The sequence below is a fragment of the Nesoenas mayeri genome (genome assembly GCF_963082525.1).
Source record: "Nesoenas mayeri genome assembly, chromosome: 2".
Lineage (NCBI taxonomy): Eukaryota > Metazoa > Chordata > Aves > Columbiformes > Columbidae > Nesoenas > Nesoenas mayeri.
This window is the reverse complement of record NC_137543.1, coordinates 139,120,740-139,697,455: the sequence shown is the minus strand read 5'-3', so window position 1 is coordinate 139,697,455 and position 576,716 is coordinate 139,120,740. Positions and strand designations below refer to the sequence as shown.

Here is a 576,716-nt window from a genome sequence, read left to right as displayed (position 1 = left end):
TGTTTGAATTTAAGCAAACAACCCCCTCCCAAAAGTTAATGATGGAAGTTGTTATGAGGTCTAAGCAAAGCAATTATTTTAAACTAGAAGCCAACAAAACATTCCCTTTGTTTGTTTTTCTCCAGGATGTCCTTGACTTTCAGAGCTAGAAGACAGCTGCAGGCAGGAGGGCAGCCAAGCTAGCCAAGGAAGAGCTGCAATTAGTTTCAAAAACCCCTCTGAGTGGTACAGGGAGGTGCATGAACAGCCCTCTTGAGGCTTTGGTGGAGAATAAGGCACCCACACATGTTTTTTAAACAGGATCTGCCCCTAAGTTCACCTGCTAAATCAAAGGCAAGTCCTGGTGGAAAACAAGCAGGAAATGAGACAATGCCAAAGATAAGGTTATAAAGGAAACTTTGGAGAGAACAACATGAGCAGGCAATAACTGGGGACCATATCTGCCTGACGGAAACCTAGCAAGTAAGATTTACCTTTCGCAGGCAGAGCCCAAGAACAAAGGGAAAACTGAAATGCTTAGGGATATGCAGGAACCAGGAACGTGGCATTTCAGCATGTGCACAGAGGCATCCAACAAAAAAAGAGAAGGCTGTTTCACATAACCAGAAATGGGAGCAAACAGGGGGAGAGAAACATGTTATTGTGTTAACCCTTTGCTGTGCATAGAAATAATGCTTTTTGGAAATGAACTGTTTTTTGAGAGATGTTTTGTGCAGATGTCGAACACTGTGGTTGTTGTGCTAAACCAGACAACAAAAAAGCAGAAATTACTCTGAAAATCCACCTTGAGAAGGTTCAAACTGAGTAGAGTCACTCTGGGTGAAATGCAGACTGCTTCACCACCCTGACAGATCCATCAGGTGAGCTCCTGGTCTTGCTTCTGCTCCTGCTCCAGCCTTCATATCAGGTGAAATGGGTACAAAGGTGTCCAACAGCAGCTTCAGATCTCTGTGTCCCTATCCATGGGTTCTGACTGTTTCTCAGCAGAAGCACGAGTTCAGCTCATGAAATGGATGGATTTTGTTTGTTTGCTTATCCTGCCACTGTGGGTCCTGGATTTCCCTCCACTGCCAGCTCTGCCGGAGCATGGGGCTGGTGCACACAGGCAGACCGCACGGCTGCTGGGGGCAGCACTGTTCAACAAGCCCAACGTCAGTACCAAGTACCAAGAAGAACAGAGAAAGCTGTGTAAAGGGGGACAAAGAAGAAAAAAGAGATCATTCCACCCATCTATTTTAGTCCTCTCCTTTATCTTCTGCCTGGTTCCTTACAAAAATTTCAGTTTCTGTGACATAGAATAGACAGTGTAATACCTTTGTTCCTTTAGACCATCAGACATGCTTAATGTATTTTGGTTTTGTTATCAAATTAGAAACAAAAATAAAAACAGCATAACAAAAGGAGGATAGGATCAGTATTTTAATGCGATAGTTTTGGAAAAATGCCTAAGGCTTCTAGACTGTCTTACAGAAGCCTGGAGTGTCACGTTTTTTCTTCAGTCATTTTGCACTAACTGAATGCAATATGGCCTTTCTCATAACCAGAAAGCCTTTTGTAATAACTCATAGTATTTTCTTTTTCCCTCCAAGATTTCTGATATATGTAGAGAGAAAATTTTCTAATATGGAAGAAATAAATGTGTGCCTACATTGGGGACATGTAATTACCATTCAAGGCAGTACACACACATGTATGCAGAAAAGAATGTTGATATTGTATCACTCTGAACGTCACAGCCAACTGCTTCTCAGTGCCTCTTCAACTTAGATTGACTAAGCAGTCAAAAGTTTTATTTTAGTTATTTTTATGTAAATCTAGCTAATTTTGTTGTGGTGCATATAGTTACTCTGAATATGAAGGCAGAGAGCAGGTGGGAATTTCCTCAAGATTTTACACAGAAATATTTCCACCCTAGTTTAACATAATAGAGTCTAAAACTTGACTGTAATGTTAAGCTGTGGTTCCCGTTAAAAGAGTTTTTAATTCATCTTTCTGATCTTCAAAGTCAATTTGTCATTGGTGTATCTCAGGTTTTGTTTTCCCCATATTGATTACATACTTAATTTCCAGTAGATTAAAAGTTTTGCTCTTGCTGATCTGTTTTCTTCTGGTTTAATGGATTTAGGCATAACAAATTCAAAGATGGTCTTTACTATCAGACTCCAAAATATGTACTTAGAAGTACATAGAACATTTTAATCACACTGCTCCACAATTCCTACTTAAAAATCTATTTTTCCTTTATATAAAAAGGGAACAGTTGTATATCAGCATTCATATCAAATGAATCTTACTCCAGCAAACTTAGCAGAGATATAAATAATTGGCTATGTCACACATTGGTGTATATTGATCCAAAAACCAATTAAAAATGGTAGAGTTGTGCACTTTATTCTAATTTGGCAGTATTGGCCATCCAAATCCAAGTCATTTGGCAAAGGCGATGTCAGAGAAAATCACCTGACAAAAACTGCTGCTATATAAGCTGATGTAAAGCAAACATAGTAAAGATATTGCTATGTATTCCTTAAACAAAGCAGGTCATATCTCAGAAGCAAGGAGATTTACTACAAACTTACTGAAAGATTTGTAGCTGTAAACTGATAGCATGTGCAGCCTTCAATCCTCTAAGCATCGTATGCCTGAGGGAAGTTTTGTTGACTTGAATAGATTTACTCCCAACTGGTACCAGCCTAAGTGAAAGAATCAAGCTCTGTATGTAGACATTCTGCTAGTTAACTAAAAACCTGAGGGAAAATTGGATGATGGCATTCCTCCTATTTTCTCCACCCCTAAGATGTAGCAAGATATGATCAAATGCGATGCAAGATACTCAATCTTATTTGCATATTTTCCCAGCATTTTATGAAAGATGCTGGAAAAAAGTTACATAAAGCAAGTATTGCTTTGCCTGGATAATAAATGTAAACTATTTTAAGGTGTATTCAAGGACAGTTCTGTTCATTTCAGGCTTCCTTTGGTAGTTTACACTTTGCATTTTTTTCAACCACAATTGTTATGCAGGGCACTGAAAGCTATTGAAAATTTCATAACATTTGTACTTGAAAAGCACAAAAGGGTAGCACTACAAGTTTGATTACTTTGGTTTAAACTATAATAATGCTACTTTTTTTTTTTAAGTGTAATTCATTTCTGGCTTACTTGTAGTGACTTGCAGAGTGGTTAATTACTGCTCGGAGGCAAAAATTGTGGCACTGAGGTCGTTAAAAAAAGAAAGATTTAGGGAGTGCAAAAATAGTCAGATTTTTAGATCTGGTTAATTTGTTCAGAAGGGGATACAATTTTATAGCATGCATAAAGCAGAAATATTTATCTTGAAGCAAAACCACAATATTTTCCTTTCTGTTTTTACAACCATTTAGTTGTTCTACAATATTGTTGGGTAGATCTTTCATTGTTACTAGTTTATATTAAAACATTTTCCCTACCATTGAATTTGGAAATTTTTAGGATGTTTGGCATGATAATATAAATACTTCTCAGCTCTTCCTCAAATTCTGTTGATCGTATACGAAGAAAATATCCCAAAGAAAAGGCAGTGAATCTACAAGAAAAATATAAAAAAGAAATCCTAAATATTTTTTATGCTTTAAATGCATTAACATCATATTCCCTCCAAACCGTCTTGAATTTGACACCCGCTATGTTAATCCAGGACATTTCTTTTCAGCAATATCTTGCCCAAACTTGACTCCCTCCCATTTCCCATAGATTTTATTGAAAGCTTGTAGAATTACAAGCACCTTGCAAAATCTCTTCCAACAAAACGAGTCAGGTTCTTAGGTGAGCACCTCAGCCTAATCACAAAACCAGGCGAACAACTGGGTTATCTCAGAGAACTGATTAGAAACAGGATTTGCTTTTGCCTTTGGAAGCTGAGACACTGCCTGCCTGAAAGATGGTAAAACACAGGGGCAGGAAACAGAAGTCTGTTACATCAACTTAGTTAGTGGAAATGAAGGAAAAAGCATTGTCTCAAATGTATGGGAGACCAAACACCTTATTTTTTAATGGGAAACATAAATACTTGAGTTTCTGGGAGTAAAACAGAGGTGTTGAATTTTGAGAATTTAAGAAGAAAAATGTGCATTCCTGGTTTAAGTGCTCAGACTCCTACCCAGAAACAGAAACTTGTAGTGGATGTATATCACTATAGCTGGATTGCATGCAATTAACAGTCTTTTTTTTTTTTTTTTTAAATTCCCTACATACAAAAAGGCATCTTTTTCTCCATCTTTTTCTACTTAATCTGAAGTTTAAATCAGGGTAGTTGGTAACAGCATAGAGCCCTGCCCTCATCTCAAAGCACCTATTTATTTGCCAGCATTCCACTAATAAGTCACATTTCAAAGTTCTGGGCCATAGTCCATCCTCAGTAAAATGAAATAAAAAAAAAGCCATTGGAGATTTACCATAGTACTTGGCTTCTTGATATCTCAAAGTAGTAATTTTTTATTAATTGGACAAATTCAAGGTTCAGACCCTCATGAAGAACTGGCTTCTAACAGGGTCTGAAATAAGTTTTGCTTTAAGTAGGAACTTACCACTCCCTTGAAAGCAGATATGCATTCACAGATACACCCACATCCCCACACCCACATGCCCACTTTCTACGTACCCAGTAAGTAGGAAGCTAGCACAGGGTCTTTACTTACAAGTCTTGTTTATATATGCACTGAATGAGCTGTATACATTATGGTTTCTTATTTCAGTATTGTGTCTTTTCTTTAGGCATTTTCTGTGTATCTTAACATAACCAAGGAATGGCCATAGCAAGTCATATCATATCAAGGGTCCAATAGCTCATTATGCTCTGTGATTGTAGCCAAAAGCAGATGTTTAGTATAAAATGAAGGGACAGCATAGTGTTACTTCTCCATTATACACTCTTAGTTTCTGATGTTTTGTGTCTAGAAGAAGCAGAACTCAGGAACTACAGACATAGAGACGCAGAACACATTCAGTCATTACATTTGCTTTACTCTCTGTGTATTCCAGCCTGGGATGGCTTGCAGGGATGAAAAGAAAAATAGCTCTCTGCTGCCTCTGTGGGAGAAAGGGGAAAAGCTAACCTGGGCATACTTTATTCCAGTGTGCCTACACTCTCTGTTGTGATTTTTAAAAGATATTAAGCAGTGCATGAGAATGTATTTAATAAAAGGGGGCTGAAACTCTGAAGGCATGTCCTGTATGGACTCTGTCTCCCAGTAGCACTTCAAAGTTGTGCTCACATGCACCAAAGCAGTCATAGTCAAGTGGAAAAAAAATACCACTAACATGTTCCAAAATATTTTCACTGTTAAGTTTCTATTGTCTTGAAGTGGAAAAAAACGGGGTGAAAAACTGATTTCCATAATCATTATCTTTAACCCAATCTAGCTCTTAAGACTGCCTGTGTTGGTAAAATATTAGACCTGGGTTACTTTATCGATTGAATTGACTTTCCTTGAACTGAATTCTGTATTCTGGTCTTGTCCATGGGCCCAGAGTCTCTGATATTTTGTTTTCTGCCTCCAGAGCTCCTCATTCAAATGTGTAATTTAAATGAAATTATTTTTCTCTTTTCAGTGTCAATACTTCTCATTGACTGCCAGGAACATTCATTACCAAATACAGTTCAGATTCTCAGAAATCCATGAGTTATTGTGTTACTGACACATACATCTTTACCTCCCTTCTCCATCTTTATACATACCTTGCTTTTTTCTCCTGTGCAACTCTGAGGGGACCAATTCCATGATTAACACATGACACCAGGTTGCACATGGAGGCAGAGGATGCAGAGCACTAGTATAATGTATAATATATGAACACCAATGCAGCCTCAGGAAGCACATACTCGGCTGAGCAGATGGCTTCACACCAGGGCTATCAGCCAGGAACTAAAAATTTGTGTTTGACCAGAAATGAAAATGTTAAAAGACGTGGAACCATGGTTTCTGCATTTAATTTTGTATATTTGGGTTAAGCCAAGGGCTTTAAACAGCTCTGTAGTCCAGATGCTGAGAACATTAATGTATGTATTGATGTAGAATTTTGAACAAACCCAACAATAAATGTATGTTTCATTTCAGGACATTTGCTGGAAAGCCTCAAGTTTTCCTTTTCCTTTTCTTGCTTTGGCCCAGGAAGCACAGGGCTTGAATTCACAGCCTGCAGCTTACCCCCACAGCTAGGGGGTAAGACAGCTGGGTGACAGTCAGTTCTGGTGCGATTTTTCAGAAGAGCAAGATCCATCAGCATTGCTCTCCCCTGAGGAACAAGGCCAAGCTTATTTTATTTCTTTGGCATGGAATTTACATCTCTGTGCAAATGATAATTTTTGTTTATCAAAGATGGAAAGAACAGAGATACTCTAAAGCGGAATATATATGCCTGTAAATTCTTTAAGGATTACAGGGCCTAAAACAGGGGGTCTGGCAGGAGCCTGTAAACTCTGTTATTATTAAAATAATTTCATAGGCCCAGGTATCCAGCTGCCCACTCTCATGATTTTATCAAGAATCTCCCTGTAGGTGACACAACATTCTCTTCCGGCATCTGAAGATTACATAACAATTTCCACTTTAATTTATAATGCAAAAAGCTACTAAATTCACAAAGAAGTTCTTGAAACCAGGAACAAAATATAAGCTGCAAATAAAAATATCACGTTTTCTAAAATTGATTTTGAAGTCCATCTCACCAGAGCCTCCCTTATGATTTCAGGCTGATGATTATTGCAAGCAGTTAAGGCTTAACTCTGAGGCTGGCTCTGACCCCTGCAAATTTGTACAGAGCTGGGATTTAGGATCTTGGCTCCTAGTCTGAGTAATCTATAAACTAACAAGGAAATAAAAGATGTAATAGGGAAGAAAGTGCTGCTTGGGAAGCCAGACATCTAGCACCCAATGAGAGTCAGAGCCAAAAAGAATAATCTGGGGTCTGATGGATGAGCCCCAAGCAGAGATAGAAATGGTATCAGTATCTTGGTTCCAGTGCACCTGGCTGTGGTCCTCACTAGCTATAAATCGCTTTTGGATTCTTCAAGACAGAGTTCCCTGAGTACCAGTTATCACTCCTGTGCCATGCAGATCCATTTCCACAGCTGGATGCCCTGATGCCCACAGTTAGTGCAGCTTGAGCTGCCTGCCAATGCAACTCCATAAATCAGACAAATGCCAGGACTGGAAATGTTTCTATAACTTAAAGTTAGTTCCTTTGCAATTTAAAATGGATAGGTCAACTTAGTTTTTATGTCCTTAATGACAGTTTGAAGGACACCTGATCCCACTAGGCCTATATAGACCCTCAGCTCATCCCACCTTCCTTTAAGCACTGCAAAGGCACGATTAGGGCAATAGATTTCAAAGTGTAACATTCCCATTTCAGCACTTTGCAGAGACCTTTAGCTCAATACACTTGCATCTGCTGTCTGAGGAGACACAATAGTGAAAGTCAGGGAGTTCAGTGTACCACCATGAGATCTGGGGATGGAGAGAGGGGCCCTGCAGGTGGTCCTGTCTGTGTCACCACACTGGTTGGAACTCAGTGAACTCATGTCCCAGAACAACTTGGAAAATACCTGGTTTATCGATTTCATAAACTCACAGCTTATGTTGTCCGCAATTGCCTACACATCTGGATCAATGGCTTACTGTTCAATCCATTTCTAATGTGTTACTGGAAACTGCACTTACATTTTTCCTGGTTTGGAAATGCAGCTACATACATATTGCTTACCACTCAGCACTTTTTCTCTATAGGTTTCAAAGCACTTTACAAATAGAGACATTTATAGAAACGAGAAACTGAATAGAAGGTAGAGTTACCCACATGCACACAGTCAGTCACTAGCAGAAAAACTCAGAACCCCTGGCTCCTCATCCATTGCCAAGGCACTGGAGTACCTTGTCCAGTTTGAAAGCTAATAGAGCTTTTATTTGGTGAGTGGCACACTTTTTGTCTACCGGTCACCAAATGGACATGATAAACTTTTCTTTTTAGAAAAAGGTCTGAAAATATAAATTCAATTAGTGCTTTACATAGTTTTGAATTGTTCACTGAAACCCTCATCTAGGACTGGACCTATAGCTGAATTTGTATATAGTGGCACAGATGATTCATTCATGAGAGAATCCCATTTCCAGTGATTACTGCAGGAATAAGACATCATCTCTCCACCATGGCTGGGGCATATACTGCTTCTACAGACACGGAAAAAAAATCTCCCTTGTACCCCATTTTCCAGGGAGTATTGGGTAAGCATTCAACAGCAGAGTCCCGCCACTCTCCATCACAGTGTATAACCCGAGAGAGCGACCGGGACCCAGTCCTGAGCAGGATCATCTTATTATCTCATGGTCATTCATAAGCAGCATCAGAACCAAACGTATGAACTGCTTCTGCAACCACAGATACTTTGGTCAGTCTTATAAAGGATTCAATTTCTTTCCCTAAGGCTTCCAGCATTCAGCTTCTCAGCCTGCCTTTCTCCCACTATGCATATGTTGACAACTATTTTTTCCTCATCCCTATATTCAAAGCAGAAGCTAAGAATGCAAAGGTTATTCACTTCCAAAACCCTCTCTCCATGGACAGGCCTCTGATGGCTCTGATGATGAATAGCACCATGCTGGCATGCAAATTTGCTAAATGTAACCAAGGAAACAGGGTCCTTACTAATACCATACACTTCTCAGAGTGTTTGCTGGAGGCAGAATAACATCTCTGGTATCTGTATGCTGTCACTCACCTCTGGGAATGCAATGTAAAAATAATTACATATGTATAATGAGAAATAGGAAAGAAATGCGTTGTATGTAAATATAGCCAGACAGTCCTCTAAATGAATGGACTGATTCAATAAGGCAAGTTGATGGAGCAGAATAGCAGTACTGATTTGGTTTTGATTCCCAGAGGACAACAGAGTAGATACACAAGAAATATACCACTGCTCAGGCCCTCTAGGTACAAATCTGTTGTTAGTATATATCTGGCCATGTGCATGGGTTTAACACACTGTGGGTTGGATTGTAGAGGTATAACCATAGCACACTAAAAAATCTAGAGCAAGCTTCTGGCGTGTGTGGGCATCAGTACTATCTTTAAAAAAGCAAACAAACAAATTAAAAAAAACAAACAAACAGCAAACAAATGACACAAAACCTTGAAGCCTTGAGACAGGCTGAATAGCAGAGGGGGTTGTTAGAAAAATTGTGAGTTAACTAGGAAAATTCTTCATGCTCCACTGGTGTGTCAGTCATCCACAATATACCCAGACAAAAGCTTGCTAAAGGTGATTATCTGGGACATGTAACAACAAACAAGATCTGTGGAGGAACTTGAAAAGAGATGAAACCTAAGCGTGAGTTTGGGTCATGGTCATGGGTTCTAGGGATGCAGCATATCTCTTGTGGGCTGCTGTTCCTTGTGTCTTCCACCATGCCCATCCCAGTACCAGGCCACATGTAACAGTATTCTTCCAGCTTAACCACTTTTAGCAAAGCCATACCAGGACAGGAGGGCAAAGGGAACACACCAACCTGCGAGAAGAGCAGAATTCATTCCTTTTTGGGAAATCTGTACGGCAGACATGATGTCAGTGTGAGCTGAGCTAACACATGAATCTTTGAGAGCAGCTGGACTGGCAGAAGGCAGCGGTGGGTCACCACTTGGCAGGAGAGATATGAAGATACGTGGTACTTTCCACATCAATACACAGATATGAGGTGGCAATGGGACTGTGGGGAGGGGACTATGGTGGAGCCAGGTGACACAGATAAGAGAAAGAAGTGGACCTGAGTTTTCTGGCTGTGTGTTGGCGACTCTTGGAAGACAGTTGGGTCTTTCTAGGATGAGAATTTTTTTTTTTTTTTAATTAGAAAAATTGCTAATTTAAAATAAACAAGCCAATAGCCAGGATCCTCTTCTCTCAATCCCTGACATTTATCTCGTGTATCTCTGGCTTCTTTATTAGGCTCTTTAGGTTTAGAGTTTAGGCCTACACTGTGCTGATCCTAAACCCAAACAATCAAAAATCTTTTAGACAGAGGAAAATGTATAGCTTTCTACTGCTTACTCCATAGACAGTAATATAAGGAATCTGTATCTAAGAACAGGATATGACTAAGTGAAGGAACAAAGTATTATTGATAGTTAATGGAAACATTATAGCTGCTACAAGTGAATTGCAATAGAGATTGGTAATTCAGTGCCTTTTGAAGGAGAACTGCAAAACCTGGACATCCACCTAAAGCTTCTGGAAATTTATATAAAGCAATAAAGTAAACGTCAAGAAAAAAATGTCTTTCTATGGTTTCCAGTATTTCCTGACATCCTTTAGACTAGTAGTGCCCAAAAAATACCTGTGGTATTTTGGTAAATCCACTTCTGTTCCAACAGATTCCAAGAAGTTTTAACATGTAAGAATATGTAAACCTCAAAAAAGTTTCATACTTGGCTCAATTGGGCTTCAGGGGAAAGCTCAAGTTAAACAGAATTTTCCATTAAATGTCTTGTTCATTTTTACTTGTGACTCGTCCACAGCTTCTGTAACAATCCCAATGCACTTGGTATCAGCTCAAGTTCTGGCATTGGTGTTTTGCACTATTTGGATAAACATATTGTGTTTTCTCAGTTCATTTTCTTAAAAGGATGCTAAACAGAACCAAACTACCTTTCTTATGTAGGTGGTGACTTATACTTGGTCATGGCCATCAGGTCCCTATCCATGTCTCAAACCTAACAACTGCAAAGATCAGTATGACTTAAAATTCCTGCAATAAAAAATAATTTTGGATATAGGGGATACTGAATGAAATCCAGTATAGCCCAAAAACTAGTTATGCATGTGAAATCCAGTATAGCCCCAAAACTAGTTATGCATAAGTGCCATGTATTTATTAGGAGGCTTGTGAAACTGATTTGGGTTCCAAATTCTGTATATTAATGACAAAAAGCCTCATAAGGCATCAAGTGTCATCGAGTCTAAGGAAGACTGGGTGAAGACTGTCTGAATGTGGAGCAACTGATAAATCTCTTCCATGAGATAACATTGATACCAGGTCAAAATACAAGAAAGGTGGCACGTTAGCTAGAGAAAACACATTAGTTGCTAGTGGTCTAAGAGACTAGGTTATTCTATGATAGTATAAGAAGTACAGCAGTGAACCATTTGACACTGACAGACAAAAAATCATATAAAATTACAATTGCTGTCACTAAAATAAACTTTTAAATACTAGGCAAGTAGACACTTTGGAAAATTAAAAAGACAAGGACCATTTACTTAAGAAAAGTATGACAGAGACATATAACATAAAGATTGATACCAGCAGTCCCAGACAGCCTATCTTATTTGCTCTTCTTCCTAGTTTACATTGAGCCATAGTACAAGAACAAAAAAGCAATCAAGGAAATGTTGAAAGGTAATACAATGAATACGAATAAAAGCATATACTTTATAACAATACTTTGCACTTTGATAGCACCTTCCCTTGATTTCAAATAATTTTAATGAAGTTAGATCTCAGATTTACATTTGAGAAGATTAAAACATAAGTAGGTGATTTGCAAAGATCATATAGGAAGTTTGTACAGTAGTTGAGAGATCTTATTTTCTTTCATTCTGCTCATTTTAGAACTGAACGATAGAGCTGTTGCAGGACATTGTTGAAATAAATGACATAGATTTTTTCTGCATTTACTAAGAACTTTATATGAATAGTAATTTGGAAGAGTAGACTCCGTATATGTCCTTGTACTAGCACATACATTATTTTAGTCACAGGTATAATATAGAAAGAGAGGTAGGAAATCCCCTAAGGAAAGAAATCCAAAGGAACCAGTTCTATGGGATTAAGTACTTTACAATAGTGGCCATGAACAAAAGCTGTGTGGTTCATTAAAAAAACAAAAACAAACAAGCAAACAAACCCCATGCACTAGACATTTCTGGAACTATCAATAAATACAATAAGCACATACTACAACACCGTGGAAGAATGAGGCTGAAAAAGATTCACCATGATTTCTAAGTTAAAGGCAAAACACATCAGTTGCTTCCTTTTTATTAAAAAAAAAAAAAAAGATTGTTATCTTGTGGAAGCAAAAAAGCAATTCAGTCTGGAAATAATTTAAGCTTTGGTGACACAACATATGTTTCAAACCCAATTTAGAATTGATACTGTTCTTACTGGTAAAGAAGCTACTAAGGAAGTAATTAAAGTGTGTAATTAATGTTACAACATTACATTAACACATAAATAATTTCTCTGGCAGGTCATGCAATTCACATGCATATTTTATTAAACTGTACGAAATAATTTTCTATGTGACCCTGATCTTCCTGCATGCTTTGAAGTTTGAAAGCCAGCAGTATAGCCTATAAGTTTAAAGAAATTTAGAAAGAATTGTGAAGTTAAAAGGTACTTTTGATGTTTGTTCTTTCTCTTCTATCACAAGGGCATTCAATACAGAAGTAGAAAACATTAATTCCTAAGAAATTTCCATGGCAATCACGCTCATTTAACTCTTTCTAATCACTTAATATAAAAGCAGGAGAGAGCTACTCATTTAGAAGGGACACAAAGATGGCGTTGGGAATTTTCTTTATTGCCCATAAAGTCTTCTCTTACTGTTCTTGAGCACATTAACTGGAATTACCTCTTATGTTGAGAATAGGTACCTTCGGCTGTTGAATAACACAGCAATTTTCCACGTCTCTGGAGGCTGGATTCAGGGAATACCCTTTTGCCTTAGAAGCATTACTTGTACCTCTGATCACACAAAAATCATCAGATAACATCCACTGCTTTGTCCAAACAGCCTCCTTTACCTCATCATCCAAACAACTACATCCACAAACACATGGGCTGCAATGGGACACATCTGTATGGCCTAACGGTGACATGTGGTGTTCAGACAGATTTTTAGTTATATCTTTCAAAGTGATTTGGAAGTTGAAATACGGCTGACAAATGGGGTTAGGTTCACTGTGCTATGAATTCCTTTCCCTTTGCCTCACTCATTCTCACCATTCTTCAAGTCTCACAGGAGCTGAGTCCATTTTCTGGCACATAAATAAAGAAAAGGTATAACTAAACAGTAAATGAACACCATCGCTGCTGAAGTTCACAGGAATCTCCCAAAGGACAGACGTTCATTTTACAACTGGTAAATATATATCCATTCAGAACATTTCTGATCAGTAACACCAACAGGTGAAAATATACCAAAGTAAATGCCTTGGTGGAAATATTTCATCCTCAAGTGTTGCAAGGCCAAAGCTTTGTAGCTAACTATACACTTGACTTTTTGGTGGTTATTCTTGGAAGCATCCTAAGTTTTGAGATGAAGAAGGCAAATGCAGAGAGTGAAATGTTTCAAGAGTGAATTTCAGAGAGCAAAACGTTAGAAAAAGCAATAAAAAATGCTTCAGCAAAGGTTATAAACCCAGGTCTACCCTGTCTCCTGAGCACAAATGTTTCAAGCAGTCCCCCTCATCTTGTATAATTAAGTGTGATTGCCCATTAAAATAGCAGAATCAGGACTTAAAGGGGTCATGGGTTATTCCTCTCTACAGTGAACTCTATCTAGTACTTAAAGATAGCAAGAAACACACCCACAGGCATTTGCCATCATCTCTACATGTATGTCATGTGAAATATCATGAGATTGTGAAAAGCCCATTTTAATCAATTACTCATAATAATAGTTTCATAAAGCAGATTTCTCAGAAGTATTGATTTAAATTCCTGCTAAACTATTAAATAAAATTACCTGACCACCAAAGATGAGGTTTTAAGTCTCCCAGTTGGTGCAAGAGTCTCTGTTTGCCAGCTATATTGTAATAACTGAAAAGTTAACATCTCTGACTTTATAATTATATGAATTTTAATGAACAAGATGAATTAAATCTTTCAGCTTAGCTGCTTATGCTGTGAACCAGCCTGAGTTCCTGTAAGATAAGAAATAGATTGTGCTTATTCAACAGCTTTTCTGTGTGGAGACAGAGGCAGGAAAAGAAGCCAGGTTTCTGTGGAATTTAAACTCATTATTAAAAAATATGATAATGGTAATTACGAATATGAGTTGCAGAATTAATTAGTAAGTTTGAGAACAGCTCCAAAATGAGAACAAGGGTCTTTTACCATGTCCAGGGACAATGTGCTTTGTTAAAGGGTGGCCTGTCTGGATGTCCCAGCACACACATATATGCATATGCATCAGAATGTAATTCTCTTTTAATCACACTGGTCCAAAAATACAGTTGAAAGAGCATGAAAGAACACATAATTTCTGCCAGCTTTCATTATTTTCTCCTTGTTGCTGAAGCTTTTATCAGCCTCACTGGTATCTACATTTCACACAAAAAATATTGAACATCTTTTAAGTTTTTCCATTTCCCTCAGAATGAAAGGGGCGGTAGTATGTTGGTGCAATTTGCCAACAACACTAGCAAACTAAACAGGAGATAAGTAGATGGTGAAGTTGGCTCATATCCAGGCTGTAAATTCATTGTCAGCGTGGCAGATCTTCTAGCCAAAAGTATCAGATCTTCTGTGAACAACATTAGAGAGAAGGATATGAATATTTCTATGAATGCATTTTCTTTTTTAAATTCTGCATTTTGCGATTAAAACAGACACAGATGCAGCATACACATATATACATGCATACATTCAAACACATGTAAAGACTGACGCCCTTCATCCACATGAATACTGTTCAGCACAGAAATTTACAACTCTAAGTGGGGGATTAGCAACTGCTTAGGGATTTAACCTCATTTCTATGCAAAAACTCCAATCAGAGCTTAAATATGAAGTTATTGATGAGCTAGATACATATGCAGATGTTTCTAACCAATACTGCTCTTCTTTTCCTGCATCATGCTTTTTCTTGTTAAACAACAGGCATAATGTTTTAAACAATAAGAAATGTTAGTCTCCACAATAATGTTGCTTTAGTCTATGCACACTGCAATTTCAGAGTAAGGATTAACATCTTTTCACATTGCTTTTTTTCCTATCACATATTTTTCTTCCTCTGAGATTTTTAGCGTGCTAAACACTGCAAAATGCCCTTATTCCTCAGAATTGTAAAATAGCCTTGGAAGAGTAAAAGACCCTCTCTGTCGCATACCTTCAAGTTTGAATATTTTGATTTCCTGTGTAATTTCAATTTCGCTGTGAATCAAAACCATCTACAGTAAACAGAAAGCGGAACTGGAGTTTGCTGATATTATGGTCTGCCAGGAACAGGAGCTGTTATTGCAAGTCTGAAGAATTTTCTACCTCTCTGATAGCTTGTATACCATCTGAATCTTATTAAACTGCTTGTGCCTGACCTAGAGCCTGGAGCCTGAACCTTTATATATAGGGAACCTTAATGCTAATAACAAAATAGACTTTAACGAACCACAGCTTCAAAAAGAAATAGTATCAAAATTGAATGACTTCTTAGGAAGGATTTGACTATCAGCATTGATTAACAAAATAAATAATACGCCAGCAAACCAACTGTGGTCTGTTATATTTGTTTGTTTCAGCCTCTATTTTGGATGCCCCACCAGACTTTGAGCTTCTTTATTCCAAAATGTGTGCCACAGCCTGATGCCAAGAGTAACATCCCTGTTCAGCTCATTGTGTGAAATACGATAAGATGTCAGCATTAGAACTATCTAGCAGAACTGCCATTGTATATACAGTAAAATTATCAAAGATGTGCAGATCAATGCTCAAGAGGAATACACCTGCAAAATACGGGGTTACATGGCAGAATTTAAGATACAGAATTGCTTCTTCCCATACTGCAGAAAATGTTCAGGCACTCCTTAGTTAAGGTGACACTAAGAGTGTAATTTGCACTCTGATTAAAGCCAGTGTAGTGTTCTGATCTGCCCCCAAAGACACAGAATTATTTAAACAGCAACAGAGAAGACTCAGGAGATTTCCTAACCCATAACTCTTTCTCAAAAGTGGATCTATAATGCCTCAAATAGAACAGTTGTCTAATATTTAAAAGACTTAATGCAAGAAAGAACATACTTTTAAAGCTAAAGAAGATGACTAACAGATCATTAAATAATCAATTTGATTTAAAATCTTGACATTTGTCTGTCATAGTTTTGTTTCCTTTTTTTCACAAGCTACTTGCTATTTACTCCCTGGAGCTTTCCATAATTCATCCTCAAGTTGTACTTAAAGATGAAAGGCAACAATTTTTCAGAGTCATTATTATTATTGTTGTTATTATTATTATATGATAGACAACACGGAAGTTCTGATCTTTTTAAGCTGATTGGAGTTCTAGACATTGATATCAATAAAATCATAAACCACCTTGGGTGAGCTTTCCCTGAGGTGAAAAGAGAAACAGCCACTGATGTTGTCAGAGGATGCATGTGTGTGCATGCATAAACACATAAATACATCTCACATACAGGCACACATACCTGGGTTACTGTTGGTGGGCTGACACTGACAAAGAGCATAATGGATTTCTACAGCTGCCATGTAACTGTGTTACTACTTAGCCCCAAGAAATAGTCACCAGATTATTTAAAATCAGCAAGAGAACTGGATTTCAAGGGAATCATTTTGGGGCTGTGTGGTTCCACCTGCTGTGGTCCACCTGCAATGACCAGATGGTAGCAGGAACCCACAGATGACTTCAGGCAGCACCTGTGCAATCTCTCATCCACATCTTCAAACAGTCTAGCTTCACCCTCTGTATAGAAAGAACAAGGAGAAAAGACTAGGCATAAAAGCTAACAGGGCTGAAATAATTTTGACCCAGGAGCAGTCAGCTCCCAGCACGTCAGTGTTATGAATGGCTAGCTACAATGCTGTTAGACTTTCAAATCGAGAAAAAAAATCTTTTCGGTCTGAAAATTTTCATGCCCTTGAGCACTTTATTTTTTAATGACTGTAAGTGTTTGAAAATAAAGACTTACAGTGTGTTCTCATCTCTAGTTTATACTGCTGCTATTATGATGCCACAGCAAAATAACAGACTTGATTTTTAATCATTGCTCACTTTTGCCTTTGTGTGAAGTGCAGATATAAATTATTTTGTAGTCTTGACATTTTATGGGCATATGATACATCCCTTCTACACCTTCTAAATATAATGGGTTTGGTGTAGAAGCCCAAATATTATTGTTATAGATTCTCCTGCTGCAAACCCCACCTTGCATCAGAAAAGCAAGCTGTGGTTCTGCCTCTTGCATCCCCAGCATCAGCAGGAGGAGATTAAGCTGCCCTCCTGGGCTCTTGGATCTGGTCAGCAGCAGCAGCCAGGGCACGGGTGGGAGCCAGGGCTGGGCAGGAGGGTGGCAAGGGGGACAGAGGGGTGCTCGCCAGCCTTCCAGGGGGCTCAGCTGTGTCCTCTGGCTGGGACATCAGGGGCACAGGAGCAGGGTGAGAGAAGATGGCATCCCATGGGGAGAGGAAGGAAGAAGCGATCCACGGGGGAGATGCTGAGGAGAGGCAACAAAGGAGCATTTTGGAACACTCAGTTATTTCGGTAAATCTGGGCACTGATTTAGGCCTTAATCCATTCTGATCATAAGCAATGAAAGCACAGACATGCTAGTGACAGGGACAAGAGTAAAACAAAACCCTAACACAGGCAGCTTTCTGTTAGATAATAAACATCCTGTAATGACAACTTAATTGACAGTCCAACTGGCAACACTGAAGTCAGAATTCAGCTACTGTACTACAATTCTGCAGCATTTGCTTTGCTTTCCAGACCAAACCCATATTTTTGTCAGTAAAGCAAGCATATTGGACTCAGATGCATGACAGGATTACATTATTGAAAAAGAAGGTAAAGTTCTTACATAGTTATTCGCAGGTACAGTTTGTTTTCCTCATGCATTGATGCAATGTGATTATCTAAACGTCTCAGGAGATAACATATAAGCTGTTGGATAATCAAAGTTTTAGATAAAGAACATTTAGTTTTCAACATGAATTTTCAATTTAAAGAGATAGGAATAAATTGTGTGGCCCAGCAAATGGGTAGCAGGGACATAGTTAATCTTGACAAGCAGATTTACATTTTCAAAGTGGCTTATGGAGAACTTCTAACTGTTCCTTCCCAGACACTTACACACAATTACAAAAATCCTAAACCACCATCTTCTATTAGAGGCTTCGGTGGCTCTCTACTTTGTACTTCATTGAGGAAGTGAGGAGTAAAAACCCCACCTGGTTGAAGGTAGTGTAGTCCTGATTTACATGCTATTTGTTCTCTTTAATCTTTTTTTTCCAAATATGATTCTTTTTGCTATGTTGTTTCCAGTGCCAGTTTTACTTCCTGGAGAAGATGGAGTGCCCTGGAGCATTGAGGCAAAGCGCGCCACAGTGCTGCACGCCGGTGCTGGGCTGTGCGGAGCCGGCTGACACAACCTTCTGCCATCCGTGGGCGTTTACTGAATTATGCGACCACCCACAGAATGGCGAGACGCTTTTGAACAAGAAAAAGCACCTCTCCCTGCTACATACCTTTACATTTGGATTTCCTGTGTAATTACAGTTTAGCTGTGAATCAAAACCATCATCAGAAAACAGAAAGCAGAGCTGGGGTTTCTGATCTGTTATGTTGTGCCAGGAAAGAGAGCTCTTCTTGCATGTTTGAAGAGAGCTGTAGTCCTGCAACTGCACATATGAATCTTATTAAATTGCTTGCCACCAAGTGGAGAGCCAAAGCTGATTTTCATGTGAAGCCTCCAATATTAACCATAAGATAGTCTCTTTAGGAGCAAGCATAGTAGCTCTGTTGCAGTACTCAGTGGTGGGGCTGTCACTGAGGCCCTCAAAATACCTTTTTCACGTACACAGTAACTAAACAATTCCTCTGAAAATTCACCTTAGCTATTGCTCAGCAGAGAAACACTTGGCCCAGCAGCCTTAATTTTTCACTGTTAGCCAAAAAGCACGCAGTGCGGTTTGTCTCAGCGGTTCAGTATTTTAGCAGACTGTATGTAAGACACTCTGCCCTCATCCCCCTAGCTTGCTTCCCAGCTTCTCACCTTAGCTGGAGACAACTTACCTTCCTGCTCCTACTGCTGCACAAATGCAGGAAAAGCATCCCTTAGACCCTACAGATCAGACCTCATTCATCCTTACAGCACTCGCCTCTTGGGCACCAAGGTATTTGCTACCCCTCATTTTTGTGGATGCAGCAAGGTGATCTCCCAGTGCTGCAGACCCCAACAACCTTTGTGAGAAAGCTGGAAAATACATATACTTATTTGTTCCTTCTTCTGCAATACATACTGCTTTTCAGACTCCTCTTTTCTTCCAGAAGCAGAATCCAGCTAGGACCCAGTTTCCCACAACACTTCCCAGTGCCAGGGAATGATGCCAATTCACCAGTTCCTGGTAAATAACTTCCTCCTGACAGTTTGCCAGATGTGTTTCCCTCTAAAAACCAACAGCCACCCAGATGTACAAATTTCACATGGGGAGGTCTCTATGGGCTCAGAGGGAAGAGATAAAGATGAAAGATTCCCTGTTCTGCAGGTATCTGGCCCTTTTCTTCATGAAAAGGTGTGTCTGCAGGGAATCTAGCAGAAGACCTTGCATCCAAAACATGCCATCACCTCTCTTCCATCCTTGGCAACTCACTCCATATCTCTGTCTTAAGATTATTAGCCTTTCTGGCCCTAACTTCACAGTAAAGTTACATTAGAGCACTGATGCTGCAATACGGGAGCAACTTTTCAGTGAAGATCTACCAGGTTAAAATACAAATAAGCATGAAAATATTAATCAGTGCATCTTTTACCTAGGAATAATAAAAGAGCTAATAAACAACAAGGCTCCAACACTGAGCTTCACATATAGTCTTTTTTCTCTGATGTTCTGGAATGTATCTAGGATTGATATGAAATCCAGGTAAATCAGAGTTTATCTTCTTGCTGCAAGGTGGACAAGTGTCGACGAACAATTAACCCAGGCCTCTTTGCACAAAAGTGTCATGTTACAATAGACTGAATGACATAAAATGATTTTTTTTTTATGGGAATCAATTCTGAACCCATCTGACCACAGTAAAGTACCATGAAGGAACAGAAATTTGTCTCTTTTTTAATGATTTCTGCATCAATCTGAGTAGATTATAATATCTGAAAAATTATTACCAGCATAGCATGCACTTTCACAGTGGCATTTTTTTGTTCTGTGTTACTCAGTTGGAAATAAATTACAAGAGTCTTGTATGGATTACCAAAACCAACTATTTTATCAGCTTCACAGATGTTATAACACACAAGATGCGCCTTACACCACTGCGGAATGCCACCATATAAATGTTTTCCACTTGAAAAACTGTATCAACCCTTTACTGCTATTGGGGCATCTCAAAGAGATCACATTTCCTCCATTCTGTTTAGAATCAGAAATGGTACTGTGACATCCAGCTGTGAAGGTGCAGAGACTGAGGATGCCCAGCACAGAAGCCAGGAGTGTGACTCTATATAATATGTGCCGGTGTTTCAGGGGTCCCTCTTGCTTTTCAAAAGAGGTGGCTATATCCAATATAAAGGTGACTTCTGTTGCTAGCTGACTGATGTTTTGGTGACAGTCACAATATATGTGAGATATGATTAGGCAAACCAAAATGGTCTAGCTGTCTAATTATCACTGAATTATTAGCTAAATTAAGAAGATGTACAAAGTCCACGTGAAAAAAAACTATACTCTTGGAAGCATACACTGAATCTTTAAAATACCAGCAAACATATTGTAACAGAACAGTAAAATTTGTGTGTTTTCTCTGGTGCTGAAAACTGGTTTACCTCTAGATCTGACGATGAAGAAAAACAGACACTTTTTCTTTGGCATGAAGAAAAAAATACATCCTCAAATCTGGATTTAAATGGAAAATTTGGTCTTGGAAATTAAATACAAATATGGACATGAGTGTGCCTTTTGCCCAAGGCTTATTTTCAGACATAACTCACAATATTGAAATAGCAGCAATCTGTAAGAAATGGAACATCCAAAATTAATTTTCTCTACAAGTTTTTCACCTGGAATCCTGACAACTCTGTGTTTTATTAAATCATGCCACAGTAGTGTGATGATTTTTAAACAGGATTGCAAGGTTTTGAAATATTTTGTAAGTTGTTTGTTTGTTGTTTTTTTTATATATATCTATTTGTATATGTGTCTGTGTTTCAAAAAATACACGTTTCTTGAAAAAAGAAAAAAGGTGTGTGGTTGCAGATGTCCCACAAATCAGACCCACCAGAATTGCTATACATCAAGAGAACTCTCCACTTTTCTGTACTATTTCATAATTCTCACTGACAATAACTCCTCCTAGGTAGGAAATACCATGTTTTTCAAACATTGCCTAGCAGTTCCTGTGAACTGACCAAACTACTGTTGTTAACTTCAGGGTTGCATATTAGATCATAATGAGCCTTCTGAAAGACAGTAGGTGCCTTTTAAAATGTGCAAGTTGTTTAGATGGTAAATTGCCTCTGATTAACTGTTTTTTAACCTGTTCTGAAGATTAATTAACTTCCAAATGCTTTTATAAGTGAAAGGTTTCTTCTTTTCATTTGATGTTTCCTTTTTTTTGTTGGTTATTTGACAAAAAAATCTGTAGGGGATGGAGCCATAAAAATGCTTCAAAAAATGTGGGATTCCAAATTGAATGCACAGTGGAAGCCGACAGCATGTGCTTAGCTCAGCCTGTGGTGCCTCTGCGCTGCACAGGCCTCTCAGCAGAAAGAGTCGGCAGCAGTGCCAAGACACAGAAGGCAAGTTATGGATGATATTTCAGCTTTCTCCATGAGCCTACTTCCACTATGATCAAAATTGAAATGAAAAAGAACTAACTGGTCAGATTATCTGTCTTCCCATCCTGGAACTATCACACAGTTCTTGTTTTGTCCTTTACATTAGGACACGGTGACCCAGAGAATCCCAGCTTACAATTTCATAGATTCCTTTTTTGCAGATGCTGGAGAGTTTTTTATCTGATGTTTGTATGAATTAATCATCTGCAGCTTTATTCCTCCTTGTTGAGATATTCCTAGCCTTAAATTAATACAATTCCATTCAGAGGCTGCCTCAAGGGCACAGCAGTCCCCACGCCAGTCTCTACATCAAATTTTCAACCCCTTCTCTTGGCAATTGCGTAAGAGGAATGTAAATGCTACTTGGCCAGACCTAGGACCTACCTAACCCAAAGTCCCACTTGCGATGCTGCCATGCCAAAAGCTCCAAATAAAGATTCAAAAACAGGAGATTTGCAAAGCAGCTTATCTCTCATTTTAAGTCCATAGAAAACAGCTGGTCAAAATCTTTGAACACAAGACACATGACTTCCCAGGCTCAACTGAGTTCAATGGCTGAAGAACACATTTAAATGTGGTGTTCATAAGATTCATAGCGTCAGTCCTCTACAATTGTGATTTTTTCTTTTGTTCCTGTAAATGTTTTCCTTTTTAGTATTTTTCTGCTTTCTTAGCATCAGCTACACCCAGCAGCACATATTTCTACAGACCATTTGCTTGTTAGTGCAAAATATTTCCCTTAAAGTTTTTATGTTTCCTGTATTTCTACTTTATTCAGTATTTCTGCTCTTGTACTTTTAGCACTCAATATAAATTGTTTATAATTTGGTTTAGAGTATCTTTATATATAGCTACTGTATTTGCTACAGTCTAATTTTTTTCTTACTAAGTAATTTTCTTTTTCTTCATTAGTTATTTCTACAAAACTGGTGTTATTTGTTTATTCGGGACCTCATGTTTTTAAAGCTCTTTTTCTCTACATGTAAAATCCTTTCATCTTCTGTCTACCTATGTCTCTTTTGATTCCTTTTCTAATCAGAAATTAATACAACTTGCCACAGGAAGGCCTTTTTCAAAATACAGAAACTTTTAATGATCTGTTAGTGCAGACTCCCAGAGCTCTTTTGAGAGATGAGGCTACAATGAATTTTGACCCCAGGCATATGCACAAGAAATAAAAAATTCTTCTCAGTCTGTGAGATCTTGCTGTTGGCCATATGGAACTGTCTGCCATAGTACTGCCAATTTAATTATGTTGTGAGTTTCTCAAAGTTTTCCATAACCCTGCCAAATTACGCAATTCTGTGCCATATGAAAATTATTTCAGGTTTCCATTATCTTTTCCAAATGACTGAAAAATGGCTTTAACCAAGACAACCTCATTAAAGGCAACATGCACAGGTCATTAACTGTTCATATCGTCAAAAAATGGACCATGCTTCCCATCTTTCTCATTTTAGCCAATTTCTAAGATATAACAGAACTAGGCTTCTCATTTTATTATTTTGATTTTCCTACCAATTTATGAGTGATCTTATCAAAAGACTGTGAAAGTCCACATAAAATACATTCATCAATTTTCTTTTATGCTACTCAAGGAGCTGTAGCACATAATGGCACACAGAAAATGCAATTGACCTTGCCACAGTTGTGTTGAAAATTTATATTTTTACATCTTCTTAGTGATTTCTAACTATGTCCTCCAATTTATTTGGTGATTATATGAGCCTTCTGCAATAAATTTGATTATTTCACCAATGATTTTATTTTTTAACTGTGAGATGTCACCCAATGCCATCTGGCATTAAAGAAACAGGCAGATTCTTTTCAGGATCCTTAGTAGAATGAGAACTGGCCACAGGGTTGTATTATACTTAGAGCTTTATCATTATATGAAGATTTTAGCAGTCAACATAGCTTATAATTACACAGAATTTCTAGCAATTAGCATAACTTTCCTATTACCTAAAATTTCAGTTATCTGGACTTTATCAGTCACTTGGGCCCTCAACAGATCAGGTCAAATCCTTAATAATCAGCACAATACAAAAATTGTAATCCAGGCTCTGACTTTAAAAAGTAAACGAGTCACTCACTGGGTCGTCAGAGGAAGAAGAATGATGTAGGTGGTGTCCTGGTACTCCAGCTGATGGTGATGGTCTTCCTCCTTCCCCTTACATCATGATTTGGGTATCCCCTGTATCACACTGGCAAATGTGAAGGCCTTAGCATTCTGGCTGCTGTTGGATCCACTTCAAAACCTTTTGAATAAGCTTATATATTTATGCCTCTCGGTTTATGAGTTTGGTCTTTACCATTTCCATAAGTTAATGGATTCTAAAGAGGTTGCCAGACAATCAATGTGCAAGAATTTCGGCTGCAGGAGAAAGCAAGACGCAAGTGGTAACGGCTCCTTAACGATCTTTATCTCATCCTCTCCACTGTCTCCTGACTACCTGTTGCTCTCACTTTGACCTAATGGTGCAGTCTCCCAGCAAACATCAGGCCTCAGCATGAGATGCGTGTTAGCCACAACGTGAGCGAGAGTTGAGTGACCAGTCACCGAAGGCATCCATGGCCACCGTGAATCAGAGGGTTTGCCATCCAGAATATCTCAGTTGCTGTTATGCTTCCCTGGTCCATAACGGGTGTCACCGTATGCTGACAACGATGCCGCACCAGGTTGTAGGAGCAGGGGGTACAATGAGGGCAAAAAGTCACTGTAAACAGTAAGTTATCTGGAGATGCTGTGAGATCTCCCTTCTTGGAGATATTCAACACCCACCTGGACATGGTGATGAGCAACCTACTCTAATTTCAGAATTTTCCTCTGAACTGAACAGTTGGACCAGAAGTCCCTTCCAATTGAGATTATTCCATGATTTTCCAGTCCCAAATATTTTTTACTTTACTTTAATGACTTGAATTTCAGTGCTGTGGCAGCTGTAGAAGTTCCTTTTCCCCTCATCCTGCTTCAGAAAATCAACATGTCTAAAATGTGGTTCCCACATTGGTTTTGGTGATAAGGAAGGCTGTAAGAGTGATTTTGGTGCTTTGATAAAATTTCACAGACTTCCTGACTTTGAAAAAAAATTATTTCTTGTTACTTGTTTTCTCTTGTCAAATTTGTTTGCGTCTTTCTTGTTTTCCAAAACATAACACTGTCTCTCACCGCTCAGGCCTCTTTCTGTGAACCGCTGTTCCATCTTCTGAAGCCACCTGAATAACCAGCACTGCGCTTTAATCATGGAAGGGCTCTGGTTTTTTCCTCTTACTTTCTTCTCTCTTTAGGGATAAATACATTATCTGCAACTCTGACGTATTACACCACTTAAAGCCTACTCTGGAAACTTGCATTTACCCACTTTTCATTATGGAATATTTTTAATAATTTATCCTTTTTCCTTTATTCCCCTATGCTACTTTTCAATTTGAATTTAGTTTTGGTTTTCTGCAGGAATATGCATATCCTACAGCAAGCCCCTATTCACAATACCGTACTGCAAAATGTCATAAAATTCCATTCCAATTTAGGGATTTTCTTTTGGTTTGTTTTTTTTCTTTGATATTACTGCTCCTTCTGTCTCTAAGAATGAGCTTTTAAGAATATACCCACTCTTCTTGAATAACTATCTTAAATACTGTGTCCTCACCTCTCTCTTTCTGATACCACATTGATTGTTCAATGTGATCCACGACACTCATTCCTACCATTTATATCCATTTGCTGTCCAGAGTCAGAAGTAACTGTGTCACCTTGATCCTGGTGCAGTCATTCCACTTGCCATTCTAGCCCAAAATGGTTCCTCACACTGCATTTTCCAGTCCCGGGAAAAATGACGACTCTGCTATTATTATTAATATCCAGGATAACACACTGGGAAAGATGCAAGCAAGAACACGCAGTTGCACCATCTCTAGATGATGTGTCTTCAAATCACTTCTCCCTCTATTTTTCTCTGAGTTCCCAGGCAGTCAAGGCTGCAGTGTTTGTCAGGGTACCCAGTGTTGTGGGATATGTGACATGTATGAGTTACTGTAGTATGTTTACTGTGGACTGAACCTTCAAATGAAATTAATCACCATGCAGCAGAAAGAGCTACTGCTTTCGGTCTCATAAACCTACAGAACAGACATAAATAAAGCCATTTCTTAAACCTCTTGTGAAGATTTTACTTCCATCATTTTTATTTTATCTTCCTCTTATTATGTGTAATTATAATCTGGTTTCTTTTTTTTTTTGAAAATCTGAATGGCTGTATAGGCCAGTCTCACTGAAGATGCTGGATCTGCCTATGAAACCCATGTAGATACAACAATACAGCTGTATTCACCTAGCAGAAAAACATAACATTTATAAATAGCTGGAGACAGCCCAAGATTACAAAATTCGCATCCAGAATGGAATTTGTCCTAAACTGGGGGGGAGGGGGATGGGGAGAGGCTTCATACAGGATTTATGTATTTGAGGGGAAAGGGTTTCTCGTATGGAGGGTATGCTTATCAAATTCAGCAGTTGCATATGTTTGGTTTTGTTTTTTTTCCTTCAGACTAATGTCTGTCAGCAAACAATTCATCATAATAGATTTGTTTGGAAAAATTACCCTTTCATTTTCCACCACAGAGAGGTTATTTAGACTGACTTAGACAGGAATATGCTCACTACCTGCAACTGTTCAACAAATACGATTGCAAGTACCTTAACAGACAACCTAACTCAATCTTGACGTTTCTTCCAGCTCTGCTTCATATAACTTTTTTCATCCCAAACTAGCAGTATTTTGTTGTGAGCCTCAAATCTCATTCCTTAAACACATTTTTTCCATTCTCTTTTTAGGTAATCCTTGGCTTCCAAGAAAATGTACATCACTTAAGAAACAGAGTCCTGTTTAAATACACGAAATGGTCAAAACTTAATGTTCACTTCATTTGCTTAGCTTCACCGCTTAACAGAAAAACCCAGAGGAGTTTTGCAATAAGACAAATGCTTTCTTTTCTTCTTTAGACTTCATCTCATATTTGGCATCACATCAGTGCTTTTTAAAAGAATGAATATTATGGTCAAAATGTCTTCTCACTGGAGAAAAATGTTTTCTCAGAAAAATTCCAAAGAGGATAAGAAAGGTCATTTACTGGGTGTAAATATCCACAAGAGATAAAATTTAGTTGGGGTTTTGATTTTGTTTTGGTTTGGTTTTTGGGTTTGGTTTGGGACTTTTTTTAGTTGGAGTGTTAGTAGTAGTTTTCAGAGAAAACCACACATTTTCCATAAAGCGTGTGCTTTAGTTCACTGAGTGCAGTGTGGTAATGCTGAAACCCCATGTTAGCCCTGACTGACGATGTTCAAACAGAGGAAAAAGCATCATCTGTCAAAGTCAAATCTATCATCCCTTTTACTATATTTTATAGCTGGCTCTTATTCAACAAATAATCCAAAACATGCACAAAGAAAGTCTAGGAGCCAGCATCATGAAATATGATCTATTTTCAAGAAATGTTTTTAGAATACCGTTTTCAGTTATCCTATGTCAATGACTGATTGCTTGTTATTGCCTGTGTGACTAATGATAAGCATGATGAGTTGACATAAAATTTCACACTACTTACAACTTGCATTGCTTGTTTTGTCACTCAGAAATATCCCTGCTTATTGTACCACTCACACAATAATTTATTTTCGGCACATAATGGCAGACTTAAACGCAGACATTCCAGACAATTATTCTTTTTAGTGATAAGTCAAGGTTATTTTACTTGATCCAAAATAAAGAATTTCCTTGCTCAGAAATGATGTATATGTGACCTGACCTAGAGCATACCAAGCCAGACAGCTGAATGATGCAAAGCAGACAATGAAGACTACACATACGTTTGAATAGAAAAAGCTACACTAAGACAAAAATAATGAAAGACAAAAATGTTTAAGATGTGGGTTCTTATTCCTGAATTTGCTGCACTGTTCTCCCCAATTAATGTAACAGAAAGCATCCTAAACTGAGTTTACCAAGTGAGCAAATGGCATAAAATGCATTTGACTCGTGTGTATTTATATGGCTATTATATTCATATATTACCTAAAAAACCCCTCATATTTGAAGCAGTTGATACTTAAATGCCATTTAAATATCAATAAAAATGTCATGTGCAAGATCTAGGTGGTAATTATTTCAGCTGGACCTGGCAAAATCACAGCTATAGTATAGGAGCCTGTTGGGGCACTGTATGTTAAAATATATGTAAAAAAAAAAAAGATATATATATATATATATATATATATATTTACAAATAGGAGACAGAAGAAGAATAAAAATAATACATTTAGAAAATACGATTTTTATGGGATGATTAAAATAACTTTACTTTTTTTGTCTAAGAAATACAGGACTAAGAGGGGCACAAGAACAGTCTTCCAAGAAGAAAACTGCTCTCTGAGTATAGAAGAGGCAAGATCAGAACAAATCCATTTCTTTTGCTGTGAGGAAGATAAGAGTCAGATGCGATGGAAAATTTTCTAAATTGCAAAAGCAGGCAACCACTGCAAGAGGAAAAACAGGAAGGTGATGTTATCTGCTTTCTGGAGGTTCCTCATGGAAAAATTTAAAAAAAAAAAAAAGAAAATAAAAAAAGTAGGTTATTTAGGGATAAACCATAAATATCTTGGCTCTGTGCAGCAGGTTGGAGTAGGTCAATGGTGTTAAAGCTGACATTGTGTGTTTCAGTATGGCCAGAGAAGAGAGAAAGCTTGCAAGCACAAGTGCTAAGGCTGCCAGTGTACTCGTTGGAGATCACCAGAATGAGCATTAATGTCATCTCAGTTTAAGTCAACAAGACAAGTGTGGCTGTGGCTGGCCAGACATGAAACCTACCCGCTACCATGTCCTGCCTCCAGATGCAGTCACCTTACGACATCTGGAGAGACATGTGAGCACCAGACAAACTGACCATGTCTTCAGGGCACCAACAGCCTGACTTACCCTGCCCAGTCTCCAGGGTCCTCCCCACACTGCCCACAGCCCTGGACCCCACGCTAGCCCGCTACAGCCATCAGTCTCTGCCCCAGTGATGCCACAATAGGGCTGGTCTCCACTTTCCCACAGCCCTGCCCAGTCACGGGCCTCACTGAGCTCCCCATCTGTGGGAGCCCTGGTCCCCATTGTGCCCTCACATGAGCATGCTCTGGTGGCACTTCCCCAGACCACTTCTCCAGCTTGCAAGGATTTTGTGTCTCAAAGACTTTTTCTGAGCAGTTTTAGAGTCATAGAGCTGGGAACAAAGAACAGAGGTTGTACTTGGAGGGGATGAGACCTTTGGGAGGCAGCGGCTAAATATTTGTAGGTTATGATTGATTACAGGCTAAACATGAGGCCTCTGTACAATGCTACATCCAAAGGGCTCTTTGAGCTCTGGATAAAGAAGAAAGAAGAGCTGGGAGTGAGGAAATGGTTCTGCCTTCATGGGCAGCTCTGGTGAGATCAGTTCTGAAATATCAAGTTCATTTCTGGTATCTACATTAGAAAAGGGCGTTGAAACTTGGAGATGTTACAAAGAGAAGTCACAAAAACGACTTGAGACTTTAAATGAGTACCTCATTGAGAATATTTTAAAGAAGCCCATCTCTTTGGCTTGTCAAAGGGAAGATGCAGGATTTACCTGACATCATTCTGTAAGCACTTACCAAATGTAAATAATGTGCTCCTTAGCCTACCAAATAAAAATGATCAAAGACCAATGGTTGAAACAGAACTAGGAAGAGGAAACATTTTAAATAGCTATCGGTGATTACTCCTTGGAAAAAGCTGCCAAGAAAAATGAAGGATTCTCCATTTCTTGGTGTCTGAAAATCAAAAAGGAAAGCCTTTCTATAAAATAAACCCAAGTAGACACAGACACATGCTGAAGGACGAAATGGGTGAAATTCTGCATTTTAAGTATACAGACTTTCAAAATATTAATTTATTTGGTTTTAATTTGTGTATTGCTCAATACGAAGCAGTCCACAAAGAATATTTTTCAATTCCTTTCTTTATACTTCAACTGCAAGAAAAAATAATGACCAGATTTTAAAACATGGGAGAAAGAGCTGGTAAAGGAGCAAAACAATATGTTAAATCTACCTGTTAAACATATACTTCTATACCAGGACTGTAACTAATTATCAAAAGTAGATTTCCTGTGTCTTTGGCTCACATCAAACGACCAACTTTTCAGCTTAGCAAAAAGTGACAACAAGATGTCTCATATACAATTTGCAATCCTGAACCCTTGTAATTGACATCTGTGTTGAAAAAAAATCTCTACAGATATATCAGGCAGACATATGTAATAATGTCTTCTACTCTGGCTATGTTTCCCCTAATGTAGCTAAAGCCAGTCCAGTTGGAGGGCTGGAGGATCTTCATTTTTCTTCATTGAGCAAATTTTCTCTCCCTTTGGTATAGCTTGTCATGCCATGATGCATGCAACGGCAGCCTTCTCTGAAATCAGTCACCATTGACATCCAGGGTCAGCACAAAAAGTTCAGTCACACATTTCGCTCACTAGATGCAAGAATTTCACCATTTCTACAGGCAGCTGGGGAAAAAAAGGTAGTTCCTGTATTCAGTTTACCTTCTCATGCTCATTTGACTACCAAGTGTATGAGACAATGTATGTTGTTAGCAATGTGAATAGCATGGGAGTACTGGACAGTCAGGCAGCCCATGACAGACCCCTCCACAGCATCGGCAGTGTTATCCCTGCCTCTGATCCTGACCCAAAGAATGTGCCCAGGCACTTCTCTGCTCTCACACTGGGGCTCTGTGCTGGAAAAGAGCCCCTTTATACAGAGCAAAAATTTCCCTCCTCTTCCCTGTCGACCCTTTCCAAACATCCTGCACTCATCCATGACAGTGATACCTTGCTATCCACACCTCAGCTGTATGACTCCAAACTTTCCGAAATGTCAAATGCAATGGAGGTGTGATAATAAACATTGGCATCATTTACAGGTAATTTTTTTTCTAAGGAGAAGAGAAGATACTGTCCGGAACCGTAAGGGCTTTTTGTTTATCTTGAAAGCACATGCAAACAAAAATAGAATAACAGTACAGTTACACTGAATTACCAACTGCGTATCTATTTTTCTGCAGGCTGCTTAGTGCTGAATATAAAATAGCAGTGAACCCAGGCAGCAAATGTGTTAATTCAGTGCACATAAAGATTTGTTATATGAATGATCAGGCTGAGAAAATAATCCTATATTCTTATTAGATTATAGCATATTTATGTTATATTCCATGCTGAGGAAAATGGCAATTTACATTAATATTATGTAATTATAATCTAATCCATATATGTCCCACAAGTGAATTCATTTTCTGGCTCTGCTGTGTGTAGGTACCAAAGGTTAAATACCTTGAAGATACAGTAGAGAAATAGCAATACATAAAGTGTTTGCATTTCCAAGATGTTTCTTAGATAAAGTGCACACAAACACACACATTGCTAATTACAATTTTTTTTACAAAATAAATGGACTCATTAGAGAAGCATTTCCAAAAGTATTGCTGAAAACTTTATCCAGATTCTTTGTTGTCTTTTTCCTCTGTATTAATCCTGAATATTAATGGTTCATTGAATAAAACAAGAGAGAGAGGACAAAGAAAATTAAAGTATTTGCAATGTAAAAGTTAAGGTTTTAATTTTGGAAGGGATTCCTCCAAAATTTAAAACAAGTTACAAATACTTGATGTCATTACTCTCTCAAAAATATTCGGAACAGTGGTCCAATCTTAAACAAAATGCATATGTTTGGTGTATGAATGAAAACCACTTCTTTGGATACAAATATAGCTATTAATTTCTGATTTTTCCCATTATTGTTTCAGTCTTGAAGAGTCCCTGGCAATCTTTCTTCTCTTACATTCAAGCTTTACTAAGTACTAATCATTTTTACTCTTTGTAACATTCTGTAGTCTGACATAACTTTTTCAATCCCCCAATTCCTTGTTTCCCCAAGGAGTTTTTACTGAAAAAGAGCATAAAGCACCAGAGCTGTAGCTTTGCACATCACAGCCCACCCTTCATCCATTCCCTTCTTCCCATCCACAAAGAGTAGTAGTATAGATGTTGAAATCACCTAAACACCAAGCTAGTAGATTCCATGTGCTATGAAGATTCTTAAAAATACTGTTTCATCCTCTAGTCTGGGAACCCTGTGACTGTGCTTGAGACATGTGGTTCATCATGTCTTAAAATTAAGAGATCACCTATGAAGTGAGTGGCAATGGGAATTAACCAAGCGGTTCCGATTTCTAGCCAAGGGTTACATTCTTTACTGGTGTAACTTCATTAGTTGTTCCTTTGCATAAATCAATGAATTTCAGACTTCATAAAAGTCATGTTTATGGTGAGCTGATAAATAAGCTAACAAACAGATTTTTAATTACCAAAAAATTTTGCTGTAAGAGTTGTTCTTGCACAACAGCACAATTCCCAGTCAGTATCTCATGTGTATATTAAAATCCTTAGCAATTTTAGAATTCAAAATGATTTATGTTGATTTTGTTTTGGGTGGCAACAAATTACAACTTCACTCAGCAAGAAAACATTTCCTGTTGCTATCTCTTAAAGACCGCCTGCAGTGTTTAACTATCAGCTGCTAGCATCACACAGACTGGAAGGTGACCAATGGAATGTGCGAGGAGAGATTAGATTGAATTTTTGACGTGTGTTTTCATTTAATAAACTCTAGTCTCTGCGGTCACAAGTTTGTCATTCGTTATGTGTTTTTTTTTTCAAAGGCAGTTTTGTCTTATCTGATGTTGAAACTCTTCCATGAAGCTTTGAATGCTGAGGCAGAAGAAAGAGAAATCGGTTGGAAATTTGTTCATGTCTACCTCTGTGCTTGACATTTCTCCACTGATAAGGTACAGCTAAATATTGACTTTTTAGTTAAGTTCAGATTAGCTGTCTGGTCCATGAACATTGATTGTAAACCATTATCTTTTCCCTGTTTATGGGACCCAGTACTTTAACATGCACACACCAAAAAAGAAAATAATAAAAATAAAAATAAAAATAAAAAAAAAAAAGGAAAATTGTGTAATTTGCTGTAAAGGTATCATTAAATTTTTCTGGGAAAAAAACAGAACTGCTTTTGATGTTTACCTTTAAAAAGCTACCCTGTTTTCATGCAAACAGTCACCCCTTTCAACTCATTTTTGACCCATTCAAGGAAAATGTCAAACCAAGATTGCCACCAGAACACAAAGCTGGGAAAGATATAAAAGATTCTTCTATCACTAATTAAGTAAATACAAAACCTGGCATTAAATAAGCACTATTAAAGGTATTGCTCTGTAGGGGCTCAGTGGTACTGCCAATTCCATTTCATTATCCCAGCCCCCCACCCCAATCCAGGAGAACAGTTTGCATATATCAACATCAGAGCAGATAAGAGAGCAGGATGATGTAACTATTCTAATTTTTGAACAGCCTTTGACAAAGTCCCTCCCAGGAGGCAGTAGAGGAAACTAAGAGATCCTGCAGTAAAAGGCAAAGTATGCTCATAGACAAGGAGTTGGCTAGGAGAAAACAAAACGTGAGGAATTAGTAGGAAATTTTCAGCTTGGGAGCCCTATGATTCTGGGCCAGAGAGGTGGCACAGGGGGGACATGGCAAGAGAGCTTGTTACTCCAGCTGCCACAGGATGTCCCTGTGGATGTCATAGACAGCTGGAAGAGATTAGGTCAGCCCACAGTGCTCGTGCACACATGGCTTTATTCTGAAGCACCTACTGCTCCTCACTTCATACCAGTACCCTGGCTGCCTGGAGCAGGTGAGCTGCCTGCTGCCCTCCAGTGCCAGGAGGAGGGGAGGGAAAGGGTGACAGAGAGAGATCTGGGTCAGGGAGGCAGTTAGCATTAACACTGACAAAAGCTGGGTCTGTTCCTCCAAGACTGTAACCAGGCCTGACCTGAACTAATAGTGTCAGCTAATTAGAGCATACATATTGGCTTTTACAACTTGAACCCTGCTGGGCAGTGCAGACAAAGAGTTACTTTTGAAATTTTAGGTCCAGCACATCACATCTCCATGTGACCTTAAATCAACAAAGGAGACTATCCCAGTAGGTGAAAAGAAGCTGTCCTCAGTGAGGAAGAACTGGCTGGACCAAATACAAAGGGAAAATAGCTCCTCCAACACTCAACATATACCATGGGTTTAACAGCAAATTTAAAGATTCTTTCCACTGTAAACTATGGAGCAGTACTGAGTTTTGAACTGGGGACACCAGGTTGTATCCTGTGTTCCCCTTCTTCACTGTCCTTGTGTACACAGTTCAGATTTAAAATCCTGTGCCTGTGGGTACAGTGCAACAATGATAGTTTAGTTATTTGAATTTGATTAAACAAAATACCTTAACTCCATGTGGCTTATTCATAATTTCAAATACCAGCACCTGCTGATAGAGGACTTGGCTGGAGGCATGATTTTCTCTTGTGAGTTTTGATTCAGAGCAGTAAAGGGAAGAGAATCTCAGAATTACAGCATTATAGGCTCCATCATGTCACTTTGTAGGGCAGAGCACAGTGGACCCACTAGTACTTCAACCTTAAGCACAAAGAAAACGTGTCATGGGAATATATAGCTGGGGTATGGTACAAGTACTGTTACAAATACCTCATGACATAAAATGCAAACACAATGAAAATACAAAAACCAGGTGTGTGTCTTCACATTTTATTTAAGGACTCTGTTCTTCAGATTTTCTTAATTGCCAGCATACCACAACTTCCACTGGAGGAGCTTGCAATATTTCAATTTTAATGACTGTCTTTTTTATTTAATAACTGCCTTTTCTATTTCATAGCTGCCTTTTCTATTCTCATATTACTATGAATAGCATGAATGTCATCAAAAATTCCCAGACTTAAAAAATAACTCAGGAAGATATTCACAACAGTAATGCTGATAGGCTCTTAACTTACATCTACAGTCCTAGAAATGAATGGTGTGATCTCATCACATACTATAGGTCCAGCTGGGTTTGGGCTAAGCCAGTCTGTGGGTGGGAAACCTCAGTGGAGTTTCAGGAAGCAGTATTAATGATTTAGAGTCTATTTACCCTGCAAATTTTGCTAAGGTTGCAATACAGTTCATTACTTTCAGAAAGCAGGAATACTTTTTAACATTGCTCCTGAAAAAGGATGCAGTGGAACTGTCAGCCTCTAACTACAATCATTCTGTGCAACTAGAAATAAGTAGCTTAATTAGAACAAGCTGAAGACCTCTTGTGGTAATAGGAACCTGTAAAAAGTTGTGTTGATGCTGAAAGTCTTCGTTTTGCTCTGACTACCAACGTTACGCAAAGCCTTTTTTAAGCAGCTGTTTCTCCTTAGTACTGTGTTCATGCTCATGTATGTCTGGGAATTGTGGGGCCATGGCCAGTGACATTACACTCCAGAAAGCCTCCAAAGTTCTTTCCAAATTGTGATGGGAATTGTCAGGTTTTCTGAGAGGGAGTTATGTGGAAAAAGCTGGCAAATTATTAGTATGCAAGTGACTCAGGCAGCATCCTCCTTGAAAGACAATGAACTGAGTGAATGTGGCATCTTCTTATCACCGTCCCTGGCTGGGTCAATAATCCTGAAATTACAGCATCACCAAAGTCAGGTGAGCAAACTTTGTGTCTAGATAAGATAAAATCAAAGCAGAGTTCAAATTAATCGCACAGTGAAGATCTGTGGAAGTGAAAAAGCATAGAATCTTCTATGCGGGAAAATTAAGTAACAGTGTAAAGAGGACATACCCAAAAAACTACAAATACACTTTAGAGGGAAATTAATGGGCCTTCTGATATCTCAGATGGAAGTGCACATGGCCATATTCAGCTTAGGTGCCTTTCACTTGGTTGTCATTAACCATCTTCAAAAGATAAGTATTTGGTCTAAGCTGGTCAGCTAGAGTGCCTCTGTACACAGTGAGGACGAACATCTCAAGGACAGTTCAATTCCTTGTAGGACAGATGTCAACGTAAATCAGAAGAATTTTCCTCTGAAAGCACTTAAATCCTTACATTGCTTATAAAAGGAGCCTAAATTATTATCTTGACTAGAAGTTTAAGCCTTCTGTAGCTAAAATTAGATTATACAAATCCCATGCTAGGTGGTTGTTCCAGACTTTGCAATTGCTTTCTGTTATTGACTGTATGGGATACCACATTGTCCTGGAAAGTCTTCTAATTGTAAACTCTGTGCCTATAGCAATAGAGCTGCTAAAGGTTTTCCCTAAAACCTTTATTTTCCTTAAATTAATTCCTGTAGAAAGGAAACAAGAAGGGAGATGGAAAAGAGAGAGCAGAAAGAAAAAGAAAAGAAGGAGGGAAGTAAGAGTTTGATGGAATAGCTTCATTTCCACCTTTTCAGGGTGAATAAAAGAAGTCTTGACTGCTCTATGCCTCTCTTTCTTCCCCTTCTCCTCTTATTTGCCTCTTATGCCAGACAGAAAAGGTCAGCAAATGTAGCCTGAACCTGGAATGAAAGAAAATGACATTACTTCATTTCATACATTAAAATTTCATATTTTAAATGGCTATATTTTGCACAAATCTGAATGCAATAAACTTTTAGCTGTATTTTTAAAAATCCATGCAAAAATTACCATTTTTGAAGCACCTTATTAGGTGACTGCTGTTTTCAATTACCTTTCCTCTATGACCACTAAAAGCTCAGTCAAGGTCTCAATGATGCTAACAGAAATCTTTCAGGTTGTCACACAAAGGCTTTTCAACCAAACCCTAAAGGCATTATTTTTATCAGTATTTGTCAAGTCCAGCTCAAAATATTAAAATTAAATGAGCAAACTCCAGGTCTTCAAGGCACTAACTTGAATAAATACCAGAAAATTAAATCAAATTCAGTCACGTCTCCAGCAATTCCACTCAAGCTAGTAGCATTTCAAAGGTTTCAGATAAAGAGAGAATTTGTCCCAGTCACTGTTTTGCAGTCAATTTACACTTAGAGTTCATTTACTTCAGTGGAAATTCCACCACGATAACCATGACAGAGCTGGGAATGATTATGTACAGTTAAGATATACAGAGCTAATGAAGCATGCACAAATCAGTTCAATATGTTGAATATTCTCTGAGGACTGCTGGTTAGATAATAACTTAAGTAGATTAAGAGTTATAAACAGGATTTGTCTTTGTCTCTATCTTCTAATTAAATAATGACTAAACTACACTAGGAACATAGTGATCTACAAAGTTAATCAAAAGACAATTAAAAGAATAAATAAAATTCTAGAGTTGTTTTCCCACCAGGAGTGCTTGCCCCTTTGTTCTGCATTTTTCCAGTCTTAACTACAGCAATCTTGCTCTGAAATATGTGGAGTAGCTAACCATACATTTACTGTCACTTCTTGTTTATTTACAGTCAATATACTGATGTAGACATTTCAGATTTGTCAGCATTTACTGCAGATAATTCACATTACATGTATACACACGAAATGAATACAGTATTGAGCAATATTTTTTGTTATTATTTGTTTGAAGACCAAAAAAATACTTTCTGATTTTTGGAGTACAAGAAACAGCAAGGAAAATACTACGAGTGACTGTTACACTGTCTCCCAGCACCAGGGTCCAGACAGTTCTTTGGCATCTGGGGAATTATTCTTAATCATGTCCTAGTCACTTCACCCCATTCTGCTGTGTAATAGCCTTTGACTTAAATGAGAACTTGGACCATCATATCTAATTGGGTTATTATCAGTGATAGTAATGGAAATGAATCACCTCTGGTAGAGCTGCATCAGTGCAAATTAATGTAGAATGTTACTCCCATTTAAGATATTGTCTTATACTCCCAAAAGGACAAGATGCTGAACAACATTCAGGAGATGGGTGGTCGATTTCTTCCTGTCCCCCAGACGCTCACCAGGACCCTAGCAACACTTTCATGTGTTAATCTCACAGGCAGTCCTAACTCAGAATTTCCAAAGGCTTGCCATCACAGTGAGATGTGGAACGATTATGTGGTTATCTAAATGGAGTGCTACCAAATGCAGGGATGTTCAGAGAATTGGAAAACAACCTCTGTAAGGAGCAAAACAAAATTGTTAAAACAGAAAAAGCCATCAAATGCAGAAATAACTCAGTCGTAATAACATGTTATCTAAAAATATTGAGGCTGATGGTAATAAATAAAGCAATAAGAACTGGAGTGACATTCAATCCATCACAGGATTTGAAGAAAAATAGTCAGGAAGAAGCAAGAATCATGACCTATAAGGAACAGTACAAACAGAAAAAGGTACTGCTAATCCTTGTTAGGCTGAGAAAAACAAACAAACAAAAAAACAAAACCAGCCTTTTATGATCTCACTACCAGACACTGCTTTCAAGGAAAATCACGTTGATAGTATCTGATTCTTTTTCCATATTTTGTGTGACCATTATGACAGCCTTCCAATCTCTGCCTTCTCCACCATCTGCCTTCTTTTTACGTGACAATTAAGGGCAACCTAAGGAGCAGAGATTTACAGTGGGACAGCCCCAGATCAGGAGCTGGAGTATTGTAACACCAGTCATCCAAAAAAAGCAGAATTGCTCTCTCACGCTAATTCAGTATGCTGTAGGCTACAGACAGCCATGGCGGAACTGTGTGCACAAACAACATTGAGAAGAGCGTATAGACTGGATTCAGAACTTAACCTTACCTGGAAATTGCAAGCAACTCACATATGAAGAAAAGAAAGGGGAAGCATGCATGGCACCACCTGACCAACCTCCTGTGTTTGTGGACCTTTGCCACATTATCACCATTTTCCATTCCCACATTGTTTTCCGTAATTGTTCAAGATTGTGTTTATAATCACAGTGACAACATTTTACCCTTCCCTCGGGACAGATGTGCTGCTGATGCCCACAGCACTAATGGCGCTATAATCTAAGAAACACTTGGAGACCTATGTTGAGCTGATGGAGAAAAAAATCCCCGTGGTGCAGAAACGTTCTACAGCTTGAATGAGCTGCAGGCAGAAAGTTCAGCATCACTGTGAACCATTTGTAAAGCCATTTGAAGAACTATGTAGATCTAGAGGTTTTACCTCTGCAGGTTTGGGGAATAGCTCTGAAAGATGCCCTAATCCACTTTCAGTTCTCTTGCTCCAAAGAATTGCAAAAAGAGGTGCTGTAGCATTCATGGCTAAATTCATAGTGCCAATTTTATTAAAGAAAGCAAGTTGCATTGAATTTCTTACTAAACCAAGATATTTTTGAAAAGTAAAAGAGAATATGTATGTTCATGAGAATATGAGATTTGAGTACCCTGCTTTCATACTTTCTCAGTGATACCTTCTGCCTGTCTTTTCAAAGACTTCTCAACATGTACCCAACCCGATTTCTGTATAAACATTTGCTGTTTCAAAAATTTATAGTTAAATTGAAAATAAGTTTGCGTTATCAAATAGGCATTTCCTGTTATAACTTCTTGTTTTGTACTGATGGCTACTTTAAAGAAAGCCTGGCATGTTTCTGAGCTTAAAATCCTTGGGTTTTTTCCCTGGAATGAAATCAAACGTAAAGCTCTAATCCCTGTTATTTAATTGGCAGGTGACTGTCATTTTGGAAAAATACAGATAACTTTTCTGACCAACAGGTCCCTCACACAGACATGTCAACTGCTATTGCAAGGTCCCTTTACCTCCTGCAATTCATGTCTCATAGCAGCCTCTCATCTCTCAAAAATAAAACCATGTTGGACTTGGTGTTCAAAACTTTCAAGGCTGAAAATTTCCCTTACTTTTTTCACTTGCAATTAAAAGGCTGAGCAGTTGTTTTATCATGGCCATATGAAAGTAGAGCCACTTTAGTGTAGGCTTTTCATTATTACCTAGGATTTAAAATCTTTTAATAACTGTTTTTTACATGAAGAAAAAAAATCTGATGAGGCCACTTGTGAGAGAATCACGAGGGTTTGCTGGTCTTTATCTGGGACAAATTCACTATCAGAGTAAGTTTGCAGAACTGTGATAGTGGGACTCCATCCAGTGACACGCTTTGTCCTGTAAGTTCAGTTCCTTGTACTTCATGTACTTCTTTAGAGGTTTGTCCTTTAAACTATGAAAAATGAACTGTGATTGCAAAACTTTGTTGAAAGAATTAGCTAAACATTGGGCAACTGAGTATTAACAATAAATGTTAACTAAAAGAACCATTTTTTTCCAGTTGTGCAGTGCCATGGAACAGTTACGGCAGGATATTTCTGCCATGTTCTCCCTCCCAAATGACTTCAGAGTTGATTTTTCCATGGTTATTCTTTTTCTATTCTTCATTATTATTTTTTAAATGAGTGTCTTATCCCTTTCTATGTTTTACAAATGCAAGATGGAAAAAATATGTCTTTTCCTTAAAAAAAGTTTGTCTCATTTTTAATGCAAATTACAGCAAAAGGACCTTTATTAACACTCCATTATCTGAACTGAGAGAGGTCCAGCATACCACAAGTAAGGGAAAAATCTAGGAAATAAAAGTGCTAGTCAGCCACAGATCCAGCATGAGCTTAACTTGGCTGATGCTGACACAGAGCTCACAAACTTATTCTGAGCAAGTTGAGAGCTCATGCAACCCACATCAAAAATGCCCCTGCATCATGTCTTGCTGGTAGCATGTCCTTAAAGTACCTGTAGGTTTGAGTGGAGAAAGAGTTATCAGAAAGCATCACACCAATAACAGTAAAAGCATGTGCTGAGAAGGTAAAGCATGGAAATCTCCCAAGTCCTGATGAATATGCAAAATGGTCCCTGCTCCAAGTGGGGCTGGGGCACCCCACTCAATCTGTACTGGCACTGTGTCACCACTGCATAGGAAGCCACAATTCCCTCTCATAGAGTGAGGAGGTGTGAAAGCAGGTCAGTAATGGCCAGTAGGAGGTTCAGAAGGTCTGACACCAACGGGGAAAGTACCAGATGGCTGTGCCTCTGTTTAGTGTTTCCAGATCCTTGATTTTGTGCAAAGACAGTCCAGATCTACTGGGATGAAAAAGTCTAGTCTGTGCTGGGTACACAAGCAACAGTACAGTCCCAGGACCTAATCTGGGCATGGGAGAGGTATGTCCTCCTCCACATAGCTCTATGCCTGAGCTAACTACCAAAATAAGACACTGGTTTCAAAAAGCCTTGCCAGTGGGCAAAAGAAATTTGTTGCATGAGCCAGTAGGTATTTCAAGGATTTGTAAGTGGTGCAGGTTTTGCTAAGGGTGTCAGGAGTTGCCATGTATTTTTCTTAATTCATTATGGTTGATCTGGTTATATAAACAGGAAATGGCAACAGATTAGCCCCTGGAGAGTGTTTCATATGGGATTACATTTAATGCTGAAATTCCCGTCAAACTCTTAACTTTTAAAATACTGATAACACAGTACATACTGTGCATTTTTTTGAACACTTGAGCAATGCATTCCCAGCAACACACTCAGAGCCCTAATAATCAAGATTGCATTTAGAGAAGCTTAATTTTCATGCTATTAATCTCTCCAGTGGTAAGAGTAATTATTCAGTATTCACCAAGAAGCAATCCCATAACATGCACAGGGTGCCAGTATGTTAGCATGGCTTGAATGACCTCATAGTGAGAAGAAATGTTGCTCTCCCACCAGCAAACTATTATGCAGGTCCTTAAAAAGACTGTGAATTGTATTTCCTGGATATAAAATTCTTTCTGCTATAAGGATCATGTTATTTCTGTTTACCCCAAGTGACCTCCAAAGCTTCCTAGCTTCTTTAGTATCATTTTTAAGGTCTCCCTTCCAAGACTACCTTTTCTTTATGACCCTATTTCTTTTTTTTCTTTTTTCTTTTTTCTTTTTTTTTTTTTTCACTGCACTCCTTTGTCCAGAACTATATTCTGATTAGGACTTTTACCATTATACCTATTTCTTATTCCCCTTGTCTCATCTGAAACCTTTTAAAATGACTCCTCCTGAGTGTTGTGCCACCCCCTTCAAGCGGGCAAAGCAGAAAGGCACTGAATGCTAACTAATAACTTGTCCTTTCTGTTTAAGCCATTTCAGTTTCCAGGAAGGATAGATACCTTTTTTACTGTGAGTTTTCTTTGAAGAAGATGCATCTTCTAACAAATTAATACCTTTCATTAAAACAAACACAGGACAGTGAAAGACTAAAATGGTCACTCAGATGACATGTCCTATATCTGTGACTAAACGACCTAAAATTCATATGTGACTAGCTTATTATTCATGTATCTTACTGTCTCTTGTGTTTGCTTTCTCCTGCAGCCTCCTGTCACATATTTTGACTCTCCTGAAGATAAAAAACATCAATTTTAATCTATTTTTATCTATTTTTACTGTATCTAGTATATCCTGAGTCATTATTCAGGCTTATAGAAACCTCTGAAATACATTTCATAAAGTAATAGAAAACACAATAAGTACTAGATTTGAAAAATATCATAACATGAGAACACTCTGTACTGTTTTTGAGAATTTGCCCTCTGAATCTGATAGGTAAACTCCTGGATACTCTGACTTGGATGTTGTTTCAGCCACGGTAAATTTGAGAGCACAACTAACACTTGAAGCTCAGATACCATAACTGCAGCCACTCACTGCTATGAATAACTGCCACAGGGATCTCTTCTCTCCCTCTGCCATGTACCTTCCATAGGCAGCCACGGTGCCTACCTTTGGCTGCAGAGGCTCTCTGCTGTCCCTTGCTCCCTTGTTTAACCCTTCTAAATATTCTTATTCCTAATTATTATTCCATCATTTATCTCAGTCCATCCTCCAGTTGGCCAACCTCTCTCCATATAAACTCGGACTATTCCCAATTCTTCTTCCCCATGCACGCTCTCGACTGCTTCTTCACCGGCTTCTTCAATTCCAAGTTTATCAGAAATGTCAGGTCCTCCAGGTCAGGCAAACGTATTTCCTCATTGAATGGAAATTAATTCATGTATGCAGTGTACCTGGACTCTCCGTTTGATTTTTTTAAGGGCCACAAAGTAATGAATAAGCCTCCGAATCACATTTGGAAGATGCCAAATTCCTGCTGTATGAGCATTCCTGAGGGCCTGAGGGTACTATTATATTTGCTTTAGGGTTTATGAAGACGGTGAGGAGCCAGGTTTTGAAAGAGGAATTATTAGCTGCAATGAGCCTGCCACCTCTGAGATGAATGAGAGTGATCCTGTAGGAGTCAGGAATGCATACACATTTTCTGGCTTCCCAGCATCCTCCAAAGGGAGCTAGACTCAGTGTCTCCCTCACAGAACAATGCAGTCTAGGATAATATAGTGTGAAAGGAAGGTTCATGGCATGCTCAGAGGAACCAAACCACCACAGCTGTAAATATTATCTTTGAGTCATACAAGCACACATCATACTCAGTGTAGGTGTGTTCTCTGGCTCTGAAGGCTGCACTGTCCTCAGAGAGTGCTCAGAGTTATGTTAATTCCTTGTACTATGGCTATTACTAAGAAATATTTGTCTGTTTTAAAGAGATGTTCTATGAACCGCAATTATTTATTTTGGTCTCCAGGAAATAAAATTGTTGCTGTTGTTGCATCTTTATGCTGAGAATTTCTCTCTACCACTGATGGGAAACAAAAGTGTCCCTGGGCAGGGACTAGCCTGGACTGTGTGCTGACCAGAAGAGTTGTCGAAGAAGATGACCACTGTTCGTAGCTCTCTCCACACTTCACACCAGCTTACCACATGAGGAGGGTGTCTCCTGGTGATTTGCATCTCAGTGAAGTTAAGAGGAAACCTCTTGACAAAGTCTCCATTGCAGGAGACAACTGCCTCTTCTGTCTCCCAGGCTGGCCTGGCCACCATCCTGCTTCCTCTTCAGTCTCCCCAAGCTTAACCCTTCCTTGTCCAGAAGTCCATCATTTATCTCACTTCATCCCTCATCAGCCCACATCTTTCAGCTCTCTCCACATAAACTTTGACTCTTCCCTAGACCTCAAAATCATTAGGCTTTTGCAGAGTGTGTATGCAGCTGTGTTCATGGTCAGACCTGAGCTCTGCCTGACAGCCAGCAAGGCCAGGGCGAGCATTAATGTGTAAGCAATGAGGAAACCATTGAGTGTGACCTTGAATCCTAAGCTAACATGACAGTATAAACACAGTCCCAGTTATTGCTCATATGCTTTCTGCCCGTCTGAACAACCCCTCTCTTTTTCTCTCAGGCTCCCCCCATTCCCCCTCACCAAACTTTCTTTGCTTCCTCCACCATTCCTCACTTTCACTGCGTGATTGGAGACTTTTAAGCAAGGTGAATAGAGGTATTCAAACAGTACAGAAAGGCCACTAAAAAGCACCTGGTCATGAATGGCTTCACATACATCCATAAAGAAGTCCAGAGTCTGTATCAGGATACTCAGAGCCCTCTGAAATGTTAAAATTAATCAGCCAATAATTCCTTAAAATCACTTCACTACAGTCCTCAGTAGTCACCTGTGTAAGAGAATTGTGAATTCCTGTCCCTAGTGATACTGCCCAGTTGTCCTTCTATCTGAATAACCAACATATCACTGGTTCCCAAAAATATTGACACAAGTGACTTTTGCATACTCACCCATGGCAGAGACAGAGTTAGAACCCAGAAAGTGCCTCAAATTCTGCCTCATATACTTATGGACAGTTGAGGAAAGCAATATTATACTAAACAGTTTTTAATTAGATAGTAAGGTTTTTGTGTCCTGCTTTGCCTTAACAAAGGGTTACCAAATTTCAGTATATTCCCCAATGATTGCCGTCACTCTTCGTTCTGACGATTGTTTTACAGGCAGGAAATCCCAAAATTTATTAAATTACTTTTTAATGAACATATAATAGCAACCAACAACATATGAAACTAGAGAAGGTAAGAAGGAACCATAATCACAGCCATCAGCTCACTCTAAAAGTGTCAATCTTGATGCTAATTTAATTTCAGATTTAAGAAGATTACAGAAACTGTATCATATCAATTTCCATTTTCACTGCCTCAGCACTGGACAGATGGCAAAACCAAAACATTTTTCTTGTCCCTTATGTATACTTCCTCTGGTAATTTACATTAGCATGCCATGGCATGTCTGAAGAAAATGAAAATCATGATGTCTATTAGAATTGTAGAAGACCAGTCTCAATTAGGGCTTATGTATAGCCATATCAATTTATTTTCATAGAATCATAGAACAATTTGGGTTGGAAGGGATCTTCAAAGGTCATCCAGTCCAACCCCTCTGCAATGAGCAGGGACATCTTCAACTAGATCAGGTTGCTCAAAGCCCCGTCCAGCCTGATCTTGAATGTTTCCAGGGATGGGGAATCTACCACCTCTCTGGGCAACATGTTCCAGTGCTTGACCACTCTCATTGTAAAAAATTTCTTCCTTACATCTAGTCTAAATCTACCCTTTCTTAGTTTAAAACCATTACCCCTTGTCCTATCATAACAGAACCTACTAAAATGTCTGTCCCCATCTTTCTTATAGGCCTCTTTTAAGTACTGAGGGGCCACAATAAGGTCTCCCCAGAGCCTTCTCAGGGCTGAACAACCCCAACTTTCTCAGCCTGTCCTCATAGGAGCGGTGTTAAAACCCTCTAATCATCTTGGTGGCCTCCTCTGGACCCTCTCCAACAGGTCCATGTCTTTCCTGTACTGAGGGCTGCAGAGCTGAATGCAGGACTCCAGGTGGGGTTTCACCAGAGTGGAGTAGAAGGGCTGAGTCACCACCCTCGACCTGTTCCCATGGTTCTTTTGATGCAGCTCAGAATATTGTTTGGTTTCCTATGTTTTTTCCATGAAATTACTTTTCACTATCTAGTTCTCAAAAAAAAATTTAGCTTTTCATTATTGTCCCCTAATAGTTTCGCAAGCCTGGTTTTCATGATGGACTACATGTCCTACTTGATGGATCAGGTGATATATCATGGAATAAATAAACAGAGCAACTGAGACTGACAGACCAACAAAAAACCCAACTAGAAATGGTATCAATTTGATTTTCTGACAATTTTTGTGTTTGAGGTCAAAACATTTGGTTTTACCCTTTCACCCATTTGCTGGTATTTTCCAGTGAGTCCTGGCATCATCTTGATGCTCTGACTCTTGTTACAAATGCCTAGACTGCATCGAGACTGCATGATTTCTTTCCATTTTCAGCTTTCATTAATTATATAAGAAATGCTGTAGTGTTTCTAGACACTCATCCATTCTGTGACAGACAGAGCTGGATAATACTAGCTGTTCTTTTCAAATTTCAGTGATTTTAATAGGTTTACAATTCTTGTTCTTCTCTATTTACAAACCTGGCCACCTGTGACAGTGAGGAATTGTAACCAGCTGTTCAAAATATACTATGTTTTAGCATTTAGATTAGGGTAATATGCTACCTTTTTTACAAGCTACTGAATACAGAAAAAAAAAAAAAAACAACTTGTTCTAACTGTGCTGTGGTTTAATGGGTACACAAAAGAACCAGAACTAACCCTAGATCCAGTAAAGTCCACGAATACCAAGGTCAACAACCCAATGTATTATTTGTCAGTGTAAGTGGACCGCTGAATCAAGCAATACAAGTGATTTCTTTATTGACAACGAAAAGGAGAGGCAAGAAAACGCAATCAATATTCAGGAACGTATCTGGAGAAAGAGCAAGACACCTGGCATTTTAGAGGATGCAATGAAGGGAATAAAAAAGCAGGCAGGAAAGAAGACTATGATGAGGAGACAGGTAGTGATTTATAAAATGGAAGATCTATAAAGTTTGTGTAAGTGATCCTCAGGTTTCAGTTGCTAGAAAACTATGTCTGCATCAAACATTTCCCAAGAGTCTGCAAAGTAAAGCAGTTGGTATGGAAACTGAGATACGCAAGAGTATATACTTCAGAACAGCACTGAGTCAGAGCAAAGACTCCATCAACATAGTATCCTGCACCTGTCAGTGATTAATACCAGTTCCTTAGAGAAAAAGCAGAAGAAAGACAACAGGTACAAAGTGATCTCTACTGTGTGCCTCCTGCAAATAGTTGCTTGCAAGGAAGGCCTTCCTGAGACAGAGGAAAGGTAGCAGTCGTGAATGGATCTGTATCTGATTCCCTTGTTAAATAGACTATATTAGCTATCCACAACAACGATTTCATATTTTTATTCTGAATTGCAAAAGAATACACACTGGTTTAAATTTTATATCTTTCTGTCTGAAAACATCATGGGGAGTAGCCTCTAAACTTCATGACTATCAACTTTTTAGTCCATATTATCATAAGGAGTAGACTTTCCAAAAATAAAAACTCAGATGGAAACTTCCAGAGCACTCTCACCATCAGGAGGGTCAGATGTGGTACTCTTCCTGTGCCTAACAATACAGGACTGGTCAAGTTACCTTCTCCTCCTCGGGATTTGTGTCCAGCTCACTTCTCCACCTAAGTGAGCTCAAAATATTCTGAAGCATACTCACATTAGTCAACTCCCTCTTCAGTCACTATGTGACAGATAAAATGGCCAAGTGACTGGAAGTTCATGCTGAGCTATGAAGAGGCAAGTGCTGCATCAAGGAAGGAAATGAACACATAGTTTTTGCTCTTTAATAAGTCATCCATGCTATAGAAATAGCTAAAGTGAGTCCAGAATGGGAGCATGCAGAGAGATAACAATCTCTTATGATTATACTTTTCCTGGGGGAACTGTCAATTTAACTGATGAATCTGTATATACACACTACACTACACTATGGTACACCTGGAAAAAGAATGTCCCAAAGCCTTCACTCTTCACCACGACCCTTACAAACAAAGGGCTCCAATGCTGCCAGCAGAGCGTGTGTTGTGCTCAGTACAACTCTAAAAAGAGCCAGTTTCAATTCCCAACCACTTGTCTGTGCAAAAAGCAAAGTGAAGAGTCAAATAAAACAGAATCACAAAAACTAAGTTATTCATGGTTTCCTGCTAAGTTACTGCCACTGCTACTCTGCTGCAGGACACCAGAGACCTTCGCATATTAGTTGGTCATGCAATGTTGATGATCAAAGATCTTGCAAAAATAGAAATTAAAAAAATAAAAATAATTGGAATAATTCTAAACCTTTTTTTTTCATAGATTAGGTGGGTTTTTTCCATACTTTCAGCCATTGATTTTTAACATGCCAAGAAGCCTGACTCTATGTGAGCAAGCTTCACCATCTCCTTCAATCAATGCTTTTAAAACATCATAGCTCACCTCAGATTGTCTACTGCAATTTCTAGACAGGCTGATTTCCAATAGTGTTAAAAAGGCAATCTAAGCAGTGTGCTCCTCTCCTTACTTTTTTACCACTCCAGAGAAAAAATCATCTTTTTTTCCTGCACTGGGCTTGAGGCTGTTAGACTGCTGAATGCTACACCAGCCAGCATGACTTCCAACACCTCATAGCGAGTCATTTATGTCTGAGTTATTGTTTCAAAGCAAACAGTGCTGTAAGCGAGTGGTGCCCAGACTCCCCACAAAGGCAGCCCACAGAGCCCAACCCACCACTTCTGCAGGCATGTGCAGCACACACAGCAAAGCCCGCCTGTCTCAAAAGAGCCGTATTAATGGCACATACCCCTGTCAGCTATGTTGGTCACACACAACAGGAGTCTTCTCCCTGCCATGTGTGGAGCATTTCACCTTGCCATGGCTCACTCCTGATTGATGTCATTGGGAATCACAATGGAACAAATGAATAACACTGGCATGCTGGTCCCCATCACACTTCAGAGGCCCACAGCCCCTCCTGCTCCCCAGACATGCCACTTAACATCTGTCTACAGATTGTGTTGGACACCTTTTATCTTAACTACAGTGAGCATCTCCATTCTCACCAGAATGAGAATTGGGACTTAATGAAAGAAGAAACAAAGATCACATGAAATAACTTTTTGAGCACAGAGGTATTCCCACACTTTACTGAGATCCATCATATTCCACCTAGCAAAAGACCTGCAAATCTGAAGGCTGTCTTCCTGTCAAGAGCTAGGAATGCTGTGGGATATGCACAGTAGTCAATGCCAACAGCAACCAGAGCAGAGGTCTTACACCTGGATCCTGAGAATCTGCAAGACCCATAGACTACAAATCTCATTTGTCCTTAGAAGTTTGACTTTACCATGTGTCTGTACATAATTAAACACTCCTGATTTCAAATACCACAGTATAATAACTGCCCATGGTAGATTCCTTTTATAGCAACCACCCTCAGATTTGGATAGCATGCTGAAAAATGGTAAGCTAAACAGTTTCATCTATCTTTACAAATAAAGTCAGAGAAAAAATGAAGTGACATTTACAAGCAAAGGAGAATTTCCTTCTCCATAATTCCAGGAAAGGCTATTCTTATGGCAGGGATTATAATAGGAATAGGAAATGGTATAGACTTAACCCATTTTCATTACAGACTTAAGACGGCAATTTTGTGGTTGTAATCTAATGTCATGCTTTTGCTATTAGTAGATTTTCTCCAGAGTCCAGACAGAAGTAGACATGTTCAGAAAGACCTCAGGAATATCCTGTTTTTCTGGCACCAATTTAAAATATTATTCTCATTAGATTGATGCTTCTTTTTTATTCATGTTTTTTTCTAGAATTAAATATACTTTACCTTGAAAAGAAATGTCATTCCCTTTGTTTTAAATGACACAGAAGTGCCCTTTAGATCCTATTGCCAGAACCAACATTCTGCCATACATATCTAAGTTTACTTTGTGATATGGTAATCATCTACCTACAAGCCTGATATTCATATTTAACAGAAAGGAAAAGAATGCTGCTCCTGGAGTACATTCATGTCCACCCTATTTTTCATATCCAAAGTCAGCAGCAGGGATCCCTGTGATTTCAATGGGAGCAAGACTGGGTCATCAGAAGATCAGCATTCCAGCACAGGGAACAGATCTTTCTCTGTAGTCTGAATGGTGCCAAACACAATAGTTGTGCCAAATAAACACTGAACACTAATAGCAATGATGAAACCACATAAAAGTGTTGTGGCTTTTCTTTTGTATATTTGATAAAACAATATATTTGCACAAATTTAAGGTTGCCCCCAAAACAACTCAAAACCAGGAGGTAGCTCACCTGAAGACTGCCCTGCTTTAAAAAATATGGTGACTCTAAGACAGCACCTGTATGTGGACCAGTACATTGGCTTCTCCCAGTCCTTACAGACGGCTGACCGCTTTTCCCTCCATACCCTTCCCTTTGCAGCATGGAACCAAAGGGATGTCCCCATTCTCTGCCCCCTCACTTTGTCCCCAATGGGGCAATGGAAAGGAGGTGAGACAGGAACAAAACCTGCACCTCATACATATACAGCCTGATCTTTCTCAAACTCCCAAGTAGATTTTCAGATGAGGTGAGAGAGCAATGTATCTGTTCAATGCCAGGCAGAATTTTGCCCCTTGCTGATGCATTTCTGGGTAGGATCCTTTGTTGGCTTTACTTTTTTTTTTTCCTTTTTAAGCCAGTAGCAGATGGCTCACCGCTCTGAATTCATCTGGCAATTCTTGTGCTTCTGTGTTGCCTTCATGGACCACTCCATAGCCACAGTATGGGGCAGTTTCAGAGCTTTCTGATGCATAATTGTCACAGTTATTCAGAATCATAAAGTGGCATACTGACAACAGCAATTTATTTTAAGTTCTGGGCTTATTTCTATCCAAGGTTTTCTTCTACATTCAATTTCTTCCTAAGCTGTGAACCATTCAAACTGCACTTTTCATATAGCTGAAAGCAGATTTGATTAATATGATTTCTTTGTGAAAATCTGAGAAGATTAAGGAGCAGTGATGTAGAGAACATATGCCCTTTCTCAACATGACATTCTCTAACATTATACAAGGGTCTGCAGATCCTTCCAGTTATTATATTGTTCCCACTAGTGGTATCTAAATGGAGAAAAAAAAAATCTATCTTAAGGGAAGAATTTTTTTTTTTCCATACTATAGTTTCTATCTCATGTGCAGGTCAACAAATCTGCAGCTGTGTATCGATTTCATTCTGTAACTAGGCAGGAAAAGCCACATTTCAAGGGAGCATTCGCAGATTGTTTTTCCTTTGTGTTATAGGTTCTTTTTGTGATGGTCCCTTAGAAAAAAATTAAGATTGGCCAGATGACTTCTATGCTCAGTGAAGCAAAATGAAACATAAATATGTTTACAGCCACATCAGTTAACTGTTCTTTCTCTGTGTATCCCAGAGTGTTGCTAGCCATGGAAACACTTTCCAGAATCAGTGGGGGGGAAAAATCTGTCCAATATTGATTGAATATGGTTTCTCATCTGTCTCATGACCTTTTCCATCATATATAATTAGAAACTGAAAGGTCTTAGCTGCATGCTTGCAGTACCCTCCAGAATACAGATATAAGTTTTGGTTCAGTGCTATGATAAAATGAAGGCACACAGTCCACAGATTCTGGGGTATGTCAGTGCCAGTGTTTGGTCCTCAAAAGTGGAAATACAGACCATGCCAACATTTTCAAGCTGATGTCGCATAGTATCTGTACGTCTCCTAAGTGTTTTGGTGTAATATCTTGGACTGGATTGCACACTGTAGAGGAGGCATATGGTTGGCAATGATATGCAGCACAGGAACACATCATACCTGTCAATTGTATGATACAATCTTTGTTACTTGCTGCTGTAAGGATGTTTCTATGTCAACCAGTTGACATGATTTGCTAACCAATGTTTAAGGAGATGATTACTATGCCTGTTTCCCAAAGCATTTATGTGAGTCCTTTGTGGTGAGTCAAGCTGCTGTTTCTGAAAGTCTAAAACTTTGGGCAGCCATACTGACCATAGACTCTGTGAAAGCCTAGTGCAATAGCATTTCTGATTTTGACACCTACACTTCCTTGCTTTTGGCAGGATTTAGAAGGTTTGCATGAATGCCATTGTGAACCAGCCCTGAGTTCATCTATACATAAGGAATTATACTACAGAAACATATGCCTTTCCCAATGTGAAAAGCAGAGACATTGGTTGTGGGATCACCAACAGAAAAGCTTAATATCCTTCCCTTTCAGATACAGCTCTATTTCCACTTTGATGTGAAAACATTCTAGCAAAGCACCAGAAAAGCTGTCAGAGAAAAAGAGTCCTTTGTGATGGATACTTCCTTCCAGCATGGGGCAGGCTTGTAGCACAGCACAATGTGTTTGTTGGCTCTATTTGTAGCTCTTGTGCAAAATTCCTTAAGAAACTGATTAAGGATGGGTAAAACCAATCTTCAGTATTTAGGATGCTGGATTAATTCAGAAGATGAGCAGTCATGGTTAGTTGCTGGTGTCTGGGTGGTTTCCAGTGGACAGCTGCCCATACTGTATAGGACTCTACTAAAGTTGGCACAGACTTCGATGAGAAGCCATAGCAGAGTCCACATGATGGGTGGCTGAAGAGACTGATCTAATCTTTGAGACTCTCATCCCCTTTAGAAATCTTTTCCAATAATCTGTCTGAGGCCATGGCCTATAGGAACACGACATCTGACTGATGATCCTCTGCCTTTCAAAAATCATACACAGAAAGACATTTTTTAAAACAGCTATCATTCCTTCATGAGTCCAGATACCTGCTCAAACCTCTGAGGACCTGGATGGGCTGGTTAAGTATCTGGCAACATTCTTGATTAGGAAGAAAAATGGTATATGCATTTCAGTAGTTTGTAAAATGTAAATCTCTATCACTCATTCACAGACCATGTCAAATCCCTGCTTTGGTTTCTGACTTTTAAGCAGGCTTTGTTTCTGTTCTAAGAGAACAGCTTTATTCACTCACCATAAATAAAAGATTGGTACATTTGGTGGTATGCAATTGCCCTGGTTGCGAAGCAATGCACAGTAATTTCTTTTGGCATCATTGTAAATTATTTCAAACATAGCTGTGAACTGAAAGAACATTTCACAGCAGAGTATGTACAGGTAGTATTCTAGACAAAGTTCTTCAAATTGTTTTGACCAGAAATATATATGCATAGTAAAATAATGAGTATCAGTCTGCCAACAAAATTAGAATACACAGAGAGAACACTTCCTCGGCGTGGGTGAAACATGTCTGAATGACAATTCGTCACATCTGTAAAAATAGAGAAATTTAAAAGAAAAACAAAACAAAACAAAAAACAAAACAAACAAACAAAAATAACAACAAAAAACAAACAAACAAAAATAACAACAACAAAAACAAACAAACAAACAAACAAAAACAAAAAACCAAAATGGGTTAACGTTGTTTGTAAAGTCCCAGTCTTCTCAGAAAGAAAAAAAAAAAAAAAGATGGTTTGCCTGCAAAAGACATGATATAATGCCACCTTCTGGGTAAATTGTGCAGAAAAATATATCATCTTCTTTGTATTGAACATTTCTATCTATTCTCACACTGGTTTAACTAGGCTGTTTTGTGCATGATTTCACAATTAGCATACAGTCGATTGCTTGGACCAGTTTCTTGGGCACATCACAGTATCTCCACTACTGAACTTTCTGGAACAGTCCAGCCTGGACTACAGCCACAGTCCTGCTACTTAACAGTTAAAGTTCAGTGCAAGTTTGCATCTTAAGACAAGAATCTATTTCACATGCTGGCGATGGGTTTTGACCTCCAACTTTAACTTACTCACTTTTCATAGACTGACTTTTTATAATGTTTCCTTGTTCAAAGATTTAATAACTTTGGCAGCAAAAGTGTTTTAAATTAGGCCTTTGTGAATTTTCTCTTGAGAGCCTCATGTGTTATTGGAGTCATATAGCTACAAACTCTTAACTCCGCAACACACAGAGTCATTTTCATAACAGCTTGGAGATAAGAAAAATTTAAACATTTTCCATTTTAACCAAAATAAAAATCATTTGCCACTAGGAAAACCAGCAGCTCTTTTAAGACTTTCAATATCCAACATCCCCAGTCCCTTTGAACTGCCAAATGCTTTAAAATATTGACAGGACCAAGGTACAGACAGTACTACTGCCTATTAAAGCAAACAGTCGGAAGAGACCGTAAAGACACACACACTTGTACACCCCCATATCAAATTCCTCCAATACCCTTCAATTCAGAGGCAGAGTTTGGCCATTTCCTCCCACATTTGAAGAAACTCTAGGAGTAACTTCAGGATCCTGAAGGTCTCCCTAACATCTTCAGCTATTCCAGGGTTGTTTCTAAGGAGGGCACACTCCTTGTGTACTGGTTTAGTGTCCCACCCCTTCTCCCCCAGGCTGCACGGTCCTGTCATGCTCTGTGGTCACAGAAATCCCCTCTGAGGAGCTGAGCAATGGGAGAATCCCAAAAAAGACTTAAGTATGGTGAGTTGGTGTTGTTTCCCACTTCTGACTCACCAGCTCATCATTTTGGAATCCCACTTGCCTTTTCCGCATTCTCTGTGCATGGCAGGCAACGTGGGGAGTGGGAGAGGGATGCAGGGAGAGGCAACCACTCCAGGGCAGCAGCACAGAGAAGCTCCTTTAACGCATGGGTATCACCCAGCCCACAGTTGCTGCAACACATTTCTACGGCTTTAGACTTACAAATATCAGAATTGTCCCTGACGGGCAGTAAATTCCTGAACAAGAATCTGAGCTCTTTATATGATATGAGAATAAAGCTGATCAATGGAGAGAATTATTGTATTGTAAAACTACAGCAATGAGGGCACTGTGACAATTACTGGATATTTATTCAACTGATTTTCCTCAAGGAATTTTAATGAGGATTTCACACTCCATAACCACATGCTTTAGATTCTGTCAGTAAAAATGTTAAATGCTTCTGTTAAAGTAATGTGACATTGTTTTTACTGCAGTACTCCTTGCAAAAAGGATGATATTTTAGTGAGAAGAGAGCATGACCACTGTTCAAATGTCCTGGGAATGTTTTCAATTACTTTGTGTTGTGGCTGAATCCCTCAGTATGCCACTGAACCCAGAGAAAAATGACAATGCCAGCCCTATAGTGAATGGTTATGGAAAAATTCCTTCAGCTTTCCCTGTATAAGTTTCCCTGTGCTTTCCACATAGCTGGCAACAACATTGTGTGTAATGAACAAGGAATGCTTATGGTGGGATTAAAAGTGGCAAAATCCACCAATTTTATACAGAAAATTCCAAAGTTAAACCAATTTATTTGCAGTTATGGCCACCATATGTTATTGATTGTTACTATTACAGAATAATTAAGCTTTTGGTTCCAAGTGCTTAGATTTAACCTCATTGCTATGACAGCAGGATCCAAATAAGAAGAGATCAATTCGGAGTTTGGAAATTCAGTTTATATTCTCGACTCAGTCACCAATCTACACCATGATCTTCAAGGGCTTCGTTTTTCTATGTTTCTCTTCCACTCTTGTCTTGCAGATTGTAAGTAATGTTTTCAGAAAAGCTTGCCTCTCACTACGTACTTTGCTTAATGAGGTGCCGCATCCACTGAAGCTTCTAAACTTAACTGTGTTATGCATAATAACATAATAGCCCATAATATACAGAAGTCATCCTTTACAAACTGAAAATTAGGCTTTGTTATTCCAGGCTGACATTACTTTCCTATGATTCTGACCTGGGCTGCTCTGCAGTTGCTCACAGACATGTCCCAGAACTTTCAGACAACATAGCAATGTTTAAAATGCAAGATGTGAAAGTGTCTTTCAGGTAATCTGTACTAAATCATTCATTGCCACAGTCACTTAAGCATTTCCATGTATAAGGCATGGTCTGCTTTTTCTGCTTGAATGTTTAAGGTAAATAATCAGCAAAAAAAAAAAAAAGCAAGCAGAGCTGTATGACCTCCTTGAACACAACAATATACATTTAGTTTTAAGTGGTTAGTGTTTCCATAGATGCTTGTGCCAGAGCATTGTAAGATTGCAAGTTATAGTTCTCTGAAGCAGAACTGAAATTTCAAGTTGGCACTTTACATTGGTGCAATTCTACATCATTTTATGAGTTTACACCAGAAATTAATATAGCCTAGCAATACAAAATTACTGTATGCCACACTGGGTTTGGAAATGTGTTCTGAAAGGAAAATGTATTTCATATTGCAGACTTTCATGTCTCAGTCATAGTAACTAAAATCTTGATCACACAGACATTCCATGTGGATGGCTCTTCCTCATTCAGTCAGTTCCATTGATACCAACTAGATAACTGGGTAAAAACAACTCAAGGGAATAAAACCTGTAAGAGTTTTCCACTCCAGCAATAGGCCACACTTTTTAAAAAAGGATACCAGGGAAGCATCACACATTAAAACAGATGTGGGTGTTTGGTTGAAGAGAATCCTCTCCACTGAAAAGGTGAGAAAAGTGAAAATTCTGAACTTTAGTGTGGGCTGAAAGGGAAATCACAATTACCAACCATGAAGCAATTGAAAACACAAAGATTATAAAGAGCAAGAAGTGTCAAAGTGGATGATGATTAAATATGGCAATGTGTATATTGGAGCAGTTATGAATGAGTTTAAAATTAAAAAGTAAACTTTCTGTGTAAGCTACAATGGTGATTCAGAAAATTTACATGAAACAAAGCTCTCCAAATCTTTCTGTAGAAGCTGTACTGCCTTTATTGAGACCCTCAGCATCCTGATGAAGTTCGATAAGCTCTAAAGCTAAATCTGAAGACACTACACATGTCACAAAAAGCAGCATAATTGGGTCCTTTTAATTATAAATTGCTTAGGACAGATATAGATTGTTAGTGCTCTCCTTTGGGACATAGCTGACACTCTGTTGGTACAGTAAAATGGCAATTAGTATAATAATAGCAATTGGTATAGGTATTGATGATCTGGGCAAATACCTCCAGCTTTTACTACAAGGAAAATACCTGTTGCTGCATTCCTATGTATGGTATAGCAGAAGCCAAGGGCCGAGCCCTCTCTGCAGCTCTAATCACAATGACAACATCCGTGGATGTAAATTAAAAAGCTACAGGCTGAAGCACTGCCCTGCTCATGGAGGGGTTGCAAAACACCCTCCTGGCCTGGGCATGATCCGAGGAACAGTGGGCTGGAGACTGGGTGGCAGGAGTGAAGCCACCCTGTTTTGAGTGGAAGAGAGTGGCTGCCATGTGTGCAAGGCCATTTGGCCTTCGGGCGAAAGGATGGGTTTTCGTCTATTTTAAGTACTAGCCAAGGGTTTTTCTGTGAGTGAAAAGCATCTCTAATTAGCAAAAGCAACATGCCAGCAGTAAACCAGCACAGCATCCAGCTTACAGCAATGACTGACATCTCCTGCTCCAAAAGAAGGTGGAAAAGGGGACTTGGTTCAGCCAGAAGTGCCATGTGCTGTGTGGGGGAGAGAAAGTCCTTGCTAATAATGTCTGCAGGGACCGATGTGTCCCTCGGGCTTACGCCACCTCACGTACCTCCCAGGTGTCTAGCTAGGAGACAAGGGATGACAGCTCCGGCCCATGGGGATTTGCCATCTCAGGGGAAGCTGCCTTCCCTCGCAGCTCTCCCTCAACTCAACTTGCAAATAAGCATGTGGGGAGCTCACGCCTCCGCATGGCCAAGGGAGATTAGAGACGGCGTTTCATTTGTGCGGTCCTTTTTGGCAAGCACCCACTGAAGTGAATGATTACACAAAAAGTCAGTTATTCTTCTGTTAAAATAAACTGCCTTTTTTTAAAAAAAGGAATCAACAAAGCAAATTTTTCATTAAAATAGTCATTGAACAAATTTTAGTTTAAAAGCATTTATCAGTACTGAAGGATTCAAAGAAAGAGAAGAATTAGGGAAGCCATAGCCAGTCAAAAAAAAAAAGAGAGAAACTGATTTCTTCTGAATGCTTTCTTTAAGCTGAGGAAGTCAAAAGGATCACAAAGAAGAAAGGGAAATTGTGGCATCTGCATTAATCGGCATTAAGCACTTAAAACAAGAAGCTTCAATAACTGTGCAAATTTAAATTTTTGAACTTGTCCTTTCTATCCTTCCTCATTAGTATTCATGGGGCAGTTACCATTATTTGCAAACAAAGATAAAAAATTGTGTTTACTCTTGCTGGAAAATTCAGATATAATTTGTTATGAATGCACTCAATTCAGTGTCAAGCACTTTGTAAAACTTCCATTAAATATGCCAAGACAGAGCTAGACAAACAAGTTTGGAGGTTTTTTATTTGTTTGTCTAGTCACAAAAGAAAAAGAGAATGTAATCAATTGAGGTTTAAATCAAAAAAGACATTTTATGGTTTTGGAAAAATAGAGTTTTGGTCTGGTTTGGTTTTTTTTTTAGGATCAAGCTAATCTATAGTGATTTTTGCTTTCATTTTAAGATCTTTTCACAGTGGGCAATTATTAAATACTAAAAAGAAGTTTATTTTGCAAATGTCAGAAGTAAACATTCTAGCATTTCTAAAATGAAACTTTTGTTTTTCTTCAGAAAATTCAGGAAGTAAATGCTTCTTTTTTAATATACTATCTGTTTTACTATTTATTCAAGTGAATTTATCTGCAGATTATTCATATTGATAAACAGTTTCTGCCTGTACTATTCACCCAAAACATTTAACACAATTTCAGTAAAAATGAGGAGCTGCTTCCCCTTTGTTTGAAGTTTAATTCTGCACCTGAAGATTCAGGACACATTTTGAAAACAATTGTTTATTTGCTTGGCTTGGCTTTGCTTGGTTGAGTAAAACCAGGCCAAGTTGCAGTAGGTCCTGGAGTGACTTATATGTTTGGCTGGAAACTCCTGAATGCCTTTCTGATGTGTTTCATGTTGAGCGCTAAAATCTCTCAGCAGGTGAGAACAACTCTAGTGGTCAAGTCTAGTGGCTCTGAAAGGTCCCAGACACAGGACAAGTTGATCCAGAGCTGGCAAAGTGGACATTTACCACCCCAAATTTCAGTATGTGGAGCTGGACTATGTCCATCAGAGGTGGCCTGATGAGAAGTCAGCTCTGATGGCTCCTCATAGAGTGGGGAAAACAAAGGAAAGGCTGCTGGGAATGGACATCCCCCCTCTGTCCCCAACACCAGCGTCTGCTTCAGACACCTCAGCAGAAGCAAACAAGTTTCTAAGCTGTGACAGAGGGAAAGCAGGCATAGAAACATAAGGATGATCATAAGTCAGGCCAAAGGATCATTTGGTTGAGCATCCAGCCTCCAGTAGTGGCCAGGAGAGGCTGGGGAAGCATGGAAATGAAAAGAAACATGCAGTAATGCTCCCATGGTGTCTAGCACTCTATGAGCTCCAAGATTTTCTGAACCAGAAATGACATCTTTGTCTTTTACAGGTGGTAGTGGATTCTTCTTCTGTGGGTTTATCTAATCCCTTTTGAAGCCATATAAACTTCTGGTATCCTCAGCATCCTGTGCTAACACCACCAACAATTTAACTACCATTTCTGTGGAAAAGTCCTGTTTTTGTTAGTCAGATCTGCTATTCCATGCCCCTATTTGTGCTATCTCCCTTGTGCTGTTCACAATTTATAGCTTTCTATTCCCTCATTCCTTGGGCATTTCTTTTCTTACTCAGGATACCAAGTTTATGTGGTCAATGCATATGTGGAAGCTGTTTCAGAACATTAAGCACCCTGTCACCCTTTTCCAGCTCTGCTTCACCCTTTTTGAGATGTAGGAGACAGGACCACATGCAGTCTTCAAGATATGACCACCTCACAGACTCAGGCAGTGCTATGTTGATCATTTCTTTTTTGCTTTCTATCCCTCTCTTAATAATTTCAGCTGTCAATTCCAGAGTCAACCCCAGGTGCATCAGTTTACATCTTCCAACACTGAATTACATCTGCCATTTTATCATTCTGTCAGCACCTTAAGATCCCTCCAAAACTACCCTGAATTGCTAGTTCTGTTTAAAAAAGCTGTGTCACCTCGTTTTGTTGAGTCCCTTAACCAGATCTATATGTGTTTGAAAGCACAGAGCTCAGCAATGGTCTCTGTGGGTTTCCACTGGTGCATTAATCAGGAAACCCAAGCAGTTCCCCTTTTGACTTCTTTTCTACCTCAAAACCTGCTATTTGAACATGCTAGGGACCTTCATTTTATGCCACAGCACCTGATTTCCTTAAAAGCATTTGATGAAAACCTGCTCGAAATTCTTCTGGAAGACCCAGAATGTATCAACAGGATTTTCCCATCCAATGCTGATTGATTCCTTCAAAGAAATCCACGTTTTTAAGAATAATTCCTGGTGTTAATACAATGCTTGTGTCCTACTCAGTAAGTATGGTCATTCATTCTGTTCTTTATTATAACAGTCATATTTATATATGTTCATTGGTTCTATTCTTTATTATAACTACTACTGATTTGCTAAGTAACGACGTCAGATTTACTAAGATTTCTAAACCCAAAACTCCCCCATTAAACCTTTTTTTTTTTTCCCAAATTGTGTAATTTTCCTTTTATAAGTAAGGGGGAAATTTTAGAAGACTGTATGCCACGATTGACAGTTCACTCATTTCATAGCTAACTTCCTACACAACTCGTACCATCCATTTTCTTCAAAGACCTCTTTTCTACCAGCACTTCAGTTTATAACAGATCTTCTGAGATGGCCCATTTAAAAATACTCCGGAGCAAGAATCCACCTGGCCTCCCACTACGCATATGGCTTTAAACAATTAATTTACTTTTTCTGCTTTTATAGCTGGATTATCTATTGTTCCCTGCACACTGTCTTGTGTGTTTGCAAAAGAATTTTAAAACTCTTTAGCAAAAGCACAAGGGTGGTCACTCCATAACCAAATCAGCTATGGTACTTTGCCATCTGTATTACTGTCTTAAATTAACACAGGAAATAAAAAAGAGATGTAACAAAATATTACTCAAAAATAATTATTTCTTTCTTAATGTCTCATTATGATTGTGATGATGGTAATCTTGATTTCACAGCATTTATTTCTGTCACATCACAGCTATTTACATACGGGCACCACAGAGAGCCTGAGGACAGGCCAATCTGCTGTGGAGCATCCAGGAAGGATTTGGGGAGCACACACTCCTTGCACTGTCCTCATTAACCCTCCCCTCTTCCTCCTTTGGGTACATTACTCACAATGACTGTCTTTGCTACTCAGGCAAAACTCTTCTTTTTATCTTCTTCACCTTCCCCAAAGTATCTGTGAACTCTGAACCACGATCTGGCCCCATTTGTTTTATTTACAAAATATGACAAGTCAGTATAAACATTCTCCCTCTCAAGCAAGCTCAGTTTATGATTTAAAATGGGGTAAAAGTATAGATTAGATACTGCTGAACCAACCTTTGAAGTTGCTATATTTAAGTTAAACATTAGTGAAATCAGAATCCTTTGTTTGAAGCAGTGGTTGATAAATAAATCAAAAAGGAATAACAAAAAGCAGATGCAAATATGTGATGTCTACACATATTTGCTTAGACAAGAGCGCTTCCCACCACACAGAGTTGAAGGCATTTCCCTCCTCATCAAGGTTTTCACAGGAAAGAAACCTGGCTGTGCGGGCTGGAATGATGCACTTCCTAATCAAAACATTTTGGGGAGCAAATCTGCAGTGGTCAGAGCCCACCTGCCATATAGAGGCCAGACAGTGACAGGTACTGGTATTGTGTCTGAGTTATAGTTTCTGTGTAGCTTAGCCATAGAAATGACTAATCATGACCTCCATCAAAAGCAAGACTAATACACTATATACTGGTGTAGGAAAAAGGTAGTTGCCAACATGTGGCTCTGCAATTTACCTTCCACTTACACACAGAGGAGTAGCTCTTCTCTAAGAGGATAACAACTTAACGGTGGAGGAAGGTGTTTTCCATTGTGGGTCCAAGGCAATCCCAAATTCTGTCAGTTGTTTTAAGGTGTGAGTTTTGGCTAAAAGTCAAGAGCAAGTGAAAATATTTTTAGCATAACACCTTTCAACAGAAATGCTGATTTATCTATAGAATAGTAAGTTTCGGTGATTTTCCTTTTTAAAGAAAACCTTAGAAGAACACTTTGAAACTGTCAAAACACCTTTTGGCATTTTTTTTTTTAATTTCAAAATTGGAGTTCATTTATAGCTAAAGTATTTTTAAAAATCCACAAGGTCAGAATTGAAAGAAAGCATGGTGAGTATATTGCAAGATTTCAGCTAGTGGACTCTGACAACCCATTGAGTTATTTTTTCTGTTTGCAAAAATGCATTTTGATTTTCCATTCTGTCATTTAGACAGGAAGGCTCTTTTAAACAGTAGAAATCTTCACAGAACAGGCAAATTGATTCTCCTTCAACTCCAGCCAAAATCTTAGCTCAGGTTTGTCCATTGCTGTGTAGTATCTTTTGCCACAGACTAACACATGATGTAGAGCAGAGGACGTGTTTATATTTGCAGCATTTTGAGGGGTAGAAAACACAGACACTCATAAAATAATCCTGAAGCTAAATATTGAAATGATATACACAGAAGTGCAGGATTTACAGCAAAGTGATATTTAAATTTAAATTTAGGAGCCAAAACCTGACACTGTTGAATGGGACGGAAATTTTGCTGAAAGGTTCAGTGGGACCTAGACTTGGCCCCAAATTTCCACATAGAATTCCCACATTGATTTACAGACTTATATCAGCTATACATTTTTTATCAAAGTGTCCTATCTCACCTTCATACCACTGCTGCTGCCCCTGCTGTTACCATGGTGCCCCCTTATTCACGCTATGATATTGGTTTCCTCTGAAACTGAGATGTGAGTTCAAGATCTTACCGATGACTTTCAAGGTTCTTCAAGCCTTGACCCCTCTGTTCTTGCATAACCTGGTCCACATTTTTGTTCCCTTTCGTAACCTACTTTCTGTTTCTCGTTTATCTCTGCTCCCCCATCACTTTTCAAGTTGATTGTGTCAAAATACGGTGCTTTTCACAGATGAACCCAGTGTGGTGGAACTCAGTTCCTCTTGATATCTGCAGATTTGGGAGATAAATTCCCTCCCTCTACCTCTCCAAGATTTTGGTGGCCTGTCTCATAGGGTACAAAGTGTGGTCAGGCCATGTGATAGAGCTTTTATCCCCCCCAGGTCCCCTCCATCTCCAATTTTTTAAAGTTAAGGGCAGGCTGTGTAAAAGAATCAGAGCTCACAGCAGAATAATTGGAGTCATCTGAGGCTCATGCAAAGGTCATGTAGGTTAGCACTTTTGAAGAATCTGTGATAAGGCAGTGGCTGAAAAGGGTTTGCGATCCAAGCCAATATTGCTGCTTAGTGTAATTTATAGGAGAATTTTAAACAAATTCCTAATAGGAACAAACTCCCTCTGTGCTGTGTTCCTTATCATAAAGCTTATGAGTGTTGTATGCAATATTGGACATGCAAAGTTTCCATCCTCTTGTTTTTCTGAAAAGTATTTGTAGCTGTTACAGCTTAACTCTGCCACAGAGAGCTTTCTTCCCACATATATAACCTTGAAGACACCTCAAGTATGTTTAAGAATTAATTCCTCCTTGAACACACTGTCTTTTAGAAAAGCAATGCTTTGATTTTGAGAGAAATGTGAATTAACTGAGAAAATGTTTCAACACTGTTCTAATTAAGCTAAGAAAAATATCCTTTTTTTTACTTATATAATTTTGTACTTCAGAAAACCCTTGAAACAGTTGCACTGCTCACAATTTTCTCAAATTGCAAGAGGAAAAAATATCCTTTCATGTTTCCCTTATACATAATCATTTTTTCATTACACTCCCAAGTTAGTTGCATCCTGCTCATGCACTTTATGACTACAACACCCAGTTACAGCATCTAAACATAAGAAGCATGATGCTAGGCTCTTACAAAGCTGCTTCTCATTGTAAACCAATGTTTGCATTACAGTAGATTCTTGAGCCAGGACTCCAGCACAGTTAGCACTGAGGAAGGGTCGAACAATATGCCTTCTCAGGGATTCTTTTGTAACTAACTTCATTATTCCTATCTGTTAAGCCAAGACTTTAAAAATGTTGAGAATCAAATTCTAAGTATATCTTGAATGCGCTATTACTGCCCTTACCAAATCACACAGTTTTCTGTATTTTGACCAAATTCCATAGAGAGAAGGTTTTAATATAGGTCAGAAATGAAGCACATACCTTGTGGGGCTAAATTTTCTCTGGGCAGGAAATGGAGACTGTGGTACGGCTGAAGAACTTGACCAGACTCGCTTGAGGTTTTGTAAAAGCTAACAGACAAACAAACAAACAAATATATTTGTACTGTGACCTTAACTCACCTTAGAAATAACAGTGTGTTTCTCTTTCTGTCAGTGAACGCTTCTCACCTGATGCCAGCTTGCCGTCGTACAAATCAAATCGAGAAGTCATGCAGCAGGCAGAGAAAACTTTACCTCTTGCATTCAGATTTCTGGTAACACTGAAATCATATAGAGCTACCAATAGTAAATTCTATTTTGCAAAAATAGGATTCAAGCCTCTGTTTCATCAGTTTCTGGAACTTAGGCAAAATAGCGCCTTCAAGAGTATGTTTGGAAAATCAGCACTCCTTCATTTCCTCTTTCATTCTACTTACAGTTTACCTTTCCAGCTGTGCAGTGCCCTGACTTGTGTGGACCATTTCAGGGCAGTCAAACATCCACAGTGATACAACAAAGCCCAAACTTGCATTGAACTTTATCAATTTGTAGTCTCACAGGCTCAGGTGATTTGGGCCTATCAACGAAAAGTTCAGTTAAGCCCTGCCTTGGCAAGAACAAAGACTTCATAAATGTTTATCTCTTCATACCATGCTTCCCTCCTAAATTGACTGCCATGTCATCAAAAAATTAGTAGGAATCCAATGCTAACATTCTCCTTCCGAGAATCATCTTACAAATGCCATACTTGCTCATTCCCCCTAAATCACAGTCTCCATAGTTCAGAGCAATTTTCAGTTATACTGTTGTTTTTTCCTTCTTTTTCATTTATAGTAAAACATCTGAATACAAAAACACTTACAATACAACGTCCTTTACTGTAAATTTGGTACCAGAAAGCACCTCAATCTGGACAAAAGGTATGATCCCTCGGGACTCCCAGTGCTCATGTCACCATCAGGTTTGTCATTGGTTTGGTCCCTTGTTTTCTTCCTCCAGACATAAATCCTGCAGTGTTGAAAAATTTTCAGACACATTGTTCAGATTTTCCTTTCTCTCTTTATAGGATCATGACTCTCCCTTAGGGAAATTAGCCCATCCTTCATTTTCACAAGGGCTCTTCAAACAGTAGAAGAAGCCTTTTAGTTATTATCCTATAGTCTGATACAGATTGTGAAATTAGTAATGCTATGGAAAAAATTAATGAAATCTGAGATCTATTCCTAACTCCTATAACAAAAGCATAATCTAGCACTGAATTATTTCAATAGCTGGTCTCCATTTAGACTATGCTACTATACTGATGCACAATTGATTGTTGGACTCATTTGCTCAGTCAGGTTATGATTAATTTCACAAATTTTGTCATTATTTCAACAGGTCTTCCAGCGTAGACATACTTTATATTGTAGTCTTATCATAACTGTTAAATAATGTATTTCAGCACAAATATTTTCGATCATTTGCAATTACACTACAAGTCCATTCATTCTGAGCAATAAAGCAAGAAACATTTCATTCAGATCTTACATTCTTGTGAAGATAAACGTGTTTATCAAAATTCTTATTATAGTTTGTGTTTGTGGGGTGAGCTTAAAGAAATGACACATTCACTTTGGAAAATATATTTCTTCAGAATGTTTTACCCATTTCTGCTCCCAAGAGCTATGTCTTCAATGTGCTTGAAAAGATTTCTGTATTGGCAACAGGAGTGTGAGTTTTAATTTGAACAAAACAGGTATTATAGAAAAAGCTGCATATGAAAGCAGCAAGAAGCCTTTGAGGTTCAAGAGGCCTTTATTATCCTCCTAAGGGGCCTGTTTAGCTCTGGCACAAAAAGTAATTTATACACATCTAGTCTTCTTTATTTTCATAGGAATAATTATTTCTTCCTGTTACAGTTTTCCTTCTTTTGCCGCTTTCTCCCAAGTGCAGTTTAACCTCTTTGTAATATATAGTTACAAAACATTGCTTGCAACATTAATTTCAAAGCAGTATCTCAACCTTCTTTGAAGGTGGCTTTAGTTCAGTATATGCAGTATTTCTCCTGCATTAAGACTTTTTCCAAATTTAGTTAGCTACTTTTATCAAAGATGAGGGGAATTGCTGACAGTACAAGAAGCAGAAAAAAACAGCGTCTCACAAATGTAAAAAGGAACAGATCACAGATGCCTATCTGAGTTGTGGGTTATTGCAAGTCATACACACTCCTGCTAGTTCTCTCTCTATCTAATATGCATTCGGACATCCTTGCTACTCTGTCTTCACTTACACAGTTCAAATGTCAATCTAACTGGCACAATAAAGGGCCACAGTGGCAGGTAAAAACAAAGGCATCCACAAATGGTCTTGTATCAAAGAACTGATGTGAAATTTAGATTAAAAAGACCTAAACTTTTGTCAGAGGTGGCCGGATTCATTTGTGTATGTGATTAATCTCTTGGCTGAAGCTGGGAAGCTGAGAGCAGAAAGTAGTGAGTGGCAGTTCCTACTCTGAATGACTTCCTAACCAATTTATACAGGGCCACGTAAATACAGGAGAAGAGGATGTTATTTTTTCAAAGTTGTCAGCCTTCTTTGCTCAGCTCAAGTTTACAAAAAGAAGTTAGGCATTTTCTCTTTCTTACACTTTTTTTCAGTAACACACATTGTTCCTGTAATTTAAAATTCTCTCATTACTTTGATACTGATTGAAGCAGAATATGATCTACTTTCCTTTTCCTTTAAAAAGCTGATTTAGATCTGCTGTGCAGAAAACAAACCATAAAAATGTGGTTTTGTCAGTTTTATGCAAGCAGACAGGACTTAAAGATATGTGGGGTTAAAGGTTGAAACACTTTCAATTAATCATCCAGCTCTAGTTCTCAAGTGTTTGGCTGCTCAATTTTGCAAGCAAGGCAGAAATTATATGTGGAAATTGAGAGATTAGAACTCTTATCAAGACAAAGTATTTGTATAAATGTACTATTTAAAATAAATACCTAAAATCCAGATTTAGGGTGTGTAAGGGGACAAAAAAGGACTGAAATATGGTTTGAAAGAGTACCTACCAAAGATAGAATCTATTAAATATTAGCTGACCAGAACCCCTACATGTGTATGTGGGAGGCAGTGGTTCTAAAAAATATCCTTAAAATAGATAAGTATTTTTCCATATCTTTATGGGTAGCAGAGCTTTTTTCTTTGAAAATGCAGTACCTCTGAGCATTTCCAAGAATTACTATCATCTGTCTCTGTAGTGATATAAAGCATGTGAAAAGCACCAAGCTGAACATTCCACAAACATATATAATGAGTATTTAAACGGTGAAAAATGTGTTAACTGCAAACAAATGCTAGGCTTTACTAAATTTTAAATCATAATCTTGATATGGGTTTTGATTTTCAGAAGGACAATCACATTTTGTACTTACAAGAAACTGTTGCAATTTTACAAGCAAAGATTTGCACAAGTCTGTTATTCCAGGACTGCTCCTCCTTCCAAAAACCAAAAGCAAAAGGGCTCACCTGTTAATTAGAAGGTCAAAACTATTCTTTTTTATTTCTGTTTCTTGGGGTTTTTTTCAGAGTCAGCTTTCTGATCCTCACCTTGATTCACAGGCGAAACTAACTTGAGAAGTTTACCCCTTCCTCAGTTTATTATGACTGACGACAACCACAAACAAACGATCTACAGGTCACAGCAGATGTAAAGCCAATGGCCCTGCTAACCAAGGGCCCTCTGCAACCCCAGTTCATTGAAGCCCCAGTTATGCTCAGAAAAAATGCAGTGAAATCAGGACATGACCTCACAAGTTCATCCAACAATGCTTGCTGAAACCTGATGAGTTCTTTCTAAAGACAAATAGACAGGTAGATATTTATAATTATTTCTCTACTAATCTTCAAAACATATGTAATGACCATGTGGAACACAGGACTATGGCAATCCTTTGAATAGGACCTGCAAAAAAACAAGTCTTTTAATCCATTTTACTCAACTGAAGGTCTTTCCTTCAGAGAGATCTGACTCTCACTTTCTGGAAGGTTAACACATGCACAAAATTTGCAAAGTTTGCTTGCAACAATTAGAAGCCAGTGCCCGTATTCTGTCTCATATCCCGTCTGTGCAATCCAGAAATCACAGATGTTGTCCCCTGCTTGCTTTTTCATTGTGATTACCAATTTATTGAAAAAGAAAATATGAAAAATGTTGCTTCATCCACTTGGGGAAAGGATAGTAAATTAAGTAGAAATGGTTATATTAAATCTGTTTACAAAGTGACTGTACATAGCTGACTAGGAAGAGCTGGCATTGGTCATCAGAAAGAATTTAAAGTAAATTCCACAAAGAAGTCTTGTGCATGCTTTGAGGCTTACAAAGTTATGTTATTCTTTATTTGAAAGAAGTTTATACATTAGAAACAGTATTCACTTAGGAGTGGGACTATGCCACACTTTTTTATCAGCAGAAAATCCCAATGGAGCAGTAGTCCTACAATCAAAAACCCCTCTGCCCCTGTTACTTCTTTCATTCAAGGCATCTGTCAAAGGAATACCATCAAAAAAAGACATCTGCCAATAATAGCTGTGACTCCATTACACAAATTATAACAGCAAATCTTTTTCATTTCCTAGGCTCCTGAAGAAAGAGGAAGGATTCCTCCAGAAATTAAAATGAGTCAAGTATTCAACCATGCTGCAATGAAGAATGGGACAATTTTCTGTCTTCAGAGAAGGGGCAGATTAGGCTGCTTTTAGCCTCTTATCACAATTTCTACTGACCGTTCTGCTACAGAGCATGTACCCAGTCACATGTACCCCAAAATGTAAATTCAAGGGCAGAAGCAGTATTCCACAAAAGGAAACAAAATTTCAGAGTAATTTTGAAGAAGCAAATTCAAGTAGCAATGCTACTCAATTAGAACAGTATTAACTGAACATAAGCGGAAACTTAAGAGCAGTTTGGATACTCATTCTCCAAGGCTCCTTTGAAGTAACTTGCTGAGAACGTAGCATGATGTTCTAAAAGTAATTAGTCTGGTAAAGAGGGGGGGAAAAAAAACCCTTTTAGCTTCTTGCTGTGTTTTCTCAGCTTCATATTTCATTATGGAAATCCAAGGTAGAGTGAAAGCTAAGTGAAAAAAATTCAGTCACTAAAATAATATTTATTTTAATCACCTCGATTAGCCTTAGTTGTTATTATGTCAAGCAATTTTTATTCTGTCTATGGAATATAACACTTCTATGGGTCAGATTTTCAGAATGTGCCTCAACTCAGTGTGCAGTTATGAGAAGCAAGATTTCTTGCATGTGCCCTTTTTCATGTTAGTTATTGAGAGCAAAAGTGATAGAAATGGCATTAACATCATTTAGACTACATAAAATAAAATGCAGGCACAGCCAGAGCACAGGAGTTCTGGGTTTAAAAGTCATCATTTTTTAACACAAAAGGTAGCTGACTGAAGAGCATGTGCCAGTGACTCAGGCATCTCTGAACTGAGATCACACTAGGTCTCTGAAAGTTTGACCTTTGTTAAATTTGCAATACTTCTTTCTCATACTATCTGAACAGTGCTATAATTGTTTCATTACAGCTAGCTAGATTTAATGTTAAATGTGTCTGGCAATTTAGGTATTTTTATCTTTCGGAGCTCTACATTCAGGGCAAAGTTAATGCTGTGGTGGATCCTTCAGTAGTACCGGACATCTCCAGTGAATATTCTCCCCTCATTACACACAGCGAACTTTCATTAATATCAATACTGGTTTGGTGCATAGAATACACAATAGACATATACACTGCAGCTCATGAAACACAATTTTGCTTCCTGTATTAAACTTCAGCCCTTTTATTGATTCTTGTGCTACCCACCCTCCTCAAGGATAAGACTAAATTGCTTGTAGACTTTATTTTAAAATTATAAATTGAGGGACAAAAAAAATCAATTATGGAGGCCTGTAGTGATTAATATGTCACTAACAAACAAATTTTCTCCATTTCCCCATGCATTTTTTCCTCATTTTGTAAGAGAAACAGAAAAATAGCTTTTAAAATATGAAAGTGAAATATAGACCTTTATTTCTTGGGAAGAGAATCTACAAATTTAAATCATTAAACTATAATTATACTCTGAATATTGGAAGGATTTGCAGTAAAAATATCAGGTTGAGATTAAGTCAATAAAATTAATCATTCGTGCCCCTGAAGGAGCAAAAGGGTCGAAAAATGCTACAAAACTGAAAGGTACCATGAGCAATGGGACTTAGGGAATTCACTTTAATTCACCACAGCCAAGTTCAAATACAAGCTGTTCTTTGTTATTCAACCTTCGGTATTATTTTTCATGCAGACGTTCACATCTGACCAAGCCATAATCACATACTGTAGAGTTTTCTTTATCTGATTGTAGAAGTTTCCTGTTTTAGCTATATATAAGATTAACAACGAACTGCATATGGATCGGATGGTGTCACAGAGTGGATGATATTCTGCTCACTTAACCACATCTATCAGTGTATTAAGTGCCTCAAAGCTGGGACCTGAGCAATGGGTAGTAAAGTCAGCCTTAAATCACTACAGTCCCCCTTACATGGGCCTAACAGACATTTTATATTGTGAATTCTTTGCTTTTCCAGCAGAGCAGACAGCTTTCCTGCAGTTGCCTAAGAGAAGGCTATGAATTGCAATAATCCCTTCTCTCTCATCTGTGTTTAATGATTGGGCATGTTGTCTAAAATAGTACTTCTCAACCCCCAAGGTAAATTCTACCCATGAGAAACTGCGAACAGCAAATGCAGACATCTCCCCTCCAATGGTCCACATGCGGTGAGGATGGGCAGACTTCTTAGTAATATTCATCAAAGAAATGAAGTGTGAATTTCAAGAGTTGAGAAGGACGTAGGAAAGGTTGTATAAAGGACACGTGATCAGCCACCTAAGAAGTAATTCGTAATTCAAATAGAGCATGCTTGTCCTTTCGGTCTGAACTGACCTGATCCATCTGCTCTGAAAATCAAGATGTGTCTGTGCACTGTGGGACTGTGCGCTGTGGGTGAATTTTAATTTGGCTGCAGAGATTTAGGTTCTTCCTCTAGCCCTGAGAAAATTAAAACCAATTAATGAGGTCTCCTTTTGCCTCAGCATAGTATATTAGACATTTGATTTTACAGCTATGAAAATGAGGACAAGCTGTATTTGAAGACTTTAAAGTAATGGAGAAAATTGCTCAACATATGATGCAAAGTTAACACTTCCAAGTGAAACCAATCAAAGTCCAAAGATTTTTTTTTTCAAGGTGTACTTTGAAAAAATACCAACTCAGGAACCATTTGTGTTACCAGAAACAGCAAAGCAGGGGGTGCATGAAAAAGTATATATGCCATTGCCCATTCATAAGCAAAATCAAAGACTACATCCAGTATTTGCAGTGAAAAAGTTTCAGTGAGAACATAATCTATGATAGCACAGCTCCATGTTATGGGCCTGACATGGCTTTCTTTCCAGAATATTTTCAAGAATTAGCTGAAACCTTTGTTTATTTATAAGATTTCCACTAAAGCTAGTTTAAATAGACAGATTTTTAAAAAAGATTTCCAAAAACATATAGCAACCATCTGCAGGCCAGTTTATTCCCGGAAAGACACTTATGAATTTATATCCAACATAAACAAACAAAGAGCTGTTAAGCAATTAAGCTGGAAAACGTGCATTTTTCAGACAGAAAATAAACATTTGTTTCTAGCCAGTTGATGTGCAAATACCATGATTTAAAATTTGATCATGTAATTTTCTGCACTAATGTTCAGACTGAATTTCTGCTTGAAAAATTGGTTGTGTAGGTGTTCTTGACTACATGGATTTTTTTGCTTCTCCTCAACCTGGAAAGCACAAATCTTTCACATGGTTTCAAAGCTAATCCTCAGTTGCATCTCCCTCTTATTCTTACCCCATATACAAGACCTTCTTAATGAGCTGTAGCTTGTCATCCTTTTTCAGGTAAATGGCCATTTCAAGTCGAAGGGAATTTTCCTTGACAAGTCTTGAGGAACAACTTTGGAAGTAAATGTAATTCCTGGAATGAATTTCTTATCACTTAGGATAGAAACTGAACTTTATTTTAGCCAGTCAGTTCTTAAGTGGAGAGAACTGAAGAGTCTGTCTATGGTAAAGACAGAGTTTTCTTTACAGGTCCATATTCAGCACTTTCCTCAACTATTATAATAAATACCTTTGGCCTGAAATATTTTGTCCTTGTTTCTATCCCCATTGATGTTTCCCAACTTTTATACTCTTCATGTTTGAAGAATATTCAGCTATTTCTTTAGATATACAAGACCAAAAATAGCATAAGGGCATTTATTTAACTGAAGATCTGTTAAGCTATCTTTGGAATAGGGCATGCAGAAACTATTTGGCTTTAGAATATCAGATGTAGCATCTAAGCAGCTCCTTGTGAGGAAAACTCTAAATCTTTGTGATAGAAAAGTTGTGAAAGAAAAGAGTGAGATAGTTACAAGCCATACTATTCTCTACGGTATAGAAGGTCTTCGTCCAGCAAATAGTTGGAAGATGACTTTCCACATCTATGTGAAACCTCACTAGCATTATTAATAAGAAACCACATTGATGCATCTACAATTATTAGTCTTATATACACAGGCTCTTGTACTCTTCTGGGAATACAAAATGGTTGACCAATGAGGAATGTGACACAAGGATGTTAATTCTGTAGTCCATCTGGACTAAAACTGCATTACTTATGCACAGGAAAAATGAGATGTGACATCTATACAGGTCTTGCTAAAGCAAAGGAAAGGTAATATAGGGGTTTTTTACATTATTTTCTTTGAAATAATACCTATAGATTGCTGCTGTTCTCAAAGCCACTAAAGAGCAAAACCATTAGATTTTTTTAAATTTTTTTTTCTTTTAACAGGAGAATTTAGGTGTGGTTCCCCAATCTGCTCATGGAATAAAAATGTGTTTGGAAGGAGTTAGCTAATGGTTTCTGAGCTGTGCTGTACCACTCCCTAAAATCCCTAACAGCATTAGCAACTAGTCAACTCTCTATAGTATTAACTGTCATCTACACAAATATTTATATCACATATGGTATTCACCTAGTTTTACTTTATAGTTTGCTTTAGAGAAAGAATTGAATGCAGAGAGTTAGGTCCATTAGTGTCTGTTACACACACTGATTTAGATGCACCCTCTGGCTATACAAGTGTCTGTATTGCTGAGCGCCAGAATCCAGGAAGGTAAATCAGAGTGACCATCTTGCTACTCTTGCCAAGCATCTTACATATTTACCCTAAATAGTCAAAATTGTCCACATCAGAAGGAGGAGTCTGTGCTAGCCATGTCCAGTTTTATGTGGTACAGACATTCTTATATTCTTAACGTTATCTCCATTTTCATAGTACTTATCACAGCCTCAGCTAAGGCTCAGGATCCCCTGTGCTAGATAAAGTACAAACACGGAATAAAGTTCCTGTCCCAAAGGATTTAGTAAGGCAAAAAATGGGACAGACATACTTTGTAGGAAAGAGAGGGGCACAGAGATACCAAAACAGTAAGACACTATTTGTTCGCCAAATAGAGAACAAAATCTGCAAAGCTATTTCTAATGTTTTCTAACTTCTGCTCTCCATTTCTTGCAAAGTATTTGAGAGAGATGCGAAGTGGCCCTGATGCTACAATTGATATTCATTGTAGAAGGAATTTGCACTCGTTTCCTCCGGTCAACAAGACGCAGTTCTCTGCATCACAGAAGCTGTAAGCTATGTATGGCTCTTTGGAAGGATGGCAACTGCTGTAATCCAAACCCCTGTCCTAAACTACATATGCTGTGACACATAGCCTTCCTGCTACAGAAAGACACCCAGAGAGGCCCCAGAGTGTTCACACACAGTCCTGCTGCCTGAGGGATCTGCAAATATTGCTGATGGAGGCACCACTCCAACCCAGGGTCTGAGAGGACCTGCGAATTATGGCAGTACATCCCAACTTCTAGTTCCCACTTCATTCTCCCCAAAAAACAATTTACTCCATCTCTGTCACAGCATTAAACACATAGCTTTTCTTTCCCTTTAAACAATATTCCTTACGACAGGCAGGGTGACTTTCAACCTGTATGTCTAAAGACTTTCATGGGAGCTCAAAAACACAATTAAGCTCAGAAAAGCCAGTTTCTGGGCGCACAACATCCGTGTAAGATCTTGAATATCTAGCCCTCAAGCATTTAAATCCTTACCGTAAACCATGATAGTGTTAAGCTAAGCATAGTTCCCTGATGCTCCAGTATTCCTCATAATTGATTTTCTATACAGATTGCAGAAAAAGGTTTCCCAGAGTAAGCTTGTAAAAGGACTAGAGTCTCCATGGGTTATTTCCTTGTTAAATAAGATTTAAAGTGCTACTACCTCCTGAATATATGCAAAACGAGACAAAACCTTCTATGTCTTGAAAGGTGATTTAAAAAACAAAATTCCAGAAAGTTGTCTGTGAACTAAGAAAAAATATAAGGAAAGAGGGGGAAAAAAGGAACATGAAAAGAAAAAGTAGAGAAATAATAAAAGAGGGAAAGGAAAATAAAAAGCAGGAAGAGGAAAAAAGATGAAAGAAGGAAGAAAAGAGGAAAAGGGGAAAAATTAAAAGAAGAAGAAGAAGAGGAAGGAGAAGGAGAAGAAGAAAGCAACCCCATATTTTAAGCTTTAACTTTTGCGTTCCTTAAGAATCTTACTTATTTAAACCAGACTTTGGAAACTTTGCTGTAGTTTCAGACTGTAAAGCAACAATTCGCAATGCTAAAGATATTTCCTTTTGGAGTACTAATCCAGAATATCCTTTTTTTTCTTGATTTAAGAATATTTTAATTGGAAAGATTGTATTTTTTTTAGTTCACTTCAGCAAGCAGTTTTCTTCTAAAACATCTAGCTTTCTGCTAACACTGTTAACTACTTCATCTTCCTTCCTATGCACATACACGTCATGTCTGGAGCAGAGCAAAATAAGAACCACATGTTTCATATAAACAGTTAGATGCTTTGCATATAGATCGTCCTTAGCTGGAGCAACTATAAAGGAATAAAACAGAAGGAAACAGTAGGTGGAAGACTCAGCATTTTAGTAAGAAAGCAGGAATATAAGCAATTAATCATTACTATGGAAAAAAGTAGACAGCTATAGGAGAAGGAAAGAAGTTACTACAAGAAAGGAAAATATTTTGTTAATCTTTCATTTAAGGTGAGCTTCACTCAACCACAGTCTGAGTCTTGTTTAAAATACACATCCAGTACCACACTCTGCCTTGATGGAACAGTGTCAAATCCTAAACAGCAATTTTCCATAGATATAGGTAAGAAGGGAATTTGTCTTGTCATCATTCCACAAGTCTGCTGAATTCGTTGTTTACATTTCAATTGTTCAAAATTAAAGGCATCGATATGACTCAAACAGGATTTTGATCTTAATTGCATCTGGTAAAACGTAGAGTAACTACTAAAATAAACTCTAGTACTTAATTTTAAGTAAACTTCAGTAGGGTTACATAGATTTCTCCTGGTATAACTCAGATCTAAAACCAACCCAGCCAAAAGCAGTATCGGAGTGCACAATGCCAGACTTGTCAAGCCTCATTCTTCAGGCACCAGACATTCATCTGGTCACATCTCACTCTCCTCAGTGTGGTGCTTCAGTCTCAGGCGACCACACAACAGCTCCTCAGCTTCCCTCCAGCTCCGGGATCCAACATCAGATAAATGTGTTTGGGCTGCCGACAAATTGTGTTTGGCAGATGGGTTCCTGGCCAGGGAGGGAGGGAGGCTGGAGCCCACTCTGCAGCCCAGAGCAGCGGCTGTGGAGGGGATTTCATCCTCCGAGTCCCACAGGTAGGCACATGTCCCAGCTGTAGCCTCACGCCACCGTCTCTTCCCAAGGTGGTCCCAAGCCCCACGGTCTCTCTCAAAGCAGAGCAAATCTGAGCTCTAAACCTGGATGGTAAAAATATTCAAAGGCAATTACTTCAAGGATTCTCACTAGAATACAATGTTTGCTAAACAGGACCTCAGGGTGACAGGCAAGGTGTCTCCAAAGAAAGAAATTTTGCATTTTCTTAACATGTTGTGGAACATTATAGTCCATAGCTGTTGAGTTTTTCATGGTGATCACCATGGCAATGCATTATAAATTCAGTGGATAGTCTCTGTGAAATGTATTTTCCTCCTAAAAAGAAAAGAAAACTAAACACTGAACATTGCTAAACGGTTAACACATTTTTTTTTTCTAGGCTAGAAGTCACACCCAGGCCAAAAATGAGAGGCAAATGAAAACCAAAAGGTTCTGAGAAGGACAAGCCCAGTATGTTACATAAATCTATACAGGAAATTTTTCAGTACTTCTTATAATGATGCATAAAAAAACATTGTGGCTTTCTGAAAAGTTTTTGCAATATATCTATGCGATTAGTGAATATCCCATTGTTGATTAAATTACTAAACAAAATATTGCTTTTTAGCTAAGCGAAATTAGCTAATCATAGTATTCTCTAGTTACAGTCATACTTTTCATTTTCATTCTTGCAGAGAGACTTGCTACTTTGAGATTATTTTCTACAAATGGAAAAAAAAAAAAAGGCAAAGGATTTGTCCTGCTCCAGGCTACAAAAAGGTTAAGAGCCAGATTCTGCCTCGGTTTTGCCAGGTCTGGGAAGAGTGGGGGCTGGGAGACAGGATAGGGGGTCAAAGCACAGTGAACTTCAGTTACTCTTTTATCTCCCTCTGTTTCATCCATTATCTTCATCACCACAAGTGAAATTGCCTTTTAAGGATAATTAGGAAGCAGTTAAGTTTAAAGCAGGCCTGTGGCTGTCCTAAAACAAATGGTTGGAAGAAGAATGATAGAAAATAGCCTCATTTTTTTCCTACATGGAAGCACATGGGACTTAATGAAAAATATACAGAATTAAAACCAGAGAAAGCTCAAGATTTCCTGGCTCCTAGTTCTGTCTGAAACCCCTTATTCCTCATCCAGACATAGAGGTACTTCAGAGCTCCATTTAAGCTTAAAACTCTAATGGGAATCTCTAACAGATCATGGTACAGGTCCTTGGACTACAAATTAGGAGGTAAAAATCATTGAAATTCAGCAATAATCAACTTTCCAGTTCACTGTCAATACTGTAAAATAGACTGAAAAAAAAAAATGATTGCAGCCAAATGATAGTAAGCCTCTCTTGAATTTGCCTGGAAAAAAATAGAATTTTTTTAGGGAAAGTACTTTGTTCAACTTTTTTTCATTTCATGGTTTTTCCCACTCTTAAAGAAAAAAAAAAAATTAAAAAGGTTCAGGATGATGAAAAGATATATGTCATGCAGTCTGCATCTTACTGGTGCTAACCTAATCCATCAACAGCCTGGGAAATATGTGCCTTGACAAAAGGAAGCAGATGTGCTCTTAATCCTCCTAAAGTGAACTACCGGATGGGTATCCTCAATCATCCTGGATGGTTTCTCTGGTGCCCTTATGTCTCTTGGTAAAGGCTGAACAGAGTATTTGTCATGGAATCAGACCTTCACTTGGGATCTGTGTACTTTTTAGTCCTTTGATCATATGTCTTATATTTTACCTTAACTGAAACTTCATGGACTTTTGAAGATAATAATTGCTTTCCATTTTTCATCAGAGAGAGCTACTGGCATGAGCAATCCTCCCCCTCTGCAAGGACTCCTGTTCAAATGTAGGAAGCCACTTGCCCAGCCTACTGAGAGGCAAATGAGGTACGGTAGGTGACAGATTTAGGCTTTTTTCAAATAACAGTTGTTAAATCTTTGCTACTTCTTGTTGATTAGAGGCTCGAATAATCTTTCACTGTTCAGATCCAAGAGGGGTGAGAAAACACCTTTAATGCCAAAAAGAGATGTAAGTAGTGTTTATTATACCTTGTTTATGACTAAGATACCACGGCTTGTGTAACACTGGGGGTGTGCAGAGGGCAGTCACTGAGCTCTGCCTGGCACCTCCTCCAGCAGTGCGTATACAACAGGCTAAGGCAATATCAGCTCATCTTTGTGACAGGAAAGCTGCCTTTGCCAGTTTTCAGTGAAATCAGTGTCTTGCTTCATCAACATGTAGAAGAGAAAGAGCTATGCTTTACTAATTAATCCAGATGTCCCACCCAAACATCTGGAAACACCAAAACAGAATACACTTTGTGTTCAAACACAACGCACACAACGGACCGCATCCCCCTGGAAGCACCACCCTTTGGCTTTTTTAGAAAGCACAAGACTGAGAGTAGGTCAATGCAGTCAGGAGAGAACCACATTCTTGTGAAGGAAGTATGAGCTTGAGTGAAGTCAACAGTCCTAGCTCTTCTATCGTCAGTTTTCTCCTGGATTAGTGTGCCCTTTACCATTGTCTACTCTGCAGATTCATCAGAACAAGAAGAGAAATATATGATCAGGATATTCTGCACTGTTGCAAACTCAGACTGACTACTGCATGAAACTCCACCAAAGCCAGGACACAGTTGTTCAGAAATTCAGAGGTCCATAAATGCTTCATTTTCTTCATATGTGTACTGCCCTTGGCAAAACAGTATGTGTAGAATTCAGTATAGCAACCCTCTTACCCTGCTTGAGAAAGCAGTGTAGCTTTTCTTCGAGTATAATCTACATTGCAAGGTATTTAGAAGTGTGATGTATTGGATTGATCACAGGACAAAGCTCTATGCACCATAACACATAAGTCTTTCGCTCCTAGGAATAAAAAAGCACAGGGCAAGTGATTACTCATTAATATAATTTAATGAGCCAGGCAGAGCTCTGACTAAAATACAAGTCTCTTGCCACCCAAATCCATGGCTAAGTCACTAGGCCACAGTTCCTACAATCAGGTTACTTAACATTTTCATGCCTCATTCTCCCCAAAAGTAAAACAATATGCTATAATACTTCCATCCATTATGGTGATGCAACTGCAGCACTGATTTGGCATATAAACATTTATAGCACACTTTGAACTATAAGGTACTATGTAAGAAAGCAGAAAAAATGTTAATGGTTTACTGCTTGGTTATATAGTAAGAACAAAAACATGGAGTAAAACTGCGTGAGGTGTCTTCCACAGGGGCAGTACCACAGGAGTCTTCCAAAGCCCAGCTCAGTGTAGACAACACAATGAACGGGTTCTGTGGCACTCTGTAACTCCACAGCTTTTCTGAAATGGACCCTAGCAAAGTATTATAGATGTTTACCACAGTTTAACAATGTTCTTTATGCAGCTAAAATGTTCTCTGACAAAAGACAGTGCTCTATTGTGCTAACTAGAGAAAATGGATTGTTTTGTACAAAATGGGCCTGTGATTCAGTAGATCTGCATTCAGCTGCCAGTTCTACCACAGATTCCCATAGGACCTTGGGCTAGTCAAGTGCTCTTTCCATTCCCCAGCTCCCCATATGTAGCTAGTTCAGCAGCAAAATTGCTGAGATTGTCAAAGGACTCACTGGATAAAGTTGTACATTAAGTATTGTAGATTGTATAAGATTATCAGGGCATAAGTGATACAAAATCTATGGTTCTATATGTTCTAGATGTAATGTCTATGCAACTGTTCAATTTTGCTAAGTTAAAAACTTCAGCTGGATCTATTTAACATTTTTTTAAGCATCTAACTTTTTCTTTCCCTTAGATGTCAATGTTTTGTGATTAGAAAACTTTTTATTCTCAAACCCTTCCATGTTTTCATTGCCATGTTTTTATGAACTACATGACATGGAAGATAAATAAGGGCTCAGCTGTCCACAGTTTAAGAACAAAGAAAAATGCAGTTAAAAACTTCTTAATAATTGGGCAGAAAAACAGCAAGACTGATGATTATCTAGTGGCTACTTCCATGTAGTGGTCTTGAATGATTAATATTTAAGGAAAAAGAAAAATATTCTCTTTTCCTTCAATTAATTAATTCGTTTTATGAAATAACAATGCTCCCTTGTTCCTGTCCATTTCAAATTCCATATAAAACCCTCCAATTCAATTACATAAGTGCAGACAATGCCTAGGAAACACAAACTGATAGTTTAGGTATAAGCCATGACGAATATGAAGACTGCAGTGAAGTCATAAAAACATTTAATAGTCAGAAAGACAAAATTTAAGTTGCATATTGTTTACTGAATTGCCAGAAATTACAGTATAATATGCTTTTACCTAAACATGATTTCTGTGTAGCCACATATTAAATATACTTTTGGACTTTTAAATTAGCTACTCACTGTATTTTGTAATTCAGCACTAGTGTTCAGACTGAATTTTAGTGTTGCACTCACCCCATCTAGCTGCAAACTGCAAAAAGGCCAGCTAGACAAAGACACAACTATCCTTTTGAGAAGGAATGCAAACCTGATTTAAGTAAAAGATAGAATTTTATTTTTTACATAAATAAAGTTTGAGACATTTTGAGTTACAATCTTTCAGTATTGTTTAATAACCCACTAAATTAAATTCTCTTGTATTTCACTAATACAGTTGTAGCACTTCCGCACTTTACAGAAAAAGCTATGTCAGAAAAGCATTCTTAAATGTCCACAGTCAAACACTGAGAAGCTGAGAAATGTAGAAACTAAAATTCTCTAGGGAATTCAATTCAGCCCTTTAGTATGCATGCACTGTTTCAAACTTATCAGTGCAATCATATACTATCTTCCCCTATGGAAAAACAAACCAAATACAGATTAACAATCTGTTCCTCTCAGTTCTCATCTGCTTACACAGCAGCACTCCCCATGTCCTCTGTCTATCTCAGTCTCCTTGAGAACCACCTAGTCCTTGCCCCTAGCACACGGAGGAATGATCCTCTGCCCATTTTAGTAAGGTTTTTATTTCAAGAAAATGCTTCTTGCTAAGAAAGAATTCACCAAAGCTGCCCTTTCCCTTCTCCCATTCGTTCTCACTGCCACGCGAAGGGAATGAATTAATACAGAGCCTGGGAGAAAGGAACAGAGAGCACAGCAGAAGACTTGAGAATGAGCATGGTCAGGACACGAGCAGGAACAGGTCTTGACATGCCCAGGGGGCTCGGGAGTAATGGGTACGCTGGCAGCAAGCTGGGGTACAAAACAACTGTGTTTGTACAAACTGGTTATATATTTACTTCTGCCTAGTGAAAGGTCATAAACAGTTCGCTCTACTTTTGTAGCACATTATTGGTCATTTGTACATGGTATAAAGAATAAATCATACACAGTGAAACAAAATACTAGGTGGAAGAAGAAGGCCCATACAAGTATGTTGACATTTCTCTAGCAGAGATGTTCTCTTGTTTATTTAAAACTGTGAGAGGAACATAAAATGTCCAAGTAACACTAGATGGAATTAATAGTTTAGAAATTAACCCAGCCAGTCATAAATGGCATAAGCTAATCAATAATAATTTGACCATCTATTGAGCAAATTAAAAAATTTGCAATCAGCTTTGACCAAGTTCTTTCCTAGCTGTCTAATGCAATCATACATGGTACTAGTTATTGTCAAATAAAGGATTTGGGCTGGCTCTATAATAGTAAAACCTACGCTCTTCAATTCAATGGAAATCCAAGTTCCATTCCACAGTTACAGATTGGAACCAGAACCTGATTCACTGAGCTGTGCACATCAAATACAGAAATTAAAATATAGTAAAGAGAAAAAGGTGCCCTTTCATTCCTTCACCTAATCAATCTGTCTTATGTCATGACAGTGGAAACCTTCTTGGTGATCCACAAGGGAAGTCCAAAGAATCTGCTTCAACAGCCTTTTAAATTACTCCAATTCTGAAGTCTGTCTCTCGCTGTTTAGTCCTCAGCCTAAGACAACTTAAATAAAGCAAGTAGTTTGTCACCAGCTTATCACATCAGTGTCGTTCAAATTAGCAGAAATTCGAAAGACCTGGTTTGTACAGAAGGATTTCAGTCAAGAAATTGTAAATATATAGTTTCAAATCACAATTGATTAAATAACAACCAATAACACTAAAAGTATTGATTTTTTCTAGTTAAAGTTCCTCTTTGTGAAAGAACAGAGGTAACTTAATGGTCTGATGCAATCAGAAACTACTGAAATTTAAAAAAAAAAACAAAAACAAAACAAAACTTTTCTTGTAAATTAAAGATGGGCCTAAATTTAAGATGCACCCAGTAGTTCATCAGGAGCTATCATGCCATCATATTTTCAAGAAAACAATCAATCAGGAAGGAAGCTGCATTTAGGGAATTCATTTAGAAACTCGATGGCAGAAAAAAGAGCTTGCTGACAGTGAGAAAAAACAGACACAATCTGTAGAAACCACATCTCAAGAAATTCCCTTAAATGTGATAGTGGGTGTAGTTTGGTGGTCTGTGCAAGTGAGGGAGAGCAGAGAAGCAGGAAATCAGGCAAAAACATTAAGACTATAAACCAGCAACCTGCAATGAGTTCTATACGGAGCCTACAGAGTGAATAAAACACCCACTGCTGTCCTCATAGCTTTGGAACACTTCACCTATAAGGAGATTAAAAAGCTGATAATTCCATTATTCTTTTTTATTTTTAAATCTGCAATTAGTTTCTTTGTTAATAATGGTAGTTACAATACTGAGCCACATTGGCTTTCTTACACGTACTTTGCCGTGAAAGTCAGTCAAGTTGCTCCAACCTGTATGTGGAGTGAATTTGTGCTGTTGCTGACGAGCAGGGTCTGTAACCACCTCATGGCCTCTCCCGTGTGAAAATCTCACCAGACCCTGCTCTCTCAACACTGGTGATTTCTGTTTCAAACCAGTCATCAAAATTCCTGCTTCTACAAGCCCTGTGCTAAACTTATGAATAGTGCACCCTGTGTTTTCTCTTTTAAATGTAGATTTCAGAAGCTTAACAGGAAAATGGAGCTCAAGAGGAACCATCTATTTTATTATTAGTTCCTCATCCCATTCTCTCCCTATTGATAGTTTCCATAACATACTGGGGCATACTGAGTCAACTCAGGTTGTAAATTCTATGGAACAGTTATCCCATTTTTGTGAAATACTTGCCCTGTTTTGGGAACCTATATTAAAAATGAGAATCAGCAGGAGGCTATCCAACAAAGTGCACACCCAATCCCCTCCGCTAAAGGTGCCGCCCTCCCTAGGAAGTCATGTAGACCTACACAACTTGATTAAATTTGTCAGCAGTGAGCTGCAAGAATGGAAAATAATAGATTGCAGCTTCTTGTACAGCTATAATCGAATTCCATCTGGTGGCAATTTGCCTCCTTTTCCAGGTTTCTTCCAAGAGAAACAATATTTTTAAAACAAATAATTTTAAGGGAGCTTATGGCATATACAAAAATAAATGTCTAGGGCATCAAAAGCCTAAAGCAATTTTTATTTTGACTGCCAAAGAAAGTTTTAAAATTTCTTTTTGGCTTTGCATACAAAAGAACCATTGTGAGGCTTTTAGAAGCACTTTCTCTGTTCTCCTTCATCTCAAAAAAAAATAGCATTAATAATTAAAGGTCTTTCAAAAAATACCATAAACATAGGATTTGTGTGCCAGTGTTTCAGACCTATTAACATGAAACATTTGGAATTCCTTTTGCTCTCAGACTTTTAGGCATTTGTGGCAGGAACCATTTAACAGAGCCTTTTGCTTTTTTGCCCTGGCCGCCAGTATCTCAGCTAATCTAGAACGTTTTTAACTGATTCCTTTGGACAGCAATTTGCAGGCAGGCTCCTTAAGGTAAGTGAGATCTGGATCTCTCCTGCTGTTGCAACTGCTTTTTTAAGGATGTCTCTCAGATAAGGAAGTTCTGTCCTGTCTTAAACTAGCCTCTTATTCTTTTCTAAGACTTATTTGCAAGTAATAGGTTTTCAGTTGCCATACTATACTTGGGTCTCTTCTTAATTTTTCTTTTGCTTATTTCAGACTGTGTCAGGGAGAAGCTGAGTGTGCATTTATTTGACTGGAAATCCAGGACATTGCTTTTTACAAGGATTCTACTCTCAACACCTTACAGCAATGCCTATGTGCTCAGCAAATACTATTTGGTGAAATGGAGATGTGTTGTTTCCTGACAATCTACCATATTGGTTTTTATTTATCTTATTATTACTTTTTCTAATGTGGGCACAGGGAAGAAAAATTAAATGAAAATATATTTTCCCTTCTGAGGGAAGAATTTAAGCACCATTCATGCCTTTCTCTACAGTAAATTGGATCTTTCTGAATAGTTAAACCCGTGTCCAGGATGTTCTGGTAGCAGAGGGAATTTGTATTTCTACAGCTCACCCTTCCTGCATATGAATACAACACTGAAGGCCTGAACAGACACAGGGACTGGATTATTCTGCTCATCAAACTTCCCTGTTTGATGGGATATTTCCCTCTATCCCTCACGAAACTTCCTTGTTTCAGCCAGTCTGAAAATGTCAGTACAGCGCTGGCTATAATAGGACCTGTTCAGTACTTTGTCTCTATACTCCTAAAGAGCAGACTTTCAATTAACAGGTTTCTCTGATGTTGTATAGTTTTAGAAATCATATTCACCTGTGGACAGTGCCTCTAGCATCTAGCATGATGCCTAATGGCACCATCCATTAAGAAAATCACTTACTATAAAGAATGTGCTGTCTACTGGCAGTCTCCGTTGCTTTAAAACAATTGTATAGTACCTATTTGTGATCAGCTCAGACATGACCTCCCACTCTGCACTGACATTGTCATAAGATAGATCAACTTTTTAATCACCTCTGTTGTTGGGCTCCCAGAGCATCAGGAATGTAAGAAGTGTAGTAAGTACCGAAACATCTACAAATAGGAATAAGTCACAAGATGAGGCCAGGTCAATGTCTTAAGTACACCGAAAGCTAGGACACCTAATTAACGGAAGCAACCAAACTATAACAAGTATTTCTGCCTTCAACAGCCTCCCACAAAACACCCAAAACTCTGGTAGGAAACTGAGGTCACCCTCATGTCTAAATTTCTCAACATGTTTATAATTTTTATATTGTACCACAGAGGAAAGACCATAATTCTCATATTTGTTTAGAGAAATTGCTTTGTAAGGAAACTTCTAGAAGTTCATACAGAGTACAAATTCTAATGCAATTACAACTTTGGGAGCTTTGTGCCAACTCTTATCTTTCTTTCAATTCCAGCTCCAAAAGCTTTTTCAGTGAAAGACACAACAGCTGATCTAAACCAAATGGGTACCTTGTATGTTAGGTCTTTTTCCAGAAACTATGTAGTTTTTCGTGTTTCAACATATTCATATTCTGTATGTAATTCTTGAAAACCCCATCCACTAGGCAACTTGTATTCTATGTCACTCAGATATTTTCTTTATCTTATCTGTTCTCTAAGACCTGGAGATAACTTTTCTGCAACACCATCTTTTACCAATAACTAACAATCGTTTTTCTTCATTTAGAATGGCATATATGCACACAGAACATGAAGATAAATAAGAATGTTCACAGAACCCCCTCATCAGTATTCAGTCAAACACAGATGCAAAAAACCCCATTTCCTGTACTTTTTAGCTTTTGGCACAACAGGCTGGGAAGAACTCTATTTTTACTAACAAGTCTTATAGAGATTTTATATAGAAGGACCTTCTAACAGGTCTGCTAATCTCTGCTAGTAAAGGTCTAGAACATATCGAGTAGTTTGGCAACTCTTACAGTCTAGTAAGAATTTCTGTCTTGCGAGCCAATTATGCCACAGTTCTCCCTAGAGAGTATTCGGTTACTTATCTTTCACAGTAAGAAATACTTCTGTCAGATAGTACATGGAGCTGACAAAAATTTGGCTGATGAACTTCCTTCACAACTCCAGACAAAATCAGTGCTATATCCAGCCCCTTTTCAAGCTGTTTTCTATAAGAAAGGAATTATTTAAAAATTATATAATGCATAGATGAAACATCTTTCCCATCATGTGTAGGCTTTTAGTCTGAATTACCTCAGAGTCTAGACGTTTTCTTCAAATTCCTTTGCTTCAAAAACCATGATGGAAAATTATTTCCCTCCTGAAATTTATTCTCAGTAGAAAAGAAACACTGCCTCTTATCAGTTCTGCCTGGCTGGTTTGGGCCTTTCTGGCTGTAATATGGTCAGAGTGTTTGGCAATAAAAGAGGAGGATTTTTGTTGCTTTTTTAATCCTTCTCCACAATTTTGAGACAAAATGGGCTTAATAGTCTAGGCCTATATAGATCCTTCTCACGAGTTGTGTTGTGGCTTCTTTAACTATACAATTCCTACTCTGTCACCACGTTCTCCCATATCACAGAATTTTTTCCTCAGGTGTGCCAGCAACATACTGGCATTCTTTGTTCCAGTCCTTAAACCAGCTGTCATCCTAGTAATTTTGAAGAGTTTATATCTCTGCTTTCTACGATCACATAGGGTATAAAGGAGAGTAAGAAAACATATTCGCTTTTCAGAGTAATTTTTATTCTTCAAGGGGTGTAGCTTTTTTCCAATGAGAAATTTCTATGATAAAATATCATAGAAGAAGATAAACCATCTGGGAGCTAGCATCCACTGTTTACTACCTCTGATAGAAATTAAGAAAACTTTAGTAGAAAGAAGAAATAAAAAGCTTTACTAGCAAGATTATCAGTTTTGCAGGGAAAGCTAAGAATCAGGAATGAAAACACCGAAAACATAATTCTTCTTCTATGAAAATAATTTAAGAAACCTACTTTATCCAGAAAGTATTTTTTTATAGACCGCACAATGACAAAACAACCAATTCCTTATGTTTATTTCACATACAATTGCAAAATGGTCTATATTCCCTATTAAGCTGACATTAATGGTCACACTGACAAGACACGCATCTTTCTATATCTTACAAAGTTCAATTAAAAGACACTACAATCAAAGAGTAATTTTGTTTGGTACGGATCTTTAGAGACCATGTGATTCAATCTCTTGCTCACAGCACACTGATTTCACAGTTGAATTGGGGCCCTGCCTTGTCAGACACTGGAAATCTGCAAACCTGACAATACCACAGACTCTCTGGGCTGTCTGTTCCAGTGCTCATCCATTCTCATTCTTCATATCTAGTGAGAAATTCTCTTAGTGGCTTCTGTTCTTTCTCTGTTTGCCTGAGAGGAAGCATGTGGCTTCATCTTCCTGGGACGCCTGTTCAGTAGAAGACTGCTATTAGTTGGGCTCCCCACCATTCTGCCTTTCCTTCTCCAGGCTAAACAAATGCAGTTCCCTTAATGTCTCCTCATTTGTCAGGTGCTCCAGCCCCCTGAATGTCTCTGTGGTCTTACAATGAACTCTCCATTTTATCGATGTCTCAATCTCATTCACAGACAGTCTCAAAACACAGTCATATTACCAGGGTGGCAGCATTCATATGACAAAATGGCGCAGGATATATGATCTACTTCTAACTTTTAAATACAATGAGCTTTACCATTTCCAGTAACAGTCATTTTTTCCATTTAAGAGCTACTATTGCTGTATTTTGCCTTCATAAAATCCATCCTTTCACATACACACTAATAAAAAAAAAGTTATGATTTTTTAGTTTATCCTCTTTATTACTTAAACAGGAAGAAAATACAGATTCCCTAATGGAAATTTGGGGTTGGGGTGAATGATATACAAATTTGTCATTATTTCTAATTAATCATTTAATTAAATTATAACTTCTAATAACAAAGCCATATTTCAAACATATCCCCAATTATTGTCCTAATGATTTATTAAATTAATTCTCTCCCCTTAGCAAAAAGGAAGTAATTGCTGTTTTACTCTGCCATGTTTCATTCCAACTTTTACTCCCTGTAAATGTGTTATAGTTCTTCCATTGGCAGTCAGAGAAACTCTCTCTAAAAGCAACATTTACCGCAATTTCTCTCAGAGCCAAGGAATACATATGAAGCTTGACATTTTGGAGTATCTGTTTTCAAGCGTTGATCTACAGTAGTTATTAGAGATATTGCTCTTACTATTTTACACTGTCTTAAAAGTGCAGCTTATGCTAACCTTTCTTGGTAACTTTCATGTATTCACCATAAAGAAAAAAATGGCACTGCAATAAAAATAAATGTTGAAATAGACAAAAAGTCTTCACACAATCACTGCAGGTCTCTAGGATCTCCACCTTTTTAGTTACTGGAAAATAACACTAAGAGAAATAAAAACAGTCTTTACTCGACAGCCTTCGTAACTTAATTATGCACCAACTGCACATATAGACTACCTCAGATTTTAAAATCATTCTACTCATTCCTGAGGGATCTGGATCCATTTTCTCTTATCTCACCTGTGTCTTTCAATAGTAACAGCTAGACAAAAAAAAAAAAAATCCTATTTTTATACTCTGATTTCCTACTGTAAAGAGAAGACAACCTTCTTCTTCTTTGAACAAAAGTTAAGACAAAAATGAAGCTAAAGTTCTTGCTAAAAGACAAGTACAACCTGCCTCAATGTTTTCCCGTTACAGGAGTCAGGATCAAGCCTTCCTGGCACCCTCTCTCCAACAGGCATTCCATCAAGAGGAAATAGTAAGAAAAACACAACTGTGGAAGAAGCCTAACAAAGAACAATGCCTTTCTTGTTAACCAGAAATTAAAATTACATCTATAAAGACTAAATATTCAATAACAAAAGTAAATTGACAAACCTGCAGACACAAAAATTACTGGATTAGATTTTGCCCAGATTTCTGACCAAAGATAGATGTTTTTAGACCACACACTGTAGCTTTAAAAGAAAGAGGAAACAAAGCAAAAGAAACCTACTAAGCAAAAAGATTAGTTGTGTGATCAGCAGATAAGTGCATATATGTTGCATATATGTATGTATTTGAAGAACTTGTAATTTAACTGCAGGAAAAAAACGCATCTGAAAAACAAAATTACCCTTTTCCATACTTGGAGGCATCATGATACTTTTTTATTTGTGACACGGACCTTCTTACAGTATTTAACAATCTAGCGTTATCTCCCACAAAGACTTTTGTAACATTTAATGAAACTGCCCCCAAGACACTGGGGCAACAGACCGACTTTCCTTATGCCTCTTTCAGTCATTTGTTACAATCAGTCTGTGCCATCATTGATTCCATTCCAATCCTCGCAGAAGCACACCGGTACTTCTCTAGAGGTCCGCTGCCTTCACATTTGGCAGTTCAAACATCAGAACATTCTTATGGCCACTGCAGAGAATTCCAGTACTAATGTCAGAACATTTGCTTACAGGTGTTTATTTAAGGGAAAAAAAAGAATTCAAAACTTTTTCAAAGTAATATAGAAAAATCTCCTTGGGAAAAAAAAAAACAAAACACAAGATCTGGTAAAGGAATTCTCACACAAAAGGTTCTCTATTTGAAAGTAATAGCTGTATCTGATTAATCAATGTATAATGTTTTCAGTCTAGCTCCAAGTCTCCTTTAATTAGAGCAAGATTGCCATTTCTATAAATTTCAGTTATAATCAAGCTTTTCCACTTTGCTTAATGCACTTGTACACAGAATATAAATCTGTTTCATGTCTAATGCAGATTTAAGACTATATGAGATGAGATATTTTGTCATTGAAGATTCTGAATGAAAGAAAAATAATGTGCAAATAGTCAAGAATAAGCCTATCCACAGCTCTTTCAACACAATCAAGAGAAGACTCTTTTTCCTTGCTACCTCTAAGATTTCTTTCAATATGCTCATTAGATATGTTTAAAATATCAGCCACACAGCCAGGGAGAAGAGTCAACAGTTCTCAGTTCTCTGAAAAATATCTAGAGACATTCAATTCTAGCTGTCACTTTCTGCTCCATAGAAGGAATAAGACATTTCTAGAAATGTTCTTCTTTAAAAAGCCATTTGGTTTTCTCTGTGCACAGGTGACCTCACAAAGAAGTTATGTTATCTACCAGTTCTACTCTGCTTGAAAATATTTGTGGTGCTCTGTTCAACTTGTCACAAAGATTTTTAGGTAACAACTCAAAGAAGCAAAAACCAATAATCTTTTTTCTCCACATTGTTGTTACTACCAGAATGAAGAAAGGATTCCAGGAAACTTTCCAGAATATTTTTAGCTTTTATATCACTCATGATAATATTTTTCCCAATGTTTTTCAAAAAATTCACAGAATGACCCATGGTTATGATTAAATGATAATGGTAATGAGTGGGTTGCTAGTTCCTTTGGTCTTCAGGAATTGCTTCAGACCCTGCTTGTTATCAGTCTCCTGAGAACACCCAATGGCTCTTGTCTGACTCTAATGCATATCAGCTTGCTCTTCATGTGGTTCTGTACCACCACTACCCTATTCTCTTTTTTCTGAAGCCAGAGAAGGCATCAGTCTGAATATAGTCCCCAGTGAAAGTCTAATAGCTAGAAATCATTCATGTTAGGGGAGGGATGTGTTCTTCACGTTTCTCAGATGATTGCCATGCGGATCAGAAGCTGTATATACCCTCATCGTGTTCTTCTTGCATGGTTCTTCATCTGGAGGTGATGAAAAATTAAAAACATACAACACAACCAAGTTGAATGGAAAACAAGTATATACTGAGGCTTTATTTTTACATTGGCTACAGATTAAAAAGAGAAAAAAACTCTAACCAAAATAAGAAAATGCAAGCAATTATTTAAAACCAATGCCTAAAAATGATCCTACAATTTAGTAGTAACTCAAACTGTTAGAAAGTTAATTTGTACTTCAAACTCAAAAGTACAATATGTGGATGTTTGATCTTGTCATGGAGCCAAATTGTTGTATTAAAATTTCAGAGCATCATTTATAAGAAATGTAAAATAGAATTGCCAGCTCTTGAAGAAGGAATAGCTAATATGAATTTAATCTTGTGCTAAACTTTCTCTGTTCTGGATGAACTTAGAGCCTCAGAATACTTAGCTTCATTCACACAGACAGTACTGAGAACCAGTATAAATCATGGCAACTGAAATGCCATCAAGAATTTCCCATAAATGTCTTCCCTCCAACACTCCCCAGCTATGTCTTATATATACTTTATAAATAAGGGTTCAGGAGTTACCTAGCTGTTTTTCCACAGCAATCTCATTCCAAAGAAGTTTTTGTCCGTAATAATGGGATATTACAACACCTGATTCTAGTTTACAACACTTTTGTTTCACGGTTACGAAGAAATTATAAGTTTTATTTTGTAAAGATTAACTATGTTACAAAATGTTGTTATGGCAATAAGTTTAAAATTTCCTGAGCTGTATGAAGCACACCTTTGCAGAGTTCCTCTTCACTGGTTTGAAGTATTTTTTAATGTAGAGTTTACTGTTTGAGTTTCAGCATAATGTGCCATTTTTTGGTCTTTTAAATAATGTTGGTTGTTTAAAAATTGCAGTTTTCTGAATTTTCCAGCACGGCCACACAACTCAGGAAACTACGTCACTCTCCTAGTGCCAAAAAACAGGTTCGAAGTCCTAAATCTCAGCACACTCTCTCAGCCAGTGACGCAAGCAGCCTGCTGAAGTGAATGAAACCTTTGTCCTATTCACTGAAACTGGGATTTTTCATGCTTTTTTAAAAACTCCGCAAGACCTAGCTGCTGAATAGGCTCACAAGGTAAGCTTCAGAAGATAAAAGTCTCAAAAGCGACAAAACAGGTTTCAGAATAGAATGGGATTCAGACATCTAAGGATAAAATGCTGGCAACATTCCTGTGGTTTAAAAAGTAATTTATTTTTTGTTTAAAAAACCCCACTATTTTAAATCTGATCTTTTGTTTGTTTGTTTAAATAATTAACAGCAAACATGCAGATTCTGAGCAGCAAAACAGGCACTGCAGCAAGTAACGCCAACAGAGACACTGAGAGACCACTTTTTTCCACAAGTGTCATATCAATAATTTAGGAAGGACTAGCTCAAGATCAGCCCACCCCAGTACAGCAATCTACATATAGCTATCTATCTATGATTATAGCTAATGGAGATGAAAATTAGGGTCCAATCCAGGTGACTAGGCAGTAGGTGTTCACTTCAGGGTAAATTGATTCACTCTCCAGTCCCTGTCAGGTTCGATTTGAACAGCTATAAATAATGCTCATTACCCTAAATCTTCACATTGTTAAGATAGGTAAGTGAATTCAAATTCAAAAGCTTTAACAGCCCAGTGATAACCCTTCAAGTGCGTGGAAACAACCTGTTAATTTTCTTCAGGTAACAGACTCACATATGCATCAATCTTATTCTATCCACTACTAAAGATAAAAACAATTAATTCACAACATCCAGAGCACATTACATAGATCACTGCTGAAAGTCACCAAAATTTATTAATCAACAATGCATTCAATATCTGGTCTACTCACATTTGTAAGCTCTCAGCACGGTCCAGTGAAGTTCCCCAACGCTCCCGTGTCAGCATTTACAAACCTAAACAGGCAATGTTGCATGAACACAGATTACCACATATCATTTCCATCTCCACACAATGTCTTCACCCAGAGGGTGGTGGAGCACTGGAACAGGCTCCCCAGGGAGGTGTCATGGCCCCAAGCCTGACAGTGTTCAAGAAGAGAGTGGACAACACCCTCAGACACATGGTGTGAACTGTGGGGTTGTCACATGCAGGCACAGGAGTCGGACTCGATGATCCTCGTGGATGCCTCTCTTCAGGCACATCGTCTCAGGACATTCTATGATTCTTCACCATCAGGGCTGTGAGGCACTGGAACAGGCTGCCCAGAGAAGCTGTGCATGCCCCATCCCAGGAAGTGTTTGAGACCAGGTTAGATGGGGCTTTGAGCAGTCTGGTGTAGTGGAAGGGTGGAAGGGTGGCCTATGGCAGGGTGTTGGAACTAGATGATCTTTAAAGTCTCTTCCAACCCTAAACATCCTATGAACTGAAGAGTCCTTCCAACTGAAATGTCTATGAACTGAAGAGTCTGTGGGGACCATAGCAGACCTTAAATGTTGACATTTCCCAAAGCATACAACAAAGAACACAAGGTCATGCAATATCATGGATCAATATGATTGAGGCTACTTCTTAAGCAAATATAATTCAAGTTCTGGCACTGTTTTGTCCTCTCCCTTCACCCCTAAAGTCCTGCACACACGTTTACTAGTTATCAATATTGCTTAGTTCTCTACATCAGGAACCCTTTTTTCTGTCTGTGCATCAGAGGTACAATCCCTGTTCATGGCAACCCAGATAAATATCTTCCTTCCTTCCTTCCCTCCTTCCTTCCTTCCTTCCTTCCTTCCTTCCTCCCTTCCTCCCTTCCTCCCTTCCTCCCTTCCTCCCTTCCTCCCTTCCTCCCTTCCTCCCTTCCTCCCTTCCTTCCTTCCACAAAATTGTTGCAGCCTCCAAACATCATTTTACTTAATGAGTGGAAAAGCGCTCAAAGTCCTTTCACTGAGACCAGTGAAAGAAGCAGTGTCCCAAATGACTAGATATACCTTTCTCCTATCATAAAGCAAGCTTTCCAGGCTTTCCAAGCTTTCCACCTTTTTCCATGACAGTCGTCTTCTAAGTGCTTTACTTTACTTACACTGAGCTATGTGCCAAATACAGGGAAAAATGATACAGATTGGCCCTGGATGATCACAGTGCAGCCATTTCCAGTGCTGCTCAGACAGATGGACACAGCAGCCAGGTCACCGTTCTCTTCACCATTGTAACAAACATTTGCATCTGGCCCACATCAACTGAGGAGAGAAGCTAGGACACAAAGTATTGAATTACAAGGGTAAATATTTATTCATACACATGAGCTATCTCAGACAAATCGAGGCACCCCAAATGTGGGTTTACACATTCCTATACCTTTAAACATTCAGGTACAACACAATTTGACTAATCACTAACACCCACAGTACTGATTTCTAATTATAGTAAAACTTTGCAAAGCAACTATATTTTTTGCAGCATTCTTGCTGTTTGTCTGTTGATCCAGATGTCCCTGCAGTCATTCTTGCTATATTACTTATCTACGATGCCAGACAATGCTGGGAGGGTTTCAAAAACATATCAGAGGGGCTAGGATACTGGCCTTATCTTGGTTGCCCAGGGCTATCCTTTATCCTTCATGGACACCTCTAAGCTTCCAAGAAGCAAAGTCATTATTTCAGGACTGGACTGCCCTTTAGTTTTACTTAAGCATGAACAATACTGAAGTGTCCTATAAAATTCCACTGCCTCATTACATCACAGTGCATAACATGAACTAATGTTATTACACTTCCGTACTATAAAGACTGATTACAACTTTGTAATACCTCCCCGATGTGCTGTGGCTATAGGCAGGCAGCAGGAAGGCACTTGGGCTCCCTGCCATCCTTGTTACAGAGGCAACAATAAAGAATTTTCTAGTTTCTCCTTTTATGTTGTGCCAGCACAGAAGATGCCCCCCTCATTTGCAATCACTTTGCCACACCTTTACGTGAGCCTGGGTCAAAGCCCATCAAGGACCAAATTTAACCTCACCAACTACAAGCCACATACGATGACCAGAAATCACGGGGCTGGGTTTTCACCTTGCTCTTTACAGCCTCTAAATTAAAAATATAACGGGGCTGCTGGAGCTACAAGCCGGTTGGGGACATCTGCCCTCCCCATGGTTGCCACCCTGGGTGACAGCGGAGAGGGCGACAGGCAAACACCGCCATTACTCGAGGCCGGCTGTGTTCCCAGTGCTGCCGCCTTGCAGAGCCCTTTTACTCATCATTTTATTTGTAATTAAGCCATTTGCCAGGAGATGGCAGCGTAAGATAAAAAAATCCCTGAATTTTTATCCCAGCTATTTCCCAGAAAAGCGATGTCCCCCAAGATCGCCATATGGTCCTTTGTGAAACCTTCTGCAGCCCCCCGTGCTTAACTTATGTAGTATTTAAACCACGAGGTTTATTGCAGCAAGTATAAAACAATTTGTTTAAAGAACATGTTCGTTTGGTGACAAGAAAAGCTGCAGTTGCACCAAGGGAGTGCCAGCCAGGAGCACAGGCCAGCCAGCACTTGGTGCCTTGGCCAGGCAGTAGCCAGCCCTGCCTTCTCAAAAGTGCAAATAAGAATATATATATATATATATAAATCTCTTTCAACAGGTAAACAATCAGATCTGCTGTAAAGTCACCACAGTTACAGCTGTGTTGTCCAACCAGACTCTGACACACAGTGTCTGTGAGGGTGAAGCAGGAAGTTCTGTCCATGTTTGCAGTGCACCAGCATCTTTTCTAGGCAGTTCGGATCGAGGAGCATCTAAATTCACTTGGTGTGTTCAGCCTGGAGAAGTGGAGACTAAGAGGAGACCTCATCGAGGTTTACAGCTTCCTCACAAGGGGAAGAGGAGGGAGAGGCACTGATCTCTCCTTTCTGGAGACAAATGACGGAACCCGAGGGAATGTCAGGAAGATGTGTCAGGGGAGATTTAGGTTTGACATTACGAAAAGGTTCTTCACCCAGAGGGTGGTGGAGCACTGGAACAGGCTCCCCAGGGAGGTGTCACAGCTCCAAGCCTGACAGTGCTCAAGAAGAGAGTAGACAACACCCTCAGGTACATGGTGTGAACTGTGGGGTTGTCATATGCAGGGACAGAAGTCGGACTCGATGATCCCTATGGATCCCTTCCAACTCAGGACATTCTATGATTCTGTGAAATCCTTTTGCCATGGTGTTACTGGGGTACACTGTCTTTGGAAGTCCTACTCACTTCTCCCTGGTCTGCCGTGTCCACAACACCATTTACTTGAGGTGGCAGAAGATTTTGCCATAAGTATTGAAGCTAATCCTCAGGAAATTCATTGTACTTACTAGTTCTTATGGGATTACCCAGCATGGCAGCTCTTTTTCCCCATAAAAAATGTTAAAAAATGGCATGGATCCCAGTGTGATACAACAATTTAGGAGTAATTCTCATTATGAAAGTAATTGTATTTTTAATATATTTTGAGACTTGTTAAAATACAAATAACAGAAGCCTTCTATATTTAGCCTTCTCTATTTACATTAAAATAGTTAGAATTTTAGGAAGCTATAGCTTATCTAGATTTTATAATTGTGCTGCCAGTTCTGTTGCCTGGAGCACCTCATCTCAGATGCCATTGGAAATTCTGGAATTTCGAAAAAAAAAACCACAGGGAATGCTGATCTGTCAGGTAAATAGTTTGGATAAATTTGAAAAGAAATGTATTCACACTGATAAATTATTATGCTGAAACGTGGCTATTCTTTTAAATTTGTATATTCTTCCACCTTCTAAATGGAGTTTCATTAATAATGCTCGACCATATAAAGTACCAGAACAGTAGGAAAATAACTATCTTTTATACCTACATATGCAATAGGCACAGGAGAATTATATTCTGAACCATTATGTAAACTTGGACAGTTGTGACTGGTTATAAAGAAATGCATACTATAATAGCTCTACATATATCTGATATAAATAACTGCTTTGTGGTAGAAATTAATCTTTTGTTCATACCTCAAGTATCAAACGTCAATTTGATGCTTCTGTGTCACTTAATTAATTAGTTGTATCAACTGCAAGCTTACTTAAATTACCTACCTTGATATATTATGCCTGTAGAATAAATTATTCATCTCGCAAAACTTCTTAGCTAAAGTCTTGCATCTTCCTAGCTACAGTATTTACATCAAAACAGCAATCGAATACCAAAGTATTTGTCTTAATTAAGTGATAAGCAACAGACCCAAATATCCCTAAAAAGGTATGTGGAGCTTACAGTTTGTCAAACTATAAGCTGTACAACTCCGGGATTCAGAAAACAAAGACACACATCTCCAGGAGGTATGTGTTACTGTAATATCACAAGAGGTTTGTGCTTTACAACATTTGTATGAGTTATTTTACTGTCTTTTCAGCAAAAGAAAAATGTTTAGTTTTGGAAACAAGAAAAATACTTGTGTGTATTAGACTTGACTGTATGTGATTGAAGCATGTTAGCAAGCACACTTTTTATATGTATTAAGTGAATGCCTGGATCACACATGTGTGTGTGGAAGGTTTTAGTGTCTGATTTCTTCTGTCACCTGTTATAACAAACCTCAGTAAACTTACTTCAATTCAGGAGTGACAAATACAAGACACTAGGACCAGTGGGACACTGGTTGCAATGTTTAATATAAATTTGTCTAACTTCACAGCTGCAGATATGGGTTAAAAATTCCATTTTTTTGGTAACATTTTCTCCTTATGTTGGAAAATTTTATTTTCATCCTCAGTGCTCATGTTGTTTCATAGGCTTTGGTAATTTTTTTCATTAAAAAATACATGCAAGAGGATACACATTTTAGCTGTTACATGGGACCTTGATTCTATATATATTAATCAGTCGGCCCATTTAATAAATTTTCACACAACCATGCTTCTTCAGTGATTCTCAAAAGGAAAAAAAAAAAACAACAACAAACAAAAACCAAACAAATGAACAAAACAACAATAAAGACCAAATTTTAAGTCAGAAGATGTTTTCCATACATCTCTAGCTCCCCTACCTGTTAACCACCAAGCCTTACTATTTATTCAGTAATTGCATTTGTTGTGCCCTGCTTTGAAGGAAAGAATATTTGTCTGTTTCTAAGAGACTGTTCAAGGCAGTCCTAACGTAAGTATCATACCTCAAAAATCCCTGAGGTGAAAGTGGGTGAGGTCTTTAAAAATGTTTTTATAACATGTAGTCAGACTATCTAAATACAATAGGCCAAGTTCTACTTGAAATTTGAGTTGACTTGCACTTGTTAACAGCAAATGAATATGATTTTGTAATCCTCACTCAGCAGTACCTACAAGAGGTCTCTAAAATTACGAACTTTACACGTTTTACCTAAACCACCTGCCTGCTGCAACCTATGCCAGCAGAGCAGTGCTCTGGGAAACCGCAGCACAAAGTGACACTCGGTGCAGCTGCAGGGCAGGTGGTGGGGACAGAGCTGGCACAGCAGACTGTGGCAAAGGCAAAGGCAAGCTAGTCATTAAGCCAACCTCATATTCTTTGTGACGCTGAGGTGGTTCACAAGCACTGTGACAGGTACATGCTGAGGCCCTGCCTTACTATCAGTACAATCAGCACTAGGTTCAGTGAGAGCAGGTCCGTCTCCTGATCAGACCAAACGTTCGGCATGGTCACCTTTCAGATGGAGGCGTCTCTTATATTTCACACTTGATCTGTTTGATGTTCACTATAATTGTGTAATCCCATCAAGTGGGTTTTGTACAGCAGATCTAGTGTCCCAGTAGTACGACTGGACATATGTATCAGAGGCTGCATATCCATTAGCTGGAGGACTAATCCTTTACCACATTACGTTGACCAAATACAGATACTTACAATTAAAAGCCTTTGTAGCTCTCTTAAGAAACATGAAGTAGCATGGTTATTGTGTATAGTGGTAGGAAGACATAAGTCAAATCACATTTGTTTTTACAAGCTCGCTCAGGGAATCTTACATGGTTGATGTAGGAGCCTTCCATTCCAATATGTATTTTTTCTCAAAGGAAATAAATTAGAACTGGATTGTCCCATTATTAAGTGGTATTGTTCATACTTATGACACTTGAAAACACAGTTTAGGCCTGTGATATTTTGTAATTTTTCCATCATGTTTGCATATATGATTTACCAGCAGCATGTTATCATCTGACAGCCCTCGGATTCTTGCCTCAGTGGACTATGATAGAATTTGAATTTCCTAACTAGAACTTTGTGACTTTATCACACATGGTCTTTAGGCTTCATCTCTTGGCTTCACAGTGCACTCAGATACCTCAATAGGAGTCACCAGGCATAACTTCACTGAACAGTGAATGAAGGAACCATAAAGGGTAGGAAGAAGGTAGAGGTTCATTGCTAGAGAAAATGCTATAGATGAAGAGGCCTTTGACCTTGTTTACAGACAAACACCACTGAAAATTAGGTCTGATACGCAAAGCTGGTTCTGTGTAGTTTTAAATAAAATTTCCAATAATCAATACATTTGTATATAACAATAAGCCTGGGCAAAACAGCAGTCATGCCTATTTTGGAGAATGCCTGATCTATTTTTTTACCTTGTTAATCTGGTTCACATCATGAATGCTGCTGCTGAAGGCAGTTTACACATGTTTAACCTATGTGAATTTGATGAGTGATAGAAAGTTAATCAATTTTTGTAGTAGTTATTAGCCTGAAGGTTGGGTGCTATCTTACATTCTTAGGAAGTAAACATTATTGGTCAGTTCTGAGAATTAAGCAAAAAAGATTAATGCCTTTCTGTAACTGAAAGTTTAACTAGCTAACCAAGTTGTGAATTCCAGTCAGCTCACCTTGCATAAATGATAAAATAGGAATTTAAATAGCTGAAGTGGGAAATCATACCGTATGGATTTTTTTTTTGTCCTAGGAGTGGATGTTCTATTCTTCTTCTAATGTTGAGAGAATACAGAAATATTATTCCCTGGGATATTTTATCCAGTGGTAATTTCCAGAGTACTCTATTATAGTTTGTCAATCTGCATAACTTCATTGTCATGGATTAGGTGTTTAAGTAAAATCCATTAGAATTACATGGATATAAGTCTTTAAGTGAGAGGAAAATTAGGCCCATCAGTTCTTAGTGTTAACTCAGGAACTCATTTAATGAAGCAATTTGCAATGTTTGTAATCTTCTAAATGGGATATTTATTGATTACCAAATTACTATCATAGTGTCATGCATGTGTGAAATTTTACAGACACCTAACAGCTAATTCTGTGACAGCGGCCTCCCGCAGCCCAGAGGAATGTCATTGGCACAGAAAAGATGACTTAAGTTTTCCCTCAGGGGCCTCCAGGCCTTTGTAATTGTTGGGAAAAACTTCAATTTGTACAGTCTCTCACTAACTTGAGAGCACATTTTTAAGGAATGAACTCAAATTAGTATTTCTATAAAAGTATTTTCTCTTTAATATTTTCTTAATTTTGTTTTCATTTGCTGTTTTTCTCTATAACATGTTTTTCATCCAAAGTCTGAGAATTTTAACTGAAACACATGCTTGCTTCAAACAAAGTATAATGTAGGCATTTGTAATTTCTACCAGAGTTGGTGTTTTCTCCTTTTGACATAAATGGTATTCATTTCCTTTTTGACTGAAGGTTGGGGACATGGTTTTGTAAGTACAGGAATGCACAATACATGCACTGATCAGTAGATGATTTCAGACTTTGCTATGAAATGTAGTATCTTTAGAAGGAGTGAAAAATCCTTAAAAATTTCAGACTGTAGGTTTAGTTTGGTTTTGGCAGTAATAGGGGTATGGAAATCTGCTGTGAGGAGATTTTTCGTCTTCGTCCTGGTCAGTAATACTGTACAAATAATGTTTTCTTCTGGCATTTTTTCTCTTTGGGTATATCTGGTCTTCGCTGGAAAACTCAAGAGAGGAAAGAATGTATACTAAAGAATTATGTTTAAAAGATCAGCAAGGTCGAGACCTAAGTTAGTTCAGAAAGATTTTAGATTTTATATGTAATAAAGCAGAATGGTTCCAAATGCAGTACAAGGAATCTGCTTGTTCACACGCAGCTGTTACACACCAATGCAAAGAGGCTTGCCAGGAATGTGTAAGCCTTTGCCATCCATCGCACCACCACAAACAGAACCGATTTCAGGGGTAACTGAAAGAAAAAGCACATCGTGAACATGTAAGACAAATTTGCTATTAGACTTGCAAGGCACACATTTAGGAGACAATATTAAGCAATTCCAGAATATTGCTTTGTCTCGAATGCTGAAGTATAGAAATTGTATTAGCATTTACTTGCCATGTGCCATATTCCCCATTGTGATTTTAGCACACCTATTTGAACTGCTACAGCATGATGGGTGCGTATTGTGTCATTTAAACAGGGGTCTACACATCCTTTGTTGTCACCCTTACATAGTGGGCGATACACACTCAAAAAGGTTGTTAATGTATTTCCAAGCTATAGGATCCATGCTATAGGAAGCTTGCGATTTAGTGAGCCGCGCGTAGGAGCGAGAAAACACTTAGAAAATCAAAAACTGTCAAAATCAGCATTGTAGCCAGAGAGGGTGGATTTGAGAGACAGCAGAAAGCAGCAGTCCTGCAAAGCTCAGGTACTGTCTGTTCAGACTCTGGTATCAAAGCAACAGCAAATCACGGCGTCTTGCCGCTGCAGTTCTTTTGTGGGAAGAGAACCCTCCCGCCCCGCTGGCTGCGGAGGGGTGTGGAGGGGGGTGTGCCCGCCGGCCGTGCCCGCCGGCCGTGCCCGCCGGCGGCTGTCGCTGGTGCCCGCGCCCCGCTCGGCGTGGGGGCTGCAAACCCGCGGTTCCGCGGGCGACTCCGCAGGGACTCGCCACCGGGCGGGGGTCGCCGCCGGCCAGAGGCGCTCGGCGCGGCCGGGGCTCGGTGGGGAGGAGGGGCCGGCGACAGGAGGAGGAGCAGGGGGCCAAACGTCACTTTCCCCGGCCGCGTGTTTACGTGGAGATGAAGATGGCGGCGCCGGTGGCCCCGCCACGGCAGCTGTCGTCGCTGTGAGGCGGGACGGGACAGGGCAGGACAGAAGCGTGTGCGCCCCGGCTGAGGCAGGGGGCGGGGTGGGCTCCGCCTCCCGCCGCCGGTAACGCTCTGCTCTCCCGCACAGACGCCATGGAGGACGAGGAGCGGCTGAAGAAGCTGGAGGCTGGGAAAGCCAAGGTAGGAGGCGGCAGGGAGGCTGAGCGGGGCGCGGGGAGCCCGGGGCCGGATTGTCACCGGGGCCGGGCCGGGCGGCGGAGCGCGGCTGCGGCAGGGGCTCGGCGCGCGGCCCCGCTGCGAACAAAGCCGCGGGCGGAGGCGCTTTGTGCCGTCCTGCCTGCGCGCCCGGGCTCCCCCCGCTGGCCTGGGGCGGCGCGGGCTGAGCCGCGTTCCCCGGCCGGGCTGCGGGTGGCCGGCGACAGCGGGCCCCACCCCGTGCACGCTACAGGTGTCCCGGGCGGGGGCAGCCCGGGCGGTGCCCGCGGCGGCGGGCGGAGGAAGAGTCGAGGGGGGCAGAGCTAACCTGCTTACCGCTTCGCACCCGAGGCACGAATCCCGTTTGCCTCTAAAGCCTGGGAAACTCCCCGTAAACCTTTAAGGAAGCGTATAAACCCGACAGCTGTTCCTCAGTGTGGCACTAATACCGGGAGAGAGCCTTAGGAGGCAGAGGATTAAGGCTGTTCGCAGTGCTGCGGTGGGTTTACCAGGTGCCTGAGGACGCCGGGCGGTGCGCCGGTCACCTGCGGGAGCTCTCGGTGCGCAGCCCGCGGTGCCGCCTCTCGTCCCCCGCCCCGCCGCTCGGGCGGCACAGCCGCTGCCCCGCGGGCTCGCCCAAGTGTTAATCAGGGAGCTTATCATTCTACTCTTTAAGCACGGCTCAGTGCGCACCGGCTGCAAAGCACTTCGCCTTCTGGGCAGCAGACCGGAGTTACCACACCGGAAAAGGACCTCTTAGTTCAGAGAAAGCTTTGCTGTGGTCAGTAAGATAATGAATGGGACTCATAGGAAAATAAGATAAAAGTAGTGTTTTGACGTTAGGTATGTCTGGTTCCTTCCAGCAGTCATTGCAAAATGATAACAGTTTAGAAGTTTGTAAGTCAGTCATTCATGCTAAAGATACTCATGTAACTTGGCAGGAGCTGATAGTACAGGCAGCAAGAACAGAGATGAAACTACAAAACATCACCACCGTCTTGGTTATGTGGTATATAGAGAAGAGACTGTAGTTTGGCTGTGAAGTATTGAATAAATATTTTACTGTATTAGACAAAAACGTTGTGACTTCATATGTTTCCATTTATTTGGAGTGTTCAAAACGTACATTGAGAAACTCTCCCAGATGGAGCTGTATGTTTATATAGGAAAACCTGTTCTTCAGTGCTTAGAGCAAGGGTGGTGTTTACACAACGTTACGCAGTACTGTTATTAAAGGCACTGGGACAGATCAGGTACTGGCAGCAGTGCACTCTGTCACACCCACGTTGGCTAATTCTTTTGCAGAAAATTAGAAAGTAGTTTGCAAATAAAATGGTTGAAGTAAATTTGCCCATAGTATAAACCACAGGGAAGAATTTATGAAGATAATTTATATTTTTCTGTCCATGCTGGCAAAAGATTAATACAAAAAATGAACAACAATTAATGAAAAGTGAACTGAAAGCCAAGATGCTAGTAGGAATTCAGTGGCTTCTTTCTTTGAGAAAAGGCTTGTACACACTTTACTAATATATTTTGCCTTTTAGGATCACTCTCATAACTCTCGCCCTTCTTCTAGTCTTTTCTGACCAAAATCTAATGATGTTCTTGTAAGTAAGTATTTGCCTGAAGACTTTCGTATCCTATGCTTTTAAACATCCCTTGTGGTCTAAGTCATTATAGCTCTTTAAAGCTATACGTGATTTACACTGGAAGGGGCTATAAAAGCTGTGTTAGTTTTTCAGATTTTTCATTGGTGTTCTGTGTACAGTTTACCCCTTTTTTTTAACATGTGAATAATGTAATGAAACATGTTGTACTGGGGAGACTGGGTCACAGTCTTCCAGTGACAAGTGTCACTGATAAAGGCAGAAAAGGAGAAATTGTGTTAGCAGAGAATGGAAGCCAGAGTTTATCCTGCAGCTGCCTCTCTCTTCTTCAGGGATACAAATGCATTCACAGCAGCATGATTAGTATGTCTCCTAAAATTGCTTGGCTCCAGTGAATATTTGCTGTGAACCACAGAAATAAGCATCCAAAGAACTTTTGAGCCAAACCATTGAATGTGGTTTAAATAAAATAGCTGGAAAAGTGTATTAAATTATGTGTTGTTACTGTGCTAAAAGCTCAGGGGTTGCTATACTGCAGATACCTTGATTCATCTCCTTGAAGTTATGAATTTTAAATACAAATAAGTGATTACATGAACTGCAGGATGAATGCAGGTAATTGGAAGTCTGGTAAAGGAGTCTAGTAGGTGCCATGGAGATGGCTGGTTACTGCTAACAGTGGAGTTATTATGTGAAATTGGGACTTAGATTCTTGTTTGTGTTTCTTTTTGTTTGTGTGGGTATTTTGTTTGTTTTGCTTTTGGTTTTTTTTCTCAAAAAGTAGGTAGCTAACTACTGCCAAATCTCAGTATGTGCACTTTAAGCAATATGAATGTTCTGTAAAGCAATCATTTGGGGTTTTTTTCTGATCATAATATTGAGTAGGCAAGCTGTGAGGTTTGGTTTTGTGTGAATTTATCTTCAGCGGAACTCTGGGTTTTTTTATTCTTGGTGTTGTCTTAAGATGCTGTCTCCCCACATAGATATATTTTTTTTTTACAGAGAAGTGTATTGCAGATGGATTTTCTGCAGCAGAAGTTTCTTTTGAGCCATCCTTTATTATTACTGTAAATGAGAAGCTGCATTGTGAATCTGGCATTGACTGAAAGCCGCTGAGTGCACTTGGGCCTGGTGGGCTGGGTCTCGGTGTGAACACGCAGCCTTCACCAGTACATCATTTGGAAAATGGAGTGAAAAGCTCTTGATAGAGTCTCACTGACACTCATGTGTGCCTGCAGACTTTTGGATACTGGATACTTTATTATGAAGCATTTGCACCATATTTGCTGTTCTCTCTGTTACAAACCCACAAAGACAAGGGAGGCACAAAATCAAACCCAGTAAATTACATGCTCCTTTTTCTGGACCTGTAGTCATTCAATTTCCTTTGCCACAAGGAAATGTTCTTGGTATTAACCCAGACGCTATGAATGGCTGTCTCTCTTAACTATTAAAATGGTGTCTCTATGCCCTTTTAGAATTCTGTTCTCCCTAGACAAGCGATTTCTTCATCTTAGATCAGAAAGGCTAGTAAAACAAAACAGGGTTGACTGTCATGGAAGGTGGAAGGAAGATGTTTGCCAGCAATAAAAATGCAAATGCATGCTGTTAAGTTGATCAGTGCTCAAAACACAGTGAATTTAGAAATCAATGAGGTATGTTTTGTGCCTTGCTTAAGAGATTCTTGAATATTTTTGATGGCCTGAGATGGTTTTACAAAAGAATACAGAAGATGGTGGTTGAAGATCTTATTGTGTTATTTATGTGCACACATACTAAACGTGCATGCTTGTGTGCATCAGTTGATTGGAAATCTCATCTAACATTGAAGTGGATACTACATGTGGGAGATGGGTATTTTAATTTTATGTATTAATTTAGCAGCTTAGTAGCTGGCTTTTCTTATCAGGATGTTGTGCCATTTTGCTCAACTTTCAAAACTATACACAGTGGTTTGCTAGCTTCAGAATAAAAGCACTGGGGACTTGGATTCCATTGTGAGAAAATGGCTGAGAGTGTTTTGGTAAAGCTTTTGGAATTAAAAAAAAAATAATTTGTATGCACAGATGAAACACAGAACTATTACAACTGGTAAGAGATATAGAACGATCAATAGCAGGTTTTATAAAACAGTCTGTTTTATAGTACTGGAATTTTGCAAACAATTCAAAAAAGTGTGTTGCTCCAGTCTAAATTTGTGTTGAGGAAAGGGCCCACCTGCAGCTATATGCTCATTTTGGTGTGGGAGAGGTGGGTGAGGGAAAGACAGTCACTTAACTTTTAAATTATCTCAAGCTGGTCTAGGACTTTGTCTAATGTTAGAAATACATCATTTAATGTCCTGATTTACAAAGGTTCTGTGCATGTTTGTAATACATTATTCCTGTGGTGTTTGAAGAAATCATGTAATTGTTGAAGAACCTTAAGAAATTAGAGAACTGTCTGGTTTCGTTAAACACTTGAGGACAGAATAAGCAGTGTTACTGCTTTTGATCTATACCAGAGAGTTGCTGAGAAGACTAAACAGTGAAGCTGGTTTTGGAAGCTCAAATGGCATTCAGTGGACAAGTCTTACAGGTTGTATAACTGATTTGACAGGTTATCTTCACAAATGGAATAGTAAAAAGAAATAATTACATATTTTGTCTTCGGGTCCCACATGTAAATATTTCAGATGGCTGAAGATGAAAATGATATGTATTATTAAAATAGCATTGCCTAAGAGTCTGAGAATGTTTGCCATTTACATTCTTGTATCTTACTCTTTTGCTAGGAGAAAGATTTTACTTTCTCATCTCTGGCCTGTTCTGACTGAGAAATTTTGAATTTCTCAAGGAAAGCTGTTGATCAAGATTTTTTTTTTTTTTAAGAAAAGAGATTCAAGTGAAGCATGGAATAGTTATGTGCCACAGTGATTAAAGCTCTAACCTAAAACCCCTAGGAGAATTCAGCATATAGGTTGTGTTTGTAAAACACAGTCCTTTTAAATTTTCTGTAATTTACCTGAAGAGGAAAGGCTGTGCTGCCATCCAGGAGGACCTGGACAGGCTGGAGAGTTGGGCGGGGAATAACCTAATGAAATTTAACAAGGGAAAGTGTAGAGTCTTGCATCTGGGCAGGAACAACCCCAGGTTCCAGTATACGTTGGGAAATTACATATTAGAGAGCAGTGTAGGGGAAAGGGACCTGGGGGTCCTGGTGGACAGCAGGATGACCAGGAGCCAGCACTGTGCCCTTGTGGCCAGGAAGGCCAATGGCATCCTGGGATGTATTACAAGGGGGGTGGTTAGTAGATCGAGAGAGGTTCTCCTGCCCCTCTACTCCGGCCTGGTGAGACCCCATCTAGAATATTGTGTCCAGTTCTGGGCCCCTCAGTTCAAGAAGGACAGGGAACTGCTGGAGAGGGTCCAGTGTAGGGCAACAAAGATGATTAAGGGAGTAGAGCACCTCCCTTATGAAGAAAGGCTGAGGGAGCTGGGTCTCTTTAGTTTGGAGAAGAGGAGACTAAGGGGGGACCTTATTAATGTTTATAAAGGGTGAGTGCCATGAGGATGGAGCCAAGCTCTTCTCGTTGGCAAACAATGACAGGGCAAGGGGTAATGGGATCAAGCTGGAACACAAGAGGTTCCACTTAAATTTGAGAAAAAACTTCTTCTCAGTAAGGGTGACAGAGCACTGGAACAGGCTGCCCAGGGAGGTTGTGGAGTCTCCTAGTCTGGAGACATTCAAAACCCGCCTGGACATGTTCCTGTGCAACCTCACTTAGGCGTTCCTGCTCCAGCAGGGGGATTGGACTGGATGATCTTTTGAGGTCCTTTCCATTCCCAAACATACTGTGTGATACTGTGAAAAAAAAAAAAAACACACCAGTATTTCAGTGGTTAAGATTTTTTTCTTCATAGAAGGCAAATTTAATAAATTTGAACCTTACATTTCATTAAACAACTGGCCTACTAACACATCTTCTTTTACTTTCAGGTGTAGGCTGTTCATTTTGTTTATCCTCTGTCTGCCTCAAGTAACTTGAACAAAAACAATTAAACAGAATCCTGGAAGCAAGAATTTCCTTTTAGTCTGCTTTTTCTTATTCTGCTTTTCTTTTAAAATAAGTCGTATTCAGCCATGTCACAAAGTGCTAATTTCATCATGAAGCTCTAGTCATCACTGTCACTCTTTATCACAACTGAAGGAGAGCAGCTTTCTGGGCTGAAGGTTCACAGGATGTGAGTGTTGCTGGGCTGTGTCTGTGTCTGAAGATGCTCTGTGTGTGTTAATGGACAAGCTGGGGAACAACTGGAGGGGACGCCAGGCTGACTCTCCAGAGTCTCCTGTAAAGGTGTGGGCTGAGCTTTGGTGTGACAGGTGAGAATGGGAACTGCCCAGGGTGTAACAAACCAGGAGAGAGCACTGAAACTACAAAAAAAAAAAAAAGCTATAATGAAGAACTGGGCTTTAAAACCATTTATTTGAGGGAGCCCTTTTTCTTGCACATGAAGATTCTCACAAACCTGTAGCTAATTGCTACTTGTTCTCCCAGGTCCGTCTAAACTTGAGGGGTTTGCCTCCTCTTCTTTTACGGGCTTCAACCTACTTTCTCTCCTTTGCATTTCTGTCAGTTCTAAATGCAAATAGTAGGAGGTATGTGGAATTGCCTGTGTATATTTTGATTATGAACATGAGTAAGCTTTAGAGTTGATTTTTGCCTTGCAGAGAACATCTCAGATACAAGGACTGATTGTTACCCTAGAGAGAAATCATATGGTTTTAGAACTCCCAGTAAAAGCAGATAGGGCAAAAATTGAGAAGAGGTAAGAGAGAAACAAAGTGAGGTGTCCACCTCACAGTGCATGCTTTTATTTTTGTTCAAAACAGTGGACGTCTGCATTTTATCATAGCAAAAAGATTTATATACATTTGAGATTTATATTTATTTTATCTATTTAATTGATTGCTACTGGGGTGAAATATAAGCTTAGATGAAAGACTGAATAGAAAGGTAATTTGTGAAACCATTTTCAAGACATCCTGTTTCTAATAGTAGAAAAATTGGGATGACTAGCTTAAATATTGAGTTTTTTAGTTTTTTAATATGATTTAATTGTTCTCTTGCAGATAATAGAACTACTCGCTCTTTACAGTTTTCCCAGTGTTCTTTTCTCCTTAAAAAAAAAAAAAAAGGAAAAGAAAGTTTAATTTTTTCCCACTGTGTTCAAGTTTCTTCTGGAATTTAATGAGTCCTTGTAAAAAAAAATAGTACTTTAATTGAAATCTAGTATTTAAACTATTTTCAATTGGCACTGCTAGAACTTTTCCTATTTTTAAGTGTGTTTTCCATTTTTCTTCTGTTTTCTGGTTTTGATCTCCATTTCCTTCATTACAGACATCTATTCTTGCTTTTGATGCAGAGTGGTTTAAGTGTTATTGTCAATATACTCTTTTAGTAAAAGCTCTATGGTAGCTGTCTACCTTACAATAGTGATGTAAGGTAGACTGAGCTTAAACTAATACTTGTTTTCTTCTGAGGATGCAGATAAATACCACTTCAAAATAACCTTTATGTTGTAGCCAATCTAGAGAAAATTGATCCTTAATCCAAGATGCCCAGTGAATTTCACAAAAATAGATAAATAAAACACAGGATTGTTAGTAGCACTATTAAAGCAAGAAATTGCATTGTAAAAACATAACTTAAAATGTTTTCTTGCTGCTCCATGTGTAAAAAGAAGGAATTACAGAAAAGAAAGCACAAAGTTACTCTTTGCCCACATTCAAGACTTTCTTTGTTTTAGCAATAGTCTCTCCCTCATTTCTAGGGTCTGCTTTCCAACTACTTATTTTCTTAGTCTGGGTGTTGCAATAGCAAAACAGAGGTGACTGCAACATTTGTTTCCCAGGCAGTTGCAACAGTATCTAGACAAGTCTGTTTGTTTATACTGATTTGGAAATAAGCATGACCATCACCACCACCAGTTCTAAAGTACTTCAAGGAAAATGCATCAGATACTCCAAGGAAGGTCAATTGGACCTTTTGAAATAGAGTGTTCCCAGAGAACCTTGTATTTTTTCTCACAGGAAATAGCCAAACAAGTAAGTGCTTTAAAATATTGGTGTACAGAGATATTAACTGCGGAATAATATATGGTTATTGTAATATCTTAGTGTTTGGAATAGTGAAAAATCTGATGAAAATGAGAACAAAAGACAGAAGGTTGAAGTAGGTCCAACTTTGTCTTACCTTATATTGCAATACAAGTTACAGACTAATAACACAGTTGTTGGGAATTCTAATTAAGGGGCTGCAAGCTCTGTCTTAAGTATCTGCCCCATAGCTAGAGATTTCAATGTATTGCTATGAATTTGTTTCAAAATCAGTTCATTACTGGTACCAGCTACCGTGAAACTTTGAATTTGCAAAGACACATTGATAAATGTGCCTCAGTTCAATGAAACGCATTTGATAATTGCAGTCTTTTGACTTCTATGTTGAAACATAAAGTAAATAGATCTTGAAATTTATGATGATGAGATGCTTGTATGTTGACTGCAAAGTGTTGGCATGCCATATTGTGTTGATGGTTCTGGTGTTCCTGTTTCTTGAAAGAATCTCTAATCTGCATTTTCACGTGATTTCTTGAGAAGACAAAAGTTTTTATTATAAGCTACGTTTCCTACACCAGTGAAGAAAAGACAAAAGAATGAATAAAAATGTAATGATTTATTAGAATTCTGTTTCTTAGAATTATGGAGTTTGTCTTCCTGCTTCACCCCTCTTCTGAAAAGGAACCCCAACAAGCTTCCAGATTGAATAAATTCAATAGTTGCCAGCTAGGCAAAAGGATATGAGACTCTGGAAATCAACCACTAAGCTTAGGAAAGTGGGGGAGTGACCAAATTGCAGTTGTAATGAGCCTGAGTTTTGTAACATTGTCACAAAACAAAGAAGAGGTGGTCTCTTGGACCATGCTTCTAAATCTCGCAACACCAAGAAATTGTAAGACTCTCTACAATTGAAGATAATTTTAAGGAGACTGTATAGCATTTTGATGATATTTGAAGGGGAAAGCATAGATTTGGTGAAAACTCTACTGCCATGGTAGAATTACAGCATACCTCTAAAATTATGATCCTGAGCTGAAGAGCCAAGAAGATTGGTGGAGTTGGAGAGATGGAGTAGATAGGCTTCTGGGACTATGTTTCTGTGCAAATATTGACAAAATAGGTGTTCCAGAGAGTAAGTAGAGTAAGTTGTATCAGAGCTTACTCAAATCTGACTTCATTGGTAAGCTGTGATTTAATGGGAGTAGTTATCCCTTAATCCTGGTTTTATTTTCTGAAGTTTTTACTTGTCCTTAAACTCTTACTTCTTTGTGAAGAAACCTCCTGTGTCCAACCACAAAACAAGGGGAAAATATTTAAATGTTCCTAAATCCATATATACTGTCCTAAGTGAGGTAGCTGATTTAATGTGAGTGTAGTAACATACATTTATAATATATATTTTCAATTAAAAGGTATACAGGAGAAATATTACTATTACAGGTAATCCTCCATAACAATGATAAGAAAACACAGTCTTGGTATGTTCAGGAGCACATTGTGCCAGCTAGCAGAGTTGCCGTGTTTAAAGAGAAAATGGAGATCCAATATAAGACTCCTCAAAGGGGAATGTGTTTCCTAGATATTCATTATTTGGGATATGTTCCAGGAATTAGACCAAAGAGCAATGTCCACAGACAAGTCTGGAATTTTGTGAGCAATATCAGTGTCTTTGTGAACTTGCTTTTCTCTCATGATTCAGCAGTGTGTAAAAAAAAATAATAGAAGCCTGTCAGAATAATACACGCCTGTCAAGTCTTGCACACTGAGCATGAAATTCATGCAGTTGGTTCTTTCCTTCTGTCTGCTCTGCCTCTCGCAGAGCTGTCACAGCTTCATTCTCCGTCTGTCCATTCATTTCCAGACATGCCACGTGGTATGAATTCATGTAAAAATAATATAAATAAGATGGGAAAATGATGAAGTGCAACTGAGTTTGACTTGCTTCAAAGTATTTTACAGTTCATTAAAAAATAATCAAAACAATTTTTTAAAATGAAAATTTAAAGTTTTGTTCAGTTTCCACAGAGAGCTGGAGCATGGAGGTGGCCAGAATGCCTGCAAATAATCTCCTAAAAACGTATCTCAATTCTCCAGACTGCTTTGGAAATCTCAGTGTTAATGCTTGTGAAAAGATTGCTTTTGACAAAAGTCATCACACCACATGTATTTATTAACAACGAATGGCTGTTAGTCCCTGCTTAGCTTGAACAGAATTTAAACTGTTGATCTGTATCTGAAAAGCTGATTGTCTTGTTGCCAAAGATGTAACCTCTCAAATTCTGTATCAATTCCATGGCACTTGTCAACTTGAAAAGCCTGATAATCTTGTATTAGTTGTTAATAAAGTCATATTTAGACATAATCTGTTTATTCTGAAGGTGCCTTTTTCTTTCAGACTTCTTAGTACTGAGAAATTAAGTATGAACAAAAGTCTTCAGATCTTACTGTGCTTTATTCCATTCCTTTACATATTCTTTCGACTTTTTAAAGTTACTTCTCTTTTTTTTTTTTTCTCTCTAAATTTTTGATCTTCAAATGTCTCTAACATAGATACGTTTTTATAAAAGAATGTGAAGGGAGGGGAAAAAACCTAGATGTGTTCTACATAAATACAACTGAAATGGTTTACAGCAGAATAAAGCTTTTTGCTATTATAAATTATTTCTTTTTTCTCTTATGAGGAAAAAGTTACATTTACATGAATCAGGGTAATATAAGCAGTACGTAGAGACTCAAAGTAAATCCATAGTTGATGCTTTTTCAAGAATCCACAAAACACTCTCTTCAACCTTTTTCAGCAAACTTCTAATAAACTCTTCTTCCTCATTTAGTATATAGACTAAATGTTGCAGGAGGAAAGAAAACTCTGCATTGTTGTGAAGTGTAGGAGTCCTGCTGATCAGGAGAAACACACAGTGAGCTGCAACCCCTTTCTTGCAGCATCAACGCAAACCAGAAATGGCAAATGCTTCTATGATTTAAGTTTTCCTGCATTAGGTACACAGAGGAGTCTGGACAAAGCCTTTTCAGATAGAGATTCTCTCTGTGCATTTCATTGGGTGTCTCAATATTGCTGCATCTTTAAAGCCCTGCACCCTAGATAGAGTCGTCTCTGAAGTTAATTAGAATTTGAAGTTGACTATTTGCAGTGTGTTGCAAAGAATGAACTATTTGAGCTGGAATGGAAGCAGCAATTGCCTGACTACAGTTTTCTTTAGACATGTCAGGATTTTTTTTTTTGTAGGATTCTAATCAGTATTCATGATTTTTGAGAAAGAGCTGCCTACCCCTAACCCTGGCCCCTTGAAAGCTACATTGATACTTGATAATACACCATAACCAAGGCTGCGGTCATCACTAAGACTTTGATTATTGGGGAGTCTCAAAAGACTGGCAAAGATTGCTCTTTAAAGAAAACAGACTTGTATAAATGAATTGTCAACTTTAAGGTCCTTGGGGATCTGCACAACTGTTAATATGAGAGTGCCTTTTGATAACGGATTGAGACAGAATTTCGTGCTGAAAGTCAGTGTGCTGTTAAGATTTTTTGACACTGTTAGACATGGTTTTATAAGCAAACTGAACACTTGGTCTAAGTACAATTACCATTTGGTGGTTACAACTGAACAAAAAAATTGTTCTTAGCATTATTTTTGTTTTAATGGCTTGCTCTCAAAGTAGGTGGTCTTTCAGCAGCCTGTGTCACTCAGTATTCTCATTATTAGCAGTGGAAAGAATGCATGGTTTTATGTAGGCAGTACTACACTGAAGAAGATGGAAAACACAGCAAAGAGGCTTAGAATTCAAAATGATCCTGGCAAATAATTGAGTACAAAAGGATGTGGGAGCAATACTCAAGGCTTTCTTTTCCTCTTTAATGATAAGAGCTGTCCTTGGGCTTCCCAGGTCCCCGAGTCTAATGGCAGAATTGGAAGGAATGGAGCATTATCCACAGTACAGAAGGTCAAGGTGGGGACCACTTAACCAAATCTGATATATGTAGATTTATGGGACTGAGTGTGATGTATCCAAGCATCCTGCAGAAGCTGGCTGTTGTCATTACACGGCTATTCCCTTGCCTACATTTGGAAAGTTATTGCGACTAGGAGATTCCAAATGAGCAGGGAAAAAAGCAGACATCAGACCCATCTTCAAGAAGGGCGAGAAGGAGGATCTGCGGTTCTATAGGAAGGTGGCCTGGTTGTGAGCTCTGGGAAGATTATGGAGCAGATCCTTTTAGAAGCCATGTTCAGGTACCTAAGGGCAAGAACATGATTGGAATTTATCAAGAGCAAATTAATTGTCCTCTATGATGAGCTGAGTGGCTCAGTAGATTAAGAGAGAAATGTGGATGTTGTTTACCTTGACTTTAGGAAGGCATTTTATTTGATCCAAGGTGGAGATAGGTGGTTTGGACAGGTGGACTGCAAGGTGGGTAGAAAATTATCTGGACTGCTCTGCTCAGAGTGCTGGTACAAATTCCAGCTGGTGGCCAGTAACATTCCCCACATGTTAGAAACTGTGGCCAATACTGTTTGATGTTTTACTAGCGACCTGGAGAATAGGAGCGGGGATGTGCCTTCAGCAAGCTCATGGATGATGCTGAGAATGGTTATTGAATGAATTGAAGCGTGGGGCTTATTTTCAGAGAGACCTTGACAGTCTGGAGAAATGGGCTGACACAAAACTCATGAAGCCATAGCAGCATGAAAGAAGATTGTACAGAAAAGCTCACATGCTTTCCCAATGGCAGAAGGGGAAATTTCAAGTTTCCATTTTATTACTCAGATGTAACCGTGGTCTAGAGGATTGTCCAGTGATTAAAAAAAAACATGTGATGTGTGATCTAATTTGAACTCAGGAGGGGATCCTGCATTTCACAGTAGTGATGAGCGCTGTTGTTTGGGGGTCCTCCTCTTCTAGGGTATGCAACTATAAATACAGAAGAGACAGCTGAGGAACATCATAAAAAATTTTGGTTTGGATGATCTCTGATGATTGGCAGGGAGACTGATAGAGATATCAAAAGCACAGAGTTTTTGTGTGCAGTATTTTCCTTCCTTTCTTCAGCATAAGATCCTCATTTATATTCCTGCAGCACCCTGTCTTATTTTCTACACACTTTCTGATTTGCAGTGAATGAGAAAGTAATCGTACAGATCACACTATCCCAGCGCAATCTGAGCACTGATTAAAGACAATCCTATGGGAAAAAAAATATATTAAAACTGTGCCATAATGCATGTGTATGCTACATCAGGGCAAAATTGATTTCTACCTGCAAGCCCAATTTTGCAATATTTTTTTCATGGTTCTTTAAATTAAGTTGGACTGTGCTTTTCTAATGCTGTCAGCTTGGGTAGGTAATATTCTTGGGTTTTATTTGAAACAAGATAATAATTTGAGGTGCAGAATTACATTATGTGGTAGCTTGCTAGCTGGGTGATAATGGGCCGATGTGGTCAAATACTGATTATTGAGAAATTAAGGGCAGCTGGAAGCCTACACAGCTCTTTTTCACCTCTTTTCTGCTCCTCCCCATGTAGTTTTTTCATTCCCACATATATTGCAATGGGGAGGGGATGTCCTCTGTATTTATTTGCTGATGTTCTGAACAAGCTTTTAGACTCACTAACTCGTACCTAGCAAATATTCTGGTTTCATCTTTATTTATGCCAAAGAAAGTTCAGATTTTAACATTACATATCAGTTCTATTTTAACTCTGAAAATAGCTTGGTACCAATTTATTATTTTCAAACATCTGAAATAAGATACTAATTTTTGTTGGGAGAATCACATTCAAAGACTTGATTTCACAGTATCAGGTTAGACACAACATAAAGCTAATTTAAGAAAATACAAATATATGAGCATATATTCAGTAATTCAGTACTGTACTACATCCGAAGGAGCTGGTCTGGTCTGTGCAACAAAAGGATTATATAAAAAACTGCATTTTTTTAATATGATGCAGTAAGATGACAAGCAATTAAGATAATTTCTGATAGTGCTTCACTCTCTCCATGCTCTCCAAAGTAAGTCTGTATTTTTGGGGTATTGCCTTCATCTACTGGGGGTGGGAAAGAACACCTTTCTGATTTGGGCTGTGATGTCCATGTATCTGTGTGGGGAAAATGGATTTTAAGCATTTTATTAAGAACCCACTCAAATTAATGTACAGAATGCTATAAAACTGGTGAAAGTAAACTTATTCTGGTGATTTTCCGCAGTTGAAAACCTAAACATAATAGTGTTCTCCTTCTAGTTATTACATGCATCCAAACCAGAATGCAAGTCAGTCTGGTAACATTCAAAAGCAAACCTAGTGCAAGTGATCTGTATTAGGGATTCTGTTATTAGAAACGTAAGAATATTACTTTCCTTCTTGAAGTTTTATATTTTCTGATTTATAATTTTATGTTAATGTTAAAAGATCAATCTTTATAAAAATGTAAAATGTCAACCTTAGCTTTTAAACACGTAAGACAATTAATAAGGGGAAGAAAATGTCTGTGTTACAAATATAAACTTGCAGATTGCCAGTAATTTGATCGACAGGCACTGTGTGGAGATGCTGGCAACTGTTGCGTTTGCATACTTTTGTATTTTTGTAGTTGGCTTCTAACTGGCAAGCACAGATGGCCATAGATTTTGATTTTTGTATGTTTCCGAATTAGAGAAAACATTTATATGTTATTTTAAATTGCATTGTCTAAATATCATGTGTTGGCTACTCTATATGGGTTTTGATTTTAATTGCTAAGTTATAGTATGGGATTTTTAGAACCAACTGTGTTGATATTTTGTTAATTTATGAAAGGTTTCTGTGCCCAGCTTTTGAATAATTGGAAGATTTGTTCCCAAGAAACTTCTCGTTAAGTAATCAATGTTATTTTGTGGTAGTAGCAACTTTTAATTTTTTTTTTTCCTGAAAGAATTAGTCAGATTTGACACTTCCAGGCCCTTCTATTGCTGATAATGAAGAATGTTCCACTTCAAAGTCAGAACTGGTGGTTTCAGTGGTACTTCACAGAGCATTTGGGACTGCTTGAACCCAGAGTTTAAAGGATTTTAGAGAGACCCCGTGAGCTTTGATTTGAAGGATCAGGCATATTCTACCCATTCCAGGAAGTTCAGTGTAGTATATAACGTGTATTTTTTTAAACTCAGAATCCTAGCAAAAATGAGGACTAAACTCAGTTTAGTGTGATGTGAATTCATATGCTTTTGTTGCCTATTCTTGGTAATCTTCTAGAAGCTTGTGGAGGTGCTGGGAGAATTGAATGGCAATAAGAATCTGAAGATACTCTATAGGAATTTTTTGTAGTAGTGTATTTAGCTAATTTATGTAAAGTCAGTTTACTGTTTTTTTCTGAAGTAAATTATTCAACACATTGTGACTTTAAGGGTCCCGTAAAATAAAAATAAATATATAAAAAATAAAATATAAAAATATATATATATATGTCCTAATTTTTTAAATGAAACTAGCTCGCTCAGGGATAAATTGCAGTCATAGTTAATAAGGAGAAAAATGGTGATTGAGTGGTAATTGAGGAGAAAAATTACTAAACACTAGACATAAAATAAGTTTTTCTTTTACCAGAAAGAAATTTTGCTCTTTCCAACTGTTATTACAGAAATGTAGGTTGGAGTTTAGCCTTACTTTGGGCTCAGGGAAAAGACAGACTCATTTTTTGCTGCCTTGTGGTCTTAGGAGTGTTTTCCTAAGGGTTTTTTTGTGGGCAGAAGGTCAGCATGTGAAGAAAATGACCGAAAAAGAAAGAGATTTATTAACTTTTTGTGTGCATGTAGTAGTTAATGACATGGTTTCATTGGTTTTATACTATTACTGTTCTGAAAGACATTTCTTTTGACTTTAATATTTTTTATGACCTAAATACACTGAAACAAACATGCTTAATGCTTAACTTTGTTACTATATTATAGTTGTTTTCTGAAAATAAATTGTTATCCTGAAAGAACTCCAAGGGATTAAGTGAGTCTACAGCTGTTGATTTAACTATATGTAGTTAAATAGCTGATACAACTATATGATTGTTAAAGAACAGGCGCTAAACCGTTTACTTTAAGAAGAAATAAAGTGAAGTAGCGACCTAAGCAACGCTCAGATTGTTAGTAAATTTTTTAGTGATACAGAAGGCAATGTACTTAATGAGACGCATCTGATGGCTCTGCTGCTTTCCCAAAATTCAAGTTCTGAATAGATGAATGGTTTGATCCCTGTATTTGACCAACTAAGTTGCTACTGTGCCATAAAACAAGTTTTCTTTTGAAACCCAGGTGAAGCTTTTTTATCTGTGAATGTCCATTACTTCATTTCTCTTTCTTGTGGTGTATGGCATTCACCTGCATGCTTGCTTTGACTGTGAACAATTCATGAAGTATGGCTCCGTAGGTAAGAATGAGGAAAACTGATCCTTGTAATTCACTTGACTGTTTATAGATATCAACTGCAGTAAATGTAAAGCCTAACTGATGATTTTGTTGAATCAAACATGATATTGAAAGGAAAAGTGGATATCAAATTGGAAGATAGTACATCATTTTAGTGCTTAAGCAGCATGGGGACTCTCTCATTTTGCCTTCTGTTCAGTAGGGCTGCATCTGCCTTTTACTTCCAGAAGATAACTTCTTTCAAAATATGATTTCTTCAAGAGTTGAGTGGGAAAAAGTACTTAACCAAATTTGTAATTGTACAACCTTACAAAAAATGTCAGTGCTGAACCTTGCTGAAGGGTTCACCTTTATGAAATACTGTACTAATTATGGCTTTCAGTCTAATGATGTTTCTGCCAAGTCTATTTAGTAGGCTTTTCTTTAATCTGTCCCAGGAGCTTTAAGGTGTGGTACCTCTTGCAAGTCCAGACCTTTTTTTTTTTTTTTTTTTTTTTGTTTGTTTATTTTACCTTTATCTTCATGTGATTGAATTTAATGAACATAAGCTTTGTCTTGATTGCTGTGCATCCATCCCCTAGGCCAGCAGGGCTTACCCAGGAACCTACTTTCCATTCAGTTGCTGTCATGTGTAGCCTACCTCATTTAGACTACTGCATGCCACCAGTGGCTTAGTTTTTATTAGTTATTTTCAAGTTGTCAGGTACTGTGTTTGAATCTTTACAACTTTTCATTAACATGAAAGGTATCATCTCGTTATACATCTAAGACCATGATAGGAAAGGTTGTGTCACCTTTTGGAGCTCAGAAATGGTATTGATTCTTTCATCTGTTGTAGCTTCTGCTGCTTACTTTTGAGCCGCTAAGTGTTACTGAGATATAATCATTTTATATTTTCATTTAAGATCAAAATGTCCACTTCCTAGAGTCTGTCATTTGGTTGTGTCAGCAAAGTATATCACATCATGTGTTTTCAGTTTTCAGTCTGTAGGAAAGTGATACTAAAATTATATTGTAGGCTCTCACACACATTTTTTAAATGGCAACTATTTTGGTTAATAGAACCTCATCTATTAATACATTTACATCTTGTTTAGGGTCCTGCACTTCAGTGAGCTTGCGATCTGTACATGGATGTCAGAGCTGAAGTTACTCATTGCCTTATGTGGATACCAAAACACCCCGGAGAGCTGGGTTGGGGAGTAGCTTACCAGCAGTTACTACATGTTATTAAATTGCTGAAGTCTAGTGGATTTGCATGTAGACATAAACATGGTGGCATGTAGAAAGTCTTTCCAATGTTATAGCCTAGTGGCTGAATTTTATGACTCTCTTGAATATTATGCTGGTTGGTTGCTTAGTGCTTGAGGATAAATATTGATATTTTTATTTCTAAAGGGCTGTGAGATAACAAATTCATACAGTGCAATGAACAGTACTGTAACTGTATGGAAAGCAACTAATGCTTTCAGAGTATCTAAATCTTCATATTAGGATTCATCTTCAATAGTGGATCAATATACAAACCCATTTGCTGGGTGCAAATTTTCAAAACGTGTTCACGAGATGTGAGGAATGGCATGGAAAAGCGGTGAAGTTTTCTAGTTCCAAGTTAATGAAGAAAAGCATATGACTCATTAGAGACTAGCAGTTTAGCAAAGTAAGTATTATAGTAAAGCTCCTTTTTTTTCCCCTCCTCATTCTTTTGTAAGGCTAAAATGTAACTGAAACATTTGTGTCTGCTTTGTTAAAATTTATTTGACCAAGTTTTAGCTCTGGGCTGTAATTTTCTGGCTTTGGCAAGCCGGATGATTTTAGAAAGGCTAAGAGAGGAGAGGGGGAAACGTTTTTCCTTACTGGATGCTGAAAGATTTTCTTAAACTCATTCATTAGTCCATTTGTTAGCACTGTGATAATTCCTCGTCCTTCTCCACCTCCCCTCCAAAAGATGTTTCAAAGGGTTGTAGGACATTGAAGACTGACTTGATGCTATTGGGGTTTCTTCAGCCCAGCTACAGAAGGCTTCAGGATCCCGTTTTTAAAGTTGCTGTTACACATAGACCTGGTGAAAACAGGAGTCCATTTCTGTAACTGTGTAACTCTTTTGCCTTCCCATTATTACCAAGCCTTTGAAACTCAAGGCAAAAGCAAGGGAGGCACTGTACCTTTGGAGACAGCACCGCGCTGCTGATCTCCCTCGCTTAGCACAGAGTAAAAGAGGTTCTGTTTTGTGTCAGCACTCTTGGCCTTGATGTGACAAAGACTTCCTAATGTTTCGGGCTTCAGGCATGGATGATATGTGCTTTTTTACAGAGCAGCATGAAACAGGCTTTCTATTGCCCTTTCTTTTTTTGTCACTGGCCCAATCCACTTATTTCCTCTTCACTTTGGGAAATACAGTACTAATGCAGGTCAGGTGCTTTATTCACCCTCTGTATCAGCAGAGGTAGTTGTGCAGCATTCAGTGTGAGAAGGATAAAGTTTAAAAGTATATAGGAGCAATATATAAATAATGTATGTATAAGTGAGTTAGCTAAGAGACCATACGGCTAATTTTTTTAGTAGTTAGTTTGAGGTATCGCTTTTCCTGAAGCAGTCTGACACTGAAATGCACTTGGTTTATTTGTGTCTGTCGTTGTAACCTGACTTGAGAGTATTTTCATACACTTAACTTCTGTTCCTTGTCCAGAAAATAACTCAGCTGTAATGAACTTAGCTGTTCGTAGGTCTGTCCGTATTTAAATTCTTGGGACATGGCAGAGCAGACCAGATCAGAACCATGCTAATTCTGAGGCTTTCCAGCTCACAGTGCCATCTGGAGGGGTTCATTCAAGTTCAGTGCCCTTGGTTATTAGCACCAACAGTACTCTAACTTGATACAGATTGCTAAAAAGAATTGCCCCGTGTGCTGTTCCTCTCACTATCCTGTGTTGTCCTTCATGGTACTTCAGCTATAAATGTAAATTGTGGTGATCTCATTGGTTTTCTTCAGAGTACTGCGGAGGAACAGCTGTCTTTGAAGCTGAAAGACTCAAGTTTGTATATTGGTTGAGAATATAACATTTCTTCTTTGGAAATTTTCATAGCCTTATTGCCATCCTCTAATACTCATGAACCCCTTAAGTCTCCGTAAGAGGAGACATTCTAAGGTCATGCTCATGTTATTTGGGAAAATCTGACTGGGAATGCAGCGAACAAATAAGTAGATTGGAAATACCTCATTCCTGGCTGATTGTTTTCTTGTTCATTCATTCATTCTTGTTTCCCTTTTACTAAATTCAACATCTGTTGGATGGAACCAGTAAATTAAAGCTCCATTTGCCTCAGCAGATAAGCAGATTGAAACTTCCAAAGAACATTAATTCCTTACTTACAGTTCAGATTTTCAGCTGTGTGATATAATATGTTAAACATATTTGCAGGTTGCTTGCTCAGTTATCTTCTTCCTGTAGGTTTTTATCTCAGGATTTGGAAAGAGTAATGATACTCTCCTGTTTGTTGATTAGCAGAATAGAATAACAGAATAGAATCAGTAGACTTTACTAGAAAGAACTTTATTTATCCTCTGTATTTGATAATTTTTCATTCATCTCACAGTTATCCTATTACTAGGATAGGCATCAGGAACCTAGAAGATGGAGGCAGCTCTGTAAATCTGCCCGCCCTTCAGGAGTTAGTGCTTAGACCTTTTGGGAATATGACACAAGGTGACAAAGTGCCACTTTTTTCTCTAATACAGTTACCAGTTAGCCTATTCAACATCTCTTTTGGGGACAAACTGTCAGTCTTTTACAACTGGTAACAAGCTTTTGCAAAGCTTGATGGCCTAACAACAAATGAGTGTCTAACAGCCTAGGGGAGGCTCTGTGGCCAAAATCTCAGTGTTGCTGTCTCCGAGACTCTCTTCCTTATCCCTTTGAGGGCCTTTGATCTGCTGCTGTGAAGCATAAAAATGTTACCGTACATTGGAATCACAAATTCAGTTCACAGGTGAGAGAGATATTACAGTAGATTTGGTTTGTTGGTTTTTGTTTTTGTTTTGTTTTGTTGTCAGTTATCCAGAGTAAGGTGGAATAGATAACCTGAGACTTAAACCAGAGCAGATCTCCAGCTTCTGAATGACATCCAAAATTCAAATTCAGATTGACCTTTTTGGTTTGCCATTACTAGCTTGCAAGACACCTAATTCAAGACTAAATGGGACATTTCTGTGCTTTATAGGTGATCAAAACTAATCCCACCCCAGGGCCTTGCTTTTCGTCCTTTCTGTCTTACTGAAAGTTTTTGTAGCAATAATTGCTTAACTGTGGTCAAGAGGAGTGAGTGGTGACCTTTCATTACTAGGACAGCTGAATCTTAAATTAATCCTTCACCTTTCAAGACAAGATATCAGTCAGTCTTATTCTAAATATTTTGGTTTTACTTTCACTGAGTTATCATTTGGTGATGAGAATTCAGAGCATTATAATTGGGAAGGCCTGAGCCTTTCTGTCACAGGACTGTTGATCTTCCGTGAGTCTCATGATACACCCGAGTGGCATCTTGCACTTGCAGGGAGAGACTGCCTGATTCTGGGACATACCGTAGTTACCACTTGTACAGTACAGTTTGCCACAACCCATGTTACACATTCAGATGCAACTTAGAGAAACTCTTTGTCATTCACTCTATATACAGAATAAATACCCCTTTTTTGGACAAATTTGAGGCTATTGTGTTGGTGGCAAGTCCCAAGCAACACCTGACAAACAATAGTGTTCCCTTTTGCCTACCCTCCGTGTGCTTAGTTACAGACACTGCTCCTGTGGAGAATTTCAGTCTGCTGGACTGAAAGTTTAAGCTATGCTTTCTGCTGTTAAATGCAACATTTACATTGAAGCAATAAAGCAAGGAGTTGTTTGTTAGGGTCAATGAGCCTTTTTCATCTGTATTGTGAGACCAGATTCTCAACTAATAAATATTCTTATTGCTATCAAACATGGGATTGTGTAGGGTCTGTTTATAAGAGGCAACATGTCTTGTTCATCCACAGAATGTAGTGCTAACATCCGATCACTTCCCATTTTTCAAACTAATGGAAAACTGAGAACTGTTGTAAATGGCACTTCTGGAAATCTGAAAATAAACATGTAATTTTTCCTGGACAATTTTATTGTAGGTTGTTGTGCATTAAAAGGAAAGAAACATAGTTTCATTCTTGGAGTTCAGCTTAAAATTTCAATTAATTTATTACAATTGAGCATTTAATTGTACACTGGATATTTGATAGAAATTATTCAGATGATAAACATGGACTTCATAGCATAATTCTAAAAATTGCTATAAAGTGGACATGTGTGTTTCCAAGAGGATTGCTATTTTTGCCTGGAAGCAGGATTTGGAAATCCTATGAGCTGGTAATTACAAGTTGTTAGTAATTTTAGATGCAAAAGGTGAGAGGCAAGGATAAGGAACAAAATCAGCTGTTACTCATTACTGATGGAATTTTTAACAGGATTCAGTACTGCTTGGAGGATCCAAGGTCTTACCAGCATGACGGGAAAAGCAGGAGGCAATGTGCTGGCAGATAGATGGGTAGTGAGAGAAGATGTGCTCTAGATCGGTTTTCAGATATGCTAAAACCCGTGGTAAACTTGCATTGGAGCTGACAGTGTTCCTGATGCCTTCCCAGCCTAAGGTGCTCCTTCTCTGCTGTTCCTCGGGGGTGGATCAGTGCAGGGATCCTGTTCTGAGTGTGTTTCAGCTCCTGCGTTTGGATCCTTCCTCCTCCTTGAGTAGCTTCTGTGTTCACATCTTTTGCTCTTGCTTGCAACTTTTGTAACTTGACAGAGACTTGACATTGAATTGTCTCCAAAGTGCAAATTCAGAACTGACAGAAGCAGTGTTAAGTTCTCCACAGACTTAGTTTTGGCATTATCAGGTTTATATGCCTGGAAGACAGGGTGAAGGAATCTATAGTTGTATCGGTTTGTATTTGTTTCACATTTTGTTTGAACTAGAAAAATGATTTTTCTAGAAACACAAAATCTGGAAGTATTTTTCTGTATTAATTAAAGTTTTAATTCTACACAAATTATTTTCCTTACTTCCCATGACTGCTGGTGAACTTTTTCCTGCTTGTTATTTAACGTAGACAGATCCTCAACTCTAGTTCCTGAACCTTGTTTTTGAAGGAATTAGATGTCTGAGACTTCCCTGCCTTGATGTGAACATCACAGATTGTATTAGTTCAGCAGTACCTTTTTGTTATGCTGCTTCTCTCATTTCTAGTTTTTTAAATTTGATTAAATATCTGACAGGTTTGTGTATACTTGAATGTGCGGAATAAAAAGTGCAATAATTTGTGCATGTATCCATCACAGTAGTGTAGTTATTTCCAAAATATTAAATGCTCATACAGAAATTTTCAGTTGAGAATTTGTGTAATACAAAAATATAAAAGTTTAGCTTGCATATGCGTTTAGCTTTCTATGTGCCAATATTCAGCAATGTTTAAACAGAAAAAATAAAGTCTACTTATAACTGCCATGATAGAATTTCATATATTAATTCTGAAGAATTGAAAGTCAACGACTTAGTTTTGAAAGGAGAGAAATCTGGCATAGCCAGATACCTCGGCTAAAATATGCAAAATACTTGAGGAGAGACACAGAGTAATTCACTTGTCGTTGAGCTGCACGTCTAATTTTGTAGACAAATAAAGGCTGTAAAGCTGCTTTAAAAAAGCCAACTTAACTTTCCATTAGAGAAGGTTTCAATCAAGTTGGGGAAGAGGGTTCTTGACCAGTGACACTACATGTCTTTCATGATTTAAACACAAAAAGTAAAAAAAAAAAGCAAAATTTCTCAGTAGTTAACATTTAAGTCAGATTGTCTGCTCTATGTCATTGTGGCATTTGGGCAAATTCTGCTTGTCTTTTGGATAAATTGAAAACTGTTTAGTTGAGGTAAATTTACAGTTTTAGGAGAATGTAATGATGTTGCAAGGAGACAACTGGAAACCTTCACCCTTCTTGTTTTTGAGAAGCTAAATCTGTGCTGCTTCCCCCCTACCCCCCTTAAACTTTGAAGCCAAGAGTAGACTATCATTTCTTTTCTGGTTCAGATATTTGTGGAGTTTATAACCTTTAATAGATTTTTGGTGAAATAATCAAAGTTGCCTAGTTAAAAAACAGAAAAAAAAACCCCATCAAGTGGAACTAATTAGGGATGTAGGGAAGAAGTATTAAATATACAGATGAGCATATTTGGCTCAGCAAATCTTCAGGTCTTCCTCCTGTAAAGAGAGCAGGTGCCATATGCCAAGCTGTCAGTCATCCTAAAAATGGAGAGGGGGCTGAAGAGACTCACGAAGAAATACAGATAAAGGGACATAAGCATAAACTAGGCAGAAGTCAGAACTGATCTGTCAGTGATGCGTTTATTTAGATTGGGGCTTCTCAGCTGTCCTGGGGCCAGATGAGAGCCAGTGCGTGCTGCGGGTGACGGGTGGCACAGTCACCAGACAGTGTCTGGGAAGGGGGATCCGGGTGTCCTGCTCCATTTGGGTCTTGCTGAAGAGATTGGATGGATGCCTGGTTATCTCGATTGGTGAATATCGTGAGCAAATATGCTATCTTTTCTGTAGCTTTTTTCTTAAAGTTGCAGCAGGTTTATAAAAAATTGTATTTGGGTATTAGTTGATGTAAAAAGTATTTGAAGCTTCAGGGTCTTTATTTGCATGATTTATGTTTACTTTGGAGCTACATTTATAAAACTTATTGTAGCACTTAGTTAATGTTGGACTCTTCAATTGGAAAAGAATGATTTTTCTTTCCAGATTTTGTGGGTAAGATCTGCTTAATTCTTAAATTTAATTGGTAAAACCTGCCATGCTTGTTTTTCTTATTTGAACAGAAATTTTATTCTTGTTAAGAAAAAAATATTTTAAATGGATTTTCTTGTGTAAACCACTATAAAGTGATTAAAAGTGATAAGCTCTTCAAAAGGCAGTGTCTTACAGTATTTGAATAGCTTACATACTAATTGGTTTTTCAACTGTGTGTCTGACTCACCTGTGACTTTTTGTTCATCAGCATGTTTTGCTACAAGGTAGCGTATCTTGTAATTTGCTCACTGTTTTTAGGCTATTCCATCATTATGTATTTTGCTGTTTCCTTATGATGTTTTCGGTAACTTGATCTGCTTTTTGAGTTCTGACCTGAAGTTTTTAAAAATCTTTATGCTACTTGCTGGAAGAAAGGTTTGCTTTTATCTGTTTCTGGTGTAAAAATTAAAAGTATTTTTTGTAAATTAATTTTGATGTATTTGTTACTATAAAATTGAAAAGTGAGATCAGAGGTTATTTTGTTGTATTTGTCCTTTATAATGACATTTGCACCTTTACCTTTGAATGTTTTGATTTCTAGGTGGCAGTCTATGGAACAGTAACTTGCTGGTATGAAACTGAAAAGGAATTAATTAATAGATTGTTGGTTAACATTTAATAATTTTGTTAAAACAAACTATGTAAAGGGAATAATAATACGGATGTGCCTCAGATGTGCAGAATTAACTTCCAACTTGGTTCAGTAATGATTAGTTTGAAGCTTTATAAGCCTGTATAAGCCTTTATAGAGCATGTCATTAGTAATAAAGAGGAAAACTTTCACCTTCAACAAGATTTTGTCTTCACAGCTTGCCCAATTTAGACAGCGGAAGGCACAAACTCATGGTCACAATGGATCAAAGAAGCAGAAAAAGAAGAAGAAAACAGCAAACGTCAAAGATGAAGAATCAATACAGGATGGGATTGATGCTGATCGATCTCAAGGTGATGAAGCATCCACGTGCAGCAGCCGAAGGGGAGCAGCTGCTGCTGACTTTGCTGTTGTCAGGACTTTGCATAGTGGAGAAATTATCAAACACAACCAGATTTACAGCATTGAGGTGAGTTTGTGTCAAGCTACAAACAGTTACTGGGGGAAGATGGGGGGGTGGAACAAAATGGTTACTATGTTATTTTGAGAGTGGGACGGCAGGAATTATAAGAGATTTTGGATAGTAATTCCTTGCCTCCCCAGTCTGTCCTTTCTATGTCCAGAGAAGGCACTTTCTACCCATTTTCTGCCATCAAGTTTTCTGTGGTAGTCAGTGTACTGTAGATTATGGAAGTTTGGTTCTGCTGTATTCCCTAAATTCTGCAAAAATTCTTATTGTTTTCTTGCTTCATTTTGTCCTTTTTGTTTTATTAGAAGTTTACAAATTACAGTGCATTTTTGATCACTGCAGCTATGGCTACAGCAAAATGCAAAGCTAAACATCTTTCCTGTAATTTGAGTCTTTCTGGTTAATGAGGAGGAGGAATTAATTTAAATAAACAGATGGTCTACTTAGTGAAATATAATCCTGATTGCTAGTGCCTGAAGGTAGGTGCTCTGGGAAGGCTGCAGGGTGTCTCATGGCAGTCCAGTTCAGTTCTAAGCAGAAGTGATTTCATGTGATGTGGTATGTTGTTCCAGATATGTATATAGGGTCAAGAGATGCTGATGTTATTTACAGAATAGCTTATTCCATTCTTGAAAGTAATGCCTTTGGAGGGATGTGAGTGACATTCTGAACAAGCAACTCAAGACAGATTCCCACCTTTGTGCACGTAAATGCAGACTTTCCTGGGAGGTGTGGTACAGATGGGTGCTCTGCATTTTGACTTGTCATTCCTGTGCTAGGACAGACCATTTGAAACTATTTTGGCTCCATTATCTCATTTCCAGCAGCTGAGAAGCAGTAGAAAAATGACACTTATTGAAAATCTCTTGTGTTTAAAAAAAAAGAGGTTACCCTGATGGAGGGTCAGACATAACTTACTGGTTTTAGTCTTATAAGTGCAATGATTTGGACAGAGAGCGTGTATTACAGTAATTGGATTAGAGCTTGCTGAGTTGAAATGGCAGCCAATGTAATAGGCAGTTTCAGGCTAATCCCTGCAATGGAGAATTACAGACAGCTTTCTTGAGCTGTTTGCTTTTTCACCCAACATTAAATCTTTATAGGCTGCTGTGTCAGGAGAGTAAGGCAAGATTACTGGAGGCATTATGCAGGACACTTTTCTAGCTAAATTTTGATTACATTTTTTTTTCATATTTTAACTGCAATTTGTATCTAGAATTGTTCTTTCTGTACCACAAAATAGATGCAGAACATCTAACTTTACTGACTATCTAACTAAAAATCCTGATTGGGCTCTTTCGTGGTAGTTTTGTGGATAGAGATTTATCTCCCTGCAGTTTCTCTAGTACGATTTTTCAGTCCCCAGCAAAATTAGCATGTCCAAATACAAATAACAAAGGGTTCTCTTACTCAGTATGAATAACAGAAAGTGAAATAGAGGTACTCCTCTGGGAGCTTATTCCCCATCTGAAGTTAGAGGAGTTCCTTTTCAGGGAGGGCAAAAGTCTGCTTAGAGAATTCAAAGTTATTTTTTGTAGTCATCTCTTTGGCTTTTATTTCCATTCTTTTCCTAAGGGTGGGTTCCTCCATCCCCCTGTAATCCCTCAAGCTACAGAAACTATTTGGAAATGCTCTGGAAGAACTATCAGTGTTCTGTAATGTCCTTATCCATTCCATTTTACCTTCTAGCTGAACTTGTAATTTCTACAAGGTTTTCAATCCTCTGTCAGATGAGCAGTCTATTTACAAGATTTATTAGAGAAATATCAGTTGGTGTTTCTTGGTTAATGTCTCTAGGTCTTGATTTGTGTCATGTTAAATGCTGTTTGTCTTCATCTCAAAAAGAGAATAATATGTTGAGTTTCTAATTGTCTTTGGTTTCTGTCTTTATTCTGTTGCACCCTGATATCTATTGATCTTGACATCCATAGTGTCCTTTTCCATATAAATGTAAAAATAATCTAAGAAGGCAGAGCCCAGGATATAAATTGGATCAATGAAACTTTTTGCTTCTTTTTTGACTTCCTGAAATTAAAAATGGAAGAAAGCAAAAGCCAGCTTCATGGTAAATAATTGCTGAGATTACCTTCTCTGAGAAGTCTTGAAATGATGCATTGGAGCAGACTGCTTTGCAATAACATACTAATGCCAGGAAAGCAAAAGAAATTAACCTGTGGCACAGTAAAATTGTCCTTGAGTCACCTGAGTAGTAAAAGCTATTACACAAAGCTTCTTAGAAAAGAAAAGTACAAAGTTCTGTGATGAAGAATACCTGCTAATTGTCTGAGGTTGGATTAGTAACTCGTCTTCTGTTTTTCACAGGACAAATCCATTTGGTAATGGTTTTAGAATAGCTCAACTGTTTACTCAATCCATGTTCGTTGTTTCATTCCCATAACTTACTCCAGCTGATAGTACCTGAGACTTGACAGGCAAGGAACAAAAACAGAGTATGGAAACACTGGGAAGGATTCTTGGGAAGAACTAAGGGAGGAAAGTGACAGAAATGTGGAAACATAAGCAGTCTGGAGAAACAGAGACACCTCAGTGAGCAAAGACATAGGTGGTGAATGTGGGTAAGGCATTGCTATCATAGAAGCATGAAAGCAAAGAGCAACGATAGGCTTTGACTAGAGAAGAGATATATTCTGGGATGCATAGTAAGGTGGAGGAATTGAAAAAAAGGCTGGATAAATAAAATGTAGTAAAAATTAGCCCAGTCACTTTAGGTGAAATCAAGAATCCCTTGAAAAATGTTTTGAACTTGGAGAATGAAGATAAATGTTTGGAAATGGTCTGTTCAATAGTGAAGTCAGTGCCACAAGAAAAGACAATAGATTCTCAGCAGCAGGTGGTTCTAACTGAATCAAATCATCTTTCCATTCACTGTCTGGCCAAAAGATTGCCAGATATCTTGCCAGTTTTCTTGGATGCATAAGAAAACCTCTGGTATGATGCCTTCCTTTCTATCTGTAAATGGTGATCTATAATAGATTTAGAGATGTGGAAATTACCCGCATGCACATTTACAGAGTACTTAATTTTAGAATAAACATTTCTAATGCCATATTACCAAAGAATAGAAACCTAAATAAATTCTTAGTTTAATTCCCTGTTGGAGATGTTTTCTGAGACAGGAAATTTATACATTCAGGACTGATTTACCTCACTGCAGATTATGTTCAGATTTGAGAGTGGTTTATCTCCACTGTGATGTACGCTATTTAAATATGATGGTAGTCAAGTGGTTTGGATTATAAATTACCAGGAATTATATTCCTTTTAATTGAGTGGGTTTCGGATTAGGAGCTAGGAATATATATAAGAATATATAAGAATACCATTTCTTATTCAGAATGTTCTACAAATACTAAGGACCCTTAAAGCTCAGGATGGACCTACAGAGAGAGTTTCATGACTGGGATTTTCAGTTGACATTCTCTTTGCCTCCCTTCCTACTCATGGTTGTCTTAATTAGTCTTAATCAGGTTGTGGTCATGTATGGAGCACTTAGTGACCCTTGTGAAACTGGCCAAGCTAAAATAAAATTGTTTTCTCTTCTACCACTGGCTAATAACACATTCAAGAATGAATCCAGAATTTTGGAGTCACATTTTTGTAACAGTTTACACTGAGGTCATAAAAAAGTCAAGTAACTTCAGGTAGAATTCAGTTCCATGAATTCTCAGTCTTGGTTCTCAGTTTTTAATATTCTCATCCATTGCAATTGGAGTAGTTTAGTACTGGATGTTCATTCTTGCAAAACATTTCATTGTCACCAGTGAATGCTTTCTAAAGAAACATAAAAATTGCTTTTCAGTTCTCATGGCCAGTTCCACATATGTGTTCTTTTGTGAATCCTGTGACAATATTGGGCATCCAGTGCCAGAAAACATTACTTATGAGTAATGCTTAACTGCATGCAGAAACTAGTTCCTCTGAAGTGGACCTTCTGTGTTCCACAGGCTGATTATTCTCTTTTCCTCTGAAGAAAGTATACAGATGAAAGTGTTTTTAGTTTTCTGAACACTTAAGTGCTATCATTTAAGGTACTACCTGCAAAGTTGATGTAGATAGTTAAAATACACTGAACAGACGTCTCAAAGATTCTTCATAGGCAACTATCAACCACCTTGTCAGTGAAGAAAACTTTACATAAAGAATTAAAACATGTTGTCAGAAGAGAACAGCTGTTTGTAGCAAGAAAATGCAGTGGGGCGTAATTGGTAGAATATGTGTAAACAAGCAGCCTGAAGTCAGTGTGTAACAGAAACCTATTTCAAATTCCATAAAGTATTGAGAGGACTTGCAAATAGCTTTGTTGCCATTATCCTTTACAAGGATGTTGTGCTGCTAACAGTGTGTGTATCAACAAATTTTCTGAAGTATTTCCTTTTAAACTGGACCCCTGTGGTTCAGACAGATAAACTGTGTAAAATCTGCTTACTTCTGTTGACCAAAGAAGAATGGAAGCATAGAGAGTGTGTTGCTTAATCATGGAAGGAGCTAGGTTTTGAGATAAGGGTGGTCGGGTCTCAGGCACAGAACAGAGCTGCTTGGAGGGCAAGATGAGAGCCTGGAAAATGTTGACTGCTTGTAATGTTATCGATTCTGACAGCAAAAGAATAGCATTAAGTCTTCCAGCATTGAAGTCTACTGTGTGAGTTCATAGGATTTAAGTCTTTTAAACTTATTTTTATCAGGGTTTGGATGAACACCTTAGCACAGAAGACAGATCCATTGAACTCAGTTCATTTGGTCATCTTTCTGTACTTGTTTTCAATAAATCCCTTGGCAAAAATACTTAGTCTTAACAGCTAAAAAAAAACTACTTAGATGCAGGATTGAAGGAGGTATTTTAGAAATATTATTTATGCTGCTAACAAATATAGCACCTCTAAACTGGTGGAGCATTATATGGTTTTCACTATTTTTTATTTTAGTTTGTTTTGTTTTGTTAGTTTGTGTGTTTTTGTTGTTTGTTTTTGTTTTTTTCTTTAGATTGGTATTTAGAAAGGACCAACAATAGATTCATGTTTTTAAAATCTCATATCTGGCAAAATTACCATAAACAAAATTAGAAATTATTTTCTGTAGAAAGAAATTTTGAGAATTCTTATTTTCTCACTCTAGCCTAAGCTTCAATGTACAAGTTCTTTGCCCTTTACTATGATTACCTACTAGGTTTGAACTTATGCCAGGATCTTTTTGGTACTGCTTATTTTTTTAAAGAAAAAAGTTACATTTCCAAAATATTATTTTGTACTTGTAGGTTGTATTTTCATTAGAAGACTTTTTCATGTAATTATTATGTTTCCATTATGATAATTGAACAGCAAGGTAGCTTTTTCTTTTTTAAAGCTGGGATTTCAAGGAGGTGAAGGTGGCCTTCGCTTTCTGTATATTCTAATCAAATTCATATATGCCTTGATATTTTGGAATACTGTCTACATTCTCAGAAACAGATGGAAAATGTCTTGTTTAATATTTTTAGAGTGCCATAATTGTAAATATTTAAATATTTTATTTTAGCCGGAAAGTGAAATTTCCACCACAGTAGAAGATTACAGTTCTGAGGTAAGACTGAAGTAACACTTTTCTTAACCTTTCTTTCAACTTTTTCTTTTCCATGTTTACTGCAATGATGTGCATTGTTTTTCAAGAAGAGAAGGAAAGAAAGAGCAGACGTGATATTATAGACAAAGCTGTTGCATGTCATTACTGGTATGATTAATGTGCCATTAAACAAGCATTGTGTCATCTACATAATGGGATAGCTACTATAATCAATAATGCAGTAGATCTATGAACTGTTGTAACAATGTCATCATTACGCTTGTATTAATGCTTCATGTTGCCATCAGAGTTGTGGCTGTGCATAATTTCTATTAATTTTCTGTGGGAAAGTGTTTAACAAGTTGATTAGGGTTTTAATGAGTTCCAAAGCAGCTGTCGCTCAGTGACTGGCTGGGCGCGAGTCTGCTGCTGGGAGCTGGTGAGCGATTGCCTTTGTATCACTTGTTGTTTTGGGGGTTTGTTTTGTTTTCTTTCACTTATTAAGCTGTCTTTATCTCATATCCACATATGTGGAACTTTAGTATTGCCAAATAAAACAGTTTGTTATGTTTGTAAGGAGTAAACTACCTCATGCATAACTGTGGGTCGAGAACATGCTTGCAAGAAATAGCCATGGAATATCACAGTACAGTAGATATTGTTTCTAGTTTAAAAAATTAACTTTTCATGTCTCAAACAATCACATTTTGTAGTGACAGTCTGGGTTTTGTTTTGCAGATCTCTGTATTAAACGCTTCTGCAAAACACACCCCAGAATCTTAAGCTTGGCAACAAGTGAAAGGGATGAAGTAATTGAATGAGTCTCCGTTACTAAAGTAAATTTAGTGTAGAATACTTTGTTCATCTCTTGATTTAGCCTTTTGTAAGAGGAGGTGACTACACCTTGGAGTAGCTGTTCCGTTCTAGTATTACAGCTGCTCACTGTGAAGCCTCAGGGAATAAACACACCAGACACCAGTTCCTTCTCCCAGCTTGTTCCCTTTGACCAACTTTGTGTCTGTTTTCTGCACTCTGTTTTTCTCTAAATTCTTCCCTTTTCTGTAATAGCTCCTGTGAATTTTACACCTTTTGCCCATGCCCTTTTCCTCTTGCTTGGTTTCTTATCTCAATTTTATAGGCCAGGGGTGTCAAACTCGTTTTCACCTGGGCCACATGAACCTCACCATTGCCCTCAAAGGGCTGAATGTAATTTAAAAACATTTTTTAAAATTAAAACATTTTAAAGTTACCTTTGGTCCTTTGAAGGCAACTGTGAGGCTCATGTGTCCCCTGGTGAAAATGAGTTTGTCACCTCTGTTATAAGCTTTTCAGCCTATTTCTCTTCCTTTTCCTTCTTCAGTCATTCTGAAGCCCAGTTTATTTCCCAGCCTTTCCCATCAATCCCAGTTACATCTTCCTCCATAGATCTGGTCTCAACCTTTTTAGTTGAATTCTTTTCCTGTCCCTCTCTTCCTTAGTTTGATTCTTTCTCTCCCACATCTGCCTTCTGCCCTTGTTTATAAGCACCCGTGCTTTCTTCTGGTGTGTTGGGAGTAGGCACTTGGGAGTACAGGGAAAATGTTCCCACACATTCGTTATGGGCTACTTTCAAATACAAAATACTGAGCCATATGGACCCATGATCTGGTCAGTTATGATCGTTCTTATGGCATGTTTTTTGTGATGCAAATTAAAAAATATCTGAAACCAGCACTTTTGGAATCAAAGATTCCAGTCCAGCTTCTGGGAAGTACTGTAAATGAAAGAGAGAAACAGAGAAAAGAAGGAAGGAAGGAAGAAAAAGGGAAGGTAGGAAGGTAGATTGGTTTTTGTGAATGGATAGGTGGAAGAAGTCGAAGCAATCACTATCTGGGGACAAAAATCAGTTTAAAGATTTAGTATTTTTCATAGATAAAATGTGTTTTATTTTGTCCCAGGAATTAAATTAGTAAAGAACAAAAAGAATCTGAGTTTGCTTTATGTATGGTAAGATGATAGGGCAGTGCACACAGCTTGCCATTGAGAGTGTAGCAAATACACGTTTGAACAACTGCTATGACCTTACTGCACCTTTTTAGAATATGCGTCACCATGGTATGTGATTACTATTAAATGGAATATGCAGTATGTGAAGAACAAGCCATTAGAAAACAGTTGACAATGGCATTGATGTTCCTGTTTTCTTTACAAGTGAGAGGTATTACATGTATAATGAAATATGACTAAGAAATTTTGATCACTTCTGAGGTTGTAGGAAGCAGTGTAGGAAACTGCAAAAACCCAAGAAAATACAGTCTTTGCATAAGAAAACAGAATACAGAAAGCTCTAGCATGATGCCTTATGGTAATTGTGAATATGTTCTGATTTTTAGTGTTTCATTGTTAGTATCAGTTGAATTCAAAGCTCTATATGTGAAAATTGTTTTTAAAATGAAACAGGTACCTTTATCCAGCTTCAAAGATTTCTGTGGGTGCCTACAGAGTATATTAGGGAGCAATTTTTCAGATACTAAAGACAATAGAATTGCAGCCAGACTGCCTTCTGAATGTGCTTTTTAAAAATTGCAGGTTTTCTCAAAAATGCAACAGCGGATGGGTTTCTAGGCATTTCTTATTCTAATTCCTGGAAAAAAAGACCTTTTGCTTCCCTGAGAGTTATTTTCTAAGACATAAGTAGGCAATGCAAAACTTGTGAATAAAAACATGATACTGGATCTGGTGAAGAACAAACTCAAGTGATGAGAGTTGCTGTCGTAATAAGCACTTTTAAATTCCAGTTAATGACAATTGGCTAGTATCCGCAATGAGGAAACAACGTGTTTAGGAATGCGTGTCTTGTAGGAACTGAATTTTCAATATATTTCATGTCAGCTGTAATGTTACTTTTATTATTAAAAGGTCTACTTACATTCATGGTTACCCTGTTAATAAAGCGATCTGAAGCCTTTTCTGTTGAGGAAGATCAGAATAAGTTAAATTTTGTCTGTAATAGCGTATTTATGAAGTTGCATGAAATCTTGAGCTTACCTTTTTTTCAGATACATGACCTCCTTTTCAGAATGCTAAGAATTCACACATTTGTAGAAACATAGGCCTGTTGATCCATCCTTCCCCTCATTGTTTAGAACATCTGTATTCTTTTTAGTGTTTTTTTGTCAGAAATTATGTTGAAGTCAGGGCTGTCATGCTTCAAAGTTAAGCAGGTCGTAAAGAATTTGTTCTGTTGCTATTGGTAAAATAAGTCAGATGTTTTTAATTCTTCAGCCCCTTCTCTTGAGGAAATGGATAAAAATCAGTGAGAAATACTTTCCTCTTTAATAGACTTACCAGGTACACAGTTATAAGCCAGTACAGTCATCTAAGCAAAGCTGAGGGAACTAATAACTATTTATATAAGAATTCTTGTTCTGAAGGAATTCTATTGTAAATACAGTCACTTGTTCAGTTTTGTTCTGCCACCTCTCTAACTGCCTACACTATGGTCTAAACTCAGGACTAAGGGTAGTTAGTCTTTTTCCAACAGATTTGTTTGTTTGTTTTAATAACTGTGTAAGGTAAAGTTGCCCCCATATCCAGATTGTTTCAGAAAGATGGACCCAATTTTTTATTATGGTGCTTTGAAATTTGGTCCATCTTTTTGAAACACCTTGTATTTTCCATATGCCTCAATTTTACAGTGTAACTGCAAAACTGTTCCACCTGATTTTTTTTTTCCCCTCCTATTGATTCTCTTTCCAATTTGCAAAGTGTACCTCTGAAAAGATGGATAATGTGAAGTCTACAAAGTTCTTTTTTTGGGCAATGCTAATAAAATTCTATACATCAACCTTAACAACTACATAAAGAAATCTTCTGTTGTGTGCTATTAATATGTAGAAAAATACAGTAAACCATAATATTTTAAAAAGCCACTCATTGTTATCTTTCAGAAGCTATTAAGCTTAGTTAAATTGTATGACTGTAATTATTTTAATCACAAACTAAAAATGCTTTTCATTTATGGAGTATTAGAAAAAGACCAAAAAACACAACAAATCAAACCCCCAAACAAACAACAAACAGACAAACGAAAGCCTGAAATTACTTTTCCCAAGTTATCCTAATTGCTAGCTTTAGCTAAGTTTCATAACTAGACATAGCTAGAAAATTGAAGAGAGGCTAAGAACATTGACAAGCAGTGTTGGAGGTCTAAGTATTAATTTTTGTGAAGGAGTCAGATGGACAAAATGTGAAAGAAACAGGTAGAGGAGGAAATTAATACGTGAAGTAAAATTACTAATCCATTCCAGATGCTTCTGTATGTGTTTACTACCAAATCAGAGTACTTTTTATATTGAAAGTCTGCTTGCCAGTCTGTACTAGGTTGTATTATTTTGATGCATTAAGGTATTTTCTACTTTTTTTCAGTGATTGAAAAACATGTAGTGATTTATACTGAGCGTGAATTTGCCATTTATAAAGGGAAATCTCTGTAGTACTGGCATTAATATTTTAAGTAGTTACGTATTATTACTATTATTTCTGAAGTACACCATCAGGTCTTCCAAGGTCTAAGGAACATTAAAAGGCATACACTGATTTCATAAATTAAATCCTGACCTCTAATGGCAATTGTCATGAATTGCTGCCCTATTTCAGTGGTGGACTTTGATTTTCTTTGTGTTTCTCTGGAAGATTCCTTTCATTTGTGTTAAGCGTATGTATTTGCTGATGCAATGTAAATTATACCTTAATTTTTAGCCAATAGCCTAAAAATTATCCTTTATATCAGTAGATACTATTTCTGTGAATTATTTTGAAAATACAACAAGGAAGAAAAATCAAACGGAACATCTTTTGAGGGATTTCCATAACCTTCACTTTTTTCATGTCTTTTGTTCACCAAAACAGTTGTGTTGTAACATTTTTTTCTTAATTTGTGGTTATTTTTTATGCAATTATACCCAGAGCTCTTGTTACTCCTTGCTTCCATTATCTGAAAATGTGATGAGGTTTGATTGTTACTTTAAATGTTTGGTTGTTTGCTAGGGTATGTAACCAAGGGCATCATAAGGACATTTCGGCATTAAAGGTGGAGTGCAAAGCTTTAAAAGAGGAAATTATAAGAGTCTATATCAATATTATTTATGGGCTTGCAGAAGACGTATGTATGGGTAAGCCACTGGGGCCATGAAACAAAGCACAGAAGTCCAATAAGAATCATAAATTATTTTGGTTGGAAAAGACCTTTAGGATCATTGAGTCCAACTGATTGCCCAGCACTGCCAATCCACCTCTAAACCATGTCCCTAAGCACCTCATCTACATGTCTTTTAAACACCTCCAGGGATGGTGACTCCACCACTTCCCTGGGCAGCCTATTCCAATGCCTGACAACCCTTTCCATGAAGAAGTTTTTCCTAATATCCAATCTAAACCTCCCCTGGCACAACGTGAGGCCATTTACGCTTGTCCTCTCTCTTGCTGCTTGGGAGAAGAGACCAACACCCTTCATGCTACGACCTCCTTTCAGGTAGTTGTAGAGAGCGATAAGGTCTCCCCCTCAGCCTCCTTTTCTCCAGGCTAAACAGCCCCAGCTTCCTCAGCCGCTCCTCAATAGGCCTTATGTAGACATCTCTTAACACTGAGGTTAGTATCTAGGCTACAATATTCATGTCTTTCAGATGAGTGAAAAAACAATTTTAAATTAAGATATTTTGAAGCTAATAACTCAGCCCCATATGTCTGTCTGCTCTGACACAGCAGCGTTTCTGTCATGCCAGAAGTTGCCAGGCCGTTCATGAGGCTCCCGTCACCCTGCGCCCTGCTGCAGGGGTCTGGCGGCTTTTCCCACAGATTACGGTCCGGTTTGTTGTCCTGTTGTGTTTCAACTTGCACTTTACAAGAAAGAAAGAGACATTTGAAAGGAAAAGGTACCAGATGAGAAACAGCATGGGCTACCGTGTTGTTGTGTTTCACTCCTGTGATGTTTAAGAGCTGAGCTCCCATGAAATGAGGCGGGATTTCTGCAGTTCCAGACAGTTGTTTTGAATGTGTGTAGCAAAATCCTTTGTGTAAGTAAAGGGTCTTTTGTAGAAATATCAGCTCCTAAGGAGTCTGGAACATTTAATGAGATGTCTTTTATATCTTTCGTAGAAGCCCTTGCTATAAAGAATCTGAGAGTCTTTGTTGCACACATAAATGATTCACAGGAAGAGAAGCCTGTCTACTGTGGTAGATTACAGGAATCATACACTACGTCTTTATCAATTAAGCCTAAGTAAAATGGGAGTTAAAAAAAAAAGAAAATAAATATTTCATAATAGAGTTTATACTAAAGTATTAGTATGATTAATCTGGGACATGTGCCAAAATCTGAATAAAGACATGGGTGCAAAGCACTGTATAGACACTTGAATGTTTGAATGTACAGCGAACATCTGGCAATACCCAGGTGATGTACAGTGCTTCTGGGAATTGCCTGGACTGCTGTTTGCTGCAATTTTCTTTATTCTTTCTAAAATAAGGTAGTAATCTCTCTGTGGTGTCTTCCTTTTTACTATGCAAGTCAGGGACTGAAAGGGCACTGTGTCAGCTCTGCAAATTCTCGTCTAATGCAGGTATATTAATTCTCTTAATACAGACTCGTTGACTATATTGATCCCATTTATAACAGTGTACTTTCACGTTGGGTAACTTATTGATTTATTCAGGCATGGTAGTCCTTTGCAAATAACCCCTGATCGAGGCTATGGCAGATGTCTGATGTAAACGTAGTAGTTGGGTCTGAAATGCTATGTTGCTTTTCTATCTCTAGTACCATTTTGTTTCAGGCTCTGATCTAATAAACAGCTCTAAGGGGAAATACAGCTGTTCTTGCTTTCTCATTTTAAACGTGGGTCTGCTGTTTTAAAAACCTGCCTCTCTGTTACGGTTACTCACAAGTACACTGCATATTCTTTTCATTTGGATTTTTTTTTTTAACTGCTCCTTTGGCTTGTGTTTGCCTTTTGGAGATTCGCCATTATTGGTTTGCACAGTCTGTAGAGTCAATATTGTCATAGAAGCTGAAAGGGGTTGCGGTGTTAGGTGAGTGAATAAGGATTTTTTTTCAAGTGTTCTATGTTAAATGTATAATTTCTACTCTTTTTCAATCTAAAGAAATACCTTCAAATTGTTGCTGAGAGTATATGATCCTGCCTTTCATCCACTATTGAAAGAATGATGACTTTCAGAAGTAGTAAATCTTGGGGTGCATAGATGTCTTTTAGAAAACATAACTATCCTTAGTAATATAGAGAAATTTTAAACATTAATATAAAATGCAGTAGTACTGTATTTTAAACATTTAAAGTATAAAGCTTTGCATTGACCTTTAAAACTGAATTCCTTTGTTTTCTCTAAATGTTCAAATTCATAATATGCTTTTTGTCTTTAGACAGCAGTATCTATTTTTGCAATTTGGGGCGTTTTACCTGTTACCTATGCTTACTTTGATGCAATTTACTATACATAACACTATTGTGTATTTCAAATGAAGTAAATTTTTGTAGCATAAAAATTACCATGGGTCTGCAGGAATCATCACATAAAATTCAAATTAATGGAAAACAGAAATTAAGGTTTCTTTCGAATAATAACATATTTAGAAATTGTCTTTATACAGGTAAATGGTTGCAGTTTTGTGACAAGAACAGCAATATCTGCAGACTTAATCAGGGTACAGTATTGCAAATTGAATCATAATACTAATAGTGAATACTAAAAACCTCAAACAATTTGCTGTGAACAAAAACTATGTTGCTGACTAATACTCTTATTTTGCATGCTGTGCTCTTCATCCACATTGTTTGTGATATATTAATATAGTTTATCAGTAAAATTGAAATACAAAACAATTTACTATTTCTATTAAGTCTAAGATTATAAAGCAGAACTTGCAGAAACGTATTGTGTCAGTGCTTCTGAGGTGTGAACTATACTAACAAAGGAGGTTACCATGGCAATAAGATCTTCGATGTTGTATTGTATGTTAATGTACTAAGATGGCATTTGATACAGAATTTTATATTTAAGTATACTTACTGTGATAAAGCATAAAAACTGGCATGTTAAGGAACTTGGATTGATTTAGGAAGAAGAATTTGGAGTTGGAGAGATTTGTTCTGAGCATGGAATTCAGCACTCTCCCAAGCAGCTAGAGGTGATGGAGAATGAATTGGCTGGGAAACAGCAAGAGATCGAAGAGCTAAACAGAGAGCTAGAAGAAATGAGGGCAGCATATGGTACAGAAGGATTGCAACAGGTATAATTACCTTATGTTGCTTTCTGCTTGCTACTCGGGTACACGCAAAATGAAAGAGCATCGCGTGAAAGAGCTCACGCTTATGGCGGCTCTTCAAAATGCAGTCAGTGTGTGCTATAGAATTTCTTTAAATCACATACCACGTGTTCTGTTTCTCTGAAGGGCATTTGCATTGTCTGTTCTTTTTCTCTGTATTTTGTGTCTGAAATTCAGTCTGCCTCACAGTGACTTTCTCCAAATCGGGAATGGAAAGACAATTTACTTCAAGGAAAGTCCTAATCCTTCTCTAGTTGTGCAAACTGCATTTTTTAATACCTTCCTCTTCCTTCAAGACCAAAAAAATACAGGTTGAACTTCCTGAGGAATAACTGAGTTGATCCTTGACTTCACAGTCTGAAATACAAGGCAACTGTGGCAGAATGTTTTAATAGACACCTAATAACTTGGGATTACAGGGAGGTATTGCTTACTCCAGAAATACCACTGGAATTGAAAGTTAGATTTTGAAGTAAAGAATATTAAATACTTATTTTTCCAGTTAAAGCAAGTGTTACCATGCACTCAAGTCAGTGCTTTGTCGTTCTTCGTCTTACTTATCTCTTTTAATTTGGATTCAGGTCACATCATTGTGTTTTTCTAGTTTTTGCTAAGTACTGTAGAATACCAAGATGATTCTAATGTTCAGTCATTTTCACTCTCATTATCTCACAATTATATTTTTTTCTGCTTTCATTTGTATTTTACCCATGAAAATGGATGTCATGTTTTCCACCATACTAGAATAATCTTTAAGTGCTTGCCCTTGAGGAGCAGGTTTATCATTCCTTTGTCTGATGGTGAATCTCTGGTGTTGCATTTTAATTCAAACTTAGCTTCTACTTACGGTGTCTTGTATCTGTTGTGCTAAACATAATAGTCATAATTATAGTGTAATAAAGAACATAAGCACAATTTTAGATTCTCACAATTGTGACTACTGTTAGTTTTTTTTTTCTGAGAAATATGAAAGTGAAAATGTTTATATTTTTTAAATGGCTATGATTACTATTTCTAAAATAAATTAAAAATATATTAGAACAAAATGGGCTGTGGTACAATACTATTTTCACAGTTACAGCAGGTTTTTGTTTGATAGTGGTACAGTGCATAATGTCTCAATTGAAAAGTACATATGGTTTGTTTTTCAGAAGAAACAGAAGGATTGTAAAAGGAGAATGTGAAAGATGTGTTCTGTGTTGTTGTTCTACCTGTTTATTAAAGAGAAAGATTGCATTAAAAAGTTGAAAATTATCATCTAACAAACAGATAAATTTAGTTATTCAGTTTCATTGAGCAGGTGCAAAAGGAAAGATATGACATACTTAATTGTCTGATCTGTTCGTAATATTCTCTGTTACAACAAATATCTAATATTTCCACTAGATCCATGCTTTTAAAGTAGGAGTTCACTGCAGTGCTCTGAAAAGAACTTTAAAAGAATTTCCTCAAATTCTTCACATAGTTTGGCTTGTGTAAGGGACTTCTGTTTTTTATGTCCTACTGAATAATGTCCCTGTCCTCTAAATCAGTACACTTTATCAGGAAGCAATATAGTTTTACTTCAAGGCTCAACATATAATCTGGAGAAGCTTCTTTTTGGAAGCATTGTAAACAAAACAGTCACAGGAGGTAACTGATGGTTGAAGAAATTTGCAATACATAGAGGTGAAGTTTCCATGAGTCTTGAATGAGTTCAATTTGATAAAGTGACTTTAAAGTGAGTAATATATCTATTTAGATAATTGCACATGAAAATAGTGCCAATGAATATTGTAGAATTTCTGGCTGCCTGAGTCTAATCCTACAATAAATAAAACGTTTGCAGATGATTTTTTTCTGTACCTTTATCATTTCTTCGTCATTACAAATTACAAAAATCATCTATCAAATACACTGTATCAGTTTTGTACCTTGAGCTGATTTTTTTACATAATTATGAATAATTTCTCTGGGTTCACAATGTAGGATACTGCATGGTATCTATTATACGCTTTTAGTATGAATAATGCAATTTATTGCACTGTCAGTGAGAGGTGAAATAACTTGCATTTATTGTGGGTGAAGCATATGGAGTAGTTGTACAAAATTGCTGAAACAATATAAGTAGGTACTCTGGCTTTCTTTATGATGGTTTGTTTATGTGGCCACACTTTTTGGTTTAAAAGCAGTTTATATATTTAATTAACTTTCATAAAGGTTCAGGTTTTGTTCGTTGATAAATGTATTTTATGGAGAGATCACGTGTTGTTAAATGAGGGGAAGAAATCTGTGAAAACATAAATGTTTGAGTAGGTCTGTGTGTCATCTTTTAGATGGAGACGTTAGTGATGACGTGTTCCTACTTAACTAGAATAAGCTAGTATTTGTTTTTGTCTGTGGCTTTGATGTGCGCTAATAGTTTAAATTTTATCCTTCATAGCTGCAAGAATTTGAAGCTGCCATCAAAAAAAGAGACGACATTATCACTCAGCTCACTGCTAACCTACAGCAGGCACGGAAAGAGAAGGATGAAACTATGAGGGAGTTCTTAGAGCTTACTGAACAAAGTCAAAAACTGCAAATTCAGTTTCAGCATGTAAGTTACAGCGCTACCAATATCTATTTGAGTTTGCAAATTGGTGTCACTTCTGAGGATCCATTCTGAGGACCCATAAATGGCTACTTCCTGCAGAAACATGGAAATTTTTGTGCATTTTTGAAGAATTGATCAGCAGTCGCTTTACTGGTCCTACAGTTATCATTATAGTACCTGGTTTATTGTACTGTCTCATTATAAAATAGTAAAAGATTAGCCTTTTTTCTTCCTAGTATGTGGTGATAGCTTCCAGTAAGTACTGGGTGATGGCAGTTGTCTAAGCGAAAAGCACTTGTGTAATTAGTTCTCAGAGCTTTGGGCTGAAATCCAACCTGTTCAGAGCAACCAGTCCTCAGTTTTCGTGGGGCACCATTTCATGCTCCAGTCCTTCCTATGTTTTTGGGTAAAACCTGTTTCTTGTGATGTTATTAGAAGGTAATTTAAATAACAAAGTTTCAAAGGAGCATATGTTCTAAAAAACACTGGTGGTTGATGTGCCATGGACACTGTTAATCTGCATCTGTGGGACTACAGCTGGCAGTGTTGTAGTTGAATATCGTAATATTTTGTGCTGTTTAAGTACTTTATGTAGCTTTTTTGGACTTCAGGTGCATTATATTCTGAGGCCTGAGTTTTTATTATTAAAAATCTGATTTTGGGGACAATAATTACAAGTAATTCATTTTGCTGCTTTTCTGAGATACTGCTGTCCTGTGCAAGCTCATCATAAAACAAGTTAATATAAAATGCTTTTAATTGGTTGGCCATCCCAAAAGAATAAGGATATTTTGGTTCTTCCTACAAAAACTTGTAAAATTTTGTTATAGTCTTTGGGCTCATGCTGTGGAAAAAGAAAGTAAAGATCCCTCTTTCCGTAGTGCAAGCTGTTTCTGAAAAAGGTTTGGTTTTTTTTACCATTCAAGTTGCAGGCAAGTGAAGCACTAAGAAACACCAGCCATAGTTGCACAGCTGCTGATTTATTGCAAGCCAAGCAACAGATACTTTCGCATCAGCAACAGCTAGAAGAACAAGAATGTCTGCTGAAGAATTATCAAAAAAAGAATGAAGAATTTGAAGTGCAAATTACATGTCTTCAAGACAAAATCACAACATATGAAATGGTACGTTCTTTACTAGAAAGATCTGTTTTCTTGATATCTTCCTTCGTTTCAGGTTTTTGTGGTTCCTTTGAAATTGAAGGGTCGAAGCACAGATTATAAGTGTGCTGTATATAATACATATAAAGATTTTAAATTTTTAAGACTGCTTCTGTTAACTAATGCATAATATTTATATAACTTAAAACTGAATTTTTTGTGCCAGTATTATGTATCGTGTTTTAAAAAATTGCACAAATATTTCCAACAAATGATAAAGCTATACAGTGTATTATAATGCCTTCATTAAATGACATTATTTTGCTAGGAAAAAAAAAATATCCTTCTTGAACAATCTTTTCTGTCTGAAGGAAATAATGAATTCTTTTCTTCATGTACTTTTTAAAAATTATCCCTAATGGAAGACATCTTAGAAGTACCTAAAAAAATTAAATGTCATTAAAAGTGACAAGAGACAAAGTTTTCAGTAGATTGTACTAAATGTTTTTTTGAAGCATCAGAACACAACTGGAAAAAATTGAATTGATTTTGGGACACTGGGGGAGGGGAAATGCGATCGGAACAGGGTTTGTCACTTATTCCAAAAGTACAGAATTCTCCAAATGAAGTAAACAAATAATTTATATTTAGCTTTTAAATGATCACAAGCCTTCTAAAGAAAGACATTGTGTTTAAATATCTAAGTCTTTATATTTCTTTTATGTTCAGATAAACTAACAATAAGAACATGGTTTTGCTATTTTTTTAAAGGAAAAACACAAAAATGAGGAAGATTTGAGTAAACTACAAGAAAAAGAAGCGTTAGTTGAAGAGCTGGAAGCAAAACTTGGGGAAGAAGAAAAAAATTCATTTCAGCTTAAGGAAAAATTATCAGATGTTAGTAAATTACTAGAAGAATTGAAAGAACAGATTTCACTGAAGAACCAGGAGATAAGTAATATGAGGGTTGAACTTACCACCTACAAACAGAAAGACAGACAATGTTCTGATGAAATAAAACAATTAATGGGAACTGTGGAAGAACTGCAGAAACGGTGTCATAAAGACAGCCAGTCTGAAGCTGACATTGTGCAAAGAATGGAATTAGAAACACAAAGGAGACTGGCACAACTTCAGGCTGAATTAGATGAAATGCACGGCCAGCAGATTGTACAAATGAAGCAAGAATTAATTAAGCAACATGCAATGGAGATAGAACAGCGTCTTTTGCAACAAAGAGTAGAATTGGAGAAAACTTCAAGTCTGTGTTTGAGTGAGAATGTTAATAAAGATCAAATGCATTTAATGAATATTAAAATTAATGAATTGAATGTGAAATTGCAAGATGCTAATAATGAAAGGGAAAAAATAAAGCAAGAATTGTCACAACAGATGGAAGTCATTTCAGCAGAGAAGTGTCTTCAACAAACTAAAATTGAAGATCTTTACCAAGAACTGAATTTTTCAAGAGAGCAGGTTCAAAGAGCCAAACAAACTATAGCAGATATGGAATGTAGAATAAATGAAGCTGAAAAATACCATTTTGTGATTGAAGATTTAAAAACTCAGCTGGCTTCTGCCTCTGAATTTAGGAAGGAATTGGAATTAAAACATGAGGCAGAAGTCACAAATTACAAAATAAAACTTGAAATGCTAGAAAGGGAGAAGGATGCAGTTTTGGACAGGATGGCAGAATCTCAAGAAGCAGAATTAGAGAGACTGAGAACAAAGCTGCTGTTTAGTCATGAAGAGGAACTTTCCAGACTTAAAGAAGACTTAGAGAAAGAGCACATGGTGAACATGGAAAGCCTTAAAGAGAACTTGACTACGCACCATAAACAGCAGTTAGGTGAGGTACAAAATGAAATGAGTCGAAAGATAGAAGCCATGCAAAGTGAAAAAGACAATTTAATCACAAAGCAAAATCAGTTGATATTAGAGATTTCAAACCTAAAAGATTTACAGCAGTCTATTGTAAATTCTAAATCTGAAGAAATGACACTTCAAATCCATGCACTGCAGAAGGAGATTGAAATGCTTAGGCAAGAGGAAAAAGAAAAAGGTATCCTGGAACAAGAAATTCAAGAGCTGCAGCTTAAAACGGAGTTGATGCAGGAACAAATGAGGGAGAGAGAAGACAGCCTTCAAAAAAAATGTTCAGAACTGGAAACACATAATAACCTTCTTAAGGGGGAAAACAAAACTCTGGAAGAGAAATTAAAAAGTATGACGGTAAGCTCTGAAGAAAATGTGATTTTTAACACGAGTTTTAGCTTTAACTCAGAGATTTTGGACTTGCAAAAAAGAATAGAAAAGCTGATTATTGAAAATGAGCAACTTAAAAACCAAAATGGTCTACTCCAAGAGGATACTGAAAGGCAGAGGAGTGCCTTTTCATCTGCTGAGAAAAAATTTGAAGCTAATTATAAAGAGCTGCAGAAAGAATGTGCGAGTCTTCTGAAGGCAAAAACTGAGTTAGAAGAGAACAAGAATAAGCAGGAAGCTGAATATAAAAGCAAACTCAAAGCTTTGAATGAAAAACTTCACCACTTACAAAGCAATAGATCAGTTTTATTTAAAACTAAAACTTCTGGTTTTGAAGGGAGTAAAGAAATCGAGGTGTCCAGGGCAGACGCGCTTGAAGCTGGAGAGGTTGTCGAGAAAGATGTGACAGAACTTATGGAAAAGCTTGAGGTTATCCAGCATGAGAAACTGGAATTATCCCTGAGACTTTCTGATCTCTCTGAACAGTTGAAGTCAAAACACAGTGAAATTTGTCATTTAAATGAAAAGGTTAAATCCTTAAAAGATGAGAAAAAACAAGTTCTAGCAAAATGTAAAGAACTGGAAGTCATAATTAGCCATGCTCAGACAGGAAATAGTAGTAGTACTGACCCTAAGACAAAATGCTCTAAAGGAAAAACACCAAAGACTGTTGCTCCAGCATCTGAAAGTAGGAATAAAACCCCTGGTCCAAGGAGTAAAGTTGATGAAGAAATAAATGTAAGAGGAAATCCAGGTTTGGGTAAAGATATCAGTCATGAGGTAACAAAAGGAAAGGAAGTTCAGCAGATATTGAAACCAGAACAGCAGTGTCTTGGAGAACATTTGCATGGGATGACAGACAGACTGACAGATGAAACATCGTTAATCGCTGTGACACAGAGTGAAAATAATAATCTTCAGCAGCAAGTGGATGTCTTAAAATTAGAACAGGTACGTTATATAAAGCAGTATAACAAATAATTTACCTATGAAAATTTGTAGGAGCTTGCACTTGGAAGTTTGCATCATATTTTTTGTATTAGCCACTGTGAAGTACAGGTCCATAGCCGTGTGTGTGGCCGGTGGTTCAAAGCGGTTACATGAATGGCCAGAATGAAAACCATAGTCAATGTGTATGAGAATGCTATTTTCCAGTGAAAGAAATATCCTTCCCTTACATGCAATTAAATCAACAACAAAAAAAGCTACAGAGATGTCTAGAGCGCTTTACATTTTGATATAGCATATGACTGGAGGTGAAAAATTATTCAGGACATAATTTTTTATTCTGTGATTAACTTTGCAGTTCTCTAAGTGCTCATTCAAGCAATACAAAAAGATAATGAAACTCTTGACTTCTTCAGTCATCTTTTATAAAATTTGTGAAATACTTATCTTCCTTTATAAAAATTTTTGTGAATATGTAGTTATGACTTAAGAAATGTATCAATGTGAGTGTGAGAAATGTGTGAAGATACTGTGTGAGTCTAATAAGTATTTATGTTTTGTTGGAGAAATTTTGCTTGTATTTTTTCAGTATTATAAATGAATTGCAGGTAGTATGGAAAAGATTTTCATTTGCTAATAAAAATAGCTAAGCATTGAATTACCAGTATTTAATTAGGTGCTAGAATCATAAATCTGGCTTTAAATATATATACAGTGATGCAGTGGAATAACATGCTGTAAGAAGTATGCAACTGAGTTTTCTGTAGAAATAGATGTTAAACATTCTTCTACTATTTTTGTTGTTGTTTGTTTGTTTTCATGTTCTAAAAATCCCTCTAACAGTGAACTAGTACCACCACTGCCTAATTTTATGTTGTGTTGCAGTTCATTCATTTCCTAAGAAATAAAATAATAAGCAAAACCGCACTGCAAACAGTTGTGAGATTATAGAAAAGAGCTACAGGTGTATAATGTATTTGATTTTTTTTTTTTTAATGAGGACATGGTAAAGGTCTTGCAATTTCCTGCCATAGAACTAAAAAATCATTATGGTCTGGAGGTGTCGAAAAAGCTTTTCAAACTTGGACTCTAAATAACTCACTATTGGCATATCTTAAACATGTTTTTACTTTAGCAGTGACATGCCCAAAAGGGCAGACTAGAACTATAAGCCTTGGAAATCAACGTTTTTAAGGTCTGCTAGTCTGCTATTACAGTCTTTTTTCTGTATTTGCAGTGATCTTTCTTAAATTACTCTGTTTGTAGTGATATTGCTCTCACTTGTTTGGGGTAAAATTCACTGGGTTTCTATTACTGCAAAATAGGAGTTGAAGCATATGGTTTTGTTGATTTAATTTGATTTTTATTTTAAGTTCAAGAAGTGTCATACTATTTTGTTGCAGTTCAATTTTTCAAACTGTGTATATTTGCATTTACTTAATGCATACCATATGTGCAGCGTTCCATTCAACACATTATTAATTTCAGAAATTCATAAAGACTGTATTTTTTTGTTTTCTTGTTTCTCACTCTTTGTAAAATGTATCTTTTTATTCAAAGACTGATTTACAGCTACAGATGGAAGCACAGCGCATTTGCCTATCCCTGGTTTATTCAGCTCATGTAGACCAGGTTCGTGAGTACCTGAAAGCAGAAAAAGAGAGTGCACTTTGCAGTCTTAAAGAGGAGCTTGTACGTAGTCATCTGCAAGAGATGAATGATCTTAAAAAAATGCATCAGCTGGAGCTCCAGACCTTGAAAATTCAACAAGCAGGTAACGTGACCAGAATTATGGGATTGAAGCTCTTGGTATGAAAAACAGTGTCTTTAAAAGAAAACAAGCACAAGAATTTGTGCATGCAGCTGTCCAATAAATTGTTTTTGTAGAACATTTTAAAGTGGTTCTGTACCAAATTATGTACTCGTTAGAAGTAGTCTGTTACTCAAGGTACTTAAAAAAAAAAAAGTACCAATGATATAAAGAAACGATAGGCAGTATTACAACTCATGTTATGCTATTTATATTAGGTCAATTAATTGTAAGGAACTGTATAATGAGTTCACCTATAAGCTTGTATTCCTTATTGAAATATTAAGCAAATGCATCAGCAAAGTATTTTTGGGCTTGTTTCATTCTCTGTTCTTTGAATAGGTTTCCTGCTCACATTGTTTCTTTGCCTACTACTTTTTGCCTCAGTGAGATTTTATGTTATCATGCTGGTTTTCTATCCCTACTTTATGTGTCATCCCATGATTTACCCTTGTGTAAATTTTTGACATGATTTCTTTGCTCTCTGATATGTTTCTGTGAATTTTGATCTTTCTAGAGCTCACTAACACACAAAGCCATTTCTTAATCACTTACTCCTTTTGAACATGCAGTTCTACCATAATAATTGAATCTGTCTGAGTGATTGAACAAGAAATAGAGGAACAAAAAATGATGCCTTTCTAAGAGCTGAAGACCTCACTGAGGCAGGAAATAAGGCCTTTGAAAAGTTGTTGTGCACATAGTGTTTAAAAATAATATGAATACTTTGTATTTGTAGATGATGAAGTCAAATCTACACAAAGCCTTTTAGAAAAGTTGAATGAAGCTGTAACTGAAGAATGTTCTAGGTTTGCACAGGTAAGATTTAACATAGAGTTGTTTTTAAAATGAAAATTTTTAAAATGAAAAATTATGTGTGCGGTGAATCATCATATTTTTCTACATATTTTTGACAAGTTTTCTTTGCAGCTTTTCTCTTTGCATGGATCTCAAAATACAGACTGCTAAACCTGTTCTTCCAAAATAATGTTGCAAGGAGTTCTGTAATTTTTTTTCCTAAACTCTTTTGTGTTCTTCTCTAGACAATTTTTCTGGCTTATACGTAGTCTTGATCTTCTCTGTAATGTTTGTCTTATATCTACCAGTTTGGAAGTATTTTCTTCCTGTCTGTATGTCTGTGGCTGTAAGTTGTTGATTTAACAGCAGTCTGATATCATGTGTGTATTGAAACACAGGGTATCATTCTCTCGTAGCTGCAATAAGATAGTAATTTCCATCTTGGCTGCACCATATCTTTCAAAGACTTGAAAGTGTCTAAGAATCTACCAAAACTGCTGTCTGTGTTGTTTTCAGTAACTACATATTGTAGTCAGAAATTGAAGCTTATTTTTAGTCTTTAGTCTTAATATTATTTTGCTGTATCTTTGTAGAGTACTGGTAAACAATGGCCCTTACAGGTACTTTTTGTCAAGCAGTCCAAGTTACTTATTGAACTTCTTTTTGGATAAACTAAGCTACTTTTGTCATTCATTATAAGCCATGGTTTTCCAGTCTTAAATACCTTCAAATGGTTGGTTTTGGTGTGGTGGGTTTGTGGCGGTGATGGGTTCTTTTCCTTTTTTGCTGGACTTTTCTCAACACCTTTTTGGGAAAGTGGGTAGCAGAACTTTAGTACTGGAGAGCCAGTGTAGGAGAGATGAAACAGGACTCCCTGATGGCTCATAGATAGCAGCAGCTGAATGAAAGTCTTTGGCATTCGTTGTTTAAGAGCTGGGAAGAATGCTGCTGATCTGTGTGATTCCATGTTGAGCTTTTGGAGAAATTATTATTTTGCTTTTGTAAGTTGAATTTGGTGTCTGTTGAGTCCAAAATCTTTAAGTAAATAATCCCACTGTGTGCTCTGGGCAGGCCAAGTTTCTTTTCAAGTATCATTTATCTTCAGAAATCATATGGATAAATCTTCTGTTTGCCTACTCATTGTAAGTTTGGCAGCTATTTTGCTGGCCACACAGCACTAACAAGCATGAGGCATTCTGTTATGATTTGCTGGAGTTTTCTTCTGCCATCCCCTTTTATCCTGTTTGTTCAGTGCTTAAGAACACAATGAATTGTAATCTCTAAACAGATACAAGATTCTGCCTTAGGGAATCCTTCCAAGTAAAATTGCAGTTTAGGAGAATGAGACATTTACAATGTAAATTTGCTTTTGGCATTAATAAAGAAGGCCTTTATATGAAAGACTTTGATACCGGCCAGTTCGAAATTAAATAGCCATCCCAAAATATATGTATTTATGTTTAAGCTGAAAAGTCTTTCAATACCTGTTTCTTTATTAGGAATTTTAAAGGTTGTCTAGGTTCTTATGACTCAACAAAACATCTATGCTATCGTTTCCACAAAAGATAATACTCACAAAACAGTACTTTGCCTGCCACCATTTTTCTTGTTTTCTATGTGAACTGTGGTTGATAAATTAATACACAGTTCTTCACTCTTTTTTCTTTCTCTCATTTGTTGTGCAGGTTTTGTGTGACAATCAGAATCAACATTCTTCAGCTGCTGTAGAAGCTGGTCATAGGGAGCAGGATATTTTCCACAGACCTGCTGCTGTGAGAGAAAAACTGAATGTAGAATTACCAATAAACACAGGTCAAGCTCAAGGTAATGGCATTGTACTATTACGCTGGTTAAAAAAAAATACTGATTTCAAGTATTTCAGACTGACAATTATGCCATTAGTCATTCAGGTGCTAATTAATGTGCCTAAATAGCTGCTTTAGAGATTTCCTAACTATTCTGAATCACTTTAGTTTTTTATTGTAAGTATTTAGTTGTGGTGTTTTCATTATAGTGAGAATACTATATGAAATGCATCTAAAATTTGGAAGGAGCCTCATTTGTTTCAATAACATGTAATGTTTATCAGATAATTCTTTAGTGGAGAACTCGTGCACAATTCACTGTGTTAAAATCTATGGTAGAAAGTTTGATTTCATTTTTTCTTAAAGTCTCTGGTTGTCTGTCTAATTTAGCTGTGCAAGAACGTATGGATGCTCTTCTACACAAGATAATGGAAGAATACAGTAGGCTGAAAGCACTTCAGACAGAGCTGATTAAGGATTGTAAACAGGTAAACTTGTTATAGCATATGAGTAAATGAGCATTTGAATTTTCTCTGTTTCATGAATTCCCTCTAGATGAGCAAAGAATGTGTTTGAAATTGTGTTTATGTATTCTGGTTGAGTGGCAGAACAAGGCTATGATTTGATTAAATGAAGAAAGCTGCTACCCATGTCACAGAATCATGGAATAGTTGAGATTAAAAGGCACAAAGGCACATCTAGAGTTTGTGTAATCCAACCCTTGCACAAATTAGGGTCAACTAGAGATTTCCAGGACTATGTCCAGCCAAATTTTAAATATCTCCAAGGATGGAGACTCCACAAGCCTGGTGGGAAACCTTATCTTCTTCAGGGTACATAGTCCCAGCCCTCTCACCTTCTCCTTGTAAGACAAATGCTCCAAGCTCCTCATCTCCTTTGTCACCTTCTGCTGGACTCATGCCTGTGTATCCATTTCTCTCTTGCACTGGGAGCCCAGCACTGGACTCAGCACTCCAGATGTGTCTCACCAGTGCTGAGTAGAGAGGAAGGATCACCTCCCTTGGCCTGAGTGCAAACACTCTTCCTAATGCAGACCAAGAGGCTGTTGGACTTCTGTCATGGTGGTACATTACTGGTTCCTGTTCAACATGGTGCCCAGCAAGGTCTATTTCTGCAAAGCTGCTTTCCAGATGGTCAGTCCCTGCATGTACTGCTGCACAGCGCTATACCTCTCTAGGTTGCAGGACTTGGCATTTGCCTTCGTTGAACTACATGAGGCTCCACTCAGCCCCTTTCTCTGGCCTATCAAGAGATAGAAACAGCAGCACAGCCATCTGGTCTATCAACCACTTTTCTCAGTTTTGTGTAGTCTACAAACCTGCTGAGGGTGCACTCTTGTCCCATCATCCAGGACATTAATGAAAAGGTTAAACAGTATTGGCTCCAGTATTGACCCATTAGGTACACCACTAGTTATTGGCTTCCAGCTGGACTTTATGTCACACATCAGAACCTTTTGAGCCCAGCAGTTCAGCCAGTTTTCAGTTGGCCTCACCATCCCCATTCTTTGTCAGTTTGTCTGTGGGCATGTAATGGGAGGTGGTGTTGAAAGGTTGATCAGATCAGGTATGATTTCCCCTTCATAAAACCATACTGACTACTCCCAAATGGAGTATCTTCTCAGCTTTATCTGTTTGGAAATAGTTTCCAGGATTACTTGCTCTGTCACCTTCCCAGAGATCCAAGTGATGTTGACTTGCCTGTAGTTCCTCAAATCTTTCTCCTTTCTCTTATTGAAGGTAGGAGTGCTTTTATCTAGTCCTCAGAAACCTCCTTCAGTCACCATGACCTTTGAAAGATAATTGAAAATGACCTCTCAGTAACAGAGACGAGCTCCCTCAGCACGTGTTGGTGTATCCCATCAGGCACCACCAAATTGTTCATGTCCAGTTTGTTATGTCACCTGATCCTCCTCCACCAGGGTTGTCTTCCTTGCTCTAAACTTTTACGCTCGTCTGAAGAACCTTGGATTCCTAAAGACAAATTTTGTCTGTAAATTTGAAATTAGGTACTTCCATGTATTAAACAGAGTACTCTTAACCAGTTGGATCTAGACATGGTTGCAGTTCATATGTACTGATGGATATAGATACACAAAAAATATTTGTATGTAAAAACTGCATCTTGGGCCTGAGGGTGTTAGTGTCTTCCTCTCGTTCTTGGAGTCAGAGGAATTATAACTTAACAGTTTACATCCATACAGGACTTTGAGATTTGCAGTGGATATTCTGCACAGGACGATTAACTCACTATAAATGTAGACTTGGTCATTTAGGCTGTAAAATGAAAAAAGTTGTTACACTGGTTACTCTCTCTTATGCATTGGCCACCAACCTCTCTTATATGTTTCTATTCATAATTGCAGTTAACATTTTTGCATTGTTGCTAAACAAATTTACTTGGTTGTTTTTTAGGTCAAAGAACCATGGTTATCTTCTTCAGAAAGGAGGAAAGAAGAGGAACCTGGACATCTGGAAACAAACATGGAATGTCTGCAGACCCCTACACAGGGTCTTATGGGTAAAAAGATGCATATGCTATTTTTAATGTATGTATATTCAGAGAGAGAGAAAAGACAATTACTTCAAATTTTAACCGATTCATAGCTTACTACCAGTTCAAGCACATAAGAGATTTTTGCAGATTTTACAGTATGATAACTCTAGTTTTCTTAAATGTCTAAAATATTTTGGAATTATATTCTGTGAAACAATTTCAATTTAATAATTTTCGGTTTTCTACAGTTAAAGTTCTGTTACCCATATTAAATACAGTTTTTGCAAAATGGAATATTAAGTTATAATTATTTGTTAGGGAAAAGTAATTGATATGATATCAGAAGAAATTTTTAACTACAGTAGTTATTCAGTTCATCAGTGCTGATAACTTGGTAGAGAGTTAATTTATACTAATGCAATTTATTCCCACCCCCCCTTCAAATAACCTACATGTAGATCCTAAGATTCAAGAATACTGTTTGAAGGAGATAAGAAACCTTAAAACACAACTTGAAGAACAGCATGCTCAAGAACTGGAGCACCTCCGGTCCTATTTCCAACAGCAGCTGAAAGAAAGCGAAGAGCGGTACACCACAGAGATTGTCCATCTGCAGGATAAGCTTCAGAGTTTTGGGCTGTCCTCTGACCACACAAGGTATTAATTTGTTGTTCAGAGCTTATAACTTTGCACTGTGTACAAAAAGAGGTGTTTCAAATAACAATTTGTGTAAAGCTACATGTTTTACTTACCCTCGTATTCCTTTATTTCGTTTACTACTTGTGGATTTGTAATCCACTGAGTTTCTCTGCATTTTTCTTCTGTCTGAATCTCCGTTCTGTGAGAGAGAACAATGAGAGTTTGTTAGACCAGTCACCAACTGCAAAAGAGAAATGGTGAAACACAGTAGCAATAGGAGGTGCTACTAAGAAGCAGAGAAATTTGTCTATGTGTTTCTAGAAATTGTTAAATATTTGATACACTTACCACAGGACTCTCTTAAAAAGCAAAAGGACTGTGGTGGGATAAATCGTAGAAGCTGAGAGGAATTAAGACAAAAGTAATTTCTTTCAACCATGTTCCATCAGAACCCAAATGGCTGTTTTTCCCTTGTTTGATCGCAGTCTTAGCCGTCTGTGGGTGGTTTTAGCTTTTAAACAGTTTTCCTTTAATTCCTTAAAAAGTGTCCTAGTCTTGGAAGTGGCAAGTAAAATAACCAATTTTTTTCCTCATATGAATTAATAGTTGTATAGTTGTTTTGAGGTGAATAATGTCCAAGTTCTGCAAACGTTTATGCATCTGTTAGAGCAAGGCTGTAGTTTTATATAATTGATTTCTACTATCTGCCTAGCAGATTCGGTACACGTTTGTTAGCCTGAACGCAATTTCAAGAGACTGTATGACTTCTTAATCAATTACTTTTTAATCCTTAAAAAAAAAATATACAAGCTATGAGCATTTCCAAAAGCATTTTGTGGAACTGTGTACTTTTTAATGTGTGTTGGCCAGGACAAGTTATAAATATTCATATAAGTTTTCAAAATTATTTTTAAATGGGCAGTTAGTGTTCTGATTTCATCCATGATACTAGTAACCTAAAATACTCAAAACTCATTTTACATATGTTTAACAAGCATTTAGAGTGATTATCAGTATTTGTAAGTTAACCCAGTAGAGAAAAAGTTTCCCGTGAAGAGTTGCATTTTCATAGCTTTCATACCTAAGTTCAAATTTAAACACTAAAATGAAGCTGGAGTTTTACAAGAAAAGTTCCTAGATCAGTACATAAATCAGTTTCTAACAGTGTAGTATGTAGGTCTGTCTCATCACGTCTCAAGCCTAAAGAGAAGATGAGTGTTTTTTAAAGATGTGTTCAGTAACTTGTGGAATGATCTGTTACCTACTCAGTCTCCGTATCTTGTTTGTTGCATCTTTTAAACTAAGATCTAAGTAGGAGTAAGGCTGTGGACAAGCCTGGGAATTTTCTGGGGACATTTTAATCTGGTTATATACTCTATTGCAACATCAGAAAAGGGAAAAACAAAAAAAAGGGAAATTAATTGCTGCTGTTCATTCAAAAGTTAAATATGAATGCTAAAAATAATAGGTTACATTTTGTAGCTAAAAATGTCAAAAGTGTTATAAAATTACTGTTCTGGATTCCACTTTAAGATTATCTACACCAGCTCTCAGATCTGAGCGAAAGAAAAGCTTCATGGTCTCAGTAAACCTTAGTGCAGTTAAGATTGTAAGTCTCATGGGCAATAAACTTCTAAATTATTTTGTACCCTGTCTTTTAGCAAGGTTTTCATGTCTTTGTGGTAGCAGATCACAAATCCTAGAGGAGGGGTTTTTTAGGTATTTTGATACTGTATTTTGTCCTCTCAGCAGTGTATTTCTGTTAAGTCTTTTTAAAAGTGTAGTAAAAGCAGAGCTAGAGTTTTGGTGGTGTATGGTGTTAGTTTGATTTTTACTGACTTATAGCACTCTGAATATATAGACCAGTTCTGTTGGAAAAATCTCTGAATATATTTCAGCATATTGCTATCTAAATATAAAATGAATCATATTAGACTTCTTGCTATTTTCATGTGTATGCCTCATCTATATAACATAAGAAACAAAGCGGTGCATCTATTGATGAACAGCAATTTGAAAGAATTAAAAAAAAATAAATGCTAGGTGTTTTATGGCTTCATACACATAGCTAATCTGCTTTCTTTCATATCCTTGTGATTCAAACACACACTTTTATTTTCATCTTATTGTCTGTAGTTATTGAGCACAAAATATTCTCAGCTATCTTTAAAGGTAATTTTTGTGAGGTCCTTGGCAAAAGGTTGAGGTTTTAAGGTATGTTGTATTGAGAGGAAGGGCTAGTGTTTGGAAGGCAGGTGAATTATAAAGTCAAATTCATTAAATTAATAGCATGGGAAAAGGTGTGTTCTGAAGAAAATATTTGTAGTTATTGGTCTTTGAATATATATAATGTATATTTATAGAATGCCTATTTGAATAGTGGAAAAATAATGTATATTGAAATACTGGTTGATTTGTTTGGTTTTTTAATTTCTACCCTCTGCTTCTTTTACTTTTTTAGTGTGTCCACAGATTCACAAATAAAGCTAAAAGGAGTCCTCAGGAAAGTGAAGTGCCCTGAAAATCTTCATCAGCAAAGAACAGATGAGGCACTGGAGGTATTGTACAGCCAAGTTGACATCTAATATATATATGCTCAGTATAATTTAGATGCTTTGCCTTCTAAGATGTAATTGAAATATGGACTAATATTCGGTAGTATTAAAGTAATTATCATCTTGGCACTGTGCCGTACTATTAGACAGCCCATGTTAGAAGAAAAATATTTAAATTTTGCTGACAAGCATTTATTGAAATGATGAGCAATAAAACTTGCTTTATTGGTCCCAAGTTTAATTTTTATGTTTATTTTTTTTATTTTTTCTCTGAAACACAGCATTTTAGTTGTGCTGCTTCCTGCTAAAGTGGAAAAAAATAGTGTTTAAATTCTGGGATTTCTTCAGGAGTCTTTAAAATATTGTGACTTTATTTTAAACACTATTTAGGAAAAAAGAGTGATTTAAGTGAAATTTTGGTACTTTTGAAGTATAGGCTGCACAGTTTAGGAGAAATTTTGCAAAAATCATCCCAAAGATCTTAGAAACCAAATGGAAAAGACTCCATACATTCCTCCCCTAGCGTTGCTGGGAACGTGGCTCAAAAATTCTGCGTTTTGAAAAATAGTGATGCTGTGCTTTCTCACCTGTTTTCCCTGCATTTGACAGTTCAAGTAGTGCTGGTAGAAGAGTTGTTGCAAACTCAACGTTTAAAATTCATTTTGAAGCAGAAACAAGGCAAAGTCTTTTGCCATGTTCTTTTATGTTGTGTTACAAAATTATGTGATTTGCATGAAATGAAGATAATATAATCGAGGAAGAAATCTCTGTCAGATTGAAACTTTTTAAAATTAATTAAATAAAAGCACAAATACATGATCTGAGATTTCATTTTCTTACAGCTTGCTAAAGAAGTTGACAAGCAGAGTGATCTTGATGTTGTTAAATTGCTAGAAAAACAGTACCAAGACAGACTAGAAGAAGAAATAGCAAAGGTATTATTTTTATTTTGTTACCTAAAATATGTTTAAAGAATACTGTCATTTTCATTTGCCATTTCTGACAATTCAGACAGTTGCCATACCATATGCTAACTTTTGTTTTATTTATTCACAAGGTACGTTTTCATCCAATTTCTGAACAAGAAAGTCTTAAAAAAATTTGGAAACATTTTAGGTTTTCATAGTTGTCTGTCCTATTCCTAGCTCATAATTTCTGTTTGTGTGGGTGGTGGCGATAGTGTTTTACTTTAAACCTTCAAAGAAAATAGAACACATGCAACCATACTTGACAGTAGATTTTTTTTTAGAAAATCCAGTTGCCTAGAGAGTGAATTTCTTGCTACTTTAGGCTTAACAGCTGATGAATTGAAAAGATTTTGCACTTATACTATAAAGGACTGTATTCTAGGAAAGAGCTTCTCACATGGTTGGAAAATGCGTTTATTTGGCTTAGAAAGAAATACTTAGCAATACAAAAGTTACCAGGCTGTTGTAACTGCAACTGCAGCTATTTAATCCCAGCAGAAGTTCCTTTCTGGTTCAAGTAAAATTCCTGTGGTCAATTAAAATTCAAGCACATGGCACTGCTGTCTTTTTATACAGCCCAAAATTTCATGTCAGTGAAACATTTACAAAGGATGGTTGGTTAGACAGAGGAAGCTTAGCACAACTGCACTTACGTCAATATGCCAGGGATTTTTAAAGTCATCTTACAGAATCTTTCCTGAAAAGAACTAGAAAATTCTGTGCTAAATAATATATTTTAATTGAAAATAACATCATAGTTTATTAAACTACCTTTAATACAGCATGTCTGTATTTTAAGATATGATTGTTGATGAGACTGGCAAGATGTCTATGTTCTTTTACCTTTCTTCTTAAAAAAAAATTCAATCATAATCAGAACCTTCAGTACTTTTATTTATATTGTTGATGGTCAGCAATGAGATTTCTTCAGCAACAGGAGATGCTGTGAAGCATAAACTAATACAGATTTTTCTTATTTATTCAGGTAATTGTGTCAATGAGTGTAGCATTTGCCAAGCAGACTGAATTGTCAAGAATTGCTAGGCAGAAGGAGGAAGCATCACAAACACAGGTTGTACATCAACAGGAAATCCATTGTGAAATTAAAAAGCAGTGTGGTGAAGAAGAGGTGGATGGCCCTCGTATAAAAGCAACAGCAAAAGGCAGTAATCATGAAGAAGAACTGAAATCACTTTGCAAGGAACTCAGCGAAGAGTCTGGTGAGAGCAACTCACTTGGGGAGCAGCTTCATTCTGAGAGCAAGCCTGGTTGCATAGTAGGAGAGATCACACATGAATCAGTGATTTCTGAAGAAAGTTTTTCTCATGTCAAAGGGCTGATGGCAGAAGAAACTTTGGTAAGTGTAAAAAAAAAAAAGAAAAAGGCAGTGTGTAAGGCACTGTATCTGAATAAGCTTTGCAATGAATGTACAGTTCATTTCAATGAGAAAGCTGGAAAGAAATAAATTAAGATGAAGAATCCATTTAAATATTTCCCTTTCAAATGGGTGACAACTTGAGACCTAAATTATTTACCCCTCTTTCCTATGTTCTACCTCACTATCATAGCATCATCCTACACTGTGAAGAAAGGAATATGACACCAGTTACATGAAACAGATTGTTTCATGGATAAAACTGTATTGCAAGCAATAAATTGTATAAAGACTTTTTGTAAGTGAGGTTATATTGTAGTGTTTATTCAAGGAACAGATTAAAAATAGGATTTAAAGAGTTTGAGTCCCTTGTGATAAAGGATATCTGCTGAAGACAAAAATTATAAAATACATATTTAGCATTGCACAAACATGGGGTGAGGGGTAAAGTGTGGAGTAAGTATGGTGGAAAGCAATCACAAATCTTTACTTCACAATTTCATCCTAGGTTTATTTTTTTAATTAAATTGGGCACTAATTGAAGCAAAGTTACACTTTGAAATTTGTGTAACAATTAAATGTTCTGGTCTTGTATTATCTTGATAGTGAATAAACTAATATTTCTGTTGTGTATGATACTGCTCTCTCAAACTGCTGATGTTGTTCACACACACTCACATGCATGTTTGTGTGCCACTGTATTTTCTGTTGAGATCCCCACCAGCTAAAAGGAATAAGGGTTTACACTGTTAACAGGTTTTTTTAAAATCTTGTCTTTTAAATGGAGAATAATTTGAAGTCTGGACCTTCCAAGAAGCAGGCAACAAGATAATGCTTTCATGACAGCTACTTTAATTTGTGAAAGTATTTTCTAAAATTTATTTAAATATTTACTAGAAACTGTCATTGAACTTAAAATGCAAAAATATTTCCAATATTTCAGCACTACAGTGAGATGACGGCATCAGATACAGAAACATCAAGTCAGCTGTTGTTATATGAGGAACGTTTGGAAGACATGCGACAAGAGCTGGTACGGCAATATCAGGAACACCAGCAGGCAACTGAATTATTGAGACAAGGGCACATGCAGCAAATGGAACGTCAAAAAGAAAATCAAGATCAACTCTTAGCAGAGCTTGAGAGTCTTAAAGTACAACTAGCTGAGGTAATATGGGGTTTAACTTAACAAGTTAACATGGTTTAACAAAGGCATATCACCAGGCAGAATTGGATTTATTTATACTTGTGTATATAGATTCTTATACTTGTGTATCTCTATATATTGACACACTCGTGTATTTAGTATATGCATACACAGACACACATCTATTTGTGTGTATATATACAAATACATGTATGCATATATGTATAAAAGTCATATTTCTTTAATCAAAGCTCAGTCAGCGATGGATTAATTTAGACTTCTGCAAAACTGGAGAAAGCTGCAGTGCTGCATAGCAGCCAGAAGAGAGAGTGAGTGAGTGAGTGGAGATGTGTTGTAAACCTGACACCTTCCAGATACATGGCCCTGTGCAGGATGCAGGCTGCCATCCATTTACATCAATGAAGCCACCAGCCATGGCTAGAAATACTGTGTAATTCTTAATTTTCCTCATCCCCACTTGGTTCAAACTTGAACTGTATTGGTGGCTTCCTACAATGTGGGGTTTGCTGGGAAACGCCAGTGTTTCTTTGCGTTTTTAAACTTATTTTGCTGTCACTTTACATCTATTCAAAGCCTATAGTAGGTATGCTAATGAAACTCATTAATTTATCTTAATAATTAAGTCTTCAAAAATGTTATTTATAGACTTGTCTTCAAGGATTCCTTCCCTTGAAAGACAATGTGAACAGAATCCAGGAGAATTTGTCTTGCTCTGATTTAATTTCAACACTGTGACATTACAGAAATGCACATGGAAATAGTAATCAGTGAATTATAAAGTTCCTTTAGTTCACTATGGAGTGGAGGTGTAGGTTCCTTGAGAGCTTATTCAGACCTGGTTCTGTTCTGTTTAAATCTGGACTCAAGGAGCCAGGGAATCTTAAGAGCCAGTCAGTTGTATCATAGGTGACTTTTCCAGCAATGTGAGGTGTCTGTTTCTCCTGGCCTGCTTTGTAGGTGTCTTTCTATCATTTATCCTGGTAATCTTTCCTTTCAATATACATACATCCTTTCTTCTTTTACCTCTTTGTCAATATGCAACTGTATCTTTCATCAGGTGTTGCAAATTCCTGAAAGTGATGAAAAACATGAGTAGAACTTATGCTGCTGGCTGTTTTCCAGTTTTTAATGCCATGGATGGTTTATCCTTAAGAGCCACACAGGAATGTATGCATTGCATTTAAGCTGTGAACACTTTCTAGCTCTTCTAAAAAAGAGCGTGTGTAGGCTTTTTAAAATAAAAATAACATTTTTTCATCTATTTCTTGTTCAAAACACATACTGTGGCATGTAGCGTTTAGAAATTAACCTTCCAGTTTGCATTGTGACCACCGTGTTTCATCAAGAGTATACAAACTGTATGAAAATCTTAAAGGTGTAAGGTACCAAAAGTATTTATTAGCTGTATTCCATTCCAGAAAGCTTTCAATGTCTCTGTAACCATTTAAAGTGAAATGAAATTTCATTGTGCAAAATATGTAAAAAATTAGAAGCGACAGGACTGACTAATTCTCAGAAGCTTAACAAATTTGTGTGCCTCTCTAACACTTATTTCTTAGCGTGTCTCGATGGAGAATGACAGCCTGGTTGCAGAGAGAGAGAGAATGCTTTTAGAAGAACTGGAATCCTTAAAACAACATTCCGTACCCGGAAAAGAGAGGCTGTTTTGTGAGCTACAAAACACTAGCACACAGACAGAGGTAAATATGGACTTTGACTTTCTCGGCAGCTGTGGCATGTCAAACCAGCAGGATTCCTTTATGCTGCAACTCTTTTTATGTAACATATTTCCCTAAAAGATGTTGGATATTGGTTGAACAGAGCAGGCTTAAGAATCAAGAGATGGTACTGGCAGACATGTTTTTTTACCTCAGGTAAGCAGAAACTAGTTAAACAGCTTGAAGGTTGGGGTTATTACTGTAGCTATTTACTCAGGTGAACTCGCATTTTCATATTGCTATAGCAACACCCAACAGAACGTATGAGGACTGTTTAATCAGCCTTACAAAATTCTTTCTCATAGGCCCCGCCTTGGATTTCCTGTTTTGTTTTAGTTAATTTTTCCACGTAGGAAGAGTATTGCTTGATTTGTAATTCGGTGCAGTTCTATTAACAAAACACAACTATTTTAGCTTTCAAATTTTGTATTCTACTGCATCTGAGAAGAATATGTTGATTCCGGCATGACAGGATTTCTGTTCTTTCTGTCTTCTCTCCCTCTGCAAAAACTTACTCAGAATGAAAATGAAAACAAAAACGATGTTAGAGAGCAGATCTTTGAGGATGAAGATGGAGGAAGAAAGCCTGATGAAACATCGTCAGCTCTTCTTTCTAAAGAAAGGTGCTTAGAACTGTTAAGAAAACATTATTTTTTCAAAAAATTTGAGAATCATGTTAGTGTTGTTAAATTAATATTTATAAGCTTTATTCTGACAGATGATAATGGCATTTTTAATTCTAGGTAACTATATTTCCAAGTTTACGTACTTCAGATGTAACGTCTTATTTTTTATAAAGCCTAAAAATGTAATGGCATAGAGCATGAGACAAATCTTAGCCTATTTTACTGTATCTTTCATATTGCACACGTAAAGAATCATATACATTATGTATACACATATATTTTGATACACATTGTAGGTATATATATGAAATAAGTTTATATGAATATAGTTGTTGTATCTGATAATACCTTTTGACTATTTAGTAACTTTTTTGATCTATGCAGATCTCCTCACTTTGAGAAGAGAGTAAGTTTGGATTGAATACCAGGCAAATGTAGACCTCTGCTTTAAAATTGTAACTAGATAAAATACCAAGATAAAAGTACAAATATTGATAAATAGTTTTGCTTGTTATATATTTTGTAAAAAGAATGACTTTTAACACAAATGTGCCTTTACTATTTATGTATATGCTGTGGGGTTTGGTCTTCAAAAATCTTAATTTTACTGTTTCAACTGCAAGTCTTTCCTGGTTGCAAGGGTTTATAAGGGGTAAAAAACACTTCGAAAGCAGAGGAAGATCAAAGGACTGATCAGTTTCTGTCCTGCAGGGATATTTTTCAGAAGGCTAATGAGAAGCTCATGAAGATACTTTTAGAAGTTGTGAAGACAACCATGGCCATGGAGGAGACAATTGGTCGCCATGTTCTCAGGTTACTGGATCAGACTGGGAAAGTCCAACCTTCCAAACCAACTGGATGGGACACCGAAACAGAAGAGTCAGTAAAACCCTGTATCCGTGTGGGGTATGAAAAAGGTACTGCTTGCATGGTTTTCTATTTCATAACAGGTAGCATTTGCATGCTTTTGTTATATATTGAAATAACTTTTATTTTGAAATTTTTAATTAAAAATAAACTTTTTCCTTTTAAAAATACTTGTCATTTGAATGCATATATCTGCTTAAGAGACAACATTTCAGGAGCTGTCTGCGTCATGTTCCAAGCCAGTTACAACTCGGATCTAGGGTCCTGTTGGAAAGCCTGCAAGAGAATGGGAAAATGATTAAGAAATACAAAAATAAATATGTTCCCATTGAAGGAGGCAAAGAGAAAGAGAATGACATAGCTTCATGATATCTTCCAGCAACTTTACATCTTCCTCTGTATGTATGGGGAATGGGAACTAGTATCAAAGGCACTAGTTCACTTAACGTACATAGGGATGTTACTGGTCACAGAGGCCAGCTGCCGTGGGACTGCCAGTATATGTATATATGCCTTTGGGTTTCTTTAGCCTCCTAGAGAGGGTGGTTGCATGCAAATAGCCTTTTGGAAACAGTTCCAGGAACTTTCTCACTTCCAAGACTTGCCCATCATCTGTTTGGAGGAGTGCTACTTGGCACAAGCTTAAAGGAGTATTTCAACATTGTAGTTCATTGCTTACCAGTGTCTAAGAACTCTCTCAGACTGTGATTAATTTCTTGTGACAGTACATGTCTGTTTCTCTTTTGGGCAAGAAGAGGTACTCTGTCACATTGCCATTTAGGTACCATTTAGGTTGTGTACATTCATCCTGGATCTTTTGGGTGACAATGTACAACAGATCAGTTCAGCCTGAAACACATCTGGATTCGGCTGGAATTATAACTACTGTGAATGAGGAAAAAAAATGGAAGTCAAATACTACATTTCAGTTTTAAGAAAGCGACTACTACAAAGGAGTTATACAAATGTCAAATGAAGATGAACTTTACTTCTTTCATTCAAAATACAGATTATTAAATATTATTGATTCCTTCTGGCTTATAATATAGGTCACACTTAGCCTTGGGCAAGTTAAGACATTATGTATGACTTTGTAGCACAGTGACATCTTAGTTGATTACTGAAAAGGTTATCTGTGGTGAAATGTGTACAACTGCAGACTAAGAGTTCTTCAGTTTTAGAATTTAACAGCACTCTTATGCTAGTACTGCCGTTTCATTAAAAAAACTCATAACTTTTGTTTTCTGCACATTTCACTGCATTTAATTGTGAGGAAAATTATGTTTTGAAAGCTTCTGGCCTTCATTTTTGATACTTGTCCAGGAGACCCTAAAGATTGTAATTGAAGGGATCATTTATTTCAAAGGGAAGTATTCTTGCACTTTACTTTGGGATGGGAAGTGAACAGTTTGCTTATGTTAAAGCAGTTGAAAGCATCTTCAGCCACTGGCAACTATTTTCCACACAGTCTTCTAGCCATATGGTAAAAGGAGCAATGACCAGGCTTAAAGTTCACCTCCACCTCCTCTTGTGTTCTGAGGTAGTCTCAAATTCTATATAAACTGTATTTTAAATAAGTTTTCTATATTAAACCCAACGATTTATAATTATTCTTTGTGTTCTTTGTGTTCTCATTGTATAGTCTGAGGTGTGTAAAAACCATTGGGATTTTCACAACATACGTTGCCCAAAGAAATACCAATGTGTTCTGGTTGTGAAGGCAGCGCTCACAGGTTGTCAGTTCTGTGTGTTGTGGTGTTCTCCAGTGCATTCACTGAACCTAGTTCATGTTTACGCCGTACCTATTCAGAGAACAGGCACTGTTGCTTTTTCTCCCTCATTCTTATGTGGTGAGAATATTGCTCCCTTTTCTCAGATAACAAATACCTAACTATATGTGCTGAGTGCTCATACATAATGGTTACCGCACTACTCTCATATGTGCTTTCTCCGCACAGGCATGTACAATGCACAGGACATGCATTCGCTTTTTGCTCCTGCACAGCGATGTGTATACTTGTATTTATCACTAGTTATTGGCAGTAACAATTCCTAACATGGATTCCTTGCATTGCATATATGTAGAAAAGCACAGTTTAAAAAGCACCTTTATTTGGTATTTTGGGTGGGTGCAATGTAGACTTATGGCTTGCTTTTGTAATGCAACTGTGTACATGCACACCAGGCCATGGAGTTGGGATTTATTGTTAGTTTCTTGTGAGGTCTCCTGGTGAGAAAGTGCTCTCCTAAATAGATAATTCTGTTCCATTCTGCCAGTGCTGAAGGTTGACTGTTTTAACTGTTGTATTGGCTTTTAGTGTTTTTTGAAGCAGCGTGTAAGGTGTCACTATTCTGTAACAAAGCAATTGTGTCTGTTACTGGAAAGACACTCGGCACAGAGCAGCATTCAAGCTGCCCACATACCAGTCGTTTATTCCAGAATTCTTTTTTGCATGTGTCCTTACATTCAGAAGTAATTATGACAAGGGGAGAAACCAAAGAAAAGAGTGGGGAATTAAGAAGACCCGAGCTTACATTGGCTATAATGGGTGAATGTAGAGTTTGTAGTGTATCTCTGAGGTGGTATTCACAGTTCTCTTTTTTCCCTTTCAAAATGATGCAGCAGCATCCTTGCTGTGTCTGTAGTTCTGCTACTGGGGTCAGACAGGCACAGCAGCAGTCATACTGTTTCATCAGCTGAAGTATTTGATCCTCCTTCAAACAGAAATAGATCACAAATTCTGTTAGTGTTTTCAGCAACAGGACTGTTGTTACTCATTTCCTATACTTCCACTGAATGGCCCAAGAGGACATAAGCTTTTACATTTTTTTCCCATTGTTTTCTGGAGGTAAGAAATAGGTACACACTGCTTATGTATTTTAACCTGTGCATGTTATTGTATTTTCTAATATCTAGCCAAACAGATCTTCCTTTTTCATTACTTAGGAAATTTGTAGGAATACATTTGTACTAAAAAAAATCTAATAATAAAATAGAAAAAACAGTGTGTTGAATGGAATTAATTCTTTCTGACCTTCTGAATGTAATCCATATTTATTGACCAGCAAAACTCAGCTTACTGTTTTTGCTGAGTTTCAGCATTTCAAAAAGCTGAATCATTAGGTCACATACTTACAACCACAACCTGATTTATTAGAGCATATAGAAGTTTATCTGCGACCTTGCCTATATTATTGGCTAACGCAGGATTTTATTTCTAGCAGGGTGTGTAAAGTTCAAACTTCAGTCATAAAACATAGCATTGGAAGTGAACAGCATTTGTGCTCAGTAATCTGGTGAGTTAATTACATCTGGAGATTTGGGGCAGGAATCGTTGTGAGAGAACCTGCAGGCTTTGCTGTTCCCTCCCTCAGGTGTTGGACCTTAGGCAGAGTGATGCAGGTTGCTCTGGAGAAGCCTGTGGGGTTATGGCATTCCTTGAACATTTAACCCTTTTACCTGCTTTCTGAGCTCCTTGTTTCTGAACAGTGTACCAGGAACAAGGTAGTAAATAGCTTTATACACTGAACTGCCATAAAACTGATTTTTTTTCTGTTTTCAGCTTGTAACCACTAACCTGAGTTTCTCAGTGTAATCCCAGGAATAAACTAAGATACTACCTCTCCATGATGCAAAATTTGTTTTGCTTCATAAATGTCAGTTGACAGCTCATAACTTCTGAGTAAGCACTGTCTAATTAAGCACTTTTTAAAGATTTAGTGGACCATGACATCTGACGTGCTGAACTGCAAGCTTCGTGGCAAAGGAAACAATATGAACCTTTGTTGGTCTTTTGTTGTGTGGTTTGGTTTTTAGTTTTGTTTTGTTGTTTGTTTGTTTGTTTGTTTATTACAAGGATAGACTTTACACAGGCAGAAGACATTTTTACTTGGGCCAGATATATTCTATTTTTTTTTTCTTTCCAGCTAAAAAAAAATGAGGGATCGAGAATTTCATCTTAGTTCTGTTGGGATAGGAGGCTGAACAGCATTGTAAGGATCAGTAAAATGTGCATTAGGCATTCAAGTGCCGAGGTGGTTAATAAGACTTGGCAACGTTTCTATTTCTTGCTTCCACAGTGGAAAATCTTCTGGAAAGTTGCTGTACTAATATGTTGTGTACTTAGACCATTTTCAGGGGAAAAAGATACGGAGACTTTCACTTTGTAGTTAGGAAGGTATTTAACATGAGCTACTGTTTTCAAGTGCAACTTTGCAGAAATTGTAATATGGGTGTGTACATTGATCATTTGCTATTGATTTTTCTATTTGAGTTGCCAACCCTATAATATAAAAAGAATTATTATAGGTTTTGTATGCATTTGATACTTTTTGTGTTTTTTTGATCTTTGAGAGTAGTAAAGTTTCCATGTACCAAGTTATACTTTAGATGACGCTATCTTTTTCTTTATTCATTTTTATAGTTATATTTCAGGTAAATTATGATGTTTCGCTCTGAGATTTTTCATATAACAGAATGATAGTTTAACATTACTTTATTTTGTATTTATCCAGAAGAAATGGAAACAAAGTACAAAAGAACAGACATAAGCAAAACAGGAGTTTAAAATCTTGTCATTGGTTCTTGAAGGCCAAATTGTACTGCTCTGGTCACTGGCGAGAAGTAGTAATAATATTAGCGATACTATTCATTTAAGAGACATGTTCTGGACCTGGCTTTTAAAAGATTACATTCTGAGGAGGCATCAATGTTTTTAATTTTTCTCTTAAAGTTTCCAGACAACCAGAAGTTCAGATGATTTTGCAACAAACTGCAAATGTTTATCTTTGTATTTGGCATACACTCATTATTGCAGAGTTCAACTGTACCTCTCAAGCAAATAACTTCCTAAAATACAAGGGTTATAGAAAATGAATTATGGGTTAACCCTGAGAAGGAAAACAGGAACATTACAGAGATAATTTGTACTCCATCAAGAAAGAATTAGATTGTGCATTAACTAATATGTCATTGTTTTATCTTGTTTATAGCTGTGCTACTGTACTTTGGGCTTTTATTTTGTGAGATCTCTGAAGCTAAGCAGGGTCTTACCTGGTCAGTGCTTAAGATGAGTGGCCTCCAGAGAGCATCAGGTGCTGCAGTAAGTGTGTCGGTGGCTCAGCAGGGAATATGTTTTCCTTCAACCCAGTCTTTAAGCAGTACTTTGGCACAGCATTTGGAAATAATTATGCTGCTGGATGTCCATCCTAAATGAAGGTCCTTTCTACTCTGAGGATATTAAAGCTTCTACATCACTATTGATATTTTGAGACACCCAGAGCCAACCTGAATTTGGGTGGTGAGAAATCAGAAAGTTATTGAATAAAAACCATGAAATTGTTCATTTTACAGCCTCTTCCTGATACTGCATGGGGGTTGAATATTAGGACGTTATGGGAAAGCCTTTATGTTATACAAACCTATTGCAAATATTGAGTGTGCTGGCAGAAAATGACAGCCAGCCAGTGCCAGGGTGACTCCACTGCAGTAGTTTGTGACTGAGGTTCCAAAGTACAGTACTCGAAAGTGCTTTGAAATCCTGTGTAGATGAAAGGCGCCATGTGAATGTATAGTCTATTCATCTGGTTATTCATTCCATTCATGCATATAGTGTGCTTCTGTTTTTTCCCTTTGGAGTGTGAAAAGAGTTTGTAACATTATATCCCACATATCTAAAGGAGATATGAAACAATAATGGTGTAAGTACCAGAAAAAAATTACTAGATACATCTGCACTTAAAAAATCTTAGCAATTATAAGATAAAAGTAAACAAAACAAACCTTTCTAATTTAAAATTGCTGTGGATTAGTTTGCATCCATGATGAAGTAAATGCGTAAATATAATTATCAGAATGTTTGCAGTTATGAAAGTATAGTAAGTAAACCAGGTGGTTAGTCGTGTTGCAACTTGTTACAAGTAAAAGCAAACCTGAAAACTAGAATCTGACTTTCTTGCAAGGTTCAAACAACATCAACAAGAGGACTCGCATTTCCAATGTTATTTGGATGTCTGGTTAAAAGGCAAGAACAAGTATAAGGAAATTGTATCCAACAAGAATACTAACTACATTTTTAAAGGCAATTTGTAAAATTGACCTGTTATAATTTCATTTCAGTTTCTGTAACTAAACAAACTGTTCCAGTTCAGCAGTCTCAATTCATGGAGTAACAAGGAACTCAAATTCAAAGATAACCCAGTATGGCAACTTTATTGCTAAAGAGGCATTGACTATTCTTCCCTCATTCAGTCATACCACTGTTTCCACAAAATAAGGGGGGGATTTTTTTGAGAAAACCTTAGGCAAAAGTGATGTCTAATTTTTTTTTTTTTTTTCTCTTTAAAGAAACACACTAAAACATTTATTTTATTTTAAATGTATTTCAGAAATAGATTTCATTAAAAGAAACTGTCATTTTAAAAAATTTTCCATGATGGCGTTTATTTCTGACACTTCAAATTTAGGAGACTAATGACATAACACGTCTTCATTTGTAAAACACAATATCAACAATAGGTATCTACTATCATGATCTACTACTGTATTATTTCATACTGCAAGTGTGATTGTAAAAGATCTCAGGAGTTCGCTTTCACTTGTTTCACTTAAATACAGCCCTGAGTTCTAAATATGGCAAATTTACTGTTTTCTCGATGAATTGCTGCCAGTTTAATAAATACCACAGGCAAACTTTGTGTCTCCTGCTTTTTGGCCAGCGTGATTGATGCCCTTAAGCTGCCTTGGCCCTCAGGCAAGTGCCGGGTGGCCTGTCAGGAGGGACAGTTACACCCTCCCTGCACCGTACTTGGTTTGTTCAGCTACCCATTTTAATTAATTTTTAGTTAACTAATAATAATGCTGAATTTGGATGTTCTGTTTTCTAGTTTGTTTGTCCTGAGAAGGTGTGTGTGAATTACGTGCATGTCTTTCCCTTTACTCGTTTGAGTCTGTGCTTTTGAATCACTAACAGAACGATTTAGGGTTAACGCACACTAACATAGCTGGACATTGGGGAAACAGTGATTAACAGGCTGGGTTTTTTTACCTGGTTGTATTTTAAAGACAATTGTGCAAGTCATTATTGAGAGTTATTCAAAATAGGAAGGGTTACTGATAGTAACAAAGGTTTGAAGCTGAGCCTCAGAGCCCAAAAGCATACTGAAAGGACATCTAATATCCTGTTAGTATCTCCTTTTCTCTCTTCCTTCTGGTTGTTTTTAATTAACACATTGTGTACCTTGTTTGTGTAAGTTTTAGTATGCAGTATTTCCCTTTCTGTTTTTGTGACCAATACAAATATTTTAATCATTTTATGACTTGTCTTTCCAATCATAACTCAGATGTACCATTTTTCATGTTTTGAAGTGCTTAGAGTCTGTGTGAAAAGGTAACTGTTGTTCTTCCAGAGTCCTGTTCCTCATATCATGGTGGTAGTATGGGAGATGATGACATTAACATGTGGTCAGGAGCAACAGATGAAGGACTACTGAGCCAACACCTTGCAGAAAGTGGAGTGGAAATAGATCCTGAAAATGAAGAACTCATTCTGAATATTAGTTCTCGACTACAAGCGGCTGTTGAAAAGCTTCTGGAAGCTATCAATGAAACTTCAAATCAGGTAGGGTGATCTAATAGTGAATTTTGTCTCTTGATTATTTTCTTTCTTTGTTTTTCTCATGAGTGTGTTTTTAATAAGCATAAAACTTGTAGGTTCATTTTGAAAGCTGAAGCAATACTTTGGGTTCCCCCCCCCAAAAAAAATCTGCTCCAGCATGGCTTAAGCGATGAATTAAGATCCATGTTAGAAATCTACTTTGGACTGCAGGGGAAGCCTGAACTGGGGCGTGTTTCTCAAACTAGGGCACTCTTTCACTGCTCATACGGGTCATGTGCATTCTCCTGCACTCCAGAGAGGAGACAGGAGGTGTCAGGGCAGATTGAGCTGGCCCTTGTGAAGAGGGAGGATTAAGGGCAACTCTGCTCAGTTCTCCTGATGAACATTTTAGTAAATTGACTGGCCAAAAGGGTGGAGTTCTTCTCCAGCTAGGGTTTAAACACGGCAGGGTGAGCACAAAGCTGCCTTGCTATGAGAAAAGGAGGCTGCACTCCTGCTCTGCGGTATTTCTGTGAGGTATGAAATTGATGAATAGTCTAAAAAAAAAAAAAAGGTGTGTATGGGGGGCTCTTTTCTGCTTGCTGTTGGGTACTTTGCTTGGTGGAAGGTTGGTCGCTCTCTGGAGTGCTTCCCTGTTTATGAAATGGAAGCTGTGTACCTGTCTCAGTTCAAGTCACTCTGCTTGTAACATGTGCTTTACTTTTAGATGATGCACATCACAATTTGAATGTATATAAGTAAATACTCTCTGTCTCACTAACTTTTAAAGTCAGTCTCCCTTGAATAACTTGGTCTTCAGAGTCAGCTCTTTAATCTGAGACTAAAATTCCAGGGATACAATGTGTTTCATGCTACAGACCCATCTATTAGTGAACCTAGTAATGATGTTACTTAAAAGTCATTGCTTTCTTGTCTCTGGGTGTAAGATGTGTAAATCGTAACTACTGGAAATGAGAGAGAAAAAAGCTGTGATGATGAAAGTAATATGAAAGTTCAGTTGTCTAATACTTTAAAAGCTTTAAACTTTTAAGTATTTGTTGGTTTTGGAAATACTTCAAAAATGAAGTTGATATTCTTTTATTCTTAAAAAAAAAATACTAATTTGTACTTAGTAAAGTTGAAAGTAATTTAAATACAATTTCAGCACCCCCCTGCTCTGGTGGGGGTAGTAGGAGTAGTCCGGTGGATCTTGTGAATCAGTTTCTGTATTGTGTTTATTTGCAACAGCTTTCTTCTGTTCGAGCATGAGTTAAATTAAAAAAAAGATATTTGGATCTTTCAGGTATTTTTTTTCAGCTTTGTACCTAGCATTGCGTAATAATAAAAAAGGATACACATATACTCCAATATATGGAGTTCTTAAAATATATAGTTAGGTGTTTGTAGAAAATCTTGTATTTAAAGTTAAGATGATACAGAGAAGGAAAAACTATTTCAAAGTTTTACAGTAATTAAGAATTCATGCTGCAATTATTAAAGTATTGTCAATTATTTATTCTACTTGGTGCTGCCTTTTTCTGAACATTTTGCTGCTTATCTTTAAATGCAGTAGTTTTATACATAGCCCAAAATTATTTTATTTTTGTGACTGGTGTTTCTACAGTTTTTTCATTATACCAATGAAAGGAATCAGTATATTCTAGGCAATTGATCAGGAAAGTTTGCTTTCACTTCTTAGCTTTGTAGCTGAGACTTTGCCAGTACCAGTAACTGTTATGGTTTGGCTCAAACACATACCCACACATTTTTTTTCACAAATGTGAATTACAGAAGTATAGATTTATCCCTGATGATCATATCTGGGTTTTTTTTTAAGTTTCTAACATGTTAATCTGTTTACACGTTCCTTCCCCCCCAGCAGTATTAAGTATAAATATTGACATATTTTCTGGCTGTTCTGTAGAGGTCCTTTGCAAGCATTCAAGCTTGTCTGCTTTGTAATGTCTGTTGTTTGCTTACTGGATTATATACGGTGACTGTATGTACCAAGGGTTTGTAGATGACCTGACAATTATTTTTAAATATTCAGAAACTAAATACTTCATAAAATACTGCAGAGTAGGAAAAATAATCTAAAACTAATTGCAGGCAGAAAAGATTTTTAACCTTTCCTCTTAATCACTGGTGTTGTACATACAAACATGTACCCATCTCATGAAACAAACTTAAAAGAGTGAGAAAAACCTGGCAAAATCTTCAAAGTAACTAGCCGAGACCTGTCTGAACACAAACTTTCAGACCTGAAGTACAGTTTGAATCTTTTCAGGCGAGGCATGTAGTGGGTGTATTAACTCAAATTCCACCTGCTCGTGTTATATATAGGTAAATAAATCAGGCCACTCCCCTGAACTCTTTCAGCTGGGAGATACGAACAGGAAACCTTTAAACTAGCAGATTTGAGAAAGTTCTTCCTGCTGAGTTAACTCCAAGAACGAGAATGAAGGCAAATAGTGACATATCTGTATTTCTCTTTCATTTGCCGTAGTGGAGATGGGAAATCGTTGTTAGTTTCTGTTCTGCTAGCTTGCTTGTCTGCTGCAGCATACCTGTGCAGGTAAAAAAAGATTCATGCTGCCTTGCCTTGGAAATGACCTCTGAGCTGCTACTGGAAGATTTCTGTTGCTTTTTCATGTGAAAAATTCTCTGCAAAGGACTTTTAGGAGTGAGCATACAAACTTTTCTTGCACCTATCTCTATTTTGGATTACTCTGCTCCTGAATTACTCTGCTTGAGAATGTGATCTGCGGCTCCCTGCTGATTCTGAGTGGGTTTGTAACCAACAGTGCTGATCTGTGTCTTCAGACTGTTAAATGTATGTGCTCTGTTGAAAATGCCTCTTAGGGATTTCTAAAACCAGCCTAGGTAGTGCACAATACCGATGTGACAGTCGAGAAGACAGCAGCAGCGATACTTTCTGGAATGGATTCTTACCGCACCTACTGGGCATCTAATCTCTTTAATGGTCTGTGGACGGAAGGTCAAGAAGAAGATACGTACGAGGTTGAATCTCGTGTGCCTTTACCCTGTCCTTTTCCTTTCCCTGAACACCTGGATGAGAATAATTCTGTAGTTGTAAACACTTCAATTTTTCACTTCAGCCAAAAACAAAGGGGGCACATTTTAAAAGTTGTCTCTAAAATCTCCTTGCCTACACCTCCCTATTCAGTAAGTATAAACATTTTAAAAGAAATTGTATTTTAAACCAGTTTAAATAGAAGAGAATGCTGTGAAAAGTGATAGAAACTTGTCTCTATCATTAAAGTTGTTATGCACTGCTGACAGGCTTGTTTCCTAGACAGTTATTAATGGACACTGGAAGAGCTTTGATTATAAAATTGTCTCTGTTCATTTCTAACAAAAGAAATTTGGCAGACAGAAATATATTGAATTATAGATATTTGAGTTCTCTTTTTAAAGCACTTCAGTGATACATTTTACATGGCATTTTTCTCACTGTCAATTATGTTTGTTGGGGAGGGCTGCAGTCAGTTAAAATTGTTTCTTTATAGCTTTTGTGCACTGACTAGTAATGTTAAGTAGCAGAAGCTTCCCAATGGCTTCCAGTGATCCCATGGAGAAATTTCTGTTCTTGAAAAATCATGTTCATGTTTCTGCTTGTTTTTAGTTTTGCCCTCCAATATTTTTAATAATACCTCGAGTTGTTATTACTGAAAAGAACTGGAGAAAAATTTCTATTCTGAATTTTAGTTGGAGTATTTGATGCACTTGAGCAAGCCATTTTTGTGGTTGTCTGTGTACAGTAAACCTATCATGTGTTTCCCTTTCATCTGAGATGGGTCTTTCATTAACCACTTCAAAATGCAAGAATGAAGTAAGAATGCTCTGTGATTTTTAAATATCTCAAACCAGTTTGGTATTTATATCTTTCCCTAACTCCTGTCAAAATAAATAGCTCACAGGAGTCATGTCCATCTAGAAAGGGATGCTGTAGAAAAGAAATCAAGTCTTTAATTCAGTGTATTATAAAAAAGAATGTATCAATTATTCAGACATTCTTTTCAAAGTATAATTTTATTTGTAAGTGGGTGATTTTGTGTTCAGTGTTCTATGAAATGTTACTAAGCCATTTTTCTGAGATTTTAAAGCAAGCCAATCATACTTATGAACTTAGCTGGATATAGTGAGAAAGCTTTTATTTTAAGAAACTGAGAAAAAGAATATGTTTATAGTAACAACTGTGGCTTTGTTACAGTTTCTATCTTACAAATATATGCCAATATCCACAATATAAAAGAGAAAAAGAAAGGCAAAGTGGAGGGGAGCAGGAAAGCTGTTATTTCATTTTCTGAAGTTGTTCTTATTCAAAATAAGCTGCCTCGTTAAGCCACACTAAGAACTCATGTGTGGTTCAGCTCTGACAATTTATATTTGTGTGCCTCAAAGAGGCTGTATGTGTTAACAGCTGAGAAACAGAGATCTTCTTGGTAATTGACTCCAGTTTGCTGTTACCTTAGATGAACATTTTGTGTAACCAAAACGTATTAATGTTCTTTCTTTACTATTTTACTTTTGTAATTCTAATTTTAATTCTTTTTGAAATTATCACTTTGGTTATGTCTAAACTAGGCAGTAAGTACACAATTTTATGCATTTCAGTGTTGCCTTTGCAGTAGTTTAGATCAGTGACACAGTGAGATTATGCTACATCTGCAGTCGTGCACATTCAATATTTACCCATCAGACAAGCAGAGAAGAATTAAAAAATCCTTAATAATTCTGTTAGGTGGACAGAGCTGGAAGAAGCATTGCCTTACTGCCTTGTTGGTTGAAAAGTTTGGTATATTCAAAAGTCAAATTTTCTTAAGGAGAAAAAGATATGAAAGACCAATTGTGTCCTTTTATATCAAAACTTTTGCCAGTTCTATGCAATGTTTTTTAGCCATTCTAAGTATATGGTCCGTGATGGCTTACTCATATTTAGTACAAAACTCCAATGTAAATAAAGGTGAATCTAATGTAAACTCCTAAACCAGGAGTTTACCGGAACAAAGACACGGATTTAGCCAGGTGGCTCATTGAGTTCACTATAATGACAAGGCCTGTTTGCTTAGACTTGTGTACTGAGTCAGTCTTCCTATTGTGATCTGTGAATGTGTGTTCAGTAAAGAACTTACCAAATATCCAGTGAAGCTACGTGAGACTTCCCATCACACTGGAAAGCAACTGTTAATTAAACAAGAATAATATAATAGTTATTTATTAGAAAACCCTTGGTTTATCTAACTTCTGTAATTTTTTCCTGTCGTAGCTTGAACATGCTAAAATTACTCAGACGGAGCTCATTCGAGAGTCCTTCAAAAAACAACAAGAGGCCACAGAATTTATCAAATATCAGGAAGAACTACAAGAACGTCTTAATGAAGAAACCAAAGCCAGAGAGCAGTTGGCTTTGGAGCTTAGTAAAGCTGAAGGTAAGTAGCTTCGATGGCTTGTTGAAACTATTAATTGGGTAACAAAAATGCAAATCAGATCCATTCCTTTGCAAATTTTAGAACATCATCACCCTTCTGTGTAGAGACAGGATGACCTCCAGAGGTCCCTTTCAACATAAACCACTCTGTGATTCTGTTTCCCAACTTTGTCTCATGTATTATTGTCTGACTTATCAAGAATAATAGGTTGGATATGTGTTATTATCCTCAAAATCAGTTTATTTCATCATAACGTATCTATTTGTGCAGACAAGCTTAAATATGAACAACTTAGAATCAGAGAATCATAAGTAGTTGAGGCTGGAAGGCACCTCTGGAGATCATCTATTCCAGCTTCCTGCTCAAAGCAGGGTCAGATTGTACAGGACTTTGTCCAGCCAAGTTTGGAATGTCCGTCAAAGGGGGAAAATTAAGCAAACAAACAAAAAAAACCCAAAACAACAACAACAACAATTTGTTTTTTCTTATGTTGAAATGCAGTTTCCCGTATTTCAGTTTGTCCCTGCTTCCTTGGGACCTTGACTTAGTTCCACACAAACATGGATAAAAATCTTCACTCTGAATTTGATGATATGGTGGTGATATGTTACAGTTTGCACTGTTTGAAGCAATCTTTTTAAGTGTATTTGCAACTACATTAAGGAAGCAATAAAAAATTGTCAGGCATTACAACAGGGGATATCTAATAACCTTTTTTGACATCAGGAAAATATGTTCAAATCTGACTGATGCTTAATTTGTTCTTTAGAAGTAGCTTTATGGTTTTGATAGCTGAATGTTTGGGGTTTTTTTCACCCAGTATTTCTACCGTTATCTGTTTGTAATTAGCATCTGTGTAGAATCTCTGTAGTAGTAGGCAGAAAGATATTTTGGTTAGTTCAGAAGCTCAGCAGATTTCTCTGTTTCCAAGTGGGAGGACAGACTTGGTTTCATAGCCAAGTGTTGTTCCTGGAGGATGCTACCCTGCCAGCCTTCCTCCTCTTTTTACATGAGTTCACACGCTATTAATAGCTATGACACACATAACCTGAAAAAAGTGCAGGTTTTGAAGCCCTGTGTCTGAAATGTGGTGGATGGGACAGTTGGTGGCCTGTCAGTTCACACAGCGTAAACCTTGCGTGTCATCAGCACCAGTGCTGGCGGCAGCATTTCAACAGCTTTAGCAAATACAGAAAGGAAGAGAATAGACTTCAGAGGGAATAGATGCAAATCTGAAAGAGGCATTATTACTTTTTTTTTTTTTAATATTAAGAGTGAAAAAATCTTATATGGAACACAACGTGCAAAAAAGATGAAATCTTCCAGCAAATTATAGATAACCTAAGGGTTAAATATTCTTGCACAGGTTGAGTTACAAAACTGTTTAGTATTGATGAATTTCAGAACATAGGAAGCTTTTATATCTGTTGCTGCTTTTCTTGGAGGATAATCTTTTTAGTCTTGATGATAGAATTTTTATTCACAAATTTTCAATAATAAAGTAAACCAGACTGATATGTTAGGACAAAGCAGATTCTTGTTAAGTTTTATTTAAAGGTACGAATCTGTCATAATGTCAGAGCTGTCTGCATAGGTTTAATCCTACAAGTAACATTTAAAAAAATAATACTACAGGCTAATTTTATTTCTTTAAAAAAACCAGTTTTTATTATGAACTTAACTCTGTTGCATTGCCTTCTGGGTATTTTTTTGGCTTGGTCAGATTCTCCACTAAGAACTGTGACCGTACCTTTTCATTTACAGTAAATACATTTCCATTTGTGCTGGACTCTGTTACAAAGAGTGCATGCATAATTGTATTTGAAGATGACATCCCACAGAACAAGATTTGCTTATTATTAATTTTTAATTTTTATTATTCTTTTTGTCCTATTACCACCAGACAAGCAAAAATCTAAAATTACCTAGGTTCTTCTCTTGAGCAATACACTTCTGTTATAAAGTTTGCATGTGCAAAGAAACTAATACCAGCGAAGAAACTGCAAGCTCTTATTAGATGCCAGTTTGTAGATAATGGCATTGCCCATATCTGAATGAAGGCAATATTTACCTGTAAAATTTTATCAATGATTGAAGTATTCTATCAGAGTCTGATTTGGAGATGCAACAGATGAGTCAAGAACGGATTTTTTGCTAGTAAAGAAAGTATATTAAGTAAAAATCCAGTGAGAGCTAACAGGTTATGTTTTGTACTCTCTGGATTTTATCTGACAATGTTTTATTTGAGGGGGAAAAAAACAACTTGGAAGCATATGAAGTGGAAACAGTCTTCAAAAATTTGTAACTGGAATTGAATTTTGATCAGAGCAACAGCAATGTCAGTTTATGAGACTTGACAGACTGACTGTGTTGATTTGGTTCATGAACAGTTCTGCAATATAAGAGACAGAATTTGATGTTTAGCCCTTGATAGAGATATTGCACCTATTGCACAGTTGAGCTTTTAAGTTAGATGCCTATTTGTGTCACAGATAGAGATGTAATTCAGTTCAGTCTTCTGCAGGAATTCAACTAATTTGTCCCTCATAGTTTTAGTGCTTTATAACTCCTGAATTATTTTTTTTCTTTCTGTGAACTTCTGAAATTAATGCACTCCTAATAACTACCACCTTTTTGTTTTGGTGTTGATATAACAAAGCAAAAATGCTGTAGAGCTGTTCTTGTTGAATTTCTTCTGCTCATTGAACTGAGGTGTGAACATACTCTGACAAAGCCAAACCACATTCTCTTATCAAATTCCTTAGGTAGGTATGTAGAACAATGTCATAGTTCATTATACATCTGATGTTACTCTGTCTTCTCTTGAGATAAAACGTGTCATTTTTGATCATTTCTTTCTTATCACAGAAACTGCTGTGTCTGACACATTTTCAAATCTCTTGTCTTCTAGTGGTGTCAGATAGTACTTATCTAACGTGATAAAAAAGCTCATTCCAAATTGTTCACTGAACTCTGACAACTTTCATTACATCTCAAAAAAAAAAAAAAGAAAAAAAGAAAAAAGAAAAAGGGAGGAGTAAATGCAACATGTGATCTTAGCAGATGACTTCTTCATTGCTGATAACTTTTTGGTGGGTGTGTGCACTCCATTTAACCTGGGAACACCCTCTTCACTTCCAGTCTGTTAAGTACTCATTGTCAACAGCATCTGATATGGTAGGAGTAACTACCAGAATTTGTATTGTCTCAAATTTTTGAAATGCTGTTAATGATGTTTCTAGCTCAGGATTTTTTTGTTTCGACAGCCGGTCCTTCTATACAGCTGTGTTCTCTGTGAACTCAGGTCTGGAAAAAAAGATTGGTCAGCAATGTATGATTTTGGTGTGTGCGAGGACCGGGCCTGTGTTTCTCAGGCTGTAGATGCAAAACCCACTGTTACTTAATTTCCTTCTTGAGACCTTTCCTTTGATACAGAGCTATGTGTTCACAGATGCTTTACTTTGCATTGATAACAAATGGAAGCATCTTTAGTTTTCATATAATCTCAGCCAGGGTAAAATCCATTTTAATACTGGCTTAAGACCATAGATTTATACTGATAAAGTACTTTCATATTGAAAATATTCTGATATTGAGAAAATTCTGTGAGCTGAGTGAGAAGAAACCTGTGAGATAGGTGTGTGTGTCCAACTGGGAAAGTTTAGACATCATATGACTGATGTCCTGGCTGTCTTTTGGAACCATTGGTATGAGACATGACAGAACTCACCTTACCATGGAAATCTGGGATACCTACTTAGTACCTTCTGTAAAAACGTCTTTTGTGTTCTGTGGTTAAGATGTTTCTGAAAGGACTGATGTGAATCTTCTGAAGCCAATACCATTACAGGATCTCAGTATAGTTTGTACAGCCCGCAAGCAAATTCACTGTTTTTTTCTAAGTGTTTACCTTTGTGCTCACTTCTGCATCATTCCAAAATGATGCTGTTACTTACAGCTGTCATATCATTCATAAAGCTAAAATAGAGCTTCACTATGAAACAATTTTTAAAAGCATACAAGACATATTCCTAAGCTAGCATCCCAAATTCTCTGTTAAAAAGATAATTAATTGCTCTGTGCTGCTTTAAAAATTGCACATGAATAGTAAAGAAAATAAATGGTTTCTTAGTTGTCAGCTGTTAAAGTGCTTCTGGGGGTGATTCAGGTGCTAAACGTGGATACGGATACCTATGGCCAGTTTTGATGCGTCATGATGCTGGAGGCATCTGTATTATACCTGACCTACAGAGTGCCCATGTTCTTACAGAAACTGTGGTTTAAGGTTACACAAATCACAGTATTACAGTATCACAGTATGTTTGGGATTGGAAGGAACCTCAAAAGATCATCTAGTCCAATCCCCCTGCTGGAGCAGGAACACCTAGGTGAGGTCGCACAGGAACATGTCCAGGCGGGTCTTGAATGTCTCCAGTGGAGGAGACTCCACAACCCCCCTGGGCAGCCTGTTCCAGTGTTCTGTCACCCTTACTGAGAAGAAGTTTTTTCTCAAATTTAAGTGGAACCTCTTGTGTTCCAGCTTGATCCCGTTACCCCTTGTCCTATCGTTGATTGTCACCGAGAAGAGCCTGGCTCCATCCTCGTGGCACTCACCCTTTATATATTTATAAACATTAATGAGGTCACCCCTCAGTCTCCTCTTCTCCAAACTAAAGAGACCCAGCTCCCTCAGCCTTTCCTCATAAGGGAGGTGCTCCACTCCCTTAATCATCTTTGTTGCCCTACACTGGACCCTCTCCAGCAGTTCTCTGTCCTTCTGGAACTGAGGGGCCCAGAACTGGACACAATATTCTAGATGGGGTCTCACCAGGGAGGAGTAGAGGGGAAGGAGAACCTCTCTCGACCTACTGACCACCCCCCTTGTAATACACCCCAGGATGCCACTGGCCTTCCTGGCCACAAGGGCACAGTGCTAGCTCATGGTCATCCTGTTGCCCACCAGGACCCCCAGGTCCCTTTCCCCTACACTGCTCTCTAATATGTAATTTCCCAACCTATACTGGAGCCTGGTCTTGAGGCACCTAAAATGGCACCTGGAACTTGAATTTATTTGAATTTTTTTATTTCTCCTGTGTTTATTAATTACGTCTCCTTTGTGCTACACAGGTCTTGTGCTGAGAAGAAATTAAGAGCTATATTTAATCTTATGCTATGCTTCCTGTAATTTGTTCATCATGGGAGAATAGCAAGGACAGAACTTGTCAGGTGCTGAGGATCTAACGTGCATGTGCATTCATGTGAGAACACTACAGTGTCTTCACCATGCAAAAAAATAAAATTATTCTTTGTTGTCTATTAAATCTGCCTCCAAATTGATGTTCTACAGGCCTCATTGATGGTTATGCAGATGAGAAAGCATTTCTGGAAAAACAGCTCCAGGAAAAAATAGATGTAATTGACCATCTTGAGCAAGAACTACTGTGCACAGGTAACAAATTGCAGGAGTTAGAGGCTGAACAGCAGCAGATCCAGGAAGAAAAGGAGTTACTCTCCAGACAGAAGGATGCCATGAGAGCGGATGCGGGGCCAATAGAACAGCGTATGTATTCCTCACAGTCTTTCTATGAGATTTTCTTATACTTTCAAATAAAATAAGAAATAATTTTGGTTAAGGCTTTTTTCCCCACTGTTTGTTATCAGTAAGAATGTGGTAGGGCAAAATATGATATTTTCATACCTGATGTCTAATGTTAGCGTCATAATTTTTCTTGATATTGAAACAAAAATGACTGAATTTTCAGAAGTGTCAAGCAATCACAATTGTTCTTTAAGCCAGCAAAAGCTTGATACCTCTGAAAATCTGCCTTTATTTTTATTATCTCTGAAGATGGAATATCTTGAAGTATTAATAATAAATAGTAGTAGTAATAGCACCTATGGATAAAAATACTGGTTTAAATACTTTCCAAACAGAGTTTAGAGGGACTAGCAAGTATACCTATCAGAACATGATTGAACTACCCATGATGACCATGCTTGTGTTAAACACAGAAGATATACTTTTCTAAGAAATTCCTCTTTTGGGGCAGAATGGCAGAAAAGTGGCGTGGTAACGAAAGACCGTTATCTACCAGTAGTGAAAATGTTCAGTACTGATGGTGAAAATTCCAGATAAATACCATGTCAATATAATCTGACTAACTGCTTACTCAGAAAAAGCATTTACACACATAAAGTAGATGTATAATTTTTCCTTATTTTTTTCCTTAAACTAATAAATTAATATTTTTTGTTTGTGAGAGGAAGGAAATCAGAACATTGGTTTCTAAGAAATACTGATCTTTCAAGGATTGCAATGCTTACATTGTAAATAGCAGGATGAAATTACCATTTTATTCAATTTCTAAAAGTTTATAGCAATTTATAGTGTTGCTGTTTTTATAAATCACGCTTCTCGGTGTGTATTTGCAATTCCCTGCATCCAGCTGGTATAACAATGAAGTTTAAGAAGAATCTGTTGCTTCCTGCTTTATAGTAAAGAAGATCCTTGTCTATGACTCCAGTTTAGTTATTTGTTATATGGTTTAGGTTTCTAAATATTTTAATGTTACCGTATAACAACTGTAAGGATAAACAGCTCCACAAGTTTGTGTAGGTACTTATATCATGCATACCAGAATAACTTACCACATTCCCTAAGTTATCTCAACAACTTCATCATTAAATGCCACATCTATCTTTGGCTCCATTTTCTCTTACATCGTTGCACCACAGGAAAACTATAGCTGGCATGTGAATTACTTTGCTTCTTTTTTTTTGTTTTCTCTCTCTCTTTGTTCTCCTAGGCCTAGTAGATGCTGCAGTCGATGCAGCTTCCCAAGCAGGTGTGTCTGTATGTTGCATGGCCAAGCTGTAACTGGGTGCAAGACTCATGTGTACTGACATTGTTAATCAGGATTATTGGGCTTTTGGCTTACTGACATTACTTGTACTTCTTACTGGCCTGCAGCTTTGATGTTGTATTTCATACTCAGTTTTTACATTTCGCTAACAACATTTCTCACGATTTCTAAGCATAATAAGCAAATTCATGAATAACCATCATCTTATTCACCTATGAATTACAGATACTTAGATGGCATTGGAGGGATGTTTTGGTAGCCTTTTTATTTCTTTTTATTTCCAAATACAGTTTAGTCATTCATTATAATAACTAAATACTGTATTATATTGATATATAATGGTTACCTAGAAATGAGAATTGGTTAAATATGATGTAAGATGATGGTGCTTAAAGGGTCTTTTTCTATAGTGAAATTGTATTGTTTCTGTCTAAATATCAATCATATTTTAAAGATTCTCCAAATGTAATTGCACTTCACAGTTTGGATTTTACCTTAAGGGATTTGTACGGTTAGTTAATATGTACTTCAATGGGCTGTGGCTTAAGAGTCTTAATAGAGTGGTTTGGGGCTTTACTATATATGCTTGCCAGCTTTTTCATGAGTACTCAAAACTGGGCATCCATGCAGTCACTGATTTCGCAAAGCTCCAGTTACAGGTCAGTAATTTCCCTCTCTGTCTGCCCAGCAATGTCGCTAAGTCTTTCGATATTTCCTTCAAATTATTTATATGTATCACATTAAAAGATGACGACTGGGAGTGGATTGATTTTACTGACGCTGGGGATGAGAAGAAGGTTGGGTTTTCTGTACTTCATTGTCAACTCCTATGCTGACTCTAGCTGTAGTTTGAACCCGTACATTTTCTTTTCAATTGTACAAAGACTTTTTAATTTATATGACACTTAAACATGGAAGTGATGTGATACAACTTCACCAAATGTCCTCTGAAGACTAACTAAAGGATAGTAATGTTAATGCGAATTATTTTTCAGAAGAAAATATATTTTCTAAAAAAGAAAAATAGTAAAAACCCAAACCAATTCACATCCTTCTGCAGAGTACAGCATGGATACCTTGGGGAGTGGTTTTGCTTTGTAACATTACTAACTATTCATATCTGAAAGCAGTGTGTGATGATTTTATTATAACTAGAATTGCTGGAAGAAACAGAAAAGCTAATGAAAGAAAAAATTGAAGTACAGCGTCAAGCTGAAAAAGAATATGATGACCTTCAGAAGCAGGTGAAAGTCTTGGAAATAGACTTGGAAGAACAGGTCAATCGTTTCATAGAGCTAGAGCAAGAAAAAAATGCAGAACTAATGGATTTAAGGCAGCAAAACCAGGCTTTGGAGAAGCAACTGGAGAAAACAAGGAAATTTCTGGATGTAAGTATGGTAAAAGGCTAGTTTGGTGAAGCGAGGAGGGGGGCATCTCTACTGAGGTTTGGTTCAGCAGGAAATGCTAGTTTTTGAGCAAACGTAAAGAAGGACATGATAGTAACTGTGATAGGTTCCAGCACAATAATTTAATTAATGTTTTAAAAGTTAAAAATTTGTTTGAGATGCTTGCTTTGGACTGCTCTGTATTTCCAAGTATAACAGTATGCTTCCTAAATGTTTAAAATAATTGGAAACTTCTAAAGTTAATGAGAATATATAGATTTTTGTGACATTTATTTTTAAGGGTTTGTGGAATCTCCATATTTTTCAATAAGGTCTGTTGGAATTAAGTAGTCACCTTCATTTGCCTCTGTTGTAGCCAACTTCTTCCTCCCTCAGGCTGTCTCTGCAATTTTATTTCAGACTCTACCCTGTTTTCAGCAAACACTGTCTTCCCTGCCTCCTTTTCCCATGTTATTCCTATAAGGGGTCCTACTATGCTACTGTCAGGAGAAAACTATGATTTCTGTACATTCTCAGTTAAGGCTTTAGCTGACAGCAATAGAATGGTATAATTTTTTGCATAATGTAACACCCCGTGGCACCTTCTCTGTATAATCTATTACTAAGCGGTAGTAAAGGAGAGATCTTTCCAGTTAGTTCTTAGAACAAATGGATTTGCTTTAATTTGTTTTCTGCAGTTACGAGATTATTTTTCACACTGAAACTAGTTTGTCATAATAGGACAGAGTTCAGAAGTAAAAGTTCCTATCGCAAGTCCCATAGTCATAAATGCATTCTGGGTTGGGATTATCAGTAGCATGAACTGAATAGTTACAGGCTACTGAGATGAGGTGCTGTTTGCAATAGCAGCACTAGAATTCAACTGTTTCCTTGAAACAGCAGATGAGCTTTAAAATCTGCAACTTGTGAAGACTGAGGTTTTATTCCAGTTTCCTGAATTTTAGCAAAATACGTTGTTGCTAGGCAGAAACTTTCCTCTTTGTATCAGATACTTCAGCTAGTTTGTTTTAATGCACCTGATATGGTTTATCTATTTTACAAAGTGGCATTTAAAGGTGATGCTTCACTAGATGATACCAGTGCCACATTATTTCCTATATAAAGGTGTATTTCCCAAGTGTCAGACTGGGATATAACAACGGGAACTAGTCCTATTGACTCCTCATCAATTTTAACATAGAGTTAATTTTTATTCTTAATTTCTATTTATGCTGCATAAATCAAAGACAAACATTAGGAAAGAAAATAATAAACTATTGGCTTAACACCGTTTGTGTGGTGTGCCTGGAACAGAAGAAACAAAACTGATTTTTGTGAAGTAATACTGGATGTGCCTATACTGTCCTAAATTTTAATTAAAAAATGTGAAATTTGTTGCCCCAAATGGTGAAAGAAGTTTTCTAATGGTAGTTGCAAGAGGTTCTGCTACCTTAAAAACAGTGTTACCATCCTCGCATTAACAGAAATAAGAAGTAGTAATATACTTAATTTAAACAGGTTTAAAATCAAATGGTGCATCCACGTAATTTCTTAACTTTCAGGAGCAAGCAATTGACCGAGAGCACGAGAGAGATGTATTCCAGCAAGAGATACAGAAACTGGAACAACAGCTGAAGGTTCCACAGAGGAGTCAACCTGTCAATGAACATCAAACCAGAGAGGTAACAAATTTTATTCCTTGTACTTAATGAATATAAATATCAATGACCAGTTGATGGCTGTTAAGTTATTGTAATGAAGCTGTTTTATGGTGTACCTGACTTGCATCCATTTCCAAGCCAGAAAAATCAGTCCCCTTAGATGAAGGGTAAGGTGTTGGGGAAAATGGTGAAATGGTGTCTTGGGGTTTTTTTTGGCTGGCTGGTTCTTTGGGTTTAGTAGTAGATATACAGAGACTTCATAACTTTCAAAAAGTCTCTGTCATTTAACTTAATTTAGAAAATTCACTGTTTTCAAAAGCCTGTGGAAACATTCTGAACTACTTTAGCAGTTTCACATCTTCTTGTGTTGTTCAGGCCATCCTGTTTGTCCATAGCACAAGTACACAGCTGAAGGAACTGAGTTACCAAAGTTAGCACCTGTGACTCAGGAACACTCTCTGGGTGCACTTGAACCTCCCCAGTGGAAGTCTGTCTCCACCAAAACAAGTTTAGCTACTGTAGAACAGCAGCTCAGGGGAGTCATAGAAAACTCTTAGATGTAGCAAAATCAAGAGAAGTGGCAGCAGCTCAGATGCTGTATATTATGAAGCTTCTGCATGTTTTATTTGATCATCTGTTAGTCAATTAAATTACATTTTTTTGGTGGGTTTTCTTGTGTCCTGCTTTTTGAGCAAGACTGATATTCTTGCATTATTTTCTTGCCTGATTTTTGGTGTTAAAGTGCCTCTTATTAGGTTGCACTGCAATTTTCAAATCAAAGTTCTTGTTGAAGTAGTTCAGGTGCTGTAATTCAATTCTTAAATATTAGCAATATTTAGTATTCTCTATTGTATAGTTTGGGACCATAGACAGTAATAGGACATAAGTTGATACATGTGAGGTGTAAGTTGTCAAAATATTTACTTATTATTTTCACATTTAGTGAGTATTTCGTGGGGTTTATATATATAAGTTTGTATATATATATATTAATGCAAAGGTTGTAAGAAATCTCACAGTCAGTACTATGTGATGTGGCTGTCATCAGCCTCTGTGAACAATGAATGTTGTGGAATTAGCTGGGTGTGTGTTAACCAACACATGTGGAGGAATTCTGTATCTATTTCCTTCTATTCCAAAGCGCATGCACGCTCCTCTCCTGCTGACACCTTCCACAGATGGGAGAGACTTTTCAGTACAATTTGTTTTCCTTAATGCAGGATATTCATTTTGAGTTCATTTCATTATGTGTTTGTTTATAATTTGGGGCATGGGTAGCATGTGAATTTCTGGTTAAAATTCTCACATTAAAAAAAATATTCTCCCAAGAAAAAAAAAAATTGATGGCATAATGAAAATTGCTCTGTTTTTCTACACAGTATCTATATGTAAAATTGTCCTGATTTATAAGCACATATACACATATGTGTTTTCCATAAGTTAGCAGATATGCTACAGTTGAAATTTAAAGCATGCTTTAAAATGACAGACAGCTGTAACTGGGATTAAAATTTTGAAATTTGCATTAGATGCTTTTAAATCAGAATTTTTTAGTAGGCAGAAATACAGACATTAAGGTAATATCTGCAAGCACCACAGGTACAGCTGCTATTTTAGAGCTGGGTGGTGTTGAATGTGACACATTACAAATTATAGACAGAATTTTCAGTAGTGTATTAGATTTAATTTTTATCAAATCATGCACATAATCTTACTATGTAGTTTATTTTTATGTCACAATGTTACTTGGATTATTTCTCAGATGTACATTTCATCATTATTTCTCAGGCTTTTCTGAGATACCTGCTTTGCTTTTTCGTAGTTGCGTGTTTTTTGAAATGCTCTTCTGCTTTGTGTGAATGCCGTGAGCATTTTCTGTTGGTAACTTAATTTATTTTTTACTGTTGTTTCAGCTTACTGTGTCAACGTATTCCAGGGCGGGTTGTCATAACGAGTCTGCTCAAGACTTGATTTTTCTTTTTCCATTTCTCTCTCAGGACTTTTCTGTGGTCACTACAGACTTTGCTGTTACTCATGGATGGATAACGTCAATAATGCCATCCTGTCAGCTTTATGTTCTGGTCCTCTCCTCTCCTATCTATTGAAATGCTTTGAGTCTTCTACCTTTTGGCTACATCGTAACTCCCTAATTGTAAATACTGAAATAAGTTTCTTGAGTGGGACAAACATTAGTTTCCATGTCTCTTGCTCTATTGCTTAGTTTAGCTCAGGTCTTAACTCTGTGCATCAGGCCTAATGTCATGGATTTGTTACATGTTTTTCTTATCTGTAATTTTGATTGATGATTTCTGAAATACTACTAGAACCAGAATCATTCCTATTTCTGCTACTTCGGTAACTCCTTAAACATGTTGTTTCTGAGCCGCAAACATCTGAACTAGTGAGATTCAGAAAGCTTTATTTGGATGATTTGTCCCCTATAGAAAGTGAAATTATATCATCCATCACTTCTGTTTCACCCCATTTAACAAACCCAGCAAGAAAACAAAGATTCCTGTTCCTTGAGATTGAAGTACAACAATTCCCTTCCATGTTAAAGACCTAGTGAGTTTTAGGGTATGTTTCTATGTCACTAACTAACTCCTTATTTTGAATAATGTTGCCACAGATTTTTGGAACTATGATGTTCCTCAAAGATGCACATAGCATCTTGACCTTTGGGTCAGGGCATTCCATCCATAGAGGTTAAAGTTTTCTTTTCAATGGGCTGCACAGGGATGCTGTGCTACTTAATTTTAACTGATTAGAGAGTCTGAAGGCTTCAGAAGGGCAAGATCAGTTCTGCAGAGTAGGTGATAAAGCACAGAACATGTCACTTCTTCAAAAGTGCTGCTTGTATTTGCTGGATGTAGCACTACAATATCCTAACTTTACATTCTGTTTCAACGAAAGAGTAGGAGTTTCGTTATAAGAGAAAAAGAGTGATACTTTTTCCCTGTCACAAATGACTGCTGTTGCTATTGTTAGCAAACCCTTTTGATCTAGTACAATATATTCATCTTTTTGCCTTGTTGTCACCAGGTTGAACAGTTAACAAATCACCTAAAAGAAAAAACAGACAAATGCAGTGAGCTTTTGCTATCTAAGGAGCAACTTCAGAGAGATATACAAGAACGAAATGAAGAAATTGAGAAACTAGAATGCAGGATAAGAGAACTGGAACAAGCCTTACTCATCAGTGCAGACAACTTGCAAAAGGTATTGCTTAGTCTTGTATTTACTGCTTTCTTATTTTCTTGAGAACAAAACAGTATATCTTTTTTATTTGTTTGTTATTAAGCAAATAAAGTTACTAATTTATAATGTATATTTAAAGGTGGAGGAAAGGAAGCAGTTTGGCACCATCATAGTAAAGGGAGAATTGCCTCTTGAAGCACAACTGCAAGCTGAACGAGAAGCTGTGGACAGAAAAGAAAAGGAGGTAAAATACCTGTAAAATGTTCCATGTTCCTGCTGATATCTTGGTTTGTTCATTTTTGCTTTCTGTTTAGCTTCATGAACTATACCGATGAAATTTTTTCAACAGATCAGAGAGTCAGCAGTACAAATCCCTTTGAAATTCTCTTGTGAACCATGATAATTGCTGTTATTATCTATGTTAATGCTTTTGACTTACAACAGCATTTCTGGTGTGAAAATTCAGCCCAATTAAGAAAAACTTCATAGTGATTTCAGTTGATTTTTAATGAATTTTAAAATTCCATTCCGTTTAAGGACTCAGAATGTCACTGGGTGCACATTCTTTTGTGCATACCAAACCAGTTTGGTGTAGACATTGCACTTGAAAATTATGACATTTAATTTTTGGTATGGCTGTTTACTCCTTTTCCACCATTTGTTTTGGAAACACAGGTCACGAACCTTGAGGAGCAACTGGAGCAATTTAGAGAGGAGCTAGAAAATAAAAATGAAGAAGTTCAGCAATTGCACATGCAACTGGAAATTCAGCGAAAGGAGTTCGCTACACACTTGCAAGAACTTGAACAAGAGAACAAATTATTTAAGGTAATTGTGTAACAAAGATCCTTATTTTTCCTCCTCCACAGAAATAAATTATTGCAAAAAAACAAGATGTCAAATTATTTCTCAAGTATTCCGCAGTTCAAGTTGCACAGTACTAAAAAGTTCATATAATTACTTGTCTTTCCATGCAATCTGTGTATTTTAATTTCTATGCCTTAAATTCTCAGAGAAGAATATGCAGAAAATGTTATGTACAACTGTAACATGGTTTGGGTTGTTTTTTTTTTTGGTAGGATGAAATGGAAATACTGGGACTAGCTATCCGGAAATCTGAAGATGCCACCATAAAGGACCATCATTTAGTGGCTGGGAGGCTCGCTTACATCATGCAAGAAAAGGAGCAGGAAATAGATCATCTACATGAACAAATTGCAAAACTGCAGCAGCAACTTGAAGTCACAACAGACAACAAAGTACATACTTTTGAAATATTTTTCAGTCCTACTGTTGTTAGCTGTTTAAAGAAAAAAAACCTGTCTCTCCACCAGTTGCATCATCTTCTATTGCTGCCTTAATTTAAAAATGGAAGTGCTTCAGTTTCAAGCAACACTTTAACCCTCATCTGTTTTTCCTCTTTTTCCTTGTTTTTAATGAAGAGTACTTCTTGCTTGCCTTTTTTTTATTATTCTGCCTTCTGCTTGAATTTTTGTCTTGAAGTCTTCTTCATTCCTTACTCTTCTAATACTTCTGGACATTAATAGTACACAAGTAGTTGAATTCAATCTCAACATGCATTCTACCATCTCCATACAATGACTTTGAGTGTTAAGTTTCAGTGACACCTGCTGGGTCATGTTGGATTTTATAGGGGTTTATTAGCAGCTGAACTTCTGTGCTTCATGAGCTTGATCCAGTTTGAAGCATGGTGGATGTGCAAACAAAATGCCGTGTTTGTTAGAAATGTAGAGCAAGAAAGAAAGCAGCAGATTAATCTTCCTCTTCTTTACTGAGATTTTGGACCTGTAGCTGTCTGTTATTTCTCAATTATGTGTATTTGTAATAATGAGCTTCATCTTCTGGCTTACTCCCATTTTATACAGGTATAACACATTTGATTTAAAGAGAAATACTACTTATTTTGCATTGATGTAAGTGCCAGAAGAAACAGGGTGCGGGTCTCGCATTTTTTATAGAAAGAAAATCAGATCTTTTCAGTGGATGAATTTTGCGTTCCAGACATTTTAAAGATCAAAGTTAATTAGTCTAAAGCTTTGTCCTGAAAACAAATATTATTAATTATGATAAGACTAGAAGTTGTGTTACTCCTCAGTAGGTGATTGAACATTTAGGGTAACTTTCTGCTGGGACATATTGAATTCCCTGAAACAGAGCTCTGACTGAGCTGGATAATTTCACTGTGTTTTTATGTGAGATATTTAGTTATAACGAACCTCAGTGAATGATGACAAAACTTGGAAATGGCTTTAGGAAAGATCATACTTCAAGAATCCAGTACAGTTCTGCTGTATACAATGACCACAGAAACAGTATTACATTACTTGCTTTGAAAACACTACCCAGGATTCAGGTATAATTCATTTTAATGATTGGTTCTTCTGTTATATAAAGTTTCATTTTCTTAATTTCGTCATCTTACTCAGTTATATTTTTGAGGAAGTTAAATAATTACTCTGTTTGCCTGATTATGAGATTGGTATTAAATATTAATAGATTGTTCTTAGGTTGATCCCTTTCTTAATCCCATCGACGTCTTCATCCCACTAAGTGCTTTTCTTTTAATTGCTATATTTGCCTTTTGTGGTCTTTTACTTCACTGTGTTACGAAGAACAGAAGCTGTTATGCTGACTTGATAGCAATCACCAGCACCGCTTTTCTTTTCTTCTGAAAACCAATGACTTGTTCACATTTTCTATAGCATTTTTGGGATTCCTCTATTCTCTGTCGATTTTTAAAAATAAGTTCTTTGTTGACAAATCGGCCCTTCTAATTTATAGGGTCACCTCTTGTACATATAATTATTACAAAGTCATGTTATTCTATTTAACTAACTAAACCTAATGGAGTATTGAAAAGTAAAGGGAAAAGCACAGATATTTTAGTAATAAATTTAGTCCTCTTCCTTCTTCTCTTCCTCTTTTTTTTTTCTCTTCTTACCATTTCTAAAAGGTCCTTCCCTATTTTAGGTACCATAACCAATTTTATTTTATAATATCCCTTTCCAAATACTCTTGACAGATTTCTTTCTGTCTTTTTCATTTCCAGTGTAGAAGCAGATCTCCAGACACTCTTGAAGAAAATGTATCCACTTTTTGTTTCTCAGACCTACTACTTATAATCTGGCCTATCTTCATTTTGACTTTGTAAAGTATTTCTTTTCATTCATTCTCTCAAGCGAGAGTTTGCTCCTACTGCAATTTAACAAGCAGAATTTTTAATTAATTTTATAAAACTTGTTCTATTGGGATCTGGTAACTTGTGTATTATTCCTTTTGATAAGCCTTTTATTTATTTTAGAGTTCATCAACACCAGTTATTCAATTTTTTGTGTCTACTCATCTATTTCTTGTTAGAAGTTGATATAAGATGGCTTTTCTTTCTCTGCATCACAAACTCATCACCCTCATATATGCTCAGTTACCTCCTTTTAGTTACATCCATTCTTGCAGTTTTGAGCCCCTTACACAGCCAGCAATTTTAAGTGTCTTTAGAACTAATCTAGGGAGGTTTTACTGTCACCGTCTTCACATCTTCACTAATGTTTTGTAGAATTTTGTATGGCTGGTCATATAAATTTTTAAATACATACTTCTATAACTTTCATTCAAACTATAGCACAAATGAATAACTGTGCTATGGGTACTGTTTGCCCTGTGTGTTCATATGCATGTCTGTACATATGTGCACACATATTTTCAGGCAAACACGTATTTGGGTTTGTGACGGGAAGTGTCGGAGATAACCGATAGGTTTTTGCAGTGGTCTCAGACTAAACAGCGCGTTATAATGGTATTTTTCAACACATTTAATAAAAGGTCTATTTGTATTTAAAATGCATATCCATCTTAACTAGCTGTGTCCTAGACAAATCTGTTTGACCATATGAATGAATAGTGCTTTTGCATGAAGAGCAAATCTAACTGAACATATGTAACTAATATCTAATCTAACAACGTATCTGGCCTGTGTATGGCAAGCTCAAGGATTTTTATTTTTTTTTTTAATTAAGAGTATTTTTGATGTAATATGATGCAGGGTAATTTATCTGTAAGTTTTGAGCTTCATAAACCTTGGTTCCTTGGAATTCTTTGAGTTAAAAAAATAAATAAATAATCAACTTTGATTGCGTAAGATTGAATATTACAGACATGACCACTCCACTTGTTTCTCCTTTAATTTTTAACAGGAAGGACAAGACAGAGTTTTAGACCAAACTGCTGGGAAAAAATATTGTGAACTAAATTTCAGTTTTTCAAATCTCTGTGCATATTACAAATGCTTTCACTTCATTTGATACTTTCACACCCATTTTGTGGTTCATTAAGATCACAGGCTACTTTGTCAGTCCCGTGTGAAGATATCCTGGTTCTCATAAAACTTTACAAGAGACATCCCATTAAGAAGTTCACTGAGAACATACTGACAAGACAAGATGTTTCAATGTGTGATTAAACTGTTGCTGTGAAGTCCAGGAGAAGAATTATCTGAGGGTTTAATAGTTGCCCATTGTGAAGTTCTTTTGTTCTTTTTTTTCCAGGTTATTGAAGAGCAGAATGAGCATATACAGGAGCTGGAAGCCCAGATAGAATTTCTGAAAAGTGATCAAGAACGCGTGAAGAAAAAAAATGATGAGGAACTAGAGCAGCTGAATGATGTAATTGATAAACTTCAGCAGGAACTGGCAAATATTGAACAAGTACCTGCAGACATTGCTGCTGTTCAAGAAGATGCTGACAGTCTGAAACATACACTTGAAACAGTTCTGGCGGAAAAAGCAGCTTTGGAGAAGCAAGTAGAAAACATGAATGTAGAGGCATCTCAAAGAAAGAATGAGCTTGAGGAAACTAACTTAAAAATGAACCAGCTAATGCAAGAAATAAGTATGTTAAAAAAAGAGCACAAAAGAATGACAGAGGAGCATAAGTGTGCACTGATGAAAGGTGATAGGGAAAAAACAGAAGAGAGGAGCAATGGGAAAACTGGAAAATTAGAAGAAAACTCATGTGAGAAGATAGACTTGCTAGATCAAACACAACTTTGGTCTTCAGGTGAAAATATGAGAGTCACCATTAGCAAGATGGAGATACAACAGCAGCAGCTTCAGGCATGCATTGAGGAAAAAGATTCAGAACTATGTCAGGCCTACAATGAAATAAAAGACTTGAAAAAGCAAGGCAAAGCTGAAAGGGAAACACTTAACAAGAAGATATTAGAGCTGGAAAAGATGCTAGTGGAGAAAGTTGCTGCTGCTCTGGTGAGTCAGGTTCAGCTAAATGCAGTTCAGGAGCAAAGGAAATTCGTGCAGGAAATTCAGGAAGCTCCCAGATGTGTGGCGGAAGCAAGCAAGAATGCCCAAACAGAGGGTTTGAGTGATGAAACTGAAAATGAGATGGAATCAAAATTGTCACTCCTAACACAGAGGCTTAGTGAGATGGGGGACCAACTGGCAACGGTAAATCATAACTTGGAGCTAGAAAAAGAAAATGTAAAAATTGTGCAAAAGGAAGCCAAAGTGAAAGAAGAGAGACTCGTAGAACTTCAGCAATTACTAGAAGAGATGGAAGAAAAACACAGAGGAGAGATTCAGAAATACATTAAGCAAGAAGAAATGCAGACATATCAGGTAATTAGATACCATTTTATTTTGGCTTGTTTTCACTAAAATAAGTTATTTTATGTAAACTATAACGAATGAAACACATCTTTATGAGACTAGTGGTAAGAATATTCTACCCTGTGAGGTGTTCTTCATTTCTACATTATTCCTGGAGTTACGAAGAAGAGAAGGATGTTATTTTAGGTGAACTCCACTACCAATTTCCATTTTGCATTAAAAACACCTTGCCTTTTCATTAATTTTGAACATATACTTTCTTACTTTGAACTGACACAGAATGGAGTGAATTACACTTTTACGTGGCATGGAGGTAGAGAGAAAAATTATAATGATAAAAATTATCTGAGAGAGGGTTCAGAATGATAAGGGAGTGATAGCAATTTGTCTCTATAGGTTTAGGGAGGAGGGCAGGGCTTTTTTGTTTATGTATGCTTTGATTTTGGTTTACATTTTCTTGCTTTCCTGTCTTGATTCCAAAGATATTTCCCATTCAGTAGTTTTTACCAGTATATATTTGTCCTGATTTCCATCTGCCACTGGTTGTGTTGGCTCTGATTTTAAAACCTTCAGTCGCAGTTGACTGTGCTTGATAACCCAAGCATGAGCTTGGTTGCTGAAACTCTTCAGAGACATTATGAAACCCAGTGCTGGACCAGGAAAGGTTCTAAGACCTTTCATCCAAATGCAGATTGAATTAATATCTTAAATGTCTTATAAATTTAATAATGTTATCAGACTTCGTTTCCTGCACTCTGTTGACCTTCCTCCTTCTGCTTTCTACATGGTGTAGCCAATTTCTGCTTGCAGCTCAGTAAACTGTAAGCAGACAGTATTTCCTCCCACACTTACGCAGTTTGTGGGAATGCATTTAAGAAAATGATCTTTCCATTTCAAGTGTTTGAGGCTATGTTAATCCAGATAACATTTGTTTTCTCTTGTGGTCTTTTTGTTTATAGCTTTTTTAAGTTGGTGTGACAAGTATCAGTGGTGTTAATACTTGATTCTTCATAAGATTCTTCACTATTTTCCATGTCTTGTGTTGCCATGTAGGTAGGAGCACAACTCATGGAAAGTCAAAAAGAAAATAAGCTTATTAATGAACTTGAACTAGGGAAAGTTAAAGAAGAGGCAGCTGCTGCCAAGGAAGAACTGAGCAGTTACAAAGAAAAAGCAGAAAAACTTCAGCAAGAACTAGCAGTAAGAACCAGATTTTTCTGTATTGTAATTAAAGCAAATGATTTTACAGGATTTATTGTGCAAATATGCGTGCTGTAGGGTTTTTTTAAATCTTATACTGAGAATGCCACTCAGAAAAATGGTCGCTCAGTACCTATTGTCAGTGGTATAGAGCCGATGCTGTACACAAATCCTCACTTGTTGCCAAAGTACATAATTTTATGGTCCACTATAGTCCAACAGTGGATCTAGAGCTGTATTCCTTAGGAGATAATATTTCTTACCCTGTGTCATAACTGCTTCAAAATAGGACTAAATTGAGCTTTAATGGTAGGGAGAGTTGTTTGGGTTTTAGATTTTTTTTTTTTTTAATATTTGGAGGGACTGCAATTCCAATTCTCCATTTTACAGGTAAAAGAAACAAGTCTGATACATCTTCAGGAAGACCTGTGCAAAGTCAAAGAGAACTTAGTTCAAGCAGAGGAGAGGCTTGCAAGTTATGTGAGAAAGGACAAGGAAATGGCAAAAGCTGAAGGCAAAAAGGATGCAGAAATATTGTGCAATTTGTCAACCAGCGAGTCTACTTTGATTAGAAAAAGCTCATCATCGCAAACAGACAAGACTGTGGAAGTCAACAGCTGTATCCAGACTTCACCAGTGCCTGTTGAAAATGCAGAAATCCAAATTGATTTGCAAAATGAATGTTCTTCAGAAGAGATTGCAGAGATCATAAGAGAATTTACAGAAAAAATTGAACAAATGCAAGAACTCCACGCTGCTGAAATCATGGACATGGAGACAAGGCATATCTCTGAATCTGAAGCATTAAAGAGAGAGAAGTTTGTTGCAGTGCAAGTACTGACTGAAGAATGTAATACTTTGAAGGAAGTCATAGAAACTCTACGAGCTAAAGAGGTGTGTGTTCTGGTCATTGAACTACTTCATTTTTGTGCTCTTGCTCCTGCTACAGAAATTCCTATTTGAAGTCTGTTAAGCATGAACCACCACATGTTCTGTAAAAAGCTTTTAAGTGTTCTGATTTTGCACAGCTTAGGGAGAGATTGTGCACCCCTTCCTCAGCAATTTAAGTTTGGAAGTGTGCTCGATTATCAGACACTCAGCTTGTGCCCCTGCCTTGGACCTGTCCTCCTCTGTGATGCGGGGACAAGCGTGGGTCACCCTGTTGAATGCCAGCTTTCTTGGCTCCATTTTGCTTATTTTGATTGCAGGGGAAACTGAACAAAGAGGCTCATACTGTTTCCTGCTCCTTAGAATTAGATCCCTTATTGTGAGTGGGGAATTAAAGATTTGATTGTTCTCTTTTCTAGATACAGGGAATCCCAGTTTCTGGATTAGCACGTTCTCCACCTTATCAAGCTAGAGATGGAGGTTCTAGTGGTAAGAAACTTGTTTTTGTAGATTTCAAACAGCTTTATAAATTAAATCTGCTTTTTTAGTATTAAGTTTACTGTGAAAAAGTTTGTGTTCTAAGAAATAAAAACAACTACTCCCCAGATCGAAGCAGAAGCCTGTCGCACTAAGAAAAGGTGCTAAGCATGCCATGTCTATTAATGTGCTATGGAAGGAAAATTACTGGAGTGGAGATGGGTTGAGTTGAGACATCAGATGCTGATTATTTTTCTTTCCACTGGAGTTTCTATATTCTTACATATTACGTCATCATGTCTTGATAGAATTTAAAGCTGCAGCTCTCTAGCAGTGGAGATGATGACAGGTACTGACTTCTCCAAAAGCAAGAAAAATTATTAATATGTTGCCTTTCATCAGCAGAAGCTAAGGATATTAGGGGGATGTCATTTGGCAGATGTGTCTGTGCAAAGTAGTTGTTTATCTTTTAGAACAAAACTAGTAATTTTTTTGATGTGTTTTGGTTTTGGGGGTTTGTTTTTTGTTTTGTTTTTTGGTTCTGTTTTGCTGTTACTACTTTGAAATTGAAAAACTATAAAACAGGTAGTCACCAGGCTTAGAATCGACTCTGTTGACATGCAAACCACCTGTTACAACAGCAGACAAAAATACTTTTTGATGCCTGTTCTTCAAAGTTTCACAGTAACCCAGCTTTCATGTTTTTCTGTCCTTTTATTTTAGACTCCAGTTCAGACTGGAGTCAAGGAATGTATCTTGCTCAGACCCAGGGATCTGACACAATATCTGAAGGAATAGATGAAGGTGAATCTTCAACTGATTTGCTTCCAAAAAAAATTAAGGTAAAATAGAAATGATCATTTTTATTATGGAACAAGAGTGATACTAGAAAAAGCTTAGATTGGTTGCTGCTTGATTAGTGGAAAGAGAACTATTTAGATAAATTTTAAAGTGTTAACTGTTTTAATACATTTAAAAGTACTTCTGGTAAATGATGGGCGTTTTTGCGTGTCAAGTTAAATATAAGTTTTGTATCTGTAGTCTTAATCATAATCATAATCTTAATCATAATTATGATTATGAGAAACATATCTGCTATTAATTATAATTTATTCTAGTTACTGTGTATTAATGATAATGTCACATTACACAATTTCATGGATTCTGCGGTGGGAGCAGAATAATATTTATATTATGAAAGTAAACAAATTTATTTATTATAAACAGCAAGGATATAATGCTTTTAATTACATTAAAAATAAAAAGGCAATTCTTTTCCAACAAAGCCGTGGCTTAGTAGTGATTTCAAAAAGTGAATTGCAAAGCTCACTTTGTTTTTAAAATGTCAGTTTCCATCAGCAACCATTTTAAAATTTGAGTGTCAATTTGAAAGATGAACTTTTGGAATTTGCATTTGACACTGTGGAAAAATACAACTAGTAAATAAGTTCTACTGTTTGGCAGATACGTAGTACTGAGTGACACTTCTGTCTTTGACAGGAGGAAGCACAAGCAGTTTCTTTATACTTAGCAATTTAGAAGTACCAATATTCCAATATAGAATCATGGTACTATATAGGTTGGCAAAGACCCTCAGGATCATCGAGTCCAACCATAACCTAACTCTGGCACTAAACCATGTCCCTGAGAACATCGTCTACATGTCTTTTAAACACCTCCAGGGATGGTGACTCCACCACTTCCCTGGGAGCCTGTTCCAATGTCAGACAACGCTTTCTGTGAATAAGTTTTTCCTAATATCCAATCTAAACCTCCCCTAACGCAACTTGAGGCCATTTCCTCTTGTCCTCTCTCTTGCTACTTGAGGGAAGAGACCAACACCCTCCATGCTACAACCTCCTTTCAGGTAGTTGTAGACAGCGATAAGGTCTCCCCTCAACCTTCTTTTCTCCAGGATAAACAGACTCAGTTCCCTCAGCTGCTCCTCGTCAGACTTGTGCTCCATATGTATGAAATAAGATTATTATTGTTGTTGTTGTTAATATTATTATGATTAGGACTGGCATTAGTTTTCTTTTTGTATTGATTGCAGGGTTTGCTGAGAGCAGTCCATCATGAAGGCGTACAGGTGCTGTCTCTGACTGAGTTTCCATATGGGGAAAGAGAGATGCCACCTCTTAAGCAAGAGCCAGAATCTCGGCTTGAGGAGAGGAAGGCTTTTCTAAGCACCATTTCGTCTTTGAAAGACCTAATTGCAAAAATGCAACTTCATAGAGAAGCTGAGGTATAAATAATGTCATAAGATTCTATCTAAATTTGTAATAATTGATGTAACCTTATGAGACACGTTCACAATTCAAGTTTAAATGCTCTAAATATAGTGCTACAAGGCAAAAGATTTCAAAAATATGCAGTAAAACTGCACGTCACACTTTCTGGTAATAAAATATATCTTAAATTAGACCTTGCATTTGTTCTTCTGTGCATTGATAGCTTTTGACTTTATATAATTACCTTTTGAAAATAATTATTTTGAAGGCATGTTTCCAGTAGCAATTAAAGTAGATTTTTTGCTGTTGTTACTGGTGTAGTAGAACTTGGACACTATTAAAAAGATACTGCAGTGAGAGAAAAGAGTGGAAAAATTCTTTAAAGTATAACACAATACTAATCAGTAATCTCTTAACATTTACAGGGACTTGCCTGTCTAATTACCCCAGTTAGACTTTGGGATATATGTAGGTAGTTTCTATTACTGCTGCATTTCCTTCAGCATGCAGAGTGGAGGGATTAATTTATATCATTAAGAAATAAAATCTTCTTCATACACAATATCTGCATCCTACCACAGAGCTCTGTGAGAGTCTAGGGACATACATGTAACATCATAAAAGTTAAGAGGACAGGGTGATACAGTAACACAAATAATAACTACACAGGGCTGTGTTTTCAGTTATAAAAAGCTAATTTGCTAAAACATGGATAAAAGTTTAGCATTTGTGCATGCAGAAGAAATCATACTGTGTACAAGAAATACATCCATTTGCTTGAATGAATGTTATGTAGCTATTGAGTAAGGATAGCTCAGTATTCCACTGAAAACACACCCTTTACCTAAAATGATAATGACCATTCTTGATGTGATCTTTGAATTCTGCTGTTTAAATTGTTTTTATACCGCTGTAGGTTTATGGAAGTACTGAATCCGAAGGCATCTCAGACTGGCGAGGAGAACTTCTGCATGCTGTTCAGCAGCTGTTTGTGAGAGAACAAAATGTTCTTCTTGCTGCATTTCAAACTGAACTTGCAGAACTGGGCACGAGAGATGCAGTGATGTTGATTAATCAGTTAGAGCACAGACTACAAGAGCAGGTAACAGAAAATATACATTAGTCAAAGTGTATTTGTCTATGTTAGATTTTAATTTGTAATGTATAAATCCGTTTAAAAATATATGTATTAATGTATAATGTGCTTTGACAATGTAAGGGTGAAAACAAAGTAAGACTTGGAGGAGGAAGAGATGTCTTTAAAAAGAAAAAATGATGTGGTGTGAGAAAGAGACTTTTGAATGTACAAGGTATAGAAAAAATACAGCTTTCAGAGGTCAATCTTAATTAAACACAGTTGTCCTGAGCTTGATTTCATTACATTAATTAGAATTATGTTACACTGTCTAAGAGAAAAGGTATTATAGCTTGTATATATGAAGCAAGTTGTAAGAAGAGGAAGTCATAAGGCTGCTGTGGGACAGAGAGACATCAGTTATCTCCTCTGGAACATGGAATGATTAGTGGGGAAAATTAAAATTTGCCATAAAACTGGTAGCTCTTTTGATTCTGTGATTTGATGTCTAGTAGAGAAATACAAAAACAAGAAGCAGTTCTTCCCAATATTGTAATATTGACTTAATATGACTTAATTGTGAAAAGGTTTGAATATATATGCACTATGAATATAAAAGTAAGTGTAATATCCGTACCATAGATATTCTGAATTTTACTTTTAAATGTTTCTCACGTTAATAGGTTACTAACCAGAGAGCAGCAATGGACTGTCTTCAGAATGCTGACAGAAGAAGTCTGCTGATGGAGATTCAAGTATTACATGCTCAGATGAACAGTAAGAAAAATAATCCAAAGAGAGAACACGAGATTGATTCAAAAAGCCAAGGTGACTTCTGTGGTAATATATGTCTATTTCCAAATGCTTTCATGGCTGTGCTCATAACTCTGTAGGTGAAAAAATAACTGACTTTCTTTGCTCTCTGTTTTTTATACTCATGTTCTGAGCATGCCTGCTTTTCATCTTTCTCAGTCTTACTGGGCTAATTTTGCAAAAATTAAAATATAGTCTGTGTTCTTATTATTTGTATCAAATTGAAAGTGATATAATGTTATCTTGTTTGCTATAAAAATCAGGCTTGTATTTTAAGGTTAGTTTCTGTGTATGTGCTTCAGAGTTTAGGTTCAACAGCTTTGAAATTATTCCCATTGGATAGTCAGTCATAATGAGTAGACTAAGAAGCAATTATAAAGAACAACAGAAAGTTCAAAGAACAGATATACTTCAAGTAAATGCTCACAGTGTTCTGTCACAAAAATATGGTTACGAGTAAGTCATAATCCAAATGATAAATATTTATATGGTTGTGCACATAACTTTTTAAAGAAGTTTAAGAGTGGAAGCGATTTCTTGGAAAGCATCAAAGTTATTCCAGTATAAAAGGCATGGTTTTGCTTTCACTCCACTATTGAAATAATACATTTTAAAATATCACTCTTAGCGAGAGCCTTATTGTCTGTACTAGGGGAAATTTTACCCAAATAGATAGTGTTGCCTGTTTACTAAGTAATTTCCATATTAATGGTGCTCTCTTTAGAAATGCTGGAGTATAATATGCAGCAGAAGCAGTCACAGATACTGGAGATGCAAGTGGAGCTCCGGGGTGTGAAGGACAGAGCAGCTGAGCTTCAGGAGCAGCTGAATTCAGAGAGAATGATGGGTGCCGAGCTGAAGAATGAACTTGCACAAGCCAAACTAGAGCTTGAAACAACCCTAAAGGCCCAGCACAAGCACTTCAAGGACCTGGAAACCATCAGGTGTGGCTTTCAATGCCAGACTTTTGGTGTTGACAGTGAAGATGCTATTTTCTATGTTGTCTTAAACCATAATACTGATTTTATTAAGGAGATTGATTTAATGAAATGTAAACGCTTCTCACTTTTTCTGGAAAACATATCTGAAAAAAATAGACTTCTGTTCTGCTTGACAAAAAACATAATTCTATAGATTGAGAAGACCTGATTCATAGTTTAATGATTTATTAATATCAAGGTTCTTTTTAAATTTTGACACATTAGACTACTGTATACAAGTTAATAAGTATTCCATATTTATTGAGGGTTTTTCTCCTTCTAAAACTGAACATGGAGAAAAAAAGTGCAGAGTTAAGATGACTTTGCAAGTACTTCCACATGAGATTCTGTAATTTCTAAGTGTTACTTCAGCATGGTCAACAGCAGAGGTACCAGGCCAAATATTTGGCACTCAACAAAGCCATTATCATTTATGCCTTTACCAGATGAATGTGCCTATGTATGGTATCTTCATGTCAAGCTCCGAGGTAACAAATTAAGACAGTTTAAATTGGTATTTTATAGATTACTTTATAGACTATCGGGAGCAAGATTATTTTGCAAATTGATGGAAAATTGATTTAAAAAAAAAAAGGGAAAATTCAGGGCATAAATAATTTTTATTTTATTCCCCTCCAACACAGAAGATGGACTTCTTAAAAAATTTTTCTTCCCTTTGAGACACGTGGCAGCAAGACACGGTTCCCCTGTGTTCTTTCAGGTCTTGGCCAGTGACTGGATTAAGCTGAACACCAGCTGCCTCTGAGCCACTGAGTAATGAAAAATGGCAGCTACAAAGTTAGCAGGATGGACACACTTTCTGTCGGTTTTGAGCTATGCTACTTTCTTATTTTTGGGTTAGGCTTGCTTTTCTAAATAGGCTTTTCACTGTTACTCTACTACGCAAACAGTGTTTTCAGTGCACAAGATGGAATAGGTATCAGGTAGCTGATGTTACTGTGGTAGGATTAGAGCCATTGTCTAATCTGAAGGTTGCCCATTTCTCTTTTAGGACTGAAGTTAAAGAAAAAGCAGCTGAGCTAGATATTCTCAAGGATACAATGGCCAGTGAACAAAAAAAATCAAGAGAGCTACAGTGGGCCTTGGAAAAGGAAAAATCTAAAATGGAGCGCAATGAGGAAAGACGAAGAGAAGAGCTTGAGGTATTCCATAGTGCCAAATGGCCTGGAACATCAGGGAGCACAAAAATATTCTTTGGGTTAACACTTCATCTCAGCTTACATTTTTGTCCAAAGTGTGCTCCATTTACTGTCTTCAACGGGGTTACTATATCATCTAGACCTGAAGAAAGATGTCTAGAAGCTGTGTGGCAAAGAAAGAAAAAGGCCTGATGCAAATTCCATTTAAATCAATAGGAATTTTACTACAGGGCTTGTCAGGTCCAAGATGAATAGATTCTACTTTGTAGATATTTAAGGGGACAGGACACTGCTAACATGGCTACACCTAGCCCCCACCACAACCTAACTCATAAAAGATAGGATTTAAGAATGTTATTTAAGGAGTTACATTGTTTGTCTCCATTTTAAAAGTCAGCAGTTTCATCTCATGAAAACCAAACTGGGGAGTTAACTTTTAACTTTAGGAGAAAACAGAGCTTCCTTGGCACTTCTGCAGTGTCTGATATAGTGAGGAAGAGAGTGAGTATCCTAGTACAAGTATTAAGACAGAAAAGCCATCACTTTAACAGCATAGATTTATTTACATCTTGTAATCTTAACTTGCAAAATCACTTTCACAGTTTTAGAAAGTAAAAGCAGGTAGTTATCTTAAACTTCAGAACTACAGCTGTTTGATTCTCATTAAAACGTATATGTTGCAAATATTCTTTTATGAGATTATCTGATTTTAGAAGAAAGACACCTGTAATATATTTTAATATTGGATGTGACTGCAGCATTCAGAGAATTGTCACATTAATTTTGAATAGCAAAACCTGTTAAAAGCAACATGTGTGGAAGTAGCATATTTGCAATTTGCAGAAGATAATGGAAAGTATACACAAAGCAATTTAATTTAATCAGTTCTTTTCATCTGTTTTCTTATGGAAGGATTTAAAATTTTCACTTGAAGATCAAAAACAAAAGAACTTGCAGTTAACTAAACTTCTGGGGCAAGAGAAACAGCTGTCAACTGATCTGCAACAGAAAATCGAATCCCAAGAAGCACTCAGTGCTGCCCAGCTGTCACGTGAACGAGGCCGTAGTTCTGAGTTGCAGGTGCTTCTTGAATCAGAGAAGGTTCGAGCTCTCGAAATAAGCAGTGCCCTAGAAAGGGAAAAAGAGCTGTGTGCTCAGCTTCAAAGTGCTGAAGATAAGGGGCAAGCTGGAACACCTAATCCATCTGAGGAATTACTTAAAGAGCTACAGAAACAAATGGATGAAAAGCATGACCGTATAGTGGAGTTAGTAAGTGAAATGGAGAAGTATAAATTGGAATCTGTGCAAGTGAGACAGCAACTGGAAAAAGAAAGGCAGATCCAGAGGAAAGCATTACAAGCAGAACAAGATGCTAACATAATAGCACAGAAGAAGCTCCATGAACTGGAGTCTAAAGTAGAAGACCTGCAGTGGCAACTTGGAGAAAAGAAGCAAGAAGTTCATAAATTAGGAAATGAAACAAAGAAGTTGCAGGAAATAATCCAAGAATTACAGAAAAAAGAGCAGGAGAATGAAGGAAGAAAGGAAGCCGAAAGGACACCAAGCCACAATCCAAATGAGGTACAGTGAGACTGAGAGCAATGTGTAATACTGAACTGTGCAATTTAGCTTTTAAATCTTTTGTTCAATCAGTGTTGTGTGTCACTGTTCCTTTACTCAGTCTATAAAGTAGCCTGCATATTACAAAATACAGGCATCAGGGAAAGAGAAAGGGAAGGCATTCCAGTTTTGCTGCCTAAAACTATTCACACACATCCCCTGAGAATTAAGCTGTAGAGATGTGTAAGGAGGAGTGTGAGTAGGAGAAGTGCATCTCAATATATACACATACTTTGTGTCTTGGTATAGAAGAATATTCCTTGCACCCAGTCACAGGAACGATCTGTTCCTACTCAGGAATGCTCTAGGTCAGTGCTCTTTAGTTTATAAACTGCAAGTGGTCTTTGGAACATTTAAAAGTCATCTCCCAACAACTTCAATAATTAAATAAGTAACTAATCAAACAAACATATGCATGAACATATATCTGTTAGCGAACAAAATACAAGGGGGAAATCAATGTAAAAGAATAGTTTTAGAATTCAGCCTCATTTTTAGATGAACAAAAGTTGGAATTGCTGCCTATAATTTTTTCTGTCTCATAAAAGGTTTGGAAATTCTAACATTTATTTTTAAATTACTTTGTAACCTTTTTAGAAACTTCCCTGTAAGAGATATCTGGTGTTGAGTGGGTTATGCGTGGACAGTCCCAGAGAGGGTTCACAGGAGACTTTGCTCTTTGCTGATGGTGCTTTTGCCCATCCCACCATCATTCTGTGCTTTGTGACAGCTGTCTGTCTGTGGAGCCAGGAAGGAAATTTTTCTCTTCATGTACTTTGGCTACTGGTTATTCATATTCTGAAGCACTGGAAACTACTCCCATCTGGAGGGAGGATGTTTGGGGATCGATAACTGTGACAGCATCAGCCTCCTGCCACGCTCCATGGGAGCACCTGGCTCTTCTGCTTGGAGGTGGCTGCCAGTGCCGTGGGCAGAAGGGTCTTCCCTTGGATCAGGCTGGTGGTGGCTGTTGGAGCTTTTTCCCCTCCCCAGCAGCAAACAGTATGTTCTGCTTTCCAGGATCTGCCTGGAGTTTCAAACAGTGAATCTCCTTCTGCTTCCCATGACATGTGCAACACCCTGTTTTGTTTCGTTGGTACCACCCTGTGGTCAAATATCCAAAGGCCCGTTTGCAGACTTGGGTTTTCCTGGAGGCTGGCAGTTCTCCCCAGCCAGTGTGGGGTTACAGGCTGAGGAACAGCTGCTCAGTGGACTGTACTTCACTTGGGGCAGCATCAGTAGGGTGGTTGCCTGCTACTGGGGACTGAGCACCAGGACCACAGTGCATGCGCTTTCGCAGTCCTGCTCCTTGACTGTGAATTGGTCACCGAGACACGTGAGCACAGCTGCCCAAATTCCACACACAGCTGGTGAAGGGGCTGCTGGCAGAAGGAACAGCAAGGCTGGATGGGTTCCTGGCGGCATCACGCTATACCGTTCACAAAGTTTAGTGCAACAGTAACGTAGTCACACTGTACTCCTTTCTGTGTCAGATTTATGTTCTTCAGTTTCTGAATGTGCTTCACAATTGAATGTTTCCTTTTAAAAACATACATTATATATATATATAAAAATACTTATTTATATACAGACTACCTGGGACACACCCAGTGAGAGAACAAGAAATTGGGTTCTCCAGCAAAAAGTGGAAGGAGCCGAGATGAATGAATCAACATACCCAACGCTGACAGGAGGAGGAGATCTCTCTGCTGCTACTGAAATTCTGGAAAATGTCAGAAAAAAGCTGCAAAACGCATCTCCAAAGCTGAAGCGGTTGGCTCAGAAAGCTGCCAGCAGGTTGGACCAGTCTTTGGCTACTTGGTTTTGTTAATAGAAAGCAGCAAGCAGATATATTGGGGTTTAATCATAACTCCCAGACTGCAGGCCTAACTGGTTTGGGGGTCATTCTAGTTTTATAGTATTTGCTATTGCTTGAGATATGCTGACATAAGACATGATCACAGAGTGTCAAGTCCTCCTCTAACTCTTACATGTTTAATATGTTCCTTTATAAGTTACAGCAAAACTGTTTTTTTTTTCTCTGAAAAGTGATAAGGTTTATTTGGGTATGGTGCAGGTAGATCATTTTAAAACAATTTAGTAATGAAATAATTCACTGTATGAGGGGACAAGTATAGGGATTATTGTTATGGATCATCCCACTTGCTGCCCTCAGAAAAAAAATAGTATTTTACGGTCAAGCAAAACTGATCTTGATTCTTATTTTCTCAGTTTACTGTCTCCCTGAGAAAAAAAAAAAATAGCATGGTAGCAGGTCCGTAGGAGGTTTGAATCTGGTTTTATTTTGCTGTGATGGTGTTTTAATATTAAAGTTTTATTCTGAAATATTTGGGCAAAGCATAATGCATTATATCTTGAAAATAACCTAAGATTTTGCTCACACAGATTCAACAAATTTGTGGGAAGCAGAACCACATTTTAAAATCTGTTTCATGTGGAACAGGGTGGACGTAGAGTCCTGAGTCTGGCTCGTGCTGTCAGGCTGCACCTGCTGCTCAACCTGTCCTTTCTGTTTCAGGCTACAGTTTGAAGCAGCAGATGATCAAGACTTCATTGCAATACAAAATGCTATTGAGGAAGTAATTTCAGAGCTGCAGAAACTGCCCGGATTGTCCTGTCTGGAAGAGGTGAGAGTGTGATGTTGTAACTTTGATGGGAGATTTTGGATGATGAGCTGTGAACAGAAACGGGCAAGGAGTTGTTAGTCTGTGCTTATCTGGGTCTGTACTTCACAGAGGAAAATCTGCTCCAGTGAGTGTTTGCTGATTTGGAGTTTGTGGGGTATTAAAAAAAAAACTTTCCTTTTGTTCTTTCAATTTGAATTAACTTAAAAGTGAATTTGCAACTTCCAAATTAAAACTTTTCCAGTTTATTTATCATTTTTTTAATATCATTTTTTTCTTTAAGGAAATATATTTTCCTTTCAGCAGTATTTCTGTAAGTGAGAAACTTTGCTCACTACTTTCAGTAAGTCAACATTTAATATTTACTATATCGTGTTGATATAACACATTTACTTAAACTGCCCTGTATTTACCAAAGGAAAGGCAGTTGAAGACTGAATAATGTGCAGCTGTGTAAAAAATGAAATGAGGTAATCTGTGACAAAGCCTTCAGCAATATTTGATCTTAACTGAGCCTGGCTAGGACCTTACTTGCATTTTAAGCAAGTGTTTTCAACATAATTTGAAAAAAGCTTCAGGGCTTTTATCTTCCTCTGAGTTGGATAAATCGAAACATAGTAGAAAAGCTTTGGACATTGTTATAGCTGGTACAATGGAGCTTAAATGAAAATATTCTGCTGTGTTATACAGGATAAGCATAGAGGAGCAAGGCACATTGTAGTTTATGTGTACATTTATGTTTTCTTCATATAAGTTATTATGAAGTTATCGTCATTCTCTCCAGAAGTTTTCCAGTTTTGTATTGGGTTTTGTTCCCTCTGTGCAGCTGAAGCGGGTGCTGCCCCCGGGGACCCCGTCGAGCTCGCTGACCGAGCAGCTGCTGCGGCAGAACGCTGAGCTGACCGGCCTCGTCAGCAGGCTGAGCGAGGAGAAGAACAATTTGAGGAATGCTGTTATGAAACTGGAGGAAGAACTGAGAAGATACCAGCACAGACAACTTTCTGGAGACTACGTATGTCTTTAGGGGGGCTGATATAACCACATGTATAGGCATAAAAGCATCATTCTTTGCCCTAGTCACCTCAGTGGGGATAGCCATGCCGCCTTTCTCGGGTTCCCGCTGTAAAGTAAATGGTTGTGAGCTGTTCTTGTCCTTGGTCAATATATCTCAACTCACGCTGTTTACTTTAAACTTTGTGATTTTATCCAGTTTCTTTTTGTTAATTGTTCTTTTCTTTTAAATTCCATGTGCTTCTCTTCTTGATCTGTTTCTCCTCACTCTGATGAGTAGCAGATCCAGGTACCTTCAAGATCATTAAGCTAGTATGGTCCCATGAGGGGGATTCTTTTTTTGAGAAACTGTATTTTTCTAGGACATTGATCAGGCTCCTTAATTGTGTTTATGTGTTAGGATGCAAGGGTGGCCTCAAATCCATTCAGAGCATAGTTTTCCTCCCAATAATTTGATGAGCTCTGCACCAAACCAACCACTAGAATGGCACAGCTCAGGCTGTTCCAAACTGTGTGGTTCAAATTCAATTTCTTTCCTTTTCAGTCTTCTAGACACTCATCGGATGTTGGAGTTAATATCGATACTCTTGTTGCCTCTGAGAAGGAAACTTGGAGCAGAGAAAAGCTGTCACTGCAAAAGGCTTTGAAGCAAGCGAATGCAGAGATCTCCAAGCTGAGAGCAGAGCTCAGGAGCGAAGCTTTCCTCAGAGAGCTGGGATCAGATTCTGAAAATGCTGTTTTAAGGGTAGGAAGACTTTGTCTTACTAACCACAGCTTATATCATTTTTATTTGGGCCTGTTTTGTGTTGCATTCACTATGTTTATTCTAAGTAAACAGACAGTGATTCAGTTTTTAAATTCTTATCCTCAGATACATGACTTTAAGTTTCTCTCCCCAAGAATGATATGCAAGCACCTCTGTTGGTTTTTGTGCGTGCTGTATTTCTTGCTGCTCGGTTGATCCTCAAGTTACGAAGCTACATTGAACAAGTGTGAGCAGTAGTGCAGTCTTCTCCATGATAGCAAGAAATGAATAATCACAGGAACACTGTAGGAGCAGTTATGTCAAAAGTCTTAGAACTCATTCTTGGAGCTTATTGTCTCCCTCACTGTTTTTTTTTCTCTTGTTGTAGAGAATTTATGGCAAATACCTACGAGCAGAAAGCTTTCGGAAAGCTCTCATATATCAGAAAAAATACTTGCTGCTGTTACTGGGAGGATTCCAGGAGTGTGAAGAGGCCACGCTGGCCCTCATTGCACGGATGGGTGGGCAGCCTTCCTACACAGACCTCGAGATCATCACCCATCACTCCAAGGGCTTTACAAGATTTCGCTCTGCGGTCAGAGTGTCCATCGCAATTTCAAGGTAAACTGGGGGCAGCTGGATTGTGAACAGATACAACTGTGCAGTTTAATATATACTTTTCTAGCTGTCTAGTGGAATCTAGAACTTCTCATGCTTCAGTCCTTTTTAATTTATATATTTTTGGTAGTCATTAATGTAGTAGATACTGTGTAGTAGAAACTGTGTGACAAGTTGAGGAGAGCATCGGTAAAATCTGTATTAGGAATAGGCAGTCTGATCGTAGTTGAAAATGGCTGTCATTGATAAGCAATCCAAGAAGGAGTCTATTGGATAAAGTCGTAATATTAGGGAAAAAAATGACTAGCAATTCTAGGGCTGCACTTACTTACAAAGGTGTTTTCTGCAACTTTTTACTTACATGTAAGTGTAATACAGATTTATGAACTGATTTTATCCATCTGGGTAGTCCTTTGAACTGACAAGACTTTAGGTCTCAGACTGAGGATGAAGAGGACTAGATGAGGAAGAACAAGTGAAGGTTATTCCTGCATAGTCTGCCATGTTGCTGGCAAATCTTCACAAATGTTTGAAGCCCCAAGCACTTCTACTTTGCTACAGCTCTGAGCCTTGTGTGCAGTATAAATTCAAGGAACCTATTTTAAGTGAGGCTTTTACTCATAGCGCTCTGCGGTTACAATTTTGGGGATGTGACACAACAAAAAGTATATTTAGTATGATTTTAAAATGCTGATGCCCTGTTGCTTATGTGCTTGAGCCATTTGCTGTCCACTTGGACTTATTCAGCACCTCTGGAATCACTGAAATTGCAGAGGTGAAGCTGAAAGCAGATTTGGACAAGAGATGTTTTTCTTAGGGATGTGTAATGTAAGGATGTTTTCTACTTGATCTTCAGGTTTTAGATGCCCACCCATTAATTTTGCTTGGTGTCCAAGAAATTCTTATGCCTTCTAGAATACGACAAGCGGATCATTTTTAGCAGACTATTTCATTTATCCTGAAGTTTGTTTTGCTTTCTTATTTGAAATGCAGAATGAAGTTCCTGGTTCGTCGATGGCAGAGAGTTGCAGGTTCTGGTGTACTAAGTGTCAATGTCTTTAGCCAGAACGCAGGTAAATCATAGTCCAGTAATGACTGAAAAAAAAAAGTATTCACAAGTCACGCCATTGCTTAATGGAGATTTTTTTTAATTTATATTTTCCTCATGTGTAATGAGTGGGGTGCTGTTCCCCCTTCTTTTTGCTATAATAGCGTGAATTAACCTTATTTCTCAGCTTTCTGATAGTTTCCATGCTCAGCACAGACACTAATCTGTTTGCTTGTTTTACTCCACTGTGAGTGGGATTTAAAAAAATATGGCACCTTTCCCTGTGGAATGTTTGTAAAAACAGTTTTAGATAAGTCACTGGGTTTCTCATAAGAGATCTGCACACCCAGCTCTGAGACGGGATGCTGAGGACAGGGATGAACAGAGGAATTGTAGCAACTACAGGTCCCCCACAGCAGTGACAGAGCCCTCCCTGGTCTTTTCCTCAGAACAAAAGCCTGTCATCCTTTTGTTATAGCTTAAAGTTTGGGAAATCTGATTTTCTGTTTGCTTTCTGGTGGGAGCCTAAGGAGAACCAGCAGCTTTTCTATGAATTCCTGGCTATCAGCCTGAAAGCATCTACATTTGTTAAACACTGCTTTTGTGATACGCAAACAGAAAACTCGCATTTGAGATTCCCAGCAAAGTGCAAAAGGTTTTTTCAGTTTTCAAGACATTGCTTTTTATCTTCCTAGGCAATGAACTACGCCCTGATTCATCCTCTGGTGGTGTGGATCTTTATGGAGAACAAAGGCATTCCTACAGATCCAGGTCAGACATGGAGTCCCCTAGATCTCCTGTAAACTTCGAGCATATGTATGCTTTATTTTAGATTGTTATTCTCTGTCAGAAGACTGCTTGACTAAATGAATGCACCAGGGCTTACTGGTGAGGTTTGTCATCTTCGATGCCATAAGATTTTTTAAAACTTTTTTTGTAAGGATATGTAACCAATTACATCTTAGGCCTTCAGTGTGCATTTACTTATCACCCGATCAAGGCCAAAGCTTTACACACTTCTGCTGTTGATTTGTGTCACATTCCTGGAGCTGGTGGTAGATCCACAGTTATCCAGCTCCACAGAGTCCAGGCTTTGCACCCAAGCAAACCACCACTGCCTGTGCACTTTCTGGTTGGCAGCAGGTTGTGGTGCCAGGAGGGGCTGCCTCAGGTGCCCTCAGACAAAGGAAGGGAGAAGTAGGGCCAGGAACAAGCAGGGACACTCATCATGGCTGGGGAATGTCCTTCGGTTACCACGGGCTGGGAGGAATGACCACGGTATTGTGGCCAGAAGAACATGGGTGGAAGCTGCTTGGTAGCTCCGCTGCTTGGTTTTGATTAAACCCTTGTGTCTGGCTGTACTAAGGTGTGATACCAGAGGTATCAGTGAATCAGACACCAGTGAAACCAGGCAACATTTTTATGAACACCACCTATCTTTGAGTTTAGGTGGAGTTGTGAGCTCAGATCTTTACAGAATATCAGAGTGTAGCCATTTTGGTTCTTCATTTTTATATAAACCACCTCAACATTTGTAATCTTAGCTTGTGGCAAACTTAACAGTTCACATGGAAAAAATGTTTAATCTACTTAACAAAGAGTAACAGAGACAGAATGCTGTAAAGATGGCTGTGTCCTGGTTCACACAAGCTTCCTGATAGAAAAATCAGGAAAAATGTCTTCACGGAAAGGTTTGTCAGAGTTATGGTTGGACTTGATGATCTTAAGGGTCTCTTCCAACCAGAATGATTCTATGAAAAGCAAACTTGAATCCACCACAGCTTCTACTGCAGTCTTAGTAGGAATTTGCTGGTCAGTCTTCATCCCAAAGAACTGCAGTGACAAATCAGGTGCAGTAGAAAGAAAAGGCAACTGGGCAAAGTGGTTTCACGGGGGGAGGCAGCAGTGGCTTGGGCAATAAATGGCAGGGAGGCTGAATGGGTGTGGTGCACTGGCTGCCCCAAGGGTACGTAAGGGACGTGCAGTCAGGAAGGTATCCGTGCTTACACTATTGGGCTGTGTCTGCTGACACTTCTATTTGAAATTTCGCTTTTTTGAAAGGTGTGTTTTTCTGCCCCAGGTTCCACAGTATGCCGACCGATTTAAACCCAGTGTCTTTCGCCTGTCCTCAGCTGCAGAACTACGATCCTGAAAGAGCTTTAACAGATTACATCCACCGGCTGGAGGCCCTGCAGAGGCGGCTGGGCAGCGTGCAGTCAGGTGAGTGCGGAAAGGTCTCCCGGCTCCTGGGCAGCACAAAGCACAGTTCCATGTTAGAAAGCGTGTGCTGCTTCTCTGGGATACGTAACAAACATTCAGCCTCAAACAAGGGTCTATCCTGAGCTCATTGAAAAGAAAGTTGTAAAATTGTGTAAAGGGAGACATACAAGTATGCTTTAATTCCCCATTTTGGACTTACTGGTAACATTTTAACTTTCCCTGATCTCTAATAAATGTGCGGCAGGGATCTAGTTAGCGTCTTATTAAGACTTCAAGCTAGATGGAGAAAAATGTACCCAAAACACTGGAGTGTGGGAGTACAAGGGTAATTTCTTCTCCTACCACTTTGATTACAGAAGTTACAACCTTTTTGTCCCTTAGGTGATAGTATTTTCTGTGGTGTGAAAGGAACACATCAAGCAAATTGTCAAATCAAAGGGATGTAATTTAACAAACTTGATTTCTGCAGTTACTGTGTTAACGTCTTACTGTAGCATAAAATCCATCATTCAAGGAAGTTTCATTCTTAAAAGATTTCCCATGTAAAATCTTTCATGCTTATTCATCTAAAATAATGTGCCATTGTTGAATCCTCATCAACTTATTCCTTGTAATCTTGATGAAAATCTTTCTCCCTCTTGCAGGTTCGACTTCGTACACTCAGTTGCACGTGGGTATGAGAAGATAATAATTCGCTTTCAACAGCTCCATCACGGGCAGTGATGTTAATGGATTGCCTTCTGTAAATCTCTGCTCTTCCTGTGCTTTTGTATAATGTGTATATTGTGGGACCAATAAGAACACAGCTAGACGATTGTATACAGTTCCATCCTGGCACACCCACGCAGACTGGGATTTATGTATATAGGCACTTTGTGTTCATGGGGGAAAAAAAAAAGGCAGAAAAAGAAAAACCAAAAAACCAACCCTCCCCACCATTAAATTACGTGTATATTTGTGGAATGCTAATTTAAACAATTAACTTATGAAGTGTGTATTTATCAAAAGGGTGCGAAGATGAAACGTGTAATAATGAAATTGAGCTACATTCGGCAAAGTTTACTTGCACTTTTTCTGGCAAGGCTACTGAAGTTCCATGATTCTCGTAATATTTGCTACTGGCAGTGCAGACAGAATATCACTTGTAGAGACCTATTTTTGTAATGGTAGAAGTTTTGAATTTTATGGGTATTTTGTCAAAGTACTGAAATAAAGACAACTTCATGCTTTTAACTGGTGTTCAAGAACCTCTCCCTTATTCACCCTGAAGAGGTTCCCTCCTTCCTGTGCTCCTCCTACTTGTGGTGGCCGCTGTGTTATTTTTTACAGATTCCAAATGCTTCTACAGAGAGGACAGGACCAAGCCTGGTTTCTGCAGACCCTGGTCACATCTGAGGGGGCGGGAAGATGCTGCACTCCCACAGTTGCTGTGACTGATACAAACACGAGGTTTTACAAGAGTTACACCCAAGTTTGGAACAGGAAAGACGGGGTAAAGCCCTTATTGCAGAAAGCACTGATGAAGTGGGGGAGCTCCCTGCATGACCATCTTTCTAATACACTTTCTTTCCCGTAAGTACAAAGTTCCTTAGAAAAGCTTTTCAGAATGGACAGGGTTGAGCACAGAAAGCTTCCACAGGAGGTTTGTTTATAAATTTAATTCAAAGCTCTTGTGAGCCAGAGCTCATTACGGTTTATCGCCACCGCTCAAACCAAACACCATTTAACAATCCTGCATGAGTCAGTACAAAGGAGGACAACACTCAGCTATTTCACTTCATTTGTGACCACTTTAAACACAAACATGTTATTTACAGAATTAATGTTTGTATCATCATATTGTTACTTTCACACATCACTTTCAGCGATCAGTACTTTCAGAAATTTTTAGAAAATTATTTGTTGCTTTCTGAACCAAAGCATTTCACAGCTGCTTCAAGTTAGACATTTGAATTGTTTTTTCTCAAAAGACTCCTCTGTGCATTGTACAGTAACATTTTTTAAATAATCAGCCAGGACTGTACCTACGTTGCTTGGCTCAGGACCACAAACACCAGAAGTCAGGCACCATCAAGTACATTCCCCCTTGGTGCTTGTTTCCTGACAGACTTCCTGCAGTTGGACACGGAGTCAGGGTATGCAGTCTCACCCATATTACCCAGGGAAGAGTAGTTTTCAGTTATTTTTCAAAAGGAAAGAGTTCAGTTTGTAGAAATGACTTATTTCATCACCTTGAAGAGCTGGCATGCATCTTAAAAGTGTTACACCCATAGAAAAGACACTTTTTCTTTAAAAATTCAATGAGAAATTTGTAGAACGAGCAATTATACACATCAGCATTAAACAAAATAAATGCAAAGATGTTGCATTTGGTAAGTACTGTTGCTTTCATAACAGTAGATGCAACAGTTTCCATTTGCCCCTCATTTTGCCACAATTCTATTCAAAAGTCTGTTAGTTTACACAATTTAAATAGCTAAGGTTTTAGCTCCAGAATTTACAATGACCTCCTCTTGTATCTGATAATGGGGTTATTCGGTGTGTGTATCATCGTTGTATAATTTATAGTTGGAAAATAGCCATTGACGAGGTCAAATTCATACAAGCGAAGCAAAGTAGACCAAATAGTCTTAATCTGCACATAAGCAAAGTTTTCTCCAATGCAGCGATGACGGCCTAGAAGGAAAGCCACGAAAAGCAGTCAGAATACTTAGTTATTAAAGCACCTCTGACAACAAGCTACCTTTAAAAAAATTTATGTAGACAGTAACTGCTTCTTTCCTTTCTAAACAATATCAGACTCTGATCCCGCACGTACAGCACTGTGCATCTCCATGACAGGCATGTTTTTGTAAGCTGTCACTGCATAAAACAGACAAAGGAATTTGCATGAGATTGTGTTGCTCTGGCCTCACCAGAAAGCATTAATTTATGTATCACCAAAGAAGCATTTGCAACCCTGAGAAACAATACCAACTCTAACCTTGTTGTGGTGGTATCTGCAAACTGTTTCAGTAGTTTCGAGTCTTGATGCAGATTTTTGCTCTGCCTTAAACTGACTTTGTGTTACCAGGTTTTTACCTTGACTTGAAGAGAGTCGAGTCAAATATCACACATGCTAACCCACAGATTTGGTTCCATTGCTACTCTGAGCCACATATCCAGCTACTGCTATTGCAAAACTATCGACTTCTTGTTCTTTTAACAGCACTTTCACAGTATGAAAACTTTTAGGCAGGAATTGAAACAAACAAAACAATCTGCAGACAATACAGCAGTGGCGGTGCTGTTCCACCTGTCAGTATGAGCCACCTCAGCACACAAGGGCTGTGTTTTCTTACTCACCAGCGCCAAATGGCACATATGCAAATTTCTCTCTGGCTGCTGGGTTATCTTGGAGATACCGGTCCGGCTTGAAATCCAGAGCATCCTTCCAGGAGTCCCTGAGTCTGTGGTTAACAGTGGGAGACACACAGACCTGATGGCCGGGGGGAATATTATATCCAGCAACGGTCTACAAGAGAAGAGGCAAGACCCCACACATCACAAAATTTCTCCATTTTTCTTTTTAATGTGTTTAATGTAATAATGCTATATCTTGAGGCTTGAATTTCAAAAGATTTCGGATAAGCTCATTTAAAGTTAGTGCAGCCTAATTGGTTTACTTGTACAGGAAACACTGTTCAAGTAGTTGCAGGAGCCATTCAGATGCTTTAACAAGGCTGGCAATTCTACAGGGAGAATTCTTTTTTTAAATGAACTTAATATTTGTTGAAAGAATTTGTCATGAGAGGGACATTATTTTAAAAAAAATATTTGACTTACTTATTTGACTTTCTATCTTATTTGTACAAACAAGCAGTTTTCTTTCAGGGTCTCCTAGCTCATATTGTTTTAAGCGCAAGCTAAATTCTTCCAAGATAGCTATTAAAAATCCCTGGCAAACAAACGACATCTCTAAATGGCAGCACCACACTAAGAACTCAGTGGGACTGACAGCTGAGTAAATGGTTGTTTCCATTGACTAAGGCTGCAGGTGGCTGTTACTAGATCCCCTCAGAGCCGTCCCTTCCCCATGCTGAACAAACCCTGTTCCCTCACAGCCTCTCCTCACCCCCACAGCACCTTGGTGGCCTCCTGCTTGCTTCACTCCATCAACATCTTGATTGCTGGGGGCCAGAGGGGTCCAAGGCTTGACAGAAATAATTCCAGATTAAGGTAACAGCTACCAAGGTCAAGGTATTAATTCCGCAATCAACACCAGCTACACTCCCACTAACACAACCCAGGCTGCCACCAGCTTGAGTCCTGCCAGCAAACACTGCCCACTCCTGTTTTTCCTTTTGCTGACTGGGACACCCCCGCTTTTCCAGCCCTGTTCTGCAGAGTGAAGGCAGCTCCAACACGGGTCCTCACCTGAGGAGTTCTGGCCATTCTCATCATGGTCATTATAGGAGGTCTAAGCCTTAAAGTTTCTTTCAGACAGCGATCCAGCAAATTGAGATCCTTGAGCTGAAAATAGAGAAAAATTATATATCAAAATATAGCCAAGTTTAGTCAACACAAATGAAACAATATTTTATCCCATTAACAAATACAAATTAAAATTTTAAAAAAATCAAAGCATAAGTAGTTCATATTTACATGTACTTCTTGAGGTACCCTGCTAATTTCTCTTTCTTTCCATTGATTCAATTAAGAGATCTCTGACCACTGCAGTCAATTACAACTAGTTTGTCACTAATCTGTCTCATCAGTGTTTTCTGATGCCTAACTGAAGAACAAGGTCACACTGCATCCCCTTCCACAGTGGGAATCTGAGGATCTTCCTCCTCTACAGAACTATAGTTTCTTAAATAGAAACTGTAGGAACTGTAATTTCCTTAATCAACACATTAAAAAAAATAGCACCAAGCTAAAAATTTACTTGAGGAGATGGAGGAGATATATTGACAAACAACATTACCACAGAGTGATTGTGCCAGATTATGATTCTTACACAAAGTATATGACTATATTTAACTTTTTTTTTTTTTTTTTTTTTAATAAAGCCTCTAAAAGAATAAAAATATCCAGCAGGAATAACGTAACATACAAACCTGGTCATAAGATAATGGTGGCAAGTCATCACCACAAACGGCTTTTTGTTCTGCGAAGCACCGCTCCTGCACGGCTTTGTCCCTGGCTATGAAGAAGCCGAGCCAGGCGCTGGTGGTGGAGGACGTGTGCTGCCCCGCCAGCAGCAGCCCAATAAGCATCCCAGCGATTTCGTCATCTGTCAGCGGCCGGCCGTCCCTAGGGCGAAGGGTGTTCTGTTAGACACTCCTTTGGTCAGGTTTCCAACTAACAGTAGTACTGACAGATTCTTCTCATGTACGTCTTTCTCCTTCTGCTCTTTTGCTGCCTACTCTAAGTAGAGCAGCAAAAGATCTAGGGGTAGGGAGAAGGGAGGACAGAGAGAGAGAGAGACTCTTGGAGCCTCAAAGAAAATCATTACTGAACAGCCAGCAAAGAGAAAGGAAACAACCTTGTGACCACTACAAAAAGCTCAGAAAACTAAATAACCATTTACAAGCAAAGTTTTTAAACTGTTTTTAAGAATAGAGCTAGGACCAATTGCTGGCAACAAAAACAATTCAGAACATAAGGGAATATTGATTAACCTCTTGGTTAGTTTTAACTGAAGAGCTCAAAGCCAAAGTAAAATATCTATAAATGATAAGTTTTCAAACCCTTTGCTTACTTGTATGAAGCATCAAGTAGAGTTTGGAGCATGTCATCTTCCTTGTCCTCAGAATTTCGACGCTTCTGGATAACCTTGTAGAAAATATTCTTTATTTCTTTGTGTGCTCGATCTCGCCGTCTGCAATTGAAAACACTTTTATTAGCAACTCGGTGTAAATTAACACATAAAATGTTTATAAGGATTTATTGGAACACCTATAATAGCTTAGAAACAAATGGCATGGGGGATGCAAACAACAAAAAGGTTTGGAGAAAATGCTGAAGTTGCTTCATTTGTTATTTCTGGTACCTGAAGCTGGGCAGAGGAAGCCAGCCCGGCAGGAGCCAGGCGGCGTGAGTGAAACCCCCATCCAAATCCGCGTAGAGCTGAGCCACCTTCTCGTTCAGCAAACTCCGTATTTCTTTCCCATGTAAGCAATGACTTGCTGTCAAAATTATGAGTTCCGAAAGGGCTTCAAACAGGTCTGAGGAAAGATTTGGAAAACATCACTGAGGATGCATTACAGGCGAGATGCTGTGTTTTACAGATTATTTTTGTTTTGTAGAAGAGAAAAGTAATTAACTGGATATAAATTAATTTTAAAGAGAGTTTTAAGATTGTTTTACTAGGAGAACAAAGTGTCTATCAGGTCTCTCCTCAAGTAACTTTTTAATTAGATGGCTGATTTCAGTTACTTTTTTCTAATGTATTTCTTTCTAGAAATTTTTCTAGGAGAGCTAGTAATCCTTGTAAAGTAAGCCATGCAGCACAAGCTCAATCCTTAATACATATAAAAGAACTCATACAAAACCTTAACTTTGAAATCCAAATTCATGGGAAATGAGTTAGTTTTGCCAGTGACTGAATTCTTTTTATATAATAACATTTATACATTTAAAATTAAAATATCATATCATCATATTATTAACGATATCATCTATAATATATATATTTACAAAATAAACAATTATGTTACATATGTAAGTATCATGCATTAGCAAAATATTATATACTTAAATATAAATATATATGCTTAAATAAATAATATTTCTGACACTGCTGTGCCTCTGTGGGCTTGCAGCGCTGGTGATGGGCTATGGCTAGCAGGCTAGCTGGGTGGGAAATAAAGGAAGACTTCCACTCAGAACGCTAACATAACTGTATCAGCTTCAACGACACAGCTCTTCAGCGCAGAAGATCCCTGCGCTAAGATCTCTGACACCAGCTCTAGGAGTCAGAGCAGATTCTTTTCCCAGGGACAGAGAGGTGGTTACGGTGAGCTGACTCATATCATGCAAAACGAGCACGATTCAGCCAGGCAACAGATACACTCTCTCTAAGCTGACTAAGAAAGCAAAAGTAAGATAGTCCTTCGCTCCTTTCAATTATTTTCTGAGCAGCTTTATTCTGCAATAGTCTTAAATTTGATTAAACAAAATCCGTATTTTGCACATTTCTTCTGATGTTCAGTACAGTTTTACCCACGTCATTTTAAATTTCTTTAATATGGCAGTAAATTTACGAAAACATACTGCATTGGCGTTAATTCCTTCCCAGATAAACAGAGGAAAAATGCATCTGATCTTGCTTACTTTTTTCTCCACTCTCTCCCCATGCTTTGAAGTACTCCTTTGTTTCTTCTTCAATCACAGATACATGCTGTCTAAACTGGGCAATATTCAGCCCAGTTTTTAGCATCTTCTTCTGTTCCAAAAATACCTAGAGGAACATGACAGAAAAAGCAATCAGTATGAGGATCATCATATTAATGTAATGAAAAACTTATCATTTGTACTGTAAGAACATACAGAAGTAAAAGGAGATTATGGTTAGGACTGCAGGGCACAACAGATACTCAAATTTTAATAATAATATAATAATATAATAATAATAATAATAATAATATCCACTTTCTTTGTCTTTCAAGCAAAAATTTAGTAACATCCAAGTAAAATACTAGCTCAAGGGAGCTACGGTTCTCTCTTTTCCAGTACCAAAACAAAAAAATAATTTTAGTATCTTTGTTAAACTTTATCCCTGAAGATACAAGAAGCCTTTTGAGATTGAAATATGGAATGTGCTTTAGATAGATACCTAATCCCATATGTACTCAGACCTATCCTTGCCCAGTCTGGATTCAGTCCATGTTCCTTGTTACGTGGTCTCCTCGCTTTCTCTCACCCAGAGTGTATGAATTCTCTCATGCAGCAATACCTTCCCTCTGGGCTAGAGATGCACCTGTCTTTACAAGGCCCTCTGACCTCACTGCCCAGGGTGTCAGGCACAGACCGGGAAGCAAAACACTTCCTTGGAAAATTATGAGTTTCCCACCCTTCTTACCTCTTTCTTTGTATAGACTCAGAGCTAACAAGCCTACTGGTAAAAAGTCCATTATTAGATGAGATCATTCAATGGGTTGACAGGTCATTGACTCAGAAAGTTAAATTAATTTTTAAGCCTTAATTATGAATTAGGGTATCTGTCCTACAGACCTTGCCTTCCGACCAAGTGCTCTGCAAGTACTATAAAATTAAAGGCATAAAAAGAAAGGTTACTTCCTATAAACTTCTGTTTGGTGAATGCATTGGGGACTCCAGTAGACTATCAGAGGGTACGTGTGCCACAGAGCAAATAGACAAGCACATCTTCCCTTGCAAGATGCCAGCCCATCTCCAGCTTGGTGGAGACAGGAACGGCACACAGGAGTGAATACATCATCTGCTCTTTCAGCTCCTCTCAATGCAGAACTATCTGCAAGAGGCTTGGAGGGAGGAGACAGAGTGAATATAAGCTGATATATAGACTATCCATATTAACAAACAAATATCACAATTACTGGTAAATAAGTAATTTCTTCCTGATAAAGGACAAGAGGTAGTTCTTCTAAACACATGACTGAAAGTGACTGTCAGACTGAAGAGACAGAGACTTAGCAGCTTGAGCAGAGAGAAGAGGGTCTCAAAAGAAAGTTCTGGGTGATCCATCAACAGTAGAATGCTAATGTAAGTTTGAACAGCTCTCTGAATGCCTTCTCAGCAGATGTTTGAAAGGAAATAGTGGTGGCAGCACTATGCAAAACACCAGCTCCCCTCGAGCAGAATACATTCTGGTCACAGTACCTATCTAGCTTCACTCAGGGAAGCACACAACTAGAAACAATCAGTGCATGCCAAGAGCAAAGTCTTTGCGTCTCCTAGCTGTGGAAAAAGGTAGTCCAGGTGATTTTCTGAGAAACCTGAATCTGCAGTGATAAAAAGGAAGAAGCCCTTCTAGTATCAAAGGTAAGAATGAAGTAGACTTATCTACGGACACACAAGGCTTACTGAGTAATATGAAAAGATGAGTGTCTTGACTAAAGCAGAATTCAAACACACTCCAGGGAACACACTAAGATAACTCTAGAAAAAGATCTTATTTCAGAAAAAATTCAGTATATGGTGGTCCGCTGTGGTAGGCCTTCATCATCCCTACATGCCTGAAGAATAGAGTTTTAAAAAATGTCCACTTCCAAGGAGCTTATAGAAAGTTCTTTAAAACTTCTGAAGGATGAGATTAGATCCCATCAAAGAACTAGCTCTTGAATGAAGATAGACCTTCAAATCCATCCATGTGAAAGCATAAGTCAAAACAGCTGTAACAGCAAATGGATGAACATTCACAGAAGAGACAAACCAGCACCTTTCAGTTTCGAGCAGCCATCTCACGACAGTCAGAATCCAAAGAAAAAGCACAACAGTGTGAAAATCTGGGCAATTTAGCAGTCTATGTCTGATTCATAGACACTTTTCTGAAACTAGTATATATTGGAGACGAACATGAAAGATGCATTGAATAATTGTGTAGCCTGTCCACTCTAGCAGCTCCAAGAGGAACCCACAACTCCATCTCTGACATTTTGAGGAAGACCTCCAACTGCTGAAACTGGTAGAAACAAGTCTGTTAGAATGGCTCCACTTGTGGAAGTGGTCTCCTAGGGCACAAGAAACTATCTCCTACTTGTTATCCAGGCTGTGGTCCTGCTGGTTTAATTCACAAAGGGATGGGAGGAACTATGTAAATTCAGACAGTGCAAAAAAACACCACCCAAACAATCAAACAATCCTGCCCCAAAACCTCATGACACTGTCACACAATTTAACACTTCCTGACAGAGCAGGAGACAACTAACTTTGCCTTTATTTATTTACCAAGTGGCAAGTTGCTGGTAGTCAGTTGTATATGAGATTTCCAAGAGAATAGGGTAAAAACAACATACGTACTTCGTGGGTCACTGGAAAGTGCCAGTGTGGAGCAAAAGAGACTAGTGATTACTGTCCCTAAGACACATAAGAGGTCAACGATCACCGTTAGTACCTTTGGCAAGGGAGAATAAAGAGGTATGCTGAGGATGAAAAGTCTTGATGGCTGCAGAAACTACTACCAATCAAATGATAGGCATTTATACAAACAAAATGAGTCCAAAGCTGAAAATCCAAAAATAAAGTATATCACAATGCTGTTTCTGCTGCCAGACTCTGTTGTACAATGGGCTGTTGATGTCAACATACACTGAATACAGAGTCCCAGTGGAGCAAGTCTGTCCATGGAAAAGTTGTCTTCTGCAGTTTAGGACTCTGTCAACAGACAGAGAACACAAACAAACAAGAAAGCAGCAGATGCTTAGCTCAGAAACAAGGCCACATGACACAGCCGCTGTGCTTCCAGACCCAAGCAGACTGTGTTTCTGCAAACATATACAGACTTGTTTGTGTCTGAGCACGACAAACTTCGTGGTGCAAATTGTCCAATTAATACTCCTGTATCTAGATCGGGCATGGCATAATGAAAAATTAACACTCTTAAATCTCTCTCAGAAGGAAGTCTTAAAGTTGCTTGTAAGGGAAAAGTAAACTACAGCAAATGGCACACTAGAAGGGAAATTACTCACTTATCAGTTTTTCCTCTATGGTGAGATTAGATGATTTCAAGAACAAATAATAGGATCCAGAATGATGAATGGCCAGGTGGTAAATAAAGCAACCTAAGCATATTCAGTTTTGATTATTCAACAGAGACGATTTACCAGTTGCATTAGGCCTTGCTGCCAGAACTGATTATGGACACACAACTCCATCACACAGAGCCAAGAACTCAGGGCTGCCTACTCAGAATTTAAATCATGTTACTTTTCTACTCATATTTTAAATACATACCATATTAGGGACATCATAAGCAACTCCCTTGCCAAACACAGGTGTAGTTAACCGAGAGTATACATCCTCTGCATTCAAGTCTTCATTTTTACTATTGAAAAGCAGAGCAGCAGCATCACTACCCAGTAAGTATGTGAATGTCTTGCCAACCATAGTGAAACTAAACACAGGTCCATACTAAGAGAGAAAAGATATATTAGTTTATTTTAAATAATACCTATCATGAAATCAGTATCTCTTCATGTACAGACTTCCACAAATCACTCTCCTAAGAACTGTCTAGGGATTTAATAAGGATATAAATATTTTAAATCACATATAAATTGTTCTCAATTTACTCACAAGTGATATCTAACATAATAATGAACACATCTGATTTCACACATTCTAAGCCTACTTAGTTTAAAAAAAAGTAAATAAAAGATCAATTACACTACAAAAACTAGCAGCAAGACTACAGGACATACAAGATTACTCCAGTAATTGTCTCAAAAAACTCTGTATTTGGAGTTATGCATAGGTAATTATGAGCAAATATTTCATATGTCATCTCCAGTAAGTCTCCACATACTAAATTTGGCTAAGATTTAAGCTTATGACTCTAGAAAGTTTTACACAATGTGAAAGAGATCAACAAATCTTACTGCATTGGAATTAAGGCCCTACTGCCTTAGTCCATTTCTTTGGGGCTGTTACAGTATAAAACCTACAGAAGTTTTATACACAGCTTATATACAGCTTTTTTAATGTTGGAAAGGGCCTTAAAATTCACCAAATTGCCTACAGAGGTGGTCACCTACATTCCAGCCTGGTCACAGATTAGTAAAGTGATTAAAAATTCCCAATTAAGGCAAGAATCAATGTAATGAAAATGGCTTTCTAATTAACTTGTGATTCAGCTGCAGGCATTACCCAAATACATAGGCATATTTTTAAAATCTGACCCACAAGAGAGATCTCAGAAAACACTGTTTCTCTAACAATGTACATCCAGAGATTTGAAGAAACTGAAGACTACTGTGCACAATCCATTCCGTATTTGAGATGGTACACAAGAATGAACTGATTTAAATCAGACTCCAGATAGAGAACTTACTAGATAGGCAAAATTATGTTAGCATATGCCCAGCTAGTCATGTGGGAAAACATACCTTATCATAAGCATTTTCCAAAAATTCAATGGGACTTTTTCCAAATGCAAATGCATGTCCAAGGAAAGGGATGCTTGAAGAAATATAAGGTGGGTATTTCTGATGAAAGAGAAAAGTAAATATTTTCTAAGAGTAAAAAAAATCACGTCCATTTACATAAAAACTAAACACAGAGGAGGTTTTTCATTAGACTTTTGTGTGAAAAGGCCAACTCAAAACAACTCCTTTTTTTTTTCTTTTTAAATAGAGTAAGGCTAATCTACATTTAAAAGTGGAGAGGTTAAAATAAAATGAATATGATTGAGATTCTTGCTAACCTGCCTCTGAGAGCAAAGTGCAAAGATGCTGCAATTAGAAAGAAGGCAGACAGGAGCAAAACAATGCTGACGATTTGTTAAACAGCCCCCCAAAAGCATCAACCTCAGTTCAGCTATGAGATCAATATATACGCGGGAACCTTCTTGTAATCTGCCCTGACGAAACGCTGCCGGGCACGGCCTTTGCCTCCACAAAACCCAAGCACCTCAGCTTCATGCGGCACCACCCGGCTGGGCGAAGGGACGAGCCGGTGCAATATCCCCGCCAGAAGTGTAAGCTGCTGGGAGTGCTCCCGCACTCCGGGGTTTTACCGCCCGTTTCTCTGCGCTCCCCCCAAGGGCTGCCCAGGTGCGGCCCCGCCGCACCTCGACCGCACCTGCGGGGAGGCCGCCCAGCTCCCCCGGCCCTCCGCCTCTCCTCTGCGCTCTCCCCGCGGTGACCACCGCTCAGTGGGAGGGCAGCGACAGCTCCAAGCCCCACGCCCTGGCCCATCGCCTCGCCCCGACCCGCCGCGGCCGGCCTGAGGCACCGCGCGTCCCGCAGCGCCCACCTTCTGGTCGGACCCGACGTGCCGCCGGTAACCCAGCTGGAGCAGGTAGCCGAGGCTCAGCGCGAAGGCGGAGACGGCCAGGACGAGAGAGAGCGCGTTGCCGACGGCCACCCGCTCCAGCAGGGACCCGCCGACCTCCATGATGCTCAGCACCTCCTCAGCGCTCGCCGCCATCCGCCGCCTGCCCGCCCCCGCACGTCAACCCGAACTGGCGGCCGCCACGCCCTCCCGCGCTGGGCTGATCTCTGCCCATGTGACGATTGCCGGCGCCTCAGCCAACCGGCGGCCGCGCGCCGCGGGGTGACGGCGTCTGCTGGGCTGCGAGGCGCGCCATTGGCGGGAGGGCGGGGGGCGGGACGTCAGCCGGGGCGGTGATTGGCGGCCGACAGGAGCCTCGCGCGTCCCAGCGGGGGCGGCGGCCGCGAGGCCGCCCTGGGACTGTCGGGCGGCCAGGGCGGCACCGCCACCGGTACCGCCGCCCAGTGCCGCCTCTGAGCAGGGAGCGGGGCTCTGCCGGCCTTATCTGCTGCTCCTCTCCCCGCGGCAGTTCCCACGCCCGAGCTTACGCTCTCGAGGCTCCTCGGTCTGGCCCTGGCCGGGCCCAGCGCTGGCCCAGCTCTAGGGCAGCGGTGCTCGCGTGGGGTAAACCCGCGTGGATGAACAAAGTGTGGGAATGCGCTCACGAGGGCTAAACACGCGTGGGTATGGGATTGCATGGGTTAAACTGGCATGTTAAGAAACATGCGAGAGTATGACCTCGAGTGGTTACAAACTCAGCAGTGGAAAGACGCACGGGTACAAACTTACATGGGGTGAACTCCCGTGGGAGAAACTGTGTGTGTGTGAACTTGGGTGGGGCAAATGCTCGTGGGGAGAAACTTCTCTAGAGCTCTCTGTGTGTTCTGCTATAAACGTTAATTTACTCTGTTAGACTTCTTTCTACTAGTGATGTGCCATAAACAGTATTTTCCCAGCTTCGCTTGACTGCCGGCTGACAAACCAAAGGTGCCGGGTGCTCTTATCTCCCCTTACTGGAAGATTTATCCCATGTTGCGGGTCTTCAAACATGAGTCCCTTGAACAGGCCTGCATATTTCCTAGTTTATTTAATATAAGCTGATGGCATAAAGTTGTACCAAATTATTATAATATCCTTAGCCCATACTAATAAAAAAAAAAAGTTTAATGTCAAGTGGAACCTTTGCAAATGTTCTTTGAGGTTGCACCTGCATTTTTTTTTCAGCCTATTTTCTGCAGCATATCTAGCTGAGAGCGACCAATGGCAGCCAACCCCCTACTCTTCTGGAGTGATTTTTCCCTGTGACCCAAGCAGCAGCAGCAGCAGCAGCAGGAGGACATCTGTGCTGCATGAGGGGCCTCCCGCAGGCCCAAGGCCTCCCTCTCGGACAAGCCCCGTGTCGCTGCCCTCACACAGCTCCCCGAAAGGGGAAAGGAGGCTGGCTCCGCACCTCAGCCGCCGCCACACCGAGCGCTGGTGACACGGCGCGGCCTCCGCAGCGCTGCCCGTCCCCTCCGGGCGTCCGCCGGTTACCGCGGCAACCAACGGCGCCTCCCGCAGGAGGGAGGCGTGGCCGCCGCTCCTCGCCCCGCCCCGGGCGCGGGCTGCGGGCGCGAGGCTGGAGCCGGAGCCGTCACAGCCGGTCATTGCAAGGCCGGAGCACGTTTGCCGGTAATTTGAGTTTTGCCGCCGTTCGGCCTGCCACGAACCTCAGTTGACGCAGGTTCGCTTCACCGCGGCAAAACGCACCAGTCCCGAAGCGAGGCGCCCCGTGGGAGAGGTGAGCAGTGCTCAGGGCAGCACCCGAGCCGGGCGAGCAATCGTCCCACTCGATACAATTGTGCCTGTTTCTCACAATCTTAAGTGTTTTTTGCTTTACTGTTCCTGGCTGGAGCATTCTAGCGTCAAACCTTTGCTTCCTCAGCTATATGGTTACTTGCCGTTTTAAAAAGTGCTTGCTAGCTAAGCTCTACGAGTTGAGCAAGTATCTCTTGCTTACGGTGGCATAACTTTCAAACTTGCCATTCTCGTAGCTCATCTTTTTTTGTTTGGTAGGATTGTTACTAGTGGTCTGTCTCTAGCATGCCAGATGTGCCCGTTCCGATGTTCAGTTTCCCCACGTTCAGATGAAAGGGCTGTCCTCGCATTCCGTCACAGCGGTCGGTAGCAGCTCCCCCGTCCCCAGGTGCCAGAGCCCTGTTTGGGCTGCGACACTGGGCCCTTGCTGTTAATGACTCCGGATTATGTCCTGAGTGGTTTCTGAGGTACACAGCCTTAACTTGCCATCACCAGGGGACCCTCCCTATGATCCTCTCTGATCTTCCCACGTAAGTTGCAAAGCCGAGCCTGTTACACAATAGTGCTCTTTGGTAATAACACCTGCTTGGGAACACATTTAATGGCACTTTGGTGCTGGCTGCAATAATAACAACAACAAACATGGCTTGTTGCAAACAATTTATTTGGTAGTAATAAATAAGAATTTAGCAGAACGGACTATATAGCAATAAGGCATATCAATAGTATTGTTAAATATGCAACCGACACACATTTTAATATTTTTTTCCTCTAGTTTTCTAACAAGGTGCTATGTAGAGAAGTATATTTCTGATAACAAGTGACAGCAAGGATGCACTATGAAGGACCTGACTGTTGTGTCATTTACGTTAAATAAAATATAACAATCCGTGAAGATTTACTGTTATTTATGCCAGTGAATTTTAAGTAGAAAAGTATAGCGTGCTAAGATTACAAAATGTCTCCTGTTCACTTTTTTTAACTGCTTACTACTTTAATTTCTTAAACTGCACTTACTAGTAATAAGGTAGTAGTAAGGTATGAGTAAAGTTTCTACACAACAGCACAGTTGGTAACATTCATTTTAACTTTTATTTGAAAGCTTAGAAGCAAGCGCTAATTTTTATTTTTTTAAAAACTTTTTTTACAAAATATTGCACACCCGTTTAGCATGCAGTTTACATGGAAGAAACAGTCAAGTGCACTTAAAACCCTGAAATACAACCAGAAATTTTTAAGATTTGTGTTATGGATACTATTTTAACATACAAGGATATGTTTCAGACTGCACTCGGGATCCAACTTACTGAGACCCAATCCTGACTGCAAAGAGCCGGCAGAATGCTTGCAAACTGTATCTGACTTTCCTGCAAAATCAATATTCATTCCTGCACTGCTTGTAGCCTCAAGAGAATGAAATAATCAATCAGCAGGAAAAACGAGTGTAACAGAAATAACTTAGTACCTCCTATACGAGTTTTCGTTACTGCATATGTGTTGCAATCCAGGGCAAGGTTTATTAAGCTTTCTGAAGTCCTCTGAGAAAGATTAATTTGTAAATCTGTATCTTCTCCTCCATATGCACATTTTATATTGCACAGCAAATGTAAAAATCTATTTCTTTAAAAAAACGAGCATGCTAAACATTTAATATGGCTTCCGAATGACTTAAAAGTATTTCCCTTTTGACATCCTCATGCAGTATTTTAGAATAAATACGAATACAAAGTACGAGAAAGTTAACAGTAAAAATAAAGCCAGCTACAATGTTTGTCAGGAACCAAATAAAAACCAGGAGTTTATCAAAAGTCATTGCTCAAAGGTCTAACTGGTCTTTTAAGCATACTTATCAACAGTATCTTAAAAATAAAGTCTACAAAATACTGTAACGTATACAACCTTTCTGATGTTCCACAGAATGACATGAAAGGCAAACAGGTTAACTGAGACTTGCTCAATGGTACTGGCAGGCCCAGAGTCCTCTAGGAACAAAGCCTTCCTGCATTCATGCTCATCCAACTCAGTAAACCATTTACATTTCATTAGCTTTACTGGTTAAGCTGAAGCCCTACAATAGCTTATATATGAAACACAAAAATATTTATAAAAATAATAGATACACTGTATAGTTTTTTAAAAAAATAAACCATGCAGCTTCTGTACAAAGTTAAAAAACTGTACAAATTGACTTTTCCATTGTGTAAAATTCCTGTACATGGAAGTCTTCTGTTATAATGAGAAATAAGTTGTTTTTTTGCTTAGCCATCAGATGCTGTTTCGTAACTATTGTTCATTTCCATCATTCATTTCTTTCACTTGGCATTAACTGGCCATTTAATTTCATCAGAAGTTTTACGACGAGACCTGCCTATATAAAGGTATACAATTAAATTCTATCAGTATTTCAGATCCAACACATTGATGCAATCAAGCATATGACAAATGCAAATAGATAAAAATAACAGGTTAGAAGTTGCATCATTTTAGAAATAAGAAAAATACAACCTAGATTTTTCTCAGCTATCAAAAGTGTTTTTCAAAATATTCAGTCACTGCCCCTTTAATCACTTTAATATGTAAGAATCAAAAGCAACTACTGTCAAAGTATGCAAGACACAGCTGTAATTTTGTCACAACACTTGTTAACACACCATATTACCACTGATGCGGACTGTGGGTAAAACAAGCATTTTCCATCAGACATCCACAAATACTAGCAGAAGCTTCACCAATTGTGGTGAAGTTGCTTTGTAACCCTGCCTTCACAGATCCTCAGTTTTATCCAATATCAAACTCTGCTAGTTTTGAAAGCAAAGTTACCAGCTCTAACTCTGTGATTCTCATCGTATTTGGAATTATCCTTAGAGTCCTAGGAACTGGGCACATACAACAGTTTCAATTAAGAAAAACATTACTCTAATGATTACAGATGTATTTTCTGTATTTTGAACCCTAAAGGCTTCACAGGCTAGGAAAACAAGCAAATATTCTGAAATATTAAAAAGAAAGTTTTAAGATCAATTGGGGGGAAGGGGGTGGTTGGCTGGGGCTTCTTTTTTAGTCTATAAGGGTGGTCAATCTCAAGAGATAAGAGGCATGTTTCTAGTTTAGGAAAAAAAATCAACATCAAGGATGAAAATACAACATAAAGGATAAAAAACAACAATGCTTACCTGTTTGGTATGCACAATAAAGCTCATTTTGTTTTCCAGACTGTGGATTTGAAAACATGTATCTCCATCTCCCAACTGCCACATAAAGCAACCATACTTTAGGCTGAGGAGTAAAGCCTACAGTGAAATTTAGGAAACTGTCACTCAGAAAATATTCTCCATACTTACAAATCAAACTTTTCTTCATTCAATTAGACAGGATTCTGACTCAGAAGAGTATGTTCCACAATCTAATTGTAGCTTATAAAGTAGTGAAGTGGAAAAACACAAGGCTTCCTATTAGTAGTGCCTTATAAAGACCTTAAAATCTTGGAAGTCTTTACAGTCAAATTTAACAAAACAGTTGGATGTGAAATGACTATCAGCACAAAGAATTTAAGAGGACAGAATAAACCTTAACAGTTATCATTGGCAGTTCACTCCAGCTGACCTTTGTTTCCATGTTGAGGAGGTGCAGCCCTTTTACATTTACTCCTACATACACTTTGATGACTTTATGGCTACTTGAACTTGCTTTGGTGAATATTTGTCCTGTGAAAAACGCGGCTCCGTAAGTAGGAATTTCCCAGCAATTCTGCAAGAACATGCGCTGAAGGTGATGCATTTCCTTACTTACACCTTCACTGGTGCTGAGATTCTAGAAATAAAAGAACAATGGCAATCAACAAGTCTCCCCAAAACCAGTTGTGGTTATTTAAAGAAAATCCATTATTTAGTGGGAATTCCAACTAAATGAGTATTCCCCAAAGTGCTTTCCCAGCAACCCTCTTCCTACATCTAAGTTAAACCCTAGGGCCACAGAAAGGCTCAAATACCGAAAGAGCGTGAGGCAGAAAGGAGATACCTGTACAAGCCTTGGAAATCTGAACCACAGACCCAGAACCTCTGCAGGGACCCACAGTTTTGTCTCTCTCAGAAGTACGTTGGACTCATCACAGATAAGCAGCCATGCACCCATCCGACACTACATGCATCATAATCCTTAAAACTGAACATTCTTCCTCCTTTAATGCATCCAATCCAGGGAGGCACAGTAAGATGAGCCCTCTCAAAAAACATGGATTTTTTTTTTTTCTTTTCCAAGCAAAACAGATGTGAAGATTTCTTTTAGTGCAGCCTTCATTCAGAATGAGATGGGCTTTTGTTTCTTCCTCTTCAGTAAACAGTCACAACAAAGGGTCGCTAGAGTGCTCCTGCCTCAAAATAGACTGATGTAAAGTATCCTAATAAATAGAAAACCTGGCTGGGCCACACACAAGATGAGAAGGCATGGCCATGAGAGAGAACACAAGTTGTCAACAGGTAGGAGGCCATGACTGTGGGTGTGGTGGATGGGACCAACCTCTTTGGACCCACACCCTGCATTACGGCTTACCTGAATTCTACACATCCATTTTTAAAATGTAAAATATATATTAATATCTTTGGAACAAAAGACTGCAGTTATTTTGCCCTCCTCCCATACTCCACACTCCCAAATAATGGCCTAAAAGCAGAAGCAAGCTATGCTCATTCTTACATATTATCTGGTACAAGAAAGACTAGAGACTACTCTGTTATACCGTTGTCTTAGAAAGACCACCATCATCCCCTCCTTCACCTGTATTGGAAAGAACAGGAATGACCTGCTGGTTTCTGACCAAAAAAAAAGGTGTAGGCACCAATAGAAAGCTGATGATTAAATAACCACATCTCAAAAGAGGGGCACAGCCTGAAAACATGCCATGGGTGCCTCCGCAGCCTTTCCTGGCAGCGACACTGAGTGCTGCAAGCCAGCCGGTACAGGTGCCCCCTGACACATCTCACAAATCTTGACTTTGGGTGCCTTGACCCCACTTGGAATCTACAGCCCTCAGTTAGATGTCTTCTTTTGCAGAAGCAGCCCAAGTCCTCATTTAAGAATGATGCTCAATTAACTGCTGTAGTCAAAGGAACAGCGCTATCAGAAGATACAAGTTACACTGGAAAAAAGGACTTTGTGGATCCATCACTACAAGCAGATGTGAAATACAAGTCAGAGCAGGTTTTTTTACATGTACGCCTGAATTGGCAGTACGCCCAATACATGGTTAGCACTGAACATAAATGTACAGATGACAACTATATTTAGTACTAACAAACAGATCAACTGTAACTGCACAAGAAAAACAGCATTCCAACAACCCATCCCAGAACTTGAGAACATACACTTTTCTAGCTTTATATACCAGTAGTTTTGCTCGTTAACTGGCAACCACGCAGTCAAAAAATGTTTAAGACAGGATTTACTACTATTTGATTATTTACCTCACCTTGTATTCATGAAGTATCCTGTTTGTCCAATGAGGAGCTTTACTTTTTAGTTTAGTGATTGGTACTATAGATTTCAGATTTTCTTCACTAAGAGAAAAAACAAAGCAGAAAAGAAGTTTTTCTTCACTAAACAAAGTAGGGAGAAAGAACGACGTCTGCCAATTTGTATATTCAAGTCATATACTGAGTTAGACAGTCAGCTCCTACTCTATCTTGCCTCATCAGCTGAGAAGCTTTCCTGAAATGTAAGTTAAGGATTCCTAAGATGCAGTGTAGTTCTGAGTTAATGGAGATCCAGCTTTGTGTTACACATCACAGACACAGCAGGGAGAGCAAATGCTAGCAGCAGAACTTGTGACTCTTGATTACAGACCAGTTTGGTGATTTCCAGTTTGAAAGCCAAAATTATATACAAATAGCCATTTACACCAGGATATCACATACTCGTAAAAGATGACAGCTTATACATACTCTTCATTTCAATGCTGTATTCAGCACCACCAAGGACTTGGCCCAGTCAATTTCCACAAGTTACATATTACATGACATGAAAGTGAAGCTATTTATATAGCTTGCCTTTAAAAAACAAAACAAACAAAAAAAAATACAAACAAAACCAAAACCCACAGCAAATAAAAAACACTAAAAGAAAGCCTTTACTAGTTTGCTTTACGCACAATCTCAAAAACCTAGTGGTGCAACCTATTCAGTCATTTTTAAACTACATTTGTTAGTAACTGCACATATGATCTACCAAGCAAAAACCCTGCACAGAATGATGCATCCAGATCTTTAAGACCAAGGATACTCTCATACAGACAACAGCCTGGATATATTTTTGAAATGATCAGTCTCTAAATAAACACTTGTCAACTACCAAAAAAAAATCAGCATATAGATCTCTTCATCTGTCTGCATGAGAACAAGTCAAGGTATTTTCCAACATCTTCATTTGAATATGGATGGAAAGCATGCCAAAACACCCACCCAACTAGTCCTGTCTATCGAGTCAAACACTTCCATTGAGCAGGATCACCTTGGAACCACATTGCTGATTTGCCTCAGTGTGGACATGAACACTGTCCTGCAGCCGCTGGGATTCCACAGGGGGTAGTTCTGTATTAAACCCAGCTGTGTTTAACCGCACACTCCTGCAGGCGGGCACTCCCACTTACACCCAGCTCTCTTTATGCTCAAACCACCGACTGTGTAACTGCAGGACAAGATGGGTCAACAGCTGAACAGCCCACCCAGAAGTTTTCCAGTCAGTGAGGTCATTCATCCAGCTTACTATGTAGTGGTACAGACTCTACGCCTACCAGAAGGAAGAGAAAGGCATGAACAAGTGCAGGCAGCACAGCCAGCCCTTCCAGAGGCAGCTCACGCAACTGTAGCAGATAAAGCACCCGCATTTACTGATGGTGGAGAATACAACAAAAAAAAAAAGCCAAGACTGCTCAGCTGATGCTGTGAATGATGAGAGGAGCTGAGAAGTGTAGCAGCATTCCAAAATAGCACAGCTGCTGCTGCTGATGCATGAATGAATGGAGGTGGAGATGGTAGTGGGTGGAGTGAAGGTGCGCACAGTGGAGAACTGGCACCCTGGTGTGCTCAGACGCTGCCGTAGAAATGAACGTGGGAGGAACAAGCCACATCCCAGAACAGCTCAGCTGCTGCTGGCAAGCAGAGAGAAAGAAAGAGAAAAGCACCATCTGGTAGAGCCCTACTGGTGCTGTGTTTCATACCAATTTAGTACAGCAGTTCACGTACAAACGAGAGAACAGAAATAATATTTCTGCATGGTCTGTCCTCCTCAAAGAGGGAAGAAAGCAAATCCCAGAAGCTGGTCTAACTGGACATAGTAAGAGGTTTCTTCAGCATTGTCCAGTCTCAGTCCTGTCAAAACCCTCCGCTCACATGAATACTGTTAGTCATTTTGATATTATTTTATCTCAATATAGACTTACAGAATACAGAACCTCTATCCCTCTGCTTGAGACTGCAATAATTAAGATTAATATGTTTTTCAGACCTCATGTTCAGTTTCTATTAATGCCATGAGGGTTATGTGATCACTGTGAACTAGAGCTCAGTGATGGAGAAAAATAATAAATATAGCATACCTAAAATTTCAGAGTTCCATAATAAGTGCTATCCAAAAATACTTAATCTAACACCATAACTTTAAGTTTTAAACACATACACTTACTTCAGAAAGCCCTGTTTATGTTTCTTGCTCTCATAATTTCCATAGACTATTTGTAGAAGCAGACTTGCCAGTGTGATCAGCTTGGCATCAGGCGACGTATAGAAACCTTTCAGTAAATTATATCTGGCTTCATCAAAAAGGATAAGAATAGCCAATGGATCCTCAATCTGTTAAAAAGATTTAAATGATATTATTTCTTTGTAAAAGGAAATAAGCTCAGAAACTATAAATACAATTTCTCACTGATTCAGAGATAGAAGACGAGGGTGTGATCCTGGCTGAAGTGTACACTGGGGTAATGCTTTGTAATAGAAAAATTGACATATTTTGTCTTAATTCAACACTTCACTGATCTAACACACAAATTAAAGGTGACTAGCATACAATGCCAAATCGAAAGGTTCACATAAATACTGACATCTGTTATTTCTTCCCCCCATAAATCCATTTTGAATAATATGTTTGAATACACCATTGAAATTGACCAATTAAATATCTGAAAATCACAGCACAAGGAAGAGAAAGAAAATTGGGCAGGTTGCTTTTAGCTGTATGATAGATAAAGACTGAGGCACATATACTTACAAAAACTAAACAGCTGGGAAGGTGAGTGAGAGAAAAGAGAGAGGGGGTGAGAAGGCAAGAGGGAGAGAAGAAACTGAATACTCAAACTATGACAGAAAAGGACAGGTCCAGTTTGTGTAAGTTTGAGAATTACTGTAGTCATTAAACACACTGAGAGCTGACGGTCAAAGTGTCCTGACTCTGACCATGACTTCACGCCATCACTTCCAAGTGCAGACCTTTTTCTCTACTTCCAGTGGAAGTCTCACATCTCTTCTCAGGAAAAGCTGTGAAGTTTCCCTTTGAGGATCCAAGTTTGTCAGTTCAGTGAATATTTCAGGCCAGTCTCGAATATGCTGCAAAGGCTTGTGATATGGCTTCAGTTGAAGGCCTGAAAATAACAGGTTTTGTTTATAAATAAACAGAATAACCCAGCACACACACACATATATATATGATTAAATGCTGCAACAAAACCAGAGTAGCTGAAACTGAGGACTCATTAACAAATATTTTCCCCTATGTTTTATAAACTGCTATACAAAAAAGATTTTGAAAATATGGATTTATTAACAAAACTCTCAGCATCAGTTCAATAAATGCACTAGTGATGAACCCTGGTTATTTTCAGCTTCTCAAGAGTGAAGTAATATTTAAAAAATTAATGTAATACCAAGACAGACCTTAAAAGATTATAACAGCACATTAGAGACTGTTGTCACAAATATTATGAGAGAAAGATAAAGTCCAACTATCTTATTTCTGACAAAAAAATACAGATAGAGCTTATCTTATAAATGTATTTGCCATTTTTGGATACATATAAACCAGAAACTTTTCAGAACAGACATTATTTTTTTTTAATCTGTAAAACGTCTTGATTCTTAACAGGCTGCAGTCATTCAATGTTCCATGTTCTCTAGTGTATACAAAAGCTGAGAAATCAACACAGAACTTTTGACTACAGTCCTACTATGCACTAGAGTCCATACCTTCCATCATGCTCATTCCCTCACCCTGACTGTCCTTGTGATTACTGCTTGCCTGTGTTCTAGTAGTGAGGAACTATTAATAGAAGGTAATATGTGCCTCACCCTCACTGCTCTGGCTTTTACATTATGACATTTCACATCATATGAAAAACTTCAAAGGACACGTTACAGAGCAACATCTTTTGACTGAGAATAATCCATTCACTCAACTTATCCACCTTCCATTCAAACACAGAAAAACATTATCCATCCTACGAACAAAAAAACTACAGTATTTACAGTTGTACACAAACTGCAAGAAATACATTTTATAATAAAACTTGTCCATTGGTTGTTTGAAGCTGTAAATCAGAAGCTGACTCATTTTCAAACTTCAGGTAAATATTTCAGGTCAGGCTGACCAGGGCTTTGAGCAACCTGATCTAGTTGAAGATGTCCCTGCCGATGGCAGGGGGGTTGGACTAGATGACCTTTGAAGGTCCCTTCCAACCCAAACTATTCTGTGATTCCAGATCTAGAGAATTACTTGTTTTTAAACAAACAATGTATCAGTGAGTTTTTTCCTTCAAATGCAAGGGTAATACTTCAATTATTTAAGTAAAACTTTACGTACATATTTAGAAAAGGCACAAATAGCAAGATTTTAACACTCAAACACTTCCTTTCTTCCAGACATTATGTTTAACTGAGGGTTACATTAGTCATATGGCAAAGTAAAAAGGCAAATGGCATGACACTGGGAGAAAGAGATGAAAAAAGAACAAAGAAAAAACTTCCTGCAATACTTACAAATTAAAAAAAAAGTCGCAATGACAGTGCAGTGAAAGATTGACAAGAGTAAATACAATTTTAAATGCAAGGCTTCTGTGTTAACAGTATTGTCACATTATCATGCCAGACCTGAACTGTGCTTTGCAAATCCATTATAATGTGTCCCATAGCTATCTTGTTGCAGCAGTACTCTTTACCACTATTTCTGACAAAACACTATAATTGACTCTTTTGTGGTTGTGTTTATCTTTTGCTACATATCTCAAGCTATAATATACTATTTAGATCAGAAATACAAAAAAATACAGCAAATATAATAATGATATTTTCCATTTCCCTCTCACTGAATATATCTGAAAAGTTGTTTATCAGAAATTATCTTGGTGCAAAACACATGAAAATTCATATGATTAAAGGACCTAATAAAAAAAAATTCATCAGCTTTAATTATTAGTTTTAAATAGATTAAACATGGGTAAAATCAACTATATGCATCCAATTTCAAAAACTCTGTGAAGAAAAATACCACTACAATCAGGGTAAGTGAGCAGTAAGGACTATGACCACAAAGGTGCCCTATACCAGAAAGGCAATCTGGACCCGCCTCATCTTCCTGGATGAAATACGTTCTAGATGCTGCAGTGGTACAGGGTCAGAACTATCGGGGGTACCCAAAGTGTCAGCAAAAATGGAGCAGCTCTCTATAGCTCTGAAAGCACAGTTCAGAGACATCGAGCTGTAAAGGTTGGAAGTCAACCTATTATTGGAAAGCTTAAACAGAGGGAACAGAAAAATTGGTTTCACTCCCTATGCAAAAGATATAAAGAAAGCGACCTACAAGGATTACAAAGTCTCTGGCAGGAGGGTAAAGTCTATTAACAGGCAGTCCAGACAGAAATTAACTCCTGAAGGATGGCTTTTAAAAGCTAAGAGGTTAATACACAACTCTTAGAGAGCATGCTTCCTGTTTGGCTAAGAAAATACTATTTTTTTTCTAAAGGCAAACAGAAATAAAAAAAGCTATGACAAACCCTCAAGTACCACGAACTTCCTTGTTACTTACTGAGGTTCTCCGAACAGATCCAGATAGTGAAGTACTGCTGAGTTTCTTGAGACAAACGCATTCCCTCCATGATCTGCTGGACAGTGGTATTGTTTCCATGTTTCAACTCAACAGAGCGATATGACCCATCCATACGATAAATGCGTGCCTTTTCATACTACGTAAAAATATAAACACATTAAACAACAAACTTGTTAAAATCCTTTCTGTGGTGCTTCTGAAGAGGCAAGCTATTTTATCGTAATTCAGCATCATGTATACTGCTGAGAAAAAGAACACTGCACAACTCCTGCATATTTACTGTTTATCAAAACTGCTTGTTTCATGTCCTGTGCAAGTTCTTATACTGTGCTTTTTGCCACAATAACTCCAAGAAAGACCTTACTGATATTTTGAGGACTTCACTTCTGTTGAATTCAAAGGCAAGTATACATTTAAAAATTCCCTGAGGGATCCAGGCTGAACTACATATGCACATCCCAAAATGTCCACCTAACTATGACTGGCAGGTTAGGAATGATTCCACTCATTAGTCTACACTAAGAAGACTTATTTTTCAGACGGAAGCACCACCCTTTACACAGACTCCAATACAATAGGAATAAAATCTCGCTAACATCTTCTAGCATTTCTATAATATTTCTACAATGGAATCATTTTCCCCTTCAGAACTCCCACAGCTTTCACTGAATTGCATGTGGGCCCAGAGTACGTCTCCTGCAAGACGTACTTTAACATAAATCAGGTGCTTAAAGTGCATACACACGAGCCATAAATCAAGGAAACTTCTTGTTTTCAGGTCTCTAACAGGTTAAATGTTTCAGCTGCTTGAATAAAAAACGTTGCAGGAATTTATTTCCTTTCTTCAAATCTACTTAGTTGTCAAGAACTGAGTTCCTAAAAACTTCTGGAAAAAAACGATGAATTATTTAGAAAATGACGGTTGAAAATGAGGCTGGAATGTAAAACATCAGTCTACTTTTTGCTGCAATAGTCACTGTGACTCCTATTGCAGTAATTTATGTATTTTTTTATTTTAATGTATTAATTCAATAGTAATAAATCACAACATGGTATCACCTATTACGCTGTCCAATCTACTTAAACTGTGTGCATTAGTCTTTTAGAATCATTAGACACACATCTGCCATTTGATCAGCTGCATAATAAGATCCCTAAAATAAAGGAGGTCAACTCATTCATGGATAATTTTGGAAGATTCATTCATGTAGAGTGAAATGAAGATAATCTAAAATATCTTGAAAAATTGACAGGTTTACTGCCACCTACCTACAAGTTGCATCTGAAGTCAAAGAAAAGAAACAAGTGAGTTTATATCATTTGGCTAATTTTAAATCTACCGCAAGGCGAGAGGAATTGCGTCATAATTTCTGTTTACTGTCCTGGCTTGATCTCACTTGAGTGCCAAGGAAACCTACACCGACTAACGGATATAGAAGCCAACGTTTAGTCAGCCAAATGCTCCTGTTTATCAACATTCAAGACAATAATGCATAAAGAAAGTTGATGGTTGTGTGATCATAAGTAGACATAAAATCAGTAGCTGACGTGATGCTCCTGCAAGTAAAGCAAAACATCACGTTTAAAGTCTTACATATATTTCTTGAGTAATAGACTGAAACATTTAAGGAGACAAAGTGTCCATTTGTCAATATTTACACTAACAATATCAGCATACTGCACATTTCCAGTAATAGCCATAAGTGAGCCTAGCTCTTCTACAAGTTTATGTGTAAATTAAATATAAACTCTAAACTATTTAGAAAATAAACTCATACAGGTTTATTTATGGCTTCCTTCAGCAGTTTTGCAGCTTCTTCCCACTCATTTTGTTTGTTTTCTTCACAGACGTTCAGTGGAGACCTTCCTTGGTGATCAGTAATATGCTACAAACAGAAACAGAAACACTAATAATACATTGTTTTCACTGGAGATAAGTAAACATACACAATTTTTTTTTAGATAATAAAATCCTTTACAACTGATATAAAATGGGAAAAGTGGAGGTAATGAAAAACATTTATTTTTTTGTAATCTCTCAACAGGATCATTGTGTTTACACACTGTGATCCGGACACCAAATATTTCACATACACAAGCTAGAAACTGTTGCTAAAACCACTATTTCTATACACAAACAGAACTTACTCTGTCAATTTCTGGGTGATTTAGTAGAATTTGTACTATTTCAGCATGCCCACCTCCAGCAGCGAAATGAAGAGGAGAGCTAAGCTGTCCGTTCAAAAGATTTGGATTGCATTTCCCTTTCTCCAACAACATTCGAGTGGCTTCAACTTTTCCATACCTGCAGATAGAATTAAAGCATAAGAGAGACAGCAAATGTAAAATAAAATCTTTTTTCAGATGGTCCTCAATATGGAAAAGTATGTTTCCACGCTCAAGAGTTTTTAGCACTGAAATAACATCAAAGACAATGGAATATTAGTAAGTTTGTAGAAATCAGTATCAGTTCTGCACTTCTTTGGTAACCATTGGTCTAGTAACCATTTAGTGGGTTCTTGAAAGACAAACCAAACTTTGCTCTACACTGGCTAAGTTTGGGTAGTTGTAGCAATTCAATCATGGCAAAACTGAGTTGCACGAAAATTATAGGAAAAAAAAAATCTGTCTGAGAATCAGGGTAAAACTTTTGGTTGTCATGCAGATGGATCTTGAGGACTCTTAAGCCTCATGCTGACAACCGGTAAATCTCATTTATCATGTTTATGCCAACTTTCTGACAAACACTAAAAATCAAGTAACGTTCTTTTTTTAAAAAAAAAAGTATGATTTTCATGTTATTCATATCATCAGATGCTACTACAAACACAGAAGACTAACTCGCATAAAAATAAAACAAAAGCATTTTTACAACCGAGGAAAGCACTTACAGATTAAATCATCAGGTACAGTCAGACAAGTTGACCTCTGTAGTTCACCTAGTCCAGCTTTCCAAAGCCTGACCATCACCAGTATGTGCTCAGCTCAGCTACTGCTGTGCTGTAAAACTGCTCACAGCCTTTAAGCAACAAAGACTGTAGAAGTTAACACACTAAGCTAGACACAGTGCCTCCAACACGAATTAGAACAGATGCTTCAGGACAGATATGAGGCAAGATTTAAGTGTTTGATGATACAATCTCCACACCTGGTCTCCTCTGAAACCATTCACATTGAAATTATCTCAAAACCTGAAGCAATCTTTCTCTTCAGAAGGTTAACACTAACATATATTAGAGTCAAAGTGTAAAAAGTCTAGTCTGTCTTCTCATTTTTGAGTCTTTATGATAAATTACATAAACGATTAGTGCTTAAGAATCATGACAGCAAGAATGCATTTGATTGACAGAACTATATTATCCGACTCACCAGCACGCATAATGGATAGGTGCCCAGTGGTCACTATCTAACTGATTAACAGAAAACTTTTTATCCAGGAGGCAGCTTAGTAAATCAGAGTCGCCTTCGCATGCACTGCGGTGAAGAGGGAAATCATCTACCCATTGGTGTTCCCTACGAATTGAAAAGGGAAACGGGAGGAAAACACAGTTCAGAAATATTTCAGTAGTTGAGAACATCAACATTTTAAAAATTAAAAAACATAGCACTAACTGTAGATCTATATGAAGAATAAAAATGCTCATGCAGCTAAAATATACTAGTAGTCATACAACTAGTATTTAAGTTATGCACCAGTCAAGCCACAGCTGTATTCATTATGCTAGGAAATGCTTCCCTAATGTTTATAATTTAAACCTTTCTTGATCCGTTCTTTAATTATTGTGTTTGAGTACCTAGAGACTCCAAACAGATTTTTTAAAGTGTATTTACACAGCAAAGCCCTAAAGTAACAGGAATCTCATTCTGACCAAGTCTACCAAGTACTGCTGCAATATAACAAAATTATCTGTTAATGAAAAATGAATGTAACATAATACTTGTCCTCTGTGACACTGCTCATGCTGCGTTGCCACTTTTCTCTTTTAGGAATCTGAACCTTTGAATAATCTGGGGCTCCAAGACCAAAGTACGGATTTATTACCACTTTGTCAACCTGTGAAGACACAATTTAAACACAACTGAAAACATATCCTACTGAGATTTGGCTAAAGAATCACCCATCCAGGCCAGGTATTCTCTTGAAACTGAAGTTATAGTAACATTTTATAATTAAAGAGAATTTGACAAACCATTTAGCAGTAAGCATGCAATAAAGAAATCTGATTATTTTAAACATAAAGCACACACTTGTATCAAATAAATTAACTGCAAAATGAAAATGTATAAATGTTTCACAAATATAAAATGAAAATATAGTTCTTACCCTATTGGTATACTGAAGGTCCGACCCAAACAAAGGATTATAGATACACATATCTGCTTTCTCCAGTGCCAACATTTTACTCTTTATTTCCAGGGCAGTATAACCCATGTGTAATGAGCTCTCTGTTTGACCAGGTTCTATAGCATAGGCAGGGTTTATTACATTTGTTTTAATTCTCTCAAGAGGAGATGGCCTGAATAAAGCTGGGATGGAGTGAGACTGGGTGTGCCGTTCATCCAACCACCTGCAGGAGAGAATTGGCAAATAATTCATTTTCAGGTAGAAAAGGACTTTTTGGACATGCCTATCCATTATTTTGTTTGATTAAGGGTTGCCTGTATGACAATCACACATTTTCATTTAAAAAAAAATACCTATAATGTGCACAGCCAATTTTATAGCATTAAATTCACCCCCAAACTTGAATTTGTTTTAACCAAATATAGTTAAGCAAATGTACTTGTTCAAACACATTTCCTGCGGATGCAAACTCTCTAATAAAAGGAAATTATAAGCAAAGGCAAGAGGAACATTGGTTATAGCCAAAACACTTAACCACACCAATATGTCACGTTTCGTTTACTTTCAGTTTATCAGTATTACTACTCTCAACATACACACTTGAAACTTAAAGCACTTTTTTTCTCAGGGTGAGTTGAAGTTTCAATATGTTTGCTGACTTCAGCCTTCTAAGTCATGTGTTTCATTAGGGAGAGATGGGAAAAGGCAAAAAAATCAGAAGGTCCAGTTTCCAAACCGCTAAGTCTCTTTCACATAGGCTACCACCAGCCTCTACACAAAGATCTGCTGCAGGTTCTTCTCTTCTAAGTTCACTCCTACTGACTGTGCAGATGGGCTTCACAGGCCTCGTACTCAGAGCTACTGGGGAACGTCAGCACTGTGCATCTGCTGCACTTTTTCCTGCCACATCTGCAATACAACACAAGGCTCAGGACAAGTTATTTATCTCATTTTTTGGATAAATATATTTTCACTGAATTGCTAACTCATTTTCATGTTTTGTGGAACAGGGCTCATTTTAACTAAGGACCCAAAGCCAGGTTTATATTTAGGTTTCTGCACATACTTTCTCACAAGCCTGTACTTTGCTGATTTAGCCTAGAAATACAGAAGGAGAAGTACATGTTTTCAAAAGATAGATCCACCACCAAACCACTTGGATCATGACCATTCCACAACCACATGTAAGGATGGCAGAAAAATGCAGATGCTTAGGCTTGGATTTTTAAATCCCAGATCCAAGCTATCATGTGCTGCAAAAGCCATATTCCCTTCACTTAGCCACAGTTCTGCTGGGAAGAAGGACTGTAAAATTGTGGTCATTGTGCTATAAACACCTTCTTCCCTCTCTGGGGTATTTTCAGGGATTTTCTCTAAACAGCTGGTAGATAAATTACTTAGGGTAGTTTGGATCTGTGACAGATTGTGTACATAGAGAATAATCAGTATAAACTATTTTCTAGTACACTTTCAAGGCTTCTCTCACAACTGTAACACTTGTAACATATTTTAAGCTGAGCTTCTGAAGGCATTAATTACGCAGCAAATAAACAGAACTGGCACGATGGTATACTTGGAAATATTACGACTCTACTAATAAACTATAAACCTCTAAGACAGAACCTTTTTAGGTAATAGCCTGTAACTGTAATTTTTCATGTTAGCTGAAAGTTTCAGCTAACTTTATTGATGCAAATAAGATCATACACATCTCGTATTCTTTGTTAAAGGTACATAAAAAAAGACAAAAATATTGCTCACATATTCAATTTTCAAACTACTATAAATCTGGCTAACCAACTACTTACCTTCCTGAAAGTTAATTCCCTATTGCAAATAAATTTGCGGGGCTGAGTAAGATGCACTCCCTTTCTAAAGGGAGGTTTAATTTAAATGCAAATATTAATGGTATACAATTAACAGGATATTTTTATTTCACTGGCAAATACTCTTAACGATGACAATTACATCACTTATAGAAGATTAATCGTGGTTTATAAGATTTTACAAAACATTCACTGTGAGCAAGAACTTCCAAAAAGTGACTTGATTTAGATAAGCACACCATTCTAGAGTCTGAGAAAAGATTTTTAGAAAGATTTAGAAATCTGTTTCAAGGTTTCAGTTTCTGATAAACAAGAAGAAAATAACATGATATCACAATGGTTTCCTTCTTACTCACAAGAATGCTATAAAAACTATGTGCTACATCTACAAATTATCTTGTCTGACTTCTATTTTAATGTATTTTTACTGATTGCATTTCTTACTTATCCAAGGCAATTAACATTCTTGCAGTCAGCGTAGCAAAGTGAGTGCTGGATTCACTGCAGACTCTCATGATGTCTTGTAAACAGTAGAACACAGGGCATCCAGGACTGTACGCATATTTCGTGTTATCTAAAATGAAAACATACTCTGAAGACACATCAGTGAGAATATTTTTTTTCCTTCTGCATCGTTAGTAGTTACATGTTCCTAACTAATTGGGAGTATGTTCTACCTTCAGACTAGAGTAACTTACATTTTCCAAATGATAATTTATAGAAATTACATATGATCCTCATGTAACAATTCACAACTCAAAAGGGTAGTCTTAAAAACCTTAAAGTGTTCAGACACTATTCCATTGGTGTGATCAGCTTCATGTGAACAATTAATATTAAATATATACTGTTGTCACAAAATAAAGAATAGGACTCAGGACTAGAAGAGGTATTTACTGCTATTGGTAACTCCATAGTGGTATTTATTTCATAGTTTTTATCCTTCAGGCCTACCAGTAAGGCAAAAATGAAGGAACTTCCCCAAAAGCAGACAGATATTTATTTCAGGCTTTTTTAAAAAGTACTTTCCTGACAAGCAATTTACTCTACCTTCCAAAGATTTTATTCACCATTCCTTATTCAAACCACTGTTTACATATTTTAATAAGCATTCTTCCCAGAGTAAAGAACACTGAACCTAATAGGATGTCTTCCTTATACCTGCATGCAGTAAATTCTATACAAGCTAATGCATATGTTTTGAAATATGATCAAGTGAACAAATACGGCTTAGAATAGAAGTGTGCTATCATTACAGAAACAAAGCAACACATCAAAACCAAGGTTTTTTCTTTAATTTAAAGTAACTTTTTCAAGTTTTGAAGTATTCAGAGAGGGGTTTCCACCTGAATGCAACTTTTAATGTGTAAATACAGAAAAAGTCATAGTAATGAAAATTCTTAAGAAGCCCTCAGCTGAACTTCTGCTAAAATGGGTGCAACTTCGGAAATTATGCTCAACATTACCTTTCACAACTGTTGGAACAATGTAAAGTGATGCCTCCTGGCCTGTCTTTTCTCCATCAAGAGGAAACTTCTTCATCAACACTACACGCTTTCCTAGCACGGTATTAAAAAAAAAATCAATTAACCAACAAAACTAATCTAGAGTTGGCTATCTAAAAGCTTATCAGACTCAATCTTCCTAATTCCTAGGAAGAAAAAATGATTATTATTATGAGCTAGATCTAAAGTAAACTATGAAAATCTAAATATATACGGAAAAACAAAGAACATAAATATGCATATATCCATTAACATGTAAAATGACATGACTGTACCCCTTTTTCATAGCAACTTTTCTACACCCCTGATTTTTCGTAGCATTCATTCTCCAAAACCACGTGTCTTTAAGTTAAACAAGATTCTTTTTGAAATGGTAAAGCACAGCTGCATGCTATATTCCACGTTAGGGTGAATGCTTTTTTCAGGTAGTGGTGTGACAGGATTTTCCATGTTATCCTCCCTTCCACCCTTACAGAATTTAGCATTTTTTTTGGTTTTCTAACTACAGCTGCATATTTGAGCAGATGACACACTAAACTGTGCATATTAATGCTCAAGCCCTCTACGTGAGCCAATTTAAAACTCTCTAAACTGTGCAAGTAACCGAAGGGTTTTCTTTTACTGGGCATTCCTCAATGTGTATTAATGCTATTATATTATTTCATGTCTGCTGCTCAACTAGCTTTGTTAAGTCCATCCAACTCCAGTTATTGCCACATGCAACATTATACGGTGCAACCAGCTGTTCCTTTTCTAAACTGTTAGCACTGCATCGTCTTGTGCGCACTGATGACCTTCCCAGTACAACCTTACTTACAAGGCAGAGATGAGGTACACAGCAAAGAAAAGTGCTTTCGTCAGTATAGTTTATACCAATCTGGAAATGAAATATGCTAGCCAAAATAACTTTTGGCAGCACAAGGGTGAGGTTGTTTGCTAGACCAGCTATGCACCAACAATGAAAATGTATTAATTAAATTTTATCTGTAAGTGATTCGGTTATGCCAGAAATATTTTCATGTAGATAACTATCTACTGAACAATGCTGGCTTTCAACCAGACTTCAGAAGCAATCAATTCACTAGTTCAAGTCAAGTTTTAGATGAAATTAAGGATAAAAAAGCCACTTCAATCTGTTTTACCTGAAGTTTAGCAATAAATCTCAATTTGAGGTGAAGTAGTACAAAGAGGCAAAGTTTCACTTAATAAAAATATTTTAGTAAGCATTTTATAGAGATGGAAGGTAAAGGGAAACAAAGGTAAATTAAAGGTTTTAGCTGTATAGTTAGCTTGGGGTTCTCTGGTGAACCTCAAAACATCGTTTTTTTTTAAACCCATTTCATGCTTTTGCACAACCTTTCTGTGGCCATTTAATTTTTAAAATATTTTTATAGCACTATCAACAATAGATCACATTAAAATAGTTTTACCTTTAATACCCTGGTTGGCTGGTGAAATTGGTTTGGTGGCTTCTAATACATAATCCAAGATGCTCTGAGTTATCTCAGTGCCTCCCTGCAGTTTAGTTTCCAGCAAAACTTTCTTTCTTTTTTTCTTTTGGCCTTCAATGGGAACTTCAAGTAACAAAATCTTTCAAAAAATAATGAAACCAAAGGAGTTTAAGCACAACTGAAACAGGGACAAAACTTTTTTTTTTTTCTTTTTGCATTTATTGTCCCTCTTTAAAAGCAGTAACAAAATTGATAAAGTATTTATTGTGGAGGAACAGGATGGTGAACTCAGAATGACCTCCATAACAGCGAGGTTAAAAAGACAAGGCTTCACCCTTGTACTGAGCTACCTGCAAGGCAGAAGGCCCTGAACTGAAATGAAATATTACATATTAAGAATATTACAAAACCATAAAGTGTCCAAATACCTTAAGAAGGGGGCAATGCATAGTAGGTATATGACACACATAGACATTGACATTATTTGAGCAATCTTACTGCCAGATTTCTGCTATACAATTATATATTTACTATAACTTATTATTTTTAAAAATAAATAAAAACATTTAAAGAGTCTTACTTCATAGGATTTAGCTCGATATTCCCGAGAATTCAGGCTGGCAGTATTTTTTGGACGAATCACAGCAACATACACATCTCCAATGTGTTCTGGGTTTCCCATCTCTCCTTATTTTAGCACTGGAAGCAATGAATAAACAGGAAGTAAAGGTTCAGTTGAAAAAAAGTTTAAAAAAAGGATCCAACAGCACACTAAACTTCAGGATGCAGTAATTATATCCATTGATTCTTTGCATTATCCTTTATTGTTCTTTAGCTGGAGAAATACCAATGGCTGATATAATTCTGCTTCTTTTTCACTGGAGGGGAAAATCCTACATCACATAGATTGAATATAAATAATCTTGTTTTCTAAGTCCCTTTTAAAATAATGTATGTATTTTCACACTTTGTAACTATCTAACCCATTTTGCGAGCCAGAGAAAAGGCTGAAGAATTTCAGGACTCTGAAAAACATATGAAATTGAAAAAGAAAACCATTCTAAAGCGACAAGCACTGTAATTTATAAAATGTGCTATGACAAAGTACTGCATTTCTACGAGTTCAACGGGGACTGAAACACAACACCTGATTTCCTCTGCCTGCTCCAGAAGCAGTCACAGTCTTGCCTACAGCGCAAGTAACAAAGCTGATAAACTATTATATGGATTCATTTACTTAGTTTTACTTTAGTGGGACTGCAAACTGGTGCACAGTTCATTCAAACACAGAGCTTCTGAAAGGAATACAGCTTCAGTTTTTCCAACAAAAGTGAGCAGATTGGATTTAAAATAAAACGCTGCTTACTCTTCTGTTTAACCCAAACTGACAATTCCTGTAATCATATCATTTTATGAAAATGACAGGGAAAGCCACCTAGGGCTAAATCACTTCATGTATCAGATTTGAGAAAGAAGGCCATGTCTGGCCATTAGCATGGTCCATCTGAACATCTTCTTCATCTGCAAATGAACACCCTTTCATCCCATATCATCACTGAGCTCATGCTTTTTGCAGATTAATCCCTCCACAAAGTTTTTTAAGGTTACTGTTTCTAGCTTCTTCACCTCTTCTAGGAGAAACAGAGGTCTTCAGATTCCCATGCCCTCAGCCCAGTGTTTGTACTGGTATCAGACTACCTGAAAACATATTTAAAAAGTCCAACATAAATAACAGCATGCACATTTACACCTTCAGTTAAAAGAAATACATTAATTATTTAACAGTAGTACTTGACCAGCAACATCCAAACAGAAACGTCCACTGATTTACTTTTCAGTAGCATCTAGAAACTTTAAATAAAGAACGTGCTGACTCGTGGGAGCCTATACTTTGGGATATTAGGAGTTTTGAAAGGAATAAGGAACACCCATCCCTTCTGGGCAGGTGGGAAAGCCACACTCCCTGGGTATGGCTCCAGAAAAGCAGAACAAAACAAGAGCGGATGAAGAAGGGTGGAGTTGTGAGGGTGTGACAATAAAGATGACCAGCTTCAGAAGTCACCCGCAGTGCACTGACCCTGCCAACACCCGGGCGCCAACACCGCGTCCCCAGCCCAACGCAGGTGCAGGGCACGCGCCTCGGCCCGGCTGTTTCCACGGCCGCCGCCGCTCCCCGCCGGGCAGCCCACGGCCCGCGGGACGAGGCAGGAGGAGGCTCCGGCCGGCCCGGGGGTCACACGGCCACACCCCGCCCGCTCCGCCGAGCGCAGGCCCTGCACAGGGAGCGGCGGTGGCCTCGGGCTCCCCCACAGCGCTGCCTCGGCACGGCGAGACCCGCGGCACGCCGGGAGCCGGCGGCCGACACGGCAGCGCGGCGGGCGGCAGGCGGCCCCGCAGCGCCGGCACCTCCCGCCCCGGCGTCAGCCACCGCGCCGCTCCGCGCCTCACGGCCGGGAAACGCCCCCCGAACTTTCCCGGTCGCACCCAGTAGCCGGCCCCCCGAGGGGTGCTCACGCCGCAGCCCATGGAGCGGGAGCGGCTCCCACGTCCCCGAGACCGCCCCAGCGGGGTGAAGGGCAGCGCCCCGGCCCCGCTCGCTCCCTCTCTCCCTCCCTTGCCTTCCTCGGTGGTCCCGGCAGTCGCTTCCCCCGCCGCATCCTCGGGCTGCGCTCGGCGCCCAGGCCCCGCGCCCGAGCCGCGTCCCGCTCCGCCCCGTCCCGTCCCCGCCCCGCTCCCTCCCCCGGCTCGGCGGATCCGCTTCCCGTCGGAGCCCCGCGGGCCTGGGCTGCCGATGAGTTTCCGGGTCGGCGGCCTGAACTTCTGCTGCTGCTGCCGCCGGTTGTTGACTGCGGGTGGAGAGAGACCGCGGGCAGGCGGCGGGGCGGGCCGGGAGCATGGGGCGCTGCGGGCAGGCACGGCGCCGCTGAGGTGAAGCGGCCGCTCGGGCCCGGCGAGCGCCGCCGGCAGCTGTCAGCGCCGCCGCGAGCCGCCGCCGAACAAAGGGGCAGCGAGACGGCGGCAGCCGCAACGCCCTGCGCCGGAGGGAGCCGCGCCGCCGGGCGGGCACTCCCCACCGCTTCAGCTACCGAGTGACGGCCTCGGTGCCGGCGGGCCCGAGCCCCGGCGGAGCGGGCATTCCAGAGGGCGCCGTATCTGGAGCGGAACGGGGGAGAGGGAGAGAGGAGCGGCCGCTGAGCAAATGGAGGCGCTGGGTGGCGGGCGCGGAGGCGCCGGGAAGGGCCGGGGAGAGCCCCTGTGAGGAACCGGTGAGTGCCCCGCGGCGCTGGCGGCGATCCCGGCGCCGCCCGGGGAGGCTCGGGCGGGGCTGCGGGAGGGCGAGGCGAGTCTGGCCGCGGGCGCAGTCGGGAGCCTTTGCACACCTGGGCGTCGGCAGCCCCGTCGCATCGCGGGTCAGAGAGGCCGGGAGGCTCCCCGGGAGGCGGCTCCGAGGGGGCCGCAGCTGCTCGGCGCCGCTGGCAGGTGAGGGCACCAAAGGCAAGAGCAGAGGGCAGCGCCGGCGTGCGGGTTGAACGCGGCGCAGATGATCGAGGCTGGTCGGTCCCGGGCGCGGCGGCGCTGCTGCTGTGGGAGCGAACGGGCCCCGGCGGGCAGGGGGCTGTGGGGAAGCGGCAGGCTGGGTGGTGGTGGAGGGGAGAGAGGCCGCCTCCGGGCCGGGGTCTCGCCGGGCGCCGCCGTGGCGGAGGGCGGGCGGTCTCGCCCCGAAACCAGCCGGGTGGGGGCTCGGCAGCAGCAGCAGCCCAGGGGCTGCGGGGCTGTTTCGGCCGGGATGGTCGGGAAAGTTTGGAGCTGCACGGTGACCCGGCTGCAGGTGTTGAGCTGATGCCCGCCTTGTTCGTAGCCTGGAAGTCCTGTCTGGAAGGCAAAAGGGAAAAAGTGTGAGTGGCCCGAGCGGGAGCGTGTGCTGCTGGCTGAGCCGTGACAGCGTAACCTTGCTGCCAGGCTGGGGGACACCGTCCTCAGCAGCCGGTCTCGAATTAAATCGAATGCTCACGGTCTCATGAGGGGGGTGTATGTTTCAGGAGCTTTTGTTTGTTGGGGGAGGAGGGTTGGCTTCTTTGTTTGTTTTTCCTGAGGACAAAAATACAATCTTGATACTGTGATCGTTTTACATAAGTAACAGTATTGCTTTTCCAGGCATGTCCAAACACTTACTGGAAATTTGGCAACTTTAGGAAACAAAGGAGAACCTTGATAATTCATGACTGCTCAGTCTGTCTTTTATTTACAGTTCAACTAGCATACAGAGGAAATGTGGAGTTGCAAAAACATGCTCTGCAGAGTAATACCACAGCTTAAATTGTTTGCATGGACCCCTGCATCATTACTAACCATCGTTGATTGCACTTTCTTCTTTGAGTGCATTTTGGTGCTTACCAGTTCCAGAAATGGAGTTTTAGTTGTAGACATAACACCAGTAGGTGTACTGTAATTTAAGTACATTCTCTGAAGAGAGAGACCACTTGGGAGAGAATTATTAGCTGTAGAGGTTAGCAATGAGACTGTGTCTTCCTTACACATATGGGTGTTTTATTGTTACTTTAATCTCTTTGATTTTTCAATACGAAGTGTAGTGGATTAATTTCTCTTTAATCTTTCTTGGGTATGGGAGAGAAATACTTTTATTCCTTGGATAAAAAGAAGGCTTTAGTTATATCAAAGCAACAACATTTTTCAACTTATAAGTACATGTGGCTTACTTAGTTGAGGTATCTACGCAGAAGTGAAATGGTAGAATTTACAGCAACTTTTTTCCTGGATATGGAAAGAGTAATGGCTGCCCTTACAAGCAACAGACCAAATTACAGAAGAGGCTTCTGAAAGCGTTAATTCCAAGAATTTCTGTGGTCCTGTAATCAAGCAATTCCTTCTTTAACAAAATTTAGATTAGTCCTTAAACAAAATAATAAAATATTTTAATAATTCAATACATTATTCCTGAGTAAAAATATTACTAGAAATCTACTGAAAAGCGAAACAATGTTGGTGGTGCCCTGTCTTCATTTATATATATGCATCAGCAGAATATTATGAATGAAAATTAATTTTAAAAAGAAAAATAAAAAACAACGAAAAGAACAACAGTGGCACTATTGTAATAATAATAGTATCTGTAGCCAAAAGACAAAAATTGGGTTTTATGCAGTCCCTCTAATTTTTACTTGTACCATACACATCTAGATAGGACTAGGTGTACACGTATGTAAGTACGTGATTAGGCTTATTAAAAAACATGGAGCTTTCTAGACATAGCTATATATTGTATATAAGTTTACGTGTATCTTTTTGTTAGATGTTCCTGTCAGGCATATACACTCCAGGAAAACAGAGGATACTAAACATGTACATTTAAAAGGGAATGCCTTCTACAGCTGTCAGCTTTTGTTCAATGGAGCAACTATAAAAAAATGGGTTGTGAAAATGTCAGTATGTCTTTGTTCACTGTGTAGGACCTTGTGAACACTATGGCTGATTTAATCAGTCCTGAGCAGTTTCTCACCCACTGATCTGTGACACTTCTGCTATGATTGATTAGCATTACATTGCTTTTTGTTTCAGTAATATAGCTTTGTCTATTAATTGTTAACTAGTTTGGTTTGTGGTGATTTTTTTTTTTTTTAAGTGGGGTGGGGCTCTTTAAGTATTTTGTCTGTATTTTAGGTTTTTATTGTTGGGTTTTGTTTGGGGTTTTTTGATCTATGTGTGGTTTGCAGATTTTGTTTGTTTTAGCTTTGCTGTTTAGATGTCATGTAGCTACCATTACCTGACTAGTTAACTTCACCTTGGAATCTGAAAACTTGACCATGTTACTATGTGCAGCTGTCACTGCTGAAGTTTTGTTGCCTTTGCTAAGGTGACTCATGCCAGTAAGAAAGAAAATTGGGAAGCTGGAGGTTACAAATCCGTGTGCTGAAACAGTTAGGTTTCTAATCACATTATTGTATTTGCATCATTGATAATGATACATAGCAAACAGAGATCTGTTTTGCTTGAAGAGCAGCCTTGTGGAAATTCTGAAATGTTTAAAATGACAGGGAAAGTTGGGTTTTCAACACCATCATCATCAAACAAGACTTACTGCTTATCCTCCCAAACTACATCACATACCTTCCCATGGAGCATTATTGAAATCACCCATACATGTAAATTTTAGGGACAAATGATATTTCATGCAAGATTACATGACATTAAAAGTGCAAGCTGGAGAAATCTACCTAATGTCTAAAACTTGCTAGTTTTCTTCAGAACCACTAAATATCTGCCAGATTTAAAGTTGAACCAGTAAGAATAGTCTTTGTTTGCTGTTGTGGAAGGCCAAGCACAAGGCCCTGCACCTTGGGCAATCCCCAATATCAATACGGGCTGGGGATTGAGGGCAGCCCTGCAGAGAAGGACTTGAAGATAGTCCTGGACAAAAAATTGGACATGAACTGTCAATGTGCTCTTACAGCCCGGAAAGCCCACCGTATGCTGTATAGAAAGGAGATTGGGCAGCAGGTCAAGGGGGGGCGATTCTGCTCCTCTACTCAGCTCTGGTGAGGTCCCACCTGGAGTCCTGCATCCAGCTCTGGGGCCCTCAATATAAAAAGGACATGGACCTGTTGGAGACGTTCCAGAGGAGGGCCATGAAAATTATCAGGGAACTGGTACACCTCTTCTATGAAGAAAGAATAAGAGAGTTGGGGTTGTTCAGCCTGGAGAAGAGAAGGCTTCAGGGAGACATTGTTGAAGCCTTTCACTGTACAAAGGGGGCTTACAAGAAACACAGAGAGACACTTCTTACCAGGGCCTCTAGTTACAGGACCAGGATCAGAGCTTTTAAACTGAAAGAGATTTAAGATTTAGATAAAAGATTTAGATTGGAAATAAGGAAGATGGTGAAACACTGGAACAGGTTACCCAGAGAAGTTGTGGATGCCCCATGATTAGAAGTTCAAGGTCAGTCTGGACAAGGCTTTGAGCAACCTGACCTACTGAAAGATGTGCTTGCCCATAGTAAGAGGGTTGGATGTGATGCTAAGTAAAGCAACAGCAGAATATCTTCAGTTTCTTAGTCCAAAAATCACCTTGGAGAAAGACAGATACTAATCAATTGCTTTGTCTCTCTCTCTTTTTTTTTTTTTAATGTTTTCTGAATTTCCTTTACTCTCTGTGCTTTGTTAGCAGTACAGTCCTTACTTCCTGCTTCGTTTTTACTCTCACATACCTTAGATTGTACTAGAAAAATAGAATGTAGAGATTTGTCTGTTAAATCAGCCAGGGTTTCCTCTTACTGGTGTGCAGAGGTGGTCTGAGGGAGTCCTTGCTATTTCTCCAATCTTCTTCCTGTATTCTTGCTTTTAGTAATGAAAGTACTTTTCGGAAGTTGCAGACATCTCATATATTATATAAACATTTCAAATTCACATTTATGTGCATCCTTAACTCTCCTGTTTTCCAAACAAGAGAATCATAATGTTTTTAAATCAGACAAATGCTTTTTTTGACCTAAGCTAATTTGTAGTACTACCAGTATCCTTGAATTTTCTTCAAGGGGTTTTGTTGGAGTTGCTTAAGAGGTGTTTTCATTTAGTGGTTTTGCTTTGATTTATATTTTGAAGTACATAAATTCTGAAGTCTGACTGTAAATGATAATTGCGGTAAAAATACGGCAGCAGGCCATAAATGGATTACTGCAGGGAAAGAGAAGGAGCTCTGTGCTGAATGCCTGGGATCCTCCCTGTCCTGGGCAGCTTTACAGAGCAGCTGCGTGACAGCATTGTCTGTAGAGTTCCTTTGTAACTTTTCTTGTTCATTTCTGCACTCACAAGGAAGACAAGGTGCCAAAATGAATTTTCTAAATCTAAGTTTTATGTTGGCACATAAACTTGTACCTGGGAATCAATGTTTGTACAGTAATGTTAGTCTTTGACAAGAAGTGTGTAGTTTAGATATTACATCATGGCAACTGAGGCAATGTGTTATTAGTTACATGTAAAATAGCTCTTTTGTGCAGGCTTCTATGTTGGAGAAAACTTACTAAATCTCTTAGGGGTTTTCCCTACCTAAGGGAGTTTCCCAGTGGCTTGTGGTTACCATTTTGACGCATGTAAAGAACTTACAGCACACATGATATAGAGAATTTCCTATCCTCTCGCTGCCTGGCTGAACACAGTGACTTAAGGGATAGGAGGGAATGGTGGCAAGTTCCTGCATGTCACAGCAGGTGTGTCTCCTCCATGACCACCCCACCTTCCCAGGTGCCCTTGTAGAAGAGGTATGAGGCTCTCCAAGTGGAACTGAACAGTAATGAGAATGATGGTTCATCTAGCTTGGAGGTGTTGCCAAGGTTAAGTCAGCCTACATCCTGGGTGTAAAGTGCTCCCATGAAGAAAAAAACACAGATCGTAGTCATAGGAGGCTCCCTTCTGAAGGGGAAAAAAAGACCAAATATGCAGACTGGACCCACTTCTTAAGAAGTCTGCTGCCTCCCTGGGGCCTGGGTTAAAGATGTAAAGATGTGAAGAGAAAGCTTCCTATCCTAGTACAGCCCCTAGATTATTATCCATTGATTCTTTTTGTTCTTGTGTTTTGTTTTGTTTTGTTTTTTTTCTGGTAGGCAGCAATGAAGTTGCAACAAGAAGTCTAAGGGCAATTGAGAGACTTCACGGCCTTGGGATGGTTGTTTATTGGATCAGGAGTACGAGTAATGTTCTTCTCTATCCTTCCGATTGCAGGGAATGATGAGGGAAGAAGTAGGAAGATCCAGCAGATCAATACCTGGCTCCAAGCCTGTTGTCACTGTCAGGTGACACCAGGCCTGCTGATGACAGCGGGAGCACACCTGTCTCAAAGGGGAAAAAGGATCTTTGCACAGAAGTTATCAGGGCTCACTGAAAGAGCTTTAAACTAGATTTGAAGGGGCAAAAGGATAAAACCAGGCTTGCTGGAGATGAGCATGGGGACAGCATGCCAGCGTTGATGTGCTAGCGAGGTTGTTCAATCTGCCATCTCACTGGAGGTAGGTGCTGGAGATCCATGCAGCAGCAAAGACGCAAGGATTATTAATGTTTTAGAAACCATGGATGCACCTGAGAATGGTCACGTAGGAATTAGAGCTTCTTCTCCCAAAAAGGTGATGGGATCAATAGCCCAGCTGGTGCATCTACACCAATGCACGCAGTATGGGCAACAAACAGGAGGAGCTGGAAGCCATCGTGAAGCAGGAAAACTATGATATAGTTGCCATCACAGGAACAGAAGTGGTGGGGTAGCCCTGGGTGTTAGGGAGTGTTCTGACTGTCTGGAGCTTAATAACGGTGATGATAGAGTCAAGTGTTTATGGGTAAGAACCAGGGGGAAGGTCAACAAGGCAGATATCCTGATGGGAGTCTGTTACAGACCACACAGCCAGGATGAAGAGGCAGACAAAATATTCTATAAGCAGCTGGGAGAAGTCTCATGATCTCTAGCCCATGTTCTTGTGGGGGAGCACAACTTATCAGATGTCTGCTGGAAATACAATGCAGTGGAGAGGAAACAGTCTAGGAGGTTCCTGGACTGTATGGAGGACAACTTCCTGACACAGCAGATCAGCAAGCCAACTAGGGAAGGCACCCCACTGGATCTGTTGTTTGAAAATAGAGAATGACCTGTGGGATGTGATAGTTGAAGGTCACCTTGGGCATAGTGATCACAAAGTGAGAAGAGTTTTCAATTCTTGGAGAAGTAAGGAGCGGGGTCAGCAGAACTGCTGCCTTGGACTTCCAGAGGACAAACTTGCTTAGGAGCCAGGTTGACAGAGTCCCTTGGGAGGCAGCTCTGAAGGGCAAAGGAGTCTAGGAAGGCTGGAGGTTCTTCAAGAAGGAGATTGAGTGTACCTTCACTAAGTTTGCAGACAACACCAAGTTGGATGGGACTGTTGGTCTCCTTGAGGGTAGGAAGGGTCTACAGAGGAATCTGGACCAGCTGGATCAATGGGCCAGTTGCATGAGATTCAACAGGGCCAAGTGCTGGGTCCTGCACTTCGGTCACAACAACCCCAGGCAGCACTACAGGCTTGGGGAAGAGTGGCTGGAAAGCTGCCTGGCAGAAAAAGACTTGGAGGAGTTGATTGACAGTCAGCTGGACATGAGCCAGCAGTGTCCCCAGGGGGCCAAGAAGGCCAACAGTATCCTGGCTTGTATCAGGAATAGTGCAGCCAGCAGGATTAGGAAATGATCGCCCCCTGTACTCAACACTGGTGAGGCCTCACCTCAAATCCTGTGTTCAGTTTTGGTCCCTTCGCTACAGGAAAGACATTGAGGTGCTGGAGAGAGTGCAGAGAAGTGCAGTGAAGTTGGTGAAGGGTCTGGAGCACAAGTCTGATGATGAGCGGCTGAGGGAACTGGGGCTGTTTAGCCTGGAGAAAAGGAGGCTGAGGGGAAACCTCCTTGCTCTCTACAGGTATCTGAAAGAAGGCTGTAGCACGCAGGGGGTTGGTCTGTTTTCCCAACTAACAAACAATAGGGCAAGGAAGTGGTCTCAAGTTTTGCCAGGGGAGGTTTAGATTGGATATCAGAAGAAACTTCTTCACTGAAAGGGTTGTCAGGCATTTGAATAGGCTGCCCAGGCAAGTGGTGGAGTCACCGGCCCTGGAGGAGTTTAAAAGACACGTAGATGTGGAGCCTAGGGACGTGATTTAGGGGTGGACTTGGCCAGTGCTAGGCTGACAGTTGGACCTGATGATCCTAAAGGTCTTTTGCAACCTAAATGATTCTGTGGTCCTCACTTCTGTGGTGTAGTTTGCTGTGCTATGTAGCATTCCAGGACACAGAATCTTAGTTACTGGCTGCTACATCTGTATATCTCATTGCTGCATTTAGATTTTCCTTTCCTCTCCAACAAAAATAACAACAAAAATACATATTCAGTTTTGACATATGCTTTTATTGTGAAAATAGCACCCCAAAAGCATACAAGTAATTAAACAAACCAAAAAAGCTTTAGGAAATACTGCAGTCACCAATTTGCATGGAAGAGGACTGTCATGTGCTAGCCAAATGGTATATATTCATTTTAAAGGAGTATTTTTAAACTGCTGTGAACACTTAGTCCTTGCTTTATAATAAAGGCTGTGGTCAAAAATACGGTCTAGGCATTTCCAAGTCACTGTGGTATTTTGAGTGAGTTCTTAAGTTTGCTGGAATGATCTGAACTATTCCATTTATAATTACAGTTGGCAATCTGTAAGGCATAGGCATATCCCTCTCTCACTTTACTGTCCTGAAACAAAACACAGTTTAGAGGAAAAGATCAAGAATGGTCAATTTCTGGACCATACTGGAAGAACTTTCTAGTGACTAGTCAATAGGCTTTGTAAACCAAAAGAGCCTAAAGAGGGTTGTTTTGCCATCAAAGGCACCAATTGCTTGTAGGTTGTTCTGTCTACTAAGCAAGAAAGTAAATCACCTCTTGTATACCTCCTACATGTAACTTTAAGAAATGCTTGTAATTTTGGGCCATTTTTCTGTAATGTGGAGTAAGTTCTTATATTAAAGTGTGGAGGATTTTTTCAGGAGTCCTTAGAAGTAGGAAGATAATAAATGCTTATTAAAGAAAAGGTCCATTGCTTGTTCTCAAATTCTGGGTTAATTTAAGGTACTAAAATACATTTCATGAAGGCAGATTTTTTTTTCTTCTCCATGTAGTATATTTAAATCTGAGGCATTTAAATCCTTTTCTGTTTATGCAAGTTAACAAAAGTATAATGTAACCAATAAGAGGTTTATTTATATCCTTGAACCATGATGGCTGCTGCTGTTGAGGTTTGTGTTGTTTCTTTTCTATACAGTATCTCTGCTATACCTTGTAGTAGCTGTTCTATCTTACTGTTGTGTTGGTGTTTCCTCTGTACTTATTTATATGGCATTCTAGCTTCTGAATATTTGTTCTTATTTTTCTCGCTTTCCTTCTTTCTGTCCTTTCCACTTTTATTTTTCTGATTATTTTTTTGTGTTTCATTGTTGTACCTCTGGAAGCAAAATTTATTTCTTCTGTTGACAACATGAATGGCTTGTAGCTTTGATCTGCTCTTGCAGAACATTTGTATGGAGTCAGGATTGTCTTCAGCAGCATCTGCTGTGATAATGGTTGATATGCTGTGTTATATTTACCTGACACTTCTGTCTCATGAAGTTAATTGGATGGGTGACACCTTTTCAGACACACTGTGGTGCGGCATGTTGTTTGGTGGAGTTTGTTTGTTTGGTTTTGATCACCATCAATGATTTAACACTTAATTGCAAACAGAAATTCTAAAGAGTTCTTGGCAGATGAAAACATAAAGAGAGACACATAGTCTAGCAAGAAGTAAGATAAACTAAGGGAAAACTAAGTCAAGTTGGCAAGTTTTTATGTGAAAGCCAACCTGAATTAAGATCTACCTGTAATTCACTAGATGATGTCAGCCAGAGGTAACCTGTGAGAGAACTTATTTGAAAAATAATATTAATGAAAGGATGACTGCAGCTAATTGTGAAAATTCTTATGTGGTTTAATTCTGTGGTAATTGTCTTGGACAGTTAAAAATACTGACTTTTGTAAAATGTGCTATGGGAGTGTTGGTGATCTCTCTCTTCCTACTCCCTCTTATATACAGATACAGCTTCAGAACTTTCAAAACTATTTCTGGGAAAGTATGCTTAAAGTTAACATATATAATGCTAACTATGTATATACCAATGGCATATTTCTTGACTGTTTTACATACTCTTATGTACTCTGCATGCATTTGCAGTTAAATGTAAATGTAAGCTGGAAACTGATTTTCTGCCCCAAGTACTTAACCTCATGATCACTCTTCTTGGAATTTAGCATAGAAAAGAATTAGATTTTCCTAGTTAATAAATATAATTCTGCTTTACAAATGGGTCCTGCTTGTTCTTATAACAGGTACTTTAAGGGACCATAGGAACATCATGTCCTGTTTGCATGCAGCTAATTTTGGTCCTGATTGTAAATTACTACAAATGAAATAACTTAATGGATAAAATTGGATTTGGTATATTTATTAGTTTGAGCTGTGTTTGCAGTCCACTTAAGATCTCCTCTTCAAGGAACTTTCACAGATGTTAATTGGGGTAGCAGTCTCCTGCCCCTTTTATTTCAAATGGATTCCTAATAAGAATTTTGAAGGTAAAGTTAAATATGGTATATTTCTATCAAAGCTTTTGTGTAGAAACTCAAAATCTTATTGTATCAAAAAGCAAGAGTTTATTTTTTAGGTTTCACAGGTGAAGCACTGATAATGATAATAATGATACATGAAATTTTTCCTGTGATGAAGCAGCCTTTTGGAGAAATAGCTGAAAAAATACACTAAAAGATCATGATGTATACTTGTCTGACTTGTCTGGTTTTCTGCACTACTGTTGTGTTAAATACTGATTTCTCTGTACTAATGGTTTGATTGTTACTGTATTGCTGTGGTATGCAGTTTTGTATTTTTATTTGTATTTTTATTAGCTACTATGTATGTGAGATATAAAAATAATATAAGCAAGGCTGGATGCACATCAGGACTAATTTTCAGCAGTAGCAATCTGTAAGTGCTGTTGCGATAGAATTTTCCGCTGAAACATTCTTTTTCTTATTACCTTACCTGTGTAAATTACTTGCAGGATTCTTACTTTTTTAGTTTTCTTTTTTTTTAAACCCAGGTGGCTCTGCTGTGTTTTAGAGCTCTATGCAGCTGGGGAACAAGCAAATGTATTGATCTCCAGTTAACTCTCTGTTCTGTTGAAAGACTACAGATAGATGTGTAGAAATGTCCTGATAGAGCAGAGCCCAGAAAATTTCTTGTTAATCTATCAAAATGGTGAATGTCATCAATGTCTTGAAGGAACTGCAAGAGTGTGTAGCTACTAAACTGTGAAGACCAAAGTTCTGGCTGTGCTAGTAATGTAGGTTATACTTCTTTAAAATTTTAAAGAATTTTTATTACTGATGCTGTTTCATTTGCATTCGCTAAATAGTTGAAATTATCTCTGTACCTGTAAGGTGAGGATTTTGATATTTTAAAGCTCAGATCTTGAGACAAAGCTATATAGCAGACTTCATTATAGCAAAATATCTCTTTTTCAGCAATGATCCAACGCATTTACTCTGTAGAAATATTTCTGCCACAAAACCGTGATACCAAATAATCTAGGCCTATGCAGCATTGCGAGTTATATACAATTCTAAGAGAAAGCATTTGTTCTTTGTGAAAGAACTCGGATGACTTGCATTCCCCGAAAGCTTGTGTATGAGGTATGCAGTCCTGAGCCATTACTAACAGCTCTCTGTGGATTAGTGCAGTGCAGATGTACAATGGCCCTTAATTTAGGCCCTTCCCCTGACTTATTGAGAGTCACTGACATACGTGCTTTATGTATTTAGCTCTCTGCATTTAGAAGGATGTGTTGGAGAGAAGTCTTTCATTGGAGCTTTTTCAATGAGTCACCAAGTGCAAACTGCCCATTAAAAAAAAAAACCCACACCACCACGAAGAGGCTTTATTTGGTGGTGTGTATACTGAAATATAAGTTCTCTGAAACGTCACATTTACCAACCTGTTAATTACTTAAACTACATGGAAGTTTTTTATCCTTTTCAGGATGTGATGATTAGTATTCTGTAAGATTAAATAGTGCAGTTTTGCATTTATAATCTTCATTAACTCCCTGGATGAGGCAAAGGAATGCACCGTCAGCAAGCTGGTGGCTGACACCAAGTTGTGTGTGCCGGAGGGCAGGGCTGCGCTTCTGAGGGACCTCGACAGACTGGAGACATGGGCTGGCAAAAACTTCATGGTGTTCAACAGCATCTGAGAATTGAAACATAATAACCCTCTGCAGTAGTAGAGGCTGGGAACTGATGGCTGGAAAGCTGCATTGGATGCTTCCACATTGCAAATGACATCTCTTTCCTGGTGGACACCAAGTTGAAAGTGAGTCAGCAGTGTGCCTTTGCTTAGCGAGAACGAAGCCAGTAGCTGAGACAAGTGATTATTTCTGTCTGCTTGACGCTTGTGGGACTGCATCTGAGACAGTGTCTGGTTTTGCACTCCCCTATATAGGAAAGCTGCTAACACAATAGAGCAGGTCTAGAGGAAGGCTGTAAAAATAATTAGGGGTCAGGAGCACATCATGTGAAAAGAGAAGCTGGAAGAGCTGTGTGTCCTCTGTGTTCGGAGAAGACTAGGGGCGGGATCTTGTTTTCAATTAATGGGTGGGTACAGAGAAGACAGAACCAGACTGTTCTTGGAGGAGCTGGGTGACCTGGCCAGCGGCAATGGACAAGGTTCCAGCAAGGGATGTTTCAACTAGACGTTAGGAAAAGATTTACACTGTGAAGGTGGTCAGATGCTGGGACAAGTTACTCCGAGAGCCTATGGGACCTCCATCCTTGGAGATACTCTGAACTTAATTGGAACAGCCTTGGGCAGCCTTTGAGGCTTTGAAAATTGCCCTGGGTAGGGGACTGAAGCAGCTGACTTCCAGAAGTTCCTTCCAATGTAAGTAAGTGCTTGTTCCCCATCAGGTGATGTGGTTGCACAACCATTTTTCTCTCTCCTCTGCATACAGCTGGTCTGTCCCAGCTGAAGCACGTGGCTCAGAGGGCTGTGGAGCTTCCTAGGAGGGAACAATATGATTATCTTATGTAGATTCTACTATACAGCTCAAATGCTGCTTTTTAGCCTGACTTCTGGGTAGACAAAGATTTGGAGTGATTAATGCTTTGAAATATCATATGTCTGTAATGAAATAGACTAATCCTGAATGAGGTGTCTTTTCCTAGAGGTTTGTATTTTAAATAATTTTGAGTCGTTTTTTCTGTAATATCACTTTAAAAAACTTTCCTGCTATTCAGAAGTAGCCTGATGTATTGTGCATCCTTTGAAGCAATGAAATAAATGTATAACTGTAATTGGAATACAGGTTTGTTCTGTTTTCATTTGTTGAGGCTGAGGTTTTGGTTTTTGTGTTGTTTTGTTTGACTGTTGTTTTGCTTTGTTTTCAAATTCATAAATCCAGACTTTCTCATAAGCAAGCTGCCTGAGGTTTATACTTATTTACCTAATAAAGGAATAGAAAGTTAAATTCCTTTGTCTGGAATAGGAGTTAGACAGGCAGCATGTTCTAGTATAAAATACTTTGTTGTAATGTTTAATTAAAAAGATAATTTGAAGGTTTTGGTCTCTTTGTTACCCTGGATGGTATTACAATGTAATATAAGCAAACCTGAATAACACAGTCACATAATTTCACTGTAAAGGCAATGTAGAGTGGCTATTAATTTGGTCTTTATTTCATAGAAATAGCTCATACTGAAGTTAAAAGGTAAATTCAGAAATCCTGTTGATTTTTTGTTTTGTTTTTTTTCATGTTATTCCTATTATATCTACAATGAGTGAGGAATCAGTATGGATTGATTTTAAAATCAATTTTTAAGAATGTGATCAGTGTCATTTGTTATTTTGCAAATATACAAAGGTTCTCAATCTTAACATCTGCTGACGAGTGTGAGGGAAGAAATCCTAACCCCCAAAATCGTGTATTTCCTGGGAACAACTTCTGTACAAATTATACAATTTCTAGTAAAACTGGACAGTGTTTTCTGTGTGTCCACAGCACGTTTTAGCTTCTTCAAAGTAATGACGACATGGAGATCAAAGCAGACTGGGTTAGTGCTAAATGGAGTTGTTAAAAAAAGTTTCTTTTTGAAGCTTAAAACCTCAGTATAAGCTTAAAACAAAAAAATATTCCCAAACCAGTTTGCCCATGGCTTACTGTGCGAATAAATTCTTTCACATTCCTAAAGGCAGACAGTCCACCCTAATAGTGCTTTGCTTTGGCTGTTGTATATGTTGTTTTCCCCAGTATGGCCTGGGTCTCTGTACTCTGTCTGATGATTCTTGTCCTTTCCAAACTGCCCACCCAGCTGCTGGATCCAAACAGTTCTGAGTGCACCCAAAAAATGTTCCGATGCAGTAATTGTATTTTGTGGCCCCATTTCCCTACAACTGAGGATGCTTCTAAGAAAGAATCTTTTTATATTTAAATGTGTTGCATTCTTAAAAATGGAAGATACTTTATAATTTGTCCACTTAGAAATGAAAACCTGAGAATAGAATTCTGCTTTCAAAACTGATTCAATGGGACATGGGACTGTAAAATGCAGTTTTGTTTTTTTTTTTAAATACAATTTGCTGTTCTAATTGATTAAGGGAATAAGATTTCCATGTTACACAGGCACTTGATTGCATCCTGAAAATGAGCAAGCTAGTGAATAGGTGGATGTGCCTTTTAGAATAGGTGGTTCCAGCATCTCTGATTCTCAGAACATTCCAGCCTTGTGCAATTCTGCTGCAGTATGATATGTTTTCATACAAACCACCATCTGAAAAGGGGGCCTTTTGTATTTATTTCATCTCTTTATATGTATATTTTTTGTTATTGTATATTGTTTGTCATGGGTGTTTTTAAAGCTGCTAGGTGCTTGCTTCAGAGATGCTTCTTTCACTGAAATACAAATATTGTTCCATTTCTGTCATTTCTTGTCTGTTGCTGATTTTTCCCTTTTAAATCTTCTAGAGAGTAGTTTAAAACAATTAGAACATACTTCTTGCTATTCAGAATGTTATACGAGTACACAGGGTGTCACCAGAATAGATTTTTAAAGCTGTTTGTGCCTGTTGAAATTTACAGAACACTGTAAGACTTAAATCCTCTAATGAATACCTCAACGCCATTGATAAAGTATTGTTGTTTCTGCATATCCACCAGCAAGTGAAAATCTGGTCCATGGATTGTTCTCCAACAAGTTTATTATGAAATATGATGCAATAGGATATGCAGTAAAGGAGGGAAGGAAGCGATGACTGTTTTTAAACATCACCCTTTCCCAAAAGTGCAAATGGATAGGTACTACATCAGGCATCTTTGTTGTTTTTTTTTTCCCCTTTCCTGCTTAAGGCTGTTCAGAAAGTTTGTGCCAACTTAGTAGAGTTTGTTCTCGCCGGAGTCCTGCTGTGCCTCCTGCAGCTAAACCAGACACCTTTTACCAGTATCTTCTTGCCCCACTCCTGCTTTTTGACTCTTGGAGTATCAGAACTTGGACATGTTTGCCCTCTAGTAAATGCAAGCCCAGCTCTATGTGTTTACTGCCTGTTGGACAGAGTTTTTAGTTGTTTTTCCACCTAGGCCTTGCTTGCCTAGTATCAGGCACTGGAATAGTTGCTGCTGCTATTAACAATCATCTGGTTTTTTTACATAATGAGATTAAAACTGGACTCAGACACAAGTACCAGCTCTGCTGGCATTTTTGGAAAGGGGTAGGCTGGAGTTGGGAGTTTGCATCCTGGTGGAGTTTGATGCTCCCTGGTATACCATGGGTGCTTACAAGTTTGGGTGCAGACAACAGCAGCCAGTGCTGCTCTGGTGCTGTACTGCCTGCTCTGTACCTGCAGTCATCCACTCCATGCGCCTGCATCCTTCAGTCCGTGTTCCATCCACCACCCCCTCCCGAATGCACTGCCACTCTCAGCCTTGTGGCTGATAATATAAAGCTGGGCTACAGGAGAAATTTCCTGAAAGCTGTTCTGACTTAACTAGTGGAGTGGTGCTGGTGTACTCCTGCCTTGCACACAAACTGTGGGCTTTGCACAGTGAGCACATTGCTGGTTTTCTGCTTTTGCCTGCACTTCAGTTTGAACAAGCACTGTTATGAAAGTATTTCCACTCTTTACAGTATGTGCTGATACAAATAATCCTGCCTCCCTGTCACTGCTGCCATGCTCTGGCTGTTTGGACCATCAGCATCCCAGAAGAAAACGCAAAAGAGGGACTGGATATGAGTTATAGGTATTCAGTTTCTCAGTGCAGTCACAAAGGCACGTGCCAGCACAAAACAAGGGAAAGTGCGGGAATATGGACGAGCAGGAGGGGTGGATCAGAAACAGAAAGGGCAGGATCAGCTCTGGTGTCAATTCAAACCGCTTTAGAAACTACAGCCTAAGTTTCTCAAACAACATTAGCATCGTAAAGATAATTTAGGCAGATTTCCAGCCTGCTAAGTGCATGATTCATAATAACTATAAAAATTACTTTATAATTTTTAAAGCTTTCAGGGAAGTCTGGTAGAGGTCACACACTGATCCAGGCAATGATAACAGGGAACTGGACCTGCAGGAGGAGAACAACACAAGACAGGAACAAAAGGTGCAGGGGAAAAAGAAATGCACTTCTTTGTTGTTTTGTTGTTTGTTTTTGAGGGGGGATTCTGTTACAGTGCCATTTACTTTACAAGCAGGAAGAACTATTTTTAAATAAGTGCCTGTGTGTTACAGTGGCACTGGGACAAGTTTTTTCGTAAAGCACTAGGGATTCCTGAGCATCACAAATCTGTGAGCTGCTGAAACTAATACAGCTGGTTCTCAGGGCTTATGTCTCATCTACCACTGCTTGCTTTTGCTCCCACAGATCTGGGCAATGCAACTGGCAGTGGGATTTTTCTTCTAGCAAACTGTATTCCTGGACTTCTGTCTCACTTTCAGGCAGGCAAATACAAGATCTACCAGTACATAGCAAATGCTGGACTGATAATTGAACTTCTCCTAGTGATGGGCCTGGCTGCTTTAGAACAGCTTTACTAGTCATGGTGAAGGAGAGTGAATGGGCTTGTCAAGCTGAAGGAGAGACACGGTGACTTGACAGATGACAGAAAGCCTGCTCTTTGTGTAAGCAGGCTGGGTTGCATAGTCTCAGGTGGCCGCACTCTGGCTGGGTGTCTGCTGTCACTGCTTTGCAGCCAGGTTTGGTAGACACCAAAGTAAAAGCATTTTCTGATGTAAAGCCTGTCTGGCTGTGGAGGGAGCAGCAAGGGAATGCGTGTCCCAGCCCCAGCAGCTCTCCCAGTGGGGAGAGCCCATGTGTGGATGTCCTCTGTGACTTTGTGAGCAGGTTCAGAAATAGCTCTGGCTAAGAACCTCCTATGTGGTGTCACTGACACCTCCCGAGTCAGGAGGGTGACCTGGATCTTTCTGTTCTGCAGGACCGGTCTGTCTAATGTAGCAGCAAATAAGGGACACAGTGGTCCTGAAAGTCACCTTACCTAACCAGAAGTACCAGCTCCATTGGTGAGCTAGCTATGTTTGCAGCACGGTCAGTCATTCTTTTCTTACGACCCTGGGAACTGTATGGAGTAGACGTGGAAGAAATGAAGTCAGTAATGAACACAGCCCTGGCCGCATTTACTCCACCTTAAAGATCTTGATACTAGATCAACTTGTGGGCAAGCGGTATTAGATACAAAGGATATATAAGCCTAGTAAATGCTTTTCAGAACACATGCCTGCTGGCACAGTAACTGGCTGTAAACAGAGGTAAGGCAGCAGCTTTCCATCAAAAAAAAAAAAAATTACTGAAAAAACTTGTGCAGTGGACAAAGGTGAATTAGTGGACAAGGCATGAGATGATCCTGGCTACTGCATGGCGACCGAAAGGCTTTTGCTGGGGTGGCAGGGAAGCATTATTGTATCACCATGAGCAACCTGGTATTGATCTGGCTTAAATCTGGTACCTCAGATCATCTGGTTATATGGAGATCCAGCATAGCTGTCAAATTGCAATCTAAATATTTTTATGATTATACCCTGGTTTAGACTGCACGTCTCCTGGTTTAAAGCCTAAAAGGTAAAGCATTTCCTGACTGGTATATTACACTGTATAATTAGTGTTGAAGGCTTAAATCTGTTTCTGCATAGAGGAATTCTCTCTTTCATATTGAGAAGGCTCCAGTGACATTTTTCAGGTATGTTTTCGCCATCCCAGTTTTTTCTGTGCAGAAGTTTCTCCTCGTTCTTCCCCAGCAAATGTAAAGTGGAAAAGAATGGTAATAAAGAGTGACAAGATTTACTGGCTACAGGAGAGCATGGGAACAGCAAAATTGTTTGGAGTGGGCAGTTTTTTTGCAAATACCCTTTTATTGGTTGTTGCTGTGAAGTGGAGGAGTAAGGATAAGCAAGGTCTGCATAGTGCAGAAAAAACTGTACTTTGTCATGTGTAACATCTCTTTTAAGAACTAACCTGGTGCCAGATTACTGGAGGTGAGTTAACATGATGCAGTGTTTAGAAGATTTCAGGACAGGCCTTTGGTACAACAGATGTGTAAGCCTGATGCCTGTTCCTAAATATTAGTAGGAATGACGTAAGAACGGACCAAATTAGCAGACACGTGGATAAATATTATGTCTTGAGGAACAGTCAATGTAGTATCGTAAGGGAAAGTCTGGTTTCACAGCCTTGCTTAGAAGTCTTTAAGAGGCCAAACAAACAGCATTGGGAAAGTGGGGGTGGGGGGGAATCTGTTGCATGCAGAAGTCCTTTGTTAAAAGATAAGAGATGATTAGGAATAAAGAGACAGTTTTTATGGTGGCTGAAGGTTACTAACAGAGTCTCAGATAGATCGGTGCTAGGACCTCTGCTGTTTAATGTGCAGAGAAATGATCTGGAAAATATGGTTTGTGAGATGACAGTCAATACTACAAACAGTGTCAACTGTAAAAGAATTTTATAAGACACAATGGTAAATAGCATATGAAACTCAATATAGTTAAAGGTGAAAGATTCACATGGTTGGGAGGGAGGGGGAGAAAGGGTCCTAAGTTGATATAGAACATTATTCTCTTAATTATTACCACTCAGGAACAAGATCTCTAGGTTATAATAAAAAGTCTGAAGAAAATCAACTTAGTCCTTAGTACCAATCCAAAAAGTAAATCAAATTTTGAAAGAGTAGAGACCATGCCACCCCCATGTAAATCCATGCATTCTGCATGTTGTACACAGCTCCTTGTCTCCCAACTCAAAAATATGTCAGTGGCATTGGAAACAGATCCGAAGAAGCAGAAAGGGTCCCAAAAGCTGCGCAGAATCTATTCTTTGAGAATTAGGGTAGTCAGTCCGTAAAAGAGCAAAAGATTGGTATGCTGAAGGGTGGTCACCTGTAAAAGGTGATATGATAGAAATTTCTAAAATCGCAAGTTGAATGAAGAGAGTAAATAGGAAAAGTTTTTTGCTGTCTACCTTTCTGTTCTTGTAGACAATGAAAATGAAATTTAGCAAGTGGCAGATTAAAAACAGGTGTTTCTTCACAATGAATAGTTAAGCTGTGAAATTTCAGGATGCTGTGTGTATGTTAAAATTTTCCATAGATTCAGGGAGGTTTTGAACAAATTAATGAAATGAAAATGTATTGCAGGTTATTGCTATAAAAACAGCATATCTGGGTCAAGAATGCATCAAGTGGTGAATTGCCGAAGACTGGGAGAGTATTGTTGCCCAGTTGCTGTGCTTTTCATGGGTATCTTCTGCTGGCAACTCTGTCTGGACAAGTTATTAGATGAGAAGTATCTGATCCAGTATGGCTATTAATGCAACTATGTTTATAGTCTTTGGAAACAATGGAAAAGAAAAATGCTATATTGGTAAACGCAAACTTTTAAAATAAATAAGTTATAATAATTGGTTTGGTTTCATATTTTTGCAGTCTAAAACCAGTGGAAATTTTGCTGTTTACTGTTTCATGAAAGCACACAATAAATTGTGTTAATCAATAAAATATTGGCATATAAACAGGAGTAGTAAATGAGGTTGTTAGAATTGAAGAAGTAATGTAGTTGTCATTGATAACATCTGAGTATATATTATGAAAATCATCTTCAGCTTGCTTTAAGCTGATGTCTTGAAACAGAATTGCTGTCAGGGATAAAATTCTTTCAAGGTAGGAATAAACTAGTTTTTCTCACATTTAGATTTTTGGATACTTATTCCTAAGCAAAGTTCACCTTTCTTTTTCAAGATCAACACTTTTTTTTTTTTATCTCCAGTCATTCTGAAATAACTTCCAAAACAGCAAAGGACTCTTACCAGTCTTAGTCAGACCTACAGTCATTTTTAATTTATACTAGAACCCTTCCAAATCTACAGACCTTAAAAGAACCCTGTGGGTTTTGCTTTTACTTTTTTTTAAAGGCTTGCCTAATATTTTTGTAATTTGTCTTTCTTTTAGCTTAGTGATGTAGCTACAAAAAACTCATTAAAGTTTTTACTTTCTTAGTCTGCTGTAGAAGCTAGGTAATTTTTCAGATTTCCAAACGGAATATCAATGCAACCCATTATCTCAAGAGCACATTGGCTCCAAGAATCTATTATAATTTTTGGAGTATTGGACACTGTGGATGCAAGCAATAGGAACACTCATGAGTAAATACAAATGATGAATAATTCTGATTTCAGGACATGGTCGGTCACTTAGTTGCTGGACTAAAGAAATTACTTGCCTTAGCAGATTTCATTGTCTAATTAAGCTTTTTACAGCTCTTTCTGTAATATATGAGACTCACTGCTAGCAGGAAAGATAATGGATTACATCAATTTCTGAGGCTGCAATCCAGGAAAACAGTTTCTCTGTAGCTTGCAGTAAAAGGTAAATAAAACTCTGGAGTGCAACTCCTGCAGATCTTCAACGTCTTTTAAACTCATTCTGGTGTTTCAGCCACAGAATTCCCCTGGAGAAGATTATCTGAGATTCTGACAGAAGTTCAGCACTATCCTGATCCTTTCTGATTACCTATAGTCTTGATCTTGGCAAGCGCAGGGACAGGAGCCCTCACTGTCATCACAGATCCCTCATTTCTCAGTGCCCAAAAGCATGCTCTCTGTATTCTGCGAAAAGTCATGGATTCTTTCATGAACTGGGGCAGTAGTTTCCATTCAGGAACTGTTTCTCTACATCTTTATCCTCTGCTCTATCAGGTAGTCATTTTCTAGGTCAAACGTTTCTTTGATACAATAGTTCCAGGTCAGTAAATGTGGTTGAAGTTGTATCTTGCCCCAGATACCCTTGAACAGCTGCCTTGTCTGCCTTCTCCTAGCTTTTAGCACAACTGTAGGGTGATGTCCAAAGAGATGTCTTGATGTTTTTTACCCCAAACTGTCGCTTTTAAATTACTGATTTGGGATTGAAGAAAATTGTTAAAGGACTTTGTTTGAAGGAAGAAGAGTAATTTGATTATATAGACTGGTTGATGAAGTGTGGTATGATGTAGCCCATGGGCTAAACCAATAAAACAAAACCATTCCTGGCTTTCTACAACAATTTTGCAATAATTTAAAGTGAAAACCTACTGCAAACTGGTTAGCCTTAATCAGTACAAATGCCAATGGATTTGTTGAAGCACAGATGCTGTTTTATTGTTATGACACATTTCTGCATGAACACAAGTATTTTGGTTTCAGGCATAATAAGAAATTGAAAACAGTGGATGTAATAGTGAAATGTTCCAGGAGACACAAGATATAAGAACCTGGTGGTTTGAATGTTGTGGTTTAGAATATAAAGAATGTGTTCTGTATCGAAGTTTTGCTGTTTAAGAAAGACGACAACAGGCAAACGTAACAGGACTTTTAAAAGAACAATTAAAAAAAAGTAGGTCTGTGTTCACTAATATTCTTTGGGCATCTGAGCTGAAGTGTATGCCAGGTGGAAGTGAGCAGAAAACTCCCTGATTGATACTCCTAAACTTCTCAGCAATATTAACTGTGAAAAGAACATAGAAAAAGTGAAATTAAAAATAATTTTATTTCTATCGTAGAACATCTTTCTTTACTTATGGCTCAGATTTTTAATATAGATACTAATTTTAAAGCACATTGTAACATGCATTTTTCTGAAGTTTGGATGTCAGGAAGGGTAGTAATATTAAGTGTTTGTTTATGCTTCTCTTTGTTGCTGAAGGAAGCTTCATTGTCTTGACTGGCGCATTGTATTGACAAGCAGCATAGGTACACACTACTTGAGAAAGTCTCAACAGAAGAAAAAATATTGTAAGACGCTTATACAGTCTGAGTCATTTCCTAAAAATAAAAAATGCCAAAACAAGGAATATTTTTTCAGGACAGCCACAATTCACGTACTTGAGCAGGCCCTTTATTAACATGTCCTTTCATTTAAGTGAACATCTACTAGTTTTGCCTTATTTACCTTGCATGACAATGCCCGGTGGATGAGGAAGGTTTTGTAGCGTACTTTCTCCTTTTTGTTTTCACTTTCCACCCACTGAACACTGCAAACTGTTTTCCCTTGTTTCCTGCATTTTTCTTGCTCCTGGCAATCCAGCCAGGCTTGTTACTCCTGCTGCTCTTTTCCCACCAGCTTATCTGGTTGCCAGCAGGAATAGTGAGAGCGTAGGAGAAATGGCATCACTGCTGTTCCTGTCTTCTCTGTCTGGCTCCAGCATGACCCCTGAATGTAATCACTGAGAAAGTTCTACTAACCATCAAGCACCATTAGCTATTTTATTATCCCAGTGTCTGTACAGTTACTTCTGGTGGAAACTTCAAGTAAATAGCTGAAGATCTTCTCAATTAAAGTCATAAAGGTTTTATTACTTGGATAAAACAAAATACTTTTTTTAGACAGGTTCTTGCAAATCTTTGTAACATTAAGTCTCTAAATGCTGTTCTGTTTCATGCAATTTGGACACCACATGGGTCAAATTTTGCAAAATAGGGGACTCTGGTAACTTGCATTTCTCTTTACTCCATTCCTTGCCTTACATAGGAAAGGTCAGTAATAATGTTCTACAAGGAACAGCAGTCATTTGTATGGTATTGGTGTCTACATCAGTCACTAGGTATGTTGATTATGTTAACAGGAGAACTGATAGAAGAACTAATAGAACTGTGTGACCAACAGGTTGAGGAACATGATTCTTCCTCTCCTCTCCTCTCTCTTCTCCTCTCCTCCTGTGAGACCCCGCCTGGAGCACCGTGTCCAGGTCTGGGGTCCCCAGCACAAGGTAGACATGGGCATGTTGGAGAGGGTTCAGAGAAGGGCTACAAAAATGGTCAGAGGGCTGTAGCACCTCTCCTATGAAAAAAGGCTGAGAAAGTTGAGGTTGTTCAGCCTGATAGAGAAGGTTCCAGAGAGACCTTGTTGTGGTGTTTCAGTATTTGAAGGGGGATTTACAAGAAGGAGACTTTTACCAAGGCTTGTATTGACAAGACTGGGGACAAAGCTTTTAAACTAAAAAAGAGTAGATTTGAATTGGACATAAGTGAGAAGTTCTTTATGATGAGGGTGGTAAGACACTGTAACAAGCTGCCCAGAGAAGTTGTGGATGCACCACCTTGGGAAGTGGTCAAGGTCAGGCTGGACAGGGCTTTGAGCAGCCTGATCTGCTGAATTATGTGCTTGCCCATAGTAGGAGGGTTGGATGTGATGATCTTTAAAAGTCCCTTCCAACCCAAACTGTTCTGTGATTCAAGCTCAGGTTGTTTTGTGTTTTTATTTTTTTTAAAAAAAGCTTTTTTCTCCTCCTCTCCCTGTTTTCTTTGGTTCAATATTTATCTTGAAGCCAAAAGTCCTTACCAGGCAACAAGGTTGTGTTTGATTGTAATTACACTAGAGTCAAGAATAATCTTCATAAATACAAACTGTAAGTGACATACTATAATGAAATTTTGTTATCCACAGCCTTTATGTAAGTGATTAAACAGTTTGTACGCAGTGGGAAAAACAGCCCAATATTTCAGCAGAGGTGTTCTGGCAAAAGTGAAAAATATTTCTCCAAGTTATGTGTTCATGTAAATTAATGTTAGATTAGATTCAATATATCTTTTCCCATTTCCCTGCCAGAGCCAGAATTTTGCCAGTGGGTATATTAAATGTTTTATTGGAAGTGCAGCAGTTGCAGTTCTGCTAATTTGATGGCACACCAGTTCTGCTAATTTGATGGCACACATAAGGTGCAAGTGAAGATCCTTGTCACTGCAGTTACCTGAATGGCTTGTTCTTGGCAATGATGACTCTTCAGATTCTGGGAACTCAGTGCCATGATAAGCAGGATCTCTTGGACTAGAAAGAGTTAAACAGTTCCTAAAGCTGTCTCTCAGAAATGTCATAAAACACTTGTGAAATATTGTGTAGAAAACATATTTTGCTGTGGGAATCCATCTCATTTTAGGCACACAGTGATCTCCTGGGTTCTGTGTTTAGACCTTAAATGAATGTGTTGCTTTGAAGGAGTGCTGACCAGTTAAATTACCTCTTTGTTAAAAGGAAATTGATTTGTTCATTCATCTGAAAAAAATCAAGATCTCTTTGAAAGATCAGTGGGGTCACATTGTCTTTTAGCTTTACGGAGAACAAAACCAGCACGTAAGAATGCTTCCAGGAAACAATAAAAGTATGTGCGTGTTTGTTTCTAGTCGTGAAGTTGTTGCAGTTGTTGCAGTTGTGAACGTTGTTCGTCATCTTTCTCCAACAGTTGAAAGTGCTTTCCTCACTTCCCACTTGAATAGCATAAGCACAGATACTTCTTTAATGTAAGCACAGTGTATTTTACAAAGTTTCATCTCATAGATATTTACGAAATAATTATAATACACCAAGCAGAGATGTACTCTGTCACTCTTCAAAGTGCAGCTTGCTTAAGTGAAAATAGGGAACTCTGCATATGTTGCATATTCCTTGAAATGGTGTGTAATACTATTTTCAGTGCTTTCAGTTATTTGGATAACAATAAAGTACAGTAAGTTTTGCTTAGTTTATTCAGAACACGCATCCTGCAGACTGTCAGCGGTCTACAGATAGAGCACTGGTCCTCTCAATAGTCTGGTTATGAGTCACGAGTCAGTGGTAGGATACAGTGGTTGTTGCTTTCCTGTGACAATTTGAAATATAGCATGATATTTTGGGAGATTCTGCATTGAAAAATACAGATTGATTTGTTTGCTTGCCTTTTTATTTTTACTTTATTAAAAATACATTGCTGTTTATAAAACCAGTAAGGTTTTGTGATGAAATGCACTGACTTCAGATAGTCATTATTTCTAAATGCAGCTGTATGCTTTTAGAAAGTGGTGGAATGATGCTTACCGTGTACAGTCTGCTTGCAGTTAGCTGACCTTGTGTACTAGCTGTCCTTACTGCTTAAGATCCACCATGTAGGTCTCATGCATATTTACAAGATCCAGCGACACTGTGACCCTAACCAACTGATACTCTTTTCCTATGAAAACGCTTCCTCAAACTGAGAGACTTCTGCTTCAGAAACATGCTACAGTTTCTAAATGTATAAGGGATTTTCAGATTTTACTGTGGAGGAGTTTGCTTGTGAGCAGCCCTGTGTTGCCATCCTCTTTTGCTTTCTCTGGGTATGCCTTGGTAGCCAAAAATTTTTGTTTTCAATTGTATCAGTTTAACACCACTGAAAATAAGGTTGACATTAAAGCTTTTGGCTGTCCAGGTCCTAGCAGAGGCTCTCTGGAGGGCTGGCTTTAGGCTGCAGTGCAGTTTCAAACTTGTTTACCTGAATCTTAACATGACTTTTAAATTGTGTTAAGCTGAGCAAACATCCTTGAAAAACACATCCTGGATTCAGTGAAGGCCAGGGTCAGGCCGCATTGCACCCTCTCTAGACTGGTCAGGCAAGCTCCCTGTGTGTGCTACCATCTTCATTCCTGCTTCATGTCCCAGCAGTGCTCTCCAGTACTGGTTGTTGTTACTCTCAGTTTTTCTAAGCAGATCAATCTGACAGGAATACACACATTTCTTCAGATTTTTTGCTCCATACAGTGTCAGTCTGTTTGTCCCATCTGTCCATTACTCTGTAAACTGTTGCCTTGTAATTCTTGGTGTTTTCACTGTGTTCTTTTTGTCTATTGAAAGTGATTTTGGAGGGAACACACATTTGTCTTGAACTGAACTGACCTGGGTTGTTGCTTATCTTATAGTTAAAGTGTGTTTGAGTCTTTTTTGCAATGAGGCTCCCGTCTCAACCAACACATTGGGCACAACGTGTGTGTGAGGGTGAGAAGAAACCAGCTGGAAAAGATTACACTGCCTGAACGGGGTTCTCGTGCTGCCAACATGAAAGGCATTGCACTGGTTAAGAACCAGTCTCTGGTTCATATTCTTTAATTTATCACTGATGCCAACTGTTCTCTGAGTCATCAGTTGCTGGTACTTCTTTATATAGGGGCTGGGTGATGTGTTTTATGTTTTGCTTGGTGCAAAAGTGATGCTGTCAGCATTGACCTGTGGTAGAGAAGTCACTTTTATAGATGTTTATCGAACTAACAGTGTTTATATATCAAGTGTGTTGAGTTACTTTTGTCAGTGGAACAGTCTATAGTAAGCTTTTTATACTAACCCAAAGTGAGCTTGAGATTGAAATGCCAGAACTATCAAGCATGTCTGTCTTTAGCTTGACTGAATGTTATAAAATGTGAAACACTTCTTTTTGTGCTGCTTCACCTTCCGATCGAGACAGAGGAGGTCTTAGGGTGGTAGTGTTTGTATTACACTAGGTGTTTGGTTAGTCTGCTTAACCTGAGGAGCGAAGAGTTAGCCCTAGAAGAGTTCTGCTGTATTTTATGACTGGAACCTAAAAAGACCAGTAAGAAGAATATCTCTCTTGCATCAGCAACTAAGCTACCCCAAATTAAATCAGATTTATAAGGCTTTGACAGACAGATGCACTGAAAACAATTCCAAATACTTATCTGGACTTCAGAGAAATTTGAGGGTTTTGTTATTATTTTAAAAATAATTTTCTAAAGACATAGTGCCCTGGAATGAATATGAAATTATTTGCAATTACAGGTGAGACTATTGGGTATTCCACTGCATAATTATGGAACAACTCTTTAGTTCCATCTTAACTGAATCGCTGCTCCATAAAGATTAAAAAAAAACCCAACTCGTTTTAACTTGTGCTGCTGGATGTTTTTTTCCCCTGACTATCTGCAGGGATGCTGTCTTCATCTAACTATCACAATATACCTTTGATTTGGCTGCACAGTATCTTGTCTCTCCTGCCATGTGTGTGTGTACCTACCCCACAGTGGATTTATCATATTTAATTTAGCTGATGAATGCAAGTACTGTAGACAACACTATCAAAATTAATGTAGCAATTACTTTAGCTATATCTATGAAGAATTTTTTCCTTAAAGTGATAACTGCTTCTAGTCTCTGCTGCAGCTGCCCCGTCACATACCTGTGTGTATCAATGAAAAGAAAACCAAAGCCATACTTAAAGTCCTTTTTTTCCTCACAAAGTGGAGTTGTGAAAGTGTGTCTGAAAGAAATTACTCTACCTGGATGAGAGTCTTTGTGCCTGAGTCAGTAAGCCAAAGCCTCAAATGACTAAATTGAGCAGTACCTTTAAGCCTTCTACTTGTGGGTACATATGCCAGTATAAGATGACTGTAACATAAGATACTAGACTCTCTATCCCACAAACATATAAATGAGGAAATAATTAATTCTCTCACTACCCTACACTGTTTTATTCAAGTCAACTCTCAACATGATTGCCACTTTTCAACCCTGGCATTTAAAACACAGTAAACCTTGTATTGATGATCATTCTTCAAAGGGTGAGATGTAGGCATATCAATTATTTTTTTGGTTTATACTTTGACAGGTAAAATATAACACTAAATTTTATAATGTTGAGCTCCATTCACAGAGGTTTAAAGTGGAAGAGATGCTCTTTTCATTTCCTTTTGGTGACTTGAGAAAAAATAACTTCTCAGTGAGGGTGCCAGAGCACTGGAACAGGCTGCCCAGGGAGGTTGTGGAGTCTCCTACTCTGGAGACATTCAAACCCGCCTGGACATGTTCCTGTGCGACCTCACCTGGGCGTTCCTGCTCCAGCAGGGGGATTGGACTGGATGATCTTTTGAGGTCCCTTCCAATCCCAAACATACTGTGATACTTCAGAACTTTTGGTACAAACCTTAGAATGTTTAAGTATGAGGGAAAAAAACCAAACAAAAACAAAAAGAAACAAACAAACAAAAAAAACACCACAAACCAGAAGCACCAAAACAGAACAAGCCCCTGCGCCACTTTCTTAACTCAATTCTCAAGCCCTGGAGTGCATTTGTTACTTAAAACTTTGCAGAGATGTTCTTCCATATGCAGGTATCCAGCAAGAGCAATTTTTGCCCATTAATTAAAGTTTAGCAAGTCTTAAATCTTTACTGTAAACATGTAAAAATTAGCTTTAGCCTAACTCTTTCAGCTGCATGTTAATTGTAGACACCTCTGCCAACCTTACATAAAGTAGACGTGCACATTTGAATGTTTCATTTTTACTTTTGTCCTCTTGGTAAACATTTTTTGGCTCTGTGGTGCTCTTTACTTTGCGGAGAGGGGAGGGGACAAGGGAGGAAGAGGAGCACTAACCATGGCATTTTCTGATATATTTGGGAGAGGGCTTGGTATCCTCTGAGTTTTTGACCATAACTTTTGACATGCTTCATTTGTGTTAGTCTGTCCCAATAGCAAGGATCAAAAATACCAACATCACGACGTGATACTCCTTCTAAGTATACCAGGTTACCAGGCTTTCTCCTGAAACACAGAGCTGTTCATTATTTGCTTCTGCAATAAATTATGATTTTTAATGCAGGACAGACTATGCAGTAAATATTTTAGAAACTCGGCTTTAAAAAATGAGCTGTTTCACTGCAGTATCCAAAGCAAATAAAATAGTTACCTGTTGAGCTAACTGTGCTTGAAACAGAAAATGCTTTTAGAATGCAATATAGTATTTAATACTTTAGCAAAAGGTGCTTTAGAAAAACAAGTAGTTTTGCTGCCTTTTTGCTTCATCCTTTTTGTGTAAGTAGTTCATTATCTCTTGTCTTTCTAAGGGTGTAGAAACCATGCAATGTACACTAATTTTAGTCAAAAATATATTTTATTTTAATAATATTAAGATTTAATCATGAGGGCCTATGTAAAGTCTTACTTATTTGAGCTTAGCTCACTTAGCTATTTCGCAATTAGGTTCTTAACAGTTCACATGAAAAACTACTTTTGTCAATTAAGAACAATGCTTTTTTTTAAGCTGCAAGTTATATTCAAACTTTTCAGCTTTAAACTGTTGAATTACAAAGTGTTGCATTGTAAAATAATGGTTGCAAATGATGATTAGATCCATTGCTGATCTTTGCTTATTATATAGATAACAGATTTTTTTTTTGCAGGAAATATATAGCATTTTTTTCTCAAAGTTAAACCTGAGTGGTTTTTTACTAATTTTGATAGGTTTCCTGTGCAGTATGGTGTAGTACGTGTAGTGTGGCTCCCTTCCTTTTCTTCATCCTCCAAGATAAAGTACAGCTGCTAGGGCTACATTCAATGAGAAATTCTGCTTCAGTATTAAAGCAATTCAAATGTAAATTGAGAGAGATACATCATCTCATGAAAGACTTGTGTGTTCAATATGTGGTTCCTAAATGGGTGTTAAAAATAGGATGTTTCAAAAATACTTACCTGATCCTACGTGTACAATGCACTTTTATTCATTATGAATTTCTAGCAAGCACTGTGGCAGTATTTCAAAGGAGGAACTCCTTCTAAAGTCCTGTTAAGCCATTACAATTGTCTTTTTTCAAACTCACTTCTATTATGATGCCCATGGAAAAATCAATAGTAAGTGGGCAGCTGGTGCAACTGCTCTCAAAGACTCTTTGGTACCTTGCTCTACCTATGTCTTTCTGTATCCACCCTTTTTTCATCTTGTAGTCAGCCTTCAAGCTCCTATGTGCGTGGCCGTCTCCTTGTTAAATATTTACAGAGCTATTATATCAAAGTGCTGCTTTTAGCTGTGTCGCTAATCAGACCATAGAAGTTTTGCGGTTCATTGCCAAAGCAGAGAAGTGTGGTGCCCCCGACTGGGTTTATTAGAATCTTTCCTTAGACTTTAAGGTGAGTTGTGTAACCAGTATTTGGTTTTTCTGCTTAAACTGGAACTTTTATTTGGCAATAATAGGGCAGTAAATAGAGTTTCTAATTTGGAATTAGATGGTTGATGTTTGGAATTCTGAAATGATGTGGGATATAATTAGCAAACATTGCATTTAGGTTTCTTGTATTCTTTGGTGTAAAAGGTTATGAGATTTGTGGTTATGATAAATGTTATGAGGTTATAACACAGGCTATGATATAGTCCTTTTGTTATCACAGAACTTGAAAATTTAGTGAATAGAAATTGAAAGACAAGTATCTTGTCTTTGTCCTGTAAAATTCTATTCAAGTCTCATTTTATTAAGATAAAATCTTTGAAAATCATCATTTTCATGTTGTCATTTTTACTCCACTGTGATGTTTCTGTAACATGGCACATTAAAAAATAGCCTAAGGATTTTAAACGCTGGGTTTACACAAACATCAAAGCACAACCAGTGACAGAGACACTGCCCACCAGCCGTGCCAGCCTGGGAGCTCTGGGAACGGCTTTAGCAAGCCCTATATCCAGCCCATGGGAGCTCTCTTGGTCCCTGAGGTTGTGGATGGGCTGCACTTTCCAGGCCCCTTCCCTGCGTCCTACCTCCCCCTTTCCAGAGGTGTGTGTTTACATGCTCTTCACCTTCAAAAACATGAGGGGCTGAAAGAGCAAACCAAGTTTTCCTTCAGACCACTGCCTGGTGCTTTCGGACCAATGTGGTACATTGGCCTTGTTAGCTTACTGGCTTCTGAGAGTATCTAGCAGGTTGGAAGCTCTTAAGGAAAAGCAACGCAAAAAGAAGCAGACTGGGTCCCTTTCAGCCATCTTCAGATCCAGAAGTCTGTTGCATGAGCTCTTATGTTATCCTTTTTCTCCTTCAGCTGAAGTAGAGGCTTCTTTGGTGGCAGAGGTAGTTGATCTGTTAGCTGAAAGATGAACACTGCAAATGGGCAGATCTTGAATATTTTACAGCAGGGCACTCAGGAGCCACGGCAGCTTGAGAGAGGCAGCAGCTGTCACGTCTTGGTTTCTTGTGGACTTCAAATATGCTGGGAGCCAACTGTGACTGGCAGCGTACAGAGGTAGCTTCTCTCTGTCTTTCTGTGTTTCTGCTGACATGTTTAATGGCCAGTTCTGAAAAGAAAACTACAGCGTGGGCCATTGAATTTCCAAAGCATAAAAGGCTAATGCCTGTCATAGTGTTAAAGAATAAAGACCTTGTGGATACTGTATGAAGGTGAAAGGCATTAGTATCATATCATGTGTTTTTTAAATAGGGAGTTGTTTTCTGGGTTAGTTTTGACCCTGTCACTTCTCTCCTCCATTCTTCCAGAGGCTGGTTTCTTGCTATCACATCAAATATAAGCTGTTTGCCTTCAGCTGAAGGGCTTTCATGGATGATCCCCATTCTGTCATCTTTCATTTTATTTTGACAATGGAATAATTATAGTTACATTAGCCATTTGCTAAATTTTCAATACTTCTATGCTGATTCTTGGTTTTGTGAAGAGTTTCACTTGTGTCTGTTGAAAGCCATATCATTGCTCTGTTTCATAATCCTTGAAATTCTCTCTTTCCTTTGACTGAGAATCTTTTCATTTGGAGAGTAGTCCTGTTATGCAGACTTTACTGTTTTATTTCATTCACCTTTCTATGTCACGCTTTTATCATATATAACCTTTATTGTATACATTTTTTATGGAAGCAGATGTCACTGTTGTGTTCAGTGACTTAAGCAGTACTTGCTGCATATTCCGAAAATTCACAGATGTTATGACAATAACTTGAGCTTTTAAGTTCTGTCAAGCGACCCTACACAAGTCCCCAGTTCTCCCATGCATTTCCAGACCCCTGCCGAAATCCATTCAGTTCTCTTGACCATCTCAACAGTACCACCCATACTCAGCCTCCTCTCAGGCTGCCTGAGGACACCATCTTATCTCCTGACACTCTCAACACCCTCTCTCATCGCTACACAGATTTGTGTAATGTTCCAGTTCGGAGCAAAAGGCAGCACGTTCTGCAGCTGATGCAAGCTATCCACCTGCTAATTTCCAGAAATAAGTGCATGGCAATTGGTGCTGTTACATTCTAATTTCAAATTATGGAAGAAGGTTTTGTGTTTTTCTGCTCATTGTGGGTGCTGGTGGGATCTTCAGTATTGATTTTCATGAAGATTCTAGGAACGTGATATCTTCCAGGCACGTGATATCTTCCAGGCACTTACTCTTGTCTCATTTAGTTTATAGTCTTGAGAGCTATTGGTGGTGGACAGGGATTGACAGATAATATAATTCCAGTAACTAATCTCATTAAGAAACTTTACTGAAGATCATTCTTTCAAGTGTTTTTTGAATCCTAGCTATAGAAGGCAATATGAACTGCTAGTTGATTGAGAAGAGTGTATAGAGTTTTTCTTGGGTTTGTACAGTCTTTCATTAAAGCCTGAAACTATGCAGTATTTAGAGTAATGCAGCTGTTTCTGCATCTGAAAACACATTAATCCACAGCACTGAGAGCTGACACATGGTAACATGAACATGCAGTGGCTTTCTTGAAGAATATAAATGTTGTATCTGCATAGTATCTACATGTTTAGATTTTAAAATATAGGAATGATGGAAAGATACAGAATGCTACAGAATCCATAGTGTGATTGAAGAATTTGGGCTTTGGTTTGTGTGAATCACTAAATATATGAAGGACGTGCGTCTGCTTTTAAATGAGTGCCTACTTTATTATTATTAGGAGAAACTTTAATCTGCTTAACACAGTTACTTGTTAGGTAGCTATGGTCACAAAGGAGAACATGGGCAGCATGTTTAGCATGTCAAGTCAGCTGATTTGGCAGTGCCATTGTTGTCTCACACAGTGACATCAAAACGTCGAACACAACAAGTCAAAACAAGGGTTGCCTCGCCAAGATTTGGTGAGGGGGAAAAGGGGATAAAAATGGAGGCCACTGAGGCCACCGCTCTTCTTCTCAAACAACCCTGACAGCGCTGGTAAGATTGTGATCAAAGTGGTCTTTTCCCTCCCCTTCACAATATGACCTCTCAGGAACCGCAGAGAGAAGACAGTGCAAGGCTCCTGCTGGTCAGATCTTATGTGGAATGGGATCTGAGCAAAGCTGTAGCAAGGCTGGGATGCAACGTGACACGTAACTTCACAACAGAAGCTGAAAGCAGCTTCGGAGAGGCCTACTATAGGGGAACAAAAATATCTCATTGCAGGTCTTCCCGAGGTTTCCCCAAATCCTTTTCACATCAGTCAAATCCATATCCTGATTCTCTTGCATTTTCTGCAGCTTTAGACCCCTTGCATTGCCCCATTTTGTCTGTCTTTAAGGCAGTCTGTACACCAATGACTGCTGGAAAGCCAATGTAGTAACAGAAGTTTTGAGATGGTCCCAAAAAGTTGAATATAAAGTAGTGGGCATGAAGCAGCTCCTGCACTGCCTGATTGTATGTGCCCAACATAGTCAACCTCAGTTTCCTAACCTGCTGTGCCCGGCATATTTGGATCCCACTGTGTGCTTTGTGGGGTGAAAGGTCTGGCATGTAGCAGTCTGGATGGGATGACTCATGTACAAAAGAGACCTGGAAGCTTCCCTGTGCTACCAGCTGCAGCCTAGTGCTGAGTCCCCTCTCTGTCTCTCTGATGTAAACCAGTGTGCTCTCTCTGACTGCACAACCCAGTGAGCTTCTCTTGTCCCGTCTCATGAGCAGAGATGCTCTGTCTGCCCTGGCTTTATGCAACTCAATCTGCTGGTTCCTTCCATCAGATACAGGTGAGAGGCCAGGGAGCATTGCAGTTTGCAAGGACTTTGAAGTACTTGTGAGGTGCAGTTGGTTTGTGCCACAATAATGCCTGGCATTGGATGGACCCATTCGTTGTTGATCTCTCAGTGTCATTTTAAAAATGGGGTTAGGTGTTTTAAACAGTATGCTTAGCAAAACTGTTAAGATGGGGCCATGGTAACTCCAGTGTTCACATGCATTCAGCTTGCTGGCACAGAAAGGTGCCGTTTACACCCACCTACACAAGCACAGGTGCTTCAAGCACAGTTATACATGATCTTCTTAAGTAAAAGTTAAACTGATGTCTGCTTTCTTGCATGCTTTTGAAGAACTTAGCCTTCTTGTTTAAGTATTTTGTTTCTGTTTTACTGTGTTTTGAAATCACTTCTGGTTTCTAATTCACATACATGCAAATGCAGTATTTACCCCTGTCTTCTAATACAGGTGGATATTGGCCATTTTTTCTTTTCCATATGTTGGAAGAGGATAGGTAGTAAAAATAATTGTGCATGGAGATGGCATAATTTATCAGGGAAATAATTTGTGAAGAACTGGGAATTTGTGTCTATTTACCTAGAAGGATTTCAGAAATTAATGAGTAGAGTTTACAGGTCCTATGTACTTCTTCACGTGCCTGCTTACAGTGCTGTAGCTTTGGATGAATTAATCTAGGAAGGAGTGTTTTACAAAATAACTGAAGTATTGTTTGTCATCTTAGGCTGTGAAGCATGTTACAGAACTGTACAAGTGGATGAAGGCAACAGCAACATGGGAAATACAACCACCAAGTTCCGCAAAGCTCTTATGAATGGAGATGAAAACCTGGCCTGCCAAATCTACGAAAGCAACCCCCAACTGAAAGAAACTCTTGACCCAAATACTTCTTATGGAGAAACGTACCAGCACAATACTCCCCTCCATTATGCTGCTAGGCATGGAATGAACCGTATACTGGGGTGAGTATGATTTGAAGTTTTGCCTGGGTGTGAATAATTGATCTAAGAAATGCAAGTGTCAGCTAGGTCATAAATACCTTATATGTGTGCACGTTATGCACACATATACGTGCATATGTATGTGTGTGTTGCAGTCACAGAATTTGTAACATGTTCAAGTAGTAATAGAAAACATGCAAATTAATCTATAATCACAGACTGGTAAAACATTTTTAAGTTTTATTTTTAGTATCTGTGTTCCTTCCTTGCAACTTCAGTGTCCGACTGTTTTAGCTTTCTTCCTGAAGACTTCTATACCACAGTTCTTTGCAAATAGTGACTGTTCCACTGTTCTTGGCGTGTTTTCCTGTCTCAAAAAAATCTGTTTGTAAATCTGTACCTAATGGATAACATACTGATTGTATCAGCTTCCAGATGGCATAATATATGTTTATTCTTGTGTTATTCAGGCAGCTTTTATTTTTCATTTTGGGTAATAATGGCAAACATCAATATCTCGATGATGAGTAAGTTTATTATTGCCACAGTCAACATGTACGGCAATCCCTAATGTTATCTGCTTCCATTCTTTTGTATTTTTGTCAGTGCTCTAAGTTCAATTAAAGATTAACATCTTATCCATGTCCAGACATCGAAGGTACAAGCTGTTCTGATCTCATATTTCGTGAACTTAGTACTGAGTAGGTATTGCTAAACCTCTTCTTCAGTAGTTAGTAAGTTAGAGAGAATTTAATAAATATCCTCTTGCTTATATTAGGAAACAGAATGGAAGTGTATACTGAACTGTATTATTGTTAATATTCTTCTCACTTCTGTATTTATATCTACTGATGGACCTGTGGTATTCATAAGGTTTATTTTGTCCCTCATATGCTGTAACTCTACTAGCCATCTGGCCTCCCACCATGATTTTTTCCTCAGTGTTTTAGATTCACCTAACAAGTTTTTATATGTTATAACTTCTCATTTATCTTGAGTTTTGCTAAATATTTTTCTCTTCTCCTTCAGGTGTTCTATATTTATATTTTTAATTGTTTTAATTTCACCACTGAATCTTTTTGTTTGTTTCTTAACGTCCCCAAACTTTCCCCTATTCCAGATTCTTGAATTATAGGGAAAAAAAACCCAAACTAAATTTAATTTAAAATAGCATCCATTTACATTTTCTGTGTATTTTTTCTCTGAGATTTTCAGGTTATTTCTCTAAAGAAAATATCTCTTCAGAAAATGTAGCCTCATTGAAACAGAAAGGACACATGAAAGTGTTTGCACATATGGAAAGTAATTGAGTCATAATTGCTGACTTCTGAGCAGTCCATTAGTTAATTCATATTGCACCATTATGATGACATCTTGAATAATTGCTTTGTGTTGAAAATAAAGGTAATTTAGAAATGACGTTTTGCTACTTGCTGTGTGGGACCTATAGCATCTAAGTTTCACAGGACAACTCAGTTTTATTTTGCACACATTGCAAAAAAAAATGACCAAAAGAATAATTATTTTTTGTATTTTGAGTCCAAGGTTTGCAATACATTTTTGCCAATAAACATAGTGAAGGTGCCATTATTTGCTAGAGTCTGCTTCTGAAAACCTGGACTGCTAGAATTGTCGCTGTTGCTAGGAGTCATTTGCTGAAGCTTTTTTACTACTTACTTTTCTGCTGTCTTTCTAAGGGCTTTGTTCAGAACTCCTCTTTAAGTCATGCTGCACAAAAATGTAGCCTTTTTATCTAAACAAAATAGTAAGAGTGAATAAATATCAGACTTACAGTGGTGCCTGTTTGCGAAGTTGGTAGTAGAAAGGGCACAAGTGATTTCCAGTTAAGCCTCTTCCTTTAGATACAGAAAGTCCTGGATATGGCAGAGATTAAATAAATATAATATTAAAATGAATGCTTCTAATTACTCATGAAGTACAGTAGCTAAAAATAAATTAATTTTAATCTGTTTGTATTCTGAGAGAGGTTTACAATTATGAGATGTCCATAATACTATAATAAGTTGTATTTATCTCTTCATTAAACATTTTAAATATTTGGGAATCTGTAGCTATACTAACTTGTAGTTCAAACTCTAGATGTTACTTACAGGGTGTTTCAAAAATACGGACTCTGTTTCAAAGCAGTATATTTCATGATGTCAACATGTTTCCTCATATTGTCCTTCAAATGCTCTTTGGCATTGGCAGATCAATGCCAAAATGCCGTGGAAATGCACACGCACCACAATGACAGCCTTGCTGAATTGGGTCCATCTTTTTAAATACCCTGTATACGTATCCCATATGATTCAATTCTTCTTTATAGGCTGATATTTGTGTTATTGTAGGTGGATATGAACTGGCATGTGTTTTACGATTCACTGTGAAATTTTCTCAAAATAGAGTGGTGCGATGCAGCTGTCAGTACACCTTTTGCATAACAGAGTGTATTTGAAAGTGATATTCTGGGATGTTCAGAAATAACCTATCTGGCAATGATGTTACCACATACCGAGGCAAAGGGACAAACTCCCTGTTACAGATGTGTGCCTGGTGGTGACTGTCCAAAGACACAGTAAAAGCGGAGGCACCGAGTTTGCAATGAAAGGGAGTTGGGAACGTTCTGGTACAGCAATCTCAGAAATGAGGAAACAAGAAACTGGAGAAGAGGTGCAAGGGTCACGAAGCAAGACTCCTGACCTGGACAAACTTTGCATAATCCAGCATGAAGTCTACTGACAGTAACTTAACAAAACTTTCTCACTTATTTTGAACTGCACAGTTGTACAGCAGGTGTCTGAGTCATCTGGCTGCTGAGCCTTTCATCCAGCATTTACAGCCCAGAAACTGGATTTGGTGTATAATCGAGCTGTAAAAATTTGTAAATTTGCTGTTCATTTCTTTTCTTTTTAGAAAATTCAGCAAGATTGTGTTAAAATACAAGGATTGTTTCTATTTTTCATGGGTATCATAGAAAGCATTGGTACATTAGAAACGTTAAATTAAAAAAATGGAAAATAGTTAGACATTCAGCTAATATATAACTTTCGTTTGGTCTGCAGCTCTAAATAATGTTTACCGGACAGATCAGTTTGCTTTAACAGAGCATTTAATGTTTAAAAAACAAAAATTGGTGGTCACAGCTAATTAGCACAAACAAGAATTTTCAAAGCACTGCTTGAAGTTGCCAGAAGTTGTTACCCAGCACTCAGCATTTCCACAGTAACTGACAGCTATTTATCTCTTTTTCTCTGTCTGGTTAGTAGGGTTATGAATAATAGAGTCTGGGTGAGGGGATGGAGGGCTCATCCCCAGGGCAGAGGGGATCCCGATAGGCTTGTCAGAGGGAAGAGCTGCTGCTTCAGGGCTGTCACAGGAGAGCTGTCCACCCCATGTCCCAGCTGTGACGTGCGTCAGAAAGAGTCTACAGAAGAGGATCATACTGGGTTTATGTGGTAAGGTTTTGGTAGCAGGGGTCTGCAAGGATGGCTTCTGCAAGAAGAGATCAGGAGCTGCTCCATGCTGGACACAACTGGCTCAAATCAGCTCCCAGACAGCCCCACCACGGGTCAAAGCTGAGCCTATCAGTGATGCTGATGGCACCTCCCTGATAACATTTACAAAAGAGTGAAAAACACTGCAGAGCAGCTGTGAGAGAGGAGTGAAAAAAAATGTGAGAGACACAGCCCTGCCCAGGCCAGAGAGGGAGGAGGAGAAGGTGCTCCAGTGGGGCAAAGCCTCCTCTGCAGCCCATGGTGCAGGCACGGAGAGGCAGGTTGTCTCCCTGCAGCCCATGGGGGTCCATGATGGAGCAGAGATCCCCCTGCAGCCCATGGAGCAGGTGGGTGTCTGAAGGAGGCTGCAGGGTGTGGGAAGCCCACGCTGGAGCAAGCTCCTGGCAGGAGCTACAGCCTGTGGAGAGGAGCCCATGCAGGAGCAGGATTTCTGGCCGAACCTGTGACCCTGGAGGGGACACATGCTGGAGCAGTCCCTTCCTGAAGGACTGCACCCTGTGGAAAGGACCCACACTGGAGCAGTTCTGGAAAGACTATCCAGTGGATGAGACCCTCCACTGGAGCAGGGGACCAGTGGCAGCAGCAGCAGAGATGAAGCATTGTGGACAGACCACAGCCCCCGTTCCCCATCCACGGCTGCTCCACGGGGAAGGAGTCAGAAGAGTCAGGAGAGCTGTGGAGCCCGGGCAGAAGGGGAAAAGTATTTTCAGTTTTGTTTTTCTCACTATCCTACTCGGTTATCAATTGGCAATAAATTAAATTAGTTTTCCCAAGTTGTGTCTATTTTGCCCATAACAGTAACTGATGAGCCATCTCCTTGTCCTTGTCTCAACCCACAAGCTTTTTTGTTTTATTTTTTTCCCCTGTCCTGCTAAAGACGGGAAGCGAGAGAGTGGCTGGGTGGGCACCTGGCAGCCAGCATCAACCAACCACAAAGATCAAGGTGATTTTGGGAGGAATATGTTTGGGACAGTAAAGCAGAGGCTAAAAGGGCCCAGTGACATGGAAATGTTAGGCCATGATGTTTGTCTGCCCATGCTTGATCACCACAGTCTGTCTTATCTTCTCATTAAACTCTGTTGCTAATTATTTTCCTGAGTGGTGGGCCTCTGCTGTGTGCATGTTTGTGTATGGAGGTCTAAGTACGAGCAACTGAAGTGGGGATCTCATGGCAGAGGGACCCTTGAGCCTGTGGTGCCAGCAACTGGAGAGAGCAAAGTGCATGCACATGTCAGTACATGTATCAGTGTGTAATGGCTACTGAATAACAAGCTGGAGTAGCCAGTGGCCGAGGAGCTGTGTTTCAAAGCAGCCATAAATGCACAGGTCAGCCAGGAGGCCTGTTTGAGGCAACTGTAGATGAGAGGATCCAGGGCCAGGTACAGGTAGTGTCTAAGGCCGGTTACTGGGGATCTGCAGTATGTGTGTGGGGGAGGTAACTGTAAGGTGCCAGTTACAGGATAACAGTATCCAAGGCCAGTTATTGAAGGAATCAACATTGTTTATATGTGTATTTTTCCCACTAGCAGACCTTCATCCTGCTTGCCTAGAGAAGGGAACAGAATGAGATCAGCAGTGTTGTTTGTGGTCATACGAGTGCTGCGTGTTTCTGTCCATGTACATCTGTGTGGACCGATACGTATATGTGTATTGCATATGTATATTTGCGTGTGTGTCTATTGGGAATGCAGCCCAGCCTCTGCACTGGCTGGACCTGCAGCCATGGAGCCGTGCAGCCTTTCCTCCCATGGACTGTGGTCTGCCAAGCCCTAACACTCTTGGGCCTTTTACTAAAAATAGAAAGGTACAAAGATAAAATATACACCTTGAAATCTTTCCAGAAAACATGAGAAGGTTACTTTCGATTTTGGAAGCAAAGAACTAAACATTTCACATTTTCTTTATTGGACTATATTGGAAATACCGCAGGAGCAATTTGAGTGTGATTTATTCAGTGATTTTCTGCTACAGTGTCTAGACATCTGCTGGCAGTGCTTAGATTCAGCACTAACACTCAGAGAAGTTTGCCTTGGTTGTGAAGAGCTCGCGTTCAGAAATGTCATCTCTGTGTTACAAAACCACCTTGATATCACTGTTCACACTGTGGTCACTGCAAGCTGATAAATAGATAGTCTCTAATAGGTGATAAGGCTTCTGGAGGTAAGAGAAAGAAGTTACATAGGATTCAGAAACATCAGAAAAATAATAAAACCAACATAGCACTCACAGATGGATTTTGAGAGCTTTTTACAACTTACACATTGGTCTGATTCCACTATACACATTTATCATGATTCCCTATGAATGAAGGTCTTGACGGAAGAGTCCTATTTAAGGGGATCGTTTAAATTTCATTCACTAAATGGGTATAAAAATATTACAGAGAAAGAACATGTAAGAAATTGGTTTTCTTTAGGAAATGCAGTGTTCAGATGACCAAGCACCTCCAATGCCCTCAGGATTTTTTCGCTTAATCCTAAACTACATTTGAGACCATCAGACTGCTCAGTTTGAAAGAGCTGGTATCAATGTGGAAAGTTATTCAGTAGGGTCTGGCTGTTGGTGAACTGCACCTGAAATACCAGGCAATAAGAGGGTGAGCGAGATGCAGTGGCTGGAAATCACGAGGACACACTACTTGTGGTTGAAAGGCAAAAAAACCCCCACCTTAGATGACTTGTCATTTTGCAAGATATGTTGTGACATGACTTTCAATGTTGTAGCTTTGCTGGGAAGCTTTTTGGATCCATGACAGATTTTCCGCATTTCATACTGCTGCTCTGAGCACTTTGTGAATTCTCAAGCCAAAGTGGATCATTTGTAGCAGCTGCTGCTGGTCCTGGGCTGAAGATGGAAGAGGAGGAGGATGTGATAGAAACATGGGGCTGTGGGGAGGCAGGATGGGTTTGGGAAGCTGATACTTTTTTCTAGAACAGAAAAAACAAAGGCTTCCAGTTACAGAATATTCTAGAAATTGAGGTGAATGCTGAAACTGGGGACAAAAAAAATTCTTGATGCTTGCTTCTCAGTAATAATAGTAAATGAACTCTGCGATTGAAGGCAAAGCTGAGCTAGCCAGAGAGAAACATTGAGAAATGTGCCCAGGATCTGGGTATAGGAAATAATTCTTGTTTCATTGCTATAATTTTGGAAGTATTTTTCACTGCAGTAGTATGATAGAAGATCAAAGTAGGGGTGGTTTGAATTTCAGGTCGATGTAGGCTACAGTCTTATCTAATCTAGTTTTTATGGCTGTTTAAGACGTTTCAGTAGGGCTGGTCTAAGCAATTGTAATGCAATCCAAAAAAGTGTATTGAGATTACCAATATGTTATATAGGATGAATTTGACAGAAAATTTGTTGATGTCAGAGGGAATGTTGCATTGGTCACAACATGTTTGTGACTCTCTTCCCATGTCAGCTTTTGTTGGGTTTTATTCCTTTTGTAGTCAAGCTGAAAATCAGTTTTGGGGGTGTTGGAGGGAGATACATGCAGACTGTTTTTTAGGACATGACTTCTCTCAAATTAAGAGGACGTTAGGAGATTTTTGTGCTGCAAAAATACATGCCAAGGAGAAGTATTAGAGAAAACCCTGTTAACTTCCTTGCAGATCTTCTGGCTTTAGAGAGTTCTGTAGTTGATTATTTTCTGATAAGGTTGAAGCTGCTTTGAATTTCAGGTTGGTTGGTTTTTTTTTTCTGGAGATAAAAAAGAGGCTACTTCACTCTCTACTGTTTTGATTGAGATAGCACTGTCCCTGGTGGCAAAGGCCAACGACATCCTGGGGTGTATTAGAAGGGGGATGGCTAGTAGGTTGAGAGAGGTTCTCCTTCCCCTCTACTCTGCCCTGGTGAGACCACATCTGGAATATTGTGTCCAGTTCTGGGTCCCTCAGTTCAAGAAGCACAGGGAACTGCTGGAGAGAGTCCAGCACAGGGCAACAAAGATGATTAAGGGAGTGGAGCATCTCCCGCATGAGGAAAAGGCTGAGGGAGTTGGGTCTCTTTAGCTTAGAGAAGAGGAGACTGACGGGTGACTTCATTAATGTTTACAGATATATAAAGGGTGTCACGAGGATGGAGCCAGGCTCTTCTCGGTGACAACCAATGATAGGACAAGGGGTAATGGGTTCAAACTGGAACACAAAAGGTTCCACTTAAATTTGAGAAGAAACTTCTTCTCAGTGAGGGTGACAGAGCACTGGAACAGGCTGCCCAGGGGGGTTGTGGAGTCTCCTTCTCTGGAGACATTCAAAACCTGCCTGGACACATTCCTGTGTAACCTCATCTAGGTGTTCCTGCTCCGGCAGGGGGATTGGACTAGATGATCTTTCGAGGTCCCTTCCAGTCCCTAACACTCTGTGATTCTGTGAAGTTCTGTAAACTTTGAGATACAAATTGACCTAAGTCATTCATGCTAAAATGTTCAGAAAGGTGCTACAAAATGTATTACTTCTTTACCAAATTTCCGAAAATCTGTTCAATGCTTTGCCAATAAGACTGGTGTTCCTTTTTAAATTACTTTCCTGATGATACTTCCAATATAAATGTGAGGGGGAAATTAAAAAAAAAAAAAAAAGGTTAGTAGCAGCTCTTTGCCTAATAAGGGCAAATGGGAAATACATGGAGTTATTAACTAAAACAACAGGGTGACAGTGTAAAGGAATTTGTATTGAATGTATGGACATTTTCAGCAGGTTGTTCAGAAATGCTGGAGTAGTCTTTTGTTGTTGTTTCCTTCATGGTAACTCTTTGAATGATCACATTTGTTTGGTGTTTTCTGGGCAATTTTACAGGTCATTTGGCAAAATATTATGAAGGTGTAACAGTTGTGTATGCTTGTTTCCTAAAAGAAGTTTTATAAAGATTTACCACTGATATTAGTATAAAAGACGTCCACCTATTTTCCCTTTTTCCACCACAACAAAAGAATTCTGTCCTGTTTTAATAACTTAAAATATGACAATATATTATAATACTTCATCTGAATAATTTCTTAGAGTGCTGTCATCTAGATTATTCACTTTTGAACAAGAAAAATCAAGGTTCTTTTTAATTATCAGTGATTACACAGGTAAATTGAATATTTATAATATAATTTTATTTAAGATTAATTTTATTCATAAAAGTAAGTATGTCTGTATTGGAATTATTCATGCTAGACTCCTTTTATAGTCAGTGTAGACCTAGGTAATAGATCTAGTCAGAATAATTAGCGAAGGTGACAACGCAATTAATTTTATTGTGAAGTTGACTCTAAAATATTTTAAATTAATTGTGTGCCAGAAGTGCCTGTTTCTTCCCATTGATTTTAAAGGGAATCTAAGAGAACTGGATCAACTGGAGTTGTCTGCATTGTAGATATCTGGAGCTGAAAAGATTAATCTTATCCTAGAATATGTCAAATCATGTAGAATCGAATAGTAAGCACCTGCAAAGCTGCTTTTGCAGTTTTACAATATCAGACGTGAATGCTAGTTGTGGAAAATAATGCCTGTGGTATAGTGTTAAATGTTTTGTGGTCTGCCATGAATGATCCATGAGTTATTTTTATATGGTTATGAGGCTGGGTCACCTACTAAATGCTTTGGAATATGAAATATTGAAGGGTGGTTTTGATCTGAGGTAGGAGAGTTATGTATGAAGAACATGATCTGACCAGGATTTGTGGAAGTGTTTGTAAAGAAGGAAGAGGACCAAGGGAATTGAAATGCCTATAACTTTAGTAGCAGAGTGTGTGACTGGATGATAGAAAATAGTCATTTTTAAGGTCATTTTCATGATACCCAGCCTCATGACACCCAGCAGTCAAGAGGATGGAGGAATGATAAAATTAGGAAGCCTTTAAAATTGAGCAAGTTCTTACTGTGGCTGAGTTCTCACTTAAGTAAACTGCCAAGGGCAGTAGGGACACTTGGAGTAGCAGCTACAGACATGGAGTAGCAGCTACAGACATGGAGTAGCAGCTACAGACATGGAGTAGCAGCAGTAATGTTCACTAGATCTCTCTGAGGCTCTCACCCAGTTGGGCACTGTCTCTTAAAGGACAGCTAAGGCACGTTGGAAAACTCAAACCCTTATCTGGCTTACTCCCATGTCTTTTTTTTCTCCGAAGCTCAAAATCTCGTTTAAAAGTAAGTGTCACTAATTAGATGTGTTGCTTCCCAAGGTGGCTTCCCTGGCGCTCCTCATGACTTCCTCACAAAATACACAACAGTTGGTAGGCTTTATCTTAGTGGCAGTCTGACCTGCAAGCAAAGTTCAAATGCCTGTCAGCTGTGATGTTTTAAGCTCTTAAAATGGACCTTTTTGTACTTGATTTTTGACTATTTTAACCATAGTAGTCTGAACAGATGTGATGCCTATGGAGTTCAGTGGTCACGACATGGCCTTGCTCTCCAGTTACAGGTGCCACTATTGAGCGTGTTGAGTTCTTGCTGGTTCTTGCTACCAGGTTCTTCTGCATCCTTAGGAAAGCAGGAACCTCAAGTTGCACTGCTCCTCCCTACATATGTTCAGACGCTATTTAAATGCTCTTACTGAATTTATAATCTGTTCTCCACGTTGTTATTACTTTTCTTTCCTTGAGCATCAGATACTACAGAATAAGATCACTTCATTAGTGACTGGTGAAATAAGAAAATTAATACGGTATACTATTAGAGATTTCTTTTTCTGTGTTGTCTCCTTAGTAGAACCCTTATGAATGTTTTCCTGCAAGCAAAGTAAAATTATATTTGATCTGTAGAGGAGTACCGCTTTGGTCCTTGCCAGCCAGGATGACCGAATCTTTATTTCAACTAATTCTGTTACTGGGTAGAGTTTGTGACTCTGTCGAGTTGATTGGTAAACGCTGAGTCATTGTGTCCAATGGCAGAGCTTCACCCTGGGTTCCAGGCTCATGTGGCTTCCACACCAGAGAGATCTGTTGGCTCAAATATACTGGAAACAGTAAGTTTACCTTCTCATAAACAGAAGTAAATTTATCAGAAATAAATTTCGTAGCTAAATGCAGTAGCTAGCTAAAATATTCACTTTTCCTTTTGTTCAAAATAAAGACTGTGGATGGATTATTTAATTTTTGTTTTAATTTGAATTTTTTTTCAATTTAATAAAATTACCTAATGTAAGGAAAATAAAAATCAGTGTCATTAAAGATCAAGTAGTGTAAGGATTGAAAGGATTTTTCTGGAGGGAGAGACAGGAAGATGAGACAACCTCTCTAATAAATTAAGAGTTTTTAAGAAACAGAAAAAATAGAAATTATGCAAAGCCTGTATTTGCTGCATAATTTCATCATGATTGCTCTGTAAATAGTATCAAAACCAGATGTCATAAACTGCTAGGTGATTTACAAACTGATACGTAGGTAATGGTCCCTGCGCAGAAGGACAAAGCTGTGTGTTTAAAGAGTGATGATGAACCCACTCATTGGTAGTTTCATGCTTATTATTTCATGTGACATTTTTTTGAAGCCAGTCTAAAAATAATAGTCTCACAGTTATCTGAGAAGAGAATTCAGTGTGGATAGTCTTTTCAGAAAAAACAGTGTTCAAAGGAGGGATTTGGAGAGAAAGCTGGAAGGATGACACCCAAGTTCAAGAATTGATTCTAGCTGTGAAGACATGTATAGAAGAAAGGGCCAGAGACAGATGAAAATCAAACAGATTTTGCATTACAGAACACATTTAGTCACAAAAGCTGCTGGTGAGCAGCCAGCTTCAGTGGAAGCTGCTTCTGATTTGGCACTCAGCTCTCTTTCGTTTGAAATCTCACTCAGAATATAGAAATAAAAGCTGGAAGTGGCATGGGATCACAGAAACGATATTCCTGACTGTCCAAGGGAATGCGAAGCTCAAGTCACTCATAAATAACTAAATATAATAGTTTTCTGGTTAAGGATAACTTAAGGAAGTTTTTGATACCCTTTTGCATCAGGAATGGTTTAATTCTGCCTTTTGGTGCTGCTGTTCCTCCGAACAGGCATAGGAATGTATAAAGCATGATATTTTTTGGCCTACAGTATAACAAATGTAAGGATTAGCCAAGTTTTGTGTTCCTCACTTTCAATGTACACTATCTTAGGGTCTATGCTCCACAATTCAATTGCATCCCTTTGCCACTCCTGCATATTGTCTCTCTTGTATTTTTTGTGTTGTACCAAACCAAAGATTACTGTCTGTCTACTTGATCGTATTAGCTAACACAAAACCACTGAACCAAACAAACTTTTCAACTTGTTTGCATCTTTTTAGTGAAGAGAATAGCAAGTTCTTTATTGGTGCATATTTGTATGAGATGTTTGTTAGGTGTCTTTAGACGATGGGTTACTACGCTAACATGAGTCAGCCCAAAACTGCAACTCAGACTCAGGTGCTGACCTACCTTTAATCACTTTTTGGAAAAAAGCTATTTGAGGAAACCATTGGTGAAATGACAGCAATACAGTGGAAAAGTTTATAAGGCTTCTTAGGGCCATTTTAGGAAAGAGTGAAGACAGTCCTTGAGTTCTAGGCAGTATTTTTCTACTGAACATTACATTAACAGTGTAAGTGAAATAGGCCCAGAAGAGCGTATGTTGGCAGAGTCAAAGATTTCCATTTGAACCTTAGATTGCTCTAAGTAAAAGACATGATTCATATGTGCCGTAGCCTAGACTTGGTTCTCTAATTGGTGGCTTTCTCTGAAAATCTGCAGAAATTGCTTGAGTATTTAGGAAATCGATTTAACCCATTTTGCCAGGTGCTTGGTAGGAGTCAAATGAAAGGGAACAAATGGAAGGCATTTCTGTTTAGGAAAAATATGGAATTGAAGGCCAGAGTAGAATACTTGATGTAAGGGAGCTTGAAATGTCTGTGAAAAACTTCATATTTTGGAAGGAAGAATTAGTTTTTCGGACTTGCATCAGCAGTGAAGGCGGTATCATTGACAGTCTCTCGGATGCTTCCTTTGCTGTTAAGCCAAGTAGCCTCTGGTATAACCTCACTTCTTCCTACAGCAGGATATTGTTCGTGTTTATTGGAATTCTGGTAGTGTTAGTGTTTTGCTTTGCACGTGCAGCTTTTGCTTTACCTATTAAACTGTCTTTATTTCAGCCCATGAGTTTTCTTGGTTTTGCCTTCCAGTTCTCTCCCCAACCCCACCCGGGAGAGTGAGCAAGTGGCTGCCTGGTGCATATGTTGTTGTAACTTCTGGCTTACCCACACTTCTCTCCCACACTGGAGTTTGCAGTGTGACTGTTTTAGTAGCAAGCTGGATTTGCACATGCTATCTAACCCAAAGACTAGAGGGAATGTTGTGCAAGGGAGCCCTTGCACAGATTAGTTTACCTTGTTGCTGCAGCTCGCCTTTTTCTAGTACCTTACTTGTCTTGCTTAAAGCAACAGTGCCATTTGCTGTATGGTTTATGTAGCATGACTTGCTTTAGTGTCCTGCTGTCAGAACTGCTTTTATAATTTCATTTTGCACTAGGTTTTTTTTTTGTTATCATTATGTTTTTATGTGCATACATATATATACATGTGTGTATATATATATATATATATCATTATAAATATATAGCATTTTTTTAGAGAAACAAAGAGACTGTAAATATGGTGATTTTTAAGCCCCAAGTGTGAAGGATTTTATTAAAAACTGAAGAAGTGGTTGTGTGGATGTTAGTTTCCCAGAGTGAGGGAATGTGCCAGTTGTTTATTATTCAAGTTCACAGGCTTGTGATCTTGAGTGTCTTGTTGCTTTTCTGGTAGTAGGTGTGAATGTTACAGCCCTTTCTTTTTTTTGTCACTTTTTTCAACACTTTTGTCATGCTTTTGTCACCTCAAGTTTGGATTCTGCAAAGATCTAGAACGTGAAGCAAATTCTGGAAACTGCAACTAAAGTCTGTCTGCCTTGTGGTTAAGTGTTATTTCCCATAGGCAATGCGTATTTTCACTGTATCAGTCCATTTCCAGGTGAAACTTAGCTTTTTATACGTCTGAAGTTGTGAGCCGAATGGCAGGGGTCTATAGCGCTGCTCTGTGAAAGTCTTACGCGCCAAATAACACTGGTAAAAATAGAGCCCTGATGAATAATGAATTTGTGCATGTACAATGTATTTATTTACCCTTTTTTGGACATCAGTCATCTTCTCTGAACTGTAAGTCATGAATTCAGCTGCATTTTCTGGCATTGGCTTGACTTACCCTTAAGACTGAAGACCCGATCCTTTGACTTTTGGAAGAGATTAAAGAGAGAAAAAGGGGGGCTACTGTGGCACTTCAAAGCCCAATTCTGTGTCCAGAGTGAGGTGCTGGTTGCCTTTGGCAGCTCTGGTGTTTGTCATACCCATTTATGAGACACAGAAGTTGAGTGACAAGCAAGGAGAACAAGTAATCAAAACTAGTGTTTTCCCAGGCCCAACAATGTTTACAAATGCCACAAATTGTTCGCAATTTGGATACAGTTCTTACTGAAGTTATCAACATTATTTAGAGATGGTTGGGCGATTTTTTAGCAGATAACTTTGACAGAAGGGAAAATGTTGAACTTAGGCAAGGGAATAGCCTTCTAGAGAGGTTTTTTTAGATTTGTCTCTTGGAAAAAAAATAATCTACTGCAGGGGCTGCAAAATCTACCTCACTGATAGACTCATTTGAGTAGAGATATTCTTTGTGCTATGAAGCGATAGTAAGACAGTACAATTACACTTTAAAAGATTTAAATCCATCCTAGAGCTTTTCATAATTTGGTTAGTAGAGAAAAGTGCCTTTCTGTTTGCTTAAGAACAGAGAATCTGCAAGCAGGCAGGATGTAAGCACTTCTTGTTTTAGACTGGGATATACATAACTTCTTAAAACAAGAGTTTTATTGTTTTTTCCCAAGAGATATTTTTATGGTGGAAAAAAATCATACTAAAAGTTGCTCACTACCAAAGCCACTTTCTAAAATAGTGTTTAACCCTTTAGAGAGAAATTTTTGATTCAAAAAGGGGAACTGGTTTGACAGCCTTCAAATTCTACTTTTATGCACAGAGTTTCAGCCTGTGGCAAAAGCATCTCATCACTGAACTGTTGAGGATAAGGTGAAATATCTACCTCGAGCTATGGGAGAGTATTTGTATCCATTCAGCGTTTGTGTCTTCTACAAAGGTTCTTCTATAAACCTACATAAATCTTAGTAAAGGGAAACTAATAGGTTACAACATATAGTCAATCAAATAAGGATGAAATCCCTGTATTTTGGGATTGTTAAAGAGATTTTCAGCAGAGTTGTTGCAAAAATATAATAAGGGGTTTTTTAAAAAAAATAGAGGGAGATTAATATAGGCAGGATGGTCTCTTTAATTGATATGATTCAGTTAACCTTACTATTAGGTTAGCAGACGCTGTGAATATTTTTGTTTGTGTGTAAATTATGCTGTGCTCTTCTGAAATTAGATGCCCTGTAACCTGATTCAGGAGTCAATCACATGCTTTAAAATACCACAGCATGGAATTCCACTGATAATAAAGAGCTTAATATTGAAAACCGAAATGTACATTTTAATATTATCAAGCCTAGAAGGTAATGATTAGATAGCTAAAGATACTAGGGAAACTTTGTCTGGTTTGAGAGGAGACAATGAAGGTCTTCTTGCAGTTAAAAATCATCAGGCCCTGGTTCATTGTCATACAGAAACCACAGTTCTTCACTGAATTTTAAAGTAACATTTTACTTTGAATTAGAGAAGTAGCAGGAATCAATACAATGTCTATGAAGCAACCAGAAGTGGGGGGCAAAGATGTGGTTAACAAGTACATAAAGCACTCTCCTGACATTCAGAATACACAGATCTAATTAGTGCAGCCTTGCAGCATGTTATACAGTCGAAGTGCAAACTTTGAAATAGAGTTCGGGCACTTGATGAGAGAGACAAAAGTCCAGCCTCTTTGCAGTATTGAACTGTCCATGTCAGCTTCGTACTGCGGGCTTGGTGTGACGCCTTTGTCCTGGTTAAAGCCTTTAATCTCAATACTTCCTCAGCTGTGTGGCCTCAGGGATTCCTGCTCAATGCTGCTGTATTTGAAAAACTGGTACTTTTGCTACCACACCACAGTGCACTGTAGTGATTGCAGAAGGGATCTGGCCCTTTCTTTGTCACACTTTCTTCTCTGCTCATTCCACAGAGAATCTGAAGGTAACAGACGTCTGATACCTTTACCAGCTTTGTTTTACAGACCTCAGGTAAAAATAAGTAGGCCTACTGACTTGAGCATCAGTGTTACCTAGTTTTAAGAACTACTGAAAAAGGAGCCACAGATAAAATCTTTCACAGTGTTTGGCTGCTGCCTCTTCCCAGTGCTGTGATCTCTCTTTTCTTTTTTTTAAGGAAGATGCAAGAGATTTGAGATGAAACATTAGGAGACATATAGATAGTAAATGACATGGGTAGGAGGAGGAGGAAGGAAAAATATTTTTAAAAACTTTGTTTATTCTTGACTTACGGACTCTGAATTGGAAAATAAACAGCTTCACATTTATCTGTTCACCCTGCAGTTTGCAGATGCATCAAAAGCTAAGTTGGGGGGGGTGATCTTTACTTGAAGTAAAAATATAACAAATTAAGTTGTTTAAAAGAACAGTATTTTAGTAAAAAGTTTAATTTTGAACTCAAACTATTCTGAGGTTTTCAGAGGGAAGACAAGACAAAAATCCAGCTGCCCAAATGGCTATTGTCAAGATACCCTTCTGCTGCAGGACCAGATTGGCGGAGCCTGTATTTTTCTACTGAAATACTTATCCAGTCTGTTTCCAATAATTTTCGACAGGGAAATTCCACACCCACCCTGTATAGCCTCTTCCTTTATTAATAAAATAGTTTGAGGTTTATTCTTTGTCCTGAGCAAAGATTAGGAGAAAGGCCTACCGTGTAGCACCTGGTAGGATCTTTTGGGGACAAGGGAAAGGGGAGCTGGCATTTAGACTTGAAACGATAGCAAGGGCAATAATTGAGATAAATAACATACTATTTTGTTATTTGGTTACGAAGTTCTTCTGCTTTGCTCTGTTCCCACAGAGCAATATGGTCTCATTTTATATTTAGGCAGTGCCTGCTCTCAGGTGGCTGAGCTGTGTTTTTAACTGGAAGTGATTGGAATTGTTTTTAATCAGACTTGTGGATGAGGGCAGGGAGGGTGGAAGCTGATCCCCTGTATTGACTGGATGAGGATTCCATAATAAATTTTTTTTCATACCTGCAAAGTCTTTGGAGTCAGCGAACAGCCTGGAGACAGGATGAACAGTGACTTCTGCTTATTTTATGTGTGAAGGGGCTCATAAGAACAGTGCAGGTGTTTCTGCAGTGACTTCTTGAACATGTCCCCCATGCTTCTCATCTCTCCCGGAAACCGTACTTCCTACCTTCACATGGGTTCTTTCACCTTTGCTGTGTCTCTGGTCCCAGTCCTACAAAGAGATGGTCTGTCTTCCCTGCCATTTCTCTTCATTAAGAAAAAAATCTACTATTTTAGTGTACCTTAAAAGGCTAAAGCAAGTTTGGCTTGTATGATATGTCTCAGTTCTTCCATTTCAGAACTGGATTGTGACTTCTATAATTCCTTACTGGCAAGAAGCAGCTGTGTTGTCTCGGGAGCTGTCGGGAATCAGAGTTGTGATTCCAGGAATCAGTCTGTTGTTTTCCTTTCGTTCCCAAGCTGGTCCTTCTGCCAGTATAGTTTATTGTTCAATTTGAACTGCCTGTAAAGCATTCAAGAGAAGACTTTAATTCTTGCCAGCCACTGTCATCTTCGTAGATGAGGGTTTCGCATTATGCACTTCCATATATTCTAGAGTGAGACAGCAAATAGAGTCTAGCGGGAAAAGTATTTCATATATTTTCAACAAGTAGTAAGTGCTACCTTGATATCTGACTAAAGATATGGGAAAGGAGAATGGATTTTGAAGAAATTGCTCTAGCATTAGCTATTTGCAAACTACCAAATGCACTGCTGTTCAGGACAGAGAGTAGAAAAGACAAAGTATCTATTTCAATCAGTCTTGTGACTTAATAACATTTATTGCAATACAACACAGAACTGTAGAATAAACTTTGCCAACAAAAATTATGTCAGATGCTGACAAAGTAATTATATGTGGTACTTAATGGTATTTCAGCAATTCGTCCAGATCTTGGCTGTTGACTCCTAAGAGAAATGGATGAAAGCTGTCCCACAGTAATTGTTGATTAAGGATGTTTATAACTCACATGGCTCATCAAAATCTTGGCAAGAAATTAAGAGAGGTGTCGTAATAGACCCTTCCAACTTCAGGGAAATGAGTGGAATTGTGTGCTAATTTCTTTTTTTCCCATGTTGCAGAACTTTCCTTTTTGTTAGAGACGGTAACCCGAATAAACGGAATGTGCACAATGAGACATCTATGCACTTGCTGTGTATGGGACCTCAGATCATGATCTCGGAAGGGGCTCTTCATCCTCGCCTGACACGACCCTCGGAGGACGACTGCAGAAGAGCAGATTGCCTGCAGATGATCCTGAAGTGGAAGGGAGCAAAGCTGGATGAAGGACAATATGAACGAGCAGCCATTGATGCTGTCGATAACAAAAAAAATACACCTTTGCACTATGCGGCTGCCTCAGGGATGAAAACTTGTGTCGAGGTAAAAGTTGATACGTAATCACAAGTCTGTATACTGCTATTAGTAAATGTCATGCACAGTGTTTCACAAAGCTGTTTCAGGAGGAAAAAAGTCTCATAGCATATTGTGAAATCTTTTACACTGATCTCTAAAGTGCTTACATTTTGACCCATATCAATATGTACTGAAAAAAAAAATTACGTTATCCGCAGAAGCTCTTATTTCTTTGTCTTCTGTCTCCCTCTCTACACTTGAGATCCTCAGGTAACTTCAACTTCAGATTTACAAGGGATTTGAGCCAGGAGTTTTCTGCCTCAGTCATTCTGCCTTCATGCCACATGGGGCTATGCAGTAGTATTAGGAATAGACACAATTGTTCAATATTTTCAGTTTCAAGGGCATGAAGCAAATCGGCTCACACAGTAAGATCCAGGCAGACTACAACGTCAGAAAGAATCGTGGTCGCTGGAGGCTAAATTGTGGTTTTGGACCTTGGCTGCAGCTCTTAATTGGAGACTGTAAAATCAGTTGGCTTTAAACTCATCATGAAAGTTCATGGTTTGTGTTTCTTCACATGTATTGTTCTATTTCTTGCTGTATATGATATGATTCATTAGATGAATCCAAGTACATCTGCTAGTTCGACATTTAGTTATTTAAACTGGGTTATATTATCATGACAATATGCGCTGTTCAATTGACTAAACCATTACTGACTCTGATTTGCCTTCAGTTTGTCTTTGAAGAAGAATTTACAGTCTGACTCCCGTGGATTACTCTTTGTCTGAGTTTGGACACAGTTATGTAGTCTAGCTAGTCATGGTTTCCACATTAGAAACATAGAGTACACCCCTAAGTTCAAACTTTGTTATGTGCCCAACCACAGAGCAAAGAACCTCAGACCCTAGGATTTTTATCTGTGATATCTTTAAGCCCTCCAGTGTAGCCTGTGGTCCTTCTAACTCCTTCAACAAGAAAAGAATTATGAACAGGAACACTACATTATGAAAAGCCCGAAATAGAGCTTAGTAAAGGAATTTAACAATGATCTCTTTTTTCCCTGAAAGTATTTGAGGATTAAAATTCTTACCAAACCAAAAAGAGATAAAAAACTGAATGGCCGAATCCTCAAGTCATCTTCCCTCTCTCTGGTAAACTGAAGGTTACTTAGAACCTCAGGAGCACCTTTAGCTTTTCTTCTCTACTTCCTGCCCAGTTCTGTGGTGGTTACTCTCACTTCAGAGCTTCTCACTTTGTTTCCTTTTTCCATAACTTTTCAGGACAACCCAGCCTTGTATCTTCTCCCATCCCCACCACAGCTGTATAAGGAAAAAAAAAATAGTCCCTTGTGGGTGAACCATCTACTAGTTGATTTGTTCAAGAGTTGATAGTCAAATGTGCTGTGTGGAACCCATTGCTAAAGATAGTTTGGGCAAAGTTAATGTGCTTACTTCAAAATACTGAGCAGGAAAAAGGCTTAACTTTCATGCTGAATAGATTTGATTTTATGCAGATATATTCCACTCTGTCACAGTATGTTTGGCATACTAAATGGCACTTTTGTTTAAGTTACTAATGTGATTATTTAAATTATTAATCTCCTCTTAGTGAGTTAAGAGACAGAAGGTTTTATAGCAGTGCTACTAAAGAAAGATGGCATCATTATTAAAAACTTGTTGATTTGCATATTCCTCATCTTGTGTACTAGATTTTGAGCTGCATAGATCTCTGGAGTGTTCTTTCAATTATATTTATTCTTTTTCTACCTCAGAAGTTGTCTTAGTTGCCTCACTTAAATTTTTATTAGAGTTTAAAATGTACAAACAGAATGTGAAACTCAAGTTAACAAAGTTTTTCCAGTGTTAAGAGGTGTAGATAGAACAAGGTAATTGTAGGCTGGCTATCTTGGTAATTATCCTAGTATTACCTTTGTTTCTGTCTGATGATCTGCTATGAAGATAAAATATGGTGTCATACTTAATGACATTAATATATTCTCAACTAAATCTTGTTGTTACACTGGTTTGTGGTATTTTGGGGTTTGCATTTCTTTTTATTTTGGAGAATGTGGGAAGAGTTTCCAAAGAATCTACGAGAATGATTCCAGGTTTACAGTGACAAGTGAAGGAAATACTCTCTGCTGAAGAGAACATTAAGTGGCTGATCATGATCTGAAAGGTTTATGTGGAGAACAGAACATCTTGGGGAAATTTTATTTTTCTTAGAAGTATAAAAATGAAAAGCTGAATTTTGAAATATCCTGGCTAAAAATACAGGATAGTGTTCGCAGAGCCATCGTGATCTGAAGGCAAGATAATGTTTTTAGATTAAGTTTTATTTAGAAATATGATAAATCATTTTATTAGTGAATGACTGTCCTGGGTGCTCCATCATTAGAAGTTTAGAATATGTTACAAAGATACCATAATAAGTTATAAAAATGGTCCACTGTCGGCCTTTGAAATGTGTGGCATCTGTTGCTCTTGCTTGTATCAGATCAGTTTCTAGCAAGAGGCAGGCTTGGTGAGGTAATGAGAGCAGCACAATTAGTGTTTATCAGCTAGGGACTCCATTTCTGAGTGGTTACTGGCAAGAGACAAGATTGCTGAAATGGCATAATAATAGACTGTATTAGAGTTATTAGAATTAGAATTGTTTGCTTGTCTCACATCCTCAGAAATAAGGTAGAGCTCCCGGTAGTACTGTGTGCTCTCTCTGAGTTGGTACCTCATCTTCCTTCCTACCCAAAGATTCTCCCATTTTCTGTCACCACCTGTGTACCAGTGTGGGAAGAATGATGGAGTTTCAGCCATATATAAATAATAATTAAAGAAGTATCCAGCTTCATCTTGCCAGGTGCTTGATAACCTCAGGCCCCTCATTTTCTATGGACCACTGCAGTAGAGCAGAATTTTAGTGTTTAAAACCTAACAGAGATCTATTGTACAGCGTTACCTTGTAAAGTATTTCTGAGGTTTTTGCGGTTCCATGGAATTAAGGTGGGTGTACAAATAATTACAGCAGTAATTTATTTAATAAAACAGAGAATCTTTGTTTCCCAAAGAGCATTGCTATTGCCTCTTCTTTTTGTTTTCCCTGTTAGTTTATTGTTGTTGTTGATATTGTTATTATTATCTTCTTAACTGTCTTTTCTTCTGGGTACTATTAGAGTTGCTAATTAGTAACTGTTTTCCCATTTTACTTTTCAGCTTCTAGTAAAACATGGTGGAGATTTGTTTGCAGAAAATGAAAATAAAGATACCCCATGTGACTGTGCAGAGAAACAACACCACAAAGAGCTGGCTCTTAATCTGGAATCTCGAATGGTATTTTCACGTGATCCCGAAGCTGAAAGCATTGAAGCTGAATATGCTGCTTTAGACAAAAAAGAGGTCAGAAGATACTTTAAATTTGGGGTATTTTACACATTCATATTTGTAGCAGTTACATTGTGACTAAATTCTGCAAAGGATTTCAGTAGGTACTGTACTTTGTACTGTGTATTTGTAAACCATTTGATTTTAACACAGCTCTTTATAATCTTTCAAGTTAAGCTCAAAGAACATAACAAATCTGTTGTAAAAACTGAAGTGAAGTTTTATCCATATACTTACTTATGTGGGCTGTCTTGAAACTATTTGCAGGCTGCAAGCCTGGAGGAAGTACAGTGAGACCAAGCCAGTAAGCTGGGAAACAGTTGCTCTAAACCAAACATTTTTCATATATTTTTATTTCTTAAGATGCCTTTCTGTCTAAAAGTGACAGGAGAAATTCTGAAAAGGAGAAAATCTGTGGTATAGAATAGGGAAAATGTTCTGGTGGATCTTCATAGACTATGTCTGGGTTGAATGTCACCAAAAAACAGCTGAGTAGTGTGGGATCTCAAAACAGCACATTTACTTTCTTAGTTTATAACGATGCCTGAAGCTACTGCATACCAGAACTTGTATGAATAACAGGTAACAGGTGTTGTTATTGTGAAGGCAGTTTTTGAAAAAGAGAGACAATTCACTGACTCAAATTTGCTTGAATTCTCGTATACCTCACAGAAGACTGTGATTTGAAAAGGACAATCTGAGCAAAAACATTCTAAGCAGAAGTTCCCTCCCCCATCCATTGTTGGATTTTAATTAACTAAAATACTAAATAAGAATACATAGATGAATTATATGATTTGGTAGATATTATGAAGTAATTCTGTGTAAACTGAAGGACAGTAGATTTCTGTATGGCTACTCCGTTCAAAAGTAGAGTGGCCTTACCTTTTACTAGCTTAGGCCACTTATAACCTAATTACACTTAAAAGAAAATTCATTCAGATTTAGGTATGAGTAGGCCTGGATCACATCAACTGTTTCCCTGAAAAATGCCATGCATGGTCACTTTTATTTGAAAGTAAAGTCTTTGTACTGTTCAGTTCCTTTTCTGACTAATTTTCTTGAATAAATTCAAAGATAAACATGCTTAGTTAGGTTGTTTATGCCTAGATGAGAGGTTTTGAAGTGAGGTTTAATATACATTGAAATAACAAATGTCATTAACTCATTTTAGTTGCTCTGAATATTCCCATATAGAGACACCCAAACTGTCATAGGAGTATAGTCTGAAATTATATTTTCTCTGTTGGCAAAACCACTTTAAAATACTGCTGCAGGTTCCTGCCATGATTGCAGTTTACCACTCCTTTGGTTGTATGGGTAGAACTATTTGGATGATTATGCTGTCAACTGGATCACAGAAATGATTTGGCTTGAAAGAAGAAAAAGTTTTATAAGAGTGGTAACATGTAATTGTTTTATTTATCCTGAATAATTTTTATGTTTATACCATGGATTTGCTGGCATATGCACCAGCACAGCTAAGAGAATAGTGAACTTAGAAGTGTGGGTGGGGAAATCAAGAACCACTTGAACAGGCTTTTCAGCAAGAGCAAATAATGTCTCGTGACTGTTTGAGGTGAATGCTCAGAGCAAAATCAGCTTAAAGACTTCATAGTTACAAAGGACTCACATAAAGGGTGATTATGTTGATTTGGGGTCACTTCACTGAGACTGTCAAAAGATCCAATTCTGTTCCTCATTTGACTTGTTGAGCATGAGAACTGAAATGCAGGCAGCCCTGCAGACCTGGATCCATCTGACACACCAGGGCAGCTTTCCCACGTGTTCTGAAGATTCACAAGCTGAAAAGTGGCAGCCTGGAATTACTTAGATTGTAATTGTTTTGTGGTACCCTGTAACATCTTTCCAAAACACAAAGAAGAAATAAGAAACTTTGGAACGCCAAGAAATGCATTTTCAAAGTCATTTCGTCTCTTGAATGAAGTTTAGAGGAAAAGAGAAAACATTTGAAACCACGACTAGGATTTCTTCCCAGGCAATACAGCCAAATGGGCATAGCTCTGATGTTTATGATATGCACATTAGTATCTGGCATGAGAGTACCCAATACCTCCTCTTCCAGACCTGCCATGTTTACAGAATAAAATAATCCTCTTTTTCATACAGAGCAGAAGATTTTTGTAGTGCTCTGTGCACTGTCATTGAATTAAGAGTGTATACTCAGAGTAATAACAAAGCTTTGTTCCTGATGTTGAGAACCAACCTGTGTCGTTCTTCACATTGAAATATTACCAAGGAATTACATGAGTGCTGAAGGAAAAGGAAAGCGATGTACATAGAATGTACATAAAATAGAAATGCTAATTTTTTTAAGAATGGAGTATAAACTGTGACTCTCTTAAGACTGTAGTTAGTTGTACTGAAAGAAGATCTGTCTATGATTTGTGGGCAGTGGAAAGGTAACAAGCCAGGAGAGTATTTTGGATTAACTTCTTTGTCTTGGTACTTTTATTTTGTTGTTGAACAATGTCAGGAAAAAATCTATTACATAAAATTTAGGTTTATATTTATCATTTAAATGTAATTGAAGTTACACTAAATAGTATTACTGTAACTGATTTTTTTTTTTTAACTACTGTAGATTTTGGTTGTTTCATTTGTACAGTCTTTTCCTTTGTTCAGTCTTTTCATTTACTGTTTATTCTAGCATGAGAGCTTATTTGTCTTGGTAATGTGTCTGTGGTAGATAACAGAAGCCTTAATTTCAATCAAATCATGCAGTGTTTTAAATCTACATAGGAAATGCCTGGGAGTGAGCAGTACTTCAGATCATCCAGAGCAGTTTTGGCTCTCAGTCAGAGAAATACATTGTGCAATAGCAAAGTATATAATTTCTTAGTTCATTTTACATATGTGCCACTGAACACTGTAGTAATACCCTGCTAGTGGGTGTATCACAGATTTATTGAGTGGAGAGTACTTGGAATAGTTTTCTTCAGTTCCAGAAGTGATGTCATATAAATATATATATAATGCAAATATCATAAATACGAGTTATCTAGAATTATTTAAATGTACTTAATTTCTACAGATAGAGAATGGTTTATTAAGTGAAAGGAGAGAAAGGGGCTACAGGTAGTTAAGATGTATATGTATTTATATACATATAGTGCATATACTTAAATGAGTTAAATGGAGTATAGATAATTTTTAAAATATATACTCCATTAAGTATAGAACTCCATCCACCCGTAAAGGAGGATATTTACATTAAGTGTATTTGACACCATTTAATTATATAGTCATCACTGTAGCAAAGACTTACTTTGCCCTTGTCTATTGTAATAGTACTTTAAAATTGAAAGTAATATTAGTTTGAAATGAACTGTTAAAATGATAAGCTTGCATATTAAAAGTACTTTCAGGTGAAAAATACTTATATCATTTATGGTACCTAAATATTAGTGGTAAAAAACTGAGAATAAAATATGTAAAAAGTAGGGCCCTTGAGAATACAAAAGCGTTGAAAACTGTAGTGAGAAGCTCATCAATGCGTTAAAGTAGTAACTCAAATAGTGTATTCCAAAATCATTATGTAGTGAAATGATGCTAATATTAAAAAATGCCTTTTTCACATGAAATATCAATATAGAACTCCTCCATAAATGAGTATTAAAGGAGATTTCTGAGCATCATAAGCTGTAATCAAAATCCTTCACAGTATATGGCAGTGCAGAGATCAATGATGTTTGAAGCAGTTTAAGACAAGCCTCTGTATTACATAAAGGATATACATCCTTATCACTAAAGACTGTGTCTTCACAAGTCTCGACAAAACTCTGTCTTGTACACATTAACATTTTTAAAGGCTCTCATTGTATAAAACCTTCACTCTGGAATTTGCAGCTTAAGCTACTTAATAGTGCCAGTCTAAAATTTCCTCCTTCTGGGAACTCATATATTATTTTAAGAAACAAATGTCTGAAGTTTCAAACACATTCTTAAGAAATATTTCCCTCATTACTTAAAAAGATAAAATTAGGATTCTTAAAAACCACAGGATCAAAAAATCCCTGCTGGTTGTGTGGAATGAATACTCCAGCTGAGATAATATAATAGTCTGTTACTCAAGAGAGATAATTGCCAGTGTTTGACCTAGAACCAAACAGTGAAATATAACTTTGAGGTTGTTTGCATTTCAGAATAAAATACTACATCCTAAAATATGTACATGTGTGACAGGTTTGACAGAAAAGAAATATTTTTTTGTGGTATATTTGGTGTTCAAGAATTGAGTACTGTTGTGCTGACAAAGCTACTTGTTTTACAATTGCAATTCAAAAGGCAGTTCAGATTCGGTCAAGATGATTTTCTCTTTGCTTCCATTTTTTTCAGTATATTTGCACAATTATAATCATTCAGTCACCCAGCTGTTTGTCTGCCTGTCTCCCTGACATGTTTTTATAAATTATCTCTTTTGTAAGAAACTAAGTAGGTCGGTCAAATTCCAGCATGCTATGAATCAAGTGGCCCAGATTTATTTCAGTACAAGCCATTAACATTCAGGTTGTCCTTTACTGAGTCGTGGATGATCGGCAATAGGAGGACATAGAGAAACTCCCTGAACTTGGGCAATCAAGATAAAGGTCAAGACACAGTCCGTTTCTCTTCTGGTTTTCTTGTTTTCCCAAAAAGGACAAAGACCCAGTGCAGGGTCATGGCACCATCACTCTTGCCAATCACAAAGTTTCTAATATTGAGAAGTTCCTGTTTATTTTACTGAGTAGATAACAGAAGAGGTCCTTCTGGGAGTCAGTTATGGTTTTAGATGCATTTTATGAGTCTATTATGATATCTAGAATGTAGGAAGCATGCTGCATGTTTAGAGTAGGTGTCTCAAAAGAACAAAATCATTTAGAAGCCCAGGGTATCCATTCTCTCCATCTCTTCTGCCTGGTATCCTCAAAGGGTTATGTGCACAGTAGAGTTTTACTTAAATGGTAAACTTCTGAGGACAGAACCAGTCTTTTCCTTCCTATCTGTGTATGTGTGCTTGCATGTGTGTGCATATTTATCTGATACTGGAGGGTCCTGGACTGTGTTCTACGTAAAATCAGAATATAGATAGTAAATAGTAATAGTGTGTGATCTTAACTGTGGTTATCTGTTGTCAGTGCTGCTCTGTGTCCTTTCTTCTCCAAATTGGTGAAGACAATTGTCACTTGGTTACCAGATTCCTAAGTAGTCCTGAGCACGTATCAGTTTTATGTCAAATGCTTTAAATCTTTTGTTAGCTATCCTTTATATAAATAAACCAATGCATGTGTGACTATTTTTTTTACATACTTTCTGTATCCATTGTTTGTACACTTCCTTCCACTTTTTTTTCTCTTCTAGCTTTTGGGCATTTTCCCTGTGCAACACTAACAAATATATTTGCTGTCATGTTCTTCCTTTCTTAGTTTTAAAAAGGAATCTGCAAAATATGTGTATGCATCTCTAGTATCTTGGTTGGACCGAATTCAGAACCCACAAATTACTACCTTATTGTTTTTCTAATTTGACCTTTTTTCATGCTCTAATAAGGGGATGGAGCTCCAGAGCAGGAAGGCCGCTGGATGATCTGCTCTGAGTGTGTAGGGCTATCAGAGATGGCCAGCGTTTCTCAAAGAGAGTTTTGACCTCTTCATGTACAATATCTCCCAACCTTGGAGATATTCAAAAGTTGTCCAGACACAGTCCTGGGCAGCTCGCTGTAGGTCACGCTGCTTGAGCAGGGGGGTTTGACCAACAGGTCCCTTCCAACCTCAACCATTCTGTGTTTCTGTGAACCTCTAACTACATGTCTTATCTATTCATGACTGACTTTTCCATTTCTGTGAGGGTGGATATTGCCTCAAAAGACCTGTACCTGATTCTGTTCACAAACGTCCTCTCTTACTATCTCATGTCTCAATGTATCCTCCAGCAGATCAATTCAAAGTTAATGGGTCTCAATTCATGTATAAAGTTAGTGTCAGGGGATCTATATATGAAGTCTATGTTAACCTGTCCTTTCTCTTGCTAGCCCCTGAAATCCTTAGTTAAAATCTAGTCATGCATTTTCATACCTATGCCACAATACTTGCAGTTTAATCACTTCAAAATTCAGCTGGGTTCTGTGAAAATCTAGATTTCTTTTTTCAGAGAGAGCGTGTCAATGTTAGAATAGCTCGTCATTTGAACACGGCCTCCAACTACAATGGAGAACTCTGGAGATATTGTCTTTTAGATTTTGAAATGTACAAAGATCTTACTATAAGTATTGCAAAATGACAGAGTTTCTGTGTAGCTTTGCGTGGTCACTGGTCTGCACAATGAGTAAATTCCATCACATCTTACCTCACAGTTGAGATTATCATCAATAACAGTGCTTTTCATTTTAATATGGAATTAGACTAACTGAAAAATACTACTAGACATAAATTGTCTTTCTTCTTCTTCTCAAAGCCATATGAGGGGCTAAGACTTCAGGACCTGCGAAGGCTGAAGGACATGCTGATCGTGGAGTCTGCTGACATGCTCCAGGCCCCGCTCTTCACTGCAGAAGCTCTACTGCGCGCACACGGTAATCCAAAATCTTAAAGACTAACAAACTTTTCAGTAAAATCAAAATTGCAGTTGTGGGTTTCCTTTTTATTTCCAAGTAAAAGAGAAGTAACTGTTAATCAAATACCAGGAAACCGTTCATACAGTACTTTAGAAAAAATACAGCTGTAGTATGTCAAAAAGCATTGAGGCAAACAGAGAAGCCGATAGGAAAGTGATTCAAACTAGGAATTATAATGACAGACATTTTAACTTAAGTAGTATGGAGAAACAGAGACACAGAAGTAGAACTTCCGTGGTTTTATATGTCATAAAAAGTCAGAATCATTGTGCCTGTTTCTGACAGACCTATGGTTTTATGCCACTTTATATTTGTGTATAAAACTGGATCTAATTTTATTTATTAATTTACTTACTGTTGCAATAAAAGCAGTCTTACCATTGTACTAAATGGTTCAAAGCTGCCTCGGCAGTTAAAGCAAATGAGTGTTTGTCATTTGAAGGATTTTTATAGTTAGCTCTTCTAGTAGACTTTTCTGTGTGTATATCTCTAACTAGTTTAATTTCACTAAAATCAGCCTTTGTACTTGTCATGTAGTTTAAACTGTGGTTGTCAGAATGGGGATACACTGAATTCAGAACAGATATACAGAATCCAGACAAAAGTATCTCTCTGAGACTCAGTGGAAGCTTTAGGCTTTGATTCAGTGATTCAAAACTTGTGCTTACTGAAGCATCTGCCTTGTTACTGTGTGCCAGAGAACTACTCAGGCAGTTGCATTCTCATCACTGTGTTACTGGATTAAGCTTTCATACCCTATTATTTTTGTGGGCTCCTTGTGAAAATAAAAGGGAGAGGGAAAAGTGAAATAGTAAAACGTTATTTTAAACCCACAACTTTGGGCACACTTTCATGAGGAGGTATGCTACCTGAAACTCATCTCTTTTACATTATTTTTAATGGTTATTATTTATGGTTCTTTTTGACATTGAATTAAGTCAACTTGAACTTGTGCCAGTCTGATGATATTTAAGGCATAGTCATTGCATGTATGCTTTTTTAATGTTGATTATTTGTTTAGCACTTGTATTTATAATATGCGCCATATTTGAATGCTGTTTTGGATTATCAGAATACTCTCATTAAGGCTAAATATTTTACTAAATGGGTAGGTAGTTTCTGTAGCCTGTGTAGATATTTTCAAGAAGAAAATTATGGCAATACCATTCAAACTTGCAGCACGGTCCATAATAAATCCAAGAGCAGTGAGGTTGATGTAAACTGTGGAGAAACGTCTGCCAGCATCTAGCGAGTCGGAATTGAAAGCTGAGAAGAAATGAGTCTGTGTTCCAAAGGTCATTTTACTGATGTTGCCGTAGTGATGTCGCGGTAACTTAATGCAATTGGCCAGTGCAGAGAAAGAAACACAGACAATTTGCAAGTCATGAGAAAGGCAACTATTTTGCCTGTAGCTGTAGTCATACGCTGGAAATTTTTCAAATATAACTTGTTTTATTTGAAATGAAGGCATAGAATTGGTTCAGCCTCATAAAGGGAGTAACTGAGCTATTTACAAAATGCTTAGACAACTGGGAAACATCAAATGCCAAACCGTAATGTTTTTGCATTTAATCTTGAAATACGTAAAAGAATACTATGAAATCTTCACTTAATTCACATTTAATATAAGAAAAATATGTCTTAAATTCTTGGAAAATTCATTTTTATGTACTAATTTTTAATGGCTTACAGATATGTAATATTTAATCCAACAGACTTTGCTTTCTTTTATCATACAACGAACGATACCAATCTACTGACATAGGCTGTAAGAATTGAGGTTTTGTGTTGTTTTTTCTCATTAAGAGACAGAAGTATTTAGAGTTAGACCAAGATAAAATTATTAGGGCAGTCATGAAAATAAATAACTTTACAATTTTTCTACAAGTGTTTTTTCAAAATTGTTCCTATTTCTTTTCTAGTTAATGCTAAAGCAGTTCATTTCAGGATAAAAGAGAGACAATTCAGCAAAGATAACTATCTCATATTTTACTAAAACTCATACATTAGTAAAGAAAACACAGTAGAATCCATTTAGTACTATGTCTTAACTCTGGGTCATTTTAAAGATACAGTACAAACAAAGGAGCTCAAGAAAACTTTTAGCAAATTTTATCTGTATCTTAGCATCAATCAGCTCCCCTCTGAAAGATGATCAGCTTAGGGTAATTTGAAAAATACTAATAAAAGTCACATGTTTTGAAGTGTCAATATGTTCAGGCTACATGTCTTTAAACAAATGAAAGTAAACTCTAACCCATGATATGTTTTAGTGTAGATAAGTAGGCTCCTGATCAGTAAATCATTCCCAGCTCAAAGGCTTTTTTTCATATTAGAAGGGAACAGATTTTATTATGACAGCAATCATTATTTGACAATGGCAATATTTTATTAAGTTCAGTGCTTAGAACACTCATCTTTTTTCCAGCATTAATACAGTATAGGAATACTATTTGTCTTTTTTCTATAAAATGTAAAATTCAATAAAAATATCACAGATCTTTTGATTAATAACATTGAGTTTCCAGTGGGAGTACCTAGCATTTAAAAAAAAAATCTTCAAAATATTTATTTAAGTTGATAGGAAAAAATTGGAAAATTTCTCTTTCCTTTGGAAATTCTGGTTCATCTGATCTGTGTGTAGTGTGAATACTTTAAGATTCAAATCAATACAGGAATTTTTTTAATAGAAGAATTCACTATTCTTAAGATGTATTTAGTATTACTCTTAGGTATCAGAAACATAAAGCATTTCAAACAATGGTTAAGAAAGATTTTATTCAGTTTTAAGATATCATACGTAATAAATTTGTTTCAGTTGTTCTTTTTTTTGTGTATAAATGGGCAATGTTAATTATGAATAAAAGTAAAGCATTCAGTAACACAATTATAGAACAAAAATGTAGTAAGAATATGTGAAATGCTTTGAGCAATCAGGTGGGGTTTTATTCTTTTTGTTCCCCAGAAACGCATAGCTGTCATATGCACGTATGAAGACTGGTAACTTGCTAGTTCACAAATCTTTTTGTAATCTAACTTTATCTTAGCCTTCTTCCTTCATTTGTAGCACTTGGCTTCATTTTCTTCAAAAAAACACGGTAGATAGAAGTCAATCCATATTGAACAATTTTTTTTAAAAAAAAAAGGGAAAATATTGAAGATTCTGTCATGCAAGGACTGTTATATTTTGTTCTGTCTTTGCTAGTCACTGAAATTCTGGTTTCTGAACCTCCTAGCTACTACTTGCTGTAAATAAATAATACAAATAATTATATTTAAGACTGATACTACAGGGAATGGAGATGCTTGCAATGCAGTTATTTACATAAAAACATTGCATTATTTATTATCTTGGAATGTGTTCTGTAAAATTTAATGTCTAAAGTTCCATTCACTTCTACTTACCATATTTATTTCTTTCCAGTTTTTTTAGCTTGTGTTCATAAATTCTTTTGAGGGCGCAGTTACAAAATACATTCTGCACATTGCGAGCTGCATAATTTGCTGTGTGTGTGCGTTTATTGCAGACTGGGACAGGGAGAAGTTACTTGAAGCGTGGATGTCGAACCCAGAGAACTGCTGCCAGCGCTCGGGGGTGCAGATGCCAACTCCCCCTCCGAGCGGATACAACGCCTGGGACACGCTCCCTTCTCCCCGCACCCCGCGCACCACTCGCTCCTCTGTGACCTCCCCCGACGAAACCAGCCCCTCGCCAGGAGACCTTGAGACAGCTGTGGTGAGTTTGTAAACAGATCTGGAATTGTTAGCAGGGCAGAAGAGCTCGTTTCTAAACATAGCGCACCTACGTGGACACGGGAGCTGCGTTGTCATCTCATTCTGAAAATAAGTTTGTGAAGATGGGAAGCATTTCATTGCCAAAAGCGGTGAGCAGAGAGGTTGACGTCTTAAACATTCTATATAATAACACAATTGAGCATCTGGCTAATAGAAAGCACTCTGTTTTCACCTTGCCTGTCACTTACAAAGTAGCATTTTATCCAGCTACAATCACATCAGTGCATTTGGCTCTTTTGAGCTTCTCTTCTCATTTCATACTTATCAAAATGTTCACTGTCATTGTATCCATGTCCCTAAATGTACTCAATGCTGTGAACCCTGCCTTTTGAAAATTTTTTCTTTAGAAAACAAAATTCTCTTTGTCTGCGTTTTGAAATGTCAGCCCACTAGTGTACTGTAAGCTTACAATTACTTTTACTATGTGTGGGCTGCTTCAAGCAGTTTACAAGGCTATTGCAAATTTGAAATATGAAAGCATCTTTCATTAAAATCACTGTGGTTCTTTTGGAAGACAGAGCTCTCTTTTTAATAATCCACAGCTGCAGCAGTATGAAACTTTTGCTCCATGACCTAAGCATTTTTCTGGAACATTATATGCAGTGTTGCAAATGGATCATCCCTAGGTCTCATATTCAAATAAAGATCTTGCATTCCTGCACAGAAATCTTTTATTTCTTTAATTGTAAAATGCTGAAAAAGAAGGTATATAGAAGGAATAATGTTATCATACATATATTTACATTAGCAGTTAAATACTGTCCTGGAATACTTCCTAATTAAAATGTATAATGAAAGATTACATGTCTCCAGTTTTACACTGTGTGCTTTGTTTTTAATTGATGATCCATAAGGCCAGAGTGCAGGTTTGGATAATGATCGCCATTCTACATCTAGTGTATCTAAATCTGAATCCAGAGTTATACATTTAGTATTCCGTTCATTTAAAAATCTTAGCCATCAAAATATTTTCAAAATGTTGTTTATGAAATAATACGTGTTCTCATTTTGGCAGGAAAATAAAAACTAAAAGCAATAGATAAAATAAAACCGCAAGCTATAAAACTTCTTTTCAGATTTTGCATTTACATCCTATCTTATAATTAAAACTGTTCCAGTAAGTGTTCTCTACTTGATATTTTGAACTCGGGGCTTCAGGAAGTTCCTTATTTTAAAGTTACATTTTAAACAAAAATGAAGACTCTTATAAATTTAATAGCAAACATTTTTTGAAGAATTGTCAGCTTCTAAAAATTTTGGTTTGGCTACACAATAAATGCCTTCATCAAGTTTTACACTTAAAAGGCCCACTTGTTTGGTTTGCTTTGGTTTTGGCTGTAACACAAGTGCTTTTAGAAAGCAGCATACCATAAGATAACCTTTTGAAAATGTCCTCTATGTGTTTAATATCTAAAGTATTGAAAGCTCAAGTAAATTTTCATGGAATCTTGTCTCCAATGGAAAGAAAAATCTGTCTGTACTCCTTGAAGACCATGATTATTTATTTTCACACCTAACCACAAGCTATGCGGTTTCATCCCTATGCTTTAAATGTTTTCAGAGTAAGGGTCTCAGTATTCAATGTTATTTTTTCTATAGTACCTAGTTGTATAAAATTCAGCAGTGGTATCTTCTGTTGGAATACTTTTAGCTTAACTTATTCTTTATTTTGATCAAAAGCCTCAAAGTATTTTCCTAAAAACAGTATCTGTGTAGATTATTACTTAAAATAATTGCTGCTGTTGCACAACCAAATTGTGCTCCACCTTGATTTGGACCTGATTGTTTGAGACGCTGAATATTTCCTGTAGCCTTTGCCATCTCCAAACTCCATTTCTGGCTGCCTGTGAAGCTGATGAAAAATTCAGGTCCCTTTTGTCCCTAGAACTCCTAATTCTGAGGTGCCAGTGCTCTGCAGGTTGAAGTACTTGCTGAGCTGGAGAACGTGACAGAAGACGCCTCAAAATGTGCTGTTTGGATAGGAAGATATAGAAACACGGATATCTCATCTTTCCCATTTCTGTTTCTATAGCTTAAATAATTTCTTTTCTGGTTACAGTTAAATTTTTTCCCCTACTGAGCACTTCTTTAAATTTTTGCTGAGATTTTTCCAACGTAATGTGTCCTGCTGACAACATACAAGGCTTTAGGGTATTCCTTAATCAGAAGTATTTTTCTCATCTACAGTGTGACATTTGTATGTGTAATATTTCTGTGTTTGAAGACCCAGTGGATATGCCTTGTGGACATGACTTCTGCAGAGCATGCTGGGAGGCGTGAGTAAACATGCTTTTCTATCTTTTGAGAAACTTTTGTAGTTGTCATTTTGAAGGGGAAAGCACAGAGACCGCAAACAGCTAATGTTAAAGTACTGTTTGGCTTTCAAAGAGTTGCTGGTTTGACCCTATTGGATATTTAAGTTGCCATACACCATGGCTATCAACTGTTATAGGCTTACATAATGTTCGTTTTGGTCCTGACTCAACAAAACTCTTAAGCAAATGTTTCAAGCCCATGTGTAAATAGATGACCCTACTCAGTGTGCATGTGATGTTGGCAGCATTGGGGTTTAGGCTTTCTAAATTAAGCACGTGCCTAATTCCATCTCTGAGTTTAGCATACAAAACTTAGGCATCATAAATCCATTTCCAGTCAAAGAAGCAATTAAAATGCTTTCTTACATTGAAGATTAGTAACTGAGGAGTAGAGTTAACTTACACGATCTGTTAGTGTAATGCTCTTGTTACTACGTATTTTTTTTTAAAGTCAAAATAGTTGTGCTAGTAAAGACTTGGACATGGACAGTTATGCTAGTATAAATATTAATTGTGCTTCCCAGATTCGATTATGTCTGTATGCAGTGATTATATTCATCTTTGTCCTCAGTCAGGAGATTGTACCACTTGAATTGTACCACTGTAGTGTCTTGTCACAGCGTCACACCAGCACAGACAGTTCTGCTGCACATCAACCCAATTCGTATGAACCCGTTCCTCCTGCGCTAAGGAAGAGCACTTTCTCTTCCATGCAGGCTTTTATAAGGCAAAGCAAATTAATAGTCTTGCCGCTGTTGTCTTGCAAATTGTTATGCAGCGATGCAGAAGTTACCGAGAGATCAGTGGCTTGACATGGCGCTTCTAATTTGAGTGCTGAACTGTGCGTGCTGTGATTTGCACGTGCACTCGGAGCTCCAGCTCAATGTCAAGCAAGTGCTGGCAGTGGCACCTCTAGGGTGGGATTCGTCATTCCAAGCCAGTCATTTGAAAGCTACTCGGAGCACAGCCAGGACTGAGTTTTCCCGTTCTAAGATATGAATCTAAGACGGGAGGAATTGACAGGCCTCTCTACCTGAACTATTAAAGGATCCCAGGTGGCTCACTTAGAATAGCTGCCTGTCCTTTGAATGATTAAAGTTAGATGACATCCTTGATGTCAGATTAATAAGTTACAGCTTTTAAACTAAGCAACCTTGTGCACTGTCAGTTAAAGTCTGGCTTTCAGCAGGTTTCTGAGCTCGTTCCATCTCACATTCTGGTGCTTAGGGACTGCAAAGGTCTCAGTTTAGAAATTTGTTTCCAAGAGCAGACCTATTTTGACTAGCACAGTTGTAAAAATTAATTGCATATCAAATTGATGATTTCCTAGATTAATTACACTTACATGTTCCATTTCTGATTTAAGTTGGAAGTAATGCTCGGCTTAATTAAACATTGCAGAGCTGTGTCTGAGAAATGGCAAGGATGGGAACCACAAACACATAGGGCTGAGCATAGCTGAAGGTGCTCGTTTTTGAACCATGACGGTGTTCTTTTTTCTTTTCATTACGATGTTCATCAAATCTGTGTCCCTTTTGAGCAGAAAGAGGTACTTCCCATTCTTTGTTTAAAATTTCATTAATGTGAGTATCTGTGAACCTAGTATAAAGTAATTAGCCACCTTTTAATTTTTACTTTTTATTCACAAATACTGACTGACAAAATTCTGGCAGATTTTTGAATCTGAAAATTCAGGAGGGTGAAGCTCACAACATTTTTTGCCCAGCGTATGATTGTTTCCAGCTTGTGCCTGTAGACATCATAGAAAGTGTGGTTTCCAAGGAGATGGACAAAAGATACCTTCAATTTGACATTAAGGTAAACTATCAAACTGTTCTTGTACTCTTGAACTGTATTTCATTTTATAAGAAATACGACTTCTATGTGAAATGCTGCAGTATATTTGTAGCTTTCCAAGTGGAAATTAATAAATTAATATGTACACTGAATTATTGTTTATCTTATATGCCATAATATTAGTGGTTGACATACCACTGAGAAAGAAGAACATTGTATTTATTCCTTAAGCACAAATGCAATAATTCCGTAATGTGTAAGTTAATGCAGTATGAATAAAATTATTTGATCAAACTAATGTTCGAACAGGTAATATGAAGCTTTCATTTTTAAGAATTTTTGGATTATTTTCATGACCAACAGACTGTTTACATTCAGAAATAGTATGTTTCCCTTTAAAAAAATTATTTCAGAAGTGAATTACTTAATTTTTTGCCATCCAGCGCTTCACATGACCACTATATATATAGGAAGAGAAGTAGGAAGACCTTGAGCTAGTTTTCCTGTTTCATTTCTTTAACGTTTATTTCCATCATTGCAACTTGGTTGTAAAAGCGAATTTTAATTCATCTTTTTTTCTTTTATACTAGTATAGTAATGAACTATTCTTTGACATAATGTGCTACTTTATCAATGCTGGCAGGGCAAAAGAAAGTAGAGAAATACATTTTGGTTTATAATACTTTGTGTGACAAGTCTCTTTAATACACAGTAACAGTGTCATACATGGTAAGATGCAAATCAAACTATCAAATCTGATTAATCTTGTACATCTTCGTATTTCAAGCGGCTGGTGATCAGCATAGGTTTGAAGTGAAGTAGTGAAAGTTCCTTTTCCTCCTCATTTATTAGATGTAAGTTTTACAAAAGAAGACCCGATACATTAAACAGAAAAGGCTGGAGGTAAATTCCTGTATTAGTGTACTTCTGATTTCAGGCTTATTGCAGGAGGGATATGTTGTGGGATTTTTGTTTCAATCAATAAGGTTTTAATTATTTTCAACTACAGGAGTCAGTTCTGTTAATGAGTGTATTGCAAGTGCATATATAGTAGAAGTTTCCAGTAAGCCGTATCACAAAGGAACTGACTTGCACACATTCAACATTTTGTTTGCGATGTAAGTCATTTGCATCTTAGCCTAAGTCTGGAGTACTGTTGTTATTTGAATTAAACAAAAAAAGGGTGGAGATAAAACTGTTCCCCTTTTATAACTATTTTTAAAAGCCTATCGAAGTAGCTACAAGATTGTCCTTATGCTTTTTGGCTTTGTTCCATCAAAGGAAGATTATGAGTACAGATTGTTTTATATCAATGACAAAATCTGATCTTATGTGGTAAAATCTTTTCCTTTTTTTCCTCAGGCCTTTGTTGAAAATAATCCTGCTATTAAATGGTGTCCTATACCAGGCTGTGAAAGAGCAGTAAGGCTAACAAGACAAGGATCAAATTCAACAGGATCAGATACACTTAGCTTCCCCATGCTAAAAGCCCCTGCTGTAGATTGTGGCAAAGGACACCTTTTCTGCTGGTTAGTACTAGAAACTTACCTACATAAACTCACAGTCACTGCTGTTCCAGGGGTTAATTAAAAAGTCCCACTTAGCACCATGCATTTGTGTGGGATGGTGTATGACTGTACTGTCTTGCATCCATGGACCAGATAACGTCATGTCCATAAATATTTTAGTATTTGGGGGCACAGCAAAGGTTTATAATGCTGTCTTACTCATCATTGGCCCTGTCTGGTGAAAAACAGCAGCATGGAGTGCTATGATCTGTTCTGAGGGGACAGAGAAGTGGGATATTGGTGAAGGGATTTTTGTGTCTGCTCTGGATAGCGATAGCGATAGTGGTAGAAACATGGCACATTTTGAAGACTAGCACAGAAAGTCAGCAATTTTTAGCTCTTGCTGAATTTTGGTAGAATTGCATCAAGGAAGCTGGAGTTTAAACAGGACTATGAATGACCTTTTGCTTCATACATAGCTGTTCTGTTTGCCAGATCTCTCCAATCGTTGTTTCACTTTAGGATCAGCACTTTATGTTCTGATGAGTTTTAAGATGAATACAAGCTTGAGAAGGAGTAAAAAGCCATAAGTCATTCAAAAAACATCCCTCAGATTGCCTGTCTTCAGCACTTCCAAGATAGTACAACAAAAATATCAACCCAAACCAAAAAGTAGTGGGATATTTTTCTGAAGTACAGAGCAAGCCCCCTCTCTTAGTTTTTTGAGATTGTCAGACTGTCAATTTATGACTATTGTAGTGGGGCGTCCTTTTCGCTGCTGGAAAATCAAAAAGGCTCAACCAAAGCACAGACATCCAGACAAGCTGAGTATGCCTTCTTTCCATTTTTCAATTGAAACATGAAGCAAGAAGAAGAGATCCTGAATAATCTGCACGATTCCAAGTATGGTAAGACTCTTAATGAAAGAAGCTTCTGATTTTACTTCTTTCCACTTATGAATGGAAAGGAAGAAGGAACAAGAGGAAAATAGACATAATGAAACAACCGCAAAAGCCAGAAAAGAGAACTTCTTGGGAAGAGGCTGTTCACAATGAATGGGGAGCTTGGAAAATGACAAATTCTGTTGAAACAAAACAGAAAATCTTTTTTACCAGTGAACATAAAACAAACTTCAGTATTATCCCACAAAAACGTGAAATCCTTTCATCCTTGCTTCTGATTACAGACAGAGAATCAATTTTTCTGTTACCCTGAAGGGACAGAGCTTGAGACCACTTCAGTGTAACATTGACGTGATCCTTCAGAAATCGGCAGCTTCTGCTTCCTTTGCATGGGCTGAATGTACGAGCTCTTGAGAATGTCCCCTGAGTGTGAAAATGTCCTCTCAGTGCCTAATTTTTATAAGAAGTGTCTTTTTTATGTTGCCTGGTAGTATTTCTGAATGTTCTTTTTATTTTAATGCTTTGAGATATTGCACAAGCAAATACAGTTAAGGTCTTGAAAAAGACCTCATTTTAACAGCAAAATGTCCCAGAAGGCCTTTCCCAGACCTTTTTTCATCCCTGCAAAACGGAGTGAAGAGTTTCAGCAATGGCAAGAAAGTTCTGCTAGCAACCAAAGCATCCTGCAGTGCTATGAATCAGAACCATTTGCTGAGGACAGCCATGTTAGTCTTACGGTACAAAAAACCCTGTGCATGAATGGGTTCCTCTGGAGAAAAATAAAGTGTATTCTCAGTTCAGAGGGTTTTCATCATGACTGTATGCTTAAAGGGAGTTTGCTCTATATCTTAAAAATCAATCAGCACATCTCACTGTTCCCTGCTTATGTCAGTTCTGCAAGTTTTGCCCAGGTAATCCACATGTTAGACATCGCAATAGCAATTGATGCTGAATTTAGTAAGAGATTCTTTGGAATTTATGTACTAGAAAACCCCAACCAGCCCCTAGATAATCACCTGGGTTTGTTGGATCTAAAGCCTTCTTGCTGATGAAAGCAAGAAAATTCTCTGAGACTATTGAGCAATTTCCTTTCTTTTTTTTTATGTGGAAGTAGGAGTGTTCCTGTTAAGTACAGAGTTCCTTAGAATGTATTAAATTTTTCATTACCCACCACTAACACCACCTTCAACAAAATGTAATCTGTTGTTACAAACACAAAGTTCTCTTCCCTTTCAGAAAAAGCATTCTGAGATATTTAAATGCAGTGCAAATGAAAACTGTGCACAAATCCTACATCTGTGTATTATAAGACACATTCAACCTATTAGAACCCCTTCATGCTGTCTCAGAAGCACAGGGAATTGAGGCAAGCAGACGCTTCTGGAAAACAGTTGCAGCAGGTGGTGCACACTGAGTTTTGCACCTTCCCTCCTCACTCCTTTCGTCCTAGATGGAGAGGAGGAGCAGAGACATCTCTACCAGTGCACTTGGGAAGCCAGTTGTAAGTTGCAACAGTGCTTTGCTGTTTTGATTCAAAATTCATTATATGGTGCAAACGTTATAACGAAGGGAGGAAAATTCTGAACTGCATTTTTCTTGGACAATGCTTTTAGCCCTTCCCTGAATTTTAATTTGTTGAAACTTGCTGCAATTCTATTGAGTATGTACTGCACCTTCAAATAAGTCATCCTGCTGAGTGTTGAGGAAGGCAGTCTGGGGAGGCTAACGCTCTTAATTGTCACAGCCCTTTGTCATTAGTTCCCTTCGTTCAGTGCTGTCAGGGAGTCTATCCAAAATACAACTTTGTTTCATAGAAGGGTTTATGAGCAATAAGGTCAACGCTCTTGCTCTAGTAAGATGGCATCCCAATATAAAACCCTTTGTTCTGGAGTGTGCTGAGGAAAGAACTTCCATGAGAAGCTGTTCTTTAACACTGTTGTGACTATAGTATAGATACAGATACATGATATATATATGATTGCACTTCTTTTGAAATTCACAAGGTTACAAATTTGAAAGCATCAAAGACACAACCTTCCCCCACCAGTAACAGATTAACTAATCAGCTTTTAACTTAAAACTGAGTTTGTTTAAGTTAATTTTTGCTAATTTCAGTCCTTTCTGGGAACAAATACTATGTGAGAGGTCTTGGCTCCATGAAGTCAATGATTTGAGTGTGTGCTGCTGTCCTGCAGAAGTGAAAGGTCTCCATTTTCAAGCAGGGCTGAGATTGCCTTATTATAGACTAGTTATTCATTCCAGCAAAATCTTTCCCAGCTGCAGATATTAAGTATCTCCAAACCAGAGATCTTTGTGTGTGGTGAATTCAAGCTTGTTTGATAGCAGACTAGCTAGTGAGGAAAAAAAAGCTGAAAACTGGTGCCGCAGCCTTTTCTTTGTTCCTGCATCCCTGCTGAAGAGGTGGACAAGAGCAATCAGAAGAGTATCGATGTATCTTCTACATCTGCCCTGCAGAGAGCAACTCACCATTGCATCTGCAGAAAACGTGCATGTGCTCTGATGCAGCTGTTGCCCGTCTGAAACACACTTCCTCTGAAATGTTTAGTTTGATGTGACAGATGTCTGAGGCTATTCGCTGCCATTCCAGTAAAAAAAGGAGTCATTGCAAGTCCGGAGTCCATATGGAGATGTCTACACCCAAGTACCATTTGGAAGCCACATATCTGCCAACCTGTAGTAATGATTGCCATCCTTAAAGTTAGCAGTCACTTCAAGAGAAGCTCAAGGGACTCAATTCTCCACTATGGCCATGTAAATAAATTAAAGACCCCATTGAAGAAGCTCTGGTGGAGAGAGAGAACATCCATAAATACTTAATTCTGGTGTTGAAGGGCTTGGATCTTTTTCTAGATTGAAAGCTTGAATCCACCTAAAGATTAATTATTGCAACTGAATAGATGCAAGTAATTCTACATAAAATGCATTTCAGCTATAGCAGTCTACCTCATTTTCGTAATCTCATTATTCTGGTTTACCTTTATCACATACACTATACTAGCGCCTTTTGTGACACTAAAATAGTAGCAGGGCATAATTCAAACAAACTACAAACCATCTGATTTATTTCAGATTGTAATTTTGAAAAGCCCTTTTCCTTTCCTATCTCATTTAGATTCTTTATGAATCTTAATGATGCTTTTGAGCAACTACTTGGAGAGTATTTTAAAATAATGTTAATTACATGGCTTTTTATCTTCCTGACTTAAAGTTTTACTGTCTCTTGCTCGGTGTCCATGTTTTTTAGTGTGAACCAATTTTAACTTTAAATATCTAAATGATGAGTTACTGTGTCTACATCTTAATTTTCAGGGAATGTCTTGGTGAAGCGCATGAACCTTGTGACTGTCAAACCTGGAAGGACTGGCTACAGAAAATATCTGAAATGAAACCAGAAGAACGTAAGAGTCGTGCTTGGGGCAGGGGTTAATTTAACAACAAAAAACAACTTTGTTTTGGTTTTTAGAGGGATTTTTTAGTTCCATTGAGTAAAAACTCTACGTTTCTTGAAAAACAGGGTGAAAGAGAGGAGGAAAATTAAACCCCTGAATGAGAGGCTGCTTGATACTTGGACTGCATGTTTAGGCAGCACTATGGCAGACTGTTCTCCTTAAATCATTCCTCTCCATAAATCCACATGTGGTTCAGTCACAACCTATAAAACCCTTCCTTTTATAGATTTCTTACAGTAATTTATTGATTTATTCCTGAATGTTAAATAACTTTTACTGAAACAACTAATAAAGGTTGGGTTTACGCAGGACAGACATTTCCTCGGTCAACAGAAACAAATAAAGATAAATAGTAATATGAAGAAATACTAACTTAACTTGGTTACCACAGTTCAGAGCTTCCCATATTATGTTACAAATATTCTGGAAAACATAGAAAAATTTATAAAGAGGCAAAATAGACTGTACTTTGTCTAACTATACCAATTTTTCTCATCTATGTATTTTATCATTTATGTATTATAAATGTTATCTATATAATAATTTATATAGAGATATAAACTGTGTAGAAATATATGTAAATAATGTGTGATGATATTATGTATTTATATGTGAGTAATACATATCATGAAGAATTATTATATTCTGTCAAGAAATAAGTAAACATATATCTTTCCTAATATGATTTTCACGAAAGATTACACAGGTACAATTTCAATTTCTCTGTTTTTGCATGCTCTGCATCCTTCTGTCACCCTCAAAAAGTTGTGGGAGTGAGTGAGGCGTATGAAGATGCTGCCAACTGCCTGTGGTTACTAACAAACTCCAAACCATGCGCCAACTGCAAATCTCCAATTCAGAAGAATGAGGGCTGCAACCACATGCAATGTGCAAAGGTGAGAAGGAGCCTTCATATAATATGTTGTGAAACCATAATTCAGGTTGTGTATGTCATGTGTACCTGTTAGGAGCACAGGCTTCCAAAACCTCTGAATGTCACACCTGAGATCTAACGGAACCCGCTGCAAGAATTAGATCATTGACAGATGGTGGGTTACATGTATTTAGAAAATGTTTCGTATTTAGTGAAATCTGTTTGGCTGGCAGGTGAACACTATAATGATCAAAATTTCATAAACATCTAAGAATTACTGGCAATACAGTATGAAACTTAAGAAAACAGAAATAATTGATAGTTTAATCATCCTTAATAATGTAGAAGAGAAAGAGCATTTTTATTAGGCAGAAGATGAAACATTTGAAGGGGTGGTAAGCTCTAATGAAGGTTTTGCCTTACTGCATTTTTCTTTTGCGTTATTTCTCTAACATAGCAACAAAACAGAGAAGTTCAGATGGAAGGCTGTAAACAGGAATTAATCAGTAGGAATAAAAAGACAGCAAAGAGTAATTCCAAAAGAAACATACTGGTGACAGCAGCCAAAAAATTAGTCATGAGTTTGAACTATGCTACAGAAATAGAAATAATATGTTTTGCTGTGAGTTCAGTATCATTTGAGAATGCTTTTTCTCTCAAATTAATTAAAAGCACCATATTTAGAATACTCTTTATGTCAGAAATATATAACTACAGATAATACTTTTTTGAGGAGCACCATTAAGAATAAGGAAGTAGCACAGACTTGACATAGTTGGTCTCCAATAAAAAGCTAAGAGATATAGAAAGTAATTCTCATTTTTTCTGGAAATGTGTTTCTCTCGCTCCATTACTATGCAGATCACATTTTCTTTATGTTACCATCACATATTCTCTCTCTTTCTGTGATATGAAGATTGGGTCTTTTTTTGGTGTTGTTTCTGTCTGTGGAAGCAGAGAACAGATTCTCTTCCACTTTGGTTTATGCCAAATTGACTGGTTTGTGTTTTTTTCTTAAATGATTTTCCAGAAGAGCTTCTAAATTCCGTAGCGCTAAAAACTGTAAAAGGTGTGTTTGTTGCAGCTTTTGCCACTGAGATCATCTCAATCGAACAAAAGTATGGATTCAGGCTGGAGATGACTTTGGCCATTAAACACTGTTAAATATAGACAATTTAACACAGTACCCTTGCAAGGCACTGGCTGACAACCACAGTTGTCTTTTCTTCTTTGATGCTGTACCTTATGAACAGCTTTAAGTGTCCTTAAAAGGGCCGGATTGCTTTTCTGGTGGAGAAATCCCTGCCAACAGAAGCTGCCTCCCCTCAGCCCAGTGAGGAAGGATGGGAAGGGTGTCCTCAGGCCCAGTGCAGCGCTCAGGCACAAGGCAGAGTCAGCGTCTCGCTTGTCCCCTCCTCCACCAAAGGGTCTGTGACGGAGCTTCTGCCCTTGCTGCCTTTGCTCAAGTCCATGATGGGATGAGCTACAGCTGCCTCTTAGCAGCAAACAAGTGCCTTGCTGTACAAGAGGACAGTCTTTACTCCCAAAGTCACATTTCTGTATTTAGGCAGACATCATACTGGTTTATGAGCCCAGTTTCTAAGGACACACGGCTTAGCCAGTCCTGCTCTCTCACTCCCCCACCTTAGTATTTTGTTTTTTACCTTCTGGGTGCTTTGCACCAGACACAAAGGAACAGCAGGGGGTTCACAGAAACTCTGCTGCAGAGACTTAATTTGTACTGACACCAAGAGACAGACTGAAATACCCACTCAGCAGTTACCTCTTCTGCTTGGCCACCAGATGTGGTTTGTGAAGCCTGGGCGGTGCTGCTGTATGGCTGCGTGATCATAAAGACCCATAAACAGAGCTCGGGGCTTTGGGAGATGTGTAGCAACAGATGGTCTGACCTAGTTGAAGATGTCCCTGCTCATTGCAGGAGGAATTGGACTGGATGGCCTTTAAAGGTCCTCTCCAACCCAAACCATTCTATGTTTTTATGTGGTTTGGAACGTTCAATGAGACCAAGGTATTGAAGGAGTGTCTGAGAACACTGAATGAATCTTGGGGTTTTTGAGGAGGCTTTTGGAGATGTGAGAGATTAGAAGATATATATGGTGGAGTGGTCATAGAAGGAGATCCTATGAGAGAGGTGAGATTATAATTGCAGTAGGAGCATATATGCATAAATTAATAGGAAGTCAAGCATTATTAGTTCTGTAACAAATTGTTTCTTACCATTTTTTTAATATTTTGTAATTTTTTTTCTTATAATGAATATGAGTGGGTTTGAATTACAGGCAAATGATGCGGTGATACACACTTAACACTTTTATACACAATTGCTCTCCTACTTCATTCTCAGCACTCATCTTACCATTTTGTATAAGTAAGCACTTCAAAAAACTGTTTAAGAACAAGGTGCAGCACAATAACAGGAAGAAATACTCCAGTCTGCATTGCTTTTTAGAAGAAAATCAGTACCACTGGTGAGACAAAGTTGGCAAAACTACAATGCAATAATTAGATTTCATTTCTTTCTGTAATATATCTAATTGATTGTATAAAACAACTACTGCTAAACACATTTGGTGTGGAATAGGTATTCCTAGAAAGGTTAAACTTATCAAAGAGAAAAGAAGTGCAGCTTAATTTACCAAATTCCGATAATAATATTAATAGCTTCATATTTATCAATGTAAATTTTTGCTTCATTTTTTCAGGATTTTTTCTTTGCTCATCTGTAAAACAGATAAACAGAATTCACTAAGCCAAAGTCTTGCCTGACCATCGATAAATAGCTTCCCATTGTCTTGAAATAAACTAGCTGAGAACTGGGTGCTGAGTTGAAACTATATAACACAGTTGTAACTTCTCTGGTGCAGAGAAGCCTGGATAAGTCAGATCTCCTTGTAAGGTGTTACCTGTTTCGAAAGCTCCATGCTGAGTGGGTGCAGACAATGCCCACTTTGAAGTAATCAGTCTTCAAAGTTTACTTTCAGGTTTTTTTCTCCTCTGTTTTTTGTCTCTTGCTTTAGTAATTGTTATTAATATTTTGCATTGGGAACACCGCATGACAAAATTACCAGTAATCATGTTTTTAGGAAAAAAAATCACCTTTTCTCATGGACAGTTGCTGTGTCGCTTAAAAAAATGAGACTTTTATTAAAACAAAAACAAAAAAAAACAGGTCTGATCAGCTATATTTATCGTTTGATTTATTTGATCCACTTAAAATTTAACCTGTAGATCCAACACAATCTTGTGATCCAGAGAACAAAAATTATGCCTGATATGATTTGATAACCCAGATCTTCTGTAGTAGGTAAAATAAATAGGAAGGAGGTTCCTCAGAAATTGCTTTGACCATAAACACAATCAAAATGATGTTAATTCAGCTGTTAATGGAGGAATAGTGATCCATAACTGCAAATCTACAATGTATCAACTTCTTTTTTTCTCCCCCGTTCCTTTTTCTTCTGCAGTGCAAATATGACTTTTGCTGGATATGCTTAGAAGAGTGGAAGAAGCACAGCTCTTCCACTGGAGGCTATTACAGATGCACTCGCTATGAGGTGATTCAACACGTAGAGGAGCAGTCCAAGGAGATGACAGTAGAGGTAACAAATCAATGTGTATGTTTCAAAAATAGTGCTAAGGCTGCAATTTCCTATTTAGAATAAGTTTAAGCAAAATGCGTCCAAACCTGAGTTCTAAATGGAAAAATACAACCTTAAATACACCAAAAAGGCAGAAAGAAAACACTGCTTATTTGTGGATAGAAACGTAAAATTTGGTTCTGCTTTTGGTTTTGGTAACAACCATTGATTGACTTTACTGAAGTCATTTTATTTCTCTGTGCCATGGTTTCCTTTTGTAGAAATGGGTGTGCTGGTACTGTAATTAGCTGCTGTGCACTATAGAAGACATGCCTTAATTTTGGCATTTGGAAAGTCTGCTTAGACAGCATGCACACGCAGTGTATCAACCCTTTGGTTGCTGTATTTGAAGACTTGTGAATTTCAAAAACTACATTTGTCTCTTTACTTACCTGGCACTCAGCAGCATTGTGTACAATACTTTATACATAGTGGGAATAGAAGCAGTTGGTTATGTAACAGTATCTAATGCTGATTGCTACATTAACTCATAAGATTTATTGTGGTTTTTTGTTTCCTCATTATTTTCCAGGCTGAAAAGAAGCATAGAAGATTTCAAGAGCTTGACAGATTTATGCACTATTACACAAGATTTAAGAACCATGAACTTAGCTACCAGGTGTGGGTCAAGCTATTTTTACTGATTTTTCTTTCTATTTTATTAATCCTCAAAAAATTATCTTATTGTCTTTTATTTATTTTCTTTTTCTAGTTAGAACAGCGCCTTCTAAAAACAGCCAAAGAAAAGATGGAGCAGCTGAGCAGAGCTCTCAGTGGAAGTGGGTATTTGCTGTGGTCTTTGAATTCGATCTGAAATCAAATTGACTCTGTTATGACTACACCCTTTTTATTTTTTTTGGATAGAGCTCACATCAGTCCGCTGTGTGATGCAATCCCTCCAGTACTAGAATTCATAAGCAGTGGATGAAAGCTAAATGTGCAGTAAATCTTATGTATTCCAAAGACTCAAGGAGAAAGCAGGGTTAGGGAGAAGCTAATATTTGGTGCTTACTTCTCTAGTAAGAACACTGTGTAGTCTTCGAGAACCTGCTGCTGTTTACTTGCAAAATATTTAACTAACATGCACATAAATTACATATTAGAGGAAAACTTGTGCTAAAAGAAATGCTGACATCAGCAGGAGAATATTTTCCCAATGTTTGTTTCATCCTGCAGCTGAGGGAGGCTGTCCTGATACCACATTCATTGAAGATGCAGTACAAGAGCTTCTAAAAACTCGCCGCATTCTTAAGTGTTCTTATCCCTATGGATTCTTTTTGGAGCCTAAAAGCACAAAGAAAGAAATATTTGAACTTATGCAGGTAACACATTTGTGTATTTTACTTTTCTAATGTTACTTTTTGGTAATATTAGTTATCAGTGTCCTTTTGCCGTTTTCTTAGTGTAAAACTGATAAACCTGCTTTGTATTAGTAACCAAGTTTAGGAAATCAATGCACTTTTACTCGTCTGTGACACAGCAGCTTTTAGTTCGATTTTAGAATGAATGAAAACCAACACTTTGCTGCAGAAGGAAAGGGATAAGGACAGGTGAAAGGAAAAAAAAAGTAGTTACTGTTAACATGCTTATCTGAAGACAACATTTTAGCTTCAGTCTCCATCTCCTTCTCTAGCTCCTCTTTCCCTACTCATGTGTCTGACAAGTGCGTGGGGGCAAAACTGGGGGAGTGCCTGGGGTGGCAGTGGCATCAGTGGCAGGGGCTGCCGCCTCTTTTCCTTTATGGCCCCTGAAGCTTTTCTGACCCTGTGAGTGCAGGGGGGCCCTGTGCCAAGTTGGGGGACAGCATTTAGGTCAGTGACAGGGTAGGCTAGATGGACAGACATTTGGGGGTATTTTGGTATTTCAAATGGTATTTCCAGGAAGATGGACATCATTCTGCTCACTATTTATGGTGTAAAGCTCTGCCCGATTTTCATTTTGCTGTGAAATTATTTTGTTCTGTATTTAATAACTATTGCAGACAGACCTAGAAATGGTCACTGAAGACCTTGCACAGAAAGTGAACAGGCCTTACCTTCGGACTCCTCGCCATAAAATCATCCGTGCAGCTTGCCTTGTGCAGCAGAAGCGGCAAGAGTTCCTGGCCTCCGTGGCCCGGGGCGTTGCTCCTGCAGACTCGCCAGAAGCACCCAGGCGCAGGTAACCCCATCGCAGCACCGCACCGCTCAAAAAAGCTCATTTGATAGCTGCCAAAGTGCGTGAATCCACTGTCACTCTTTGACATTGAGGTAAAGCGGAGCTGATAAGCCTGGTGGTTGTAAAGCACCACACAGTGACGTTTTCTTGGACATTAGATCCTTGTGGAATTACAGCTTTTCACTGAGGAAAAATGTGTTTGAGAGCCACTGCTCTGTATGCTAAGTGCAAATTGCTTCCCCATTTGCAATACATTAATGGTTAGATGTCGAGGCTTCCATTTCAGTTTTTTCCGTCAAGAGTGTCACTAAATACCTGGTACACTCCAAAAATCTATAAGTATTTGCTAAAAACATCAAACAGTTCTTCAATAGTCAACAATTTAATTGTATTGTTTACTTAATGAATTTTCAGGTAAGAATTAAAGCAGAATACTTGTTCAGTTTTGAGAGCTACAGTTGCACAAGGTTTTAGATGTTGATAGGCTTTGAAGCTCTGGAAATTGTTTGTCCTTTGTTCTACTTCTAAACTTTATGGTACATCTCTTCATTTTATAGCTTTGCTGGTGGAACATGGGATTGGGAATATTTAGGATTTGCATCCCCTGAGGTAAAGTATTTATTTTTCATTTTGTTTTAAGCATAGTTGTGCATATTCTAGCAATACAGGTATGATTGCAATCTGCATGAAGAGCTTCCTTATTTGAATTCAAAGCATTTCAAGTTGGTTTAAGCTTACCATTTTATTTATTTCACAATAGAAGGAAATATATGCATAGCTAATTGTGCAGTGACTCCAAACAATGCCTCTTAACATGACTATAGATATTTAAGTGGCATTAGACAACCTGTGTTGTAGTCATCATTTTCCAAGTACATAACCAGTTTTAATATTGTATATAAACTGGTATCTGTGTGCTGGGGAGCCTTCAAGTCATAAATATATGAAATCGTGTAGATTACTTCTGAGTACAACCTCAGTTCAGCAGAATTTGACAAAAAGCATAAGAAATTTCCATCCTTCTGTAACAATTCAACAAAAACATACAGGCACACACCTAAATATTATTAACCATTTGAAACATTTCTTTTTATTTTAATGTATTGAAGCAGGATGGAAATTGCATACCCAAATGAGATGAACTTCTGCTACTTAACCAAGATTGAAAATTGTAATTTTAAACGTGGATATTCCACTATCTATTTATGGGAAAGAGTAAATAATTTTCAAGACTGCACTAAAACATTATAAGCTTCCTATAAAGCTTTATCACCTTAATTTTTATTTAATGTTTTAAGAACATTAGATTAAAGCATTGAGTTACAAAACTTCATTTCAACATCTCCTTGGTACTACTTTCTTTCTAGCTACTCATTTTAAAGCATCCTGGAAAACTCCTTATACTTTTTCTATATATTTCCTTTGCTATTGTTGGTGAGCATCATGCTGGTGAGAAAATAGCTTGCTTCTCTACGAAAGATCAGCTTGCTTCTCCTGTCTAGTTCCTCTTGTCCTTTCTTTGGAAATAATTCCACATTTCATAATATCAAGCTCATTGTGATGTTGCTGTATCGTCAGTGGAACTGGTTATGAGAAAAAGCTGACCAGAAATATGTTGATAAGCTGTTTAGCAGTAGGTGCCTTTGCAGTCATGCTTAGATGGTTGCTTATGAGTTCTTTGATTTGCCTAAATGTGGCACTGTACCATGCGAGTCAGTTCCTTTGTTGTGCAGATACCAAGGATACTTGCAACCACCTATGCTAAAGGAATTTTGTAGAATTCATAATGGTCATCTTTGTTTATTTTCATGAATTTCACTACCATTTTTTTTTTTACATAGAGCTGCAGTTTTACTGCCATGTAGTACAATTTATGTGAATACCAGTTTGTTACAGAAAACAAAATCTTCCTGGTTTTAGCAGAGAATGCTGCTTGTTGTAAACCACTCTGTGAAACTATGATGTTCCTACCCAATAAAATTAAAACTCTTTTTGTTCACATGTATAAAATTGTTCCAAGTAATCAGAAACAGTAGTAATCAAGATAGCTTTCTAAACGCTAAACAGTGACTAAAAAGTTAAATGGCTGTCGGTAAAATCTATTATTTTATTACAAACAGATGAGATACAAGATCTGATTAATAAATCTTAGTGTTCAGTGATCACTTATCATTATTCCATGTCTGATTCAAAGTGATATAATTGTATATTTTTAAAACAATTCTGTTATATTGTTCCATATCAAGATTTGATTTGCTGTTGTTTGGGGCACCGCCTTCTACTGAGGTGGTGAGCTCCCTAGGAGCTGGAAGAATATTTCATTACTTCATGGTTGCCCTGGTATTTATGCTGTTCCATAGGCTAACAAGCATCTACTACTAACCACTGTTGAAGACAGACTATTGGGCTAAATGGACCTTTTGTCTGGTCCAGTACAGCCATTTTTATGTTCTTACAATATTGATGGATCTTCTTACACAGACAAAAGTCTGCCCACATTGTTCATTTTGTGACCATCTTTTTTGGCTTTCGTATGTCATTATGAATAAGAACTTGGTCTGAAACACTTCATGGAAAGACAACATACCATCATAATACCATCAAAATTAATAGTGTCATAATGTAAGAGAAATGACACTTCTGGATTTAAGTGTTAGATACTTCAGATGTTGAGGTATTCTAGGATCAGGAGTTACTGTAAGAAAGGAAAGCTAATGGTAACGTTATCCTTCCCACTTCATTTGGCCAAATGAAGCCTTTGGAATACAGATTTCCCAACCTGGCGCTCTGGGAAGTAAACAGCAGTATTCTTTTCTGAAGAGAAGAGCTAGGACCTGAGTGTGTATTTTATTGCCTTGTGTAAGGGAATAAATTAAATTAATGAAAGATCTTACCTACACAGCCAGGTTCAGTGTCAGTTGTACTAGCCAAAAAACATACCCGGAAATTTGCCTTCAAGCATAAAATTAGTCTCTTAATATTAGGATAAGTGTGGAAATCAAAACATTTCTTTCCAAGCATTAAAATAATTAACCCTTGGGATGTCAGCTTGATGTAGTAAAAAATGAGTCTTCTCCATAAATGCTATATAAGCTGTCTTGTGTAAATACACACAACGTGAGAAATTACAGGATGCAGGAGTTCAAATTGGTATGGTAGGCTATGGTATGGCTCATTAGCAGCTCAAGTTACGCAAAAATAGAGGAGATTTGTAATTCATGGAACAAAAATCCATCAAAGACTCTTCAGTAGAACTTAAGCTGTGGCTTAAGAAGTTCCTGAGCCAGAGTGTCCTGGGGGCTGCGAAAAGTACAAGTCCCGGTGCCTGTGTGCCAGCTTTCTGTAGTCTTCCAAAGGTTATTTTCTACTGGCAATTGCTGGCAACAGGGACTCCGAGAAAATCTATCGGTATAATTCAGATTGATCATTTTTATGTTCTAAAATCACTAGGTATATATTTATTAAAAAGTGTGTTGAAGTGTGTGTATATAAGTTTGGCATCAAAGCTTTTGAACAAAAAAAAAAAGTGTCCTTGGAATTCTTAAAAAAAAGGAGATTGCAAGTATTAAAATGTCAATAATATGTCAAGTATTTTTCTTTGCTAATTCTTTATTTTATAGATTTAGGATTACCTTGGATTTTTTTAATTATTATTATTTATGTTAAGCATTGCATGATATAACTTGCAATTTATTTTTCTGAAAACAGGTGATTTTATATAAATGTATAAAATCACACATTTTTAATAAAAATGTGGTGCTTGTTACATCAGAAAAATATTACTGCATGCTGCCCTGTATTTTGTAACCTTTGGTTTATGCAGGAATATGCTGAATTTCAGTATCGGAGGAGGCACAGACAGCGTCGACGTGGGGACATGCACAGTCTGCTGAGTAATACTCCAGATCCTGATGACCCCAGTGAGAGTACATTAGGTATGTGCCTGCCTGGGGCTGGATTTTTTCTCTTTGTACTTCAGAAATTGCCGGTAGTGGCCACAGTGTTTGTTCTTCTGTGAAGACACTTTGAAGAATTTTCAAATACATGGCTGTATTTTCCAGGATACAACACAAAGGCTTCTTTTTGTGGTTTTTTTTATGTGATCTTAGAAGCATTTCTGACTTCATTGTGTCTGCATCTCTTTTTGAAGAGAACTGTGTTGATCTTCCCACTAACAACTCCTCAGCTATTCAGAGCAGGTTTGCTTTTCTGAAGAAATTTTGAAGGGCACATGCTTCGTATGACACTCTTATCTACATACCAGCCCTTTTATGCCAATTAGAAGGACTGGTTGTGTGTAAAGAGTGTAGAAGAGAGTTGCCCTGTTTCAGACCTGCTGGAAGACAGTCCTAAAGCTGTATTCCAAAACCCTGCTCAGAAACTCCTCTGCTGGCAAAGACAGCCGGGAAACAAGTTGGTGTGGGCTGCAGCTTCCAGCACGCTGCTCTTCTAAGCGGCGCTACGGCTGGTAGCGCAGTCCCCTAAGGTCACTCTGACTTGGCTGCCTCTGTTCTGCCAGGAGATTTTGCAAAGGTACAAAAATACCATGAATCCAGATCATCGTGTGATGACGCTGTTTTGTCAGAGCTGCCAGTTGTGTGCCCGCTCTCCAGCCACGCTGCACAGACTCGCAGTGCTGTGTCTCATGAGCTTAAGTCCTCTCCATAGCTTGTCCTTTAAAAACAAAAGGAGAAATCCTTTACTGAGCAGAAATGAAAAAGAAAAGGATTTGTTATTTTAGAAACAGTAAAGAGAATTTTGGTGAGCTTTGGTCCTTCCCTATTACAAGTAAAATGCAAAACCATCTTGTTAGGTTGAGGACTAGAATTTGACGGAACACTTGGATATTGTAGTGATGACCAGTGCATACTGTTAAAGCATGCAAGAGGGAATTAGTTTGTCTCACCTTATTTCACTTTGAAGTGGAAAATTCCATTTTCCAAAGTCAAAAAAGTTACATTCATTTTTATTACAGAGTAATTTTTCTGGAAAAAGCATTTTACTTCAGATTTTTTGTTGGTTGTTTTAAGAAAACAGCAATGTCAGTGATTGCTGAGGTATACACTAATAACTCTACTCTTAATTGTGCTGCAATGTTATGGCAAAAATTAATATAATGTTAACATTACAGCTGAGTTGTTGTCTCTGAAAGAACAGAGAAATGGGCAAACTTTGGTTGCAGTCCTGCTGTAAATGCATCCTGTACTGTGTCCATGTGCAGTATTTTTCAGGACTTTCCATAAATCATTAGAAGCAGTTTGCCCCTCCTGCCAACAGGCTCATGGTCCCAATGGCAAACCCTGTCCTTTAAAAGAGGAGAAGAAGGGTATTGAGAGCAGAAAGGCACAAATGAGCCAGGCAGTCTCTCCTAAAACAGTGGGACTGGTTTTCACCACTGTGGAAGAGCTGGTGTGGAAGGATTGTTTGGGATTATTTAGTTCAGAGTGAATAAAGGAGTAAAATTCCACAGCTGGAATCCAAAAGGAAGGAAGAGATTTGCTCAGTTAATAACAGTGGAGAAGGCTTTCTCACTGGTTCTTCAACCGTTTTTGTTTCAATTGCCCAAACAGACACTCAGGAAGGTGGCAGTAGTAGAAGACATGGCACCTCCATGGTGAGTTCAGCTTCTATGGGTATTCTGCACAGCTCTTCGCTTCATGACTATACCTCTGTCAGTCGCTCTGAAAACCAGGATTCTCTTCAGGTATCTCCCCTAAACCCTTTTCCATTCTCTCTGCTTTGCCTGCCTTCCTCTGCTCTGCTTTTCTGTGTCATTTTGTCTCTCTGCAAATTTTCTTAATTCTTTGATGAGAGATGGAGAATCTGGGACAACAAATTGTGCATTCACATTGGTAAGAATTGCTAAATAATCACTAATGTAGTAGTAGTCACCTTTAAATTGTGTTGTCAACTGTGTCAGTAAAAACTTGCTCCGATAAATGACAGGTAGGAATAATGAATGAATTTTAGATTTGAGCCCAAGCTACTTTTGATCCAAAATACATAAGAAGATGAAAGTTTGATTCTGAAAGCAAACTTATGTACTTCCACAGGCTCTGAGCTCTTTGGATGAAGATGACCCAAACATCCTGCTAGCTATTCAGTTATCATTACAAGAATCTGGCCTGGCCATAGATGAAGAAACTAGAGACTTTCTAAATAATGAGGCATCTTTAGGAGCAATAGGTACCTCTTTGCCTACAAGACTGGACTCTGCTCCCATCAGTATAAATAATCCAAGAGGCGCCTTGAGCAGCTCTGAGCTCTTAGAACTTGGTGACAGTCTGATGAGACTGGGCACAGGCGATGATCCCTTTTCAGCTGATCGTCTTCATTCACACCCCCGCAGCGATACAAGAAGTGGATTATACTCAACATCTAGTGAAGCTGACTCCAGCAGTCAAGATCCCAATGCCAGTGAAAATCTACTTGGAAATATCATGGCCTGGTTTCATGACATGAACCCGCAGAGTATTGCTCTGATCCCCTCAACAACTACAGAAACAGATGAGGATTCACAGCAACCCAGTACTGAAGGTGGGTCAGCAGGGCAACCAAATCTCACAGACACAGGGCTGGAGCCTCAGGAAGAGCATGCACTATTTGAGGATGCACTCAAAAGTGAAGGCAGAGGAACCCAAACAGAGGAGGGCACTTCTGAAGAAAACATTATTCCAGGTGAAACAGTATCACGAAGTGGTGATAGTAACAGGGAGGTAATGAGCACGCTGGATGCTTCAGGACATACTTCAAGTCAGACTCCTCAGACCTCAAGTGAATGGATTGAACATGTGCATCTGGTATGAATAAAAACTAAATCTGCAGTAAATGAGTGGCGGTGACAGATGGTACAGTATGTGGAGTAAGCATTATGGAGGCTTTGATCCACATAATTACAGCTCAGTTGTAACCACTGACATAACAACGGATATTTAGGAGTTCTCTTGAATTGTAGTTCTTTGTAATAATGTGAACCTTTCAAGGAACATCCTTTGCATTTAATTAGGTAGTACTTGCCTTTTTGCTCTCAAGAAAAAGGAATAATTAGGTTGTATTCCACATTCCTAATACAATGCAGCATCTGTTTAGCCTTAGGTTGATGATCCTTAACTTGAACATACGGATTAAAGGCTTACACTGATTACTTTGGTTGGTTTTCCGAAGAAATAGTTTATTCCATTTTTTAGAACTCATTCTTTCACCAAAATAACATTTAGCAATTCATTTGCATTTTCTTTTGTTTTCCATAACTTTTCCTTACTCACTTTTCATTTTTGTTGGCAGTGTGAATGGAGGTATTTAATGCTTCTTTTTAGTACTGCTCCAGGAACCAGTTTTAGGGGATATTCTTTCCCTTTAAAATCAAAGATTTTTTCATGTCTATTTACAGTCCAAATGTGCCAAACTGTGAATAGTTAGCTGGCGGTAGCCTAACGAAACAGTGCAGTGTTACCTGTCAAACTAATCCCACAATTCCTAGCAGTGAAAGAAACCACTGGGTAGCATTGCTTCTCAAAATTTAACTGGCATTTGTTGCCATGGCGACTGCATTTAATTAAATGTAGCCTGTATCTTAAGTTAATAAAACCTAATGCTGCTGTTAAACAGTTATTTTAAATATTAAAATACAGTGAGTTAGCAACAGCTATGCTGTATTTTAAGAGACACTTTAATGGAAGTGCAATCATAGTTGTTTGTTTTCATAATTCTACAAAGCATTCTATGCACTAATAGTGCAATTACTTTTAATGATAACATTTTATAAAAATATAGGAGTACAGGATTTTCATATATTAGCCAGTCCCACAATTAAAGTTCAGATAATACATTCTGCTCAACATGTTACGGTGCCTTTGCCTAACCCAACTGGATAGTTGCCACAGTTAAACAAGTAATTCAAATTCAGTGTCTGCTCTGGAGTAACTATGCTATTAATTGCAAAGACCTCCATAAAACCACCCATGGCCTTGCCTTTACAGTAAATAACTAAATGTTAAGTCAGTGTTTTTGCATAAACAAAACACTGCTAGGTATTTGTTCAATTGCACAATATTCATTTGCTGTGTGATTACTGTTTAGTGTAAAAAAAAAAAAATGTAAAAAAGAAAACCACAAAAAAACCTTTTCCTAGTTGTTGTACCGTGAAAACAAATACTGGTTTTAGATTTGCTTAAAAGCATCAATCTACAGTTAGTGAGATACAATGGTACAGTATGTAATTACAACTAGAGTAAGTTGTTGAAATGGCTGTTTTAATTACATATAATCAAAACTTGTCATAACACAAGCAAATTACATACACTCCATTTTAAGTTTTGCTTAACTGTTACCAGAGATTTGTTGATATAAAAGTTTATTACTACTGAGTGTGTATAGGCAAGTGTCATGATAGCAAAGTTTATGTATTGATTACTGTGAGTTCAAGTGAGTGTTTTGGTAACTAATTCATGCAAACCCAGCTATTGAACCTACAGTCACAAGGTTAATATTAGTAAAATTTGAAATAAGAATATTTTACCCTTACCCCATAAGAACCGTGGTCATTTTGCAAGCATCTTTAAGAGAGAATGGAATAGAATACTCTCAAATCATTTTCCAACTTTAGCTGCCCTACTCCTGACATAATTGTGAACCTTTGGACATCTTTGAAGAACACCTATTTTAAATTGTTCCATGGTATAAGATCCTTCAACTAAAACAGTTCTTCATGAACCATCATAATGAATTGGTCTGAAAGTTGTTTAACTCACATGGCTTCCTGGAACTGTAATTTCTGAAGAGAAAGATTCTCACAAAAAGATTGTGTTTTGCATTGAGATGTCTTGCAGAGTTACAGTAAGATATGTAAGAGTGCTCTCTGTGAAGATAGTGAAGTTTGTGGGTTCTGGTTCTTTGTAATTTGGTTAGGTTGTGCAGTATATCCATTGTTTCTGTGTTACTCTTATAAGCATGAAATTAGCCTATTAAATTTGTATTTTCTTGGTACTTATTTTAACACCATAGTCATTGACTTTACAATTCAAAAATAAAGTTTGGCAAGACTATTTTGTAAACCTGTTAATTTTATAATGTAAAAAAATTACTCTAACCTTGAATTGTTATTTGCACTTTCATAGTCTATACTTGATACATTCCCACTTTATATACAAGTAGGATACTACAACCATGTAGATGTTTGGCCAAATGAATGCTGTTAATAATATGTAAAATTCTTTGATTAAACATTTATTACTTAAACTAATTCCGTTCTGTCTCATTCCGTCTTAGACTTACTGTAGTAGCTTCTTAAGATTGATGACAGACATTTTTAGGATATGTTCAGTCCCATGCCAGATTAGATGGGACCATATAATAAGTTGAATGTTTTGATTTGTAAATGTTTGCTTTGAAAACAAAATCTAAACCAGACAATTTTGTCTTAATTCATAGAATCATAGAATCATTTTTGTTGGAAAAGACTTTTAAGATCACTTAGTCCAACCATTAACCTAACACTGCTGAGTCCACCACTAAACCATGTCCCTAAGGACCTCATCTACATGTCTTCTGAACACCTCCAGGGATGGTGACTCCACCACTGCCCTGGGCAGCCTGTTCCGATGCCTGACAACCCTTTCCGTTAAGAGGTTTTTCTTAATATCCCATTTAAATTCTCCCCTGGCACAACTTGAGGCCATTTCCTCTTATCCTCTCTCTTGCTGTTTGGGAGAAGAGACCAACACCCTCCATGCTACAACCTCCTTTCAGGTAGTTGTAGACAGCGATAAGGTCTCCCCTCAGCCTCCTGTTCTCCAGCCTGAACAGCCCCAGATCCCTCAGGTGCTCCTCATCAGACTTGTGCTGCAGACCCCTCACCAGCTCCGTCACCCTTTGCTGAACTCTCTCCAGTAATTGCTACAGCCATATTGTGCACTTGTTTTTGTAAAGAGTAAAGCCATGTCATTACAAATAGTGGTGCTAAAGAGAGTGTGGGGGGACTGATTTTTGAGGAAGATCCCATTATTTAGTTACTTAAGTGACACTTAATATCCAGGCTCCATTGTTCTCAGGAAATTCCAGCCTGCCTCTGTTACAGGCACTGAACTATTCTGTTCATTGTTAACAGTAATTTAATTAGCTTCCTCCAACAAACACGCCAAGATGCTTGGAGAGCTTCTAAAATCTAATGGACAAAGTTGGATTAGTCACTCACTGCAAGGCCCTGACCATCACCTCCTGCTGTGGTGTCACTGCACACGCTGCAGTCAGCAAGTACCAAGTTTTACTAAGACGGTGAGTATCACAAGACAGATTTTTGGTTTAATGGCAGCTAGAACATACTAATAGATGTACAAATTTAAAACACACTTTCTGTGGTGTTTAAAATCACAACAATATGCTTCAAAAGCAGACACCCCACAGCCTGCTTTCAGAGATGTATTTATCAAGGCCAATTTCACTATTGCCTTCTCCTCCTCTTCTCCCTCCCAGCACACATGAGGCATGGCAGCTGGTAGCAAAGTAAGCCAAACATGGCCATAATAGCTAGTTTCTTCACTAAAAATTCTTGACCACCTACTCAGGACAACACAATATACTGATTATTGTCCTTATTCTTCTGAAGATCAGCCAGATAAGGGAACTTGAAAGATGTAGAGAAGCCAGTGATGATGGCTTCTTCTCATTTTAACTGAAGAGTAAAGCACAAGATGTGCATCCAAAGGAGATGGATCCCCTGTCATACAGCATAAAGCTGTGTTTGCTGTCTGTATGAGGGCAAAGGAAGGAATGAAGGCTTGATATCGTGCAGTGATACGCTTTCATTCTACTTCAAAAATAGGCAAGTTTAGAATTTATACTATTCTCCAAATATATAACCAGATAAAACAATTTAAGTAGTTCATGAAAAAATACTAAAAATAGAATAATGAGGTAAATAAAAATGTTTCCTAACTTAACTGCAAAGCCCTTTTTTCCTCAGCTCTTCATGGATACTTACGGTTTGATCTCACCAACAAAATGTTAAAGCTAATTGTTTACAGGATGCTGTTATTTTAAATGTATGCAGGTCTGGATCTTTACAGAAATCCCTTCTGCAGTGAAATACAAATTTGAGGAGGTGTTTTGCATGTTTTTTTCTTTTTAGGTAATTTGCATGAATATCCAGAAAAATGGAATATAAGCAAGAAAATATTTAGTATATCCAGACAGATGTTCAGTACTGCAAATATATAATCTTCAGGATTCAGATTATAGTGCAATTTTAATCCAAGCGTAAGTGTCATATCCATGACAAGATACTGGAAAAAATATGGGGGATTTTGCCCTGGGGTTTTTACATAAGAATTGTTCACTACATAAGGATGATTTACCTTTACCAAAGTGGTTTTAAGGAGTATTTATCAGTTCATGAACCCAGATGATTTTCCTTAAGTGACAGTGAACATAAGTATTCAAATTATTCATCAGTTCTATTTTGGCCACTGCACCTTCTGCTCTAATTATCAAATCAATTTTATTTATAATAATCTATTTTTTAAAAAAGGTCTTGGTCAGATGCTAGCATTTTTACTCTGCAAATGCCACAGTCGGTCTTGCTGTCCGCATTTTTTAGCATGGCAGTCCGTGTAATCAACATCATCATCTTTAGGGATGCAAACAAACAGCAACATCATTAATTAGCCAGCCAAGGTTCTCTAATGCAACTGCAAAGACTATTAGAATTTATACATGTTATAGGAGAAACCTTTACATTCTGCAATTAAAAAAAAAAAAATTAATTAAAAAAGTCTTATTTTGAAATTGATTGTATTTATTTTCTGTTCAGGCATCTGGAGTTTGAGGCCCTTCTTCTAACCATGATATCTTTACGTGTAATTCAGCAGCAAGCACTCACTTAAAAATCCAGTTCTGCCTCCTGGAGCGTATACAGACAGTGTTATTGAGCACAGCAGTCCAAATTCTCCTTGGCTATAATTTAGCCATCCAACTCCATTCCCCGTGATTTGATATTCATTCTGTCCTGGAAGGCAGAAGAAATTGGTAGGGTCTTCGATGGTCTAAGGAAAAAACACATTTATAGAAAGTGAACACAGTATATATGGCACATAAAGCAACATTAGGATGTAGACCTTCATGCTGTATATAATGCTTATTCATCATACAGGGAGTGTGGGAACAGCAGGACATGCAGTTCCAGCCACCTGGATGATAATGAATATCAATACTGATGTGACCATCCGGACAGTCAAAGAATAAATAATACTAACATGATTAAATCACAGTAATTAGTCAAAACATAAAGGGCCTTGGACAGGTTATACACAAGTATGTTTTTCCTTACTGTAAGGAGCGATAGCCCAGGCTGGTGAGAATGATCTCTCGGGCTGGAACACCGCCCAAGGACGTGTGACATGTGAATGGTTGGGCCTGGGCTGTGAAAGAGTGGGTCGGAACAAGATATCCATGGGAATGTGACTGAAAACATTCACAAGATGAGTGTGGTGTGTTTGGAATAACAGTTACTGAAAAAAAGCATCCTAATGTCTTGGTCCAGGCCTGTATCTGTAAACCTGTAAGTTGAGAATGGTTAATTAAAGAGGGGTCAGCTCAGCTCTGCCTGGCTCTTCTCTCCCTGCTGAACACGACCTCCGCCTGTGTGTGCATCTCTGTGTCTCCGTGTGCATTGTTCTGTATCACCGCACATCCAACTCCATTCCCTGTGATTTGATATTCGTTCTGTCCTGGAAGGCAGAAAAAATCGGTAGGGTCTTTCATGCTCTAAGTCAAATACACATTTACTCTCTTCATACAAATTGATCACAGTATACATGGCACAGAAAGCAAGTAACATTAGGATGTAGACCTTCATGCTGTATATAATGTTTATCCATTATACAAGGAGATATGTAAAAGATTTAGATAAAGCAACTTGCCCTTGATACACAGCCAGTCTTGATGGATTTTTGCATTTTCTGTTCCAGGTCTTCTCCAAAATAGCGTTAGAGATTTAAACTAGGTAAGTGGGTGACATAACACAAGGGATACACTTTGAATAGACTATCAAAATACTATACTATAGACTACTAGTCCGATAGGATGTAACCTATTTGTAGCTACTGTTAAAAAAAAAAGAACAAAAGACAAAACATTTTTCATAAATTATCTTACTTTGCCCTGTAGAATCTCATTGGAAATCTTTACACTGAAACATAACAGCAGTTTGTTATGTAAAGAAAACATATCCTCTTACAATTTCCTATTACATTGCTATTTTCATGCCTGTCAGCCCTTCTACGTTCTTCTTGAGTCCAGGGCTTCTGCTGTATCAACACAGCGCAGCAGTCCAGTTTCATCTTTGAAGAAATTTCAATTAACTCAAATAAGAATGAGTGTAGTTCTACCTTCCATTGTAATAACCAAGTAGAGAAAGGCTGAAGTTCACTGACAGAGCCAGACAAGGAATAAAACAGGGACTGTAAGCAAAGCTCCTGGACTAAACCATGGAAAAACACCCTAGGCAAGTTTTAACTGGTTGCAGAATCCAACAAATAGATCAACGTGCTGCAGAGCTTCATGGAAAATGAGGTATACTCACAACTGTCTTGTGTGCTCACAAGTATACGTGACATTGCAGAGTGTCACAAAGGCCACAGGTACTAAGATCAGAACCAGGAAATGAGAACCAGGAATGTTTCAGGTACTACAGTGAAGTTCCACTGGAGATAATCAAAGAAACGGGCTCAGTTTATTGCCTCCTACAGCAGATCCTTTGACTAGTGTATGACGAGACTAAAAGACTCTAAAAATTATACCATGAGCCTTCCACCTTTCAGGGGTTTGGAAAAGCTCTAACTACACAGTTCCTCAGCAACAGGGACTCCCCATGCAATATACAGAACTATGGCCACTTTAAAAAAATGCATGTGAGGCTGCATCAGAAAGCAGAGGGGTGGGGAGCTGGCTACCCAGAGGAAAAGTTAATAAAAAAATACTACTATGACAATCCCAAGTAACCTCAAGTAATCTGTTAAATACAGCTGACTGAAAAGAACAAAATTCTGACATGTTTTTGAAATCTAAGTGTAAAACAGTAATAAACTGGCAATGGTAAAAAACTCTAGTTGGTTTGCACTTGGTATGGAATCTTACACAACTGGCAGATCTCCTTTATATATTTTTACTAATTAAATAAAGAGAAAGTCTATGTGATTAACAAGCTAACTTACATGCACAGTGGGAATGTGCATGTATGCCTTCAGGAATCAGAGTTCACTTGCACCTGTCACAGTGGTTTATAGTGGAGACAATAAAACATACATAAACCAAACTTCCTTAGTCACAGTCGACAGCAGTGCCTATTTTCGTCACTAGTGCCAAAAGACATAATCTCCAAGTCACAAGTGATGTTGTGCCCAAGGAGCATCATACTGCATCGTCACTGTAAAGGATAAAAACCAAGCCTCAGGTGTTTTTAGCGGCATGTAGTTTAGCTGGGACCACTACTTCAAATTCTGTTCAAAGACTTAGGTTAAAACTGCTCCAAGCGCTAGATCCTTAAGAACTATCTCAAATGAACCAGAAACAGTAAAGTAACCTGTTAAGCAGAAAGCCTATCTCACAGGATCCCCATTTGCAAGAAGATACAATAGAAAAACACTGTCAGCTGTTACACAAGTAAGTCCTAAGAGCCTGAACTGGCAGAACATGACAAGTGCAGAAATACTAACCTTTGTTAAAAGGTGTATTTTTGCTGTTCTTGTATCACAGAAGCATTTTAGAGCACAATTGAAGTAGTCTGAGAGCCAGCTTGAACATGCTTTAAAAGAACGAAGTACTTGCGGTCACGATACGTTATCTCCACCATTGCTTGACATAGCCAGGTACCATGGGGCCAGAAACCAAACACCTCACAAAATCTGGGGTTACTTCTTGGCTCTACCAAGTACTAGGTATCTACCTGTGCAGAAAAGGACATGACTCATTTCTACCCCATTTCTACACAGACTAGTGATGCTATGTCAACATGACGGCACTGAGAGGGCGCCGGCAATGGAGGACTTCTGAGGTGGGTGTTTGGGAAGGATGGTGGGAAGAGTTTAAAGGTCTCTGTGAGATCACTGATCTACAAGACAATCACATAAAACTACAGAGGGATGGACTAAAGAAGCAGAGAAAAAAATAACAGCCCACGAACTATGAACAGCTTGAAAGGAGACAAAGGTAAAATAGAATTTAAATCAAAACAAGGAAATGTTTGGCACCTGAGACAAGAAAGTCAAAGCTGGTGTGAAAGAGAGGAGTGTGTGAGGTTAAGTGTAGCTGCCCATGCGCCCACACCAAAACAAGCAAAGCTGCAGCGACACTAACAACTAGGAACTGCACGCTCCAGCCAGGGCACGCTGCATGCCGGTGAGCGTCTGCGAGCAGATCCCTGCAAACTCTGTCTGCTCCTTTTGCAATTATTACCATAATACCATTGAATGACATAGCTTCCTTCTACACAAAGGAACAATTTGATTTTAGCAGGATCATTTTCCTCAATGTAAAAAATATTAAGGAAGATTATTTGTTCTTTGTGTCCACTGAGAACAAGACAAAAGTAAATCGACTTAATTTGCACCAAAGGTTTAACTGAAACAAAAGGATGAAGGCTAAATATGGAAACAAATAGGCTGCAGATCCTCATGTGTGAATAGGCATTTATTTCTTAACATCAGACTAGAGGAACACCTAAAAGGGATGGGTTAGGGCCATGTAAGTTGCATCAGGGTGAGGAACCACTGTGTGACCACAGAATGATTCCTGCATTCAGCTGGCAAAGCTTCACCAAGATGTGTTAATTCCCCAGCCATTTAAACTATATGATATGTGACTGAGGGTCAATGCAAGAGGAGCTGTTGGCTTAATGAAGACCAAAGCTGGCCTATATTGAGGGTAAGATCCACAGTCACTATTCTCCTGAATCAGAACGACTTAAGTTCATCTCATCCCAATTTTCCCATGAGTAGGATGACAGCTGTACCTCTTTGGGTGATGGAGCCAAGCGTCCCCCTGCAAACGGGAATGGGGCAGGTACCAGAGGCAGCTTCTGTGCTGGCCTGCAGGTACTGGGTCTCCTCCGGGGCTGCCTCTGGGTCTCGCCAGTATGGAGGGATACTGCTCTCTCCATTACTGTTTTCACAGAATCACAGAATGGCTGGGGTTGGAAGGGACCTCAAGATCACCTAGTCCAACCCACCTGCTAGAGCAGGTTCATCACCCAGAGCAGATCGCACAGGAATGTGTCCAGGCGGGTCTTGAATGTCTCCAGGGAAGGAGACTCCACAGCCTCTCTGGGCAGCCTGTTCCAGCGCTGTGGCACCCTCAAAGTAAAGAACTTTCTCCTCATGTTTAGAAGGAACCTCCTGTGCTTCAGTCTGCGCCCCCTGTGCCTCATCCTACCACTGGGCACCACTGAAAGGAGTCCGGTCCCATCCTCTTGACATCCAGCCTTCAGATATTTGTAAGCATCTCTTTTCCAGTCTGAACAGACTCAGCTCTCAGTTTCTCCTTCTAAGAAAGATGCTCCAGCCCTAGCTGAGGCAATAAATATGCCCTGCTTGGGACAGGGACCATGAGTCTTTGGAGACCGAGAACCAACGCGTGCTGTCTGCCATTTCTGAGAGAAACAGCCCCGACCCTGCCAGCACACGGACCCACCGAGCGCGGCTCTGCCCCCTGACTCCCCCGCCATCCTGCCCAGGCCGGGCCGGGCCGCAGCCGCCCCCCCGTGCCGTGCCCCAGCTCTTCCTCCCCGCGGGGCTGAGCACGGCGGCCCGGGCGGCGGCGGGCGGCCCGCAGCCAGCAGAGGGCAGGGCCGGACGCCCCGCTCCGCTCCGCCCGCCGCAGCCACATCCGCCGCCGGCGGGAAGGGGCCGGCGCCGCGGCCGGTGTTGGAGCCCAGCTCCCCGCGTCTCTTAGCCGGGGGCCGCGGGCCCCAGTGCCGGCCGCAGGATGCCGCTGGGGCTGAAGCCCACCTGCAGCGTGTGCCGCAGCACGTCCTCCTCCATGTGGAAGAAGGGCGGGCAGGGCGAGATCCTGTGTAACAACTGCACGGCCCGCTCCGCGCCGCCCGGGCCCGCCGCCTTCGCCACCACCTCGGCCGCCGCCCAGCACAGCAACGGCGGGGGCGGCGGCGGCGGGAAGCAGGTGAGCGCCGCGGCCCAGCGCCCTCTCCGCGCCCCGCCACGCCGCCCGGGCCGGGCCGGCGCCCTTCCCGCCGGGGCAGCGCCCTCGCCCTGCGCTCACCCGGTGATTCCCCCCGCAGAGTAAGCAGGAGATCCACCGGCGCTCTGCGCGGCTGCGGAACACCAAGTACAAGTCGGCGCCCGCCGCGGAGAAGAAGGTTTCCACGAAGGGCAAGGGGCGGAGGCACATCTTCAAGCTGAAAAACGTAAGGCGGGGTGCGGGCTTTTTCAGTAGCTGCCCCAGCGTCCCGACCCGCAGGCTCCGTGCTTGCGGGGGGGAGTTTTGTGTAAATAGAAACGGGACACGTGAATTCAGTTCTTGCTTCTCCGCTTAAGAGCTTGAGAATGGAAGTGTTGACGTTGTTGTTTTCAGTTTCAAACCACAGATGTTGTAAATATTTGGACCCGGTTTCTTGTGTTTACTGATTTTTCTAAGAAGATAATGTATCAGCTCATTGCCTAAAATGAAAAAAAAAATAAATTAAAAATTATGGCATTATTATGGTGGGTTAATGCTCTTGATTTTCCATTTCTGTGTTCTTTCCTTAGCCCATCAAGGCTCCTGAGTCTGTATCCACTATAATTACAGCAGAATCCATCTTTTATAAGGTATGGTGTATGCAAGTTTTTTTTTTTTTGTGAAAAGGGTCTTGCTGTTTCTGTTTCCAACCTGAAAACTTATCGCAGGTAGAGAGAGCACGAGGGATGTGTCACAGAAGCTGTTCTTCCTTGCCTAGCTGCTCTGTAGGATTTTGCTCTATGCCATTGCTGTTAAGTCTTGCAAGGTAGTTTACCACAGTAGTTTACGTAGTCATGTCTTTTTGTCCAAGAAGAAGATGCATCTGGTTTCCCTAGTAATTATTGCAATCAAACTTTTCAATCTTTTAACTGTGCAGAGGTCAGGCAAAAGCTACTATAGCTGACTGCCAGAATTTGTGTGATGTTTCCTACCTTAGGCGCAGAGAATGTTGCCTGTAGAGGGGATGGGTCGTGCTGCCCCAAAGTCTAAACTGCCTGTGGTTTCAGAGCTGGGTGCAAGCAGTGTGGAACACCCTGGAATGAAATATGTGGACTATTGCAATGCAAGCAGAAGCTAGCCCTTCTCACAGCCATGCTTGAGAGTGTCCTTACCAGCGTGCCACGGTGTTAGTGTTTTGAAGTTCTGAAATTTGCTTTTGTTTCCCAGTAGTACAAGCAAGCCACTGGAAATGTCTTTTCCCCCAAAGAAAAGGTCAGGACAGCCACTGGGAGACAGCGCAGCCAGGGAAGTGGTAGAGTGAGCTTCCGTGTGCTCTCTAGAGACTTGATGCTTTGCGTCTCATGTCCCAGATGAATCTCTCGTGTTGACTAGTTCGGAAAAGCATTGATGCCTTTTCTCACATGTTTTTGGACTTTTCAGAAATTCCTGAGAATTATGTCAAAACTTTTATTTAACCCGGTCTCTTTATTCAAAATGTTTTTATTTTGATACTTTGCTGCATTGTTGAGAAGGGGATTGTTTGGGGTTTTTGAGGTCTTTTAAAGCTGTTTTATAAACAGAACCCTCCCGGATGATGCTTGGCAATCTCCGATATTGATAGCACAGATGCTGCATTGTGCTCTGCGACACTGTTATGCCATGAGTTGCCTTTGCTGTGCAGCCTCACACATTACAGAGTGACATGGGAGGTGACAGGAGGTGGATCTCTCTTTTGGGACTCCTCTGCATTCAAATGAGCGAACTTCTTCATGCACAGAAAGCTGCTTTCCTTGCATACACAGGGAAAATACTACAGTTACCCTTTCTAGAAGGTGGTGTTGCACTCTCCTCCTTCTAACAGAATGAAACCGTCGCCGCTCTGCAGACAGGAGGTGTAGCTCTCCTGGGAGGGGGGGATGTAGAGCAGCTGAGAGCACTATTTCTTAGAAAATGGATAAGGCCACGTTGCTTGTGAGAGATCAGGTGGACAGAAACTGTGTGGAATTGCCTGTCTGGTCTCATAAGCAATTTCGGGACTGAACTCAGACTCCTAGACACTGGGTGATTGTGCACAAGCAGCACTGATGACTGCGTAGGTGAGACAGCACTCTGTCTTATGCCACTGTCCTTTTGCATGTGGCTGAATTAAGGCTGTCTTTCGAGATTGGGGTAATTTGAGATAACTTAAGTTACTGATACTTAAGACATGGATCAGAATCACAGAGTGAAGCTTCTAAAACCAGATTGTTTGATTTAATTATCATTTGTATGTCTTTTAGGGTGTATACTATCAAATTGGAGATGTTGTTTCAGTGGTTGATGAGCAGGATGGGAAAACATACTATGCTCAGATCCGTGGGTTTATTCAGGACCAATACTGTGAAAAGAGCGCTGCGCTAACCTGGCTCATTCCTACACAAGCCAGCCCCAAGGATTGTTTTGACCCAGCATCCTACATCATAGGTAAGCTTTAAGCTTTCGTTTTATACGACTACTTATATGTGCTCTGACTGATGCGGAGTTGTATTTTTCAAACAGACTTTTTATTTTGCCAAGATCATTTGTGCAATTCCCACGTTTTAGACCCTAATCTTGTATGTATCTCATTTACTTGAATAACCTTTGTCATTTCTCTTACGTACATAATACAGATTAGCACTACTGCAGTGAGTGTGATTTGGATATGTGTGCTCACGGGCACAATTATAGTCTTGCAACTTTAAGGATCAAATTATTACTCCATAGATAGAATCAAAGTTACTCCATAGATAGAATCAAAGTTACTCCATAGATAGAATCAAAGTTATTACAGTACCTTATGTACCAGCCCAAGCTGTTTCTTTTAAAGTGACCCAAACTAACTGAGTTTTATCTTGGGTGCGTAAAATACAGAGTGTGCAAGCACTGGCATAGACAATATCCTGCTACTGATTATAAAATTACTAGTAACTCAGAAAAGTCTTTTTGATAGACAGGCCACAAATAGCATCTATTTAAAATATATTAACTGAAGTACTTCGCTCAAAATACCGCATGCTTCAGACAGGAAAAAAGAAAATCAGCCCAGCAAAAATAAAGGTAGAGGTTTCTTGTCTAGTATTTGAGGCTGCTTAGCCAGGAAGGTCATTGATTGAAAAGGCACATTCTCTTAAGGGATATTGGCTGTTGTTGCGTATTTTTAAGTTCTGCATACTTCAATTTTATGCCTGTAAATTTTTTCTTTTAAGACTGTTGTTTTGGTTTGTTTTTTTTTTCCTAGGACCAGAAGAAGACCTCCCAAGGAAAATGGAGTACTTAGAGTTTGTTTGTCATGCACCTTCAGAATATTTCAAATCTCGATCATCTCCCTTCCCTACAGTTCCTACAAGACCAGAGAAGGGCTATATATGGACTCATGTGGGACCAACTCCTGCAATCTCCATTAAAGAAACTGTTACCAATAATTTATAGTTTTTTAAAGGAGTATTTTGGACGACTAATTTTGGGTGTATTCTGAGGTCTGTGAAGCCCATAGAAGAAGTTTAAAAAAACATAAAATCTTATTTTTACTTTATGGATTATGGTATTTATTTTAAATTATATCAGATCTTTAAAGTGGAAGTTTTCTTTCAATTTGCTGTGTCATTTCTGTGTTCTCTTCTTCAGATATTATTGCCCATTTTGGGACAAATGCACAAGTTTCATATCATATTCAGCTTTGGTGAGCAAATAATTGACTTCTGAAAGTTGCTTTTAGCGTTCTTATTTTCTAACTTATTTTCCAGAAAAGGAGTTTAAAGACATACTCTTAATCATGCAGCACTTTATGATAATTGCTTAATTTAGTTAACTGTAACTGCAGTTTTTGTTTACTTCTTAGGTAATTTCAGACTAGCTTCAGATGAACACTGAACTTGGTTAGTGATGCAGTTAACAGTTTTCTGTTACACCGGAGAAGAGTGATCTACTTAAATTTCTCATCTTCAGGCTAAAACGTGTCATCTGCAAGGCGGTACCTGTTTAAAGCAGTTACCTTTTAAAGGACTTCTATTCAGCTGAATCTAAAACATGGGCCTATGTATGTAGCTTCCTTCTGAACTTTGCTCATGTAAGGGGATAAGTTTATTGGAAAGCTGAATGCAGATTTAAAAATTAATGTTCTTAGGCTTTGCCATCCTGGCATCCTCATCACGGAAATGTATCTTCGTTTCCTGAGCAAGCCGACACTGATGTGTGATTCGAGTTTCACACTGTTACTATTTGTGCATGTGTTAGCTTGGTCTCAAAACTGATTTTGAAGTGTTTCTTCAGTCTTTGCAATTAATGATGGTAAGAAAAAACCTCAGCCAATTCAAATGAAAAAAACATTTGCTAAGGGAGGTAAAGACTGATTTTATATATTGAGAGTCTCAGAATACAAATGAAAATATTTAAATAGAATGAGGAAAATGCTATGTACTAAAATACCAGTGTTTAAGTTATCTGCACTAAACTTTCTACAAGCCTGTCGGCTCCAGACACTGTGAGATGTGCCTGTAGGGGCTGAATTCCCTGGGATTAGTGGTTCCTGCTGCCTATGAAGAATAAGCTGTAAGTAGCCTTAAATGTACACTTATAGATTTTTTTCAGCTTTTTTTTGGACATATGTGACCATAGCACCCAAAAGGCCCAAATAAACTTTAGTATATTGTATGAAAGTCTATGAAAGGTGCACTAGACTTATATTTTAACTTAATGCAAAACTTTGAAATATATTTTGAAAGTTGCAGGTATTGATGACTTTTAATACAGTGGGACCTGTGGCATTACAAACCAGATATCTTTCAGTCTGCAGCCTCAGTTCTGCCCCCTTCAAATCCAAGGAAGAACAGTCAAGCTTAAGGGAGTAGGTGCTAAACTAAGGGATACTGGCAACAGTTCAGAATGGTCAGAAATTAGTAGTATACTGTTAATTCAGTGTTTGGTAACTTCAGTTGCTACATACACGAAATGGGTGCCCATGTTCAGAGTTGAGGTAATTAATCCCGAGGTGACTTTGCTTTTGATCTTCCTTTCACTTCTGTAGATTTCTTTTTTTGCTGATATATCTTTACTAAATTAACAAGAATAAGAAAGTAGGAATAATGACTCTTTTAAGATAGTAAGTAGAGTGACTCCTACACAAATGTTTCTCTCCTTTCTCTGCAGTTCACGAGGTTTTCACATGGGGTCGCTCTGAAGTCCCTGTGGTGCCTCGGCGTAACCCAAGGGGTTTTGCTCCTCCATGGGCTGACTTTTGAGCTCAGCTGCTTTCCTTGTCAAATCCTTGTAGGAAGAGGGAAGAAAACAACGCTTACATTCAGTTTTGCTTTTTTTCTACAATTTACACCAAATGAAAAGTTCTTGCTTGCCATTTGCCTTACTTGTTAATAAATTGTAATATAAAAGGGATAATTTAGAGAAATAGCAATGGATGGTTTACAGTTTGAAGTTTGTTTCACGGACTGACCTGCTGATAACGTGTCTCTGCACCTGCCTGTGTCAAACAGCAGGTCATACTGAGAGAGGGCACTGCTGGCAGGCTTGTGTTAGACACATAGTTTGAAAGCTTAAGCAAAATAAAAGAGTTTGGAGCAAGATAATCTCTTGCTCTTGTGAAGAAGAAGTATGGTGTATAAATGTTCTACTTACAGTAGCAAAGAGCAGAGCTCCAGGTAAAGGATATGGATCCTGGAACTTCCGTAAGAAAAAGCAAAGAACTGTGAGCATTGCCGCTGTGAAGTGAAAGCCAGAATTAAAAAAAAATGTCATCCCTCACTGCTTTTGAATCACCAGCAGCACTACATTTAAGGAACTTAAATTAGATTAGATTGACAAAAACCCTGCAAAAGTAACAGCAGGATAAAAACAAAACTATCAAGTGACATAGTAGGTAATCTAAAACAAATGTGAATCTGCTTCAGTTCTGTTACTTACTTAACTGTGATAGATCATTATTTGGCTTGGGAAGATCCAAGACTCATCAACTTTTCTTAGGAGACAACCTGCAGGAACTTCAAATACCTTTTTAGCTGCCTGGTCTTGCTATTCATTAGGCAATGAAATAGGAAAAAAAATCACATACATACAAAAATCTACCTGTTAGCTGACTAAATGTAAAACTTGTCTTCTAAAATGTTTTGACAGACTTCCTGATACAGAAAAAGATCTCTGCATTTAAACATTTTTGTTTCGTTGGCTCCAGTGTGATATGAAGATGCTGATACTACCCCGACAGACAGAGTGATTACAGGCGCTGTGCAGTACGGGGCAACTCCGCATATCTAGTAAGTGCACGTCAAATAAACCACTTATGTATGAATCTGTAAGGATACAGACAATTGCCCTCCTCATCAGCAGAAAGCTGGAGGTGGTTGACAAGGTCATGCTTGTTTTCCTGAGGATGCCAAGCACTGTGAGACTCTTCAGCTGCAGTTGGCCGACACATTTTGAACCTCATAAAATTACAGGTTGTTAGGGATGGTGATTAACAAACTAACATCAGTGACGTGCATAAAGATAAATCCTGAAATTACTGCAGCTGACTTCAGCTTTTGCTCCTTTTACTGGTCTGTTAATAAGCTGGATAATGCCATAAAAATATTGGCTTCTAATTATGTTTTTATTAATTTCCTAAGCTGACTTCCAGCTCCTGCTGCCTTCCTATTGATACTCTTCACCATTTCCAAGGCGCTCTAAGAAAGAAACAGATAAATGGTAATATGTTCCTGAGAAAACCCCATTTTTTAATACAGTACTTTCCACTTACATGTGTTGATTTATCTCACCCTTAGTATAGCAAACCTGTGCAGAAGAATGAAGCTGAGATGGAGATTTGTGGGAGAGCAGGATCAGTCCTGGTAGTTTAACAGTTTCCAGCACAAGCTGCTCGATTTTCTTTTTTTTCTTTTTTTCTTTTTTTTTTTTTTCCCGTGAGCATTGCTGCTTTTGGACATGCAAACAGAACTAGTAGAAAATAGGTTAATGAAGGGCAAAAGGAAGAGACGCAAAATGGCCAGAACACAGGGTTCCATACAGACAGACTTGGATGCCCTGCAAATGAGGGAGTGGAGCTCACCTGTTATCCTCTCTTGTTTGCTGTCCTCCGTGCCAAAACGTAGGTAGGTTTCATTGCTGCATCACTGGACTGTGAGTGGATATACTACTGCTGAATTTATGGCCTTGGGTTAAGCTTCAAAGCTTTGCAGCCAGCCAACAGATGTTTTCATTAAGCAATTTCAGTTCTAAAGGTGGAAGATGTAGCTAAGAGCTAAAATACACAGAGTACATATAATACATACTGAGTAATGCATAGAACGTGCAGAGCGTGCCCTGATGCATATACATTGCAGTTCATCTGCTCGCAGGAAGAAAAATACTCATTTTGTTGTTGTAGGAAGTCAGTACTAGCCAAGAACATTTGCCTTGCAGAACAGGAAAAAGTTTTCATGACAGAAATAATACAGATATTGTTTTATAAAACTATTTTTTGACTGAGGAGAGTTTTCACTTCCGTGTCTATGTAGGAGAAATAAAAGAGCTTGAAAATTAAAAATCATGGACTCCAGCCGTATAGTTACTTCTATTATGGTATAAGAGGCACTCATTTAAGTGATTTGGCTAGCAATTTTACACACAATGATAATAGCAGTATTCATCTGAGTAAAAAAGGGAAAAAGTAAGCAAAACATTTTTAGTTACTAATGGCTCAAATAAATATAGCAAATAACAAACAATAGCTTTAATTGCTGAAAGCAAAACATTCAGATGTCATATGTGTAAAGACTGTCCACTAAATATTCAATTATTTATTCAAGAATGGAGTCTTAGTTACACAAAGCCATACTGGTTGACATGGAGAAATGAGTCATTTTAGATATATACTTATATAAATACAGAAACACTATTTTTCCTTAGGTATTTGTCATGTAAATCCACATCCAACTCATTGGGGTCAGTATCATTGAAGATTTTGAGATTTGTATTAGAAGTCTGGATCAAGGGGAAAACCACAAGGCCCTGCTTCCCTAGAACTGAATTTATTACAGGTTCCAGGTTTTAATTTATGCTTAGGAGCTTTCTGATAAGCAGCATATTGCCGTACCTGTGAGTTTTACATTCTAAAAAGGGGCCCAGAACTGGACACAATATTCCAGGTGTGGTCTCACCAGGGCAGAGTAGAGGGGAAGGAGAACCTCTCTCCATCTACTAACCACCCCCCTTCTAATACACCCCAGGATGCCATTGACCTTCTTGGCCACAAGGGCACAGTGCTGGCTCATGGTCATCCTGCTGTCCACCAGCACCCCCAAGTCCCTTTCCCCTGCACTGCTCTCTAATAGGTCATTCCCCAACCTGTACTGGAGCCTGGGGTTGTTCCTGTTCAGATGCAGGACTCTACACTTTCCCTTGTTATATTTCATTAAATTTTTCCCTGCCCAACTCTCCAGCCTGTCCAGGTCTCTGGATGGCAGCACAGCCTTCTGGCGTGTTGGCCACTCCTCCCAGCTTGGTGTCATCAGCAAACTTGCTGATAGTGCACTCTATTCCCTCATCCAAATCACTGATGAATATATTGAATAATACCAGCCCCAGTACTGACCCTGGCGGCACTCCACCAGATACAGGCCTCCAAGTAGACTTTGCCCCATTGACCACAACTCTAAGGCTTCTTCCCTTCAGCCAGTTCACAGTCCACCTCACTACCCGATTGTCCAGATTATGATTATGATTAATAAAGGCCTTAATGGCCTTACAGAAGTGAGGAAAAAAATAATGGGTCTAGTACTGTTGTTTTGAGTGTTCTTTACAGTTATTGAATTAAAAAGATCAGACCAATAAATTATAGTTTTAATCTGTTTTCACACAGATAGAATTGGTACATTTCTTAGCTAACAGAGTACATCTCCAAAATTATGAAAGACAAACATGATGTTTCAAGCAGAAATATTTTTATAATAGTTATATTTGCATGCTCCCTGCCACAGAATCTTGCAATCATTGACAACAGAATCTTGTATTTTGTGAGTCTCTCTTTCACCCACACAGTCACTGTTACCCTCAGGAAGCTTACATGAACTTCTTGGTTTATCCCTTCTAGTTGGTGATTCTAACACTGGTTCTTGGGGAGCATATGCTTGCTTACTGGCTTCGTTATTTGGCTTACAGCTTCAGTGACGTCATTTTTCTTTGGCTACTTCTCTTTGATAACTTCAGTCTCTTCAGTGACAATAACAATTTCTTCACGGACAACATCTCCAGGTGGTTCATGCATCTTGATGAAGTGCTGAAGTGCTTCAATGTCTGTTTAATGAAACAGAAGTGTAATTGGAACCTAGCTGTGGGTATAAAGGTTGTGCTGGTGTAAAGGTATAAACCTGTGCTGGGCGTTTCTCCTCTAGCTGACTCAGAACAGTAAACCCAGGTGTCTGCTTCCTTACATATGGCAATTTGGGCTCCTTCAAAATCTTCCAAACTCTTTCATTTAGGGAGAACAGAGCAGAAGTGTTCCTCTTTTTTCAGAAAGCAGTTTAGATTTCCTTTAGGGTTAAAGCTACTTTCAGAAGTTCCTACTGCCCATCTACACAACCTGTGATCATGGACCTTGTGTCCACTTCTTTCCGGGAGATTGTTGCCTCTTTGCCTTTGTCAATGTAAAAGTGCCTTGCCCTAAACTGACTGTTAACAGATCCAGGTTCAAAACACAAATCTTTCTCTAGGGGACAGCAGTAGAAACATTTATTTTCGTCTCCAGAATGTCGAACTCTGATAATCCTTTTCAATGTGCGTAGTATTCTACACAATCAATGATCCCTTTCTAGCTGGGAAGGTCATATTTGGATAAAAGCACACTGTAAGGCTGCTTTGTGGCAATATGTAAGCAGAATTTGGGAACCTCTTCTCTCCCAAGCCTATTATAGATTTTGCTAGCCCATTAAGAATTAAAGCAAAGACACCCTGTCCTGTTCATCAGCCTGCCTTTCTTGAGAGTATCTATCTGTTTCCCAAAGTACAGGAATCCACATATGGAATTTTCCAGTTACCTCTCCTCAGGGAGTCAGGACATGGAAGAGTGAAAATGTCATTTTGCTTGTTTACAGAAGAACCTCTTTTTTTTGCATCCTGCATACGAAGGTAGAATCCCAGGAGGTCTTCCCTCTGTGGCCTCTTGGTGCAGTGCTCCGTCTGCCTGGATCTTGCTGACTGATACCCGTCCATCGAACTGATTGATGTGCTGTGACGGGTTGTTTTTTCCACATATTTTTTGCCTTACAAAATGTTACAAAACAATTAGTGACTATTAACTTCAAAATGAGAATTGACTAAAGACAGCATAATGAATAGCCAAGGGAAAGCTTTGTCACTGTTTCTCAAGAAACAAGGCCTTGGTCATGTCCGTGCACCCATCGGTTCAGCGCTGGATATGTAAGCCAGCTGTAAAGTCTGATTGCACAAAGTAGTCATGGCATAAGTGTTTAAAAATTAAATATACATTCGTCAGAACACCAGCAAGGATTATAAATAAATATCAAGTAGTAAAGCTTATTGAAAAACTTACCTGCGTTCATCTTTTGCATGCAACCAAAAGTGGGATGCTCGTGCGCTGTGTGAGAAAGCAAGGCTTTTGTGTCAGGAGGATCAATAGGTTTTCATGGTGCTGATCCTAACAACTTCTCTTTCACTCTTCCTGCTTTCTTAGATCTTTCTTTGTTTCTAAGCTGCTAGGTAACAGACTGCTGCTAGAGAAAAGATTTGTCCCCTTCTTCATGAGAAGCTGATCACAAACTGTGGAGGAAATGGAAGTAGATGCTGCATTTATTCTTGGCCAAAACAAAACTAAAAGTAACTGCTGCGTACCTGCGGAGTCTGACTCTGGCTGCTCCCTGGGTGGAGTGAGTGGACGTGATGTGTCGGGTTAACACATCAATGCAAAGCTATAAATGAAACAAATACTGTGGGATAATTACAAGAATCCATGTTGCAATATATTTCCTCAAGTTGAGTATAACCTATTTCTAATGCCTTGCAGCTCACCTCAAATAAGTTGAGACCTTCAGAAGAGGAAATAAGATCACCTCAGCTTTTTGTGACCAACAACGTTTTTGACTTTGATCACAGTACTTCAAGGTAGAAACAAGTAACAATGTCTCTTGTAGGAAATTAGGGTAACAAGGCTCAGTGGAAGATCTGGGGAAAATCTGTTTAACAAATTTCTTAACAAATTGGTTTTACGCACTCACATAAACACCATAAAGGAATGGCACGTGCGATATGCTGGCCTGTTGCCATCCTCCTCTTGTAGAGCGCAGGGCCCTCTGTTGAGAAGACACCTGTGCTGTGGTCTTGTCAGGGTGTCACCAGCTGGGCTTGCACCACACTGGGGTCTGACTGACGGGGAGCAGCGTCCATCACTATCAGCGCAGCCCGTGCCTCTCACTCCTGGGCTGGTTCTGGTGCTGGCACACACCCTGCTGTCCACAGCAACCCTCACTTCTCTGTAGCAAATCTCTACATTCTCTCTTTCCCCAACGCACAGGAGCAGAGTTTCAAATTAATGTAAGAACAGAGGCATTGGGGCAAACCTAAACTCTGCATAAGGCCTCTGGGAAGGGTATTAAGACCCAGGCAATCACCATATTAGTTCCCAAAACACTCTTGTAGTTCAGAGGTGCCCGTTTAGGAGTCCTCAGCAGACTGAACTGACTTTCCCTGTGTCCTTTTTGATACAAGGGGACCTAAGGAACACTGGATTTTTATATAATGACAGAACGCCTTCTGAAGTCTTTTCTATTTCTTCTCTAATAACATTCATCATTCTAATTCCTCTTAACAAGAAGCTGGTGTTTCATGGGAGATCATCACTGAAGAGTAATGATCATTACACCCTTTCAAATTGCTTTTCCTTTGCTTTTACCCACAGTAAATTTTAACTGCCAAGTGCAGTCAGCAAGGTTTCTGAAGGTCTTCTGTAGCATTTAATTATGAACCTTTGGTTTTACAGGCCTGAAAAGCGTAGTAGGGGGGTTTTTTCCTATTGGTTGTTTCACTCCTCAGTCCCCGCAAAGACCAGATGAGCGTGTTAATTGCCACAGACCTCTCTACACAACATTAGTGGGACACAACTGAAGTGCTGGAGCCCTGTATTCTGGGGTCTCCAGTACAAGAAAGTCATGGACATACTGGAATAAGTCCAGTGAAGGGCCTCAATTATGATAAAGGGACTGGAGCATCTGTAATACAAGGAGAGGGTGAGAGCTGGGACTATTCAGCCTGGAATAGAGAAGGCTTGGGGGAAATCTTATCACTGTGTATAAATACTGGACAGGAGGGCCTAAGGAAGATGGAGCCAGGCTCTTCTGGGCATCCAGTGACAGGACAAGAGGCAATGGGCACAAAATGAGAAAAGGAAATTCTGTTTAATTATAACAAAAAACTTCTTAGTAGAAAAGAGTGATTGAATTCTGGAACAAGCTGCTGAGAGAGGCTGTGGAGTCTCCATCCTTGGTGACACTTAAAACCCAACCAGATCCAGGCCAGGTTAACCTGCTCTTGACCAACCCTGCTCCACACAGGGACTGTACAATCTCCAGACTGTAAGATCTCCATAGTTGCCTTCCAGCCTCAATTATTCCATGGTTCTACGAGCTTTAACAATTGCCGCATGGTAGATTATTTATCTTTATGTTATCAGGCTGAACAGCATAAGGTTGCCAAGTTTAAACACCACAAAAACAGGTCAAAAGCTGTGTTACTATTCAGAAGCACAAATTCCAGGTTTATTAGGGATCCACAGTGAGACAGTCCTCCTACTGAGCCTCTACAGCAGCAGTCGGTTAACTTTGCAGTTCTAGTTTTCTCTCACCAAACTTAAATAACGGAGCAAATAGTGAATTGATTCTGCAAATACTAAAAAACAAAACAAAACACAACAACAACAACAAGCACCAAAAACAACAACACCAAAACCAAAGCAACAAAAAAGTCCCCATACAATTCTGTCAAATGAGTACATTACAGACCTTCAAGGGTTTTTTAGAGTTAGCATATGAAAACACTAGCCAATGAATACAGGCATACAGAAATAATCTGAAAGTGAGCTCAGAAGCAAAAAATCTAAATGCTTTCTCAAAAAAGAGGCATATACAAAAAGCTGTATAAAATGGCAGCTGGCTAAAGAGACATTGCATACCATATGACATCATGCTCAGTACATATTTGGGGCAAAGAAGAAGGAAAGCGGGGAATGTTTAGAGTGATGGCATTTGCCTTCCAAAGTAAACATGACGTGTGATGGAGCCCAGGTCTCCTGGAGATGGCTGAACACCTGCCTGCTGATGGGAAGTAATGAATTAATTCCTTGTTTTGCTTTGCTTGTGTGTGTGGCTTTTCCTTCACCTATTAAACTGTCTTTATTTCAGCCCATGAGTTTTCTTACTTTTACTCTTCCAATTCTCAGCCAGCAGGAATGAAGGAGCGGCTGTGTGGTGGTTAGTTGCTGGCTGGGGTTAAACCACGACACACCTAATTCAGAACTTTTAGTATTCTGATAAAAATATACAGTCCATAATATATAGTAATATGCACAACCATTTAATCAATGTTTGCAAAATTTCGTAGTTCAACAACTGTGCAAGTATATAAGACACTGCTTTTACTGACACACAGCACACTTGAAATGGAGTAAAACCAAGTGCTGTGCTTAACGGGAGCTAATTTCACAACATCCAGGAGGTCCACTGGCCTTAAAATTCAACTTTAGCAAGTCCACTTGCAAGATTACTAATGCCAGGTCACAGCAAAGTGAGTGTGTTATGCAAGGTTACAGCCCAAACCACTGAGGTCATACACACCCTTAGTAAACATAAGCATGCTAAATTATATCAAGTCACTAAATGCATGTATGATTTTAATCAACAAGTATGTGTTTTAGCTGGGAGACATCATTTCCTGGTGTATTTGCAGGTTTGCCTGAAGAATCTTTTTCTGGATTGCAGAAGGCATCTGCAGTAGAAGATGCATTGTTTGTGACTAATTCAGCAGCGTCTGTGCAACATTTACTCAAGTCTCTGAATACCTGTAGAAAGGAGATACAGACAGAAATGCTGACTGCACATGTGGAAAAGAAATTCACCATGAGAGTGATTAAACACTGAAACAGGTTCCTCGGGCAGGTTGCATAATCTCCATCTTTAGACAGTCTCAAAACTTGACTGAACAAGGCCCTGAGCAACCTGGTCCCTGACTTAAAATAGAACCTGGCCCTGCCTTGAGCAGGAAGTTGTACAAGATGACACAAAAATTCCCTTTCAATCTACATTTTTCTGTGATTCTATATTCTCTAGGTGCTTCTCCAGCATCCAATTTGCCAACAATATCAATCATTCATTCAAGGTTAAGCATTTTATAGCATAAGAGATGAATACATTTTTCATATCCAACATAAGACACATAAAAATTAGGGATGGTGGGGAATTACCACACGTTATAAAGCATAATTTGAAAGGGTAAAAATCCTTTCACATAAAATTTGGTTCCTTCTGATAGAGTAAAAATACATTTTAAAATTAAATTCTGAAAGCTTTAGAGGTTTAACATAATTTGATATAGGTGCTTTGTAAGCTATGCTCTGGGCCAGTCTAACTTTCACCCATTCACACAAATTCCAAAAATCCCCCTCACAAACTGAGAGAGAATAATTAGATTTGAAACCATTATTTATAATGTTAATGTTTCTTAAAACTTGTGTGCTACTACATGCCATATTAGAACTAAAACCCACTTACACAAGTAAATCTTTTCTACAGAACTGGAGAAAACCAGTCCAAACCATCCAGATTCCTAACAATAAAAAGCCTTTCCAGAACTAATCAGGAGTTTTGTATCAAGGAGCTTCTGCCATAATTCAAGTTCAGCTTCAAACATCTGCAAATTTACTAAGTAAATTTATTAAGTACTAAAAGAAGAAAATATATTTTTAATTAAAGGTTGAAGAAGTGCATACATTCATTGAATTGATTTACCAGGACTTGCTAAAGTGTGTGTAACAACACACACAAGTGATTTTTACACTTCAAACTTTTACATTCCCACCCCTTTTTAAACTTCTTACATACTTTTCTGAAGTCTGCCCACACAGAGGCCCCTTGAACTTTTGAGCAGGGGTATTGGATCCACCATCTGCAAGCTCATCAACAAGAATATTCTGTGCTTCTCTAAGTTACTTTTTGTTGATGGGAAAAAACACATTACCCAAGCAATCTATCAAACCAAGAAAGAAAAATATAATTGTTCTATTCCCACCTCCAATGGAAAAAGAAAGGGGGTCAATGGAAACATGTCCAGTGTGGCTTACCTCTGTCCCTGAGAAACTGCCCGAGAACATGCTGACCAGGTCCAGGACAGCTATGGAAAACAGCCAGTTGATTCACAGCTTTCCAAATTTCATGATTTCAGGTGTACAATACTCCAACTCCAGTACCACTCATACCGACATCCTTGGAGGGACAAAAAGAAGAGACTGAGGTGCTGTTTTTACTTTATATTTGTGCTTTGTCAAGCCACCAAGACTAGAGACACTGTGATGTATAGGGAAAAAAATCGTCTAGAGTAAATTCTCAGCATTGCAGATGGGAGTCCCAAGTGTGATAAAAGGCAATCAGCAACTTCCAAACAACCCTGTGGCAGGGAGGTTACTATGGATAAGCATGGGAAAGCTGAGCAGAAACTGAACTTTCATATGTAACAACCTGCCAATTAATTAATTTTTCAATGGTGCTTGTTATTAAACAAGTAATAGAATCTGCAGAAGAGAAGACTGAAAAAATAATTAGCTGGTGTTCTGTGAGATACGCAGAGGTTTTCGGCAATAATTGCTTTTTAATTATATTTATCAACAGTGCAGAATTTCTGTTACAGAAATTCTCTCCACAGAAGCTACACATTTTATTCAACTACTCTAAGAGATTGTAAATATTCCACTGCGTAATAGGAGGAGTCTCACATGATCAAAAATTAGATTACAAATATAAAGATAACCAGTCTTTTTAACTCTATGGGTATTTTTCAGAAAATCATCTATTTTCTATTTGTTAAAGAAATCCTTAACGTATATTAATGTAAGCTACATGCAGCAAATATATATTTATTGTACAAAATCAAACAGTGCAATACCTGCAGCAGGAACTTTCAAGACTATAAACCTATCAACATGAGGAGTTGCTTTATTACTTCATGTTTGGGATGAACTTGAAATTAAACTAGTAATTTTTGTTTCTGCATTTTTAATTTTCAGCAAACCTCACCCACTGCAATTTCTCACTCCACCCAAGCCTCCTCCAAAGGAGACTATTTGCAAAGACCAACACCCCAGAAACTCCAGTACATCAGGTTCTGTGATGAAGAAGCCCTCATAGTTGCTTTCCTTGCCACATGCAATTTCTTTGAATGGGTGCGGTGAGCAAGAACTTCACACAAAAGGAACCTTCAGTGTATTGTCATCGATTCCAGCTCCAGGAAACAGAACAAGATGCGAATACTGAGCACAAGCAGCTGTTGCACAAGCACTCCTTACCTAAGAGCCTATTTAGTGTGTTTGACAGCCGAGGTGCATCAGGCCGAAGCTGCTGCGTGAGGCATCGTTGTGCACAAGGAGCAACTGCTGTGGGACAGCAGTTTCTCAGCTGCTCTTCTAGTCTAGTTCCTCCAGATATTTATTACATTATATGTATCTGAAGCAGCTGTTTCCAGTCTCATTGGTGAGAACAGTTTCAGCTGCAGAGGATGACAAACACATGCGGAGCTCTAAGGGGTTAGTGGGGTATGTGACCCAGTGCTTTGCGCAGCCAGTTCACCCAGTAAGGAGCGGGGTCACCAGCTGCTTCTCGCTGCCGGCAGCCCCAGAGAGGCTGGCAAAGGCACAGACAGACAGCACAGACATACAGACAGTGTCTAAACATAGGCACCATGCTGATAAAGCTAACGAAGACAACGTCAACATATCTATAAAATGTTATGCATGCATTTGCCACGCATCCAAAGTACTCACCTTTTATATGTGGCCTTACTTATAACTGACCTCTGTGAGTGAATTTCCCTGGAACTATATGCTTTATCTATTGTTAAATCTCATTGTCCATCCTGGAAGAGGACATAGGAATTCCATCTCACTTGATGTTTCGAAATGTCACTGCCATCACCACCAACATCTTTGGTAAGATGTTTTACTTCAGTCTGTGCTTCCTCTGCTGGATTGTTTCAAGGACGAGCACAAACAGTTAAGTTCAAGTGCATTTATAATTTTCCATGAAGTGAATGGGTCGTGAATATCAAGACAATAGGAATAGGAAATGTTTCAGCCTGAAATACTGGTAAGCACTGTTTTGTGGACACTCACAAAATCAACCCTTCCACAGGGAAGAAAAGCAGTTCCAAGGACAGAGAGCAATGTGAAACAATATTAAAATTATATGTGATAAGTAATAATATCCTCATTTATGCAATGCTGATCAGAATAAAATCATGGAGCATGCTAAGTATTTTAAATTAATGAAGTTTCCTAAACTCTGGAAAAACTACATTTGTAATTTTCTGTTTGCTAGCAATTCCTTGTCAACTGGAACTCTGAAGAACCCTCTTCAAAATCACTTCAGACAGGTTTCTTCAGCTGAGTAACAAATTCTCTCTGCCAAAGGTCAGAACAACAGCTTGTTCACAACACTTCAACTTCCACTGAAGTTTACAGAGAAAGAAACTTGGTCTTGAAACACAAGATCTGTTCTTCATAAAACAGGGAGTTTCTCTGCATTTCATTACAGCGTCCAGATTACAGGGTCGATTTGACTCCTGTTGCTAGAGTTGGACCCACCTCAGTCACAAGACTGAAAATATGCACAGATGAAACTGTACAAATGCTTCAGTGCTGAGAACACACTGCTTTACAAAATAACTAGGAAAACATGAAAACCAGAAGTCAATGTTATTGTCACCTGCTTTTTAGCTCTCTGTAATGCATCTTCTAATTTTTCAGCTGTTGACTGGAAAGAGTAACTTTCTTCAGCAGTCATTTACAGAACAAAACAAAACAAAAGAATAAAAATACACTAAAAATATTAAAAAAATAAAAGACGACCATGAAGAAACACTCCCACCTAGTGAAAATTGCTACTGGCAATTTTAAAATAAAAGAATCTTAAACTAAGATCAGTCTTTTCTATATCGCTCAATTATTTTCTTTTTAAGTGTTGCCCTTGCCCAAGACCACACTATCAGCAACTCACAGCAGAACTTATGCACTTTAAAGATTACTTTTTCTTCCCCTCCGATTGTATGATTTGGTGCTACCCCGCTTTGACTTGCCTCACAGATTACTGAGCTTTCAAAGGGGGAACCAATGTTACACCGGAAATCTTTCAGTGCTTAAAGGGAAAAATTTGCAAACCAGATTTCCTCATGGTAGGAGTGACAGACTTAGAGCTGACAAGTTATAATTCAGCACGTCAATGCAGAACAGTGTCTGCACAGAACGAGCATAATCCTACACGTCTGATGGCAGCAGCCTCCTGTCACGCTGCAGTCACAGAAGAAGACAGGTTGACTCTAAAAGTGCCAGATTGGCCCTGTCTCTTCATTTGGACTCAGTTTGCATTTTCAGGGTTTTTTTGATTGTTCCTTGTGAAATATCTGTCAAAGTATGTGAATAACTAAAGCTTTACCTCATGTGAACAGGCTTACTCCACCATATAGCCATATTTTGGAATTTATAACACCATAGTATGAAGCTGGAATAAGTTATCCATCTAAAAACATTAAAAAAAGAAATGAAGAGTTCTCATGAGTAATTATTTCATTATAGTCTAATAGAATAAACTGACAATAATAGACTAAACTGTCAATCTAAGAATTTGGCGTCTGACTTACTCTCAAAAACCTTCACTATAGCCTAAACCAGCGTTTAAACAAAACTGAAAATCTAGCTTACACCAATCAACCTCAATTCCTTCCCAATTTTCTTCCTTAACATTTGTGATAACAGATTCAATATCCTTATACATTTTTCAGTAAAAGGGAACGGACCTGATCAACTAGTTATTTTATTTCCTTTAAGAATTATGACAAGTGATGATCTTGCTCTCAATTTTTTTGCTAATGCTCTGTTATCATCACTTTTTAATCAGGAATTGCTGCAAACCCCAACTGCTTCTTTCTGGCTGCCAAAGGGACCCCACAGCACCATGGAACTTGTTTCCCTCCTCATTTTTTTCTGCTGTGAAGCAGCCCCAGGTTGGTGTTCTCCCACAGATGCTGCAAAAGCCCTGCAAGGTGGGGTTTTGGAGGGGACAGAAGGGGCTTCCTGCGTCAACCAGGGGATAAAAAGGAGCTTGTCAGTGTTGAAGGGGAAGAGTTCCTGTTACAACTGTGCAAATACGATGAAATCTGAACACATTCAAATAGACACAGATGCAAATAGCCTTCAGTAAACACTACCATTTAAAGCTAAACAAAACTCATTGGTTTCCCAGTGCTTTTGCCACCAATATGCTGAAGTCACGGCACCACGTTACTTTACATCACTCCACTCTGCTCCCCAGGGTTTCAGTGCTGGCACTGGGTGACACAGCCTCCTGCAAGGGAGGCAACGTAAGTCGTCCTCCTCACCTCCCTTCCTGGGCAGGTTTTGGTGAATGTCCCCATTCTCTGCTGCTTTCCTTGTTCCAAACCAGCGAGGAGACCCCTTCCCTGGCTGAGCTGTCTTTGGCCTCCTGCTGACCACCGCCACTGTGAGCAGGTTGTTCCCCAGGCCTCCACTCCTGCTTTGCTTTCCCACCTCTGTCTCCTCCTCACCACCACCCTTGTTTGACCAGGAATCCCTCTTCCGCTGCAGCTCCACTCCCCTGTCCCAGACTCCTATGTGTTTACCCTACCCGGTTATCCAAATACTCTCTGCATCCCTGATTTCAAGCCAGTCCACCTCCCTCCCTGGGTGCCTTCTCCCTCCAGTTTCCACCATGGTTCCCACCTCTTTTTCTCATAACTTTTCAAAATACACTGCATTCTCGATACCCTTCTCCTCTTCCTGTCACACTTAAAAAACTACAGACTGCCTTCCAGAAAGTGAGTGGGCTCAAACATTTTCCACCATTCTAGAAAGAGAGGTGTTATTTCAAAAACACTCTGCCAGTGACTAAGAAATACCATGTCTTTCTTCATTCAGGCAGCTAGAGTAACAGCAGGTTGTCAGAAATCACAATACTATTGTATTCACTGCTAAGAAACATTTTTAAGTAAAATAATCACATTTTTACTCACCACCAGGGGCACATAATAGAGTTGACAGAGTAGAAAAACCAGCATGACAGACATTCATAACAGTCATCTGAAAAAAAGTAGCACAAGCTTTCATTTAGCAATGAAAGATTTTGTAGAAATACCAGAACTTGTTTAAATCCATAAATTCAGAGATACCAGCACTAGTTTGCATTCCAAAAAACAGTGAAAAAGTCACACTAATGCACCTGTAACGCTAGTCCTTGAAAATCAACCCCACTAAGACTTCTGCAAATCTTGCACATATCCCTCCTGTTGCATCTTGCTGACATTTGTGCTCAGATTTACTCATCTATGTCAGTTTAAGAAAAATAAGATGCAAAGAGAAAGCACTTTTCTTACATGTTCTGGATTCAATGCATTTGCAGCCCTGGCATAGTTAGAAATTTGACAATTTCTTCTCTGAAGCTGAAACACAGAACTAAAGTCACTATGCAATCTTGTACTTCTCAGGTTAAAAACAAAAGGCACAAAATATACACACAAGAATAAAGCTTACCAAAACCAAAGCAAACACATAATTAATTCTGTTATGAAAGCCTTGAAGATTTTGATTAAATAATATAGTTTCCTCAGATATCCAGTGTGCCACATTTTGTGAGACAAAAGCACACAGAAGCCATCTGTTACCCCGAGTAACAGTGACTGTGACTCAACTATCTTGCTGTACACTAGAAAAACAGGAAAATAAAGGATCTTTGAGCTTGAGTGAGATCTGGTTTTGGAGAAAGGACAAGAATTTGGTACCACAAACAGTGAAACCTGAATTAGTGATGATACTTCAGATGAAGACAGGTTTTCAGCCCAAGTGAAGATGATGAAGGGGTTCCTATCGATCTTCAGGGAGCCAGTTTCACCTCTGGTCTTCGCAGCCCCCAGGGTTTCAGTTTATCCTTCACAAGCCAGAATGGATCATTCCAGGAGTGATTCAGCATAGCTCTGGAGGAAACATCAATACATGCTCTCTTCCTCGACAACAAGCCCCTGGGTCTTTGCTCTTCGGCACTCTGGGTCTTTGTGGCACAGTAAAGGTGGGGAGGAAACCAGAACAGAAATCCAGAGAACTCCTGGGCAAGAGCCCAGCAGGCTGCCAGCCTGCAGGATCAGTAACATACATCCTTTGGGTTTACCAGAAGAATGACACCGTACCCAGCTTCACACCAGCCATGACTGGCACTGACCACGAGCAATGAGATACACATGAAAACAAACTTCTTACCTTCTAGTATCTTGTGTATCGGAACACTGGAAAATATCAGGCTCCACATAAATCATGTCAGGTCTTGTGAGCTAGTGACATGAAAGAGAGACACTGTAGAACACAGTGTTTCGTTTTGTTTTCTCACAAAAGAGGCGTCCTCCCTTCAAACTGTCTCAGTCCTGTATTCAGTGGCATTGATTTTGACTTGTTAGTAAGAAAAAAATCCCCCTCTTGTTGCCAGCACTACCAGCTCACCAACCTGTACACTGAGTTTATGCCCAACCCTCTGTCACAAGCATTGCAAGTGCACTAGCTCTTGCACTAGTGCTAATGGCTTACACCATGGAAGGAGGAAGGAGAAGCAGGAGGTAATGGTGCAACCTGCAGAAGCTGGCCTGACAACTAGACCTTCGTTTTACTAACACATAATGCCCAACACCATGCTTTCCAGCAGGTGAGCTAGAATTAACAAATCTGGGGAAAATACCTCCTTTAAAGAACATGCAATTTTTTCATACTTGTGTTTCAGAGACTGGATCTTTCTGCAGTGCACAGCATAACAACAACTGGTTGCAGCTCTAATTTTTGCTTGGTCTGAATTTCATGTATGGAGCATTTTCAGCCAAAGTTTTGGCTTTGCTATCAGACAAGTGAGCATTTTATCAGGCCATAATTTTCTGCTCCAAAACCACACTTTTTCCTTAAAACTACTACTCCAAAGCAGTATTTTCTGCTGAAACAGGAACAGACACTGTTATCAGTTCTGTTCGGAGTCCACGTTCAACCAATGAAATGAAAACTATTTGGAGTTTGAAGCTCAAGGAAGAGAGAGAAGTATTTTGAATGAGCTCAATATGTCAATGGATGAATAATCGTTGGAAAAAAGATGACAGGAAACTGATAAACAAATAAACTACACCCTGAAGACCAACAATGCTCAAAATGTATTATTGGACCTGGAAAAGGAAATTTTAAAAAACCCATGAAGTTTTTGAGTTTTGACACATAAACAAAGCAGAATAACTAGATATGGCTTGTCAGCTCTGCACTTCATTAGCAATATCCATGTTTTTTGCCCCTCTTCCATTAAAAGATCAATTTCTACAAAATACCTTACATTTACCACAGTATAAATGTGAGTTACCTTGGAGCATCTGACAGGGAATGACCTGCTTCTTTGCAGTAAATTGTTTATCTGTTCAAGCCCTATTCATATTTACCTCCACAGCCATTTAAAACAAGGTGAACAAGGAAATAAATGACAATACTATATAAGAAAAATGAACTCAAGGTTAGAGGTAAGCTAGGATATGGCTCTAATGCTAAGCATATATGCACTTTTAAAAAATGAGTATGAGTATGATGTTAATGACATAGTAGTATGCACAACAGTAGAGCTTTGTAGTAATGCAATCTAGATTTTCAGTTTCAAAACCTACTGAAGCAAGAGTTAAGTGTAAGTAAAAAACAATAGTTCAGCATAAATGAGAAAATCAGGGGTATTAACTGCTGCCAGCTAAGACCTGTAGTGTCTCAAGGCTCGCAGCATACACAGGCTTCACCTGTACCAGGCTGCATGAACAAACATACAAATCATATATTCTTTGGGTTATTTGCTGGCACTGGGAATAGGAACTAGACAGAAGTAAACAATATCATCATACAGTCTATATGGTGCATTCTTCTAATTACCTATATAGCGTGATACATTTCAATAATGAAGGAACACACTGGAACATGTAGTAGGACCGTATAATCAAACATTTAGGAGCAGCTTGAGGAAGGCGGCTGCTACTGATGTGCCTGAACAAGTGGTTAGAGGAAACCCGGACATATTATCTGACCACAGAAAAGGTAATAATGCCCAATGGCCCAAAGCAATACAGGTGTCAAAAGGCACATAATGGCTACGAAAGATCACCCCCCTCAAAAAAAAATTTAAAAAATGAAATAAAAAAATCAGTGTTTTCTAATTACCTTGGGAAGGTCAAAGGTAGGGAAGAAGGATTAGTGAAAAACTAACCAAGCAAAACCCCCCAGTATTGGCACAATGTTGTGAAAGGGTGTCACAGACTCATGGGAAACATCTCTAGTTTTCTTCCCTTCCCGCCCCTTCCTTCTTCCCCCTTCTGTTATGATTTGCTTGTCTCTGTACCAGCTGAGCACAACAATTCTTTAACAATCTTGATGTGAGACAGTACTAAGGAATAATTTCAGGATGTAACACTAGCAAGCTTCCTAACATGAGACATGATTTTCAACAGTTTCCAAGATGAAAATATTGGGACAAGAGAATAACGGTCCTTGTGAAATGCAACTTGATATTCTTCTGAATAATAAACAGTGGCAGAAAACAAGATAATTTTATCCTGGTTTGCCTTAATTTTGGTTTTGCTATAGTGGTTCTGGAAGTATTAGACTAGTTGCCTATCAATAAACATATGACGTGCCACCCTTCTCTAACATCTGTCCAAACACCATTAGAAAATGGCTTTATAGAATTTTTTAAAAGCATTTCCACCATTAGATCTTACAGTTCGTTCAAAGAGAATCTATTTGTTGTGAGGAAATAAACGGCTAAGAAATCATTGTTATGTTTTGTCAAATATATTGACAAAAAGCAAAATTTAAAGTTTTATATGATAAACAACTGGACAGAACATAACCAATATTCTCTCAAAAATTTAATATCAATCTGAAGGAAGACAATTTTCTTCAAAATAAAATGTGACATGATTTTACAGCATGTAAGTTTAAAAGAAACTTATCTTCATCTGCTGCATTAATAAATTCATATGAATATAAATAATCTGATTTAATCACATTTGTAATTTCCAGTAACAGTTTAGTAATTACAAGCAAATACAAGCTACTAAGCTAGAGTCATTTTTTGTCCTGGTCTGAATGTTGAGCCAACTTGTCCTTTCCTCTTCTTGGGATTCTGAAAATTATCATACCTGGAAACAGAAAAAAGATATTAGCAAATTCTTATGAAATGCCATTGTTTGCATATGCCTCTTCATATACACATTAATGCAATACAGAACTACAGATGTTTACATCTGTTTTTATGGAAATGAAGAGTGAATGTCTCCTCAGACCTAGGGACAAAGCTAACTCAGAGAGCTTTCTGCCCTACTTAATTTTTTATTTTATTTATTTTATTTTATTTTATTTTATTGGCTGGAGGGAAAAGTTAGGACAAGGAACAGAAGTGGGCGGGGTAGTATAAATTCCTGGGAAGCATCTCTCCTTCTCCTCCTTTCCTGTTCCTGCCTTCTCTCTTCTCTCTCTGTCAGACTCATTTATCCATGTGTCAGCTGAGGAAGACAACTCCTAACAATCTTCATGTCAGAAGAACCCACTGGTGAGATCACAGAACATCCCAGTGCCAGGTTCTGGCTTTTTCTTTCCAGTCTTTTCCAAGTCTAAGGAAACACATTATCCTTTTCTGCAGATTATTGCCTTTTCCCAAACACAACAGCCACAAAAACCACTATGTGGAGAGCCAAAACTCAACAATTTGAAAAAGTAAAGAGGCTACTTCTCACTGGGAGCTGGAAGGATCTAGCTCTAAGTCTCAAAAAATCGGTTCCTCTTTGTACTGGTATAGCTCTGAACATAATGTAATGGGTTTCTGGTCTGTGATCAGAATTTCTAGGTCCTACATTCATGAAAACAATAAAAGACAATGCACTGGTACATTTTTTTGTATGTAATTTAATATTTCTGGAAAAAAATGCTGTGAGAAGCTATTCAACTCCACCATTCCCCACATTAAATAACTATTGTGTTTCTGATTAATAAGAAATGTGAAAAGATCAAATCTTCACTGAGTACAAAATTACAAACAAACAAACTTACAGTTCAGTAAAATTCTTCCAGTCATCTTGGCTAATGGACGGTCTTATGCCCTCAAGTGCCTTCATCAGATGGGACTGGGTAATAATGTAAGTGGCTTTGGCAAGCACTGACTGATTAAGGGTGCTGTCCTCCTTGAAAAAGAGCCATGAACAGACAATGAGAAATCACTACAAAGACATAGTGCCACGAATATCAGTAACTCCGGAACTTCCTCGTTACGTGTACAGACAAATGTATTATAAATAGAATCACAACTCCCCCTCACCCTCTAGTATTAATAACACAGCAATAACTATTTAGTTATATGAATGTTAACATCTGGTTTATTTCTCCTCAAACTAGGTATCATTTATCTTTGCTATTCTTGTTACATTGTATTTAATATTATTGCAGAAAATATTTACTGAAATACCAAGAAGTGTGGGAAAACAATAGAAAAGTATGAAGATTAAATAACTGAAAAAACTGCCATACTCCATTCTTGCTCCTGTAATTGGCTTTGATAGCATTGATTTCTGTCCTCGGGTGCTCTGTTTGCTGCTCCTGGTTATTTTCAAGGGAGTCTTCTTGAGAAGCTGTTCTAGGCATTGCAGGTTGTGATGATGCTGTGTCTCTCTGAGTCACGCTGGTAAAATCGTGAGTTATGGAGTTTGGTCCAGACAAACACAAAGAGCTCTAAATTCATCACAAGGAGAAATACATTAACTCATTATGGATCCAAAAGGGCAAGTCCACCATTAAGATTAAGCTTACAAATGTAATTCAGTATAAGCTTGCCCCCACTGGCAAAAGCAGTACTTTCTCTTAAAAATGTAACACATGCATAACTTTTTGAAAAGAATGTTTAGGTTAATTTGCCATGGTGTTTGGGGAAAAGTACAAATTTAAAAATAAAACACTTCATCTTCAGAAAAGGTCTAAATATTTTTGCAATGGCCTGTCTCAAAAAGAATAAAGGTCTACTCACAACAAAAAGAACAAAAAAACCCAATAACCAAAACCAAAAATGAACACCAGTCAAAAACTGTTTTACTATTAAACTTTGGAAAGCAACATGTCATTAGACCAGGCTGTAAAATCTAGTATGAATGCAGTTTGCTTGACTATAGGGTACTAAGCAGTATTTTACAATTTTGATTTTAAAGTCCTGCAAAGCTGCAGAGAAGTTCGTATTGTATTTTGTCAGATACATCCTTCCATCTTCTTACGCACCATGGATCATAAGGTATAGGCTGAAGACAATTTGAAAGACGAAGCAGACATAATTGCATTTATAAAACCATATGATTTTGCCTAGTTCAATTTTTCTGCTTCACAACTGATAATACTTAGAAAATTCAAAGTATTAAGTGAGTAATTCACCATTTCTGAAGGAGTTCCATTTCCCAGCTCTGATTCATAAGAGCTTCCAAAATAAAGACGATACATGTTGGACCTTGAATCTTCTGGAAGCAAGTCAGACACATCTAAAGAAATAAGAGATTGCTCTAGTCCTGCTTCTCCATCTATTGCCGAATCATCTGAGCCACTGCTGTGGTTTAGAAAAACCATTGAAGAGAGACTGAAGTCACTATCAGAACTAGAACCAAATTCCTGTAACAAAGAACAGAACATTAAAAGTGTTAACTAGAGTAACTGCAATCTGAAATACATTAAAAAAATTCATATGCAGGGTAAATGAAAATACAATTTAGGTTTGGTTTTAATAATCTTTCTGTGGGAGTATATTCAAAATATTTTGCTGAGAAAATCCAATGCCTTTAAGCAGAACTTTCTGTCTTCACGCTAGAAAAATAATTTGAAGAGATAATCTTAAGGTTTTATTTGCTTGCTTTGAATTGTCTCACTCGGTAACAGCACGTGTTGGGAATCTTCATGTACATTTTCTGTCATAGAACTGTATCACTTCCATCTCAAACCATTCCCTCCAGGTAATTTAGTATTTTGTGTAAAGTGCTCTGGGAGATTGTGGTGAGTCTGCTTTTACAGTGCCTAATTGCTGTCCTCATCTTTAGTCAGAGTCAACACACTTTAAGTGCTCATCAGGAAATCACAATTGTTGCTTTACACTGGCACCTACAAACATTTTTGATTGTACACTCCAGCAGTAAAAAAATTGTGAGCACCCTCCACCAAATATATGCAAATTTCTATATTTATATAAAGCATTCAAGTACTAAATTAAAACTAATTTGTAACATTATTCTTGCATTTTTCTGCAAGCATATTAAGATTTTAATCCCATGTATATAAATATAGGAAAACTAAATCATATTAATCATAATTTTGCTAACAATATGTAAAATTAACCCTTTCAAATGTATCAACATCAAAGTAAAAAGAGGAGAAACTTATTTTTTATCAGTTTTATTTACCTGTGTTAAACCTGAACCTAAATTAGCATGGATTGCCTCTAGCTGGGCATTGTACAATAAAGCTTTTAGGTCAGCCCCTGTGAACCGTTCTGTTCTTGCTGCCAAATCCTGAAAGTCCACATCGTTTGCCAAGGACAGAGAATGACTGAGAGCTTTTAAGATTTCATAGCGTGAATTCTGTAAAAATAGAGAAAGAGAAATGACAGTAAAGCAATCTGTTATTTTCCTTATCCTGATTGCTGTATAGTGGTTTCGCCCTGTCACAAGCAACTTCCTATCTGAGGGAGGAAGGATCTTTCTTTTGAAAAGGACACTACCCTAATAATAGTATTATAGGACATACTGTTATCAAGCCTTAAAATATACACATATATTTTGTTACATTTTCTTGAAGATTGTAAGAGAAACTCTACCAAATGTAACATACAAAGAAATACATTTATCTAAATATCCAGTTAATATCTCGGATTTTTATACATGAAATATATAAAAACTTGAAGGTGAACTCTGCTACTCACATGTCCTTTTGCAAAGAGACACATGACAAAAGTGAAAATCTTCTGTTTACTTGAATGATCATGTTCTAAATCAGAAGTTTACAAAATAAAAACAAGAGTATATCCATGTTCCTAATGCACAGGATCATCTTCACGTGTATTTCAGAATGAAATTATGTGGTATTTGTTAAATGTGCCAACTAATCTGAAAATGAACAGCACTATCTTTTTCTCATAAAACGGGGAATCAAAGACACACATAGAACAGCCTCAAAGGCCTGATCCAAATGCCACCAAAATCTATGGGGATCATTCCTTTCCTAACTAGTGACACATCTCACTTAAAAAGAGCTTTAATACTCCAAATTAAATGTGGGTAAAGAAGAGCGGGATCAACTGGATTTGGAATAAAACTGCTCTGCAAACTACAGGTAATTCAAGAGTTGGGTTGGGAATGGCTATGGTTCATCAGTTGAAGCAAACAGCTGATCCACTGGACTCATAATTCAGAGAAAGGCATAGAAAATGATGAACACTACCCTGCATCCAATTTCTTTCTGCAGACAATTTTCCTTTTTTTTTTTTTTTTTTTTTAATCTGGAATGTGATTTGATCCTGAAGACTCTCTTAAAAAGCCTTGTCTTTCCCCAATTTTATGTGAACGCATTGACAGTAAAATCAGTGAATTTATATTGTTGTACAACTGGAGCTGGGCAATCAAGTCCACTCTGTCCATGTTTGAAATGCTACTATATATAAAGAAAAGGAGAATAAATCCCATTAGTTGGATTTTTTTCCTTGCCTCTGATGTAAAAGGTTTTGTTTCCTCACCTGATCAGGAGGTGGACAGTACACGCACTTATCCAGTCGACCTGGCCTTAACAAAGCAGGGTCAATCAAATCTGGGCGACTAGTAGCTGCTAGCACATAAACCCCTTAGAAAAGTACAGAAAAATACCATTAAATTCTGTTAAACTTTTGATAAAAAGGAGCATACAGATGAATTATTACCTTGTAAGCCTTCCACACCATCCAACTGAGTCAAGAGTTGGTTAACCACTCGGTCTGTAACTCCGGTGTTGTCGTGCCCTCGGCGAGGAGCAATAGAATCAAACTCATCAAAAAAAACTATACAAGGCTTAGCTGCCTGAGCTCTGAAAGAAAAAAAAAAAAAAGGCAATATTTAAATCCTGTTTAAGTTTGGGTCACAAGTAAAATGGCTTAGAAATATTAAAGGTAACTGCTTTTTGCTCTTTAATGAGAGAATAGAAAATCTGTTTTCTGCAGAAATTAAGAGGTTCTGAGGAACTGGACTGCAATGGAATAACTGCTCATTTTTTATGACACACCTTGCACTCTCTTTATAATTTCTGAAGTACTCAGCTGTTGTGTCAATATATATGAGAGCTCTAAAATCCAGCCACTGGAGATGAGGTCTTGGCTTATGTACACCTAACACCAAGACTGTCTGCGCAGTAAGCTACACGAAAAGCAAAAGCTATGTAAGGTATGTTTACATCAGTGAGTATTGAAGGTCTGTGAAGGCAGATTTGTAAAAACAAAACAACTGGACATCAGTATGAAGTCTAGTATGACCCTATGTACTGAGTGTTCATTACTAGTTGGAGTACACTCAACTGTCTCCTGAAATCATCTGAAAGGAGTTCAGCATGCGTGTTCCAAGACAGTTCTGTGATGTGAACCAACGCACTGTAAATGGAGAGAACTGGGAGTTCAGCTTCAAAACTGCACTCCTGATCTGAGCTGAAATGCTCAGTTCTTAAATAATGACAGTCAAGTTGAACTTGCCAAGATCTGAACATCTGGTTTGGCACAACTAATTATTTCAGATGCTGTTGTGATCTGATGCCATGTCTGTCCTTGGACAACAAGATTATTTCTTGGAGCTTAAACCACTAAAATTAATTGATGACATCACATATCTTTACAAAGCCAACCTGTTAAAGATATCGCGAACTGCTTGCTCACTTGCTCCAATGTATTTGCTGAGCAGCTCTGGTCCCTAAGGAAAAAAAAAGAATCAGAAAAGAACATTCATAATATGTTTCTCAGTTTTCATGTGTAATTCAACATCAGCGTAGATTTCATACACTAGAGTGAATTTTATTTTAACCAAAAGAACGACATCACTGAACTGAAGAGCCAAGGGGTCTAGACAAGCCAAAATAATGTTTAAAGCATTCCAAGTTATTTTTAAGTAATAATTTTCATTTTTCTACTATAACAGAACATGTTATGGTATCACAAGGCAATGGCTTACACTGTATTTCAAAATTTTTTAAAACACATTGCTCAACTTCATTGTCCAGTGTAACCAAAATCCAGGCTCTTCTTATAAAAAATGGAAACTAAGAATATCTAATTAAATTTTATCATTCTGCCTAAGGAAAAAAAAATATCATTTTATAATTTTTATAATTTATCATTTATAAAAAAATATTTATCATTCTGCCTAACAAAAAAATCTCAGTAATTAACCTGTGAAGATCCAGAAGTCAAATGGTGGGATATCCAGAGACATACCAGATTTTAAATGTGAGTTTCTCACTTCAGTGTTTTGCTTTCGCAAGCATATGCTCACAGGTATTATGTTAAGCTATTTCATTCAGTAAATAAAATGAATCAATTAATCTTCAAAATCTTGATACCTTGACACTGATGAAATTCATCCCACTCTCTCGAGCAATTACTCCTGCTAACAATGTTTTTCCTGTTCCAGGTGCTCCATACAGCAAGACTCCTGATCTCTGTCGTATGGGCAGGTTTGCAAATAACACTGGATACTGGAAAAGAGTTTCAACAAGATATATTCTAAAATATGTAAGTATTCTGCAGTGTCCTCTAACATCAGTGACTAGTGTTTATTTCTGTCTAAACAGAATGTGTCTAATTTCTTTTATCCACATTATTATCACAAGAGCTCTTCTGGACTTGTTAGTTCACTTGGAGCTGAAGTAGGTTCCTAGGCTTCTGTAGGCTTCACAGATAACTTAAAATACAAACAAGGGACGTTTTCTACCAAGAGGAAACAGGATGGAATAGGGATGCACTAAAGCTTTATAATGTCTATATTGGCGCTTCTAAATTCCTATTTTAATCACTGACTGATATGATTAAATTATATCAATATACAGTAAAAGATTCTGTTCATTATATGCAAGACTTCAATCATTTCTTGGAAGACTGAAATGGATGGCTCATCTCAATGATGGAAGTTTCAAGCAAGGCAGAAAGGCCAAAGTAAAATAAAGGGGAACTGATGGATTTGCATTCATCCAAAAGAGAGCACCCCTTTAGCAAAAGTGCTGCAGAAGACAGTTGGAAATGTTATCTTTACAGAGCTTAATCAAAAATCCTGCAACAGTGAGTGTACCAAAGATGACGTCAGCAATAATGCAATATTCTATAGCAACACTTGATCTGCAGAAAAGCACAAGCTGTTGCCTTTTGTATTTGGAAGAGGGAGGGAGAAGGAGAGTTTTCCAGTAGCTGAAGACACTTGAAGACTGGGAAGCTACAAAAGTAACTTAAAATCATACCGGTCTTATTTCTGTCAAATACTGTGTCACACCTTAAAAATAATTATTTTGCTACTAACACTATGTACAAAATTCAGGTAACTAATTTAAAAGAACTGGGTACCTTTGCAGGTAACATGATGGTATCCATAAGTATTTGCTTCACATCTTTTAAGCCACCAACCCTGTCCCAGCCAACATCCTTAGGTTTATGAAGGTTAACATTTCTCAGAGCTAATGGAGTAAAATCTTTTAGAGCTTTCTGAAAATCCATAGTCGACAGATTCAGTTCTGCTTCAAAAAACACAAAAACCAAAAACAAAACCAAAACTAAACAAAAAAAAGAACACACAGCCTACCAGTAACAAATTCCTCACAATATGCAACAATTAAATACATTTTAAACATAAAACATAAAAACTGGCTTTTTATTTCTGTATTACTCCACAGGTTCTGGATAAGAGAAGTAAGACTATGAAACAAGACATTTTGTTGTCAACATACCACCATTCTGAAGTGCGTTCTGGTTGGAAACAGAGGCATGAATGGCACGATTAACCAGCATAGTAAAATCTCTGGCAACAAAACCTTCCGTTTCCTTTGCAATACATTCGAGGTCAAGATCAGAGAACTCCTTTATATCAGAATTCAGCTTATTTTTTATTATGGAATACAGCATTTCACATCTTTGCTTCTGAAAGACAGAATTGTGCAGCAAGTGTATATTAAGTTTACTAATGACATGAATTTAAGAAATTCAGAAAGTAAATACATATGAGTTACTAAAATTTCCTTATATATTTACAGGCAGGAATAACTCGAGTTGCCATGTCTGTGTCCTGCCCTTAGGGCACGCACAGGCAGCTGTTACACAAAGTGCTGATTGCTCCTGCAATGAAGTTACACTATTTTTCCTTCCCTCTATCCTTTTTACTTTTCAAAACACACTATATTCAAAAGTAGAGGGATATAATTTATGTAGAAAACCAAGCCAAAACCTTCCCATAAATTTAGTTTTAATAACATTTTCAAAATAAACATTCTAGGGGCATACTTACTCCTCTGAGCAGTGAAAAAATGAACTTAGATTTAATCTGATTTACCTAGCTGTAATGACTTACATGTTTTTTTCAAAGCAGCTCCTGTAGAATCCCCTTGCAGGTAACAAGGAGATGTGAATATCTCACCTATGTTAAACAACCTGACTTGTTTTACGTTGAACTGAAACATCCTCTGAACGCACCCTTCTCTCACCACTGAATATAAGGAAACTGGGGCCAACTGGGAGTTTTCACTGGATTACTTTGATTTCTTAAAAAACTTTATAATAACAGATACAAGTTCTCAAGTATTTAAGCATCATGAAAGAACTTCTTTCTAGATTTTTTCTCATCTTTGGGTGTAAACTACCATTTTTGCAGCTGTTCCAGTATTGTATTTGAGGATGCAGAGAAGGCAAACAATAGTTTAACCAAATGAATAAAAACCTGAATTTACCTGATCTGGAGATTGGATACATTTGAAGCACTGAAATATGTGCATTCCTTGAGCTGCAACCAGGGAAGGATGTAGGGAATGTTCAGACTGACTTGTGGCAATTAATGCAATCATACTCCCCATGGAAATAACTTCTTTTATCAGATCTTTCAAAACTAAACACATAAGACATTGCTCCATGAATTGCAAAATAACAGAAGATTCTGCATTCATAACAGACATTTCGGCTGTACTGAAGAGCATTAGGGCACACAAAATGTAACATCTTATTATATACTTGTTTTATTCCCACGTTTACAGGCTTTTTAAAAATTAAAAAAATAAAAGATGTATAGTTATTTTTTTCTAGGACAGTACATTCCATTAATAAAATGCCATGAGAAGTGTTCTTTAAAAGCTAAATTTCTCTGATGATGTCTACCCACAGGATATTAAATGTGATTTTTTTGTGTGTGCTATGATCCCTGGTTTAGAAATATTATTCCTACTATGCAAACAAAAAAGGGAAAGCTATAAGAATAAAAATAGATGCTAAGACTAGAAAAAAGGCAATCTAGAAAAAATAACATAAGAAAGTCAAATAAATTATGGATGCAAGGTAGATCTTCGAGGAATAATCTTTAAAACACTAAACCTCTGTTGTATACATTATACCTGTAAATAAAGTAATAAGAAACACAAACAATTCTGCAAGTAACTTAAGAGCGCCATTTAAAAAAATAAATTATGGTAAGATTTTCTAAACTTCAAAAGTAATTTAATAAAAAATTATGCTAACTCCCTCAAACTGAGCTAAGAAATGGAAGATATTCTTTGCTATATCTTCAATTTTACATGAACAGAGTTGAATACAGTTAAAAAAATAAATATCTTAATCCTGATCATTTATTTTGCAACTTACCATTGCCTAGATTTAAGGGTGTAAAAAGGAACCATATACAAGATTTCAAACTACAACTGATAATTTATTTTTAAAATGCGTGGATTGTTAGATTGTAAAATAAAATAGAAGTTCTACAAAGTATACCAAGCAGGATGATAAAGAAGTTAATATTAGGCTAAAAGAAGTTGATTCTAAACAACAAGTATCAAATTTATGTATCTCTGTAAATAGTAACTATGGAAAAAGTATAAATTCTAATGATATGTCAATGATAATATTGATCTTATCAATAATTATCAGTTAAAGATTCATGTGTAATTTGTAAGCAATTGCAATGTACTTGTGCATGAACAACGTAAAAAGGAACTGAGAAGCCTCTGCCACTGGCACTGCCAACAGGCTTTGCCATCAGCAGCGGTGGTGTCTGTACCACTGGCAATAACTGCTCCAAACTCCCGAGTGGACTATTTTGATTCAGCTAGTGGTCCACCAATGGCCTACATAACATAATTTTTGAATCCCTGCCGTGAAACACCACATGGTCCAGAGGCAACAGTGATACAGACTGAATTATCAAGGCAAGACAGTACAAGAAATTCTAAGCTGCATTATATTTTTATCCAGACATGGGTAGCACAGTATTACCATAAGCAAGTCTATCGCTTTGGATGGTTTCAGGGCTGTTCTCATGCTCTGGTGTGGAAGGTACTCCAACAATGTGATCAAGATCATCTATCAAAACAATGGATGGTTGTCTCCATGCTGCCTCTAAAAAAACTTCTTCCATATTTTTCCTTATGTTTCCTAATCTTTTTCCTAAAAAAGAAATACAATTTTAGAGAAAAAAACATATCAGGAAAAAAAATCAGACTGACTACATCTTGTTCATATAATACTATAATGTTTTGATTTGTGTAGCTCAACTTTACTCCTCTAAATCCAGGTACCAAGATTAAACCAGTGTAAACAGTGAGTTAAGAGTCCACATCTTCTATCAAAAAAAGTACTAGAAGGATCCACCTGTCCTAAAATTAGATTAATCATCTTTCACTAACAGCTATAGAAGCCTACAGGTCTAATTTCCAGACAGCTAAAACCAGAGCAGTATCAGCAGCACTCTAAATTAGCTACAAAGAGTCCTGCAATTGGAAGAATTTTTCAGAGTAAAGGACCTAACTCTTTATCAATCTTTCCTTTTTCCTTTGGAGCAAGGAGCTTAGTAGGGACTTAAGTAAGAGTATAGCCATGCAGTATAAGGGCTCTGTAAGAAAACAGTTGCGTATTCTCTGCCTCTGTAACACCAAGACTATTTTGGAAAGCCAGTGAACGAACGAGTAAAAAAAGCCTTTTTTGTCCTCTTTAGTTTTTGGCGTAAAATCCTTATTTGAACTCACAAAACTTAACGATTCATCTCATCATCATCTATAATTATGAGTGTTAGATGACTATTGCCAACATACATTAGGTTAGTAAATATGTCATCATAAATCAGGTTCCAGCTGGCTGTTCTATCTTTGGTGCCTCTGTCATCCTTTCATAGAGTAACCCAGGTATCTTATAACACTTATGATTTGTTAACATAACATTTGTTCAAGCTAGCACAGCTGAAAAAACACACAGTTCAACTTGCAACTTCTTATTTTGTAACAATTAGAAATATGCATGGCAAGCATGTTTTGAATTTGGCGGTGATACGTGGGACAGAAACTGATAAAAGTCTGAAGTAAGCTTATGGAAGCTGTATTTTCATTAGACTGATAAAGATGCTCATTGTGGGGCACCAAATATCCTTGAAAAGGCAGTAATACTAGAAAAATTATTCAGACTAAATATAATAACTTTATAATTGTGCTGTATCATTACACAGCAAAAATTTGAGATTAAAAAAACCCAACAACATACCTTTTAAAGCTTTACAATCAATTACTTCTACATGAGCATCCAGCCTATCGAATGCTTCTTTGCAGATGGCCTTTGCTAATGTCGACTTTCCACTTCCCTACAAAAATAAACATGAGCTAATGTACACCGGCAGAACTATTTCCTTCTGTTTCTGTGGAGTTTTTGTCACAGTATACACCAGTTAACAAGCTGGGAAAGCTGTATGCACACTGATTTTATTCCTCACCAAAAATATATACATATTCTGTCTTTATATCATTTGGTAGAGACCAAAGCCCTGGAGTGAAACAAGTATAAACAAATTCAGAGTGGATATATCCACTACAGATAGTGTTCTGAGTCCACTGAGTTCAGTGTTAAGACATCTGTTAGCTCCAGTGGAATATGGTATTAAATGGATCACCATAACAGACAACAGGAAAATAAAGAGTATCAACTCCACTGCCATTTTATGTTATAACACAAGAGAAAATACTATGCTCTTATTTTCATTCAAATATTTCAGAGACACAAAGTGTTTATTGTACTATAAACACAAAGTAGATTAATCCCCTAAGGGAACAAATTGAAATTGCATTGGTAGCGATCTTTAAAACATACACTATATATACATAATATATACATGAAATAAGAATATATATTGATTAAGTGTGCATATAATGTGTATACATGTACATAATGTTTTACTGAATTAACTCTGTTCAGTTAACTGATCTTTTTTCAGCTTGTTCTTCGATTCTTTGGAATTTACATGGTATCAAAGAAAACTAATGCAAACAGTTTTGTATCTATAGAAAACAGTCTGTGAGGGTTTGCAACTAGAGAGTAGTAAAGCGTGTACCTTTCCTCCTGTGAGAAGCACCCCTCCACTTCGCAGTCCCACAGCAACAGCAGCCAGCTTTTGAGATAAAGGACGCCCCAGAAGACTGTGGCTTATGTGTTCAAAGGAAGATGTTCCTAATTTGTCCACTCCTCTGCAGAGCAAATAAAACATTAAATAGCTCAGGGCAGCATCAATACACACAATGTCAATAGCAACAGCTTGCAGAAGATATGTCCTATGGCTAGTTCCAGCCTACACCTCTGCCACTGGGAAGTGAGCAGGTTGGTCACATAGCTGTTCAGCTCACACTGCACTTTATACCAGTGGAGGCAAAATTCTGAATTTTTCTCCTCACCTGATGATTCTGATAAAACTAAGGATAGGAAATAAGTTTCTTTGAGATCCATACTATTAAATTTAGTTAAACAAGTAAACAGGTTTAACTTACTTGTGAAGAAGACTGACAGACAGACTGCAACATACCATATGTTTTACTTCATTTGGAAACCTCAGCTAAGAGCACCCTTCAACAACCCCAGCAGCCCTTACTGCTGCACAGAGAGCTGTTTTGTATCACTGAGCAGCACCGCAAGAGTCACTGAACTGCCAGTATTTCTTCTGCAGCTTGTGCAGTTCTGATATCTCCCACATCCTACTGTCACACATGGTGAACTTTTCCCTACATGAGTACCTTTAGTCACCTGAAGTTTCCTATTTGCTTCAGTAAGACTATCCAGAGGACAAAATTAACCATGTACATACACTAGGATAAGGTCTGAGCCTGACACAAGACAAAAGGTGCAGAGAGTCTGGCTTAGTTTTCAAAAAACCTGCATTTCCACCTTTTTTTTTTTTTTTAATTTCCATCCCCTCTCATATTTTCTACTATGAAAATGTCTCACCCTAAATCTTTTAGTTTGTGGTAAGGAAAGCTCCTGTCTGCATCACACATAGGTGGCTGGCTGTCACCATCAGCTTTTCCAGTTACAGGATGTAAAAGAACCTACAACAAAGGAAAGAGTGAATACTTTACATTCAGTATACCTATAGAAGAAGGGTATAGAAGTGACAAGCAATTTTTGGAATTGTGTAATGAAAATGTTGCATGTATGCTCTGCTGAAGCTTACCGCGCTTTAAAGAAACATGTATTGGTAAAACAGCACCAATACAACTACTTCCAAAATACAATCCAGTCTTTACAGCAATGTAACAACCTGTGATTAGATGTTAGGCCATGTGCTGTTTATACTAGATAATGCAGCCCATCATCTCTTTCCCTACGGGTAACTACCTGTTCCTTCTCCTGTGCTCTCCCCTGTTCTGCTGGCACCAGTACTCATGAGGCAGGAGAGTGAATCAGATCAGGAGTCTGACCTGGCTGAAAAGTAACCTGACAAAACACCTGGCTTTTTTCACCCACATGAATTTTTCAGTCTATTTCACCAGGAAGCTACTATGGAAAGCTGGGCAGGACAAGTGGGCTAACAGAGAAGTTCACAGGTAAGAACAGGCTGGTAGGAAGTGAATCACAGAATACCTTGTGCTGGAAGGGACCTTTAAAGGTCATCCAGTCCAACCCCCTGCCATGAGCAGGGACATCTTCAACTAGATCAGGTTGCTCAGAGCCCCATCCAGCCTGATCTTGAATGTCTTCAGGGATGGGGCATCTACCACCTCTCTGGGCAACCTGGGCCAGTGTTTTACCACTTCATTGTAAAAAATGTCACCTCATGTCTAGATGCTGACACTGCTACTAAGAAATGTACTTCACCCATTCTTCTTAGTACCAGTCACTAGCGAACTTTGTAGAAGCCTTCTTGTACTTCTCTACTACTAACAGAAATAAAGCTCTTGTTTTACTTAGTTTTTTTGGAACAGGAATCCTAAATTTTGCAGAAAAGCTCTATTCTAAACAGGCGAAACAGGACATTTTAATTCTCTGCTAAAATTTAACTGTATCAGTTTAAAAATGAAAAACATTATCCCACTCCTATAACCATAAACCTGGAGTTATGGGCACTGTCTCAACCAGAATTATTAATGGAAACAGTAATCCTAATATTAAATAGAAATATGTATTCTGTGAAAGAAAGACTGAAGAAGCAGAAGGCACAGAACCTATTTAAAAGAGAAGGCAGTGTGAGCTTGGTAGGTTTGAAAGGGGAATATGTCTCATCTTCGTCAGAACAAGCTACTATTACTGCCAGACACACTGTGAAGTGATATTATAGTGGTTTAAGTATTAAAGGAAAGAACAACTAAGTATAAAGATGGTATGTTCAAACTTGGACAGTACTGACTTTCCTCTGTTCTAACTGATTTTTCTGAGAGTTTAATACAGACTATGAAATGCAGTAACTAGTATGGCATGCCTGGAATCTCACCAATGCTGAGGCTATAAAATAACATATAAAGAATGCAGATATAATTTGATGAACAGATTGATATTACTTATTTAAAAAAGGGAAACCAATACATGTTCTATAAAAAATGTAATATATTTTTAGCCCAATATAACAATTTAAACTACTTGATACCTGATACTATGCGATATTTACTTGTATATTAGTCTTTTGCAGCAAACTGGGACTCAGTATAAAAATATCCTCAGACTTATTTTCTTCAGCATGTGTAGGATGCACTACAGTAAGGACAAACTCCTCCATTCCTGTAAAAACCCAAGGAGCAACTATTAAAATCCAAAATAAATTCAGCTTTTATCCCTCACAAGATGAAACAGATCAGTGTATTTTGAATGATATAATCCAAAATGAAAGAATAAAAAAGTTTAATCATTATTAAAGCATAACTCATACAGTTTGAGTGTAAAGAGATAGCTGATGTGTTAAACGGTGTATAGAGAGATTAAATGGCATATTGCCTAAGTAAATTCCACAATGGACAGTTAAGACAGCTACAGCACAGGACAGTATTATCCTTACCTTCTTTAACGGACATATGTATAGAGTCAGTGCTTGTCATTATCCATGGGTGATCATCAGTAGTGGACTCCTGCAGCCAAGAACTGAAAGTAGATTTAACATCATCCTCATGTATATCTTTATGCTAAATAGGAAAAAAAACAAAACAAAGGTGTTGGTACATGAAATTGTTTTATTCCTATGCATGAGGCATTTGTTTCTCTTACGGTAGCAGAGTGACAGAAGAATATACAAGAGTTTTATTTATTTAGAAAACACTATTTTGTCAACAAACACAATTTCTATCAGTTGTTCTATGGAAAGAATCTGTTTAGCTCCTGCTACAGCAACTGTTGAATCTTTCACAACCTCTAAAGATTTTGTCTTTGGAACACTGATGTGAGGGCAAGGAAAAGCTTTTATTCCTGTTTTGCTTATCTGTATTGCCAGATGCAAAAGCACTACTCAGCTGCTGGGTTTGAAAGAGCATCCAAGATCGGCACCAATGTGACTTATTTCAGGTGTTCACCGCACCCTCTCTTCCCTGTATACCTTGATTCCCATTCAAAGAACCCTGGGCTCATCCAGCTCAGGGGCACCACCAACAAACTTCAACAGGCAGGCAAAGAGACCGAACAACTTACCGCAGATCACCTAGACAAATGGAATAGGAAAAGAAATTGAGTCTAGATTGCATATGTCTTGCCTGAGGTCCTAATCAGAGAAGCATAATTCCTGTCTAAAAAAGGGAGAATCAGCTGAGATCACAGAAGCAGTGTTCAGAAAAGAAAATGAAAGTTACCATCATATTTCTTTCTGCATGTCTATTTTTTTCCAAGAACTTTCCAAGAACTTTTCCAACTTCAACTGAATTACAAAGGAAAGGGAGAAATCTCTACTTAAAATATATAACACATAACTACTTTTTTATGATTTTAGCAGATTACTGCCAGAATACTTCTTTTAACTATAATATAGAAGAAAACAATACAGTTCAACCATTCTTCTATAGGTAAGAAACCAAATCAGAATACTGGGGATATGGAACAAACTTGCATAAGCCCTACTATAATGGGACGTGCTGTATTTAAAGTTTTGGGGGCAGCTAACGTGGGAAATAATCAGTCCAGTGTCACATAGAAACAATCATATGATGATATTATAAATACATCATTCCAGAGCTACATCTGACAGAACTGGTACCAAGTATGTTCTTACTGTCACAGATGCCCACTCAGAAGACTGAATATGTCTCACAGGAAAACAGAGGGATTCAATGATATAACCAGAAAATTAGATCTTTAGCATGAGCAGGAGGGGGAAAAAATCAGCATTAAAAGGAAGTAGAAAATTAACTAGTACATTAAAAATCATCATAATTTTACTGCAATTATCTTAGGAAATCCACTGGGCACTGCAGTATTTAAGAGTATAAGCATGTCGTCTCTCAGAAGACTTAAAATAGATTATTTCCTCTTTATGACTGATTTTTGGTTTCTATAGGCTTAAATGTATATTCTTAAAATATACTACATCAGAACCGGTATTAATATACTGCAGATGAGGGTCTGATGCAAAATTATCATCAACTATTGTTGCTATTTTGACAACAGTTGTTTATGCTTGAGAACTAATTAAACAGAAAATGCAAAACAATATTCAATGGCTTGATGTTTGCAGAATATCATTGATCAAAATCCAAAATAGTATCACTAGATAAGGCTTGTTTAAGCAGATCATAGCATCTTCTTAATTTAAATTATTTATATAGTAAAAAGAAAAACAAGGAATTATTAAAAAAAGAAAATCCTTTGAAATGATGTCATACATCAGACTGTGAACTTGGCAGTGTTAGGTTAATGGTTGGACCAGATGATCTTAAAAGTCTTTCCCAACCAAAATGATTCCATGATTCTATAATATACAACTTCCAGACTATCATCTAACAAATGAAAAAAAATAACACTCACTGCCCGCCCCCTCACCTTGACTAGAGCAACATCATCAGTTTTCCAAGGTACAAAAATGTATGTGACCAAGAATATCAACTCACTAAGTTCTGTTTGGGTTGCAGTCTAAGAGACACAGGAATTTTAGGAACAGATTCAAGTGACTGAATTCTGACTGTTGAATGCATTTCGATACGTAGTTTTTTCCTCAGGCAATCTGGAATCTGAAAAATTTAAAATAAAAGCAAAGAAAAAGGAAATATCAGAAAGTAAAACGCTTACAACATTGCATATACAGTACAACATCCATTTCTTCATCACTAACAGAGCCTTTATATTTGATCATCAGTCTGTTTATAAGTCATAATCTACAAGAGAATTAAGAAGGAAACCATAAAATCTATGGTGGTATCCAAATCTTGCTCTCTCATGCACACATTTATTCTATTTGTGAAAGTAAAACCAAAAGGTTGAAAAGGAAGAATTAGGAGGAATTGTTAGAATGTTGTAAGAATGCTTTTAGTATTAGAGAAAAACAACAACTCTACTTTCATTTACTGATTGAAATTATTTTACATAAGCAGGTAAATAGGCCATTATAAAGATCAGAACTAAGCATGTCTGCAACACAGACAGAGAAAACCCACTTTCCCTAAAATATACGAGCCAGTTTGCCCTTTCAAAAAAAGGAAACTGCTTTTCAAATATTCTGTGTTATTTTGAAAGTATATCCAAGTTGAAAACATCTCACAAATGTTTATTAAGTCTGAAAGACTTATGCTTGCTGGCATTCGGAAAATTGTCATGGCTCTCAAAAGATTTAGTGGTAAAGACCACTGCAGGCTCTTGGTCTCATTCCCAACAAAAATAAAATAAGTGAATGGTGAGAAATGTATTATATCAAAATAGACTAATGGTGATTTGGAGTGCATTTTATCTATTTTTGTTGATTCCACATGTGCTTCCAGGAAAGAAGGAACAGAACAAGCTGAAATGTCAGTGTCTGCACCCTGGGACTTGTGTCACCTTACCAAATAGTCTCTAAAAACTAAAACAATTTAAATTACATAAAAGCTAGTTATTAAAGAGGATACAAAAAACACTTGCAAACATCATGCAGCACTAAGGTATGTGATCCCATCACTTTACAGTTTGATGACATCTAGAGTCCAAAGCATGTTTTAAAGTGATAACTGATGAAAAGAATCTCATTAAGCAGTAGTGAATGTATGTAAGTAGATACTTTCATGTTCTCATGAATACAGTAGCTACCGATGGATTTTGAAGAAAACACGCATTCTCTCCAGAAACACTGAGGAATTTCCCCCATTTGGTGCAAAAATGCTAAGGGTGCAGAAGCCTAGAGTACACCGTACATCTTGGAGGATGATAAGTAACACAGTTCAGAATGAGACACTTTAGCAAAGCACAGCTCTAGTAAATATTATTTGATTCTAATGTGTGCTACTTGAGAACTTAACACCAAGTCCAGACCCCAAATAGCCAGTTCCACCATTACCCAATAGAAAATATTATCCAATAAAAAGCCCAAAAGATAGTGTGCTCAAACTGACCCAAACTCTTCCAACATGCAGGGCTTCCCCTCTGTGGCCATACTCTATGACACTCTTTAGGTCTTCAAATCCGTTCCAAACAATCTGAACAACAGATCCCTCACTGTATGCTTGACTGCTACGAGAATCAGAATGATTTTCGTCTTGCGTACTAGTCAACTGCTTTTGATTTTCAAGTGGCAGGTTTTGCTTTGCTTCTTGATGACGCTGTCTTGGGGAAAGCAACTCATTAATTTTCCCGTAAGATACTACAGGGTTTGGATCCAAATCAATAAATTCTATATTCCAAGGAAAAATGTGAATTGCGTTGCATTTCAGAAATGCATGAGTGGTGGATGCTTTCTGCACGCTGGGAGGCTGAGACTGACATACTCTAAAAACTGAATCCATGCGAATTAAGTTCAGCCGCTTGTCTTTGAAGGTGCTCATCTCATCTTTATCACACAGAGTCTTTTGTTTCTGGTCAGATGTATGAGAGAAAACGCTCCCTATGAAATTCCATATACTTGGCAGAACATTTGAGCCAAATGTCACGTTTGCATCAGCCTTACTCTGTTCAAGGACTCCTGGCTTTAAGTAAGGCTGTTTGGCAAAAGGATCCTTTACTGTTTCTTCTTGCTCCACGCTATTTTTCAGAAAACTTTTGAGCAAGATGTCACGTTCTGTGGAAGGTGTGCTGGTAATGTTTTCCTCAGGTTCGCGTGTTTTGGGACATATCAGAAGCTCCGTGAATGGTTCTAATCTCCCATAGGGGGCTGCTGGCGTAAGTGTACCTGAGTATGAACAAAGCAGGTCAATGAACGCATCCGCTTTTGCAAAACAGCTTACTCAAGGTGACACAAGAGGCTGCACTGCTGCTTACCGATTTTGATGTAAATGTGAGTGTGCTGTTCAACCCATACAGGAAAGATGGCTTTTGGAAATATTATTCGAATCTGGTCAAGAAGGTGTTTTTCAAGAGAGGAAGCATGCAGTTCCTGGGAAAATGTGATATCATTATAAATTAAACACTGCATACATTTTTAACATTTGTTTGAAGATAAAAACTCTACATCTCTTTCTAATAGACCATTTGAAACATAAGATACAATTAAACCCCACCACATTTAGTATTTACTCAGGAGCTGAAAAAGACGAGGCATTGTGCAAAAAACTGCTTGTGGCAAAATCTCTTATCTGCAAGAAAAGGACAGGAACATTGTAAAAGGTTGTCTTACCAGAATTTCCCAATCATCTGCTGAGAGTGGTTCCACTTCTACTTGCTGACAGGAGGAGACATGGGAACAGGGTTCAAGAAATACCTGGCAAAAAGCAACACCAGTTCAAAATAGTTAAGTTTTTATTTTTAAACACGTAAAAGCTCCATCTTTAACTCAACTAGGAAACTGACATTTGTATAGAGTAATACTTTTATTTTTTATTTTTACTTATTCTTATTTATTTAAATTTCTACCTATTAATATAAAAAACCCCTTGGATGTTGAGATTTTAATAGTTCCATGTCAGAAAGCTCTCCCTGAATCTTGGTCATCTCTTCTACTTCTGTCTAATTAAATAATTGTTTACAAGAAGTTTAACACAGTGTCCAAGAGTGAGAGGCCAATTTAAGTACATGTTCAAAGAGAGAGGACCCAGGGGGACACATGGTGAAAGGGGGGAAAACAGGATGAAAATTTAAACCCCAAATAAGTCAAGCAAGAAGAAATACTCAGTAAATCAATAATTACTTTAGAATAATATGAATGCCAGAGAAAATATTCTCATCAGATAATTCCCAAACCGTTTAATTGCCTGAAGTTCAACAAGGGCAAGTGTAGGGTCCGGCACCTGCGGAGGACTAACCCCAGGCACCAGTACAGGTTAGGGGTTGGCCTGCTGGAAAGCAGCTCTGCAGAGGACCTGGAAGTTCTGCTTGACAACAGGTTGACCGTGAGTCAACAATGTGCTCTCGCAGCCAAGAAGGCCAATGGTATCCTGGGGTGCATTAGGAAAAGTGTGACCAGCAGGTCAAAGGAGATCATCCTCCCCCTCTGCCTTGGTGAGGCTACATCCGGAGTACTGCATCCAGATCTGGGCTCCCCAGCTTAAGAAGGACAAGGAATTACTGGAAGGAGTCTAGCAGAGAGCTACAAAGATGATTAGAGGTCTGGAGCATTTTTCTTATCAGAGATTGAGAGCTGAGTCTGTTCAACCTGGAGAAGACTGAGAGGGCATCTTATCAATGTTTATAAATATCTCAAGGGTGGGTGTCAAGACGATGGGATCAGACTCCTTTCAGTCTGCACCCAATTACAGGATGAGGGACAACTGGCACAGACAGAAGTATAGGAGGTTCCATCTGAATATGAAGAGAAACTTCTTTACTTTGAGGGAACAGGCTGCCCAGAGAGGATGTGGAGTCTCCTTCTCTGGAGACATTCAAAACCTGCCTGGACACATTCCTGTGTGATCTGCTCTGGGTGTACCTGCTTTAGCAGGTGGGTTGGACTAGAGGATCTCCAGAGGTCCCTTCCAACACCAGCCATTCTGTGATTCTGTAAAAGTGCATTCTCCTAACATTAATGGCACTGCAGATAGATAGAAGCTCCAAACTGAAAAGACCTACCCACAAGCCTATCCTAACACTATTTAGGAAATTGTTAAAGATTTAATCTTTTCATGTTTGAGATGTTTCATAATGGTTAACTTTTCTTATGAGCAGATATAAATGAAGTAACTGTTTAAACACATGAAACAAGAAGTTCATAGCTAACTTGTAAATTATTATTTTTTCAGGTCCCTTGCAATATACTCTTTATTTAAAGAAGAAAAAAAGATTCCATTTCAAACCTGCTCTCCGTCTTTAATGCCAAGCTTCTCTGCTAACTGTCTGTTAATCTCTGCAATATTTTCAGCCTGGTGACCTCGACGCCTGATTTCCATCCAGCTCAAAAATATAGGCTGATGACCACGGGATACTTTCACAGCTTGGCCCTATCAGTTTCAAAGAAAGAAAATAAATTAACATCAAACAAGCTAAAAAATATTACTACTCATCAATCTAAACTGTATTTGATTAGAGATATCAAAGGAATTAAAAATATTTTCTGGATTTTACATGCCTTATTTTAATTAATATTCTCTAACAATAACTAGCAGCATTTACATGTAAAGGGTGTTTCTATTAGTAATGACAGCAGACCAGCCAACTTCTTAATAACCAAGACCTTCCTTAGAATTCTTCTCCACGTTACCTATTTGCACTACTCTCAATTATTAAATAGCTTTTAATTTTTATGGACTACTTTTAAGAAAGGTAAATAATTCCTCTTCCCTTCTCCAGTATTAGAGCTTATCAAACAAATATCATACAGAAACATATAACTACACATTTCTGTTTCTCAACAGTGGAAAAAACCTTTAAGCATATGCTTAAACCTTGCATGCATTGTAACATTTGCATGGAGGCTTCAAACTGTCTAAAGCTGCAAGGTATTTGCAGAGTGCTTCCATGAGCTGGGAAATATTTAAGTCAGTCACAAATCACAGAAACTCAGACAAAATGATTTTATCAATCTGTTTCAGAACCGCTCAACTATTTTGATTCCAGACTGAAGAATGTTAACATGATCTGTCAGTTTCCACATGAAAAGACTCAACTGACATTTTCTGTATTTTTTTCAAAAATGCCTATTTTTATAAAAAACAAGTGATTGAGACAAAATATACTGTGGATACACCACAGATTTACTTGTTAACACAGTGATGTTTTCTGTTTTGGTCTCAACTGTATCCTAATAATTCCAAATATTATATGACTTCTCATAAACTCTGAAAACATTTTCAGATAATATCTACAGTGGTTCCATGATCCTTTTACTCAATGTAATACTTAACTTACAGCTCTTACCTATATTCACACAGATAAAGCCTTTCCCTGAGTATCTTAACCTTCACATGTTAAGTTTCATAGACCATTTAATCACCCACTTCTGCAATTAGATTTAGCTTTTGATTCAATTTAAGTTTATGATTTACTCAGTGCAATCTGTTAACAGAATTATTTATCCCACTTTAAACATTTTTATTGAGGAGCTGGCATTTAATATGCTATTTCCATCAAGGTTTTGGAGATCATATATCTTCCTTTTGCAGATCATGTTAAGTAAAAGCAGGAGCCCACCATAACCAGTTAGGTACAGAATGACACTACCAGACTTCAAGGCAATTACACTCCCCTTTCCTCTTTCTTGCCAGCAAATTTGTAAAACATCCAAAAACTGCAGCAGAAACGAAGCCAGCACTTGGATTGCTTGCAACCTCTTGCAACTCCACAAACCTCTTTTCTACCACTCCAAAGGAAAAATAACAAGTTTTTATAAGTCTAGATGATTTTGCTTTTGCAAAATCTCCTTTCTGGCCATGGGAAGGTAGCATGACATCACGGATTGTGCATGCTGGGTGATGCTGTTGTCATCATTTAAAATAATGAATCCTGTCTGCAATTGCTAACCTAAAGATATGTAAATCCTCTCAGTTTTAGGTCAGTCTGCTCATATAACAAAGATAAGAGTGACTTGCACAACACCTAATCACAAACTACAGACACTACTGACCTTGCAGCTTTAGACAGTTTGAAGCCTGAACAATTAGCAGAGTCTTGCTTCAACACATATCTCAAGACTGTTGGATAAAGGATCCTTTAGCTGAATGCTGCCCATTATACACCAAAAGGATTATGCAACACATGACTGTGCAACCAATTGGCTCTTAAGGGTGTGAATGTAGTGATAAGATTTTGTATATAACGCCAGTTACTTTTCTTGCTGGCACGCTGGCTTTATTCCAGCACCCAGACTTGCGCAACTCTGTAATAAACAGTGTCCATCTCTGTGTGCTAAACTGGGCTCACTGGTATGCACACCAGGTGAAGAGCTCTGGTTTTGGGACAGAGCCTTGGTTTTGGGATGACGGCAGCCAGGCTGTGAAGGGCTCTGCCAGGACTGCGGCCACCAGCTCCCTCCTCCTCTTCACCCACTCGTTCTTGCCATTTTTCCTCAGAGCTATTCTGCCAGCACATCCTTAATCCTTGTGTTCATCACACCAGGACGCACGCAGGCTTTGCTCTTGTTGTCACATGTGAGACGTTATTTAAAATCTAAGGTGCGCTTCCCACAACTGATCCATGCACTTAATATGACCTTGCCCAACAGGAGTCCCTTTCTGTAAGGGAATATATAGTGAAAGATTAACGTGCATGGAGAATGGTGATTCTGCTTGGATTTACCACCTTACCTCCTACCTGGCCGATTAATTTACACATTCTCCGGGTAATGCTGGAGGCTGGTATACAATACATCGCACTGGGAGAGACGCGGCCGGCAGCAGCGCAAGGCAGCGCTGGGAGGCCAGCTGCGGGAGGCCAGCTCCAGCCTGCACCGCACCGCACTGCACTGACAGGACGTGTGACCGCGCAGGGCAGCTCCCCGGACCCCCCGCGCCGCGGGGCCGCGCACGGTCCCGCTCTGAGGCGGGCGCGCGGGGCCCGTTGCCATGGCCACCGAGCAGCGGCGCTCCTGAGTGCGGGGCGCGGCCGCAGGACACGCTCGCGCGCGGGCACCGCGGCGCCGCCGGCGGGACGGCTGACGCGGGAGGGGAGGGAGCGGGGGAGGGGCGCTCCGTGTCACCATGGCAACGGGATGCGGGTGGGGGGAGACGGCGCTCTCCCATAATCCTCTCTGAGCGAGGCGCCCCTCCGCCCAGGCCCCGAGTGGAGCCGGCCCGGTACCTGCTGCAGGCGGAGGTGAGAGGCCAGCACGGGAGGCAGGTGCAGGAAGCAGTCCCGGGTCCCGCTCAGGACGACCGTCACCGCGGCGGCTCCAGCTCCCCCTCCGCCGAGATTGCCGCTGCCCCACATGCCGCCGGCCGGTACGGGCTCCGCGGCCTGGCGCCACTGCGCGCCCGCTCCGCTCCGCTCCCGCAGGGACCTGCCTGCTCGGAGGCGGGCGAGCGGGCCAGGCCTTCCCGAGATTCCCCCTTCTCCCCCTAGACAATGGTATGACCCACTGCCGTCCAATGCGGGCGCGGCATGTACTCATTCCCTGCCTCCGATTGGCTGCTCTATCGAGGGCTTCGACTCTTTCTGTCTGGCTTATCGACACCGTCGATTTCCGCCTCAGTGGCAGCCAATGAGAGTTCTGTCCGTTGCCTGATTGGCTGTTCTCTCGGCGAGCAGCTAGAGCGGCCTGCGCGGTGCGCGGTGGGAAGATGGCGGCTGGCAGCAGCAGCAGTGGCGGCGGCGGCCCGGGCGATGCGTGCCGGCACCACGCGCAGCTGGGGGTCTGCGAGTCGCGCGCCAAGTACCGAGAGGGGCGGCGGCCGCGCGCCGTGAAGGTGGGGCCGGCCGGAGCCTCCCGCGCGCCGCGGCACGCGCCGCCTCTGCGCGGGGGGCGGCGGCGCGAGGCTGTGAGCGGGTCCCCGCGTCCCCCGGGCGGGCTGTGCAGCCCGCCGCTGCTGGCTGCGGGGTCCCGGGGCTGCCCCGCCCAGATACCCCGCCCCCACCCCCGGTATCGACACCTGTCCGCGTTCGGCATGTTTCCCGGTTCCCTCCTTGCGTCCTAATCATCTTTGTTCCAAAAATCAGCCCGCCCGTGGGGAGGAATTGGCTGTTTGGGATCGCAGAATCACCGCGGAAACTTGGGTTTCATTCCTTAGAGGAGTTTCTTTCTTATTATTGGTGCATTTAATGTGTTTCAGTAGCTAACCTGCCCCGCGGGTTGCGTTGAGGTCCCTTTCGGGGCAGAGCTCTGAGCTGCGCGGGGCCGTGGGGCCCTGCCACAAGGCTTTGAAACCTTAAAATGTTAACCTGTTAATGCAAAAAAGCAGGTAGTAGATACTGGAAGAAAGAGTTGGGCTTGAGTCTGGTAACTCTAGTAACTCCCATGTTGTGTTTTGTAAGAAATGTGTGTGGCACACGTAGCCTGGTTCTGTGCGAAATACAGAAGCGAAGGTTAGCAGAGTGCGAGGGAGGCTGAGCAGCCGGGTGTTGCTGTCAGGAGCCGCTGGGTGCGCGGTGCTGCTGAACCGGCAGGACCAGCGTGCGCAGGACGCCTCTCTGTGGGTGCTCCGGGGTCCAGCGGCCCCTGGGGACAGCAGGGGAAGGACACGCATTGTGGGCCTCGCCTGCTGCGGAGCAGGATCCGCTTTCTACAGCAGCAGAAATGCTGGGTCTGTTTTGTGTGTGTGCCGTTAGCGTACGGTGTGCTGTAAGGGCACCTTCTAGGGCTGACTCGAGAAAGAAAGTAGGTAGCAAGCTACTATCATAACAATTCATGTAACCTGTTTGCATAGAGTATCTTTTACAGTTGCAATTTGACAGCTGTTTTCCCGCTCTGTTCTGCATTTCCTGTTTTTTGAGAAGGATGTGTAGCACATGCAATCTACATTTTTTATTTATTTTAACAAAGTCAGAATGAATTGCCTTTGATTTTATGGTTTAGCTGCCTAGGGTATGTTGTGAGCTGTCACAGAACTTTCGTTAGAGTCTGTGTTGTGTGTCAGTCATTACACAAAGCAGAAAAGAGTAGTTTGGGTTTTTTGACCTGCTGGGGAAAGACCTTGTTTCTCTCAGCATCTTACTTGTATCTGTCTGTCTTAAAAACACATGCTGCTTGATCAATGTAGCGAGGAGGCAGCTTTGTACACACATGATCTGCCCCAAGAAATCGTGGTACTTTTTTTTTCCCTCCCTTTGTTTTAATTGCGTGGCCTTTCTGCCTGTGAACAAGGCAGGTTTTACAGTGTTTTTTTCTTTATTTTGACAGTGCCTTATATTAACTGGTTACTAGTCAGTCTTGCAAGGAAATTCATCAGAGACTTACAGGTTTTACTCAGTAAGTGGCAGTGCTCTGACCTGGCAGAGAAAAGTCAGCTCTAATTTGTATTCTAGTTTGAATAGAAACTTGAGTTCAGTTCCCGCTCAGTGATGACGAAGTCCCAGATAACTGGGCACTTAGTGCACCTGCAAGAGCCCTAAGTCAAAACAGAGCACTGAGGGATTCTCAGCACCTTGATAGAATTTGAGGAACAAATGAAAATGCAAAGATAATTTCCTTCCTTTTGCAATAAAGCAAGAATGTAAACATTTTAAAACACTATTCTCACTGGTTCTTTTCTTTTTTCAGGTTTATACTATCAACTTGGAATCTCGTTATTTACTAATACAAGGAGTCCCTGCATTAGGAGTTATGAAGGAATTAGTTGAACAGTTTGCATTATATGGTGCCATTGAAGAGTATCATGCACTAGATGAATATCCAGCAGAACAGTTTACTGAGGTTTATCTTATAAAATTCCAAAAACTGCAATGTGCAAGGTATTGGACAGGGCAATATCTGCCTTTTGCTGTCTTAATCTTTTATTTACAATCTGTTAAAATACTAGAAAGGTGACATAAAATCCTCAGTTTTGCCAATACAATTTAATTCCCTTCAGGGTGGCCAAGAAAAAAATGGACGAACGAAGTTTCTTTGGTAGTTTGCTGCATGTGTGCTATGCTCCAGAATTTGAAACAGTCCAAGAAACTAGGGAGAAGTTGCAGGACAGAAGAAAGTATATAGCAAAAGCAACAAATCAGAGAGGTTTGTACTAAAATTTTCTATAGAATCTGAACATCTCATTTCGGGGGTGGATGGGGTTTTAGTTAAAGGGAAGTATTTCCTTTTTGCTTTCTTTTAAAAATGTTATTGGAAATTTCAAGCACTGACAGGAATTCTAGGATCATCTTTTCACCCTTGTTCCAGCTTATTCAGGCTTGCCCAAAGGGACAGTTTGTAAGGAAGGTGACTATACCAGAGCCTTCAACAAAAAATTCCTCCAGCATATGTGTTGGCACCGGAGGAATGCTGAGAATGCACCGGGTTCACGAAGGCTGCTGTACTGCAGGGTTCTGGGCAGCACTGAAGGCTGAGCAAGCTGAGAAATAAGCAAATGGCCAAGCACAGGCCACTCCTTTTTGTGCTTTTATATTTTGGTATCGTTATCTGTTGCATGAGGATACTTAAAGGGAGTAAAATAATTGATTTTTTTTTTTTTTAAACATGAAAACACCTGGTTTTTAAATTTTGCAAGACAGCTTATCCTTGAAATCTTAACTGGAAGTAAAAATAATTGATTTGCAATATTGGAAATCTTCTCTTTGTGTTCTCAGAACTGCTGAAGTTCTTCCGCTCAAGTTCTTGTGCTTGGGCATTCCTCTCAAACCAGCAGAGGGACTAGGCTGGAAAACTTTAGTTTGAAAGGTGTCACTTAGGAAAAACAAATCACAGAAAGGTGGCTGGCTGGGAATGAAATATCACTGCTATTGTTTCTGTAATTGTATTACATGTTTTTTCTTATTTTTATGACATAAAATAGTAAAGCTACTTTTTTCTTCTTTTAAAGATTGCTTTGTGTTAAAGAAAGCAGAGGGGCCTAAGACGACAATCTCAAAGAATTCTGAGGGTGGCTGTCCGTGGAGTACATCAGGATCACAGACAACCGGTAACTGGGGTCCATCCTGCTTTACAGCTTCTCACGGGGCGTCCCACAACACAGGGCACCCATCTGGGAATCTGCATCAGAGCCTGTTCGCACTTCCCCAGGATGATAATGGTTGTGCTGAACCTTCCGGGTACTTTTGTCAAAACACATCTGTAACTGGAAGTGTACATCCAGGGGGATGTACTCCACTGACTCCTTTAATGCAGCAGAGAACAGTTCTGATTGATAACGGTGTCGAGAGGTTTATGCCTCGTACAACTCACCTGCAAGAACGTAAGAGGAAGAGGGAAGAAGGTAACAAATTTTCCCTCATTGGAACAAGTGCGGACAATACTGAGGTCATTATTGGTCCACGGCTACCAGAAATACCTAAAGTGGACATGGATGACGACTCATTGAATACTTCAGCTACATTGATTCGAAGTAAACTGAAAGAGGTATGGATTTTGAAAATTCTGATGTTTTCATTTCAAACATACATATTATGTGCTTGTTATCCGAAGAAGACCCTAAGATAATTCAACATTTATTCAGTATTATCAGTTTATTTGCCACTTAAAGCTAGCTTTCTTACTACTTAACTCTTTCATAATGCAGAATATTGCAGGCCGTTCTACTCCATACCTCTTATACCACCCTTCAGAAAGTATAAATGTCAGTGCTTGGTCCTAGCTGATTTTTAGTAAACTGCCCTTTTTTTCTGTGTGGGGAGACATGATAACTTTGGCAGTAATAATAAAGTCAGGGTTCAGTTTAATTTTACTCCAACACTTCTTATGGCATTAAGAGATGAACAGAACCACAAATTCTATCCTGAGAAGCATGTCCTTTTATGGAGGATATTCATCAATCAGCAGGTCAAACACTCCTGAGATAACTTTCCATTTAAATTAAGATATGAAAACACTCCCTTGACTATGACTAACTGGTCTGTTTTGAAAGAACTGTTCTCCAGTCAAATTTAGAAATAATCACCCCTTATATTAAATACATTTCTAAAACATGTGCCAAAGCACACATTTTTGCTTTCCCTTCCTGAAGTACCCGAGTTTAAAAAGGATACAAAACCTTACTTTAAAATGCCTCTGGTAGGGAGGGGTTGCATATGCACCACTCTGTCGCTGAGTATCTGAAATCAGTTTGTGGGGTTAAAATACAAAAATGGTACTGCTAACACTTGTAAGTTTCAGCTCTGTTGTGTTTAATGCTGCCATTGGTGTTATTTTTTCCCTTTTTCTGCAGGAAAATACAATACAAGTGGGATTATAGTGATATATTCGTCCCACTACTCAGGTGTTGGAGACATGGCCTTACTGTAAAACTAGCATAAAAAAGGAGTGCTTACACTTTACTAAGATTTTTTTTTCCTGTTTTAGGTAGCAGATTCTGTTTCAAGAACATCTGTGGAAAAGCCAGAGAGTAGCTCAGCCAAACCCCTTGTAAAGCAGAGAAGAAGAATATAGATACTGCTGGCAGCATCTTCCAACACTCCTTTTGTGAAGGATATAGTTTAAAATACTTTTTTTTAAATGTAAAAAATATTTTTATACTGTAACTTCTAAGCAATTCCCTGTTAAAAAATTGAATCAATTTGTTTCTTGGAATGAACAAATATATTATTCTCACAATCGTATCCTGTGTACCTCATGCTCTATTTCATAACTCAATGAAGAACTATATTTAGGTAGAGTAATAGAAATAAGTTCTATTTATTTAGTAGCTTTTACGGTAAAGGAATACTGAAACTTATAGCTTCACGTTGCTCTGTTTTTTATTGTACCACGAAGAATGGTGAAGAAAAAACCTCTTCCACTAGTATTCCACTTGGAGTTACAGTTCATGGATTTTGCGGAAAGTTTTCTGTTCAAATGCCATACTGCTCTGTTAAATAAAAAAAAAAAAAAAGGAAAAAATAAATTAACCAAAGGATTTAAATGCAATTGAAAAAGATGCTAAACTGAAGTGTGTAAGCAGTGACAGTCCTTACACTACCTCTTGCTTTTTAGCTTAGAAAAAGTAAATTCCATAGCATGAATGATGTCATCACCAAGAGACCAGTCAGAACATTCAAAGTTATAATTGAAGGGGGAATTGCAGTTGTAAGTGCTCAGCAGTGGTCATGTCTCAGCAAGGAATGAGCTGGCATGGTGGGGCAGGGTGACCCAGCTGGAAGCAGGAACGGCAGAGACTGGGATGACTTAATGTGCAGGAGAGAAATTTCCCCTGGTGATGAGGTAAACAGCCACAGCGTTGTGTAGAGCGGGAGCGCTCAGGGGCCACCTCTGGGCAGCGGAGCTGGTGCTGGGGGACAATCCAGGGCTGGGCTGCGGTGCCCCACGCTGACGCCCACGGGATGGGTGCTGGTGCAAGGAGACACAAGGAGCTGGCTTGTGGCGCATCTTTGTGGACTCCTTGTAGAACTGCTTATGGTGGTAGGACTCCAATCAGTTGTTAGTTACATTTTAAAAATATATATTTTAAGTATAAATGAGTGTTTAATTGTGTCAAGGGGTAAAACTGAAATTGCCCAACATGACCCCACTGAGAAATCTAGTAAATTAGGGGTCTGCTTCATGTAACACTCATAGATGAAATTTCTGTATTGCTTTTAGGGCTTGAAAGGACATATAAACAGAGTTATCTTTTAGCAGTGAAACTGGAGACCTAGGAAAAAGGCAGCAGTTGGGCAGGGTACAGAACAGAGGGCACCAATACTATAAGCAAGAAACAAGTCGAGTTTTCCCCTTCTTGCCAGGATTAGCCAGAACCGTGTACCTGCTTTATCACCAACACAAAGAAAAAAAGTCACTTTTCTGTGCTGATTAGTGAAAGTAACTTGGTTCAGAAGTGTTTTAAAACCTTTTAACTGGTGTAGAAACCAGAGTTCTTACCTGGGTTTTCCCAAACCTTTGAAAGTCTTTTGACAGCCTGCCAGGACCAGTCTGGCATTTTGGAAACAGCTGTTATGCAGCTGACATGATATGATACAGCCTGCAAACAAACCAACCTGCAATCGTGGCTACAAGGCTCCTTCCTGTTTCCAGCATACCGGGCAGCTGAGCTGGCAGGAACTGGAGGTTTCCAGCAAATGAAAACTTGCTCTGTTCACGGCAGCCTTACACACATTTTCTGCTTCTAGGAATCACTGCATGTATTTCAGAATTTTGGTGTTTTCATCTCTATGAAGGCATGACTTTCAGTATTTAAAAATGACATGCAGTTCAAAGAGAAAAATGATTACTGGATTAGGAAAAAAATATTATAAACTGCTCTTTACAGTTGAACTTAACACTGAGGAAATGAGCTTGTTCTAATTTACCATCTTAAAAAAAAAGTTCCAATTTTAATTATTGTAGATGTATTGCTAATAAATAAAGCCCAGTTAGGGGTTATTAAAAAAACCAGCAGCGCTGCACTCTGAGATGAAGAACACTCTCAGGGTAGTTTTTTTGGAAAGTTACCATCCTCTCCCAGAAGAAGCTAAAAGTGAGGTGACAGCAGTGGTGCCAGTGGCACTGAAGAAAGAAAAAACTGAATTCCTAGAGAGTTTTTGGATAAACAATTCAGAAGAATGGTCTCATTTTCTTATTCTGAGAGAGCGCTCACTGAGGGCCGTTCATTACGTTGCTGCCTGAGGTGTGTTCTACTCTCCCGTACCAGCGGTCGTGCCAGGGAACATCGGCGCTGTGAGAGGCAGATACGAACTCAGCATGTGCGTATCTCACAACCGAAGCAATTATCAGTTGACTTCAGCAGGCCCCATGTAATGACAGTTAATACCGTAATACATGCATCTCCTCACCAAGAGCACAGAAAGTATTGCATGTTTTTTTAAAAACTCAAGGCTGATGTACCTTTAAGTCTGGCAAACACGGTCCAAAGGCTTCTAAGAGAAGATTTTCATCTCTGACTGCTTTTTCAAAGTCCGCAAAAGAAAGCTTGCCATCTTCATCATGGTCCTACAAAAGGAAAAGAACTCTTCAGCAAAGGATGATTACTTGCATTAATGGTATTTTTGTTTAATGGGTGTTTTATTGACATAGACTCTATTTTTAGTTTGACTGTATGCAAAAATAATTTTCTTTGGGCCATTAGTCTCTGCTCAGGCAAGATCTGTATCATCTGCTTCTACAAAAAGCATAAAAGGTGGAGCAAGCTCAACTATCATCTCTCATGGCTTTGCTAACAGAATTCCAGAGAAGGCAAAACTTTAATATGGAAAGAGGCTGAGCTGAGAATTGCATGGACAAATCTTAAGCACAGAAATAAATTAAAAGTAGGAGACTTAAAAGCAGGTGATGATGTTAGGATATATTCTGTATATGTACTTATATCATGAGTGTATCTGCACCCTATTAATGAGATCGCATGTACTCTACCCTCGGGGTTTTCATCCTTGTGTTTTTAGTACTTTTGCAATTTAAAAAACCTCCTATTTCTACTGATGTGGCAGCTTAAAACACCGAAAAGGGTTCCAGTGAGCATAAGTACTTTTTAAAATGATATCAAATAAAGGCTTTAAGTGAAGATACATGAGTGGATATGACCAGTGTTCAAGGCAGAGGGTGAAGATGGAAGCCATGGAACCAGTGCAGCTGGTGAACATGCAGGGAGCACAGGTTCTAATGGCCAGAAAAGCTGGGGCAAGGAGCTGTGCAGAGATTTCTGAACAGGAACACTGGCTGCTGGGTGCTTGAGAGGGACACTCCTCAGCACAGAGGAGGGCAGGAGCATGTTCATTACCAATATTTTTAAGTATGAAAATGGTTATCATGGGACTGGATGTACACTTTGTCACAATGCAGTTGTACCTACAGGTGATTGCCCAAAGAGTATTTTTTTTTTTCTCCTTTGAGCAATGCACTCCACAAATGCATTTTTGAATATCAAATCATTAGTTGTTTAGTTATTTGATATGGGCAGCAATCAGAAATATCCTACTCAGACAACTGCCCAGACACCAAATTGAGTCTGGACGTTCTTCAAACTAGTATAAGAGCTTTCTTTTTATGTAATAGGATTATGGACATGATCAGTTTACTTACATTCTTACATATATGGAGATATTATTATGCTTGTGCGTGGACTAGCACAGCCCACCTACCAGCTGGCCAGACATGAGGGTATCCATTTTGGCTACAACCTGCAGGAAAGCTGAGCATGTACATGCTCCAAAGATGAACAAATTGCTGAGCCGGAGCTTGCTTTCTATGTGAGACTAGGCTCAGCACTGTCAAGGGTAAGAGGGACCTTCCAGCTGAGGGTGTGCAAAATGGGTGGGTTTAAGAAACAGAAAACACATAAAAGGAGTTGGAATTCAAGACCTTGTTTTAAGTGAGATTTTTTGACCACCATCATAGGAAGGGAGATTATATTTATTGTTTCAATGAAAATATTGAGACACAGTCCCTGGCTGATCTGGATATGCCAGATCAATCACGGCAACACAAGTTTTATGTTGATAACCCTGAGGTTACTATCTAATAGAATATATAAATTCAATTAAGACATTTCATGATCAATTGATAAAACTCAAATGTGCTTAATAATAAAGCTACTGCAGATGCCTAAGAGTGGAATAAATACAGGTTACGCTTTTGAATTTTCTGTTTTTGACTGGGCATGCATATGTGTGTATGCATATCTATGCATGCTAGTTTCTACATAAAGTTTATAACGCATTCACAAAATAAATTAACAGTTTCATGAGAGGATACTGGACTGAGACTCATTAGATCTGGATTATATTTCTGGCTTTCTGTAGGAGACTCATTTATATCAAGTGTATAACTAATCCCATGGCTCAGAATCTCACTGTAAAGCAGTCACAGTATTTAGTTACCTCTGGAATGTTCTGAGGTTGAGTTAATGAATACTTGAAAGACACTCAAGTATCACAATGAGTAAGTACTTGCCATTTTCTTCAGTGCTATGTCTACCAAGTCTTTAATTCCATCATCAGGATCTTCTTCTGCTGATTGCTTGAGAAGGCTGTTTTTCAGCATCTGAAACATTTCCTCTCTTGAAATGTATCCATCACCATTCAGGTCATAAACCTCAAAACAGACTTTTTTGAAAGATAAAACAATTTAAAGTTCATACAAACTATATCACACACCATTACAGCTGTCACCTATAGACAGAAAATGTGAATTTTATGTTGTATAGCATAGCTATTGAGCCATAGTTACCATATATACTACTTATATATTAAATATATGTCACATTTTGATATATAGACAAGTAAATTATTGGCTATTTACCCTTCATAGTTAAAATATATTTCTGCTGAAATAAATTATCTTCAGTTCACAGAAACCAAGGTAACTTAGAGATCTTAACTTCTCTAAAAGACTCAATTTAGAATATAAAGGAGGTTCTGGCTTGGAAGCCCAGTCTCCCATGGCAGGGACCGCCTGTCTTTATCAAAGGGCTTTGCACCTACAAAACACATCCTAGTTATTTCAGAAGCTGGGTTAGAAAAGGAAAAAGAAGACTAAGCTGTACTAGCATGGAAAAGAGAACTGAACTATCCCTTAATGCAAAGAGGAAATCTCTGTAACAGACTATTTTGAGTATCTGCCTAATTTATCTTCTAATTGTTTCTGCTTCTCTGGAATAAGAAATCTATGACCATAATAAACTTTACTATCCTTCACAAAACTTACTTAAACAAATAAAGCTCTTCAGTTTTGGAACACAAGAGGTTTGGTTTTTTTTCTTGACAAAGCCTACAGTGAAAAACTACTGGCACACACTTTGGCCAGACAACACTGTGTCACCACACACTGGTATATTCCATAGTGCTTACAGCAGGGTTGCTTATTTACTGCCTGTAGTCGCACTGACATACTGAACTACATCCTGGGCACACAACCAAGTGCTGTGACATCCCAGGCCACCTTCCACATGAATTTATTACAGAGTGCATTAGGGATGGCTGATGCTGCAACCTGGGAACTATGGAAACTACATGCTGTCATTCTTTTTCTGCTATACTTTTCCCTACATCCATTTTTATCCCATGCTTCTTAAAATTCTAGATTTCTTGCTGTTTTTTCTCATCTATCTTTCTCCATCATTACTGTGGAGGTTCTCGTGACCATCTTACAAACAGACTCAGTTTTTCCATCTTCCAAGCTGAAAAGCTGCTAAAATTAATGCAACTGCTGCTCTGTCCCCTGCTGCTTGAGCTACATCAGCTTCTTTCTTATTTTGTGTGTGAATAGAAAAATGTATGCTGTCAAAACTGTGTGCTGGAGAACAAGCTTCAGTTCAAATGCTGTTTTTTTGTCAGCAACAAAATAAGGTGGCAGCTGTGATAATGGCATCTTATGCAGGAAAAACTCTGTCTCAGAGAAGCCACTTCAGAACTCAGTTTCATTGGATTAAACTGTACAGAAGAAAACTCTTCAATTACCTAATACTTTACAAGAGTAACTACTGAATTATAACAAAAGCAATATGTAATCTAATGGTTATAAATTCAATGATTATTACTAAATGCTACCATACAGATAAACCTTACATTTAATCCTTTCGTCCAGTGTCCCCCGAAGAAATACTGACAAGCCTTCCACCCATTCCACCACACTGATGCAGTTATCGCAGGCGGTATCAAATATGCGGAAGACTGGGAAGTGTATTAGATACATTTTAAATGTATATAATAGGAAAACACGACCAACAGAATTTTGCTTAAATTCAAAGAAAATTTAAACCCGTATTTTTACTAAAGATGTTTCTTTGCTTTCTCTGAGGTATGATTACCCCTGTCAAATCATTCTAAGCCAAAACAGCTAAGGGGATTTTGCCCCTCAGTTTACTGATCTTCTATTCCAGGATCCTGCTGGGACACAACATTTTGTTTGATTTGTTGCTCTCTTGACTTAAACAACTCCAGGAAGTATGCTTCCATGCAATCAAATAAACCAATATTCCTTAAACTAAGGCATAGTTACATCTAGAAGAGGATTTTAATTACTAGGTTTTATCTCAGAAGATCTTGGAGAAAGTAATCCTGGAAACAATGCATCCAAAGAAAAATAACTCTCTCCTTTTTTTCTTCTCCCTTCCCTGAAGTAATAAACTTTCAGTCTTGCAGCTTCACTATTCATACAGCCTGTAATAGAATAGTTCAAATCCAAGATATCATTCAAAGCATCAACTAACATCTAGAATAATTCATATTTCAGAATGCTAATGAGTAAGTTTGCTACAGGAGTGGCTCTACACTCAGAGCCAAGCATTTTGGAACTGGAAAACAATAGGTTTGCTTTTGCAAATGGAAATCAGCCCCCCTGTATGTAATGTGTCCATGTAAGGTATTTTCAAAGCAACACTTGTCTTGTTGCATAAAGCAGCATCAAGTTTTTTATTTTCTGGCATTTAAATACCAATCCTGCTAGAGAAGAGGAAGATTGTGCCTCTTGGCAGCCTGAGACTAAAAAGGGCAGACTCAGGCCTGCTCCACATCCTCCTCCAGAGCCCTGCACATCAGAGATCATACATGTGACTTTCACAGCACCTGCAAATATGCCCCTCACGTTAGGAATCCGTGAAATCACTGTATTGTCAAGGCGTTATTTGGCTCATTACCCTGACCTCCCAGTACTGCCTGCCTAGTCCTTTCAGCGCTGCTCGCAGCGCTCCTGCTCACTGCAGGAGTCACCTGCTCTTCTAGACTATTTCTGGGACAGAGCAGCGGCTGCAGCTGGAACCACCAGAGCAGAGAGAGGTGACAGCGTGCAGCCCACCTCTGTCATGACACTCCAGTGACTGTGTAAGGAACAGCTGATTCTGGCTGCTTTCCCTGTACAAGAGCATGAGCTGTTCTGAACTGAGGGAAAACTATTCCTTGTAAATAAGAAATGAAAAAAAGGGATCTTTTCTCAGCGGCAGCTCCTGAATGGAATCTTCCTCTGCTGTCCTCACAGGGGTGAGAGGGCACTGCTTTGTCCAGCCTTCCTCACAGGGTCAGCAATGTGCAAATAAAATCTTACATTGTTTTCAGACCCGTCAGCCTCACCTCTGTCCATCATCATGTCATCAGTCAGGCCGAAGGCGCTGTGCAGGGTGTCTCGGAACATGTCATGGTCTAAGCCGACCACAGCATGGCGGTTGCTGGAGCTGGACTTGGCCACCAGCGAGTCGAAGAGCTTGATCAGACATTGCACCTCACTTTTGTTAACTGCACAATCGAAACACAGAATCACAGAATCACAGAATGTTAGGGATTGGAAGGGACTTCGAAAGATCATCCGGTCCAATCCCCCTGCCGGAGCAGGAACACCTAGATGAGGTTACACAGGAATGTGTCCAACTGCGTTTCGAATGTCTCCAGAGGAGACTCCACAACCTCCCTGGGCAGCCTGTTCCAGTGCTCTATCACCCTCACTGTGAAGAAGTTTCACAGTTTAAATGGAACATCCTGTGTTCCAGTTTATACCCATTGCTCCATATCTTATCATTGGTTGTCACCAAGAAGAGCCTGGCTCCATCCTCGTGACACTCAGCCTTTACATATTTATAAACATTAATGAAGTCACCCCTCAGTCTCCCCCAAGCTAAAGAGACCCAACTCCTTCAAATTCTGTTCAAATGAACATATTTTATAACTTAACTTGTTAACACCAGACAGCGGGCACAGGGCACGTACAGCGCCCGCACGCCTCCGGTGTTACCACTAACCTGCCACCCTCCGTCCCGATCCCGCTGCTCCCGGGGGCGGGAGCTGCGCAGGGGCCACGGAACGAGCCCGGGGGCGGCGGGAGCCGCCGGCAGCAGCGGGGGCCCGTCGGGCGGCACGGCCCCGCAGCTCACCGGGCCGGACCCGGGGGACACTCACAGTGCCTGGCGGAGCGGCCCAGCGACTCCGTCAGCTGCTGCAGCCGCTTCCTGCTCATGGCGGCGGCTCCTCTGCGCTGCGCCGCCGCTGCCCTGGCAACGCGGGCGGTGCCGCCGGGGGACACCGCCGGGTCGTGCAGCAGCACACACGGATCTATGGACACAAAGGAACTTGTTATCATACGTTAAAAGATAATTGCAGAAATGTCAAACTTCTACAAATGCTTCTGAAAAGAAGAGCTAAAAATTAACTACCACACACAATACTATTTGTTCATCTGCTGTCAGAAGACAAATCTATGAAAATACTCCCATTCCCACATTGCTCATTTGCTACTTCATCTGACTGCTCAGCCTTGCAACGTGCCTGGAGGTTACCTGCTACCACCCAAAACCCCTATCACCTTTTCATGTACTCGACAGGCACAAACCAGGAAAGCCAAAGGGTTGTGACCAGACTTCTCCTTCAGGAAAAAGAGGATGCCAGAGGAGCCACAAGATATTTGTTAATATACTGGGAAAAGGAACATTTCACTGTCAGTGCTGAAACAGTTTTCTGCGAACTGGCAAAGCCCGTGAGCCCCCTGGGCAGCTGCAGCACTTCCAAAGCACCACAGCAGTGCTGGAGTCACATAGCTGAGCAGAACAAATAGTTATATTCAGACAATTAAAACAACATACCAGCTTACGTATTTGGAAGACTGGGGCTCTCGTTTCCGCTTTTATTTCTTTCTGTTGCAGGTAGTTGTGTAAAAGTCAAATAAGGTATCACACAGGACAGAGCATTTATGCTAAGGTTCATTACAAGTTCTTTTACCAAAAACTGCAACGCCACAACTTAAAAAGAAAACGACCCCAACAAAACCAAACACAAACCCCAAACCCCTACTGTTCACTGCATCTTGCCTTTATTTTAACCTCATTGACAAAACTGTATGTGGAATTGGAAACATCAAGCCCAACGGTAAAAAATATTTGATCAAAATATCCTTACTAGGGTTTAGAGGGACATTGCTGCACGACAATGGTTTATACTTTCTCAAGAACTTCATTTGAAAACTCAGTAGAATGGCAATACTTCTCTCCTAGATTTCAGTTACAGTTTGCAGACTAATAATTAAGGTCTTAACAAAGGTCTTGAAATTCCCAGCATTGGGATGTCTGAAGTATCTGCATGCAACAGAGGTTAGTTAGAAGCTGGCACCTGTGCAACGAAAGACGGGGCAGCTCAGGAGTACAACCTAGTGTGGATCAGCGGCACGGACAGGCAGCTGTTAAAGGCTAATAGGAGGCACAGCAATGGGAACTTCGATGGAAGATGATAATGTGATAATGAGAATTTCACAGAAAACTAACATTGAATGGTTGCTTGTGTTTTCTTGTGTGCACATTTAATTTATAAAAGCTTAGTTCAATTTCTAAAGCAACTAATGTAAAGTAAAACAGCATTATGATTTAGGTCAACATTCTGTAGCCCTCAAGTACAAAAATATAAATACAAACTGTTTAAACAGTATCTTTAATGAGATTCTGGCAGTAGGTTTTTTTTAATCTAACAAGACACATCACGTAACAGATCTGCCACTGAACTTGCTTAGAGTAAAATCAGCTTCAATATGAAGCTGTTAAGGTATCAAAACCCTGCTTTTTACATGCGAAATATCTTCAGCAAGTGTGCACTTAAACACAGCAATGAACTTAACTATTAGAGTAACTAAATACATACATGAAACTCCGCATGTGGATCATATTTCATAGAACTGGTTACAACAAATGATTACCTGCATTTTGTTAATTTAAAAATGGTACAGGTCATGCAAAACAATTTTAAAGATAATGCAAAGAAAGCTACCAGTGTTTGTAAGAAGTGTTCAACTAAACCAGAATTACATTAAATGAAATATGCATATTTACTAGCAAAGATCTATCACTACTGCAAAGAAGCAGAGGTAAAATCTTCAGGTTTTGAACGTCAGTTACACTGCAAAATGTCATTGCTCTTGCTTAATGCAGAAGCACATGCTGAGAAGCCCTGAACTGCTTATTCAGAAAGTCTGTTGACAATAGCTTTGGCTTCCCCAGAATCAGAGAGGCTGCATGGATTCAAACCAGCAGAGATTTGCAAGAATCAAAGGCAAAGGCACCCTATTCAGCCAGCCAAAATGGTAGCATTCCCTTTCTCATAAGCATGGAGACGGTAATGGGGCAGGTGATAAACATTTCTACAAAGGCGGCATTTTAAATGTTATCATTAATTTCCCATTTTGTAAAAGCCATTAGCAGACACCAGCTTGTAATAGTTTATGTATAATATTAAGCTGCAGGATGAACTTGGGATTTTATCTGTCCTGATTTACAAATAAAAGACTATTACTAATGCCTTAAAAGACTACTTTTACTATCTAAGAAGTTTTAACTCTCATTTTCCAGTATTTTACACCTCAGCTGGATTACCATCTCATACTGTTTCAAACATCTAACACTGCTTACTGGAATTTTATAGAAGTTGTACCCCATGTATTAAGCAGCAGGCAATAACAATGGTCTTTTCCAGCACAGCTGCATCTGGCTGGCTACTGAAAGATTAGGAATATTTCTAAAACACAGTAAAACTCATGCAGTTTGGTACAAGTTTGCTGTCATTTCACAGTTTAAGTTTCCTTTAGTCATTGCACTTCTATTGATAGTCTTGTGGTTTTTTTAATTATCATTCCGAATCTGAATCTGAGCCAGCGATCTTCTTTTTCTTCTTTTTACCATGTTTCTTGTGCTTCTTTCTCTTTTTTGTTTTATCCTAAAAAAATAATAAAATTAAATGGAAGTTATTGTATGATAAAATTGCCACTTATTTAATTCTGCTAATGCCAAATGAGAGCACGGAAAAGATATCTTTTACAAAGACATTTCAAAGAGATTTCTATAAAAGCCTATTGAGAAATCACAAAAAGAGAGTTCATATTTTACCCAGTAGTTTGCATTATTATGAGTAGTGTTCAATTTATCTCCATCGTGGTCTGGCTATTTCATACCTCTCACCACTGTCACTATTACATTTTCTAATCTTTTAAATGATCATCCGTGCTTTACAGATTTCTGAGCAAGTAATAAGGAAGTGCTTTGACAAGAAGTGACATCTTACGTGTTTGAGAATAACTAGGGTGTTTACATATTTAAAAGTAAATGCTTGTACTTACTGTACAAAATTTAGTAGTTCAACTACACTTGGCTAGATTCTCCAACACTTGCACTTTGTTTTTTCAAAAACACCATTATGATTTCAATTGTAAATATGAACACACTCAATTAACCCTATTGGATTCAGTCCTGAAATTATTAACCTGATTATTGTAATACAGATGCTGAGAGGTAAAATCTTGCCTTTTTGCAAGCAGAATTTCATATGGAATTCTTGAATAGTTGTGACATTACACAAACAAAACAGTTCTGGTATAAAAGCTTTGTTTATACATATTACTCATACACACCATTCTAAGAAAAAAACCATGGTCCCTAGAAATATTATGGCAAACAGCTTATAAGATTGTGAAAAAACAAAGTCCGTGGAAAATGTGTACTGAGTATCACTGATACTCCCATGCTGGCATTTTTAGGTGACTAATATAAGCCTTCCCTTCACTCTAACTCATCTAGACAACCGAGATGTCTAATTAGGAACACTGCTGCTGACAGGGGAGGAAGAAGATACACAGACATCTCGAGTGGGCATTTAGGATCTCTGATCACTGTGCTCCTGAGGCGCCTCAGGTACAAGTGATGAATCTGAGCTCTGTATCAATCCCTGCTGAACCTTCCTCTCACTTTTACCAACAGCAACCAATAAGCAAAATTGAGAAAAGTAATAGATTGCTGACAGCTTTTGATGTGGTTGAGGGAAGAATTATATTAGTGCATATGTTGCAGTGATGATGTCCTAAGGCTCTTTTCGTGGTGTGGTAGAGGGCCCTTACCAAGGAAGAATTATTCACAACATTAACAAAGGAACAGCACTGATGATATCTGTCTGCCAAACTGTCACTTTACCCACTACTATATAGGTATCAGTAGCTCTAGTACGTTGATACAGAATAAAATATATGCTACAGTAAGTATTAAACTTACACAAATCTCAAAACATCTGTATCTATATAGTGACAAAAATCTACAGTGACAAATTCTTCCTGTAACTGGAGAAGTGACTTCAGCAGATAGAGAAATTGTTAATTTAGATTCATGTGACAATAGACTTGCTATAAAACATTTGTATTACTGAAAAATGTGAAATTGGAAACTAACCAAGTCCATAGTATTCCTATCTTAAAACTAAAGTATAAGCAAAAAGGATACTTGCTGTTTTCTCTTTTTCCTCATTGTTTTTCTTCTTTTTCGCTTGCACCTTAAAAAAAGAAAGTTAAATGCAATGGGAGAGCAGCATTTGAAATGCTGTTTCAGACAAAAGTTTGAGCTTTTGTTGAGTATAAATGAATGATGGCACAACAACAGTAGAACATACTGAACAATAACCCAGAAAGAAGCACTGGTTATCTGTGTTATATTATAGAATACATATCATCCTATAAACATCTAATTTGGGAACACACTCTGCTTTTAATACACAGCAGAACAAGAAACAGCAGAGATATAAAATTACTAAGCTAATAATGTGGTAAAAATTCTTAATGAAAAGACACAATACATTGGAGCCTTCCCAAATTTTGTAATCCTACAAGCATACAAATCCTCAAAGCACATTTATACAAGAGCAAAATTATTACACCCAATTTTTTTTAATTGACTGGAAAACGGAGACAAAAAATTTTAGTCATCTTGAGATCTGCCTCCTATCTACTCACACACATCAGAGAGAAATCTTGTGAAGGACACCACACCAATCACTTACCTTAATTTCATTGAGCTCTAAAATATCCACAAGAAGTTGAAAAATTTCAAGAAAATTAATTCAAAATTATTTGTGGGAGACAGAAGCTGTACTAACCAGTTCTTATTAAAAGTTTTTATTAAAGAGAAAAATACAAACAATTTTGAATATGCTACACCCTTTAAATTCAACTCTACACAGCAAACAATTTCAACAATGTATTAAATCTAAGCTAGTTTGTTCATTCACTCACACAAATCAGTAAGGTAAAAAACATTATAACATCTGAAACCGAGGTTTCACACTGACCTCCTCTGTCTGATCCGATTCTGATAAGGATTCCGATGATAAATGTCCATCACCACGATCGGCTTTCTTCCTTTTCCTGCGGTGATTTTTGCCTTCCTGCACAAAGTAATATATTTGTGAGTAAAGTAAGGCCTTTCAAATTTTACAAAACTTCTGCTTAAAACTTAGATTAAAATACTATTTGTAGGTTGTGAAATATTTTTAAATATTGTTGACATTAAACTAATGATTCATCATCAACAAAATGCCTCACCAATTGTTAAAATGCTTTTAGTGGAAATATTTTTCAGTGTATTCCTTTCTCGTTACCAAGATACAGCAGCCTTCTGAAAGTGGGAGGAATAATACTACAATGTAGTCTCATTTGAATGTAAATAACAACACATGAAGGAGTAAAAAAAATAAAATGTTTCACCATTTTTAAATACTGCTGAGTAAATGGAGATGTCTCAATATACACATTTAAACATCGCAGCTTCAGACTCTTGCTTTGTTGGTGAAATTAAAAGAAAAAGCTCCCTCTGTATTTATGTCCAACCAGGATAAGCTGTACCTGCCAGCTGCACTTCAACACTTTATACAGAATCTCAGTATACTTAAAAGGACAGTCTCTTTTAAAAATGATTTTTATATGTTGATGCTGTATGAGATCTGTTTTATGAGCTCCCTCCCCTGCCCCACTTCTCGCTTTACTCTGGATCAGGCGAGGTGTTCCTAAGACTGAATCCACTTTCTTCCATTAAATTTTTAAGGCAAAAAACTGAAAAAAATTCTTGCTAATCCTGTTTTTGCAAGGTGGGATCACACATCTCAGCTGTGCTATTTAGTGTATCACAGGTAACTCAATCCTTTCCCAGAAGTACTCATGAAAAGTACACATGATGCAACCCATTGGAGAGACAAGGCGTCTTCAGGTAGCGGAAGACCTCCAGTCCCCAAATGCCCTTTGCTTTTGGAAGATGTGTGAAAGTAGCATTACAGCCTAACCAAGAAAAAGGGGCTATAGCAGACACTTGTTGAAGAGAAGCTACTCAAAGTTAAAAGGAGTTGGTAGGAAATTGAAACTGTGAAACAGAAGCAGGATCAAGGAGAAAAGGAAAAAAAAAAACATCTAGTAAAAATCTATTTAAAAAAAAATCAAATCAACGTATTTGCCTTATGCATAGAGAATTTGTACATCAAAGTCAATACTGCTGACTAGAGCAGTAGAGGCCTATCTGGTAAGAGAGGTAACTGGAGAGAAAGACTAGGGTGGACTCTGAAAGCACTGTTAGTTTACACATAGGGTAGAAATAATTACTTGCATTTAACATAATAGAAGGAAGAAGGTCCTCCTGTGTGTACAAAATGGTGAGGTGGTGGGAGGGAGACAGGGTTTTCATGCTCAAAGAAAAGACAGAATAAGGTAGCTTTTCCTAAACTAATACATTTTTCTCTGGAATTTTTCAAAGCTGTCCTAAGTACAATATCTATAATTATAACTACACTTAGATAAATATATCCTCTGCTTGATCTTCCTTAATTTACAGCAACAGTGTCCTACGAAGCATACTGCATGTATTTTTAGCTCAATATGACTGCTCAAGATAAAATCCAAAATAACTAGAATTGAACTGATCTACTACAGTCCATTAGATACTTTCGTCATTTACCTTCATAACAAAACCAGATCCAGCAGTTTCCACTAACAACAACTAATAAAACAGGAGCTGAACCCAACTAAAAGTCAGCCTCAAACTGAGGGTACTGAATACCTTTTGACTATGTAGTTTTGGACAGAAATTTTCCATGGGTCTAAATTAAGGTATACAATATTAAAAAAAACACCACCACCACCACCAAACTCCATTATGTATGTAAAATGCAGTTCTCATGTAAGTATTTCAGGAGTTAAAATACCTTATCTTTTTCATAATCTTCCTTTGACCTTTTCTTTTTTGTGGTATCCTAAATAGAAAGAAAAACATAAACCATTACAAAATCATTTCAGGAAAAAAGCAGAAATCCCCAAAGCAGTCTGACCATTGTCTCTCTGTGTACTGAAGATCATTCTTCAAAGTTGTTCTTTCTATCTTGCAGGAAAAAATATGAAAAAGCCATAATTTGGATGCAGCTGCTAATGTTCTGAACCAACAGTGTGAAAAGGTCTGGATGGAACCAGACAATGGCACATTTGCAGTACATGTAGAGATCCTCTGGAAAGGATACCAGCTATCACTAGACATAGAATATACATCTGACATGTAACAGTCTGGAGTCTCTATTTTCTCCCCACACCCATCTCTGCTGACCAAGCAGGAGTTAAGCAGACATTTCCATGGAGTTTTCTGCCTTCCAGTTTCAGCAGTTAAGGGTATCTCTGTGTTACTTCATGTAGCAAAAGTTTTCAAACTCCTACTAGCACAAATTGATAGGTGTGTGCAGACAGTGATTCGTAACTGTTTATACCACACCGAATTAGGTATTCCAGTGAAAGCCTGTGATAAAGTCTACACACAGACTCTTAACAACTCACTGTATTATTAATATTCATGCAAGAAGTACAGTTACTATCCACTGTAACATAGGATAAATGCTAACATAACAGAACAAACTGGCTCATATATCTCCACATTTTTGTTCATTGAGTAAACTTGTGTGTGCTCTCAAAATAGAGCAATGTAAAGTAAAAAGATGACCTCTGTTTAATATGCATTTGGGAAAGGCTTCGTTCTCCAACAGGAAACTACTCTGTCCACAGATATTTAGAAAGGCAATATTCTGGCCACTGATATCCTGCAATATCTGTATTTTCACAGATTGTGATCAATTGAATAGCATAATCACAAAAATTCCACAGAATGTTTTATTTGTTTAAGTGTTAGTGTAGTATTTAAACTAAATTTTTGAGCAGCACAAAAGCTCCTAATGTCTGAACTCAGAAAAATAGCTAACAACTGCTGCAAGAAAGCATGTTCATTTTCTAAACATCAAATTATTTCTGTGAGGCATTGTGGCCAGTGGACATAGATTCTTGATTAAATCTGGAAGATAAAAGTGCAGCTCAGCTACAATAAGAATGCATGGCTTTAAATTTGGAAGATTAAGAAATATTGATATACCAAAGTCAGAAATGCTTTTGTCTTTATAACACAGATCAAGAAAACTTGCCAAGGGTAGCACGCATTTACCTTGCTGTCTGACTCAGATTCAGAAGTTGAGCTTGCTGAAGATTTCCGTGAGGACCGATACTTCTTTTTCTTTCTTTTCTTCCCTTGTTTTTTATCCTATCCACAAATATTGAAGGAAAAAGGATAAACACAACCCTGAATTTATTCTCACTAGGACTGAAGACCTACATTGAATGTAAATAATAGGGAACACCAAATTCCTACATGTTATCATGTTGCCTTGAGGAATCAAGTACACTACAACTGATTTTTTTACTGGAAGACCTTCGTAACTCTTCTGCATTAAAAATGTAAAGTGGTAAAAAAATCCAGGTTCGCAAGATTCTGTTTATTATTTAGATGTGTGCTGTAGAATCTGATCATCTGTAGCAAAGACTTTTGCTAAAAAGTAAATGTGGTATTTTTGCATTTTTATGATTAGATGGGGGATTCTATTGAAAAAGCATACAATTCAATGTTAAAACAGAAATGGATCCAGTTTACATGCCAGTCAGCCAAAATTAATAGCATTCATAAAGAAATTATTGGACACATATATACCTAAAAGTCACAACTTTTGTTATATGTATCAAATAAATAACAATTAAATAGTTTTATGCAAACCAAGCCCTCAAACAATATTCCAAAATGTGTTACCAAAATCTATGTTAACTAAGCCTCATGAACAAAACATGTTAAATTCTAGTAAGTTAGTTGTTACCTCATCTTCTGAGTCAGATGAACTGCTGGAAGAATCAGAGCTTGATGAAGAAGAGGAAGATGAAGACAACTTGACCAAACACAACAAAAAGTGAAGCTTGTGAGATGCAGCATTTTGTCTGGCAAATAGTCAAAAGTCCATCCAAACACTCTCTTCATTTACAAAATATTACCAATGAAATTTTACTTCCAAGAAGCTGGTCTTACAAAGTTTTAATTAATTAAAACTAAAAAGTGACTTTAACATTTTTAATTTAATCACGTATATTTAATGCTCTTTCCCCCACTTGAAGCAGAAGTAAAATTCTCCTTGCATAGCATGTAAGCCACCTCTCTCAATTAAAAAATACCCCCAGTCAGTTTAACAGCTAAATTCAAAATTAGTTATACTTTCTCTTTCCAAGAGAATTTAAATGACAAACAGGAATAACCTCACAGCAAAAAAAGTTCAGAAAACTGAAAATTTTGCTCACCCTATTAGATTTCTTCTTTTCCTTTTTCTTTTTCTTAAAAATAGAATAAAACAAACGTTATTTTGGCATAATGTTCTTTCCTCGTGCATTTAGGTTTATGTACTTTGATGCTGGCTTTTAAAACATATTGACAATATTTTGTATTGGTAGCATCGATAATAAATCCAGTTCCAAACACAGATTGTATGAAATTAAAAATAACTTACCTCTTTCTTTTTGGAGGAACTCTCGTTTCCACCCAGCAATTTCTCCCTGTGTTTTTCCAGTTCTTTCCTCCAATTCTGACAACAAAACCAAACAAAAACAGTGACAGGAGTGTCATTTCCAAACAGCTTTTTTGAGAGCTTTTTCAAAATCCTGTCCTCTACCTGACTTTATAGTTTTCACAAAACCCATAGAAAATAAACAACATATTAACCAATGCTACAATGCATTTGATTTGACAGAAGATGAATATTCATTGAAATACCATGTTAGTTCACACCTTAGTGTTCACGTTATTTGCATTTAAGAGATTGTCATTAATCTTAAAGGTCGTCAATTATGGTATTTTTGGTTTTGTATCACAGTGTTCTTGCTTGAGCACTTTAGCAAGCTAGGGCACCCTACCAGAAAATTTGCTATTTTGTCTTAAGTTTTAAGATAATCTGAAACAAAATCTCAAGACAAATTCTCCTGGCCCTTCTTCAATGTTTGCATGTCTCTAGTGTCTGTTTTGGGCCTTGCCGGTGTCAAAAATGATTAGAATATTAAATTATTATACACATCTTCATAGAAATGCTATTATTTTTGTTAGATCAAGCTACTGCATGGATAGAAGTCTCCTCTTATGCCTCCATTTCAACCCCTCACAAGGTCTCTAGGTCTACCTAAAATCCCCCCTTCAAGAGCTCTGAAATGTCCAAGGTGTCCCCATTACGCTAAAAGCCTGCTAGCTTCATCCTGTGCTATTCCTGCTTCCTATGTCAGGCACATCATGTGTTCTCCTCTTTATTATTATTATTCTGATCCTCCCTTTCCTCACAACAAATCTATACTGGTATTGCATTGGAAACCAATGATAATCCACATATTGTGCTGAAGGGACAGAAATACCAGGAATGAACCAAGATTACACCTGTGCAATGCAACGTGATACACAGATCCCTGAGTCAGCATACTGTGAAGCAGCTCAACAGTGCCCAGAGGACATGGCAGGTTAGCCAGAAAACAGCGCTGAGTGTCATGCACTTCCATGGTCCAAGGTATTACAGTATCTACGCAGTATTGCAGTGGGTTATACACTGATGTATCAGCTACTCAGAGTTACCTGAGGGGTCTCTAACAACAGCCTGTGCTTTATTAGGCAGGTGTTCTCTTTAAATTGCTTTAAGATTGTGCTAGTGATACACTTCAAACAAAAAAGCACAAGATCTATCATTACAATAGGAGAGATGGCATGCCATTCAGAGACTTAAAATCTTTTCAACCACTCAGAGATTTGTTCTTAGGAGCTTTAGGAAGAACACATAGCCATTTCACAATGCCCTGCGCCCCTTCCTACCCTTCTGCCATAATGAAAGGCTGTTATCTTCTATCCATGCCAGTTTCAATTATTTCACAATAAAGCAAAGATAAAAGCAGGAAAAGAATAGGATAAAAAACTAAACCAAAACCACCAAGCTAAACCCCACAGAGCACAGAACAATCAATCCTCTCAGAACAGCACCCCATGACCCTCCAAATACTGGTATAACTTCTTAGGCAAGAGGTACAGCAAAAGCAGAGGTGCTGTGCCCTTCCAGTAGCAGAAGAGGAACATAATCTACTCAACCAGAAACTTCCACACAATAACGACGACTATTGCTTGAAGCTTATCCCAAGATACTAGAATGCAAGAAGGAACAGGAACACTGAAATTCATTGTATACTAACTTCTTTCATGTATACACCAGGAGTTATATGTGAAACTTTCTTATATTGTGCTATCTCCTGTAGGCACTGCACACAAGCATCAGAACAGCTGCATTTCTACCGGGGAACCAGCATGGAATGTAATCAGCTTAGGATGAGAGAGAGAGAAGTGCTTTATAATCCTATCTGTATTACTGAAGGCCATTCTTTGTGCCTTCTCTTGCATTAATGTTATATGTACATTCCTTGCCAAAGACATCTGTTTCCAGTAATATACCTCTTTTCAACGTATTTGGATTGTGTGACCTTAAATGAGTCACAGTTAGCACAACAGACTTTGATTTATCACACCAGCAAATGCACGAGTTCCATTTATTAACATAAAAATAAGCATTTGTATAACTATATGTACATTTATGAAAAGTTCAAGTTTTATTCAGCAGCAATTTTCAAACTTTTTATATAGTGTTTCTCTGAACAGAGAGTAGCTCTTCATTGGTTAAAGTGGTAACCTTAACTTCCGATATAAATGAAACAAAACGTTTACTCATTAAAAGCTTGGGTGAAGTGAACTATTATGGGTACCTAGTGCCGTTAAAGATAATGGTGGAAAAGTAGCATATATGAGAAGAAGAATCAAATATTAACATACTAACAACATTACGAACCTCATTCATCTTTTCTTCAAATTCAGCCAAAGCCTTGGATCCTTTCTTTTTCTTTTCTAGTTGCTCTTTCACTTCTTCCCTACATAAAAAGGGTGATAGATCACAATTAAAAATGCTTTCTTCAGCGTCTAACTTTTTGTAGGGTTTTTTGAAGTTTAGCTTTGGCCGAACTTCCAACAGAAAGAAGAATGAAAGCATCTTAGATGTTATGTATATGGTAACCTAACCCTAATAACTTAAGTACAGTAAGCTAAATCCCCCTGAAAGATCTAAAGCTACCTTTGCAATGAGATAAATCATTCTCTAATGTCTTAGAAGAGGAGGCAAAATGCACTGAATGTAAGGTAAGCTGTTGATAATATCTCAAAGTGATTATTTTCTTGGGTAGGGTAAACTGTGTGCTACGAATATACTAGCAAAATATTTTTCTAGAGATTACTTTGTTTAAAAAGCACATATATCTGCAGGCTTCAGGTATTAGGATTTGTGAGACAGCTAAAATGACCAACATTTTCCTCTTCTGAGAGACTGTTACCAAAATATCTAAAGACAAATGACAAATATGCATTTCAAAATGAAATACTATCGTGTTTAAAAGAGGAGAATGAATACATATATAGAAGAGAATACCTTGGTCAGAGACAAGGAATCTTTCAAAGTATATTACTGGGTATTCTGGGGAGGAGGTAAATACCAGTGTCATTTTAGTAAGAGGAAATAAATCTTTCACTCAAAAGGTCACAAGGGCAGGCAAATATTACCACTTACCATGTTGGTCTTGGCCTGTTCAAGTAGTCTTGTATTGTTGGTCCTGAAGTTTGGGCAGGACCTCGTGCTCTGGCCATAGCTATGGGATTCATATAAGCCTTGAATATGAAGCAAGAAACATAAAATTCATTAGCTGCGCTATGATACCATAATCTGTCCTTCTTGTTCTTCACAGAAGCTTTTTCTCACTCACTGAAAAATAATTCTGACTTGTTTCTAGAAATAAAAAATATTTAACTAAACCAAGTTTAATCAGTCTGGCAGAAAAACTCAGGTAAGTTGCTTTCAATTTGAGTTATACTGTGGCAGAAAAAACTCATCCACAAAGAGACCATGTTCCTTACAATGATTCCCCTCAGCTTTGCAAACTGAGTACAGTATCATGATAGGTGAAATATTTTTGCTTGGGATAAGGAAAACCTAATTAAATTTCAGCTCTTATTCTCTGGGACAACTGATCCTATGCCTTTTTAAGTTCTGCTCAAAATGGATGAGAGCAGATTCAACAAATTCTGCATGAAGTTTCTTGCAGTAACACCAAAATAAACAAGCAGTGGTGCTCAGCTACAATTATGCATATATAAAAAATTCTGTGACTTTGAGCTATTTTAAGGAGGAAAAAAGCCCTACAAAACTCTCTAAGCCCCAATGTTATGAAGTGTTCCATCTTTCAAATCCATGCATCCACTTCATATTCACTTTAAATATGTAATAGGTTATAAAAGATGAATTTAAAACTTAGAATCCATAATCCACCTCAGCAATTAATGGAAAAACTCTAATCTAGCAAATAATTCCTCAAATTTTTTTAATGCAATAACACTTGGCTCATGCAAAAGGGAGGTACATGTACCCCTGTACCTCATGGGCTTTTATCACTACGTCATCCCAACACTTCACTATTTACTTTTGCATAACTTGCATAATATAACATGCACCATTCTTGGGCTTTCGTTGCACAATCTGAGATACAAGATTTTGTAGATTCAAAATAAAGATGTGACCATATGTGTAGCTCTTACATCTCCAAGGCTGTTTATTATCAGGCCAACAGCAGCAGCTGCTGCCGCCCTTCTGTCCCCCCACACTGCAGCAGCAGTGGATGCAACACCGCTGGGTTTTTGGCCTAGGCTATGGGCAGGCTGGTGGCCCCCGGCTGTCGAGCTACATTTAGTCCTGGAAGAGGGACTGCGGGCTCTGCCTGGGAAGGAGCAGCGGGCCAGGGTAAGCACATCCCATGGTCCATCAGGTGGACCACATTGAAGCAATCAGAGGACTCTTTCAGGTGGACCACTTTGACTCACGTTGACTTTGTAACTCTAAGGGTGACATTTGCTGCCATTTCTTGGGGCTTTGTTTTGTTGCTTTAATTCACACAAAAAGGCTAACTGACATAGGCAAATAAATGCTGTTGTATGACAATTTAACTAGTTTAATCTCAGCTTGGCACCCTCTTTTGTAGCCAGGTGGATGCATATGCTCAAGTAGTTATAGCACTTAAAGATACATATTCACATTATTAACTCTAGCATTTTATTGTATTACAAATCTACAAATGAGTAAAAATTTTGCAGTTGAATTCAGCTTTGATTGAAGAGAAGTTCCTTTAGCAATGCACGATGGCAGTATTTGAACAGTTTTAATTAAACAAAGGTAGCTTCAATGTACTAGATCCACTAGGGAAGACAACAGGAATGTATTTCATGACTTGGCTTACTCCAGTGAGCAAAGTGAGTCAACTCTTTTTGCTTACCACTCAAGAATTTAGATACGAAAGCTCAAGCTTCTTATATAATTATTATTCCTAAAATTAAGGTTTCTCGCTGCTCTTAAATAAAAATTAATTACTTTCTTACCTGAGCTAACCTGAAATGAACACCCTGCTGCCCCCCAACAAAACTCTCTACCTGCAGAAGAAGCTACAACTGTTAAATGTTAATTTTCTATTTCCTCACACAGACCCCATATAACTACTTAAGAAGCTTCCTCCATTCAGTGGCTTTAACTTTCTGGTAGCAAGCACATAATATTGCTCCATATTCCACAATTAGGAAATTTATGTATTAAAACATGTTCTTATAATTTCAAACACATTTATTTATGAAGAATTAATTTGTCAATAAACATTTCTTAGAGGTATTTACAATACTTTGTCAAAATGCATGTCACTAGCCAGAGAGAGCACAGAAATGCATTCTCAATAAAGGAAGCGCTTGTCTGAACATTTGTTTTCTTCTTTTGGCAGTTGCTCAAGAAGTTATTGAAAGGTATTCATTGTATGGCTTTTATGCTCATGAAAAGCATGAATTCAGTTAGCTGGGATTGTCTGGGCAAGCAATGCAGTTACTGCTTTGCAAGTATCCTGCAGATGTGAAAAAAAAAAAATCCATCTCTAAATAGTTAAAATGATGGTGTATTTAAGAAATGACACGGGAAAGAAGTAACAGGTGGAAAGTTCTACAACCACAGAGGAGGAGCAAAAGGTTCTATATTGTAACTTGTCTTTACTAACAGCCATCATGGCATAAAGAACCTTATATAGGAATATAAAGATTTGTGGGCATTGGTAGGTACATCCTCCTGACTGTCCTATTAGAAAAAAATTAAGAATAAATAGACACTCAAGTACACAGAATCACAGAATGACAGAGTGTTAGGGATTGGAAGGGACCTCAAAAGATCATCTAGTCCAATCCCCCTGCCGGAGCAGGAACACCTAGCTGAGGTTACACAGGAATGTGTCCAGGCGGGTTTTGAATGTCTCCAGACTAGGAGACTCCATAACCTCCCTGGGCAGCCTGTTCCAGTGCTCTGTCACCCTTACTGAGAAGTTTTTTCTCAAATTTAAGTGGAACCTCTTGTGTTCCAGTTTGAACCCATTACTCCTTGTCCTACCATTGGTTGTCACCGAGAAGAGCCTGGCTCCATCCTCGTGACACTCAGCCTTTATATATTTGTAAACATTAATAAGATCACCCCTCAGTCTCCTCTTCTCCAAACTAAAGAGACCCAGCTCCCTCAGCCTTACCTCATACTGGAGATGTTCCACTCCCTTAATCATTTTCGTTGCTCTGCACTGGACTCTCTCCAGCAGTTCTCTGTCCTTCTTGAACTGAGGGGCCCAGAACTGGACACAATATTCCAGATGTGGTCTCACCAGGGCAGGGTAGAGGGGAAGGAGAACCTCTCTTGACCTACTAACCACCCCCCTTCTAATACACCCCAGGATGCCACTGGCCTTCCTGGCCACAAGGGCACAGTGCTGGCTCATGGTCATCCTGTTGTCCACCAGCACCCCCAGGTCCCTTTCCCCTACACTGCTCTCTAATAGGTCATTCCCCAACCTGTACTGGAGCCTGGCGTTGTTCCTACTCAGATGCACGACTCTACACTTGCCCTTGTTATATTTCATTAAATTTTCCCCTGTCCAACTCTCCAGCCTGTCCAGGTCCCACTGGATGGCAGCACAGCCTTCTGGCGTGTCAGCCACTCCTCCCAGCTTGGTGTCATCAGCAAACTTGCTGATAGTACACTCTATTCTCTTGTCCAAATTATCAATGAATATATTAAATAATACTGGCCCCAGTACTGACCCTGGAGGCACTCCACTAGATACAGGCATCCAACTGCACTCCGCCCCATTGACCACAACTCTCTGGCTTCTTTCCTTCAGCCAGTTCGCAGTCCACCTCACTACCTGATCATTCAGACCGCATTCCCTCAGTTTAGCTGTAAGGATGCTGTGGGAGACTGTGTCAAATGCTATACTTAAGTCAAGGTAGACCACATCCACTGCTCTGTCATCATCTATCTACCTCGTTATGTCCTCATAAAAGGCGATGAGGTTGATCAAGCACAATTCCCCTTGGTGAAGCCATGGTGACTGCCCCTAATGACCCTCTTATCCTTGATATGGCACCAGGGATAAGATGTTCCATCACTTTCCCAGAGATGGAGGTGAAGCTGACCAGTCTATAGTTACCTGGGTCCTCCTTCTTGCCCTTTTTGAAGACTGGAGTGACATTTGCTTTCCTCCAGTCTGCAGGCACCTCTCCCATTCCCCAAGACTTGGCAAAGACGATGGAGAGTGGTCCAGCAGTGACCTCAGTCAGCTCCCTCAGCACCCCCAGGTGCATCCCCTCCAGACCCATGGATTTATGGATGTCCAGATTGCCTAATTGCTCCCTAACCCAGTCCTCATTAACCAAGGCAGACTCCTCCATTGTCCCGATTTCCTCTGTGGCCTCAGCAGCACAGGGCTCCTCAGGACAGCCTTCAGTAGAGTAGACAGAGACAAAGAAGGCATTCAGTAACTCTGCCTTCTCTGTATCTTCTGTCACCAGGGCACCCACCACATTCATCAGTGGGCCTACACTGCCTCTGGTGTTAGTTTCATCTGCCATGTATTTGAAAAAGCTCTTCCTGTTGTCCTTGACCCCTCTTGCCAGGTTTAATTCTAAGGAGGCCTTTGCTTCCCTAGTTGCCTCCCTACACCCTCTGACAACAGCCTTATATTCTCCTCAAGTGGCCAGCCCCTCCTTCCATGATCTGTAAACTCTCCTCTTCCACTTGAGCTTACCCAGCAGTTCCCTGTTTAACCACGCAGGTCTCCTGGCTCCCTTCCTTGACTTCCTATGTGTCGGGATGCTCTGATCTTGTGCCTGGTAGAAGCAGTCCCTGAACACTAACCAACTCTCTTGGGCCCCTTTACCTTCAAGCAGCCTCGCCCATGGGATTTCCCCTAGCAAAAGGTCAATACATTTCATAAATAGGCTGGGTCTTGCAGTTTAACACCATCAGCTCTTCCTCATTATGCCTCAACAAGTAAATAAGGGCACTTAGCCATCCATTTGTGTAATGTGTATGTTCACCATGCCTATTACATATTATTCCACCAATGTAAACAAAGACATTTCCCTGAATGGATCTGAGTACAAACTCATAGCATATACCAGAAAGTAAGAAAGGGGGGGAAAAAAAAGGTGAAAGTCTTATGACTTGTTTTTAATCATAAACCCCAGAAATTGTAAATTTACAATGCCTAAATGAAACATGAGCATAAGGTGAATGGCTAACTGGTATGAAAAAGTTTAAAGAAAAATACAAGGAGGCACAAACAGTATAAAATTAAGCTCCTCAGTCAGTTGCTTAGAAGCACGTTTTTGGCCTCTAACCCCAGTTCCCGAGGTCAGCACAGCGCTGCATTAAGCTCGCTACAGCTAAACGCCAAGTTTAAGGAAATACGGCTTAGTGACGATCCGAGCTGCTTCAGCAAATGCTGCAACTCCCACTGAGAACATTGTATTTTCGTCAGGACCAGGCCTGCATCTTAATCATCTCCATTTAGCAGATCACAAAGCAGGCGTCAGTCACGACGGCTGACAGGTTTGACAAGACGATCAGGGGTTGTTCAGAATCGCGGGCAGGCGCCCGCCCGCGCAGGGACACCCCGCACAGGGCCGCCAGCAGCCTCGGCCCCGCTCCCCGGGGCGCCCGCCGGCTCCGCAGGGCTCGGCCGCCTTTGTTCTCCGGCGGCGCGGCTCCCGGAGGTCCCGCAGACCGGCCGCCGCGGATCCCGCCAGCAGCGCTCCAGAGCCTCCCGCCCGCCGCGGCGCAGGCCCGGCGCCCCGCTGCTCCCCCGCTGAGGGGCGGCGGCCCCTTCTCCCCGCCCCGGCGGCCGCAGCACGGGAATGGGCCGGACAGGCCCACATAGGCCGCCCAGCTCCCCACAGCTTCCCCGCCGGGGCCCGCCCGGAGGCGCCGCCGCCGCGGTTGTGGCGGACCCCGGCCTGGTCACCGCCTCCCCGCCCAGCTGCCCACGTTACTCACCACCCGGTTGTCCCGCTTCCCCATGGCGCCGCTGAGACCCTGCGCCGCCGTCCGCCGTGAACCCGGCCCAACCCAGGGCCCTTTCCCGGCGCCCGGGAAGCCGCGCTGCCGGAGCCCGAGCCCTGCTCGGCCCCCAGCAGCCGCCGAGCTGCGGGAGCGGCGATGGCGGCGGGCACACAGCGCCGCCTGCTGGCGCCGCCGCGCTACCACGGCCGGAGCGGCGCCTGTCGGCCGGCGCGGGGCGGCCGCCAGTGCCCGCCGCAGCTCCGCCCCGCCCCGCTCCGCTCCGCCCCGCTCCGCCCCGCCCCGCTCCGCCCCGCCCCGCTCCGCCCCGCCCCGCCCCGCCCCGCCCCGCCCCGCCTCAGCTCCGCTGCCCGGCCCCGCTCGGGAGCGCCGGGGACGCAGCGGGCAGAGGAAAGAGGGGCAGGGATGATGGCAGCGGAGGAGCTCTGCCGCAGGGCGTCGGCTGGGGCAGGGGCAGGGGCAGGGGCAGGGGCAGCGGCGGAGGGCCGGGCGCGGCGGGCAGGCTCCCGTCGGCGGCAGCGGGACGGCGACTCTGGGCCGGCCTGCGTGAGGGGAGCTGGGGAGCTGGGGAGCGGAGCGTGGTTCTGAGCGGAGAAATAGAAAGTAAAGGTGCAGTTGAATGCTGGGCCGTTTGGAATAGACATCCCAGGAGCGGACAGATATCATTCATAATGAGGGTGTTGTCCTCCTGATCTGTCTGGTGGCGGTGCTTCCTTTTTCCTTCAGCAGGCACAGAGACTGAGGGAAATAGCAGCCTACCCTGGCATAGGATTCAGTGAAATGGGGTTCTATTTGGAAAAAAAAAAAGGTGTTTATTTGTCACTCACTAGCTATCTATCTGCACTGCAAAATAAGGAACACTGTGATATTGACCAGGTTAATATTGGGTTTGGCTAATGCAAATACTAAAAGAAGCCTGTGAGTTATCAGGATCAACAAACTCGTGATTTCAGCCTTCCTTTTCTTAAAATACTACTGTTAAAAATTACTCCACATCAGTTTTTATGTTTGTATACATGGAGAAGAATAGTTACATATTAATACTTTAATCACACAAAGCACAAGTGATTTTTGTTTCTGAAATACCATTGCCATGTTCATCATGTTTAGCAATAGCTGGAAAAAATTGGTGAGTCCGTGGGAATTTGTGATACCCAGCTATTTAGTGTAGCTGAAAGCAGGCTGTGAGGAACTAGAAGAAAACCAAGATGACCACACCACAACTGAAAGTAAAATTTGCTTAATTGAAAATAAAATTCACTCTTGAAAATTGCAAGCTAGTGCTTAAGGAAAGGGATAACTAGTTCCTCAGAAAACAGTTGGTGTGTTCTAATCCAAGGATGGCTACTTTGGAAACACATCAGGCTGAAGCTGTCTCTGAGCTGCCAGTGATGCTGGAGAAGTACATTGAAGACAGAAGAAACAAACTGCATTAAAATAGATAAAAATAAGATTAGGAGTATTACTGATTGCATTATGATACCCCTTTTGTAAAGCATGGTGATCTTCTCCTCCTGGACACATTTTCAGATTTGGGCTGCGGCCCTTGGCGTACAGGAGCATGGCTGTCTGTCTGTCCCTACGCTTACGTGGTGGTAGCACTGCAGGTCTCCATGGGCTTCAGCTCAGCTGCAGCAGTGTAGACAATACCTGAGCTGTGTCGAGCCTGCTGGGGCAGAATTCAGAAATGTTTTGACCACATTGGAACCAAGAGAGTTGATTCACCCAGCGCTTTGCGCTCTGTGGCTTTGAGCTGGTGTCTGGTGCCTGGAAATGCAGAGACATGATGCTGCAAGAAGCTGGGGCTGTGGGGTCCCAGGGTCCCTCAGTCCCTGTGCAGGCAGTGGGAGGGGGGAGTCCTGCACTGGGCACCCCCAATGTTTTAATTAGACTTCCATTAGCTTTTCTTCCCTGGCTGTGAATGAGGCTTGGGAGTCCAGCCAGAAAATTCAGCCAGCTAAATCAGATGTCTAAAAATGGATGAAAATACTTAGAGAAAGGACTTCTGTGTGACAGGAGACTCAAAGATTACCTCATTTATTGATGGGGGAAAAAAAAGCAACACAACTGATGGGTGTAAAATGAGGAACGATATTAACACTGTAAACCTTGCCTTCCTTGTATCAGTAAATGGCAGGCAAATGATAGACAAAGACAATGCATTTAAATATTTTAAAATTAATATTTGTTTCTATGGTGATAATAAGCATGTGACATCTAGTGTCATTAGATAATTTTGAGGTGAAGAGGATGAGAACATTTATGTGAATAATGAGAAGAGTGACATTTGTGCTTATTCTCCAAGACCCTTTGTATTCTGCTTAATGGATTTATTTTTTTTTTTTAAAATATAATTTTCTCTTCCATAATTGGGTTTTATGAACTTCATGCAGAGTGTAAGTCACCTTCTCACAGATAAGAACTAGGAAGAAAATTCTCATATGAAGAATTTGTTCTATAATTGTTTTCAGACTGTTAGATGTTCTTCTGCGGTATCTTGCCCCGAGCACTGTCAGAGGTAAAACACCAGACAGTATCCAGATCTGTATGGTAGCTCTTATTTAATCTGTTCAATATTTTCCTGATTTTTTCCCTTTTTCACAACGCATTAGCTATGGCTAATATGGGTATTATTTCTGACGCAGAGTGTTCTGCTCAGCCACAGGCCTCATTGCAGTTCATTTTGTGTCTGTCCCTGACTGGACTGCTGCTCATAATCTCATAATGTGCTTAAAGACTAACTCGGAATGTCACATAATGTAAGGGTAACTGCTGTTTTTATTGAATGCTGCATCACATCTGCAAATATGTTTTGTAAAGGTTTTTCATAGTTTCTTATAATTTCTAGAGGCAGCACAAAATCCTTTGTGGCTTTGGGGTCTGGTTGGCTTTGCAGTCATGCCTGTCTAGAGCTTTCATCCAGAAGCTGCAATCTGTTTGGATGCTCAAGCTTAACAATTTTTAGATTCCTATGTCTGGTGGCTCATGGGAGATCTTGTTAGTAAAAACTACGGGTATCCTGCTCTAAAGAGCACTTAATGATCTTTACAATAAGCTTAAGCTTTATTTGAGTTGTTTTGATGAGAATTTTTTAGTCAATTAGGAGTGAAGACAGAAAATATGCATCTGTTTTTAGAGTCTGATGTGTCATATTGTGTTTGACTCAAAACACGCACTTTTACCATTTCTATGTACCCAGAAATGTTACTGGACATATTTATAGCCAATTAAGATAAACCAGTCAATCAACAAAGTGTGCTCAGCTTCTTGGAAGATGAAAGCAGCAGAATCTTTAGGAACACACAGGTACCGTGCACATTAGTGCAACAGTTGGATCAAGTAACATTTGGGGAAAATACTGCATTTCGTGAATGACTGACAGCCATTAGAGCTGAATTAAATCACAATTTGCCTAAAACAAAATGAAGAAGATTTCAGTAAAGAAAAACTACTGCTGACCTATATAGCATTCATAGCAATTGCAACAATCTGATGCCTTTGAAAGAAAAAGCGATTCCTCAAATTTTCTTTTTTTTTTTTTTAAATGGAGTTCATCCAAGGTAAGCAATAAAGTAGTTTAGAGATGAGAAATTAGGACAAAAGAGGTTAGATTTTGATAAAACTAAAGGTATATTGTAAGGTGCTTGAAAGGGTGTGCATGTGCTTACGTTTCTGTGTCTGGTCGTGTGTATGTTTGTTGATTTTCTGGAATACCCAGGGTGTTGAGACAAACACTTGCAAATATAAAAACTAGAAAACAATGTTGCTATTTTTCCGTATTTAATATACAATACTTACTGCATTTGTATTCATTTTACATTTTTAGATAAAAGAAAAATATAGCTAGAAAGGTGAAGTAAACCTCAGGAAAGAAGTTTTAAATACAAAACTATTTTTTTGCCTTTTTACTTTCCAATAATTTGGGAACAACTAAAAAGAGCTTGACACCGTGAAAATTTTTATTATATCGATTTTCATACTGAGCCCTCAGCAGCCAACAATAAATACACAACTTTGCTTTTCTTGCACTGCCAGCAGCAAAACGTTCAGTTCCAAAGGACTGTAATTCTGATATAATACAACATTGATCACCTTCTGTGTGCCTTAATTTCATTTGCTGTATTGACACATGATTATTTTTGCAGTCAACCATCTTTACAGACATGTAAAAACTAAAGGATATGCTATATGGTAAGGTGCATGCTCTGATGAACTTCAATGCAGTCAACGTAAAGCAGCCCCAGCGGAGGGTGTTCTTAAGTGGGAAGCCCCGCAGGGTGAGATTTGGGCCGGGGAGCAGGCACGCGGTCAGGCCAAGGGGCTCGGTTTGAAAGCTTGCAAAAGCAGCTCTAGAGTTTCTGAAGCGTCTGCATTATTGCCCAGCCATTTTGTACAGCAGAAACACCATTTTTTTTCCAATGCGCATATGGTGATCAGCAACTATGCAAGAAGAGGTGAGAGGCTGCAAGATTTCGCATACAGCAATGGTGCAATACTTTTATAGACCACAGTTTGCATGTTGTAGCCCCTTGATGTCGTACTGGTGACTAAAAGTTAAACCAGTATACTTGAGTAACAATTCAGGAGATCACTTACATTTTTCTGTACCTCTGTAGGTGATACTGTGTTTCCCTAATAGGTGATTTTAATGCTGAATGCAAAGAATGTAAAGAACACTGAATAGTAACTATTAAGCACAACAGAATTAAAAAAAAAATGATGCACCTTTAAAAGAAACAGTAACACATGCACCTTTTCATGTTTGTACCCTGATTAAAATAACATCTTGAATTTCAAGTATGAAGTGATACAGTGAAATCATGTCCTGTGAGCAGGTAACAATGGTAGTCTAGGTAGTACAGTTTGCACCATAGGTAACTTTCTACCTTGCAAAAGAAAGTCCTACTGCATATGTAGGTAAAGTGACTTGAAATGCTGAAACTCAACATGCCAGCTCTTTCACTGGTATAAGCTGATATAATGCTGCAGAAGTCAACAGGACTATGCTGATTTTCACCAGCTGAGTAAGTATATGCCCTAAGCTGAATAATAATAATAAAAAATTTGAAACTGCTTTGCATGTTTTCCTGGAATTATCAAATCCTAGACACCTCCAGAGCAAATGATATTTTATTACAAAAAAGGGGGAAAAAAAAAGTCAAACAGCATTAGAAGCTGTTTTAATGTTTTCATATTAGTTTTTTGTAAAATCATACTCAGAAACAAAGGTACTGAGACGGATTTTGGTTTGCTAATGGATGTTGGTCTGATATAATACCAATTAATAAACTCTGGATGTGTCTTGGAAGCTGTCCTTACTGTTCATAGTATTCTGTAAACCTGAAAAGTTTCCATAATGCCTTTTGAGAACATAACTTATCTTGCAGATTCTGAAACCAGTAATCCATGAGAGTTACAAACAGGCTTAACTTTCTCCATGTCTTATGTTGACTTCCGTGGGATTTGTAACGTGTAAGGTAGGCACACATGGAGTGTCTAGAGCAGTAAGAACTAAATCTCATTTCTGATACGTTTCTGTACCAGCATCACACTTTTCTCCATATATCCTAATGCCACTAAGAAGTGCACTTCTGAACTTTTGTATAAAAGAGTAATGAATAGAAATTTTGAGAGAAATAATGTTACTAGAGTTAATGTTTTTTATCACACATTACCATTTATATAGTATTCTTGCTGATTTACTAAGCTTGAGTATCTTTATATAGACCTGAGCTGCCTGACACTGAAATTTGTAGACTTACAGGTCAAATTCTTTGTTTAATTTAACTGTAGTCAGTGGAGCTGCAACAACAGTAAACTATGCTAAATGATTTAAAATACTTTGAAGCTCCAATCCTATTTCATGCAATTGTGTATGCACAAAAAATACCTAAGTTTGCTGCCTTTATGCTTTTGTTTAGCCAACAATCTTACTTAAAGTCCAGACAGACAACTTTATCACTGGAAAAAACCTTCTTCGGTTACAAGATGCCACACAAACTTGGCCACTGGCTTAAGCATCTGGAGTCAAGAGATACCTGCTGGACCTGCTCCAAACAACATAAAGCCAAAGGCAGCCTATGTAATGTTTTCTAATATTAATTTTTCAGACAACATTCCCCCACTATGTGTAAAATTAGCTCTACAATAGCATTTCAAAGTAATCTCCTTATTCCTTTACATATTAAACAAAAAATACTCTAAAGCATAAAAAATACTACATCTGAACACACATACTAGTCTAGTTGCAAAACTCAATGTACAGTATGGAGCTTTTTTGTTTTTGACTGATCTAGCTTTCTGCCTCTCTATGAAACTAGCTTCACTTCAACAACCAAAACGTATACTAAATGCAAATATACAATAAAGCAGCAAGACTTGACACATTTTTTGGCAACTACCCTTTCACAGGACTAGTGTGTTTTCATAAGAAATAACATACTGAATTATAATAGCAATAATTTAGGTTAATGTCAAATAACTTGCAGATAAAGGTGTCCACATCTTAATAAACACTGACCCCATTTATTGGTGTCTTGGTGCTGTTATTAACCATGTGTCCTCACAACTACAGTCAATTACTAAAGGAAAGCCTTTTTCTGCAAATACTTTCTGTGAGCAATTATACTCACATGAGTAACCCCTCTGAGCTTGGTGGGGCTGCTCAGGTGAGGTACAGCGCTCATGGGTTTGCATACTTGGGCCTTCAGACTGAAGAGTTTCAAGCTAGTGAGGAAATACAAATACACACCGTTACACAGAAAGTAGAAGACAGACAGACGAAAGCACCCTGTGATGCTTTGGGGAATTATAATATAGACATAATTTCCAAAGTAGACAGTTCAACTTCTAAGACATTGTTTTGAGGGTATAATTTTTCTTTAACTAGAGCATTCAAAGACATTACACTTCTAAAGCTGTTCAAAGTCCAGCTAAATATTACATTAAAAATACAACCCATAGGAGAGTCAATGGCAGACTACTTAAATGAATTGGAATAAAATAGACCATAAATACATTAATCTGAATGCTTGAAAAGAATTTACAAAGAGATTAAAGACTAAAAGGAAAGAATAAACGGGTGCCTGTGGGCTTGGTTTCAGTGCCAAAATCATACAGTTTTGTGTAGAAAACAGATTCTATCAGAAAAACATCACATTTATATTTTCACTATCATAAGCATTTTGAAATGTCTTTCTCACTCTAACAGAGTGACTGCCTTGCCTGTGAAAGGTGCCTGGCTAAGAGTCCTCGAGAATCTTGCAGGCCTTATTTCAATTGGAACCATCTCTCATTCCTTACTGAAAAGCACCGCCATAATGGAAATGTCTTCTGCCCACATTGCTGTGACTCTAGGTGGAATGGAGAGGGGAATTCAGTCTTCAGGAAAAGAGATTTTGAGTCTTGCAGAGAATGAGAGCAGGGTGGTTCGACAGTGCTGAATGCAAGGAAGGTGTCATGGATATTGAATTCTGTTGGACTCTAAACAGAGACAACTGATTCACCTAATACTGACCAACAGAGAGCGATCAGAATTTTTAGTCAGTGCTGGCCTGCTCTGGTAAACTAGAGCTAAGCTTTTCTACTCAGTTTATTATGCACAGTAGGAAGGAGAATGGTGGTGGTGGAGGCGAAATAAAATCAAAACAAAGATGGAAAAGCACCGGGTTGCCAGACATCTGGGGAGAAAAAGGAAATGATGGATCAATCTTCGTAGTCTTTTCAGCCTCTAATCTCATGACACTGCAGTTCTGTCATGACAGGTAACTTCAGTTCAAAATGTGCATGTCAATCCATAGTTTCAGACAAGCACATACCCACTGAACTTTATATAAACCACCTTGTAGAACCCTGCATCTGCGAACTTCTTGTCAGCATCCCATTTCTGATGTACTTTCTTTTGTAGTTGCAACCCATGGTTATAATCACCTTTTTACAAGGGACTCCAAGATAAAGTCCCTGCAAGACATCATGATGGATTTTGGGCCTCGCTGGACAAAGACCAAGAAGCTCTTATTTAAGTACACTGCAGAGCCAGGCTATATTTTGAATCCTTTCTTTTTTCTTCTATCACCAATGAAGGATGATTGTGATACATCATCATCCACCTGGAAAACACTTTGTCTTTTCCCACAGCATGTCCAGAATTCACAGTCATCCTTTTTGTGTAGTGAGAGAGGTTTATTAGGAGACTTCTTAGAACACTGCTCTTTAAAATGCAAAAAAGTCAACTGTCTTAGAAACAGTAAGCATACTGTCCCCTCTAGGTCCTGGAAAGACTTTTCCTCATGAGAATATGTTGGGGGTTAAGGCCTGTCTGTGCCTAGTACTTGTGGCAGGGCTCTGTACTCAAAACTGCCAAAGCAAAAAGCAAAGGGAGGAGCTTGATTGTCTCCATGCACCCAAGTCATCTTGAGAGTTGGGGACCTTCGTATCAGGAAGGACTGTTTCGTAGTTGTTCTGCTTCATGCTGGGAGGAAACCCTTCCCTGGAAATAGTGATCTCAGGGAAGGGGAAGGGAAGGAGGGTGAGCAGTAGGAGGCTGGCACTGCTAGTCTTGTCCATATCTGCCAAAAACTTCTGTACAACAGAAGCATCAGTGGCTGCTCTTGTAAACATGTACATCAAAGACAGTTGTCCAGGGATCTTCTGTACTTAGTAAATAATCTTCTGAATCACAAATTGTTACGGCTGATCAAATGCATTATGTTCAATCTATTCTATTCTAGCTTATCTCTGCTTGAACCAAAGGGCGTAAAAGTAGCACGTGCTTTGCCATATTCTACTGTTGTATAGAGATACAAGTCAGATACAAGTGACAGGTAATTAGGAGTCACTGCAGCGAGAGGAAGCAGGGTGTTGCAAGACTGTTGAGGAGGAGACTCCCCAGGGCTTCTTTAACAGTGTCACAGTAGGATGATCTGGGATTAGGAACTGACAGCGTGAGTGGCCGGGTGACCTATCACATTATGTATACAATTAGAGGTTTCCCACTGCTGGAACAGTGAAATTTGTCTCTGTGCCAAGCCTAGTTGCTCACTTAATGCTAGGATCAAAATTAGCTGCTATCTGCCGACACTTATGCATCCACCTCCACATATGGACTAAACACAACAAAATGCTACTTAGCCCTAATATTCTGTATTTTTGGAGATGGCATAACAATAGTTAACAGTGGCTCTCAAGTTGGCACAGCAGCTCAGAACGCTTAGTTTCTGCTGTACAACCTACAAAAAGCCTTTTTTTTTCCCATGGCAGATGGTTCTGCAGTATTACTTACACCAGCAGATTTGCTCAGACTTGCTCCTCTGAGATGATGAACCACCTGGACTGATCCAGCAAAACCTGCATGTGGATAATCTTATCAAAATCCAGGTGCTCAAAACCATGCCATTTTGGATTGGCCAAGGATTTTCAATTTGCGGCATGAGTCAGCTCGCACTGCACAATGACACGGCACACTAATGGACGCTGTTAGCAGCTCTCCTGCGTTAGAGCTATACGTTCCTCATGTCTGCAGCCAAGCGACAGGCAGTGTCTGTGTGGCCAGCTTCATCTGCTCTCAAGCTGTCTCATAAGACTTTTTTTTTCTTAATATCTGCAAAGAAAAAGCTCTAGCTTCTGCAAACTCTGATTTGAAAATAGAGCTGTTGCTATGTTAAAAAACTGCTCTGCAACTCGTGATTTGAGTTGGCATAATAAGTACCTGGAACTGAAGTCCCATGCATGAGTCTTGCTTTATCATCTTACGCTTATAGAAGTGAATGACAAGAGAAAGCAAAACGTGGAAAAAAGTTTTCCCCCTACGCTTATACATAACTTTTCCGCATATTCAGATTCACTCACCAAAATTATCCGAACTGTCATAAGGGTTCTTGCTATCTTTGCAGCACTTCACAATTTTCTTCCCTCATCCAGCTACTCAGAATTGATCCTAACACTCAAGAATGGTGGTTTTGTTTTTGTGTGGTTTTTTTTAGTTGGTTGTTTTTTGTTGTTGTGTGTTTGTTTTTGTTTTGTTTTGTTTGTTTGTTTGTTTTTTAAGGCTGAGGATTTGCATAACATGACATACATATGAAACATGGAATAAGAGGAAAGGTAGCACATTGTGGAACATTAACTACAAAGTCTTTAGCAGTAATTGCACCAAGGAAGCTGCCAGTCTCTGAAAATTCATTTTCCATTCAGTGGCAGAGACAGTGCTCTCTGACCGAGTTTAACATGAGCATGTAAATAGGAGCAAGTATCCATGTAAACACTAGGAAATGTGTTTTTTGGGGGGGCATGTAGATGGGTTCAAGGTGCAGATAGCTAAATAGTGTGGATGCAAGTTTAGCTCACTCAAAAATGCACAGCGAGCTTGAGAGCTCTACAGCATATCCATGTAGGCATCAGCAAAGTAAATCACAAGACAAATACTACCTGTTTTCCCTTCTCTTTTCAGTCAGCTAGTATTGGTTGCTTTAGTGCAAATGAACATTAAAATGGTAGTTAGAATAAGTCCAATACGTGGATTCCTTTCTTCCATAAAACCCCATCAAGGTCAGTGAAAAAGTGTCCATTTCAATGCATATTTAATACACATTACTTGAATTTACATTTTTCACATTGTAAATACGCTCCTTTTCCCTTATCCCAACAATATTTTCCCAATAGTTCCTTAAAATCTCATTTTTAATCTTTACTAAATGTCAGTTGTTTGTTTTAAAAGGAGGCAATATCTTTTGTCTGATTTTTTTTTGAAACAAAAAATCTATTCTACTACAATCTCCCAGTAACAAAATATCCATAGCAGAATCTTCTTACTTCCTCTAGCCATGCACAAGTCTCATTGACATTGGGCTGGACGAAGCCCATCAATATATTCTAATGCAGATAAAACATTTAATCTGAAGGACATAATGCCATACGGTTAGGTTGTTTTGGTTTATCTTAGCTGTTTTGCACAGTCTTTCAGTAAAGGCTGGACATTCGAATATTGCAGAAGCTCTCAAAGGACTTTATTTAAGTCAAAGCAAACTTTCCACTAACTTGCTCACAGCAACCTTGGGCTTTTCTGCCCAGAAATCAACAGGCTCATCTAAGCACGGTGATGGCTAATTTTAGCTTCCACTGAACACATACAGAACTGATGGTATCTACTTGGACTTGCAGAATCAGTTGTGAGAACAAGTTCCTATTTGATTCAGTTCTGTTTGGGTGCCTTTCACTGTCTGCATTAAAAACATACACATAATTTTCCAGGATTTTTTTAAAGTGGGAAAATATATCTGTTCAAAATGTTGAATGTTACAGCTAAAATAATGATTTTTAGACGATTTCTGTAAGAATCTAATGAGCTATTTTTTGTATTATCTAGCATACTACTCATAAGTGGTTTTTATGGTTCTTATATTGTGTATATATTGCATATTCATATACAATTCTTGCTAAGCTTCAAACTAAAGGGAAGAAATAACACTTAGCAAAAGTATATTTGTCAGTTCTTAGGTCCACATCTTTCTTCTTTTAAAGGCCTAGTTCACTTAAATTGATGAGAAAGCTACTTATTTTTTACATAAATTACTGGGCTTTTATGGTTACAGAGTTTGGTTCAGAAACCAGAATTATATTACAGCCATTACCTAACAATTCGCAAAGCAAAAGTATATAATAAAATAAATAGATCACAAATAAAACTCCTATTTGAGTGGTACAGCCTGTTAGACTGTTAAAATAGTACGTGGGTTTTTGCACACCTGAACTGTACTTGCACAAAAAAAAGGGCTATAAAAATGTAACTTGGGAGGTTGGACATATAAAATCCCATTTACTTGTTTCTGAATACTTTCTTCATAGAAATTAATCTGTATACTCCAGTACTTAGTAATCAAAAAAAAGTAAAAGCGATAGCTTATTAGCAGTCAGTTATTGAAGATTTCAGCATATAACATGTTATTATTCTCTGTGAAAGTAAAAATATATTTCTTAAATTTTCCCACGCAACTGCAGTTTGGAAAAATGCTTTTTCTATTATACGAATTTCAAGAAAATAATTTACACATTAAGAGAACTGTGGAATCCTGTTAACATCACAAAAGATCTTGATATTTAGAGGCAGTTTTGTAGCGATAAAATAAATATGTTAGGTTCCTAAGCTTGTGATCAATTCAAGCTTCAAGCTTCAAGCATAACACAACAAAATCACTCTAATAACCTAGTATCTTCTAATTCACATTATAGATAAAATCAATCTATTCCTGAAACTACTGTATATGAAAAATACTATCCAAGTGGTTCTATAAAAAAGAGTTCTTAGAATAAACATTCTCATTATTCAGCTGTGTCTTATACATGGAACATAATTAATTTATGTAGCCTTTTAAACCAAACTGTGTGGTTTATGATTCATATACATATTTGACAACTGATGTGGTTTCAGTTGTGAGTCAGATAAGTGCTCTAAGTTTGTTGGCTAAAAGACCAGAACAGCATGTTTTCTCTCTATTTTCCATATTAAAGTTGGCCTAATACCTAACAGCAGAGAGAATTTTATGTATAAAAACATGCTTCTCAAAGATAGTGAGGGAATCTGTGAAAAGTAGCACGGCACAGTATTTTCTTCTTATTGACCAAAAGAACCATCAAGTGTAAAAAACACATAAGAGTTACGACACTGGGTACCATCCCCCACGCAGAAGATGCTCAAATGCTACAACTTACTGACACCTTTCATGTAAAAATCTCTGTACATATAGCACCAAATTTCAATATTTTGCGAACATGATTTCCTCATTTTTTGGCGTATTTTAGAACAGAAACAGAAGCACTCTGACAGAAAGATACTCTGACCTTTACCACTGTGGATTAAAAGGCTGCAAAAAACCTGGAGTGTGGGCATAGCCTACACAGAAATATGCACAAACCCTATTTTTAGAATTTTATTTGGCACACAGAAGGCAATATAGGTGTATGCAAAACTAAGGGTAAGCAAGGAGGTGCCCAAAGCGATTCTTTTTTAATCATCGGTTCTGGGCTGCTGGACTAAAAGAAGCACCACTTGGTAATAGGGATGTAGGGGACACTGACACTGTGTAGCTATTGAAAATTGGGAAGAATCTTGTTGGAAATAGCACCTGTGAGTGTTTCTGAAACCTGTTTCCATAAGGGAGCTGAAGAAGAACTAGAGAGTGAGCGTGGAGACAGGTGAAGAGGGAGAAGGGCTGCTGCAGATGTATTGCTGTTGTTCAGCTCTTTGCACTTCACTAGCTGGCTTTGGTGAATTTTTTCCTTGGCTGTCTGGTTCTCCTGCAGAGTTATGTAGTAGTGACTAAAAAAAAAAGATTGGTGGGAGACAGAAAATGCTCCTTCCATTACTTAGAACACTCTGTTCTCTGCTGAGAAGAGCCCAGTGCCTAGTTGTGGGTGCTCTAGGAGCTAAACATCTATACTTATTTTTAACTTTTTTTTTTTTTGTCATTTAGTGGTTTTTAACTGCTGTTGAACTGCTCCTGTAGGATGCATACAGGCATAGTTATTGCTAAGAAGAATTGCACTCTGAAGTCTTATTTAAAGGGTGTACAAAGAGTTTTCATCACAGTCTGGAACATGTGTTTTAAGGAGCACTTGCTTTTCATATGCACAGTTCCTATGACCTGCATGTACAGCAGTAATGAGTAAAGGCACTCAAATATTAGAGCTATACTAGTAAAATAAAAAGAGCAAGGGCATGGGCTTGAGCACACTCCCACAACTGTCTATACTGTCTAACAATAAGCATGATTCCTGGCATGATTCTAGCCAGTGCCAGTACCTTGCCCAGGCAGAGAACAGGCTTTCTCAGTTCACTAGTGTAAGTGAGGCCCCATGGTTTGGCAGGGAAGACTGGAACAAGAGTAAGCCATTCAAATGGAATTTCTTCCTAAAGAGACTTTGAAAAGGAGGTCATTTGAAAAGTCATTGATCCTTCGAATCTAGGCCCTTCCTACCACAAGGAACCCCCATTAGATAAATCTTTTCCCTTACCCTGCCAAGACACAACATAGATTTCTTGTTTTGTTCCTGCCAGTGCCACTCGAAGGATGTTCCAAAACATAAGCATTAATGTAGTCCTTCTCAAGCTGTTCTCCTGAATACCCTCATTTATAACCTGATTCTATATTAGGCAACATACAGCACCATGTTGCAGAAGCTCTGCTTCTGACTCTTTAAGCCAACCTCTGCTTTTCCCTGTTGCTCTCTTGAGCTCTTTTTCTGATACTACAGATTGGGACATACTGCTCCAGTAGTTAACTTCCTTGTAATTTTCATATTCTCATTAGTTTTGGGGACAACACTAACCTTTGGCTTAAAGTGTTCTCTTCCCTCCTTTTTGTTTTACCCTAATAATGTACCTACATTCAGCAATAATATTCTCTCTAGCCTTTGCTTTGCTAATACAAAAAGCTCTTCTAACATGGAACAGATGCACGTCTGAGAGTTTTGAGCCTAATTTGAAAGTACCCTCTCCTCCCCTACATTTTCACCTATAAGAGTTGCTGGAGAACTCTAGGAGAGTTTCCTGGCAGCTGCTGGAAACCACACCAGCTGAACGCCTTGATAACGTACGTATGGTAGCTGGGTGCTAGGTAAAATGTGGAATGTTTTTACATGTGCTAAACTGTGTAGAAAACTTTTCTATTTGTTACTGTCACAAGATTCTTCTGAATTTTGGCTCTGCTGTTCTAATTAGTGTTTAAAAATGGTTAGCAAAAATTTCACTTTGGCCTATCCTTTTCTATGGAAGTTCAAACCTGTTGACACTCAGTCTATTGACCCATGGAGGAATAGGGCTGGGACAACACCAGTGCAGTGGGCTCGCAGTTCCTCTTGGAGGTCGAAACAGCGAGAATGACAGAGGCAAGGCCAAGATTAGAGGGTTAGCTGCTGTGGCTGCTCCCTGGCCTTCAGCTTGCTGCTCATAGAGCTTCCAAAATTCTTGAGTTATGCATCTGTAGTATCTCTGCGTGCGGGTGCCTCGTGCATGCTCTTGCCAGGCCTAATTTGCAACTTGCCTGTTCATGCTGGTAAGTTTTGCATACGCATCATTCTGGGCATGAAGAAAAGCACAGGCTGCTGCATGCATGCATGCAAGTCATCCTTTTAAAATTTGGCTTATTTAAACCAGATGAAATTTAACCATATATAGCATAGCTATGTGTCTAACAGTAACAAAAAGCTTTATCCAAGAGACAGGTAAGACCCAGTCACTATCCTAGCAACGGGCCATGTCCCAGACAGTGCAGATACCTGGAAGAGAGTGAACAGTGAAGTTTGCCACAGCAGCCAGCCTATCACAGTACTGAGAAACCTGCCAGGGAGATGGCTACAAGTTCCCATGCCACAGCTGGAAAAATTATATTGCTCAACCCACTGTTAAGGACCTGCTTCTGCCAAGCATGCTGTGAATGAGGATATAGTGCTGGCTCACTAGCTAGACAAGATGAAACAGAGATGAAGAAGAGAGAAGCCAGAGGGACTGTCACAGAGGTAAGCAAAGCTAGCTGCCTCACTTATCATCAGATATACTGCAATAGTGTATATTTATGGTTTTATGGTAAGGGCTAACTCGTTGGACCAATATTTTCCCCCAAGTCATATCCAGGTAAATGCACTAAAATCATGCTAGGGAACAGCTTTTATGGATTTAAAATATTTCTTTTTTTTTCTTTTTTTTTTTTTTTTTAAACCAGTACAGTATTAAAAAAATAAAAGCTTCTTTTTTAAAATACTGAAAACATATTTTAGTTAAGGTAAAAATACTAAATATAAAAAATTAATGTAATATTTAAAATAACTGTGCTATAGAGGCATGTGAATTGCTTGGTTATTTTGACATTCAATAATGGCACATTAACCCTAGTGGAGAAGCATGTGCCAGTATACCCACATGGTGGTTTAGGAGAGAAGCTCATGCATTTCTGCATAGAAAACAAGTCTGCTTAATAAATGACATCTGAGGGATTTCGTGACAGTAATGTTCATGAACTTGTGATGCATGGTGGTGTGTTGCAGGTAAGGCAGCGCAGTATACAGCATACAATTCAGCACAAATACGTATCTGTGCTTATTACAAGTATAGGATTCTCTGCTTCAGAAGAGGATTTTATTCTATTGTCCTTTTTGGCTGATCATCAGAACAGGTTGAAGGCAAAAATCTGTATTGATTTTCATTGGCTCTGCTCATGTCTTTGAGCCACATATCAGGAAATTTGGAACGAGATAAAAGAAAATGTACATGCAGCTGTTTCCAGAGAGGAATGATGGGTTACATGATGGGCTAGAACGTGCCTGGATTTCAACACAAACTGACCATTAGGAAGCTGAAAGAGTCTTTAAGAACAGGACTTCAGAAGTTTTTTAAAAGACTTGTTTTTCGCGGCATGCACACAAACATAGCTAGACAATAACTTGTTTGTGTATGAAAAAAACTAAGATTTGAGGCACTTATTATGACCATCATCATCACCGTTATTTTTATAGAGTAATAAAATGATAAAATAATCCATCCGAGTCTTCAAGTGGAGAAGCACCTGCACATATGCTATGAATGAACAGTAGCTGGATGTATTAACGCATAATACCAGTTAACTGCAGGTTGCAGAGATCTGATATTTCAATGCCGTTGTTTAAATATCACTGTAAGAAATCACATAATAATAATAATAATAATAATAAAAGTACCAAATAATGCTTCAGCAGCTAGAGAGAGAGAGATTGCATCATGTTTTGGCAGTGACTCGATCATCCTACTCCACACTGGCAGCATTCAATATTAAAAGGATAAAATGGCAGGAAAACCGGTCAGCAGCTTCTCTTCGTCTGGAGTTTCCCCAGGTAGATAAACAAAACCAAAACAAACATAAAGCTGCAACAGGAGCAGGTCAAAGCCTTGGCCCTTGGGTTGATCTGATGAAAGTAAACTAGATTGGTTCCCTTAGAAAGCATGTGACAATCTCAAAATAAAAGATAAGTGCATAAAACCTCCAAATAATGATCTTCGCTAGAACAGCTATGTGGTTTGTATGGTACAGTGGCCTTGTCAGCTACACATCTTGTTCATTTATGGTTCATCTTCAGTCAGCATTATGATGCATTCACCTCACTGGAGTTTTGGCTGGATGACATGTGAGAGTCCAGATTCTCCTTGCATTTCTCCAGATCATGGAAATATGGGTGAGAGAGGGCAACATAGGCAGATATTCTCTTGGCTGGATTGAACGCTAAGCATTTCTGTAAGTATGAAAAGAAGTTGTTTGTAACTACAACGTACAGTTAACAGTGCTAACATTGCATATATACATAAATACACTTGACCTTCAATTTATAATCGGTATGAGACACAACAGAGTCTCAGTAGGTGGTGCACAATAAGATGACCATCCATATTAAAACAAGCAGTGGGGTCATAGTATATGAATATGGCATCCCCAAAGCAAATAAAAAATAAGAAGTTAGAAAATTCAAGTTTTCATAGGTTAGAAATCCCAGAGTTCAGGTTTTCTTGAATTCACATGAACAGGACATCTGTCTCACAGACTGCAGGGAGCAACTATTCATGAATAACTTTTGAATCCCCTCAGTGTTCAAAGCACTGTTCTTTTGTGGTTATACAAATGTGGACAGCATCATAAGGTATATGTTCATTCCTAGGCTCAATATTTCTATAGGTGTCGGGTCTTTATAGCCTTCATATGCTAATGTTTTGTGTCCAGTTTCTCCCTCTTCTTCCCAGCTTGCCTTCTTTTCAGATCCTTATTCCAGCCATCGCTGAAATCTCTCCCATAGCCTTGTGTTTTATACCTTGTTCTTCTCTTTTCTTTCATTCACATTCGAATAGTATTTTTCTCTACTATCTCTTCTCTATTACTCTTGTCTAACCAGTTTCTACTCCTACTTTCTTTTCTTGTATCAGAATTTCTGTAATTTAAGTTCTGAAATTAAATTCAGTGACTCCTAGTCCTACTCTCCCCTTTCATCTGTGGCTCCCAGTTCTCATCTCTTTGAGAGGAACATCTTTCCTTCTCACCTTACCTTCTAGGCATAGATATTTGTCTTCTTCTTCCCCCCCATCATGCCTCACACCCACTGTGCTGTCTGCCATATTTTATTCCTTGCTGTTCCCAGAATCTAATTATTGTCCCATGTCTAGGTTCCATTTCCAGGCTGCCTGCAAGCACAACAGATATGTTTCTCCCCTACCATTTCAAGTGTCCAGATGTAGTCCAGCTTACCACAGCTGGGAGCTGCAGTCACAAGGACAATGGAGGATGATCTGTGGTTTTGTAGGGATAACATTGGTTGGAGACAGCGGTTCCTGAAGGAATGCAGCAAGTCTTTCAAGCCTCTATTAAGCTCACATGATAAAAGATCTTCTAAAGGCTTCCAGTGAACAAATTTAGCTAGATTTCAACATGCATGGCAAAAGGCAAACTGAGGCAAGGCTTATTCTGTTCAAAGACTGAACTTCAGGGCTGGGGTTTATAACATATCTATAAAAATGATGGAAATCGTTAAATTGAATTCAGTGTTGCCAGTTGTACCAGCACAATTTGTGTTTGCTTCTGTTCAATTCTGACATTTGTAAGAGGCAATAACTGGTTAATTCCCTATCTCAAGTATTCAGCATTCAAAAGAAGGCATGCAGATGCAATCTGCCTCTACAACCTATTTCTTGCTTTATACTGGGTCCACTATACCATGAAAAATAGTAGATCATTTTTTTTGCACTCACATCAGACTTTTACTATAAGAACGGCTGACTCAGTAGCACAACAGTGATCAGTAACAAAGTCTAAAGACTGGTCAAAAGTACGTCCCTGACACAGTTTCCTAGTCTCTAACTAGTCTCAGTTCTTACACCTGTTGAGCCAAAGGTGATGTCTCTGTGTTGATGTTTCACAAATTTAAATCGATTTGTCTACCTGCTTTTGAGCTTAACTCCATTAAATGGAAACATAAATGTTTCTTGGCATGTTGCATGCACAGTGGGAACTATAAATCATGCAGCTTGGAGAACAACAAATAGAAACTCACAAGAAGCAAGTCTTTGCCCAGTTCATCAATATCTGGTACAAATTTTTCAATAGGTTGTGCGGGTCTGGAAGCGAAAGCATTTCTTGGAAGGGCAACGTCATTAGGCCAGTCCTCCTCTTCTGGGAGTCCAATTACACTGTGAAAGGGAAAACGTAACGTTAGGTCTGAACATTTATGCAATACCCTCTTTATGTTGATTGTGCTAAGTGGCAGTTTACTTTATGAGTAAAGTATTCTAGTTTACATGAGATTAATTGCACAGTAGTGCATTGATCTCTGTGAAGAGATGATTGTAGGTCCTCAGTGTGCTTGGTAGAAATCATTCTGTTGCCAGCATAATTTTCTGGCCTAGGTCTCCATTTTCTGAGCCTTTTTGTTGAAAAAGGGCTGAGTGCTTTGGAAGAAAGTTGCTCAGCTCTTGACTGGATGGTGCAACATATGTCACACCAGGATGATTAAAAGCAGTAAGTTTCAAAGGGGAATTGCATGCAAGGATCTTTATTCACAAGAATAGAGACTGAGAGAAGAGTGTGGGTCAAGACGAGGGTAAGGCAATAAATGGGATGTTTCATAATGCTTCAAAGCTATCTGCAGTAATTGTTGCCCAAATTTAAACAATTTATTTGCTTCACAATACAGGTTTTAAAGTCTCAGTTCAGTAGTGGCATAGGACTTGAATGTCCTTATGTTTTCACTTTCAATTGTACTTTGGTACTTCTTTACCCTTTAATAGAATATTTAAACTTATTTTTATAATTTATTTCTTGATTATTTAAATTCTAGAAAATGTTTATACTGATTAAATAATAATGGTGAGGTTTAAAACCCAAATAAATGAAGGTAAGCCTCCAATGTTGGATCATGTTTCACACATTTTGTGGTTTAGTCTGATACTAATATTTGTAGGGTTGAGATGCCAGTTTCTGATGGAAATTCTGGAAAAGACCATACATCACTTGCCAAGTTTTAGGGAAAATCAATTTTTACAGCCTGTAAAATCGAGATTTTAAATAGAAACACTGACGGGGTAAGACAAGAAGGAACATAAAAAAAACTTCACTGAATACTTGGGTCTGCACTAGGCCAAATGCCACTAGGGAGCAGCATTGACTTTCTTACTAAGGTTGGTAGTAAGACAAGGGTGAGGTCATGGGCCAAACACTTTGATGTAAATCATAGGTTACCTCAGTGAAGTTAGTGGAATTACTCCACATCTACCTATGTGGATTTTAGATTGCAATTTGGCTCACCTAAAATATGTCCAAAAATTAATACGTCCTCATAACCACAGCATGTCTAGAAGGGCAAAGCAATTAAAATCCCAGGACAATTTCATTTTAGTATATCTGAAGACATCACGGCTCTTGGGAAATCGTAACTTAAATGTGTGAAAAACTGAATTTTACTTTTATTAGCATAGGTATGGTGGGGCTATGAGGCAACTCCCTTGGCTACAGTGGTTAAAACCATGTGATTAGCTGTTTGAGGATCTGCACCTGTATTACATATAATACAAACAGCACTGTAAGAAGATGTGGGAGTTATATATTTTAAATAACAACAGAGTTTAAGCTGCCATTCAAATGTGCTTGGTTAGTCCCAGTTTTTTTAACTTTTGCGTGAGAGAGCATGAAAAAGGCAGAATAAGCACAGGCACAGGCAAAGCTAACCAAAAGAAAAAAGGAGGCAGCCTGTCAGGCAGGTAGGGTGGACAAGACCTTGCAAGAGTGGAAAGGTGAGATATTTTTAGTTACACACTCACGTAGTACTCAGAACTCTTAATAATGAATGTCTGAGGAGATGCCCTCACTCTGGTCTGGTAGCACTACCATTTCAGTGACTAAGTTTGGGGGTATCTCGGATGAGTTTCACCTCCTGCCAAAGGTTCAGGCCTGGTCTTGAGAAACGCCGAGTACTTCCCACTCCCATTGATCACAATGGGAGACAGGTCTGCTCAAACTGTTGCAGTGTTTAGCCTGAAATCTATGAGGATATCCCACATGCTGATGTTGTCCTGGAAAAGCAGGAAATTGTTTTGGGCCACCTCTCAGGGATTTACCCTCAAACATGGTGGAATTTTACCTGACGCAAATCAGAAGGCACATGTAAAGCAAAGGTAGACCACAGCCCCATTATCTGAAAGAATGCATCACTCCAGATTGAACGAATATCCTGAAAGTACTTTCTGTCCAAATTAGTCTGGAGAATGAGTCACTACTGTAGAAAGAATCAATCCTCCTACAAGAAGAGCTATGCCTAACTGTAGGGGGTTGTCCAGCTGTGAAAACACAAAATAAACACTATTTAGCATAACCCCCCACGGAACCCAAGAAATAAACTTTTGAACTATTTAAGGAGAATGGCACAAAAGAAGCAAAATTAAACTTTCCCTTTAAGTTGATGTATAATAAGGAATTTCTTCTAAAATTAGCACGGCATTTTCTCTTCGTAATGAATTCTTTTCTGCACAGGTAATCTCAGCCTCTAGGGATGGAAATAACCCCATCGGAGGTTGCTGCTACCAGCCATGCATTTAATCCTAGCCCAGTTCATTTTGATTTTTCCCTTTAAGTGTCATAAACGAATCAAAATCCTTAAAAAAAAAATGACAGCTATGTCTTCTTCAATTATAAAATATCTCCTATGTATCAAAACTGCCTTCATTTAATAAAGCAGAATATTGTAGTACTAAAGGAGTAGCTTTGGCAGAAGAAGAAAAAGTAAACTTTAAGGACTGATTTTCTGGATTGGGCAGGAAGAGCTATTCAGCGCATGACAAATTAACCACGCAAGTGAGTCACATACACTGGTATGGTATGCAGGAAAGGGAAGTCAACTGTGTGAAATCAAGACCTGCAATTTAGGAACCTCTTATTAAATAATGAAAATGCTTAGAAACAGATCTGTTATGATTTCAGAACTTGAAAAATGGTTGAACAGAGAAAGTCATTATTTGTTCTGTTTAAGCTCTTCTCCCTAGAAATTTTACTATCTTCTCTTTGGAATACCTTCAAGATATACCTCATATTTCAGCCTTGCTCTCTCTCTCTCTCTTTGTCTATCTATTTCTTATTTCATCCAGATCCCTGGATCCCTGCAGCCACTCTGTTTGAAAAGGGAAGACAGCAGTGCAGGGGCAAATTGGCATTTACTGTCTGGAGTGGGACGAGCCCTATGTGGCTTTGATTGCCTAATTACATGGTACGTGCATCAGATCTTAATTTTACATGGTTCTTATAAATTCGGAAACATTCCTTGCTCTGAAGAGCTTTTACAAGAAAAAGTGATATAATCCTACTTAATTACCATATCGGTAGTATCAATAACTTAATTTTCTGCCTCTTTTTTTTTTTTTTTTTTAAACTAAGAACTTATTTCAGAAGAGAACTATTCTACCTCAGGGAGTTTTGAGCCTCCCCATATCCTCAACGTATCTCGTATATTTGAAGAAACAAAACACAAACTCCTAGAATTGTAAAATGGTTATAAAATAAAGCCAATTAGTTAATCGCTGACAAAGCACGTGTTAAAACACTGATATTTCTCCCGTTCCCACAGTTACCTTCCCCACCAAAATATGGACTGTTAATCATTTTACCAGGCTACACAGTATATTTTAAAAGCGATAATGTTTTCTTATGTACAGAAGTATTTTCTGCGAAGAAGCTGTTGGTGATAATCTTAGAGATTACAGTTTAATAACAATTTAAAAATATTCTAATGTTGTTTTCTGAAATACATAAAGAAATTACTGAAAAAGGAAACCTCTGCATTTTTTTTATGTGAAGAGAATGTTTTGGATCTAACTGTTTAGGAATATGTGTGAATGGTAAATGCACAATATGTTTAAGAGATTTAAAAAGCCCAAAACAGAAGCCTCTCGTAACTTCCTGATGATGGCTGTTAGTTCTGCAGAACTATATTCCATGTTGCTTCCTCCTCCCACTCCGACACAGAATACACGGAAATATCATGTTGCATACAGTAGCAATAGGAAATATGTTCTAGGAATACTTTGTTCTAGTCACATTATTGCATAAAAAACATGGCAAAGAAACCTCACAGTATTTAAATGTTAAACAGATATTGACATAATGCAACTAGTTATTACTTACTCAAAGATTTTTCCTAGCTGATCAACATCTGAATTTCCACGGAAGAGTGGTCTGAAAGAATAAAGAAATATTTTTAGGATGTGACTTGCTTTAATTATTGTGAATTTATATTTGTCATTGAGAGCTGCCAACACAGAGTGAAAACGTTATTTTTTTTTGAGACCCCACTTCTTCTGCCTCCACATTTTATCCAGTCTGTGAGTCAAGTTTCTACTAAAACTGATTAAAAAGGGGACAGATGAGACATATTTTTGAAAATACTACTTTTGAAAATTTAACTGCATTCTTGAATGAAATAACTTTCTCTATCTCAACTAATATTATTATACAAATTATATCATTAACAAAATAGTTTTCACTATAAAGAACATACTTAAACAGCTGTTTAGAGAGAGAAAAATCGAGTGAGTCTCATGCAATCCATTAAAACATAATAAAATGAGAAAATACTTATTATGGATATAAATTGAAAATTAAATTTCTTGTATATTGGAAATGTGCTCCTAAGTTTAAGGGGTCAAATAAATGATAATGGATTTATGAAGGTCTGTAAAGAATGGGGTGTGAAACGGTACAGAATTTACCTTGAAGGAGAGGAATACTTCTGCTGCATAAATAAAGATATGTTCAGGAAAGAAATGAATTAATAGGCTGAATGTCCAAAGGGTTTCAGAAAAAACAGTGACTAAAAATACTTTCAGAGAGTGGTACACACTTTTTCTTTTCAAAGTGCAATTTAAAATATTTTCACTCATCATTTATAAAATACTATCACCCCAGAGTGCCTAAGTAAAATATAAAATTCAGATCTGTATGGCTCTATTGCCATCTTTGTGTTGAATTCAGTAAGGGGTAATCAACAGTGCAATTTATGTTTAAACCTCCAAGAGGTTCCAGTAGATCACTGATGGACGAATAAGGATCCAGCCTAGAATGGGGGGCATCTGTGAAGATCAAGGCCCAGATGTTGCATACCATTTTTGTTCAACAAATGGTAGACTACTCCAAGAAACGCAATTCAAACACACTGCAAACTGTGATACTAACTTGCGTCAACCGATAGCCAGGCTGCCCCTCTCTTCTGGAGCACAGCTATTGGAATACACTGCACGCTGGGAACTTAGGTTACAGTTTCCAAAATTGTTCAACTGAGACCTGGTGACTTGACAAACAACACATGTTCCCATGTTTTCACTGACAGCCTTCGGTTATGGAGAAATATAATTTCTCCTGCCTCTTTCTGCATACTCTTTTTCTTTGGTCTGACAGAGGTCCTTAACCACAGTGATAGCCAAAGACTTCACTGTTGCTCTTCAAAGAAGGCCTCTCCCATCTGTACTGGGAGAACAAGGAGGACTCAAGGAGGTCCTTCTGCTCTCATTGCCCATATGTAGGAGCAGGTTTGGGATCTGGGTGCCCTGTTACTAACCATAAGTTAATTCTGAAAAACGGTGCTTTACATCTTGACACTCTCACATAGCCATAGAGCTCCATGTCACTCCCTGTCTTGCAGGTCCACACCAAATACAGCACATCGACCCAGACCAGTTAGACATAATAATCTCTGTAGAAATCTGTGCCACCAAGAAAAGGAGCAGAGCAATAACGAGAAGGTATGCTAACTATCTCTGAAGAACTAAACACTGTATTTCACCTCCTTCATCTTTGCTGCCATTCAGGTCACGTCATATCAACTCACACTGCAAACTGCTTTGTGCAGGGACATAGAGAGAACAATTTCATCAACTCTGATTTGAAACCATATGACAGCATCTTGAAACAGCTGGGGTAAAATGTGGTGGCCTGTTACTTATCCATAAAGGGCTTTATTTATTTTGACTCAATAAATCATAAATAATGGTGTGGTCTACTTCCCAGATATTTACTAACTGCAGCCTCTTTGACAAGACTGTTTCAACTCATTGGTTTCTGTGTTTTTTTAGGCTTTAAGGTATCCAGCAATACCAACTTCTACAAAAAATCAATACTTAACTCCACTCAGCCAGGAGCATCGACTTCTGCTGTAAATTTTGAGCCTGATTTTCAAAATGGTTAGGACCTGCCAGCCTACTATTGTTTGTGGCAGCAGACACACTCCATATCTTCCAAAGTCAGATAATATGACAACCTTAAATATTTTTTTGAATGACTTCTTAAAATTATTAACATACGGTTAATTCTTACATTTATTTTATTTTGGCTCCAGCATTAGAATATTTGGACCCTTTAAGCTAACAAAATCTACACAATTAAATAATCCTATCTATGCAGATGGGAGGCTGATCTAACGTTTTAAAATGTATGCTGAACCTTGCGTTAATGTGAATGTCTGGCAAAGTCAGCCTTGTTCACAAATCACCTTAGGCATTATCATGCCAAAACAAGTATGACTCTTGGGATTTTTAAGGGAGGTTTTTCCCATCACTGCTGCTGTCTCAGATTCATTAAGGGCTGAAGCAAGAATTTAAATTCTTTTGAATATATAATTATACAACACAAGGTGACCTTCCAACATACTTTGCTATTTCATCAAGATGAAGTGTTATTAATTCATCTTTCAGCCTCCTATCCATTCCACCATCATGACTACAACAGAATGCCAACTCCAGGCTAGAAACTGCTAATGTAATGAAATTTGCCTCATGAGTTTTTGCTGGAGGTTCAATTGGAATATTGGACAGATGATTGGGGAAGTAGATCCACAGCCATACAAGGATCTCATCTCACATTTTGGCACTCATTACTTGGCAGGGCTGCAAGTCCCAAAAAACCTTCACCTCAAGACAAATGTTTTTTACATTCCATTCATAAACATGGACATTGGTTCTCCAAGTACCACTGAAGTGGGAGCATACTCAGGAGCCATAGAATCGTAACATTTCACCTTTGTTCTTGGTATCTTGCACTTGACTCATTCACCCATTCACTCCCTGAGGTTTATTTATGCAAGCTGAATCCAGAAGTCCTTACTTGGGGATTTGTTCTCCTCTCTATGATGATAATCTGTGTAGGACTGGTTACACTGTGAGTCTGATTTTGTAGAATAACTTCCTTTTTCCTCAGGAAAGGCATGGAGCTGGATTTGTCTCCTGTGGCAGAACATCAGGGTCTGTCCTCTGGCTTCAAAGAACTCCTAAAATCTGTGTGTATGGGTGTGTCAGGAAAGAGGGATATTCCAACGGACGAAAGGGCTATCTATGGGGACACGCTTGGCTTTTGTGTGGTTCCTTGATCCTCTCAACCTTCCCTGACTTTGCTTACTACAAAATCCATGCTCTGAAGGCTCCAACACCATTGCTGTTACAAAATGTATACTTGAGTAGGAAAGAAGATGGAACACAGAGAATTACAGTGCACCTAAGACATTTAGTTTCTCTTTTGCTCAAGAAGTCTCAGATGTTGTTGTGCACCCCATATGTCCTACTTTTGTTGTTTGTTGCTTCCTTGATTTTTTAGGGAGAGGGGAGGAGGGAAATGTTATAGGGAATCCAGAAGTGTCTATCTTATTTGATCACTCCTTCTCCAGGCCTCACAGCTAGATCTTTATCTACTGCCTCTGGAACGGTGCCCACTGAATGGAGGAACAACCCTTTCACATCTAATATAGGACCAGAATGCCCTCAGCTTACAAATATGAAGATGAGATAGAGACACCATATTACTACCCTGTCCTGCTAAAATAAACCCCTACTGCAGCAATAAGCATGTACCTTAGTTCCTGAGGTACAAAATGTGCAGGTGCACAATTAAATGAATATTAGCTATGAGTCTGCACTGTGACTATTTTCACAGGATAAATCTATCTACCTTTCTATGTGGCAATCCAACACAAAGACACACAAAACTCCTGGGCTGCTTGAGGAACAGAGTTTCCAGCAGGTTGAGGGAGGTGATCCTTCCCCTCCACTCAGCACTGGGGAGGCCACACGTGGATATATGAGGAAAGGCTGAGAGAGCTGGGAAGAGGAGAAGAAGAGAAAGAAAAGGGAAGGGGAAGGGGAAGGGGAAGGGGAAGGGGTAGGGGAAGGGGAAGGGGAAGGGGAAGGGGAGAGAGGAGAGGAGAGGAGAGGAGAGGAGAGGAGAGGAGAGGAGAGGAGAGGAGAGGAGAGAGGAGAGGAGAGGAGAGGAGAGGAGAGGAGAGGAGACGAGAGGAGAGGAGAGGAGAAAAGAGAAGAGAAGAAGAAGAGAAGAGAAGAGAAGAGAAGAGAAGAGAAGAGAGAGAAGAGAAGAGAAGAGAAGAGAAGAGAAGAGAAGAGAGAGAGAGAGAAGAGAAGAGAAGAGAAGAGAAGAGAAGAGAAGAGAAGAGAAGAGAAGAGAAGAGAAGAGAAGAGAAGAGAAGAGAAGAGAAGAGAAGAGAAGAGAGAAAAGAGAGAAGAGTGCAAAGAAGATGGAGTCAGACTCTTTTCACTGGTGCCCAATGGCAAGGGCAATGGGCACAAATAGAAGCATAGGAAGTTCCCTCTGAACACAAGGAAACTTTTTTTTTTAACTTTGTGGGTGACAGAGCACTAGCACAAGTTGCCCAAAGAGGCTGTGGAGTCTCCCACCTTGGAGATATTCAAAAGCCATCTGAACATGGTCCTGAACAACCAGTTCTAGGTGGCCCTGCTTGAGCAGGGGGCTTGGACTAGATGGCCTCCAGAGATCCCTTCCAACCTCAGCCATTCTGTGATTCTACGATAATGCAGAAATAAAAATACAGATCATAACATAAGGTTGCAATGTTTGCAATGTCAAACCTCACGAACCCTGAAAAAGTTACCATCTGCTTATAATTTAGAAGGACTTGCACCATTAATCTTCTGGCCAAAAGGCTCTCATGCTTATGCATAGCTGAACATCGGATTTCACCATTCATCATATTTAGGCTTTTTCTTCCTGTCCAAAGCAGCTCGTGTTGTTGTTTCATGCTGAGTTTCACCTTCACCGAACAGTCTTATCTATCTGAACTGGACACTGGTGTCTGAAAGGTTGAGTACCTTCTTTTACAGACACTGTGTTTCATGTCTGTGCTACTCAGTAAAATCTGAGATATAAACATTTCCTAAGCAAGTCTCCATGAAAAAATTTTCCCTGGTGCAACTCCACAGACATGCCAAAGCAACTCTAAAAGTATTGTATACAATGACAATGCAATGACACTCAAGAGATAAATGAGGTTTAAGTGTAATCTGGCCACATTACTTCTAGACATTACTTTCAGCCTTTGGTCTACAAAGCAAAGAGGATCTGTAACTTTTCACAATAAAAGTTAGAATTTTCATAAAAATTGGAATTCAAGATATTGATAAGCACTGCTCTAGGCTATGCTGCAGTGCAGACACAAGGAAAATAGTCTAATAAAACCACATGCACTGAGGCACAAGAAAAGATTCTTGCAGTTTCTTGATAGCAGCTGACATTTTGAACCAATTAGTGACATTCTGATTGGAAATTATATTTCTATTTCTGACGCTGGGTTATTAAACTACAGGTAAAATGGATACATGGCAGAAAGGTTATGTAAAGAAAAACAGCACTGAAGAGGGAAAAAAAGTCAACAAATTATCTGTCAAACCAAAACATATTATGGAGCTATCGTGACAATTCGAGAGTTGTGAATACAATTGCCTCCAATGCTACACAAGCCTTGTATCTTTCCAATTATGTAAAAAAACCTTCCAAAATAACTCTCTGGATTCTTTCTGCTGGTCCATTTGCTCAGCGTGATGACAAAAGCGGTTGGAAATCCCATCCCCTTCCTTATTATAATGGAAAAACAGTAAGGATAACCCCTTGATTACTGACTTGAATATATACATAACATTGTCAGTGAAAAGTCTGTATGTTGGCAATCCACATGTACTCAGGGAAGTCATACAAATACTCCCTAAAAGGAACAGAGCATCATAGGTGGGAAAGGTACAACTTGCTTATTGGGCAAGTACGGCTTAGACAGTCTGGCTGAAGAGATGGCAAGGAGAAGTGTTGGGAAGAAGAGCAGCAGTTTCAGAACAGGTAGCTGCTGCTTTGAAGGCATTACACAAGATGGGAGAGGTGTTGAAAGTCCATGATAATTTGACATAGTTGAGAGAAAAATGTACAGGGACAGAATACAGCAGCAGTTCATGGAAGTGGTACAAGGAATTTTAGAAGTCAGTAAGGTTGTATTAGTGAAGTCTAGGCATTTCTAGGTCTGTGTGTACACGAGCTACAAGGTGATAGTGAAGAAACTAAAAAAGCTGAAGCCAAGAAACATTCGCCAAGGAATCCTGCATCGTGCCATAGGAAACTTGCCAAGCTACATAGTCTGTGACTCAGAGAGATATATTTAAATGGTGTTTGGTTTGTTTTATTTTTTTTTTTTTAATATATATTACAAAATGTGAATAGCTGGCAAATAATTTTGTCAGATTCTTAGTTACTTGTTATGAAGAAAATATTTTCATTTTGAGAATTAAAAACAAATGAGACCTAGGAGAATTAGAATTATGAGATTACTAGAAAGAACATGATCTGGACTCTGTGGAAACCTTTATTCAGAGGGATTATTTCTGAGCTGATCTGATTTCTCACTCTTGTTCCCACCACTGCTTCTCTTCGACAGATCCCCTGAACAGGTCTGTTCTGCAGGTATGAAAAGAGAAACTAAAACAAGATAAAAGGAAAAAAAAAATGTTTCACTGTTTAAAGATGAAGGCCATTGGCATCTCTAATAGGTAAAATGAATATGATACAGTATAAAACTACTCAGAAAACAGGCCACAGCTGACAACATTGCATGCTCTGGACAGTTACCCACTTCCAGTCACAAGTGACTTGCCTCAGCTGTTGTGCAATTCAGAGTTCTCATTTTAAACATAACATTTTTCATACTTCTCCCTCTCCTTTCCCTTTAATAATATCTTTGTGTGGGTGGGTGCCAGACACAGCATAGGAAGAAGTTACTTCATGTACAGCTTATTACACTTGATCACAAACTGCTCAAAAGTTTTAAGAAACTTCTCCTAAGTAAAAGAAGAAAGATGACATAGCTAAACATTACAGCTAAGGAAATACTCTTCGGCAAAAATCTGACAGAAAACAGATCAGCCATCTTGAGTTTCCCATTTTAAACAGCTCAATTTTTTTTTACTCAAAATCTATCATTCTTCAAGTAGGATAGTACCACAATCATAAATAACATCTCTAAGATCATTGGGACTGTGTCAGTATTAAACCACTCTTAGAATCAGATCTAATGAACCAAAATAATTACAATAATTATGATTTTCTCTGGAGTTTCTCACGTCACCCAGTAGACAGAAACAGATAAAGGAAAACAGGCAGTTTCTGAAAAACTACTGCAATCGTCCAGTGCTCTGGTGCGTTAAATTTGCTCCCGATTGCTATTTAAAATGAAGTAAATGAATTCTAAAATGAAAGATAATATTCTGACCCCCAAATGCACATCCAGTCTATTTCCTAAGAAACACATGGGATTTCTGCCTGAACTGAGAAAGCAAGGTTGTTTCTGAGCTGTGTGTAGGTACAAGCCAGCAAGGGAAAGACGCAGTGAGCTTCCAGGAGACTGTTCATATGCAGGTCCAAAGCTGCTAGAAATGTAGATGGAAGTTGCAGGCCACAGTGTACAAGAGAAGGTAAAAGGTAAAATAGAAAAGAATGTTAACAGTGAGAGAGAACACACTAAAAATTATTAGGCATCATTTTGTCAATCCACTGTGGGGTTCAGATTGCTCATCAGATGAATGTTTCCAAGTGTGGGTTTTAATCACTAAAAGTTTACACTGCTTTGCTGTGGATGATTGTATTACATGGAGATGCTGGACTTTCCGATGGTTTTTAACACACAAGTTGGCTGCCTGGGAAGAGCCAGAGCTGTAAGGTGGAGCCATCACAAGAAATTTGCAGATGCATGTGCATGTCCCCTTTGCATGCTTAACTTTAAGGGAAATGTTAGTCAAATGGAAACCAGAGACCCTGTGCACAGCTTTACAGCCAAAGCAGGGCCAGCCTACTGTGCAGATTCAGTTGTTGATTAAAAATACAGGAAAAAGCAAGAGAAAGAGCATAAATGAGAGAAAATATAAGCCTCTTCAAAGCTCCCTTAAGAACTGGGCAAAGGAAGATCTTTTCCTAGATGCTTAACATTTTCTTGACACTTTTCATGTAAGCATCATGTTTCAAGGTCCCAGGTGGCCTTGGAGCAGAATGATGGGCCTCATACCCCACCACTAACAGAAAAGGAAGCATCATGGACATCAATGACCGCAGGACCGAGCCAAGTGAGATCTGGTTTCACAACCTCTTACAAGAAAAAAGATGCTTCAACACAAGGACACACATATACATGCGTAAAACTAAAAAAGTAAGGTAAGTGCAGATATTATCTTTGACCAGAATATGCTCTAATGTGAACACATCTCATTGATTCCTGGGCAGAACTGTTTCACCATTCATCATGCAATACTACTTTTTGAAATGGAAATCCTTGATAGGTTGAATGTCCTTCACTTATTCCCTCAGCACGCACGTCACAGTTCTGTTATCTGTGGACATTTGCTTCTCCAGAAGATTTGTAGGTTTATTTCACCAGGGCTTTAAGAGTCATTATCTCAGCTCCGGGAGCATGATATTACAGTGGCATTTTGAAAACTGTCCCAACATTTGAAGAAAGTTCTGGAAATACACAGACAACTGACCTTGGAAAGAGGAAAAAAACCTGCATGGTCTCGGCTCAGAGTGGAAAAAGAAGCATTCCTCTTGTTTCTTGTGACAGTTCTACCAGCAATATGATTTAACCATTTGAGTGTTAAACACCCACTCCATCACCGCACACAGTTAAATTACATCTACCTTGTCAGTCAGCAGTTTGGTTATACTACTGAACTGCAGGCTTCTGCATTTTTATAGCATCCTGAACTAAACAGTGGCATGACAAATACAATACAGTCATGCTATTCGTGTGATCAGTGATTTAGTTTTCTCTATTCTCTTCTCTCTAGTGAATCTACTTCACATCCCCTTTCTATACTTCTGCTCTCTAAAACTGCCATGCTTCTTTGTTCTTGCTGTGCAATTCAGTTTTAGGGTTTGAAGGCAGTAAATGAACTATGGATTAGATAAAAGCTGTCCTATGTGGATAGACAGATAGGAGCCAAGAGGTCTGTATCCTCTCCAGTTCACTCCCATGAGCAATGGTGCAGGTCAGTGTGCAGGATGCCATGTGCAGGCAACCTGTGTCTATGCAGAGCTCAGGGAAAACCTTACCTCCAGGGGTTTGTGCTTGTGAAAAAGTTTGCCCATATTTTCCTTGAAAAGATCTAAAATCCTCCTTCCAGAGCATGCCAGAGCTGTTTTTCACCTCTCCTTTCATTTAGCTCATAATTTACTCCTCACTTAAAAATCTAGCAGACAGCACTCCAAAACGACACATTTTAGTCAGTGTGAAGCTGCTCTTTGATGCTGTATTTTAAAGAAGTGGTTTTAAAACACCTATATCACAGCAAAGGACCTACCTTCAAGGTAAGCAATAGTTTAAGTCTGATCCTTGTCTTTATCATTTACACAAATGAAATAAAAGTAATCTTCCACATGAAGTATCTAGTCCTTTATCCTGTATCAAATTTCATCGCAAAAATCTATTCAAAATACCATTTTCAGAGATACAGAATTATTTTTTTATAGCTCCACAACTTTTCTTACAATACCAAGATGACTCTGAGAAAGCTCATCAGGTGACATTTACCTTATTTACTGGTCTAAAAACACTTTTAAAATGGACTTTTCTCTGACAGTGCCTCTAATTCTGAAACGGGTTTTAATCAAAGTGATACGTAATAGATTTTCAAGTCCGAGGCCTTCTAATTAAAATCCAATTCATGTTCCACAAACTAAATATATTTTCAAACAGATTGCTTTCCCAGTAATGCTTTTAAACTGAAAGATTTTGTGCCTTTAAGTTGATTTCTCTTGAAACAAACTTTTTAAGCAAATGCGTAACAGTGTTGTCATTCTTGTATCAGCTGAAAGTCTATGCACACATAATTATTGCTTGAAGGAAACTCTTAACCTGCTTCTGATTCTTCTATAGCAAAGGAGAAGCAAGTTAATGTAAAAGGAAGACATATACTATACATACTGGTTCATTCAATCTGACCAAAGATACTTGGCAAATTAACATCCAGGTGTATGTTCCCAGGTTTTCTAGGGTTTTATTTCTTTCTCAATAATGCTGAGCAAGGACCTTCACAGACTAAAGTATACTCTATAGATAAAAGAGCTTATACTCTAAATATGTAACATAAAAACATGAGAAAGGACAGTGTTACAAATGATGCTACAGTTCCATCATTATGATTTACATGTAAAATGGTAAATCTATTTGACCAAATTACTTGCCTAACTTTTAAAGTTCTATAGCTCAGAAGAGTAAGGCAGAAAAGCAAATATCCAATTATAAAAGCATCAGAAAAAAAATTTGAAAGACAAAATATTTTCTGTCATCTGCAGTACTACAGTGACAGAGTGATAATGGGGCAACAGAGGCTGCACATGGACAAACTCGGCCAAGAGAGCTCCAACAGATGTAAAATTTCCATATTTGAAGGTAAACATATAATGCAAAATGTTCTATACAATCTAGAACATACAATTCTCAATACAGAATAAAATATAAGAAAAAGGGATTTTTTTTTTTTTCCTCTGGGAGAACATTATAAGTGAAGAGGGAGAATCCTCGGGTTTTCTCTCTGACTGAGCTTGAGCTGCTCCTGTGTGGTATTGAGTAAATGTTTTGATCTATGATCCCTTCTGTTGTCCCCATATTGGGTGTTAATGGCACCTGTTGCCATAAGCCTCTCTAAATTATCAGATAAACCTGAAACATCAGAACTGCACCCCCTGCCTCACCTCCCCCGCAACTAATATGTCTCATCACCTTCAGCTGTAATAAAACACTCTTGGTCAGAAAAAAAAATCTCTGAAAGGGGATTACAACCCTTCAGACAAGAAAGGCAGGGAAAACATTTCGGTACTAAATACTAAACTGTTACGTGAGCAGAGGTGAAATTTCAACTTCAAACTTTTTCTCCAGCTGCTGAGTCTGAGTGTCAAAAGACATGAAAGTGGATTAGAAGGATGGTCTGAAAAAAATACTTTAATTTATAGCAGCTGTGCCAGCTTACAGTGAATTAATAAACACCTGCAGAAAAACTTGAGACAAGCATATAAGGTAGAAAGTATGTACAGCAACCATGCAGGAAAACTGATAGTTTTCAAAGGCCACTTAAACTAGATATGATTTTGTCCTAAGTGCTACTTTGTCCCACACAACACACTCTGTTAGTCAGGCTGGAGAAGCTGCAAAATTTACATTCACTGGCCCATGGCTGTGTATAGTAATTGGAGTTCATCTACTGAGACCTCTCTCGTTATGTATCCTGTTCAGCTATTAGTGATTTCACATGAAATCTGATTTTCCCCACTTGAATCCTGACAAAAAAAGAGAGTAAGTTAATTTTTTATATTAAAGAGAAAAGACAAAAAAGAACTTCCAGGTGATGACACTGCTCAGATGCCATCCTCCTCTATGCAACTGCAGCATTAACACATTTTATGCTGTAGATTTGTGTATTTCAAAGCTTCCCAAATTAATTTTAGGACAACTTTTACACTGTTATCTCTGCTTTGCCATTACTGAGCCATAGCCCTGCTTCTGTGTTGTCCATGGAACAAATCTATTGGCTTTTGACATTATGTTAATGGCAACAGCATATAACTCTGCCTTTGCAGAATGAATGTTTTCTCAGTGTCTGAAGTACTCAGTGTCTGTAACTCCTTGGACCACCCCGCATCTTGAACTGTACGGTCCCCAGATCACCATGTTGTTTACCACCTTCATGTCCACTACAAGGAGTTCCCTGAGATCCAGATGGAGTTGGCTGTCATTTCTGCAAAAAGATCTGATTTGCTCAGAACTGAAAAACCAGAATCCTTTTCTGGAGTGAGATCTAGTTGTAACTGGGTATCTTCATTCTTACAGTGACAGAATATGATTCATCAGTGCCACACAGGCTTAATTTAACAGCTACAGATAGGAGCATTACTGAAAAATCCCTTGCTACTTATACTTCTTGAGATGTTGAAAGCTTGCACTCTAATTATTTGGACCTAAAGAGCACTTAAACATTATTTAATTGTATAGAACGGTGTGTATGCTGTACCGATGTAATAATAAAACCTGTTTCATGGACATAATCTAATAAAAAATAATCTGATAATTCACTATAGTTGGTCAAATTCTGGATGATATAGCTGACTGAGTCATTTATCCTTGGGTAACTGATTCAGACACAGTCAAAATCAATAGTAACTGAATCTTCATGCCAATTTATTCCAGCTCAGTAGAATGAATCAGTGGAAATTAAGTAACCCCTTGGATGAAATTCTTATTTGACAAATGTTTATATTGCAAAAGCACTTATTACTGACAAACTTGGATCCATTAAGAGACAAGTTATGAATATGGATAATATTTAAATAAAATAAGAAATATTGCATCAGAGATTGTCTTAAAGTTTCTTCTGGATGGTGTGTGTTCAGTGCATCTATAAAGGGAAAGCAGAGCATATTATACATGAGTTTCTGGAAGGAGTCATATGGTTTGACCATGCATAGCCAGACCGCCATTTCCTCAAAGACTGAAAATGAAGCATGCCACTTCAGAGGGCAGCCAGGCATGTCACATGTTGACATCCAGAGCTCTCGACTTGTCAGATCCTGGCTCTGTCTCTAGCAGAGTCAGCGTACCGTGGTGGCTGTGTCTCGCACGGACTCAATTGCACAGGGCCGGCGTGCTGGCAGGTCAGGCAGAGCACACAAGCGAATGTGATGCCAGGGCTGCAGGCGCTGTGCAAACAAGAACTAGAAGCAAGGCGACAACACGTATTCACATCACAAAGCGAACTGTGGCTTCAAAGGAAGAAGGGACAGGAACTAGTGTGAGCTGTATCCTGCCATGCCTCTTCTCTGGTTTTTAGTACCCAGCCAACACCGGGGCCCTGAGGACTGACGGCAAAGGCGGCTCCAGCTACGCGTGGTTACCACGCGTGCTGCTCTCTGAGAGTCAGGCACACGTAGGAGAGGCTGTGGCCACCTCTCTTCCTCCCCAAATTAGGACGCTACCTAGGTCTTTGACACCTGCAACTTCAGCCACAGCACAGACTCGCAGACCAGCAGGCAAGCTCTCTGCAGCAGTCTGAACTCCACGGTGTAGGTAAGCTTTTCTTTCCACAAAGACAGTGGGGAGCTGCCTCTGGGCACTGCGGTTCTCTTGCAGAAATGGCTTTCCAGAAATCTAAATATCAAACTTCCTCTTGCTTTCACTTTGACATTTTGAGCTCTCCTCTCACAGCCACTTCACTTACTTGGTACAAAGTACTACAACGTTTCAGAAAGCTGTTATGTTTTGCACACCTATCCTTAGCTGTGCTTAAAGTCCTGCTGTTGTCCCTTTAGGTGCACTTTCCACTTCTCTCATGCAGATTTATGATTTTTTTTTAGACATAAAGGACATCTAACAGCTTTGGTGACCACCTACATACAGAGAAGTGCTAGTGTGAAGCTGTTAGAAAGAAAAGACACAAATGTGAGACAGATTTGTCCTAAATACTTATGAACTATTACATACTGTTTTCACAACTGATCAATGGTAGCTAATTATTATATTTCTTTTCTGGACAATCACATACAGAAAACTCAGTAAATCTGTTCAGATCAAAATTTCTAACTAGACACCCAGTTTGGAAAAAACCCCACACTTGGGAGCTCAGCAACATGAGCGACAGTTAGAATCTAGTCTTGCTCCCCCCTCCCTGGAGTGCACCAGTGTCCAGGAAAGGATCCTGCACACTACTCAGAGTTTAAATACCTTTTAGTAGCCATTTTCTTATGAAAGAGAAAAGTAAATAAAAACAATGTTTAGTTCCATTAGCAGTCAAACAAAAGTACACAGAGCTTCCCCTGGCCAAGCTCTAGGTGAAAAGCAAAGCCTCTCTCAGCCAAGTTCCTGAAGAGGGAAGCTGTGTGCAAGAGCCAGGAGACCCTTTCAAAAGGAAAGTCTTTGGGCAGTGTACAGCTGGCTGTCCCTCTGCAGGCCAGAGAGGAAGGGGCACGAGTAACGTTGCTTTGCTTCTCTCCTGTTCTCTGGCTGCTGGAGTGACTGCTGAAAGCCACCTGCAGCTGGGGATACCATCCAAGGAGCCCTCAGGCTGCTCTGGCTTATCCAAGGAATGAACTTGTCTTTCAGATGCTCTAGAAGACACAAAGGTAGTGGCACCTTCACACTGACCGGCCGATAGCTGTGCCGAGCACAGCTCAGCATGAGGGAGCCAGACCTTGCTGCTGCCAGCTGCATTTCCAAATATCCATTACAAATGCTACAACATTAATTCCAAGGACTTACAAATATCTACATCATGACTGACATGTTGTGGTCTTTCTCCTAGCCACAAGGCCTTTTCCTCTGACCTCTGGCCAGGCTAATTCAGATTGTCACAGACTGCAATATCACCCTTCTAAGGAATTATATTTTAGTAAGGATAACGTGCTCTGGGGGATTTCAGACCAGTGCTGTGCCACCTGCACACGCTGAAGCTACGGGAAGCTTTCCAGGGAAGGAGCTCTCTCCTGAGCCACCAGCCACCATCCCAGAGCCACCCAGCCCAACAGTCAAATGAAACTTGGTCAGCTAACACCATTTCTGCAGGTCTTCTTACGCCTGTCTCAAAGTTCCCTTCTGGTTTTTTGTCATGGGTAGTGACAGTTTTTGGTTTCTATGGTTTATCAACGGTTTCCCTTACCAACAGATCTATTCCTCTGACTGAACGTCTGGCACAGCTGGAAGCTAGAAGGAAAACCACAAGTGAATGGCCTGGCACTCACTCACCACTCGTCTCCAACCACAGACTGATACAGTTACTGGATTTGACTAACGGCTATCAATCAGACCAACTGTAGACACCTAGAAAGATATCAGCTAGAAAAGGCTTGAGGGAATATGTGAGCTGAAAAACAACAAGGTATTCTACTTTTAATGGTATGATGCTGTCTCAGAAACTCACATTTATTTTGTACTCAATAACTGGTGGTGTTACGCTGACTGTTTGTCCTTGTCCCCATTAACGTGCATTGGTACTCTGCCCAAAGCCAATGGGAGTTCCACCTCCGAGATCAGATTAACCAGGAAACAACCCTGCTTCTCCAAAAACTGGAATAACATGAACAAGTGCAGTCTTCTGCCTTTCTTTGTTAGTTAAGTCTGAAGTAAAACGTTATTGTTTTTCCATCAGATCACTAAGGTCACTAAGCTAAATTGTGGCTTGGGTCCATTCAACTTAAAAATGCTTGAAAAAAATCTTTGTAATAGGTTGGCCACCTATCTGGGAAGGAAGAAAAAACTCCTATTTTATTAGGTCTGGTTTGGAAAAATCATCAGCCTCCCACACACCCATATGCACATGAATGGCAGAAGAATAAAGGAGGAAAAGTGCAAAGCACAGAATTTTGAATGCTGACAAGATCTTTCCAAGGAACAAACCTTCTCCCAGTACAGTTGGTCTGGACCGTGGTGAACTTTTATGGCACTTGCAACTTAAATCACTCTTGTAACAAAACAAGATAATTTCTAAAAATGGCAAAAACAAACTTAGGCCAGAACTGTACAGTACCTTGGCTCAAATGTTGCAAATCAGGCTGTGTAGCTTTTACTGTTCTAAGCTGCAACACTTACGTTTGCTTGTTAAAACAAAGACAAAACAGAAAAGGAAAAAAAAGTTGTTGTTTTAATTTCCCTGCTACCAAAATATAACCATGAGCAAGAAGACAAGTGAATGATTACAGTTTTGAACTCTTGGTCCACTAGATACGTTGTTTGAAGGTTCACTGGAAAACAACAGATAATATGATTGCAAAGTCTGTGTTTGAAATTGCCGCATGATAAAGAGAACAGTTCTCTCTCTAACCACATTTAAGATACTTGCCAGTTTATACAGAAAACTGAAGTTATAAGCAGCATTTATGGCTGTATTAACTCAGTTGGTTTTGCCTAGATGTCTCTACTGTCTTGGTTTTATTACCTTCTCTCCCAATATCCAGCTATACATATCATTTGTTTCTTTCATTAACTCCTCTTTTGCTCCCTCTATTTCTCTCATCTTTCCAACATAAAGAAGATCTGAAAATATACGAAAGCTCTCTTCTTTTTCCCTTTTGAAAGGCATTTCAGAAATGTGTTGAAAATAAGAGAACAGAGCATAAAAAGGGAGGGTTAAGCTAAAAGCCGAATAAAGGTAGAAACTTCACTGTATGGAGAAATAAAGGATCTAGTAAGCAAAGCAAAATATTCCTACTGCTGCATAGCCACAGTGCCCACTTAAAACAGTGAGGACTAAATGACCAGATATGCTGAAGGACAGCAAAATAACTGACAAAGAATGAAAACACATCTGAAATGAGACAAAGCTGTGTCATAGAAGTATGCCTCACAATTCCTTGCATGGCATAATCCATGTTTTAGATTCTCTTTGTTATCTTTAGAGTCTCTTTTCAGACACTGTTCATGGTACTAGTGTTGTACGTGCAGGAGTGTAAACTAAAACTGAAGTCTTCACTACTATCAGTCAGAGTTGCCTGCCTTTCTCTTGTGTTCTGTATGATCAGGATTTCATCTGCAATATCCATACACATAGCAAGAAGTTAGAAACCCAGTTTGGTGGCAATTCATAGCAGTGTGCAAACCAACTCTTAATAAATATAATTTTATAAAGACAAATAATATAATCATCCCCTACAGAAATGCTGGTGATTTTCCCATGATTTCCTACCCTACATAAATCATGCTAAGCTTATCCATTTATTTCTATTAGAGAAAGAGTTTTGTTTATGGCGTATCATATGAATATGTGGCCTCTCTCCTCCGGTCCTATCCAAACAAAACTATCTTCAGTCACATCCTTGCCTGAGCTGAGGCACTTAGGCTATGGCAAGAATATGTATGGTACTTAGAAAAACAAGCTGCGTATTAAGTTGCGCAGTATTTTGCTGATGATGCTCCAGTATATGATATTTACTATTGATTACAGGCTTCAAACCAATGTTTCTGCTCCCTCCAATGCTTTGGATAATTGAACAATATTAATGGAAAACATTTTTAAGTGATGACATACTGTTGCTTAATCTGAAATGAGGGTCACTAAGTACACAGAAATCCTCCCATCAGGTATGCATTTGCTAAGTTATGGATTCATTGTCTGCTCCTCAAGACCATTCAACAGCAAAGCAACTCATCACAAGGAATGACTAACTCAGGATATGTCTGGAGTAGAGGACACAGTACTTCCAATTTCCAAGCAATTATCTGTCATAGCAGAATTTCTCTTAATCACTTTGCCCAAAGCCCACTGTTCTCTCCATTCTTCAGATGAAGAACATGCATAGGCAGTTGAGAACCTGCGGTCCTGCTGTTGAACATACGTTGCCAGATGTATACCTAACTTTTTCAAATTTTTTTTGAAAGACTCCATCTATGAGAGGTTAGCACCTATACGAACAGCTAATTCAGACCAAACGAGTGCACGATGAAACTGATGCTGGTTACAAGAACAACTCAAGGATGAACTGGACTACAGATCTCTTCCGAGATAAAAGCTGCCTGTCCCATTCAAAGCACCAGAGGACCTGTAGGCTCTGTTATGAGTTATCACTTAGTTGCCTACCGGTAACAAATGGGAGTATGCACCTCCTTCTCTGGATAAGGACATGCACACAGTAGCTCACACACTCACCGTCTGATTTCCTTTGAAACTACTTTTTTTGTGCATGTGTGATCTTTAGGCAGACAAATAACAACAATCATACTAGCAGAGTGGCTTAAACTCTTGCAAATTTAGCTTGAACACACTCTTTTGCTCGCGCTGTGCAGTTTCATGAAGAACAGAAGAGAGACGTTGTGAATTCCAGCCTCAGCTCTTCAACTGACAGTTCTTCCTATCTCTCACATACATTCCAACCTTTATTTTGAATGAAAGTCTCACAGTCCCAGGGAGTTTCCTGTTGAGCTTTATTTCACAGGTAAGACAACGCGAAGCTTGTACAGGATCACTGAAAGAAGCGAAAGGAATGGAAGCTGGGACAACACTATGCAATATCCTCTCCACCTTGCCAGTTTGCCACTCTGCCTTTCACAGAGATCACTCCAAGGGCTGCACTGTGCACATTAACAGAGATTAACTGCACCGCTCTTTGTGCCACTCTGTCGCACTGAATTGTTTCTAGAGAGGTTGCAATCCCCTTTGAAGTCAGGGTTCATTTCAACAATGATTTCAGTGAAGCAAAGACTTTACCACATGACCCATCTAAAAAGAGTTATTCTTTTCACTCAGAAGTTCAGACTTTCCTATCCAGCTTTGGTTTTTAGAGACACCTTAAAACCAGGTGTTCCTGTTACACTTGGCTATTTTATTCTGCAATCACTTGACCATATTTATCCCACAAAGCATTAACTGAAACTTAAGCCGTAGGGCCGACTGCTCTTCCCTAGATCACAAGTAGAGGTGGAATCCAGGGGCAGGTGGATGGCCCATCTCCTTCCACAGACCTGTCCTACCACCTGGTTCTGGAGTTGACACAGAAAAAGTACATTCAATGAATCTGATGGCTGCACTTCAAACACTTCTAATGACCTATGGCTTGTTTGGAAAGGGGAATAAAGTTTTACTGTGTTTTAGTGTGAAATCTATACTGTAAGACGTTGTATTTAAGAATTAATATGGGTGTATTGTTAGCTTTTTAAACCTGTTACATGTTTTATAATTAAAAGCAGCCTGTAGGTCCCAAATCCAGTGCTCACATCACAGCCTGATCATTAGATCAGGCTCTAAACCTTGGTTTTATCACATTTGCATACATTAGTACAGCAACAAAGTCCTGGACTCATGGCTTTTCCACACATGATGATGTATCCTCTAACTGGACAAATTTATACCACTGAAAGATGATTTATATGCCTACAGCATGTTTCCCTATGTGTGTTACTTGTGTCTACCAGGGAACTTGTTCCACCACAGGTATTTTAGTAGAGTCACATGTCTCTTTTCTGTTGCTACAGTTTTCAAGCATGGTTGGTAATACAATAACTGTCTCCTGTATTAGGAGTTGGCAATGTAAACTGAAAAATGAGACAACTGTTAAAAGCATGATTTCATCTTTAAAAATGAATAACTAATATCCTCATGGTATTTGTGACAATCTTGAAGCTTATGAAATTCTGGGACTGATGATCTTACCAAGAGCAGGCTGACTAAAACACCATGGAACTGGCACATGAAAGGCTTCAGTAAGAAGCCCATGTGCATGGAATTAATTTCCCTCTTGGCTGGAACAATCTTAGTGCACTGAGATAATACTGTCTTACTTTTGGTCTGGGGAGGTGGAAAAGGTTTTTGGGAGAGGATTGTTTCAAGATTTGGGTTTGAACTGTTACCTGTAATGTTTATGAAGATTGCACATGCAGTCACAACACTGGCCACTCTCAATCATATGACTTTTTCAGCTTGAATGAGCTACAAATATAACATAGACTACAAAAACTCATGATCTCTTCTGGTGATTTTTAGCCTGATATTTACTACAAAGAAAGATAAACTCAATTGCTTGTTCAATATTATGGTAAAATTTGCGTAGCTCGAATTATTATATAGATATCTGACTCATTAGTCCCACATACACACCTACTGCCACCCTAGCCTGTGCAGGATTTAAATCATACAGGGTTGTGGTTTTTGAAGACCAGGCATACACAGATGCACTAACAATGAAGCATTGAAGTATTTCCACATTTTTTTTCTCAAGACTGCCTACTTGGAAGAGAGTCTAAGACCGGTGATCCCTGCTTTCTTTTGTAGATCATTTCACCCAGACTCAGATTCCAGCCTTCTTCCCCTCTCACACTCATTCACCTGATTAAGTATTACCTAATTCAAGTAAGAAGAGACATGTTCCTTTCTTCCCCCCAAGGACTGGTCACGACTTCCTGCTTTGGAGCCGCCCGCAGCCCTTGAGCCAGCTGGAAGATTTTCATGTATCCACAGACATGGATGCTACTCCCATCTTTGCCTTTCTCTTTAATGAGTTGTTCACTGAGTTGGAGGTACAAGGCCCTTTGCTACTGGCCAGGAAAATGTTTGGCCTTAGAGTGAAATCCTTTTTATAAGTAATCCTATTTTTCACCTAAACATAACAAAAAATGCTAATCTGCTTGCTGTGCCAAAGGATGGCCTCCGTGCTATTCGGCCTCTGTCAGTCCTGCCAGCTGTATCTCTGTAGAATTCCGTGATGTGCAGTCATATCACAGATATTCTGTGATATAGCAACTCATAGCACAGTTTACAATTCACCTTAATGGTTATTATTATCAATGCGCCATAGCTTTAAAATCACAAAGAAAACTAACCGTGACAAACATGTTTACGCTTTCGTTAGATAAGTACAGTCCATCCAAATGTGTCTAGAAGTCACTTGCAATGTACTTAAGTAGGCAGGAAATTTAAAAACTGAAACTAACATATATGGACATTTTCAAGTAATGCTTTATTTGGGGATGCTCATCAGCAGTGCACATGAATAGAAAAAAAGATGCACAAAGCCAGATAGATCCTGCATACATAACACATACACCTGACGACTGAGCAATTTATTGCTGATCTCCAAGTAGATCAGCAGGATCCTTGGGAACCTGTGTGAGGGGCTTCAGGATACAACCTTTGTGCAATCACGTGTGCAGAAGCCTACAAATCGGCATCATAATTAAAATGTGCATGTTTTAAATATAGCTATGACTTTATACAAACCTCACATCACAGGATGATAGTCCTTAGGTGAGAAATGTCATTTGTTTACCTGAGCGAGCCAAGATGAGAGAAATGTTCAGATTTACTCTCGGCATATATAGATAGACGTTTTTGTGTGTGTGTGTCTGTGAATTCTTTTATACAGTTTTGTGTATTTTGGATCTATTTCTTAAACAAATACTTTGCATTTGTCTTAAACTGCTTTGGAATAAAGGTAATTTAAATTAAATGAGGTGCCTCCCACTTAGAGACACAGCAATCTGTAACATAGGGACTGGACCATTCATACAAAGCTCACTTCTCTCCTATACTTGTCCAAACCTACAGCATCCTGACTGTGTTTGTAACAGCCTACAAAACTATTTTAACAAACTCAAACTGTCAGATGTCTTCTTGGCATAAACAGGATTCTGATATGTTTTGTGATGCTGTGCAGTGTTTTATTTCTGAACCCATTCTAGTGATATAAAAAAGCCAAGAGGAGTCTCAGTGTATTTCCTAAAAATTAGACCTTTAAACTCTTTCAAAGTGAAATCAAAAGAGTGTGGGGAAAGAAGGCATACCGAGTAAGACAGTAAAAAGGTTGTCGTAATGTCAAACTAACATGTACCCCTAAGCTTTAGCTGTGCTCTCATACTCTTACCCTATCGAAACCAGTGGAAATGCAGATGGGCGATTACCCAAGGGTGCTACCATTTTCCAGCAGAAATAGCTGTTGTATTTATTCAATCTTTTGGAAATAATCCATGGGGTTTGCAAAATTTTGCAGTTTATTGCTACCAAGGTCACAGTAACATGGGTTTTCTTTCGCAATCCATCAGGAGAATCAGAAAGACAACACATATCATGTGGAGTGTATTGCAACATTAACCCAATGCAACAGTCCATGGAGAGAGCATTCGGTGCTGTTCATTGGAGCTTTATGGCAATGAGGCTTTAGATTAGTCTTCCAAATCATGCTTGTGTGCTGAAGTATGTGAAAGTCGTACTGTTTCCAATGAAACAACATAGTACATACAGACTTGGCAGATTCCTGACCTCTACAGTTTTTGACAGTCTCCCAAATTTGGGACCCAGAATGTCAGACTGACCCTGCATTTGGCAAGAATAATAGAAGTCCTGGTTTTATCAAACTCTGCTTCAAGCCAGATCTCATTTCCATTTAAAAAGCTATCTCTGATTTTGTAATATTAATGTAATATTTGCACTTGTAAACAAGTAGAAAATTTAACTGTCTCTAATTTAATTTACTGTGTTGGATTTAGAGAGTCAGTGAGGCTTGTACATTACAAAAGTGAAAATTAAATAGGTAGTGCTTGGGTATGGCAATATTTCTCCTCTGTCAGAATACCGCAAATTAAATGAGAATAAAATGAGAGTTTCGAGCATGAAATAAAGTCATGTGCTTAGTTTTTTGTCCTGTATCACTCTTATTGCAATTGCTGAAATGAAGCTGTTGACTGTGCTATTTAAATCAGGAGAAATATCAATGGCTTAACGCTATTGTGAACCTGGCTGTATATGGGGTAAGATTAAATCTTTAAAAGTTTGCAATAGAGGGTTTAATTGACACTCCTAAAACCAACATGCTTTTTTTTTTGTCATTTTCTGATCTCATTTCTGAGTCAGAAACAGAGAGGGTGGAGTATAATAATTCTACCCAGGCCATTTGACCAGGCAAGACGCCCAAGAAGAATGATTTTTCCATATACTAACATTAATAAGTTGTAGAATCCCAACGTTATTTTGCAAGACTTCAACTATTATTTTAAACTTCACTTTGTATAAATTAGTTATTTCTTGTTGCCCTTGCAGTACAGCTTCTCCTTGTAAATGATACTGATTTTGTTTTTTAAGCCACTCAGCGTGTCATTTTCTTCCACATTTTCTTTGTGTATATTATTTGATTTCACAGTACAAAATGTTACAAAATGCTATGCAGTTTCTACATGGAGATCACCCCGGTGATGACAACATGCACTTTTTGCAGTAAGCTCAAGCAAAATGCAGGTGATTGGGTTTATATCGAGACAGATTTACCTTGTTAAGGTTCTTGGGGATTTGTTCGTCCTCATACCCTATATGGTACAACCTCTATATTAGTATCCTTCCATGGGGAAAGACCAGTACACAATGTTCCTCTTGCATTCACAACTCATAATATTTTGTAGCAAGACAGTTCTGATAGCCAATTAAATTGAATTAGCCCCCCCAAAAAAGTATTTTATTGGGTTTTGGTTTTAGACTACATTTAACTACCTCTCTTCACTCAGGCTAAATAGCTTACTCCTAAAAAAATCCTACCTCTGTTTCCTATCTCTAGAAATCAGTGACTTCTGAGATCTCAAATATGTCAAGAGGGGCTACAAGCAAATATCTGATGCTCCAATGCACAAACTGCAGAGCAAAAAGACTCCGCTGACCAACATGCTCTCTCTTCCTCATGGTAAATCCTTTCTAGACCGCAGCTGTACTCAAACTGATCAACACTCTCTCTAGCCTACTTTTATCTGCATTTGGATTTGTGTGTAACAAGAATACAATGATGCTCATACAGGCTTTACCAAGAGTTGAGACATACTCCCCTCAAAAAATAAGAGACTCCAAAATGGCAACAAGGCAACAAGTATGAATTCACAATAGGCACATTTTTCGCTGCAAATAAAACATCCTATCAGGCCTTTCCAATATAAATGTGACCCAGTGTATTGTACCAGACATTACTGCACATTTTTTCAAATTTCATTTGAAAAATCATGAAAAAAATAAAACTGTATTTCTTACTTTCGACGGAACATTTCTGCAAATATGCAGCCAACACTCCAGAGATCAACTGGTGTTGCATAGCTGGACTGAAGCAAAACTTCAGGAGCTCTATACCACAAAGTAACGACCTGTAAAACAAAAAGGAACATAAGGGAGAGCACGTTTAGCTACAGAATTACAACCTCGTAAGTGTTGTGTATACAGATCCCATTTAATGTAATCCAAATTGGAAAATCTCACACATTAGGACAAACTGGTTTGGTCAGTGCATAGAAAAGGATCCTGTATGGAAAGTCTCAGTATGGATACCTACAGTGATGATAAGTCAGGAAGAAATTATATATATACTTATATGTATATGTATGTGTATATATATATATATGTATATATTTATTTATTTTTTTCCCCCCTATCAACTGGATACAGATTAAGTCAAAACCTCCCCAAAGATGTCCCTTACAATGGCATTCAGTGCTGTCCACTGTGGTTTCCTCCCACACAGATGTACCTTATACTGTCAGTTTGCATGACCTTTATAGCAGTGTGACTGTCTCTGCCCATGTGCTGCTGGTTGGACAAGCACTAACATCTCTCGCAATCTATTTCCGTATGATACTCCCTTTTCCAGGGACATGCCACATAAAGCATTTGCTTTTAGGCTGCTCTTGTCCTAGTGGTCATGTCACAACATGTTGTAGAGACCCAGGGGGAATTTTACTGGCACTGCTTCGTCGATGTGCTTTGATGAGTCCTGCACATGGGACCCACAACAGAGATGGGACAGTTTATATTTATCCTTTCGTTTCCCACAAGTGGACCAAATAGCAATGAGGCTGACTGTATCTTCAGCATATTTACAGAAGAACACAAGGAGCTTCTTCAGAGTCCTGCGTGAGCTCTTATGTTGCTAGAATATAATCTTAGAGCCAGGGGAGTATCCTGCTCCTGAATGCAGTTATAATCCAGCCATAGCAAAGCATGATCATCAGCTAAATACCAAAATTTTCTTCGTGTGTGCTATAATTTAAACTTCTGACTATAAATCTGGGAGCAGGGAGGGTCTCAGCAATTATTGGTTTGTTTGCTCCTTAACAAACTTTCAGGAGGAGCATGAAACAAAGTAAAAACACTGACAAGGAACAAGTGCAAAGATAAGAATGAAAACTTTAAAAATTGTTAAATAAGATAGTGAGTTCGGAATTTCAAGACCAGTGCAAGGAAATGTGTAAGAAGAGTGGTTTTTTAAACAATAACAATATAATTATCTTCTAAGCAAAAATAACATTGGAAGTTACCAGCTGAATTTGCTGGTGAAAGCCAGTTGAAACAAAAGCAAATACAACATTTATTACAATCATTACATGCCCTGACAGCTTTTGGAACCACCAAAAGGCTGTTGAAGGGAGGTTCACGGATATTTGCACAAGTGGTCATATTTGCTAACAGTCCTCTTAAACACTTTGATCTCTATTCATAAAATTTGTCTTTGAAACAGTTCAATAACACAGTGCAAAGTTCTGCACTGGCAAGCTAGACTTCCAGATACCTGTCCTCAGAAACAGGTTCCTGTGCGGAATTTGATCATTATTTAACTCCATTTGTCTTGCTTCTGATCTGGTACCATACTAATGATGCTTTTCCAAAATATTTCTCTCTATAAAAACCAGAAAAATTTATTCAGAGATCCACTCCAGGGAAAGAAGACGAAGGTAACTGGAGGTGAGAGATTTTTACTGGAACTGCCCTATCGGACTGAGACAGAATTCCTCCTAAAACACATACATATTTTTCCTGATGCAGAAATACTTCTTGAACTGATCTGCACCTTTTTTTCTCTCAGGACGTTTGTGGAAAAGCTTGTTGAAAATATATTGCTTGGAAAAATTAGATATAACAATTTCAACCCATTATTTTTTGTCAGTGTCTGGGTGCAGTGTCAGGAGCAAGAGCTCTGTGATCTCTGACCTGTGGGAATACCACCAAGCCCCCCGATTCCTGGTTTGAGATCCACACAGCTCTTCTCATGCAGAGTGAAAGGGGCTTTATTCTCCCCAGCCCTGCCAGCCCTGCCACACTAAGGCTCTGAACTCTCACAGGCAAAGGATTGGGCGGTTCATGGTTGTGAGACAGTTTGAACGCTTCTAACAACGTGTGCCCCAAACTAGAGTCCCTTTTCCAGGGAAATGTGGCACAGGACAGCTGCTCCTCTCCTGAGAGCAGTGTCGCAGCACACAGCTGGTTCCTGGATGCTCACGCAGGGGCACGGTGCTGCGTTCAGAGCCTGCGGAAGCTTCGTGCAGCACGTTAGCTGCTTCTCCCACGTGACCGCAAACTGGCACAGTTCCCCAGGCACTTGCACCCTGCTACGCTCCCTGCATGTGTACGCAGGGGACTGGGAGATGTCACTTCTAAGTAATTTGGAAACTTAAACCTTTACAAAAATTATTTCAGCAGTCTTACAGTTAAATTCCAGCAAATGCCTGATTGTTTTGTAGTCAGAGAGGAAGTAAGCTGTGTTGAGCTCTTTCGATATACTCTGTTATTACTCTGTAATTATAAAAGTGACCACATAACCTTTATGGTTTGCAATATGCAAGTCTGTGTTTCAAAATGTGAACCTGAAAGGGATCAAAATGTACTAAATGTCAGTTTGCACACAAGTAATGCCACAGATGACTCCTCTAGTGGTCAGGGTCTTCTCCTGAAAAGCACAGGATGATGCAGATGAGGCAGTGGTTTTGACAGAGTTTCACACTCTCTTTCTCTTACCATAGAAACCAAGAAAATATTTGTGGACATTCCATTAACACTTGCAGATAAGTAGAAATGAAAATTATTCTGAACACAGGATATGGTGAAGCTGAACAACTAGATCATCGCTTCCTCTTTAGCACAGTTCCGACTTAGAATGAAAAAATGCTTTGCTTAGGTAAGCCACACCACTGTGAGACAGGCTCTCCCTGAGAGATAGAGCACTTGATAAAGAGCTGCTTGATGAGATCCCATTTGTAGGATGAAAAAAAGCAAGCAACTGCATCAGTGTATTTTGCTTAAATTCTGCCTGTCCTGAAAATCTGACACACACGTAATGTGGGACATGGTGACTGCTCTGTAGGAAAAGGTGTTTGCAGTCACACGCTGATGGAGATACTAAATTCAGTGCAAGACTCCTAAATACTTTGGAGGCCCTAGGCTTTAGTGACCATGTTACATTTTAACGCTCTCATGTAAAAAACTTCCCTCCTTTGCCTCCTCGTTGCTTTCCCTCACCCTGCCTGGCCTCTCCAGCTCCTCTCTTACAGCAGCCAAGTTCCTCCCAGCTGTCCCTCAACCTCCAGGCTCCTCTCCCCTGCCTCTGACTCTCTGCCACATGCCAATGGACCCCCGACAATGTCACCGAACATCCCTAAGCCCCTGCTGCTCAAGTGCAGATGCCCAGGGGGACATGGCCTGCTGCCTCGCCACGTCCTGTGTGCTCTGCCCACCCTCACGTTCCTCATCTGCTCCCTCGCACCCCCAAACTCCCTCAAATTCCACACTCTGTCCTCTCTTCTTCCAACTGCCTCCAAATACTCTGGGGCCAAATTAGCTCCTTTTCCCCCTTTAGCTTCTTGGCCCACTCTGCCTGTCCTGAGGATACCTTATGACATCTGTATTTCATACATTAAGCTACATAAGAAAGATCAAGAATAATTCATACACTGGAAGGAGTACATACTGAAAGGAGTAACTGTTTTCCTTGTCCAGTGCATGTTTTATGCTTCCACTACCCAGATAAGATGGGATGATATCACGTAAGTATGATATCAGTAGATCACTGCTTCTAACAATTCAAACGTCAATAGATTTAGGCAGCACTTCAGGAAGAAAATACATGAAATGTGTATCATCTGAGAGGCATTAGAAAATAAAAGAACGTCTGCAAAAGTCTACTGAGGCTGTGTCTGACCCTCTAAAGAAGGAAATGTGCTTAGTGAGAAGGAAGGGAAGAGCTGCATTTAGACTCAGAAGAAGAAAGATAACTTTGTTCTGAAATAAAGCTTTCTGCCTTATTATACCTGACAGATGTTGCCATCTGGGACTATCTAGCCCCAGGAGTTTCAATCCTGCACTTCATGGTACCTGTTTCTGATGAAAAATCCAATTAGTGCTAAGTATCTGCTTACTAGCAATGCGAACACAAGGTCTAGGCATTGTGTCAGTCTCATTTGATTTCCATTTACTTTACAGAGCAGATTTTCACTTTTGGATAACTGCTTAATTTAAATGGAACTGCACAATACACAGCCCTTTCCAAATACAGTTGCTGTCTGAATAGCATACAGTTCAAAAAGGACAAAGACAAACAGAGGTTTAAGGATGGGGTTGAGTAACGTAGACACAAAAGACTACATTTCGGTTTGCCACAGACTTTAAGTACAGACTAATGCCCAGTTGCACAGCTACAGGAACAAAGCAGGGATCAGACTGTAACACAGTGGCTACGTCTGTGCTAGGAAATTAAATGGGACAGGAAATGTTCCTTTGGCACCGAGACCAACAGGCACAGAGTGGCCTATGTCCATATTATTAAATTCTCAGCCTCCCCAAAAAGGTGACCACATGCAAACTGCTCACTGGGAATGGTCTTTGATCCATGCTTAACTGTGCCTAGGAACTGTCTGGGGAAAGGTTTGTTGTCATAACTCAAAACCATGCCAGGAACCATTCTAATAATTTAACAGTATAGACAATTGAGCTGCAGTGCCCACAAATGTTTCCTGGCACTCTTTAATCTACCAGCCAGCAAGTCACGCTGTGGCCCTGGGTCTTCCTTTCACTCTGGAGAGAATGCGTTTTGCTGTGCTTCCCCCATCTCTGCTGATTCAAGGGGGCAACAGGAGGGTGATTCAGTGGGGGAGGCACAGGCTACTCCTCATCTCACCCAACAATTGATCTTATTTTATCATAAGTATGTGGTGCAGGTCTGATGAACACATGCATCAACTGCTTACTATCTGTGAGGAGGATCGAACTGACTGCCCCACATGTAGACATTTTCCTTTTAGAAATCTAAAGCTGAAGGAGATTAATTTTATTCTAATTAGTTCTGAGGGAACATTGAAGAGGCCTATAAACCCTTTAAAACATTAGCTTTCGTAAAAATCATGCCACAAAAGCAATTAGCAAGATGCTTAAATACAATCAAAGTATCCTTGAATCCAAATAAAGTTCTTCTTTGAAATCTTTTGCTTTTGTGATTGTGGTTTCTACCGTACTCTTTTTGGTGCTGATTTTATTAATTATATTCACCATTAGACACTGGCTCATTTCATTGCTTAAAGAATTTCAGCCTCATGAAAGATGTTTTTTTTAACTTCCCTAACATGGTTCTCAAGCTCAGGTATTTTGTAGAGTTCTCACCAGCAGGGATTTCACATTGCCTTTGGGGCATCCTTTTGACTATTTTTTTTTTCTTGAGTAAAAATGAGGGAATACAGCTATAGAATACAGCAGTACATAGAATATAGATATTTAGTGTTTCTTTGTGGTCTCCCAACTTCACAAAAAATCTATTGCTTCAAACTCTTTAGGAAGATACGAAGTGGAATCTTTCCAACTTCATTGTGGAGCTGCTACTGCATGGCTGCTTCTTCAGGTCTGGGACTCAAAAATGACTTGCACAATTTTCTTCAAACTTTGTAGAAAATTTCTCCTCAGCTGTATGACAAAGCCTGACACATTCACCACAGACTAGTTGCAGAGGTTAACTATAGATGGCTAAAAATCCAGGCTTGTGTATTGATTGAAGCCTGGCTTCAGTTTCCACTGTGATGAGACTCTCTGTCACTAACATACCTCCCTCTCACTTGCTCAAACCACTGCATTGAATCTCCACAGAGTCTGAAAAGAATAAATGTAATTTCTTAAAGGAATATGCTTAAAAAATGGCTCACTGGTCTGACAGTGTAGCATTACTCAAAATGAAGTCAATGTAATATTAAAAAACCGCTTAGGAAAAGAAGGACTTTGTCGTGTTTCACCACCTGCAGTTTGGAATACTGACGGACAACCAGGGCTGAGCAGGGCACAAGAGGCAATTCAGAAGGCAGTGACACTAAGTTATGAGGTGATGGCATTTCTGCAGGATCACGGGCTCTGACGATCGCCTTGCAAGCTGCTCTGAGCCTCCCTGGGCCGGCTGAGACAGCTCTGCTCTGCGCTGTGCGGGCAGACCTGTGGCTGCCTCCTGCCCTCTCCCGAGGCCCCCAGCCGCTCCGCTCACACAGTGCAGACGTTCCTCACCTCCCCTTCCACATCCATGCCCCAGGGACACTCCAAAGACCTGCGGGAGAAGAGCATGCCTATGCCATATAGGCAAACTTTGTGTGTGAGTCCCAGGAGACAAGGGAAAGGGTAGTCTGGGGTGTGCTGGACGCAGGGAGCAAGGAGAGAGGAGGTAAGGAAGGGAGAGAGGGACAATGTCTCATGCCACCCTGCAATACCTTGTACAGCAACCTCCACCTCTTCCAAAAGGTGTAATAAGGCCAAGGCAGGTGATGGTAGCATAGGGTTTTTAGGCTTCGTACAATGACTTCAACGTATTTTTCATCCCTGGTTTGGAAGAGGGGTGTGTTTGCTTTACTTGCTTGGGACTGTCTTACTGTATTTTCCAGTCACTACCATTAATAATTCACTGATCATTCTGCGTTTATAAAGCAAGCCTAGGACTCTCTTTAATCTGTCTCTCAAGACCTATTATTATTTCTAACTGTGATGGAGAAGGTAATAATCACTACATTATACAATGTACTTTAGTTTCCAGGGATAATATCAGCTTGAGTAATTACATTTGTTTCAGTTCTTTTTTTGAGTAGTGGTTCTTCCACGATTATGCAACTGTTGTTGGTTCCATCGCAGAGACAGGTATGGCTGGAGAGAACCTTTCTTTCTTAGAGAAAGATGATTAGATTTTGTCTGTTTATAGAAACATTAAAATAGTTTCTCTTCTGAAGAAAAAGTGAACCAAACTATGCTGCTGGCTTTTAGAAAGCACTTTATTTCCTGACAAAAGGTTTAAGAGATATAAAAATGACATCCTTTCAAGTGCTATGGGTCTCATGAAGTGCACAGGATAACAGCAGTTTTAACTCTTTACTCACATTCGTCTGTTTCAGGCACAAGCCATATTAACTGCTTTGTGAAAAGTGAAAGGGTTGCTGTTATTATCTCATTAGTTAAATCATCAAGTAAAAAATTATCTATTTATAGAAGACACAAATCCTGATCACAAGTACCACCCACAATGAAGGTGTTATTTTAGAAAGCAATCTCTTTTGGATACTAAAACATTTGTGCTTTGAAGAAAGCAAGATTTAGCATCTACTGTAAGACAACTTCATAAATAAAGAAGTCATTCATTTCTTTGATGGTTTAGACACACAAAACTAATCAGAATTTTGCTTCTTTTGTTTCTAGGAAGAACCACATAACCCAGTGTGACGGTGCTGATGAAGAACATTTCTAGGTACATCCGTCATCAGTAGGAGTGCACGTGTGTGTGTGTTTGCACATCATGCGTATGCATATAAACACTAGCGGAAGATACTTTACCTACATTCAGTGGTTTTTACCTCAAAAGTCTCTGTGCACTAAGCAGCTGTGTGCAACATCTACTAGAAAGGAAAACTGGCTTTTAAGATGAGGTAATATTTGTAACCATCAGTGATAATTCAGAACTTACCTCAAAACTAATACAAGGAAATATGTTTCCATTAAGCAGACTACTTCACGGGATTCTCTACTGAGATCATACAGAGAACAATTCTGAGAGACTACTTGAAACTTCACTTGAAAAGTGTTTTATCTTTATACGACGAGAAAGAATCAAAAATAAGATCAGCATCACTGCTGTACCTGATCCAGAGCCCATGAAAGTCAAAGAAAGACTTGCCAGGGTTTGTTGTGCATTAAAATCAAAACCCTGATGCCCTAACCTCTGAGCTGCAGAGTAGCCTTCTGTGGAATATGAGACAGCTCGTTTCTTTATAGAGGTGGTCAGCTTTGCATGCAATGAGGCCTGTGCTGATATTGTGATGTATTTACCTATAGAGAAACTTGACAACACTGTGAGTGACAGGCTTTTTAAAAAAGCAGCCATTCTTCAGTCATGCTTCAAGATTCAATATTTAAAGAAAATTTGTAGACTGAAACAGCAAATTCTAATAATCTATCATCTCAGAGCTGAAAAAAATACAAAGGCAGAAAGAAATAAACACCGTTGGCTTCTTATGCTGGTCAAGTCAAACATCTACTGTAAGAGAGAATTCCTTCCAAAATACCAAAAGAAACAAAGCTTTAAAAATGTGGCAGCCTGTGACTGTGCCTTGGGATGCTGGTCTTGCTACTGGCTGCAGCAATCTGGCATGTTTCCACTGGCTCAGTCACCTGGTGATATTAGGTAGCTGGGAGAACAGGCATAATTTCTAGTACCAGGTCTTGGGCCTTGTTCCAATTGCTTTGTTCTACCCTATGTCTTTAGATAGCCACAAAACTGACTCATCTAGCACCCTACATATTCCCCCTGGGTGGCACCAATTCTTCTGCAGTCTCTCACATCACTTAAGCCCCATCCCTGGGAGAAGGAGAACATGTAGCTCTAACTTGCACCAAGGACCAAACCACGGTTGGCTCCATGCTGAGATCCCCAGAAGCTGCCCTTGTGGCTGCCTGGTCTCTTCCTGAGTTCATAAGACTAGAAAATCTGAGACTTACCACTTAGGGTTTGGCTTTATAATGAAGACCAGTTTTCCATTGCTACTAGAAAACCAGAGTCTGGTTAAGACAAAAAAGCCTCCCCGCTTCCTGGAGCGCTGTGTTAGACTTTGGTTCTGAACAGAAAAAAACGAAATAAAGCAAAACCATGAAGGTCACAACAGACCTCTCTCCCATGTAACTTGTGCCCCTTTTGTTTCAAACCATCTTTAATAAAAGGAGACAATGCACGAAGTAAATATTGCCTCAAAGAATTGATTAAATACTGCCAATTCTGTAGCTGAGAGGCTTTACTGTGGACTCTACAGCTGTTTCTAGATGATAAAGAAGATGGAATTAAAATGTTTTCAATGGAACACGACCATCAACATTGACCTGAACAGAAGAGTTGCTCTCAAAAGAAATACTCTGCGCTATTTGGGGGCAAGTGTAGACACCAGCTCAGAGTTTAACAGAGAATTCTGTTAGGATCCTGAATTGTTATAGACTACTATGAGTAAACTAAAGTTTTTCAGCTTGGGACTGGGGAAACTCGGTGCTAGCAACTTCTACAAGATATTGGTTTTATTAAGATATTTGTCTGGATAACTTATAAAGCTGATACGTACATGAATTTTCATCTCTCTACTACATTTTAGTTACAGTTGTTAACAATTCTTGTTGTAACTTTGGGCTCTCTTCTATTGGGCTCACTTCTATTTCCCGTCAACTCCTAGGAGAAGCACTCAACTACCAGTGCCACTAAGAGCTGTAACCTTTCCCCAGCAGCATGGCACAGTGTGGCAGGACCTCCCCCAGTACTCGATAGAGTGTTATGCAGCCAGATGCCTCTCCTTCCCCAAACCAGATTGAGCCTGTGATGCCCCTGCTGGAAGTAGAAACTTGTGCTCCTGGTTACACACATGCTACCAAGACTTGAATAGGGGCCTGGAGGCAGAGTACCAATTTCATTGATAGCCTGGTACAGTATATAAAAAGGCTGGTGGAGCAACATATGTCAGTGATGCTCATGTGAAGCAATAGCTTACAGATAAACCTCCTGTATTATAGCAAACCCAGGGTTGTGAACAAAGGAGCTTCTCTGCAGCAGAAGCTCTTGGGACGTACCTGCCCTCACTACTTCACAAGGTGTAGACTTCAATCTTATTATCACCATGATGTCTGACATGAAACTGAAACTTCTTACACCTATGACACAAAGAATTTAGGCAACTCTAAACACTGCAAATCTGTTCTACATTTGAAATGGAACACAGTAGATTTTACTATGGCTTTAAATAAATGTATGGCTTTAAACTCAAGTGAGTAAAGATGTAAATGATATCACAGAGATGAAATTCCTATGAAATGCTTTTCAAGGGCTCCTTAAAATTGCATTTGGGAAACAAAATCCTCATGAAACATCTTTATTTCTAAAAGCAAATAAGAAATAAGGTTTTGAAATATACAGGTTTCCAGATAAAAAAGAAAAATATGAACTTCCTATATAGAGGTGCAATATGTGGACAGTTGTATGTGTTTATACATACTTAAACATATCACAGATAATGAGAAATTAGATGAGTTTTGAAGTAAATATCAGCAGGACAAGGACCTGCTATAGACATGTAATTTCATGGCAAAAACAAGGACTGCATAGAAAGGACAAAAAGATTAAGGGGAGTCTTCAGGCTGTCTAAGTCTCACATTTAAGTAGCTTTGTGAGCTTAAGACCAACAAAATGCCAGGCACAATCCACTGACTATGAGCTTTGTAGGCACCTTTACTCATCAAATTCTTCTTGTTAGTCTGAAAGTGTCCGTGTGTCTTAAGTGTAGACGGTCACACACATTAGCAAGGCCTGTCCTGGAGAAACATGGATCAGCGTTTCAGCTGAAGCTCTACCGCATGTGATGCATGTTTAGGCAGACAGATACCCTGGATACCTGGATGTTCTCAACAGAAGCCCATATGGAGTCCCACCTGGTGAAACTTGTAACTAAGAGTGGTGGTGGAAGCAGTATGTGTTTGCATCCACATGAACATCTTGTACAGATGTTATTACATTAATCTCAAAGTGGAAATTCAGCCTGAAGGGGACTTAATTGGGCACCTCTTACATCCAAGCAAATACTTTGACCACTAGACTGGGGGTTTTTTGGGTAAATGCTCTTTCCTTGCCTTTGCTGAAGCCAAGTCACTGTTCTGCCAGGAGTATATGAGTCATGGGGCAAGACTGTGTCTGAAAGTAGCTGAGTGCTTAAGAACAATCAGCTGGAAGGGGCAAGGAGCCGAGTTTCTGGATACCGCTCTCTGGAATGTGTGTGCATTTTACATTAGACCATCACTGGATAAAAATAAAAGCAGGCATTAATTACATTAACCAGGCTGGATTCTACTTTGGATCTAGGCAGCTTGTATTCCATCTCTCTCGCTCTGATGGATGGGACTCATAAAAACTCTAGAAGATGGCACTCTCTTTTATTCTGTGGAGAAAGAAGCAACAGCTCCGCCCTGCACTACTGACTAGCTAAAACTTAGGATTCACAGTGCAAAATGAAGCCCAAGATTTTTAAAGAACCCAAAGGAAAATTTCCTCCACTTATAAACACTACAGGATTTTCTAAACTGACACAAAGTATCTGAAGATTTAGCAGAAAACCAGAATGTGACAGTTGGTCCAATACTCGACCTTGCTAGGCTTTATATCCCATTTTTAACTTTAAAGCTTGTATGACTAATTTATGTTATTTTCAAGCAGCCAATTTCCAAGGGAAATTAATAACAGACAACCTATTGCATTACTTGGATGAAAAAGATCTGAATTAGTCTAGATCACTGAAGACTCTACTCCAGAGTAGTTATAGACTTATGAAAATAGAAAATCTTCTATTTGTGAGAATTATGTTGTAGAAGAGGTTTCTACAGGTGACCTCATCTCTCTCAAAATTGATACAAAGCATCTTAATTAAGCTAAAGAGATAATAGCTTAAGACAATACTAACGGGAATGTTCAAGGTAATGAGTGCTTTCATGTTACAAGTTCTCATGTCTGAGGGCACTGCATCAGGCTAAAGGACAATGAGATAAGAACAATATTGCTAGTTACTAACAAATAGCAGATAAAAGAGCTCTTCTGGATTCTGATTAAGTGACAGCATTCTACACATTCCTGTGAGTTGAGAAAGTTTGCCTGAGAACAGCAGCTATGTTACATGTGGAGTACCACTAAACAAGCATATCTCTATGTTTTCAAATTCCAGCGTGAGTAATGGCTCTTTCCCTCATCTCTTCAGCTTGAACAGAAGCTCCCTCTCTTCTTCTGGACATACAGGAATAACTTGCTGTGCTTCAGTTTCCATTAACACGTGTAAATGTATATGCTCAAAGTAAAGAGAGGTTCTGTAGGACTCCATGGCTTTGAGCCAATGTTTACAATCCCCTGGGTGGGAAATGCCGGGTGAAAGGCTCTCCATGGCAGGCTGTAGGAGTCTTTGCTGTTGCCGCCAATGACCTTCTGCCTCTGTTTTCAAAGGAGCTCCCTTGTTAACCCCCTGCATGTTGCGTTCATAGAGGCCTTAGAGAGGAAACACTTTATCTGAGAGTTCAAATCCATTTCCCAGGCACCTGTTTCACAGACGCCGATTTCAGTAGCAGTTCAGGGAGAGTGGGCTAGTGTATATACTCTGCATTTGCTGTCAGAGCTGCTGCTCTGAGGTGTATTTTTAACAGTTCAGAGCTGGGTTTAGCTATTTCCTGCGTGTTACAAAGTTAATGTTCTCAGCTTCAGGCAAGGACATCAGTTTACGGGCACCGGGGTTGTGAAACCCCAACATACTGAGCCTCCAGGAGAGAAGGAAACATCCAATTTACAGAGATACATTTTAGTTCTCTCTGGCCAATCAGTAGCAATGTTGTTTGCTGGTAGGGGCAATACCTCCTCTTCCTGGGAGACCAATGACACTTAAAATAGAAGATAGGCTTAACTGCAGTTGGCACAATCGAGATACACCACAAAGGAGCACCCCGTGTGGAAAAGGTTTTGCTCCTTTCCTGCCTGACAATGAAAAATACAATATTCAGGAGGTCTCCTCCTGTGTCACACCCCCTGTGAGTCACTCATGGCTCCTAACTGTTGAGGAAGAGTCCTTATAAAAATGTATATACAAAAAAGGCCTTCTAAAATGTTTATCACAATATGCAATCCACCCTTGAAAAGGGAGAATAATTCAAATGGGAACCAATATTCAAGAACTAGTATAAATGTTCTAATTGTCTCTTGAGCTCTTCTAGTAACATCAACCTTACTAACAGTTGACCTTTGAATAATCAGTTTTCCACATCATCATCATCCTGATGCTCATCCATGCCTTTTCCTCACAAAGGTCTGTTCTCAGAAGTGATCGTTCCATGTAAAAATCCCTCTAAACACTCCCTACAAGGGAACGCCTGCCACCTCCAGAAAACTTTCACAGCACTTACAGCCACATAGGGAGAGCAACATCCTACTTCATGAAGTTTCAGAGGAAGCCCCGTAAATAACATCCTCACGCAGTCAGGAAATCCTCTAATGCGTGGCTCTGGGGATGCTGAGGAGGGAAGAGAGCAGCAGTGCTAGAAGCCAGAGCTTCTGCAGAGAAGTCAAGACCAAGTGCCAACCGCTCTGGAACAGACACAGACCACCAGTCCCTAAAGCTGCTGCATGGTCTAAGAGTTTAAACCTAAAGGTGGAGAAGGTAAAGAACAAGCTGATGGGGCCTCATCTGTTCTTCTGCGGAAAAAATGCCATGCATGAAAAGGCTAATGTTATCAATCTGTGTTAAAAAAGCCAACTGGATACCTCATAAAAAGTTTCAGCCTAACTCCAAATATGCATGTAGTTCCTACAAATTTCAATGGAAGCTCTGGGTGGTTAGAGGAAGACCGTGGAATCACTTATATTTAGATCTACCCTTGGTTTTAGTTGTTACTATTCTAAAAAGTAGTTTTAGAAAGATGAAATTAGAAATAACCCATGTTTTCTAGAGAGTATACAACTCCATCTAACAAATACAATCTATTTTTTTTTTCTAGGAAAGTGGCAGTCTGCAAGCAAAAGGAATTTTTTAATGATAGCAAACAAATAACATATTTAGATTACAATATTTTTCTTTTTTTGTTAATATTATGAGGTTATGTTACTGCTGTTTAAAATAATGAATGATTCTGGGATCAAAAACTAAGTGTTTTCAAGAGCTACTAACAGTATGATTGTTTTTAGAAGGATACTCTCAGGCTGAATTTAGACCAAGTCAGCTTTTGTAATATGAAGCTTTTACAAAACATGGGTCTAAATTACCCCTTCTTAAGCTTTTTTGTTTACAAAGCATCTTTGAACACCAGATAGACTTCGTTTTATTTTGGGCTACTGCAAGAAAATCTGAAAATGAAACTTGCTTGGAACAAAGTAGGAACTAGACTAAAATAACCTATTAGCTTAATCCAGCAGAAAGAAAACAGAAGGGAACAGCACAACTAAAGTGAAAAAACAGAAGGGATTTTAAACCTTTCCAGTTACTGAAAAGGTGCTATCAGCAGCAATAAAAGAGGCCTCTAGTTCTTCTTTTGAATAATTGAAGTGTTAGTTTGGCAACACACCTTGCAATCAATTATTAATTTTAATCAATTATGTCTTAGTCAAGTGCAAAGTAGATTACTTACCACTCCCATAACAGGTGATTTATAAATTAGCTTCTTATTCAAAATTTAAAAGACTTGCCTTGCCCTTGATTGGAGAAGAACCTAATGTTCTTATGGGAAATAAAGCCTATTCTAATTAATCTGACTTCCAGTGAAGTGAAGTTTTACATATTTTATAATTCATAGTTGCTCACCAGGTTACAAATATATGATTTTTCATTTTCATGACATAAAAAGTTGAATCTGTAATTTGGAAAGTAATTTTGGTATTACGACATTGATGTTGCTAAGCATAGATCTACTCTTGAACTTCACTGACTTCAGTGGGACTTAAGAAGTCTCATGCCTGTCAGTGATAAGTAGCTTGCATACTAGAGATCTGACCCTTTTCTTCATTTAATGTTTTTACACCACCTTGACAGCTTGTTTCCTATTGATGTCCCTAATTGTGAATAAATTACATTTATAGCCGCCATGAGGGACTGGAAATGTGTAGAAGCTCTTTAATGTGAATAAGAATCCGTTTCCACATGTGGTAGGATACACGATGGTTGGTTATAAGAGCATGAGGAAGGGATCCATGCATAGGAAACAGCACATATATTAGTAAAAACTGAGTGATTTTGCACCTTGGCTTTTACTGAGGGAAACAGAAAGAATCCTTTGAGAATCTCTCAGAACTCTGCATATTCCTTCTGGTAGGGGACGACCATCAGGAACAGCACATATATAATATATTCAAGCTCCTAGCATGGCCTGATACTGAAGTTGTCTGTACAAGACCCTGTTTTCAGCAGTTGTTAACTTCACCAAAATATCACTGATTACAATAACATTTTCCATGCTGGATATCTCTGGAATATACTCAGTTTTATTGGAATAGGTTTCTGCTGAAGCCATTCAGGGGTTTCCATGAGTGAGGTCAGGGAAAAATATATGCTTTGCCTATCTTAAATTCTGGTGATCTTCTTTTTGAGAAGCTCTGGTGCCCTCATGTTTTGGAAGAAAGACTGTGGAACTTGGCCTCTATGTCAAGGAGGTGCCTCTTGCCGTCCTTGTAAAACTTGGCTCTAAATTTGGCCATGTCACAAATCTGAAAACCAGCACATGCTCAGTAGGGCTTTATACTAGTGTATAATTATTGAACTTTGGAAGGTTTTGTTTTCAACGAGCAAGCTTCAGGCCAGCTCTGGGGGGCTCAGCAGGACATCAAGGCATCTCAAGCTTTTGACTACAGAAAGCCTGCTACTCTATAAATGGTTTATCCCATGTTTGCAGAGGAATCTGTCAGATTCATCAGATTCAGCCACAGAGATGAAAATACATGGGCGCACTGGGAGAAGAGTATGAAAGCCTGATAAGGAGAAGGGATTAAGACATCCCCTTGTGGGGCTGAAGAACAACGGGTCATGGGAGCGTCTGTGGAGAATTGGGGTAACTGACACTGGCTGAGAAAGAAGACTATGAGCTATGGAGGGAAGAAGACGGAAAAATGACCAGTAAGGTGTGTGACACTGGGATCAGACAAAAACTTGTAAAGGAGATGGGTACTGCTGAGGAAGGCCTGAAACTGAAAGCAGTGGAGACACTCAGGTTGGTGAGGGGCATGTCTGGAGCCTAGTGGGAGGGCAGACTTCACAGAGGATTTGGGGTGCGAGCTAGATTTAGTAGAGAGTCTGGGCTGGAGATGAGGTAGGAATATAGGTCTGAGAGGAAGGAACAGCAGTAGTTGTGTGTTGGTAGATCAGTGGGAATCTGAGAAATCCACTGCAAACAAATCCTGCCTTCTCCTGGCTTAATCAGCTATTTATGACAGACACCCAGTTCAGCCAGATATTCTGCTAGCTCAAGCTGAAGAAATCTATGTGACTGATCCATAGGTTCAGTCCTGCTGATAACCAGCGTGCATATGAATATAATTCCAAGTGAAGAACCATTTTTTTTGTATACTTTGCTTTTCTTACAGAAAAAAACCCTGCACATATACAAAGAAATAATGGAATAGATGACTTCCATATTTTGCAGCTAAAACCAATCACAAAAAAATCTGCCCTAAAACCGAAAACACAAACAAAGGAAAAAAAGTACTTAATGCCAGAAAGAGCATGTGAGTTGGGAAATGAAAACAAGTCCGTGGCAACAAGGGCACTGGTCACTGGAAGACAGTCCAAAATGCCATCGAAATATGTGACAATTTAAGCTCATAATAATAATTTCTTCCCCATCAACTGAACTACAAACCTGCTGTAGCTGCAAATCCTGTCACTGTCTAGTTCAGTTGATTGTCTACATTGTCTACATTGTCTTCCATCTTCTTTGGAGAGGCGGCCTACTATCTGCAAGGCTCTTTTACCTGCAGAAAAAAATAACAGCAACCTGTTCGTGTTTATTCTCTTCTTTGCTGTGTACTGGTAGGAGCAAAATCACTTACTGCATTGCGTATAGTAAATCAGGAGTATAAAATTTCTTTTAAAAGATGCTAATACTGTAACTGTTCATACAGGAAAACAGAAAACCAGTATCAAACCAGCATGTTTATGCAGCCTCCTGTTTTTATCCAAGTGTAAATGCTATATTGTGGGCTTTTCCCTAAACCAGATAACTGTAAGGACCGATTTCATTGATGACTTTAAAAAGGCAGCATTCACTGGTACTGAGGGTCTCCTCCTTGCAGCTGTTGCTGTGATGGGCTGTACTTAATGAAATTTTCTCCCTCTTCCCTCTGAAAACTTAACACCTATAATTTAACATTTAAAACACAGCCTATGTTTAAACATCTCACATCAGCAAAAATGCATGTGCATTGACATAATTTTATTTCTTGTAACAAAATCATTAGATTCATGCAGCAACAACTGAACTGCTCCATACACCGTATATAGTTAAAACTGCACAACTGAAGCCAAAATATGCACAGCTAAAAGGAATGTTACAGGGGGGCCTCTCTTAGTGAACAAAGCAGGCTCAGTTTGGCTCTTTTTCCCTAGCGCTACCACATCCGCACATCGTTAGTTGGAAAATTCCAGATATATGCTGTAATTTTTTGTGCTTTTTTTTTCCCAGTACACTTGAGGCTTTAGTGTCCAGATGCCATTTTCCCCCCCTTATCTGTCCCTGCTAGTTTGGGTCTTTGCCAGTTGTGGTCAACAATTAATACAGAAAAAGAAAAATACAGTACACTCCCTGGCAACTGGCAGAGGCTCACAGGAAATACCAAATAAAAACTTTATTATGTATTGTTTAACTATTTTGTTTGCCTGTGGGCCACCCTGTTGTTGGTGTAATTTAGAAAAGCATGCTCCATCTGGATGATCTGTGCGCAGGCTCATTGTTCCCAGAATCTGTCACGCACAATCACTGCTTCAGCCTGTGGCCCTCTGCAGAAAGAAGCAAAGGCATGGCAGCCCTCCAGCCTGCATTCCTTTTCATTAGACAACTTGTGACCAAATGTTAGAATAGAAGAGTAACCTTTTAATATTCATGTAATTAATTTACTCTCCCCTTTAATTATAAACCTTCATGTGAAAAGAAGAAAATAAAAAGACTTTCCTTCATGATTCTCCTCCCTCCCCCATCCTTTCTTTTTGGGACATGGAAGGTGCTGGGTGTTTCATTATACATAGGTACCAGTACTTCTATTGGGAAAGTCTCATGGTCTTAACATGTTTGTGGGCTTTTACTTTATGTATTAATTGCTCTGGTACATGGAATAGATTCTGAACTACAATAAAATGGGAGAAATTAAATCCTTTCCTTCTATATGCCCTTGCAGCATCTGCTTCCTTGTCTTATTCAGTGGGGTAATCCATTGAACACAAAGCCATTCTTCTATATTTGAAAACACAATAGACATCTAATTGAAGTTCCCTTTTATACTAAGGTCAGCATATGACGCAAAATACTGTGTCAGCTGGGATTTTGACTGTGCAGGCTTAGGTACATAGGCAGTGCTTTGTCAGTTCTGCTTTTCCAGAAAACGGCGGCATTTTTTTCAGCTGAAGTTAGACCAGTGCTGAACCTGCTAACGTGATGCAAAAGTTAGCTCCCCCCAACTCAGAAAATGCATTTGATTGCCAGGGAAAGCACCTGGTGCTGTAAGGTCCCACCGTCTGAGTTAATTTCAGCCCACTGAATTGAGGCCCTGTGGGCAGTTTACCTCTTTGTGGCTGCCGAATGTCCCAAGGAATCCAATTGTAGTAGGTTGTAATTCGAGTAGATAAAGCCAGTATAGAATTTGCCTGTCTTCAAGTTGCAGCATTTAAGTTCTTGTTGCTTGATTTTGACTGCAGTTTCAACTGACGATGAGGACATTAAGGACGCAAAGAAAGCCACTGGGTATATCAAAAGATGGGGTTCCGAAAGCAGTCAAGTATCCTGTATAAGATGCAATGGTTTCTATAGCAACTAAGGAAATGTTACTGAACTTTACTCTTTTATTAAATAGGTGTACTGTCATGTTAAGTCTGCAAGTGATCAACACACGTTAGTGGTTTTGATTAGTTCATGCACCAACCCATCGGAGGAATGGAGAGCAGCACAAGAGATTTTTTGTTGTGGCGACATGGGCACAAAGATAATGTAACAATCATGATGTTTTTAGATGAGGGCAAGACCTAAAAAGTTTCTGGAATAGCTTTTACTTAGTCCTAAAATAGCAGTTAATTGAGCTGGAATGATTCTGTCTGTGAAGCACCTTTAGCAGGAAATAGAACAAAACCTGTGTCATTTGTCAGATTAATTGCAAATTCAGGGTATAATATTTCAAATATTCACTTGGAAAGAATTTCAGCTATGCGGCAAATTAAACTGCTCGCTTATAAAAAAGTAGCATCTTCTGTCCAGAAGGCAGAGCAGCAACTGGAAATAAAAGTGAATTCAAACACTCCTTGGCCTAAAGCAACAAGAAATTAAAAAAACTCAGCCAAACACAAACCAACAAAAAAAGTCTTTGTCATTGTATTTAGTATGGCCTCATTTTCCCTGTCAATGCAATGACCGTCCCAGTCTTTATATGCCTCCTCACTTTCTTTTTGCCCTCTTTTCTCTCAGCTCCCTTTATTTACTTTATGCAGAATGCTAAGGACGTGCCATCAAATATACAATATTTGCAGGACACAAAGATGTTAGGAATTGTATTAAGCAGAATTCAAAGAAAGAGGTGGGAATGGCTGTATTCTAGCCAGAATACTACAATTTAAACAATTATTACAGTATTAAAAGTCATTAAAGATGTAACAGAGGTCAAGATCCTCCTACAATCCCAGATTTCTTTCCCATTTCACTTCCTGATCAAATAAGCTTGAATACTAATGTGAAAACTCAATAACTTAATTTACCTGAATTTAAATTACATTCCTGAGGATAAAACCCTGAGAATGAAGAGCAATATGCATAACTACACATGGATGCTTATCAATATCAAAGCAGAGTAGTCCACTCACATAAAGAAGTCTTATTTCCTCTGCAGAGTACGAGATACTGTTAAAATCCTTGATTAAAATAAATATTTTGACTAACAGAAAGAATTAATATATTAACTAGGAATTTATCATAGCAAAAAAAAAATTAATGCTTGGCCATAAATATATAATATGATAAAACATCTTCAAAAAGGCTATGAAAGAAAACTAGATCTTGATTCAAATTTCTACAGCTCTTGGACAAAGATGTTCTGTTCTATGATGAAAAAGTCTCAAAAGGAATCATTTCTGCTGAGGGAATTAGGACAGCAATGGCTTAACTGTAGACAAGTTCTTTCCTGACGTCAGAACATAAATCCAGAGCTTCCCTGAATGAGTTTAGCCTGACAGGACAGTCCTATAACTTCCCTCATTTTACAGCCCATCATCCTCAATTCTACTGACCAAATCTGGAATCCTTTACAGTGTAAATACTGTCTCAGTGCCATCCCATATCCATATCCATATCCACATACACATGTGTATACATACACATGTCACGCAATCGGAGGTTTCCTGAGGATTGTGGTGGAAGCACACAGGAAGAGTTCTGTTGAGCTCCTCACTCGGACAAGGTGTTTATATAGACATATTAATTCTTGGAAATACTCAAAGCAGTGTTCAGAGCAGGACATTTCAGTCCTGAAATGAATGCTGAATCAAGATTAAGGGGCTTCTCTTCTTCATTTCAGCATGCACCTCACCAGGAATTTTTGAGAGGCTTGTGTTCTTATCTCTGAATCGTTTCCAGAGCCTAAAGGACGTGTAGGGAACACTCAGAAGAAAATATTAGATCCAACAGATACGACTGTCTGTTCAATACTCATGCCACCTTTTCAGACTTCTGGGCTTCTTTACAGCTACAGTCTGTTGAGTTATTCAGGTTATTAATCTAATGTAAATCTAATGTGAACACCTTTTCAAGGTACAAGGTGAAAAATTTTCTGTCATGATGATTTGACTAGCAACACTGCAAAAGAAAATGAAAACCAGTATATCAACTGTATTAAAATCTTAACTCACTTCAATTTCATAGAAAGCAGCAAGTGAACAGAGAGCCTCCTTCAATGCACATTAAATACAAAATACATGGTTCCCTTCACCTTCAGCTGTTCTTCAGGATAAAGGATGAAATGCCTTCCATTCTTTCATACTAGTTATCTGTGCACTGTAGCCTACTACCACTGCTTGTGATGTTATTGAAGGTATGGAGGAAAAAACTTTGATTTTTAATGACTTTAAAAGCTTCAGATATTTTGAGTACTTTTGATTGTATGTGCCCATAATAGGGAAGATGTTCATTGTTCTCTTACTTTATTAATTTTTTTTTTACCCCTTTGTGTGAACAATAATAAGAAAAACTTGCTAGTGGAGTACCCAAGAGGTAGAGTGGCACAATACATGCAGTGATACCGAATACTCAATATGAATAAGAATGTGTCCACTTAAAATTAGTATCTTTATTTCCAATCAGTCCGACAGTTTCCTCAGTCCAGTATGAATCGAAGAGTTTTTGAAAGATCTATGCATTTTGCTTGCCAAGAGTGCAAAAGTCAGATTACATTTGTGGTGTATCAGCTGCGGGAACAGTAAGTTCTGCATAAGCACAGCAGTTACCCTCTCAGACAACCTGGTGTTTGCACACTATCCTGCACACTAATGATGTAGAGAATGGTAAATAACAACTCCTTAATCCCTTCCCGGTGAATGCATTCTTGGTATTAAAATTTCTTTAAAAAGGTGAGGGCTGGAGCAATCAGGCAGATCTGAATGACAAACAGGATCACTCAGAAGGGAAATGAGAACATGCACACATAAAGTAAAAAAAAAGAAAGAAAAATCAAATTTAGAGGAAAAAAAGTATCATTGGTAGTAAATTTTAGGAACAGCTGTAGTTTTTGTCCTCCCATTTTGAGAACCTGACGATTTGACACTGGAGCAGTGCAGGAGTCAATGTGTCAAATGCGACTATACATAGCATATGCACAGAGCCTTCTCTCAGCAGGATGGGAACTCCACCCCCTTTTAGGGCCTCAAGAAATCTCTGCAGGGTAAATATATAGCTGATGTTGTAAACACAAAGTAGAGCCAGACAGAATTCAGGAAACTCAGGCTACATTCAGAAGATGTTTACATTGACTATAAAAATCCAAAAACAGTATTTACATTGAGAGAGGCTTTCTTCTTTCCTGGCTTAATACAGATTCTTTAGCCAAACTTCTCAAAACCTAATGCACACAATTTCTAATTTTTAATGTGAACTTACTTGATGCAAACATAGTTTTGTTCTTTGATTCACTTGTGTTTTCTAATGCTGCTTTTTAAACAGCTGCATCTATGACTCCCTACCTCAAACTTAATTTTATAGCATGGAAATGTTACTATTTCAGTAGTTTTGCTGATAAATGTAGTTATGGATACATTTTCATTTTTATGCAGCAAAGACTGTTGCGTTGCTGGATCTTAACTGGCTACCGTAGTTTTTAAATTATGTTCCCAAAGTATTGTTCAACAATGTCTTTCAATATTACTTCATATTCCTGAACCATCGTAAGATTTTTTATTCCTTCTTGCATTAAAAAAATGGATCACCTGCAAGCCCTTGAGAAGCTTAGTACGTTATTTCGACACTGTCACGTTAACAGTAGGGAGAAAAATAAATTTAAAAAAAAATTTAAAAAAGAGGCTGTATTCTACAAAGTACCTGTGGGAGTTCTGTGACCAAAGCCCATGAACTGGACAGGCACTTACATCAGCACCTTTTCAGAAGGTCATTGCTGTTCTCTGTGTACTTCACTCCTCCAAAGCCGCGTTCAGAGAAAGTGATTGTATTTTTCAATTAGAGTATTAAAACCTGGAATAAGATCCTGGCCACAATAAAGTTAAAGGGATGTTTTCCATTGACTGTACTGAAGTTAGGATTTTATACAATAGAGATTCACTAATAGTGTGCCAGTTCACCTTCACCAAAATTTGAAGCTAAACCCCAAATGGAGTGATTTCCTTGTTCGGCATTTTTTTTCTTTGTATCAAAAGATCCTTGCTACTCAAATGACTATGTCTGGAGATGCCAAGCTTCGTGCTTAAATCTTAGATCATAATATATATGCACTTTTGCTACAAACTCACGGTTTTTACATTTTTGGATATTGATGGTAATACAAATGGCTTTGATTTCTGTTGAAAAATTACTCACTTGTCCCATATATGACTCAAATTCATCTGGCTACAGTGTATGACACTGTCTGCTTTTAATGTCCTCTGAAGTTATGGTTCAAAACATGATTAAAGCTCATAGCCAGTTATAACAATTTATTTTTCACTCTGTTCCATCTACATTTTTTTTTTCCTCCACAAAATCCAATCGCATTTTTTATAAACTGATTTTTTTTTTCACAGGCTGGTGAAAACTAGTTTTCTGGAACTGGGTTACATACAGACATTGGTCCATTTAACAAGGTCAGACTGTTTATTCTTGACCAAATTCTTTCCCACTGTAAAAAGGTACTTTTAAATGCCACATTCCAAAACCAGTGCCAGTAAGTCACTGAAGCATATTTTCCCACAAGAACTGATATCATGCACAGGCCCCTCCTTATTTAATTCTTCTGGTGTTTAAATTACATAAGGTGCAGGATGTCTTTAGTGTCACAAATCACTTAAATCTATCCATAGCTTACTAACACTGAATCTATACAGAGGCAGCTGTGTCTTTATTAACTTAAATAGCCCCATTCATTGCAAAGCAATAGCGTCTCAGCAGCATCAGACAGCAAAAGAGAAACAAAAAGGCAATTAAGTAAAAAATTCAAATATAAAATACAAATTAACCAAATGCAAAATATTAACTTCTGATTTAAAGGTAGATCCTCTTATTTGCCTTATAAATTGGCTTAGTTTGATGAAGCCACGGCGATTTTTACCAGCTGAAGTATGGAGCTATTATAACCTACTGCAATAGCTGTAAGAAAATGTAAACCAGTAAAGCACTTCCAGTTTTTAAGCTATGTTTCCAAGGTGGTTTTCATTTGATGGAGCCATAATATAAATATGTAAACAAAATTAAGGAAAATACCATTACATTAAGAAGATACTTATATACCCCTGATCCTCTCTGTTTAGATGTTATCTTGAGCATGTTTTGAGATATTTTTTCTTAATGTAACACGGCACTCAGATCAACCCAGCACATTAAAATGCACACCAAGTTTTTAAGATTTTCCAGCAGTCATCTTCTGCATTTTAAAAATTACTTGATTGATTCTGTCCTTGCAAAAGCAGCATGAAGCAGAACATATAGAATCATGTGAAAAATGTATAGCCAAATAAAGCAGAATTAAAAAGCATCAGCTCTTTTTTTTCTGAGATATACTGCCATTGAAATTACAATATCAGTTATGGAAGCATATTGTTTGAAGTGATCAATAATATATTTGCAAGGTAGCCAAAAATGTACTGCCTCCGATGAGCATAAAAAAAATCTATTGCTCTTAGTTAATATTAGATGAAATTTACTCAAGTCCTCACATTGAAGCTGGTCAAAAATAAAGAATAATCAGGAAAATTTTGTTTGATTATACTTTGATTCAAACAGAACACCTGAAAAAGTATCCCCCTGCCTCCAAATTAACACATATTCAAAGTTCTTCTGGTTTTTTACTGGAATTTCAAAGCCTTCAACATGACCCTATGTTCTCTAACATGAAATCCATGCCATGCTCCTTTCTTGCACATGAAGAATGCAGTTACCCTGTTCAACAGAAAGCACTCCAAAAGAACCAGAAACAACCGGGCTTCCATTAATGGTCTTAAAATTTTGTGAAAAAGCATGCTTTTTCCATACTTTTTAGTGAACCCTGTAAAAGAGCTAAAATTTTTGTTCACCATCACCTAAGAAGTGCCAGGCTTTATGCCAGAGTGAACTAAACGGCTAGTTATCCTGTTCCATGGAGCCAGTCGGTAGAAGTCGTACTAGCACAAACTAGCACCTAGTTTGCATCTATATCAGTTATTGGTATTCCAAGTGGATTAAAAAATATTTCTTAATTATTATCTGAACGCTAAACAGTATTATGAGATGTTCATACCACTCTGGAAAGCCTCAATTGATTTATGATACTCCCAAAGATATTATACACTGGCATTTCGTGACAGCTTTAACTTTCAAGCTCATCCCTTGCTTTTAGGGGTAGTAAGATACTCACAGACCTAGGCCTTGCATTTTACTACAGCCAAAATCTTCCTGCTACGTATCTAACAATGTATATGTAGAAGAAAAACATCCCATGTTTTTCAGACATGACTTTCTCAGGATGTACTAGTTTATAGTGACTTCCACCCAAAAATTTAATAATAGGGTAGTTGTATTAATTTTTATAGGCTAGGTGAGGAGGGGCAAGAAGACATGAAGTGATGCTGGAAGTCATGTATTTCTTTGTTTTGCTTCATAAAAAGGTGTAGAAAATCCCCTTTCCCTGAACAAATCAAACAGGATATAGTTTTCCTCTAGGACTTATTCCAAATGCTCCACCAGAAACTCTTAGCTTTCTCAGTATTTTGCTGTGGATGTTCCTATTGACATCGGCGTGTGTCTTCTGTGTCTATAAGTATTGGTGTGCTGCTCCCCATCGCTTCTCTCACAGATATCTCCTCAAACACCACTGTCTCTTCCACAATTCCATTCAGATTTCAGTCAAACCTGCTTGCCCACATAGCTTAGATTCCTAACTGGCCTTGCATATCTTGTGTAATTTGTGTGGTGGTTCTTATTATTTCAGCTCTATATTCCAGAAAAAGTGCTTAATTGCTTTAATAGATTTATCTGAAACATACCACTGCTTTTATGCTCCAATTAGGCTGCATTTCACTGGGAGCTGTCTCCACTCTGCCCATATATTGACAGAATCCTTGACGGAATCCTTGACAGTGATGTTCTTTATGACTCACCAAGAGCCCAAACAGCAACGGTACCAGGACTGGCTTGGGCTGGATTCATCTCAGCTGACTTCACATCTGAATAACACGTAGATATTCACATCTGAACCTGTCACCCTTGGCAGTCAGTGGAAAGAAGTAGGTTCTTTCAGGATCTGATTCATGTGACCTATGTTAACTGTCTTCTTTAAGCTGAGGTAACTCACTCTTCACTTTACTGATGATACTGATTAGGAGATTACTTACTCAATGGACTATCTTAGAGTTAGATGTCTGCACTTGGTCAGATAAAACCCACTTACAGTGTTTCTATGTCAGGAGATATTCAAACAACTTTCAAACTCCCCTTGTGGTTTTTCCTCCTTTTTCCAATTTCCTTTCAACTTTCTGTCCATTGGCTTCCTTGTTCACCAATCCATTTCTTCAGGTCAGCACTGGACAGAAGTACTCTCTGAATTTCTTCACCATTGTTTTTTACCCCCTAATTTCTCCTAACCCCCTGGGACAGTACCACACTCCCTCCTCCCTCTCCCTCCCACCCCCTTAAGAGCTTCTGCCCATGTTATAAGCCATTGAGCATTTTTAACTTATGAGAGATTATAATGAGTTTTTCCTCAGAATGATGTGAGCTCCTCAAATCAGGACAGTTGCTGCATCAACCAAGTGGTCCAAATCTCTTCGATTCCTGTCAGAAGATCCATGCAGATCCATGCAGTGTGCATGACATAATGTAGATCATTGGCTCACACCTGGACTGAATGAATGCTGAGGCACATTATAGCTTTAATGACTTCTGTATGTGATCAGAATGAATAATATATGCTGATTGCAGTCCCTTTTGTGGTGTTCTACAAAGGTACATAGCTAAACCCCAGCTTTGACTGAAAAGTTTCAAAATTGCAGATTCCTGACAGAATTTTTCCCTTATGTTTCTGTGCAATTTGCATGGGATCCTGTACCTAGTGAAGAATTCATTACAGTGTTTGCTACTGTCAAGACTCTTGGTTCCTTGTTTTGTGTATCCTCAACCATCTCAAAAAATGGCCAACTGCTAGCAGCTAATAGTGACTGATAACTTCTCCTCCATGCTGATGTGCAAACCCATGCGCAGCCCTGTGCTTCACTGCTGCTCTCAGTGATGCTGTAGCAAACGGGATCCACCTTCCTCCTAGGAATTTGGGATTTCCCAATTCCAAAATGTGCAACAGTTTAACTGGCACAGCTGAATCTTTCTTTCACTGATACTTCTAGTTAATCACCTGCTGTTTCTCCCCACTCCTTGTTGATCCTGTATCTCATCTTTAACTTTCGGGCTACTACTATCTGCTACCAGCATTGTGTTATCCAAAGACGACACTAAATTCCACCTGCTAAACACCTTTTCAATTCGCATATCACAATGCTCTTGTCTGGGAAGCTTTTAACTGAACTGGAGATCATTCCAGGTGTCCCAGTGGATATGCCATAAACATTTGTCCTTCTGTAAACTACATGAAAGGAGAAAATAAAAATCTTCTGAGGACACTTTTTTTTTGCCAACATATTCTTCACAGTTCCACTTAGGGCTGAGCTTGCAATCAGAACTTTACCAAGGCACTCAATCTGTCCCATCCTCAAACTTTCTCTTATATAAATGACAGTGATGATACTGTAGATATAAGTATCTTTAAATGTTTGGGTTTTGTTGAGTGGTGTAAGTTCTTTCTATATTACTGACATCATCATCTAAGTCTGTGGTGTCAACATTGGCATGGAACCATAAGTTCTAGAATTTGTGCCCAGTATGAGCCAAAAAGGGTTTTGAAAAGGGATAGGTGAAGGGAGAAGAACTTGTAACAACCATTTCCGACACCGAAAATCAAAAATTAAACAGTATTTTGTCCACTTGTACAGCTTTTCACCTGAAATGATTTTGCAATGTTGGTCAATCATAGAATCATAGAATGGTTGGGGTTGGAAGAGGCCTTAGGGATCATCTACTTCCAACCCTGCTGCTGTGGGCTGGATCACCTTCCACTGCACCAGGTTGCTCAAAGCCCCATCCAGCCTGGCCTTGAACACTTCCAGGGACGGGGCATCCACAGCTTCTCTGGGCAGCCTGTTCCAGTGCATAAATAAACTTTCTGTATTAGGAACACAGGTGGGTGGCTGTTGAGTTGACAGTTCTGTACAGCCACAAGTTTCTTGTCTATAGTGGAAACTCTGCCATTCATAGACTGTGTGTGCAACGTAAATGACCTCTTTTGGAAGCAACTCACGATCCACTAGGCATTCTTCCTCTTGTTCTGCAGAACAGAATATATGCATTTTCAGATTATTTGTGCTAGGAATAAGGCTGTTAAAAATGTTGAGTTTCTTCCGAAACCAGGTCATTTACCTTAAGCACAACAGATGAATCTGTGCAGAACAGGAGAAAGAAATACTGTGGACTGCCTTTTCTGCTAGCTACTCAACTTCTCCCAGCCAGAGACCTGCTCTGAATTGCCTCCAAGGTTTTTTTGATAGTTAGTGTACTTTCCCCCATCCTGCAGACCCACTTGACACTATCAACTGCTAACAGTCAAGGTGAAAAACAAGTACTATAGCATTAAGGGTGCTATTTATTCATTGTAATAAACAATAATTCTTCTTAAGTTAAAGGTATTGATTTTGGATGTTAATAGCCATATAAAATATGGTGCTGTCATTTTCTTCTGCATCATAGCCAAGAGTAAAGCCCAAGAACTAGCTGAAGGCACATCTCTGTCTCTATATATTTCTTCAAAATTTACTTCTTCTTTCCTGCTGGTCAGCAATGAACTGGCTGTTTAGATGGCAGGTTTCTGTGCTTACAATCTTGCATGAGGCCCACATGGTATTATACAACTTATATCTCTACTAAATTATAAAAAAGAATATCTCCTTCTTTCTAAGAGGCAGAACTTGATGCGGTTGAAAATGTCCCTGCCCACTGCAGGGGGTTGGACTAGATAATCTTCAAAGGTCCCTTCCAACCCAAACTATTCTATGATTCTATAACAAGAAGAAGTCCCTGCTCTTGTAATTTCTCCTATAAATCTACAATATGACCTTAGAATAAAATCAACACAAACTTGCAGGTGGTTTTTTTCCCTCCTTTTTTGCATCAGAGTTTTCTCCTGTATCTATGCTTACTAGATTAATTGCCCATGTTTTGTAATGGGAGGGTTTGGGTTGTTTTTTTTTTCTTTTTCTTTTTATCATCTGCTTTTTGTCACTTAGGCTCAGCAAATGATCAAAAATCTGATCCTTTTTCAAATCAGTCAGAACTTTAAAAGCAAAAAGGTACAGAGTCTTCAAATAGTATGCAGTCATTCCTCTTTTTTTTGTTCTTTATGGTAAAGCTACTACAAGATGTCTACGTCATTATGATAGTTGCCCTGGAGAGCAGAACTTGCTGTCTGCAAACCAACTGCCCACAAATCAGTTCTTCCATGCCAATCACGAGTCTGAAGGGTGTTTTCATAGACTGTATCTGTAAAACAACTTTGCCTTGCATTCATTACAGAGACAGCAAAATCCAAGGCAATCATTAGTTTATTTGCTACTTTAGCTGTTCTGATTTGCAATTGAATTCTAGAGACTCCATTTTCAAATTAATTTTTTCCAGTTTTGCAACAGACAACTTCCATGTGCATTTCAGAACAATTAGAATTTCTATTTCCAAAGCTCCTGCTTAAGTTTTTTTTAGCGTGTTTCATCCAGTAACTAATTTATGACCTTTCTGCACATTTCATAGAGACAGTTACACATTTTAATAAACCAGTTTTGGCTACTGCTACTCATCTGTCTCACCAAAATAAAAACTTTGTACCTCCAAAGTCTGACTTTCAGTTTGGAAGAACTTCATAAACTATATTGGGAGTTTTTGATATATACTAATACATCCTGGCTGGTTTTCTACTTTTGAAAACCAATCTGCAGTTATCATTCATGACAGTTACATTTAACTGAATTGTCTTTTAATCTTGGCACTGATATAAATTTGTTCTTGGTTTATAAACCAAATATGGTATTTTTTCTCTTTACCTACAAATACCAGTTACCATATCAGAATCTCCTTTTCCACTGTCTATTAAACATAGAACTGCTCTCCTAGAGCTTCAGACAAGCAGATTCTGTGGTAGCTCTATCATCTGACTCCTTTCAATAATAAAATATTCAACTTCCATGGCAAATCTTACAGATCCCCAGAATGCCTTTGGCTTGCTTGCTTTACTTTGACTACAAAACCCAATCATTGCTAATGTGTCTTGTCAGGCTCTGTGGCATCTCCGTGTTGTAAGAATGCAAGTGTCCTCAGGTGTGCCTCTCTTCTCCTATCCAGCTTTTTGTAGTATCCAAGCCCACTCACATGGATGGCTGTCCTCACCATATATATCATGGCCTTATAGCAGATCTGAACAGCTGAGTCCGAGTACAAATTCTGAAGCACCATCAGAGCTGGGCTACCTCGAAAGGTGACTAGAAGTGCTCCTTTCTGCTCCTTTTCCTCACCATTCATCTACGGTACAATGCTGCAGTCAGTTGCCCTGGTATTTTCAGTAAGTGTTTCTGTTATTCAAGCTAGGAAAATGTAAGTCTGCAGGACCCACACTAAGTAAAAAAAAATAACAACCAAAAAAAAGAGTTTCCCGACAAGTTCATTTTTACATCCAGGCATTCACTTTACTTCCACAGTAGCCTGTGCTTCTGCTTACTTTCACATGCTGATTTTTCAGCTCAAGTGCCTGTTGCAGGTTATTTCTGTTAGCCAATTCCAAATTATCCACACTTTTCTGGCACCCTCTGTTTCATGGAAAGCTTCCTGATCAGGTTTTCAGCAGTCAAGATGGTTGTTGTTCACTAATGTGACTTGCTAGATTAATCCTATTTCCAGATGGGGAACGTTGCAATCAGACTTCCCACTCCATCTGGACTTTTTCAACTTGCTGTTCCAATAAAGATTCAATTTTTGCCTTCAGATCATCTTTCACCCCTATTTGGGAAACTTCCAGGTTGTCTTTTAGCTTCTTTAGTGAAGTGTCTCTCTGTTTTATATCTCATTTTAATTCTTAGCACTTTCATGCTAGCCTTTATTTTAACTTCAGGCTCCTTTGGTTTATGAGACCATCTCCACTATTTGCTTCATCTCATCTTAATAAAGCCAAGTAGCTCACCATTTCTTTCTTTGGAATTTTGCTCTTACATTTATGCCAATCCTTCTGACCTGCTGAAGCTGTTTCCTTTCAAGGTAGAGCTCCTGAAGTGCATCTCTTTATCAAAGTTGACTATATAATGCGCACGAAATCTTGAAGGGGCAAATACAAAGATACAGAACAGGAATGGACTGCCTCAGTCATCGAGATTTGCCAACTGCACCACAGACATTCATCAAGCTCTCTCCCCAAATCAGTTATATTTCTTGCCTGTATTAGCCCTACTGTACGCTATCTCAGAACCTCACTACTTGTTTTTTAACTTCCTGTCTAAAGTTATTTAAGCCCAGCTTAAACTAACTAGTTCTCGTGCCACCACTGTTTTTTTATCTCACTTTCTCCGGCTCTGGCTCCTTGCTGATGTTTTTAGATATCAACTGTATCTACTGTCATGATTCAGTTTGTTAAATTATGTCAGGTTCTTCTTGCTTTGGAGAGAATAGTGTCCCTCCTTCCCTGATTATTACACAGAATTTTGTCCTTTCTTGTGCCTGTTCCTGCCCGAAATTATCTCTCAACCACAGAGAAGCAGAGCAGCTCCATTTGCTCTTTTCATGCATCTAAACAGTGACTCACAGCCTGCCTGTGATCTTTGCAGCTTTTTACCAGGCTATTTGTAAGATTCATTAATTCTTTTAGCATAATATATTTTCCTCTAATTCTAGAAGATGGGAAGTCTACAGAAATCGGTTTAATTCACTGGTGCCCTATAATTTACTGAAATCCAGATAATCTAGGACTATTACACTTCCACTGTTGATTGAATTAATTATCTTTTCATGTTTTGCAGAGGTGAATGTATACAGCAACATTTAACTGATTTCTCTAATGCAGGAAGCCAACAACAAGGCCTTGGCCATCTGCTACCATTCAGCATATAATAACAAAGAATATAATGGAGTTAAATTAAGAATGGGAAATTAAAGGCTGGACATCAAGGAAACTTTCTGAGAGTGATTATATAGAGGTTTTGGAACAGGCTCCCATGGGAAGCGATGGAATCCCTATTTCTCGGCACATTTAAAGTTAACATCAGCAAAACATTAGAAGTGACATAACATAGAACAATCCTGCCTGATTCGGTAAAGGACTGGATGATTTCATGTCTCTTCTGCTTTTGTGTTCTAGAATTTCACGCCAGCGACACTGAACAGGTATTAAATATTGGTAGGCTAAGAGAAATTCCCTCAGGTGTACCTGTACAAGGCAATTTTCAGTTAGAAATACCTTCTACAGCAGGACTTGGGCCAGTGCACTGAGAAAATTTAAAGATACTTCCCTGCCACTGCAAAAATGTGTCAGCAACTCTTTTTTATTATATATTAAGCCCTAAGAGCATTTCCGTCAGGAGTGTACAGATGCCTGTCTTCACTCTGGAATAGCACGAGCTCCACGGAGGGAAGGCTATTTTGTCAGCTCTTCTTCCTTTTCCTATCTCACATTCAAGTACGGAACAGGCCCATGCCTGCTTACCCTGTGTGCTCTGATAAGAGCATAACCTGAGGTCGTGTTTCAGGATGGTTTGAAATTATGTGGGAACAGTTTTGTAAATACACAGGGAGAGACCTTGTCAAACAATCAAATTGTTTTTACAATCCAACCCAGTCAATTATCTCTGGGAGTAGATGTAAAAACAGACCCGCTTAAACCAACAGAAAAATAGTACAAAGAAGATGTAAATCACTGGGTGGGGGAAAGACACTACATATTTTTATATCTGAAAACAGAAGATAGAAGTAAGGTCACACAATAGCAGGATGATCTTTTATAGTAGAGATAAAATACACAGTAGTGATTTTCTGTCCTTCCCCTGTTTATATCTCCCCCCATCATTTTTAGCAGATTAACTACAGCTTGTTCCTTATAAATTCAGTCCTTCTACATCCTAAAGTCCCTTCATCAGATATTTGTATGAAAACTGTAAGTCAGTACTGTACCATTACTAATATTTACTGTATCTTCTTAAGTGAAAGAGAAGGAAGAGGAGAAGGAGAAGGAGAAGGAGAAGGAGAAGGAGAAGGAGAAGGAGAAGGAGAAGGAGAAGGAGAAGGAGAAGGAGAAGGAGAAGGAGAAGGAGAAGGAGAAGGAGAAGGAGAAGAGAGGAGAGAGGAGAGAGGAGAGAGGGGAGGGAGAGGAGAATCTTTTAATTTTTTCTTCATATCAACATGTGAAGGCCTATTTGCACCATGTGAAGGCCTATTTGCACTGAGTACATTTTTCCTGCACCAATGGAACTGTACTGCTGCAAAATAATACCAAATTTGACCCAGAGGTGAGATGCCTCACAAAAGCAGAATTAAGAGGAAATGAAGTAAAGTTATCAGGCATCAGATTTAAAACAAAATAAAGAGCTTTACTTACAGTAAGGAAGTTAACTGCAACCCATAGTATAAATGGTTCAAAAAGTAAGTAGATTAATTTATGGAGGATGGGTAGTTCAGTAATTGTTATAGACAATGATCCAGATACAATCTCCTGCTAAATTTCTGATTGCTGGAAGTTGGTTCTTACTCTCCTTCCTAAGCACCCTCTGTTGGACATTATCCTTTGATAGTGAGCACAGTCAACCTTTGGTCCAGCCCAGCAGAAAATTCCTTGGTTCTGCTATGAACTCTGCTTGGGGTTGCACCTTTTTTCCCTTTTTCCACCGGCATAAGGTAAATTTATTCTTCAAGGTTGCAGTGGTGCAGCTGCAGGGCTGCAAAACACGCTCAGCTCTCGTGGACAAATTCTGTCATCGTATGATGTACATTCTAATGTTTGCAGATCTGAAAAGGAGTTTTCTGGCAAAGAAAACATTCTCATGTGGAGCCAATTTGCTTGTTTACTGTGAAATAATTTACTTTCTTTGAAAGATTAAAAGATAGGATTTTTATGGTTCATGATAAACCTGGGCCTGAATCAGAGCAGAGGGTTGCATTCCCTGCATTCCTGACAGGACTCAAGGGTGAGTTGTGGCATCAGCTGCAGAGGAACAGCACAGAGCCCTGAACCCAGGCCTTGGCATTGAGGGCTAAAAAATACTTCAAACATTGACATGGATACCCTTAGAAGTTTCCGTAAAGCTGGATACGGTAATAGCCTTAAATGAACCAGTAACTGGTTCATCTAACATCTTAAAAACAGTGCAAGTCAGCATGAGTTGCGAGGTTTTGAGAAACATTTCCGTCTTTGAGTTAGTTTAGTTATTTGAGTCCTCAGCTGAAGACTTCAGATGTGGTTTCATAACAAATAACAAATCTAAGACTTTGGTGTCTAGGGAGTGGATGACCCCATCTTTCTGCTCACCCCCCATCCTGTGTGTCAGTGCTTTCACTCGTGGCCGTGCAGTGATTTGCATCCGCCAATCCACCTGAGAATGAATAACTTCTTTTTATGGGGCTCATTTTCAGGTGGACTGGAAGGGCATGACCATTAATGCCAAGGCAAGGGAAGCAATGGGAGCACGTAGTCAAAAGCAGGACCATCCTTTCAGCAGCAGCAGCGAAGTCACATCTACTTATGTTGACTGTGAAACAGCACCCTTAGAGTATTACCTCTAGGATGTGTTTCTAAAATTAACAATCTTGCCATAAATGCTCTGTCTTTCTTTGAGAGCAGTTAGTACTGCTCTTCCAGACAAGTCTTAAAATCTTTAAAGTTTCTTATGACAGGCAACAAAAATTAATAGTCAGTTTCGAAAATGATCTTCTGTGATCATCATGCAGATGAATAAAATCAACTTATATTCTAATTTCCTAACTTTGCCAACAGGTATTTCTGTATTTCCCTTGGATACTATTGTGACAATATGCATTATGGTTTTTCACTGTTATTTTCATATAAATCTGACCCCTCTTCGTGAAGATCAGATCTGAGTGAAGTCGACATAAACATATATTGAAATGTTTTTAGTCAGCTGCAGACATTACTATGTGCTGATAATGATACTTGCTCTTACGATGGCTCTGGAGATAAAGGACTCATTTTATGCAATGGAAACTTTCCTATAGAGTGTTTGGGAGGATGCAATAAAGATTCCTTCAGCTATTCAGATGTTAAAATATCAGAGAAATTCACTCGTTTGTTCACAAAGCCGGATACATGGACTTCTTACACAGAGCTCTGGGTTAGCAGGGAAGATAGATTTTCCTTAAATAAAGCAACCTATTGAATCATACTTCATTCCTAAATAGCCTTTCAGCAGCAGCACTGACAAGCTCAACAACACATACTTTGATCCTCTGGATGTCTGTCTGTGACTGATTTCCCTTTTCAGGGACATTGGGCGGACTGGAGAAAGGCACCATGAGTAAAGAACTGGAGATCGGGGCTCAGACCAAAGGTGATGAGCTTCTTCACAACACTGAAGGCTCAGTGCATACTGACACAATGTTACTTCAGAGGGAGGAAGATTTATCTCTCAAATCTCTTATCAAATTATGTAAGAGACAAAAACTAGTGTCACTGTACTGATTCCATTAGGCCACTCTTTAACACAGCCCAGATATTGAGTTTGATTCACCAGAAGGATGTGTTTGATTAACTTCCATAGGTCTAATCTTTGGTTTGACATTAACTGCAAGCCTCAAATCGATTGCTGAATCAGGCCCATTTAGGGTTACCCAAAGCCCCTCAGGTTACAGCTGAACTGCAACAGACTCCAGGTCTGCTGGAACACACCCAACACAGGAATGGACTCTGCAGGGTGTATTACACACAAATAAATCTGGGGATTTGGGGAAGTATAGTATCAGGAAGAGGTAGTCATAGAAAAAAAAGGAGAAAAAAAAACCAAAACAAGGCAAAGCAAAAGAAAGTTCTTTGACTGTGGTCTAACTATTCTATTAGCTCAGACAAGAACTTACATTCACATTATTTACTACCATCAGGTGGTATTTATTAGAAAACTACAATGCAACAGTGGGCAGAAATCAGGAAAGTACTCATTCCTCTTTGGAAGAGGGTTTTTCTAACTTTGTTGTTGTTTTTGTTGCTTTAACTAATTTATATATTTATTTTTACAAAGTAAACCCAGTTAGTGAAAATTATTTTATGCTCGCCTGCTACTATACCAACAAAATGAAATCCAAGTTCCTGCATGATGTGACATGAAAACCATTTGTGCTGAAATGACTGCCAGAAATGGATGGAAAGTTTTTATCCCAAAGAAACACCAAAATAAAATGCTAGTATAAGCTAAAATTATTCACTGACAGTAACTGCAGGATTTTTTGTGTCTTTGCTTTTTAATCATCAATTTAGCTGAGTCTAATATTCAACAACTTAGAGCATCAGCAGAGAAAGTGACATGTTTTCCCTTCTGATGTTCAGTACATCTGAAAACAAGTTGTGTTTGTTTGTTTGTTTTAAAAGGAAGACACAAACCAATTTTGTTTGCATTTCATGGGAAAGAAAACCCAAAACATCAGCAGTGCTGCCATCTAAGGTAAAGCACACGTTTTCAAAGAAAGCATTATGAGTGTGTTACAAACACATTTTGGCCAGTTTCATGGAGATCCTGATGCAGGTGAGGTTTTAAAAGTTGGATGGCCTCAGCTCCACCTAGATGCTGTGATCACAGCTGCCTGCGCTTATCTCAGCACTCTCGTGTGCCATGATTCAGCTTCATTTCCTTTCCTTAAGGCAGTCAGAACTCGACAAAAATAGATAAATGCCTTATTTCCTTTTCATTTCTTCAGATCATCGAGACAGCCACTTGCTCCTTTGATCAGAGAAAGTTAGAACTGCATGCCCTTTTTTCTACACCAGAAAAAAAGCGGCAGTTCAATAGCTTTTGCTATCAAACTCTAAAATTACAGTCACATCAGTCTACATTCTGTGTCCTACAGAGCTTCTCTGTTATCACAAAGCCTATTCAAAATTTCCCCAAGGGCCAAGACTAACACTTGAAAAAGAGTCTAACTTTGTATGAAACCGAAAGCATGCCCTGTTACCCACCATCTGAGATCCCCTGCCCGACCTTGTTCTTTCTGGTCCTGTTATTTCAGATCTGTATCAGTTCTCAGTCTGACCAAGCTGGGAGTAATGATCTCCACCTTGCCCCCCTCAAGCCTGCGTAACATTACTTTGGATCTTTTATTCATTCACTGACGGAAATATCAAGAGGTTTCTTTAAATGACAGCAGTATGCCCAGGTGACTGATCTGCTAGAAGGATTCTTTAGTATTGTGGAAATAACTGGCTATCAGAGAGAGATTGCTTTGAAGTTACCATTTGCAGCACCCAGAGTACTAGGGCTGGATCGGTTTTTACTGGATGACTTTCACGGTAAGCTTTTTTTGTCCCATCTGAAGAGTTTCTTTGTGGGCAACGAATGAAGATATATCTTAGGAATGATCTGATGCTTCAAAAGATGATTCTTGTAGTTTATCTTGCAACAAGCTTCTCTTCTGAAGGAAATGCTGCAAAGCCCTTGTATTGATCAGAACGATAGTGCACGCAGTGTGCCTTTTATCACTGGCCTGTGTGCACTATCACTTTTTACTATAAGTCCAAAGGAAATCCTCACAAGCTAGGGCTTTTATTAATTGACATATGTGTAGATACATGTTGTCTTTTATAATACAACATTTTTTTTCTGCAAACACTTCAAAACAAAGCTAGTCCTGCTGAAATCAATGAAAGTTTACTCACCGCCTGCTGAAGAACTGCAATTTAGACTATTTTGGGAACGGTAAAGTCAAGAATATCTGCACATTTAAAACCCAGAAGGTTGTTTTGTTTAAAAATAATTCGCACACCAAAAAAGCTAGTCAAAGATAAAAGTTACATTCAGAAAAGGAAAACTGATGGCCTGTGTCAGCTAGTACACATTTAGTAAAAGCTTCTAACCAGCAGTCAGTCTGTAGGAGCAATGAAGACTGACATTTAAAACCATACCACATTATCACATTGTGAGTAACACTCCCATTTAGGTTTCTACATACCCAGACAAAAGTTGACTTTGAAGGTGTTAAACACAAACTGTTTTAAAACCAAGCAATTTTTAACTTAAAAAAACTCATGTTCATAGCTATTTTTTCAGTAAGAAAATAATGATACAGCAAGTTCTAGTTCTGAAAGCCGTTATCCACTTCTATGTGCATATATTTTATTTGTCATCGGTCACTGAATAATTCAATTATTTTAATACTCTTTAGCATAGCTGCAACGAGAATTGAATACCTGTGCGAACATGGTATTAACCTGCATGTGGACAAGCCTTAGTCTGAACAACTCTTGTTCACAGCAGTGCTAAGGGTACTGGCTAACGGGTCTTGAAACACAATTTCTAGTACACAGGTATTAGATACTTGAGCATATGTACATCCTTCACGTTGCAGTTCTGGCAATGTTCTCTCTTACAAGCTGCTCTTGCTATGTTTTTGCCTCAGTAGATGTACTCTATTTCTGGGTCTTTTCACCTTCCTTCCTATACAGGCTACATGATCACAGACAAATTCCTGCTCAGTTCTGTAGTTATTTTTTCCTACTTTTACACAGAATTTTTAAAAAACACCCTGTTGGCAGCTTTACAACACTCTGCAATTTTAGCTTAAAGAATTTTATGGATCATAGAAATACTGATTGAAACTGTTACTGACTGATTACTGGGAAATGAAAAATCACAGCAATTCAGGAACATGCTTTCCTTCTCTTCAAAGCTATTTTGAGTTACAACATGATCAGACCTCACTGACCTCAGCAGGGAGATTCTTTCAGCTTTGAATTCAGGCTACATCTTACAGACAATGAAAAAAGCCAGCCTCAAAACACAAGTTTACATATGCTTTATGCGATGATGATATTTTCCTATGTTTAGCAAGATGATATAATTTTCTGTTGCTTCCTGCCTTCATTCACACTGAAGTCAGAACTCAGGATGTCATAGTTACATCACACAACAATGGGAAGACTCTTACAGTAACTAATAATAACAACAGATTGTTTTTTATCAATGTGAGCCAGGCTAATTTCTATAGTACGGTGTAAAATGCAAAGTGGACTCCTTTCAGTTTCTTTTCTCAGCAGTTCTCCCTTTCCTGTCTTCAGCATAAGTGATACTGCCATAGCAGCTGTGATATTCAGAATAGAAAATGGAAACAAAAAAGCTCATGTGCCAGCAACAAAACCAAATGACACCCACCATGCATGCAGCATGGTTAGTCTGGAGTGCACTCCAGAGATGCTGTTCCAAGCCAACAGCGGCTGATTCTGAGGGCAGGACCAGTAGGTGTGGAAACAGGGTCAAAAAGCGAGGAGCTGGCAGGGCTTCCCTACCACCATTAATGTAGAAGAGGGCCAGACCTCCTGGGAACAAGCTCGTGTGTCTGAGCCAAGAAAACCAGGAGAGCTCCTGGGAGAGGGGCAACAACGGCAGGGGCGCTGGCGATACTGGAGGTGCTCTTCAACACTCGGCTTGGGAAATGGCTGTGATTTTGCCTGCCATATCCACTTGAGCTGCTTCCAGCACAGCCCTGTTTGAAACCATTCAGTAACATGGGAGCAAACATTGAGCCCATATACAGAGAGTATGGCAAATCAGAGGTTTGGCAGTGTGACATTTCCACAAGTATCTGTGTAATTTTTCAGGCAAGAACCTGGGGATCAGCAAGAGTTTTATCTTTAAATAGGTTCTTCAGAAACTTTCACCCTACCTGTATGACTTCACATACAAAACAAGTCATTATCACAACAGAAGGTAGACTGATGGAGTTTCAGAAAACTAGCACATACCTATTCTTCAGTAGTCAGATATTATTTATTTTAAAACCAGTAATCTGTAATTGATTACTTTTATGAAATAACCACAGCTTCAATCCTAGCTGGAATGCAATTGTTTTTGGCGATGCAAATAACTTCAATATCAGAGATGGTTTTAGAAACAGTGTTATAATATGGGATAAAAAACAAGGAACATCAAGACCAAAGCACATTGAAATGCTGCACTGAAAGAAAAGCAAAAACCTCCAGAAACTTACCACTGAGGTAAGAGCCATCTGAAAACTGTAGATCCGCGCAAGGCCAAAGTCAGCTAACTTTATCTGCCCGCTGCTGGTTACAAGGATATTCTGGGGTTTCAGGTCCCGATGCACGACACGATGTGAATGCAGAAAATCCAGTCCCCGAAACAGCTGAAGCATCATATCCTAAATATAAAGAAGAAATCAATATGCAATTATCAAGACAAGGTGGCAAACAAGCAAGCTCCCTGTCTTAATTTGCAAAACCAATTTAATAAATATTGACTTAAATATGTGCACGGGAGATAAAAACACCTACTAATATAAAAGGGACAGAATGTTGCTAGAACCGGCTGACTTAAACAGGTGTACTTATCAAGGTGATGTGTTGGTTCTAGTTGAATTATTTGAAGGTCATGGATAGAAGTATAAAGACTGGTCAACATACTTAAAAGAAATAGCAAAAGTATGTCTGTAAATCCCAGACAACTTCAAAAGAATGCTTTCTAATTAAGGGAAATACATATCAGCTCTTTGCTCTTAACTTTAAACCAAACACCAGTTTGTACCTTACAAGTTTATGCTTTGTCCAGCCCCCGTGGGCATTCACTTCAACAGGCACAAGGATCTGTTTCAATCAGAAAAGCTCTTTAAACAACAACTTTGTCAGAATTTAATGTTATAGAGGGAAAAAGTTTAGCTGGCAAAACCTGTTGTATAGAATTTACTGAATAGGACAGAAACCACCTTTAGAACAAAGTTTAGCACTACATCAGTGTAATACCCATAAGCAACAGTTCTCATTTTGCTTTCTGTTTTGTTATAGTGATGCAATCTTCTATGACATTTCCACAGCTGAAGAAACTATTTCATCTGTACTCATGTTTTCATATTAATCTTAGTAATGTGAAAGGAATGAACCAACAGACTCAGAACTAAATACTAGAAATCCCCTGAATTCCATATTAGAAGGATACTGTCAACTTGAAAATGACATTTGCAAAACAGGCAGTTACGAGAAGGTGCTGTAACAAGTAAGAAATGAAATAAAAGAAATAAAGAAAAAGTTTATTTTCTGTATGCACTTGACCTGAGTTCACGAATCTCCAGCTCTGTGTTTGCTGGTGACATATGCCCTTTCCATAAGCCACGCAGCACAGGGTCCGCCAGTCCTGTCATTAGCAATCAGAATTATTTTGAAGAGATGGATGGCATGAAATATGAGAACAGGGAAAAAGGACAAATTGAAGTTGGTTGCTTTTGTTGTCTCCATGGACATAGGCATTTTTCAAGTAAATATTCAAGGTGCACTATTAAAAGGAATGGTATCTGAAAATGGATTTAAAAATAGCTCCAAAAATACCTCACAAAGTAATCACTTTTTATTTGAAGACCCTGATGATGGAGATATTATCACGGAACTATGGATGCTGTGACAGCTTTTAATTATTATCATCTCTGAAGAAACCAAGAATCCTATTCCCTTCTAGCTCATGACTTTTATTCCCTTTGCTTTCCCAGGAAAAACTAAGGTCTGATAATTTCAGTAACTAGTATAATACGGTTTGCTCCTTTAAAACAAATATACAAAATGTATTGAATCTTCTTATATTCATATAATTTCCCTTTGCAGTTCAGAAACATGTGGAAGAGCTAGGACTGCAGCTATGCAGGTTTCGGTCATCAGTAGAATTACTACACATCCTATCTTCTCACTCAGTGCTATCAAATCCCAACAGTTTTTAGATCAGTCTTCCAGATGTAAAGAACACACCAAGAACATTTAAGAGCATGCCTTTTTTTTTAAATTCCAGGTAGACATAATATCACAGAAAATAAGAAAACAATTTAAAGAACTTCAGGATTAGTCACTAGACCCTGGTGAGTCCCTTTCTGGTGACATTTCTGCATCCTACTCATTTGTCAAGTATGTAAACTCATTCCTGCAGTGACCAAACATCTCGAGAGTATTTTTTTCCTACAACTGATGCTGGTTTTGTTCCGACTTTCTTCCTCAAGCTCAGCAAATGCAGTTCTGCTCTGCCAGTTGCAAGTTGCAAGCAATGTCTTCAGTTTCTAAATTCAGAGTCTTCTTCAGGCATGGATAAAAATGAAAACATTTGAAATGGGAAACTTATATCTCTCCATCCCCCCACAGGACTCAAAAGATTAATATCATTTACTGAAGTTCTCTTCACACACACAAAAATGAGATATGCAGCAAAAAAGTATACCAGGAAAGTGTAAGTTTCAAAGGTATTAGAAAGAAGAAAGAAGACTAGGGAAAAAAGTGCTATATTTCCTCTTCCAGGAAATTCAGAGTTAGTCCACACAGGCTATTCTCTAGTACTCATTTTGGACTGTTGATTATGCTCTTTTGCTATCCCTTGTTTCTTACTATTACATGTGTGAACAGATTTCAGTTCAATATTATCTTGGAAGAACAGCCCAAAGATTTGTGTGTTTAAAGAAGGGCATTTTGATGTAAAAAGACCATTTGTTATTTGTGATTCATTATTGTCCTGTTTTTAAATTCTCAGCCAGTTAGAAAAAGGGCAGAAACCAGAATCCCATTACATAGGCTTATTATTATGCACGTTAAATACAGAATATCAAATTGTGCAGCTCAGAATTTGATATTTGTTTGCACAAATAGATTTTCAATATCAAAGCAAAGACGAGAACATTTAAATTATTTTTTTTTCCATACTGAATGATTAATTTTGTGCAGTATGTAAGTCTAGTCAAAAACAATTAGGCCTCACTTTTGGAAAATTACTTCATACTCTTAGTCAGCCACTTGCAAGCAACAGCAGAACCAGTCTTGGCTGCGTGTTTTCTTTGATACCATAACTAATATCAGAAGACACTAACCTTTGCTTGTTAAATTGGATAAGGGCTGTAAACATGCACAAGTCAGGTCATTAGCTAATTAAACTGAGATAACTCCACTCATCTGACAGAAATGCATCCATTTTTGTTAGTGATGATTACACAGCATAATCTCAATTACCAAGATCTAGAAATAACAGCAAGAGAGTCTTCATGTGTTTAAAGGATTAATTTGTTCCATGTCTGTCTTTCCCTGAAAAATGTTCTGTGCTAGCTAGGCATGTCATACTTTGGAATTACAGTTAACAGCATATTTCAAAAGTTAATTGAAAAACGATCAATTCCACTCAACAACAAGAAGATTCATGCCTTAGCAGATTTGAGGAACAAGCTCTAATGACTAGTGATCAAACCTCTACTGACATCTATTAGATGTTTTTCGATGTTTTATGTTTATATACATAAACACAGAATAGCACCTGTTGTTCCAGATTAAAGATTTCTGCCATGCTTCTAATATCACAAAACCTATGATGATTTTTGCCTGAGTTAAAAATATATGCATTTTTCCTCTGTGATTACTTTCAGTCAATCATGGCTTTACAATGTTTTCCCCTTTCAGGCTACATTTTCAGTGCAGCCTATGCACAAATCTATAATATTTATCCATAACTTGATAGAAAACTGAGCTATTTCGGGATGCAACGAAGAAACACGCTTTCCTTAGAGGCAAATATACCTTTAGTTTTATAAAAGCCTTGTAATGGAAACAGTTAGGAGCAAAACTTTTTATGGAAATGCTCCATCTTTTGCATGTTCCACCATCTGTGGTACTGCTGATGGCACTGCTCAGTCCGGTATTTGTTGAGTTTATCAGCACTGAATGTGAGGACCAAATTATGATGAAGTTTTCAAGCAATACCATATTATATAATGAGTCTCAGTAACACACAGAAATATGAACTGCATAGTCTGCCTTTAGTGTCAACAAGGATGGGGACAGGCTTGAGTTCAGCTGAGGAGCTGCTGTTGCTGCCTCTGCTGCAGGTTGGCTTTGAGGCTCTCGCTTCACAACAGAGGGGCAGCAGGAACCGAAAGCCTTGATCTCCTACAGACCTTTGTCTCCTCCTTGTCCCATCCCCTCTTGACCCCGCGCTTCACTGACCCCTCTTAACGTCCCTCCGGCTTCTGATCCATAAATCCTTTCCAAGCCATTGGTTTTCAAAATACCACTCTGATCCTTTACAAGTCACCAACCATCTTGACTTGCAGCTAGAATATCTGTCAATTGTCTTCAGTAACTTACTCGCCATTTAAGACCAGCCGGATTCTCTGGGGTACTCTGCCTGCCTAATCCAAATGAGGATAGCACGGCTGTCGACCAAATAATTCAAGTATCTGTCAAGAGGAGCCACACTGGAGCAGGCAGAAAGTGTGAGGTGGAAGGAGCGGCAGAGAGAAACTGCCATGGACAGATCACAATCCCCCACACCCCATCTCCCTGTGCTGCTCGGGGTGGGGAGAGTCAGGAGTGATGTGGAGCCCGGAAAAAGCCAGGGGAAACAGTTCTTTGAATGATTGCCTCCCCCCCACCTCCCTTGAATTACTAATTAAATATCTGTCTTAATTGGCATTAAACTAAGTTAATTTTCCCCAAGGTGAGTCTATTTTGCCTGTGATGGTAAATGGTAAGCAACCTCCCTGTCTTACCTCAGGCCACAGCCTTTCTTTTTCCTTGTTCTCTTTTATTTTCTGTAGCCATCCCACTGAGGTGGGGGAAGTGAGTGAGCAGCTGGGTGGGAGTTTGGCTGTTGAGCTAGGCTAATCCACCACCCTGGTAATGGTACAGATGCCAGATTTTGTCTTTGTAAAGGGGGGCACAGTGTCATGCAACCTGAAGGAAAACACTATGAATAATATGTCTTCAGAGAACACCAGCGCTCAGCAGTAACAGGCACATATGAATGACTACTCCTCATGCGAAGCTCACATATTTCCTTCTTTGACTAGTATGTAAAGAAAGAAAAACCTTTAACCAGGTGCCCCTTGGTCACGGTGACAGGGTTGGTCATGGTGACAGGAGTTCCTAATAACAGAGAAAATGAGTCTGTGGAAGCCCACAAATATACTGTCGTATCGCCAAACAAAAGCGACACAATACAGATGCTTGTCAGCTATAACAGACCCTACATTTGTACTTATGCACAGCAGTTTAATGGCCTTTTTTTAAAAAAAAAAAAAGAAGTTGTTTTTTTGGTTTTTGGTTTTTTTTTTTAAAAAATTACCTGCCTATTTTCCTCTTCCTGCTCAATTTGGTAAAACCCAAGAATCCTTTGGAATCCTCTAACATTTCTGCTGCTCCTCTGTGGAGCACCTCACGCACCTGTACAACAACCTGCATCCCTCATCCAGACTTTCTATTTGTTTGTAATTCATTTTCTTCTTTTTGCCAAGCAGAAGGGAATGTCCCTATTTTGGATGACAGGTGTTGGGATACTCATCCTGAACATTTCCTGTAGGAGTGTTTGTGTAAGAGACAACTACGAGTGTAAACAAAGGGGATGAATTTTCGACAGCAACGTGTAATAAATCAGTCAAGCTAGTTTGGTGAAAAGGCTCACTGCCTCTCACTGAACAGCAGGACCTCCTCTGAGCAAAAGAGGAGGATGAAGCTTCCTTCGTATCCTACGGGATTTTACAGAACTTATCAAATTGCTTTCATTTTAAAGAGTGTTCTTTAAACATGCTGAAATGAAAGTTTAAAGAGTTTTCACATTTTCTAGGGCCTATTTTTGAAGGAGAATAATTACAGCACTTCTATGGTTATGCTTTGTAACAAACAGTCAACATTAATTAATGCCAAAAAAACAATGGCATTCCTGAGGAATTACGCAGTACAGATACATGAATAGCAAAAGACATGATTAATGTTGTTACACTGAATCCCAAAGGCATTAGTAATAATGTAGTGACTCCCTGTTAAATGCAGTGATTCTTTTTTTTAAATCTTGTCCTCACACTGGGCTGGGAACCCATCACATCAGTCTATCTAGAATGCCATGGCTGCGATGGTGGGGGCAGAGAACCAATTTGCCCCCAGCCTGTGGAGCTGCAGGATGATCTCCACGCAGCTGCTGGGTGCTGCGTCTGGGGCACAGTGACAGGCAGATACATCCCTGCCCCTGCACCCTTTTCCTTCTTCTCTCAGAAGAAAACTATTCTCATCCGTCTCCCTGCAGGACATTCAGAAAAGGGAGGAAGAGGAGGCTGCGTTCTTTGCCTCTCAGGAGTCACTGATGATCCAACGTCATATACACCCAGGACAGAGAGCTCTGACTGTTCCTTATATTGCGTAACAGTTTATCATCTCAGAGTAGACCCATTGCTTTCCAGGAAAGTATTCACAGGGTAAGGGTCATCCCTCAGAAGAGAAGACTGCTGTGATATTCCTGTGAGTTAACTAGAGGGTACCAAGAGAACGTGAACTTCACAGCAGGTTCAATTTAAATAAGTTCACTGTTTTGATAAGAGAACAATAAATCCAAATGACTGTTCACTTAGTCATATTAATCAACTTTACTGTACAAGATAAAATGTTCATTTTCTGGTCATAGAATAAAATGCTGTGCAGAGAGAAAAATACAGCAAATTCATTTAGTGTATTATTAGCAGAAGGAAACTAATACATGCCAGCTTATGCAAGGAACTGGTCTAATAATTGTTCCTGCTTTGTATGTTGCTGCCCTAAAGGTAAACAATTTTTTGAAACTTAATTAACCCTTATATATATTTAAATATGAAGTAAAATATTTGCATAATTCTTTTTCAATTGTAAAATGATTTTGATCATATCAAAGATACTTCAATACACTTAGAGTAGATTAATGGATATTTTCAAATATATTCTGATCAACGGTTTCTTATCTATATTAAACTACTTTTATAAGAAAGAAAGCACATCTCAGACAGAGGAGTCTGGATTATCCAGGTGTTAGGATGAAGAACTTTACAGATGTACACTCACAGAAGTGTGGGTGTATGTATACATGCATTTTAGTGTTTTGAATAATCTCACTGAAGGTAATGTTATCCATACTAATCCACTATAGAAGTACAAACACCAAAATGAATATAACTGGGTTTTGTTTGGTTTTGTTTGTTTGTTTTGATTTTTCTGTTTGTATTTGTTTGGTTGGTTTTTCTGTGTTTTTTGTTGTGTTGTGTTTTGCTTTTGTTTTTAATGTCTATAATTGTCTGTATAGCAATTTGAAAGATAAAATACCTGAAGGACTAGAGTCTCTAAAACACTGTTTTGAAGACTATTTTTGTTGCTCTTAGAAGCAGTAAGGTAAAAAAGATTAGAAAGTCCTAAATAAATTACTGTGGAATACAATAATCAGTCAATCAGTTAATAGTCTGGTATCTAGTAAAACTTGCCGATGTCACTATTATGCATGGACCTGCCTGTATATCACAGACATTATATGTCAGCCTCAAGCAAAAGTACAGCAACTGTACATAATACTCAGGAAGAATGCTAAATTTTAACTGAATTATAAAGGTCCATGGCAGTCTTTGAAAAAGTTTCAGGCTTGACAATGCTATTACATTGCCTTAAGTTTATGATTGAATTTTACATATGTATATAATAGCTTTCAATACACTGAGGCATTATTTTCCTTTTATTGTCTTGCTCCTCTCTGTAGACTGTATTCAATTCACAGCCACCACAGCAGGTTTAACATGTTCTAATCCCTTTGCTTAAACTCACCAACTGTCCCAAGTTAGAATGGAACCACTGAATTTATATTGCCAGAGGAGATCCTGACCAAGCACATTTTGGACTGCTCCAAACTCCCCAAACACCAATGCTCACCGGCAGCAAAGGTGACATAAATAAGACTAGATTAAGACAAACAGATGCACCTGATTGCATTCAAGGAACTCTTCTGAGTAACCTTCTGTCTGCCTTCCATAAAATGGAGACCCGGATTAATATTTTAGAGGTCTTTAAAAGTTTCAGTCTTAGTACATGTCTGTATTACCAGTATCTTAATACTACCAGATTTTCATACCAATGTCAGTAGTTGTGAACTAAAGACCACATTCAGTCTGTGAAATGTGTACTTAACATCTGTGGGATACGTATGTACATACACATGTATCAGCATACATGGATGCATTCATTTTGGCCAGATCAATATTAACTTGTTTATAGGTCTTTACTCTTCAATTTCTCATTTTGTATCTCAACATCTGTCAAGTCAGTTTGCAATATAGATCTTTCAAGTTTTACTTTATCAGCTGCTACTTTTCGTATTTGATGATAAGAATTTGCATGACTGAAAGGAAACCTATACAATTATTGTCCTACTTACTTATTTTCAGTGATTCATTGTACCAAAAATTCCTATCAAAGTGGAACTACCAGACATGCAAATGAAACACATAACATTTTCTACCTGGTTACTGGTATTTTTTTAAAAGAAAATACATGCAAATTACATGAGAAAAGAGGGGAATTTTGTTTTAACAATTTGACACAAATTGGCAAATGTAGCACTGCTACCAAGACCTGTTCTGACTGTGAAATTTTTACAGCAGGTAAGTGTAACTTTATGATTAACAATCTTTTTCACTGCTCAAACCTTTCCACTCTGTGTCCAGCAGAAAAACACAACAGAAGGCACAGCTCTGATAGATCTGAGCCTAGATAAGCAAACAAACAGATTTTTCCCTGTATCTCTGGATGATATCATCACAGTTCTGTGCATCCCCAAATACTTTCTGGGAAACATATTTTCTTTTATTACAAGTTTTTCATAAAACTGCATTGGAGACAGTAGTCATAGCACATCCTGGTTTGACAGTTGTTACCCACTCTGTTCTTTTATTCCTCATACCATCTGAAAAAGATATGAGGACCGAGATGAACCAAGAAATCCCCCAAACCTTTACTGGCTCACCCGGTTGGTAAGCCCCATGCAGATGACTTGAAATAGCATCTGCGATTTGCACACGTTGGCTCTGAAGCCCCCTCTGGCACACGTCTGGGGACTGACACCAGCCAAAATTTGGCATCTAAGCATCACATCATGTCAAGCTGAATGGCTGGGGCAGAGTTGCAGTTTGAATTCTGGAGTATACTTTCATCTAATTCCAGCTTCTTTAACGGTCATGTTCCTCAAGAAGGCAAGTCATCCTTCTTTCAACTGATGCTGTAAGCCTCCTTCTTCTGGGCTAAAACCCAGACTTTCACTTGACTAAGTCAATCTGCTCTGGAGCACTGTGTATACTCCTCTATCTCTATCACCTCTCAGTAGAGCTTAGTGCTTTCAATTTTTAAATAAGATTTTTGTTTGTTTCTAATATATTTCCTTCTCTCATTGTGGGACATCATTGCCATTTCCTCTTCATAAACTTTCCTTCTGCATTCCCAAGCTGCATTTTTGGATGTCCTAAGCATATCATCACTTATTGCAACCCTTGTGGAAGTTCTCCTGATGTAATCAGAGAAATTAGTCCATGCAGAAAATCCACAAATCTGGATGTGCCTCCCTTTAACTACTTCAGCATGCTTCTGAGAGGAGTTCATGGAAATCACTTTCTCGCTCCATGCCAGAATCTACCAACTACAAAATCTGTAATCTACAAAGTAAATTATCAGCTACTGACAAGCTGATTTTCCTCCAGCACTGCTTATGCTGGTCCTTACAAGACATGGTATCAACAAACCCCCTTCCCTCGAGGAGAACGCTGCTCAATCAGCACTACAGGTGTTTACCAGCACCTTTGCGACACCACTGGTCATAATAGCTCTTTCAAATTTACTCGGATTCCGTGAAGGGTTAAAAATATGGCATATGTTGACGGTGACACTCATCGCTAACAGGAAAGACACGTTGCTGTGGGGCCCAGATCTCGGCTTCTCCTTCCCTGCAGCTGTCTGTGGATAGCAGCTAATTGTATCCACTTGTTTAACCTCGGGGATAACGTCTGGAGGGGACCAAGTGCCACAAGCATACTTTTTTTTTTTAACGGTCATTTCCTCTCTGGTGTAACTTGCATGACAGCATGTGACAAGCAGAAATTAATGGGGACACTGCTGTGCCAATACCTCTTGAATTGCTTTGACACTGGCTGCAGGCTGCCTGCTTGGCCACCCAGCCAAGACCTCACATGAAACGTGGCAAGGGGCCCGCAGCTCTATTCGCTAACAAGCCAGCTGGTCAGTGATTAGAAAGCTGAAACAATGCTATGCACATACATCAAGAAAAATGCTTTACAAACAGCTTCAGACTTAGGAGGTAAAGTCTTCTCAGAGAGTAAATCTGTAGATTTATCTGCTGGGGACTGCTAACTTAAGCTAATGTTAGAGATAGTGTGGAAGGCCCTGGAAGATGACTGCCCTGCGTTGTCACCTGAGCACAAGAAGGGCTCACCTCAGAAAAAAGGCTAACATGCTCAAAATCATGTGCAAACAGCTTAGACCACATGGATTTTGCTCCAGAGGAGCATTTAAATTATGTAAATACGTCGAGATTTATGACAGACTATTTTCCTAAAGGTCTATCAACACCTTGGAAACATTACTGACATTTCTGCAGAAATTCTCATTCGATTTGTCTGCAGTGTGCCATCAAGAAGGCTGAGATTTGTTTATATGCTGATACGTAACAACAAAGGGTGAGATTTTAGAAGTATCCCAGGGGATTTGGATGACCAGATCTCCTACACCCAAGGAAGCTTTGAACATTTCAGCCAAGACTTTTTTGAAAACCGTCAAATCCTTGGCTAGACACAAAGGGCGCAAGACAACTGTTCCTTTAATTTCTCAGCTGTTTTTTTAAACAGTATCCACTAACAATGCATGAGGTTTTTATGAAACACCTGCATGGCAACAAGAAAATAAGTTATGCTTTTTTAAAACTGAGAAAAAAGCAGTCAATAGAATCCGACAGGTTAGAAACCCAAACGTCATTTAATATCAATAGGACTTGGGCACATAATTCCTGTGGCTCCTTCAAAGTTATGAACTCAGTCTAGAATTTTTTTTTAATAGAAAACTTGTTTAAAGTTATTATAACACAGGCCTGCTCCATTTCCTGATAGATAATGAAATATATTTTGTGGCATATAGAGACACATTAGAGCTCAAGACACTGTAAAAGAGGTCGGCAGGATAAAGGAGTCATTTTTGTGAATTAAGAACTGGGGTTAATGCAGATTTTGGACTTTAGGCCTAACTAATTTTGATTGCTTCCATCACAAAAATGTCTAGGAATTCAGCATAGTCATGAAGAGCACTTGCATGCCGAGGAAGAAGATGGCTTCGTATTAGCCACAACCAAAGCCCAGTGAAGTCACTGGGGCTCTATCCATCAATTTTCAAAGACCTGAGCTCGTCCCACCACTTTTTAATGTTTCCATCCTCCTCCCACAGTTGCTGGAACCAGCAGGACCTTCAGCGAGAGCTAGCCAGCCTTCTCTGAGACAAAAGTGACAGCACACCACCAGGCATCGAAATACAGATATTCTCTAGAGCTAGACACTCTTGTAGTAAATAGTTAACAGCTTTTATAAAAGATGTGAACACAGAGGATAGTAAGAAGACAATCCCTTCCTAACGTCTCCAGAGAATACAAAATAAATAAAACTCAGTTGTGCACTTTTTAAAAGCCACTTTTCAATAGTTGTTTTGCCTGTAATGTAGTTGCATGACAGAAGTATCATGATGTTCATCCGTGCTGTACAATGGCTCAACATTGGGGTCAATTACAACCTGAGCCCCAGTTACAGGAGATCATTTAACTTTGCTGTCTCTCTTGCTCGGTATTATAAATTCAGCGATACCAGTTAACTACTTCATGAGTGTTGCAAAAATTAACTGGTTAATGTTTACTAAGTACTCCAAAGATTTAGAATTTGCTTTCAGTTAGACAGACATAAAAGCATTCAAGAAAACCAAAGATATATATAAGAGGAAAGATTTCTTGCGTATAAGTTATGGATAGGAACAAGCTTCAAGGAGGAGTCAAGAGGGGACAGTGGCCTACTGCAATCAGCTTGGCCAGGACCCCCAGTCCAAGAACTGTACATATAGCCTTGTAACACTGCTATAGCATTGTACGAACTATCAAAATGATCTTCAGGATAAGAAACTTGCTGATGTGGAAAAAAAGGAATTGTTTCTTGGAAGCACTCAGCAGATTGAGTTATTCTCAAAATTAATAGCTCTTGAACAAACAGCTTTACAAGGGGAACAGGCAAACACTTTATCCTACAGACAAGGCACAGAGAAAAGATTTTGCAAGAGGAGTCAAGCAACTGCACGAAGTGTTTTATTTTCACTGAAAGCATGAGAAGTTTGCTCATAGCACCAGACTAGGGGAGAATGGCTGCGCATTCCCTTCCACTTACACAGTCTACCACTTCTCCTTCCTCTTCTGATTTCCTACCTTTTCCTTTACTTCTTTTCTCCCTTCATGTGCCCCGTTGGCCTTTCCTGCCCCATCCCCAGTTCTGGCCATTCTCTTCATGCCTTCACTGTACCTCAACCCACTACAGTATTTCCTCTCCCACCACATTCACTCTCAGGACCTGTGGCCCATCTCTTCGGGTTACTTTCTCCCACAGGCCAGGTGATTACCGAGCAAGGTAGATCAGTAGAAGATACCAGCTATTGGCATACTGCAGGAGGGCATCTCTGGATCTCAGATATAACAAATTGTAACAGGTAGAGATGTGCTTGAGATGTTTGCTGTGGCTGCAGTGGTGGGATATGGTCTCACACATCTGCCGAGTCTCTCTGAAGTGCCATGGGCCATAGCCCCTTCAGTTCTGAGCAAAATGACACTGATTTACACCAGTGTAAATTAGTGTAAACCTTGCCTTGTTTTCTTTTGAACACTTGACTGGTTCTTAAAAAAGAAGGCATCTTCAAGTTATGGTGACACAACGAGTGATGAGCCTACTTATTTCTTAATGTTAGCACAATAGAGAAATATCAGCTCTGCTCTGGGCATGAGGGTGAGGCTTGGGGATGGGGGGAAAGTTACAGCATAAGAGTTGGTCATCTTCTTGAAAGGGGAGAAGATTGCCTCCAATAGTTCACAGGCACAATAGTCTCTCTCTTCCCCCACCTCCCCATATGCTAAACAAAACAAACTCTTCAGAGATTTTTAATAAAAAGGCAAAGGTATTTTAAAAGTTAACTTGTAAAAAGAGCCAATCGGTGGAACCAACTACTTCCATGAAAAAGTAGCTTTTGAAAGTAAGGTGTCACAAATGATGCACGTGACAAATATAACTTGTGACAAATGCATTGTTGCTTCTCAAAAGGGTAACTTGTGACAAGCAAAAAAGCATGGTATTGATCATGTAAGCCAATGTGGAAAATAAAACTACATGTCGTCTTGTGTACCTTCACTGTAACCATTCATGGAAAACCTATGAGACTAAAAGTAGCCACAATCTAGACAATTTGGAGCACATACATCTGTGCTTTGCTGAATCAGACCCTAGAAAGACAAGTTTTTTGTTTTCCCTGTCAGAGGAAAAAAAAAACCCAAACATTACAAATCATGCGATACAATATCAAACTCTATGTTATTCCAAAATGACAGTCAATTAAGTAGAAACAAACTGTATCTTCAGAAGGGCAAATGAGAGAGGCCAGGGATCACTATCAAAGCACTTCTGTTTTCTTTTGTTTATTAAATAGCAACTGTATTATTTACTGCAGCTTTGGAAGCTAGTGAGCAGCTGGGTTTAACGCATTTCCATGCTGTGTAACCTCTCCTTATGCTTCGTTAGATTCCTTATCAGGACCAGAATAAAAGAAATCTCTCTGTTATGCTTTTCCTATGGCAAAGGAAAAGACAAGATGATGACTTTCCAGCTCATTTCACTCGTACAACGTTCTCATCAATCACCATGGGGTAGGTCTTTGTTATTTTCATTGAAGGACTGTTCTTAGTCTTCTGTCACAATAAAGCGTGACTCCACTAACTAGCAAATCAAGGTTACCTCCACATTTCCAAAAGAACAAGATGCAAACATAAGGCGAAAGCTACTTCTGAAATATTTTCCAAGGCCCCAGTTTCACAAACATAAACCTAAGTCAAATTAGGTCTAAATTCTCTGCATTGAAATGAAGGTTAAAGTCTGAAATACTTGGAGCAGTTGAGGTAAGGAAGCTAAACTAAGCATTTCATCAAGAACCAGAAGTTTTCTGCTTGTTTTGCGACTTTCTGCTCCAGAAACCAAGCAAAGAAACTGTGGTTTATTTTTATTTTAAACTCTCTGTCAAGTATGCATCTCTTTGCAGTTTTGGTTCACTATAGCCCACACAGCTTGGCCTCTATTCTCCTTTTCCTATGTCTTCAATAAGCCCTATAGACATGATCAGGAATTACGTGAGCAAAGGAAAAGCCTTCTAATCAAGGCAAAACATAATGAAAAATGCTTTGTAAGATGGTCTCTCCTCCTTTAACTTCATGTTTTTATATGTCTTTTCCTTTTTGGTCTGAGTTGCTTCTCACTGAATGACAGTTACACACAACATACTATTGTAATAACAAGCATATGGCTCAGAGATCGCTGTTGACTTTCTCAAGTCTCAAATTAGACATTTTTATTTAAAATGTATGAAAGACATTTGTATACTCTTTCATTAAATGCATTTTACATTTGTAACATCCTACGTATGCCTTTGGAACCATTTCCACTAAAATGCCGACTCTGGGTTTGGATAGCAAGTAGTTGCTTTGTAACATTAAGGGAGGAGTATGTTACTGTCAAAATTTCTCTCTAAAAAGTCCTTGCTAAAATATTTACTCTGCTTGTCAGAACAGGAATATCTGAAGCTAATTCCAAATGAAAGAATATTTTAGAATGAATCATAAACTAGATGTTAAAAAAAGGCAACATGCTGCCATTCCAGTGCCCCTTCCCTGCTGTAAAACTAAACAAAAAACGACTCTGCATTTGCATCCGCAGAACATTGTAACATTTCGGAGCCTTCTGAGATTCCTTAATTGTAGTTATGCAACAGAACTGTCACATCCTAAAACAAAGGACAAAAATTCAGCAGCTGAATTTATTGGCCTGGAAATGAAACACTCTTAAAAGATGGTTAACATGTCTTCTTGATTATTTTTGGCATTTTAAAGTTACAGTGCAATGCTTCCTATTGCATGGACCAAAGAAGTGGGACATTTTAGAAATACTTAGAATTTTTATGGGGCTGTTTGTAAAGTCACATATTTAGCAACAGTGAAAACTGTTGAGCAGTAACCTTCTTTGCAATTAAGCCACTAATTTCTATGGGCCCTTTATGGTATGAGGCACTGCTCAACATTAATAAATACATAATGTACTGGCTTCTAATGAGTTGGTCACAATGCTAAAAAGCAGGTTCTTCTTTTAAACTGGTATTCTCAAGGATCATGATTTTCAAAGGCAGATGGGATAAATTCTGTGGCCAGAACAGTTATGATATTAATGAAAAAAGAGAAAGCAACAAATGAGTCTGTCAAACCTGTGACTGTCTGGAACCCTTTTCCATTACTGAGTCAGTTTGCTGTGATGACCAACTATGACACACTTTTGTGAATCGCCAGGAGTCTGGTTCCAAAGGCACAGACATTGCTTACACATAAGTTTTGAGGGAAGACTACTTCCTCTCCCTGACCATGCGTTTAAACACAAGCAAAACGCATGTTTATGACTAAGCTGAGACTACGGAAACAACGGTTTCAGTTCTTCTTTGCTCTAACCTTGGAATTCATCAGGTCACTAGTCCAGGATAACAACTGACTCTTCTCTGTCAGCTCCTCTAATTCACAGTCTTTCAATCTCACTGCTTCTAAAGCTGGAGCAACCTGTTTACATAAAATTGAGCAGAAGCTTAAGCACTTTGCTGGAGCAGAGCCTCTGCTCCCTTTGGGGTTTCTCCTTTAAAGTCTGAAGTTGAACTAGAAGGTTTGGGTATATATTCCAGAAGGAGTTTAAGTATTTCATGTGTACTGACATAAACAGTAGTAATATATAGCTGTAACGATAACAGAGAAGTAAAAAGAACCTAAAATACTGATATTTATGAGTCTTTGTGTAAGGCTTCCAACCGCCAAGTTAAGGACAGATTTGATCTAGGAGCCTGAGCCTTTGTAATTTGCTCTTTCTTAATTGCAAACTGTTCAGGTTTTGCATGAAAACAAATGAAAGACTGCTTGCTAACTGATGCTAATAGCATTGCACCACACTCACCCCTGTAGGAACCCTAAGAAGCCAACAGTAACACCACAGGAGGATTTGACCCACAGTTGTTCTCTGGAGTACCAATATTGGCAAATATTACAAAACCACGTCTACTCTATTAAAACTAGAAAGAAATTCATAATTTTAATTTCTAAATATTTTCCCTTGCTGTTGCACCAAGAAAAAACAACAAACAGTATTTCTGTTATTTCACTTGTGTTTCCATTCCAAAATTTTCTGTCTTCTGGCAGTTGCTTTTGAACTTACTAATAATGTGCGCCTTTGCTTGGACTTCTTAAACGGAAGGATATTCTCAAAATGGAAGAAAGCTCAGGTTATTTCACTTTGCAACCTGAGAAACCTGTAACATGATCCATACGCTGATTACAGAGCACTGATATATAAAGGAAGCAGTTGTGTGAATGTGTGAAGTGGCTGTGCTGAGGAAACAGCAGAGCAGAGGAGAAGCACTATTTTAGACAAACAGTGCTGTTGTAGGATCTGATTATCATGACTCATGTTTAACAAGGTATTGTGTAAGTCCAGACAAAAAGCGGGACGCTTCATGGTGGGCACTATACAGACAAGGGGTTTCACACAGCCTCTTCCACTAAAAGCTCACAAATAAAATGGACAAGACAGACCCCAGGTGGAGAAACAGTGTGACAGTTCCATTATATGACTTTTTCGTGGGAGTAGAGTCAATTAGAAGGGCATAAGAAAAATGGAAAGTAAAGAGATGGAGAAAAAGTTCTGGAGGGAGGGAAAGAACAGAAGAGTGCCATATACTGTAACTACAGATTGAAAAGCAAGAGAAAAAATGGAAGTGGCAGGGAAGGATGGAAGGAAGAAAAGGCTGGAAAAATGGCCTTAGCAGTGGCAGAGAACATTGAGTTGAAATCACGGGAAGCTCCCTGACTCTCAGAAGTTTTGGCTGGTGGGACAGGAGCTCTCCATGTGTCTCTGACCTGACATGGTGAGTAGGAAGGAAAGGAGCAGACTTGGCTGGGTCCCATTTTATTCCTTCCCTATGACTGTACCAGCCCTCATTCCAGCCTAGCTTTATCTGATGATGAGCTGAAACATAAGCCTAACAGGAACGACTCTTTGAATCAGTAGATATAAATGTGTATATATACATATATATATACACATATACACACGTGTAGATGTATGCATAGTATGCTTTCACATGTATACACGTTCACAGGAGGAGAACTGGTGCTACCCCTTCTGCATTCTTGTACCTTTGACTCTTTGAGTTGCCAGTTCTGGCCTCTTCTGGCCCACAGCTACTTTGAGATCATGAACTTCATAGACAGTAGGGTGATGATCATCGAGTTTCCCTTTCCCTTGCTCAAATAGCAACATTTTTTTCTGCAAATATGTCGGAGGACTTTCATAATAATTACACATATATATATGTGTGTGTGTGTTTATGTGTCTATAAATATACAAATAATGTAAAAATTCTTAAAGCTAATTTTAAGTTCTACATATGAAAACACGCAATACAAAAAAATTCCACCCATATTCATTTTTATAGGAATTTGTTCTCTGGCATAAGGTAAATGCATCTGTTACAGAGGAAAAAAACCAAACACAACATATCTTGATTAAATCAGCGTGCCACTAAACCAACATGTTTCAAATTAATTTTTACTGTGGAATACAATAACCTGCTTACTCACTGGCATAAAAGCAGTGCATGCAGCTAGTGCAAGAGCATTATATTTCTCTTGGGGTGGAGGAGAGAAGACAATTTTATAAAAAAATGACTTATTTGATTACTCTGTCATTTTCTATTAGCTATGAGTTGTCTGTGGCCAACTTTTGAATTATTTTACACTACAGTTGTATTTTGCTGTGAATAAATATGGACACTTTGTGAATATTCTAGTATAGATAATCTGAGCTCCAATAACTTGGGCTGGCTCAGATGGGAAAGTATCCTGCCACAGTGCTTCTTGTCCCAGATCAGCTGAGTTCAATCCTTAGAATCTGAAGTTCAACAAGAAAAGATATGTTGGCCAGGTTTGCCAAGTATGTATCTTGTCACAATTTGTGTCCTTCTGTCACCTCTTCCCCAACTCTGTGTGCTTGTTTTGGGGTGACATATAGCTTTGTGGGTATGCAAAGGCATAGGGGCCTGATTTCCTTCCAGTGTAGAAACTACTATTAAGCAAGTGATTCCTACCTGCCCCTGTCCTGGTTTTGGCTGGGATAGAGTTAATTTTCTTTCTAGTAGCTGTGTTTTGGATTTAGTATGAGAAGAATGTTGATAATACACTGCTGTTTTGGTTGTTGCCGGGTAGTCAAGGACTTTTTGGCTTCCCATGCTCTATCAGGTGCACAAGAAGCTGGGAGGGAGCAAAGCCAGGACAGCTGACCCAAGCTGGCCAAGGGGATGTTCCATCATGTCCAGTATATAAACTGGAGTTGGTCGGGGGGGCAAATATTACTGTTTGGGAATGAGTGGGCTATCAGTGCCGTGGGCGGTGAGCAATTGCATTGTGCATCACTTTTTTTGTATAGTCTATTATTATTATTATCTCTTCCTTTGCTGTCCTATTAAACTGTTCTTCTCTCAACCCATGAGTACTTTTTTCCTTTTCGATTCCCTCCCCCATCCCTCTTGGGGAAGGCAGAGGTGTGTGAACGAGCGGCTGCGTGGTTCTAGCTGTTGGCTGGGATTAAACCCGGGCAGCCCCCATAAAAACTAAGAATGGCTCTTTTGAACGTCTCCTCTTTATCTCACATCTGCTGCAGTCTGAACTTCAAATTACTTGTCAATAGTAACATATAGCTTGTAAGCAAAGTAAATGCAAATATTTCAATCTGTTGTTCTGCCACTGCTTTATGTGCATCACGAGCTGCAACAGCTTTCTCTTAATTGCTTTAACCGTGGCATTTCGCCTTTGATGAAGAGAAAGACTCTGAACACGAGTGATGCTTCTGCTGGTCACTGAGGCAGGATTGACTTGCAGAGCAAGTTGCGACTATACACCACCACCACCATGAGACAAAGGAAAGCATCTCAAAAACACTCTCCATGCTGAGGAATTGCCACTGGCTCACTGCGGAACAGTCCAGTTCTGTTTCTGACATGCTGCCTGGCAGTCCAGCCCCACTTTTACATCTCCTTGAGCATTATTCCTACCACGTGCTCCCTTTCTTTCAGTGGCATCAAAGCATTTCACATAGCAATTGCTACCACATCGATGTTCCAATAGCAAAAACCTTGTGTCACTAATAATCCGGGAGCATCTCAAGGGAATCCAGAGCAGTAGGATCCATAAGTTTTCTTTTGCATCACATCAATGTCCAGTTCTGCTGAATTAATGGAAATGAAATGAGCTGATAGCAACATTTCGCTTCCAGTGTTTGTAACACTGCAATTTTGAAATGACTCAGTCATAAATTCTCTTCTACCAAAGGCTCAATCTCCATCCCTGCCCACAATTCAGAATCTCTTCAGTTTCTTAATTCCCTTTGACTTTCTGAATAAAGATGATTTCTGGCTCTCCATCTATTGAAAACAATAGCCTCCTTCTGACTTCAAAAAGGACATGTCCCTTAGGGCCCTACTGGACTGTACTGCTGACTTGAGAGTTTGGGCCGTAAAAGAAAAATAGGTTGAGACGTCTATTTAGAGAGTCTTTGATGGACATCTTTTCACAGTGACATTTCTAATTCAATGTCATTGTTTTGAAAGACTAAAATTATTATTTCAGGCAGGTTGCTTTCATGCATTATGCTACAATGTTGCTTGACTGCTTTCCAAACTGGAACAACTGAAAAAATGTGAAGCGCTCCAATGATTTTAAATCACCCTCGTCAGGACAGAGTGATTTAAAATTACTGGAGTGCCTCGCATTTTTACGAGCTCTCAGTTTGCAAGCAATGGTGATCTGGGTAGTCCTGGGCTACAGCACTGCAAAAAACCCCAACTATATGTTATAGAATCATAGCATCATAGAATAGTTTGGGTTGGAAGGGACCTTCAAAGCTCATCTAGCCCAACTTCCCCCGCAATGAGCAGGGACACCTTCAACTAGATCAGGTTGCTCAGAGCCCCATCCAACCCAGCCTTGAATGTCTCCAGGGATGGGGCATCTACGACCTCTCTGGGCAACCCGGGCCAGTGTTTTACCACTTCATTGTAAAAAATGTCTTCCTCATGTCTAGCCTAAATCTCCCCTCCTTTAGTTTAAAACCATTACCCCTTGTCCTATCATAACAAGCCCTGCTAAAAAGTCTGTCCCCATCCTTCTTATAGGCCCCTTTTAAATACTGAAAGGCCACAATAAGGTCTCCCTGGAGCCTTCTCTTCTCCAGGCTGAACAACCCCAACTCTCTCAGCCTGTCTTCATAGGAGAGGTGTTCCATCCCTCTGATCATTTTTGTGGCCTCCTCTGGACCCATATTATCATGAGTTTGAAAATGTTTGCATTTGAATTTGGAAATGGTACGGATTTGGAGATATTTAATGCCACCATAATTAAAATTAGTGGCTGAACATTGACTTTAAAAAGGTCCAAGCTAGAGAAGTAAGTGTATATATACAACATATTTTGTGGCATCCTGTGCTCAGCAGTGTCTCCATTCAAATCCTGACTCCTCCTAGCTCAGACTGTACATTATGACCTGCACCACCGCACCAAAGGAGATGCGGCTGTTTCTCTACATGCAGCACAGTATGGGAAAGAAATGACAACACCTGCAACAAAAGGAACCACCCCTCTTTGGAGAATATCCTTTTTTTAAAGCGGGGCACCTGCTCTCTCTCCCACTGCCCTTCCACACAGCAGCCCAGCCCCCAGTAATAGGATAACAGAGAAAAAAATAAAAGATTTATCTCACAAAAATATATCAGTTCAGTCGTTTTGTTTTACATTTATTTACAGTGGCAACTCTTCTTTCATTCATAATGTGGATTCAGAACAAAATTTGTCGCAAAATGCTCCACAAAGAACAAGATCCTTAGCAGCTGTAAACAGGCATCATTTTACTGAAGCTAATGGATTTACACTTCTTAGTATCAGAGGGGGATTTGATCCATTATTTGCGGACTCTAAATTCCTCACTAAGTTTTGCTTCTTTCTTTACCACAAATGTACTAACAGGAAAATGTTAGTAACAGCTCATCTCCTAGTATCTTTCTTATTAATTTGAGTAGGCTCTTTTTTTAGTGACTTTTAACTTTGATGTTGTTAAATACGGCCACACTCTGAAAACTCTCAGTACTGGCGAATCTGTTTTCCTGGAATATCTTGCGTTGTTTTCAGAACTGCGTGATTGTGTGACATCTGCTCCACATCTCATACGTGATCAACTGAGTAGGTACAAGCGTAGCAGATGGCTGATGACTCACCTCACAACACTGAACACTGGTTTGCTTTCTGAGAAGCAACATCTTCATATTAATTTTCTAAGAGTCTTGCAAAGATGTGAGTAGTCTGCCTGGGTTGCTAGCAGGTAATGTAAGTTACAGGAAATGCACAGAGATGCAACAGCAACATTTATTCTAGGACTGGAGGTAATATTTTAAAATTCAATTTATGTGCTGCTATCAGATAAATCCACAAAAGGAAATCAGGTTCACTGCTGTACTGTTTAAATTTTAGGCATCTAAAGAGCAAAATCTGGATCCCTGAATCAGAGATCTAAGCTTCCTATGCAAAAGAGAAAAGGAATAATATCCACAGAAGTCATTCACTGGGGTGAGGAATCAGGAAACAGCAGAGAAAAGGAGATACCTTAAACCCTGCTCTTGCTGTGATTTGGCTGTTCCAAGCTGTGGGGAATACCACAAAGATTTACAGATCACAGACGTCGGTAGAAGGTCATTCCCAGCTCTTCTGACATCCCATGATAGATAACATATGCACCTGCTATACCGAAGCCCTTTGTTCTGTTCCCTCCTCTGTTGACTGTCAGATTGAAACAGACACAGCCCAGTTAGCATATGTAGCTTGTGTAGGTGAAGTTCTGATCAGCTGTAAGAAAAGCACTGCAAGAAGCTGCAAGTTTACTTTTACTTCACAAAATTAATTTTGTTCAATACTAAAATTTAAGAATCTCAGTAACAGTTTATTATCCCCTCTCATTCTTACAGAATGCTTGGCCTGGCAAAACGAGATGACTGGAGGGAACTCCAAAGAGCCATTCCCAAACCATGTCTTTTAGAGCTCTATATATCAAGCCATCACATGCATATATTAAATATTTTATATATGCTGCGATAGCTTAGGTATACCAAGCTTAAATCCATAAACATCAACTTGTTTGCATGCACATGATTTCCATATTAAAAAGGTAATTAGTGTTCTAAAAATGATATCCATATCCAAATGCTTTAGGATCAAACAGCGTGCAAGTCTCACAAGTATCATATCAAAATGTGACTAACCAGCTTAAACATGCTTCAGCCCCAAAGACTAAAACATCAAAATGCTTTAGTGGCTCGTTAACCTTTTTGTTTTTGAAAAATCATTCTGTGGCAGAGATGCATCATTCCCATTACCGCTACCCTTATGTCAACTAACAAAAGTTCCTAATGAGCCAAGTCTCTGGGAGGCTCAGCTACTAACATGATTAACATTACCAAAGACCTGTGCATGGCTAACAGCTGTGTCCTAAGGAAACTGAACTCATACCTTCCATTTCCAAGTAAACTGCCCTGAAGTTAAAAGAGTATCCCAGGAAGAAAAGAAGGGAGGAGACTATGGGTAGAGAGGAAAGAAGGAAGATGTTGTCATTGCTGATTCTGGCACATCCTGTATGGAACAAATATATAATCAGGTCTGACAGAGGAAGCCAGGAAGGGTGAGCAGGACCATAATCCAGCAGTTATAAAGACATACTAATTAGATTAAGGGCTTGAACGTAGTTCTCATTAAAAGGTGAATGCCATGTCCATGAGTATTTGTAATCATTTTATCCATCCCTCTAGCCCGACGTACACTCCATTACTGCTTCAAGAGAGAAGATTTAAAATGCCTCTGTCCAGAATAACCTAGAACTTGGTAGGCACAGAAATGGGCTACAGCATTCCAGCTCCTGCTACAGGGAGGGGAAGTGAGCATGTCTGCCCCATATCCTCTGCAAGTATTGCCATGACCAGTCAATGCTTCAAAGGGAAACCGTCTCTCTCCTATCATTTTACGGGCACCTGTGGATATGTTCCTAAAATACACTCATGCTGCAGGGCTTTAGACATCAGAAGCATATTACTGAGCAGCATTAAGACAAAAGCTTTAGTTGTGTTTAAATTATCGGTACAGTTAGCCTCTCTGAACTGCTACAGTCTGACTATCTGCTAAAATACAAAGGAAATTCTTAAAATGGTACTGGTGTCACTTATATTCCTTGACAGCTAGTAACTAAAAACCCCAGCATGCCCCAAACCAGCAAAAGCTGAATCTCCCTCCCCCAAATGGTGTGTAATGATGGCAGCTGATTCACACAGAAAAGATCTTTTGGGGCGGATACTTCTCCCATAGTGATTTTGTCATTCAACTTCCACTAACAACTGTTGAGTTTACACCATGATGCCAAAGAGGTGTATTAGATCCTTCAACTTCAAGCTATCCAGAGCTTACTTGGCCCATTTGGCACCTCTGTGTTGCTGACACATGCAGAACTTCAACAGATGGTCTTACAATACTGGTAGTTGTTTTGTACCTAGCTAGCAGTGAGGGGAAATACCCTACACAAATTGTCTGCAATTCTGGAAAATAAATGAACTACAAATCCATATTAACCTCAAAAGCCAAACTATAAAAAGTCAGATTAGTCATTTAATTATGTATGTGCTCTGGGTTAAATGTTCAGTTGCTGCAGAATGGCAATATTTCCCTGCAGCCAGGAGAACTATGCTTTGCTTTTGTTTCTTCAGAAATATCCAGAAAAACTGTACCATTAGAAAGATATCAAGATGCATTAGGAACAAGTCTGGAGACTCTTTCTCATGTGATCAACCTTGACTATCAGCAAAAGTACCTCCATAAACTGGGTGTTTTCACACAAATAGTGAAGTAGCAGGGTACAACTCAAGTTAACCAAATCTCTCTTTTTTCCTGTGCCAAACAGAATTCAAGAAATAAGACATCAGCTAGTGTGCAAATGTTGAAATAACAGAGGTGACGAAGTAAACAGCAATTTTACATTTTTCCTCACCCATTTAAAAAGAGCTGTATGTACCACAAGCTGAATTGTACACTCACTAATTTCACTGGCTGCAATGGAACTTGCGCTGTATATAAAGACCAGAATAGCTCCTTCTTCTTTCTGTGCAGCTAATTTTTTCTCTTTTATTGTTGCAAATTATCAGATATATCAACAGGGCTGAACTAGTAAACCTTGTATACAGAATAGTGCTTTCAAAAGTAAATGCAATAATTTCCTTCATCAGTATATAAGCTCCATGACATGTATGTTCACACATACATATTATGATCTACTAGTGCAAACATTAGAACGGGTTTTTAGAAAAAATCACAGACGTTTTAGTCCAGTGCTCACCTGTTCTACTTGCTTTAAATGAAACATAGCTTGAAAGGTATCTCAAACTGAGATTTCAGAAGCTTGGTCATTCGGTTCCCATCCATTTCAATGTATTTTGTTAGATAATACATCAGTCCCCTTGTATGTTATTTTCACAATTAGTTACATTGAAGTACAGTTCCCTTAGGTGGCTTCAAAGCCCTAGAAGGAAGTAGAACCCTGGAAGCCTTATCATAAATGTCCTTCAACTGCAAGAGGTACATTCCAGGCTTCTGCTGGGACCGAATCAAAGCTGTATGCATTTAAAAGAAAATAATATTTTATCCACTAAGTTTGCTTAAAAAACATAGTTGTTGGAACTCACTGATGTTATACATTTGTGACTTTGATACAAGTGAAAGGATCTCTATCGGTTTTATGTCTAATTTTACACTGAAAGATCAAACAACTCCTAAGTTTGAAGCTGTTAACAAAAAAAATATTAAACCAACTGAATTTCAGATAGGTTTCATGTTTTCGTTTCCTCCCTCAGGACTTTTGCCAGACTAAAATGACACAACATACTTCCAGAAAGTACTTATACAAATGCAACATAATCCGTCTCTGAAGGCATAAATTATTTGTTCTCATGAGAAAAAGAAAAATCAAAAGAAATGTTAAACAGACACAGTCAAAATGTCAGAACATCAATCCCTCTGCTTCTCTTTCCAAGATTAAATATTTTGTCAAATATTTGAAGCTATGATCCTCAATGTAGCACTTTGCTGTGAAATTCCCAGGAGAGAAGGAGCTGGTGTACATATTTTAGTACCAATAATGCAAGCATGTCCTATTCTGGGAAGAGGTCCTCCCTTACAGATGCAGAATATTAAATAACATGATGGGAAAACTTTGTGATCATCGTTCCACTTACTGAGAGAAGACCCTTCCCAGCTTGTACAACAACTGGTCATGGCTACCCCCTTTCCTGAGCCCATCCTCTACAGAGCTCACCACAGGTCCACGGTGAACATTTCCTGCTGTTGGGACATCTAGAAACCTTTCTGGCAAGAGGGATGGGAAATGAAAGAAGTCTCTTGGGGAAACAAAAGGCAAAGGGAAGGGGATAGGAGCACAGGATTTATCTTATCCATTCTAACAATAACCAGCACCCTGCCAGATGCCTTCTAGGGAAGGTTCAAATAGTCTTCAATTAAACAATACTGGAACAATCTCACTACAGATGCAAGACAAGGTCTTTCTTAATGATTTGGAATGTTACATTTGGTAAAACAGTAGAGATTCAGAGGATTTATAAACCTAAAAGGGAAAAAAACAAAGGCAACTTTTCCACAAAGAGAATACATCTGTCAGTGAATACAGATCTTTGTGCTGCAGTTCATGTCCCAACCTGGGCATTACTCAATTTGGATATGACAAAATCCCATGGAATCAAAATGCAGTTTGTCTTTGTGATTTATCTCCTTGCCCTTTGTATGTAATATTTTCTGAAATAATACCCAAAATCTTCTTAAATACCTTTATAGTTTCAGTAGGCACTCCAGGCTCTGGAACTTTATCCAAGTAAGTAGTCAAGTCTTGATCCACGTGTTCGAACACTAACGTTAACTTGGTCTCTCTGTCTGTTCGTGACACGGTGCACACATCAAACAATCTGAGAGGAGGAAAAGAGGAGGTAAGTATACAGGAACCACTACAGACATATGTACCTCGCAGCTCATACATGTCTATTTAAATATCTTAGAGTATACAGGATGGAAAAAAGAGCTTTCCAAAGGTAGAGCAATCTTTGAGCTCCTGATTCATCAGATAACTACTGATACATCAATAATATCATATCTCTATGTCATGTGTGCATTCTGAAATAGGATGAAGTATTAAGAATCCATCAGCTGTTCAAAGTAAAATAATTACATGGAAAGAAAATATTTTTTGGTCAGAACAGCTAGACTTAAGACAGAAAATGATATGTATCCACATTCTATGCTGCATCTACTGTAACCGCTAAAAAAAAAAAAAAGAGTAACATTTTTGAGATAAAAAATACCAGGTGTTCGCATGCACCTGTAGTGTGTACCTACGTAACTCCCATGTTCACCATCACACGGCTTTAGAATTAAATCTCCCTCAGCAGAAGCAGAACTTTTGTGCTGATTACTCTTGTAAGTTCCTGAACACAAGGAATCCCTTCATTGTCAGGACACAGTCTGGAAAAAACTTTGCGCGCAAGATGCCGCAATTAAGAAAACCCACTTCTCTCATCCATTTCTGTCATTCTTTTACTTAAATTTCTTTATTGTTTCACCTTGTTGCACAACATCATATTCACACTAATTTGCAAAGCTCTTCTTACTGTCACATTCCTATCTGATTACTCTATTTCTTTATATTTTTAATTAGGATTTTCACAAACGTCTCCCCATGCTTCTATGCTTCATATCTCTGCTCATACCAGTGACTTTCACTGTTTTTTTCTCCAGTCCCACTTCTACAAAATCACAATAGGAAACTGTCTTACAAATGGAAGGATGCTTGTTCCCTGCTCACATACTTTACTTATGTGTTCATTCATTTAGTTTTAAATTTTACATGTCGGATTGCCTTTCTCTCTGAAGTAAGACAGCATCACTACTTCTATTAGTTGATAGTAGATTTAAAAAAAACGTATGAATACAATTATTGAGAAAAATTCTATAAAGTGAAGAACCTACCATCCATAAACCAAAAGTAGCGTCGATGCTACTGCTTATTTGGTCAACATCACAGCAGTTATATGGTTTTACTACATGTACCTTTTATCCTCTTCAAATAACTGCTTCCTTACTTCGCAAAGAGCAGGATTTCTGATAACATTATCAAGTAATATTTTTGTTCTTTGTCCTGGGACTAAAGGCTTTATATGCCGGACCTGTAGGCAACAGGTCACGCACAAAGCCTTGGGGGTCACTGCTTTACAAAGAAGCCACTTGACAAACAGAATTGGAAAACACTTTGTGCTGAGTTTTTACTTTTTACCTTAAAACTCAGAATATTTCACAAGAGAAAGGAAGAATTGGCACAACTGTCTGTGAAGACTGTAATCCAGGTTTAAGACAGCAGTATGCTTCACTTGCAATTATATAGACTTAACATGTTAAGGGGCTGGTCCCACTTTAACAGCATTCCTAAATAATCCTTGGCCAGACACCTAAAAATTGCTTATTAGCCACCATGTTTTGGAAATGGATACATGCACGTTTCTTTTAGCTTAAAGAAGCTTTGCAGTGAGTAATAATTCAGGAACCAGAGTTACAGAATATGGACAAACAGTCACCCTGTGTCTTCTAAAAGGATGCAATCTGTACTCAATCTGTAATTGTGATATGAACAAATCTTAATTAAATGATTATGGGAACACAGTGACTGTAGCAGCAAATGTCTCAGCACGTTTCTCATAAAGACGAATACCGCTGTCTTTACGATTCCATTAATGGGGTGCACATGGAAGATAGATACCCTCTACGCAGTAAATCAGTTTTATGAAAAGCTGCAAACCTCCTGGAAAAGTGAAATTTGCTGGTATTTGGCTGGAGGTTAATAATCTGCAATATATTTATATAAATCAATGTGGAATGTAGCTGGACTGCCTATAACCCCAACACATGCAAATAGAGAGGAGCCAGACAGGTCTGAACATCTGAACATAAACACTGGAAAATATTTCCAACTGTATGATTCCTTTGTGTTGACCTACATTTACCTAAAAATGTTCTAAAACACCTTTTTTTGCCAGGTATTTAATACACTGGCAAAATTATCTTTTCAATTATAGCAGAGTTATAATTCAAGGGAAAAAAAAAAAAAAGGAAAAAATATTTCAGTGTATAGAATACAGAAGTAACACATAATTTCCAGCTCACTGTGGAGGGAAATGTGGATTTTATGTTTAAGTCTTCTGCATGTGGCTTGTTTTGATTTGGGCATTTTCTGGCACAGCAAAATAAGGAATTCAGAGCAATGCAGTTCTAGTCACCTATTACCACGTAATAATATTATCACCGAGTAATAATATTATCTTTCCCTTTTATACACCCCTTATGTAAAACTGTAAATGCTTTACCGTTAATAATAAAAACTCCAGATCCTGCACCAGGCTGGGTGGGAGCACATTGTGTTTACTCACAGAAAATACAGCTGCTGCCTTAGAAAGATAATAAATTAAAGCACAGCTTATATGAATCCACACTATTATGAAAAAACAACATCCGGCATTGCCTGTTCTAACCATTTTGGAAATAGATTGAGAAAGACACAGCTTCGTTACTTGATAGTTTCGATAGATATAAAACTACTTTTTCTAAATTACATTATTTTAAATCCACTGTGAAAAAACAATCCATTGAGCTGTCTGCCTTAGCAAAGAACATCTCTGCTGTCTGCACTGCACGTTTCTCATGATCTGTACGTGACGGGTTAGTTCTGCATGTGATTGCCTCTCTGCAACAGGGAACAGTAAAAGGCCTTCTATTTAAAGAGTTACTCTGTGGACACTGTCTTAAATGAAGTATCTCAATCAATACAGGATTTCCATACCGAATACTTTGTAAACACGAGCCCTGCCCTTCTATTGTACTTAAAAAAGAAACGTTTGAATTATTCGATTGAAGTAAGATCCGCTATGGGAAATCCTGCAAGTATTTAACAAGATGTTTGGCTTGGAGTCACACAGCACCTGACGTGTTGATCTGAACTGGAACATTGTTGAACAGACACTTACGGAGTACCTGTGTTATAGTGCAGACATTATTTCGAGTTAATTGCACTTAAAATAGAAAAAAAAAAAGAGCTTATAAGCTACAAATCTATGTCTCTGTTTTATTTTATGAGTCTACTGCCCAGTGGATCTTACTAAAACTTAGCAGAATACCTGCCTTCCTGCAAAATACCTAAGGTTTGTTGAATGCAGAAAACTAGATGATGCTTCTTGAAGTGTCCATAGTTTCTTACAACACGTAGTCTGACAAGTGCACATCAGTTCATCTTCATTTTACTATATACAGTCTGAATGCTTAAAGCTTTTATGATAAAAGACACAGTTATGCCAAGTAATTTGAAAACTATTGCATCTACTGACTGGCCATTACCCATTTTCAAGTGGAATAAGCATTTTTTTCCTGAGCAAACTGAGACAACAGCAATGCAGATCAAAGCCACCAGCTCAAGCCACCTGCAAGAAATACCAAAAACCAGATCTGACCATAAGACCTGAAAAACTGTAGGCCATCCATTCTCTTGGCTATTGTCAAACAGATGAGTAAGTACACTGGAAAATGACGCAAAGCATAGTCAAAGGGAAGGTCAAAGAATTAGATACTTGTTGCCAGCGTATCCAAAGACTTATTGTTATTTGAATTACAGTAGGACTAATGCAAGATGAACACAGATTCATTTACTTTGCTGGTCACTCACATCACTAACCAAAAAAACAGTTCCTGTCCTCACAAGTTTTTCAAGAACATGAACTTACTTTAACTTTTTGGGAACTGTCGTCCTAGGAAGAGTTACTTCCTAGCTTATGCATGACAGAGAAAGAGAACTGGAGCCGTTGATTTATGAGTAGGAGAAATGTTAAATAAGACTTTGGTGTGGTAGCCAGTGGCACAGTTATGTGGCTACAGTTTTAAGGTTTCATAAGTCTGGACAAAGACTCAGATGGAAAGAGTCTGGCAGTCTCTACTATAGCTCTGAAAGGCATTTATCCACATGACAGAAAACCAGCATAGAATTTATGTATGATTGACAGTGTTTATGCAAACACCACAAGATTAGGATACCAAGACTGTTACAGGTCATGATTGAGCTTTATTGACCAATACGTGACAGGGAGCTTGAATAGCTTCTGCTTTCACTGCCTTTGGCTCCAGTTAATCCTATGAGTCCATAATTTTTAAGCACACATAAAATTGGGCTTCTCATAGCTAAAAGTATTGAAGAATAGTAGTCAGGCATCATTTGAGTCCAAATTTCAGCAGCGGTCCTAGACTTTTCTGTTCTCTGGAAGCAACTCAGCAGCAAGCCCTTCGTTTACCCCAACTTCTTAAACTACACACTCCTTGGAAAAAACAGTTTTCCCCATACTTTAAATATTAGATACCTTCTCCTTTCTTGCTTTTGAAGAGAAAAAAGTCTCTGCTAACAGAAAGCAATCCCTACTTGGCATCATATATACCCAATGTACTTTAACGAAGGGGTCATATTTCAGAAGAAGAAGACAATAGCTGGGCAAGCGGAGTGGAACATGTATGTTAGGAGAATCATGTCCCATGTAGCAAAACAGGAAATGGAGCTTCACACTCTGAAATGTATGACAGAACTCCTCCCCTTTGTTCAGGACGTGCTGCTTTGTCTCATCTTGATCAGCAATCACCTACTCCTCCATGCCTCTGAAAGCTGGTATTTCAGATGTAGATTCTTCTCAGTGGAAGGAGCTTCAGTGAAGTACTTTTAGATTAAAAAAGAACATGTGCAGATAAACAGACCTGTAAATTCAAATTATCTCATATTTTAGGTGCATTTTTTTTTCTGGGATAACATTTGTAAAAGCACGTAGCAATGCAAGACCTAAGTTCCATTTTCAAAAGCGTATGGGTCTTCAGGAGCTTCCCAATGTGCTTCTCACACCTGCTGCAGCTGCACCGATGTGGATCGATACTTCAGATATGCCTCCACGGCAGACTGCAACACAATGCAAAGACACGTAGACCACACTCAACTGACCCACCTCGGTACTGAATCCCTACAGCACAGCTCTGCCCGCAGCACCCCAAACTAGCCCACCGGGAGCTTCATCCACTGGCAGTCAGATGCTGAGTCAAACTCAATTAATTAAAACAAGCCTGCATATCTCTGCGCTGCTGATGGTAACTTTACGTCTCAAATCCTTATCGTCTAAGTTTCTACAGGGTTCTTGGAGTCTCTGAATTTTTTCCTTACCCTGCTACCCTCCCAGGAAAGAGCAACAGGATCTCTTCTTGCCTTCAGAAGAAACCTCTTTCAGGCAAATAGCAGAACAGGGCAGAACATAAAATCGGATAAAATAAATCAATTTATCTAGGACAGGCAGATGTTCTGCAGATAGATGTTTTCAACTCTGAAGCCACTCATTCATTATCTGCTGTGCACAGTGCAGAAAGAGGTACCGCGAAGAAGTAATTGCATGCTGAAAGCAAGGCAGCAGAAAGTCCTGTCCTGGAGACCTGTTCCAGCAGAGCCCAGCCAATATTCTCACTTAGAGCCCACTCACCAGTGAGGTTTAAGGGAAGGAAGGGGGATATTAGGATGACAAGGCAATCGTTCATCTGCAAGCTGAGCTTTGTGCTGTAATTTTTTCCAGTCTCTCTCCCTTTCTGACTTGGAAAAATTATTTAAAATGCTTAGCTCTATAAAAGATGTTTTTGTTCTTTAAGTGTGTGTGAGGAAGAGAGACACAGAAAGTGACAGAGAGAAATAGATGCTCTTGAAAGTGAAGTAAATAGCACTGGCTAAAGTCCGATAGTGTGGGCTGACTGGGCAAGCTTTCAACGCTCAGCACTGCCTGCAGCCCTGACCTGCAACACCCCGGCTCTCCTGCGCTGGGCCCCACTTGAGCAACGCCGGGCCCTGGTGCCAGACTGAATGGTTTTGTGATGCAGACAAATGTCTGCTCTGATGAAACCACCAAAAGTAATTTTTGTTTTCAACAGAAGCCAAGATTCATGCCTAAAAGATGAAAAGACCAAGTACATTTACTCCCTGTGCCACCCAAGTCACTAAAAGATGCTGTTGTTAAAGAGTTTTGCTTCAAGGAAAAATACACTTGACAAGACATTTTCTGCACCTCTCTTTGTTTATAGCAGCATGCTGTCTTTTTTAGCTCTCACGCTACCATTTCTTGTTCACCTTCTTTGTGAAGGGAGATTATTTTTAATAGGCAAGGACCAGAAATGGATCTGGTAAGGCTCAGTAATTCAAACAACATCCTTCCTTGCAGAGCTTCACTTTCAGGACTCGTCCTAAAGTTCACCAGTTTTTAAAATACTTAACTCCTCACCAGTCTATTAACAGCTTGTTGCAATTGATTTTAAATCCAAACTGGCCACACACTGAGCAGTTGCCATTATTGAGGGAAAATACCAGCCTGCTGGCACCTACATTTACTCCTGTGTGCTGCCGTATCAAACAGACTGTCAGATTCTCCTTGCAAGGGACAGGCCAAGTCACCCCCAAACGAGAAAAATAACATGGCCTGTTACGAAGACAGTCGCTGACAGATTGTTTAGGATCAGCAATAGCTGTCGGACCTATTCATAGTGCTCTCATGTGATCCTCGAGCAAGCAAATGTACACTGCCTTTCAAAGTCACGTACACTGCTGTTGTACAGTACTGAGAGCTTCCAGTAAGCTCCCACAAGATGCCAGTTCAGAGTACAATTTCAAGATGCTCTGATTCATTGGCAGGGGATGTGCATCCTTCATTAAGTGTTTCAGATTTTCTGTAGAACACCTACCTCAGGAAAAGCTGCATTTCTTTTAACATTCCCTAACTTGCTCAACATGCAACTAAAGTTTATGTCTGATTATTGATTTTGTTTAATGCAAATGAAAGGAGCACAGAAGTTATTCTGGACTCCCAGCTGTACTTGGGGCAAGATGGGATAAACAAAATACAATCTTTATTCACGTGTAGCTCACAGTCAAACTGATTGGTACAGACTCCACATTTCAGTTCCGGTTTGAATTCTTGATTGTGCCAAACCTACAGGATCTAAATGTAACTTGATGATCATTTTCCTAGATTTAAATAAAATTAGCAACTCATCTTCAGAAGATTTTACAACACTATAAATTGTTCTTCATTCTTTAGCAGCTTAGTAATCTAATCTATCTACACTTGAGACTTAACGATGCAAAACCATCAAAAATAACAAAGGAAATAACAAGCCTCCACTCCATATAAAAAGTATTCACAGCAAAATATCAAATGGCCTGTTTGATACTCTGTATCATCTCATATAGTTTTAAAATCCTTACAATATCACAGCAGTTGCCGAGGTGTTTAATTCAGCATTTTTAAGTGGTATTTCCAATGCAAATTTGATTCCAAGCTCTTGCTTTTTAGAGACACATGAGGAAACCTAAAAAACCAAGAAGCAGGTACTACAGAAGATGACAGAAGAGCTCTACTGTTTTGATGCTTATTGTCAACTGAGTTACAATAATACCAGGGGATGGCGGCTGTACGCAAAACACGGGTTCTGTTGGAATCTGAACAAACCTTCCAGCATACACTAAGCCCCCAGGAATACAAGTATCTACAGCCTGACTGACAGCACTTCTGAGGAGCAAATCTAGTGGTCAGAGCCGCTGATCAAGCAAGGTAAGGGCGCTTGCTAAACGGTGCAAAACCACCCCAGCCCTGAGGATGCTGCAGCCACTCTGTAGGAAGAAGGGCCAGTGCTGGCAGCAGCTGAATGAAACCCAAAGCTACGACAGTGATGAGGGGAGTAAAGAGAGCACCAGGTGCAAAATGTCTTGCTGTGGTACTTTTACTGGCATTAACAACAGCTTTGATTAAGACCCTCAGAAAAAAGTATTGTAGTGATTTGTGAGACACTGACACATTAAAGCCTTGAAAGAAAATACATTTCTGCAATGCTTCATAGGAAGAGAAGGGACAAAATGGTCTGTATTTCTCAAAGAAGGATCGAGAGCTGACTTTTGAAAAGGGAAAACTTCCATGGTTCAACAATACTGTGAACTCCACAGCAAAAGCAAAATAAGAAAACAGAAGAAAAAACAATCTAAAGAAAAATAAGAGGCTAAATTCACTAAAGTTGACAATACTTATACGCACAAAATAAATAAATTGCACATATATTAGGAAAGACAGCTGTTAATTTGAAAACCAAATTAGTTCTTTTTAGTCCTTTGAATTGTGTTGTTCTAATGTATTCAAGGAATTATTAAGGAAATCTGTAGGCTTTTTAACGCAACATGCTTCATATCCATGCATTAAACAGAAAGCAATCAGTATACATAGGAGTAAAACACAGTAAAACATTGCATCGTTCACCGGGATGCCTATTTTTTTCTATTTGGGTTTATTATTATGTATACTTTCTTAAATACAATGTTCTTGGCTCTCTATGTGACAATATAGAAAAGAATATCCTTGGTAAGAGAATGAAACAAGCACCGCTCTGGGAAATCAGGTGCAAACTTCTTACAGAGTCTGTTTGTTTATTGCTATGACAGCACGGTCAGTTGACATAACACAAGCTTTGAGCAATTTTGGAGTTAGGGCAGTAGTGTGCAGAGAAAAGGAAGAGTACCTGTCATAGATCTCCACCTTGCATGAGCCAGTAGCCCTGCACTACCAAAGAACTTACGGCTGAGCTTAACTTCCAGCATGCAAGTAACCTAAGTGACTTCTAATGAAGGAGACATAATCTAAAGCTTTGTTACATGTCTGCTATCTTTGAGAAATAAAAGCAGAGAAGAAAAAAAAACAAAATTGTGCACATGGGATGAAAAACAAAAGGCCAAAAAAGGTAATTTTAGTTATCCTTATAGTCAGCCAGTCATCACCTGGGCAGAGAAATGTAACTCCCTATATGCTGCGTAAACCTGTATCTACTATGACAGATGATGCTTGTGGTTCCTGGTCTGGCTTCTCTTACCTACCCAGTGACAACTCTGCAACTTGGGGCCCTGTGTGTGAGCTCCCCTTTTATACCTCAGTGTCCTCACCTGCACCACAGTCTCTCCTTCCTAACTTTTTAATTCAGTTCGGACTCAAGTTAATTCTTGAACATGGTCATAAAGCTCTGAAAACCATGTTCATGATTTATTCCAAAGAGGAGTTCATCGCAATATTTTTTCTCCTTAAATTCCGAAATAAACAAAACTGTGAACTGTTGCTTTCCTGGTCATTTCCTGAAAGTCTAGAAAATAGCAACGGAGCAGTTCTTGTTATCTTACAAATGGAAACAGCAGTTTAACACTGGATATTTAAACCACATGCAAACAACTTTCAAAAGTGTGTCAATCTGTTGAAAGAATCTGTTTATTGATTCACTGGAACTGCTCAAAATTTCCTGAAAATGGACCAGATGTGTCCACCCACTTCCAATGCAAGCACAGTGGTTGGGTGGTGAACGCAGTTGCCACATTCAGCAACAGATCGAGTGAAAATCCAAAAAGTCTATCACATTTTGTGTGATTTTCACATATGCTTGTCCTGCATGAGGTTAAAAGACATAAAAACAGAGACACAGTTCACAGTGCTTTTTGGTTACACTTGATTTGGGGAATGACCTTGATCAGGCTTGGATGTCAGATGTAGTCCCAAGAAGCACAGGTGCTGTCATGCCAAGGGCACCATTAACTCAAGACAAAAGGAATTCCTCCATTCACTTCCGCAAAACCTGGAAGGGAGCATAGTGCACTCAACCAACCACCCAGCAGCGCTGTGCCATGTCCTATCACCATCACTCAAAGTGCTACGAGTCACATCTCACCTGCCCAAAAGTAAATAGCACCCTGTGATTTCCAAAAATCAAAAGGCAAAGGCAATTGTTCACATGGGTAAGAAAAACACACAGGATTCGGCCAGGTTCTGGGAAGCGGTCAGATTTATGCATCTCAACATTGCATTCCTCTTCAGAAATTGCATTCCAAAAGAAAAACTGAGTGGCAGAGAGTAATATATAATTTATAAATTAAAGAAAACACAGTGAGGGGATATTTGTTCTAAAACAAAAGCATAAAACCCAAGAGAATACAAAGTTAAGGTCACACTTAAATTCAGCACATACAGAAGGCAGATTTAAGGCTTGCATGAGAAATGCCAACTCCATTGAACATCGTTGCATCATCAGACAGATGAAATGCCATCCATCTACACAACAGAGCTTTTGGAGCGCAAAGTTCTCCTCAGCTGCCGTGGAAGAGATATCACTCATGTAATGGAGCTGCTTTGGGGTTTGGTGGTTGGTCTGAACATGCAAGGTAGGTCTCCATACATTCAAGGGAAAGAAGTAAGTTAGTGGATTCACTCTGGGGGCAGGGGTTGTCTCTCCCTGCGTGCTATGGAAGATGCTTGAATTTAACCGAATTTATGAAGGATGACTCTTTCCCAGGAAGACTAAAATCGAGTAATTTTACTTGGTGAGATTCCAGATTATGTTCAATTGATTCTTGAAGATATTTTAAAATATTTCTTCTCATGAGGAACTTCAAACAAAATGAGAGAGAAGTTGAAAGAAAAAAAAAAAGACACCAAAACCACCTCTGCCCTATTGACTTAACCCCCACAGACCAGGATCAATCCTAAAAAGCTCTGCACACAGAAGCCTTTACCTAAGCCTCACAAAGTCAGTACATGTATTTAAACGGCTTTGGCTCTGGTCCAGAATTTCCTTTAATTTGAAAGGGAGTTTCACCTGTGACAAACTTGCAGGATTGAGTTTAATATTAATGTTGTACAGAACAGAAACAAATGGGACTAATAAATCTTCAACAGAAATTTACAAGATTTTTCTGGCTTAATAAATTTAGCCAGGGGGCAATTGCCCTTAAGCACTCAATACATAAAAAGGGATCTTCGTTTCCATTAGTATGCAAATTCCTTACACATTTCATCAGAATTTGAAGCATTACATCTTACAAGTTTTTAAAAATGTGGACTTCATGGCTGCTCTGTTTCCAGTTCACAGTCATTCACATGAGGCCACACAAGCTCCTTGGTTGTCATGTCATTTCTTCTACTAATTTCTTCTACTATTTTTTTTTTTAAAATTAATTAATGGCACATGTAAAGAAAACAAAAAATGTCTATTTCTGCAAGATTCTCAGGTGCTTTCATCCTCCAGTTCTTCAGGTAGATGTCTAATGCACGTTACCTCCTTTTCCAGCCCATTTACATGGCACTGCAAGCCAGCCATTTAAAGATTAATGCACACAGAGTGAAGTATTCTACAGGCTGTACAGCTCCTTAAGTATTTCCTTTAAGCTCTTGCACACATATGTAAAAGAAAACAAATTAAAGATTATTTGCAGAGTTTGGCAATGAAAATGAGGTGTTAGTAGCATTTTGAGCTGGCAATAAATTTTATTCGACTGTTTTATTGCTTCAGAGCAAAGGCAACTATTTCTTTTGGGGCGTCTTTTAGCAGCGTGAGATTAGGGTTTGCATTTTAATGCATGGATAGTTTTGAAATAAATTCAGTATTTTGTAAATGATGGTGTATGCCAGATGTAAATACATGACAAAACCGTATTTTGTTTGTTTTGTGACAATGTCTTTCACACTTCTGAAAGAAAGGAGCAAACTAAACAAATCTTGCAAAACAAGGCCTGGTTCCTGGAACGCTAAAACCTGTTTACGTCCAGGCAAATGAAACCAAAGTACATCTACCCAAGCTCTGGAAGCGCAGACGAGCACGCTCTGCGCCGTCCACGCAGAACGTGTTGGTTCAGGCTGAGCACGGGAAGATCTACGGCCAGCGGAGGGGATGGCGGAGCCTCTGCAGAGCTGACCCACCAGCGGGCTCCGAGCACCAGCCCAGCGAGGGGGCATACGCCTGGGGATGCGGCTGCGCTGGCACACATCTGCCTGGGAATGCTGCATGGACTTTCAAGGCAGCTGATAAAGACTAATTAAGATCATACAGTAAGTCAGCAGCAAAACTGTCTGGGGTCTTAATTTGCTAGGAATTAATCACTTCAAGTCTGTCCTGCTCTTACACCACTCCCTAAGCTATCTGCTCTTGTTTTGCTTCAGAAAAACCCTGGGTGAGATGGAAAATGTTCTAACCCTTTCTAAGCCACATATGAATTGTTTTATTAATGTAATTATTTTTATTTCAAGAATAAGTCAAGAGACATTGAGGGCTGAAGGAGTTGCTCCTCATTATTTTCTCTAATCCAACCCAACCCCTACAATCAGGCTATTTACTTCTGTTCAGAGAAATAGCACATGAACTTATACCACAGCTGATGATCTCAAACATTTGTACAGTTGTCTAAACAGGCAACACTACACACCATGCAGGGCCCACAGAATCAGCACAGTCTAACAAAGCCTTTTCTAGCAGTGGTCAGCTTGCCTATTCCACTGGCACACTACTAAATTTTTGTTTGTTTTGTTTCCACCTTTTTTCCATCTAACAGCAACAATTACCCATTTTAGTTCTTCTTTAGAGCTTCCATTTGTCTTTTATTTAAATACATACTCAGGGAAAAGCCAAATTTCCACACTGTGAAATGTATCTAATGATACTGGACATCTTTATTTATGTACCATTTCATATGAATTTTCATGCTTATTGCACCACAGGCTTTTAATTAAGCTGTCACTGGACTACCAATTACATAAATTGCTACGTTGTGTAACTTTAGCATGCATGTGCCAACACTTACCAGTGGCACTGGCCTACAAATACATTTTTTTTTTACCACATGGCCAATACATAATGGAATAACAGGAGTTACAAATAAAAATAAGATTCCAAACTCAAGGAGCCAAGAGTAATTAAATTGAATAGATACAGGGAACACATTAAGGAAATGTATGACCTTAAATAGTAAAGATATGGCTGCATTAATTGCAAGGGGAAAAAAAGACATCATAAAACTGTCAAGATAAGCGATTACAAAATAACCTAGGTATTTAGGGTCATCAGTATATTTGAGAACCACTTGTTGTCCAAAGTGTCACATCGCTGTGATTTCCAAATCATAAGAATATAGGATTGGAAGAAAAAAATGAGACCAGTTGCCTGCATTAATAAGCAGCCACGCAACAGACATTTAGGAGGATGTGCATGCAGATACCTCAGGCCACAAGATGCTTCCTACCATCCCACACCAAATGCAGAGCTACAACGAGAGCTACAGGCCTGGAGCTTTCCCTTATGGCCCGTTTTAGTTCCAGAGCCTCTCCATCACCCCAGGTCCCTGCAGCAGTAGGATATTCGTGAAATAAAACTCCCAAGTTATTCCAGGAAGCTGACCTCTACCATTTTACACAGGATATTAAATAGAGCCCAGCTGTCTCCACTTAGAAGTGACTTAGTTCATATGTTTTATAAAGGTCCATTCAGCTGCCTTCTGAGTTATCACTGAATTGAAGTGACTTTCGGTGAAGAAAAAGTCAAACCTTCTGGTGATTTCCCTTACCTACTTTTCATGCAGGCATGTTTTGGTTTTCAACATCACAACTGGTATCTATATGTTCTGAAATAAGAGTCTATGCCTGGATTAAGAAAATATTTGACTGAGAAATAACTGTCTCAAATCCGTTTGGAAGAAACAGGCACAGTAGAGCCTTTTTTTGGGCTAAATCTAGGAAGATATAGTCGTCTTCATTTCCATGAAAGCCTCTATATGCAAGTCCCCTACAGCATGGGACTACTGATCTAAGTGCAGTACAGTTCACGTGATTTCACTCAAGAAGGCAGAGAAGTGACACGGATTTAGATTTTCCAAAGCACAAGAATACTTTTTCAGGCTTGTGAAAATGATACCAATCAATATATTAGAAATGCCACGATAACCATGTCCATTCAGAAAATTTTAGTTAAATTATTTGAAGAACTCAACAGTCTTTTTAAGACTCCATTAAAAGCTGAAAAGAGGATATGGAGATATTTTTGTATAAAGGATGTGCTCTGGGATGAATGAGTTCTGGAACTGAGGGAATAATGCACTTTAAAGATGGTAATTTCATGTTTGAAATAAAAGCATTGAAAGTGACCTTAAATTTACAAGATTTTAAAAGATTTTTTAAAAGGGTCAATATTAAAAAAGGGCTGATGTTAAAAGGCGACACATAATCCCATCATCTAAATATTCCCTAAAGCCTTTAAAAATATGTATTTCTACTCCACACAGGAGGAAAAAAAGCCACGTGTTTCAAAAGTTAGTTCTGGTACTTTTAAACATTGACATCTCCTGTCCAATTGCCTGCTCCAGTGGACTGTGCCCCAGTTAGGTTAAGCCATTAGAAGTTTACTCTTCTGGATATTGCCTGGGCTCTTTGCCACTCACATCAGGCTTTAGAATTTTAATTTACTCTTTCCAGAATACATTTAATAAAATTTACTATTTTACTATACTTAGGAGTGAGACAGCATTTCAATTCCAACTTCCAATTTTCAATGTCATGTAACTTTTTAAAAACAATTGGCTTTTTTTTTTTTCCCCCTGGCTTGCCCTCATTCCCTTTCAATTTTTACTTTTAACTTTAAAAAAGAAATCTGTTCAAACATTTTAAAGGCACAGACTTTAAACTAATTACAGTCCTACATGTCTAACAATCTTCATCCATGTTATAAAATACTAGTTCTGAACTTCCTGGTATAAAAGCAGTCAAATTTTGAAATTTCCATGCTTTTCTACATATACACACATGAGTAATATGCATATCCAAACAGCTCAATAGAGCAGATCATTTGTTCTACTACAATTATATTGTCTTAGTGGTTGCATAATAAAAAAACCTGGTTTTGAGCTTGTAAATCAAGCTATACAAAAACTAACTCAAACATACATCAACATAAGAAATGATGGAGCAGAATCTGTTAGCGTTAGTGACTGATCTGAATTTTGCAGGCCATTACTGAGCAATGTGGGCTGACATGTTTTGAGATTACGGAAAAATAAAACTTGAAATTTGAAAAAAAAATATCCAAGAGCTAAAGGTACAGTACCACTGTTTTCCAAGTACTCAGATAATTAGAGTAGAATACAAGTCAGACATCAGAATTTTCCAACTATTTGCCACTGTGCAATCAAGTAATTTGCTCAAAAGGAATTTGAGGCAATCAAACTATGTGTAACATCAGAATTTTATCAATAATGAGATAAGTATCCAACTTAGTGATAAATCTTGTATGAGACCAGGATGGCAGAATGGAAGGAGATGAGAAAAATACACAAGAGACATTACACCTGAGAAAGCTTTGAAAGGTGCCTCAAACTACTGGCAGGCTGCAAGACTGGCCATCTCCAACACACGTCTTCAGCTACTCTTCCTCTTGTAAAAGATCAACAAGTTTTGATCAAATGCCTTCTTAAATTTGGGTAGAGGGTAACAAGGCAGTGCCCACCAGTCCAGCTACATCCTGTTCCCTTAGGATTTCAATGCTAAGCGCAAACTAGGAGAAGATTGTCTGAAGTCAGTAGCTTTCACAGAAACCCACACTTTATTGGGAAAAATACATCATTTTTGGTAGCTGATGAAAAAAAAAGTGCCTCATATAAGCCCTTACCAACAACCCCTATACTACAAACTTTGTAAAAAAAATAAGTTCCCCTACAATACTAATTTGTTATTTGATTACCTCCTCTAATTTCTCATAGTTCAAGTGCCTCCTTATTTCAAGACTAGCTTTTTGTTTCCCTGCCCTCAAAACAATTTCCTATTTGCTTTTGTAATTTCTCTTATTTGCTGTACGATTCCACTTTCTGCCTTGAAGCTCGAAGCAGAGCGATAGGCATTCACCCCCTGCAGCTGCAGGAGGCTCCAGCTGGGTGTCCACTCTGCACCAACCACCTGGGCTCTCTCTGCAGCCAAAAAGAGAGAGGCAGGAGCTTCCAGAGGACAATTCCTTCTGCTCCTTGGTGGGTATGGAGGATGTGTGGGTTGAATTATCCTCATAAAGCGCATCCTCTCTCTGCACTCACTATGAGGAGACTCTAAATGACTATGATGGAGTATACTTTTAACATGCAGTTGGTTACAGTTAGTTGTCTGCTCACAACTAGCTTACATTCCTGTTTTATGTTTTTATCCACGGCTATGTGTAGCTATGTGTACCTGCTGTGCGTCCATCATGATACACTGGAGCAGAGCCATAACAGGGGTAGAGAAAGTTTGTTGTCTCCCTTTGACATTCCTCACCCCTCCGGAGACTTCAGGGAACCAACAAGTAAATTGTCCTGCTATAAACAGCACCCAGGAAGAGGCTACAGATCCAAAGCACAGCCAGGACTTCCAGTGACCAGACAAAGCATCGCTCCAGGGAAAGGTGTATGGCCCAAGTGACAAAATGTGCTGCTGCAAATCTCTATTTAAGTACTTGCCATGTTAAATCTAAGCATTTTCCTATCCTTCCTTTTGACTGTTGAATTTTTTATTGCCTCCTGTTTCTTAATCTTTCTTTTCTAAAGCCTATTGTTACTGCATCGAGTTTGGGAACCACTCCTTTCTCAAATATATCAAATTTAATTATTGTAGCCACTATGACTGTGTGTCTTGACTGTAAGAATTTCTTAAACTATGGCAAGTTACTTCAGGCTACACAGAGGGTGATATCTTTTCCTTGTGCTCCAGGAACAGCTGCTTCATTGACGGTGTCTATAAGTTTTGTCTTTAAACTTTGTCTCATTTGTCCACTTCATTATGGACAGTGGCTTAAATTGTCCTTTATTACCATTTTAGTAAACTTAGCTGACTTTCCTACTTCTTCCAGAATTATGGGCTCAACATTCTTTCTCTGATCTAGAGGATGGCAGAAGATTTAAATCTGCTTTTTACGACTTCCACTTTGTTTCTGCAGAACGGACTTGTCCACCCTCAGCTTCGGGTTACTGGAAAACAAGCAGTCTTTGAAATATATTTTCTTACAGACATCACAATATCCTGTTGATTTGGGACATTCCAATATACTTCAAATGTCTTCTAAAAAGACTCCCTCATCAGTGTTATTCACCTATCTGGGTTTTATCTATAGCCACAAATACCTTTCATTTTTAGTCAGATGGGTTACTTGACTCTTCTGTGCAACTCCTAACTATTCTTGCTGTAGTACTGCCGTGGTCTTCAGTTCCAGTCTCATTTCTGTTTGTATTTTTTCACTATTCCATAAAGATCTGCTTTTGAAATAAATGACATCTCCAAATGATGGTTTTTAATCTAACCAAATACAATTAAAAAGTAATAAAACCTTATTGATCTCTTAAGACGAGAGACAAGATGAATAATAAGCAGCATAGGATTAAGTAATGCCAGGTAACTCTCCTTTCTTCTTTTTCTTTTACATGATGTTACAAACGTAAAGGCAATGTGATAAACAGGATCCCGTGCAATGAAAAGATACAGGCTGCCAAATCTTTTAAGTTTAATGAGACATTTAATTTCGATTTTCAGAATCTAGTCTTTGATTCAAGCCTGTCTAGATATGGGTATTATTGCTTTGATCAAAACTTGTTGCTCAGCATTTCTTAAAAAGCAGAGATGAACATTAAGGCAGCAAATTGATTAGAGATGTCTGCAGCGAAACCACAAAAATCAGTGGGTAGGCCTATCTCCATTAACAATCTAGAAGGTTATCTAAGGAGAAACAGCACACTAATTAAAAGTGCAGATGCTGCTCAATCTCTGTGTCATAAAGATCACCAATACAAACAAAGTATGCTGTTAGATAAAATTAGCAAAACCAGATTCACCTTATAACCTACTTCCTAGCAGAGAAAAATAATGCAGGTCATGAGCTTTCACTGTTCAGGAGAAACCTGGAAATCAATAACACAGGTCCTAGTGCTGTGCTAGTGAATAACAAGTTAGACATAAATTTTCAGTACTGTACAACAATCAGAAAGTCTCTACTTGTAGCCACAGAAGCATTTTCTCTTGAAGTAGGGAGCTGTACATAGGACCAAAATGACTGTGCCTGTGACCCAACCTGGAGTTTGGGGGTAAGCACAGAACTGTATAAATTGACTAGGTGACAACACAGAGGTAGACAGTAAATAGTTCAGATGGTATATACTAAGGCAGAGAAGAATTATTTGTGGTGCTAAAAGGGCATGTAATTGGGAGGAGCAAAACAGGTCAACAGAAGCTCCGAGTTCATTATCAGTGAAAAACCTCCAAATGAAAGAGTTATATTTATACCCAGTTTGGTAAACTCGATAGTTGCGGCATCTAAAATCTGAAGGGAAAAGTCTCAAATGTGCAGGCTTGATGAGACACCTCTGCACAGACTGCCTGACCTAATGCACTTTTGTTCATCTTAACATTAGGAATTTATGAGTTGAACAACCAGAGCTGTTTGATCAGTGTGGCTCTACAGACTTCAACTACACCAGCAGAAACTAAAGCCTTAAATTTACAATTGCATTCCTGGATTAGCTGGCAGACATGGATGCAATTCCCAAATTAGTTGCAAATGTTAGGCTGCTCACATAGATGAACAAATAATTGTGCATATTGTTTTCCAGAACTTAATACAAGAATAACCAGAAGATCTTCCTTCAACTGTAATCTTCTGGTTAAAATACTGTATATGTGATGATCCACTAGTGCAAAGTCAGAGCACTTAAAGATCAGAACCATCTTTTCTGGAGCCATCCAGCTATAATTTATTGAAGGGCTGTCATCTATTAAGAGACACATTGATATTCTAGACAGCCACAAGACTTTTTCTAGGAAAATTATTTGATCACCAGTGAGGGCAACTGAAAAGCAAAAATCACATATAATACATAGTAACGTAAATCTGAAGAATCTAATTTCATCTTTAATATGCAACATAAAAAACCATCACAAGATATTTATATAATGAGGAAAGGAGTAGAAAGTCAAAGCTGGGAGAATGACAATCTCACTGAGACTTACTAAAAGGGATACAATTTAAACATTGATAGAATATATCCATGAGAAACTCACCATATTTCTATTTATATGCTGGATTTTATTATAACTTTATTCAAAATGGCTGTTGCTAGGGGTGTTTAGTTATTTTGTAAATAAAAGACTGTCATTTCCTATGTCTGTTTTTAATATCATGAGGGTTTTTAAAAACGTATGATTATGTATTTCTATGCATTAGAAGTTTCCAATTTTTTGTAGAAACACTCCCAAGGAGGCCAATTCCTTGTTGTAATGAGCAAAAGTTAAATGTGACATTCAGTGGCTTCGCAGCCATCTCTCTTTATGGGGAAGGAGAAGAGTGGGCAAAGTCCTCTAAGGTTTTTCCACTTTGGCGGTAGCTCTGTGTCCCAACGAGTCCTCCCCCAGACATCTAAGCACAGTCAGGACATTCCCGACTCCGACTGCCAAGTTAAAATGAAAACGGTCTTAGTTCAGAAATGACTGAGGTGGTTTGCTCTAATCAAATTAAACCAGCCAAATGTTCTTTTCAAAGGTAACTGTCTACTCTGCAGCTGTATGCAAAATACCACATCAAATGTGAAAAAAAGAAACAAAAATACTGACAGAATTCTATCCTTACAGTAGAGCCCCAGCTCCACAGATGAAGAGAAACAAAAGCACCAATGCAGCAGGAATTACGTTCACAGAAAGCTCCTAGAAATATGCTAACTTAAGGAACAGTGAACAAAGTACTGGAATTTCAAGTTTATAATTAATTTATTTAATGGAGTAGGGAATTCTCTGACATTGTTAAACAGAAACAGACACCTTAAGTTATTTATTATAGTGACTGTATTTCAAATAGATATTAAAAGACTAGCCAGAGCTTCACATAAAAGAGACAAAAAAAAATCACATAGGCTTTTCCATTCTATTTCTCACTTCCTTTCTCTGTTTCTATCAAAACACCAAACATTTTGCACTGGCTAATGCTGCAAAAGTCCAAACTCAACAGGTTTCATCTAAACTCTGTATGATTCATCTGCACCACAACTGACTTTTCAGTCATTAAATATGGGAAATTCCTGCAAAGATGAATTCACATGCGAGTTCTTTTTTTTAATTTTCTTTTACTAAGAAAAGATCAGAGACCTGTTAATGATAATCCAGAGCGATAACCAGCCAGTGTTTTTATGAATGCTTTAAAACAGTATGCAACTTTTTGCTAAGTTTGGAAATTGTTGGCTGGGTATGTCATGGGAAATCTACCCCAGGGCAACTCTACCAATATCTGCAAATTGGCACAGGCCACTACACTCCCTGTTTAGGTATCTGAAGTCAACACGTGGTCCTAAGATCATGTGCGATGCTTCTTAGGCTAGAGACCAACCTTCTTCTAAAACCCCAGAAAGACACCTAAAGCATCATATTGAGGAGTTTCGTATTACGCATATAAAACATGATTTGTTCTGCCTAAAGAAAACACAATTGTGTTATTAGAATTTTAAGGCCTGATTTTATATTTATTATTTAGCAGAAAATTTCCTTGTGAACATTTTCTAAGGATGGGACGCATTTTCAGAGGCTAAGTGTAAATAAATAAATAGCAAAATCAATGCAATAATTTGGACGTAATGAGGTATTTTAAAACAGTTTGGAAATCGTCACGTTTCCACTCTTTGATGATCATGTCATCAAAAGCTTCCCAAATGGAGGTTTCCCAAATGGAAAATGTCAAAGTAGATGATGGAAAAAGACACTCCCTGGAAAATTCTGAAGTAGTTTGTTTATTAAATGCAAATACTTTATAGTTTAAAGGTACAGCTGTTAAATAATCATGCATGCATAATTTAAAATATTTTGGGGCATATAGGAAAACTATATGAAGACCTGATATAGGAGGAGAAATTTCCTCTCTTTTGAACGAAAAAACACAGCTTAGTTATGTATGTATATAGGCATAGTTATCTTTCGATAATTCTTTAGATAATCAAGAATCAACCTGTTCAGCGAAACCAGAAAACAACTGGATTTCATACAGAGTAAAAACCAAATGCTCTATATACAGCTACAAAGTTGTAGAATGAATGGCAACTTCTATTTTATTTAGTGTTATGAAACTTTATAAAATAATTTTAAAACTTCAGAACTAAATTAAGTCAACTAAGAATTACTACAAAGACAAATAACCACTCTTGATGCTAAATTCACATTACTGTTATATCAGGATAGTGATATTATTTATTTTGCATGATTTATTTTAACTTTTAATAGAAAAAGTCTCTATAAATAAGGCTTCAGTTAATGCAATACATGAATAAGAATCAATATCTGTGATTCATATTCTTAGGTATATTGTCCCTGAACTCTATTCAGAAAAGCATTTTAAAATTCAGTGCGCACTTAATATAATAACTATTTATATTTGATAATGCACTTATATCTGTGCTAAACCTCAAACAACGACTTAAATCCAACTGAGTGTACCTGAGGGACTCACTTGGGGTTTTGCTAAGTCACAGCCTCCAACCTGCTCTCTTCCAAACACCTGGGAAGTCACAACTTCTCCTGCTCTGCTGCACACTTGGATGGCAGTAGGTACCATGAAGCAAACTGGAAAGTCCCAAAGAATCTGCCCTGGCCCCTGTTTGCTGGGATGGAGCATCCACTCTCCTTTTCAAGGCTCAGTTCTGAATCCTGGACCCTAGTCCCTTAACCCAGGAGCTGCTGACGCTTTGCCTGGCAGTCATAGGCTGCCACCAGAAATGGCTGTGGCAAAATGAGTTGGTTTTCCATTGTGGGCAGGAGCCAGCAAGACTAGATCTCTCCAAGATCAGCACAGAGACAACCACCCACACACATAAAGAAGGAAGGGAGCACTGGACAGAATCTAAAATGACTAACATCTATGCACACACTTTTTTTTTTTTTTTTTGTAAAAAGCTTAGATTCATAATAAGATAAAATACTTTCTGAAGAAAGCTTGTACTCACTCCAGAAACTGAATTTCCTAAAGCTCAGAAGGCTATTCCATATTCAACCCTTCCTTCCTGACATGCTCTTATCTTGTCCTGTTTTTGGCAAACCATGTATTCAAACTAAATCATCGCATCCATTACTAATAAACATTCATAAGGACAAGAAGGATATCACTTATTTTCCCTGTATGTGCTTATTCTGTGTGCTGTAGGATTGCAGGCGGATGACAACAGGCCAGAAATTCATGTGCAGTCACTTCACAACATCCTCTGCAAACCTAACAAACTTCTCCAAATCCCACCTACTGCCAAACCCTGTTCAGCCACATCATTCTCCTTTGTCCTCTTGCCATCAGAGAAGTCATAATCCAGGTAGACAGCCTCTCTCTCCATTCCCCAAGACCTTTGCACTGTTCCTCCTCACGGCAGCTGGTCAGAGCAGGGACCATCTCCCTTCCACTCCAACCACCACTGCTCCCCAGCCTGGAAATGCCTCTCCCGTCAAGGCACTTCCCGTCTTCACATCTGCCTTGAAGACCATCCTGTTTGTGTTAGACTCAAACCAACTCTGAAGTTCATTCAGTTTTTCCTTCCCGTTACTCATCCACCTCTTCTGCCCCAGCTGAGACCCATCTGCCACAGTAATCCCTTTAACCTTGGCAAGCTTCAAGTTCAGTTTCTTCTGATTCACTCCACCTCTGCATCTGGTTTTACTCTTTCCACGTACAAGACAGTCCCCGTACCTGGCAAAGCAGAGGTAACCATTTCTTTTTCTCCAGGGACCTGACAGATCTGAGCGGGGCTAAACAAAAATAAATTGTCTCGCACAATACAGCACACTGCTGATCTGTAAGGATAACGTCACACACTAGAAGTTTAACATGAGCTTGGCAGAAAAGGGAAGTGAGAAAGGAAGCAGAATTCACTGGAGAAAAACACCCCCTAAAATAGAAATATTTCACTTGACGGGATGGAACATCTTAGTGCTTTAGAGAAGATTATCCTTTAAACTTATTAACAGTGCAGTAATAAAGCCACCAGCGTCACCACAAACTGTAAAGAGAAGCAAAATTAGCTACTGTATTTTGAAATTATTTTCCCTCTGCATGTTCCCGTATCATTTCAGTTTATCAAACAGAACAAAGCCAAACAACCTCAAGTTCAAATTGACTTGCAAAAGGTTAGCTGTGTATTGACAAGCTGCTACAGATACATTCTGAGTGCTCTCTACCAAGTTAAAGGGGGAATTTTAAGGCCCTTATAAAAAGACATCTTGTATCTTAGTATAACGCAATTTTAAGCACCAAGCCATTATACACTTCTGGGACGTTTGAGCAGAGTCAAGCACTGGTCATTATGTCAGAGCATGATGGGATGGGAGAGTCACCTCCCCCACACGCAGGTGGCTGTGCCAAGGGAACCAGTTGATGGGGTCCATCAAGTTCTCAAGTGCAAACCACGAGACAAGAGCATGGCCCACTGGACTGCAAAAGCAGGGAAAAAGCAACATGACAGTACTGCTGTACCACAGAGGACAGTTTACAGCATCATTTATATTTCAACGGATATAAAATAAAATAAAACCTTGAACATGGCATAACGGTGCAAATACTCATAATTACTGGGTTTTCCCTGCACTGATCCATATACCAAAGAGACTGAGGCACACAGTGACACTTCCAGCTACGTGGATTGTTCTGTTGAACCTCAGTCAATCAGCTGGGGCACCTATTCTGCAAGTGAACAGGAAGGGGAGAACTAAGACTTTGAATTTCTTATGATATGGTAATGATGACCTTGAATGGCAAGATTTCTGACACGTATCTTTGGAAAAATAACCCAGACTAGGTTATGTTGTAATAGATTATATTCAATATAATTTTGGTTATTTTAAAGTTGAAGACTTACTAACCCATGAAAATACCAAAAAAGCTGTATTTATCAAAAAAAGTACAGGTCAGGAAGCAAAAACAATCAGCTTTGCAGGTTTTGTCTTTTTGCTTAAGGTTTAACACTATTAAAACTGTTAAATATATATGTTAGAAAGCAAGCACAGCAAGAACTACAGTATTCTATCTTGTACTTCACCTTCCCCAAGTGCAAATTCACAGTTTGATGGATGATTAACATTAGCGGAAAATTATTCATCTGATTACCAGCAGGAGAGAGATAAAATTAACACAATATATTACTGAATTTAGCATTATAATCATAAGAAGAATTTTTACAGATATATCGCAGCGGGGAATACTCTCAGTTTTACACACAGGAATTTCCTGAATCTAATATTTCATTTATTCCTGGCAAAGTCTGTCTTTTGTCTACATATATTTTATTTTTCCCAAACAGAACAGTACTAAGTCACTTAAGTGCCAGACCAACTTTGCTGAATTTAACTACTGTATATAATAAAGCTCTAGTAAATCACTATATCTTAGTGTCTGAAAATTGAGCTAGAGGAGCACCTTGATCACACTACCAGCTACAAAAGACATTCCAAAGCCTACAACGTGGCTAACTTTCGAGCAATTCATAGTAAGACTTACTCCTGAAGATTCTACTTTTCGCTTTGTTTTGTGAAGGTAAGTAGAATAGACTAAGGTGTCCTGATGGAGAGAAACACTATATAACGGCAAACGTGAATAGGATAATATTTTAAGGACATAGCAATCATGCTTTAAACTGTATTTTTTCCATGCCTTTCTGTATACTACTTTTGACAGCCTTACAAAATTTTACATCAGTCCTACAGGCCTTATTTCCATTGTAATCAATAGTTCAGAGACTTCCACTTTTCTGATGAAGATTAGACTTCCTTTTACTTCTTATCTTGCACCTCAGTTTGCTTTATCCTGCAGTGAAGTCTTGTCTAACTTCATCATCTATCATTGTAGAAGCAACTGTGCTGTGAAAAATGAATCCCTTCATTGTACGAATATGGAACCCATAGACTTGGACAGAGGAAATGCAAAACAAAGTTCTCACAACTAGGAGGCAGTAGCACGGAAAAATATGATAAATATTTTGTTTAAAATTACTCTGTGCTATTTAGACATTTCCATTTTATGGAGAAAATCATCTTCCATCTCCAATGCCAAGCACTGGCAACCAGTTTTGGCTTTAAGTGTCTCACAGGACTGAAGAGGAAGGGAATCTACAACCGCTCTAACACCCCTGGGCTGCAGTAGCAATGCTGGTCCTGCACCATGGCTCCGTGGCCAACAAAGCCATGGAGCTCTACCTACCTAGCAAGTACTGGGTCTTTTCGTTACACAACTGTGTGTTCCTGTTCTGGCAGGGGGATTGGACTAGATGATCTTTCGAGGTTCCTTCCAATCCCTAACATTCTGTGATTCTACGATTCCTGTGTTCAGCACCACTTCTAGGAGACAGAGAAGCCCTGGCCTGCTGAGCTCCTTACTGCACCCTCTGGAGAGGCCCAGATCCACCATTTGAGTCCAGCACGATGAGGTGTGGCCTGTGAGTTCTGCTCCTGCCGCCAGCTGACGCGAGAGTGCCACAGCCGAGCGCAGGGCGTGCGCCGCTCCTCTCTCTGAAGTCTGCCTAAATTTTGACTCACAGACCGACTGTCGGTTTGCATTGAGCAACTCATGGATCACACACGCCACTACTCAGAGGTAACAGATTCAGCGTTATATCTGCAGTTCTCATTATTTCTCTCAAGGTAGTTGCCTGTTTTATTCACAGAAAAAGCTAGATGTCCCCTCAAAATAAAAACACATTGATTTCAAATATTTGTGTTGTTATCCCAGTGCTCTCAAAATGATGTACATTTCAATCCGATATGTAGACAATGCATTTGCCATTATCTTTATTCACTGGCCTGGCCATATAATACCAGTTTCCAGAATGCATGCCCAAACAATGAACATATAAGTGAGCATCATACGTTCAATAATGAAGAACAGCTAGCTCAGTTGCTTAAAACTGCAGATCTTCTGTTACGGTATTTCCTTTTCTGAGTATATTTACATAACACAAAAATAGACCTTCAATTTCAATAAATTACAAGTACTCTTCTATGGTATTTTGTAACGGAACTGGGGCATTTAAATATTTTCAAGTAATCTTTCATTATAAGGGTATGATTTCAGTCACTCCAAAGTGCTACTTATAGCTTCATCTGCTCTACGGATTAAAAACATGCAAAACAGAGCTGAGCTTTTAAATATCATTCCTCTCATTTCAGAAAATATAGTGTTTGAAATTGGTCTTATATTCCCCTGCCTGCTTATGGAGAAAGATGTGCAGCTGCAGTCCCGAGCATCCTGAGAGATCACAGTCCAATCCCTCACATCTGAAATGCTGCCTATGGCAAAAGGTACATTGCTTCACAATGCCACTATGAGGACCTGGAACACACTTTCAAATATTTTTATGTTGAAACTACATTCTCATGCTGCTGATTGACATACTTACTGCTTGCAGACAATGAATTTTCATTCAAACTTTAAAAAAATATTTTAAGCTTCAATATATTTATGCAACACTATGTCAAGATTGTACTGCACTTAAACCCAAGCAAAACAAGCCTGCAGCTACATAGTCAGACCATAAAATAGCTCTTCGGAAGACAAGAATTTTGTTTTTCATGATTTTGCTGAATTCAGGATTAGAAAGCTCTTAAACAAATCTTTTACCTCACAGGGAAAGATCTAAATGGCAGAAAAAAAAAATCATAAGTACCGTTATGCTGAATTATTCCCAAACAAGGATCACAATTCTCAAATACATAAATATCTAAACCCGGACACCTAAATTCTTATTTACTGTCATAAATTATTGGGCTGAATTTCAGAGATTTTGAAAACTCTCAGTTATCTCTACTGCCAAAGAAGAATCTTGTGTGTGCTCCTCTGTAAACCAAGGCACTTAATTCAGTGATCAAACTAAGATGTTGTCCACACTAAGATGCCCCACTTCTTGAATTTATAGACTAAACCTTTGGCACTACTAGGTGCCAGTCAAAATAACGGTTATTAACCAAATTGTGGATTTGCTTGATCTGCAACGGAAAAGCCTTCAGCCTGCACCCCATTGCTGACTGCAGAGAGACTGATGACATTCTACCAACATGGACTCCATTATCAGTATTACAGAATACACATGCTTCACCTGTTCAGTTGAAGCAGGAATGACACTGTTGTATTACACTGCCTTGAGATGAAGAAAAGCTAATTTCTCTCTAGCTATTCACTTTTGTATTTTAAATATTATTCCCTGTCTCAGCCTTCCTCTTGCACCTGCTATACACCCCTCATCTCAGACCCTAAAGCAGGAGGATCACAGCAACAAGCCATTCTGAAGGTCACCTCTGCCTTCAGAGTGTCTATTTCTCAAGGACTGAATGGGGCTTGATGTTAGCAAAGTATTAAATATTTTCTTTCTGCTATGCAATATGTGTGTACAAGAACAGAAATAACAGGAAATATTCTTGTTATTACAGCACCATCAGCAAGATGCTGACCCATTTCAAATTGTTGCCTACCTGGGTGTCTGCAAAGTGAGGCTTACTTCTTCAAGTTCATGCTATTAATAAAAGACACTCACAGACCGCTGGAGGTTTCCAGCTTCAGAAACATATAAGAGGTCGCAGTAGGGCCAGCCTTACCATTGAGAGAATGTTCAAGAACACAGGTCATTTATCTAGGGTTTATGCTGCTGACACGACAGAAAGGACATCCTGCGGCCACTGCCAGCATTTTGCAAGCAAGGCCTGATGTCTGTACTGCTGCACTCTCGGCAGCACAACTGTTAGCAAGCAGAGAAGTTAGTACCAGTCAAACAGTATTCAACCATGAGGCCGCCTGCAAAGCTGAAAGTCGTAAGCTGTTCCTTCTCTTTAACACAATAATCTATAACTATGTAGAAAAGCATGTAAAAAGGTAGATCGCACATTCTACTGCTTTCATAGTCTTTGCCATTCTAATAATGAATAGAGCTGCTAAAAATCAGCTGCAGCTGGTAAAACTAATACCAGAGACAAACCCAGGGAGTTGTTAGGTTTTTTTCATTCTCTCTCATGCCTGAGGAAAGTGTATATATGGCTCCTTGCCCATCCACTCAAACACTTAAATCACACACCTATGCCTCTGGAGATGGGTGTTTGTGTGTGTGGGAGGCAATGCACAGGGATGAGGTGAGGTCTGGCAGGCAGCACTATGGCCTGCTGAAACCTCAAACCACACTTCATGTACACAGTTTAGTGCTCACTTCATCCACAAACCCAGACTGGTGTCCAGTCCATTTCGGTTCCCAAACTCTTGCTAGCCCAATTCATGTACTAAAATCGGGACCCCACTGATTGGAATGCCTGCCCCACTTCCTCACCTGACCACGTTGGGGTGCTCGAACGTCTCCAGGTGCCTCAAAACTGCCACCTCTCGGATGGTGGACAGCGGCATCCCCTCCTCGCTGGTCTGCACCCGCACCCGCTTCAGTGCAACAAAGCGACCTCCATTCTTCAAGTCTCGGGCTTTGAACACCTTCCCATAGGCTCCTTCCCCAATCTCAGCCACACATTCATACTGCTGGTCAGCCAGGTTTGTGCTGTCCTTATCCATGCTGGCACCACTCCTCTTACTCCAAGTGCCTCGGGGCAGCTCTCAGTCTTGCTCACTTTCTGAAAACTAGTAGTTTGCGTGCGCTGCAGATACACCACAAAGTTGGCACCTCTGCCAGAGGGCCAGTCGGAAGCTCTCACCCTCCTGTTCCCGTTCTTCTTCTGTATGGGCCCCAATGTGCCTCCTCTCTCGGCCACCAGGAATTATCACACAGCCTTTGGGAGCATTGTCTGTATAAAGCCAATTAGATCTGGAGGACAAACCAAGCAAGAAAAGTATGTTTAGTTTACTGTGTTACTTTGCATCATTTGAAAACTGAGAAAATTAGGCTAATATAGTAGAGAACTACATGCAAGGCAAAAACCTGGTGCAAAGAAAGACATGAACGGCCGGGGTGACAGATGTACCAACGACCCCGCATGGCTGATACAACACTATGTAGTTATCATGGTCTGCACAGAAGGCTACAATACACAGCTATAGGGCAACTGCGTGCTGTGGGATTTTACCAAGCAATGGGCTGAACACGACAGCCCTGTGAGATGTTGGGGGTGGCACAGCTAACTATGCATGTGTGAGAGGAAGTTATGTCCAGGAGCTTATGTCAGAACTACAGGACTCAAAGGTTGTTTTGGAAATATGTCCCATGCTTTACTAGTGTTACTTATTTGCAAATGACAGCATTTGGAGGTTTCAGCCTTGGTCTGCTCTTCTCTGTACTAAGCCCTGCA

General features: G+C 38.7%; 10 protein-coding genes and 1 pseudogene across 22 annotated transcripts; 4 read left to right on the top strand and 7 right to left on the bottom strand.

The window, feature by feature from the left end:
- Positions 1 to 101,325: 101,325 nt before the first annotated feature.
- AKAP9 (A-kinase anchoring protein 9) lies at positions 101,326 to 216,008 on the top strand. The gene is made up of 51 exons (XM_080338829.1): positions 101,326 to 101,498; positions 126,318 to 126,569; positions 132,102 to 132,146; positions 139,771 to 139,824; positions 140,239 to 140,409; positions 142,868 to 143,023; positions 143,947 to 144,144; positions 144,892 to 147,336; positions 148,894 to 149,107; positions 149,883 to 149,962; positions 151,627 to 151,765; positions 152,137 to 152,234; positions 154,182 to 154,287; positions 154,722 to 154,920; positions 157,364 to 157,460; positions 158,300 to 158,392; positions 159,411 to 159,782; positions 160,744 to 160,968; positions 162,528 to 162,668; positions 163,206 to 163,309; positions 164,024 to 164,229; positions 171,587 to 171,798; positions 177,065 to 177,227; positions 182,575 to 182,787; positions 184,034 to 184,072; positions 185,246 to 185,478; positions 187,038 to 187,157; positions 190,179 to 190,355; positions 190,474 to 190,578; positions 191,010 to 191,162; positions 191,414 to 191,593; positions 194,897 to 195,982; positions 197,027 to 197,173; positions 197,564 to 198,067; positions 198,481 to 198,550; positions 199,262 to 199,380; positions 200,592 to 200,783; positions 201,686 to 201,871; positions 202,528 to 202,672; positions 203,382 to 203,601; positions 204,650 to 204,800; positions 205,710 to 206,378; positions 208,009 to 208,214; positions 208,957 to 209,065; positions 209,889 to 210,074; positions 210,618 to 210,818; positions 211,207 to 211,439; positions 212,430 to 212,509; positions 213,180 to 213,255; positions 214,565 to 214,704; positions 215,349 to 216,008. The coding sequence occupies exons 1-51, from the start codon at positions 101,451 to 101,453 to the stop codon at positions 215,390 to 215,392; spliced, it is 11,802 nt and encodes a 3,933-aa protein (XP_080194955.1). The 5' UTR covers positions 101,326 to 101,450; the 3' UTR covers positions 215,393 to 216,008.
- A 350-nt stretch (positions 216,009 to 216,358) lies between these two features.
- CYP51A1 (cytochrome P450 family 51 subfamily A member 1) lies at positions 216,359 to 227,832 on the bottom strand. Of its 2 annotated transcripts, XM_080340099.1 has the most exons (10): positions 227,641 to 227,832; positions 226,773 to 226,871; positions 225,622 to 225,798; positions 222,022 to 222,148; positions 220,739 to 220,913; positions 220,448 to 220,567; positions 219,804 to 219,999; positions 219,121 to 219,216; positions 218,050 to 218,218; positions 216,359 to 217,380 (listed from the first exon to the last, which is right to left on the bottom strand). In XM_080340099.1, the coding sequence occupies exons 1-10, from the start codon at positions 227,812 to 227,814 to the stop codon at positions 217,202 to 217,204; spliced, it is 1,512 nt and encodes a 503-aa protein (XP_080196225.1). In that variant the 5' UTR covers positions 227,815 to 227,832; the 3' UTR covers positions 216,359 to 217,201. The 2 variants fall into 2 exon arrangements, with proteins under 2 accessions (XP_080196225.1, XP_080196224.1); XM_080340098.1 differs by lacking the exons at positions 225,622 to 225,798; positions 226,773 to 226,871.
- A 3,870-nt stretch (positions 227,833 to 231,702) lies between these two features.
- Positions 231,703 to 251,356, bottom strand: KRIT1 (KRIT1 ankyrin repeat containing). 2 transcript variants are annotated; one of them, XM_080339124.1, is made up of 17 exons: positions 251,294 to 251,356; positions 250,248 to 250,366; positions 249,647 to 249,806; positions 248,178 to 248,270; positions 247,156 to 247,285; positions 244,865 to 245,108; positions 244,479 to 244,594; positions 243,910 to 244,053; positions 242,689 to 242,845; positions 242,319 to 242,426; positions 240,520 to 240,676; positions 237,933 to 238,084; positions 237,130 to 237,296; positions 234,920 to 235,007; positions 233,059 to 233,265; positions 232,629 to 232,745; positions 231,703 to 231,823 (listed from the first exon to the last, which is right to left on the bottom strand). In XM_080339124.1, the coding sequence occupies exons 2-17, from the start codon at positions 250,347 to 250,349 to the stop codon at positions 231,755 to 231,757; spliced, it is 2,211 nt and encodes a 736-aa protein (XP_080195250.1). In that variant the 5' UTR covers positions 250,350 to 250,366; positions 251,294 to 251,356; the 3' UTR covers positions 231,703 to 231,754. The 2 variants fall into 2 exon arrangements, with proteins under 2 accessions (XP_080195250.1, XP_080195249.1); XM_080339123.1 differs by lacking the exons at positions 249,647 to 249,806; positions 251,294 to 251,356 and having other exon boundaries at positions 250,248 to 250,347.
- Positions 251,357 to 252,530: 1,174 nt separating this feature from the next.
- ANKIB1 (ankyrin repeat and IBR domain containing 1) lies at positions 252,531 to 344,551 on the top strand. The gene is made up of 20 exons (XM_080364285.1): positions 252,531 to 252,933; positions 287,019 to 287,256; positions 305,090 to 305,390; positions 308,579 to 308,761; positions 315,200 to 315,317; positions 318,887 to 319,095; positions 321,342 to 321,430; positions 323,143 to 323,287; positions 324,629 to 324,795; positions 329,007 to 329,095; positions 329,912 to 330,042; positions 333,506 to 333,640; positions 334,212 to 334,298; positions 334,392 to 334,458; positions 334,856 to 335,001; positions 335,661 to 335,839; positions 336,394 to 336,445; positions 339,660 to 339,771; positions 341,407 to 341,540; positions 341,890 to 344,551. Exons 2-20 carry the CDS (start codon positions 287,069 to 287,071, stop codon positions 342,640 to 342,642), a joined length of 3,285 nt encoding a protein of 1,094 aa, XP_080220411.1. The 5' UTR covers positions 252,531 to 252,933; positions 287,019 to 287,068; the 3' UTR covers positions 342,643 to 344,551.
- Positions 344,552 to 352,710: 8,159 nt separating this feature from the next.
- On the top strand, positions 352,711 to 356,614 carry GATAD1 (GATA zinc finger domain containing 1). The gene is made up of 5 exons (XM_080340588.1): positions 352,711 to 353,005; positions 353,124 to 353,249; positions 353,593 to 353,652; positions 355,282 to 355,465; positions 356,262 to 356,614. The coding sequence occupies exons 1-5, from the start codon at positions 352,811 to 352,813 to the stop codon at positions 356,450 to 356,452; spliced, it is 756 nt and encodes a 251-aa protein (XP_080196714.1). The 5' UTR covers positions 352,711 to 352,810; the 3' UTR covers positions 356,453 to 356,614.
- Positions 356,615 to 362,106: 5,492 nt separating this feature from the next.
- LOC308037356 (uncharacterized protein) lies at positions 362,107 to 363,600 on the bottom strand. Its single transcript, XM_080339083.1, has 3 exons — positions 363,558 to 363,600; positions 363,043 to 363,267; positions 362,107 to 362,302 (listed from the first exon to the last, which is right to left on the bottom strand). The coding sequence occupies exons 1-3, from the start codon at positions 363,574 to 363,576 to the stop codon at positions 362,193 to 362,195; spliced, it is 354 nt and encodes a 117-aa protein (XP_080195209.1). The 5' UTR covers positions 363,577 to 363,600; the 3' UTR covers positions 362,107 to 362,192.
- A 3,305-nt stretch (positions 363,601 to 366,905) lies between these two features.
- On the bottom strand, positions 366,906 to 375,754 carry LOC308053357 (1-aminocyclopropane-1-carboxylate synthase-like protein 1; annotated as a pseudogene). Its single transcript has 9 exons — positions 375,743 to 375,754; positions 374,541 to 374,611; positions 373,664 to 373,729; positions 373,304 to 373,370; positions 370,984 to 371,048; positions 368,352 to 368,493; positions 368,109 to 368,257; positions 367,783 to 367,932; positions 366,906 to 367,073 (listed from the first exon to the last, which is right to left on the bottom strand). The product of its transcript is annotated as a 1-aminocyclopropane-1-carboxylate synthase-like protein 1 (transcript).
- Positions 375,755 to 377,193: 1,439 nt separating this feature from the next.
- PEX1 (peroxisomal biogenesis factor 1) lies at positions 377,194 to 402,339 on the bottom strand. Of its 6 annotated transcripts, none has more exons than XM_080340447.1 (24): positions 402,115 to 402,339; positions 399,177 to 399,320; positions 397,565 to 397,648; positions 397,210 to 397,324; positions 396,348 to 397,120; positions 394,878 to 394,997; positions 392,846 to 392,969; positions 392,462 to 392,571; positions 390,805 to 390,905; positions 389,921 to 390,053; positions 389,080 to 389,176; positions 387,823 to 387,993; positions 386,295 to 386,449; positions 385,302 to 385,491; positions 384,922 to 385,091; positions 383,928 to 384,062; positions 383,217 to 383,281; positions 382,270 to 382,412; positions 382,090 to 382,193; positions 380,762 to 380,938; positions 379,749 to 379,979; positions 378,861 to 379,061; positions 378,387 to 378,517; positions 377,194 to 377,479 (listed from the first exon to the last, which is right to left on the bottom strand). In XM_080340447.1, the coding sequence occupies exons 1-24, from the start codon at positions 402,241 to 402,243 to the stop codon at positions 377,395 to 377,397; spliced, it is 3,888 nt and encodes a 1,295-aa protein (XP_080196573.1). In that variant the 5' UTR covers positions 402,244 to 402,339; the 3' UTR covers positions 377,194 to 377,394. The 6 variants fall into 6 exon arrangements, with proteins under 6 accessions (XP_080196573.1, XP_080196574.1, XP_080196575.1 ...); XM_080340448.1 differs by having other exon boundaries at positions 384,922 to 385,088; XM_080340449.1 differs by having other exon boundaries at positions 386,295 to 386,347.
- A 252-nt stretch (positions 402,340 to 402,591) lies between these two features.
- RBM48 (RNA binding motif protein 48) lies at positions 402,592 to 407,499 on the top strand. Its single transcript, XM_080340339.1, has 5 exons — positions 402,592 to 402,719; positions 404,510 to 404,700; positions 404,820 to 404,965; positions 405,768 to 406,303; positions 407,243 to 407,499. The coding sequence occupies exons 1-5, from the start codon at positions 402,594 to 402,596 to the stop codon at positions 407,327 to 407,329; spliced, it is 1,086 nt and encodes a 361-aa protein (XP_080196465.1). The 5' UTR covers positions 402,592 to 402,593; the 3' UTR covers positions 407,330 to 407,499.
- Positions 407,500 to 407,551: 52 nt separating this feature from the next.
- On the bottom strand, positions 407,552 to 434,671 carry FAM133B (family with sequence similarity 133 member B). Of its 4 annotated transcripts, XR_013921892.1 has the most exons (15): positions 434,398 to 434,671; positions 428,569 to 428,666; positions 427,801 to 427,879; positions 425,446 to 425,520; positions 425,240 to 425,272; positions 424,768 to 424,836; positions 424,068 to 424,163; positions 422,797 to 422,844; positions 420,898 to 420,993; positions 420,057 to 420,105; positions 413,395 to 413,499; positions 411,782 to 411,933; positions 409,721 to 409,825; positions 408,874 to 409,059; positions 407,628 to 407,747 (listed from the first exon to the last, which is right to left on the bottom strand). XR_013921892.1 is itself a non-coding variant. In XM_080340340.1 (14 exons), the coding sequence occupies exons 1-14, from the start codon at positions 434,419 to 434,421 to the stop codon at positions 407,697 to 407,699; spliced, it is 1,080 nt and encodes a 359-aa protein (XP_080196466.1). In that variant the 5' UTR covers positions 434,422 to 434,559; the 3' UTR covers positions 407,552 to 407,696. The 4 variants fall into 4 exon arrangements, 3 of the variants coding, with proteins under 3 accessions (XP_080196466.1, XP_080196467.1, XP_080196468.1); XM_080340340.1 differs by lacking the exon at positions 408,874 to 409,059 and having other exon boundaries at positions 407,552 to 407,747; positions 434,398 to 434,559; XM_080340341.1 differs by lacking the exon at positions 407,628 to 407,747 and having other exon boundaries at positions 408,999 to 409,011; positions 434,398 to 434,559.
- A 16,853-nt stretch (positions 434,672 to 451,524) lies between these two features.
- CDK6 (cyclin dependent kinase 6) lies at positions 451,525 to 575,985 on the bottom strand (the record flags this gene model as incomplete). 2 transcript variants are annotated; one of them, XM_080339022.1, is made up of 7 exons in its annotated part: positions 451,525 to 451,671; positions 453,475 to 453,610; positions 457,590 to 457,640; positions 481,259 to 481,368; positions 521,225 to 521,392; positions 547,325 to 547,460; positions 575,753 to 575,985. In XM_080339022.1, 7 exons carry the CDS (start codon positions 575,983 to 575,985, stop codon positions 451,525 to 451,527), a joined length of 981 nt encoding a protein of 326 aa, XP_080195148.1. The 2 variants fall into 2 exon arrangements, with proteins under 2 accessions (XP_080195148.1, XP_080195149.1); XM_080339023.1 differs by lacking the exon at positions 457,590 to 457,640.
- Between the last annotated feature and the right edge of the window lie 731 nt (positions 575,986 to 576,716).

What these genes read in the sequence shown, in the direction of transcription:
- GATAD1 (XM_080340588.1), top strand. Translation starts at nt 352,811, where the DNA reads ATGCCGCTGGGGCTGAAGCCCACCTGCAGCGTGTGCCGCAGCACGTCC. An exon ending in CAGAATCCATCTTTTATAAG is followed by an intron (nt 353,653 to 355,281) that starts GTATGGTGTATG and finishes TATGTCTTTTAG; the next exon opens with GGTGTATACTATCAAATTGG. An exon ending in CCCAGCATCCTACATCATAG is followed by an intron (nt 355,466 to 356,261) that starts GTAAGCTTTAAG and finishes TTTTTTTCCTAG; the next exon opens with GACCAGAAGAAGACCTCCCA.
- PEX1 (XM_080340447.1), bottom strand. Translation starts at nt 402,243, where the DNA reads ATGTGGGGCAGCGGCAATCTCGGCGGAGGGGGAGCTGGAGCCGCCGCG. An exon ending in GCATTAAAGACGGAGAGCAG is followed by an intron (nt 397,649 to 399,176) that starts GTTTGAAATGGA and finishes GCTTTTTGCCAG; the next exon opens with GTATTTCTTGAACCCTGTTC. An exon ending in ATTACAGGAGCAAGAATGGA is followed by an intron (nt 378,518 to 378,860) that starts GTATGGCAGTTT and finishes CTCTTTTTCAAG; the next exon opens with GAGGACAGCACCCTTAATCA.
- AKAP9 (XM_080338829.1), top strand. Translation starts at nt 101,451, where the DNA reads ATGGAGGACGAGGAGCGGCTGAAGAAGCTGGAGGCTGGGAAAGCCAAG. An exon ending in GAACAGATGAGGCACTGGAG is followed by an intron (nt 157,461 to 158,299) that starts GTATTGTACAGC and finishes ATTTTCTTACAG; the next exon opens with CTTGCTAAAGAAGTTGACAA. An exon ending in TGCGGGGCCAATAGAACAGC is followed by an intron (nt 182,788 to 184,033) that starts GTATGTATTCCT and finishes TTGTTCTCCTAG; the next exon opens with GCCTAGTAGATGCTGCAGTC.
- KRIT1 (XM_080339124.1), bottom strand. Translation starts at nt 250,349, where the DNA reads ATGGGAAACCCAGAACACATTGGAGATGTGTATGTTGCTGTGATTCGT. An exon ending in ATCGAGCTAAATCCTATGAA is followed by an intron (nt 249,807 to 250,247) that starts GTAAGACTCTTT and finishes ATTTTTTGAAAG; the next exon opens with ATTTTGTTACTTGAAGTTCC. An exon ending in CACTGGAAGTAGAGAAAAAG is followed by an intron (nt 237,297 to 237,932) that starts GTCTGCACTTGG and finishes TCTTTTTAACAG; the next exon opens with ATTGAGGATCCATTGGCTAT.
- FAM133B (XM_080340340.1), bottom strand. Translation starts at nt 434,421, where the DNA reads ATGGGGAAGCGGGACAACCGGGTG. An exon ending in GGAAGCGGGACAACCGGGTG is followed by an intron (nt 428,667 to 434,397) that starts GTGAGTAACGTG and finishes TTCATATTCAAG; the next exon opens with GCTTATATGAATCCCATAGC. An exon ending in AATCTGAGTCAGACAGCAAG is followed by an intron (nt 422,845 to 424,067) that starts GTAAATGCGTGC and finishes CTTTCTATTTAG; the next exon opens with GATACCACAAAAAAGAAAAG.
- ANKIB1 (XM_080364285.1), top strand. Translation starts at nt 287,069, where the DNA reads ATGGGAAATACAACCACCAAGTTCCGCAAAGCTCTTATGAATGGAGAT. An exon ending in ACCTTCAATTTGACATTAAG is followed by an intron (nt 323,288 to 324,628) that starts GTAAACTATCAA and finishes TTTTTTCCTCAG; the next exon opens with GCCTTTGTTGAAAATAATCC. An exon ending in GAGCAGAGCTCTCAGTGGAA is followed by an intron (nt 334,459 to 334,855) that starts GTGGGTATTTGC and finishes TTCATCCTGCAG; the next exon opens with CTGAGGGAGGCTGTCCTGAT.
- RBM48 (XM_080340339.1), top strand. Translation starts at nt 402,594, where the DNA reads ATGGCGGCTGGCAGCAGCAGCAGTGGCGGCGGCGGCCCGGGCGATGCG. An exon ending in AAAAGCAACAAATCAGAGAG is followed by an intron (nt 404,966 to 405,767) that starts GTTTGTACTAAA and finishes CTTCTTTTAAAG; the next exon opens with ATTGCTTTGTGTTAAAGAAA. An exon ending in TTCGAAGTAAACTGAAAGAG is followed by an intron (nt 406,304 to 407,242) that starts GTATGGATTTTG and finishes TTCCTGTTTTAG; the next exon opens with GTAGCAGATTCTGTTTCAAG.
- LOC308037356 (XM_080339083.1), bottom strand. An exon ending in TCCTGACTCCCTGAGGAGAG is followed by an intron (nt 362,303 to 363,042) that starts GTAACTGGAAAA and finishes TTCATTAAACAG; the next exon opens with ACATTGAAGCACTTCAGCAC.
- CYP51A1 (XM_080340099.1), bottom strand. Translation starts at nt 227,814, where the DNA reads ATGGCGGCGAGCGCTGAGGAGGTGCTGAGCATCATGGAGGTCGGCGGG. An exon ending in ACGTCGGGTCCGACCAGAAG is followed by an intron (nt 226,872 to 227,640) that starts GTGGGCGCTGCG and finishes CTCTTTCATCAG; the next exon opens with AAATACCCACCTTATATTTC. An exon ending in GAATGGCCAGAACTCCTCAG is followed by an intron (nt 218,219 to 219,120) that starts GTGAGGACCCGT and finishes CTTCTCTTGTAG; the next exon opens with ACCGTTGCTGGATATAATAT.